At 40.6% G+C, this 576,716-nt stretch overlaps 2 protein-coding genes, 2 non-coding genes and 1 pseudogene across 5 annotated transcripts; 3 read left to right on the top strand and 2 right to left on the bottom strand.

The window, feature by feature from the left end:
• Positions 1 to 79,485: 79,485 nt before the first annotated feature.
• Positions 79,486 to 81,289, top strand: LOC138383187 (tigger transposable element-derived protein 1-like; annotated as a pseudogene).
• Positions 81,290 to 152,853: 71,564 nt separating this feature from the next.
• Positions 152,854 to 492,306, top strand: L3MBTL4 (L3MBTL histone methyl-lysine binding protein 4). 2 transcript variants are annotated; one of them, XM_069468254.1, is made up of 20 exons: positions 152,854 to 152,925; positions 164,709 to 164,763; positions 172,570 to 172,575; positions 203,269 to 203,354; positions 220,496 to 220,600; positions 221,710 to 221,845; positions 224,389 to 224,480; positions 226,014 to 226,168; positions 227,240 to 227,316; positions 263,016 to 263,101; positions 265,236 to 265,346; positions 302,464 to 302,578; positions 331,104 to 331,206; positions 371,435 to 371,608; positions 383,193 to 383,263; positions 427,428 to 427,444; positions 470,336 to 470,347; positions 479,460 to 479,618; positions 489,033 to 489,095; positions 492,110 to 492,306. In XM_069468254.1, exons 1-20 carry the CDS (start codon positions 152,854 to 152,856, stop codon positions 492,272 to 492,274), a joined length of 1,860 nt encoding a protein of 619 aa, XP_069324355.1. In that variant the 3' UTR covers positions 492,275 to 492,306. The 2 variants fall into 2 exon arrangements, with proteins under 2 accessions (XP_069324355.1, XP_069324354.1); XM_069468253.1 differs by lacking the exons at positions 427,428 to 427,444; positions 470,336 to 470,347 and having other exon boundaries at positions 479,458 to 479,618.
• Positions 413,717 to 413,842, bottom strand: LOC138383558 (U6atac minor spliceosomal RNA). The gene has a single exon (XR_011233622.1). It is a non-coding gene; the product is annotated as a U6atac minor spliceosomal RNA (small nuclear RNA).
• On the bottom strand, positions 448,322 to 448,421 carry LOC138383562 (small nucleolar RNA U13). Its single transcript, XR_011233625.1, has one exon. It is a non-coding gene; the product is annotated as a small nucleolar RNA U13 (small nucleolar RNA).
• Positions 492,307 to 561,469: 69,163 nt separating the features above from the next.
• On the top strand, positions 561,470 to 563,445 carry TMEM200C (transmembrane protein 200C). Its single transcript, XM_069467849.1, has one exon. It carries the CDS (start codon positions 561,544 to 561,546, stop codon positions 563,443 to 563,445), a length of 1,902 nt encoding a protein of 633 aa, XP_069323950.1. The 5' UTR covers positions 561,470 to 561,543.
• The last annotated feature ends 13,271 nt before the right edge of the window (positions 563,446 to 576,716 follow it).

The raw sequence follows: 576,716 nt of genomic DNA, 5'->3' as shown, positions 1-576,716 counted from the left end.
AAGCAGCATGTGGATATAGTGCTTTTGCCAAACCTCGAGTTGTGAAATGAATTTCACGTGGCATGACCAGGGTAAAACGGGATAGAGCAGAACAGATTGGTAAGGGATAGAGGATCAGAATGCATCTCATGGCACATCCTAAGGGTAGCAAGTATTGTGTTTGGAAAACCTTTTCCTTAATATATAATCTCATGCATCATCAGTTTTTCTCTGTCTGTTGAATCTTCCCATTATTACAAACCTGCAATTATTTCATTTTAAAACAAAACAAAACTCTTCCTGACCCCTTGAATCCCCCCTAGTTGGCATCCCAATTCTTTCCTTTCCATTAAAGCAAATTCCCTGAAAGTGCTTTCTCATCTTTCTCTTTCCATTCTATCTTGATTGTCTTTCCCTTAGGATTTTAAGGTCCCCATTCCAGCAAAACTGCCATTGTCAAAGTCACCAATGACATCTATATTTCCAGGCTCAATGGTGAATTCTCAGCCTGCAACTTGCGTGGTGGCCAGCTGTGCTGGATGTGGTGGTTCACGCTCTCCTCTCTGAAACACCTTCTCTCATCCCTTCCATTGCACCCATGGTGGTCTCAGTCACCTTCTCTCTGCTCAGTGCTGCAGAGCTCCTCCTCCAGCCCCATGCAGTTCATCAAAACAGGAGCTGGCAGTGCTGACTATGTGCCCTTAGGGACAGGTCCACACCTGGACTCCTGTGGTTGGTGCCAGGCTGCTGTAGACCTTCACTCCAGCATCTCCCCACCAGATGGCCCATGGGGACCATCTGTATTATTGGACTAGTGTCCTAAGTGGTCTCCCTACTTCTGCCCTCACCCAAGCCCCTATTTCCCCCTTGTATACTCTATTCTCAACACAAGGATTGAAGCATCTCAATGCTTTGATTAAAACCCTCCATTGACTGCCATGTCATTCAGGGTTAGAGCCAGTATCTTTACAGTAGCCTACAAGGCCCTGCACAATCTGCCCCCTCACCCTGATCTCAACGTCCACTGCTCTCATTCTGCACTCTCATCTCTGGCCACACTGACCTTCTTCCTGTTCCCCAAACCCTCCAGGCACACTCCTCTGGCAGGCACACTCCTCTTGCTATTTCTCTGCCTGGAAGACTCTCCCCTACACAGGTGCCTGACTTGCTGCTTCACCTTGCTCAGGTCCTGACTCCAATCCACCATTCCAGCAAGAGGCTTCCTGGACAGCCAATCTAAAGTTTGACACACACACACACACACACACACACACACTTCATACCCCTTCCCTCAGCACTGTCAAAAGACAAAATTACAACAAATTTAGTTTAAAGATCTAATTGGCTTTTATTTGCAAATCTAGAATCAGGCAACACCTCATTCTATAAAATAAAATGCGTGTTCCAGTGAGCTGAGCAGAGGAGTTTGGCTTTATAGGCAGAAAAGAGCTGAAGAAAGCAGAAATAGGGAACATAAGTGGATTGGTTATTTCAAAGTTACTTCTTTTATAGGGCTAAAACAAAGGGAACTGCCTTGGCACAACAGTTCAGGTAAACTAATCCCCTTCTGATCAATTGCTGTAAATCTCCTGTTTTTGGAAAACTAGCCTGTTTCAAAGTTTGGTTTGATTATGCTACTTAGCACAAGCAATTTCATTCTGGTTTGCTCTGGCCTGCTGGGGCCTAGTACAGGAGGTTCGTCCAAAACAAAGGCCTCTCATAACCTTTGATTAACAGCACTTCTTACTATCTACGTACTATATAGATTTACTTTTAGGTTTGTTTTTCTCATGGTTCTTACCCACTAGAATATAAAATCTATGAGAGCAGGGACTTTTGTCTCTTTTGTTAACTTCTGTGCCTACAATAGTGCTTAGTATACTACACTGTGGGCCTCAACAAATAATGCTGGATTTGAATACTTGAATGAATGAATGAATAAACTAGGTAACCACGTAAATATACTTTTCTTTCTTTTTTTTTTTTTTTTGAGACAAGGTCTCACTCTGTCACTCAGGGTGGACTGCAGTGACATGATCGTAGCTCACTGTAACCTCAAACTTCTAGACTCAAGTGAATCCTCAAATCTTCCCATGTCAGCCTCCTAAGTAGCTGGGATTACAGGCGTGCACCACCACGCCTAGCTAATTTATTTATTTATTTTTTTTTTATTTTTTTTTTTTAATTTTTTTTTTTAGAGAGAGGGTTTTGCTATGTTGCTCAGGTTAGTATTTTTCAATACAAGTTGTGGTCAAAAAGTTTCTGGTGTAATAAAAATAGCTTGAGCTATGAACCCAGATGAACCTGGGCTCCAATATGGCACCAAGCAGAGTTTTTTAAACATATTCTCTGTGCTACTGCCCATGTACTTTCCTCAGTCCAGAGGGGTCTCTTCTCCACCCCGTACTTCTTAAATGACATAATCAAATTCTTCCTTCAAAAGACAGCTCGTCAATGACATACTATGTGGCCATTAAAAAAAAATGATATTATGAAAGAATAATTAAAGTCTTGGAATGATAATCCTAATATAGCATTAAATGAAAAAGCAATTTATAGCTTCATTTTTAACAAAAAGTATATATATTGCTCCCTTACTGAGGAGTAATAAATGGTGTATAATTAATTTTTCTACATTAAATTATGATTAGCTGTGAGCCTCTGCTTGCCAAGGTGAGGGAAAGTACACTATCTGTCATGTCTCTGTGGCTCCCTTTCTACCCCTGTTGTGCCAGGACAGGGAGCTCAGATGGTCTGGGAAAATGGCAGTTGCTCAACAATCCTGCTCAACAATCCTGCTCAGTGTGGCAGAGCTCCTCCTCCAGCCCCATGTAGTTCATCAAAACAGGAGCTGGTGGTGCTGACTATGTGCCCTTAGGGACAGGTCCACACCTGGGCCCCTGTGGTTGGTGCCAGGCTGCTGTAGACCTTCACACCAGCATCTTCCCACCAGATGGCCCATGGGGAAGCCCAGATCTCCACCACTCCTTGGGACCGTATGCTTAGCCTCCACTCGGTGCCCCAATCCAACTGCCTTGCTGAGAGCCCATCTTAGGTGAGGTCACAACCCCACACACAGACTTCAAACCCTCCCTTTCCACCACAATCAGATCATTCAAAGCAGAGGTCATCTACAGGGGAGTTTCAGGGCAGACCACTCACCCACCTGAAACCCAAAAAGCGATTAACTTCTCTGATTCAAAGAAGTCTAAAAGAAATACAAGGCTGTGCTGTTTTTCTCTGATAAGGGCAAGAAAATAATGTGTTCAATGTTTTGTTAATGACAGTCCATGTAGCTGAAAAAAGATTTATTGTATAAATAATACCTATAGTGATTGAAAAATATATATGTATGAAGAATACATGCCTCACATCTTAGTTAGCTGATAATGGGCTGTAATAATTTAATTATTTCTTGTACCATTCACATATGTGTGTGGAAATAATAGATGGCTAACTCAAGGAAGAAAGGGCCATGTTTGGCTAGAGAGCCTTCAAGGCAGAGTAGCAACATGCTTCCTCAGTCTATTATTGGGTTATTTGGGGTGGACAAAAAAATTCCCCAGACATCTTTTCCACAGCAAAAGAGGGGATGCTTTTGGTGAGGAGAACCTATTGCAGCTAAAAGGCAATATTGAAAAAAATCCAGATGTGGCATCAGGAAATGGTGGACTAGAAAGCTTCAGGCCCTCCTTCCCCCACAGAGATGGAGTTAACAACAATATATGGACCAGAATATCTTTGTGAGAACTCTAGAGACCACTTGAGAAGCAATACTACCCAGGCCAAGGTAAAACCAAGAAGGGATTCAAACAAATAGAAAAATTCACAGCATTTTGTATGCCCATCAGTGCCTTTCCCTCTACGCACTATAGCACAGTACAACCAGGAGGAAACCCTCCATGCCAGGGTTCCTCCCTCTGGATAAAAATGAAGAGTGGACCATGTATCTAACATTCTAGGTTGTCTGGGGTCTGCCCAAGACACTAGTTTCTGTCTCACTGGACTTGGGGCACTAAGGGGACTAGTGCTAGAGTTTGGAAATTGCCAAAAACAGGCAAGCCATACATTCGAGCTGTAGTTCCACAGATAGACACCAGGAAGAGCAAGAGATTAGAAGAGGTTTGAGAGGTCCTAGAACCTCTAGCTGGGCTGATTGGTAAAGGTCTTGCATGAGGCCAGTATATAAAGACTAGGATGTTTTTTAAATACTCAAATCTCAATAAAAAAATTATATGACATACAAAAGAACAGAGAAACATAGTTCAATCAAAGGGACAAAATGAATCTTCAGAAACTGATCCTAAAGAAACTTAGATATATGAGCTGCTTGATAAGGAATTTAAAATAACTGTCATACAGATGGTCAATGAGCTTTTTTTAAAAAAAAATAACACAGATAACTAAACAAAAATTAGGAAAATGAAGCATGAACAAAATGAGAATATCAACAAAGAGGTGAAAACTATAAAAAAGGACCAACTAAATTTTGGAGCTGAAAAATACAATAACTGAACTGAAAAATTCCCTAGAGGGATTGAACAGTATATTCATCAAGTAGAAAAAAATAATCAGTTAATATGAAGACAAGTCATCTGAAGTCATCTAGTCAGAGGAGAAAACAGAAAAAAGAAAATGAAGAAAAATCACTTAGGGGACACTACCGTGTGAGCCAATATATGTACTATGGAAATCCGAGAAAAAGGAACAGAGAACTTATTTGAAAAAATTATTCAACAAAAAAATAGCACACCCAATTCAAGTGCACGTTAAAAGGATTATGTACCATGATCAAGTGGAGTTTATCCCTAGAATGCAAGAACGTTTCAACATATAAAAATCAATCGAGGTAATATATCACATTAATAGAATGAAAGATAAAAACTGTATGATCGACCCAAATGATACAGAAAAAGCATTTGACAAGATTCAACACCCTTGCATGGTAAAAGTGCACAGCAAACTAGAAATAGAAGAAAACTATTTCAACATAAGAAAGCCCATAGCTAACATCAGACTTAATGGAGAAAGACCAAAAGCATTTCTTCTCAGATCAGTAAGGAGACGAGGATGCCCGCTATCACCACTTCTGTTCAACACAGTATTGGAAGTCCTACCTAGAGCAATTAGGCAAGAAAAAGAAATAAAAAAGAAGTAAGACTTCCTCTATGTATAGATGACATGATCTTATATGTAGAAAACTCTAAAGAGTTCACACACAAAAAAACTTATTTAGAACTAATAAATAGATTCAGCAAAGTTGCAGGATACAAAATCAATATGCAAAACTCAGTTGTGTTTTTATACACTAACAATGAACAATATAAAAAGGAAATTAAGAAAACAATTCCATTTACAATAGTATCAAAAAAGAATACAACCTCACCAAGAAGGTGAAAGATTTGTATAGTAAAAACTACAACACAGTACTGAAAAAAACTAAAGGTGACAAAAATAAATGGAAAGACATTCTCATGGACTAAAGAACTTAATATTGTTAATATATTCTTACTACCCAAAGTTATCTACAGATTCAATATAATCCCTATCAAAATCCCAATGGTATTTTTTTGAGAAATAGAAAAATTTATCCTGAAATTCATATGAAATCTCAATGGACCCTGAATAGCCCAAAAAACCATTTTTTTTTTTTTTTTGGAAAAATAAGAACTAAGTTGGAAGAATCACACTTCCTGATTTCAAAGTGTATTACAAAGCTACAATAACAAAACCAGTATGGTACTGGCATAAAGACAGACACATAGGCCAAAGGAATAGAACAGAGAGCCCAGAAATAAACCTTAATGTATATGGTCAAATGATCCTTGACAAGAGTGTCAAGACAACTCAATGGGAAAAACAATACAGTCTCTTCAACAAATGGTATTGGGAAACTGGACATCTACATGCAAAAGAATGAAGTTTGACCCTTATCTTATGCCATATAAAAATTAACTCAAAATGGATTAAAGATCTAAATATAAGACCCAACACTATAAAACTCCTAGAAAAAAACATACGGGAGTAGCTTCTTGACTTTGGATTTGGCAATATTTCTTGGATATTACACCAAAAACACAGGCAACTAAAGCAAAAATAGACAAATAGGATGACATCAAACTTAAAAACTTTTGTACATCAAAAAACATAATCAACAGAGTGAAAGGCTTCTATAGAATGGGAGAAAATATTTGCAAATCATATATCTGATGAAGCGTTAACAGGCAAAATATATATACAACTCCTATAATTCAACAACAGTAATAAAAATAACCCAATCAAAAAATGAGAAAGGGCCGGGCGCGGTGGCTCACGCCTGTAATCCTAGCACTCTGGGAGGCCGAGGCGGGTGGATCGCTCGAGGTCAGGAGTTCGAGACCAGCCTGAGCAAGAGTGAGACCCCGTCTCTACTAAAATTAGAAAGAAATTATATGGACAACTAAAATATATATATACAAAAAAAAAATTAGCCGGGCATGGTGGCGCATGCCTGTAGTCCCAGCTACTTGGGAGGCTGAGGCAGTAGGATCGCTTAAGTCCAGGAGTTTGAGGTTGCTGTGAGCTAGACTGACGCCACGGCACTCACTCTAGCCCGGGCAACAGAGTGAGACTCTGTCTCAAAAAAAAAAAAAAAAAAAAAAAAAAAAAAAAAATGAGAAAGGACTTGAATAGACATTTCTCCAAAGATGACATACAAATAGCCAACGAGCATGTGAAAAGATGTTCAACATCATTAATCATGAGAGAAATGCAAATCAAAACCACAATGAGATAACACCTTACATCCATTAAGATGGCTACTCAAAAAACCAGAAAATTGCAAGTGTTGGTGAGGATGTGGAAAAATTTGAATCCTTGTGCATTGTTGGTGAGATGGTAAAATGGTGCAACTGCCATGGAAAACAATATGGAGATTTCTCTAAAATTAAAAACAGAATTGTCATATGATCCTGAAATCCCACTTGTGGGTATATATCCTAAAGAATAGAAAACAGCGTCTCAAAGAGATATTAGCACTCCCATGATCATTGCAGCACTATTCACAATACCCAAGAAGCGAAAACGACCCACATGTCCATTGACAGATAAATGAATAATTAAACTATGGTCTATACAAACAATGGAATATTATTCAGACTTAAAGGAAATTTTGACACATGCTACAACATGAATGAACCTTGTGGACATCATACTAAGCAAAATAAGCCAGTCACGCACACACGCACAAAATACTATTTGATTCCATTTGTATGAGGTAGTCAAATCCATAGAAACAGAAAGTAGAATGGTGATTCCCAGGTACTGAGGGAAGGAAGAAATGGTGCGTTGTTGTTTAGTGGGTACAGAGTTTCAATTTTGCAAGATGGAAAAGTTCTGGAGATGTGTTTTACAACAATATAATACACTTAACACTACTTTAAAACACTTATAAACAGTTGATAACTTTAATGTCATGTATGTTTTACCACAATAAAAAAAATCCAAAAGCAACAACATATCTTTAAGAAATTAATATTGGTTTATAGTTTCTCTTTTGAAAGCAGATAGGGGATAGGACGAGATGTTTTCCAAAATAATTATGTGTCTCACTCTTCTTTATCAGCTACTGGTTGCTTTTCAACTGCCTTTCTTCAGTTTCTACACCTTTTGGGGTGACTAAGGTATCTATCATCAACTTCCACAATCCAGCTCACAGCCTTCAGCCACTTCATATTTTTGTGTCAGTTTCTGGGAGAATATGATAAGGCAAAAATGCCAATTCTGAACATCTTGTGTGCACAAAGAAAACAAAAGCAGATGTTACCTTGGAGGGATTGCAAGTAACACCAGGGCCCACCCCACTTCAGGTGACTGTTTACACAGGGCCTCAGGGGACCTGGAGCTGCCAGGAGTCTGGAGGAGCGTGAGTGTGTCAGGAACGATTTTCCAGCTCGTCCAAGGTGGGTGGCTGCCTGCAGCTGGTTGTCATTTTTCTCCGCAGTAACCATCTCTGTAAATCTGACTGCTGCTAATGGCTGTTTTAGGGGAGCCAACGCAAACACTAAGCCCTTTGCCAATTATGTAAAATCAATCCCTTTATTTCTGCTGATCAGCCTGTGGTCTTTTTCCTGGCGTGAGGAGGCTGGCGTACCTGGTGTAAACTGCTGTTTAATTCACTTTTTCTCCTCTGGGGAAGGATAGCTTAGCCAAGAAGGCTAAATTCTGAGGAGATTAAATTAGTTTGCACTAAAGGCAGTCAATTTCTGGGTAATTTGTTCAGGCTCCAGTGTGTGCCACTTGGATTACTTTCTCCAATTATACAGGGTAGTTTCTGGGTCCTTAGGGGATTGGATTTTAATATCCTCACTTTTCTAATGATGGCATCCTGGGGTTTATGTGCCCCTCCAAAGGAAATGCCCCTTTAGCAGATTTTTGGATGAACTCGTGCTGGTTAGAAACTTTCAAGTGTTGAGTAAACTCTTCCTTATTATGAAGACACAGGTTACACTCCCTATTTGGGACCTCATCACCACAGGTACCTGTGGCTTCCTGCTACTTTCAGATGATGCTTACAAAATATTTTCATCTTATAATTCTTTATCCCCTGTATCAAAATTTATCTTTCTTCACATCCAACTCCACTAAAATCACACAGAAACAAAACATACAGTTGACCTCCCAGTTACCGCATTGCCTATCAGCTGCTGTAACTTCTCAGCTCCACAGCCTGTTATATTTAGTTTGGAGATATTAAAATCCGGTGTGTTGTGGTTTCGTTAAACTGGGTTTCCCAAGACCCAGCAGAAGGGAGGCCCTGGCTCCATACCTGTGCACCCGTGTGTGATGCCACCAATGTCACAGGATGAGAAGGTACCGCTCACCCAGAGGGCCCGGAGAGCTTGGAAATCCCATCCCAGCAGCAGTCGGGCTGGTCTGAGGTGAAACACAGTATTATCCCTGAGTCGCACGTGGAAAAAGGGAAGAACCAAAGAAACAAAATTTATTCATCCCAGCTTATATAAAATTGCTCATTCAATCACTTATTCAGCAATTTGGTTTGAACTCCTAAGTAGCAGGCGTGGTCCAGGTGTGGGGTTCTGTGGTAAAGAAGAAACACGTGGAGGTGAGTGAGGACAAGGGCTCTTCTCGCCCCCTCACTCACCTCCATGTGTTTCGTCTTTACCACAGAACCCCACACCTAGAAAGACAGGAACACTCATACACTGCTGGTGGGACTGCAAACTAGTGCAACCCCTGCGGAAAGCAATATGGAGATACCTTAAACAGATACAAGTAGACCTACCATTCGATCCAGCAATCCCATTATTGGGCACCTACCCAAAAGAACAAAAGACATTCTATAAAAAAGACATCTGCACCCGGAATGTTTATAGCAGCACAATTCACAATTGCAAAGATGTGGAAACAACCTAAATGCCCATCAATACATGAGTGGATTGGTTAAATGTGGTGTATGTATACCATGGAGTATTACTCAGCTTTAAGAAATAATGGTGACATAGAATCTCTTTTCTTCTCCTGGAGAGAGTTGGAGCCCATTCTATTAAGTGAAGTATTCCAAGAATGGAAAAATAACGACCACATGTACTCACCAGCAAATTGGTTTCCCTGATCATCACCTAAGAGCACATTTGGGAATGACACCAGCTGGGTGGGCAGATGTGGGGGGTGGGGGGAGGGGATGGGTGTATACCTACATAATGAGTGCGATGCGCACTGTCTGGGGAATGGACACGCTTGAAGCTCTGACTGGGGGGGGGGGCATGGGCACTAACCATAACCTAAACTTTTGTACCCCCATAATAAGCTGAAATTAAAAAAAAAAAAAAAGAAGCGCAGTCCGGTCAGCCAGGCGATGACTTACTTGCCTTCCTCGCACAGCGACACATGCCGCCCCGCCGCCAGCAGCCTGCCGGAGCCACCGCCCCTCACCTCTGCACCTTCAGGCTGCTTACTGTGAACGCCTGTGACCCTGCCTGGGGGATTCTTTTTCTGACTGTGGGGACACACTCAGCTCTTAGCTCTCTCACAGGGCAAGCTGCGAGTGCTGGGACAGTAAAGTCCTAGAAGCAGCCCGCAACCAGTGACGGTGGAGCAGCTGGTGGATAAACACCCCAGCTGTCCCCTCAGCAGGTAACGCTGAGGCGAGCTCTCCGCCGCCTCCCAGTGGCTCGGGGACTTCAGGGGCTATTTTCCCTTCCCTGTCTCGCTTCCCCACTCCCTTCCCAGGCTTTCCTGGGTTCATCTCCCAACGAAACTATTTGTACTCAAATCCTTGTACCAGAGTTTGCCTCTGAGGGACCCCAAACCAAAGGACCCTATTACTTAGATTTTCCCAGATAGTTTCAGTTTAAAAAATTCCACTCTGTCACTGTATGTCACATCTTCCGGTTTAGAAAACCTATTTGCCATATATATGGGCCACATAAGATATCTACCGAAGAAAGATCTTTTTTATTTGAAACCAATCCTCTATCTCTGGAGGCTAGAAATAAAAATATGATAAAGTCGATTGTTTTAAATTTTCTTTTTATTAAGAAATTTTCTGTATACTTTAATTTCTAAGAATGGAGTCTGGTTTGTTTTGCTCAATACCTAGAATGGTAGGGCGTTTTCTAGGATAAAGTTCAAGGCTCACCTCCAGCCATGGTGAAGTGTGCTTTGTAAATAACCCCCATCGGGCTGTCTCTGCTCAGCCCTCACTCCTGCCTGTCTGGCCCCTTCTCTCCTGAGGGCACCGTGCTTGCAGAGTACCCTTGAAGGCAAAAAAAAAAAAAAATCATCAACTTGGTTCCAGACAGCCTGGAAAAAAGTACAAATATGGAATCCAATATGGAAAAAAGATAAACAGTGAGCTTCAGAATTTGTTTAGTGTCATGTTACTTGTCTCCCAAAAGTCTTGATTTTAGCCAGACTTCCCTCAGGCCAGTTTGAAATCAGGACATTTTGAACTGTTGGATCATAGCCAAGCTGCATAAAAAGGCTGCTGATATGCTATTTCTGTATTTTATGCAAGGCATAGTGAGGGGAAAAGCAGTTTTTAAACAGCTCTAAGCACAAAGAACTCACCAAACTTTATGAAAGTCTGCTACCGAGATTTGGCTAAGTGCTTTTTCCAGTAAGAAATTTGTACCTCAGAGGAAACACAATGGCAGAGATAAACATACACATGTACACACCCAACACCCCACCTGGTTTAACACTTTCTCAGATGACACATCAACGAGTAGCACATTGCATATTTATCTCACAGAAGACAGATCAGTCTACCACATGCCCTTGTGTACCATGAGTCACAAAGGACATGCTGGCATCCATCTCCAGGCCACTGCCACTAAAACCGATGGAGGCCTTTGCTCAGGGTGCTCAGCAGCAGCTTGGTCTTCTGTGTCTGCAGACACTAGGATGGCCATGTCTGCGTCTTACTTCAGAACGCTCAGGACTGACCACAGGTGGGTGCCAGTCCTTGCTTTTTTAACCCAGAAATGGCTGCATAATGAACACTGCAGCTGTGTGTCTACTCTGAGCACAAGTTGCGGGCCACTTGTCTGTTCCATCTGGAGAACAAGAAGCCAGCCGTCCTGATCACCGTGTTTTCTGCCTGCTGTGGCCGCAGGAAAAGTACAACGTGGGTTGTGATGGGAGAGCAGTACCTAAGCCATGCACTTCAGAGGCGAGGAGATCACAGGTGAATGGATTGGCAGATGGGGGTGGAGGTTGGAAACTAGGTCGGGAAAAGGCGAGGAAGTGGCATTTGGTAAGGTCTTGAAAAACTGGATATGAGGTTGGAGAAGGGATGAAACAGGAAGGAGAGAAATAGTCTAGACACTGGCTGCTCCACGAGAGCAGCATCGTTGCCCTCTGCACACCTAGCACCTTGCACAGTGGCACGTTGCAAGTAGGTGCCCAATGACTAGTTAGTGACTGAATGAACCAGTCAAGGGAAGAGAGCGTGGAAGGTGCAATGGCGACTAATGATAAGGCAGATTTTCACAACACTTTATTCTATTTTGACTCTAATATGAAACTCAAAGTAAATAGCAGAAGGAAAGCTTAAACGTCTCTATTTGGTGCTGCATAGTGATGTACTAATAAGCAAAACTCATTTACTATCTTTAATGTCTAGGCTTCAGTTTTAAATTTAATCAGAATCCCTTCTTTTCCTCCTTAATTTCTGTCTTCTTTCCCCTCCTTTTCTGTTCCCCTTCCCCCCCTCCATTTTATTCTTAAAATGCCCACTATATAGTGCTTCATTTATAAAGCACTTGTAATTTATGACTTATAAAAAATTAAAAACAGAATCTATGCAGTAAAATATTAGTTGCCATAATTTCTGAACAGATGTGTTTGACTGTTCCAAACAATGAGACAAAGATGACTCTTGCCCTTCAAATCACTGTCTTAAAGTCAGCCAAATGGAACAAGGCTCCTAGGATAGATGCTCTGCAAGGTTAGAAACCCTCAATTATGGGTGCAAATCTGTGTGTCATAAATAATATCGCATTTACAAATAAACTTGGAAAAGGTCAATGCATTTTCTCTGCTCTTCTAAAGCTGTTCCCTTTATTTATTAAAGCGTTTGGGTTACAGATTAGCTTTCTACCTTATTAATGTCTCTTCTGCCTAGAAACCAAAACTGTACTTAGAAACAATGAATGACTGGTTTATTTTATTACATATTTAACAACCTTTAAAAATCATTTCACTTGTGAATTTGCTTACTGTCTTGGGGAAAATCATTTACCAGCCAAGGAGAGGAAGCAAGAAGAGACAGAACCTAATGTTTGGCAAGAAATGCAGTGTCATCATAGGCAAATATTAGGCAAAAATTTAACCTCATCTCTTAGAAAAACAGAATTTATTTTTAAAGGACTCAGTGCTCTGAAAAAAATTATATTATTAACATAAATAATTGACAATGGAAGTTGAAGTTTCTGGCCAGGCATGGAGGCTCATGTCTGTAATCCCAGCAATTTGGTAGGCCCAGGTGGGAGGATTGCTTGAGGCCAGGAGTTTGAGACTAGCCTGGGCAACATAGCAAGACCCCATCTCTACAGAAAATAGAAAAATTAGCTGGCATGGTCGCTCAAGCCTGTAGTCCCAGCTAATCTGGAGGCCAAGGTGGGAGGATCATTGGAACCCAGGAGTGTGGGCTGCAGTCAGCTGTGATCGTGACACTGCACTACAGCCTGGGTGACAGAGCGAGACTCTGTCTCTAAAATAAAATAAAAATAAAAACAAAAAAAGATGCTTCCACATTTTTTTAACCATGGCAGTTTATCAGCATACTTTCTTGAAACTCCTTGAAGGCAAAAAAGGCAGCTCCACTGAGAACTGGATGATGCAGGTTCTTTCCAGGATGGGCTGACTCACCCAGCCCAGACTCTGCCCTGCCCTTGGAAGCAGAGAAGGTCAGCGCTTCCAGAGGGGGCTGGAGTGTCCTCCCTCCCCAGGGAAGTCCTATGTGGCAGCTTGGTGACTCAGGGCTGCTCTGCAGTTCTCAGGGCCTGCCCAGCAGAGGGGGCGGCTGAATCTTCCTCTGTGTCTTCCACTCTTCACGACCCCTGCCCTGTGAGCGCTCACACCTGCAGGGCTTTGCCTGCCTCCCCGCTCCCTCCCTTCATTCCCCACTTCCTTCTCCTTTCCTACTGCCTTCATTTCTTCCCTCCCTCCTTCCTTCCTTCCTTCCTTCCTTCCTTCCTTCCTTCTTTCCCTCCTTCCTTCCAAATTCTCTTCCAATTTCTAAAATTTATTTTAATTATACAATGAACATAAAAATATTCTCGTTGTTGAAAATTTAAAAATAAAACTCTATCCAGCTATTCCTTGACCCCTATCCGCAATGCCCATCTCTCCCCTTGGAGGCAGCCCCCGTTTTCAGGGTGTAAACAACCTTCCTTCCAGACCTTCTACTGTGCAACTACATGCTCACAGATAGAGCTTTGTCTGTGTGGGTGTCTTAACTTAAAGGGTGTTATACTATATGTACTATCCTGCAATGTGCTTTTTAAAAATATTTTAACATTTCATTATATCTTAAATAGGTATAAATTAATCTAATATATGTAAGGTATGCAGAGTAACAGTGCAATAAACGCCTATGCATCCAACACCCAGTGTAAGAAATACTATAGAATCTTGCTTTTGATTTGAAAGCACTCTGGTTCGTTTAATCCTACCGGCTTCCATCCTGTTTCATATGAATTTTGTGTTTTTCATTCTTTTACCTTTTTAAATAGTTTTCCCACATGTGTTTCACCGCTAAAGAATATTTTATATAGTTTTTCTCACTTTGCACTTGATATAAATTGGATTAAATCTGGTTGTGTAGGTGTGTGTTGTGTGTGTGTAGCTCTAGTTTATTCATTTTTCTGTTCTGTGATAGCTCATTGTATGATTAGACCATTGATAATGTATACATTCTATTATTGTTTATAATTTAGATGATTTCTAATTTTTTGCTATATATCTTCTTGTATAAATCCTCTGATGGACATGTACAAAAGTTTGCTATCTAGAACACATACCGAGGTCCTGTCTGGTCAATGAGTATGCACATTTTCAGTTTAACAGATAATGCCAGATTGTGTTCCAGAGTGCTTGTATCAATTACCGCTCCTGAAAACAGTGTGTGAAAGTTCTGATCACTCCACATCCTGCCCAACCTTTGGACATTATCAGATTTTTAAATTTTTGGCAATCAGGTAGCTCTGAAATAGCACCTCTTTGCTTTAACTTTTATTTCCCTGATAGCTAATGTGGTTGATCATCTTTTCCTTTTCTATGAAGGACTTATTCAAGTTTGGGGTCCATTTTTCTAGATAGTTATTTGTCTTTTGGGGGAGAAGGGATTGTAAGACTTCTTTATATAACCATCGTACTAACTTAACCCCTTGTTGGTTGTATTTGTTATTAGTACAACTGTCTCCTCCCAGTTTTAGCACATCTTTTTACTTTCTTTTGTTGTCTTATGATAAACAGTTTTTAATTTTAATCTAGTTAATGTATCAATATTTCCCATTTAAGTTTGTGATATTTTGTCTGTTTTTAGGAATTCTTTCCTTCCTTTGAGATTTTAAAGGGAGTCTGCTTTTGTCTTCCATAAATTTATGGTTTTGCCTTTCACATTTAAGATTTTAATCTATGTAGACTTTTTTTGGTCTGATGAAAAATAAGGTTCCATTTTCGCTGTTTCCGTGTGGGTAGTCACTCGACACTGCTGCGCTTACTGAAAAGGGCATGTTTTTCTGTTGATTTGCAAAGCCAGCTCAGCCATAACTCACGTTTTACCTGCACGTGGGTTTGTTTCTGGGCTTGACAGTTTGCTCTGTTTGGTGATTTTTTTCGTGCAAAAACCATTCAGTCCCATTTGTTATGAATTTATATTGTCTTGATATTTAGTAGGACAAATCCCCTTCCTCGTTCTCTCTTACGAGTGTTTTGTAATTTTGTTTATTCTCCATTTAAAATCATCTTACCAAGTTCCATCAAAAGGAACCAAACAAAAAACAAAAAACTGTTGCAATTTTGTTGGGATCATTGAATCTGTAGACGATAATGGGGAGAACTGATATGCTTATGTTATTCAATATACCAATTTATGGGCATGGCATCTAGTTTGTTCTGGTTTGGTTTAACATCTCTCAATCATGTTTTAAACTGTTTTCATAAAGTTCTTTCACAGATTTTGTTACATTCATTTCTGTAGTTTGTATATTAATGGTTTAAAATGGTATTTCATTATATTTCATATTTGTTACTAAAGTGTAGACAGTTTGTTTTTATATTGATTTTGTGCCAATAATCCTGTTAAACTCTCTTGTTAATTATAGAAATGTACCTGTAGATTCTTTTGAGTTCCCTATGTAGACAATAATATCATTTTCAAATAGTGAAAATTTTTTTCCATTTTACAATCCTTATAAATTCTATTTCTTTTTCTGGACATTCTATGTCAGCTGGATTCTCTAGTACAATGTTGAATAAAATGGCGACCACAGGCTTTTTAACAGGGTTTAAACAAAACGTGTTTATGGTAATGTTTCACATATCCTAAAAATAAACAAATAAATGCAATCAGCCTGTGGGAGGAACTCAATGGAATACAGACAGTTGAGCCTCTCAGTCATACAAACAAATAACACAACCATCCTGAAAGAGGAGGGGCTAAAGGGCTAACCTAATTAATAGCTTTTAGTAACGTGACTGTATAATGTAAGGCTAAAGACCCAAAGAATCACACACAAATCTTGTAGTTGAGATAGTACATTTATTTTTCACAGGTGTTAGAGATTCCGCAACTATTTTATGTGTACAATAGATTGAGAGCATGAGTAAATATAAGGTGTACTATGAAAGCCAGGATTCTCACTGTCCGAGAAATGATTTTTACAAGTGAGGAAAGGGAGCGGGGAGAAGGCTAGAATGAACTCAAGGTGTGGGACTGCAATCCAGAATATCAGTACAAAGGTAGATAAAGAAATATTAGGGTACCCTTTACACATTTAAATCCTTCTTTTAATTATATTAAACACACTTTAAAAATACTCTATATTTGTTAAATATAATATCTGAAATCTTTGCAGATCTGATTGTGTTCATGATTTCTATGTCTCTTCTCCAATGTCTTTGTTTGTGTGTATGTTTACACATAGTGATTATTTTTAACCGTGAGCTCATATTTTTCAGAACGTTATCTGTGGAGGTTCTTTGAAGACTGGGGTAAGGGTGGACTCCTCCAAAGGGTTCATAATTTGTATCTGCCGGTTGACTGGGTTCCTTTGCAATCCTGGATTGCTTGAATTTGGGTCACTTGAATTTAAGTTCCTGGTTTGAGTCTTGTTGAACCAACCCAAAGTATGAATTCAGTCTAAAAACATGCGGGATCTGGTTTGTGGTTATAAAATATGGGTGTGTACTGAGATTTGAAATAGGCAAATTTCTTCACTGGGTGGTGGGGGAGAAGGGAGAGGATATATTTCCAGTTCCCCTTTACGTTGAAGATTTTAACCTTTTGTGGTGCCAGAGTTAGGCAGAGGGTGGGGGGTGGTTTACCCTCATACTCCTCCGTCTATCTTCCAGGATAAGTCCTGGGCTTTGACTTCTGTACTAATAAGTCTCCATGTGCACACGTGCGTGCAAACACATACACAGACACACACACACAGGGAAGGATACATGCCCTCAACACAAAAGCCAACCTCCCTGCCCTGCTTACCTTCCTGGGTTCCCATTTTCGTTTAGTCTTTGACTCGGGGTTCCTCCACTCTTGCCAGCTCATCAATACAATTTAAAATATGTATTTCTATATTTGAGGCAGAATGTGTAGTTCTTGAAAGAAAGACAGGTGCCTGCTGCCTCTAGCAATACTAACGAAACCTAGTATGTGTTGAGGACTTAACTTATTCCTGGCCTGTGTTTCATGGATTATCTGACAACAGCCCCGTGACACAGGGATGATTGTTTTTGCTATTTTATAACTAGTTTATAAGTACTTATGTCTAAGGGTCCCATCGTAATACAGTTTAACTGTAAAATAAGGCTAGATGGTATGAGTCTTGGACATACTGAACTTTCTCTGTTCAGAATTATCTTATAAATAGAACCCAATCAGCTCCAGGAGACCAGCTTAAAGATGAGTTAAAATCCTGGTCGAGTATTACCTCGGAATGTTTCATATTGAATATTAGCTTGTCAACACGAGAATGATTTGACCCCATGGGAAAGAAAGGCACTTCCTGAGTAAGTAACAAGAAGCAAACATCTCCCCCTAGAAGGAGACCAAGGCCCTTACACAGCCGTCATTATAAAAGGCCTTTGGAGGACTATTCTGTTAAATAGGAAAAATGTATACTCATGACCCTAGCAAAGTGGAAGATTCAGCCTGAAAATTGTCCCTGTTACTGTTTGTCCAGTTAAGGTTTGATAGAAAGCTCGCCACAAATATTTGTTTCATCATATTCAGGACATTAGATTACTCTTTTTTAAAAATTCATTCATCACATTAAAGATAATCCTCAAAAACAAAACAAAGCAAATGAACAAACATATCCTGAGAATTCTATAAAATACCAGGAGTAAATAATCTTTTCAACACTGTACTGAACACAGTAATAGGTGTAGCCTGTGGTTATCTTTGTTGAGGGAGGCTCTCCATAGAGCCTTATTCTAAGAACAAAAATTTCAAGCAAAACAACACATTGGCTCTGTTTACTATTCCTTATGACATTTTGAGCCCAGCTCTAATTTGACAAATTTTTAGACTTCACAAAGAGATTTCTTTGTAAAACTCCAAGGATTTAAACCCTGTCAAAAACTTCACTGGGATAAAGCCATTCTTAACTTATCAGAACTGTGTCATGGGGTGAAAGATGTCTTACTTTCTAGGCAGTGATTTATATTTAGTGGAAGCTGCATTTACTACACACGCTTTGGGGGATGCCGTGCACATTTCTGTGAGCGTAACCTTTATAATATAACCATCCCATGTTGGAATGAATATATTTTGGCTCCGGGATAAAAAAACATTTTTTGCTTCCATCTCTCCCTTGTTTTATTTCGTGTCACTGCTACAGTCAACGTAACAAGAGACTCGCTTTCTTATGAAGAAAAATAATTCATCCGTGGAATTTGTCAGGGGAGACAAAAAGCACGGACGTGTCTGTACCCACTCATGTGTAAAGTTACAAAGCGACTGATAGCACTAAGTACATAATCTTCAGTGCTGTGCTTTCCTGCATTACTCGCATTAGAGTGAAAACTGGCCGCTCAGACGTCCTTGTGACTGTAACTAAAGAGCTTGTTCCCTTTATAAAGCTGTAGAACACTAGCACTTTGAAGATAGTAAGCCTTACAAGTGTGGCTTAAATGCCTATCTAATTAACAAGTCAAGTGAAGTTTAGTTTTGAGGTCATTTGAAAGATTTAACTTCGCATGTTTATCTTCTGTGTGTGGTATATTTTTGGTTATTTATTATAGGATATGATGGAGTCACCTAAAATCCTTCCAGGAATGTCAGAGGACAAATACGTACACACACACACACACACACACACACACACACGTTTACATGACATGGTTGTATCTCAATCCAGGAAGACAGAAGCCTTGATTAAGTGCAACTAAATAAATATTTCTTTCAATTAGAACTCTTAAATTTTGATGAGGAAATTTTTAAAAATTTTCATTGTTATTGGCACATGGAGGTCGTTTTTCTTTAAATCTTTAAGCACTTTGGCTTTCTTAAAGGAAGTATACAATATAATAGTATTAAGAAAATAAAGAGCTGGTTTGCAAAATATGGGTAGCAACGTGTGCTATCTTTGGTTCATAAAGAGGATGGACTAGACCATCAAGATGGCAAATACCGGAAGTTGCTTTGCCAGGAACAGTGAGGATTTGAGTCTGAATAATCTCATTCCTCTACCCCATTATGACCAATAGCAGGAGGCTTTTATAGGAGATCAGTTGGAATTTGAGGCTTTTCGCTTCTGCCATATGATTTGATTTTTTTCTAAAGAGATAATACTAATAAAATTAAAAGTTATTTTGATCCTGGAAGAAACTGTTTCCAACAAAGAAAAGATTTTAAAAATACAAATTATACCTTAAGTTGTAACTCTAACACCGATCAATTAACTTATAACTGTATGATATTAAAAAAGTAAAAAGAGGAGGGAGGGGAAGAGGAAGAGGAAGAAGAAGGAGACTGAATGCTGAATGCAGACTCTCTCCTGTGGAACAGCCACGTGCATGAGCAAGACACTGACGCCGCAGAGCTGCTGTGGCAGGGACCCCAGTTGCCTACAGTGTACCCACTGTCTCTTCCTCTCTTTTGTCGGTGGGGGACAATTTATAGCTGGGCATGTCGCCATCTAACTACAAGACTATTTGTCTAACTCTCCCTTGCAACAGTAAGATATAAGTAGATCTGTCTTGTGGGGCTTCCACACATCTTGGCCCATGAGGACAAGGTCCACTCCGTGGACACGGTGGCACCAGGATTTCTGATGCTGCCACGTCCAGATTCCTGATGTCCTGGAGCTGCCAGTCCACACCTGAGACTGCTTATCTGCAGATTTATTTTACATGAGAAAGAAAAAACTTTCCTCTTACTGTACTGATTTATTTTTTTAGAGACAAGGTCTTACTATGTTGCTGAGGCTGGACTCAAACTCTTGGGCTCAAGTGATCCTCACACCTCAGCCTCCAGCGTAGCTGGGACTACAGGCAGACACCACCACCAGGCTTCCCTCTTATTTAAGCCACTATGTGGGGAGTTTCTCTTATTTGTAGAAAAACCAAATCCTAACAGTTACAGATGCTTAGCACTCTAAATACTACCAAATATTTTCACATTTATTATTTCTCTACAGATTAAAAATAAGCCTATAATATAGGTAGAGGAGATATTTTTATCTCCATTTTACAGATGAGGAAGTGGAGGCTCAAAAACCATGTGTATTTTGTCCACGTTCAGAAGGCTCTCTAGGGCAGAAGCAGCTCTAGAATTCATGCCTTCTGGCCATAATCTTACCTTCCACTACACCATGAATTCTCTCCAGCCTGCCAAAATTAGCTTACTGGCATTTTCCTTGTACAAATAGTAATTAATATTTGTTGGCCGTTTGCTATGTGCTAGGCGTTACTGTAAGTTCTTTAGCTGTAATTGAGTTGAGATTCACAGTTCCATGGCGTAGATACCATTAATTACCCCCATTTCACATGTGGGAAACCTGAAACTAAGATGTAAAATAGCCTAAGGTGACCTGGTGATTAATGGCAAGGCTGTGACCTGAACTCAAGCAGATTGGTTGCAGAATAGGAGAGCTTCCCTTGGGTCCTCTGAGAAGATGAAGGAAGATGCATCATGGTTGATGAACTGTGGAATTTCCGCTGAAGGAAAACTAAGCATACACAGTATGACAATGCCAAGTGTTGAAGGTATTCATGCGACAGAACTTCCTCACAGTCAGTGCCAAGAGGGGGAGTTTTATAATATTGTGTTCACCCTTCAGTTGCTGAGATAAGCCAGACTCTGAGTTAAATTATCTCTTCTTCCTGCCTCTAATCGTATGATGTTTTGATCTTTTTGAGTTAATGACATTTTTAGGTAAAGTAGGTAGTAATCTAGAATATTTGGAGAATGGGAAAATATTTGTGTTCCTGAGTTACATATCCGGAGAAGATCTAATTTTAAAAGTGTAGCAGCACTCTGGGAGGCCGAGGATGGAGGATTGCTTGAGGTCAGGAATTCTAGACCAGCCTGTGCAAGAGCAAGACTCTGTCTCTACCAGGGGGAAAAAAAAAAAAGAAAAGAAAAAACAAAAGAAAAATTAGCTGGGCATGTTTGTGCATTCCTGTAGTCTCAACTACTCGGGAGGCTGAGGCAGGAGGATCGCTTGAGCCCAGGAGTTTGGGGTTGCAGTGAGCTATGATAATGCCACTGCACTTTACCTGGAGTGACAGAGAGAGACCCTGTCTCAAAAAAAAAGTGTAACATTAAATTAAACATATATGTGAATGTATTATACCTAGACAATGTGTGGCATGCAGTAGATACTCAACAAAAATGGTAGCAATTATCTAAATTGGTCTCTGGATACTGTACTGTGTAGTATACATCTGTTTGATTAATTTCGTGGCTGCTCTTCATAACCTCCTTCAGCTGGTAACAGCAATTCGATTCTCCACTGAAAGCCAGTCTTCCTCTCGGTCCGTGTGATTGTTATAGAACTGAACAGAGGCCTTTTCCTGAGAAGAATGCAGGGCCCAGAGTTAATCAACAAGAATCACAGTCAGCAGGTAGCCCACCGCTATTGAGGTCCGTGCAAATACGCAGAGTAGAGAAGCAACTCTTCAGAGGGTGGAACTCACTCCGTTTAAACAGTCCAAGTGCAGGTATTTCAGTGAGACTGCGCATCGTGCAGAAACACGGCTGCCAGGAGCAATTTGACTTCTGGCACTGCATTGGCCACCTGGGCTTTCAAGATTCGCCATAACACAAAGTTCCCCCGTATAATCAGCTCGTTGTCCCTTGTTTAACTGGAGAAGGTCTTACTCACTGGAGGAGGGAAAACAAACTTTTAAAAATCATCTCCAGGATACTACCCAGAAAAAGAGCCTGCGCTTTCAGACAGAATGACAAAGCCGTCAACATTTATGGGCTATTGGCTTCAAGCTTTCTTACTCTGACAGCTAAAATTGGACACTAGAGGACTGCGTCCTAATTCTCTTAAGAAAATGACATAAAGCTAAATCTACAGTCAGAAAGATTTGCTAAAATGATTGTTTGTTTGTTTTTTGCTTTTTTTCGTGGGATGAGATCCAGATCTCTCAGAAAACTCTTTGGGGGAATTTTATGCCAGGACCATGTGAAAAGTTTCAGGTGAGCTGTAGCCATTGCCAGGGAGATGCTCAGGGGAGTCCTCAAAGTCCAGTCTTCAACAGGTGATGGCGAGTGAGTTCTCCCAAAAGCTGAGGGCTAAAGCAAAGCAGGAATGCAAATCGGCTTTGGGGAAAGAGAAGTGGTGGGGTTGTGTTCAGCATGGAAACTGCCTAAGTGGTTGTGACGGGCTTCACCTGGGAGAAAGGGGCTCTAGAAAGAGTGGAGAGCCAAGAAGGTAGCAATGCAAATCAAAGCTGGTTTTGCAGATTAGCTCAGGAGTAGTCCTTTAGAAAAGAAAAGGAGGGGGGGGGCACTGATCTTTTAATAAAGAAGGCAACTTTCCTCCCCAAGAAACAGATAGACAAGGAAGCCTCCAAGGGTTTGGATACAATGTGAAATCACAGAGCCTGGAGCCATACATAAGTCTAGGGGTTGTTGCTAAGGCCTCAGAGATGTTGCTAAGGATTTCTCCCTTTGAAGCCACAAAGGTGGAAAAAGAGGAATCATAATAGCAAAGGATCAGTGAGATGGGTACCAGGTTCTGACTTGGACCACAGATTCTTAAGTGGGAATGTGCACGCTTCCCCTGGAGGGAGAATCAAAAAATTTCAGATCTTGTAGCTTGTGGAAGGACTTAAAAATCCTTCAATAATTTCCTATTGCTTTAAAATAAAATCCAAACTCTTCATCATGGCCTCCAGGATTGAGCATGAGCTGGTTCTAACCTTTCCCCCAGCCTCATCTTGAGATGGAGCAGGGAGACCCTGAATTATTAGTCTGTTTTGCATTGCTATAAAGAAAATTACCCAGGTGAGGCTGGGTAATTTATAATGAAAATAGGTTTTTTGGCTCACGGTTCTGCCGGCTGTACAAGAAGCATGGTGCCAGCATCTGCTTCTGGTGAGGGCTCCAGGGAGCTTCCAACCAAGGCAGAAGGTGAAGGGGGAGCTGGCATGTCACATGGGGAGAGAAGGAGCAGAGAGGGAGGAGGTGGTGCCAGGCTGTTTCGACAGCCAGCTCTTGGGGAACTAAGATGGTGAGAACTCAGTCATTACTATGGGGAGGACACCGAGAGGCCCACACCTCCCACTCGGCCCCACCTCCAACACCAGGGATCAAATTTCAACATGGGATTTGGAGGGGGCCAAACATCCAAACCATATCAGACGCCTCTCAAGGGCCTGCTGGGCTCCCAAGCACGAAAATAAAGGAAACTCTTGAGTCCCTTTAGGGGAAGTTCTGGGCAGCTAACAAGCCAGAGTCATGAGGTGTTTGGTTCCCCATCGAAACTAAAAGATGACATTTTTTTAGAGACAGGATTTTACTCTGTCACCCAGGCTAAAGTGCATTGGCCACCATGCCCAGCTAATTTGAAAAAAATTTTTCGTAGAGGTAGGGTCCTGCTCTGCTGCCCCTGCTGGACTCGAAGCCCTGGCCTGAAGCAATCCTCTCACCTCAGCTTCCCAAAGTGCTGGGATGACAGGCATGAGCCACTACACCCAGCCAGAAATGGCATCTTAATGTACGTTCTTGAGTTGTTTTTCAGAAACCCCCACCAGATGGAAAGTGGAGATAAGGGGGAACTGAGGAATTGGATTCTGACCACAAGTCTTTGTTCTAGATTTCTCCCTGAGGGACCTGAATGGAGTCACACTCATAAGAGTATTCCTTTCTGCTGATCCAAGAATCTCTGAATGCACCTAGGACCCAGAGGCCCCCACTGCAGGATATCCTGCCTTTTTAGGCCAAGCCAACTGTAACCTCCACATACTGATTTACAATTTTGCCTGCCACTTCTGCTTTCTTGAAAGCAGACTGCCTTTAAAAGCACACTGCCTTTAAAACCCTGGCCTGTAAGCCATTGAGGAGTTCGGGTCTTAACCATTAGCTGCCTGTTCCCCTTGCCTGGCGCCATGCGATAAAAACGCCTCTTCCTCCTGCTGCAGCTCTCGGCTTCAGTGTCCAGCTTTGGTGCTCTGGGTGAGTAGACCCCAGTTTGCTTTGGAAACAATGTCTTAACCTTCCCCCTCACCTGCAGCCTGGAGTGGACCGCGCTGTTCCACTGACTCCCTGACAATTCTGACGACAGCAGGCCACTCTCATCCCTGGGTCTGTGCTTGTCACCTCTCCCAGGGGGCTTCTCTACCCCCTCCCCTAAGTGGCGTCCCTAATTACTTACCTTCTCATCACTTGGCATTTGCTATGACCTGTAATTATTTGGCTTATTCATTCATTTGTTTGTTTATCTTTCTCCATTAGGATATTTACCCATTCCAATTGTGGGCAAAGGGAAAACTTCCCCTTTACCCTCAGAAGGTTCCCTGAAAAAGCAACGCACAAAAGGCAGATTAATAAGGGAAAAGGCATACAAATGGATAAACACGTACACGGTGGTGGGGGTGGGGGTGGGGGAGCGGGGAATCACAGAATGATTGCCCTGGGCGGGCAGAAACTTGCATGCCATCTTGAGGTTACAGAGAGAATGGGGCTCAGAGCATGGCCCAAACTGGTCACGGTGCTGAACTGGGTTATTATGGTCCCAAAACAGGCTGTGGGAGGGAGTTATGCAGATGAGACCTCATGGGTAGTAGCCCTCAGAGAGAATGGATGGCAAATGTTTCTTTCAGACCTTTAAAGGCGTCAGACTTTCCTAGATCTGGACCAGCGAGAGCCTCAGAGTCCGCCTGGCTGCATCGCTGCGGATTCTCTACGATGCTGATCTCCCCCAGCGTGGCAGGGCTCCTTCTGTTTGCTGGCTGTCTGAACACTCATCTCAAAATAGGTCAAAGAAATATATTTTGGGGTAAAATATTTTTATTTCCTTCACAATAGTTATTCATTCAAACAATATTTACTAAGCCAACCATGTGCCTAGGAAGGCTCTCAGGATTATCAATGAATAGAAGAGCAAAGTTTCCCATACTTAGGACCTTACCTGTGGGGCGGGGGGAGACGTACCATAAATAAGCAAAGCACCTAGTATGTCAGACAGTGACACTTCCTGCGGGACACTTAAAGTGGGGAAGATGCACCGGGGGCTGAAGAGAGGCTGCAACTTGTGCCGATTTTGTAATCTTTACCACTCTGATGCCAAAGCTTAGCCTGCTCTCAGGCACAGTGTAGCTGTTGGAGACAGAAGGAGGAAGGACAAGAAAAAGAAAATACCCAACCAGGGGGTCTTTTTTTTTTTTTTTTTTTGAGATAAGGTCTCACTCTGTCACCTGGGCTAGAGTGCGGTGGCGTCATCATAGCTCACTGTAACTTCAGACTCCTGAGCTCAAGTGATCCTCTTGCCTCAGCCTCCCACGTAGCTGGGACTACAGGCCCACGCCATCATGCCTGGCTAATTTTTTAATTTTTTGTAGATATGGGGCCTTGCTCTTGCTCAGGCTGGTCTTGAACTCTTGAGCTCAAGTGACCCTCCTGACTCAGCCTCCCAAAGTGCTGGGATTACAGGTGTGAGCCACTGCACCTGGCCAACCTGGGGGTCTTTTACATTTCCACCACACCTATAATCACGGTCACATCCTAGAGGGATGTGTAGGAGGGGAAGAAGTTGAACTGCTTTGAACCTTATTGTTTTAAAATTCACTCTATGCTTCCTCCTGAAATACAGTGATTTGTGTGCTAAAGTTTCTCTACTTTCGTACAGTATTTTCTTGATTATATGATAGAATTGGTTGCAAGACTCAGCAGACAATATGATGGTAAATATTCATGTTAAATCTAAAATGTGTCTTTTTTTTTTTCCTGTGACAGTTTCTTGCTTTGTCACCCAGACTGGAATGCAGTGGCATCATCATGCACACACCACCATGCCTGGCTAATTCTTTTTATTTTTTATAGAGACAGGATCTCCTTATGCTTCCCAGCCTGGTCTTAGACTCCTGGGCTCAAATGATCCTTCCACCTCAGCCTCCCAAAGCACTGGGATTATAAGTGTGAACTACCATGCCCTGCCCTAAGATGCATTTTGACTTGAGACATGCTAAAATGGAGAAAAATGTTGATATTCTAATCAAGAAAGTATTTTAATTATATCTTTACAGGTGATCAGTGGAGAAACTATAATTTTTTATTTGGATTTCAGCCAAAGCATTTGCCTTGTAATTCAGTCTATCAGACAGAATGTTTATTTGTTGCCTGCAGGCAGTAAGGAGGGAGAGACAGCCTTGGATGCGCTATGTGAAAACTCCTAGAGTGCCAATAGCAGAGGTTAAAGAGTCCCGAGGCTGTAAAACAGCCCCAGAACTGCTATGTAGGAACCCCACTATTACAACACAAAGTTTGCTTGTGGAGGGGAATCTTAGATACCGATCAGTGAAGAGGAACTTAGACAGGGAGAGATGCTCATTATAGAGAAATTCCAATATACTTTGCATTTAAAATGTTCTGTTTGTGTTTAAAACTAGTGTGATAATCTCCAGAAATGTGTATGATAAATAAACCAACAACTATGACTCTCCCTCCCTGCTGAATGCCACACTAACAACACAGAATTTGCTACTGGAATCACAATCCTTGTCTGACTGCATAAGAAACAAACAGACCACAAAATGTATTCTTATATGACAGCATTGAAAAAATCCAATGCTTATTGCTCAAGGTCAAAACTTGCTCTTAAAGAATGCTGCCAGAGTTTGCGTGTCCTACAATTTGGTTGTATTGAATATGCTTTTAATATGCCGTTGGTATTGGCATGGAAATCTTTCGTTGTAACGGAATTCGGCTTGTACTTCCTTTATACTTCTTAATTATTCATGCTAAATGGAGAAGACTATTAATTATTCAATTAATCCCCCTCTGTGGCAAAATGCTCTTTGGATTCTTATTATGCATTTTAGCTACCTAGTTAGACATAATTAGTCAAATAAGTGATAACTCTCTGTGTTCCAGGAACCTTTTATGCACAGTCTTAATCTGAAGAATGGATTTCTAAATATAATATTATTATTTGCAACAAAACTGTTAAAGTCAGAGTCTAGTAGGGCACTGATCATAGCAAGTGACTGGAGATGCTCTTTTATGGACTCTAAAGGTTGAAAGGTCACCCACACTTATTTATTCCTAGCCTCAGTCAAGCTTCCACAGTTTTCCACGTACCCAATCAATCAATAGGGATATAATAATTTAGGAGGTGCTTATGAATCACCTCTGACATGTCCAAACATTTTATTCTTGAGTAAACAGCCAAAACAGGATCATACTTGAACTGGGTGCCCCTTGTACACCATGTCACGATGCTCCATGGCCACCTCTCTGAGGGCTCTGACCGCTTCTCACAGGTGCAATTTCACACCTGTTCAGGCCTCTTCCTCCCTGCTGGGGGCTTGCTGGAGGCTGCTGGGCGGGATGTCCAGAGGGGCACATTCTGTATGTGTACCTGCACGACCCAGGGTGTGGAAATCGGAAGGTGGAGTCCAGCCTCCTGTCCCCTGGGGAGGACAGTTCTGAGACATATTTCCTAAGGCTCTTCAGAAGAATCAGGCTGGACAGAGCATGACAAGGTAGCCTGTTGGACAACACCTTCTTTTATTAGTTTTCTCTTCTTCCCTGTCTTAGGCCTCTGCCCCACAATCCTGTCCGCTGCAATAAACCACCCACATGCAAGCCTTTGTTTCAGGCCCTGCTTTGTGGAGGAACCCAGACTGCACAGTGCCATTTGGCTTATGTCTTTCTGACCAGAACAAATATATCATTTTCCCTTCAAAGTCAAAACAGATATAATCCTGATAGAAAATCACTAAGCCAATGTACGGCCTTGGCAAAGTGCACAAAGCGTCCTTAAGGATCAGAAGAGAGAGGCCCGTTGGCAGGCCTGGCCCTGCTTTGTCTGGTGAGTGTGGCTGGGTGTCCGCCAGCTCTGGCCGTCTGCCCGGCAGGGGCACAGGGGAGCGGGGCCCGCCTCCACCACCCGCTCCCGGGGTCTCCACTCAGCAAATGAGCATAGGACGGGTCGGAGCCTCACTTGTAGGACATGTGATCCTGTAATTGTTACCTCTCTTGGATCATATACTCACAACAAAATAATAATTCCTATCTTATGGCAGTTAAAGCAATCACAGTGTTTCTCCTGTGTGAGGTCCTGCCAGGCTGGGTCGCCTATGCCAGACAGTGGCGATTAACCCTTCAGGCCCGGTGCTCCTCCCACTGTTCTTCACCGTGATGAGCTCTTGGGGCCCCACCTCCTCCCCTCTGCCTTTCCTGCCAGGTGGTCTGGTGAGAGGCGGCCCGTGGGTTGGGCGGACGCCCGCGGCGCCTCCCTGCGGCCCTTCCCCCGGGGGCCAGTAGGTGGCGCTGAGGCAGCACAGGACCCGGGCGCAGGGCGGGCTAAGAGCTTCCCGGGGAGGCCGAGGGAACGGGATTCCTGCTCAGACGTTACGCAGGGAGCGAATCTTGCAATCCTTAGCGTCGTTTTGCATCTAAAATCGCCAGGGAATTTGTCTTGAACTCATTTCTGGCTTTACTCATGCCAAAAGTTCAAAATAGATTCAAAGTGCTCGGATAACCTATTAAGTCAGAGGCCTTGCCTTGTTGTTCACCTTAGCATGGCCGAGACCTGGCGTAGGGCTGCACTTAGGAGTTCTAGAAATGCCGCTGAAATGAACAAAGCGTCCGCGTAGCGGAATTATTCATAGACCAGTAAACCAGGATTCCGAGGGGCAAGTGGCTTGTTCAAAGCCGCAGCCATAGCCTTTACCTGCCTTGAACTTGAACCCGGGGCTCCGAAGTCCTGTCTGCTGTTCTACCCTACCTGGCTGCCAGTTCTGAGATGAGCTGGACTATTCTCTTTTTATTTTATTATTGCTTATGAAACATTTTGAAAAAGTTTTCAGCATTCTTTAACAACATTTGAATTTAATATATAAACCAATGAGAAATTTTGATTCCAGGTACAGAAAAATCCACTTTACCGGCATGTCTGTTCATTAATACATATATATAATACATATATTAATTTAAAAAGAAATCTTCATGCCAAGGTTTAAAAACTTCAATTTATGTACATTTCAAATCTTCGGTATGATATCATTATACACAGCAGGGGAATTGTATGATGCTAAAACTTCATTTATCCAACATTAGTGAGGATACAATAAGCTAATAAAAATTCTACTTTTATAGACCTCAATGTATTTTTGCAAAATGTTAACTATTTTGGATGAATAGCTATCTTAAATATAGTATACCTTTCTTGCTTGGAAAAATATGGAATATAATCTGGGTGATTCTTTACAGCCGAGTGTCTCCACTGAATGTTAGTTTTGCCCTGTGTGGTGACACTGTTGGGCCATGGAGGTCGGGATGGACAACCCTGTTTGCTCACCGGTTGTCTCAACCCTGTTTTGACAGTGAAGGACTCTGGGCTCCTTCACCATTGTCAGTTGTTGCTGTCACTTGTTTGGGTTTCTCTGTCTTTACGATTGCTGTCTGCTCTTCTCCTGCGTTTTCACACCCTCTTCAATTTCTAATGCCCTTTTCCTGTCTACCCACAGTTACCACAAGCCACACACAACTAACCACTTCTAATCTATTGTGGGCTGGGAGAAGTAATTGTTGGTAAAACTAAAATAAAAATAAAATCCCAAACTGGAATGCCTTGCATTGAAACACAGTGTAAGAAATATTGGTAAGAATGTTGGCATACGTGACCTTTGAGGTTTGGACTTTGATTATGTTTTTGAAGCTTAGACATTTTTAGCTGACTGTGTTCTGTGTAGTGGGGTTGCTTGATGAACAACTTCCAGTTCTGTGAGGTTTTCATTTTTCTTATTTATTATGATTACTATGATTTACTTTTTCATTTAGCTAATTTTTTTCAAAGTTCCATGTGGATCTTTTTATTTTTATTTTATTATTATTATTATTATTTTTTATCGATCAGTTGATGAGAATGTTTTTTTTTTTTTTTTAATTTTTATTTTTTGTTTGTTTTTCAGCTCATTAAGGGGGTACAAAAGATCAGGCTATATACATTGCCCATGCCTCCCCATCCCCCCGAGTCTGAGCTTTAGTTGTGTCCATTCCCTAGACAGTGCACATCACTCTCATCATATAGGTGTGCACTCCTCCCCTCCCCCCACCCCATCCCCCCCAGAGAGAACTTCAAACGTGTCCATTCCCCAGGCAGTGCGCATCGCACTCATCAAGTAGGTATACACCCATCCCTTCCACCCAGCCCTGACCTCTGTCCAATACCCAATTGGTGTGAATCCCAAATGTGCACTCAGGGAAACCAGTTTGCTGGTGAGTACATGTGGTGCTTGTTTTTCCATTCTTGGGATACTTCACTTAATAGAATGGGTTCCAGCTCACTCCATGGAATATTACTCAGCTATTAGAAATGATGGCGATATTTTATTATTTTTTAAAAATAAATTTTATTGTGTATAAGGTTTACAATATGATATTATGGGATACATACAGATAGTAAAATGATTACTATAGTGAAACAAATTAACATAACTATCATCTCACATAGTTTTTTTTTTAGGTGACAAGAGCAGCTAAAATCTACTTATTTAAAAAAAATCCTTAATACAATTCAATTTTATTAATTATAGTCCTCATGTTGTACATTAGATCTCTGGACTTGCTCATCCTACAAATCTGCTACTTTGTATCCTTTGATCTATATCTCCTCATTTCCTCCCCCTGGTAACCACTGTTGTATTCTCTTTCTCCTTATATTTGACCACTCCCATTGTTTTGGTGTTTTGTTTTTTTGTTTTTGTTTTTTTTTAGATTCCACATAAAAGTGAGATCATGCAATATTTTTCTTTCTGTGTCTGGCTTATTGCACTTACCATAATGTCCCCCAGGTTCACCCATGTTGTAGCAAATGTCAGGATCTCCTTTTTAAGGCTGAATAATATGCCACTATATATTTTTTTATCCATTTGTCTGACAACATATACTTAGGTTATTTCCATATCTTCACTATTGGGAGTAATGCTGCAATGAACATAGGAGTGCAGATATTTTTACAGGGGAGTGATTTCATCTCCTTGGGCTATTGGGAGTCAGAAAATAATACCCCAAATGAAGGCCTTGGAAGCAGCCTCAGACACAAAAGTCTTTCTCTGACCTTTTCCTGCCTTCCTGTCTCTCAGTTCCATTCTCCCCTGGGGCTAGCCATAGAAACTAGAATCCCCCTTCCCCAAAGCTGATCATAGAAACCAGAAACCCTTCTCCCCAAAGTCAGCCATAAAACGTAAAAATGTTACTCTAACTTACCCTCTGTCTTTCTGTTTAAAAACTGGGCATAAAGAAATGATCTGATCTATCTTATTTAACTGTGGGTAATTCCATAGAGGATCCTGCCCCACACCCAGAAGGAAGAAATCTATGCTCAGAGAGGCCAGGAAGAATCTAGACAGACAGGCCTTGCTGGGTTTCCCCACTCAGCCTATTAATATCAGATCATACCCTTTTTGTCCAATCATATTTCTACATGGCTGCCTATGCTTTGTTGAACCTAAACATAAAAATGGGCAATTTCCCCTGTATCTCTGGGTTTTTATTCTGAAGGCTATCATGTACACATTAATGAAATTTGTATGACTTTTCTGCAATTAATCTGCTTCTTATCAGTGATTTTCACTGAACTTTCAGAAGGCAAAGGTGACGCTTTCCCTTGGCCCCTGCAGTTTATATACCCAGAAGAGAGATTGCTGGGGCAGATGATAGTTCTATTTTTAACTCCTTTAGAACCACAATACTGTTTTCCATAATGGCTATATCAATCTACATTTCCACCAATAGTGTTCTAGGGTTCCTTTTTCTCCACACCCTTGGTATTAATAACATTTGTTATCTGTTATCTTTTTGATAACAGCCATCCTAACAGTTATATCTCCTAGTGGTTTTAATTTGCATTTTCCTGATAATAGTAATGTTGAGTACATTTTCACGTATCTGTTGGCCATTGGTATATTTTCTTTGAAGAAATGTCTGTTCAAGTCCTTTGCCTATTTTCTTAATTGGGTTATTTGTTTTCTACGATTGAGTTGTTTCAGTTCCTGATATATTTTGGATATTCACCCCTTGTCGGATGCATAGTTTGAAAATATATTCTTCCATTCCATAGGTTATCTCTTTAACTCTGTTTCTCTTGGTGTACAGAAGGTTTTTAGTTTCATGAAGTCCCATTTACTCTTTTTTGCTTCAGTAGCTTGAGCTTTTGATGTGATATCCAAAAAATCATTGCCAAGGCCAATGTCAAGGAGCTTCCCAGCTACATTCTTTTTGGTTTCTGGTCCTATATTTAGGTGTTTTATCCATTTTGAGTTGATTTTTGTGTATGGTATAAGATAAGGGTCCAATTTCATTCTCTTGCATGTGGAACTCCATTTTTCCCAGCACCATTTATTGAACACACTGTCCTCTCTCCATTGTGTCCTCATTTAGCAGAAGTTTAACTTCTGTAAACTCTTGCATAAATAATTTTGAAGTGTAACACACCAGTAATAAAGACAACTTAAACATCAGCAATGGCTGTGTGAGTTTTAAGACCTTTAGTGAAATAAAACCTCACAGTTTTAAAATAAAGAAACCAAGCCATATTTACTTGCCACAAGTAAGTCCTGGAGAAAAGCCAGTATTTCAGAAGTAGCTATCGCTGAGAGTGTAATTTTAGAGAAGGGGCTGAGAATCAAGGGATATGACCAAGGACGGGATGTTCTAAAAGTATCCATACTTTCAGGAATGATGAACAAATGTATGGCCACACTCCAAACGCCTTCTTTCTGAGCAGGACTTCTATTTGTCTGAAGACCTATTTGGCTGTTCTATAATTACTGGCCTTTTTATCTTAATTTTGGAACCTCACCATTCTTTCTTTTTATGGGACATGTCACATCCCTGGCTTAATTGCAAAAATTTCCATTTAGAAAAGCCCTATTGTTAGCAATATTATTCAGCCAAACATGCTATACTGAATATTGTCTATACTGCTCTCAATTTTAACCACTCTGGGATCTATAAAAATCTTTGAAGTGACATGATTTCAATGTGATACACTTAGCTTCTCTGGTTTTTCACTCTCTGTCCTCCTCCATCCTCTCCTGTGGCTCCTTGTTGGGTTGACATCTTGGATATTCTTCCTCCCACTGCCTGAAAGTGAAGGCTCCCTGAGGCCTGGCCTTTGGCCCTCGGCCTTCTCCGCCCACAGCATCTTTGGAAACACTCCTCCACGTTCATGACTCCACTAACAACTCATGCACGAAACTCCCAGACGGACGTCTGTGCCAGCCACCGTCTCTCCATAGCCTTTCAAGGTCAGTTCTCCCAGCCACCCAGCCTCAACGTCTGGAATAATTTTTTACTCTGTTAACTCTTTGAATAGCCTTGGCATGTCAGTTTGAAAACTCACATCAATTTTCTGTTCAAAATGATGTAGAGAATCTCACCACTTTCTTTTCATTCTTTGCTATACCTGCCACCCACCTCACCATTACCTTCTGGGTGATTATGCTTGTCTTCTAAATGATTTCTCTGACTTCAGTTTTCTCCTTTAATCCCACCTGCATACTACCACACTAATTTTGAAAGTATACTACTTTAGTTATATCACTTTCCTACTTAAAAATCTCCATTGGTTTCATTTTTACTTCAGCCATGAATATAAATTCCACTGCGTGCCTTGCTGACCTGTCTTTATTAGCCGGGTGTGGGCTCCAGGGTCAGCAGACAGTTTTGTATCCAGCTCTGGCACTTACTATCAATAAAATAGGGATGGCCTTACTTGTCTCAGAGGATTTTGTGAACATTAAATACAATTTGCAATGTCAAGAACAGAACATGAAAGATGATAAATGCTAAAGAAACATGAACTATTTTTTTTCACCTATTTCTTGATGAAATTGGAAACAGTTGCATTATTCACATGGGAACAAACCAGATAGAATATTTGTGAAATGTGCCTGGTGAATGGAGAAATGAGCTGGAAGTGCTTGTCCAAGTGAGTGTGTTGGAGATGGCAGGGTTTCAGTGATGATAAGTTCCTCCTTAAGATGGTGGCCATGGGTGACTGAGATGGCAGAAGATGGGGAGGTCATTGGTGAGGAAGAGTGTGATCCAGGATGGCAGGACTACTGCCCCCCTAACCCAGGGCTCAGTGTGCACATCACTAATGGCAGCTGTACCAGATGTCATGAGCCTTCTGAAATGATGCAATGTGAGGTCTACAGCATTGCCAATGATTCATTCCAGCCCCAAATTCTTAAATTGGATCCATTAAGCCTTTAGGTGTAATTTCCAGTTTCCAGGAAATACAGGTGTGGTAACCATGTGATGCACAGCTGCGATCTCTTGCTGCAGGGAGTGAGGTTCACCAAGGGCCTCTGGATCCACACCTGTGTGGATGCACCCCAGTCAGTAACTGGGCATGCCTAGGCTTCTAGTGTGGGGCCATTCCTGTTAAATGTGCAGCTCCTCTGGCTGGAACTTCCTTAGAAATGCACTGCTGTCTGTGACTGTACTTCCCAGTTCCTTGTTTCCCCTTCTCTTTCATAGGGCTCAGACCTGCATCATGGTCTGACAGCTCACTACCTTCCACCCACTCCGTCTCATTTATAATTCAAAGGCATTTCTCTCAGTAAATATTTTGCACATTTAATCACATCTTGGCCTCTACTTATTGGGGGACCCTAACTAACACAAATGGTTCCAGGAGTTGTCCAAGAAGATAGACAGCAGGTTGGGGTATGGGGATCCATTCATTCACCTTCCCACCAGCAAAGAACATCATTCTGAGTATTATGTGAGACAAAGGTAGTCTCTGGCTAAAGAGGGGCCCAACTGATAGAGATTTTACTGGTAGTACCTGGGGAAAGTGACAGGGGTGGGGAATAGCTTTGCATGCAGAATTCTTTGGGCATTTGAAAGACATAGGGGGCGGGGCAATGCCTATAAAGATGGCAGAGCTGGCTGGCTACTGCTAAGTTGTATTGCTGCCCTGGGGAGGGATAATGAGAGGGTGAGGGCCATTAGCAAGCTAAGTGTGAGTGGCAGAAGCTCTCTTTGGTAGCTTACAAAGAGGCCCTTATCTCCTGCAGCACAAGAGCAGACACAGCTCTGCCACAGATGCAGGCCCTGAGAGTTACAGTCATGGAGCTCTAGAGAAGTTCAAATGCTCAGCCAAAGTCTGTGATGCTGAGGGCAGAGCCAGTGATATGCTGGACCCGGCTCTTTTTAGCTCACAAGAGCCAAGTAATCATTAGTGTCTCTCCAGAACTCCTCATTCAATGGCATTGTATTGGTAGCTGGAAATCAGCCATGGTGGAATATTTCCACCATGGAAATCAGCAAATACTATGATTCAGGGGTTTTCTTGGTCCTCCTTTTCATAGAGCTAGTTGTGAAACTCTTAGCAGGACACTACTAGTCAAGGCCCTGGCTGGGAAAACCTGAGACCTTGAAACACAGGATGGGGACATGTAGGTGCCTAAACCCTCAGAGCCTGCCGAGGTGCCCGCCCTCCCTCGGAAGATGCTGCAGAGGCTCCTCTGCAGAGCAGCAGGCGCTGCTGCCACCTCCTCTCCTGGCTGTTACGCCAATGATGAGGGTTAAATCTCAGCATAACCTGGCTGGGGATGTGACTGCACCTGGTAAGAGGAGAAAGACAATATACCTGGAAGGACCCGCAAGAGTTCCCCAGCATGCCCTGATGGGAGCCGGGAGTACCCTGTATTGGATTTTGAGGGTGCTTGATCAAAGGAAACAGAAATTAAGACCGGATAAATAAGAATATATTGACTGGGGGACACTTTCTTGGAGCACAAGAGTTAACACCCTGGCAAGGACCTCAGGGAGAGTTGCCAGATAAAATAAAAGCATGTTTCATGCAATACTAGGATATACTTATGCTAAAAAGTATCTCTTGTTTATGTGAAATTTAAATTGAACCCGACAGCCTGTAGTTTCACTTGCTAAATCTGGCAGCCTTGATCCCAAGGGATGGGCAAATTGACCTCTAGGGGGATGTGGGAGGCGTTCTTTGAAGCCTGGAAAAAATACTGGCCAACAATAAGTGAAGTGAAAATGCCTGAGACATCTGCCAGAAGGCACAAGAAGTAAAGAGTGTGAGGGAAGTGGGCATGCTGGAACCCACCTGTTGTATGAATAATAAGGCCCCCCCGCCCGACAAGGACTGTGTTCCACAGGAGGGCCCTGAGAACACCCCCTCCGTTAAGGCCATCAGTCCTGGTGCTAGGAAGGGCACATCATAGGGAGTTCAATTTTGGTTTCCGTGCTGGCTGAGAGAATCGTGAGAGAGGCGGCACAGAGCTGAGCTCATTAACATCCACGGGACCATGGACCCCAGTAGGCTGCGAGTCCCCTAATGACCAAGGGGACTTCTGGAGGTGTGGCCCATATGATGACAAGGAGACCCAGAATCTCCACTTTCAGTTATGCTTATAAATGTGGTCACAGATAATCATTGCAGCATTTTTCTAACAGTAGAATAATGGAAAAGGCCTAAAGATCCCGGACTAGTTAAATAAATTATACATTCAGTTCTAGAACAGGCCCATTAAATAGAGTGAGTCTGAAATTTGTGTGTTAATTGGGAAGATCTTCCCAATGGAGTGTTAAGTGAAAAGAATAGGTAGTGAAACTGTTAAATGTGTATATTCACCTTGAGATAATTCATGAAGCTGATTTGTGCACTTTTCTGTTTATATATATATAATACTTCAAAAAAGTTTATTAATAAGCTGAAAGTATGAATAGCGTACTCTCATTTTATAAAAACAAACTTGCATGTGAGGATGCACGTGTGTGTATACAAGTATATAGGCACATGAGTGTTCTCGTGTGACCTCATGTGTACATGTTTGTGCAGAGATGTGGACACGAGTCCGCTGTTTGTGTATACACGGCGCAGGGGCACACGTGCCACGGAGGGCGCATGCGTATGTACTCACAGGTGGACGGCTCGGGAGCTGGAGGGACTGTGGGGTGAAAAAGATATTTACTTCCAAATGTGTACTTGACTTGAGTTTCTGGCCAAACACTTTTATTCCTTTTCCATCTAAGAATTAAATTTTATGAATCTGGAATAAAAAAGGATAGAGAACTGCGATCAGGAAGTGACACTGGAGAATAAAGAGGGGTACTGATTCTAACGCCCAGCCTTGCTAAATAGAGTTTGAGTGTAAACAGCTTCTGCTTGGGAGAACTGAGGGGTCCCTGCCTCCAGAGGATAGACAGGCTTTCAGTTAGGGCAAAGTGGTAGAGGGAATGTTTAGGACAGATGAATTTGCTGATCCTGGAGTAGATTAAAATAATCTGAGTAGGGTGTGTTTAATTCTCATAGCTACTTGGAGAAGGGACTAGAAGTGATGCCCAAGGTTAGGAGAGGGCTCTGTGTACATTGCTGTCATCTGCAGCAAACATGTGTCTGCCTTTGATAGCAGCGAGCAAACAAGCATGAAGCCAGTCCCTCTCTTGGGGAGTGGGGGGAGTGGCGGATGTGGTGGGTGCGGGGGTGGAGTGGCAGTGACCTATGCAAGTCCATTTAGTCTCTTTGTTGGGTCAACACCCCACCTAGGCATGGGTCAGCCTTCTTCATGACCTCATGCTTGCTTTGCTCTAGGGATGGGGAGGAGTGGGATGGCATGTGGTCTCCATGCTCCAGCAAGCATACATTGGTGTGTTGGGACGTGGAAGCCAGGCAACAGGATAGGGCCTGGTAATGGAGAGGACCATAAATGTTCAAGAGGAACTGGGAAGCACAGATCACACAGGACATTTTAGGTTGCTGTAAGGGCTTTGGCTCCTGCTCTGTGAGTGACGGGAACTGACATATTTTAAAATAGTTATTCTATGCCCATTGAACAGCAGCTCCCCATTTCTCCCTTCCTACCAGCCTCCAGCAACCACCTTTCTGTCATTCTATGAGCTTGGCTATTTTAGACACCTAATCTAAGTGGAATCACACAGCGTCTGTCCTTCTGTGACTGGCTTATTTCACTTAGCATAATGTCATGAAGGTTCATCCACGTTGTCACATATTGTAGGATCTCCTTCATTTTTAAGTCTGAGTAATATTTTGCTGTATGTATATGCCATCCTTTCTTATCCATGAATGGACATATGGGTTGTTTCCACATCTTGGCTTCTGTGAATAGTGTTGCAATGTATATGGGAGTGCCAAAACCTCTTTGAGATCCTGATTTCAATTCTTTTGGATAAATACCCAGAAGTGGGATTGTTGGATTGTACGGTAGCTCGGTTTTTAATTTTTTGAGGAATCTCCTTACTGTTTTCAATAACAGCTGCATCATTTTGCATTCTGACCAGCAGTGTACAAGTGTTCTAATTTTCCACATCCTTGCAAACAGAGATCTGCCGTACAACATTGTCTCTATAATTAACAGTTCTCTCATGTGCACTTAAAAATTTGTTTAGGGGAGATCTTATGTTAAGCGTTCTTACTAATGTAAAATAAACTTTTTTTTTTTAAAAAAAAAGGATCATTCTAGCTGCTGTGTTAAGAATAGACAAAGAAGGAAGCAAAGAAGTAGAGAAATAATTTAGGAGTCTATTCCAGGATTTCCAACAAAAGATGATTGTTCGACGAGGGTGATAAGAATGCAGGTGGTGGTAAATGTTGGGATTCTGTAGATATTCTGTAGATACAGACAATTGGATTTCATGACAGACTGTGACTTTGAGACAGATTCCCTGAGCACCTAGAAGGGTGGAGCTGCAATCTACACATGGACTCAATAGAGATGGGAGAGGGTGCTAGAGCAACAGGTTTAGAGAGAGATCAGGAGTTCAGTGTAGGACAGGGTAAGTCTGAGAAATTAATAGACCTTTCAGATATCAACAGGAGTTCAGGGGAGAGTTCTAACCTAGAGATACACATTTGGCAGTTATTGACATATGGGTGGTGCTTAAAGCCACGTGAGTAAATGAAATTCCCTAAAGAGTGATTATAGCTAGAGAAGAGGATCAAGTAATGAGTCCTGGTTAGGGTGGTGTGCTGTATCGATTTGTTTGGGATGGACAGATTTCTGGGACATGGGGTTTTAAGTTTTAAAACTGGGAAAGTCCTGGGCAGACTGTGACATGTTAATCACCCTAGTTCTGGAGCATTCCAGTTGATTCTCGGTCCCTCTCCTGAAGCAATTATGGAGCTGAGAAGAGCAATTGGAGTGAGCTGCTTTGGATTTATGGAACCCAATTGAACATATAACAACCAGGAGAGTGCTTGATGAAGGGAGAGGCTGTTCGTGAGAATGTGCGTGAACCAGAGACCTCCCCAATTCCCCAGCCCCACTGTGAATGTGGGATAGCAACATGTGTTCTTGGAGTGGAAATCTGGAACCAAGGGAGGCAGTGGGGATCTTTTCTTCCCCAACATGTGGGCTTGTGCTTTTAAATTGATCTGTCAGTGCCCTGAGAGACCAGGGCAGATGTTCGCCTTGCTTTTGGGCCTTTTGGCAGCAACAGCTTAGCTTCCCCAGCAGCATCTATCAGAAAATTTAAAGAGACAGGAAACTTTTTTTTTTTTTGAGCAAGACATTTAAGGAAATTTTTGTCAGCTGATCAATAAATAAAGGAGCACAAACTTCAGTGTCCACGCACAGCAAAGAATACATATTTCACAAAAATAGTCTTGAAAAGTCACAAATGGATGGCTCCAGCCCTCACCCCACAAAAATCAGCAGTCTGGGAGGAGTAGGAAAGTCAGATTTCCAAAGTTATCATATTATAAAACTCAAGATGTTCAGTCTCAGAAATAATACAAAGAAACAGGAAAGAATGGCCCACACATAAGGAAAAAAGAATTTGACAGAAGCCATTTTTAAGAAAGCTCCAACATTGGAAATACTAGTTAAAGATGTCAAGTCAATTGCCTTAAATATGCTCAATGAGCTAAAAAAAAAAAAAAAAAAAAAAAAAAAAACATGGACAAAGTACAAAGAAAATCAGGAAACAATGTGAGAACAAAAAGGGACTATCAATAAAAGGATAAAAATTACAAAAGGACCCAAACAGAAATTCTAGAGCTGAAAAGTATGATAACTGAAATTAAAATTTTACTAGAGACATTCAATAGCAATTTAAACAGTCAAAAGAAAGGATCTGCAAATTTGAAGATACGAAAATTGAAATTATATAATCAGAGGAACAGAAGGGAGAAAAAATGAATAAAAATGAACTGAGCCTAAGGGTCTTGGGAGAAGCTATCAAGCATATTAACATATACACCATAAAAGCTCTAGAGGGAGAACAGAGAGAAAGATGAAGAAAAAAATATTTTATACTATCACACTGGAGATTAGGTTAAAAAATTTGAAGAAACAATGACTGAAAACTTCCCAAATCCCATGAAGACATAAATATACACATCTAAGAAGCTCAATAAAATCCAAGTAAGTAAGCTCAAAGAAATCCAAACCAAGATACACTATAGTCAAATTGTCAAAATACAAAGATAAAGACAGAATTTTGAAAGCAGAATGAAGTGATTCATCACATATAAGTTATCCTCAATACAATTAACACCTGATTTCTCATCAGAAGCCACAGAGTCCAGAGGCAGTAAGATGACATACTTAAAGTTTTGAAAGAAAAAACAAAACTGTCACGGAAGAATTCAATATCCAGCAAAATTATTACTCAAGAATGAAGGAGAACTTAAGACATTTCCAGATAAACAAAAGCTGGGGGAGTTTATTACCAGAAGACACGTCATACAAGAAATGCTAATGGAAGTACTTCAGGCTGAAATAAAAAGACACTAGGCTAACTTGAAGCTATAAGAAACAGTAAAGAACACCGGTGAAGGTAACAACATACATAAGTACAAAAGCCAGTATTAATGTACTTTTGATTGGTAACCCCTCCTTTTTTTCTACATGATTTAAAAAGGCAAATTCATAAAAAATTATAAATGGATTAAACTCTACAATTGAAAGGCGGAGGTTGGAAGATTAGATAAATAAAACATGATCAATTTACATAATGTCTAAAAGAGACTCACTTAACATGCAAAAACACACAGAGACAACACTATATACCGATTATAACTAACAAACATATACTGAATACTCCACCAAAGTCAGTAGAATACACATTCTTCGCAAGTGCAAATGGACCAAATCTCAATAAATTTTAAAGATTGAAATCATATAAAATATCTTCTTCAAGCACAATGGAATTAGCTAAAAATCAATAACAGAAGGAAAACTGGAAGATTTACAAATATATGGAAATTAAATAACACATTGTTTTTTTTTTTTTTTTAATCAGAGTCTCACTTTGTCATCTAGGCTGGAGTGCAAATCCTCCCGCCTCAGCCTCCAGAGTATCTGGGACTACAGGTATGAGCCACTATGTCTGGCTTAAATAACACACTTTTAAACAACCAATGAGTCAAAGAAAAAGTCATAAGGGAAATTACAAAATACCTAGAGACAAAAAAAGCAAAACGTAACATACAATTTTTTTTTTTTAATTTTAGAGACAGAATCTCACTCTGTTCCCAGGCTAGAGTGCAGTGACCCAATCATAGCTTACTGTAATCTTGAACTACTGGCCTCAAGCAATTCTCTCACCTCAGCCTCCCAAGTAGCTAGGACTACAGGTGCATGCCACCATGCCTGGCTAATTTTCTAACATTTTTGTGGAGACAGGGTCTCACTATGTTGCCCAAGCTGGTCTTCAAGGGATCCTCCCACCTTGGCTTCCTAAAGTGTTGGGATTACAGGTGTAAGCCACCATGCCCAGACCAACATAGCAAAAATTATGGCATGTAGTAAAAGTAGCACTCAGAGGAAAAGTAATAGCTGTAAATGTCTAGATTAAAAAAGAAGAGTCCTTGAGTTGGAGCAGCTAAAAAAATAAAAATAATAAATTTTTAAAAATAAAAATGAAGAAAAATCTCAAATAAATAATCTAACTATTTTGAAAGGATTTGGAAAGAAAGAGAAAACAATGTTAGCAGATGGAAAGAAATAATAAAGATCAGAGTGGAGATAAATGAAATAAAGAATATAAAAACATTAAAGAAAATCAATAAAACCTTTTCTTTGAAGGTATCAGCAAAATAGAAAAACCTGAACTGACTAAGAAAAAGGAGAGAAGACACATACTACTCAAATCAAGTACGACTGTGGGGAAATTACTACCAATTTTACAGAAATAAAAGGCTTAAAAGGAAATACTATGAACAATTGCATGAAAACAAATTGGATAACTGAGACAAGATACATAAATTCCTAGAAACACACAAACTAGCAAACAGATTGAAGAAGAAATAGAAAATTTGAACAGATCTATAACTGTTAAGGTGAGTGAATCAGTAATCAAAAACTTCCAACAAAGAAAAGCCCAGAACCAGATGGTTTCACTAGTGAATTCTACCAACCATTTAAAGAAGAGCTAACTGTTCCTCTCAAACTTTTCCAAAATATAGAAAAGGAGGGAAGACTTCTTAATTTATTCTATGAGGTAAGTACTATCTTCATACCAAAACCAGACAAAGACAGTAACCAAAAAAGAAAGTCAACATTCCTGATGATTATTGACATAAAAATTATCAACAAAATACTAGCAAATTGAATTCAGCAGCATAATAAGAGGATTATAGACTATGGCCAAGGGGTATTTATCTCCAGAATGCAAGATTATTTCTACATAAGAAAATCAATCAATGTAACATGGCAATTTAAGGGGGGAAAAACACATGATAATATCAATATATGCAAAAAAGTTGGACAAAATCTAACACCCTTTCATGCTAAAAAATAATCACTCAGTAAACTAGAAATAAAAGGGAATTTCCTCAATATAATATGAAAATCCCACAGCTAATATCATATTCAATGTGGGAAAAGAAAAAAAAAGAGGGTTATCCATGTCAGAAAGGAAGAAGTAAAACTATCTCTGTTCATAGATTACATGATTTTATAGGTAAAACTTCTAAAAAAAACCCCATTAGAGTTAAGTGAACTCAGCAAAGTTTCAGGGTTCAAAATCAACATTCAAAAATCATTTGTATTTTTATATACTAGCAATGAACAATCCAAAAAGGAAATTTAAAAAACCGTTCCATTTACAGTAGCATTAGAAAGAAAAAAATAGCCAGAGGAAATTTAACCAAGGTGACAAATGACTTGTACATTAAAAACTACAAAACATAGCTGATAAAAATTAGGTTAAGTTAATGGAAATACATCTTGTGTTCATGGGTTGGAAGATCAATATGGCCAATAAGTATAAGAAATGATGCTCAACATCATTAGTGATCAAGGAAATGCAAATCCAAACCACAATGTGATACCACATCATATCCATTAGTATGACCATTTTTTTTTTTAAGAAATGGAAAATAATAAATGTTGGCCAGAATGTAGAGAAATAGCAACCCTCATGTATTATTGGTGGAAATATAGTATGGTGTAGCTGCTATGAAAAAAAATCTGACAATTCCTCAAAAAGTTAAATATGTAATTACTATGTAATCCAGCTATTTCATTCCTAGGTATATACTTAAAAGAATTGAAAGCAGGGACTTGAACAGATACTTGCATGCCACATAGCAGCATTATTCATAATAGCCAAAAGGTTAAAGCAACACAAGTCTATTAACGATGCATGGATATGCAAAATTTGGTATATATTATACATATAATAGATTATTACTCAACCACAAAAAGGAAAAAAAGTTCTGATAGATGCTATAACATGAATGAACAAACCCTGAAGAGGTAAAGTATCTGATTTTCAGAGTTATCACATTGTAATATTCAGAATATCTGGTTTTCCATAAAAAACTGTAAAGCATGCAAAGAAACAAAAATTTATGGCCTAGTCACAGAAGAGATTTGCAGAAATTATCCCATAAGAAGTACAGACATTGAACTTACCACAGAAAGACAAATCAATTATCTTACATATGCTTGAAGAGCTAAAGAAAACCAAGAGAATGATGTATGAACAAATAGAGAATGTTAATAGGCAAATAAAAGTTATAAATAAGAATCAAACAGAAATTCTGTATCTGAAAAGTACAATAACTTAAATTAAAAATTCACTTTATGGTTTTAAGAGCAGATACGAACAGATAGAAGAAAAAAAAAATCAATGAATGTTAAGATAGGCCAATTGGAAATTATCCAGGCCAAGGAGCAGAAAGGAGAAAGAAGAAATAAAAATGAATAAAGGCTAAGAGTTCTGTGGAACACAATCAAGCATACCAACACACTTATAATAGGACTTCCAGAATTAAAAGTCTCTTTCTCTCAAGAGAAAGGTCAGAAAGAATATTTGTAGAAATAATGGCTGACAATTTCCCAAATTTTATGAAAGAAATAAATCTACAAATTCAAAAACTCAATGAATTTCAAGAATAAAAAACACAAAGAGGTTCTCACCAAGATACATCACAATCAAATTATCAAAAGCCAAAACCAAAGAGACAATCTTGAAAGCAGCAAGAGAAAAATGACTTCTCATGTACAAGGGATTCTTAACAAGAATAACTGCCAATTTCTCATCAGAAACCACAGAGACTAGACACAAATGGGGTGATATTTTTAAAGTAATGAAAAAAAAATGTCAACCAAGAATTCCATATCCAGCAAACCCATGCTTCAAAAATGAAAAAAAAAAAAATTCAAATTTTTCCAGCTAAGCAAAAGCTGAGGGGATTTATTGCTATTATACCTGTCCTACAAGAAGTTCTAAAGGGAATTCTTCAGGCTGAAATGAAAGGACACTAGATAGTAACTCAAAAGAATACAAAAAAAAAAAATTAAAACTCCAGAGAAGTTTTTAGGAAAATATAAAAGTCAGTATTATTGTATTTTTGTTTTGAGACTATATTTCTTTTATGTGATTTAAGAAACAATGCATAAAACAATAATTATAAATCTATGTTAGTGGGCACACATGTATAAGGATGTAATTTGTGACAATAACAACAACAGTAATAATTATTGTTATTTTTAGCTTTTGATTTAAAGTAAGAGACATGAGCCCATTCCTTTCACATGGACACTTAGAGGCCATTATAGGGGTATTAATTGGCTTAATTTTAATATTGCTGCATTGCCTGCATCTTAGGTAATAGGGAGGCCAAGGAGAGGGAGAGAGACAGGGAAATGGCCAGTTGGTGGAGCAGTCAGAACATACACGTTTATTGCTTGTCATCTTATATGGGCCAGTTTTGTGGCACCCCCAAAACAATTATAATAGCAACAGATTACAGATTACGGATCTCCATAATAGATATAATAAATATAAAAAAGTTTGAAATGTTTAAAGAATTACCAAAATGTGATACAGAGACAGGAAGTGAGCACATGCTATTGGAAAAATGGCACCAACAGACTTGCTTAACACAAACCTTCAATTTGTGAAAAATGCCATATCTATAAAGCACAATAAAGCAAAGAGCAATAAAACAAGGTATTCCGGCCGGTCGCGGTGGCTCACGCCTGTAATCCTAGTACTCTGGGAGGCCGAGGTGGGTGGATCGTTTGAGCTCAGGAGTTCAAGACCAGCCTGAGCAAGAGTGAGACCCCATCTCTACTAAAAATAGAAAGAAATTATATGGACAGCTAAAAATATATAGAGAAAAAATTAGCCGGGCATGGTGGTGCATGCCTGTAGTCCCAGCTACTCGGGAGGCTGAGACAGGAGGATCCCTTGAGCTCAGGAGTTTGAGGTTGCTGTGAGCTAGGCTGACGCCACGGCACTCACTCTAGCCTGGGCAACAGAGTGAGACTCTGTCTCAAAAAAAAAAAAAAAAACAAACAAACAAGGTATTCCAATATTACAGCCAATAACGTACTCTTAAATGATCAATGGACCAAAGAAGAAATCACAAGGGAAATTATAAAATTCCTGAAATGAATCAAAATGAAAGTATAATATATTTGTAATATATTAAAATTTATGGGATGCAGTGAAATTAGTGCTCAGAAAGAAATAATTTTTTATTTTTTACTCAACATCTCATAAGGCAAAAACAGAAAGAAATTTATAGCTTAAATGCCTGCATTATAAAAGAAGAAAGATCTCAAATCAGTAACTTAACTTACCCTTGAAGAACTAATAAATGAAGTAGAGCAAACTAAATACAAAGCTAGTGGAAGGAAGGAATAATAAAGATTAGAGTGGAGTTAAAAGAAATAGAGAATAAAAAATCATTAGAGAAAATCAACAGAACAAAAGTTGGTTCTTTGAATACCTCAATGAAATCAACAAACATCTAGGTAGACTAAGAAAAAAGAGAATACCTAAAAAACTGAAATTGGAATTGATATTGTGGACCTTATTACCAACCTTACAAAAACAGAAATGATTATAAGAAAATATTATAAATAATTGTAGTCCAAGAAGTTTGATAAGCTACGTGAAACAGACAAATTTCTGGAAGCACACAAACTACCAAAACTGACTCAAGAAGAAATATTAATAGAAAATCTGAAAATACCTATAGCTAGTAAGGAGATTTAATCAGCAACCAAAAGCCTCCCAACAAAAAAAGCCCAGGATCAGATGGCTTCACTGGTGTATTTTACCAAATATTTTACGAAAAATTAGCACAGATCTTTCTCAAATTCTTCCAGATGTAGAACAGAAGGGAACACTTCCTAACTCAGTTTAGGAGGCCAGTATTTTCCTGATATCAAAAACAAAGGTACTACAAGAAAACTGTAGACCAGTATCTATTATCATAATAGATAATAGCAACAAAATACTAGCAAACAAAATTCAACAATATGTCAAAAGGATGATATACCATGACCAAGTGGGATTTATACTCAGAATGAAAGCATGGTTTGACATAAGAAAATCAATCAATGTAATATACCAAATTAATAGACTAAAGGGGGAAAAAGCACATGATCATCTCAATGAATGCATAAAAAGCATTTGAAAAAGTCCACCATCCTTTCATAATAAAAACACTCGGAAAAGTAGAAATAGAAGGAAACTTCTCCAAAATTATAAAAGGCATTCATGAAAAACCCACAGCTAACTGATATTACTCAAAGGTGAAAGGTCGAAAACTTTTCTCCTAAGATAGGGAACAAAGTAAGTTCACTCTCACCCACTACTGTTCAACATTGTACTAAATTTCTAGCCAGGGCAATTAGGCAAGGCAAAGGAATAAAATTCTTCCAAATTAGACAGAAAGAAATAAAACTATCCCTATCTGCAGATGACATAATCCCATATATGGAAAACCCCAAACACACACACAATAAAGAACTACTAAAGCTATTAAACAAATTCAGCAAAGCTGAAGGGTATAAGCGCAACATGCAAAAGTCAGTTGTATTTCTTTTCTCCTGCAATGAATAATCTGAAAAAGCAAATTAAGAAAATTTAGGCCGGGCGAGGTGGCTCACTCCTGTAATCCTAGCACTCTGGGAGGCCGAGGCGGGTGGATCGCTCGAGGTCAGGAGTTCGAGATCAGCCTGAGCAAGAGTGAGACCCCGTCTCTACTAAAAATAGAAAGACATTATACGGACAACTAAAAATCTATATAGAAAAAACTAGCCGGGCAGAGTGGCGCATGCCTGTAGTCCCAGCTACTCGGGAGGCTGAGGCAGTAGGATTGCTTAAGCCGAGGAGTCTGAGGTTGCTGTGAGCTAAGCTGACGCCACGGCACTCATTCTAGCCTGGGCAACAAAGTGAGACTCTGTCTCAACAACAACAACAACAACAACAACAAGAAAAAAAAAAAAAGAAAATTTAACTAAGAAGGTGAAATTCTTGTGCAATGAAAATTAACAATCATTGGTGAAAGAAATTAAATTCCTTAAATAAATGAAAAGATATCTCTGTTCATGGATTGTAAGACTTAATATTATTAAGATGGTCATATTATTCAAAGCAATCTATAGATTCAATGCAATCCTTATTAAAATTCCAATGAACCTCTCTGCAGAAATGCAAAGGCCAATTTTCAAATTCACATGAAATTGAAAGGAGTCATTAATAGCCAAAACCATCTCTAAAAAGAAGAACAAATTTGGAGGACTTATATTTCCTGACTTAACTTACTACAGACCTACAGTTATAATCAAAACAGTGTGGTACTGGCATAAAGATAGACATATAGACCAATGGAACAGAATTGAAAGTCCAGAAATAAACCCACACATCTATGGTCAATTGATTTTCAACAACGGTGCCAAGACCATTCAAGGGGGAAAGAATAATCTCTTCAACAGATGGTGCTAGGATGACTGGACGTATGCATACAAAAGAATGAAGCTGGACCCCTATCTGATACCATATACAAAAATTAACCCAAAATGGGTCAATGACCTAAATGAAAGAACTAAAATCATTAAACTCTTAGAATAAACATAGTGACATTGGATTTGGAAATGATTTCATTTTAAAAACCTTTGTGCATCAAAGGATATTATCAAGAAAGTGAAAAGATGACCTAAAGAATGGGAGAAAATACGGGTTTGATATCTGGAATACATAAAGAATTCTTACAACTCAACAACAACAAAACCAAACAACTCAATTAAAAAATGGGCAAAGGATTTGAATTGACATTTCTCCAAAGAAGTTATGTAAATGGCCAATAGGCACGTGAAAAGATCCTCAATATCATTAGTCTTTAGGTGAATGCAAGCCCAAACCATAATGAGACACATGTCACACCCTCCAGAAAGCTGTAATAAAAAAGGGGAGAGGATAATAAATGTTGCCCAGAGTGTGGAGAAATGACAACCTTCAGATATTGGTGGTGGGAAAGCAAAATGGTTCAGCCGCTATGGAAAACAGTTTGGCAGTACCTCAGTGAGCTAAACAGAATTCCATATGACTTAGTAATTATGCTACTAGATATATGCCCACATTGAAAACAAAGGTTTTAAAAAAAACATGTACATGAATGTTCATAGCAGCACTATTCACAATAGTCAAAGGCAGAAACAACCTGTGTCCATCAGTAGATAAATATGTAAAGAACATGTGTATATCTTGGAATATTATTTAGCCATAAAAGGGAAAGAAATACTAACACATTGTACAATGTGAATGAATTTTGAAAACATGCTAAATGAAAGAAGGCATTCACAGTAGGCCACATATTGTATGATCTCATTTACATGAAATATCCGGAATAGGTGAAGCCACTGAGACAGCCAATTACTGGCTGCCAGAGGCTGAGGAACTCCTTCGTAGGCATGAGGTTTTATTTTTTGGTGATGAAAGTATTTTTGGAACTAGATAGAGGCTGTCGTTACACAATGCTGTGAATGTACTAAATGCCACTGAATGGCTCTCTTTGAAATGATTAATTTTAGGTTCTGTGCATTTTACTTCCATAAAAATAAAGATGAGAAATAGAAGGAGAGAAATTGGAGGCCATGAATTTATACAAATTTTTAAGGAGTTTTGCTGTAAATAAGAGTGAAGAAAAGGGCATCACCTAAAGTGAGACAACTTTGGGCAAACGCAAAGATTAATCAAACTTAACCTATACTGTCTATTAAACCCAAAGAGATAAATACCAAGAAGTATATAAAATGTCCAACTATGGCAGTATTGTTCTGGTGTTACCTGTTCCTTCTGACTAGAGTATTGCTAAACCCTCAGCCCTGCATGGTAGGGGAAATATCTATAAAGGACCTTTTTATCCCCCCGGTTCCTGGCTCTGCAATTTATTGGTCTACTCTATCTCATAGTGGTTGACATCTATCTCAAGCTAGTCTACAGTTGAATGGCTGCCATCTCTTACAGTGGTCCCCAGCCTTTTTGGAACCAGGGTCTGGTTTCATGCAAGACAATTTTTCCACAGATAGGGGTGGGGGGTCCCTGGTGGAGCTCTGCGGCCCGGGGGCTGGGAACCGCAGTCTTAGTACAAACTCTCTTCGGTCTTTGATTTGAGTTATTTAAATATGTCTTCAAAGTTCAGATACTTTCAGTCCTAGCTATACAGAGTTTATGACAGAATTTTCATGACTATAGTTTTTCTGTTCCTGTGGCATTTTACACATCATGTAATATATACAGCTCAAGAGATGTGACTGTAGCTAAATATGAATGCCCTCTGCAGATGTCTTCTGCAAAATGCCTGCTGTCACGGAATTATTCCTACAAAATGTTTCCTCGGCTAGATTGGGAAGTTGTGAGGGGGTGGGTGGGTGGTGGCGGGGGGATTATAGCCCTTTCCAGAGTTACGAGGGTGTCACTTTCCAGGTTCAGTGCCATCTTTTTTTGTTAGTTTTTTTGAGAAAGGGTCTTGGTTTGCTGCCCAGGCTGAAGTGCAGTGGCATGATCATAGCTCACTGAAGCCTTGACCTCCCAGGCTCAAGCGATCCTCCCACCCCAGGCTCCCCAGTAGCTGGGACTACAGGCATGTGCCACCATACCTGGCTAATTTTTAAAAAATTTTTTTATAGATGGGGTCTTACTATGTTATCCAGGCTGTCCTGGAACTCGTGGGCTCAAGCGATCCTCCCACTTTGGCCTCCCAAAGTGTTGGGATTATCAGTGCCGCCTTGAAGATTCTCCCTACCTTCAATTTCTCAGATATTCTTTGACTATGTCTATTTCCTTTATCTCTCTGACACATACCTCTTGATGATGAAAATTAAGTTTAAAAATTCTCTATTTACAATTTCATGAGGACTTGCTGGGTTTATGCCTTTATGTGGAGAGTTTTAGCCCTAGACTCCTGGAAGAGCTTGCCCTGGAGCAGAGCACACTGCGCCATTTTCTAGGGATAGTTCTGGGCACACTCTCCTCAGAACCCAAAAGGGTGCTTATACTTAGGAGTAATGTATAAGAAGTTACTACCTTCTTATACATTAAGAGACATTGGAATTTGATAAGAGCCGAATGATTCCAAACTACTTACTGTGATGATGCCCATTTGAAACCAAAATTACTATCACTATGAAGTAATTTTTTCTCCATCATGTATGTTACCTACATACCAAATAGAGCTAGCATAGAAAGGTTTTTTTCTTCTAATTGGAGGAGAAAGACATCTACGCATAGAAAAAAAAAACTAAAACTGGAATATATACTCTTTAATAATACAGTAATTGTTCAGAATTCAGTCTTTTTTATTGTCTGGAAGCTATTTTAGGAAAATATCTCATGTTTCTAATTTTAACAAAGGTGAATATAGTGACTAAATTCTAATAAGAATCTGCATACCTTTTTTTTTCAATTAATTTTGTCATTAAAATTTTGTTTGGGATACAAAAATATTTTTTTAAGTATTTACATAACTCCTAAGAAAACTCCATGGGATTCTACAAGAGTATGGAGATTAGTTTTGATTATACACTGAAGATCCTATACAGGATTTAATCATAGAACTGATTAGAAAGATAATTAACAAACCATTATTGACCCCACATAAAAGACAACTGAAAATAACTCTTCTTTCCTACTGTGACTAAAGTCTAGGATTCCCTAACCATTGATTAGTTTTCTGATCTGATTGCGTAAACCAAATAAAAATGCAAAATTTGAGTGTGAATACGGTATTCTAAGAGGATATTGATTATAGCTCACATACAACCGTGAGTCAACATGATCTGGGATCATTCACATTTAATGTTAAATATTCATATTAAAGTATTGTGAGTTTTATTTGGCTATAGGCTGAAGAACTCCACTTCATTCATCTATTTGCTCATGTGGCACAGAAAAGAATCTAAGTGTATTCCGAAGTTACAGACCCAAAGTGCTACTCCATGAAACAAGGGCTAAGGTATAGCAGCCATGACAGTGAGCTTATCTCAATCCCATTAAATGGCTGCTCCTGGATGGCCATAAAAGGAACAGCTTGATGGATCTTCAGGATTCACAGAATTGGCTCTGAAACATTTCGTTTTAACTCGATCATCCTTCACTTTTTTTTTTTTTTTTTGGAATTCCCATTTTTGAACTGAGCTTATCTTCTGTTCTCTTGCCTACATGACTAATGCAGCTTGACAGACTAATTTTCTACCTCTCCTGGTCTTGATCTTTGGTTGTGTTAGTTGGAATACAAATCTGACTGCTGTACCAAAGGCTTCCACAAGATAGGGCTCACCTAACCTCACCAGCAGTGTGAGTGTGAACGGCCCGGAGCTGATATGGTGCCTGTGTGGAGTTTGGGATCTGATTCCTTGCTGTTATTCTGTTCTCCCCAACCCATGGTCTCCAGCTTGTGGTCTGCAACATACCTCTTGCTTCTGCTTCTGCCGGCTTCGCAGCTAGTGAGGAGTGGGAAAGAGAAAGTGGGAAACACTCCCCCTTTCCCTTTAGATACACAACTCAGAAGCTGCGTTTGTCTCTTGGACTTGTGTTTCACTGGCTGGGATTTAGCTGCAAAGCCACATACAGTTACAAGGGACCTAGGAAATGTCGTCTTTGCCTGGGTAGCCATGGGCCCAGCTGAAATTGGGGGTGAAGGCAGGAGAGAATGGAAAAGGGGGACACCAGCAGTCTCAACCACAGGTTCCGTTTCTGGTTTCATTAATGACTATCCCTTCAGAGTGGTTGCTCCATGGATGGATGTTTCCATTCTCAGCTCCTGTTTGAGCCCAACTGTGGGGGTTTCCTACACCTGTGTATTGCCCTCACCTATAGCCTGTGGCAGGTATAGCCAGGCCCAACAGGCATAGTCTGGAGACAGAATTTAGTGGTGGATCTCTGATGTGAGGACATGGTCTAATCATGCAGAATATCCTAATATTCGCACTGACATTTCTATCTTGGACATTTGGATATTGCTTCAGGGTAACTGTGTGATAGTTTTGCTGGTGGGAATGCAGCCAAGCAAACATCTTCAGGCTTGCTTTGCCAGAAAGTTACGTCATGAGCTCTTGGGGGCCAAGAGAACAGAGAAAAATTGAGACCTCACAAAGTGGCCTTGATTAAGATTGTTTGGGTCACTAAATGGAAATGTACAAACAGTTGTTCAGGAACAGACCGCTTCAGGGGCCTCCTGCCACTTGGAGTGTGCTGAGAGCCGGCGGACAGCTGCCAGTTTCATTTTGGGTTGAGTGGGAACGTTTGGTGCTTCTGAAAGGTTACAAAGCCCTTTCATGAGGGCTATGAGATCACCTAATTCCAAAAGTGCTCGGGCTTTGCTTGGTAGTAAATCTTGAATAGTTCCCGAAAGTGTAGGAATGACAAGCTATGAACCTTTTAATAAAATTAAACATAGCTATCGCATAAGCTTTTATTCCCAGTCGATAATCACCAGGATATAATGAAAACTTAATTAAGTTCTCTAGGGTCTTCCTTGGGAACCACAGTGTGGCAAATATTTTCCTTGTTAGGGATGTCTTAATGCACATTGAGGAAGGAGGATGGCTGGAAATAGGCCCCAAATCTCTTTTCATAGGACTGACCACAAGGCTACGAGTCTTCCTGTAAATAAAGGGCTTCAGAATACGCCGCGCATACTGGGGATTCCTCCAAGCAACTGGGTGACTAGGTTCCAAACCCACCGTCATTTGCGCAAACACTGAGGGTCTTTTTTCTTCAGGAGTTACTAGTAAGCACCTTCAACCATATTGTCTGACCCAAACACAAAAGGTTTCTTAAAGCAACCACCTAATACATAATCTTAATTTTTAATAACTTGATTGAAAAGATAACAGTCCAAAAATGTGTGTGAGTGGTTAAGAGTTAATAGACTTCTTAGAAAGAATAGGTGCAGCATCTGTGCTAAAACTAAAACAGGAAATTCACTGAGCATTTAGCAACTGAAGAAGGACTCAACTTGAAAGAAAGCAGTATACATTTCAGAACATTTAGATTAAATGTTCATTAATCTCACTAATTTCAGTTTGGGAATAGCTGGAGGTATTCAATTTGGGATCAGAAGATTTTGTGTGATCTATTTGACACAAAATATGGCAATTAAAAGATGAAGATAAACATGTAGTCCCAAGAAACAGATAACAGCTATAGTTAAGAACATCTAAGTTGATTAGAAACAGGAAGCTAAGGGAGGCCTAATGAAAACAGACTGTGTGCTTTTTTTTGTTGTCAACCTGCATGATAATCCTGTCTGTTTCCTCTTACATCCTTTTCCCCCAGCAAACAATTTGGGAAATGAGGTAGGTCGCAAGAGAACAATAGTCCTTTTAATAAAATTTATTTTAATAAAGGTGATAATGCAAGCTATAAAAAATTTGGAAAAGAAAAGAAAAATAATCACCCATAATATCATTTCCATAGAACCTTTAATGTTTTATTTTTGGGGATTTTCTTTCTAGCTTTTGAATTTATGCATGTTATATTACCTTCATTCATTCATACAGCGGTGAACAAAATGGATTAAAAATATCCCCGCCCCCCGGCGCTTCCACGGGGAGTGGGGGACAGCAGATAATTGAGTCAATTTGGTGGCATGCTGGAGCTGATAAGTGCAACGGAGGGACTAAAGCAGGCCGAGGAGGATGGGCAGGGTGAGGGGCTGTGGAACTCTAACAGGACGGTCAGGGCGCAGCTCCGTGACAAGTTTCTTTCCGTTGACCAGCAAGTGGGTTAGGCTGGCAACTGCAGGACACCCGGGGAAGGAGGGTCCAGGCAGGGGAACCTGAGGTGGCCAAGGCCCTCCGAGGGAGCTTGCCTGGCACGTCTGAGCAGCTCCCACAACACATGGGCTAACAACTCTGGGCCTCGGGTGGCCCAGCCCCTGTGGTGGCGGGAGCCGGGTGGCAACAGGCGTCTGCAGCCGGCTGCCTCAGTGACGCAAAGGTACCGTCTTCACTACATCATTTCATTTATTCTAATCTAATACACAATGGCTTGCCTTTTTTACATAGAAGCCACAACAATTTTTGTTAAGATGTGTCTAAGTATCCCAAGAATGGAAAAATAAGCACCACATGTACTCACCATCAAATTGGTTTCACTGATCATCACCTGAGAGCACATTTAGGAATAACATTGATGGAGGGTCAGGCAGATGTAGGGGGGAGGGGATGGGTGCATACATACATGAGTGTGATGCGCACTGTCTAGGGGATGGACAGGCCTGAAGCTCTGACTGGGGGTGGGGTGGGGGGAAGGGCAATATACGAAACCTAAACTTTTGTACCCCCACCATATGCTGAAATAAGAATAAAAATAAATAAATAAATACAAGTAAACCGTTAAAAAAAAAGATTGTGTCTCTAGGCATACTGTCTACTATTATGTCTGTCTACTGTTTAGTTATAAAAAATGGAAACATTTTTATTTTTTATTTATTTTTACCATTTAAAAAATTTATTTCAAAATATTAAGGGGGGTACAAATGTTTTAGGTTACATGGATCGTTTTTGTAATGCTTGAGTCCTGGCTCTAGGTGTGCCCATCACCCAAATAGTGTTCACAGTACACATTAGGTTGGTTTCTTCTGCTCCCCTACCTCCCCTAGCCCTGGTCGCTTTCCACTGAGTTTTACTGAGTGGAAACATTTTTTAAATTACATTTTTTTTAAAAAAAAATTGGTCATTGCTGATATATATGAACACTATTCATTTTAGCATATTTACCTTGTATGTAATTATGTCATTGAATTTTTAAAATTCTCATAATTTTTCAGTTGATTCTGTGGCCACTTCTAGGCTTAAAAATTATGCCATCTACAAGGTGCAATGATTTTATCTTTTTCTTTTCTATACATGTGCACCTAATTTTTATTTCATACTTATAATTGTCAAAAACTACCTAAAATATTAAATACCCATCATACTATTGGGCTTCGTTATTTTATTCTGGATTTTCATAAGGCTGTTCCTAACAGTTAAGTACTGATAAGGAAGACCCTCACCAGCCTGATACTAACCTGTTACCTGGCTTCTGCAATCATGCTTACCTATTGCATCAGCCACCTGAGGCCCCACCCCTCAGACCACCTCCACCTAATCAAGGTGGAAAAAACCCAGTAGACAGGGCTCAGAATTTGGTGGCAAGTCCCCTCTGAGCCCGCCAGCGAATAAACTTTGATTCTCTGACTCTCGTTGTGCCACTTGGTTTGTTCTCGGAACCACCCATTGTAATACTTGTTGTAATAGTACCATCAAGTACAATGTTTATGTCTGATTTAAACTACATAGCCTTTGTCATCGTGGAAAGGATCTTTCTGTTCCCACTTTCATTCATGCTTTTATCAGGAATAGGTGCTGATTGCCGATCAAAATCTTTTTCTAATATTTATTTAGATTATTATTTTTATGAGTTCCATGTATTGATGCAGTGTAGCAAGATTTAAGCATCTCCTAAAACTGAACTATTCCATCATCCCCTTGAAACAGAACTATCCTTGTTATGACGTTTGGTCACAGAGGGAATGCATTGGATTAACATTTGCTGGTATCCCATGTAAGATGGGCACTTCTGTAGCAATGCTGTAGTTTTCTTTGGGAAGCAGGAATTCGAGCAGCGTATTAAATTAGTGGGAGTTTTTTAATAGGACCCAGAACTGGTGAACGTACAATAGAAATAGCACAAATGAAGGACATATCCATTGTGTTGAAGCAAGAACCGTCTGATTCAGAGAGGCCCCAGGAGAGGGGAGTGAGAAAGGCAAGCCGCCTGGCTTTTCCTAGAGTGGGGCCCTGAGATGTCACATCTCAGGCATATGTCCCTGTCACAGTCTGCTGAAGCAGAGCATTGGAGGACAGCGAAGCAGAACATCAAAATCCTGTCCTGTTTGTGGAGCCGGTAGTGGATCCACTCTGTGATCAGGTTTGGATCTTTGATAAAAGATCATCCTTCACTTTTCAGTTTCTGCTACCTCTGGCGCTCACTGGAGTAATCAATCATCGTCTGCATTATGCGGCTTGTGAGCGGTTAACTTTGGAGGGCTGTGCTGTGAGCACACAGGGAATATGCGTGCTCTCTGCAAGGTGTCACCTGCAGCCCCTGCACACAGGCACTGGGCTGTGAGTTAGCCGTCTTCTAGCAATAATTCTAGAGTTTCCTAGAGTTGCTGGGAAAATGTGCCCTGGGGAGGGTAGGAGGAAAGCTTTCTCCAAGGAGGTCCCTCCAGGGAGACAATTAGTTTGTTCTATGGTCATTTAATAGGTTTTAAAAAGTTGCTTGGTAACATGGTGAAAGGATACATTGGATTAATCCATCCAATGAATATTTATTGGACATGAACCAGGCACCATGCCAGGCTGGTGAAGAAAGTTCAGACTTAGTTAATGAGAGAGGCAAGAACTTTTAAGATCTCTTCTCACCTTTGTGCCCTTTTCCTGCCTATTGTTTCTCTTTCTCCCCCACCTCAGACTTCCTGTGACTTTTATTTGAAGTTCGAGTATGCTGTGCCTGATAGGTAATAGTGGTAATAACGATAACAACAGCGACAACAACAGAACTAATAACTAGTATGTCTTGAAGCCGTTCTTTGAGCCAGCCACTGTTCTAAATGCATGAGCTCGTGCACTTCCCAACGACCCACTGAGGCTGGTGCTACGACTATTACACAACATTAAGCCACTTGCTCAAGCTCACAAGAACAGGAAGTATAAGAGCCAGGATTTCAATCTGACTTCAGTTTCTCTAGCAAATAGCCCGTGAGCCAAGCCCCCGGCAATGTGTGGTGAGCACCTGCCAGTGTATTGTAGGGGGGCGGGGAACGCCAAGCAAAGTGTAAATCAATGAGACAGCCAAACTATCTGGTCTCTACGTGTAAAAAAAAGAAAGTAACACAAGAAAATTTGGCTGAAATCATAGAAAACAATAACAGCCACAATTACAAATTAATGAAAAATGGAGTTTGTGGAAAAAAAGTATTATTAAGAGTTTGGAGTATTTAATCCAGAGAAAAGTGGCAGAGGGCTGATCTGAGTGTTTTCAAGTCTGCAAAGAACTATCCTAAAGGGTTCTGACTAGTGATTAGGCATGTCTATGGAGGCATATTAGGAGAATTAGACATCTTTAAATAGAAGCTTTAGGTAAAATATAAGGTAGTGCTTACTAACAGCTAAGGGTGAACCACTGGAAAACCTGCAAAAGGACATGGGGGAATTCGTGAGATTTAGAGAAGAGGGAATAAATTCCAGATGGTTAAAGTGTCATCCTGTCAAAGATTTGGACAAATGAGTGGTTTTCACAGTGTTCTCTGTGCAGCCCTAGCAGTTAATTAATTCCGTCATTTTTTTTTTTTTTTTTTTTTTACTATCTTCCATTTGCTGGTCACTGTGTGAGCTGCCCAGCTGCAATGGTGAAGGCCTTCATGGAATTTACAGTTTAATGTGGCAGACAGAAAAAATAAATGATCTCCTAATACATAAAAAACCGCTTGACTCGAAATCTTGCTGGCCTCCCCCTCCCGTCCCCAAGCCAGATGTCCCCTTTCCATTGCACTGGACTAAGCGGGTGGCCATGGCCTCCGGGAGGCTGGGCAAGGTAGAAAACCAGACATGGTTCCAAACCTGGCTGCTTTTATAAAATAAAACCCATAAACTCTGAAGGAAGGAAGATGCCCTAGGGTAGAGGAAGCAGTTAGAACAGATCGTCCTGAAACTAGGAAGTGATCTCAGGCTTGGAGGGAAGAAGGTGGAAGGATCAGTGTTTCCTGGAGAGAGGAGCGAGACAAGAGAGGTGACAAGACCCATAAAAGCATGTGTGATCCCGAGAGAGAGAGGTCTATGAACTCTCCTCCTCTCCTGGCCCTGCAGGATGGTGAGACCACAGCGGGAGACGTCGCTTCAACAGAACAGCTCTGCTTTTGATCTGGTTTGTAGAATGGATTTCAAATGAAGTTAAGGGTTTTGTGGATGTTTGAAAACAGCTATAGGAAATTATGTCTCAGATGGCTTTACTCTGAGCAATGTATACTTCACACCAGAGGCTAATTAACCCAAGGACCTTGGTTTTCACCCCACACACGTGCACAAGCGCCATGGCCGTACCATCCGCACACGCACACGTGTGTGTCTGTGCTCAGTTCTCCCCACTGAGCTATGAGCACACAAATACTGACGTACCGGCCTGGGACACACACATGGCTGCTGGTGAGCCCTTCCACCTCCAGCCCTTCCCTACTTCTCTCAGTCCTGCGACACTCTCCCCTCTTTGCTCTGGTTCTGCCTGTTTGCCTACATTGCACTGATGAATCGTTCCAGCCAGAGCCATGTCAACAAAGTATTAGCTTCTGTGGTATTTGTCACAGAATAATTTACATTTTCAGAACAGTGATTTTTCTGAGACAATGACTATGGAGTAATAGTACGTATTTGCGGAATGCTTATTTTTTACCAGGTGTCAGGTTCAATGTGTTAAAAGGATAATCTCACTTAATCCTCATAACAAGCCATATAGGGCAGGCGTTGTGATTAGCCTCCCTCTACAGAGAGGAAAATGGAGATACAGAGATGTTAGGCAATTTGCTCAAGTTCACACAGCTAATGAAGTGGCAGGGCTAGAATTTTGACAGGAGCGTCCCCCGCCGCCGCTACACAGAGAAGCTTGCTGCTCAGAGGTGCCTCCAGCTCACACTTGGACCAAGCAATTCGTTTGTCTTTTCACCTCCTGAAAACTAAGAATTTTGAGTTCTCTATTCTCTGGAGCACAAAAGACCTATATCTAGCAGCCAAAAAGGGGAGGTCCAGGGAATACAAGAAAAGATATCTAGTGACACACCACAGGGAATTACTAGGGAAAATATTATCCTGCCTCATAAGCTTTCATTTTGATGTGGTGTACTCTTAATTCTCTTTTCTAGCAGAAAGGGGTTTACTTCTTTTACAATATTTGTATTGTTGATAAGAGCCTTTCTTCCCCCCTTGTCCATGTCATACTCTCTCAGCGGGCTGGGTGCTTGGGAAAGCATGTTAATTTGCATGTCTAGAAAAACTAGTCATTACAATGCTCCTGCTTACGTATCACTGAAGGATACATTTGGGAAAGAAAGCATATGGTTAATGATTGGTTATTAAATGTGCCTATGAAATTGAATATTTTCACAATAGAAAAATACCACTTCAACTGTTATAGCATATGGGCTAAAATGCAGTGGTGCAACCAGTAAAATGATTAAGTAATGTTTACTTTCTTCCCGTACTAATATTTATTTCATTCTTCAAAAATGCATGTAATTTGATAGTGTTTCTTTTAAGTTGTTTAGTTTTGTTTACTGAAGGGTCTTTAAATCTTTTAGTTTTAATTGTCTAATTTTATAGGAGAAATTAAAACTCAGAGAATGAAAATGATCACCCGAGGTCATTCAGAAATTAAGATCTTTTGTCTCCCTAAACTAATCCTCTTGTTACCACATTGTGTTGCCTCTTATGCCAGATTTAGAATTTTATTTATGAGGAAATGTTTAAGGTATGTGTGAAAATACCTGCTAAAGTAGTAGTGGGGGGGAAAACTTGGGGAGAGAATCCATTTTATTAACATCCATTGCCAGCCACATATTGTTCTACTGACATAAAATTCCTCGGAAAAGTAGTTCATAGCCATTCACAGACATATTCCAGGGCTGTAGAAGTTATAAAGGATATGAACAGCATTTAATGGCACTGTTTTTAAACAAAGCCTATAGTAAAATAAAATTGAGCCATTTTTTCACATACATAAAAGTAAACTGAACTGAGCTATTTGATATTTTCATCCACTTTCAAAAATAATCAGTGATGTACCTCTGAAGATTGAGGGGTGGACCGTGTATTATAGTATCATTATTTCTGGAAGAATTGAAGAATTATTAGCACATTAGATAATGTAACTCAGGGAGCATAAATTGACTTGTAAAAAAAAAAAAAGAAAGAAAGAAAGGAAGAAATAAATGGAAATTCTACTTAAGTGTAGGGAAGGGGGAGAAGAAGCTGCAAAGAGCCCGGAATGGTGATGGATACTGTTTCTGAAATGGTAATCAGACTTACGAAAGATTGTCAGTACTGAGTATGTAACAGTAACCCATTTGTAGCAGGAGAGGAAAGAGTTCAAGGATTTCAAAAGTGGTAAAGGAAGTCTCCTCCCAAAGGAACAACAGTTTGAATGCAAGATTCATTTTTTCTAAATTAGCAAAGCCCTTCTCTTCTTGCTCAATAGACGACAGAAAGCTTTTTTGCGAAAGAAGGAACGCGGAAGGAACTTCGAGTAGAACAAGGATAGCCAGTGAAAAACGGTGCCCAGGACAAGGACACAGCAACCCTGCAGCACAGGAGGGGACAGAAATGGCAAAAGCCCTGCGCTCACCCATAAGACACCCCTGGACCCTCCCACAAAGAGCTGGGGTTGCGGGGGGGCGGGCATGGCGTGGGGCTGTAAAGTTGTGCCCCCTGGCTCCAAGCCCCTGCCCCTTTGCTTTCCAGCTGTGGGACTTTGGGCAGATCACTGTACTTGCAGGTTTATGTGAAGGATTTAATTAGACAATCTATGTAATATGCTTAGCTGGGTGTATGGAACTCAGTAACTTTTCAATAAATGTTTAATCTTATTAATATCTAGCATGGAATAAGCATTTTATGAATGTTTATTCTCCTCCTAACCTTCTTAGAGGTCGTTTTCTTAACACCACCCAGGAGAAGATTCAAGGCCCAGAAAGGCAAGAGAGCTGGTCCTTTGGCAAAGAGAGTTTAGCTGAGCTCAGCAGTGGGACTGATACTTTAATGAAAAGTAATGTATTATTGCACTTTGCTAGGGCTGCCATAACACAATACCACACACTGGTTGGCTTAAACAGCAGAAATTTATTTTCTCACAATTTTGGAAGCTGAAAGTCTCAGATCAAGGTGTCAGTGGGGCTGGTTTCTGCTGAGGCCTCTCTCCTTGGCTTGCAGGTGGCCGCCTCCTCCCTGTGTCTTCACACGTTCTTCCCTCTGTGTGTGTCTGTGTCCCAATCCCCTCTTCTTATAAGGACACCGACACCAGTCATAGTGCATTGGGGCCATCTATATGGCCTCATGTTACCTTAGTCACCCCTTTAAGGACTATCCCCAAATATAGTCACATTCTGAGGTTCTGGGGATTAGCATCTCAACATGCGAATTCTGGGGGGAAACAATTCGGCTCATAACAAATATATGTGCCTGAGTCAACAGTTTAGTAAATGTGTATAAATTATCACCTGCAGTATTATCAAAAAATATGTTTTAATTAATTCCATTGTTTCCAAGTCTTAACTAAAGATTTCTGTTCTATTGTTTATGATGTAACTCCTGTATAATAATTAATTTTCAGAGTGTAAGTGCTCTGACCTTGGCCCACAAGGTCTGGCTTGAATCCTGTATTGACCACCTGAGAGTTTTGTGATCTCTGGATCTCTCAAAGTCTACTTCTTTATCTGTAGAATAGGGATAATAATCTTTACCTTAAAGGGCTGCTGTGCAGATGAAATGAGAAAATGCCTGGTTTATAGTAGGAATTCAAGGAAGTATGCTTATTTTAGGCATACATATTAATACAACCAAATTTGACTGTAATCTACTGATGTTTAGTCACAAACTTGCTGCTTAAGTAGGGAATACTACTAATTATTTAGGCCATCAGTTACGAATGCATCCATTATAGAATCATTGTGCAACAGAGATTCTTTGGTTTGGAAGTGATGGCTGGCACCCAAGCAACACTCTTGAACCATGAAGTAGAAGCAATGTGTTGAGGATGGCAGATTAATACGATAGAAGAAGCCTGGTCCTTGCCAGCTCTGGAGGTATCAGACAACTTTGGACAGCCTAGCTTCGTTCCTCAGTTACATGGGAAAGAAATCAACTTCTTTCTTGTTCAAGCTACCATTCTTCTGGAATTTTGGCATTCACAGTTCATCCTAATCCTAACTGACAAAGAGGTTTTATATTTTGAATAATAGTTTAGTACAAATCCTAATACAGTTCCTACACATAGAGTTTAATAAATTATAGCTATGAATATAAATTTTTAGAAATTTGGTAAAAAATTCTTTAAAACATGTTTAGCAAGGTTGCAAGGATACAAATACACAAAAATCAATTCCTCTATACAAGTAACACAAAGCTAGAAAATAGAAGCTATTTCACTCATAACAAAAGCAGAAAGAACATTTGCCTCTTAGAAATTATTTCAACTTGCACTTAAGTTTTATTTTTTTAAGAAAAACAAAATCCTTGCAAAGTAGGGGAAGATAAGAACAAAGAGCCAAATTCCATACTCCTGACTAACCTGACTAAAAAGACTAAATTAAGAGATCTGGTAGAGTTAGTTGTAACAATAGCAATAAACACATAGAGAACTCACAAGGTGTCTAGCACTGTTTTCAGTGCTTAGAATATATTAAGTCACTTACATACATTAACTCAATAGTCTTGTGAAGCTGAAATTATTATTATGCATGTTTACAGAAAAGGAAACTGAAGTGTAGAGAAATGAAGTAACTTTCCCAGGTCACATGCACTAGAACTTTATTAAAACAGAGGCACACGTGTATACTCTCACACTCAAAAATACAACCAAGTCCCCCAAAACCCAGATAAAAATTCAGTTATGTGTTTATTTTGGTTCTGAAATGTATATAACACATGAATATTGAAAAATAGAGCTTTATATCAAAGATGGATAAACATACTGGATAAATTCTATTATAGAATAAAATGTGACAAATAAGGAAATTGATATTTTCATATAACAATTAAAACTTAAACATTTTATCTTTCATTTTCCATCGTGATGGAACACTGAGTTCATTCTAAATGCTCTTAGATTCAAATGTTTAGTAACAAATGGGCAAAGAATAAAAATATGAAACCAAAAGGAAAATCTGGGTTCATAAACAAGTAAAACCCTTTCACGGATGAAAACTTCGAGGGCAACTCAGAGCAGTGACTAGGGAAGAATACAACCACTGACTTTACTCCAGGTCTGGGATCAGGAAGTGGTGGCCAAGGAGATCAGTTTCTAGAGGTGGAGAAGGGGACCAGAACAAGCTAGGGAGGGGCACCCACACTTCTGAAAAGAGGTTGAAGAAAAGGGTTGGCTGTCCATCACCTTAACCTGTGAATTTAGGAAGCTATGGGTCTATACAGGTGGAGGTCAGACACAGCCTGGAACCTGTGGTCTGACCACACCACTGGCTTCAGGACTGTGTATGTTCTGTCCCCAGCATCCCCAAGACATAGTAAGAACACAGTATTGTAAAGCCAACCATTCTCCTCAAGATGACCCATAAAATAAATATAATGTTTTCTGGAACTTGATAAACTGATTCTAAAATATACATGGAAGAGTAAAAGACGAAGACTTGACAGTAAAATTTTGAAGAACAAAGAAGGGGAATACTTCTATTAGATACCAGACCTATGATAAAGCTTAAGTTTGGTAAAAGACTAATACACCAATGAACTAGAAGAAAGATCCTCAAAGCACAACTGTATGAGGTCCGTCCAGAAAGTATCCAGCCATGTATTAATAATATGAAACATACAGACATTTACTGAAGAAGATACAAGATACACATTGTACACAGGATGATGGCGCCTCGGTCCCCTTCAACGTAGGCACCTTGGGACCTCACACAGTTCTCCCAGTGTCTCTTAACCCAACCTGTGCACGTTCAACATTCTCAGGTGTTCTGCTTATTGCAGGCCTTCCAGAACGTGGATCACTTTCAGCAGATTCTCAACCATCTTCGAAGTGTTCGTGCCACAGTTTTATTTGCGGTGCACTCATTGCACTGATCCTGAAAGCCTTCTGAATCATCCGAATAGCTTCCACAGAGGAATGTTCAAGCTTAACACAAAATTTGTTGCAGATTCCTTGCTCTAATGGCTCAGTCATTTTGAATTTGATGGCCACACAGTACACATGGCCATTATCAAAAAGTCAAGAAACAGTAGATGTTTTCTAGGTGCAGAGAAAAGAGACACTTAGACACTGTTGGTGGGAATGTAAATTAGTACAATCTCTATGACAAACAGTATGGAGATTTCTCAAAGAACTAAAAACAGATCTACCATTTGACCCTGCAATCCCACTACTGGATACCTACCCAGAAGAAAACAAATCATAACAAAAAGATACTTGAACTTGTATGTTTACAGCAGCACTATTCACAATAGCAAAGACAGGAAATCAACCTCAGTGTTCATCAACTGATGATTGATTAAATAATGAATGCACATGAACACGGAGAGTAGGATAATGGACATTGGCTACGTGGGAGAGCAGGAGGGTGGGACAGTGGGAAGATGAGAAATTACATAATAGGTACTAGGTACACTACTCAGATAAGAGTTACATGAAAAGCCCAGACTTCACCATTTCACAGTATATACATGTAAAAAATCTGCGCATGTACCTGCTCTGGGAGACCAAGGTGGGAGGATCACTTGAGGCGAGGAGTTCGAGACCACCATGAGCAAGACCAAGACCCCATCTCTATAAAAATAATAGAAAAATTAGTCCCAGCTACTTGGGAGGCTGAGGCAGGAAGATCGCTTCAGCCCAAGAGTTTGAGGTTACAATGTGCTATTATGACACTACTGCGACACTACTGCACACTAGCCCTGGCAAGAAGAGCAAGACTCTGTCTCAAAAAAAACAAAACAAAACAAAACTATTTCATAACTATTTACTGAATAAATAGAAATTATAAAATGTCAATGCTGTTGGATCTGAGAATGACATAAATTTTATGCCAAATATGTTTCTGGTCACATTATCAATTGTTTTAGTTTTTCTGGTAAAAAAACATGTGATGAGCTATGAAACTACTGGAACTACTGGGCATGATATGGCACAATAATCCTACTCTCTGGAACATTCTTCAAGGAAATAAACGGATTAGAAAGTTATTTACTTAAAAATATTTATAGTAATGCTATTTATGATTGTAACAACAAAAACACAGCAGGGAAAATCCCAAATGTCTAAGAATAGGAGATGGCAAGCAAAAATACGTCATCTTACAACAGAAGTTCACTGCAGAGCTATAAAAATGTCAACTGTGAGGTTTATGCTGATGCATAAAAATATGAAATAAAATTAATTTTATCAAGCACAGTTATAAAAACATCAACTTTGAAAACCATGCTCATATATGGAAATATAAATTAAAATTAATTTGGAAAAACAGCACACAGCATTTCCTGATTTCCTGATTTTCACTACATGAAAACACCAATATTTGGCAAAGATAAGAAGAGAATATGGAGGCAAATGAATAAATTGAATTGGGTTTATTAGATTCTTATTTTTTTCTTTAAAGTTGCCAAAGTTGACATATATTCTTCAATAAAACAAGATGACATAGATTTTATCAGCAATGTAATGATTTTATGAATAAACAGGTGGGTCTGAGCCACGTGGTGTGATCAGTAAGCACCTGGCTTCTGTCTTCTGACATTGTTCATTGTCTAGGCTGGTGACCACATGATGAACTGGTGAATGATACTTTCCCCCATGTTAAAATTTTTACAGTGAAAATAGTTGTCTGTCAATTTCTTATTTTGAAAGAATATAGCTGCTATACAACAAAATGTTAAAATCATTCATATAATGACAACTTGAATAGCTTATAACGATCATGTCACCATGAGCTACAAATCTGTATTTCAAGAACAACTCCATGGGTCATTTTGTACCACAACAGATGTTAATCTTCCACCTCAATCAAAATACATGAGTCAAAGGAGCACATAACCCACAAACAATCTGGCTTCATCTGCCAGCTACAAATCTTTTGTTATAAATGAATGCATGAATGAAATTACAGAGGAGATAAAATTCTAACAAAAGGATGATATTAGAATAATAAAATTAGGGTTCCAGGAATAGAGCCGATGAAACAACTTCTCCAGAAGAACAAAATTATTTTTGAAGCTTCCTGTTTTATCTTAAAAATCCAGTCAAATTTCACCTCTACTCCATAATACACTCATGTTTATTTTGGTATAAAAATAATGTTTTAAATCATCAGCTAAATAATTTAATTTTCCTTCCTGGCAAAGCTAAAGAAAAACAGAAGCTCCAGGAAGATGTCCATGAGTTTATATACTTTCAGCACATGGAAGCCCACTCCTCGGGGAGACACGACCCTTCATTTGGGAAGTTTGGCACTAGAATGCACCCTGAGCAGGAGCATCTGAGCGACAGCATTAACGTCATGAAAGGAGAGGGAAGCACTGATGTTTGCTTTGCTTGTAAGATTGTGTTTGCACATAAGCTTTTTTTTTTTTCCAAAAAGAAAATGAAATCAGTAAATCTTTTCCAAGGTAAAGGTTGTTTATACTTATTAGAAAAGAACTTTCACATGGTTTTACAAATTGTTTTCCAAATGTTGAGTTAGCGAAAAGCAGATAGTATTAACTTTTCCTTCATAATATTGCTCTTTGTTGATCTACAAAAGTAAAAAAAAAGATTCCAGTGTTTTGCTATCAAATATCTGTTTATTTAAGATAGGATGTTCTCAAGATTGGATTGTCATAAATCAGTGAAACCTAATTGACAACATTGTAGAGAACAGAAATAATAATTACTTTTCCATTTATAAACAAGAAAAATGGTACTAATAGTGTGGTGAGAATTGGTGTGAAGATTGAGTGAAGTACTTAGAAAAAAAGCGCTAAAAGGGCGTTGACAATATGACAAAGAGCCAATATTGTACAATTGTAATTTGCATAATTTGCTACTTAAAATTTTTCCTTAGAGTTTAAAATGGAATGTCAAGGTAATAAAGAGGAAGCACCTGGATAAATGTTGACAGAGCCTCTGTGAAGAAGATTATTGCACAAAAATCTTGAAAATCCTATTAGAATGTCGTCTAAGTACAGAAAAATGTAACTATGGTGTAAGACCTTATCTACATGCTAAGTAAACAATGGAGCAATTCAATGAACACAAATCGATGCATGGTATGCTGCCTTATTGGCACTTATACACATGAAAAATTTATTTTGATTAAGACCATTAGTGATAAAATAGGAGTCCCACCTTTGGATTTCTGCTTGCTGTTCATTTATTTGGTGGCAGTTCATTTATTTCCAGGTTTAAATCATAGCCTGTGGAAGAAAGATGAGAGCAGAGGACTATCTTCGGGATTGGACTCTAATAGAAAACCGATGTATCAAGATTTATGTGTTGAGTTGGAACCAAGGTAAGATGATTTAAGATTCAAAAAGGGCAATCAGATTTTTGGGGGAAAGTGGAGGTTATCAAGTTGCATGTCTAGAGCTCTATTTAATAGCTTCTGAGACACTCTATAGCAGGAGACCGAAGAGTTGGCACTTAACAGAGACAAAAATTAAAAAGAAAGGAAATAAAAGGTGGAAGCGAGGTGAAGTTAATTTGCCAAACTGAGATGTGGGAATTACAGCCTCTGGAAGGAAGCTTGGAAAATGAATTTGTGATTAAAGAGTAGGACTATAACCCCAGACAAATAGGCTAGTCACTTGTGTACATTTTACCATTACGATGATAAGTGAAGGCAGATGGAGAAAGTTGGAATATGTAACTACATATATGAAAACATATATAGGAAACATTAAATAGATTCCTTAGGGTTGAATTGTAAACAGCAGCTCCTCTTATATCATCCTTGTTATCATCAGCTATTTACTGAGCATGTGGTAATTGCCTGTCCTGGCAATTATTTGGATGTGTCTAATTTTATTCAAAGCCATTCTGTGAGTGTGAGCAGGGATTGAATCTTGGACTCCTCCACACAGAATAGATTACAGTTCATCCAGCTCAAGCCTGCACTGATGAATGAATTTCCTCCACAGTATATTTCTGATGAGCCTTCACTCAGCTTCCGCTTGAACAATACACAGTGGTTTCAATTCCAGAAACTTTTTTGGAGCACTTATGGACAAAGAACTATGCAAGGTGCTGAGAGAGTAATAAAGTCAGATTAACAATAGAAACTTGGAAAACTGACTGAGTTCATCTCTGAAGTACCCATCCTGATTCAAACAAATTAAAATAATAAAGTGATCTTCTCTATGTTCTAGAAACACACGGACACACACACAGAAATTGCAGGGGCTAAAACTATGCCCCTAGGAGTTTCTAGATCCCAAAATATCAGAGGTGAGTGGCAGTTCCATTCCTGCCAAAGAATATTTCACGCATGATGAAGTACAGGAGCCAGCCTCAATATCTAAAACTGGGATTTAGGTGCTGTTGTCTTAGTTCTGAAAGGAGCCAGAACATAATGGCGACTTTTGTCACCAGAGGCTACAGTTTATGTAATGCCACACTCTTGCAGTGCACTCAGAAAGAGAAAGGTGTAGGGCCTGGGCCCAGTTCCTCACAGTCTTGGTGACTGTATCTGCAGTTCCTTCAACATTACTGTAGAATGCAAGGCCGGAGCTGCTGATAAAAGACCTGAATCTGGACCAGAAGGTAAGGTCCAGGAAGAGGCAAAAGAGGGAGGAGGGCAGCGAGAGGAGGGCAGGGGAGAGGGGGGACAGGAGAAAACAGATGTCCACTCCAAGGGCCCGAGGATAATTAACACTAAGAAAAAACAAAAACAGTCAACAAATCAAACTTAGAAGATGAATTTGCCAGCAATGAAAGCAGAATTAATAGAAGAGTGTCAAAATGACTTTAAAATAAGTATGTTCAAGATCCATCCAGAAATAAAGGAATAAACTCCATGAAACAAGTTATTATGAAAGGAAAAAAAGTAACTATCTCAACAGAAGTTGAAAGAGCATTTGACAGTATCCAAACTTGTTCATGTAAAAACCAAAAAACCAAAAACCCCAAAACACTTAGTAACAAGAAATATTGGAACTGCCTTAACCTGAAAAAGGATCTCTACCAGAGCCTACAGTAAACATGGGAACTTTAAAGCATTCCCATTAAAGTCAGGAGCAAAAATCCCCTGCTATCCAATGTGTACTGGGTCTCAACTAATACACTAAGATTTAAAAATATACAAAAATTAACATTATCTTTTATAATGTTAAGTCAAGGAAGGATTTCTTTAAAAGACACAAAACTCAGAAATCATAAGGATGAAGATTTATGGTAAAAGAACATACACCAAATTCATCAGAGTGGTTGCCTCTTAGGAAGGAGGCAGAGAGAGATGAATGAAGGGACGATAAACGAATTCAACTTTATAATGGTTTGTTTCTTAAAAAATGGCAAATATAAAATGTTAACAAATGTTCCTTTGTATTGGTGGATACGTGAGTGTTTATTACATTACTTTCTGCATTTTTCTGAAAAAACAAAACAACAAAACCAAAAAGCAACCTATTTTTTAAAAAAGAGGACTAAAACTAACAACAAAACCCCACTGATAAAAATTTAAACAACATAAAAGATATGAATCCTCCTCTTATGAAAACCATAGAGTTCTCAAACTTATGCGTAACTAAGCAATTATAGTAAAAGACATAAATGCAATAATAGACGTATAAAAATTGCTGTCGGTATGTAGAGGAGAAAAAGGAAAGTAATAAAAATGATAAAGTCTTCATGGAAGAGATTTCATTAGTGCTGAAAGCTCAGAGATACGTCATGTTTCAATATTCAGAAAAGGCCTGGAGAGAAGAGCGCTCCCAGCTAAGCCTTCTTGGGCAGATGGGTCCCATTCGAGCTGTTCGGGAGCGCCACGTGGACGCAGCAGCGCGGGACGTGGGACACTGCCCTGCGGTGTCGCCTCGGAGGCCTGGTAACCAGAACTGCAGACCAAGAAGAGCCGCGGAAGGTATTTGCGGAGGTTGGTGAGATAGGGCTTGAGAATTAAGATTTTGCTAGTAGATAATGTAGAGAATGGGCACGGGGAGAGCCCGGAGAGAGGGTTCGAGGTGGTGGAAGCATCTTTGATTGTAAAGACATGGGTTTAAGTCTGAATTCCAGCTGCAGCAACGCGCGTCAGCTGTCTTCAGATTCAGGGTCCTGCTTTGTAAAATGAGGGAAATATTTCTGAGTTATATCTCGTCACAAGGCTCTTGAGGGCACAGCTAGCTTAGAACGTACTTTGAGAAGTGCGAGCGCCGAGCAGATGTGGTGCCCGAAACACTCCACGTGCAAAGCTGCAGCCCGCCGTCCCCTCCTGCCCGAGAGCTCCGGAATCCACAACCGGTAACCCTGCAATTTCCCGCCCAACCCCGGCCACCCAGGAAGGGAGGTTTTGTTCCTATTTGGGTTTTTGTAGTACAAGATCGGGAGATGAGAGAGAGGAACACTGAAAGGAAGAGGCTTGAGGTAAAAAGCAAAGGCTGAGTTTCGTTGATGCCCACGGCAAGGCCAACCTGGGAAAGAGGAGAGGGTGAAGTGAGAGGCTGGCAAGGAGAGACGGGTTTTTCAGTCCGTTTGAAGGGCCAGCATAGATGAAGTATTTGGAAGTCTTCTACTGTTCCTCCACAAATAATATGAAAGAATGAAATTTCTTTTTAATATTGCAACCAGATAAATTCTTCTCTAAATCCATTTTGAAATAGAATTATGTGGGTGCCCAAGGTGAAAATGTTCACACGAAACTAGACATCAGGAGTACAAGATAGTTCTAGAGGGAAATGATCAGAGCCTGGACGAGGTAATAGGAAAGGAAGGGGAAGTACAAAAAGAAAACAAATAAAAAAAAAGTGGGTGGGGAGAAAATGATAATATAGAAAAACGTCAATAACAGTTGGCTGTAGAATGAGCTTGGAGAATTCAGGGAGTAGAAAATGCCTGGGAAGACGGTGGGGTGGTCTCAAATAAGGACAGGAGAGGAGGAGGAGATGAAAAGGGAAGGATCCCAGGGCAGAAAATGAGGGAGGAGTTGGATATGTCAAAAGTCAGTGGAAAATCCCTGTGGAAATAACAGACAAGTGGTTGGAAATATGATTGTGCAACTCCAGAGAAATGTCAGGATAAGATATATAGATTTGGGGGTCAAAAAGCAAATAGTTGCTGTCATATCAGTGGTCTGAAAGCTCAGAAAAATAGCTCGGATTCCGAAGGAACAGACTCTTACCCGCCAGTTGTTGAGGGTAAGTGGAGGAGGAGGGGGCTGGTGAAGGACACTGAGAAGTGGTCAGAGAAGAAGGGGGAGAGTCGAGAGAGGACAGCGCCACTCACGGGAGCCCAGCAAGATGTTGGAGACACCTTCCCAGTCCATATGACACCTACGCCAGGTGTGGGCATCTGTAACATATTGAACATGTGCCCCTGCCAACTTATGGAGTAGACACCTGAGTTTGGCTGGGCCCATTAATCTTTCCCAGGAATGAGAAGCTGGAACTCAGTGATATTAATCAGTACGTGAGGTGCTTGAACTGGGCCTGGGGTTTGGCCACGTGTGGGTTTGACCACGTGTGTCCACAGAGGCAGAGAAAGTGCACAGAGAAACAGAGAGGACAGAGGAAAGGGACTGAGAGGCCCAAGGGCCTGGAATGATGGGGAGTAACCTCGGCCCCAGTGCCTTGTGGGGCCCGGCTGTGCTTCCTGACTTTGTGATTCTGGAAAGACCTCTGATTCTGCCTGAGGGTGTTGCTTTTTTCCCAAGTGACCTCAGAGGGATTTTGCCCCTCACCAAGGCCAAGGGAAAGAATTTGAAGATTGAGCTTAGGATCATCAAATGTTACAGAAGAGTCTGGTAAGCAGATAACTCATATGTGGAAGCCAAAAAAAGTTGATCTCATGGAAATAAAAAGTAGAACAGAGGGTACTAGAGGCTGGGAAGGGTAGGGAGAAGGGAGACATAGGGAGAGATTTGTTAAAGGGTATAAAATTACAGTTAAGTAGGAGGAATAAGTTCTAGTGTTCTATACCACTGTAGCATGGCTATAGTTAATAATACATAGTTTCAAATAGCTAGAAAGAAGATATTGGATGTCCCAACATAAAAAAATGATAACTATTTGAGATGATGAATACGCTAATTACTCTAATTTCATCACTATACATTATGTGTATTGAAATGTCACCATGTACCACATGAATATGTACAATTATTATTTGTCAATTAAAAAAGGAAAATTAAAAAAAATAGGGCCAAGTGAGGTGCCTTGTGCTTGTAGTCCCAGCTACTCAGGAGGCTGAGGCAGGATCACTTGAGCCTGGGAGTTTGAGACCAGCCTGGGCAACACAGCAAGATCCCATCTCTAATAAAAGAAAAACAAAATGGCTGGATGTGGTGGCTCACACCTGTAATCCCAGCATATTGATAGGTCCATGTGGGAGGATCCCTGGAGACCAGGAGTTTGAGACCAGCCTGGTCATAGTGAGATCCTGTCTCTACAAAAAGTATGGTTGAGTGAGCCTGTGATTCCAGCTACTTGAGAGGCTAAGGCAGGAGGATCACCTGAGCCCAGGAATGTGAGGTTGCAGCAAGCTATGATCGCACCACTGTACTCCAGCCTAGGTGACAGAGCAAGATCCTGTCTCTAAATAAACAAATAAATAAGACAATTTGAGGGCCATTTATGACCTTTAAGAGAACTGTTTCAGCAGAGAGCAGGGGGCAGATGTCAGATTCAAGGAGTTATAGCATAAGTGTAAACTGTAGATAGATTGCTATAGGAGTTGATAATTAAGGGAAGCAGAGGGTGGGGCTGCCCAAGATGAAAGCCAAGTCAAAGGAAGGCTTCTGTTGCTGTTGTCAGTCAGGGTGGAAAACGCTTGAGTATCTGTGTGAGAACATTAATGGGACGATACTGTATAACGTCCCACGTTTGTACAAAACTTAGACAGCTGCAATTGCTTCCTACAGCTTTATCCCTGAAATCAGAAATACTGAACTTATTCAACATTCAAGTTTTAGAGGAACAGAACACCTAGCCAGCTACTCATTTTACTCCAAGAGCAAAGAAATGACATTAATTTAAAGTAATAATAAATAAACAACCCTTTTGTCTTATCTAACTATTGCTGCATAAAAAACCACCCCAACATTTGAAGATTTAACACCATAATCATTTATTATTTGCCCTGAGTATTTGGGTTGGCTGGATGGTTCTGCTGATCTGAGCCGGCTCGGCTGGTCTTGCTGGGCTCATTCACTTGTGCTGACCACACACAGTTACCTGGTGGTTGGCTGGGCACTATGTGCTCTCTCACACTAGGGCCTCAAACGGAACGACTGGCCGTGTCTCATTCTCCTGCAGGCGAGCTTATTCTTACGACGATCACAGAGAAGCATGACACAAATAGGAACATGTATGGAACTGGCGTATGACCACTTCACCCCTTCTATTGGCAAAAGCAAGTCACAGGCCACCCCTGATTCCTGCCACATGATGGGAATAAATGCAAAGTAACATTGGGAGGGGTGTTGATAAAGGGAGGCCACTAATTGAGGCCATTAATTTAATTGATCCACCACACTTACAAAGGTATGTGAGCTTTTTCCTGTTTAGATGGAGTAGGGAAATATCCGAAATATCAACAGAGGTCTTAAGGAGCTCAGAAGTTTAGTGCTGAAACAGAAGGTTTAAAAACTAGGAACAACTTCCTTACTGTTATATTTTATGTTGTTGGCTCAACTAGACTAAATTGGGGAGCTTTGTTCCATTCTGGTATATTACAGTTTTAGTGTTTTCCAATACCAACAACCAATTCTCTGATTCTCCTAACATCAATTGGATGTTCAACTCAATTCAATTCTGGCACTAACTACCCGGTGTTGGTGCAGACCCCACTGCTCAAGGGTACCCACAAGACGGCCCCCAGCTTCAGATACCGGCCGCAAGTCCCAGGCCTCCGTATTTCTAACCTGCTGGCTATAAATCAGGGGTTCCCAGGGCCCCTTCCTAAGGTTCAATAATTTGTTAGAATGGCTCACAGAACTCAGGAAGGCACTTGAATTACATTTACCAGTTAATTATAAATGATACAAATGAACAGCCAGATGGAGACACATATAGGGTGAGGTCCAGAAGAATCTTGAGTGCAAGAGCTTCTGTCCCTGTGGAGTAGGGGCACATGCCAACACAGAAGCTCATCAAATCTCATTGTTCAAGAGTCTTTATAGAATTTAATCTCCAGCCCCTCCCACCCCACTGCCCACTGAAAGTTTCCATCCTCTCATCACTCGATCTTTCTGGTGACCAGCCCCACCCTGGGGGTAACTGAGGCCCCCCGCCCCCAACCAAGTCTTGTTAGCTTAAAGGGTATGATCTAAAGGAGCTTCTTATAAATAACAAAGGGCATTCCCAGCATTCTGGAAATTCAAGGGTCTTAGGTGCTCTGTGACAGAAACCAAAGTAAATGTACTTATTATAATGTGGGATAGTCATGCATCTGTTAATGATGGGGCGCATCCTGAAAAAAGTGTCCTTAGGTGATTTCAGCATTATGTGAATTTCACAGAGTGCACTTACACAAGCCTGGATGGTCTAGGCCACTACACACCTAGGCTATGTGATACAGCCTATTGCTCCCAGGCTGCACACCTGTATAGCACGTTACTGTACTGAATACTGTAGACAATTGGAATACAATGGTAAGTATTTGTATATCTAAATATATCTAAATGCAGAAAAGGTACAGTAAAAGTACAGTATAGAAGATAAAAAATGGTACTTCTGCATAGGGCGTTTACTATAAATGGAGCTTGCTGGATGTTTCTCTGGGTGAGTGGATGGGAAGGCCTAGGACATTACTGTACACTACTGTAGGCTTTATAAACACTGTACATTTAGGCTACACTAGATTTATAAAAAATATCTTTCTTCAGTAGTGAACTAACCTTAGCTTACTATAACTTTAGTACTTGATGATTTTTTTATTTTTTTAAACTTTTGACTCATTTTTTTCTTTTTAAATTAAAAAAATTTTCCAAACTGCTTTAGAATTTTTTTTACTTTAAAAAATTTTTTGATTTTTTGTTGAGACGGGATCTTGCTATATTATCCAGGCTGGTCCCAAACTCCTGGCCTGTGGGGAGCGGTCTAGGCCTCCTAGTGTATCCGCCCAGGACATGCATAGTCAGGCCCTCCACCTATCCCTGTGGGACACGCTTGTGGGACACACCTATCCGGGGCTATAAAAGCAGCTTGCATTTCCTGTTCGAGGTCTCTCGCCATGTAACTGTTGTAGATGCCTCATTAAACTACTGCTGGAAGAACTCCAACTGGTCGTGTCGTACTTGCTGGCAACTGCGGCGCGACACTGGCCTCAAGCAATCCTCTCCCCTTGGCCGCCTAAAGTGCTGGGATTACAGGTATGAGCCACCACACCCAGCCTTGACTCTTTTGCAATAACACTTAGCTTAAAATACCAACATCTTATACACCTGTATAAAAGTATTTTCTTTCTTATAGCCTTATTCCATAAGGTTTTTACTATTTAACTTTTTTTCCTACTTAAATTTTTTTTTTGAAAACTAAGACACAAATCCACATATTAGCCTAGGTAGGCCTATACAGGGTCAGGATCATCAATATCACTGTCTTCTACATACACATCTTGTCCCACTGGAAGGTCTTCAGGTGCAATAACACGCAAGGAGCTGTCATCTCCTATGATAAAAATGCCTTCTTCTGGATACCTCCTGAAAGACCTGCCTGTTTTACAGTTTACTTTTTTTTTTTTTTTAAGTAGGAGTATGCTCTAAAATAACAATAAAAAGTATAGCTTAGTAAGTATATAAACCAAACCAGTAACATAGTCCTGGTTATCATTATCAAATATTATGTACTATACATGATTGCATGTGTTATACTTTGTACAACTGGCAGTGCAGGAGGTTTGTTTACAACAGCATCACCACAAACACATGAGTAATGTGTTGCACTACATTACCACTATAATGTCATTAGGTGATAGGTATTTTTCAGCTCCATTATAATCTTGTGGGACCACTGTCCAATATGCAGTTCTCTGTTGATGACAATATCATGTGGTACCTGTGTGTGTGTGTGTGTGTGTATGTGTGTGTGTGTGTATAGAGAGAGGATATCCTATTTTCAGGGCAATATTAATAGCTCAATAATATAAAGTATTAATAATTAGTTGCATTCAATCCAGAAACAGGGGAATATACAATATTTAAGTTCAATACAGGTGTACAACACTGTACTCTCACTGTATACCACTTGGTGATCTCATAGTCTAGAGAAACATGCAACTTCTATCTTTATGAGGGTGGATAAAACCTTTTTACTTTCTTTTTTTTTTTTTTTTTTTTTTTGAGACAGAGTCTCACTCTGTTGCCCAGGCTAGAGTGAGTGCCGTGGCGTCAGCCTAGCTCACAGCAACCTCAAACTCCTGAGCTCAAGCGATCCTCCTATCTCAGCCTCCCGAGTAGCTGGGACTACAGGCATGCGCCACCATGCCCGGCTAATTTTTTCTATATATATTTTTAGCTGTCCATATAATTTCTTTCTATTTTTTTTTTTAGTAGAGGTGTGGTCTCGCTCTTGCTCAGGCTGGTCTCGAACTCCTGAGCTCAAACGATCGGCCCACCTCGGCCTCCCAGAGTGCTAGGATTACAGGCGTGAGCCACCGCGCCCGGCCCCTTTTTACTTTCTTATGGAAATGTTATTTTAGCAGTTTTAGATCAACTCGTTTCTAAAATTAGAAATGAATTTTTATAAGAATTTGCATTTTGGGCAGCAAAATGAAAAAGAACAAATGTATATTCAATCCATAAAAATTGGACTCTCTGTCTCTATTTTTTTTGAGATCAGGTCTCACTCTGTCACCTGGGCTAGAGTGAAGGTGGCATCATAGCTCATTGCAACTTTTAATTCCTGGGCCTAAGTGATCCTCCTGCCTCAGCCTCCCAAGTAGCTGGGACTACAGGTGCGCACCACCACACCTGGCAAATTTTTCTGTTTTTTTTTTTTTTTTTTTGTAAAGACGGGGTCTTGCTCTTGCTCAAGCATCTTAAACTCCTGGCCTCAAGTGATCCTCCCACCTTGGCCTCCCAAAGGGCTGGGATTACAAGCATGGGACACCAAGCCCATTCTGGACTCTATATTTTTTAATGGAATATTAGACATTAAGATAGTATACCAAGCAAAAAAAAAAAACGGTCTTTTTACTTTGTCTAAAGATTTAATAAAATGGGGAAAATTAAATCTAAAATGGAAATAATTCAAACAAGTTTGGATTTGGGCAGTTAGTACATAAGGGCTGACATTCAGATACTTTCAGATTTTTGAGATTGGTTCAAGAACAAGTCAGAAAAGAGCCATACTCTGAGAGAGCCAAAAAGAAAAAATAAAGGAGCTCATCATTCTGCAGAAGTAGGCTCCTCCCCCAAGAGATGGTGTGTAAGTATATTGCTGGTGGAGTTTTTTAAAAATACCTAAATCCAACCAAGTTGGTAATTAGGGAATATCACAAATATTAGAATGCAAAAGAAAACTGACTCAATTAATAGCATCATATTCAGCTGACACAGCTTTTGAGTTTCTTGGCTAGAGACACCCCTCTATGAGAATGGTTTTACCAGACAGTTGTTCCTTGTTGACCCTACTCACAGGAGCAGCCAGCTTTCCTTGTTCTGATTGCATGGTTACTTGGCAATCTTTTAACACAGTTTGCCTACCTTTGTAGACTATAATGGTGGAAATATACTGGCTAGAAAACATTGATCTTTTTGGCATTTATGTCTGTCAGTATAATTGGCGTTCTTGTTTTCAACTGGCTTCCTTATCCTGATCACTTCTGGGAGCATTAACAAAGTCAGGTTTCTGAACCTACGATGCTGAGCACTAGACCTAGCCCCTGACCTTGATGATCCCGGAAGTAAGTGCTATCTATGCCCGAGACACATCCTCTGGTGCCAGCTGGTTTCTTTCCATGACGGGTCAGTGACCAAGCTAGGACTAGAAATCACCTTCCTGACTCCTGGCATGTATTCTGTATATCAGTATACTTTGTTGTATTGCCCTTCCTTTTATTATGCTTTGCGGATATTGCATTTTTTCACAAATTGAAGGTTTGTGGCAACCCTGGGTCAAAAAATTCTGTTGGTGCCATTTTTCCAATAGCATGTTCTCATTTCCTGTCTTGGTGTCACATTTTGGTAATTCTGGTAATATTTTGAATATCTGGTAATATATTATTATTATCTTACAATGATCTGTGATTAGTGATCTTTTGTTGTTACTATTGTAATTGTTTGGGGTGCCATGAACCAAGCCCATATAAGGTAGAGAACTTAACCAATAAATGCTGTGTGCATTCTGACTGCTCCACTAACAAGCTGTTCCCCCATCTTTCTCCCTCTCCTAGGGCCTCCCTATTCTCTGAGACACAAGAATATTGAAATTAGCCCAGCTAATAACTCTGCAATGGCCTCTAAGTGTTCAAGTGAAAGGAAGAGTCGCACATCTCTTATTTTTAGTCAAAAGCTAAAAATGATTAAACTTAATGAGGTGGGTATGTTGAAAGCTGAAGTAGGATGAAAGCTGGGCCTCTTGTGCCAGACACTAAGCCAAGTTGTGTATGCAAAGGAAAAGTTCTTGAAAGAAATTGAAACTGCTACTCTAGTGAGCACACAAATGATAACAAAGCGAAATAGCCTTATTGCTGATATGGAAAAAGTTTGAATGGTCTCAGAAGATCAAACCAGCCACAGCATTCCCTTAAGCTAAGGCCTAACCAGAACAAGGTCCTAACTCTCTTCAATTCTGTGAAGGCTGAGAGAGGTGAGGAAGCTGTAGAAGAAAAGCTGGAAGCTAGCAGAGGTTGCTTCATGAGGTTTAAGGAGGAAGCAAACTTTGTAACATAAAAGTGCAAGGTGAAGCAGCAAGCGCTGATGTAAAAGCTGCAGCAAGTTACCCAGAAGATCTAGATAAGATCAGTGATGAAGGTGCTGCACGAAACAATAGATTTTCAGTGAAGATGAAACAACCTTCTATTGGAAGAAGGTGTCATCTAGGACTTCCGTAGCTAGAGAGAAGTCATGCCTGGCTTCAAAGCTTCAAAGGACAGGCTGACTCTCTTGTTAGGGGCTAATGCAGCTGGTGACTTTAAGTCGAAGCCAGTGTTCATTTATTATTCTGAAAATCCTATGGTACCTAATAATTATGCTAAATCTACTCTGCCTGTGCTCTCTAAATGTAACAAGAAAACCTGGATGAAGGTACATCTGTTGACAGCATGGTTTAATTAATATTTGAAGCCCACTGTTGAGAACTGCTGTTAAGAAAAAAAAATTCCTTTTAAAATATTAGTGCTCATTGACAATACACCTGGTCACCCAAGAGCTCTTCTGGAGATGTACAAGGTGATTAATGTTGTTTTCATGGCTGCTAACACTTGTCCATTATGTAGCCCATGGATTAAGGACTAATTTACATTTTTAAGTCTTCTTATTTAAGAAATACATTTTGTAAGGCTATAGCTGCTATAAATATTAATAGTGATTCCTCTAATGGATCTGTGCAAAGTCAATTAAAAATCTTCTGGAAAAGATTCACCATTCTAGATACCATTAAGAACACTTATGATTCATGGAAGGAGGTCAAAATGTCCCCATTAACGGGAGTTTGAAATAACTTGATTCCAACTCTCATAGGTGACTTTGAGGGGTTCAAAACTGTAGTGGATGAAGTCACTGCAGGTGTGATGGAAATAGCGAGAGAACTAGAATTGGAAGTGAAGCCTGGAGATGTGACTGAATTGCTGCGAGCTCATGATCAGACTGGAACTCATGAGGAGTTGCTTCTCATGGGTGAGCAAAGAAAGTGGTTTCTCGAGATGGAGACTACTCTTGGTGAAGATACGGTGAACATTGTTGAAATGACAACAAAGGATATAGAATATTCCATAAACTTAGTTGATAAAGTGGTGGCAGGGTTTGAGAAGATTGACCCAAATTTTGATAGAAGTTCCACTATGGGCAAATTGCTATCAAACAGCATCACACGCTATAGAGAAATCTTTCATGAAAGGAAGAGTTGACTCATGCAACAAACTTTATTGTTGTCTTATTTTAAGAAATTGCTACGGCCATCCCAGCCTACAGCTACCATCACTCTGACCATTTAGCAGCCATCAACACAGAGGCAAAACCCTCCATCGGCAAAGAGGTTACGACTTGCTGAAGGCTCAGATGATCACTTGTATTTTTTAGCAACAAAGTATTTTTAAATGAAGGTAATTGCACACTTAATAGACTACAGTATAGTGTAAACACCCCTTTAAATGCACTGGAAAACAAAAACATTTGTGTGACTCACTTTATTGCGATATTTGTTTTATTGCAGTGGTCTGGAGCTGAACTGGCAATTATGTCTAAGGTGTGCCTGCTATTTTTTAGAAAAAGTATTTCTAGCTATAGTTATTTGGGGCATATTGCTATTCAGGAAAATGTGAATTTCTACCACCAAATTTCCCATTTTCCTTCTTCTAGATCTCTTGCCTTGGAGATGGCATGGTTGTCCCATCAATAACTAGGAAAATGGAGATTAAAGAAATTGGTAGCTTTCCTTCTGGTTTTTTTCATGCCCTTCTCCAAATCCCATTGGTGTAGTCAGTATTGGTTGTAGTGGAAAATGAAGTTTTCTTACTGACGTGAGGATCCTTATCTTGTTCAATTTATACAGACTCTATGCATCATCAGAAATATTGTGTTTAAATTAGATTTTTAAAAATTTTGAGGGAGTATACCTAGAGGCAGTGTTTTTAAGCTACTTTTTGATTGCTCTGTTCAACTAAAAGAAAGTACAAATATGAAATTAAATAGATTTTTATATAGATTTTAAGTCATTTGTTCAAAATAGCATGACGTGCATATTATCTTTGATACCAAAAGCTTGGTATCATTTATTTAAAATTAGTTTTAATCATTTGATATAATTTATACATCTTTCCAAACTAATGTTTACATTTAAATGGAACTCCATGCAATTATTTACATCTCAGTCCATTAAAAAAGTTTAATATTGGACAATCCACTTAGAAAAACACCACTGTAATAGACAAACTGTAACAGAGGAAATTATTAGCAGTGGCATTAATATGAAAATAAACTTGCTGATACTAGTTGTTGAAGATAAATGGTGACCAATGAAATAATTTTACCTGTTGTGGATAATTTGCTTGTCCAAGTAAGTATAGAATTATGTTAAGATAACTTCTGCTGGATTTCACCAAAGCATGTAAAGGAATTCACTCTGTGCAAGTTTGGCAAATTTTAAAAAATTGGTGTGTTCCTTAATAAAGCCAATCACTATCTTAGCAGGTGGGAAAGTTTCATTTTCACCAGTTGATGGACACAGATGTGTTACAGGACTGCTGTGACTCTGTTATATGTTATATTTCAATGACTTCCAGAAAGAGGGTCTGTGTTTACCATGCCACCAGGAATGTCGCTCTCAACAATAAACCATCCTTATCTGGTCAACATCAACCTTGCATTTAGAGTTGGCTGGATTCAATGGAATTATAAAAGTAAAATGCCTAGTAACCACCAGTGTTCTAAATCCCTTTGCTCATGATGGACCATAGGTAAAGTTATAAAAATCAACAATGTGGATATTTTATTTTAATCTGCTCAAATAAAAGGGATTTACTACTACAGCTTTTTAAAAATTCTGTAAGAAGTGTACTAATGTGTTCCTGCTTACATTTCCATAAAATCTGAATAACAGTGAAGTTTAAAACAGATGTCAGCTTCTTTGAATAGAATTATGTGGTTGCCAGCACTATGCACCTATGCATTTATATTTAATACCCTCAATGAGGTTCCCTGCCTGTGTCGTCTGTTTTATGGGTTCATCCTTTCCTTATTTAAACCTAGCCTATGAAAACAGAGTGATTTTGCTTTTATAAACTTAAGCCAAATATAATCAATAAACATGTTAAAATAATAATTCCGTTTCCAAAAAAAAAAAAAAAAAAAAAGTGAAGACAAGGTGATACAAATTCACTGTATTCAAATTTCAATCCAACTTTCTTTGATTTTGTATAATATTGATACTGATTTTTCTGACGGGCAGGTGGAACCAGAAATGCTCTTAACTCTTTTTTTGTTCTGGGAACATTTTGGGAACATTTTGATGTTTATGTCACTGAGACCTAAAGTCTTTAGTGACAAATAAACAGGACTGGTAAGGACTGGGAATACACTGCTGTAGTTGAAACACTTGTCCTTCACCAAAAACTGTATGTGTGTTCATTTGAGTTGTAGGGAGGCGGAACTCTGATCCACTCCTTTCATCCACTGAGTCCCACTGTCATTTTATCCAGTCGGGTGAGCAAGTAGCCAAAGGTAGTGCCCTGCCTGTTGGCAGAGAAATGCACCACAATTCTACAATGTCTTAGCACAAACATGTTCAAATGGACTGGAAATAAGCATTTCGTTAGATGTGTCTTAAACGTTTTCTTTTGACAATGCTGCCTTCTGCATCCTCTTTCTTTTTCTCTTTGCCTTAAACCTCTTTTTCTTAACTGATTAGAACACAGAACACAGTTTGTGTGTCTTTGCACTTATAAACTTCTACGATCATTGTTTCTAATTTAAAAACTGCATTAGCAAAGCGGTTTGCAATGCTCTCTTCAGTAGTAACACTAACTTGTGTTTCTACCAAATGCTCAGTCTTCCCTAAAAACACCAAAAAGGTCATTTTGAATGGTATATTGTTAGTCATGTTAAATGATTCAATTTCTTGATGAAAGTAACAAACTAATACTTATTTCGTACCTACTAGTTATTCGCATAGTAGAATTTATACACAAGACACTCTGATGAAAGAAAATTTCATCAAAAGTCATAAAATATAGTCTTCGATTACCAGCTACTTATAGTTAATAAACCAAAATAAATGATTTAATAAGTTCCTTCCAAAACCGGGACAATGATTGGGGAAGGGCCAAAGTTAGCCAGTAAGCCCCTAATTCCATGAGGACAGGAATGAACCAGCGCCTGTTTCCTGTTCAATCCCGAGCGGTTGGAACAGGGTCAGTAAACACTTCTTGCCACTTGAAAAGAGTATTCTTTTATTTTGAAATGGTAGCCCGGTACGTGTGTGTAGCGAAGTCAAGAGCGGGAAAGGGGCATCAGAGAAGAGGTGGCAAAATCGGAGCGAGCTGCAGGACGGAGAGGAATCCAGAAGGCAGACAGCGTTCGGAAGGTGAACCCCCAGAGCTGGGATGAAGCAGGGATGAGCGCCCAGGGACACCGTTGCGGGGGACACCGTTGGGGGGGAGGGGGCTGTCAGGCAGGAAGTAGCCAAGATTTTGGGGAATCCTGCCCAGAGAGCAAATACGGAGAAAGCCGCATCTAAGATCGAGCCGCAGCCACCTCCCTCCCACGGGAAAGCCCCGACTTCGGCGGGCCCGCGACACCCGGCTCCCCGGGGAGTGGAACCCCGAGCGAGGCAGGTGCGGCGGGAGCATGCGCGTGGGGCGGGCAGGGGGCGGCTCCCGCGCCCCCACCCCGCGCGTGCACCCTCGCGCCCCTCCCGCCGGGCACCGCCGGGCCAGCGGCGCAGCAGCCTGGGCCCGCCGCACCTCCGCGCTCCGGCTCGCCCCGCGCCTGTCGCCCAGTCGGCGTTGCGGGCCGGCGCCGCTCCGCTCGGGGTAAGGAGGACGCCGCCGCCCGCCCGCGTGGGATGATCGGGACCCGAGTGGGCGCCCACGGCCGGCGCCTTGCGGGGTGGCCCCGGGCCCCGGGAGGGCCGAGGGGCGTGCGCGTCTCCCGCGGCGAGGGCCTGGCCGGGCGTTGGGGGCGGTGGCGGTTGGGCATCGCCTCCGCCCTGGCCCGGCTCTTTCTCTTTCTCTTTCGCCGCCGGGGCGCGCGCCGGGCTCCCCGCGCGAGGCGCTGCCCGACTTGTCGCCCACTTTGGACGGGTGCGGCCGCCGCAGAGCCCCACTTCTCCACCCGCCTAGGAGCCCGCGCAGCCCGGGACTGGGGGCGAGGGACCGGGGCGGCGAGTCCCTGCGGCCCCCGGGCGGTCCTGGGGCCACCGAGCCCTGGGCTGGGGGTATTTGGCTTTTGTTTCCTCTCTGGGCTGATGGCCCCGACAAGTGTAGCGTGCCCCTACTGGCGAAGGCATCATCCCTCACTGGCTTTCTCTCCTTGTTCATCTCTCTGAGTTCTACCCAGCCCCGGTGTTGAAGCCCAGGGAGTGCACGCAGGGCGGGCGCCTCTGGGCACGGGACGGTGGCTAAGTAGCTGCGCCCCCCACCCCGGAAGTGCGCTGGCGGCAGTTGCCCTCCGCTGCTCTCAGGGCCTTCTTGGACCAGCATGATCCTAGGTGGGGGTGGGCGAGCACACCTGGGCCAGCGCCGCAGTTACCTGCGGGATTGGTGTGAGCCTTTTCTTGAGGTCAGGGAACTCCGGTGGGTTTCGTCCCCTGTTTTTGATCTCCCTTAGTCATTGGTTAAAGTCCATAGAATGTGCTTTATTTTAGATATGCCTTTATCCACTTACTGCGCCAATGCACCAAGATGGAACTAAATAAAAGGAAGGCCTTTTTCATGGTTATCGCTGAGACTACTCTGCGTGATAGCCACGTGCAGTCAGCCTGTCACCGCGGCCTGTCCTGCTGGGGGCCGTTTCCAGTGGAGACTCACTCTCACTTCAGGCTGGTTTGGTCTCCACTAAGACTCACTAGCGGCACTGTCACCTCGATCCCACCGTTGGAGCTGTCGGAGAAGAGGCTTGTGGCAGGCTCCAGTTTCAGTCCTTGGTTGAAATAAGCGTAGTGGAGTCTCTTGATGTTTTCCAGCCCCCTTAACTCAAAAAAGATTAAAGTGACAAACAGGAGGTGCTAGGGTGGAGTTTGTTCCTGGTGCTTGATAATGTGAAGACTTCAAATGCATTTGGCCCTTCCCAAGATGTGAAAACTGCCAACTTCAGTTATTCCTTGTGATTGTGTAGAATTGGGAGAAAGGGTTGAACGAGGAAACATATTTGGAACATTCAAATGGATTGGATATTACTACACTGACTTGATGTGTAATCATTGAGAAGGAAGGAAGATGAACTTAAAACTGCCATTAATTATGCTCATAGATGTGAGGCAACACTGATGAGTTTGCATGCCATGTAGCCCTTGACCGTGGAATCATTTAGTTAGCACTTTTCTGGGAATATTGAGGTCAAAAGAAACATTAAGTTTGGTCTACCTCTACAGTGAGCTCTCAGTCTGCTTCCGAAGAAAGAGTGTTGGTGGCAAGGTGATCTGGTGAAGACAGAGTTAAGGAAAGTTAAGGAATTGCTTTACTTTCCACTTTAAGGAGAAATAAGTGTACATGTTTTTAAGTCCATCGTAAGAATCTTAGGTGAGCTGCACCATCTGTATACTTCACTGCGGTACCTGGGGACCTGTGTGATTTGTATCTTAAATTACACTTCTGATTCCTCTGTAGTGATAAGTAATGAGCCTCCTGTGCTTGGCATGGTATTTTACACGTGCTTACGTGTACACTGAACAAACATTCATAGGATCGAATCCATGTGTGAGCGGGCAACTGCTGAGTAGAGGCAGGGGGTGATAAAAGCAGCAGTCAGGGAGATCAGTCTGATTATGGAGGAAGATTTGCAGATGGAACACCCGGGAGTTCTTCCTGCGAAGAACAGGCAGACCCGAAACCCACTGTGAGGAAGGTTGTGTAGGAAGCACAGCACACATCTGACCAAGGAAGCCCCAAGCCTTCTGCCCCCTCATTGCTCCTTCAAGTGTGTCTGGGTTCCCTTTCTCTAGAGCTGAAGGAGGGATTGAATCTCCATTAGGCAACTGTCAAGTCTTTTAGTTAATTATTTTAATAAAGTTTGCGTCTGCTGGTGGCCTGGGGGAGTTACCAGGAGGGCCAGGCTTGGTGGCTTGGGAGCAGGGTGGAGCACCTGAGTTCAGTTTATGAAATACTGAATTGAATGGGGCACTGAAATGGCTTTTCATTGGAGAGAGCCCTGTTGTTGGGCCAGGAGAAAGCCAGCTAGGAAATGCTCAGCAATTTTAGAGTTGATAACAAAAAGCATGTGACAGGGCTAGTAAATTAGCACAGAGAGAAAAGAGCAGTTCTGTGACATGGTCCAGACAGGGAAGGAGTCAAGAGAGAGAAACCAAGAAGTGGTCAGATGGGGAGGAAGACCGGGTGTTACAGTAACAGGAAGCCAGTGGAGGGAACGCCAAATTGGGTCTTGTCAGTTGCTGATGAAAAATCCAAACTGAGAAGATGTAGTTGATCTTGGCTGGAAAGAGGTGATCTCAGTGTTAACACTTCAATGTGAGCTGTTAGTAATGTTTTGCTTTCTGTTTTAGGAATACAGATGTCCTTTGATTTGAATAGCATTTTATAGTTTACAAAGCATTTCCAACTTACAGCACTGGTAGAAATATTTTGAGGGTAGTTTATTATAGGAACATACCTCCAAGTGAAGAAAACTATTTAGGTCCATTAAAAGCCAATGTACTATTTACCACTTTAAAAAGGCGCATGTAGCAAGCTATGTAAATATCACTGTTATATTGTACTTAAGCAAAATAAAGAAAAACAGTGAATTAGAAGATACTTGGGAGAAATGAAACTCTCCAGTTCCTTCATACAGATAAAATCATTTTTTGTTTAAGCATTTGCATTATTTATCTTTTTTTAGAATAGTGTTTTAGGAGAATTTATCACTATTTTATTTTGCAAATACAGTTTTCCATGGAGGCAGTGGAAAAATGAAACCTTAACTCTGAGCCCATCAGAGTTGTCATAGTTCCACTCTGCTGGCCCTGGGTGTACCCTCTGGGGAGGACATCACTGCAGCACGGGGCCCTGCTCAGTGTCACCTGCTGAACCTTTCTTCTTCATTTTGTGTTGATTTGAACTCATGTGAAACAGTCTCTAAATGAGGCCAGATGCAACGAGTCAAGCTTGGAGAATGCTTATGGATCCCTCCTGAAGATGGATGTGAAATGATAAAAGTGTGGTTGCTGTTATAATTAATAATTGATTAATAAATTGTTTTGGAAAGTGTTAGGTAGGGGCCGTGGGAGACAGAGCAGCAGTGCATGCATCTCTTTCCTTTGTCACTGTAACTAGCCAGAGAGCACATATTTAACTAGAGGGACAGAGAGTACAACACTTTGACACAAAGTATTTTGGTATCTAAGCTATTATGGTAGCTTTTAGGATTATTATGATAATAGCTTTTTAGATTAAATCATCTTTGCCCCACTTATTTTTTTGAGTAAGGGATGAATTAAGGAATTTATACAGTGGTGAAGCATTTTTATTGGGTGTCCACTCTGTGTAAGTTGTGTGCTGCGTGTATAGGGTGACTATGCATACATGACCCCTGCCTTCACGGAGTGTGTAGTCTGATGAGGGGACAGATATCAGCTAATCACGCAAACACATGAGTAAGTGCAGACTCACACAAATGCAGAAGTATACGATGAGAAAGACTGGAGTGCCTAATGTGGATTTGTGGGTCAGAAAAGGCTTCTGAGGATGAGTAGCCCCTGGCCAGTGGGCGTCGGGCAAGAGAGAAGTTCAGACAGAGGGAAGCTGGGAGAAACCCCAAGGGGGAACGAGGTTGGTGCACTGGAGGGAGGGGAAGGAGGAGAAGGCCCTGAGCAGGAGGCTGGAGAGCTGGTCAGGGTGGAGAGGAAGCCATGGGAGGACCAAGTTAAAGACAGTGCATTTTATTTCCTGCCAATGGAAGGCCCTGAACAGTGAGGAGTACACGTGGTCTTGCCATGTGCTGGGAAAGGCCACTCTGGCTGCCATCTGCACAATCTTTTGCAGGTGGCAAGACCGATTAGCAAGCCATTGCACATGTCCAGGTGGGAGTCAGGGAGGTGACCTTGGACCAGGGAGGTGGGTGTGGACATGAATAGAAGTGGAGGGACTTCGGAAGTATTTTGGAGGTTGAATTTATGAAATTGCTGATGGATTCGTGGGGAGGGGAAAGGAAAGAGTGCAAGATTACGCCTCTGCTCTCTAGCATGAGAAGCTGGGTGAATTTCTGAGATGGGAAGACTGGAGAAGCAGACCTGGTAACTGCTTCGACCATTTTTCCAGTGTGATATAGGTTACTTTTAGGGAGACAACTTGGCATGGTTGTGGTAGGTGTCAGGCACCCCACACCGTGTTAGGCAGGCACATGGTTTTGGAGTTTAGCAAATGTGGATGGGCTTTCCTCCCCTTTCCTGCAGCCATGGGTTTTGGTATTCATCTCAGTCCAGACCAGCCCTTATGGCCCTTCTGAGTTTGAGCAGCCAGTCTGTCTGCAAATGGGCACGTGTACCCAAAGATGTCCAATTTTAGAGCCTGCCATCAAGAGCCTTTGTGGTAGCAATTTCAGTCCTGATGTGGAAGGTCTAAAATCACTGGATATGCCTCATTGACCACTTCAATGACTCAGTGTCCCCTACCATGTGGTGTCCCAATACTGATCCTGACACCAGGACCCTCTGAGTCCCTGAAGGGTCTCTGGTCCTGCAATTACGAGCCATTGCTTATTCTTCATGGTCCCTTCTTTTGTGAGTACATCAGACTTAAAAATGAGACTTTCTTGAGTGACAGCATTTCAAAAATAGCATTTGGTCATTATTATTGGTATTGTGATTTCTTTCTGAATAAAAACCAAGGACCAGATTTTAGCCACAATTTCAGGCCAGTGTGAATGGTCTAGGCTAGTGCTGATGTAAGCCAACGCCCAGTCCATAGGTGAGCAGATATTCGGCCCCTGGCTTTGGTTTTCTACTCTGGCCATGCGTGGTACATTGACCTGGTGCTGTTCAGCAAATGGGGTTAAGACCTAAATCCAGGCCGGCAATTTGCGTGTCTAAAGGAAGGTAACTGAGTGAAGCAGGCAGATAGACAAAAACAGAGGCCTCTTGATCTTACTTTCCTTTTTCTCACCTTTGGAAACTGGGTGTAGGTACTTGTCAACTATAAGAAATTCCTTAAGTACAAGGATGGTGAGAGAGAGAAAAATCCCGCAGTGCTGTGGAGATGGTAGGGAGTGGTAAAGACTATAGCAAACCGTGGATCTTATATGGTCTAAAGGAGGTAGTTATAATTTCAAAAATAAACAACAAAACTCAAGTTGGATATCTGCACTTTTTAGAATGTGAATTCTCTTTATTTAAAAATGTAGTCTCACATTTTTTAGGCCACTGCTAAGATAAACAGAAAATGTCTGTTGACCAGACGTAGTTTGTGGTCTGCTGTCTACAGCTTCTCACTGGTGGGGTCAGCTGGATACACTTAAATTTAAGCAGGTAGGTTTTTATTTACCATGAGTGCCTTTCTTATTTACGATGATGTGGAGTATCAGCAAACATGCTGGCTTCTCAGGCCCCTGACTCCTGCTGTGTGAGTTTGACTTGACTAAAGGTGGGAGTCGGGAGTGGGGAGCTGGGCCAGGCCGGGGCTCTGTAAGCACGTCCTGCTGCAGGAAGGGAGCGCTAACATAATTGGGGCACAGTCTAGATTGTGTAACACTTCCATTCATGTTTATGTGGAATTTTTCTCACTTATTCCCATTAAGACTACTTTGTGCAACGCATGGACACTTTGCTCTTGTGTGATTGGAGTGTCTTCTCTTTCTTGTGGGCTTTTAAAGTACATTTGTACCTGTCTTTCCGGTTGTGAATTTTCGTCCTCCAAGAAGCCTCCAAGCCTCCTTAAAACTGGATGACACACCGGTGTGCTTTCCTACAATGAGGTACTGTCACCCACGATGTCACTCTGAGGTGTAGAGCTTTACTTTTCCTGTGTTCTCCAGAAAACTTTTTGGGTTCAGTCAAGGCTTGTTACCACGTATTTCCAGAGCCTAGCAATTGCCTGACACATGTTAGACACCCAGAGAATAAAGGTTGAATGATTTTGAGTCAGTTAGTGACAGGCTTATACAGGAAAGAAATAAAAATTCTGAACACTCTGGGATTCCGTGAATAACCAGCTAAGACTTTGGGTTCTACGGGAAATGTAAGCAATGACCTCTCAGCTGTTCATTTTATTATAATTATGGTCACATATCAAAGAAAATACAAAGGTTCTATGGTTTTTGCTTTATGGCAAAGAATATCCTTTAATTCCCTATCATTATACCCTTTAGTGCTGGTCCTAGACGTCATAAAGGTGAATTATTAGAGATGCCATCATAGCACTTTCAAATCTATATTTTATGCGCTCAATTTCTGAGGGTGGTTAGAACACAGATTCCCTCCTCCCGCCTCCTTCTCTTCCAAAACTGTGAGCTTGCTGTGATTTTATTCCCAGAAGATGTGTGACTGTTTTTTGGGCAGCCTCACACATGCAATTCAGGCTAGAAGAGGAACCGGTAAGGTTAACAGAGCAGGAATTTAGAGGAGCGTCTCCACTGCCAGCCATTGCCCTGGTCTCTGTGTTTTGTGTGAATGGCGATGCCCACCCGTTTATTGCAGTCGATCATTAGTAAGCTTTAGGGCCACTTTATTCTTCTTCTACTGTGAGGACCAGGAGAATATTATCGTCAGTCTTTTCAGAACTGGCTTGTGTGTGTCCAAAATAAACAGTGCCCATTGCTAAGGAGTAAATGGTGAGAGGACAAAGAAAGGAGCCCGAGAAGGGCACAGTTACATGTTTATCACCAACATGATGCGCGGTGTGTGAGGTTAGTAGGCTTGGCTTTAAGTTGGGTTCCTGTCCAAATAAGTTATCTTTCAAGTTTCTAGAACTTTCAGCCCAGAGTAGCTGTAACTTCTATCCTAGGCCAGCTCCAGCTTATGAAGAAGCTGCTTCTAACCCACAGTTAGCAACTTTGTAAGTTTTGTTTGTTACACATTTGGACTCAGCATTTTTTTGGAGTTTAGAAGTAATCTCATACAGGGTTTCTCAACCTTGGTACTGTTAACAGATTTTTGTGTGTGTGGGGGCTGTGCTGCACCTTGTGGGATGTTCAGTGGCAACATCTCTGGCCTCTGCTCACAGGGTGTCTGTAGCAACTCCGCCTCTTCAGCTGTGACACCCCAAACTATCTCCAGACATTTCCAAATGTCCCCTGGGGATGGGGCAGAAGGGTTAAATCATCTTGGGTTGAGAACCATTGAGTTAATTCAGCCTGTTTTGCAGATGATACAACAGAGGTTGGTTGTATTAAACAACGCATTCAAGGTCAGAAGTCATTATGTCAGAATATGAATCAAAAAGCAAATTATCTAACTTAAGAGAACTTCTTATCAATTCAAAACTAATTTTCTGTTATAAAAAATAGTTCCTATGGTAGTAGATGATCCCTGTTGATTCTTGCCATGACTTGCCAAATACAACTGCCACTATTGTTAATCAAACTGTGGCAAAGGCATGTATTGTTAATAGTAGTTCAGAGAACTGATTTGCCCACATTTACTCATCTGAGTAATGGCAGAGCTGGACCTGTGACTTGGCCTTCCTGAGTCCCAGTCCACAGGGTTTTCTATTATGTTGTGTCAACCTTTGTTTTCATAGCCAAGTTTTGCAGTAGAGCGTTCAATAGCTTGGTGAATTTTGTTCTGGAGTAGTAATGCTTTGTGTGCTTGCACAGTTGGGAATTACAAAGCCAATGATATAGATATCTGCTAAGAGTATATTCATTCATTCCATAGTGTTTATTCAGCGTCTGCTTTGGCAAGGCTGTGCCAGGCCAGGGGTGTTTGGGATATGAGAAAGGGCCACACAGACAGAAACGCTGGTCCCGTCCCAGGAAACTCACAATCGAGATGCAAATTCAAATTGCATTATATTATAGAAGACTCACTGGTTCCTTCATGTATTTATTCCTTCAGCTGCATTTCTGGGTACCCGTGATGTGCCCAGTGTTGGCACGAGGTCCCCAGGCCTTTCTGCCTAGGACGTACCCTCACTGTCCACAGGAAAGCTGGCAGGGGCTGCGGCGTGCTGGTCAGGGGCCCTCGGCCTCAGTGCCTGCGCTGACCAGGGAGTGAGCGTGCCTTCCAGAAGGTAGTGAGAGTGAGAATATCCTCGTCAAGCCCTAAGTGACAAGCACCGTTGTTCTGCTGCACAGATGTCCATCAGGAGCTGATTGTGGACGGTCCCACGGCGGCAGGGCTGAGTTACCTGCCCGCCAGCTCCAGTCTTTGTCAGCTGGATCAGATGGTGCCCCCCAGAGACCGTGTGTTACGGACAGAAGGAAAAGTGCAAGGTTTTAATCAACCCCTTGTAGGGATGTGCGCTGTCTTCAGTGGTGGCATTATTTCCATGTAGCTTATGTGGCCACTGTTGGCATATGGCACAAAAGAAGAAAGATACATTTCACTTTTTAGAAATTGAAGAAATCTCTGTCCTTGCCTTTGAATATTCTCATTGAGTGTTAGTTACATTACAAGTGAAGATAATAAAGCCACCAAAATACATAGGCCTTTGTGTATGAGGGTTTTCCTCAGCCTGAGTATTTAAAGATGCCAGTCAAAACCAAAAATAAAAAGAAATAGCTTATAAATTATTTTGAGAGATGATTTAATTCACTCACCTTCTTTAAATTTTTCTTATTTTTATCCAATCCACTTCAGAGTTACCATAATTAAAGTCCTGATAGTTAAATGAATTCACATGTCCCTTTTGTATCCCTCCTTAGGATCACACTTTCCTGCAGGCCATGAGGATCTTCTGGGACTAAAAGTAAGGACACCTTTTAAAGAAGTTACAGGAAATGGAGGTTTTTATCTTTGCTTTGTTCCCAGAGCCTGAGCTTACCTGCACCCCTGCCAGGCGTACAAATAAAAGCTGAAATAAACAAACGTAGGGCATCACCTGTTCTCGCTTTGTACTTGTCGAACCTAAGAAAACCAAGGTGGAAGAATGTTCCTGAAGGTTTATGGATCAGAGGTTCCAGCTTTATCAGACTCTTTGATGACAAATATTTGTAATATCTCTTTTGGTACCCTCAAATGAAATTAATAGGTAATAACTTATTGACTTTCAAAAACATCAATATAATGTGCATAAATAACAAAATGAGAAATGCATGTAAGGCAATTTATAGCAAAATGATATGTGTTTTGAAATGTTTGGATATGATTAGGCTAGAGAATAAAATGAAGTAGTTGGATGCTTGTACTTATTTGTAGGTAAGTGACCAGTGAAAGTGCTGATACAGGTGGATTGTATGGGGAGGGGGAGTCTTTGAGCAGCATGTGCTATATGACATCATTTTCTGAAATGGCGAACAATATTTGCTAAAGTTCTGCACAAAACAAAATAATGTCTTTTCTCAATTTAAACATAATTATTAATCTATTTCATGAGCATTTTGATAATCTCAAAGTTTTCTTAATTCTCCTAAAATTTCAGCCTTACAAAGAAAATATGAATGGATATTTGTTTCCTCAGTGAATGACTAACCATTAATCGATCTATCAAGCATTATTCAAATTTGCTAACAATTAAATTTCTGATTTATGTACTTTATGGTCAACCCTTGTTCTGTATGGCACTAGAGGCTAAACCTTTTGTTTTAGCTTAAAGTGAGTGAATTGTCTGAAGTTGGAATGGGGTGCCTTGTAGATAGATTTCTACAGAATTGAGAGAGGTGTTCAAGTTGAGTAACCACCTGTATGGATGTTGTATAATTGATTTTGTGTGTGTGCGTGTGTGTGTAAGGAATTGAACTTGTTACGACTGAGATATATGATTTTATTATATCAGAGATGCTTATATATTTCCTAGAAGGCCAGAATGATTTATAAGAATTGGAAGGGTACTTAGAAGTTTTCTATTCTTTCAGGCCAATACAGGAGTCATTTCTATAGTATCCTTGAAGGATGGTAATATAGACTGTGATTAGAATTAAAAAATACTTTGATTAGTGGAACATCAGTAGAATAAATATACAGCTCCCCAAAGTAATTATTTTGAAGAGATTAAAATAATCTGAATATATAAATTCTGGAATTTTGTTTTAAAGAAAGTCCTGTTTAAACATTTTATGCTCCTATGGTGATATAGGTATCTATCATTATGAGAAAAACAGGTAGCAGCAATTCATGTCTTACCGGCCTAGGCTTACTGCCACTTGAAGCCATGGGTTTAGAGAAATGCAGCACAAGTTTGAAAGTTATGTCTCAGCTTTCCTGATTCCAAAGCAACTTCTCATTGCTGAGCTGTGGGTTGAGGTCATAGCTGTGCCCTGTTCACACCCTGATACCGCTGCACCGGGGTTCCAGTTGTGGAGCTCTTTCTGGGCCGTCTTCTACCGCACCCTTGTGCAAACTCACACTTTTTCTGTACCTTTCTTACTGCCTTTGTGCCCAGGTTAGCCTGGTCTTGGTGATGGTGGAGGCATAAAGATGCGGTATGTGGAAATGCTCTTCAAATTCAAAAATTGGAGCTGCGCTGTGGGCATGCTGAGAGCACACTTTCTCTACTGACTCCTACCTTCAAAAAGTGAGAGGCTTTGCAGTATCCTATGCCACTTTTATTTTACAATAGGAATTAAGAGAGAAAATTAGTTTTATTATATGGGGTTTACCCATACATAGTTTGGCTGTAACATGCTAGTCCTAGTAGGCTGTTTTTCCTTCTCATTTGTGCTTTACCTCGTATAAGCTGTACTATAAATTTATAAGCTGTCTTCTTGCCCAATGCGGTGTTGTCCTGGGCACTTTTTGAGGTTTGGGGTGAGGGTGGGGGTGGGATTGGATTTCAGTATAGTCTAACAGTTTGAATATGCTGTAAGAAGTAGCAGAGACTCAAATTCCCACAAAGTGATATTTTAATGGTATGTGACAGCTAGTCAAAATTCAGTCTGAAATATAACGTATCAAATGAATATGTAGTGATATCTATAAATGGTGCTTATAAGGACTAAAAATTAATATGTGCCATGTGCTGATATTATACGCCCACCTACCTTCACACATGAATATGATGATTTTGAGTTTATTGTTGATTTGGTAGTCATTATTGCCTGTGAAATATATAAAGGCATATTTCCCCTGGGTTCAGTTTGCTTGCTGCTGTATAATTAAAACCAGATTGTGTTTAAAGGGCAGGGCATATGGTCTTATGAAGTCTTTTTTAACCAGAAAGGTGAGAATAGGCTGACAACATTAGGTAGCTTAAAATTGTGCCTTGCTCCACGAGTACACATTGAGGACACATTGTAAGTCTCAGCTTTTGACACTTGACAGTGCCGACGGAAGAAAATATGGGAGTCAGGATTGCCTCTGTCGCTGTCTGCACGGCGGGTGGTGCTCAGCGCCGGGTGCCTGTAACAGGTGGCTCTTCTCGCTGAACCCATCTGTAGATTACACTTCTCTGGAGGTGTGCCTTGATTTTGGGAATGAGCATCCAGCCATTTTCTTGATTACTGCCTGTATGTGCAGAGCTTTTGGGAAGCTTTCCAAGTAGTTTACAAAAACCAGACCCACAGGGTTTTACAGTAACTCTTCTTTAATATCATCTCTGGACTTTCTGTCACTTTTTTTTTGTCTCTTCTTTCACTCTATATCCACAGGCTAAGTGTAGAAATACTCGGGCAAACTGCATTGAGTGGTTTATCAAACTAATTTGTATTTACACTGAGTAAGATCCAATGGAAGCAGAGAAAACTGGCATATTAAATTGTTTAAGACTTTTTGAGCTTTAGAAGTTAAAACTCACTCTTTGAATTTTAGAAGGCTTACCAGTAGTCTGATTTTTGGTAGACTTAACATAAAAGAAATTTTCAAGGTCCTAATGCAGAGCATCCTAACTTGGGGCGATTTTCCACCACATTTCTTTATGGTGCTATATTGGGTGTATTTTAAAAGCTTGTTTGGTATTTCTGTACTACTTTATACTTTTAAAAATCCATATGGATTTCAGTTATTTTTTTTAAACATGTGCTCATGTTGCTACACAGTGATTTCCCAAGGTCAGAATCATTAGTGGCAGTTAACACCTGGCCATCAGTTTTTAAGATATCTTTGTTTTTATTTTTAAAAATTTTAAATTTAATAAAGACATTGTGTTTTGCAGGCGATCAAATACTCAGAATTTCTGTAGTAGAAGAAATGGTTTGGGAGGGAACCAAAATTATTGGTATTCTGAATATTTCAGTATATCGCATAAAGAAAACTCATGTGAGGGGTCATCTCAAGGTTATCTGAATAAAATATACTCTGCTAATTCTGCATTAGCTACATTACCTAAAAGAATTAGAGTTTGCGATTTCCTAAGTTGTAAGTATAGAGAAACTTGACATTTTGCTAGCCTTTGAGAAGATGGCAGCTGCTGAACTTCCCTTGCTAAATTATATCCATTCAGCTGAGATAAAAATGAATTGGAAATAAATGGTTATGGCTGACAATTAATATGCAGTTAAAAATCCCCCAAGAACAAAGCCACTTGCACAGTTAGGTGGCACTGTTTCCTTTTCTTTTCAAAGGTTTGACTAAGTGTAATTAAGGTATAAAGAGGTTTCATGTGGCCTCTTTTAGATCTAGCCAGATGAAAAACAAGTAGGAAAAGTACATTAGAAACCAGGTGGAGGTGAAGTGTGTTGATGTGTGTTGATGTGTCACTAAAGCACATCTTCCAACCCACCAGCAGAAAGTGACTGGTTATTTTAGGGATGCTGAACAAACATTGGGGTGCTCCTTGGGGTGCTCAAAGGCAGCCTTCGGGTCTGGCAGGTACCCTGAGTAGGTGAAGTGGCCTTAGTTTAAGAAGGGGACAAGTGGTGGGCTCGTGGTGCCGGGCCACGTCTGCAGGGCGTCTGGGATGGATTGGTGTTGCATGGGAGTTCGAGTCCTCTGTTCATTCCCCATCCCTTACAACAGAAGTCTGAAATCCAATTTTTTTTAAATGTGCATAATTCTCTGGGTTTTATAACAGCGTGAGGCACAAACAAAACATCTGTAGGCTGAATGGGTTTGATCACCAGTCTGAGAATTCTGGCATATGCATTTGCCAGGGGCAGGAATCCGAGGAAGGCTGTGGAAAGGGCTATTTCAGGAAGTTCAGAGCACTTGACTTTTCTTTGCCTCTCTGATGGATAGAGAACGGGTGATGGGCTCCACTCCCTGGAGAAACCCAAAGGCTGACATGAGCCCAGGCAGTCCTGTTCTTGCTGCTGGCATTGCAAACCCCAGGGTAGGATGGACAATCCACTCAGCACGTGCAGGTGGACAGCACACCCCCTCCTGCAGAGAAGGAAGGTGTCCCGCACCCCACTGTCCTAACTGTCCCCAGGTCATTCTGTTCCAGGGCTACCGCTCCCTTTTCTGTCTTCTGACCTCTTAACACGCAGTATCTGAAGCGGAGGCTTCCAGATTTGGGGCTGTTTTCTATACCAGTAAAAGTGTATGTGAGCTATAGAGAGTTGCCAACTTTTAATTTTCCAGGTACAGACAAAAAACAAACGTGTCAATGGAAAAGAACCCAAACCCTGTAAAATATAATTTAAAGAGGTTTATTCTGAGTCAAATATGTGCGACCATGGCCCCGAGAGCCATACCCAGGAGGCCTTGAGCAAGTGGTCTCACCGTGGTTGGGTTACAGTTTGGTTTTATACATTTCAGGGAGACAGGAATTACACGTGAAATCATAAATCAATACATGTAAGGTGTACATTAGTTTATCCCAAAAAGGCAGGACATCTCAAAGTGGGGGATTGCAGGTTATAGGTGGGCTTAAAGATTCTTTGATTTGTAATTAGTTAAAGAAATAAAGCTTTGTATAAAGGCTTGGTATGTTTTAAGTTAAGATATGGAAGTCTGTTAATCAGAGACAAGCAACTGGACACATACCGGACATATACAAAGACTCACAAGATCTGTTAAGTAAATTGATGACCTGCAGGTATAGTTTAAGCTTTGTCTTCTGTAGCCTTAGGCCTGTTAATGAGTTAACAAAGGATATCTCCAAGAAGGACGGGGGCATGTCTTAGCTCCCTTCTAATGGCCAGCAACTCAGCTTTAGGGTATTTCTGGGGTCCCCTTGGTCAAGACAGGGTCCCTTCAGTCAGCTGGAGGGGCGGTTAAGATTTTATTTTTGCTTATACATGCTACCACATGTTACCTCCTTTTAAGAAAATCACCTTAACAACCAAAATGTACGAGGGAAATTATCTCAGAATAATGAAGTTTTCTTTCTAAGAAGTATAGGTGGGAATCTTTAGCAAATGGATACAATGAAGAGAAGGAGTTATTATGGAACTTCTCAGATGTGAAAAGTTTTCATATAAATTTTAGAATAGTTTGTATGATAGCATACTGTGAGCAGTTGTTTTCTTGACATATTTTTCAATTTGGGGCTCTTTGGACAGTGGTATTCAAAATAAAGGTCAGATGTGCAGTTGTCCTGGTACTTTGATATTTTTTTTTTTTTTTTAATAACAAGTGTTGGAAGAAAAACCAGTTACGCATAGCTTAGACAAAAAGGGACAGCAGTCAACACTAGTTTTCTCAACTTATTGTATAGGTGGCATAATATAGGCTCTTAATCATTTTCTAAATAAAATATTGCACTTATTTGCGGTTTTTAATACTTGTCCCCAGTCTCTTGCATTGCATATTCAGAGATGTGAAACGCATACCTGGTCTTCCCTGTTGACGAGGCTTGTCAATAATTTGTCCTTGTCCTTCTGTCTGATTAGTGCTGCTATTAACTGCACCCCTGTCCTCTCTCTCTTTGGTGTCTCAGTTCATCTGAGTTTCATCTTAGTTATGTATTTGGTTTCTCTGCTCATGCTTTATCAGCATTTTTGGGTTAGTTTCTCTGAATTCCTAAACATTCATTTTTACACTTAAAACATTTGACTCTTTATTGAGTTAAACAAACATTAAAAAAATTCCCTGCCTAGCTTTTACTCCTCGTGTAGCCTTTTATAGCTGTGTGAATGAAGGCAACTTAGTTAATGCACCTCAGAAATAGGGTTTTTGTGAAAATCGTGTGATTTTCTAAACATAAAACATTAGACATGCTACTGTTAAGTAACTGTTGAACTGATTGTCTGTTGTTAGAAACACTTATGATGGTGATACTGACCCAAATGGGCAGCATATTTAGCTATGCTCTGCAGAAATGCTGCGCTTATTTCCAAAAAGATAAGTAAACACACGCTGAGAAACACATTCTTTTCTCAGGAAAGTCACTGTTTGCCTTTACCTGTCTGAATTACCAGCCAGGTTTTCATGTGGTCATAGGGTGCTTCCTTGTTAGTTGCTGGAGGTTGCATGTGAAATCCACACCTTGTTGAATCTTATTTGTTGAGGGAGCAATTTGGGCTATTCTGGTGGATCAAGAGGCATCAAGCACTGGCCAGACCCTGTGGCCAGTGGCAGACGAAGCACTGGGTGCCTGGGCTGCAGAAGGGGCAGTGCCAACCCCGCTGGGAGCGCCTCCTGCTTAGAGCCTGAGGTCCCGAGTGGTCAGTCTAACATGGTATAGTCAAGAATTCAGGCTGGTCTATGTGATGGTTTCTCTTTGAGGCTTTGGATTACCCATGTGGCTTCACAGTAACTGTTTACAAATTGTTCAAATGACATTAAAAGAGTGGTTTAATCTTTAAAAAAGAGGCTCAGAATTTTCATTTGGGAGATCTTTCTCATGAGCGAATGCTTAAATACCAAAAATTCAGTTTCAGAATGTGAACTAGCTTCATTCCTATAAAAAAATCAAAGTTGTGCTTTATTTCGTAATTCATATGGGTTTGTTTGTTTTTTTTTTAAACACTGGACAGAAAAATGCATCCTTTAATATGCCTTGTGAATATGCCAATTTTAGAACTGGAAGTGCTTGGGTTCACATAATGGTCTTGCTCAATACTTAAATTATAAGACTTTGGGAAAGAAATCATTTTACAATGTTTTGTTCTTTTCTGCTTCTTTATTGTAGATAATACCCATGGGAGTTAAATTATAAAAATAATCAAAAGAAAACTGAATATAAAATACCCATGTGATATGGTAATGCATTTAGCTGTTATGGAGCAAAAATGATAGCCATGTCTCAATTTTTACAGTGTTTGATTATGATTTTACTCCTCCCAAAATGAAAGTTACCTCAGCTTTTCAAATGCTGCTACTACTGATTATATTTTTTGAGACCATGATTAAAATTAATACATCAAACATATTGCAGCGCGTATTTTTAGTGCTGAGAACAGTAAATTGGGTATTTAGGCACATATGCCACAAGTTTTGTGTCAGACACATCATTTACTAACAATACACTTACAAAAATAAAAGAAAGATCCCTTTCCTCCTTTTCCCCCCCCCTTATATGTCAGTATATATACCAAAATAGTATATATTGCCCCATCAACTATTTTGGTCATCTTTGCCAAGAGAAGCTGGAAGAATAATTGGTGAAATATGTGGAAAGCAGAATATAATGGATAGGAATAAGATAGAGGTCAGCCAACCTGCCGAATCACATGATGGGAGAAACGAGGCTGTCTGTTCATGAATAATGATGATGTGTCCGTATCGAAGGTGATCCTGGAAGTAATAGTCTCTTATGTTTTATAAAGCAGTGGAACAAGACATTAGGGCAAGACATCTACACGTATGTCAAGATGTTGAGATAATTAATTCTGTAAAGAATGATCTATATTTTTCTATGTATTGAAGGGAGGATAAATTTATTTTATGAGATTACTTTCACAAACTATGTAAGCAAATGATCCTCCATCTCATCTAGTCCCATGGATGTGCACTAAAGGAAATTAAAAATAGTCTAGTATGGGAGAATTGAGGCCAGTTTATACACTTGGTGGTGAGGCGGTATTTCTGTCTCTCTTTTAGGGGTTTCTGTTTTTAGTAGATTTACAAAATTGATGTATTAAGTAAACATAGTGGCATTATTTCAAATTGAGATATTCAGTATTTGGTGTAGAATTCCTAGTTTCTTTATCCCACAAATAATGGGTGCCTGGCAGGTATCAGTCACTGTTGTGGGCATTTGGGTACATCACTAAACAAAATGGGTGAAGATCCTCTGTGGGGCTTACGTCCTAGTTAGGGAGAGGCTGTTAATAACCAATAAATATAAAAAACAGGAAAATTGTTTAGTATTTTAAAAGGTGACAAATGTTATGGAAAAGTAAAAGAAAAAGTAACATAGGGTAAGAAATCCTGAGGTTGCTGAGTTAGGGGCAGACTGTTGTGTTGAAAGGGTAGTGAGGAAACACATCTAATCCAAAAGGACTCATAGGGTAAAGGGATGGAAAACTATATCCCATGCAAATGGAAATCAAAAGAAAGCTGGTGTAGTCATTCTCATATCAGATAAAATAGACTTCAAATCAGCAAAGGTAAAGAAAGATAAAGATGGTCATTATATAATGGTTAAGGGAACAATTCATTTAGAAGACATAATAATCCTAAATATTTATGCACCTAACACAGGTACACCCAGATTCATAAAGCAAACCTTATTTGATCTAAACAAAATGATAAACAGCAGCATCATAATAGCTGGGGACATCAACACCCCACTGACAGAAGAGGACAGATCCTCCAAACAGAAAATAAACAAACAATGCACTTAAATAGGACTCTAGAACTAATGGGCCTAACAGACATTTTAGTTACCCCTAAACTATTGAATATACATTCTTCTCATCAGTTCATGGAAGATTTTCTAAGATTGATCACATCCTAGGCCACAAAACATGTCTCAATAAATTAAAAAAAAAATAGAAATTATACCATGTATCTTCTTAAACCACAGTGGAATAAAATTAGAAGTCAATTCCAACAGAAACACTCAACCCTACACAAAGTCATGGAAATTAAATGACTCACTGCTGAATGATTACTGGGTCAAGGAAGAAATTAAGATGGAAATCAAAAGATTCTCTGAACTAAATGACAAAGGGGGCACAAGTTATCAAAATCTGTAGGAATTAGCAAAAGTGGTTCTAAGAGGAAAATTCCTAGCCTTAAATGCCTATCTCAAAAAGACAGAAAGATCACAAATCAACAACCTAACGAATCATCTCAAGGAATTGGAAAAGGAAGAGCAAATCAATCCCAAACCCAGCAGAAGAAAAGAAATAACTAAGGTCAGAGCAACACTACATGAAATCGAGAATAAAAGAATGATACAGAAGATTATTGAAACAAAAAGTTGGTTCTTTGAAAAGCTAAATCAACAGGCATCTTGCTAGATTAACCAGAAACAGAAAAGAAAGGACCTTGATAACAATCAGAAATGAAAAAGAAAATATTACAACTGATACCATGGAAATATAAAATATTGTCTCTGAATACTGTAAAAATTTCTATGCACATAAACTTGAAAATGTTGAGGAAATGGATAAATTCTTGGAAACACACAACCTCCCTAGGCTCAATCAGGAAGAAATAGAACTCCTGAACCAAACAATTACAAGCAACGACATTGAAGCAAGAATAAAAAATCTTTGAACAAAAAAAAGTCTTGGATGAGATGGTTTCACAGCAGAATTTTACCAGACCTACAAGGAAGAACTGATACCTATGCTGCAGAAATTATTTCATAACATTGAGAAGGCAGGAATCCTCCCTAACTCATTCTACAAAGTCAATATCACCTTGATACCAAAGCCAGGAAAGGACACAACAAAAGAAGAAAACTACAGACCAATATCCCTTATGAATATAGATGTAAAAATTCTCAATAAAATCCTCACAAACCAAATTCAGCTGCATATCAAAAGAATACTCCACTGCAACCAAGTGGACTTCATCCCAGAGATGCAAAGATGGTTCAACATATACCAATCTATAAATGTGATTCCCCACATAAATAGAAGCAAAAACAGAGACCACACAATCTTCTCAATAGATGGAAAGAAAGTGTTGAAAAAATTCACCCTTATTTGATAAGAACTCTTAATAAAAAAGGCATAGATGGAACATACCTCAAAATTATAAAAGCTACATATGACAAATCCACAGCCAGCATCAAGCTGAATGGAGAAAAATTGAAAGCATTCCCACTTAGAACTGGAACCAGACAAATTTGCCCACTGTCAGTACTCCTATTCAGCATAGTACTGGAAGTCCTAGCCAGAGCAATCAGGCAAGAGAAGGAAATCAAGGTATCTAACTGGGGAAAGAAGAGGTCAAACTATCACTCTTTGTTGATGATATGATCTTATATCTAGAAAACCCCAAAGATTCTGGCAAGAATCGCCTGGAATAAATTTAGCAATTCTCAGGTTACAAAATCAATGTGCACAAATCAGTAGCATTCCTTTACACTAACAACAGTCAAGCTGAGAATCAAATCAAAGACTCAGTACCTTTCACAATAGCAACAAAGAAAATAAAATATCTAAGAATATATTTAACCAAGCATGTGAAAGACCTCTAAAGGGAGAACTATGAAACACTGAGGAAGGATATTGCAGAGGATGTAAACAAATGGAAAAACATCATGCTCATGGATCGGTAGAATCAACACTGTTAAAATGTCTATATTACCCAAAGTGATTTACAGATTCAGTGCAATCCCCATTGAAATACCAACATCAGTTTTTGCAGATCTAGAAAAAATAATTCGACACTTCGTATGAAAGCAGCAAAGACCCTGAATGTCCAAAGCAGCCTTAAGCAAAAAGAACAAATCATGAAGCATCAGTTTACCAGACCGTAAGGTATACTAGAAGGCCATAGTTACCAAAACAATATGATACTAGCACAAGATCAGAGACATAGACCAAGGGATCAGAACAGAGAACCCAGATATAAAACTATTCTTATATTGCCATCTGATCTTTGACAAAGAGACAGAAACATACACTGGGGAAAAGAATCCCTATTTAATAAATGGTGCTGGGAAAATTGGATAGCATTCACAAAAATTAACTCACGATGGATGACAGACTTAAACCTAAGGCATGAAACTATAAGAATTCTAAAAGAAAATGTTGGAAAAAAACCTCTTATAGCTATCAGCCAAGGCAAAGAATTTATGAAGAAGATCCCAAAGGCAATCACAGCAACTTCAAAAATAAATAAATGGGTCCTGATTAAATTAAAAAGCTTTTCATGGCCAAGAAAACAATCAATACAGCAAAAAGATAACCTACAAAATTGGAGAAAATATTAATATTTTCATGTGATACATCCAATAAAGGACTTATAACCAGAATTTACATAGAACTCAAGCAAATCAGCAAGAAAAAAATCAACCTCATTAAAAAGTGGGCAAAAGACATGAATAGAAACTTTTCAAAAGAAGATAAACTAATGGCCAATAAACATATGAAAAAAATGCTGAATGTCTCTAATCAGGGAGAAGCAAATTCAAACCACAGTGTGATATCACCTAACACCAGTGAGACTGGCTTTTATCAAATAGTCCCAAAACAACAGATGCTGGCATGAACGTGGAGAGAAAGTAACATTGATACACTTTTCGTGGGACTGCAAACTAGTACAATCTCTATGGAAATAACTATTAATAAAAGTAGACGTACCCTTTGATCCAGCAATCCCATTATTGGGTATTTACCCAAAGGAAAAAAAATCATTTTATCAAGAAGACACTTGCACTGAAATGTTTATTGCAGCACAATTCACAATTGCAAAGATGTGGAATCAAACCAAGTGCCCATCAATACATGAGTCGATTAATAAAATGTGGTATATGTATTCCATAGAGTACTCCTGAGCCATAAAGAAAATGGTGAACCTTTTGTAACAACCTGGATGGAACTGGAGACTATTCTTCTAAGTGAATTATTGCAGGAATGGAAAATCCAGCACCATATGTACTCACTATCAAATTGGAATTAATTGATCAACACTTGTGCACATATGGTAGTAAAACTCAATGGAAATCAAACAGGTGGGAGAGGGGAGGAAGGGATGGGTAAATTAAACTCCTAATGTGTACAGTGTATGCTATCTGGGTGATGGGTACACTGATAACCGTGACTCAGACTGTACAAAAGCAATTCATGTAACCAAAATGTTTGTATCCCCATAATATTCTGAAGTTAAGAAAAATAAAGAAAGGGTAGTGAGAAGGCAAGAAAAGAGCAAAGTGGACAATGTCTGGGGAAGACAGTTCCAGGCCCTGTGGCCAGAGGGTATGGGCTCAGTGGAGGGACAATAAGGAGACTGTGAGCAGGGGGAGGGAGGGTGGAGGGGTGGGGATGCTCTGTAGCCATGTGAGGATTCCGTGTTCACTGTGAGGGCAGGGGTGGGGGTGCCCTGGCAGGGGCCAGGCAGAGGTGACAGGGATGGACTTGTGCTTAAGGACAATCACTGGTTGTGGTACAGACTGAGGGACACCTTCTAGGAAGGTCATTATTGTTATCTGGGTGGGAGATGATGTGGCTCCCACTAGGGAGGTAGCAATACCCAGGGTGAGAAGTGGCTGTATTCTGGGTGTATTTTGAAGGTAGAGCCAGTGGGATTTTCTGACTGATTGGATGTGGATGAGAGAGGAGGCTCCAAGGTTTTTAGCTTATGCAACTGGTGTGTGAGAGTGTTGCCACTCGAGATGGAGAAGATCTTGGGCAGGGCAGGCAATTGCAAGAATATCGTGAGTTAGCATGCGTAAAGCTCTGGGAACAGGTCTGCACGTGGTAGGCATGAATACGTGTGGACTTCTGTCATTAGCATTAGTGGGAGTAGCATTGCTTGCTTTTGATCACTCCTAATGTATCCACTTGATGCTCCCTGTGAGAATTAGGTGGCAGAAAACTGAGTCAAAGGGCCTGGACTCAGCAGGAGTCAGGTGAGCTGGGCTCATCTTTACCTCCTGCTGGATTACAGCGTGGGGCAAGCCCCCTGTCCCACCAGTGTCAGAGAAAGCTAGCATGAGACAGTGGACAGAGAACCTGGTTGCATATCTAAAAAAGCTAATGTATGTAATTCATATATGATTGTATTTGGTCCATTGATTATTAAGAAAAAATTTAGTATTTTCAATGTGATGCCTACACCTTACGACAAATGAGAGTCCAGAAAGGCTTAGGATAAACAATAGCTTCCTGCCTTGCTCTCCCTGTCCCCAGTTCTCCCATTCCCTAGAGGCAGCCTCTTTTCTGTTTTCAGTGCTTCTTCTGGTTGCCTCCCCTCCTTCTTCCCTCCTCCCGGGCCCTCCTCAGTTAAGGATCTGTGGCCACTGCCGCCTGGGCCTGCCTGCTCTGAGGCATCTCCTAGGCCTCAGCTGCCTGTTTGGGAGGACCCAGGGTACCTCTGAACATAAGGGGTGTCTAGTTGCTTTGGGTCTGGCCCCTCCAGTTCCACTTCTGAGCTGATGATCTGATTCCAAAAAAAGAAAATCTAAATTAAACAAAAATCCACAAACTTTTTATTAATTACACAAATAAGCCAATATATACATTTTTGCATAGCCAGCTAATTGCACGCTTACCTTTCTGTGCACTTTCCTTTTCTCCATTCTAGCTCATCCCTCCCTCCTCCTCTCCTTCCTCTTGGCCCACACAGCGTCCCCTGGCTCCACTGGACCTCACTTTCCCACACAGCAGTCCTCTGAGTTCAGCAGGGAGAGGCTGGTCCACTGTTTGTGAAGACTTTTGATATTCCATGCTGGGATGATGTACTGTAATTTATGCTGAAATTTCCAGATTTTTAGGCATCAGCGTTTTTCCTCTCAAAATTTGTCTTCAAGCAACGCTGATACATCCATGAGCATTTTTTATTCAGCCATTCTCATATTATTCAGCAGAAAGTTTTTTAGTTTTTTCTTCTCAGATAATGCCAGATAATCATCCTTGATACGTTTGTCCTGCATACTGGTGCTTTTGTGTTCACGGTGTAGGTTCCCAGAAGTGGATTCTTGGGATGATGGGCATGTGTGATTTTTATATTAATAGATCTTTTCAGATTGCTGTCTGAAATCATATCTCCTTTCTACCGGCAATGTAAGAAAGTGCCTTTCCACTCACATCTCTAATCATAGCTCTTTAATTTTGGGGGAGTTCTGGTGGGTACAAAAGGATATCTAATTGTTGTTTTAATGTGTGTTTCCTCGAGTCTAGGGAATTTGAGCTTCTTTTCACCTGTTTGTTGGCTGCTTGATTTGCTCCTCTAAGCCTCTGTAACTCTAGGTAGTGTGCCTATACCTTTATGTTTTGTTCTATCAATTTTTTTATACTATCTGTTGACATTTTGAGGGGGAAGATGACAATTATCTTTATACTACTTCCTCTCTTCTTCTTTTCAGAATAGGTACTGTCTGATTCTTTAGGCTCCACACCCGTCGGGACTGGGGGCTCTGTGCCCGGCCTGTCCCTGCCTCCCCACTGCCACCCCGCCTCTCCCGGCTGCCCGTGCACATTGTGAAGAAGTCAGCAGAGCTGGTCTCTGTCACGGCCACGTCTTCTGTGTTTTGCCCACTAGACAACTCTAAAGGCTGAAAACCAGTAAAATGTGTTTAAAACAGAGTATCAAAGCAGAGAGCTTAGAAATACTATTTAAACCAGAGCTTCTGAAACGCTTCTATCAAAGTGTGGCAAATGCCAGTCAGGAACAAATACACTTCTGCTCCTATAAACGCTAACTTTGTGTAGATATTTAGGCAGTATTTCCTCTTTCACTCATACCAACTTTTTTGTTTTAATAAATGTTAACTAGTAAATACAAATTACCCCAGAGTGTGTTAATATAGTTAATTTTCTGGGAAGATTTATGAGATTGTATTATGATTTCGGTTTCTCCTATGAGCATCCTAGTTTGAGAAGCATAAATCTAACCATTTACTTCATTTATAGACAAGGGAATGGTAGCACAGAGAGATAATATCCTCAGGTGAGGACATCCTGTTTCACTGTCCCACTGTGGTTCCCAAAAGCTGAATTTGGTAGATGATCTATGCTCAGGCCCAACTGTATTTCCAGCCTTGTTTTCTCTCGAGTGTGCTCCTGCCTAAAACCTTGGAGTCATTTCTCTTTCTCTGAACTCCAGTCTGTCACCAGTCCTGGCTACTCTGCCTTTGAATCTTATCTGGAGTCTGGCTCATCCTCCTGACCTGTAACGCTGCCCCCCAACCCATCCTATCTCATCATCTCTTACCTGGCTTATCAATACAGACTCTTTTTTTAAATTTCATCTTATTATGGGGGTACAAAAGTTTAGGTTATGTATATTGCCCTTGCCCAACCCCCCCCCCCCCGAGTCAGAGCTTCAAGCCTGTCCATTCCCCAGACGGTGCACATTGCACTCATTATGTAGGTATACACCCATCCCCTCCCCCAACCCACATCTGCTGGACACCCAATTGGTGTTATTCCCAAATGTGCACTTAGGTGATGATCAGGGAAACCAATTTGCTGGTGAGTACATGTGGTGCTTATTTTTCCATTCTTGGGATACTTCACTTAATAGAATGGGTTCCAACTCTCTCCAGGAGAAGAAAAGAGATTGTATATCACCGTTATTTCTTATAGCTGAGTAATACTCCATGGTATACATATACCACATTTTACTAATCCACTCATGTATTGATGGGCATTTGGGTTGTTTCCACATCTTTGCAATTGTGAATTGTGCTGCTATAAACATTTGGGTGCAGATGTCTTTTTTATAGAATGTCTTTTGCTCTTTTGGGTAGATGCTCAATAATGGGATTGCTGGATCAAATGGTAGGTCTACTTGTATCTGTTTAAGGTATCTCCATATTGCTTTCCACAGGGTTGCACTAGTTTGCAGTCCCACCAGCAGTGTATGAGTGTTCCTGTCTCTCCGCTCCATGTCAACATGTATTGTTTTGGGACTTTTTGATAAAAGCCATTCTCACTGGAGTTAAGTGATATCTCATTGTGGTTTTGATTTGCATTTCCCTGATGATTAGAGACAGTGGTGGATAACAGACTTAAACCTTGGGTGTGAAAATGTTAGAATTCTAGAAGAAAATGTGGGAAAGACTCTTATAGACATTGGCCTAAGCAAAGAATTTATGAAGAAGACTCCAAAGGCAATCATAGCAACAACAAGAATAAATGGGACCTGATTAAATTAAAAAGCTTCTGCACAGCCAAAGAAACAGTCACGAGAGCAAACAGACAACCTACAGAATGGGAAAAAATTTTCACATGCTACACATCCGATAAAGGACTGATAACTAGAATCTATTTAGAACTCAGGGAAATCAGCAAGAAAAAAATCAAACAACCCTATCAAAAAGTGGGCAAAGGGCATGAATAGAAATTTTTCAAAAGAAGATAGAATGGCCAAAAAACATATGAAAAAATGCTCAACATCTCCAATACAGACTCTTAAGTGGCCTCCCTGTTTCTACCCTTGCTGTTTGTAGGGGCCCCTGAGGCCTTTTCTCTGCTCAGAACACATTAGCCTCATTCTCTTTCGTTCATTATAAAGTGAATATCCTTTCCAGGATCCACAGCATGGCCCGTGGCCTGGTGGTTCTCAGCCTCCCTGGTCTCATCCGCTGCCTTCTCCCCCTTTGCTCACCCTGCTCTAGCACGTTGGCTTCCTTGTCCTTCCTTGAGCAGGTTAAGGAGGAACCACCGCAGGACTTCTGTCCTTCTCTTTGCTGGGAACACTCTTCACACAGATAGATCATTTTTTCATTCCCTCATTGCTTTGTGTTCAAATCCTACTTTATTAGAGAGGCCTCCCTGACTTTAGCACTTCCTGCTTCCTAGAATAATATTGCATATTTATTTCTTTATGTTCTGTCTCCTTGATTAGAACGTGAGCTCCACAAAGACAGGGACTTTGCTTTGTTCACTGCGGCGCCCAGAACAGCGCCTCGCACGTAGTGAGCACTCAGTGAAATAGCCGATGAATCTTGCTGTGTCGCTGCTGGCACGGGACAAGTGTTTCCAGTCGGTCACCGATTCCCCAAACATTTATGGCGTGCCGTCTGTGCCAGGGCGTTTGCTCTCCTTGTAATGTCTTTGCTCGTAGTGTTCACATTTTCTGAAATGCTTTTTGCCTTTTTCTACTTGCTAAACTCTTTCCTTTTCTTCAGACTCGACTTGAATGCAATTTCTTCAAGGAAACCTTCGACCCCCAAGTTACAGTTAAGGGCTTTCTCCTCTGCTGGCCGGTGTGCTGTCTGTAGTTCTGTTTAGCACGTTCTGCCTTGTGTTGCAGGTTTTTATAGACGTGGCTTATCTCTCCCACGGGATTGAAAGAGCCCTTAGGAAATCCTTATATTCCCCCAGGGCTTGTTCTGGGGCTTTTGCATGCTAGGTACTGGTGAAATGCTCATTGAAATGAATTATATGTGGTATTTATGCCTTTACCCATGACTTAAATTTAGAGACAGGTTCAAATCCCAGCGGACTGAAGGAAGATTGGAGATTTTGGTGTTTTCCTAAAGATAATATTAGAAATGGAAGGACTGGCAGATGGACCATACAGGAATTGAGTTCATATGGCTTTTTGGCGAGGAATAGGAAAGGGTATTCTGAAAGTAATGTTGGGCAAACATTCTTGCCTTCAGAAGGATTAGGAATTAATTTATATACTAACTAATAATTGTGGCTTAACATATATATAGAAGAACTTTGAAATAATAATTTTACATTTTTACTTTCCATTATTGTGGGTATATAATAGCTGTATATATTTATGGGGTTCATGTGATGTTTTGATATAGGCATACAATGTGTAATGATCAAATCAGGGTAATTAGAGTATCTGTCACCTCAAGCATTTATCATTTCTTTATGTTAGGAACATTCCAATTCCACTCTTAGTAATTTTAAAATATACAGTAACTTATTGTTGACTATAGTCACCCTTTTGTACTATCAAAGACTAGATCTTGTTCATTCTAACTATATATCTGTACCCATTAATCATCCCCATTTTATCCCCTCTCTCCACTACCTTTCCCAGCCTCTGGTAACCATTATTCTACTTTCTATCTCCATGAGATCAATTGTTTTCATTTTTAGCTGCCACATAAGAACATGTCAAATTTGTCTTTCTTTGTTTGGCTTATTTCGCTTAACATAATAGCCTCTAGTTCCATCCATGTTGTTGGAAATGACAGGATTTTATTCTTTTTTTGGCTGAATAATATTTCATTGTATATATGTGCCACATTTTCTTTATCCATTTATCTGTTGTTGGACACTTAGATTGATTCTGAATCTTGGCTATTGTGAATGATGCTGCAATAAACATGGGAGTGCAGATATCTCTTTGACATGCTGATTTCATTTCTTTTGGATATACACCTTACTGTAGGATTTGCGGTTTCATCACTACTCGCTCTCCAGGCTTCTTTGCTGCTGGCATGAACAAGCTACCGTTAAGAGGGCAAGACTGTGTTGATAGCTTAGGCGCATACTTTGATTAATTGTACTACTTCTTGTTTGAGATATAATAAACTACACTTTTGATTTGAAATTGGACATTTCATATTTAATGACCTAATATTATTATTATTATTATTATTTATGTTTTTTCCCCAAGGACAGAAGTTTACCTCTATAGAGGCGATTTCATAATATCTTTAAAAGTTATACTTGATCCTAAAATCTTGCCCACAGGTGTTTATCCTATAGTTAGAGCAGCCAGTGTATTAAATAACATGTATGCAGGTTGTAGAAGAAATTTACCAAAGCCAAACATTTAGGAAACTTTACCAGGTAGCGTGTGTACGCGGCGTAGAGAATAGAGTGGAGAGGAAAGGGGGGTGGTGAGATTTCTTCCTATGTACCTATCTGTGTTGCTTTGACCCTTGATCAGATGAATGGATCAGCGACTCAGTACATGAGTGGATGGCCCCTCAACAAAACCAATAAACACAGCACAGCGCTCCTGGTGGTCAGCCAGGTTTGTGACCCTTGGGACGGGGCCAGGCAGAGGTAGCAGAAATCCATCCCCTCTCTTTCCCCTTTCATATTTGTGCGTCCTGCCCTCCTCCAAAGCTTTATTTGCTTTTCTTTAGTATTAATGGAACTTCTTTCTGGAATTTTTGAGATAGTCAGCATTACTAGTTTCCTTATGCAGTTGGCACTTTGTATCACTTTTCATACTTTCACAACCAATTCAGTGGGAAGGCAGGAGAGGGCAGATCCCATCTTGCTACCTGTATTCCTCTGTTCACGTATTCATTGAACAGATGGGATAAAATATCAGTAAAGGCCAACACTGTTCTCAGTACTGGGGGCTCCCCTGGTGAAGAAAGCGGTCGAGGGGTCTGACGTTGTGTGCAATGCAGACAGGGTAGGCAGACAATAAAAATGCAACGCAAATGAATTGATGGTGTAAGTTCATCGAGTGCTTAGTGATGAAAGTAAAACTGACGTGACAGGGAGTCGGGTTGTGTTATGTTGGGTGATTTTCCTGACAGACAGAAGGGCCTCCGTGAGGAGGCGGCATCTGCCGTGGGACCTGCATGAGGAGAAGCAGGAAGCCGTGTGAGGATCCGGGTACAATGTTCCAGGAGGGGCGCAGCGGGTGTGGAGGTGCCAAGGAGCGTCTCACTGGGCATCTGTGGGGGACAGCGGGGGAGCCGCTGTGGCCAGCGAGGTGGGCAGGGAGCAGGCAGTTGGAGGAAATGCGGTTGGAAAGCTTGAGGGGCTGGTCTGTGCGGGGCCTCGTAGGACTTGGTGACGACTTTGGACTTTCCGTAATGCACTGGGAAGCCACTGGTGTCACGAACAGGGCACTGATGCGTTCTTAGCCACGACTCATAAGCACCGGTCTTGGGGCACCTCACGTGCAGCACGTCTAAACCTACACTCGTCCCCTCATCGCTTGAATTTGTGCTTCTCCTGTGTCTTGGCGAATGGCTCTGCTCACATTGCTGCCCAAGGTGATGTGGCATCCAGGCCCTTGTATATTGTTGCCCACGTCTGTTCTGCCACCACGTCCTGCTGGGTCCCACCCAGTTCTTTTTGAGTTCTTCTCTATTTCTTCATCTTTACTGTTGCAGTTAAGCTATAGTTGTCTCATTCAGTAAATCGATACTTCTTGACTACCTCCTATGCGCCAGGTGCTGGAGACAGTGATAAGAAGGCTTCTTGGAGCCTATAGTCTGCTAAGAAAGACGGATAAATAGAGAAACTATGACGAAATGTGCTGAGTGCCCTGGTAAAGGAAGCTCTGTCCACGGAAGTGTCCCTCACCTGCCCGCGATGGAGGGTGGGTGGTCCTGGGAGGCATCCTAGGAAATGACGTTTCCACTGAGGCCCGGGGCAGATAGGCAGTGGGAAGGCTGTTCCCCCTTAGGAGGTGGGAAGGGAGCAAGCAGGGCGAGTCTAGCACAGTCTGGCTAGGATGGGAGGTTGTCTGGGCAGGCGGGGCGTTAGGTGAGGAAGCTCCTTTGGACTTTATCCTTAGGACAGTGGGGAGCCACTGAAGGGTTGTAAGTAGGGGAGAGCCAGGTCTTACTGGCATTTTAGGGTCACGTATGGGCACTGGGTTTGGAGGGTAGAAAGGCTGGAGTCACCATATTGATTGGAGCTGATGCAGTAATCTAGGCGGCTGGCAGTGAAAAGTGTGGGAGCGTCAGTTTGTGAATTTCCTGTGTGGATATCTAAACTAATTTAGCAGATCAGAGTGAGTTATGGTGCCGTAGCATCCCAGATTTCCCAACTAAGCTAAAGCAGAATCTTTTCAGAAACTTGTTTCCTTTATATATTATTGGGAATTTCTTCAGAATTTGAAGGCTTTATTGAATGGGTCTGAAATGAATTTCATTTAAATATTAAATGAATTGAAAGTCATGCTTCTGAATATTTTTCCATAGATTTCATGGTCCTTTAGAAATTTCATTTTGCCTCGTGTTTTAGTACTAGCAATAAATGCCAATAACAGAAGAGGCGGCGCTGAGGGAAATGCCAGTGGGAAGTGTCGCTGATGGGCTAAATGGGAAATGGTCACCTTTATTATGTGGGAGGAGTCTCATGGCGCAGGCGGGGGATGGATGGTTTGATGGTGTTTTTATTGGGACCAGGGCTGACTGTGGAAGAGGAGGAGGTTCTACTTAGCGGTGAGAACAGCACTCAGTCTCCAGTTTACCACCAGTGGTTTGAATTTAATTAAGCTCTTTGGAATTTTGAATGTAATCATGGAAGAGGTCATCTGTTCCTTCATTTGTACAGCAGTTTGTATCCATCTGTCACACGAATATTTGTTGACACTCCCTGTGCGTTAGGCACAGCCCCACAAACAATGTGGATTTTACAAAATGAAATAGGCCTCAACATTGACTTAAGTCTAAAAAGAAAGATATTATTAAATACGAGGAATTGCACCTTGTAGCTTTTTAGCAAACACTGGTGTGCCAGGCTGGGTCCTCAACACTTTGCCAGCCTTGACCCGTTCAGTCCTCAGGACAGCTCCATTTGGTAGGTGCTGTTGTCATTAGCATTTTACACATAAGGGAGCTGGGGCACAGAACTGGAGCTACCTGTCTGAGTCACACAGCCATTCAGTGGCAGAGCTGGATTTGAACCCACCTCTGCAGTTACTGAGTTGGATTTTGGGGAAGATGAAGCGGAAGAGGATGAAAGGCAGGTATGTGTAATGGTGTATGTGCTCATAGGTTAAATGTGGGTGACCGGGGAGGGCTTTGATTCTACTTTGACTCTTTAGGAGACCTCTGATACACATGGAAAATGAAAGATTCCTTCATGAACATGGAGAATGAAAGATGAGAACAATGAAAAAAAATCCTTCCATAAACACATACTTTTGTTGCTGCTGTGAATTTCTAAGATCATCCTTTAAAGAAGACAATAATTTAGCTTTGTCTCTTAGGAAACAAAACAAAACTAAACAACACAATTTCTTTTTTGATCAGTCTGTCACTTTCAAGTTTATTATTATTATTATTTTCTAACTGTTTAGTTTATAGAAATGGTAAAGCGGGGGTATTTCTTTTTAGTAATTCACCTGACGTTTGGGCAGATCGGAAGCAGTTTGTACGTCAAGGCCTGGACCGTAACTCCCCTTTACTTTCTCTGGGATCATCCTACTGTGACTCACCCGAAGATACGTTTTGTACGGTGCATAATCTGTTTGAGTGCTTGCATTGCTGACACTGGGTCGGCTTCCTTGTCATAGCAGGGATCACCATAATTTTGGGTAGAGTGACTTCTTTTTTTGCTTTGTTAAAGCTCTCTGATCTCGGGGGTGTGTATGGGACAGGCAGGAATGGGCTTTTGGTGGAGAGCTGCACTTGGCTGCTGGCCCTGCAGTGGAGCAGCCAGAGGGGAGCCGATGCCAAGGAACAGAGTGAAGTGTCTGCCTCTGTTTGGATGTGAGTAGGAATGGAGGGGCCCTTCCTCCTATTGTACCTGTTGGAGAGCATGCATAGGGCTGCTGAAAGCAGATGCTTTTGACTGTCCTTTGCGAAGGTTTGATGAAGGACTACGCCTCCGTTCAGGTTGTTTCTTTGCTGTCTATGAGACAAGCTCTCAAATTCCTAGCACGGATGGGGTTGCAGAGACAAGGATGCACAAACTGGATAGCTTCCCAGAATCTGCGGAGTCACATCTTGATGGTGTGCCCTCATTATTTTTCTTGGAGAAATTTTTTCCCCAGGATATTGTGTGTGTGGTGAGGGAACCATGTTTAAATATTATCATAAAATTTAATGAAAGATCAGATGTATGTGATTTTTTGCTTCATTCCCAGTTTTGGTTGACAGTTTCCTAAAAGGAAAAATAGTGCATATTTAAATGTGATTTGTAACAATAAAGCACTTAACAACCAATTGATTGTCATCTTGCTTCAAGGGGATGCTGCATTTAAAACTTTCTTCCCATTATTTGCAAAATGTAATTATAGTGGTTTAAGTTCTTAGAGGAAAATGTGTTTTAAGTGAAAGAATTGAAGTCAGACTATGTTGTTCCTATTTTTGTTTTTAAAGAAAAATGATCAGGAACAAAACATGGAAACAGTTTACGTATTTTCAGAAATTATACATCTGTCCATTGGATTGGAAGTGGGGTGATCATGGAACTTAATGTACAAGCCAGGACACTTTAGAGAGTGAAAGGGGCACTTACTGGACTGGAAACAGTAGATCAGCCGGTATAAACTGGGATTATCTTGTGCAAACCAGGAGCTTTGACACATAGTATAAGAAGCTTGCTAAGGGCCAGATATTAAAGAGGAAAATGACATAAAGAGTTGCAAATTTTTATTTAATATTAAAGAGAATTATTGTTGGTTCTGCGATTTGATTTTACCTTATTTGTAAACTAATAAGTTACTGTTACTAACAAGCCTGTTATTGTTTCATGGATGCTGGTGGAAGACACAAAATTCCTGAGTCAGAGATAAAGGGGTATAATTCTTGCACTGCAAACAGCATGAACATTGGCATATTTATGTTAGCTTCCTTTGCCCCACAAATCCCCATAGGGCAACTTAATATGGACCAAGTGGGTGCTTTGCACTGTGTTTGCATCACTTGCATTACTGCAGAGTTACACACCGAGGAGGAACCACCACTCTTATAGCGAGCAGTAAGCAAGCCTAGTTTTTGCTGGGGTATGGGGAAGGGAGGTGGAGAAAGGAGGAGAGACATTGATTCATCTCTCAAGGTTACCAGCTGTATAAACAACCTTAGGAACTGGCCTGGCTAAAACGTGGTCAGGGCCGTGCAGTCTTGGCACACCAGACAAGGTGTGCAGGAGTGCAAAGGCCCAGGGACACTGTCTCTCCCAACAGTTCTATGTTATGAAATGTATTGTCTTTATGATTTCAGGCTTATGTCCATTGCATCAAGCAGGCTCTGAGGAAAGGCTACTGTGCAGAGGCTCATGCAATCCAAAGGAAATCCTTCTGGTGATATTGATAAACTTCTTGAGAAACCGAGCCAAGAATTTTTTAAAAATTCCTTACAGTGTTCTGAAATCAAGTAAGAGATCAGATTATTAGGTTTTCTGCTTTACTGTAGGTTAGCATCTATTTTCTTAACTGTTCAGTGATATATTCATTTATAGCTAAATTAGGAAAGTGTTCTGAGTACCATTTGCTATTAGCAAGCACCAGTAGTCCTGTCTTATCAATTCAGTAACATTTGGGGTGGGAAATGTGAGAGGAGCCATTTTTGGAAGGTATAATCTGCTGCATTAGGGGTTATTTGCCAGGTAGGGTTAGCTTTCCTCAGGATTGTGGAGTGTTTTATGCTTGAATTTTCTGGATGTGTCCGGCTCTCCCAGTTGAGGCTAGGCTGTCCTGGGTACTTAATAGTCTCACTTCTCCCCAGAGGCTCTCTCTGCAGGGTCTCATTTACAAGGTAACCAGCCACAGTTCTCTTTCACCCTCATCAATATGTGCTTTTCACATACATTTCCAGACCTCCATGCTGGATCTTCTGCTAAGTACCCTGACAGTTGATCTTCCGGTTAGTCAGCTCACAGTCATGATGAAAGCCAGGGGGTGTCAAACTATGGCCTAGTGGACCAATCTGGCCCACTGCTTGTTTTGTAATTACGTTTATTGACACATAGCCACGCCCGTTCCTCTTCACGTTGTCTGTGGCTCCGTTAGTACTACAACGGCAGAGTTAAGTAGTTGCAACAAACACCGTATGGCTCCCAAGGCCTAAGTATTTACCATCTGGTTTTTTAAAGAAAAAGTTTGCTGACCCCGGTCTACGTTAACAAATCAGCTAGACAGACACTCCTCAGTGCGCGTGGGGCTCACCCAGCTGTGCTTCCCACAGTGGAAAGGGCTTGATCCGAATCTGATAGAGGAAGAATGATAAGCACCCTGGGGCTGAAATGCTAACGAAAGAGGGCTGGTCCCCAGTCCCAAGTCCGTACATCTTGGGAATATATTTGAGTTTGAGACCAGCCTGGGTAATAGCAAGACCTCCTCTCTACAAAAAATAAAAGCAAAATTAGCTGGGCCTGGTGGCAGGTGCCTGTAGTCCCAGCTATTTGGGAAGCTTAAGGTAGGAGGATTGCCTGAGCCCAGGAGTTCAAGGTTATGGTGAACTATGATCCCATCACTGTATTCCAGCCTGGGCAACAAAGCGAAACTCAAAAAAAAAAAAAAAAATGGGTATTTGGTGGGAACAGTGAATGTTAGGCCCGTGGGGAGGTTCTATCCGGGCAGCCACCATCTGCCTCCCTTTCTCAGTCTTCCAGACTCTTCTCTGCAGCACCACGGACCCTTTGCATCTATACAGATTTAACCTAGATGACTTCATCTCTTTTGGGTTGATTCTGCCCCCAAGGGGCATCTGCTGACCCTCACCTGTGCTGGGTGCCACTATGGCCATCTTAGACACAGGCGGGTGTTGCATCTGATGTTCCACTGAAAACCAGCAATGTCTCCTCTGTGGAAGAAAAACCACAAGAAAAACTGCTCGTTTAGAGGCAGTTTGTCATTTTCCAAGTCTGGTTCGACTGTACGTAATTTTTCCCTTTGCTTGACGACATTAGAACCTGACTTCTGTGAAACCTGTGAATCCATTGTGTTTGCGATTCATGCGTCAAGCACCTCTGTGTGCTCTCTGCTAGGCACTGTCTGGGGTGCACAGACTAGATGGGGACAGTGTGAAAACCTCACGTTAAGCCTCTCTTTCACCCTGGTGTCCAGCAGAAAGCCAGGTCCATCTTTTCTTTATAATATATTTTACCGCTCTCATTTCTCTCTATCCTGAAGCCGCTTATTACTTTATACCTGGGCTATTCTAGCAAATCTTTTAGCTGGGCTCTGGGACTCCCTGACTCTGGTTCTCATCCTGTGAATGTCATCACAAATCTATTATGTATTCCTATTTCCAACCAAATCCAGCTGTAATCCTTCTGCTTGGCTTTCAGAGCCCTCCATGAAGCCATCCCACGCAACATTATTTCCTTTTATTGCCCGTAATAAATTGCCTCCTATGTATCTGAGCTCTTTTCTGTTTCTGAGCCAGGCTTATGTTATTTTCCTTCTCTAGAATGAGTCTGTCTAAATACCCTCCTTCCTCTAATTAGGGCTTCTCAACCTCAGTACTGTTGACAATTTTGGACCAGAGAATTCTTGGTTGTGGGGGGTTGCCCTGTGCTTATTTAGCAGCATCCTTGGCCTCTACCCACTAGATGCCAGCAGCGCCCCCTCCCACCCAATCCCCTGGAGCAGTGGTCTCCAACCTTTTAGGCACCAGCGACCAGTTCATGGAAGACAACTTTTCCACAGACCAGGGGTAGGGGGTGGTTTCAGGCTGATTCAAGCTCATTACATTTATTGTGCAGTCAAACCTCTCTGCTAATGATGATCTGTATCTGCAGCCACTTTCTAGCACTGGTATCACCACCTCAGCTCCATCTTAGATCATTGGGCATTAGATTCTCATAAGGAGCCACAACCTAGATCCTCACATGTGCAGTTTACAGTAGGGTTTGTGCTCCTGTGAGAACCTAGTGCCCCCACTGATCTGACAGGAGGCGGAGCTTACGCAGTGATGTGAGCCATGGGGAGTGGCTGTAAATACAGGTGAAGCTTCACTGGCCCACCCGCTGCTCACCTCCTGCTGTGTGGCCTGGTTCCTAGTAGGCCAGGGACCAGTACCAGTCCTTGGCCTGAGGGTTGGGGGCCACAGCCCTGGAGGACAAGATCCTTCACTTTCAACCTACTTTCTTGTTGTATTTGCTGTCGGTTTCTGCTAGACAGCATATTCATGGATCATGATTTTTATACACATTGCCAATTTCTGTCTTTAATTTGTGTAATTTTGAGAACCACTGTTCTCAAACCATATGTTGGGGACCTGCTGCCCTGAGCTGTAGCCCTACTCCTCCAGGAAGCCTCTGTGTCTGCTCCAGCCCTCACTCACCTTAGCTTCCTTGGGCTAGTGTAGGGCTTGTACCAGGCATTGACTTTTAATTAGGCAATATTGTTTGCCAATTATTTTAAGTAAATTAATCTTGTTGCCATAATTGTGTTATAGGCTCCTGAAGTCAGGGACCATGTGGTATACTACTTTTTCATGACTTTTGGGAAGTTTTCTCATCTGCAAAATGGGGATAATAATACTGTACCTCAGCGTTGTTTTGGATTTCCAGGAGCTAATAAGTGAAATGCTCAGAAGGGGCCTCGGCAGACAGTGGCACACAGTGGGCAGCTGTTCACGTGTTGCTATTACTCTCTGTCACCCAGTGTCTCTAGCACAGAAGTTAACCCCATAGGTAGTCAAGTTATTTGGCTTTTTCTTCTTTTCAGAAGTGACTGGAATGGGAGTGTGGGGTACGGCCTCAACACGGATGCCTGGTGTTTTCTCTCCCATCCTCGAGACCCAAGTATTCTTATGCTGTTGACATCAGTTAAAAATAAGCATGAAAGGCTGCTTCCCTCTCAGTCCTGGAGGAGCAGCGTAAAGCAGGTTCCTGGGTACAGACGACTGCGGGAGTGCGGGAGGTGAGGGAAGGCAGCGTCACCTTTGCCTTTGTCGAGGGCAGGCTGTCGCCTCTGTGCGCGTGGTTTGCCGTCCTCCCGTGGTTTTCCTGGGAGCTCCAGGGAAATCATGCTGACTTGGGAGCCCTGAGCAGCAGCTCAGAGCTGAAGTGTTTTCAACCGCATCTTTCTTCCAAGTACGTTCCTCTCAGTACTTGGTGTTGAATTCTGGTGTCACCACTTTTTAGCTGTGCGACTCACTGTAACCCGTAGAGCCTCCACTTCTTTATAAAATGGGAAAGATACTAGTACCTAGTCCACGGGGTTGGCGTGGGGACTGAAGGAGGTCATGTCACATCCACGTTTTGTGAGTAAAGCTCATGGCAACTGTTAAAAGGCAAATCTTAGTCCTTTGTGACCATTAACACTGCTGTGACGTGCCTTTCTAGTGGCAGTGGTGGCATTCTGACAGCAGCCTTGCCCTCATCCTGCTTTATCTACGAACATTCTGCCTAGTGGCTTCTGGAGCGTTCTGAGGAACACACACATATCGCTACAGCCACTCGGTGAAGGAGTATGACAAGGGATCGTCAGGGACTGCCCTGTGTCCAGCTCTCAGCAGCGGGCTCGGCGTGTGTGTCTGATTCCGCGGGGAGAGGTGAGCGAAGGCACGTGCAGAGACACGTGGTCTGTGGGGCCAGGACGGAGAGAGCCCCGCAGGAGGCAGCACGGATGTCGGGTAACCCCTCACCCCCTGGGCTTGCTGGGAAGCCTGTTCCCAACAGGAGGCGGCTCATTTTCCAGGAGGTACACGCTTGCCAAGTCGCTGAGGCCTCTGGTCAGAGAGTTGAATCTGAAGTGAGCTAAATTGGCAGTGCCGCCGGGAGTGTCTGTGAGCCTGTCTTCTTGGCCTTCACAGTGATTCTTTCTACCTAAGTTTTGGAATTAGAACACTGGGATCTGTATTTTAGGGGAGATTGGAGAGTGTTCTGGATACATATATGAGGAATAAGTTTTCCGACTGCTCAGCGAAGATGGCCTTTTAGGCATCAGAAGGACCTGGGCAGACAGGGTTAGCTGCAGGGCTAAGCTCTCAGGTCGGGATGTTCTCAGCTCCCACTGGGTGAGCCCCGCTGCTGGCTCTGTCTGTTGGTGCCTGCTGTGGGCCCTGGGCCTTGCTCGGGGTTTGGTGAGCCGGGTCACTGCCAGGGGCTGCCGCTTCTTCTCCGAAATGCAGAGCTCTGTTCCACAGACAGTGGTTTCTTTGGCCAGTGTAAAAGGAGATCTTCCTTAGGTAAACAATACATTCATGAATTTTCTTTCATAGCACACATTTACATCCTTGAGTCTTTTGCAAAGAGGCAGGCAGACCATGAGGAAAGATGTAGCATTTTGATGGCTCCCCAGTCTCCTTGGCACGAAACAAACATCTGCACTCAGCAGAGTATTCCTGTCACAACGCCGTCTATTCAACCAGACTCTGCCTGCGAATATTCTTTTTGGGAACATATGAAATTAGACACCCATTTAAAGCTGTATTCACAGCTTTGCTTTACAATACTAGTAGAGAGATATAGAATTCATGAATATCAATTTTTTTTTTTACATCATGAACTTACGAGCTATGTGATTTATATGGAAATACTCATAAATCTTCTCCAGTCTCTCTAGTATGCACTTTTCTTTCATTCTGAAATAGCTATTCCTATGTCATTATTTAAAAACACTAACTTTCGTCTTCTGTCTTAAGAATTCAGTGAAACTGTGAACACTTTCAGACATTGGCAGATGACCTTAAAATAGATGCTTATGCTATTATGCGACCTTTCTCTAGACATGGTAGCCACAGTCGTTCTCTGATACCAGAGTGTTTATCTGTATCTTCTGTGTGGCCACATTTTTGAGTGTTCAGCATATTTCAAAGTGGCTTAATGACGAATGTGATCATCATCTGTGGATAGACAATTTCAAGTTACTACTGTGCCGGGAAATACATATTAAATTACATATCTGTTCTACATGGAGAAATTATTAAATTTAGTTATTACATTTATGAAGTTTATATGTAGTTTTTAAGTTTATGCATTTAGAGAAGGAAAAAACTATAGAATTAAAAGATTGGGATTTACTTTTCTTAATCTAGTCCAGGCACATATATCACTGAATTTGCAAGAGTGTGCTATGGCCACCCTTCCCGCCTTCTCTCCTAGCAGAGTGCAGTCCATTTGCTGTGCCCAGTGAGGTGCATTTGGCCAAGGCTGTGTGATTTTTCCAAAGTTTTTTATACATCGACAGTGTCCTCTTTATTTAGTTCAGTAAGTAACCTTGCTTAAGTCAGTTCAGCCGATGTAATTATTTTTGAAAAAGAGTGTCTTAGGGCAAACTCTGATGTCCCTTGAAGAACTAGTGATAATTTGAAGATCATTTGCTCACAAGCAATTCAGCATTTCAAGTAACTTTAAAGGCTGGCATCTTTTGCAGAAGGCTGAAGAGACTGAGGAGCCAGTTTGTATTAGGAGATAGTAGCGTGGATTTTGTTCTTGCCTTGACTTTACAAGCTCTTCTTGTTCTGTAGATATTGTTTTCTTTATCTGGAACGTGGGATCTGATGATTCAACCACTCTATTGTTGCTGCCTTATCTTTGTGAGAGAAATCTGAGCCATGTTCTTCTGTAGATGGCTAAAATGTCTGTTTTCAAATAGGAAGGTGACAGCAGAAGAAATTCTCCATTTCTTTCTTCTTCTAAGGAAGAAGCAGACACAATTACTTACAGCCTAAATAGTTATTATCCTGTGCAATTATGGCTAACCTACTTTTATTTCTTTTTGACTTCATAACATATATCTTTATGTCACAAAGCTAGAAGGGAAATAACAGCCCCTTAGATATTCCACCGAACAGTGCATTTCTTTTCTTTCTTTTGTCTCTCTCTCTTTCTCTCTCTCGCTGTCTTTTTCTCTTTATTTTGCCTATATAAAACATAATGTTTATATATTTTGTAACCTTTATATAGCTTTTTGTCTGCAGGGGGTGTGTTTACTGCATAAAACATGCATATGTACTTTATATCATCTCAGCATTTAATAGATGTTTTTGGTGATGATTATAATTGCATTGATTGCAAATATGAATATGCAAGCTTAAGTTTAAAAAGAAATATAAACATATCTATTAACAGCAGCATGAATAAACACTTCATTTAATTTGGAAACTTTTCTTGCCATAATATATTTAAAAAACCCAAACAATTGTCCTCACATTTGGTTGCCACAGTTTTTAATTTAACTTTGTCCCCAAAATTTATTCTAGACCATTTTCTCTGTAATATTTCATAGAGAAAAATCCTCTTTGTTTTCACAGGGACCATGGGAAAAGTGTTTTAGAATAGAGATTATTCCTCTGTACTTCACAGTAGATGGGTGCTTTACTTGGGCATCAGTGCTTTGTGACTTGCCCAGTTTTCCAGAAGGGAAACACATGCACACACACATATACACACACACGAATACACACATGCACATGCACACACTGCCTGCCTTTCCCCCTCACCCCCGAAAAAGCCAGTATAACTTGGGAATTGTGATTTAACATTCCTAATCAAAAACTGCATTTGTTTCCCCATACTTCCTATTGCTTTTCTTTTCCCATTACTTTCCAATACCCTGTACAGAAAGTGGTTAGTGAATATTGATTCATAAGTTGTTACTAAGATGTTATATATTACCAGGGAGAGAAAGCGCTATACTGAAAAAAAAATGCACATTTTAAAGTCAGAGATACTTGGGTTAAGATACTGGCAGTATATTTTATTGGTGGTGTGATTTGGGGCAAGATACTTCATTTCTCTGAGCTTCTTTTTAAAAATGGATGTGACGATCTTACTTTTATCTCTTGGTTCTAAAAAAAGTTATCAGGACACTTCACAGGGATGGTGTAGAATTCTGTAGATTATGTTAGTGAAGGTAGCCATCCCTCACGAGGCCCCCGTGGCTGGCGTGAGGGGGAAGGAAGAGTTTTCCAGGAGGGGGTACTGTCAGCAGACAGAGAAAGGGGTACTGAGCAGACCAAATACAGAGACAGCGTGTGTGAGGGCTCCTAGTGCCAGGCTTGGCACCTGTTCCTGGAGTTTATTTTTAACACTTAGGCCCTTTGGTTGAGCAGAGCAGAGACACAATAGAGGCAGCCTAAGGTAAAAGATGACGTATACCGAGAAACTCCCGAGGCTGTCCCTGGAATCCGTGGACGGGACTGCAGCCAGTTGAAGAAGCCAACCTGAGATTGGCACCGTGTTGAAGGCTCTGCTTGTACGTCTCTTTACGTGTCTCCTCCGTTCTCCTCTCACTGCGGTCTGGTTTTCTCCCTTTCCACGTGAGGAAAATAGGTTCTACCAACAATTCCCAGTCTATGTGTTACAATCCAGCTACACCAGAGACGGATTAATCTGATCTATCTTAGTTTCTGTCCCAGATTTCCTGAAAAAGAATCTGGTTTGTCCTGCTTGGGTCTGGAGGTCAGCCTGGATCCGGCAGCTGTTGTCGGGGCTATAGCCATGTGCATACAGGGCAACTCCTGGTGTAAAAATACGGATGACGGTTCGGGGGGTGGCGACAATTCCAGAAAGAGAGTTGTTGGGAGGAGAGTCTGGTAGACTGTCCTTACTATTTATACTGTAGAGAGAACTGAATTTAGTGTGAGAAGATCTGTGTTCGAGTCTTGGCTCTGCTGTTTGGGCTATGGCGGCCTTGACCATTTTCTCTTGATGGAGTTGTGAATCTCCGTGTCCTGCTCTGTGTCGCGTGCTTAACACATTGCAGGCCATAGCTAAAAATCAGTAAGGATTGTTGCTCTTGCTCCTACTGCTGTTGTTTTTATGATGGCTGGTATTGTTATAATCATCACCATGACCCAGTCCATCTGTACAGTATCATTCTTGAGAGTATCAAACATCTAACGTAGGTGAGAGCAGTTTAACCACACCCACCGACGTGCTCAGGTATGATGATTTAATCACCATCTCATAGTCTTCATTCTTCTTGTTCAAACTTTGATCTTCCAGTTTATCTCTTTATAACATTAAAGTGATAAATCCCCTTTCAGAATTAATTAGCTTTTTTAAAGTTTTTGGATGTTGTAATATGTAAGATCTTAGAAAAGTGAAAATCTCTAGAAGAGAGGAGTGACTGATTTAATCTTCTGTCTCGCCTGGCTTCCTTAACATCCTCCTCATAGAGTTCTATTTCTATGTTAAGTATTGTATTCACGAGACAGAGAATTACCTTTTACTTGCCAAATTGTCATTAGTACGTCATGTGGTGGTGTGAATCATCAACTCATGCTTAATTAATTATGAAGCACAAAGAGAAGAGAAAAAGGGAAGACCATGAGCTCCCCGTCCGCACAGCCTTTAAACTGTGGTGTCTGCTGCCTTGTGCTGCCCACACACGTGGGAAACGTGAAGAGTGAGACGCAGGGAAGGTGCAGTCTCTCACCGAAAACGAATCTGTAAACACTCACGAGTCTCCTTTTTATAGGGATCTGCTTTGGTTGTCTAGTGCTTCAACACAATGTTGGCGTCTCTGACTCTCTGGGAATTTTTTCAGAGATTATAATTGTTTCATTGTAAAATTTCCCTCAGAAACCCCTAGAACAAACAACTTATTTAGAATGCTTTAGAAAAATGTTTTTTTTTTTTTTTTACTTTTTGTACTTTCTATTATAGCATAACCCTCTTCTTCTAAACAGTTATCTATATGCAAATGGAAAAAATGTTTAGTGAAAATTTATTTCAGCCATTTGCTCAGGAATATACTAAGTAATTGTTTGAGGTCATGATGTGTTATTAAATGTTGACCCAAGAATTAAAAATACTACTTAATTTTATACTTTTAAATAATTTCTAAATGTTGAATGTCTTAAATGACTGAGTTTATGTTGTAGGTGTGGGCTATGAAAGTAACTGGCACAAAATGAAAACGTGAGATTTTCATCAGTAGATACTGTATGAAAAGACCAAAGTGGTGTTCTTCACAGGACATTTTCGTAACCTGAAATCCCGCCAGGACTCTCAGCTGGAATATGTAACAAGACAGAAACAAAAATGGCAAGTTCACCCACTCGGTCCTCGTCCTCCCACTGCTCACACGTCTGCACGGGGCTGTTCTGTGGGGCCCCAGGCCATACTCCGCTCATCCCTCTCTCTCCGCTGGTCACCGGTCACCTTGCTTCTGGGGATCGGCCTCTCATCTGCTTGCTCTGTGCATAAAGTATAACCTGTGTATTTGAAGAGCTAAGTTTTCTGAATGTAGACATTGTAAACTTAGATGCACAGAGACTTTCTGAACCTTGTGCCAGGTCAATTCCTACAAGGTCTTGAGTTAGGTTGAGGAACACAGGAGGATGGGCTGGGAAACGGGACTAGGTGGCACGAGGAGAGGTATTACCTTCTTATCCATAAGCCTCAGACTTTTGCTACAGCCTTCTTCCTTTCTGGGTCACTATTCCTTTAATATTCTATTTTAAAACTTTGTGGAGTTTTGGAGGAATGCTTTCAAGTGTGGCAACATTGACCATTTCTTTCCTTTTCAGAGGGGACTTTCCACTAGGCAGGGGGACAAGGTGCAGGACTCCTTGCAGGGGGCTTGGCCCAGGGTTCTAGCTCTGAGCCTGTTGTCCGCAAGCTGTGGGCCTTGTCTCTCATCGGTTTGGGCTTTAGTTTCTCTATTTGAAAATATGAGGGTTGGATTGACTTGTATTAATATTTCAAAAACTGTGTTTCCAGCAAGCACAAGTTCATTTAATAGGTGCTCTTAGAAAAGTGTAAGTTAGACCTGGAAGAAGTCCTAAAGGTCATTTTCTAGGGTAGTCTAACCCATTGATTTTACAGATGAGGTTGTAAAGTCCCAGAGCAGTGAAGTACTTAATTTATAGTAAGCTGCATAATTCATAGTAAGATTATTTTCTCTACCTTGATGGAGGGGAAAGGTAGGTGAGGCTGTGACTAAACCAGGTACCTTTCCTGAAGTTCACTCTACTGTATCTTCATTTGTCCATGGCTTGGTTGAGGACATTTTCTAGTGGCTTCAGTTTTGTGTCCTCACAGGGAACTGAAAGGGAACAGTGAGGTAATGAGATTATGTTCTGAACTTTGAAGCACTAAATGAAGTCAGCCCAAAGATAAAGCTTTCAATGGATGTGTGCATGAGTAATTCCATTTTGATGGTTGTATCCCAATTTATGCTTCTTACATAATCTACAAGGCTTAGGTAACTGATTTATCCATCAAGTGACCAGAAAATCCTACCATTCTCTGTCCTATATGCATGTGGTTTGACTTTTCTATAATGATTTTTTTTGAAAAGTCCTGATTGTGATAATTGGGGCCCAGTAGTCGAGGGGAATTTTCACAATTGCATCTGTGTATGTGGCATTTTGATAAGGGCAATTTGAAACCAGGCAATCAGCATTTGGAGAACTCCTGCATTCCTATTAAGAAGAAGAGCAATCTCTTTTCTCTCAAATCTTCACTACCTGGAATTAGAATAGACCATTAGTAGGAGGTGATAGGGGTGGCTGGTGTTATAGAAAAGATACAAAAATTAAATTAGCTGCAGATTGGAAAGAAGGTACAAGTTATCTCAGTGTTCAGGATTTTTTTTTTTTTTTGGTGTTTTTACATATTACTAAATTTTCTTTTATGAAGTTCCATCCAATAAAGACTTAGGAATTTTACATAATGTTTCCAGGTTTGATGAGAAAGTATCCAAGAAAATATACAGTAGTATCAAAGACTCCAGCCTGTCATCACCATTTCTTTTTAAGATAAATTGGGTTTCTTAATTACTTTTTTGGAATAGACTTTAGCAGGCTGAAACAAGGTTTCAAGTGGAAACTAACTTGATAAGATATCAATGCTTTGGATGAGGGAGAGCGAAAGCCAAATATAGTCATGTGCTGCACAATGATGTTTCGGTCAGGAGTGGGCCACATACATGGTGGTGGCCCCACGAGATTACAATGGAGCTGAAAAATCCCTTTTCATCATTCACATGTTTGTGGTGATGCTGGTATAAACAAACCTACTTTATAAGCTTTAAAAAGTAAAAAAGTTACAGTAAGTTTAGATTAATTTATTATTGAAGAAACAAAAATATTTTTTAATAAATTTAGTGTAGCCTAAGTATCCAGTGTCTATACAGTCCACAGTAGTGCACAGTAATGTCTTAGACCTTCACACTCACTCACCACTCACTGATTCATCCAGAGCAACGTCCAGTCCTGGAAGCTCTTTCATGGTACGTGCCCTATACAGATGTACCATTTTTTTTTTATCTTTTATACTGTATATTTACTGTACCTTTTTAATGTTTAGATGTGTTCCAATACACAAATACTTACCGTTATGTTCCAGTTGCCTACAGTATTGAGTACAGTAACAGGACGCTGTACAGGTGTGTAGCCTAGGAGCGATAGGCCACACCATACAGCCTGGGTGTGTGGTGGGCTGTACCGTCTAGGTTTGTGAAAGTATATGCTATGATGTTGGCACAACAACGAAGTTGCCCAACGACATGTTTCTCAGAATGTATCCTGCCATTAAGTGATGCATGACTATATGTTTATAATGATCGAGAAAATTAAGGAAAAATCCGTATATGACAAGGATGCACACATGAATATTTATGTCATTGTACTTAGAGGGTTCGGCAGAGTGCTGGCCTCCGTTGCATTGAGTGCCATCTCCTTCCTGAGGCTTGGCCTGTGGCTTTGCCGTGGGTGGGAGCAGTGCCCTCTGCTTCCCCAAGGCATTCTTGGGTGTGTAAATGTCATCTTGTACCAGGTCCTGGCAAACACAGAGATTCTAGAGGATAGACCAGAATTATTTTGGTTTTTAAAATGGATAGACACAGAAAGGTCAGGTGACTCATAGGACTTTTGTTAGGACCTAAAAAGAGAGCTAAGAGCAGACAGTGTGACATTTAGGGCTTTGTTTTCGAGGGCTGTGACCCAGTGACACCTTCGTGGAGGAGCCTTGGAGGTCTCAAGCCTGCTGCTGAGGTAGCCCTTGGTGGTGGTCTCCTAGAAATGGAAGTGCCCAACCCCACTGGGTTGTTCCCACACACATACTGACTAGGGAGTCATTTTTCATGCACACAGTACTGCAGTGAGAACTCACTACTTTGTTCTTTATACATGTGGATTAGAAAGTAATCCAAATGAGAAATGAGGATAAAACTCAGTGCCCAGTTTTATCCTTACCCAGTACACTGTTTAGTCATAAATCATGCCAGTTAATGTATTTTCAGTATTTCAGGAGGCTGATATATCAAATTGATAGATTTTAAGTCATTGGGCAGAACTTTCTGAAGCTATCCCTGTGTCCTTTAATGTAATGATAATTCTTTAGAACAGTTCCATACAGTTGTTGCTAGGTGGTGGATTGTTCATTGTAAGCATCTTTGCAATAGTCATCTTTTTGGTTTGAGTTCTGAAGCGCTTTGTGGACAAAATGGAAGAAGGTTACTACTATTATCCAGTATTTTAACTTTCAGACTTTTCCTCTTTAAAAGAAAAAAAACCCCAACAAATACTTTGCTTTACAATAGAATTATTGAAAACATTTCAAATGAATAAAGAGTTAATTTATTTAAAAATCTTTCAAGAAACATGCTTAGTGTGTTCTTGACAGAATTCATATTAAAAACATAGCACTCCTACTTTTATGCCTTTTGTTTCATCATATCTGCCTAACTAAAGTCCATAGAAATCTTGTCTCATCATGCATAATATAAAAATTCTGTAGTAAAAGTGCTTATTGAAAATGATGAGTAAAAGGCATATGTGATTAATAGCAAATAAATATGCATAGTGTTTTTTTTTTTTGCTTTAACCCTGGTCTTTTGAAGCTGTGGTTTTAGCGCTACCTCCTGAACAGTCAGTTTTGTGGATTTGTGTCATGCTATGAGTTATGTGAGGGGCAACAAGCCATTCTATTTTTCATCATAGTTTTTCAAGTACATGTTTGATAGAGACAAAATATGTGGAAAGCTCATGAAACAGAATGTGCGCTTTTAAAAAAACACTCTGCTAACTTGCATTTATTTGTGGTAAGTTATAATTTACATATGTTTAGTTTGGTTTATTGAAAAACTATAATTTTGTTCATTTAGTGTATTCTAGAAGGTCACAGGAGGTATATTTGGCTCTTAAAATAAGAATTTATATAAACTGTGTATGATATTTAACTATTCTTTTCGAAGCTACAAAGAACAATTTAGGAGAAAATGGAAACTAAGAAGGAAAATATTTTTGAGTTTAAAGTTCCTGAAGAAGTCTGTTTTCAGTGTCTTTCAGCCTTGAGACTAGCAGCTGTACCTCCTTCACTTTAAGGTCTCAGCACACAAGAAAGGCCAGGAACAAACGGAGATTCGTGTAGCCGTGGTCTAGCTTCCCAGTGTATTTCCCTGCAGAAGCAAGGCCACTGCCTCTATCCTATCTTCAAGGACGTCTGTGGTTGCAAGGTTTTCTGGCCTCTGCCTAGGGGAGGGCACGACTCATAATGCCGGTGATGATCTATTAATAGATGTTAAGGAGCTACACATGACAAATGGTCACAATAAAGTTCATACTAATTTCATCAACCACTTTTTTTCCTTCCAGATCAGAAGATATTAATAGAGCATGTGATATGGAAGTCTGGTGTGTACACTTTTTTCCTTTATGGTTGTTACCTTATTGTGTATTCCTTAAGTAATAGTTACCTAAGACCATGAAGATATTTGCTGGTTTGGCTTTTTCTAAAAGCTTTGTTGTTTTACCCTTTACATTTAGATCTACAATACATGTGGACTTCCTTTTGGTGTACAGGTCGGGTAGAGATCGAGATTCTTTTTACACCATATAGACATCCACTGTCCCTAGCACTATTCATTAAAGACTATCTTTTTCCTTTGTACGCCCATTGCATTTCCTTATTTAAAATTGTGTCATCTTTGTCATAAATTATGTGTCTGTTTCTGAACTGTCTAATCTATTCCAGTGGTGCCTGTTTATTTTTATGTTGGCATTACACTGTTATAATTATTGCAGCTTTGTAAAATCTTGATATCTGGTAGTGTGAGCCATCTAGATTTTTTCTTCTTATTCTTGGCCCTTTGTATGTCCATATAAATGTTAGAATCAGTTTATTAATTTCTTTAAAAATACATTTATTAGGATTTTTATTAGATTGTATTGAATCCATTGATTGCTTCAGGGAGAATTGTTATCTTTGTAATATCAAATCTTCCAGCCCATGCATATGGTGTATTTTTTCATTCACCCAAATAAAGGTGTTTGAAAATTTTTCTCAATAATGTTCAGTAGTTTTCAGCATAAAGGGCTCATTCATCTTTTTTAGATTTAGTATTAGATTTTTAATTTTAATTAATGCTATTGTAAATGTCATTTTTGAATTTTATTTTTTGTTGCTAATACATAGAAACAAAATTGACTTTTTATATTGACCTTGTATGTAGCAATCTTGGTAAATTCACTTATTTCTAGTAGTTAGTTGATTTTCTTGGATTTTTTTGTGTTTGGAATCACGAATAATGAGAGTTTTCTTTTCTTCCTTTCCAATCCTCATGCTTTTTTTTTTTTTTTCTTTTCATGCATCATTACACTGGTTTGGACATCTAGTATAATATTGATAGAGGTAATGATAGTGTAATCCATATCTTGTTTTCTGTCTCAGGAGAAAAGCTTTCAATAATTCACCATTATGTATGATGTTTGAATATCTATCTATTATAGATATTCTTTATCACAATCAGACAGTTCCTGTTTTTTAACTCAACACTAAACAAACAAGGATCTATTTTTGTTTAATAACAACAGTATGTTCTTAAAAAAAGTCATGAATTGGTGTTATGTCAGTTGCTTTTTGTTATCTGTTGAAATAATCATGTCATTTCTTCCCACTTTTTAATTAATTAATTTTTAGAACACTTTATCAAGGTATGATTGACATATAAAAAGTTATACATATTTAATGTAGACATCTTGATGAGTTTGGGGATAAATATATACCCATGAAACCATTACCACTGTCAAGGCTATAAACATATCCATCACCTCCCCAAATTTCCTCCTACCCTCATTGTTATTATTGTAGTGGTTTTTAATTTTTTTGTGGCAAGAACACTGAACATAAGATCTACTCTCTTGAGGACTGCTTGAGCCCCATGAGTTTGAGACCAGCCTGGGCAACGTAGTGAGACCTTGTCTCTACAAAAAATTAAAAAATTAGCTGGACATGGGGGCAAGTGCCTGTAGTCCCAGCTACATGCAGAGCTGAGGTGAGAGGATCACTTGAGCCCAGGAGTTTTGAGGTTGCGGTGAGCTATGATTGAGCCATTGCACTCCAGCCTAGGTGACAGAGCAAGACCTTATCTTTTTTTTTAAAAAAAGGATCTATCCTCTTAACAAATTTTAAGTATACAATACAGTAAGTATTGTTAGCTCTAGGCATTATGCTGTATAGTAGAACTCTCTAGGACTGACTTACCTTGCATAACTGAAACTTTGTACCCTTTAACCATAACCTCCCCATTTCCCCCATTTCCCGGCCCCTGGCAGCCATCATTTATACTCTGCTTCTATGAATTTAAATATTTTAGATCCCACATATGAATGAGATAATAAAGGATTTGTCTGTGTCTGGCTTATTTCACTTTACATAATGCCCCCCATATCCATCCATGTTGTTGCAAATGGCAAGACTTCTTTCTTTTTAAAGGCTGAATAGTACTCTATTGTATGTATATACCACATTTTCTTTATCTGTTCATCTGTCAGTGGACATTGAGGTTGTTTCCATATTTTGGCTATTATGAATAATGCTAAAGTGAACATGAGCACGAGAGTGCACATATCTCTTCAGATCCCGGTTTCAGTTCCTGTAGGTACACATCCAGGTGTGGGATTGCTGGATCATATGATAGTCATATAGTTAGTATTTTGAGGAATATCCATAGTGTTGTTCATAGTGGCTGTACCAATTTACATTTCCACTAACAGTGCACAAGGGATCCCTTTTCCCCATATGCTTGCCAATACTTGTTTATTTTTTTGACATGATAGCTATCCTAACAGGTGTGAGGTGATGTCTCATTGTGATTTGGATTTGCATTTCCCTGATGACTAGTGATGTTGAACACCTTTTCCTATACATTTTTCTCTTTGTCTTTTTTATATTAGTACTCTTACTATGATATGCCTAGATGTGGATTTCTTCAGTTATCGTAGCTCAAGTTCATAGAACTTCTTTTATTTAACTTTTTATTGAACTTAAATATATATATATGTTCTATGTACATATATACATATGTACATAGAACATACATGTTCAGCTGAGTGAATTTTTATGAAGTAAATACAATTATGTATCTGGCAACTATGTTAAGAAACAATTTCTGAAGTGATGGGGCTTGCTAAGAAAAAAAAAAAGAAACAGAACATTACCAGGACCCCAGAGGCCCTTTTTTATATTGCCTTCCAGATACTGTTTTCTAAAGGTAACAACTATCTTGACTTCCCATGCTTTAGGTTAGTTTTGCTTATTATTGAACTTGACATCAGTGAACGTTTTGTTATTAGAAGTATACCATGAAAATTCTAGTATGTGTCTTATGTTTAATGTTTTTATGCATTTCTGTTCTAGGAATTTTCTTGAAGTCTGTAGCTTGATGTTTTTCGTCAGTTTTAGGACATTTTTGGCAATTTCTCTTCAAACATTGGTTATCACTAGTTCTCTCACTTTTTTCCTTTTTTGGGACTTAAGTTACATTTTACATCTTTTCACTGTGACCTATAGATGTTTTATGATATTTTTCTGTGCTTTTCATTCTTCTTCTCTGTTCAGGTGGGATATTTTCTACTGACTTTTTATTCAGATTACTGAAATATCAATCTGCTGTTAAATCAATCTAATGAGTTTCAGACATTATGTTGTATACTTCTAGAATTTCCATTTGGTTCTTTTTATATGTTCCAAATATCTGGTGAAAACATGTGCCTTTCACCTATTTTCACATTTTTTCCTTAATTATCTTGAACATATTAATCAGAATTATTTAAAAGTCTCTGATGTTAACTCCAATATCTCTATCACTTATGGGTCTATTCTAGTTTTAGGTCATATTATCTTATCTCTTATTATGCCTAATAATTTTTGATTTAATGCCAGATATTGTGTAATAAAAGTTATATAGGGTATAAATTGATATTATCTTCCTCTAGAGAGGGTTCATTCTTTCCTCTGCAAGGCAGATACATCGGCGGGGGGGGGGGGGGTTGATCACCCTTAATCTAGCTGAGGTGAAGCTGGGTCACAGTTTCTATAAGCCCCCCAGTCCATCTCTGGTTGGTGCCTGTTCCTCAGAAATCCCCCTCCAGAAATTTAATTGAAAATCTGTTGGGTTCACCTCCTCTCCTTGTTGAATCTTCAGTTCTGGTCTTTGTCTTCACAGTGCTATGAGCCTAGAAGACAACTCTGCTCTGCTTTGTAGGTGCTTATGGCTTAGCTTTTTTGCCTTTCACCTTGCTAAATATCAGAGTAAAACTGGTCTTGTGTTTGAGAGCCTTCAGGATTCTAGTTTTGACCCTCTAGCCTCAAATATCACGTGAGCTTCACCGTGGTCCTTTACCTGTGCAAATATAATAGGGAGATAGATGTTTCTGCAGATCAACAGCTTACTCTCTGAGGTTCAGTTTTTTGTTTTTACTTTTTAAATTAATCTTATTCCTTCTAGTTCTTATTACTTTCACAGCCCTCTGATGCCTTTATCAGTTTAGTATTTTATTTGGTTTTTGTCATTTGAGGAAGTATTGATCTGCCATAAAATACTGCATTCTACTCAGATGCCCTCAACAAATTTTCTTTTTTTTATAAAATTGAATGGTTTTAGAAGCAAATAACATTACAGGTCTGGCCTGTGACTACTTGTGACCTTTAATTTAAGCCTTTAATTGCTATATTTGATTTAATAAGTGAATTAAAAGTGTTAGGAATTAAGGAGTGACTGTATTTGGCCATTGGAAGAATAACTCAAATTTGGTAAGTGATCTTTAAGGCATAGCCTTGGGGCAAAGGAGCATGCATTATTTTTAGTTTGCAAATTCCTATTGATTTTAGACAGTCGTGACACTCTAATACCCATATAATTAGTGTGCTGTGAGAGCGTATTATTTTTATCTCTAAAAGAGCAATTGATTTCTGAGAGCCTTGATACCTTAGAAAGACAGACTGTGGAGAGACAAAGGTAAAACATTAATGGCTCAGGAGAGGTCTTAGTATCTTCTTTTTATAGTGTTGCTGGAGTTATATTTTCCTTTTAGTGACTCTGGCCATATACAAAGGAGACATTTCAGAAACAAATTTAATTTTCTTATTTAAAGTGAGACACAGATTTGGCAGAGCAAATATAAAGAGATAAAATTGTCAATCTCAAGTTAAAATTACACGGGCAGTATGGTAACGAAGTCAGCTCATATCGTTTTGGGAATTGCAAAGAAATTTCCTTATCCCAAAACAAACCATACCTTCCACAAACTCCCAAATATCAAATATTAATGTCAAGCAGTAGACTAAACTTGTCCTTTTAGTGACTCTGGCCACATACAAAGTATACATTTGCTATCTATGACTTCCTTATAGAAATTGCTGCATTTCCTCTAATGCGCTATTGCTTGTAAGTGCTCCATTATATTAAGGACCACCAGTAAGAAAAAGCAATGCCAATTAAACAATCACATTATGTTTTCTTATTATTAAGATTGCATATTTTTTGAAAGAATGCATACTTTTTAAAGTAAGTGTTTTTAGTTGTCACTCTGGAACATAATAAAGAAGATGGGTTTTTCTAAAACTTTGTCACCTTCTGAGTCTGAGTACTGAATCACTTTTGACTCAGTCATCACTGTCTGTGTTTTCTTACACAGTATCAACCTCTGTGCCCTCTGGGCTGTTAATATTGAATCGTTTCTTAAAAGAGTGCTTTAATATCGTCTCTGGGATTTTCTTCCAGGCTGTTGGCATGCATTCTGCACATTTTGATGGTATCATCAACGACGAGGGCTCCTATTCCTTTTTCAGATAGTCTGCAAATGTTTTGTTGACTAAAGCATTAAAGAGTTACAGATGTTCTGTCAAGCTGCCAGGAGGCACAGCAAAATCTTTGCTTGGACAGGCAGTGATATAGTTACATAAGAACTGCTACCTGGTTGGCAGCACTGCAAGACCATCCTGATTTAACACGTGCTAAAATGTACAAAATGTGTTTTGTTATCAATCAGACGTGGCATACTTTGGAAGATGCTATGACTGCTTAGCGTCTGGCTACTTTATGCATGATGTGTTCTGTATTTCCAGCCACAGATATGTGTGTCTTCTTTAAGACAGAATGGAGAGAAAGGATGAGTTTAGTGTACTACTTGACATTAATATTTGATACTCAGGGCTTATGAGGAAGATCACTGTAACATTATTGAATGACTAGCAACATAAAGAGGCACAAGAGACCTTGAGAGTGGGTGACAGAAAAAAGATGTCTTGTTTCCATAGATTTGCCTGGGAGATTTCTGTAGTCACGTCATATAGCCGGGGTTATGTTCCCAGCTATATAAACACATACGTGAGCATCTTCTCCCATCCTCCCCACATCCTCCCCCTACATGCTAATCTTTTATTCATAAACAATTAGGTGCTTTTTTTCCCACCAAAATCTTAACTCCTCTTGCCTCTACATCTTCCAAAAGCCATTCATTATCATTGATTACTGCTTTTAAAGCTTTAATTGATACTTTCATTTTGTGGCATCTCTTAATTTTCCTAAAATTCTAAATGTCATATTACCTTACATTTTAATTAATTAAAAATCATTTTGTTTTAAATTATTATTTATAATTTTGTGATGTCTTTTGAGGTGGTTGGAGGAGTTCTAAGGTATTACCAAATGCAAATTGGATTCACAAAGTAGGATATATTAATATTAATAGTTAATGAGTTAGAGTAATGTTGGTATTACAAACCAAATATTTTTCAGTGTTTTAAATTGGGGAACTATTTAGAGAGCATCTGTTCACTTGCTGTTGCGGCTGCAGCTACTGCTGCTTCCTAGCTTCCAAAATTTTTATCAGTATGGACTCTTAGTTGAAAAGGACAGAAATGCAACTCAAACTGGCTTAACCAGAAGAGGGAAGTTATTAGCTCATAAAAACTAAGAAGTCCTGGGATGGTGTTGGATCATTTATGGCTGGACCCAGGGGCTCATCACTCTCAACATTCAGCTTCACCATCCTCTGTGTTGTCTTTGGTCTGAGTGAACCTCTTTTACTCAGTGGCCTCTGCAGATCCAGACTTACATTCTACTAACCTGACAGTCCAGAAGAAAGGTTCTTTGTTTAATATTTCTGAATTGAATTGAATATTTCTGAATAGAATTGAATCTCTTTGGTTTTTTCAGGTTACATATCCATCTCTGACCCAATTACTATGGCCAAGAGGGTAGATTTTATTGAATTGGCCTTTCCGGGTTACCTGCCTACCCTGGAGTGAAGCTCTCCAAAGTAAAAATCAAATAGCTGGACAAAGAAGGAGGGTGTAGTGCTGGCTAAACCAATAGATTCTCCTTCCTGGCACTATAAGAAGGGGCCCAGTGGCCTTCAGAATATGTGAACTATTTGGCATGTGTGAACCAAGAGGGGGAAAGTAAAAACTACGGAAGGGAACCTGAAATTAGATTCAGGAAAATAGATCCTTAACTTCAGCTCAGACTCCCATAGGTTTGTAGGGTAACATTATTTCCCTGCTTCAAAATTATGTCAGTTTAAGTCTGAAGAGTGAGAAGCTGCTGACACGATGGGAGGCAGAATGTCAAGGTGGGAAGAGTCCTTGCCTGGGAGTCAGGGGTCCCATGTGCTGCTTTCAGCTCTGAGAACACAGGCCAGTTATTTTTCTGTGGGATTAAGAGCTCCTGGCTGACAAGACTGTGCTTTATTTTGCTTTTTAAACATTTTCTCTCTTTATTTTTTTTTCAGTCTCTCTAAATCTACTGTTTCTGGCATTTCCCCTTTTTAATAGTCCAGTTCAGTTATGTAATACAAATAATTTTGTTATATTTTTCCAATATTTCTTTTTCCCCTGCATCTGCTCCACTAACATGTTGACCAGAGTTATGTACATGCTTTGCATTTCTGTAGCCCCCAGTGTACTGCGTTGCACAAAGTGGACAGCAGTTACACACAGACATGTAGATTTAAAATTTATTTTTATGCTTAGTAACTGCAAAAAGATTTTTCTAGTTGGAGAGAAGAATTATAAGGCTAACAGAAGAAACTAGATCTGCTGCACAGAAAGGAAGAAACTTTAGTTTGCTTTATTGTCATATAAAATTATGTAATACAAGTTTTAAAAGTATTTTCAGAATATATGCATATTGTGGGTAGAATCATGGCCCTCAAAGATGTCCATATCCCAATCCCTAGAGCCTGTGAGTGTGTTATGTTACATGGCAAGGTGGAGGTTAAGGTTCCCGATGGAATTAAGGTTGCTAATCACCTGGCCTTAAGATAGGGGGTTATCCTGGATTGTTCAGGTTACTCTCCATGAAAGCACATCGTTCCTTTAAATGTGGAAGAGGGATGCAGAAGAGTCAGCGTAAGGGTGATATGTTCTGAGAAGATGTGACCAGCCACTGCTGGCTTTGAAGACGGAGGAAGGGGCCACGAGCCAAGGGCTGCTGGCAGCCTCCAGGTGCTGGAAAAGACAAGGCGGGGGGATGTGTTCTCTCCTTGAGTCTCCAGAAAGGAACCTAGCCTTGTTGACACCTTGATTTTAGCCTAGTGGGACTTATTTAGGACTTTTGACTTCCATAACTGTAAGATAATAAATCTGTGTTGTTTTAAGCCACCAAGTTTGTGGTAATATTTTACAACAGCAATAGGAAAGTAATTCACATATTCACATACTGTATGACCTGGGAATTCCACTCTTAGGTATGGGCCTAACAGAAACGGGCTGAATGTACATTTCAGCAGAAGAAATAGAATAGAATGTTCAGGTAGCACTATTTATAGCACCCTACACCTGGATATTATCCAAAGGCCCATGAAGAGCAAAGTGGGTAAATGTATTTTACACACTGCAATATTATACAGCAGTAAGTGAACTATCTACATTTCTGCATGGAACAGTGTGGATGACAGTCACAAACATGATGTTAGCAAAGAAATTAGACCAAAAAAAAAAAAACAAAACAAAACAAACAATGCATACTGTTATGGCTTGAATGTTTGTCCCCTCTGAAAACTCATGTTGACACTTCGTCTGCAATGTGGCAGTATTGAGAGGTGGGACCTTTAAAAGATGAGAGCCCTCATGAATGGATTAATCCGTCACCTATGAGAGGATTAGTAGGAGAGTGGAGTCATGGGTGAATGGATTGTGGGACTGGTGGCTTTACAAGAAGAAGAAAGACGTGAGCCAACACACTTAGCCCCCCTGTCATGTGATGCCCTGTGCCGTTTTGGGACCCTGCAGGGAGTCCCCACCAGCAAGAAGGCCCTCACCAGATGTGGCTCCTCAGCCTTGGATGTCTCAGCCTCCATAATCACATGAAACAAATTGCTTTTCTTTCTAAATTGCCCAGGCTCAGATATTCTGTTATAAACAACAGAAAATGGAATAAGACACATACTGTGTAGTTCTGTTTATGTAGTGCATAAAAAGAGACAGAAGTAATCTCTTGTGTTAGAAGTCGGGGTAACCATCAAGATTCTCCTTGTCTGCGGTAGGGACAGAAAGGGGGCATGCTCTCAGTGCTCTGCTTCTTGATCTGGGTGCTAGTTACATGTGTTCAGTGGGTGAAAACGTATTGAGCTGGATACTAACATTTTATGCTTTTTTTCTATATGCATGTTACACTTAAATTTTTAAAAAGAGCGCATTCCCAAACATTGTCTCATTTTTCATGAGAGCGCTGCAGTCTATTCCATGTGGTGAGGCTTTAGGAGGCTGTGATTTGTCTTGGCCTCATGGCCAATAAGGTGGAGAGTCAGATCTAGAACTTGTGATTGGATGACATCCCCTCCTCCAGTCTGACTTGCCTGTCATTGTATCAGATTAGAGAAAGTTTCTGTAGTGCCAGTTTTTGATTTGCCTAATGGAAATTCTAACTAATAGAATTTACAAAGATCTAATGCTATCTTGAAATGCTTGTAGTAGAAACAGCTCTAGTAATAAAGGAGTTTGATTTTGTTTTTGCAAATACTGTGTTTTCATGTCATTTAATGTAGTGTGTCATTTTAGGCAGTAGTACCAGTTGCTGTGATTCAAGTGCCAGTATATTAAAGATATTCCTGGAAGGCAATTTATTTGAACAATGCTTAGTGTTGTGATATTAGGAGCATTCAATTTTGGCAAGGCTTCAAAGTGGCATTTGTTGGAAAATCTGTCATAATGAGTGTAGTCAGTCCTTCTCAAGAAAGTATGAAGTGGTCTCTTGTTTAAATCTTAGATTTTAGTTCTAGCTCTGCCACGTGAGCTTAGGCATGACATTTATTTACACACTTTCCCACGGACAGTCAAAAATATATGTTAATGTTACTCCTATTCCATGCTTTGCCTCTAAGTTGTAGCCAGGGGCAGCAGCAACATGTTTTTAGATACGCAGTCATTAGGTAGGGGTTAAAGTTTTGGAGTTAGACAAATTCCAGCTTTGCTTTAACTGGTGATGTCACCTTGAGCTACTTCAGTGTAAAAGGGCTGTTAGGTGGCTGCCAGCACATGCTTGGCACACAGTAAGAGCTTACTTAATAAATGGAGTTGCAGGGATGATGATAGTGTGGATTTGTCAAGTGTCCTGGTTGAGTTTTAAGGTTCTGGGCCGATGATTGATATTAAGGGAGTGCGTAACTTCATTACTTGATGATAATATTCATGGGCAAATGAAACCCTTAAAGAAGTAAATATGAGGACATAAAAAATTCCTTCTGTAAAACTAACCCTAATGTCAAAATTTTATTATAAATATTTGAAATATGCCATGATAGATAGAGGATAAATATGAAAAAATTACTCTAGGCTGGCCATCCAGGTTTAATAATCTCAGTACTTTGCCATATTTGCTTACAATTTTTAAAAGAAAGCATTATAATTACACTTGAAGTCTCCTGTTCTCAAACCTATTTATCTGCATCCCTCCTGAGACGTAATTGCTATGTGGTATCATTCTCAGCCATATTTTTATAGTTTGGCTTGATGTGTATTTATCTGTGAACAAATACTGCATATATGGTATGTGTCATCCTGCACCTCGCTCTGTTTGTTCAAATGTATTTTATGGATTTATCTGTGATGGAATACATATCAATCTAGCTCATTTAATTTAAATGCTGTATAATATTCCATTTTTGAATGTATCACAATTTATTTACCCATTTTCCTATTGATGGGTATTGGGGCATTACCATATTTTTCCTGTTACAGAAAATTCCACAATAAACATTGTACGTTTTGCACATGTGCTAGAGTTTTTCTATATATCTAGAAACAGCTGCATCCTATGTATGCATAGTTTCAACCTGATTCAGCTTTATTATATATTCCCAAGTGCTTCATAAACTAATTGTACCAATTTACACTTCCTCAGCAATATGTGAGAGCTCCTTTTGCTTCACATTCTCTTTAGCACTTGGTTAACCTTATGTTTACCAGTCATGTTCATGGGTGTAAGAGGATGTTTACTTTTAATATGCATTTCCCTGATTTCTAGTGATAGTTTCTTTTCATGTGTTCATTATTTCTCTTTCTTCGGAGTGTTGCCTGTAAAAATAATATTACAATTATTTTTCCCTGTGCATAACTGAAAGATCATGTACATAATTGCTACAGTTAAATCAAATGAAGGTCATTGGAAGGGGTAGATAATGCACATATAATGCTTAATGTAGTGATTGTCCTATAATAAGAACCAATTAATATTACAAATAATAATAAACTTATTATCAGTGGAACAGAACTTCTGACAGTATACTGACAACCATTCTAGACTCCTCTTAAGATTGTACATCATAGCCGTGCAGTTGGATGTGAAAAGTGTGTACAACCAGATAATGACATCTTGTAGCCCAGAGTGGGAATTAGTCTTTCCTCCCCTGCTCAGTATCCATCCCTCTTGCTCATAGAATCCTGTTTTCCTTTTGGGTCCTCCAGGGGCCAGATCCTCCATTTCCTCATTGCCTGGTCCAAGAGTGCAGGAAGAAAACCTAGGCTTGGTCAATTGGATGCTCTTTCCCAGGACTTTGTCTCTAGAGAGAGAGAGAGAGACTATAGCAAGGAGGGAGCAGATGGAACAGTTAGTTCATTTATTGCAGGGGTGTTGGCAACAGAAGCAATGGGGCACCATGCTGATCAGGCCGGTCTAGCCATGAGATACTTGCTCTGCCTTCTGTTTTCTTGATCCTTTGTTTCTGTCTGATCCTGCCACACATGTTAAATCTCTGACCTGGATATTCTCTAGAGGACCCCTTTTTCCTTAAGAGAACTAGAGTCAGTTTTTCTTTTTGTGATTTCCATCTTTCATCCCTGCTAAGATTCATTCAGTGGAGGTGGAAATGCGGGGGTTCAGCTTATGCCCTGTGTCCATCGGGAGGGATGGAGGAGGCTGATGCCCCTGGTGCAGTCACAGACTCCTGCCTCCTTGAGAGCGTGTGATCTGTGAAGGTTGGTAGGAGCAGTGTGTGCTCCCACCTGTCTGCCTCTTGCTAACTGCACATGGTACATGCTCACAAAGGGATCTGATAAGGCACTTTTTTCCCAATTATTTGAGAAAACCATCAAGCCTTGCTGAGAAAAGAGATTTCAAAGCAGTAGAAACAGACAATTCAGTTAGAAGAGAAAGTGCTCTGTCCATTCTTTTATCTGTATTGACTGTTCTTTCTTATGTTGAATAACTAGGGCACACCATTTCAGATGACTCAGAAAAACCTATAGTATTTTATATATGCAAGGCAACATACATATTTCAATAGGTAAGTTATGAAGCATAAAAAAATGCACCTATAAAGTCACCATGCAACTTAAGAATGAGAATATTATACCATTAATTTTCCTCACCACCTGCCATGCTAAATTTTTCGTTTATCATTTCGTTGCTTCTTCAAAAAACTTTGCCACCTCTAAGGTACATATTGAGTGCTTTTGCTTGCTTTTGTATTTTTAAGAAGTAATATACAGTCTTCTGATTTGTTCACTCAACATTGATGCTAATATTTATGTTCTTGCATATGTAGTTGCAGTTGATTTATTTTCACTGTATAATGTTATATTGTGTGGATATACCACAATTTATTTTGTTTCACAATCCTGTTTGGATTGTTTCCAGTTTTTTTCTCATTAATGTGAGCTTATCTCCTAATGTAGTGTAATTGCTGGAGTGCCGGGGTCGTGGGATTTGTTGGAATTATCGTCACTTTCAAGTTCGTGCCAAGCTGTTTTTCAGTGGTTGAGCTATTTAATCTTCTACCAGCAGAGTATGAGGGTTCCCATTGCTCCTGAACCTTGCCAATGTCTAGTATTATCAGAGTTCTTAGTTTTTGACATTCTGATGGGGATGAATTTGTAGCTCATTGTGGTTTCATTCTTTATTTTCCCAATTACTAATGAGACTGAGCAAATTTTCATGTATTTCTGTGTGAAATACATATTCAAAGTCTTGCCCTTTTTTTTCTGTGTGGTTTGTTTTATCTGTCTATTATTAGTATAAAAAGTGCTGCACCACAAGCTATAAGATTCAGTGTCTTGAAACAACACATATATTTACTTTCACATTAGTAGAGGTCATTTGTGATTGGGCTAATCTAGGCTCGGCTTGAGTGGTTTTGTAAAAGGCTTCAGGCTCAAGTACGCCCTACGTGTATTTGTTCTGGGGCCCCCTCTAATGGAGCAGAGATTAACTGAGGGATGCTCTTTCAGTGGTGGTTAATTGCAGTGTCATGAGGTCAAGGCAAGCTGCACACACACATTTTACGCATCAGCTTGCATTGCAGTTGCCATTGGCCAAAGCAAGTGATAGGCTGAACCTGAGTTGAGTGCATTTGCTCCAACATGGAGCCATGGCAAGACAGAGAGGATGCTGTTACAGGAGAGTCAAAAATTCAGACTGAGAATTCAGTCAACCATAGTTTTTTTTTTTTCTTTTAAAGATATTGTCTAGAGACAAGTCTTCTGCTCAGTAGGGCCACCTTTCCCCTCTGACTTTGCCAGGCTGCATCCTGGCACAGCGTGGCTTGGTGGTCACTGGGTTCAGTTCCTGCATTCTGGTGCACCACTGCTTAGATGATGAGGCATTTGGCTGAAGTTTTCTGCTGGTAAAGATGTTTTTCAGGGGTTGTTTTCTAATTTTGTGGCTTTATGTTGTCTTTTGATTGACCAAAGTACTTCATTTTAATACAGTTGACTTTATCAATCTTTTAATATTTTTCTTTTTTTGTGCCTTCTTTGAAATTTCTTCCCAACCCTAAGTCATAATTATTCTTGTATATTTTTTCTTAAAAGTTTTAAGAGGCCAGATCAATATGAAAAATGTTTTGTTATTTTCATTTAATATTTAGTTCACCTGGATATTTGTGTATGGTGATGAGGTAGGAATCTAGTTTTCTTCTCTTGAGATGTCTTTGGTTTTGAAATCAGGTTAATACTGGTTTCACAGAATAAGTTGGAAGCGCTTCTTCCTCTTTTGTTTTTTTGGAAGAGTTTTGAAGGATAGCTACAGTATTAGTTCTTTGAATATTTGGTAGAAGTCATCTGGGCCTGGGCTTTTCTTTTTGGGAAGTCTTTAAATTACTGCTTCTATCTCTTTACTTGTAATAGGTATATTCAGATTTTCTATTTGTTCTTGAGCTGGTTTCAGTAATTTGTGTTAATTTCCAAAGTTTTAAACTTTTTTTGTATTCAACTCTTCTTTATTTACTTATATTATTGTTCATAATTTCTTATTCATTTGTTAGGGATGTTTTTTCTTCATTTATCTTTTTGAGCACCCTAAACATGTATTTAAAAATATTTATCAGTATTTTTTGCATTTAAATTTGACTGGGATGGAATTCTTCCCCCCATGGTTGATATTATTGTCTTTTGTAGCATTTAATTTCTTTATGTAGTTAAAACTTTTGTTTTGCAAGCACATCTGGAGTGGGAGGATTTTTATTTTCACTTGTTTTCTTACTCTGTGGATGCTCATTTTCCCGTGTATGTTTGGTTCCTGAGGTTGCCTTCGCCTGTTTCCCTTGGGGCCCCTTTCCTGGTCAGGAGTTGGTGTTCCTTTTTCCAGCCTTCTTAGGAGAAGTTCTGTTTGACTCCCGTTTACTAGTTGTGGAGTCTCCTGCCACCTCTTGGCTTCAGAGGGTAAACCCTCATGGAGCGTGGACCACATCAGTTCTCATTGCCTCGGGGAGCTGCCTCTTAACTTCCTGTGTCTTTTCCTTGCTCTGGAGCACGACAGACTCAATGCCTTAGTCTCACCACTTTGTTTCTGATTTTCTGCTTGTTTACAGAGACGATTATTTGGTGTCTGTATTTTTAGGGGCTTTGTCCTTTATTTAAAGTAAAAAGAGTGTGTTCAAGCAAGAATGCAGAATGCCATCTTGGGTAGAAGTTCTTAACAGTGAATTTTTAGAAACTTGGCTGTCTCAGGTTTGGAGACCTCAGTAGGGAACAAACCTCTAAGAGATACTGTCTTACAAGGGATAAAGAGACAATGCTGATGTATGTTAGCCACTAGATAATTGTGGACGGAGTGTAGCATGTTAAATGTTGTTCTAGAAAGAATTCAGACAGGTAGGCCTTAAAATAGACATATCGGAGTTATTATTGTGCTAATCAATGTTCCCGTCACCTAACTGGGAACTGTACCTTTTGGTAGTGCTGCAGTAATTGTGTGTGTGTGTGTGTGTGTGTGTGTGTGTGTCAGAGAGACATACAGAGAGACAGAGGCAGAGATAAGGAAGGGATTATGTTTCTGATTATCAGATTTTATTATGGCTGTGCTGGTGGCAGAAAGGACTCAAATTTGAATGTATATTTGGTAAAGCAGCAGCTGAGAACATACTGAGCTTCAGACAACCCTGTGTGAGACCCTTTGGACCCTGAATCGTGGGACTTGCTCTGTCATTCTCATAAAGCATTGTGTAGTACATATGGATGCACAGCTAATATATAATTAATTATTACTTTATTAAGATGCCAAAATAGGTGATTAAGGCAAAATAAAAAAAAATTATGGGAGTAGATGGCTGCCCCGACGTAAGTAAAGTGACAATACAAAGCAACTATGCTGAGAAGCTGTGCATGAGAGCCAGGGGTGCTCACAGGAAGTTCAGTGTCAGCTTCTGACTTAGATCCTTGTGTGTGGCCAGGGTTTGGCTAGTGTACTGAACAATTAAATTTCAGATAACTAAATTTACAATACAGTTATAAAAGCTACAGCGTAGTACGGTGTTAAAAAGAGCGACTCTAGAATTGTACTACCTGGATACTTGTCTGTTGTGTAACCTTGGACAAGTTATGTAACTTCTCGGTGTTTCTTCATCTGTAAAATGGGGGTGATCGTGGTGCACATATTGCTGGGGTGTCCTAAGTATTAATTGGGAGCGTATGTGTAGAGGGCTGATAGCTATGCCTGGTACATGAACACTGAGGTAATGTTAGCTATTATTATGAATACAATTAGGAGGGATCAATAATTCATGTACAAGTTGTCAAAATACATTAAATTGTAATCATTTATTAATTTATTCAAACACCAAACAGTATGTATTATTAACATTGAGTATCAGCCAGATGAATAAATTTTAGCCTGGTAACATCTTTAAAATTGTGGGGAATTGGTGTAATAATCAGATATTTGCATTCGATATTTTGGTGATAAATTCATTTAAAATTCTGCCCAGGCAACAGAGCAAGGTCCTGTCTCAAAAAAAAAAAAAAAAATTCTGTGCAGCACCCTAGAAGCAGCTGAAATGTTCCTCCGCAGTGCCTGTTGTTGGACATATTCCCCCTCCTGTGAACACCCGTGTTGCTCTGTAATGTTTTAATGACATGCATTACATTTCTTATTAATTTTCGTATGTTTCTTATCCATGCAGTGCCATATGATTTAATGTTTAAACTAGGACATTTCTGGGAGTGAAAGGCAGTGCTATTAATACTTATGCCAGGCTGGGTGGCAGAAGGCAGACATACCTTGGGTTATCCAGGACATATGGCTACTGTGCTTATCTCCCTTTATGGGGTGGCTGATGAATCATCTCTCTATTCCACAAAGTACCTGTGACTCTCTTGGTAATAATAGTGATGCATAAATATTTTTTAAAAGAGTTACCAAATAGCACCTGGACATAGGCGGTGAATTATTTTTGTTATTTATAAATTACTTTAATTTGAAGAATTAAAAATGCTTACCTGTTCTCTAAGAAATAATCTAATTTGTCTCCTTAAGTAAGAGGTCAGTAAGACAAGTATTTGCAATGTGCATACAGAGAATTCTGACTATGAAGGGAAATAAAACTGATTGAGAGGATTAATTTGAAAAATTAGTGCACTATTTCCAAATTTTCTACAGAAGTAAAAATCATTCATATATATTTATCTGTCTTTTTTTTTTAAGTATAAAATACTATTTAGAAGCTTCTCTAATTAAAATCACTTAAAACCACCTTGTCTATCATAGTTAGTGCATGGGGTGTTATTATTATGAAGCCAAAGTACACTGGGGTACAATTTGGCCTTGTCCTCATCTGCCTTTACTTTCCCTAGATAATATGTTTCTTTAATGTATTTTATAATTTGACATTGTTCTTTCCTAACTCTAAAAACTGTATATTCTTCAAAGCTCAGCAAGGAGGCATGTAGCTGATGTGACATTTGGGATCCCCTGGGAGTACGCCATGTATCATGGACAATCAGAATAATTGATACTATGTATTTTGATACTATGCCAAAGGTAACAAGTTAAGTTTATGTCAAAAGGAGTGTTTTATTTGGTTGGTTAGAATATATTCTGAGAAATGGCATTCCAAGGGATTATGTAAAACCTCTCTGTACGTCTGTCTTTCTGTGTGCCAGACTATCTAGCTAGCTATCATCCATTTATTTATTGTTTATCCCCTATGTATTATATCTGGTGGCATAGTGTATTTGATTCTTCTTTTTCTGGCAGCAGAATCTTATATGGGTTGTTAGGTACTTTTTATATTTTTGCTTTATTATTTCTAAATCCAAAGGGAATTAAATTGTTACCAAATGGTATTTTGAAACTTCGCTTTGGTGTCAAAACTTTTGTTTTTGTCCATATATATACTAATATGAATTCAATCTTTCTTGCTGTTTTAAACCAACCACGTTACTGAGATAATTACCAGGGATTAGCAAGGCAGATCACTTTGATGGTGAGGAGAAAAACCTCAGTAGCCAGATGATTTCAGTCTGGCAAGCCGTGGGGTATTACGTGTGGCGAAAGGCAGGCCAGCCTTGGCAGTGCTTGTGTCTTATGCAACAACACTTTGCTGCAGGCATCAGGTCTAAGCTGTTCATTTGCATAGATGTTCAGAGTATCACCGGGAGCAAGGCATGATGAATTGTATTTACATTCTACAAAATGAATGTAATGTTATCGAATTTACTAGATAAGTGCCTATCCTAAGGACATAAATATCATCTGACTAGAAGCAAATGGATATGAGGAAGTAGGTTTTTTTTTGTTTGTTTTGTTTTTGTCTTTTGTTATTAAAGAAAAAGGGAAAGAAGTTTGAGAACTGTGCTCACTCTGGTCATACAGCATTCTAAAAGACATATGTATGGATCAAGAACTAATATTCATTGTATTTAAGGGCTCTGAGGCTTCTTTGTAATTCAGAGAGACATGTTTATGCAGTTCAGGTCAATAAACAATACTGAGAGTCTGCTGTGAACCAGGTACTATCTTGAGTCTAGACAGTGGACAATAAGAATCAGTAATTCACAGTCCTTGTTGTCAGAATGCTTACAGCCTCATTATGGGAGTCATATCTGCAAATAAAAATATAAAATATTAAGTGCTGTGGCAAAAATACACACCAGTACCATGGGGCGTTGGTAAGACACACTTGGTCCATTGGGAACAGGAGCAGGGCAAGGAATACTTTTCTGAAGGATATGAATTCTCTTTTAGTTGAATCACAAAGGATGAGTAAGAATCAGATGGGCTGGAAAAGGGAGGGGCAGGTGGTAGGGAAGGTATGCAGAGGCTGAGGGACCAGCAAAAGTATGGGGCTGAGAAGCAGCAGGCATGTTGTGTGGCAAAGAACTGCAAGACCTTTGGCTTGACAGGAACATAAAATTGGAGGTTATTAGGAGTAGAGGAAAAAGATAAATTGAAGAAATTTTTAGTCAATTAAAAACCAACAAAACCTGGTGACAGTACGTAGTGTGTGATATTAATATAAAGAATGAAGTGATGGTAACTCCTAGGTCTCCGGCTTAGACAGTGTTAGAGCTGCCATTAGCCCAGAAGGTGTCATTGTTTGAATTAGAACAAGATGCATTTTCTTCTGGAATGATGCAACCCTGTGGCAGGGGCCCAGGGTGGATTTCAGCCTCCACTTGCCCCTATGCTTGGTGCTCTTGGGCAGTGCACAGTGTAAACAACTGTAAAAGGCAGCTGTGGGCAAGTGAGTGGCCAGTCGTCATTAGTGGAGATAGGAGGAGAGAGTAGAACTGAGAGGCAGTGAGGGGGGAAATGATGCGTTTGCTTTGGAACATGTTAAGTTTGTAGTATTTGGAGGGTCATTGTTCAGGTGGAAACATCAATGAAGAAGTTGGATATATAATCTTAAAGCACTGGGGACTATAGACGACTTAGGGCTACACATCTGATAAAGGACTGATAACTAGAATCTATTTAAAATAAACTCAGGAAAATCAGCAAGAAAAAAAATCAAACAACCCTATCAAAAAGTGGTCAAAGGACATGAATAGAAATTTTTCAAAAGAAGACAGAAGAATGGCCAACAAACATATGAAAAAATGCTCAACATCAGGGAAATGCAAATCAAAACCACAATGAGATATCACTTAACTCCAGTGACAATGGCCTTTATCAAAAAGTCCCAAAACAATAAATGTTGGTGTGGATGCAGAGAGACAGGAACACTCATACACTGCTGGTGGGACTGTAAACTAGTGCAACCTCTATGGAAAGCAATATGGAGATACCTTAAACAGATCAAGTAGACCTACCATTTGATCCAGCAATCCCATTATTGGGAATCTACCCAAAAGAACAAAAGACATTCTATAAAAAAGACATCTGCACTCGAATGTTTATAGCAGCACAATTCACAATTGCAAAGATGTGGAAACAACCCAAGTGCCCATCAATACATGAGTGGATTAATAAAATGTAGTATATGTATACCATGGAGTACTACTCAGCTATAAGAAATAATGGTGATATAGCACCTCTTGTATTTTCCTGGATAGAGCTGGAACCCATTCTACTAAGTGAAGTATCCCAAGAATGGAAAAATAAGCACCACATGTACTCACCATCACATTGGTTTCACTGATCATCACCTAAGAGCACATTTAGGAATAACATTGATCGGGTGTCAGGCAGATGTGGGGGGAGGGGATGGGTGTATACATACATAATGAGTGCGATGCGCACTGTCTAGGGGATGGACACGCTTGAAGCTCTGATTTGAGGGGGCAAGGGCAGTATACATAACCTAAACTTTTGTACCCCCATAATATGCTGAAATAAAAAAAAATTGCATTTCAATTGTTAAAATTACTCAAAGTGAATGACGTTTTGAATTATAGCTCCAGTGTTACTCGTATAGTACTGGTGGTTGGCTCTTCAAAATGGTTGAACTGCTCTACAAAAAACTCATTTCAAATAACTTTTCAAAGAATATCTACCACCGTTTATTAATATACAGAAGAGTGGTCATGATGAATTGGATTGGTGAAATTTTTTCTTATCTTCCGTTTCAGATTGCTGTGCTATGCCGTGTGAGAGTAAGACTTCCTACCAAGAGTACCTGTCAGACCCTGTGAGTACAGAAACGAGACAGGGAGATTGCACTGACTCCTAATTGATTAGGTCTCAGCTAAGCAGAAAAGCAAACATTTTGTTCCAGATAAGACCAAAAGCAATAATATTTATTTTCTTTGTGATACAAATTCTAGATTGGGTAGAAAACTCATCTCTCTCCCCATTATTATTATTATTATTATATTAGGGGCTATAAAACCAACAGTGAAATTTTTGTCAGCTTGTTATCAGGTTATTTCTAGCAACCAATTATAAGAAATATAATTGAAAGCATGTTTTTTTGTTTGCTTTTTAATTCCGAAGGGGCAGCCTTTCCCAACTTTTTATGTGGCACTGTTTTACAGAAGAACACTGCCGAGGAGTGCTGAAGTGGCGATGAAACAGCCCAACAGGAAAAGGAAGCTTGGTATGGATTCCAAAGAGCATTTGGATCAGGACAGACGCTTGGTAAGATGTCAGCCCTGGACCCTCCACACAGCGTGTGCTCACCACTGAAATGCACAGTGGAACAAACAGTACAGTTCACACAACCAGGCTGAGGCTCCTCAGTCACTCCAAACTGCTTATTTCTGGTTGAGTTTTATGTATAATGGTATAGAATACAGGTGTCATTATAGTCTGGTCCACTTTAAAAGGTAATCTTCACTTTAAAGGTGCAAGGAGACCTTTTCTTTTAGAAAGATGGAGGTAGTTGATCATTAAATAAGAGAATGGAGGTTGTGACATATATATATATAGAGGGGGGGGGAGAGAGGGAGAGAAGGGTGGGGGGGTACTTAAAAAAAAGAGTTGGCTAAGGTGGTCACGGGGACTGACAAGTTTGAAATCTGCAAGGCAGGCTGGCAGGCTGGAGGCCCAGGGAAGAGTTGATGTTGCAGTCTGGAGTCTCAGGTCACTCTGGGGGACAGAGTTCCTTTGTTGTCAGGGGACATCAGTTTTTTCTCTTAAGGTCTTCCACTGATTGAATGAGACACCACATTATGGAGAGTGGTCTGCTTTACTCAAAGTCTGCTGATTTAAATGTTACTCACATGTAAAAAATACCTTCACAGCAACATCTAGACCTAGGAAATATAATGTTCACCATGTCTCTAGTTACCTTGTCTGTGCTGTTTCCTTATGATAACTTTATGTATTCCTGCAAATTTAAAGGTTAGTAGAGTAACCAGAAGATGTCCGTGGTGACTGTTTTTGGGGATAGTGGGTCATTACAGCATTGTCATTTGTGACCCTCTCATGGGCTTTCATCGTTTATTTGGATGTATGTTTTCGGGTCTCCATGTGGTTTGTGGTTATACATTTATACATCATATCTGGTGAAGTGACATAATGTAATGCATTTTTTTTGGTTTGATGCCAGGTTAGGTGTGGTTTGATGAACTTTAGATGTTAAATGAGACATCATAAATGACAGTCTGGTCTGAGATTGGTTTCAAGATGTTAAAAATAGGTCTATGTCAAACTCTAGAGCCATTGCCTCAGGATTAGCCTCCCTGGGAGGTGGGGAGATTAACGTGGGGCTGAGGTCCAGCTCCCTGGGCCGGATTGGTTGCATCTCTTAGATCAGTTCCAGGAGAGTTTAGTGCTCTAAATATGTTCCAGAGAAGAATTTACTCTTTGAGGGTTTACCTGGACTGGACTTTGCAGGCCTGCGTCTGTCTTAGGTTGTGTGAGAATGCCATTCTTCTTTGCAGTTTGGTGTGCTGTGCCATGCCCTCTGAGGAAACAGAGTATGAAGAAATGCGGGATTTGATGTGTTCAAAGTTATTCTTGGGTACTGCCTTCCCAAATGTGGTCCCTAGACAAAAAGCATCAGCATTGCTTGCTTGGTGGTTTGTGAGAAATGCAAATTCGCTGACCCCGATCCAGATGGGTTGGGGCTCTGCAATCTATATTTTAACAATCCAGGTGATTCTGATGCTTGCTCATGTTTGAGAACCATTGTCCTAGGGAAATAGCTAGATACATTTTACCTGTGCATTGTACTATAGTTAATTAATATTTTTCTTAAATTTTTTTAGTTTAATATTTAAGACCACCCCCCTCCAAACATATTTTCTATTTTTCGTCAGTATCATTTCTCTATAAGCTGCTAAAATTATTATTACCCTTGCCCAGTACTCAGGTATCTTGCTTTACAACCTGAGTATTTAAACTTTTGACTCACCCGCATTAGCACAAATCCCAATTTACTGTTAAGGCTCAACTCAGTTTCTAACTTAATCCTCATGCCTTTATCATTATGCCCACCCCACACTGGGATTTTCCCTTTCTTGAACTCCAGAAATGCCTAACACTTAGGTGTGAGGCCTTGTCTAGCTGGGTTTTTGGAAATATCTGTTTAATGATATTCATGGTGCTTAATGACATCTCCATGCAAATGGATTTCTTTGATTGATAGTAAGCAAATAATATTTTAGAGGACGATATTGCTACTTTAAGGTTTTAGGTGTTGCAGCATACTCTTATTTTAAAGGATGTTCACGTAGGATAATTGAAAAGATACACATTTAGGATGAATTCCATAGTGCACTGTGAGTTGGGGCTCATTGCCAGTTACAATGTCCATTTTCATTAGTTGAATTTAACAGTTTAATACAGTAAGGTATAGTCACATCTGGGCCTGCAGACACTGTGGAGAGAAGGGTTCAGTTCTGCTTGGATTTTGCTAGATTCCTTGAAATACTGATAATATCCTTTACTTTCTGTGTTACCCTCCTGATTTTATAAGTGGCATTTCTAGTCAACCAAGTAAAATCCCGTTGGCAGAGTAAGCACATAAAACATCAAGCAAAGGCACAGTTGGGTGTTTCTAAACATCTGCTTCTGAGACTGTAATTTCATATCTTGGTTATATAATAATTTTTAGATGCTAATATTAATATCTGTCAATGAATGTCTTCCTAGACTAATATTTTCTATGTATTTTTATATATAATTTAGAAAATATTTATTTGTGCTTTTCAGAACACAGGAATATGGTTAAAAAAATCTAATAATACAGAAAGTATTAAAACAAGAAGTAAATTCTCCACTATACCTCCTTATACATACATGAACCCCCAAAATATTTTTCTAAAGGTGTGACCACTGTTTATAGTTTCTTGTATATCTATATAGGAAATAAAAACGGAAAAAGAAAAGTAAAAAGTCCAAACACTTTATGTACAATTATGCATACATACACATTTCCCAGACGGGCTTACATTCTAGCTGTTGTTCTGTACCTTGCTTTTTTTGCACTTAATTATATATGTATGTCTTGGAGATACACGTTTTCTTTTCTTGTCAATGGTGCATAGCATTCCATTCTGTGAATGTACTATATTTATTTAAACAGTGCCCTACTGTAAACATTTAGGTTATTTTTATTTTTGTGGTTATATGAGGGCTGTCTGGAAAGTATCCAGCCGTTATTAATATAATATCTCTATTTTTCATATTACATGGCTGGATACTTCCAGACAGCCCTTGTGCACCGTGTTACAACCAATGCTCTTATTCACGTATCTTTTTGATATACAAATACTTTTGCAGTTCATTCATTGGTAGTATCAGCAGAATTGTCATACTAAAGGGTATGTTCCTTTAAAGTTTTGATAAGTTTTTCCGTATCATTTTCCAAAGATGTTGCCCTAGTTTATCTCTCCCTAACAGCATCTGTGAGAGTGCCTCTTTTCCCTGGGTTTTATTACACATTTTATGTCTGTTTATTCAATTCTCCTGTGTGGGTGAACTTTTCTTTATGGTGCTGGTCTCCCTAGTGCTACTGCAGAGTTTAAGAGGGTGTTTCTCTGCTCCTTTTAGACTCTTTGACACACTATACCTTTTCACTGAATCCAGCACAAAGATAAGTGTCATTTTGGGTCTCCTTTGCCAGCTTTTCCACCCGCCAACTTTGGAATTGACTAGCAAAGTACAGGCAAATGGTAATTGGGGAAACTAAGCACTTTTTTCCCAAGGTGATTTCATTGATGATTGGTGTGTGGGTGTGGGTGTTCTGGGGACAAAATCCCCGAATGATATTCAGGCTGTATAATTTCAAATTTCCTACATAAAACAACAAGCTTTGCGAATACAAAAGAAAATTTTATTTGACCATACAAGAATAAAATATATAGCCTCTAATTGTGTATATGAAATATCTGATACTGAATAAATGTTAGTTCTCATTTTCCTTCTCCCTCTGAACCTTTTAAAAACAACAGATCTTTATCTATATGTGAGTTATGAAGTTCAGAAGATAGAAATATGAGACATTTACCATTCTATAAAGAATCTTACAGTGTTGTTGAATAAAAGAGAACTAACATGTGTAGAGTAATGTAGAACAACTGTGTACTTACACAGTACATCAGTGCTCCAGGGTATGGTCACCCTTCAGGGAAAAATAGGGTCATTGGGGGCTGGAGTTTGACCTTGAGGATGAAGAGTATCTAAGAATGTTGGTATTTAATGCTTTCTTATTCTGTCGTAACAAATGGTTTTTGAATCTAGCCTGGTAAATGCAATATGAGAGAATACAACTTATATATATATGTATTAACATCCAGGCGCTTTCTAGCCTTGAGAGAGAATTAAGTTGAGGGATCAGTGTGGGGATTGCCTGGGCCAAGGCAGCAGCATGAGCAAGGGTAGGGGGTTGGGAGAGAAGGTGACATGTGTGATCTATGGAGGGATCTTAATCGTTTGTCTGCCTGGAGCAGATGTTGCTATTGGCAGTGTTGTAGAATGAGCATTGGACGCGGGTCAGAAGATGCCCATTTTAGTCCTTGGCTCTGCTGCTCATTAGCTATGTGACCAAGGGCAAGTCCCTTCACCAGGCTGGGCTCAGTTTGTCTGTAGAACAGGAGTCTTAGATTAGAAGATCTTTAAGTGACTTTCTATATCAGTCGGTCTAAGTTTTGGTGCATAATGAGATTGTAAGGTAACTAGGGTAGATCTGGGTGGTCACGCTTAGCCTGTCTTGATGGCAGAGAGAGGATGTAGTGCTTGAGTGGTGATCTCTGGCTTTGATAGAATGACAGCAGGAGCCACGGTGGACCTCAGCATTGGCAGAGTGTAATCAAATGTTTCCTGTAATATCTTTTAGTAGATATTGAGAAAATGTTTGGGGTAGGATGATTTTGGTTTCTTATTTTTCAATGGTACTTATTTTTTTTTTTTCATTTTGTTGCCTCACACAGAACTGATGTCAGTTTGCAACAGCCACTAAAATTCATTTATAGATGAAGGAACTGCAGGAAGGTGGTGTTTATAATGCTACTTTAGATTTTTCACTTTTGGTTTTTTGCAGATGTCTTAGCCAGTACTGTAGGGAGATTTTATTCAGAGACTGTAACTGTGTTATCAAGTATTTGAACAAAATGGAAACATTTCCTTCTCCCTGACTATGTCTTCATTCCAGCGGAGCAATGGCAAAAATCCCACAGATTCTTGTAATTTTATCCAAAAGGTGAATTTCTTTTATCTTCAGTTCATATCCCACATTGGACCAGAGCAAAAAGAATTTAAAAAGTGAACATCAAACAGCAGGTGAAATTCAAATAGTACTTTGTCACTGGGGTTAGTAAATAGGATTTCACCATTTTCTACAGTTCATGAAAACAATATGCATCACCCTCTGGGGCACAAATACCAAGTTCTTATGGAACAGGAACAGCAGGGTACTCAGAAATCTGTGAGTGCTCATGAGACTTCTGTCTGACAGGGAAGGAGAGGAAAGGGGCATTATCTGATAATTCCAACGTGATGAATTGAAATTGCTAAACACAAATCAGTAGTTAAAAATCTCTTGTTTGTTCTCTTGATTGGAATTCATAGACAGAGAAATGTAGACACTGATTAATTAGAGAACATCACTGTAACTGGTAGTAAAAGCATATGATACGTCCAGTGCCATCAGGAAGGAACAGAACATTAAGCCTTTTTGATTATTTTCCCACATCATAATCCTCTGTTCCAAAATGATGGATTTTAAATTGGTAAATGGAAATGTACCATGGCAGAGACTTATTTTATGTTCCTTAAACCATTATCTCCCTTTTTTCACAACACTATCTTTTTCCTAAAGCTTTAGTTTCAGTTTCAGAACTAAAATTTGAATCCTGAGAAACCACATTAATGATTTTATTTTTCTCAATTCATATTGATTTCCTTAAGTGTTCTGTCTGGAAGGATAAGGTAAAGTGCTCATTTTTTTCTTTTGTTTTTTAGAATTCATTCTCTACTCGTTAATAGCAGTGTAGATTTATTACTCTTATGAAATAATTAATTAGCCCAGACAGAAGCAAAGAATGTTAAAGCTAGCAGGAACTTTGCAGAACATTTAGTCCAATCCTTTTATTTTAACAGGCAAGAAAAATCAGGCCTAGAGAACATAAGTCATTTATTCAAAATTAAATAGGTCTTTATGCATGGGGTTGGGATTTGACCTCAGTTCACCCAGCCCAGCCCCCAATTCAGCATTTTTCCTGCTCTATCATATGATAGTAAATATTTTTCCATTTGCAAAATTGTTTCAAAATGAGGTGAGGATATTATAATAGAAATGTAAACTTATTCTGAAATGCAAAATTATGAGCTTTTGTGTGTATATGTGTATATCTACATATCTATAACCTTGATCTATCTAAAGAACTTATAGAAATAAGGAGCTTCAGAAATTTAAATCTAAGTGACAGGTAATGTTGTTTGTTGGGGCTTTTTTTTTCTTTCTAGGCAGAATTTCAATGACAAATAAAGAAGTGTGAACCAAACATCCTAATCCACTAACTGAGTGACAGATAGCATATTATATATTTCTTTTTATTTTTGAATGAGACAGTGATTATAAAAATGCTTCACTAGCTGTTGTGTGAGCAGAATCAACTCTTGAATCTGTTTCTTGTTGCTGTTTTGTTTTTTACGGTAGAAGAGAGTTGCTTTGTTTTGAATTGCATATGTAAATCTCCTGTTTATTGAGTGAATAAAGAGGGGTGAAATTGGGGTGAAGAGCTACCATAGAAAATTAGACCCTATTTGGGAGTTCGTCGTCTTACTTGCAGTAGACTAGGGGCAGATATGATTGGATAACTACCATCCCATCCCCACTCTCACCCCATGCCCTGGGAAGAGACAGTAGTAGCCTTGCCACTTGTAGTGTATACCACATATTTTTGCAATAGCATCTGCTGGGAGGCTCTTGGAAATGCATAATCTTAGGCCCTACCCCAGACCAACTGAATCAAGAGCTACATTTTAGCAGTATTCCCAGGTGAATCATATGCATGTTAATGTGTGAGAGGCACTGATGTAATACATTTTATGAGGATGCTACTTTATTAATTGCACAGAGATATCCCCTATAACTTTGGATGTGAAATCTGCAAAGCAGAAAAGTACTATTGTTGAACCTTGCCTTCATTCAGCAAATACTTGTTGAGCTAGACTAGGTGTCCAGCTATGTTTTGGGGATGAAAGATGGTTAAGACACTGTCTGCCTTCAGTAAGTTCACCAAAGTAGGAGAGCCCAATCAATAAAACAGATGATTATATTGCAGCATGATAGGCCCAATAACACAGATTTGTAGAGGAAATCTGCAGGCATCGGAAGGTTGCCCTACTTAGCATGAGTAGAGGGGAGGAGGAAGGAGGATTATGGAAAGCTTCCCAAGTTGACTCCTAAAGGATAAGAAGGTGAGCATTGGTTTTCTGTTGTTGCATAACAAATTACTAGAAAGATAGCAGCTTAAAACACATATTTATTATTACAGTGCAGTTTCTGAGAAGTTCAGGCATGATTTACATGGTTTCTCTGCTCAGGGTCTCAAGGTAGTTGGCCTGGCTGAGCTCAGTGGCCTCTTCTGAGCTCATATGGTTGTTGGCAGATTCAGTTCCTTGTGGCTCTAGGACTGAGGTCCCTGCTTCTCACTGGCTGTTGAGCAGGGGCAGTTCCTGCCACGTGGTCCTCTCATAGACCCTGTCACAGCCTGATGGCTCGCTCCTCAAGGCCAGTAGGAGAATCTCTTGCTCCAGTCCGCTGGGACAGAGTTATGTATTGTGAGGGAGTCAAGAGAGCGAGGGTCCTATCACCATTGCCATATGATCCAGACGAAGTCACAGATTCTACCCCACTCGGGGTGGGGGATTCTGTAAGGGTGGGACTCACTGGGGTCATCTTAGAACTCTGCCCAGCACTGATGTCGGAGAGGAGAGGGGACAGCACAGCTGAGGTTTGGGTTCAGGAAGCTGCATCTTGAGCCCAGGGGACTTTTGAGCTGGGGATAAGAAGAGGTTTAGAGGACAAAATGATGGATTTACTTTTGTACTGATTGCATGCTAGGAGCTTGTGGGCCATCCAGATGAAGCTGTGCAGTGGGACCTTGGGTCTGCACGTTTGAAACTAACGGAGGAAATAGAGATCCATCGGCTGTGTGTCTGAAACTAAGAGTGGAGTAGCTGGGCAGAGTGGTCAGAGTGAGACGGGAAGGACCAGTGACCTCAGGGAGAGCGGTGGTGATGGCTGTGCACAGGAGAGGCACAAGCAGCGAACACACAGGAGAGCCCAGGGCCGGGCAGAGAGAACAGGAGCACACAGCAGATCACAGTTGACGATGTTACAAGAGGAGGGGGGAACGATGTAAGCCCATCTCTTCTTTCTGTCGTCAGCTGTGCGACAGATAGTGAGCACCTGACAAGCAAAGGGTGGTCAGCGCACAAACATCAGACACTGTATTTTGTTTGCACTCTTAACCCCAACACAGTTCCTGGCACATAGTAATTGTTCAACAGATGTTTTTTAAATGAGCAATTGATTCAATTAGGGCTTTAGGATTCTTCTTTCCTTTCCCTTCAGAATTCTTTCATTAGAGATTTTGTTTATATGTTTCTTCAGTTGATAAACACAAAAAAGCAGGTTAACTTAATTTTTATTAAGTATCAGGATAAATTCTTCGTAGTTTGAAATCTGGCAAAATAACTGTGATAGCTACCATTAATTGAGAGTCTGCTGTGTGTCATTTCTGTAATAAGGACTCTATCCCTGGATCTCTAATGCTTAAAACAATTTTGTCAAGCGGTTGTGATTATCTCCAAGTTAGGAAACTGAGGTTCACAGAGGTTAAATCACATGTCCAGCATCACACAGCTGGACCTGGGACTGGAACCTATGGCTATCTGACTCTAAAACTTGCACAGAAACAGAACTCTTTCATTGTGTATAAAGCATTAAATAGCCCGGCAGTATATTAAAACATGGCTGTAATAATGAAAACTGGTACTGGCACATGGCTGGACAGATAAACTAAAGAAACAGAATAGAAAGCCAGAAATAGGATCAAATGCACATGGCAGTTTAGCATCATACACACATCTTGGACTGGCAGGGAGAAGGAGGGCTCTTCAATAAGTGGTGTTGGGAGAAGTAAACAGCCACCTGGGCAAACATACTGTGTCTTTGCGTCACACCATGTCCTGGTACAAATTTCAGATTTATCAAAGATTTGAACCTAAGAAATGAAGCTAAGAAATGAACCCTAAGTGTACTGGTCATAAACAAGGGGGGTTTTAGAATCTGGAGTGGAGAAGGGTTTTCAAACTATTATTCAAATCTAGAATCTATAAAAAGAAAAGTTTAATAGTTTCACTTCTTAAAACAAAGAAAAAACTCTGCATATTAAGAAAATCATAAGCAAAGTGAAAAGAGAAATGACAAACTGAGAAAAAGTAAATGATGTCTATTTTATCACAGACAAAAACTAATCTTCCTCATTTATCAAGACCGAAATATAAGTAATCGTCCCAACAGAAAAAGGGAACAAGGACGTAACGACATTTCACAGAAAAGGAAATACGAATAACTTTTAAATATACAACATGATATTAAATTCAACTTCATAATGAAGCAAGTGCAAATTAAAACTATAGTGAGAGATCATTGTTTACCCGTCCTCTTGTCAAAAATTTAAAAATCTGGTAACACACCCTGTTGACCAGGTCCAGGGAAAACAGGCACAGACCAGGCCTGTGGCCTGTGACCTGGAGCAGCTCCGGGGCTCGTAGCTGCTTTGACTGGCAGAGCCGCTTCTAAGAGGCTGATCTGCAGATATCCTCCATGTGCACAGACTGACACATGTGCAGGTTTCTCACTGTATTAATATGATTGATAAAAACTACCCAAAATAACCTAAACATCCATAAATAAGGAACCAGTTAAATAAATCATGACATATCCATTAGGTGTGATACTGTGCAGCTATGAAAAAAGAACAAGGACGCTCACTGTAACTTGACATGGAAAGATCTCTGAGATATTTTGTTCAGTAAAATGAGGAATATTAATAGAAAATAGCATCACCCTACATTTTGTATACAGTGACAATGAACTAAGCATATATATTCATGTTTCTGGGTGTAGTTTTCTAAAGGAAACTTTGCAAGGATCTATTAGAAATGGATCAGTGATAATTGGATAGGGATATTATGAATTGGCCAGCTAGAGGAGGACAGGTAGGAAAGTTTGCACTGTATTATCTCTGTGTATGTGTGTGTGTGTATTCTGTCTCTATGTACATACAGTACATATTTTAAATCATACAAATTCACAAAATAAATTAATAAAAAATAAAATAAATTATGCATATAGAAAGATACTGAGCTAAGACATCTCAAGGAATTTATCACAATCAGTTCTATGTGATTGTATAAGCAGTTGGTAGCCCGATGCAGTCATCTTCAATCTCATTTGTTTGGTTACCTCATTAGTAAAGAAACTTCAATCACATATCTGGCTATATGTGGATTGTCTATTTGAAAATGATATGATTTTTTACTATACAAAGTGCATTTTGTACCTTAATGCCACAGACTAAAAAAGAAACTAAAAAATATAAAAATGAAATTAATAGTATTTAATAGTTAAAATTAATTTGTTCTCATCAAAATATTAGCATGCATGATTCTCCTTTGAATACTAGGTTTAAAGCTTTGTGATACCATTGTCTGCAGTCTGTATTTTAGGTTTGGTTTTAACGATTGCCATAACTAGGGTAACCAAGCATCTTTGCTTGCCTAGGACTGAGGGTTTCCCTAGATGTGGGGCTTTTTGGTCGTGTGACCAAGTTAGCCCCCTGCATACTGGGACAGTCTCATTAGTCATAACTTAAAAATATGTATCCCAAATATACATATAGCAGTAAATTGAAGAAATAATTGTTGGCTAAATTACTAAATCATGATTCTCGTTTGTCATTATGCCACCAATTATGCAAAAGTTTTTGTGTAATTCAGCTGCTAAATTTTCATATTATGTGATGACAATTAGTTGTTCTTAGAAACTAGTCAAAAGTATTGCACGTGTATATTTCCAAAAGCAAGTTCAAACCCTCTGAAACCGTTCATTTGGAAGATTTTAAATTTGGGGAATGCTGTTCCCTAATTTTTAAGACTACCGTTATTATGAATTTTTAATCGGTGGCATACATTGTTTATGGTCACAGAATTATGTAAATGAGACACCTCTGTATACCCATTTCCAAAATGCTCTTTGCTACTATATCTTTCAAAAAAGGAAGCTACTTTTTTAGTATTTGTTGAATGGTAAACTTCACTTTGAGAGTAGAAGGAGGGTGTGCCTGATTAATTATTTGCACCGTGGGGAGAATCTTTGTCATCTTGTTTGTTGTATGTGCTTGTATTGTTTGTCATATTCAATCTGTGGTTTCTTTACAGGAATCTTTGAAGTTACTTGTCCATTCTCTGAAGGTCAGTTTGGTTACAATTAGATAATATCATTTTAACTGAGCATGTATAAACTGTAGTAGACCCTGATAGGCTGAAAGGAAAAGTAGGATAGAGGGCTTGGCTTTGGTGTGGAATGAGCATCTTCTGTTAGCCACCTCCTATGGGACTATCAGGCCCAGGGATCCAGTCATCCAGTTATGGTGGACACGCACCTGTGTCAACCTCAATGCACCTGTGTCAACCTCAATATTAACTGTTATTGAAGCTTCCTCTTTCTTGTGTTTTAGCCATTGAACAATTCAGACAGTAATCAAGAATTCCTCCCATGTCTGAATGGTTCATGGTGTGCCCCTCCTGGGTGCCCACTGGGAAGGTGCTGGAAACTGTGTATTGCCCCCTCAGTTATGGGGTCTTCATGGCTTTGCTTCCTGTGAATGGAAACATTAGTTTTCAGCATTTCAAACAATAATCCAGAACTATGATCTAATCCCTATTTTTCTATATTCTAGGAGCAAGCTGAAGAAGAAAAGAAGCCTAGGGATGGCACAACCTCTTTGAATCATGGTAATTATTTCTCTTACAGTTTTAGTTCACAATGAACAACTTTTAAGTGAATTTTTATTAGATTGCTTTAGTTGTTTAAGGTTTATTAATTTAAATATGTAGTAATAGTATCTAATATTTTAGTGTGTTACATCCTCTTCTTCTGTAGAATTTATCAGTGTCACCTCACATTTTCAAATATATACATTGAAAAAGTCTGAAGCTCTTATTATCTCATTTAGTTGCCTTTTACAAAGGCTTTAAGTAAAACAACTTCTGATCTGTAAACTTTCTCTGTGAACAATAAAATAAAGAGATGCTACTTAGTTTATTTATAATTCTGTGCATAAGCTTTTCCCAGATTGATTTGATCTTTTAATGATTCCATTTGCACTCTTGTATTAAAGCTATGTTTTTGAGGAGATTGTACATTTGCTCTAAATTGAATATCCTTCATTATGGTTATTAATACATCAGTAGGTTTTAAATAAATAGACTTTAGTATTCAGCTAATGCTCTGATGCTTTAAATTTAAATCAAGAAATGAAGATGCTACTTCCATGGAATATATAATCTACAGATTTGTGATTATTGCTATATAAGCTAAATTTTCTGTAAAATGTAGTTGAATATCCAACAATATTTGTGCAATTCTCAGTGGAAAGGATGCATATAAATTTGATAATGTTCCTCTAATTACCTTTTAAAGCACCTTAAGTATTTGTTGAGTAAGCTTTTTTTTTTTGTTTTTGTTTTTGTTGGTTTGTTTTTAAATAATGGAAACAACTAAAAATACCTTGAAAAATGACAATATTGGGACACAATGTTGAAAATTTGTGATCTTCTACCTGAATTTTTTTTAAAAATAAAAATTGTTTTATATTTTAAGCAAAACATATTGCTTTAAGCTTTAAATTTCTTTTCCTCTCTTGCTGACTTCCAGGCCTGTCATGTTCTTTGCCGAAAAATCAAAATAGAATGCAGTAGTTTGATAATTATGTAATTTGATGTTCAGCTCCATTGAAATATACTTCAGTTATGTAAGACTGGGATTTTAGAAATAAATTTGGACTGTACCTGGCCCTAACAGCAGGGCTTTTTTAAACAATTTTTTTTTTCTTCTCAGAGAGAGGGTTGTGATTTATGATGTTGTTGTTTCTCCCCTGCAGCTATATTTTCACACTAATGTAAATTGTTTTAGGTTCTCTTATTCTGTGGTTGAAACATTTACTCTACAAAAAGAAAAGCAGATTTAGGCCAAAATTTTTAAATGTTCAGTCCCTCAAACTAAGATTCTTTATTAATGTAGTATTTACATTTTCTTTATTTCCAGCTATATGTTTATCTCAAGTAGCTTTTCAGTTTTTAGTTTGCTGTTGTTCTTCCATTATTGTACATATTTTATAGTTAATGGTCCAGTCTCAAAAGTTTCACACTGAGATTTATTCTTCAAATTTAATATTGTCACTGTTGCTGCTTTCCCCAGCTGTAGAACGTAATAAATGTTTAGAAAAAGGATGATACTTGGTTTGTGTATATAGATGCTACAAACTGCTATCTGTAATACAAATTGGATTATTTGAGGGCTTTTTTAGGTAATTTATATTTTTGCCACTTTTAGTGGGATAAAGAAAATAATTCCTTAAATTGCCTATTGTCTTGGCATTACAATGGGGATTTTTCTCCCATAGTTTGTGGAAATAGTTTAATCTTTTCTTTAGGCTGCTTACAAAAGAGATTTAGTCACTTTAATAACAAAACCCCCACAAAACTGTGTATGTACACATACATATTTATATGTGAACAGATAATTTTATTGAAAAATAAACACATAGTTCTTAGTAGTGATTTTATAACAAGTATATGTTTCTTTGGAGATCATTTAAAAAATAATTTATTGAATGCTCAGCCCGCACCACTAACATTGACGCACGTGTTACAGCTGAAGAAGCTGAGAGAGGCCATGTGACTTGTTTGAGGTAAACTTAACTGCTTGTAGATCCAGGATTTGAACCCACATCGAGCAAGTTCTAAAGCCTGTGCTCTTTCTACTTTACTTATATTCTTTCTACATTAGCTTCTCCCTTCTTTGTGTAGCTGTTAAGCTAAAGGTAGAGACAACTGGAATCTTGCTTGGAAATAGAAAGAGCAAAATTACTGCCAACAGTTGAAGTATTAACGGGCTCTCGGGGAAAATGGCGGACTAGAGGCCGCCGCCCGCACACCGCTGCCAAGGAAGGAAGTGGGAATTGCCGGCAGCTGCCTGTGTACGGATCGCCCTTCTGCGGGGGAACATTATGAAATCACAGAGAAGCAACACTGGACGCTCAGTGTCTGGAAAAAAAAGGTGACGGATGATATATTGAACTAGATCAAAGCACGGGCAGGGGAGGACGGGCGGGCAGAGAGCTGGGGCACTGAGGCCACCTGCCGGGGGGGTTGTGAGGCGGCTCCCTCCTCCGCCAGGGACCTTAGCTGATCACACTGGGGACCTGCCGGAGTCTGTGTGGCGTCATGGCCCCCGACAGCAGGCGTGGTGGGACCGGGGAGTGGCTAAAGCCATCCTGAGCGCTCAGGTGCGTGGATCCAGGCCAGCACCGGCTGGGGAGGGGGTGGAAGAACTGGAGTCTCCCCTGGGCTGTACCTTGTGGCCGGAAGCCACGCACCTTCCCCACATCGCAAGGGAATCTGAGCACAGGAACTGACCGGGGCATAGTAGGCTCCAACCTGGGAGGCTGTGGGCCACTCTACTTCTTTGGTGGTGCCCCCAGGGGTGGTGGTGGGGAGAACTCCGTGGTCCCTGACCCACTGGAACCAACTTCCGCCCATGTGATTTGGCATCTGTGTGGTCGCCCCCAACCCCCGCCAGCGAATCAGCTTGCCACTTATTTGGCCTCGACGTCTAGGCCCCAAATTCTAGGCCCCAAATGCCTCCTGCCTGTTTGGCCCTGACCCGCCCTGCAGGTTGGATCCGCTCTGCCGCTCTCACAGCCCTGCACCTGGCTCCTCCCCAGTCCTGGCTCTGAGGCTCTCACACTGGAGCCCGAGGCTCCGGCGATGTGCTTCCAGAGCTCCCGCCAGGTCCGGACACCGTCCCCAAGACTCCAGTGCTGCACCTGGACCCAAGACCCCACCCTGGAGCCTCCACCACTGCTTTAGGGTGGGAAGAACTGCTCCAAAGTCCAGTTCCCAGCCAGGGACCACCCAACCTGGAGCCACCAGTACACTGGGAACTGTTTGAGCAGACACCCACAGCCGGGGAACCCATGACCACTGCCTAGATGGCCTCACCCAGCTGCTACTGTCACTTCCGTGGGGAGACCCCAGGTAGAGCAATCCCCACAAACACTAGCCTCAATGAAGAGGGTCTTGCCCAGCTCCCACCTCAAACATCCTACAACTATTTGGTGAACAACACAACACCCAGCACAAACAACATTCAGCACAGGTTTGGGCAGAGGCAATCACAGGCAAACAACAAATCAGAACAGCTGCACTATAGGCTTCTAGTGCACACGACCCTCCTCTGCCTTGTCAACATTCCAGCGTTGGGAGGAAAAAGCACCATCTAGAGACCTTCCCTTTTTCTAATCAAGCAGGAGAGTTTCCAGCAAAGAACAGGTGTCCTGCAAACGTATTAGCCCTGAGTCAAGAAAAGAGGTTTCAGATGAGAAGAAGCCAGCAAAAGAATGCTGGCAAAATGAAAAATCAAAACAGATGGACACCCCCAAGGGGTCACAACGCAGCTACAGTAGTGAACTCCGACTATAAGGAAATTGTTGAAATTACAGAAATGGAATTCCGAATATGGATGGCAAATAAGATGAATGGAATTGAAGAGAAAGTTGAAAACCAACAAGAGGAAGCCAAAAAATATTTCATGAAATTAGTGAAAAAGTCACTAAGAACTAGACAACATAAGGAAGGATATAATAGAACTTAAAGAAATGAAAGAGTCATTTAAGGAATTTTGAAACACAGCAGAAAGTTTCAGCTGTGAAATCTCTCAAGCAAACCCAGTCATTTAACGAGGCAGAGAAGAGAACAAAAAAGGCAGAGCAATCACTTAGAGAGACATGGACTATGCAAAGCAAACTAACAAACAAACTGTAGGTATACCTGAGGGAGAAGAAGAAAGAGCTAAAAGCATGGAAAATCTATTCAGGAGAATTATTGAGGAAAACTATCCTGGTATCTCTAGAGATCCAGGCATCCAGATACAAGACAGTCATCAAACACCAGGAAGATTCATAGCAAACAGGGTATCTTCAAGACACATAATAGTCAACCTGGCCAAAGTCAACCTGGCCAAGATGAGTTCATCTTGATGCCTAAAGCTAGGTAAGGACACAACAAAAAAGGAAAACTACAGACCAATATCCTTTATGAATATAGATGTGAAAATCCTCAGTAAAATACTAGCAATCTGAATTCAACAACACATAAATTAATCCACCATGACCATGTGGGCTTCATCTCAGGGATGCAAGGATGGTTCAACATATGTAAATCAATAATTATGATTCACCAGGTAAACAGAAACAAAAACAAAGACCGTATGATCATCTCAATAGATGCAGAAAAAGCATTTTACAAAATCTAGTACCCTTTCATGATAAAAACGCTCAACAAACTAGGCACAGAAGGAACATATCTTAAAATTATAAAAGTCGTATATGAGAAACCCACAGCCAACATCATATTGAATGGGGAAAAGTTGAAAGCATTTCCATTCAGAACTGAAACAGGATAAGAGTACCCACTGTCACCACTTCTATTCAACATAGTGCTGGAAGTCCTAGCCAGAGCAATCAGGCAAGAGGAATAAATAAAGGGTATCCAAATCAGGAAAAAGGAGTTAAAACTATTGTTTTTTGTTGACCTTATGATTTTGTATTTAGAAAACCCCAAAGACTTCACCAAGAGACTCCTGGAACTGATAAGTAAATTCAGCAAAGTCCCAGGATATAAAATCAGTGTACGCAAATCAGTAGCCTTTCTATATACCAATAACAGTCAAGCCAATATTCAAATCAAAGACTCAGTACCATTCACAATAGCTAAGAAACAAATAAAGAAAATAAAATAACTAGGAATATACTTAACCAAGGAGGTGAAAGATTGCTACCAGGAGGACTATGAAACACGGAGGAAAGAAACTGCAGATGACAGAAACAAATAGAGAAACATATCATACTCATGAATCAGTAGAATCAACATTGTTAAAATGTATATAGTACCCAAAGTGATTTATAGTTTCAGTGTAATCCCCATCAAAGTACCAGTGGCATATTTCGCAGATCTAGAAATAATAAATCTATGCTTCATTTGGAACTGGAAAAGAGCCCGGATAGCTAAAGCAATCCTAAGCAAAAAGAACAAATCTGGAGGCATCAGATTACCAGACTTCAAACTATACTACAAGGTTATAGTATCCAAAACAGCATAGTATTGGTACAAAAATAGAGACGTGGAGTGTGGGGAGTTAGCTAGACTCCCAGCAAAAAATCAGGTCCCTCAGGCAGGGGTCATCGCAAAGGATAAGGAAATAATAGAAAATAATAGAATATAGAAATAAAAGAATACACAGAGATGAAAGTGAAAATAATAGAATATAGAAATAAAAGAATACACAGAGAAGAAAGTGCAGTTTTATAAAGAATAGATTTATGAAAAGGCGGGGCCTCGGAGGAAGCCCTGACAGCATTCCCGTAAACTGTGAGTGAAGTTTTACATCAGTATCTATGGGTACAGTGATCGGTTGCCAGGGGTAACAAATTTACATAATCACAGGTAGTTTGTTTTAGGTTAAAAGTCTCCCAAAAGGCTTCTATAGATCCCTTAATTAACTCTAGCTACGTGTGTAAATGGTTACAAAATCTTTCAAAGACAACCTTCTAAGTTCTAAGATAAAGCTATCATTTAACAGAAGGGTTAAACAGAGATATAGTGGCTCCATATTTCTTTATCTAGTTATTGTGGATGGAGACAGGTAGTCAGGAGTTAAGCAGGAACTGTCCCTTGGGCTAAAAGTTTTTAGCTGCAGGTATCTGTCTGTCAGGCAGATACTCTTTGATCAGCTCTCATCCTGTGGCTCCACACAAACCTGCTTTGTTATACAAAACAGGAGGAAGCCACAGGTTTGAGACTGCTGCGTCAACCTTGAAAACAGCTGCCACTGCCCTCTGAGACGCCCTCCTGAGGGAGGGAGCTTTTGATATGCGAACTAACACGTTCACATATTCCTTCAGGGCAAAGCCCTGCAAAACTCCTGAGATCATTTGTGTCTCTAATATAGCAATAATAATCTATGGAACAACAATAGAGAAATGGAACTGTTAGATCCGGTTCCCCTTGGCCCCAGGAACAGAGAGGCAGAGTCACTGAGGCTGCAAAAAGGTAAAGGAGTTTATTAACTAGCCCCGGGCCAGGGTCCAAATTCCAGAGCACCAACGCAGTGGCCTCTCCAGGAACTAGGACCCCGCCCTGGGGTAAAGATTAGGCTTTTATACTTTTCTGTATGCTAGTTTTCACACGACACGTTATTCTGCACACAACACGTTAGTCTGCACATGACATACTAGTCTGTACACGACACACTAGTCTGCACACGACACACTAGTCTGTACTTTATTCCCCTTCAGTTTATTTGTTCCTTTTGTTTAGAAGTGGCTGATCGCATTGGCTTCAGGTTTGTTGACTCTAAGTTTCGGGCTTTTTGCACTGGCGCCAGTTGTAGTTAACATCATCCAGGGGAAGAGGAGGGTCTCCGACGGGGGAGGGGAGCTGTTGTAGCATACCTTCTAGTTTTTGGTTACAAGCGATACTGGGAACACACGCCCTGCACAAGCCATTCATGCACTGATCATGTCTTGCTCTTCTTATTTACTTAGTTGGTTGGAGGGCACCTGGATTCTCCAGCCCTTTATCAGAAAGCAACTTGCAGTTACCTCCCCGGGGCTTTGTTTTCCTTTACTTTAGTGAAGCCTGCCATGGCTCCACTTACGCTAAGCACCAAGCCAGCAAGCCATATATACAGAAGCAGAACTAGGCTTCTCACATCCAGGAAGCCTAGCCTATCATGGAGTTACCTTTGTTCTTATCTCTGTTTTTCATTCTGATTAACTATATTTATTAAACAACTAAAAGCAAGCATAGTCACAGAAGCGAATAGCATCAGTTAGAATCAAAGAGAGCACACATTTTCCTACTATCAATTCCTGTTCTTCAGAACAGACTAGAAAACCCAGATATAAAAGTATCTACCTACAGCTGACTGATCTTTGACAAAGCAAACAGTATCGTACACTGGGGAAAAGAAGCCCTGTTCAATGAATGGTGCTGGGGAAATTGGATAGCCACATGCAGAAGAGTGAAACAGGGCCCCTATCTCACCACTCACAAAAATTAATTCAAAAATGGAAAAAAGACTTAAAGGTAAGGCATGAAACCACAAAAATTCTAGAAGAAAATGTAGGAACAACTCTGGTAGGCATCAGTCTAGGCAAAAAATTTATGACTAAGACCCCAATGGCAATAACAACAGCAACAAAAATAAATACATGGGACTTGATTAAATTAAAAAGCTTCTGCACAGCTAAGGAAAAAAATCAGCAGAGCAAATAGACAACCTACAGAATGAGAGAAAATATTCATAATCTATACATCCAATAAAGGGCTTATAACTATTAATAGAATCTACAAAGAACTCAAACAAATGAAAGAAAAATAGACCTCTTGCTAGATTAACAAACAACCCCATTAAAATGTAGGCAAAAGTCATGAACAGAAGTTTTTCAAAAGAAGATAGCAAGTGGCCAAGAGTAGTCCCTTGTCACTTTTCAGTCTTTGTGTACCCTCTCTTCCCCAACTAAAATTTATCTGAGATTCTGTTAGTAGAGTACCTTATATCCTTTCTCTAGAATATCATTAGAAACCTCTCACCACCTGGCACTTGCCTGTTACCTGCCAATAAGATGCCCTGCCTGCTTTGCTCCAGCCTTACAGAACATGCAGAACTTACTATCTTACTGTCTGAAGAAGTGCTTTCTCTGCCTGGAGGGTCTTTCTCCTGGCTGGCTCCTTCAAAACCTCATTGTCTTCTCTACTTTTCTTATTTTGTATTTTCTTCCTATTCTATTTTTTCCAGCATATGGCATTTGGTTTTTAAAAAATTCAGTTACATAACATGCCAAATCTCCTACCTAAATGAGGCATTTTTATAAAGGTGTAAAATCAGGGCCAATCAGGCAAATAGGATCTATTGTTTGTTATACTGAAGTAATAATTTACTAGTGCTCTGAAGTATTAATTAGCTAAATGGCTTGAAGAAGAATTAACACAGCTTCCAAAAGTGCTTACCTTACTTTCAGGGAGTAGTTGTCACCCTGGGGGTTATGGCTCATTAAGTGATTCTAAGAGCTTCAAAGATGGCCGCTTGAATCTTATCTTAGAGTCTTTTGCTAGAGTAGCTAGTTTACTTCCTTGGTAAAGTGATTATATATCAGTGGAACTAATGTCTGCGTTTTCGAAACTTTGTGAGGGATCTGTTCATTCCCACCAGGTAATTCCTTACCTAAGAATGGATATCAACACCAGGAAGGGGAAAACCAAATCAATTTTACTTTATTCAATTCTTATCAATATAGTTGGCATTTACTATTGTTAAGTAAACGGTTAAATATTTAGGGATTTGGCTACTTTGAACTAAAGAATTACATTTTCACTGAGCCATGCAACTCATTGGAAGAAGTCATAAGACTTCTTTCTAAGTAAGGAACTTTTTGCAGGGCTTCCATACTGGAAGTATCCACGTGCTCTTTAATAGAAATACTACTCTCTAACAAGTATTTTTCAGTATACATTTTCAATTCATTTATTTGCTCTTAATACTGTTGTATAAAAGAGATAATCTTTCCACTTGACTAAGTTGCAAAACCTCCCCTGTGGCATTCTGTCCCTCTTGGGTGACTCAATGGTGTTGTTGAGAAGAGATGCTTACAAAGGAAAGGAGCACATGTGTTTTCTTCCTAGAGTCAATCAGTAGATCAGTTAGTTATCAAGGAGTGACACTGTGCAAAGCACAAAGATGGGGCAAGTGCCTATATTCATAAAGCCTGTTTTATGAAGACAGTTTTTATGGGTCATGTAGAATTCTTTAATGTGTGAAAGCAAACACCATGTTAAAAACTTTCTCTCATTGAAGAATTTCCTGTGAAGCCTTTGGATTATTCATGTCTTCAAGCCATCCTACAGAGGGAACCCCCAGTCTAAAGGCAGAACTAAGTCTCTCCTACATCTGTGATTAGGGATCCCTGGTGGATAATAGGAATATTGAACTCTGGAAAGAGGACTGAGTACCCTGATTTTTCAATTGATTTGGCAAAAGAAAATGTTACAGTGCAGCACTTGGTTCTAGTGGAGACATCTGCGAAGCCTTCAAGCCTTGTGGGCAGTGTACTTAATTAGGGAGGACCTAGGGCCTAGTGGCCAGACACCATCTCTTGCCTGCCTAAGTAAACACTTCCATCTTCTCTCCTGCATATCTTGCTCATTCTCCTCCTAAAGCCAGAGGCTTGTGTTTCATTTTGAGTTTGAACCAAATAATTCTTTCCACTAATGTGCTTGTTCTTTTACAGCATGTTTGATTTTTGTTCAGCATAATTACCTTTTGCTACTGAGAGTAAAGCTGCTACTTTGGGGGCATTTTAATGTTTGCTCAAACTTAAACTGTTCCATGTGAAATATTTGGACCATGGGCTTATTTGCTGACATGCCTATTTTAAACGACTGCTCCATCTCCCAGTGCTCTCTCAGCACTGTAGAGGGATCTTGTTCTTCTTTTTTTAACATACATTAAAAAAAAATCGGAAACTATATCAAATGTATAAAAAGTTGCAAGTGCAGTTCAAAGAAATTTTTTTTTTTCTGAATTACAGAGTAAGTTGCTAACTTGATACTTCATCTCCCCCAGTACGTTGTTATGTATTTCCTACAAGCAAGACTGTGTTCTGCCCAACCCCAATACAATCAACCTTGCCAAGCAGGCAGTTAGTATCAATGATTGATTGATTGACGGCATTGATACATTCCTGCCGTCCAAGCTCCAGACCCCATTCAGCCTTCACCAGTGATGCTAGTAACATCCGTTACGGTAAAAAGGATCAGTTCAGAATCATGTGTTACAGTGAGTCTCCATGTCTGTCCAGTTTCCTCGGTCTGGAGCAGTTCCTCAGCTTTCCTGAACTTTCATGATCTTGATACTCTTAAAGATTACAGGCCAGTTTTTTTGTAAAATGTCCCTGAGCTTGGATTTGTCTGACATTTCCTCATGATTAGATTCAAGTTATGTATCTTTGGGCAAATATCACAGAAGTAATGCTTTTTCCCCTCCTCATTGCATTGTATCAGATGGGACATGATTTTGCTTTGTCCCATTTTTTATGATAACTCTGATCTTTTGATTAAGGTGATGTCTGCTAGGTTTTTCTACTGTAAAGTTATAATTTTTCCTTTGCAATTAATCAGTGTTTTATAGGGAGGTATTTAAAACTAAGTCTCTTCTACATCCTATTTTTTTAAATAAATTTTCTACTTATTTATTTATTTATGTATTTCTACTTATTTATTTCTTTATGGACTTCTTATTCAGTGGACTTTAATCCATTTCTTTCATTATTTTGATTTTCAGATTGTGTGCAGTTTGGTCACTGGAGCCCCTTCATGCTGGTTTTGGTGTCCTTTTGATATGTTTCTATTATTATTTGAGCACTTCCCTATTTTCTGGCACAAGATGTTTTAAGGCCCACCTTATACTCTCCCTGCCACAGACCTTGAATCAGCCATTTCTCTGAAGAGCTCTGGCTCTTTTTCATGGTTTTGGCTGTGTACATTGCTATTAGGGTGTCATTGCTCTTAGGACCTCTCAGTGGACAGAGCTAAGGCATGTCTGTTTTTATTCTTATATGCACGCATATACATATATCAAAGTGAAATAAAATACAGAGATGAATCTCTAAATTTAAAATGTTTTATTTGGGAGGAAGAATTGCAATTTGGGGCATACATACAGACTGGATGGTTGTTGATATGTCTGAAGAACAAAGAGGTTTTATAAAAAGGAGATATGTTACCTATTGTTTTGAAAGAAAGTTCATTGGCTCGAGTGAAGTTTTTGGGATCTGGCAAACTCTGATTGACGAGTGACTGTGGTGGGTAAAACTGGTCTCAGTCTTAGAGTCATGACAGGTTGTTTCCATAGCTATTAGATAAAATCAGTTTCAGGTTACATACAACAAGCAGTTTCAGCAGCCAGTCTTGCAGAGAATATTCTGGGAGCAACGTTATGTGCCCTGAGTGCTTTCCCCGTTGGCTTCTCAGTTCTGTTTTAGTTGGTTAAGACAAGAGTGACTCAGTTCATATGATCAACTTTCACATTTCCCGCTTTTGACCAAGATCTTTCTCTCAAAGTATTGCTGATCAAACATTTTGAAGTTAGGCTTAATTTTCCTTTGGTACCAGGACCTGTCCTGGTTGTCACTGTCTCACATTGGGGGTGAGGGGGCTGGTATGGGGGTCTACAATAGGGACTAGGGCCACATTTGAGTAACAAAGAGGCCAGAAGGAAAAATTTTTCTTAGGGCAGGTCTGTTTGGAAGCCAGCATCAAGTTCTGTCTTATCAGTTACATGGGCATCAGCAGTCATCTCCAGGTGTTGAGCTAACATTATCCTATTAGGAGAGTTGGCTTTATGCAGATTAGACAGGCAATAAGAACAAAGTATAAAAATCATAATGCAAAAAATAATTGGCAACAATATAACAAATCCAGTTTGAATAGTAATTCTAAACCATGAACCTAATTTTGAAGGTAACCAAATAAACAAATCCAAAGACCATGGGAGAAACTGGGTGAGAATTGCTCTAGCCATTGAGTAGCATTTTATGACTGGGTTGAATTAAAGCAGAGAATTACAACTCTGCCAAAGAGATCATCAGTACAATTTGAACAAAAAGTTGCGTTAGGGATATTGTCAAAGTTGCCCATTAGGTGGACTAAAAAGATTTATTAGGTCAGAATTTGTCAAGTTACCTATAGCAGCTACTGATTGTGAAATTTTAATTACAGCATTATATTGTTAAGTTAAAAAGGTAAGCATTAAGAGGGGTAGCATTCTCATTATGATATGGAGTCTTATTCCAACATCTTGGGAAAAGCTATTTACAATGTTGAAAAACGTCAACTTCTCATTCTGGTTTGCAGTTTGTCTCTGGTTATGGCGTCACATGGTTTGGTAAACTTTCAGTTTGGCCCATACATGAGGCATGAGGCCTGTACCTTAGAATTTATCTAGTTTCAGCTTATAGGGCTTCCCGAACAGAACAGTTCCTGTTTTAGTAATTTTATGGAAGAAAGTTGGATAGAAGAATTTAGAATCTATAGGTGGATAACCAGAAGTCAAAAACAATGTATGGGTTGGGCGTGGTGGCTCACGCCTGTAATCGCAGCACTCTGGGAGGCTGAGGCTGGAGGATTGCTTCAGGTCATGAGTTCGAGATCAGCCTGAATGAGTCTCTACTGAAAAAAAATAAAATAGAAAAATTAGCCGGGTGTCATGGCACGCACTTGTAGTCTCAGCTTCTTGGGAGGCTGAGGCAGGAGGACCGCTTGATCCTAGGAGTTTGAGGTTGCAGTGAGCTATGATGATGCCACTGCATTTTATCTGGGGCAACAGAGCAAGACTCTTGTCTCAAAAAAAAAAAAAAAAAATGTATGGAGCTACAATCTAATAACAGGTGTATTATAGCTTTTCTTTAGAAACATGACTTTTTTCTCCACAACTGGTCACCTAGGAACCTCAGATTTAAAAACCTCTTGAGGCTAGGAAGCCAAACCTAGACAGACTTTATATTTTACTTAGTGTCTTAAGGTTCCTGGGCCTGCCAGCAGTGACAGTTTTTATTTACTCACTGTAAGGATGGGAACCCTTGAAGTCAGAAATATTATGCATATTTTAAAAAATGACATTTCAGTCAAAGCCTTAGTAATATAACCGATGTTTTCAACTGCATTATGCTATAAAAAGAGAACAGATTTTTCTTGGACTTATGCAAATAACCATATTGTCATAAGAATATTTACACATAGTTTTTGAATTCTGGAGGAATCAAATAGGGGAAAAAACCCAAATGTTTTTATCTTTGTTTGCAAAAGTAGACTTTACCAAATTCCTGTAAATTATAGATAGCTTAAGTGAGAAAATTTTCTTAAATCCAGAAAACAAAACATTTTAAACATTTGAGTAAAGGACTCACAACATTTCAAATAAAAATGATAAAAACATTGTATTCATCGGTTATTCAATCTTATGTAATTAACTTTTGTTCTGCTTGATCTCAATTAGTAGTTTCAGGAATTCCTTTGTTTCTTTATGAAAGATCTGGAAATTTTTATTTGATCTTAAAGTTACCAAAAACTTGTATTTAAGAGTACTTGTTAGTTAGTCTTTTCCGTTAATCTGCTTGTAAATGTTTTTAGAGAAGAATTTAAAACAATAACTGTGGATGACAAAATAGCCAGACATGCTTAAAAAAAATCTGATGGAAGTTTATAATTGATAAGGAAATTTAGTTATTTCTACTACATATAGCATTTTAAGACAACAACCAGAATTATGATTGATAACAGATTCTTATGAATTTATATAATTTTTGAAATATTCATATCAACAATATATTAATTTCCATAAATGCAACTGAAAAAAGATCTAGTATCACATCATTTGATGATGTTTCCCAGACAATTTACCAAATAAGTCTTATTATTAAATATCTGCAAAAGATAAGTGATATATCTTTTGATGCTTTCCAGGCACCCAGTTGGAAAATCCCAAAATTAATTTTAGGTTAAAGAGACTTAAACTAGAATTTGATTTTGGGTAATTTTGTCAAACACATTAAAAGGCTTAAAACACTTGGATCAAAATGGGATCATAGGTCACTTATGAAATCATAATAGTCATTCACGTAGTCATAGTGATAATTGAAAGGATTTAAAAGCAATACAGCGAGTTATAGGGGAAAAATCCCATAACTCTTTTAAAGCTCAGTTTTTGTTTTTGTTTTTTGTTTTCAAGTAACCAAAAACCTAATAAAGGCAACACAGGAGATTATCTTGATAAAGCATAAATTCTTTGTTTCTTAGGCCAGCTTCCAAAAAGGTAAAAAAAACCCTCTGTAGTGTGATTATTTTGCTTTATGGGAAGCTCATTTAGATAACCTGGAAGTTGAACCTGATGAAAAGGGTACTTGAATTTAATCAGACACAGGAAGGATGTGTTCAAAATTGTGAGTGTAACAATTCAGATACATGAAGAGAAGTCAAGGATGCAGAATCAAATTATCCTGAAGAAAGGCCCTCGGGATAAACATTTCAGTGTTAGGCCAAAACAGCAGAGTTAGAACCAGAGTAAAAGTTACAGGAGCTGACAAAAAAGTTGAAGGAGAGAGTTATCATCTCAGGCCTTCTCAAGAGGACAGAAAGCTAAAGGCAGTAATGTATGACTTGCAAATCATGCGCAGCAAGATACAGCCAAAGTTGAACCTCTGAGATATGAATCTGAGAAATTTAAAAAGGAAAACTTTACTTCAAGAAATGAAATTACCATTTTAAGTGAAGAGGACAGCATTTTAAACCTGACACTTAGGGAAATTAAATGGATCTCAGGAAGAAATGTGTTAGAAATAGGAACTGTCTGCAGTTTTGAAGATGGCTGTTAAAGTAACAGATTTTAGAATCAAAAATCAAAACCTCTTGAAATTTCTTAAAAGACCAGATCAATACTTTAAGAAAACTTTGTTGTTTTAAATATAGACTACCAGATTCTAGTCCTGAGTCAGTGCACCCCTGACACCGATGTTTAATTTTTTGAAAAACCCAATTTCTTTCCAATCCCAGCCAACCCAGTCACACATAAAACTTCCTTCATGGGGACCATCATTTATAGATCCTCTTTGACTTGTTTTGGACTTTTATCATTTTCCCAAACACCTACTCTTAGTCCTAATAATTTTTCTTTTCTTAAAAATTTGAAATAACCATTTTTTTTTCTTAGAACAAAAATTTACCACATAAGCTTCTTTCTCAAAATCATTTTTTTCAAAATTCATGTTTTGATTAATAGACCTAAATATATGTAGTCTTTTTTATACAATTTAAGAAGGCAAGAACAAACATATTTATTCGTGTGTTTCAGTTTTTAATCTTATTTGGATATGACCCAGACATTTAATGAGTATATGTTATTTAATTTACCATAATTTTATTTAAATTACATGAAAAGTTAATTTATACACTTTATTCCATGACTCAATTCTTATGATCACCTTCACACATACATACAAATTTATATTTGTATATGTAGATACACACATATTTGTAAAACTATTTTTGTATCAGTCTGTCTCTGTATGTTGAAATCTATGAATTCACTGTGATACCTCCAATTCCAGTGTGATCCCGCAGGCTTCATTCTAGTTTTCCCTCTTTATATTAATGTGTTTGAGAGTGAGAAACTGGCTCCCCAGCTCCTCAGTGTATCTGCTTATCTGGTCAGCCCCCTCTCTGTAGCTGTGCTCTCGGTGCTGCCCGGCGCCTCCCTGGCACCTGCGGCCACCTCATCCCGGTCCGGCTCGACCACCGCGCCGCCCGCCCCTGGATGCCATCCTCCGGCTCTGTTGTTCTGACACCCGCACCAGGCCACCCTCTGCGGGATGCCTTCCCCACCCTGCTTGGGCTTTGGCGCCGCACACCAGGCTGTCCAGCGGGAGTCGCCCTCCGGGCCATCCGGGCTCCGACTCCCCCCGCTGGGTCACCCTCCTGGGTAGAGGCCACCAGCTCCCGGATTCGCCCCGCCCTCGCCTCCGCCCCCGCCCCCGCGAGGCTGCCCCCACCTGAGGCTCTTTCCCGCCCCGTCCCGCGCTCCAGTGCCCCAGGCCGGGCAGCTGAGCCTGCTGAGTGGGTCCCTCCGGCCGCTCTGGGCCACAGCCGCTGCGCTGTCCTCCTCCCCCTTGTCCCTGACCTTTTCTGCCCCACACACATAGTGGCTGCAGAATGGAATTGTTCAGGCTGTAACATGACACCGTCCTGAAGAGAGAGAGCGGAAGACGCTGAGAGAGCCTACGGTGGAAGAAGAGAACAGACGGGGCGGCCGGGCCTGCCTGGTCCTCCCGTCCAGGGGGGCGCGCGGCAGGGGGACAGGGCTGAGGCTCGCGTCAGGGCTCAGGGCGCGTGGAGCTGTGGTGGCCTCTGCTCCGCCCGCCGCCCACTTCAGGCCTGGCTCAGCGGCCAGCCCTCTCCTCCTCCCGACCCGAGTGCTCCCCTTCCTCCGTCGCGCTGTGCCTTTCCCATGGCGGACAGTCAGGGAAGACACTTGCCTGACAGGGGGCGGGTCCGACAGGGGCCAGGTCTGACAGTGCCCAGGTCCGACAGGGGGCGGATCTGACGGGGGCCGGGGCTGACGCGGGGCTGACTGGGGACCTCCCGAGCGTGCCGTCGCTTGGATTTCCGTCCAAAGCCAGAAGGAGATAGGAATTAGTGATGCATCCTTGCTGCTTTGCTAAAGTTATCGTTATTTCAGTGCTCAACTGCAAAGCTGTATTTGTGTGGTAGCTCATTTTATAAGATAGATGAATTTCTTAAAAATTTACATGGACATGCACATTCACGACTAGAATCTTATTTTTCTCCTGATTTCCATATGCATAATTGAATGGTACTAAGCAAAATAAAAAACACTCTCCTCTGAGACAGCATCTGACACACAATTAAGACATTATAGTGCAATATACAGAAACTTCCCTAACGTTCAGACTGATGCATGGCAGATAGATGGATAGATAGATATTGAAGACTAGCCTGGATTTTGGGTATTCAGCCATGATTTTGTCTTTAGCCCCAGGCAAATGTCATTGTTTAAAAATCCAAAATTTTAGTTATTCTTTCTGAAGAGTGACTTCTTTTGATATTTGAAAGGAAGTGTAGAGTATGTGTTTAGAATCAAACAGGCCTTGTTTGAACTTTGGTTTTGCCACTTAATTTACCTTGTGACTTCCAACAACTTATTTATTTTTCTAAGGCTCAAATGTCTTCTTGTGAAATGAGAATAGATAATATCTTACCCCATAAAATTGTCAATTAAATGAGAAAATATTTATAGTGTGTTCAATTCTTGGTAGATACTAAATGTATGTTGAACAGCTTAAGCAGGGAATTTATGTATTAGTTTTTAATAACTTTCAGTTTCCTTTTAGTATGGGTGCTCGTCTTTTCCCCAGGAGATTCCTAGAGGACTGGTTTAAAAACTATTTGCTGTGGAGAATTAACATTAGGTGAAGCATTTCCTTTAGTATTTTTATCCTGCTTAAGAAAGAACTTATTTTTCTTTGAGGAATAGTAAGATATAAAATTTAAACCTTTAAAAACTCATTTGGTTTTTCTTTTCTTAAAAAACTGGAAGCAGCACAATATGTTTCTGACAAGCCTTTCCTGAAAAGCCTCTTTGGGATATAGCTATGCATAGAAAATAACTTTTTGGAAAAGCATTTTAAGTGAACATAGAAGATTATTGCCAATAGTTTGTGACTGTTCTGATGAAAGTGAAGAGCATGGGAAAGTGACAGAGGCATGTATTTGGTCTTTAGTAAGTTGAACAGATTTAAAAGGTATATAGGATTTTAAACATATACAAACTTTTGGAATGCTTGAGAAACGTGTTAATCATTTTGGGATAATAGGGATCTTATGTACTGGATTTAAAGTCACTCTCGTCTTAGGAAAGCCTATACCCCACAGTCTTAGGCCGAATGCCTGAAGGCACTGAATGCCCTGCCCAACTGCAGCACAAGCCAGGATCTTGGAGGCTATCTTGACACCTGTTTTTTTTTTTTTCTTTCCAGGAGCAGTCTTTTATGAAGGGCTTTGCTTCTGCTTTTGGAATATTTCTCGAGTCTGTCCACTTCTTTTCATCTTTCTTTCACCACTTGAGTACAAGCTGCCAGCCCTCGTCTGTATGTCCGGGCTGATCTCCCCAGCCCTACTCTTAGTACTACCTAATCCAGGCTGCACAGTGCTGTCCTGTGCCCTCTCTTCCCTTGCACCCTGACAGTGCTGGCCTTATTTGAGATCCTGCCCAACGACCCTTATATCTGCTATCCTTTCTGCCTAGAATTCCCCTTCTCCCCCTCTCCAGCTCCTTCTTTTGCCTAATTACAGGTACATGTGTTGCTAAAGCTCCTGGCTTGTGCTACTTGTTAGGGAAGCTTTCCCTGATTCCCCAGAGTAGGCTGGGCCCTGTGTTCTGTGCTCTGATACCGCTATATTCTGTGAAAGTACTTAGTATAGTTTGCAATTATATTTTGGAATATTTGATTCCTCCCCATTAGATTTTAAAACTTGTGAGGGAGGAATCATGTCTGATTTTGCCCACCGTTGTGTCCACAGAGCCTAGAGCCTGGCACATTGGTAGGGCCTTCATAAGTATTTGCTAGATTAGAGACTAAACTAGAGAGAGCAGTTGATAAGGCTGAAACTTGGTTTGAGTCCTGCAGAGAAGCACTTTGTTTGCCGTGCTCAGCTGATTGGACATGGTCCCGTAGTTAATAAGGGGGCTTTGAAGCTTTCAGGCAGGAGAGTGATAGTCTCTCTTATGGCGAGATAACTCTGTATTGGGGTGGGGGAGAGGGTGTGGGTAGGGGAGAAACTGATAGATCAGTGTATTGCCAGGAGTTGATGAGATGGGCTTGCTCAGCACTCACAGTGTTGTGGTGACTGAGAGCAGGAGACAGATTCCAAAGAGATTTTGGAGGTGGAGTCCATAGGATTTGGAAAATGATTGCCTGCAGGGGCTGGAGGACGAGGGGTCACCGGATCTAGTGTAGATAACATTCACTGACTTAAGGAAGATGGGATCAGGTTTGAGGCCTCATGGTGGATTTTATCCATGTGGAGATTGAGGGCTTATGGAACATTCGAGGGGTCTGGATCAGTAGGAGGCAAGGGGTGTGAAGTGCAGGTTTGGATTTGGGGGTTGTCAGATGCGTAGGTGGTGTGAACTTGAACACAGGGGACCTCTGCAGGGGAGCACGTGGAGCAGAAGAGATGGCTGAGGATGGACCTTTTGGGTGGGGAGAGGAAGAAAGGGCAGCCAGAACCCAGATGGCGCTCTCAGGGTGCCGAAGGAGCCCCGTGGGCTGGGCAGCACGTGGGGTGGGCATGTGCACTGTTCTCTACACCCTCCAGGCCTGGGTGTGGCACTGTGTGTGTGTAGTCGCAGAACCCAGGGTGAATCTGTGTGATGCGGATTTTGAAGTGGAAACTTCTTTTTTCCAAATAAGCATCAAATTATATAAAGTGAGGTTTTAGAAGTTTATGACATTATTATTTTAATTTTGCCATATTTTCAACCATGGGTTGCCATTTTGTTTATACATTTAATTATATGTAGTTGTTTTCACGGTGCTTAGTATTTTAGGAGAATTATTGTTATTTTGCTCAGCTAGTTGTCATAATTAATTTTTTATAATAGCAAATCTGAATTCAATAATAAAAGACTTAATTTGACAAGGAAACTACATTTTATTGATGATTTTAAAACATAGGATGCTTGGGAATTGGAACCAGTTATTCAAATCAGTGCACATTTATGGCTGTGGGGGTAATTGGTCCATGAAATAAGACATTTATGCTACAACTAAACCTTGGGGGAAATCATGTTTTTCATCTTTAAAGTGGTTACCTGAGTTGTTAGATACGTTTCAACTCTAAAACTTTACGACTACGTTTAAAACTATTTTGGAGAGTTAACACCATAAGCTTTATATACAAAAATGATAGCATAGTGAAGGTTCTATGGTGCTGTCTACATGTGCTATTATAAATTAGTTCCCTGAACATCAGCTCAAGGAGAGGAAAATATTAGCTATGGATGCATTCCCTTAATTGTTTTATATTTTGTACAGTGAATCTTAGTTTAAGTTAGAGAATACAGTACCTACTATGTGATAACTATTGTCTTAAACTAATTTATGATTTATGGGTTCCTCTGTATTTTTCAGACAAATTAAATGTGATTATTTGGTCAATTTTCCCATTATTGAGCATTTAGAAACTTTTTGGTTGTGAGTTTGAACAGTTTACTAAGTATCGGTACTTATTATTCCTGATGTACAGTTCTTATTAGTTTCCTATTGCTACTATCAACACAAACTTAGTGACTCAAACAGTAGAAATTTATTATTTTACAATAATAAATTTACAAACTTATTTTACAGAAATGAATTCTGTAGGTTAGAAGTCTGCTGTGGATCTCACTGAGCAACAAAGTGTGAGCAGGGCTGCCTTCCTTCCGAAGGCTCCAGGGGACGGTCTGTTTCCCTCCCTCTTCCAGCTTCTAAAAGCCAGCTTCATTCCTTGGCTTATGGCCCCTTCCTCCATCTTCAGAGCCAGCACGGTTGCATCTCTCTGACTCTCCTGTCATGGCCTCAGCTTCCTCTGGCTACAGCTAGGAAAGCTTTGCCACATAAGGACTCCTGTGATTACATTGGGCCTGCAGAGATAATCCAAGATACTCTCCCCGTCTCAAGGACCTCAGCTTAACCACATCTGCAAAATTCCTTTCTCCATATAAGATAACGTATTCATAGTTTCTAAGGATAAGCATGTGGACATCTTTGGGAAGCCATTATTCTACCTACCGTAAGTTCGAAGCTGCAAACTTTGGGCTTCCTTACAGGAAATGGGAATTATTTTGTACCCGTTGCTAAGGGAACAGTGCCATCTTTGAGTTCCTGTCACACATAGTTTAGGATTTTTAGTCATGAGGTCTAATAGGTATTGCACCTTTTTGTTACATTTATATAACATCAGCCTGCCACAGTGGCTCACACCTGTCATCCCAGCACTTTGGGAGGGCGAGGTGGGAGGATTGCTTGAGGCCAGGAGTTCAAGACCAACCTGAACAAGAGCAAGAGCCCGTTTCTGCTAAAAATAGAAAAATTAGCTGGCCATGGGTAGTAAGCACCTCTATCCCTAGCTACTTGGGAGGCTAAGGCAGGAGAGTGGTATGAGTCCAGGACTTGGAGGTTGCAATGAGCTATGATGACGCCACTGCACTGTACTTGTGGTGGCAGAGCGAGACCCTGTCTCAGAAAAAACAAAACAAAACAAAACAAAACATTTATACAACATTGTAATTCAAGTCATGACTAAGGGGCTCTCATTCCAAAAGGGTTATAAAAAGCTCAGTGGAGAAGATGCCTGTGCAGACTAATAGAACTCTTCGCTGGCTGCTCTGAGTGCTGTTCTCCAGGGTTAATTTTACGAAATGGTTTTAGATGTTTTTACATTAAAATTTCCCTTTAAACAGTGCTAATTTATTTTTCAACTAATAAAAGTACTCTCTTTTGCCCCAAATGGTCTGCTAGTGAATCAAAATTCAGTGTTCCTTCAATGGATTTTAAATTTACATTTATTGAGAATGACTAGTGTTTTGAAAGGTTAGCAAGCTGTAAAGTTGAGATATGGTTTTCAAAGGAATTTATTTGAAACATTTTAGTGTCAAGAGAAAAAATAATCTTGAATAATATTTTAAGTATGTCCATTAATTGAAGCCCACTAGCAGATACCTTGAATAGAGAAAAGTCTACATTTTGATTGACAGAATTAATTACATTAATGAAAGTAGCAATAACAAGTAGAGCTATATTATATTTAATATATTACATTCGATGACTCTAGGATACAAGAAGAAAAAGGTCAAGGGAAATATGTAGTTAATCACTTTATGAGGTGAATATTGCCGTCTCATATAGAAGGTTATTAATTTGATGACTTATATGGCGGTGTTCATGGGAGAGTATTTTAATATTAACCTCCTGATTATATGAGTCTTTTTTATGGAATCTCAGTGATGAGAATTACTTTCATAAAACTGCCTCCCCCACATGCACCACATAGCAAAGAGGAAATCAGTTAATAGTGTGAAATCTGCACACAAATATGCTCTTTATTGAAGACTTCGCCATCACTTGAATATTCCAGTAAAAACTTTGAGATTCCTTAGTTCTTTATTCTCCTCTAGTGACAGAACGAGGCCTGCTCAGGAATTCTGATCAGCCCTGTTTTTAAAGTGACCCTTCATCTACTTGGCAGTTTTCTTTCCTATGTTCCACATTTTGCCCATCTGACTTGACCTTTCTTTCAGTTGGGGTATTGACTATTTCTTCTCTTTCTCCTCCTGCTCTTCTTCCCTCTCCTTTTGTCACTTCTGATTCTTCACTTGTTCTTTCCTTGGAATCTGATACATCAGACTGTCCTGGTTTTTATGTCTCAGTGCTTTTTGTTTTAACAGTTCTTTCCTCTCTACTTTCCATTTAAGTGTTGGGATTCCCCTGTGTTTCAACCGTAATTCTCTTCCCATTTTGTTTTTTCTCTGGGACTTCTGTTACCATCTTGATGCTGCCATGGTTATTTCTTCCTAGCTGCAGATTCACATCTCAGCTCTGCTTAAAGTGAACTCCACCTGGCTATCCCTCACCCATATCAGTTCACCACCCCGGACCAAGAATTTTTTCTGTGTTACTGGTGTCACTTTTAATGCTGCCACCATTTACCCATTTTCCTAAGTCAGAAATCAGCGTATTCTGTATGATCTTAAGCTTAATTACTATATGAGAAGGGAAAATTAACCAACGATATGGAAGAAGTTTTTTTTTTTTTTTTTAAAGTGAAAAAGGGAAAAAGCAATACATGTATCTCTATAGAAATACATTTGTAAACCTGGAGGAATGGGGTGATTTCATAGCAAACTAAAGATGATCAAAATGCACCCAAGAAAAAGTTGAACATTTCAAGAGACCAGAAGACACTGGTAGGTGTGGTCCAGCATGGCTCATAGCTGAACTGTTCTTCATCTTTAAAAGAACAGATAATCCCAGCAATAACCAAACCATAGAAAAACATGAAAGTTTCTTTGTGAAGCCAACAAATGAAAACTGATGAAGAAAGTATAAAAACCAAAACTCTACACTATAGATGCATATTGCATATTAATAGAAATATGAAATTCTAGATAAGTATTGACAAATATAATCCAGCAAATATTAGAAGAATGATATCCTATTACGAAGGAGGATATAATGTTCATTCATATGAAATTCAGTGATAAAACAGGATTCAATATTATAAAATCTGCCAACATAATTTATACAGCAACAAATTAAAAACAACTAGCCATGCAATGGTCTCTGGACACTGAAAAGGCTTTTGATAAAAATTAATTGCCATTCCTAGCAAAAAATGATATATAAAATATGATTAAATATAATAACTATTATTCACCAAAATGTAATAGCAAATATACTAAATAGCAAAACATTAAAATCTTTTCAGTTGAAATCAGGAAATAGGGAGACCCACTATCATCATTAATCTTTAGTGCTGTCTTGGAGTTTTTTAGTGAATGCAATAAGCAACAAAATTAAATGAGTGCTACAAACTTTGGGAAATAAAGATTATGCACACACACACATAGTCACAGATGATGTGATTTTATACCTAGAAAACCCAGGAGAATCTAACTATAAACTGTTAGAATTAATACAAGAATGTTGAAGTGGTGGGATATAGGGTAAATATAAAAACTCATTACCTTTTCTGTATTTCAGTCATCAGCACTTAGAAATTGAAAAGGGAAAAATATTCCATTCACAATAGCAACGAATAAAATATTTAGAATAAATTGAACAAGAAATGTGAAGGACCTTATATGAAGAAAACTAGAAAATCCTACTGCAGGATATAAATTAATATCTGAACAAATGTAAAGATATACCACAAAAATGTCAATTCTCCCCAAATTAATATTTAATTCAATTCTGAAATATAATCTCAACTGGTTATAATTTAACTTGGACAAAATGATTTTATACTTAAATCCCCAGTATTCTGGTATTATAATAATAGACCAACAATCTGTGGAACAGAATAGAGAAATCAGAAGGAGATATGTGATAATGTCGTATATGAGAAAGATGGTAAATCAGTTTAGGAGAACAAAGCATAGATTATTTACTTAACAGGTTATACTTGCCCGACTGGCCTTTATATAAAAATGAATTCCAAAGATATAAAAGACTTAAGTGTTTAAAAGAAAAAATAATGTTACAAGAATATTTTAGGAGACTAAAATAAACACTCTAGGGGTAAGGAAGAACTCAATCAAGTGTGGAAACCTGTCCTGTATCAATAGAATTGTAGACATATAAAAATCAGTTTTATTTAATCTGAAGATTTTGTTATTTCCCTCTTACTTTTGAAGGATGTTTTCATTGGATGTGGAGTTCTTATTTGACAGTTTTATGGCTTTCAGTGCTTTAAAAATGCAGTTTCATAGTTTTGTTGCCTTCCTTGTTTCTGATGAGAAGTCACCATATCTAACAATTACAAATCCCCTCCTCCTAATATTTCCTAACTCCTTTCTCTACTTTTTTGTTTTCCTTAATACTTATTGCTGTCTGACATACTATGTATTTTACCTATTTATCTTATTTATTATTGTCTTCACCCACTAGAGTTTATGGTAGATAAAGGCAGGGTTTTTTGTTGGTTTGTTTTGTGCTATATTATTAAATATTAAGCTCTTAGCACATAGTAAACATTCATTTAATATTTGTTGAATGAAAAATGAGAACTGGATGAATAGTATCCTCACAACAGCATTGATTCCTCTGTCCACTGTATGCTTACCTTTTAGCTCTTGTCTTCGCAATTGGATTTTCTGTCTTTTGTGATAGTTATCTGGTTCCTCCACTACGCTTAAAGCTCCTTAAGGGTAAGAACTGTTTTTCTTCTTTGAATCATCAGCACCTCACACGGGGTCTGTCTCATGGTTGTTGAACCAACAAACACCTGGCTAGAATGGTCTTTTCTTTGTCGTGTCATACATGACCAAATCATTGGTGACTTCTCCATTACTGCAATCTCATTGCTCTTTGAGTTTGTCCCCTGTGAAGGTACCATTTCCAGTACACGTGTCCACTTGCATACCTGTGAGCCTGTCCTCATCACAGACTGTTCTGCCAGCCTTTCTCCTGTTCACTTCCAGCCCTCCTTGTACCCGCACACATTTCTTGTTTTTCATAAGCGGTGGTCCTGGGGCTAATGTCCCTACTCGTCCTTGGTCCCCTCTCTTTCTCCAGCTTCAGATCCCAGCTTTCTCCTGCATGTTCGGTCAATCTTCCTACTTATCCTCATGTAAAGGCCACTTCTGTCTTTCTAGATAACTAAATTCAGTGGTCTTTGTTCAGTTCTCATGTTGTTTTACTGTTTTATCAAATTTGATAGTGACAGTTCTCTACTTCTTAAAAGTATTCCCTGCTGCATTCCCCCTGTTTCTCTCACTGCCCCCTCTCACTGTCCTTTACTGGCTATTTGTCCTCCACCCATGTCTTAAATGCTGTAGCTCTCCAGGCTTCTTGTCTTGGCCCCCTACCTTGTGCTCTGCACCTACACCCTGAGAATCTCCTCTGTTTTCATGCCCTGTACAATCAGGGACACTAAATCCAAGTCTCCAGAATGGGAAAAAATATTTGCATACTACACATCAGATGAAGGACTGATAAAAAGAATCTATTTAGAACTCAGGAAAATCAGCAAGAAAAAATCAAACAACCCTATCAAAAAGTGGGCAAATGACATGAATAGAAACTTCTCAAAAGAAGATATAAGAATGGCTAACAAACATATGAAAAAATGCTCAACATCCCTAATCATCAGAGAAATGCAAATCAAAACCACAATGAGATATCACTTAACCCCAGTGAGAATGGCCTTTATCAAAAAAACCCAAAACAACACATGTTGGCGTGGATGTGGAGAGACAGGAACACTCCTACACTGCTGGTGGGACTGCAAACTAGTGCAACCCCTGTGGAAAGCATTATGGAGGTATCTTAAACAGATTCAAGTAGACCTGCCATTTGATCCAGCAATCCCATTATTGGGCATATACCCAAAGGAAAAAAGGTCATTCTATAACAAAGACACATGTATCCGAATGTTTATAGCAGCACAATTCACAATTGCAAAGATGTGGAAACAACCCAAATGCCCATCAATACATGACTGGATTAGTAAACTGTGGTATATGTATACCATGGAATATTACTCAGCTATAAGAAATAACGAAGATACGACATCTCTATGGTTCTCCTGGAGAGAGTTGGAACACATTATATTAAGTGAAGTATCCCAAGAATGGAAAAACAAGCATCACATGTACTCACCAGAAAATTGGTTTCCCTGATCATCACCTAAATACACATCTGGGAACGACACCAATCAGATATCAGACTGAGGTGGGGGGGTGGGGGGAGGTGATGAGTGTATGCCTACATAATGAGTGCATTGCGCACCGTTTGGGAAATGGTCATGCTTGAAGGTGTTGACTCGGGGAGGGGGGGGTGGGGAGGGGATGGATATATACCTACATGATGGGTGCAACGCGCACTGTCTGGGGAACAGACACGCCTGGAGCTTTGACTTGGGGGGACAGGTGGTACATGGGCAATGTATGTAACCTGAAATTCTGTATCCCCCATAATAAGATGAAATAAAAAAAAAAAAACTATCATCAACGATATCTTAAAACAACAACAACAACAACAACAACAAAACAACCACAAAAACAGCAATAGGCAGGGCAGAGGAGAAACAAGTCCAAAACTTATCATGGTATTTCTTTGCTTAAAAAACATTCAATTGCTCTATGGTACATATAAGCTAAAGACTGAAATTCTCAACATAGAGTTTTAATCCGACTCTTTTATTTGCAAGGAAGAGAGATCACTCAAGCTTGCTCAAGTAATGGGCTATACTGTAAAAATACACGTCAGGGGAGGCTGGAGATTCATGGAGATTCAAGAACAGGCACTGAGGTCAAGGTCAAGAGAGTTCTGATCCTGTCCTGTCTGTAGGGCCCCATCTGCAGCAGGAGTCTGGCCCCCTCACTCCAGGGCAGTGGTTCTCAAACGTTACTGTGTCAGAGTCACCTGGACAGCTTGTGAAAACAGATTGCTGGGACCCCCCTCCAGAGTTTCCTGATTCTGATTCCAGTTTTCACTGATGCTCCCAAATTTGCATTTCTAACAACTTTCCAGGTAATACCTGTGCTGCTGGTCTGAGTACCTCACTTTGAGAACCTTATCCTTTAAAAAGGCACATCATTTGGGAAACCTTTGATGATCTCGGTCAGATTAGTTCTTCCTCTGTAGATTTCTTCATGTTATATTGGAATAATGGCTCTCAAACTCCAGCATGCTTGAGGATCACTTGGAGGGTTTGTTAAAATAGATTGCTGGTCCCTCTCAGAGTTTCTGATTCATTAAGTCTGGGGTGTGGCTCCAGAATTTGCATTTCTAACAAGTTCCCAGGGGATGACCACATTTTGGAAACCACTGTATTCCAATAACTTGCTTATACACCTCTTTCCCTGCTGACCTCAGATTTCCCTGTTAGTCCCTTGCATTGTTGTCACCTTGTCACAACACTCTGAGCGCAGTACCCTGCCACACGCATTGTGGAATAAACTGCTGAGTGGCCTGGTCTTAAATTCTGAGTCCCCTTCCTGACCACACCCTCCTGACCCCCAGTTCTTCTCTCTCCTTTAATTCTGTGGAATCCTTTTTTGTAAGAAAAATCATATTTTGTATTTTAGCTTTTCCATTCTTTCTTGTTCTTTGTCAGTTGTCTTCAGACTTCATTTGCCTCCTGGGCCAGTTAGAGCCCCTGGAGCATTTTATCTCATGTTCTCATGGCCTAGAGCCTCTCATCCTCTTGGCCGTCTCTTCAGCCCCAGCTGTCTGCAGATGGAGCCATCTGCTCCCACTTCCAGACTGCCAGCGGCGACTGGAGGGAGTCCTGCGGTGCCAGTTGCCTCTTCCGCAGAACCACCGCCCATGGGAGTGGGGCTCTCAGGACAGCTCTGTACTCCTTATATCCAATCCTAGCTGAACTTCTGTAACTCCTTTCTCGTGCTCCCGAAGGTACCATTATCATCCTTCCTCTTAGCAGACATGCTCCTGCCTACGTCACCAAGGAGATGAAGGATATTAGGTAGGATGCCCTTCCGTCTTCTTCCCTGGCACTCTAACACTCCTCTTTTTAAAATTTCATTCGCTCAGGGTCCTTCCCCTACCTATGTTCGTAAAACATTCTGCTTGTTCTGCCTCTCTCCTCCATTGATTTCCCTTGTCTTCTGAGAGCCTCATTTCTCTCTGTTGCTTCATTTTCCTTAGCTGAAGAACTGAAATGCCCTGTCTCCCTATATTCTTAACAACAACAATCAAGAAAGACTTCCTTTCCCTTGCTCTGTTCTTCCCCCTCAAGGCTCATGTCACCTGCCTCCCTCCATCGGCAGCCCTCGCCAGCATGGTCCACACTTGCTGCTTTCCTGATACTTCCTTCCTGGCTGGACCTCTGCAGTCTGACTTCCGAGCTCATCCCTGCACTGAAATCTGCCCCCTTCAGCCCCAGTGCCCTCTGGCCACCAAATTCAGCAGCAGTTTTCCTGACCTGACCGCCTGGAGCATTTGGTGGTACGGATCTCCCAGCCCTGGTCTCTGTCCCCTGGGAGCTTCCTCTCTGCCCTGCCCCCCACCTTCCTCCAGCGAGGACACCCGCCTTCTGGCCTAGGCTCTTTTTTCTCACTATTATCTCCGATGTTTCTGCTTTTTAAAAAAATTTGGATTGCCTTTTTTGGATATATATTTATTATAGATTTTATGTGTATTTATTATAGATTATTTCAGATACCCAAAATTCAGCATCTCTGAAAATAGTGCCTATTTTCCTGCAGCATCCTGTGTTGGCGCCTCCATGTGCTAATCTCCTCCTGGCACCCAGGACTGCTCCTCGGGATGCTCCCTGAGGCAGTTGTGGGCCACAGCCTGGCGATTGGATTTTCGTGTTTTCTCTCAATTTTCTTCCCACCTTTCTTTCTTTTTTCTTATTGTAAATTGACAATTTGTAACTGTATAAATTTGTGGGGTACAAAGTGATGTTATAATTTATGAATGCAATGTGGAATAATTAAATAAAGCTGGTTAACGTATCCATCACTTCAAATAACCATTCTTCATGGAGAGAACATTTGAAATTTACTCTCTTAACAGTTTTGAAATACATAATACTCTATTAACCATATTCACCATGTTGTGCAATAGAACTCAAAAAAAAATGCCTCCTGTCTGAGATGTTACACCCTTTGACCATCGTCTCCCGTTCCCCTCACCCCCCGGCCTCTGTAACCACAGAGAACTTCACGCCAAGTGCAATCAGTCAGACACAGAAGGACAAACACCGCGTGTCCCCACCTTTCCTTAGGGCCCACCCGGGCTGTCTCTTGCATGGACTGTGGTGTTATCATTCCCAGTCTGGCATCTTTTCCACCCTTACCTAGCGCTGGTTCATAAAGTAAGTTCTGATGAATCCCTTGACCACTCAGAAGTCTAATGTTTCTCTAAACCACAAGAATGAAGCCCAGACTCCTTCAGCTGACTTTTAAGAACTTTCATGATCTTATTTTTGCCTCCTCTCAATCCAGCAGTCCTGCCTTCTGTTGTGTTGACCCGCAACAGGATTTGTGCTTAGCGCGCACCAGACTCTGCGGTATTTGCAGTAGCTCTTTCCTTTCCAGCCACTCTCGCTTTGCTCAGGCCGCAGGCTGCTTCTCCCCGGATTGCCTGCTAAATTCTACTTGTCTCAAAGAGCAATACCCTCTGGGAAGCTTTTTCTGTTGAGAATTAATCCTCCTTCATTTTGTTCCCAGACACATTGTTTGAGTTTCTTAACTAGTGCATATTAGCACTTGTGTCTGTTTATTTATCAAAACACTGAGTCCCACCAAATGTCAGGTTGTGGGCTATAGTTATCTGTCTACACATGTGTTCCCCCCTGGAGTAAATGCCACGTGACGATGAGATGCAGAGGAGAGTCAAGTTCTCCGGGCATCTCACAGCTCTCAGTACCTGCTTTGCCTGGGGACAGCAGCAATACATGGTTTTAAATTTAGTTGTACTGAAATGAAAAGCAACCTGACTGTGGGAATGAAAAATGTTGTGGGTAGAGTATGGAAAAGTCCTTGCTATGGTGACACAAAAGAGTTATTAAAATGTGAGCTTGGAAAGTGCAGTGCTACTCAGGGAGCTGTTGTTTCAGGGGGGTATTAGTGCACTCATAAGTTGTTAACAGTAGGAAAATTGTATCATTGCCAGTTGGTACCACAAAAGAAGGCATTATTTATAATAGCTTGTTATAAAATAGGTTGATTGCTACTGATAATTGTTTCCACATATTCTAAGATGTTTCCTGATGAAGCTGGAGCCATGTGCAGCATAGTTTTTGAAATGAAGTTGAAATGACGGTGTGACAGGTGTGTTTATGGCTAACGGAATTGGAAAGGGACTGCTCTGAGATGTGTCTTAAGATTAACATGGTTCTGACTTAGGAATGATCATTCGTCCATTCTTAACCCCCTTGGCATTTTTAATTTTAGTTCAGAAAATTACTAATAAATATTCTGCAGTTTACTAGAACTGGATATTCTTGTTGCCAAAGTGAGAGATTCTTCTCTCATTGATTTTTCAATCTATGCTTTCTGAGATGGGGCCGATGGGAGGCTGAGTGGTCAGCGGTTGGAGCAACAAGAATAGCTCCTCTTGTAGGGTTTCTAATATGGGGGCTCCTAATAGGATATCTCTGTAAGTAAAACTGAGGTCATCATAAAAAGAAATTTAAGGTTTGAAAAAAATCACAGGGCTAAATAGTATTTGGGGCTTCTTTTCATATTTAAATAGAATGTTATGCCTTTTATGTTATGGATTTTTATAAGAGAAGAGTTGAGAACAATAATGTTAGTGCACACACGTGCAATTGAAATATAAATAATTGAAATACAAAATAAAAGTTTTATTAATTTAAGTAAACTTAATTATTCAGAACTCCGGATGTGAAATGACAAAGTAGGACACAATTGTGGTTTACATAATCTAAAAAAATCCCTCAAGGTTAAGGTGTACCTGGTCTGGGATGTACACACTCAGCGTGCGAGCCCATTACCAGTGTGATATTGCTGCCCGGGCCTATCAGGCGTTGTGAGCGATTGGTAAAAGGAATGTGTCTGAGAGCTAAAGCTGCGTGTCTCAGTGTTCTGCATTCCGCAGGGCCACGGCCTGGCTCAGGGAGGCATGCTGTTTGTTCGTAAAGTAAGACCATCCGAACATGCCATTAAGAGAATTAGTCACTTTACCAGCCTTTGATCCATCCAAGCATTGAACTGCCTTTCCTTGGCTTGTGTTCTGCTTAGCTTCTTTATTTTGCTAAACCATTAGATTTGTTTTTCTCAGCAATTAACCCTCATGCCCCACTGCCCAGTCCAGAGTTGAATTCTCTCTCTGAAAACTGCCCTTCTTTGACCATTATTTATTTAGGTGACTCCCACTGTGAGTGGTCTGCTGGCAGCGCTGGCGGCCCCATGTGGTTCTTCTCTCCCACCCCCTTTGTTGATAGGTCCGTGAGCCTGTACCTGGGCTTGCAGGCAAGAAAGGTAATTCTGCTCAGTGGAGACAGTGGTTCGTGGTCACTGGTGGGCGTGCTGCCGAAGTGTGACGTGCACAGCCACTTCAACTCCAGGTAGTCTTTAACAGCATAACGAGAAGCTAAGCACTTAGAGCAATTTATTATCATCTCATAATATTGCTTTGCTCAGTGAGGTTGGCTTCTGCCGTGTTATTTCTTAACATTTTACTTAGACTGTCTTACGTTTTTTTTCGGTGTTCTTTGCTTTGAATTTTTTGCTTTTGCTCTTGCCAATCTGATGAATAAGCCAATAAACCTCAAGGTGTGTGTAGAAGAACAAAGCAAAATTTAGTGGATGGTAAAGTGTAAATATGTCATCTCAGCAGGCAAAGGTTGTCACTTTTTGTGGAAGAAGTTGCTGTGGTTTTTGCTGATCTGCAAATTTGGCTGAGGCCAAGTAAACCAAACACTTGAGACTTGCAGATGAAGCTGAAGGAGTCGTCTTTGCTTTTAGAAGAAAGGAAACACACACACACACACACACACACACACCACCTAATACTGCCAGAGAAAAAAAGAGATGGCTTTTCTTATTCCGTTGCAAGAGAAGGTGTTGCATGGATAGAAATCCATCCATCCTTTTGTAGAGAATGGCTCCACTGTGGTGCCCTGGCATCCTTGCACATATCCAAATAGGCCAGGTAGGCAAGGCTTGACTGCAGGTCCTGTGTGTCTTGACAAATGCCCTGTGATCCTTATTTTCATTTGCCCTCTGGGGAGGCCATCCTGAGACCCAGGTCTCATTGTCTCTGGGTTCTGATGAGACTGGAGGCCTTTTCCCTCAACCCTCCTTGGGGTACAGCTGCACACCATGAAGCTGCATTGCCACAGCATGAAACGGGCTCCTGAGCAGAGCATCTGACCATCTGTGTGGCAGTATGTGGCCCCTGTCATTTCAGTGCCACTGTGTGCAAGGGACATGGGGAACTGGCCCCTTTAGTTGTCCAAGTAAGTAAAAACTAAATATAAAAAAGGGCTTCGTTACCAGCCAAATCCGTCAGCCTTTGGCTTGCGTTGCTTGACAGATCTCATCATCTCAACACACAGTCTTGATTTTTTTTTGTTTTCTTATGATTTTTATTCATATGTAAACATAAATTGTGCTCTGTGCTTAATTAATATTTACAAAGTAGTATGTGTTCATAACCACAATTTATTTGACTTCTATTGTTGGATATTTAGATTTTTTTTCTAACTTTTCATTGTTGTGAAAGCTGCATTTATTCCTTTTGCATTTTTTAGAAGAAAATATTAAAGTTGGGATGAATAGGTCAATGAATATTTACATCTTATTTTTTGGCTATAAATATGTATTGTCAACATGACTTTCAAAAGTTTTAATCAAATTTTCAAAGCCACCGTCAATGAGTAAGCTTATTAATTTCCCTGCAAACTTAATTTTACGGTGCTGATAAACTTAAAAGTTACTAATTTAATAGGCATTTCTGCTACATCTTTATTGTGTGCGCTAAAGTGAGGCAGTATTGTATAATGTGAATGCCTGGGCTAGGAATTGTGTCTAAATCCAAACTTTTCCAGCTATGTGAACTGTATAACTCTGTAATATTCATCTTTTTAGAGCTATAGGAGTTATTAATTTAATATTCAGTGTTGTAAAGAATAAATGGAAATGTACACATTCATACATATATGCTCACACACACATATGTATGTCCATGTACACACACAAACACACACACACACCCCAACCACCTAATTCAGTACCTGGCATATAATAGTTGTATATTAAGTGACAGATAATATACAATCAAATATATTTTGTATATTATATAATATTTGGCAGCAGAGTAATAATTGGAATATTTTGAGTATAGTGAAAAGAAATGGAATTTAGGATCACAAAGTTGTACATATATATGATATTCTATATAAAATAAATACCATGTCTGTAGTATGTCTGAGAAAACTGCATAAAAAATGAAGTAATTTCAGTTCGTGAAGCAGTACTGTCTCATTATTGGTTCCTTCTTTCTAGGAAACCAAGAAAGGAGTTGGTCATAATAGAAATCTTTGAATTCATTTCTAAGGCAAAAAGTGCTATTCTGCATGCCTTTCTTTCCTTTAATTCATTAAACAAATATTTATAGCCAAGCATGATTATAGTTCCAGAGATACAATGATAAACAAGCCAAGAAGGTCCCTTCTCTCTAGAAGCTTACATTCTAATTCAAAATAAGCAAACTGGTTAATTTCAGCCAAAATAATGGAAAACCTGGTGAGAGACAGAGGGGTAGGAGGATCTCTTTAGAACACAGTGACTCGGGAGGGCTTGTCCACAGGATGTGAGGCAGGTGAATGTGGAATCCCTCATCTCACTTGCGGGTACCATATTGCTGAATGATCCTCTTGCTTCAACAAAATATTTAATTCATTGAAAGTTTTTATTGTCTGGTATTATGTATTCTTTTTCTGATAAATTTTAAGATTCTTTGCATACATATGTAATCATAAAAGGTAGTTTTAGGTAATTTACTTTTGGTGACATTGATATAATATATGACAATTGGAAATATGATTAAATTGAGAAATTACGTGCAATTTTTTAAAGAACACAGCTGTTCTAGAAAATGAGATAGATGTCTGTATTTGCTTTAGAGCCAACACTGCTGTAATGTTTTTTGTAAAGCACATAACTGTAATGCAGCAAAATGCTTTTGTGAAAATTGGGAAGTTGAATAATCTTCCCAGAACATCTTCAGATGGCTTTCTCTGTTTAACAGAATAAAACATCTCATGTTGAGGTAGAAATGGTGCAAACCTTTCAGCGCTCTAGTGGGCCCATACACTGTAAGCTCCTTAATGGAAATCACACTATGATATCTCAATATTTTCAAACAAAACAAGAAAATCTATCAATAACAATTAATAGTCTTATTTGATGATTAAAATGCTTTTAAAAATTCTCATACTTTAATAAGTATATTTCTTAATAATAATAAGTTAGTGTTGTGACTGATAGTGAATGTTAATGTCCATGCTTCTTGTAAGTCTATTTTTTAGCTGTAAGGTGTTGCAATGCTTTTCTTTGTTACCTGAGTTTAAATTATTCCCTTTTGTTGTCAAGGATATATATGGATCTCAAAGGAAAAATAATGTATATTATTTATTTTTCTTCTACTAGACTAGAGTTGTATTGTTGACACATTAACAGAGGCTCAGAAAATATTTTTTAAATGATTAAAAGTCTACATGAAGTATTCCTGCACAACTTGATGGATTTTGGATAACTTGTTTGTTATTCCATCAGGTTGCCTCATTGTCTCAAGAGGTTTTGAATGTTTGACTGAGAGGGGTAACTTACCACCTATCATCACCAATGCTGATGCAGTTCTGACCTTTTACCATCTGTACTTTCTTCTGGATCATTTTGCAGCAAGATAATTGTTAAAATTAATACTCAGCACTTTGTGACCAGTATTCTCCAAGGATATGTGTGTGTAGTAATACTTGTAGAGAATTTTAAAATGTGGAAAGTAATAAGGAAAGAATATTTATATCAATCCTACCATCCATATATAGCCACTGTTAATATTTTGCTGTTTCTTTCCAATTGCTTTACTACATGAGTGTGTTTGTATGTGTGGACACACATGTATGCATACTGCCTGCCACATAAAAGGTGCTTTATAAATATGTGAATAAATGAATGTTTTAATATACATAATAATTTGTATATATACTTATGTTCTTATTTTATTTTTGTTTATTTTTTTATTTTTTTTATTATTTTTTTTGAGACAGAGTCTCACTCTGTTGCCCAGGCTAGAGTGCTGTGGCATCAGCCTAGCTCACAGCAACCTCAAACTCCTGAGCGATCCTCCTGCGTCAGCCTCCTGAGTAGCTGGGACTACAGGCATGCACCACCATGTCCTGCTAATTTTTTCTATATATTTTTAGTTGTCCAGCTAATTTTCTTTCTATTGTTAGTAGAGACGGGGTCTCGCTCTTGTTCAGGCTGGTCTTGAACTCCTGAGCTCGAGCGATCCACCCACCTTGGCCTTCCAGAGTGCTTATTTTATTTTTAATTGGCAACTAATAATTGTATATATTTATGGGTTACATGTGATGTTTTGATATATGTTTACATTGTGGAATGTTTAGATCAAGGTGAACCTATCCATCACCTCACATGTTAATACTTATCCTCTTTTGTAGTGAGAACATTTAAAATCTGTTCTTTAAGCCATTGTGAAATATACATTATTATTAACTACATTCACCATGCAGTGCAGTAGATCTCTAAAACACATTCCTCCAGTCTAACTGAACCTTTGTACCCTTTGAGATGGCATCTCCCCCTCGCCCATTCTTTACTCCCCTACCCTCTGGTGACTACCTCTCTATGCTCTATTTCTTAGATTCCACATATGTGAGATCATGCATATTTATCTTTCTGTGCCTGGCTTATTTCACTTAGCATAAGAAAGGACACAAAACAGTGTATATTTAGTATATATAAAACATACATATATATAAAAATAGCATGTATAAAACATATATATATGGTCTAAATATATACTGTTTTGTGTGCAGTAGTTTTTTACTTAGGCTAAAGATAATTCTCAAGATATTCTTTTAAATGTATAAAAAAATGAAAAAATACAGTTTTTAACAACCTGAGAATCATATATGTATATTTGTACCATAGTTTATTTAACCTTTCTTCCATATTAATACTACTTTGAATTTTTGCTGTTATGTTGTGATGTGTTACATTTTTGCCATCAACTTTTATTAGTGCTTGACTACTTCAGTATGTAATCCTAGGGGAGGATTTACTGGGGAATAGAATGTAAACTTGAAACAATTTTTAATCCTTTGTGCCAGATTTTTATTATTTAAAACTGATATTTTTATTGAATTCAAAAGGTATAGGACTTAATTAAATTAAAAAGTTTCTGCATATCAAAGTAAATAATCAACAGAGAAAACAGACAACCTACAAGATGGGAGAAAATACTCTCAAACTATACATCCAATAAGAGGCTAATATCCAGAATCTATAAGGAACTCAAACAAATCAGCAAGAAAAAAACAAACAACCCCATTAAAAAGTGGGTAAAAGATATGAACAGAAGCTGTTCAAAAAAGATAAACAAATGGCCAAGAAACATGAAAAAATGCTCAATGTCACTAATTATTAGGGAAATGTAAATTAAAATTATGAGGTAACACCCCTGTTAGAATGGCTTTTATTAAAAAGTCCAAAAATAATAGACGTTGGTGTGACTGTAGAGAGAAAGGAACTCTTATACACTGTTGGTAGGACTGCAAATTAGTGTTATACAACCTCTATAGAAAGCAGTATGGAGATTTCTCAAAGAACTAAAAGTAGACCTACCATTCGATCCAGCAATCCCACTACTGGGTATCTAGCTAAAGGAAAATAAGTCATTTTATCAAAAAGACATCTGTACTCGAATCTTTATTGCAGCACAATTCACAATTGCAAAGATGTAGGATCAAGAGAGGTGCCCATCAATTCGTGAGTGGACTAACAAAATGTGGCATATATATACCATGGAGTACTACTCAGCCATAAAAAGAAATGAATTATATCTTTTGCAGCAATTTGGATGGAACTGGACACCGTTATTCTAACTGAAGTGTCTCAAGAAGGAAAACCGAACACTATTTGGTTTGAAATTATTAAATTTTGTTTGAAATTATATAAATTATTATTCTCTAATAATTTGGAACTAATTGATGGGCACATACGGGCACAGAAAGAAGTAAAAATAGTTGGAAATCAATAGGGAGGAAGAGATAAAAACCTACCTAACAGGTACAATGAACACTGTTCAGGTGATGGGCACACTTACAGCCCTGACTAAAGCATTATACAAGCCATCCATGTAACAAAAACATTTGTACCCCCTTAATATTTTGAAATAAAAAAGAATGCAAAGGTTAATTATTCATCTAGAAAATTTGGAAACAGAAAAACAAAGCACAAAGAAAATTGGGAAGAAAGATGACTTCATTTAAGGTTTTGATTTACATAATTTTAGTCTTTTTAATCCATTACATATTTATCAAAAGGATTAATTTCTTTCCTAAACTGCTTTTTTCCCTCCATTTAGTAGTATATCATGAACATAGTCCTTCTCTGCCATTAGACAGTCTTCTACAATGTAATTTTACTGCCTATTATTAAAATGACATGTCTGTACAATGCACTTAATTAATTTCCCCTTGGTAGACCTTTAGTTTGTTTTCAGTGTTTCATTATTATTCAGAGTTCTAGGAAAAAAAATCTCTTGTGTTTTGCCCCTTGGGCATATCTACTGTGATTGCATTAAGACAAATTCCTAGAAAGAGAATTGCTGGTTCAAATTGTAGGAATAATTTTTAAGGTTTTTGACAAATATTGCTGCATTGCCTTTTGACAGGTCCTACCGATTGACATGTACACCAAAAAGAGGTATGAAAGGGAAAGGAGATTATAAAAAAATTTTCTGGTTATTCATCTTAAAATTAACCAAATTACCTTCCAGGAAACCTGTTCCCGTTCACCCTCTTTGAGAGGAGCAAGAGGGCACCTATTTTCAGTGTTCATAAGGCATCTTCTTGAGGGTGAGATGTAGCCATGAGCCTGTTCCAAAGCAGGAAAAGCTGATTATGGAGTGATTACATGATTTTACTAACTGTGCACAGAAAGTAGGAAAGAAGGCTCTTATTACTTGCCGGGTCTTCTGCTTACCAGTTTAATTAATGTGCCTGCTTCTTGAGTTTATCTTCAATTGAATTTTATTATTTTTCTGTCACTAGTTGTTTCAAGAAAAGTCATTGTGTTTTCTCTTCCCATCCCTCCAGCAGCTGCCCAGGAGGCGTCGTGGTCTTGGGAGCGGTACTTGAAGGAGCAGAAGGCTGTCGCTGCACCCGTTGAGTTGTTTTCTAAGGTCAGCCATTGAACACCTTATATTTTTGCAAGGAATCAACACTTAAGAGATTTAATTAAAATTAAATTATTTGCCTACATAGCTCACCAACTTATTTGAATTTATAGGCTCTGCTGAAATGGCTCAACCAAGGTAATCGGAATACTGTGTTCCAGAGTGTGGGCTGGAGCCCCGCACGGCTACCTGGCAGCTCTGTGACCTTAGGAAAGTCATTAAACCTCAGTTTCCTTATCTGTAACGTAGGAAAAGTACCCTCCCTGTCTCCTTGGGTTGTTGGAGAACCAAATCAGCTGTACCCGTACAGGACATAGGATGCAATGTGCACATAATAAACACTCAATAAGTGTTAGACTTTATTTTTTCTTGTCTGATATAACTTGCATATGTCCACCAGTGGACCAGGTTAGAGGGATGTGTTTGGATGTGTTGCATGGAAGTGGCGGGTCAAGCCGACGTTAGAGGAGACAGGAAAACCTCTTGAGTCGAGGCGTACCTGACTAGAAGGATGTACAGAGCAGCCAGTGTAGACTCGGATGACTAAGCAACCACTAGTACTAGGTGCTTATGGCTACAGGGGACAATCTTACCCAAGGTACTAACTCAAACCCTTTCTGTTCTTCTGGTTTGAGTTTTCAGTGTTTCAGGGGAAATTTATATGAAAAATTACGTCTGACTTGGATCATTTTGCATTTTAACCTGCAGCGAGAAGCTAAAACATTTTATTTGGTTTACTTTTCATGACATCTGTTGAGTTACATCTAGCGTGTGTTACTGTGAAAGGGCTGGCATTTGTAATTCTGGGCATGGCAATGGAACACAGGAGAAGAGGCATAGCAAAGAGGAAAAGAAAGGGAAGCCAAGTCCCAACACCTCATGCTCAAGAGGATCCTTTTGTTGTCTAGGTCGTTTGCTTCACTAACAGTATGAGAGGCATGTCATGGAAAATGGAAACGTCTGGAGCAGTGGCTCTCAACCCAGTCTTCACATCAGATGCTTTTGTGCAGCTTTGGAAAGCACAGACGTGGGTCTTCCTGAGACTTGCTAAATCAGAGCAGGGGGCAGGATCTGGAAACGTGTAGCTTGAGAACCTTCTCAGGGCATTCTTGGTGCAGGTTCCAGGCCCACTACCGTAGAAGGTTTAAGAACTATGCAGTTGGTGCCTAAGAGTCAGGTTCCTGCTGCCCCATGTTGCTGTCACCTGACAAGACTTAGGGTGTTTGCTCCATTTAAAGCATGTAGGGTAATGAAGGTGAGGGACCTTCCTCCTTTTCCCCCTTTCCTTTCTTGTGTCCTCACGATGCCTGCTGTGCTGAGCATGCTCAGATGATCCGTCCATGTGGAATGACTTCTGGGAAACCTCTTACTTTGGAGTCTAGACGGTCTTTAAAGGGGGTTGCTTGGACCAGGGCTGTCCAGTGTCACTCACGGTTGTCTGTCCCTCTCCACCCGTGCCCATCCCGTACCCTTGCTGCAGGGTCACTGCAGGCCAGGAGGGTGGAGTGGGGGCTGCCTAAGGCCCATCAGGTACCGCAACACCCAAAGGGAGATGTGGCCTGGTCAGGATGCAGCCAAAGCACATAGGTGAGGTTTGCTGTGTCTTGAGAATCAGACCTGTGCTGTGTCCTCAGATCAGGGTCTTCGGGCAAAGGTCCTCTCTTATCTCCACTAGGATTAAATCAGATGTTTGGATGTCCTTCATCTCAGCCTGTCAGTGTATTAACATTATTCTCAGAGTTCCTCCTTTAAGATCCTTTAAAGTCCATCAGCCAGTGCAAGAACACTTACAGAACTGAGAATTTCTCCCTCGGGTTCTCCCTTGTGACCTGGTATGAACTACAGAAATAACCAGAGACAAATGTGGGACCTGTATTCCTGAATGGATCCAGCTGGCGGTGCTAGGAACTGCCTGATCACAGGCCGTGGGTCATGGAGCTTCCCCCCTTGGCTTTGCAGAGCTACGACAGAAGAGCTGGAAGGCACTGAGTGTTGTGGCCCGTGAAGCTGGGGTGGGCGCCCTCGTGAGGGTGGAGAGTCTGAGAGACTCCACTGAGTGGGGTTGGGCGGAGAGCAGGGGGTGCTCTCTTGGATGATTTCTCGGCTGAGAACACAACTTTAAAATAGGACTTTCTCAAGCTTTTGAACTTTAATATTTGTCACCTCTGAAGGCGACAGCAAAGCGTTAGTGTATGAGAAAACGGACATATTTGACGTGTTAAGCTGCTCTTGTTTTAAAGGCTCTGTGTGCGCAAAGGGCCAGGTAAGACTCGATGAAACGCGGAGGAGTGTACAACGTGGTGTCTTAGAATGTTGCCTTCCAGATGGGATATAAGATTTGCCCATAATAGCACGATAACGATATGAGGTGGAATGTACAAGTGAAGAATTTATTAGGCGTGAGATGAGACTCCATCTGACCTTGAATGAGAATTAAGTTCACCAATTATCATGTCTGATTTGTCCCAATGACTGAAGAAGATGCTTGTGTTTAACACACAGTGTTACTATAAGTCAAGATTTGTATTTTAAAAGATGAAATAACATGGTTTGTAACTGAAAATATGTTTTATAATATAATCAAAAAGGCAGATTGTTGATGTCAGCCATCCAAGAAAGAGCATCAGAATGAACTCAGTTTTGTATTGACATTGTGCTCTTGACTATGAATGGTTAATGTTCATTTCATTGTGTAAATATCATAATAATGTTGTTCAGGTCAGTCAGCTGAGATAGAACTCTTCAGCTTTTGACACTGAAGTGTTGAAAATAAAACTTAAAATAGTTTGCATAGCTTGAATGGAAAACTATTCCAAAGACATTAAAGTATTGCTTTACTTTTAATATATAGTTTTTATCCTAATATTCACATTTTAGAAGATGTACCAAAGACAGCCAGCCAGCCAGACACACACACACACACTCACACACTCACACATGCACAATCAGTTCCATCATGCAAATCAGATACATGTTTTACCAAGAAAATGTGTATTTTTTTAAGGAGACTATGCCTATTTCATTTGCACACAAGGTTTGTGCATATCTATAGGCCTCTTTTAAACTTCTTTCTGTACAAGACAAAGTGAAGTGTTTTATATTTTATAATTTATTTTTTCAGCTGGGGTAATAGGTATACAAGGATATAAACACCTTCTGTTGACATAGTAAATTCAAAAACATTTTCTCCTCATTACTGGAGAAGTGTGCCTGTCCTGATTTGATTTAAAATTTAAGCTATTTTTGTTTGTTTGTTTGTTTTGAGGCTGGTATGAAAAGCTTTTCTCTCGTACTCCCCCGCCAGTCGTCTCCCCGTCACACGCACTTCTCTGCAGTGTTCTTTTCACGCTGTTTCTTGTCAGTAGACTCCACACATGTCTGCTTGGAACTGAAGCCCCCATAGTCTAGGCCCAGCTGCAGATGGGCATGACACGGAGCTGCCAGGCTGGTCCCCACGCTGGCTCCTGCTTTGCTGCTCAGTTTTTATCCAAGTCTGAAGGCCTTTGTGTCTCTCCCTGCGCTCTAAACCTCCTAGGTCCATGTTCCCCCTTGAGGTCTTCTGTTTGCATGAAGCTGTCCCAGCCTGCTCGCTCTGGCCTGTTGACCTGTACTTACTGGGCAGCTGCCACCTGCCTACCTCACAGTGGCGGGAGTGAGGGCTGGGGGCAGGACAGCAGCAGAGGGACCAATGCCAGCTCCTGTGTTACCTGGCCAGAGCAGCACCTGGATCTCCACCTGCTCGAGCCGTAGTGCTCTGCTTGTGAGCTGCGCCTGCAGCACTGGCTGGCCTCTGACCCAAGGGAGTGCAGCCTGCCCTAGTTTTCTAGACTGTCCTGTCTGGTGACAGTGAACCCTACCATATGGCACTACCATTGTCATCCTTAGTCACTGGCTCAAAGGCCAGCTCTGCTTTTTAGCCCCAGACAGGACGTTCTCTCGCCTGCCAATGTAGGGGTGCCAGGAATACAGGCTAACCATGGGCAGGGACACTTCCACATTTTAAAAATAATTTGGTGTTTCAGAACAAAATAAAAGTCATCATGAGAAAAGTTAAAACTCTTTTGGACTTTATATATAATCTCATAGCTTGGTAATGTAGTTTTACTTTGAATTCCATATAGCTTAGGTGCTGTGTTAATTTCCTATTGCTGCCATGACAAATTATCACCAATTTAGTGGCTTAAAACAACACAAACTTATTATCTTTGAGTTCAGAAGGTGAGAGGTGTGCAGGGAGCCGCAGTGCCACATCCCTCCTGGGGCTGCAGGGGAGGAGCCTGTCCTTGCCCTCCGTTCCTCGCCTTGCTCTGCTTCCGTCCTCACGCCAACCCCTCCAGCCCTCCTGCCTCCCTCTTACAGGGGTGCCCTTGTGACGACACTGGGCTCCCCCAGATAATCCAGGACAATCCCCATCTCAGGATCCTTCCCTCAGTCACACCTGCGAGGCCCTGTGTGCCATGTGGATTAGCATCGCCACAGCTTCTGGGATCAGGCCGTGGACACAACTTTGGGAGCCAACCACAGATGCCGTCATCCTCTTTTCACTGCTGCTCCTGCTGTCCCTGCCCCTGGCCTGAGTGACTTGTGGGTCGGCTCCCTCCCCAGTTATCCTGCTTGGCCTTGGCAGCCCTGCCTGTGGCAAAACAAATGATGCAACTTCCTCCAGAGCTCAGCATGCTGTCCCCTCCTCTTTGTAGCGGGACACACACCTGTGTCCCCTCAGTGGCTCTGCTTCCTGAGTACAGGTGTCCCCTCTGCCAGGCCCCCTTCTCCTTCCCTCAGAGCCCAGGCAGGCCCGGCGGCCCAGCTCCCGTCTGTTCCTTCACCTTCTCCTGGCAAGCCCAGCTTCCCTTCTCTGCGGTTGATGGCGTCTCATCTCTGTTATTTCTGCTCTTGTCGCTTCCCTAGAGTGTGTGTGAGTCTCTGCTCGCATCACTTGCCACCCACCCCCCACAGTTGTGTTCTCATCCTGGGACATTCCTTTGCCCACAGGATGGTCCCTCCCACTCCCTGGCACCCTGAGCGCCTCCACCCAGACACCACTGTCGCCGCCTTCTCAGTTCCGTCCATCTGCACCTGTGGCCTCCTCTGCAATGGTGAACTTTCATCTCACCATCTGATCTCGTCCACGCCTTTCCAGACTTTTCTCTCTCTTACTCTCATAGCACCATTTTCTCTCTCAGACTCACAGTTCCTCTGTTGTGTCCCTTCTGGATTCACATTTTCCCCGCCAGCCTAGACCCCCGGTTCCTTCATGTCAGCCACTCCCTTGCCGGGATCTTCAATTCCCTCGTCCCCCTGCCGTCCTCTCTCCACATGTGCCTGCCACAGTCCCAGCTCTGGACAGCACATGTTCGCCTTCTAACTTCTGTGCCTCAGGTGCCAAGCGCTGCTGGGTAGGACCACGAGGCCTTGCATGTTCGCAGCACTGCAGACGCCCATCCTAGCAGAGCAGCGTTGCTGGCCGTCTTCCTGTGCTGTCCGTCGGGCTGCCCCTGCTTCCTCGGACGGCAGTTCTGAGCTCGCGGGCATCTTTCCCCCTGCCCCAGAAGCCATCCCTCCCGTAATGCGTGGCGAGGCCCTCAGCTGCCTCCTGCAACGTCCCCCACCTCCTCTCACCGCCTTCCCCCGCTGTGCTGGAAGAGGTGTCCCCGCTCTGCCATCCTTCGCCTGTGCGCTGGGTCCTTTCCAGTCCTGCTTTTCTAGGTCGTACTCCATCAGTTATCTCATGTCCTGCTTGCAAGTTAACTTCTCTTCTCTTTTGAACACAAATACGCTTAAGTCTCTTTCATCTTTAAGAAAAAATATTGGACTCTGCATTTTCCTAACTCATCTCCTTAGCCCAGTCCAGCTTCTTGAAATTTTAGACTGTGGCTTTTCCCTTCTCTTGATTTTTCTAATGATTTTTCCACCTTCAACCTCCACAACTCAGCCTTTATTCCCAGCACTGCCTGGCACTGCTCCTGCAGAGGTGTCCCCTAAGATTTCACAAGCGGACATGTATGGCCTCATGCCACAAGCCCTGCACCCGGAGCGCTGGCCATGCCTGGGCTCTGCGTTTGCTGATTCTGAGCCACCCCGCGCCAGGCTCTCCTCACATTCCCTCCCCCTCCCTGGTTTGTCTCCGCTCTGCATGGCTCCCTGGCCAGCTCCTCTGCCTCCCTACCGTCATCCCACGGACACGCAGCAGAGCTCCTGACCTCCCTCCTGGTCTTTCTGGCCCTCTCGCCTCCTCACCTGGGTGGCACACAGCTCTCTCCGTACGTCCACACTGGACTCACCTCTCAGCCTCCTCCTGGGCCCTGTGTCCCTGTGAGTGGCCTCTACCCTGTGCCCAGTAGCCAGCGAGAGCCCTTCCTCTCCCTGTGCTCTGTGTGGTCGGCAATCTAGTCTGCTCCGCTTCTGCCTCCTGATGCTATTCAGCCGCTCCTCGCTCCCTGCACTGTGCCTTAATTTAGGAGTAAGCCCTGGATTTTTTTTTTCCACATAAATTTTAGCAAAAGTTCCTTAAATAATTTCTCTCCATCCAGGCTGGCCCCCCCTTTAACCTTTGCTGCACACTGTTGCCAGAAGGATCTTTGTAACGTGCAGTTCTTCTGTTTATCCATTTGCGTACTTAGCAACTTTGGCTGCTTTTTGGGCTATTCTGTGTGGTTACATGTGGGTGTATTTTGTCTCTGGGTGGAATTTTGATGTTCTGGAAGACTGACTGGGTTTCTTTCTTTTTTATTTTAGTTCCGTCTTGCTTTATGTTTTCTGGGCGAGGTACCGCTTGTTTGCTTGGTGCTTTTGCACATGCTGCCTCATAGAGTCCTCCAGACTAGAAATTCCGCTTTCTCTAGGGTCACAGGCTTGTGTTTATTTGGGGAGGGGCTGAGAGTGTTCGGGAACAAAGTTACCTTCTTAGTTTAACCCCCTAATTGTCCTAGAGAGGAGACAGCCTTATTTGAACACATTCCTGTTCTCTCGTACTCTTCCTTACTTGAAGTCTGAGCAAAAGGAATCCCCACCTTCTAAATTTAACTTCTTCATTCAGGCCTGAATTATATTATAAAAATCTAATTTTTCTGTATATGCCTATACATTAACTAGAATCTGAAAAACTTATATATGTGTGTGTCTTTTGTTTTTGATGAAAATCTGGATTTGTGTTTAGCTCTGCAAGCATAGAAAAATGCTTCTTTGAAAATTCCTATTTATTTTAACTCCCTGTAAAACTACTGGAGACACCTCGAACCTTTCAGATCAAAGCAGTGTAGTCAGCTGTTATGTTTGTGTGCTGTGAACATGCTTCCAGATTACTCGACAGTTATTGAAGACACTATCACAGTTTTAATAAGGATCCTCCTTGGACAGTACTTTAAATATTAATCACGAGCCAAATGGTGACCAAATTTTTTTTTAGTATTTGTATAAATTGCAAATACCTTATGTATTCTGATATGCTTAGAATCCATTATGCCTCAGTCTGTATGCTCTTTTTATTTGCCTAAATATGTGCTTGTCTGTTTATTTGTTTTTGTCTTCTGTATGTTGTTACCCCAGTTTTAGGGTAACTTCATTGGTAGTTAACAATCCTCCCAGAAAAAAACATTTTTTGAAAGAATACTGTGTGTATCATATTCAGATGTTTGGTTGGAGTTGAAATCACAAGGCATATGGAGGCCAAAGAAGGAAGCATGTTTTAAAAATAGAGTGTAGCCTTATGTTGTGAAGTCATTTAAACTGATTAATGCTAGGGCTCTGAAGGGTGGAAAGAATTCCCATTCTTGTTCATTTCTCAGGGTCTCTAGAGCTGTAAGCTCTGGGGCAAAATTGAAGATACATCCTGATTTTGTGGTTCAGATACTTTTCCTATGCTTAGAATCTGCTTCTCTGAAATGGTGTTCAAAGTACCACGGATGCTATGAAATAGTTGAGCAGATCTGAAGTCTGGAGCCAGACAGCCAGATCAGGGCTGCTTTTTTGTTCCTGGAAGGGACTTGAAGCCCCTCTAACAGGCTGCTTATCTGCAGTTCCAGCTGGAAGCTGAAAGTCAAGTTCAGAGCTCTTCAGAAGGAAGAGAAATTAAAAGAAGAAAGTGGTGGCATTTGGAATCAAGGGTAGAAATGATTCTTCTCCTTTAGTTAAAGGAAATTTATATTAGAAGTATCCTTGTGTCTTTTTTCCTGGAAGCATTTAGTTATTCAGAAAAACATATGTGGGCTTATTGTTTTAGACACTAGAGTCAGAGGATTTGTGGAATCCATTCAGTGATGGCCAGGGAATTATGAAACAACTTTAGAAGTTGTTTTTAAAAATTGTCTCTATGAAGTCCATTATTATGTTCTGTGTGGGTTCTTTTTCTTCGTTCATAAACATCTTTGTTGGTCTGAGCTTGTCTAGATCTAGCAGTATCTTAGTTGCTCTAGTATGTGCTTTCTTTTTGTTTCTGTGACTGTAATTCAGTCAGTGGTTAGGATACATATTAAAATGTTTATTGTGCAGCCAAATTTCTTACTATCTGTAGCTTCTGGGGAAATGAGAATTTTTGGATCTGAGATTATAGCAGACTGGATTCACAAAAAGCCAATAAGAATTGCATTCACTTAACTTATTAAAGAAGATTTTTGTTGAGCCCGGAATTCTGTTTCTCTATTTGTAGAATGCCTCTTGCTATATAATCTTGGCAGCAGTTTGGGATTCTGAGTTCAGAATTAATCTATGTAAAATGTTCAAAATGACAAGGAAGTAGTCTCTAAAATGATAGTTTAAAAATACACAATCAGCCATCTTTCATGCCATCTTAACTGCAGCCTTGCACCACGTTGTGTTTAATGATGTAGGTGATGATTTCCCCCATTAGCTTAATAAATAGATGACAAAAATAGGTGTCACTTTGGAAAGGCAGAATTTGAAGCATGCCTTGGTGCCTGGCCTATATGTCTGTGATGGACAACTGCTGTGTTTTGCTTATTGACGTCTCCTGAGCATGTCATTTCATCAGTGGATTGATGACTGGCAGATCCCCTTGAAGGATAACCACCAGCACTTAATCTGCTGGGCCTTAGACCCCTCTGAACATCAGTGAAAGCTATCGATAATATCCTTAGAGAAATGATACCCATTTGCACACAAAAGTTTCCATAAAATTTAGAAGATTTCTAGAATCTCTGAAGACATCATGAACCCCACCCTTTTTCCACCATTAAAAACAGCTACATTAGGTGTAGTTTGAGCAAGACGAGAAAAAAATAAATGCATGTATATGTGTGTGCGTGTGTGTGTTGTGAGTGTATATGTATATATTTTCAAGTTTTCCGTTTTTTCTGTGATTAAAATAAAAGAAAACCAGAAAAGAGTCTAACATTCTTGGTAAGTTCCACTGTTAGCTCAGTGAAAGTTATAAAACTGCTTGAGGAAAAAGCTGGAAGGAGTTTCATAACCTCTTGTAGTCTCCCAGTATCTTGCAGTGAATAGATGTTTACGATGAAAAGATTCATTGCAAGATACCTGGAGGATTATTGAGGCTGTAATAATGCAGCAGAAGTTGGAAAGGCAAGGTAGGTACAGCAGCTGGCTGTTCACAAGCTTTCCATAAAGTCTTTGAAGGTATTGGTAGATATTGTTATCATTATAAAAGTAAAGATTACCACGCTCTGGAAAATTTGGGAATTTTTTTCAAGCTTGAAACTTGGGTGCCAGTTTAAATTCCCTGCCTTCCCCGCCCTCTGCCTCCAGCCAGGCACCAGGTACTGCCCATTTTTCCCTCCTAAGGAGGTGCTGAATCTGGCTCCTTCCCTCATTCCCAGCTCCTGCTCTGCATTGGCTGAGGCCCTTGTTATAACTTAATCAGGCAGTTGCAACATTCCGGAATGTAATATAACGTTGCAGTTAAGTGCACAGGCCAGGGTTTGAATTTGAATTCCAGGTTTTATACTGACTAGCTGCGCAACTGGAGCAATTTGTGAACAACTCTGAGCCTCAGTTTCCTTATATGTGAAATGAGGATTGCAATAGTTCCAATACAGGGGGTTTTAAGGCTTACATAAACCGAGTTAGATGCTGTACCTAGCACTTGGCAGATTCTTAATTATCAGTAGATATTAAAAGTGTGCTTAACCATCTTCTATTAATACTTCTAGTCTTGCTACATTTCTAATTAATTCTCTACACTGCCACTAAGATCTTTGTAAAATGAAAAAATGGTTCTTTCTTCTCATTGCTTAAAATCTTTTGCTGGTGCTTATCAAGTAAGAATAAAGAAGTTCCTTAGGGAGACATACAAGGCTTCTCATGGCCCGCATCCTGCCCACTCACGCAGCATCATTTGATTGTGTGTATGCTGCGTCGATTTTTAAAAAATTACTGTGTCACTTAAAAATTTGAACAAGATAGAAGGTAAAAATAAAGGGCTTTCTCTCTGTCGGTTTCTTTCTATAGGTGAACTACTCAAAATAAATTGACGTCAATCCTTTCAGATCTGTATCTAGGTAGTTATGTGGGTATGTAAATAGTGCTTATATAAATAGCTGTTTGGTTGTTTTAAGAAAAATGAAAACATACTGCATGCTCATCAAATACTTGCTTTATATTTATCATAGCTACCAGCAGATCTAGATGTGTGTCTTGCTTTTTTAATAGCTACATTGTATTAGTATTCTATTGTCATGTCTCTCTTCTCTCCATCTACAATTACTTTGTGTGATGTTGTGGTAGGAATCTAATTTAACTCTTCTCCCCAAATTGATAGTCAGGTGTTCCAATGCCATCTCTCTTTGCTCTACAATTACACTGCCACCTTTCTTGTGTATCATAATAAATCACCAGATATAGGGGTCCTTTTACAAAAGGAATCTGCATGGCACTCTTTTCAAACTTTTGACATCTAGAGATCACTTAATGGCCATATAGTACATACTCGGCCACCAATTTTAGATATTTGAAAAACTCATTATAACTTTAATTATGGAATAAAAATTTTAAAAATTAAAAAAATTATGACATTATGAAGTCTTTAATTAGTGAAGGGGTATAGTATTGCTTATAGCCTTTCATAATGTTTTAGCATAGCAACTAATCACCCAAACACAAAAGCCAGGTACACTGTGGCCTTGGGAATATCACCTGTAAAATGTGCATAATAAGACTTACTTCATAGGGTTTTTAATGATGATTTAAGGTGTTAATATTTGTAAAGTGCTTAGAACAGTATTTGGCCCACTGTTAAAAAGCATCTATATATGGCTTGATAGAAGATAGCATAGGCTGTATAACTCTTCCTTCTCATTCCTTATTCTTCAATTCTGTTAATGAGAAAATTGTATCTAACTGTTACAGGGTGTTGGCTATGACAGCAAGTGTTGGTGGTTCCTTACATAGTTTTGGATCATTCTGGATATTCAGATCGAACATAAACCCAGGTTCCTTTTGCTTCATCGGATGCTGATTTGACAAGAATATCACACTCAAAACCTGGCAGGTTGATTCTTTCTACTTTAGAGAAGGCTGCAATTGTATCTCTGACTTTCTCTTTGTTTGTATTTATCTTCGAAAATATTTCTTCGTGTTCTCTTCTGCAGCATTTGAATTATTTTTTTGCACTACTAATAACATGAGTGACTTTTTTTTCCCCATTGAGTGAAGAAAATCATCAAGTGTTGACAAAGAGTTACATTCTCTGTGGCCAAGCTGTTTATATCACAGTTTCCCTACATAAGACTTCTGATGCCTCACCCTTCCCATTTAAAATAGTGACATTTCAGCCCTAGAGGTATGCATTGGAACAATTTAAGTTGTGGAAGATGTTGCTGAGATGAACCCTTTGAACAGGCTGCTGAACTCATGGCAATGGTCTTTGCCTTGTGAGAAACTTTGTTTTTGTCGTCTACATAAAACTCCTATGAACATCTTTTCCTTTGACAGTCATCTTGTGAAGATTTGGAAATCAGAGGCCTGTGGTCCTTGCTCAGTTCTTTGCATAGCATGCTAAAAACAGTGGCTGTGATTTGATTGCATGCATAATTTTCCCCATTTCTTTGAATGTTGAATTAAGATCAGGAAAATATTGTTGACTGCCAACTTGTGCCTGTGAATAAAATATAATGCCTATAGGCATTTGGATGAGATCTTGTACTTAGCACTTCAGCACTCTTCTGTGACACGCATCGAGCTGATGCTCTGCTAGCACTGCTGGTGGCCCACCTGCCCCAGTCCACAGTCCACAAAATAATCATTACGAGCGTCATCTCTCTGCTCTTGCAATGGAGGTGCTCAGTGGTAGAGTAAAACGTCCAGAACTTCTCACATACATCTACTAAGTGTCTAAGAGCTGTTCACTGTGCACATCTGTGGCTTTGTTCATCCACAGAGCAAAGATCTGTTGGCACACACGTAATAATGATTGTTCTTAAGTGTTGCATTCATAAAGGAATTTTGCCAATAGCTTGTCTGCAGTTTCTCTAGGCATGGTGGGGTTTTCTTTTCCCCTTGTGCTATGACTCATTTTACAAGCGTGTTAAATAATACTGTGTAATTTGCACCTGCTTTTGCCAAGAGGTATGGAACTTTGAATAATGCTTCTTCTCCATTATTAGTGACGAAATAAGTCAATTTCATACTAGAAAATATTGTTTTGTGGCTGTTCTGGGGAAAGAAAATGACAAAGCAAAACACCTTAACTTCTGTACCGGACAGGACACGGCCTTTTTTGGGGATGTCCTTGAGGCCTTCTCTGGCCTCCCGCCAGGTTTGGTTCTGCGTGTTTTGTTGCCACCTCTGTCCTCTTATGTGGAACAAACAGTTGGCAGGCATTCACAGGACTCAGTCCTTAGTGTCCTCTGCTGCTAAAGTGGCTGTGTAACCTTGGGAAAATCTCTTCACCTTTCTGGGCTTGAGTTTATTTATCTGTTAAAGCTTTTTCAGGTCTGTGAGCCTTATGATTTTTTAACATTGAATTTAATAGGCTTATTGTTTTCTTTAAATGTGTGATTCTAATTTCTTTTCTCATCATAAAATATGATTTTATAAGCCCAGCTATCAATTATGTTCGTGAAATACAAGATTTTTAGAAAGGAAGAAAAATTTTAAATCTGTCATGTTATGAATAAACCATTGAACAGAAGAGAGACTGATGAAAGACAGTGATATTTCTCACTAAATGCTGCCTTTCAGATTGCTAAAATGAACGTGTTATTTTTTATTTGAAACCCTCCAAGGAATGGTGTGTCTGTTTTAGCCATGTAGTGTTACTTTCAACATTATAGAAAGCTCCCAAATGTTCAATTGTGAAACCATTTTGAAATGCTGACAAGAGGAACATTGATCATCTTAACTCCTGGCTGTGAATTATTGCCGGTGTCTTGAATTTATCATTCATGTGTGGTAAGAAGGTATACTCTGCTCAGCATAATACTATTTCCTCCCCATTCCCAATTCTGTATCTTTCAGTTTTGTTAAAACATGAAAAAAATGTTCTTTCAGTTTGTACAGCTTCTTAAATTTCCTTTTGGCATTATTAATATACTCTCCCCTGTGGTCTCTTCTTCTCCCCTTGCATTTTCTCAGCGTTGTGTGCATGTGTGTATGTAGATGTGTGTGGTGCTTTTGAAGTTAACCGAGAAATTTCAAAGCAGTGAACAGGAGGTAGTCACACACAACTTGCTAAATACAATCTGCTGGGAAACAGAGTAGATGTGAGAAGAAGGCTGGGAGAGTTAAACACACACATGACATTTATTTTTGTAGAAATAAAGTATTCCTGAGAAATAATTCATTCTTGCCATTTCATTTTTGGGTTTTGTCATCTTTTAAGTTTTCCCTTAGCAGCTTATAAAATGATCTGTGAATGTAAGAAAGTTTTTAACGACATTTTACAAGCCAATTCATAAAGTTTCAAATGATTCCATGTTTATATAAAAAAGGCTTGCATCCAAGTACAGAAGAAGGTTGAATAAACTGTGGCACCTACACACAGTGGAGTATAAGGCAGCTGTAAAAAAGAATGTGGACAACTGCTGTGAACTGACACAGATTGGTTTTCAGGAAACATTAATAAGTGCAAAAAACCATGTGCAAAAGAGCATATATAGTGTGCTACCTTTTATGTAAGAAAGAGGGGAAACAGGCTGGGCATGGTGGCTCATGCGTGTCATACCAGCGCTTTGGAAGACCGAGGTGGGAGGATCACTTGAAGCCAGGAGTTTGAGACCAGCCTTGGCACATAACGAGACTCTGTTTCTACAAAAAATAAACATATAAGCTGGGTGTAGTGGCGCATGCCTATAGTCCCAGCTACTCAGGAGGCTGAGGCAGGAGGATTGTTTGAGCCCAGCAGTTTGAGGTTTCTGTGAGCTATGATGATGCCATTGCATTTTACTCTGGGTGACACATATATATACATCTGCTTATCTTTACAAAAAGAAACTTGGGAAGGATAAACCAGAAACAGTGAAACTGATTCCCTACATGAGGTGGTGTGGGGAATGGACAGGATACAGGATACAGGAGGAAGGGTCGCATCTTTGGTAGTTTTAACTTTTGGAAGCATGGTAATGTTCTACATATTAAAAAAAATCATTAAGAACTGAAAACAAATGGAAACAAATGAACTCAATTGTATTTCAAATGAATACTATGACTGCACTGAAGAGAGAAAAAAAAGAGTGAATCCAAGTAGTTTGTGAACACAGTTTTTAGCTACATACCTCATTCTTGGATGACAGAGAGAGGAGGGAAAATTGCAGACAAATCTTGAACTCTTTTTAGTAGGGTTTTTTTTTTTTTTAATTATAGTAGTGTGGGTAAAACAGTCCTGAAACTATAGCAGGTACATTGCAGGATTTAGTAAGGGAGTAAATGTGTAGACTTTGTCAGAGGAGAAATACAAAATGGACGAGGAAGGCAGAACGAGCCTTGTTGGGATGGATTAGATCAGACGTAGCTGTTTGAACTTGAAGTATGCACATGTGTGTGTATGGGTGTATATGTGTACATGTTTATGTATGTTTGTATGTGTGCAGTTTGTGTATAACTATATAATGAAGAAATTGGACAACACTGATGGAGTGATCAAAGTTAACATCGGAGTGAGGGACTGAGGGACATCGTGTGCCTCTGGGCATGATATCCTGAGAAAGACACAGCATCACCCCTGTAATATTCTGGCAAAGATGCATAACCTGAAGCAAATCCTGTGGCAGCATCGGACAAATTCAAAATTGAGAACGTTCGTGCTGAAAAATCGGTGGTTGGGGGGCAGACAACTATATTCTTAAAAAAAGGCCAATGCTTCAAAAGACAAAGACATACTATGGGAAATGATTCAGATTAAGGGAGACTAAAGAGACTTGTCAGCTAAATATAATATCTCACCCTAGACTGGCTTCTGCTTTGCAGGGCTGGGTAGGTGGCGATTGTTATAAAGCACATTGTTGGATAAATGGACAAAATTGGAATATGAATAGGAGATTAGTTAAAAGTACTGTATAAATGTTAAATTCACAGAAGTTGATAAACTGAGCTATGGTTATGTTAAGAGAATGTTCATATCCTCAGAGAAAATACACTGCTCTTACGGAAAAATATTTTATATTTAGGGGTAAAGGGTCCTCAAATGGATCAGAAAAATTATATCTATATAATGTCTCTATATATCTATCTGTGTACACACATGCACAGACGTATGAGAGGTAGGAAGTGAGACCAAATGGTAAAGCAAAGCAGGTAAGATGTTTACAGTAAATGAATCTGGGCAAAGGATATGCATGTGTTCTCTGCACTATATTTTTCTTGAAACTTTTAAGTCTGACATCGTTTCCAAATGAAAAAAATTTAAAAAGGATAAATTTCAACCTAAGAATAAGCATCCAGATATTAAGCACTATTTACTATTAATATAATTAGTGATTTAAAAAGCAGCTGTAGATTTACTAGAACTAATTTCTAGTCATCAGTTTCCATTAGCATAAGTTTATTTGCAATTAAGAATATGTTGACTAGTAATGCTGAATCTGTTCAAAACTACTCAGAACTAAAGATAATTCAGCAAGGAATTATAAGGAATTTCCTGTATTAAGGAAAATAATAAAGACTGTGAACAAATTATAAAGTCTCTTATAAAAAGTTCCATTGACAATAGCAATAAACATTAAAAGGCACCTAAAATATAACAAAATATCTTGGAAGTCTTATGTGAAAATTGGAAAAACAAATTTGACAAACAAAAATGATGAGATTAAATAGAGAGAGATCAAGTTTCTAATTTAAAAAGTTGAATATGGTAATGATTGCTCTCCAGGTAGAAAGACTCATTATTATCAAATAAAGCTGTGTGACATAGGCAAATAAGTCAATGAAACAGAATAAAGGGGCAGAAATAGGACTGCAAATGTGTAGAAACCAGATATAACAGAGGGGACTTTTTAGATCAGTTCAAGTATGGATGATTGTTTTCCTGAATAATTTGTTTTTCATATGAAAAAAAGAAGCCTCTACCTCACACCATAGAAAAATCAATTCCAGTTATCCTACAGATTTAAATATGAAAAATGAAACAACAGTTTTTAAAAAACGCTAGGAGAAAATCTGTGTAGCTTCAGGGTTAAGAAGGATTTCATAGGGTGGATGTGCAGACTATAGGAAATAATTGAAATATTTTACTCTATTAAAACAGCAGAGTCACCATAAACAAAGTGGGCAAAACGAATAAATGGGAAGTTCACAGGACATACAGCTTTACAGATGAGCTATTTCAAAGCATATTAAAATGAACAAACCATATTTGAGGGCCAGTTATATATAAGGACAACCTTCTATCTTGAGCTATATTACTGAACTTCCAAACTATAGAGTAAATAATCTTTTTAAAAATTTATTTTATTTCCTCTTTTGACAAATTGCACGTAATTATGGAGTACACAGTGATGTTAGGGTATATGTATACAGTACAGGATGATTGAATCAAGCTAATTAACATATCCATCCCTTAAATACTTATCATGTATTTCTCCTGTCTAGCTGCAAATTTGTACCCTTTGACCAACCTCTGCCCATTCTCCCCACCCCGGCCTCTGGTTGTTTTAGATTTCACATATGAGTGACACCAAATGTTTTAATATAACAGTGTGAAGAAATCTCGGTGGCTAATGTTCTATCATGAAATTTCATAGGATCAGTCCTTTCCAGAGCATGAAAATGGTTTTCAGATTGGAATGAGATTAGAAGGCATTGATCCCCGACATCCATCTGTATTCTGTGTGCTTTCTGTAGCTGAGGTAAGAGATGGTGTTATTGTCTTGGGCTAATTGCACAGTGACAGAAAGATAATTTTCTAGACAATAACGAATTTAAGTACTTTTTAGCATAAACGAGTTCCTGTGCATTATGGATTTTAATGGGTGAAACTATGTTTCTTAATGAATTTTTTCCTTCTCTGAAGATGAATTTTCTAGTAAGTCCTTCATCACCTATCATTTACTCTTGATTTAATTGGTAAATAGTTTTCGCCTGAGGTTGATAACAATCTGTGAATCCCACAATGTTGTTTTTACCTGTTAACAGAGACATAATTATTCATGTTTTAGCTGAAATAATGAGAAATGTTTATGAATAATATTCGTACATATGAATTATATATTTATGTAAAAACATGCATTTTATGAAAATTACATAGACTGAGAGCCATTGATGAAAGTAAATGGCTTATAAAATGTAACATTTACTAAACATACTATTAAATAAAAGGTCTTTATATTTCTAATTGCATTGAACACAGCAAGTCACCTTCATTTGCTATACTGATTGATTATCATTATTAAACTTGCACAGCATGTCTAGACGATGTTTTTCTCAGACTGTTTTATTATTCTCTTTTTTTGTTTTTTGCTTTTTGTTTTCTTTTAACAACTCTGACATGTGAAATTATTCTCTTTATTGAGTATGCTGGATACATATGTTAGAGTTGAAACAAGGCCATACCCATTTTCGTTTTGCATTGTACTTCAGCTTACGCTGTCTTGGAATATGAATCCAAGCTGCACAGCAGGGAACAGGGTTTCTGAAGGGAATATCTGACATGTACTGAAGTAGTAAATAAACTAGTCAGTTAATGAATATATCAGTTGACCTCAGATTCCTAGATTGGGTAAAAAGGCAACTTTTTTTGCAGAAGACTCTAGATACCTGTAAGAGAGCGTCTAGTTCATCACCCTTTTGTCTTAATTAGATGCCATCCATAAATTTTTCCCTAATGAAAACATCTGGATGCGAGGATTGGCTCTTATATGTTGGTGGTCCTGACAAAATATATGAATATTTTCTGAATTTTGTGTCCATTTGAAATATATGACACTTAATGAATGATTTCAAACTTTCCATTTTGCAGGTGTGTGGTTACCGTCTAAGACTTCATTTTGATGGTTATTTAAGTTGCTATGATTTTTGGACCAATGCAGGTTCCCCTGACATTCATCCAGTAGGCTGGTGTGAAAAGACCAAACATAAATTACACATCCCTAAGGGTAAGCCAGGATGCATTTACCAATTGAAAGAGGGTCAGCTGTTATTTAAGTTTTATTTTAACAAAATTTCATGAAATACTAACAAGAGAACTTGGTGTGAATTGATTTCCAAAATGGAAGTTTAGTTCACGAAGAGTAGTAAGACTGTAATGGTACTGTTTTTAAAAATAAATATTTTTAAAAGAAAAGCATCAATGACTGTTTAGGTCAGATATTCTAAGATACCTAGGGCAGAAATAGCATTTTATTTTATGTAAAGTTTATTAAAACTTATAGAGAATGAAAACTAATGTTTAAATCATGGGTGAAATGATGTATCTTTTTTGTTTAATCTAGATGTAATTTATGAGCAAATGTTTTAATTGGATTATTATTTTCTTTCTTTTTTCAGTTTTTCTAAATTTCAGAATATTACGGGGGTACAGATGTTTTGGTTACATGAATTGCTTTTGTACCATTTGAGTCAAACTTATAAGTGTGCCCATCCCCTAGATAGTGTGCATTGTACCCGTTAGGTGTAAATTTACCCAACCCCTCCTCCCCTTTCCACCTACTTGATTTCTGATGAATGTTATTTCCATATGTGCACATAAGTGTTGATCAATTAGTTCCAATTTAATGGTAAGTATATGTGGTTGTTTATTTTTCCATTCTTGTGATACTTCACTTAGAAGAATGGTCTCCATTTCCATCCAGGTTAATACAAGAGGTATTAGTTCACCATTTTTTATGGCTGAGTAGTACTCCATGGTATACATATACCATGTTTTATTAGTTCGCTCATGTATTGAAGGGCACTTGAGTTGTATCCACATCTTTGTAATTGTAAATTGTGCTGCTATAAACATTTAAGTACAGGTGTCTTTATTGTAGAATGTCTTTTTTTCCTTTGGGTAAATATTCAGTAGGGGGATTGCTGGATAAAATGGTAGTTCTACTTTTAGTTCTTTGAGGTATCTTCATCTTACTTTCCACAGAGGTTGTACTAGTTTGCAATCCCACCAGCAGTGTATGAGTGTTCCTATCTCTCCACATCCACACCAATATTTGTTGTTTGCGGACATTTTGATGAAAGCCATTCTCACTGGAGTTAAATGACACCTCATTGCGTTTTTCATTTGCATTTCCCTGACAGTTAGAAATGTTGAGCATTTTTTCGTATTTCTTGGCCATTAGTGTATCTTCTCCGCATCGTGAGGAAATTTGATTCATTATAAATAATTTGCTTCAAACTTCATTGGAACGTGGAACTATGAAAAAATTCACTGTTTTCTTTTGATGGCAATGAAAAATCTCATCTTTAGTTACATGCTAGAGGAACCTGGGCCAGAATGGTGTGACTGAAGCCTTTTTTATTTGCTTTGTGCAAGTGAGGTGAGGGTGTGGTCACGTATGATGCCAACAAGCCCATTTCTTTGCACGGCAAACTTCTGTCGACCAGCTCCCATTTGACGACTGGGACAACTTCCAGAGTCAGTATATGGTCCTTTTATTCTTAGTAATCGACTCAGGGTGCCCCTTGAGATCCTCCCCTGAGGCTGATGACAGAGTCCCTTGAGATTGCTGCATTTCATGGAAGCTGGTGACAGGTGACAGGCTGGCCCATTCAGTAGGTATTTGTAGAGCCTCTACCGTGTGTAGGCACAGGGGAGATAATGCGAGTAAAACCAACGTCTCCGTCTATGTGGGCCTTCCATTCCTGAGGAGGGGGATAGTGGAGGGTTGAGTGGCTGCAGGGACACTCTTTCAGACAGTGTGGTGAAGAAGGGCCTCAGATGTCATCACACAGAGACTTGCATGAGCTGGGAGAGACAGCAGTGTGGCTGTCTGGGCCGGAGCAAAGGCCTTGGGGCAGGAGCATGCGGGGGGTGGGGGAGGACGGGCAGAGCAGCCAGGGAGAGAAGGTAGGAGGTGAGGGAGAGGCCTCTCCAAGGCCCTGAAGGCTATGCAGGCGCTTTGACTTCTGAGTGTGACAGTCAGAAAACAGCCCGGGTCATTGGGCCAGCACTGTGTGGGAGCCACGTTAGGGCATACGAATAGGAGGGTAAGGATTTGTAAATGAGAAACTCGTAAAGAAACGGAGCAGAAAGCTGGAGCTGCTGAATGGTCTTTGGATTGTAACGGAGTTTCTGTCATTTCCCCGAGTGCCTGGTCTGGACGGCCGCACCATCAGCACCTCTGATGGTCTCGAGACATGGCCTCCTCAGGAGTGGGGACAGGCGCAGGGACTCCAGTGTCATCCCTTTGCCCGTTCTGGAAATCCATAATGTGAGAGGAGACTCCTGTCGAGCCACCTGGGTACCAGTTCCATATCAGAGAATATTAATTTGTAGGGAACGGCGTACACGACAGGAACTCACTGTCAACAGTTTTGAGCTTAACACATTAAAAACAAGCTGAAACAATTTGGAGATTTTAATTTAAATCTTTTGTGGTCTGCTAAGGACATTGAATTTATGGCAGAAGACTGAATAGTGATAATACATTTAATATGTATGTGGTTACATCTTGTGGGTATTTTGAGTAATCTGTACTTTTTTTAGGTTATAGAAAAGATAAATTTGTTTGGATGGATTACTTGAAGGCCTGCAAATTGCAAAACGCTCCCAAGAAATTATTCAGAAACAGAAGTTCTGTAAGTATTTTCTTCCTCAGTATAAATCAGATTTACCCCAAGCTTAAATTTCTTAGAAGTTCACTATATATATATCCTGTTGTGTTTCAATCCTTTAATAAATTATGGAAACTCTTAACTGCTTATGACTTTTCTTACTTAATTTGTCACTGTTGCCTGTGGGCATATCATTTTTTTTCTCCTTAGAAGTATAATTAAATACTTCAATTTGGTGGGAAAAGTTGAAAACTTTATATTTAAAGCCACTAATAACATTTAAAATGCCTTTTAAAAATCTTTTTTCCTTTTTGCTTACAGTAAATTAATCTTTTCATTAATTTAGTTTTCATGTTTTGAAACCAGTAGATACTCCAGGCAGACTTTGAATGCACCAGCCTAGACATATTGAAGTGTAATGAAAATTAGAGTAACGTTTCATGCAGATTAAAGGGGTGTTCTGATGACTTGGGTAGAACACACTCCTTCTGCCATCTGTGTCTCCAGCAACTTAATGAACCTTCAGTAGAGAAGGAGACTAAGTCACGATGATCCTGACTCCTCTTTGGCACTCTCGGGGGGCGGTAGTGAGGCTGGCAGGCTGTAGTTGGGGCATGTGCAGGATGGGTGCCTGGGACCAGGAGTCGGCTCTGCCATCGGCAGCGGCTCACTGTGCAGCCCACTCACTGAATTCCTCCAGACATCACTTCTGTGATCTTGAAATCAATGCTATGCAATTGTTATATGTGTTTCATGGAACTGTATCAAGAAAAAGGAGCTGTTAAAATGTGAAATTGCTTTAAACATAGAATGTGCTAGAGGAAAATAAACATCAGGGGTCAGTACAGATAAAAGAGAACTAGGGAAAAACCCTTTTTTAGTCCCCAGATATTGTGTGTATACTCTCTAAATCCCAAGACTGGCTAATTATAGCTATATGAAGAGTGGGTTTTATAATTGTTATGTTATTATAAATCATAGTTCATAGTATATTTTATACTAAATAAAGTACAGATAGTAAAAAAAAGTCTTTTCATTTTTTATAGTTATAGTTTTATTCATGATTAGTGCATGTGTTCCTTAAATATTGGGAAAGGCACTATTTTCAGATTAAGTAATCACATTAAATAAGATTTGGTGCTAAAGAGCACCACTTTTTCCAATAGCATATTTAGAAACTATTCAAAAGCCTATGGGAGCAGAGAGAATTATTTGATACTACTGTATTCAATAAACATCTTATTTTTAAACTAATACAAATTATTCTAAGACTCAAAGAGGGAAAAATGAAAGTGATAAGGGAACGAAAACCTACCTGCAGAACAAAAGAGAAAAGCACAAAGGGAAGCTAGTTTCTTGGGTCTTTGTTAGGAATATGAACTCCATGACAGTTGCTAGATATTTTTACTGGCATTTGCTGGCTTCGTTCCAGAGGGTAAGTGTTGCTACCTTGTAGACTTTGCTGATGCTAAACATCTTCAAAGTTTTGACAGTGGCTCAGTCCTATTTGGTGTCCTGTTTCTTTTTATGCCTCTTCCCCTTCTGGTGCTGTGCTAGAATGGGCCAATGCCTAAAGAATTTCAGGTTGGAATGAAGCTGGAGGCCGTTGACAGGAAGAACCCTTCCTTGGTGTGTGTGGCGACCATAGCAGATATTGTTGAAGATCGCTTGCTAGTGCATTTTGACAATTGGGATGATAGTTACGATTACTGGTGAGACATCCATTTTTTTATTTTTGTGTGTTCATGTGTTTGGTGTTAAGAATTTATTTTCATGCTAGCACTATTGCTGTTACTGCTCTTCTAATAGTGATGAACCTCAGGAATTTCCTGGGTGACTGTTCACCACCTTCTCTTGCACGTGAATTGTTGAATTAAGAAGCCCCAGAAACTTTTTCTCCGTTTTATGAGAAGTTGCCTAAAGAGGCCTCATCTGAAAACATATGACCAGTGCAGGACACTTCATTCACTGTCCTTGTCTAGTTTGTAAGAGAAACATTTCTGTGAAGAGGGAGTTAAGAACTCGCAGTATTTTTTAATCTGGAAAATGTTGCACTCAGCCTGTCACATTTTTAAAAGAAAAAGATTCTGGGAGAATGGGAGTGAATTCTTCGAAAGCTTACAGAGAGCAGAGAAAATGTGTGCCAAGATGCCATTAAACTAACGTTACACAAGTTGAAAGAGTTTTTTGGATAAAAACCTGAAATACGGAAGAGGTCATGGCAAAAATCATTTTTGTAGCATTTCTTCACATATGTCCTGAATAATCGACAAATTCTTGCCTGAGGCAGTGGTTCTTCATGTGCATGTCGGGGCCTGTCTCCTCCTTTGAACTAAGAAGCAGAGGAGAGAGTAATTGTTGCATGTGCCTTAGGTAGAAAATGTTGGGTTCTTTGACAGGGAGAGGGAGGGAAAATGTAGTCATCTGTAGTTTGACAGTCCTATTAAAATTTGGACTGTCCTGTTAATATCTCCCATTGCTGCTAGCAAGCAGTGGTAGAAGAGGTTTATTGAAATGTTCACTCTTGGGGATATTACTTGCAATTCAGGCCCTTGTCAAACCCACCTTTATTTTATACTTTTAAATTTTAAGAAGGTTATGTAAGAGAGAAGAAGTTTGGTCACTCAGCCTACAAATACAGTACTAAAAATTACTGCTAATTCTCTTTAGCTATGAAGTTCTATTTTTGTAGTATCTCTTGATATCCAGAATGATCATTACTCTTGGATTCTTTCTCTGGCATTGGGTAACATGGGATCTAAATTAGAATCCTGTTTTTGCAGGTGTGATGTTAATAGTCCTTATGTCCAGCCAGTTGGTTGGTGTCAGGAGAATGGAAGAACTCTGATAGCACCCCAAGGTGAGTGGACTGAGTTTCCAAGGAAACTTGGAAGTCATCTCTGTATGAGTGACAATCTTCATTTTTATTTTATTTATGAAAATCACATTTCAGTACAATGTGTATGACAGAAATACTGTGAGAGATTCTTTTGACCACCAAGTGTCTGAAATCTGCATGTCCCGCTCCATAATGAAAATGGACTGTGTTTATAAAGATACATTAGGCAGCCATTAAAAAAAGTTGCTAAAAATTATTATCTAGCTAAATGAGTACTGAGGACTAACATTTAAAACTAGCTATTTTTAGTTACATAATTTATCTTATAACTTAATTCATAAATTGAACCACAAGATTGTTAAATTTGCTTAATTTTGTAGTTAAATGTAGAAATATAGAAATATGAGAAGTGAGAATTAACAATGATTCTGTAGACTTGCCAGACCTCTTCTACTAACTCAACTTAATGGCTTAGCCAAACATTTAAATAACCACACTTGCTAGTTAGTTATTTTTTCTCATTAAAGAAATATTAAGTATTAAAAGACTTGCTCTATCAAATCTCTTTGTTTTTTAATTTAAAAATGAATTAGACCATAGTGGCGAATAATTTTTAAATGTAATCTTAGCATTTTTAAAACAAATATTCAAGAAGAAATTTGTCTTCTTTCAATAAATAATATATAGGAAGAAATACAGAAAAAGGAATATGCCATTCTAGAGTGGAGCAGATGTCAAAGTTTTAATCTGAGTGATTCTGGAGATTTGGTGTTTTTAATTTTTTTCCCCCTTAAATATAGAAACAAGTAGAATTTCCCATCAAATTCTTGAAAAAAATCAAGTGAAAAAAAATAAAGATTTAGAAGCAATAAGAAATAAACAAGTCCTTTGGCTGTACAGAAGCTGTTTAATTTGATCAGGTCCCGTTTATTTATTTTTGTTGACGCTGTGATTGTTTTTGGGGTCTTCCTCATGAGTTCTTTGCCTACGCAGATGTCTGTAAGAGTTTTTTCAACATTTTCTTCTAGAATTCTTATGGTTTCATGCCTTAGGTTTAAGTCTGTTATCCATCGTGAGTTGATTTTTGTGAGAGGTAAGAGGTGTGGATCCTGTTTCAGTCTTTGCACAGCCAAGGAAACTATCACTAGAGCGAATAGACAACCTACAGAATGGGAGAAAATATTTGCATGCTCTACATCCAATAAAGGGCTTATAACTAGAATCTATATAGAACTTAGGAAACTCAGCAAGAAAAAATGAAACAACCCCATTAAAAAGTGGGCAAAGGACATGAACAGAAACTTTTCAAAAGAAGATAGACTAATGCTCAAGAAACATGAAAAAATGCTCAACATCTCTAATCATCAGAGAAATGCAAATCAAAACTACAATAAGATATCACTTAACTCTAGTGAGAATGACTTTTATCAAAATGTCCCAAAACAACAAATGTTGGTGTGGATGTGGAGAGATAGGAACACTCATACTGCTGGTGGGACTGAAAACTATTAATAGTACAAGCTCTATGGAAAGTAGTGTGGAGATACCTCAAAGAGCTAAAAGTAGAACCACCATTTGATCCAATAATCCCATTACTGGGGACCTACCCAAAGGAAACAAAGACATTCTATAAAAAGATATGTGCACCCGAATGTTTATAGCAGCACAATTCACAATTGCAAAGATGTGGAAAGAACCCAAGTGGCCATCAAGGCATGAGTGGATTAATAAAATGTAGTATATGTATATCATGGAATACTACTCAGCCATAAAAAATGATGAACTACGTAGTGTATTATTCTGGATGAAGCTGGAGCCCATTCTTTGAAGTGAAGTATCACAAGAATGGAAAAACAAACAGCACATGTACTCACCATTAAATTGGTACTAATTGATCAACATTAATGTGCAGTTATGGGAAGTAACATTCACAGGGTATTGGGCAGGTGGGGGTGGGGAGGAGGGGATGGGTAAATCCACACCTAATGGGTGCAGTGAGCACCATGGGGCGGGGGGGGGGGGGCGGGGAGGGGGATGGGCACGCTTGTCGGGCAGTGCAAAGATAATGTATGTGACCAAAGCATTTGTACCCCTGTAATACCTGGAAAGAAAAAAGAAAAAAAAAAAAAAAAGAAAAAAAGAAAAAGAAAGAAAGAAGCAAGTCAAACAAAACAAAACAAAAATCATAAATTAGTTAAAAATACCTATTATGTGTGGAAAGGTTTTATGAAATATATAACATCTTTGCAAGTTTTGATTTTGACATACACACAGATTTAGAGTAATTTGTCCTATTTTTTCTTTAAAACTGGCTAAAGCTAGCTTTAGAATAACGTTCTTTAAGATGAAATGAAATGTTTGTCAGATCTCAGAATGTGTTTGAGTTGGTGTGACTGGGAAGGAATGCTTTCCTTCCCATTTGCCTCTAGTGAAATACCTTCTCCACTGCTTCCAGCTCGTTCTCACTAGACTTCATGGACATGTTCCGTGTTTAAGTCCGTTACCCGTGTCTCTTGGTGTTGTGTGGGTCTAGAAATATTCTGTGCAGTACGTTAAGAATCAGATATCCAGAATCCTGCTATCATTAACATGCTTTTGGTGTCTAAGAAAGCATTGCCTAATCCAAGGACAACAGAATGTTATTTCCCACCATTATAATTGGCACCTTATTGAACATCAGTATCATAGAGGTATAGGTTAATTTCTGGATTCTCAGTTCTATTCCCTTGGTTTATGTGTCTATCCTTATACCAGTACCACACTATCTTGATGACTGTAGCTTTGTAGTAAATTTCCAAATTGGAAAGTATGTCTTCTAGCCCTGATCTTTTACATGACTGTTTTGGCTTTTCTGAGTCTCTTGCATTTCCATATGAATTTTAGAATTAACTTCTCATTTTCTGCAAAAAAGCCAGCTGGGATTTTGATAGGGATGCACGGAATCTGTAGATCAATTTGTGGAGTGTTGCCATCTTCACAGTATTACATTTCTTGTCCTGTGAACATGGGACTTCTTTTATGTAGGCCTTCTTTAATTTTCTTTCAGTGATAATTTGTAGTTTTCAGTCTACAAGTTTGCACTTATTTTATCAAATTTGCTCTTTTATTCTTTTTTCTTGTTTAATTGAGGTGAAATTCACATGGCATATAGTTAAACATTTTAAAGCATACAATTCAGTGGTATTTCATATATTCACAATGTTATGCAATCACCACCTCTCTGTAGTTGCAAAACTTTTTCATCCCCCTGTAAAACATCTCATACTTATTGAGTAGATATTCCCTAAACACACCCTCACCTGAATTCCCCTGACACCTCTTATTGACTTTTTATCTCTACGGATTTGCCTATTCTGGATATATTATATAAAAGAAATCATATAGTACATATAGTTTTGTGTTTGGTATCTTTCACTTAGCAAACTATTCTCAACATCCATCCAAGTTGTAGCACGTATCAGTAGTTTATTACTTTTACGGCTAAATAATACTCCATTGTATGTATATACCACATTTTGTTTATCCATTGATCTGTTGATGGTAATTTAGGGGGTTTTTTTGGTACCTTTTTTTTGTTTGTTTGTTTTTGAGACAGAGTCTCACTCTGTTGCCCGGGCTAGAGTGCCGTGGTGTCAGCCTAACTCACAGCAACCTCAAACTCCTGGGCTCAAACAATCCTCCTGCCTCAGCCTCCTGAGTAGCTGGGGCTACAGGCATGCGCCACCAAGCCTGGCTAATTTTTTCTGTGTATATTTCTAGTTGCCATATAATTTCTTTCTATTTTTAGTAGAGACGAGGTCTCACTCTTGCTCAGGCTGGTCTCGAACTCCTGCACTCGAACGATCCACTCGCCTTGGCCTCCCAAAGTGCTAGGATTACAGGCGTGAGCCACCACGCCCGATGTTTTTTTGTACCTTTTGGCTCTTATCAATAATGCTGCTATAAGCATTCATGTACAATTTTCTGTATAGCATATGTCTTCATTTCTCTTTAGCATACCTAGGAGTAGAATTGCTGCATCATATGGTAATTCTATGTTTAACATATTTGAGAAACTGACGAACTGTTTTCTAGAGTATCTGTGCCATTTTGCATTCCTTCCAGCAATGTACAAGGGCTCCTATTCCTCTACAACCTTGCCAACCTTGTTATTTTCAGTTTTCTTGATTAAAACTATCCTAGTGGATGTGAAGTGGTATGTCACTGTGGTTTTGATTTGCATTTTCTTATTGACCGATAATGTTGAATATCTTTTCATATGCTTATTAGCCATTTGTATATTTTTTGGGGAGAAATGTCTATTCAAATCCTTTGCCCATTTTTTAATTGGGTGTTTTTTTATTATTATTTAAATATTACTGTTTAACTATTATGTCCATTTTCAGTCTTTATTATATTATCAATATATTGTTAATATATTATCATATATATTACCTTTATATATTCTGGATATTAAACCCATATCAGATAGATGATTTGCAAATGTTTTCTCTCATTCCACAGGTTTTATTTTCACATTATTAATAATGTCCTTTGATGCAGAACAGCTTTTAGTTTTGATAAGGTCCAATTTATCTATTTTTCTTTCATTTCTTGTGCATTTGCTATTAAATCTAAGAATCCATTGTCAAATTTGAGGTCATGATGATTTACTCCTGTTTTTTTCTATGAGTTTTATAGTTTTAGCTTTGATCTACTTTTATTTAATTTTTGTATGTGAGATGAGGTAAAGGTTCAACTTTAGTTTCCTCTTTGTTGAAGAGACTGTTCTTTTCCCATTGAGTGGTTTTGGCATCATTGTCAAAAATAAATTTACCATAGGTGTTTAGGTTCATGTCTAGACTCTCAGTTACATTCAGTTGATCTATGCCAGTACAACACTGGTTTGATTACTGTAGATTTGTAGTCAATTTTGAAGTCAGGAAATGTGAGTTCTCTAACTTTGTTCTTGTTTTTCAAGACTATTTTGGCTATTTGGGACCCTTCACAGTTCCATATAAATTTGGGGATTGGCTTTTTCATTTCTGGAGAAATGACTATTAGGATTTTTAAAAAGTATTTTAAAAACAGCTTTATTGAGGTAGAATTTATAGTAAAATCCAGCCATGTTAAGCATACAATTTGATAGTTTTCAGTAAATTATAATGCTGTGAAACCGTCACCATATTCCACTTACCAAACATTTACATCACCTTAAAAAGTTTCTTCATTCCTATTTCCGTTCATTCTCTGTTATCGCTCCCAACCCAAGGCAACCACTGATCTATTACTGTCTCTAAAGATATGCCTTTTCTGGAAATTTCCTATCACTGGAATCACACAATAGGTGGTCTTTTGTGTCTGGATTCTTTCACTTGCACAATATTTTTGAGGTTTCTTCATGTTACAGCATGTATCAGTAGATTGTCCCCTGTAAGTGCTGAGTAGTATCCCATTGTTTGGATATGCTATAATTTGTTATCTGTTCACAGTTGTTGGATGTTAGAATTGTGTCCAAAGTAATGAATGATGCTGTATGAACATTTGCATGTAAGTCTTTCTTTATATGCGAATGAGGACATATGCTTTCATTTTTCTTGGGTGGATATCTAGGAGGAGTGGAATCAATGAATATTATGGAAGGCATATGGTTAATTTTTTAAGAAACTGCCAAACTATTTTCCAAAAAAACCATTCTATTTTACATGTCCACCAGCAGGGTATGGAGGTTCCTTCCAATTTCTCCATATCCTTGCCAACATTTGGTGTGGTCATTCTTTTGGATTGTAGCTTTTCTGATGGGTGTTTTAATATGTATTTCTGTAATGACTAAGAATGTGAACATCTTTTCATGTCTTTAATATCTCTTCTTAGGTGAAATGTCTATTTCTTGCCTAATTTTTAGTTGTGTTGTCTTATTTTTTTATTTTTTAAAAATTGACAAATAGTAATTGTACATATTTTTATAAGGGCTGTGTTGAATCTGCAGAATGCTTTGGGGAGTACTTCCATCTTAACAATATTAAGTTTTCCAGTTCATGAACAGGGAATGCTTTTCCATTTGTTTAGGTCTTTAATTTCTTTCAGCAATGTTTTCTAGTTTTCAATGTACAAGTCTTTCACCTGCTTGATTAAATTTATTTCTAGGCATTTTATTCTTCTAGAATACTATTGTAAGTGGAATTATTTTTTTAATTTACTTTTGGAATTGTTTATTACGGGCATAGAGAAGCACAACTGATTTTGTGTGTTGATCTTTTACCCTGAAACTTTGCTGAATTAATTAGCTCTGTCTAGTTTTTTTGTGTGTGTTTGTTCTATGGGATTTTCATATTTAGAATCATGCCATCTACCAAAAGAGATAGTTTTACTTCATTTTCAATTTGGAGGCCATTAATTTATTTTTCTTGCCTAATTCCTCTCTCTAGGACTTCCAGTATAGTGTTGAATAGCAGTGGTGAAAGTGGGTTTACTTGTCTTCTTCCTAATCTTAGGGGGAGAATATTTCAGTCTTTTACCATTGAATATGATGTTAGCTATGGGTTTTTAATAAATGCCCTTTATCAAATTAAAGAAGTTCCCTTTTATTGCTAGTTTTCTGGTTGTTTTTGTCATGAAATGGTTTTGAGTTTTGTCCAATGCCATTCATCTGTTGAGATGAACTTATGGGTTTTTCCCCTCCCCATTGTTCCATTAATATAGTATAGCACATTGATTGATTTTTCTTATGCTGAACCACTCTTGCATTCCTGGAAAAAAAATTCTAGTTGGTCATGTTGTATAATCATTTTAATGTGCTATTGGATTCAATTTGCTGGTATTTTGTGGAGGATTTTTTGTACCTATATTCATAAGGGATATTGAGCTGTGGTTTTCTTGTCACATCTGGTCTATTCTTTTCTATTTTATTGTAAATGGAAATGTTTTCTTAAGTTCATTTCTTATGGCCAGTATACAGAAATGCAATTGATTTTTGTATATTGATGTTATATCCTGCAACCTTGCTGAATTCATTTATTAGCTGTAGTAGTTTTTTTTTGTGGATTCCTTAGGATTTTTTATATGAAAATTATGTCATCTGAAAATGGAGATACTTTTACTCCTTCCTTTCCCTTTTGGATGCCTTTTATTTCTTGCCTAATTCCTGTGGCTAGACCTTCCAATATATTGTTGAATAGTAGTGGCAAGATCAGACATCCTTTCCTTGTTCCTAATCTTAGAAGAAAGCTTTCAGTCTTTCACCATTAAGTGTAATGCTTGCTGTGGGTATTTTTGTAGATGCCCTTTATCAGTTGAGGAATTTGACTTTTATACCTAGTTTGCTAAATATTTTTATCATGAAAAAGTGGTTCTTTATTGTATTAATAAATAGAATATTATATTAATTGCTTCCTGTAATCTGAACCAATCTTGTATTCCTGGGAAAAATTTCACTAGTTTTTTTTTGTGTGTGTGTGTAAAATATATGTTTTGTCTATATTTGTTTGTGTCTATATTTATTATCTCATCTACTCTTTTCAAACAATTTTATTTCTAATAGAGTATTTAAGACTTTTCTGAGTGCTAAGGAAAACCAGGAGAAACAATAAGTAGAAAAGTTTAGTTATTTAACATATTCATCTACAATATGGTTACTTGTCTTTAAGACAAACTCAACTGTGTCATAAAAGGGTTTCTTTTTATGATAATGCAAGGGGTTGACCCTTCACAGTGGCCATCATTGAACCCCAGGCAACTTCCCATTTACTATGATAAGATCTAAAAGTAAAATTTAAGTAGAGCAGCCGTTTAGTCAAGGTATGAAGAAGATAGTGGAGTGTAATGAAAATATATTCAGAGGAACTGTGAGCAAAAATTTGGAGAAAAAGCTTAGCAATAATCACAATTGCTTAAAGCTTGTCATGAGTAATGGTAACAGTGGCCTGTGGGTTTGTGTGAAAACGTGAGGGCACCAAAGGTGTTAGGCCCCTACTAACTGCGTAAGAGAGGAAAGAAAGGTTTGAAGCCAGAGACGGTAGAAGGGGCCCCGAGGGTGGATGATATTAATAGAATGCTGTGTACTTGGGTCGTTCACAGTAGGAGTTTACACATTAGATTTTAAGGGAAAACCAACTCATATGATCTTCACATGTTCTCTTGAGTAAGGCAAGACTGGAGATAGGGCTGCCTGATTGTGTGTGTGTGTGTGTGTGTGTGTGTGTGTGTGCAGAGTTTAAATACAGTAAAATGTAAAAAGAAATTAAACATTGTTTATTTCAATAATTTGTTTCTATTAGTAATTTGACTCTAAAATTTGTTAGCTTTACTTGTTTTACTTAAAGTGAACTTATACTTTAAACATCTCTTCTGCTTAGATTTTTACATTAAATTTTATTTTATGGTTTCAATTACATTATTGTCAGAAAAAGTGTTTGCTACATTTGTCATAGCTTGTGTGTGTGTGTATAATTGCACTTCTGAGAGCAATTAAAGTGCTTGAAAGTAGAACAGTATGTGCTGATCTGTATATCGCCCCTGGTGTATATTAAAATTCTCATAGATTCCAGATAAAAGAAGCTTCTTCAGAGAGACAGAGAGAGGTCAGTTTTTAAAACATGTAAATTATAAAATGTAAAGATTCTTTTAACTGATATAAATTGAATTCCAGAATTTAAATATTCTATTCAGTGACTTTCTAGAGAAGGCATAAACACATGGCAGGGCCTTCTATTCCTTGAGGAGAATCAAGCTGCTGGAATTTTAGTCGAAGCTATAAAATGACAAAAAGATGTTAGATACCATATAGAAACCCTAATGACACAAGTCTTAAGGGATAAAAGCTCCTCTCCACAAGGGTTGTTGAGCCTCATGGTGAGATTTGGTCTTCCTTCAGTGAGGGGCAGGCGGTGCTCAGCTGAGAATCACCTCCTTTCAAATACAGGTAAATCTGATCCTTTTGTTGAAGTAAAATCACCTCCTACATAGTCTTAGATGGTAAGTCATGTAGCTGACTCTGTACAGTTAAAAATTAGATCTGTCTGTTAAGGAATATTAAATAGATTGTCAGCTCACAGTTACATTTCTTGCCTTTTCAGTTATTTTGAATGGTATTTCTATTTAAAAAATAATTCTGATTTCTGTGTATGTATGTGAATTTACAGTACTCTATATTACTTGGAATGGCTTGTTTACCAGTTAAAGCATTTCTGAGAAGACTGTTTTCAATAATTTTCTATGTGTGAAAATCTGCTCTGTGGTTGACGACAGGACCCTCCACCCCAGCCAGCCTCCTGCACAGTATGTGCAGGTGGACAAGAAGCCCTGCAGAGCCATGGTGGCTGTCACGGGGTGTGTGACTGATAGCGGGACCAGTCCCTGGGAAGGACAGCCCTGCATAGATGCCTCTCCAAATGCAGATTCCTGTTCATAGTCGAGTGCCGACTATAGCTAAACTCAAATGCAGTTCGGCAAACATCTCTTTAGTCCCTCGTATGTTGCTAGAATGGGGCAAACTGAATAAGAATAAAACATGATACCTTCCCTGAAGGAAGAGATCTATTTGTTTTTTGTAATAGCTTTATTGATGTGCATTTCACATACTATGCAATTCACCCATTTAAGTGTAGAATTCAGTGGTTTTTAGCATATTTACTGAGTTGTGTAACCATCACCACAATAAATTTTTGAAGGTTTCCATCATCCCAGAGGGAAACTCCAAATCATTTAGCTATTATTCCCCAACCCTCTATGCCCCCAAGCCTTTTCTGTCTTTATTGACTTGCCTACTCTGGACATTTCCTGTGTATAACCTGTGGCCTTTTATGTCTGGCTTCTTTCACTAAGCATAATTATTTTAAGGTTCATCTACCATGTAGATTATATCAGTACATCATTTCTTTTTATTTCTAAATAATATTTCATTAAATGTATAAAGCATGATTTGATTTCCCTTTTTTCAGTTTATGGGCATTCAGATTCTTTCCACTTTGGGGCTCTTTCATATAATGCTGCTGTGAACATTTGTAAATGAGTTTTTGTGTGAGCATGTTCTCGATTCTCTTGGGTATGTATCTATGAGTAGATATAGTGGTTCTATGTTTAATTTATTGAGGAACTGCCAAACTGTTTTCCACAGTGGGCTACACCGTTTTGCATTCTCATCAGCAGTGTAAGAGGGTTCCCACTTCTCTGTGTCCTTGCTAACAGTTGTCGTCTGTCTTTTTGTTGATAGCCATTGTAATGGGTATAAAGTGAGATCTCAATTTTGGATTTCATTTTTCTTAATGCTCATTGTGTCAGATGACTTCATATACTTATCTGTTTTTATGGCAACTTTGTGAAGTTTGTATCAGGCATTTCAGTTTCATAGTTGAAGAACTGAGGCTCAGAGAGAGCAGGTAACTTGCCCCAGGCGTCTCCAGTGGTGTGTTGATTTGGTAGCAGGCTCAGGTACTTACCTTCAAGACGTCCTTCACCCTTTCCTTTTCACCGGACTGCTGGAAGTCCTGTGCTTGGGCTTCTGAGTGTAAAGGAAGGGAAGCTTCCAGTGTACCTGGGAACATGGGAGGGAGATATTAATTCCAACTTCTTATGCCAATGGCTTCACATTGGAAGTGGTGTTTGAATTAGTCTTCCAAGGGTGTGTAAAATTTTAACTGAGAAATGGGGTGGAAGAAAGTATTAGGTAGCTGTACAGTATGCACTAAAGCAAGATGGCATAAAGTTGCTGCCATACCTAAGAATTATGAGCATTGTGAGTTATGCATTGGGCTGTAGGGTATGGATGAGGGGGTAGGAGGTAAAAAGTAACTTAGAACATTAGGCTCTAATTGATTTTTGATTACCTAGTAAATTTTTAACTTTATTTAAAATTTTAATGATTCAGAAGAGTTACAAGAATAGCAGGCAGAACTCCTTGCCAAATCATATGAGATTAAATTGCCAACATGAAAGTTTTGCCAGTCACCCCTTTATATCCTTTTTAAAATAAAACAAGCAAACAGAAAAACATAGAGGTTTAATCCAGGATCACATGTTGCGTTAATAGTCGTGTCTCTTATGCATCCTTCCATCTGCAACAGTTCTTCAGATTTCCTTGACTTTTATAACGTTGGCGTTTTTTAATATTATAGGCTGGTTATCTTGTAACGTGCCTCTCACTTTGAGTTTGTCAGATGTTTTCTCATGATTCAATGTAGGTTATGCATCTAATGAGGAATACCCCAAAGCTATGCTGTGTTCTTACTGCATCATATAGGGTGGTGTGTAATTTCCGTTTGTCCCTTTCCTGTTAATGGTAGTTTTGGTCACTTGATTAAAGTGGTATGTGCCCAATGTCTCCACTGTAAAATTACTCTTTTTCCTTTTGTAATTAATACATATTTGCTGGGGGATTACTTTGAGATTATGTAAATATTCTATTCCTCATCAAACTTTTACCCACTAGGATTTAGCATCTGTTGCTATTTATTAGATAAATAGTTATTAGTGTGATGTTTGCCAAATGGTGATGTTCTAATTCCATTATTCCTTCTATATGTATTCTTTGACTTATCCTCTTCTGCAATTTATTTACTTATTCATTTTTTTACTTTCAGTATTATGGAGTCATGGACCCCTACTTTATTCGGTGTTACTATTATTATGTAGAACCTTGGTCGGGGGAGGTGGGCTAGAAAAGTTGATGAGCCGCCTTCCTTGACCTTAGGGTGCTGACAGCTGCCTGGGGACTGTTAGGTAAGCTAATGATTAACTGTTATAGAGGATAGCAAGATAATTAATCAAAGAGGTAACACCTGACCAGAAAGAGTAAGAAATGCTTCATGGAGAAAATTATATGATGATGTACTGCTTTGTAGCAAATTACTACTACAAACAGTGGCTTAAAACAACACAAATTTATTATCTTACAGTTCTGGAGGTCAGGAGTCTGAAATGAGTTTCATTTCAGTTTTAGAATATTAATAAGGAATTGGTAGAGTAGGTAGATTGAGGCCATTTTATGAAAGATTTTTAAAAGCAGTAATGAGGAACTTGCAGTCAAAGCTGTGATCTAACGGTGTTTAGGTATATCTATTTGGCAATAGTGGGAGGATTAGAAAGGAGGAATGGGGAAACCATTAGGGAGATTGATGATATGTGCAAATAAGAGGTAGCGCCTTACCCAGGGCGGTGGGAGTGGGGCCAGGACAACATAAGACACTCTGGGATTGCCACTTACTTTATTTGGCAAGTGACTGAATACAAAGACACATATGAGCTCTTTTGTTCAGAGTTTTCTGTAGCCTGGAAGGCTCTAAGAATTGATTGGCCAGGGAAATAAATTTCGTTCCTGACCTTGCAGGGCTCTCTTTTCTTATAAATATCATCTTGCTCCCCAGTAAGTGCATTTTAATGTGATAGTAAGAAGCCACCCAAAGTGGGAAAAAATTATATGTGCATATTTTGCTAACTGTTGGGGCAATTTTCTGTGGTCATTTGATACAACATGAAAATTTTTTTAATGTTATTGTGCCTGGGCCTCAGGTAGTCATTCAACTACCAGAAGTCTCACAAGAAAACTTTACTGCAGTTCCGTCAATCATGATACCTGCTGCTACAGCATGGTATCCTTTCTCCTGTACTTCAACTTGATTGCAAATCATATCACCATTTCCCCAAGGCATTTCACAGAAAGTGGATTCCCTACACGTTTTTTATAGACATTGCGAAAGGACAGTGCTTTCTTTCTCTATGTATAGAGTGCTCAGTCAGCCAAATTCTACTCTTTATGAATCAAAGTTTATTTTACCTTTGGATACTTACATATAATCACCAAGGAAGTGAAACTGTGGACTTCATATAACAGAAACTTCTTTAAAATAAAAGTTAAATATATTTTTATGTAAAATTATAGGAAATTTATAAAATACAAAACATTATAATGAGTAAATTAAAAATATTAATCCAACCATTAGATAGAGCTTACCATTATCATACTGTTATATTTTTCCAATCATTTTTTTTTTTTTTTTTTTTTTTTTTTTTTGAGACAGAGTCTCACTCTGTTGCCCAGGCTAGAGTGAGTGCCGTGGCGTCAGCCTAGCTCACAGCAACCTCAAACTCCTGAGCTCAAGCGATCCTCCTGTCTCAGCCTCCCGAGTAGCTGGGACTACAGGCATGCGCCACCATGCCCGGCTAATTTTTTTTCAATATATATTTTTAGCTGTCCATATAATTTCTTTCTATTTTTAGTAGAGGTGGGGTCTCGCTCTTGCTCAGGCTGGTCTCGAACTCCTGAGCTCAAACAATCCGCCCACCTCGGCCTCCCAGAGTGCTAGGATTACAGGCGTGAGCCACCACGCCCGGCCTTCCAATCATTTTTGACTGTTTATTTGACTCTACATAGGTAATTTAAAATTGTGATTTTATTGTTCATACTGCCTTTGTAATCTTTTTTCTTTACTTGGAAATATAATTTGAACATATTACCCTTTATTTAAATAGTCGTTGAGAACCTGGCTATTAATGACTGCATAATTATCTACATTGTACACCACAGTTTAGTCAGTTTTTCCTTTGTCATTAACTTTTTCTAGTTCTTATAAATAATGATGGGGAGGACATCCTTTTAAAGAAATTACATGCTTGTCATTTCTTTGTTGTTGTTGTAAGTAGAATTACTGAATTACAGGATATGGAAATAGTTTTTTCCTTCTGACACAATATCAGAAAATTCAGATATGAAAAAGGAAAACCCAGATCTCTCTAAGTGTAGGCACAATTTTCTGTTAACATTGTGTTAGCAAGGACTATGTTTTGCTCACATTTTATTTACAAGTCCTGGTACATAAAATATGCTATAAATCATATTTATTTTATTAAAATATTTTAAATAAAATAACTCATGGACAGATTGAATCAATAATCAAAGAAAATTCTTGGACCTGAGGGCTTCACTGGTGAATTCTACCAAACATTTCAAGGACTAACAGCGATCCTTCTCAAACTTTTCCAAAATACTTAAGATGTGGGAACACTTCCTAAATCACTTTGTGAGGCCAACATTAATACCATGATGTCAAACCCAGAAAAAGACACAACAAGAAAGGAAAACTACAAACCAATATTTCTAATGAGCATTGATGCAAAAATTCTCAACAGAATACTAGAAAAACCAAATTCAACAGCATATTAAAATTACTATTCACCATGACCAAGTGGAATGTGAAGATGGCTGAACATATGAAAATTGATCGGTGTATATAATTTTAACACAATGAAGGGAAAAAAAACACGTGGTCATCTCAATTGATGCAGAGAAAGCATTTGACAAGGTTCTCCTTTTCATGATAAAACACTCAGTAACTTAGGAACAGAAGAGAGCTACCTCAACATCATAAAAGTCATATATGAAAACCCACAGGGAATATTAAGGACAGTAGTGAAAGACTGAAAGATTTTCCTCTAAGATCAGGAACAAGGCAAAGATATCCACTTAATCACTTCTTTTCAACATAGTTCTATCTAGACTAATTAGGTAAGGAAACAAAAGGCATCCTAATTGGAAAGGGAGAAATAAAATTATCTCTGTTAGCAGACGGTATGATTATATTTGTAGAAAACCCTAAAGATTAGTAAAAAAACCTGTTAGAACTAATAAAGCAATTCAGCAAAGTAGGGAGATAACAAAGTCAACACACAAAAAATCACCTGCATTTCTATACTTTAAAAATGAACAATCTGAAAAGGAAATTAAGAAATACTTTCATTTACAATAGCATCAAAAAGAATAAAATACTTAGAAATTAACTTAACCAAGGAGGTGAAAGACTTGTACACTGAAAACTATAAAATATTGCTGAAAGAAGTTAAAGATGACACAAATAAATGGAAGGAAATCTCATGTTCATGATTAGAAGACTTGATATTGTTAAGATGTCAGTATTACTCAAAGTGATGTACAGATTCAACTCAATCCCTATCAAAATCTCAAAGACATTTTTAGTAGAAAAAGAAAAATCTATCCTATAATCCATATTGAGTCTCAAGGGACCCTGAATAGCCAATACTGTAATGAAAAAGATCGAAGTTGGAGAATTCACACTTCCCTGATTTCAAAACTTACTACAAAGCTACGGTAATCAAAACAGTGCTATACTGGCTTAAAGCTAGGTATGGAATAGAATAGAGAATGGAATAGAACAGAGAGCTCAGAAATAAGCCCTTGCATATATGATCAAATGATTTTTGATAAGGGTGCCAAGAGCATTCAACGGGGAAAGGAGTGTCTTTTTAACAAATAGTGCTGGGAAAACTGGATATTTACATGCAAAAGAATGAAGTTGCACTATTATCTTATACCATATACAAAAACTAACTCAAAATGAATCAAAGATCTAAATATAAGAAAATGAGATAAAACTATTAAAAATCTTAAAAGAAAACAGAGCAAAAAGCTTCAGGAGATTGGATTTGGCAATGATTTCTTGAGTAAAATAGCAAAGGCACAGGCAACAAAAGAAAAAAATAGACAAATTGGACTTTATGGAAATTAAAAACTTCTGCACATTAAAGGTCAATATCAACAGAATGCAAAGGCAAGCTACAGATTGAGAAAAAATATTTGCAAATCACATATTTAATAAGGGATTAATAGCCAGAATATATAGAGAACTAAAAACAACCAACCTGATTCAAAATGGGCAAAGGACTTGATACACATTTCTCCAGTGTTGGTATACAAATGGCCAATAAGCATGTGAAAAGATAGTCAACATCACTAGCATTAGGGAAATGCTAATCAAAACTACAATGAAGTTATCCCACCCTAACCCTAACTCCTTAGAATGGCTACTATAAAACAAAACAAAACAAAGTAAGAAGTGTTGGTGAGAATGTGAAGAAATTGGAAAAGTTGTACATTGTTGGTGGGAATATAAAATGGTACTATGGAAAACAAAATGGCATTTCCTCAAAAAAAAAAAAATAGAATTTCCATATGATCCAACAGTTTTACTTCTGGGTATATACCCCAAAGAATTGAAAGTGGGGTCTTGAGATATTTGTACACCCATGTTTATAGGAGCATTGTGTGAAGATTTCTCAAAGAACTAAAACAGAACTACCATTTGACCCAGCAGTCCCATTGCTAGGTATATACCCAAAGGAAAATAAATCATTATATCAAACAGATACCTGCACTCTTATGTTTATTGCAGTACTATTCACAATAGCAAAGATATGGAATTAACCTAAGTGCCCATCATGGATGACTGGATAAAGAAAATGTGGTATATTTACAGTGAAATACAATTCAGCCATAAAAGAATGACATCATGTCTTTTGCAGCACCATGGATGGAACTGGGGGCCATTGTTTTAAGGGAAACAACTCAGAAACAGTCAAGTACCGCATGTTCTCACTTATAAGAGGGAACTAAGTAATGTGTACACATGGACATAGAATGTGAATAATGGTCACTGGAGACTCAGAAGGATGGGGCAGTAAAGGATGAAAAATTACTTAATAACTACAACATACACTGTTCAAGTGATGGTAACTCTAAAAGCCCAGGCTTCATTCACACCTCTAATTCCAGCACTTTGGGAGGCTGAGGCCAGGAGGATTGCTTGAGGCCAGGAGTTTGAGACCAACCTGGGCAACATAGTGAGACCCTGTGTCTACAAAATTTTTTTTTAAAAAATAGCCAGGCATGATGGTGCATGCCTGTAGTCCCAGCTACTCAGGAGGCTGACATGGGGGGAATAAATTGAGCCCAGGCATTGGAGTCTGCACTAAGATATGATGATGCCACTGCACTCCAGCCTGGGTGACAGAGTGAGACTCTATCTCTTAAAAAATAAAGAAGCCCAGAATTCACCACTGCACAATATATCTATGTAACAAAACTGCACTTGTACCCCTCAAATTTATACAAATAGGCTCAATCTGGGAAAACTAGAATTCTTCAACAGACCAACATGAAGTAACAAAATTGAAGCAGCAATAAAAGACATTCCAACAAAAAAAAGTCCTGGACCAGATGGTTTCACATCCGAATTTTACCAGGCCTACAAAAAACTGGTACCTAAACTGCAGAAATTATTCCATAACATCGAGAAGGAAGGAATCCTCCCCAACTTGTTCTACGAAGCCAGCATCACCTTGATACCAAAGCCAGGAAAGGACACAACAAAAAAAGAAAACAACAGATGAATATTCCTTATGAATATGGATGCAAAAATTCTCAATAAAATCCAAGCAAACCAAATTTAGCTACACATCAAAAAAATAATCCACCATGACCAGGTAGGCTTCATCCCAGAGATGCAAGGATGGTTCAACATTCACAAATCTATAAATGTGATTCACCATATAAACAAAGCAAAAACAAGACCATATGATACTCTCAGTAGATGCAGAAAAAGCATGTGACAAAATCCGGCACCCTTTTATGGTAAGAACTCTTAACAAAATAGGCATAGGTAGAACATACCTCAATATTATAAAAGCCATATGCAACAAACCCATAGCCAACATCATATCAAATGGGGAAAAATTGAGAGCATTCTCGCTTAGAACTGGAACCAGACAAGACTGTCCACTGTCACCACTTCTATTCAACATAATACTGGAAGTCCTTGCCAGAGCAATCAGGCAAGAGAAGGAAATCAAGGGTATCCAAATGGGGAAAGAAGAAGTCAAACCATCATATCATTCTTTGCTGATGATATGATCTTATAAGTCTTATAAATTAAAAACAGCATGCTTCTTCCCACTAGGGGCAAATGTGTAACTTTTGATATTTCTCTTCATGTTGCTCAAGCATGTGTTTGTACTGCTACATACTGCTATATACTGGTATGTTTTCCAATTTGGGGTACTGTGTTTTAACTTACACTGTTCACACAAACACTAACTTCCCAACATAATATTTAATTTAAAAATATTTACTGCTTCTATAAGTATGCAGATTTTTTAACATTAGAATTTCTTATGATTGCATTTCCTTTCCTCTACAACTTTTGTTTTCCCTAAAGTTAGTAATTGCCTCTTTTGTATTGTGCAGTTTTCTGTGTTTCTGATGCTAAGTCATTTCCACATTCTCCATCAAAATAGAATTCAGGTTAAAAATATTTTTTCCTCGAGCTTTTGAAGGCATTTTTTTATTGGTTTCTAATTTCAAGGTAGAGGTTTAACATCATTCCTGACCCTGTGTACATGATTGTTAGTCCGCTGCCTGGTACTTGTGCTTGTGGATGCCTTCAGGGTCTTCTCTCTGTCTCTAGTCGTTTGACATTTCATATGCTGTACCTTAGCAAGGGTCTGCTTCCATTCACTGTGTTCAGTACTCTAGGGACTCATACAGTCTGGAAAGCCTTGTCCTTCATATCTGGGAAATAATTTTGATTTGTGTCTTTTATAAATTTTTGCCCTCTATTTCTTCTGTTTTGTTTTTCTGTAACTCTCATTATTTGGAAGATACTGGTCCTGAGCTAATCTTCCTTGTCTTTTCTGTCCCATTTCTCTCTCTCTAAGTGTCTGTTACAATCCTAGGAGATTCCTTTAATTTTAGCCTCTGACACTCCTGTTAGATTGTGAAATTGTTACAGAATTTCCCAGAGCTCTTTTTTGTTCATTAAATATATCTTCTTCCTTGTTAAATAATCAGCTTTATTGAAATATAATTTACATAAAGCAAAATTCATACTTATTAGGTGTCCAGTTTAATGTATTTGATGAATGTATAGAGACCTGTAAACATTTTAACCTCACATTAGAGAATATTTTGATGTTTCCAAAAAAATTCCTTCATATTCCTTTGTAGCCAGTCCCCTCCTGCTCCTTAGGGCCTGGAAACCACTCATATGGCTTATGTCCTTGAAATTTTGCCATTTCCAGGAAGTCATTTATAATGAAATAATACAGTATGTAGCTTTTCATGTTTGGCTTCTTTCATATAACATAATGCTTTTGAGATGCATCATTTGTTATTATATGTATCAGTAGTTTGTTCCTTTTTATTGTTAAATATTAATAGCATTCCATTTTATGAACATAGCATCAGTGTATATCTGGGTCATTTCTAATATTTAGCTATTATGAATAAAGCTGCTGTAAACATTTGTGTTTAGATAAACATTTCTTGACTAAACATCTAGGAGTGAGGAGTGGAATTGCTGGGACTTGTGTTTATAAGATATGCTAAACTGATTTCCACCAGAGCTGTCCATTTTATATTCCCACCAGGCATATGTTAATATGAGTTGTAGTTGTCCTACATCTACACCAGCTTTTGTCATCATTAGTTTTTAAAATGTTAGCCTTTCTAATTTACAACATGGATGAACCTGGGGGACAGTAAGCTTAGTGAAATGAGCCAGGCGCAGAAAGACAAATACCTCATGATCTCCCTTATGTGTGGAATATTTAAAAAGTGAACTCGGAAACAGAGGGTAGAATGGCGGTGACCAGAGTGGCAGGGGGATGGGTTGGGGAGATGCTGGTCAAAGGACACAACATTTCAGTTAGACAGGAGGAAGTTGTACATCATAGTGACTACAGTTAAAACAGTGTATTTTATACCTGAAAATTGCTAAGAGAGTAGATTTTAAGTGTTCTCATCACAAATAAATGATAATCATGTGAAGAAATGCATGTTAATTAGGTTGATTTTTTTAAAAAATGTTTAAATGCTCTTCTACCCTTTCTTATTTTTTATTATGGGCATATAATAGTTGTATATCTTTATAGGGTACATGTGATGTTTTGATACAGGCATACAATGCGAATTAATCAAATCAGGGTGATTGAGGTATCCACCACCTCAGAGATTTATCATTTCTTTGTGTTAGGAACATTCCAATTCTCTTCTTTTAGATATTCTAAACTGTACGATAACTAATTGTTGATTATAGTCACTTTGTTGTGCTGTCAAATATTGTTCATTCTATCTAACTGTATTTTTGCACCCATTAACCACCATTTTTCCCCCTCACCCTACTGCCCATCCCAGTCTCTGGTAACCATCATTCTACTCTCTGTCGCCATGAGACCAATTGTTTTAAATATTGAGCTTCCACATATGAGTGAGAAAACAAGATTTGTCATTCTGTGCTTGGCTTATTTCACTTAATATGATGTTCTCCAGTTCCATCCATGTTGTTGCAAATGGCATGATTTCATTCTTTTTGCGGCTATATAATATTCCATTGTGGATACGTACCACAATTTCTTTACCCATTCTTCTGCTAATGGACAATTAAGTTGATTCCAAATTTTGGCTATTGTTAATAGTGCTGCAATAAACATGAGGGTGCAGATAGCTTTTCAATAAACTGAATTCACCTCCTTTACAAATACACCCAGCAGTGGGATTGCTAGGTTATATAGTAATTCTATTTTCAGTTTTTTTGAGGCTCCCCCATACTGTTTTCCATAGCGGTTACCCAAATTTACATTTCTGCCAACAGTATATGAGGGCTCCCCTTTCTCCACATTCTCACCAGCATTTGTTGTTGCCTGTCTTTTTGATAAAAGCTATTTCAGCTGGGTGAGATGCTATCTTATTGTAGTTTTGATTCACATTTCTCTGATGACTAATGATTTTGAGCATTTTCTGATACACCTGTTGACCACTTGTGTGTCTTCTTTTGAGAAAAATGTCTGTTCAGATCCTTTGCCCATTTTTTAATTGGCTTGTTTGATTTTTTTTACTTTTGAGTTGTTGGAGCTCCTTATATATTCTAGTATTAGTCTTTGTTGGATGAGTAGTTTGTGAATATTTTCTCCCATTCTGTTTCAAACAACAAAGGGTTGTTTCTTTCCTTTGTTGATTGTTTCCTTTGCTGTGCAGAAGCTCTTTAGCTTGATGTGATCCCATCTGTCCAATTTTGCTTTGGTTGCCTGTGCTTTGGGGGTAATTAGGTTGATTTAGCCATTTCATAATGTATACATGTTTCATAATAAATATACACAATTTTTATTTGTCAGTAAAAATAATAAGATAAAATAATCATATGAGACAAAATTTTCAAAAAGCTGGCTTTTCTATAATTGTATGGTGGTGTTGCATTGTGATTTTAATTTGCCATTTCCCTAATGATTAATGATCTTAAGCATCATACCAGGTGCTTAATTGACATCCATAGCTCTTCTTGAGTGAAATGTATATTCAAATCTTTTTCCATTTTTAAATTATTATTTCTCTTTTTACTATTGAGTTTTGAGAGTTCTTTATATACTCTAGACACAAGTCCTTTGCCAGATATGTATTTTGTAAGTACTTTCTCTCAGTCTGTGGCTCATCTTGTCATTTTCTGAATAGTGTTGTTCAAAGAGCAGATTTTTACAATTTTGGAGTCCAATTAATCTTTTCTATGGCTTGTCTTTTTTGTATGTACTAAGAAATTTTTTTTCTTTCACAAAGTCACAAGATTTTCTCTTTTTTTTCCCGTAGATGTTTTATATTTTTTAATTTTACAGTTAGGTTCTTTTATAGTAATATGTGCTACAATGTAGGAGTCAAGGTTTGATTATTTTTTTGGCATATGGATTTCTAATTGTTCCAGCAACATTTGTTGAAAAGACTATTTGTTCTCCTTTGAATTGTCTTGGATGCTTTGTGGAAAATCAATTGACAATATATGTATAGGTCTATTTCTGGACTCCGCATTCCATTGATTTATGTCTCTATCTTTGCATTAACAGCACATTGTCTTGTTTATACAGCTTTATAGTAGTCTGTATCGGGTAGTGTGTGACTATTATGTTCCAATAAAAAAGCACTTTATTTTTTAAATTGCTTTGACTATTGTATTCCTCTTGTTTATATACAAATTTAAAATTTCCATATAAAGTTTTTTGTCATTTTCTACAAAAAATGCCCACTGGATTTCACTGAGATTGCTTGAATCTATAGATCAATTTGGGAAAAAATATAGTCTTAACACCACTGAGTCTTGAAATCCATAAAATATGCTTCATTTGTTAAGTATGCTTTAATTTCTTGGATCAATAATTTTTATTTTGTGGGATACAAATTTTGTACATTTTTGAGATTTATCCACAAGCAGTTAGTGTTTTTTTTGATGCTATTGTAGATGCTATTCTTTTTAAAATTCTAATTTCAATTGTTTATTGTTTATGATTTATAAATTTTAATTGTTTATTTACAGAAATGCATTTGATTTTTGTATATTGCAGCCTTCCTTAACTCACTTATTACTTTTAATAGCCTATTTGTAGATTTTTTTGGATAATCTATGTAGATGATCATGTCATTTGAAGTTAAAGACAGCTTTGTTCTTCTCTGATTTGTATGCCTTTTATTTACTTTTTTTGCCTATTGCACTGGCAAGGACCTCTAATGTTGAATACAAATGGTGCGAGTGTACATTTTTGCTTTGCTCTCAACCTTAGGGGAAAAGCATATAGTCTTTCACCATTAAATGCGATGTTAGCTGTAAATTTTTTGTAGATGTCATTTTCAGATTGAGGAGGTTCTCCTCTCTTCCTAGTTTGCTTAGAGTTTTATGATGAATGGATGTTGTATTGACATGATCATATGTCTTATTTTTCTTTAGTCTGTTGATAAGGTGAATTAGGTTGATTGATTCTTGAAGGTTGAATTAACCTTGCATTCTTAGATTGCTGTTCACTTTTTACATATTGCTAGATTTCATTTCCTTACAGTTTGTTGATTTTTGACTCCCATGTTTGTGAAGGATATTGGTCTGTAGTTTTCTTTCATTTCTTTGATGGGTTCTTGTGTTAGGATAATGGTGACCTCGTAAATGAGTTGGAAAGGTATTCCTCTCGTGTATTTTCTGAAAAAGTAGTGATATAGTTTGGATATTTGTCTCCTCCAAATCTCATGTTGAAATTTGATCCCCAGAGTTGGAGATGGGGCTTAATGGGAAGTGTTTGGATTATGCGGGCGGATCCCTTATAAACGGCTTGGTTACATGCTCACAGTAATGAGTGAGTTCTAGCTCTATTAGTTCCCAGGAGAACTGATTGACAAAAACATCCTGGCCCCTCTCAGTCCTCTCTCTTGCTTCGTTACTCTCACCATGTGACGTCTGACCCCCTTAGCCTTCCACCTTGAGTGAAACACCTGAGGCCCTCACCAGAAGCAGATGCTGGTGCCATGCCTCTTGTACAGCCTACAGAACTGTGAGCCAAATAAACCTTTTTTATTTATAAATTACCTGGGCTCAGGTATTCCTTTACAGCAATTCAAAATGGACTAAGACAAGTAGGTTTAGAATTAGTATTATTTATTCTCGAAATATTTGGTAGAATTCACCAGCGAAGACTTGTGGGCTTGAAGTTTTCTTTGTGGGAAGGTTTTAATTATGAATTCAATTTTGCTAATTTAATTTACTTTTATATTATTTTGTTCTTTAAAATATATTGAGATTTTTTTTCCCCCAATAGCTCAGAATATGATTTTTCTTGTGAATGTTCCACATCCTTTGAAAAGAATATGTATTTTCCTGTTTTTGGGTAGAGTGTTCGATAAATATTGGTTAGTTCAAGTAGGTTGAGCATTGTTCATGTCTTCTGCATTCTTCCTGATTTTCTGCTTACTTGTTCTGTTGACTACTGAGAGATTAAGTCCCAACTATAAGTGTAGATTTGTGTATGTCTCCTTTTTTTCTATAGGTTTTTGCTTTGTATATTTTGAAGCTCTGTTAGTAGGTGCATATACCTTTACAACTGTTTTTTCTTATTAGAGACTGACCCCTGTATTATTGTGTAATGCTAGTTTTTTAATCCCTGGTAACATTTCTCTAGAAATTTCAGCTTTCTTTTGATTAATGTATGTCTTGTATACCTTTTTCCATACTTTTACATTTTACCTATTTATGTATTTATATTTAAAGTGGGCTTCTGAATAGACAAGTGCTGATTCTTGGTTTGTTTGTTTGTTTGTTGAGACGGAGTCTCGCTCTGTCACCCTTGGTAGAGTGAAGTGGTGTCACTGTAGCTCACTGCATCCTCAAACTCCTGGGCTCAAGAGATCCTCATGCCTTAGCCTCCAGAGTAGCTGGGACTACAGGTGCATGCCACCATACCTGGCTAGTTTTTCTATTTTTGGTAGAGACATGGTCTCGCTCTTGCTCAGGCTGGTCTCAAGCTCCTGACCTCAAGCAATCCTTCCACCTTGGCCTCCCAGAGTGCTAGGATTACAGGTGTGAGCCACTGCACCTGGCCTGTTTATAATTTCTTATAGCATAAGTTTAGTGAAAATGCATTATCTCAGTTTTTGTTTGCCTAGAAAAGCCTTTATTTTGCTTTAACATTATAAAGATATTTTTGCTAGATATAGAATTCTGGGTTGACAGGGTTTTTCTTTTTTCCCCCTTTTTACTTCTTTAAAGATGTCACTATGTTGTCTTCTGACTTGCATAGTTTCTGAACAGAGGTCTGTGGTTTCTATCTGTGTTCTCCTTATGTAATTTCTATTGTCCTCCTGGCTGCCTTAAACATTTTCTCTTACCTTTGGTGCACTAGAGGGGAGTTTTCTCCAGTTTCCTACCTTGCTCCTAATCTTTCCCTTGAGCACTTGGGGAGGCCCATTGAAAGTAGCTTGTGAGTGGCAGGAAACTCCCAGTCCTTCTGGGGCCTCAGCTATTCCAGACTGACATGCTAGCCCCACTTGGCCCTTAAGAATTTATTAAAATGTTAGAGGATTTCTTTTTACCTACTTGCTTAAATGACCTCTTCCTCCTGTACTCTACCACAGGTGAAATATTTTGAATTTTTCATCTGTCCCTAGAGGACTTGTCCCTCTCTCGATTTTCCTTCACTTTGTTGCCTTGGAACATCAGATCTCTGATGAGCTCAAAAAAATTTATGATTTTTCTGATTTTCTGGCTTTTTCTCATTGTTAGGGAGTAGCAGTCTCCTGTGGCTCTTTCTAAGTTTTACAAAAAAATGGAACTTTCTCATTTATTTTCCAATAACATTCTTACTTTATGGATTTTCTCTTAGCTCTCTAAGGATATTAGTTAAATCTTAGTTTATTTGTTACTTTTTTTGGTTGAAATCGTCTCTTTATATTGTTTTTGTTTTTTCAAAGTTCCTGTTTCTGTTATTTGTTTGTTTGTTTTTTTTTTTAATCTATTTATAGGGATCTTCAAATCTCTAGTGCATCTAGTTATCCTTTCATGTATAACAATAAGCTCTTGAAAAGGTGAGTAGAATCTCTGGGTGCACTGATGGAAGCTGCCAGCTTGTGAGCCTCCCTGTAGTGTGTTCAGATGGAAACTAGGATGTTTTATTTCAACACCCCCAAATGTCAATATAGCTGGGACTCTTGGGCCGGTTTCCACAGGAGAGGGCCCTCTTCTGACTGGTGTGTGTGCAGGGGGTGGGGGGGGGGTCCTGTTAGCTTTCTGAGATCCCAATAATGAGAATGGGTAGAAAGCCCATTCTTCTAAGAGTGGGCTTCACCAAGTCTAGGATCCCCAAGTCTGTAACTTCCCCATTTCATTCTGTTTAGAGATTAAAACCTCCAGCCTTTTACTTTAATGCAGGAGTGGTAGTTGCCTAGTTATGTGAGGCAAGGTAGGTGACCTGGTGGGGCCAACAGTTTCTGTCGGGACTTTAAGACAATCATCTGGTTTTAGCCCCACATTGCTGCCTTTAGAAGTATCTGGGGCCTGCAATTCCCAAAACCTTACTGGATTCTATAACATAAATTAGCTGCTTCTTTCTAGTGTTCTCCTTTAACAGATTTATGTTTTAGCTTTCTCAATACTGTTAAGTCAGTTTTCATTCATTTGCTTCTTTTTCATATATACAGGGATTTTTGTTGACACTTCTAATTTGCTTTTGGCTTGTTACCTCTTCTCATTGTGGCTTATGTTCTCATATTAGTTTTGTTTTTGTAATATGTTTGCATAAATAACATTATATTTGTATCATTTTATAATTGCTGAGTTTTCCCACTTGGTTACCTTTGGTTTCTCCTTCTACCCAGGTTAGTTACTTCCACCAAGGAAATAGCAGCTGATGCTAATCCTTCCATATTTGTCACCATGAGCTAACTAGTATATTAAACCACTCTAAAATTTTAGTGCCATTAGCATATTAAGAATTTCTTTCTTGCTCCTGTCATAGGACCATCATGGCTGACAAGTGTTAGTTCTGCTCCATGCAGTTATTCTGGGAACAGGGCCCCTCTGGTTCCTTGGTAATCTTTCCGTTCAGCCTGAGAATGGGAAGATAACTGATGGTTGTGCATAGGAGGGATTTATGGGCCAAACTTGAAAGTGACTTTAATATTATCATTTCTACCCACATGCGTCGGCCAGAACTCGGGCACAGGACTGCATGTAATTGCATAGAAGTCTGGGAAATCAGTTCAGCTGTCCACCTAAGAGGAAAAGGAAAACAGTTTGAACCATTAGCTATCTTACGGTATACATATTTTGCTAATTCTCATATAATTGCATATACATGCAAACATACATGCTTATGTACCATATGTTTGTGAACCTATACCCTCCTTTTGTCATCATTTGTGCTATAAAAATTGGATTATATTAATATCAGGAACAGGTTTTTCTATATTTCTAATATTAGGAACATGTTTTTCATAGTTGAGATCTTGCTCAATTATGTCTCATGAAAAATTCCTTTCAACTCTTTTGGGATAGTTCTAATTTTTTCATTATAATGACTGCATAATATTTCATGATGTATTGTATCAAAATTAATTTAGCATTTTCTCTCTTAAGCATTCATTTAAGAAAATGCCTTTCATGCTTATAATCCCAACAACTCTGGAGGCTAAGGTGGGAAGATTGCTTGAGGTCAGGAGTTTGAGGCTACAGTGAACTATGATAGTACCACTGCACTCTAGCCTGGACAACAGAGCAAGACCTCTTTAAATTAATACATAAATAGATAAATATATTTTAAAATCCCTTTATTGATATGTTGGTGGCATTTAGGAGGGAGCACAGCTAAAAATATGTGCTCATTTCTGCATTTATTTTTATTTTATTTTTTTGAGACAGGGTCTCACTCTGTTGCCCAGGCTAGAGTGCAGTTGCATCATCATAGCTCACTGCAACGTCAAGTTCCTGGGCTCCAGCAACCTCCTGCCTCAGCCTCTCAAGTAGCTGGGACTACAGGCACATGCCACCACACTCAGCTAATTTTTTTTATGTTTTGTAGAGATGAGGGTCTTGCCATGTTGCCCAGGCTGGTCTTGAACTCCTGGCCTCAAGTGATCCTCCAGCCTCGGTCTCCTAAAGTGCTGGGATTCCAGGTGTGAGCCACTGTGCGTGGCCCATTTCTGCATTTTTAAACTGGAAATATAGCATTCAGACTTTCTGTGTTGAATGAAAGTTTATTTTCAGAGAGTAAAGCTGTAAAAACTGATATTGGGGGAGGTAAGGAAACGTACTTTGTAGAAATAACAGTTAGCTTCTCTAGATTCTCTAGAATCCCAATTGGCTGGAGCTGCTTAGTAGATACTGTAAATGTTTGATGAACACCTAGCAATATCTAGCTTAGCAAATTAATATTTTGTTACCCAATAGCTACTTTACTTCATAATTTGCAAAACTAAAATTACAATAGCAGAATTTATAGTATAAATGAATCTTTTATCTAGTTGCAACATTAACCATTAGCTTTTTTTAGCCACACAAAGGATTAGTATATTTTTAACGGTATTGTGCTAGTTCCTGTAGATGGGTTCTGAAGGCATATGGAAGATCAGAGAAATATATAAATTATTTATTAGTTAACTGAACAGATATTAATTGAGCACCTACTAAGTGCGAGGCACAGCTAGGAGCTGAGCATATAACAAAGAACAATAAAGGCATAACATGAGGACAGCTAAGTCAGTCATAGAATATCACTCAGTGGAATATTATGCAGCTAGTAAAATAGAGAAAAACAGAAGCAAAATAACCGTGGTTGCTTATTCTAAAATGTTAAGTATTTACAGAGAGAGCGGGAGAGTGAGAGAGAGAACGAACTAATTACCGTGTCTTGAATGACTGCCATCTTCAAAGCACTGGGTTTGATTAGGTATCATGGGGGCTGTGCTTGTTTGAAGACAATTCTGCTGGGAGCTTAGCCAGTGCAGCATGTATGGGTTGTTTTCTGGTGATGTCAATCGGCAAAGAAGAGAGTTTATTTCCTTACATCATCTGTTCTAGATATACTATAGTTCAGCCGTACTTTGAGCAAAACAATCAATTACAAAATGAGCCCTTTGACGTGTGCCTGAAGTGGTGATGTTCCGTACTGTAGTTCCGAGAGTTCTCCATATACGCTTTAGGGTCTAATGACCACGTAACAAATCTGACATCTTCCTATAAACATTAGGGAGTCTAAGTTATGTTCTTTTGCTAGAAAGGCTATTTTAACTTCAATTGTGATGAGCTGAGCATGAGTCCAGGGCTTCTGTCATCTAAGGTACCATAAATGTGAAGTCAATTTCAACATGTTTTTTTGAAAACAAAATAGTGTGAACTCAGATTAGGCTTCACAGTGATTGAGATATATGATTGTCTTCGTCTTGTGTTCCTTTCTTCTGGTGCTGTACAGTACCCCACTAACATCGAACAATTAGTGATCACTTGATGCTGTGGTCGTTTTCATAAAGAGCCCCTCTGTCTGTGCAGAACCTCTAGGGGAGTGGCAGCTCTGTCACAGGTAACGGTCCTCAATCTCTCCCATTGGGAGACAGGGGCATTAGGATGATTTACTGCTCTGCCTTGAGAGGCACCTGAAACAGAAACTAACAAGTGGGGTCTGAGGGGCTTTCTTAGGTAATTGAGGCCCTTAAAATGATGGCAAAAGCCAGTCGGGGTTTAGCTGGTACTAGCCTCACCGTCCTCATACTCTGTCGATGCTTGCTTTCTCTCGATCTCAGGGCTCTGCAGCCTACAGAGCACTCCGTAAACCCCAAAGCAGCTCTTTAGAAGTTTTGATTTCTGTAAATTGCAAGTTAGGAGTCAGGGCCTCTGACTTTGACTTCACTATTAGTTGTCTTGCCTTGGATAAATCACTTAAAATGCCAGGTCTCACTTTTCTCATCAGAAGAATTGAAGAGTTAGATGAAGTGGCCATCTAGCATCTTTGTTTATGATCAATATTCTGTCCATGGTGATTGAAACTTCTCAGTAAGACTCCTACCAGATCCCTTTATATTGCGCATTGTTCAAGGAGACTATTGGTAATTACTGTAAAAATTGTCATACACCTATGACTTTCGGTTCTTGAATTGGCCACCAGTATAGCTGTGGTTGTTCCACTTCTCTAGGACCCATGGGTCACTTAGACGAGGATGTCAGGGACTTAAGGACTTGTGCTATTTATTCACAATCCCAGTTCTTCAGAAAGAATGTTCGTGTGGCAAAGTTATGTTTCTACTTGGGCTATTATTTTTGGAGAAAAAATAATCAAGGATGTCTTTATAAACAACTTCTGAAACAAGTATCACACCTAAGTTGGCCTTTCTTATATGGAACAAAAAATTGAGGAGTATAACATTTGTCTTGTACAGATGCCACAAATCAGATAGATGGCTTTATCCGGGCACCGTCCAGTTTTCGGTGCTACTTGGAGCATTAGCCAGTATCGCTACACTAACACTATCTTGTTCTAATGGTGCCTCTGATAACACAACAACTTTATATCAGAGTTCCATTCAGAATTTTGAGACTAGACAGTCATTTTGGCTACTATCTCTATCATTCTTGGCCACTACAATATTAAATGTAAAGTTTTTAGGAAATACATTTCATTCATTCAACAAATATTCCCCATATACTTACTGAGTGCCAACCATATGTTGTGAGGAAATAGCAGTGATGTGAACAGACGCATTCCTGTCATAAGGCAGCTATGTTCTAATGGAGCAAGGGAAACGAGATATGTAAGATATATGGTATGTTAGGTGGTGATCAGTGCTATGGAGGAAAAAAGCAGACAATGGGATGAAGAAGGGAACATATATTTGGGGGAGGGGTCCATATTATATAGGGAATTCAGGGAGGACTTAGTGAGAATGTGACATTTGAGCAATGACTTAAAGGATGAATGGCGGGTATGGAGACTGTCTGGGGAGAACTTTCCAGGTTAAAGGACAGCAAGTGCAGGAACTTGAGAAGGGAGGGTGTCTGCTGTGTTCTAGTTACCGCAGGAGTGGGGTGAACGGGAGATGAGGTCAGAGCAGCAGGAAGGCCAAGCTAGGTAGGGACCCGTACATTTCCGTAAGGACTTGCCCTGAATGACATAGGAAGCTCTGGGAATGACATGAAATAGACAGGGTTTTAACTTATATTTAACTTATTTTGACCCTTGAGTTTTTTTCTTTTTTGCTTCCCTCCTGCATTTGTATTCTCCAGAGGGACTTTTTCTTGACCCTGAACCCTTTCCACTCCACACCCTGGAAATGACCTCCATGGATCCCAGCTTCTGCTTCTTCTCCTGGGGGTGTCTCTGCTGCCCGTCTTGAGGCCACCACTTACTCTGCCATGTGGCAAGGGGCCCTCCTGCTGCTCCTGAAGCAGTTGTCAGCTGTTTGGAGAAGCCACTCCGGCCTGAGGGCTCAAGCTGTTCTACTCCGCATCTCGCCCCTCCGGTCGCTGCCATTTACATTCCTTTTAATTATTTTCCATCATTAATTGAAGATATTTGTCACCTGGATCTTCCTTTTCACCCGAAGACTATCCGTCACCCCGGGGTAATCCAGGGCAGCGGCTGATGCCCTAGCTCCGTAGTCCTTGGTTTTAATATTTATGACACTTTTCTCTTGGTTTGGTTCAGCCACTCATGCCCACAGCCACAGCTTGGACCTCATGGTGTTTTCTTCAGGGATTGTCCATGTCTGAAGTTTTAAACTCTAAATGGCGTGGAGCGAGGTGGGACGTGTATAAATACATTGAAATGGTACAGTAGGTCCCCGATCTAGGTGTCTCCATCCGCCCTCTCGCCCTCGCAGGACCACAATCGGCCTCTAGGGGGAGCTCAAACCCCCTGTCGCGATGGCCGAAGGACCCGCCGCCTGGGACCTGGCGTGCTCGGGCTCTCAGCGCCGCGGAAGCGGTGATCAAGTGTATGCTCAGTGGAGTCACCCGTCATTGTTCGAATCCCATTCTTCCACTTTCTTACTGTGTGACACCGGCAGGCTGCTCAGGCTCTCACCTGTCGAATGAGGATGAAGAGGTACCCCACAGGGTCTACGTGACTTAGTGTAAACGTCATACTCACTACAGTGCTCACTGGGGAAAGTTTGATTCTCTTTGAGAGAAGTGCAGAGCTTAACGGCTATTGTTCTATGGGGTGGCCTCTTCTAGTTCCCTCTTGTTTCAAGTTGGAGTTTAAACTTCTGTCCCGTGGTATTGCCACACAGCTGTGTGAATGGGCCTGGCCACCGTCCCCTTTTCCACAACCCTGCTCTGGTCTCCCAAGGCCCAGCAGGATGCAGCCTCGGGCCAGAGGAGAAACTGGGCGTAGGTGTCTTCTGCAAGTCCCCCTAGGCCACAGACAGTCTCCTCTTCCTGGGGTTCCTTGAGCAGGGAGTATGCAGGTAATACGTGTTTCCTTTCCTTGTGTGATACATGCATAGCTCGTTTCTGGAGAGTGATACAGAAGCAGTTGTTGCCTACGAACCATTTAAAACAGTCACAGCCCTTTACTTTCACTTGTTTGCTTCAAAAAGGGGAAAAAGGATAGTGCCTCTCCTGGCAGCATGCCAGATATTTTTTACAAGGCTGGGACTAGTCTTCCGCGCTGTACGTTCCAGTTTCTTTTCCCTCCATCCCACCAAATCTTCCTGTCTGTTGCCTGGGTGAGGAACCCAGTGCTGACAGGGCCAGGCACGGGCATAGTTCAAAAGCCATGCAGAAATATGAAGATCCAAACTATAAGGAATAGGTTTGGATAATTTTTAAAAATATGAGCTATTAAAGTCAATGCAGAGCTGAGTATGGTGATACATGCCTGTAGTCCCAGTGGATTGGGAGGCTAAGGCAGGAGGATTGCTTGAGCCCAAAAGTTTGAGGCCAGCTTGGGCAGCATGGTGAGACCTCATCTCTACAAAAAGTAAATCAATCAATCAATCAGTCAGGGGAGCATGGTGGTGCTCGCCTATAGTCCCAGCCACTTGGGAGGTTGAGGCAGGGATGGCATGAGCCCAGGATTATAAGGATGGAGTGAGCTAAGATCATTCCACTGCACTCCAGCCTGGGCAACAGAAGGAGACCCTGTCTCAAGAAAGTAAAAAAAGAAAAAGAAAAGGACAGAATGCAAAGGAAACCTCAAGAGAGCTTTAACAAAAATTCAGCTTAAAACATGTTTACAAAAATTAGGTACAACAAACTAGTGATGAAAGCAAACATAAATGATTTTAAAAATCCATTTAGAATGTGTTTAAAATAGATGTACCTACAAGAAAATAATATAAAAGTAAAGATTATGGGCAAAATTAATCAGGAAAACAGAAAATAACAGGGTGGCAATATAATTTTTAGTAAAAAGAAGAATTTGAGGCAAAATGTAATAAATGTGTCCAAAAGAAAAATTTTCTCTGTATTAAATAAAAAGTATAATTCATAGTGAACATTGTATGTGCTGGATAACAGACTTAAACCTTAGGTCAGAAACTATTAGAATTCTAGAAGAAAATGTAGGACAGACTCTTACAGACATTGGCTTAGGCAAAGAATTTATGAAGAAGACCCCTAAGGCAATCATAGCAACAACAAAAATAAATAAATGGGACCTGATCAAATTAAAAAGCTTCTGCACAGCCAAAGAAACAGTCATGAGAGTAAACAGACAACCTATAGAATGGGAAAAAATTTTCGCATACTGTACATCAGATAAAGGACTGATAACAAGAATCTATTTAGAACTCAGGAAAATCAGTAAGAAAAAATCGAACAACCCTATCAAAAAGTGGGCAAAGGACATGAATAGAAATTTTTCAAAAGAAGATATAAAAATGGCTAACAAACATATGAAAAAATGTTCAACATCTCTAATCATCAGGGAAATGCAAATCAAAACCACAATGAGATATCACTTAACTCCAGTGAGAATGGCCTTTATCAAAAAGTCCCAAAACTATACATGTTGGCATGGATGTGGAGAGACAGGAACACTCATACACTGCTGGTGGCACTGTAAACTAGTGCAACCCCTGTGGAAAACAATATGGAGATACCTTAAACAGATTCATGTAGACCTACCATTCGATCCAGCAATCCCATTATTGGGCATCTACCCAGAAGAACAAAAGTCATTCTATAAAAAAGACACCTGCACCCGAATGTTTATAGCAGCACAATTCACAATTGCAAAGATGTGGAAACAACCCAAATGCCCATCAATTCATGAATGGATTAGCAAAATGTGGTATATGTATACCATGGAATATTACTCAGCTATAAGAAATAATGGTGATACGGCATCTCTTTGGTTCTCCTGGAGAGAGTTGGAACCCATTCTATTAAGGGAAGTATCCCAAGAATGGAAAAATAAGCACCACATATACTCACCAGCAAACTGGTTTCCCTGATCATCACCTAAGTGCACATTTGGGAATAACACCAATTGGGTATCGGACAGAGGTGGGGGGTGGGGGGAAGGGATGGGTATATACCTACTTGATGAGTGTGATGTGCACTGCCTGGGGAATGGACACGCTTGAAGTTCTGACTGGGGGGGGATGGGGGTGGGGGGAGGGGATGGGTGCATACCTACATGATGAGTGCGATGTGCACTGTCTAGGGAATGGACACAATTGAAGCTCAGACTCGGGGGGATGGGGAGGCATGGGCAATATATATAGCCTGAACTTTTGTACCCCCATAATGAGCTGAAATAAAAAATATATATATATATATATAAAGCAAAGTACTCCATGATCTAGCAGTTTTACTCCTGGATGCATTTCAACAGAAATGTATACTTCTAGCCACTGAAAAGAATGTACTAGAGTATAGCAGCACTTGCCATGATAGCCCCCAAATTACTACCCTCAATAGAATGGATAAATAAATTGTAAAATACTCACATAATAGAATATTATACAACAGTGAAAATGAATGTTCTGCACACAACGGCCTACATAATCCTCAGAGAATGCTGAGCAGAAGACGTCCACCACCACAATGAGCACATGCTGTGTAGTTCCATTTATACAAAGGAAAAAACAGAAGGGGCAAAACCAATCTCTGTGGGTGGAGGCCAGGGTGGGGATTTCTCTTTGAGAGCAGAGGTGTAGGGACTGGAAGGGAGCCAGAGCCCTGTGGAGAGGAGGGTCCCGGGGCTCTGGAAATGTCCTGGTTTTGAGCTGTGCCAGCTTTGTGAAAAATTTTCAGGCTGTCTGCTTGATTTGTGTACTTTCCTTTAAATATATTAATATATTTTATTTTAGTAAAAAAGTTTTAAAATGAAGGAAAAATTGTTAGAAATACAGGAGAATTACACAGAAAAATAGTTACTTTAGAGATTATCTTACTGCTTTAGGTTTTCTGCTTAAATAAAAAACAGGTTTTTGAGTAACACAGCTAGATTATATTAATGTATATTTATACCATACCCTAAAACATATATATGCTCTTTTAAAAACATTTTTGTTAATTCTATTTTATACCAAAGAGAAATCCTCACATCCTAAAAGCAGGAATTGTATGCAACATGTGACAAATGTATACAACATGTGGTACAACATATTTGTTTAACATTTTAAACAAATGAAAATTAATCACTTGGAGTATCCCAAATAAATATTTGGTCAATGATTAAACCGAGACAAATCACAGTTGTAATTGTAATTGTGTTTTTAGAAAGTAAAACTGAGAAAAATACATACTTTGTAAAAGTTTGTCCAATTGCCCAAACCTGTATTTAGTGGCAACAATGGCCAGTTCATAGTCTTAAATGCTTTTGTTATTTTTAAAAAGTGAAAATATATTATGTTTACAATTCAATTTGACAAAACAAGTATAAAATAGACCTAAGGAAGTAGGAGGGAGGATGTAATAATAGTTAAAGCAGCAAACAAAATAATTAGAAAAGAAGAAAAAAGAAAACAATGGACCTGACAAACAAATCTAAGTACTTAATTGCTTGAAGGGATAAAGAAAACAACATAATATAGATAGACCTCTAGCAAATGTAGTTAGGAGTAAAAGACAAATATAAAAAGAAACAAGAAAACCCAACTAGAAGGAAATTTTAAATAGAGTGCTTTATACTATGTTATACCAATATATATTTTTAGATTGCAATGATCAATAGCAATTTTTGGAAATTATAGTTACAAGGATTTAATAATGAGAATAAAACCCTAATAGAATTATTGGAGAAATTGGAAGGATTCTCAGGATATTTTTTCCAATTCATAGTTTGAGGTCAGATAGTTGATTGTGAGTTTTTTCAAACTTCGAAAGAGCCTTCTGATGGAGCTTGAAAGTCAGAGACCTGTTTATCACCTGGCTCTGCCCTGTGCTGGCATTGCCATTTGACCTTGACTGACCTGCTTAACCTTGCTGAGTGAATGAATGACCCAGTGAATAAGTGCTTGCATACCAGAATGCATTAGCTTTCTCAGAGGTTATCATAAGACTTAAGTGAATTAATATATATGAAGTTCTTAGCATGGGGTCTATTAAATAGTGAGTATTCAATTAACAGTGTGCACTATTATTATCAAATATTTTGTATGATAGTATACGGGAGTCAGAGTATCTATGAGTAATCTTTTGATAGTTGTATCTTTTTTTTTTTAGGTTATCCTGATCCAGAAAATTTTTCCTGGACAGAATATCTGGAAGCTACTCAAACTAATGCAGTTCCTGCCAAAGTTTTTAAAATGGTAAGTTCTATATAGGTACTCCCTCTCACCTTTAAACAATGTCCGTGTTGAGTCATGCCTTCATTTGACAGTTTTAAATTATTCTGTTTTTTTCTTTATAAATTCAAGTAGTATTTGCATAACAAATTTGCTTTGCTTTTAGTTAAAAATACAAAGTAGGTGACTCATTTTCTATTGTTCCTATATACAAACGTAGACGATGATTTCCTTCTTTGCAAAACACAGTAGTTGCACATCAGAGGTGCTGCTGAAATCAGCTCACCAGCTGCTGATGACTGAGTCCTTGCATTTCTGGGTCTATTAGTCTGCTGAGTGCGAACTCTGAAGTTTCACAGTATCACTTTCTCAGGGACTATCTGAATGCTGATACTGCCATAGCAAAGTGGGTGAAATGTGTGTAGTCTTTGTGTGTGTAGTTTTATCCATCTTGAGGGAACCTTTCTTTTAGCATTAGAATACTAATTTTTAAAGTTCACATTTGCACTTATATGCTTGTTCCAGGGTTGAACAAAGTATAATCTCTAAAAGAAAGTGCATAGATAGTCTAGTTAGAGGTATTTATGTTCTAAACGAGTGGTTTTCAAACTCTGTTTGCTTTCAGTTCTCATGCACTACAGGCTCCCTGGCTCATCTTTAATCAGAATTTTATCTATTGGGCTTCTACATATGATTTAGTTTATTGAAAGTTTTCTAGGAATCAAAAGGGGTTTGAAACAAAGTGCTGTTTCATTTTTAAAAAAAAAATTGATTGTAATAGACTAGATTTGGAAGAAGATGTACAATGCCTAGAATAAAATGAGGAAGGGAGAAGTGCTGGCGCACTAGGAAGCGTTTTAAGAATTGCGAAGATTCAATAAGCAGAAGTGCCCAGCTGCTGGCAGTCTCTCTTTCTCTCTTGCTTTCTTCCAACACTTTATTTTACTTTTCCAAGAGGAAAATTATAAGAAAATAAAACTGCAAAAAGGTTTAGCTAAGAAGGTAACTTCCAGGCCCTGTCGTGGGTTCAACTCAGGTGTGTATCTTTGGCATCTGTGGTACCAACCACGTTTACTTCTGTAGTTGAGGGCAGTGACCATGGGGAGGGGAAACGAAAAGATTCTCAGGCATCAGAGACCTAAATATAGTCAGTGTACTCCATTTAGTGTATGTAATAATGCCTTTTAGATAGAAAATATGTTTCTGCAAAAGCAGGAGAGGAACATATCAGATAATGGAGAAAGATCTGTGTATTACTCATGTATTAGTAGCGTTTTATTTTCCTCTTGCCATTTCTAGACCTGAAAAATTCAATACACTTTTATTTCCAATAAAGTCAGTTGAACACGCTTATGCATAGTAGCTTTCAAAGTTAAACTTCTGCCAACCTATAAAAAACTGTCCAGAGTTGTCTTTTGATTTTGATTTTGATAGTTAAATTTCCTTAGTTTCAATAATTTTGTAAGTCTCAGTGTCTTTTCTTACTCCAGTTTCTTTAAAACTGCCTATGTGTCTGTCACTATAGACTCTCCGTTTCTAGCATTTGAAGACTTAAAAGATACCTTAACACAGATCACCCCTCTTAGGTTACGGATGAAGTGATAAAAGCATAGGTTATGGCCTTAAATTATATCACAGTGTGATTTTAAAACAGTTTACCAGTTGAAATTATGCAGCTTTTATCTAAGCATATTTTAAAATTTAGATTTATACAAAATCATATTTATTCTTTCTAATTATTTATTAAGTAATTTTGCCTTCTATGCCATATACATTGAAACTGGCCAGTGACAAGAGTCAATAATTTCTTAATTTGTGAGGTTAAATTCAGAAAAAAAGAAAAAAGTCTAATTTAATATATAAACCATAGTAAGGTCCTTTTTGAGCCTCGGTGTGATCATTAACAAGTGTATGATTTAATATGTCTTAGTCATTTTAGCTATCTTTAAAATGACCAAAAATTCTTTTTCTTCTCACAGTCTTTTGTGAAACTGGATAAAATAATATGGATAAAGTCCTATGTGTTCTTAAAACTAAGTTCTAGTTGTATAGAAGATCTGCATGTTAAAACTAAAACAATAATATTTTAGAAAAAAAAATTAGTAGAATATATGAATTATTGAATTTTGCATGATTTGTTGCACTTGTAATATTACAGAGGTTGCCTCATGGTTTTCTGCCAAATATGAAACTTGAAGTTGTGGATAAACGAAACCCCAGGTTAATTCGTGTTGCTACAATTACAGATGTTGATGACCAAAGAGTAAAGGTACATGTTTTAAATTATTATGTTTTAGTATTTTTTCCCACATTTCTTCTGTTTCCCCCACCCTCCTAGTCTCTGTACCTTCCTCAATTTTGAATTCATTTGCACAATAGCTTTTCTGGGGCAAAAAAACATTCTAGATCTGACCTTGAAGGTTGACCTTGGCCAGGATGGTACTAGGAATAATAGGATCCCTAAGACAGGGTGGCTGTGTAATTCACACACAAGGCTGCTAGAGAGTCTCTGATTTGGCGCAGTGGAAGAATAAAACTCTGATGGGCTTAATTTCTAGTCCCATGTCTTTGGGTAAAATATTTTCAGTTTATATGTATATGAAGTGGGAAATCTATAGATTAGATCTGACTGACTTTGAGAGGGATTCTAATACATCTCTGTTTGGATTTGTTGTTTCAAATTTCACTGTCAGTTTTTCTTTTTTTTAAGCTTCTTTTTGTTGGCATTATCACATTTTTCTTGAAATTGTTGTCATTAAACACCTTACCAAGAACAATTGAATCTTTGTTTCCTACTTTTCTTTGTCAAATAAAAAAATATTAAAAACACTTTAGTCACTGTAGCTAAAATAAAATGTTAGATTGTGAATTAAAGACTTTTATTAATGGTTAGATTTCTATACTGTCCTTGTTGATGACATCTGGTTTATTAAAAGAATACACATCTTCATAATGAAATTTTCAGAAGATGAAAGCCTTTTTTCCCCTCAGACAGAGAGCTGGAAGCATCTGTGGAATTCATTAAACCTTCTACAGCATATGACAGTTCAAAAATTATTTTCTCCCCAAGCACAGTTGTTTTCATAATAATGAAAAGATTGAGGTCAACTAATTTTAATAGGCACTATCTTAAAAGATGTATTTAAGTTTGGTATATAGTTTGTTATAATTTAAAAGAAATTTTATTTGCTATATCCCTAATTTGAAAACAGTATCTAATTCAAATTATAGAGAATGATCAGTACTTAAATTTTAGTAAAATTTGGAGGTGAGCGTCTGGCTTGGCTGTAGATTATCAAGTGTACATATTGACAGTGCCCTTCACTATTCTGACGGATGAGAGCAATCCCTGTGTTAAACATTGTTCTGAAATAACATAGTGTAAGCATTTTCTTCCATATACCTTGCTATCAATGTTTTATTTTAAACATATTGCTTTAATTCTTATTTATTCGTAGCATTTTATTGTTTACTCTTATGGCACTTACTATGAAAATGACTTTTGCATATCATAATTATTTTGTAAATTCAGTGATACTTTGTTGACTTTCATTTTAAAATTATTGCATTTCTAGGAAAAGCTCAATGTTAATAGCACATCAAATCTTACTTAGCATCTTAACTGAAAGACTATTTTCTTATTATCAATAAGGTATGTCCTCTAGAATCCAGTTGATCATTTGTTGCCAGCTTATTATGTGAACATATTGGATTAGCCTATTACTTTAAAATATTATTCAAAAAAACTTTAGGTCCCAAAGTGTATTTATTATATTTCTTATTTACCATCTCAGCATTGATCTTTTTAAATCTCCAAGCATTTGGCTGATCCTTCCAATGAAATATTTCATGTATCTTCTCCTTATTCTTTTTCTATAGTGGTAATTGCTTTGTCCTTTACTAGAGGAAAAAGTTGAAAAATATCTGGTATCTCTGAAAGAATTAGAGCCATCATAGTTGTCTCTGTGGTTGTGGGCAGAATGGAAATCCCTTTAGGATTTTAGGGCTGCGTTAAGATGGGTTTATGCAAGTGGCACTCTCCACCCTGTGCAACGGGCTTTATAAAATATGAAACGAGTTTTTTCCACATACCATTAGGTCTACCAGAGTATATCAGTCTTGCAGTGGACATAAACGTCTTAGGGCTCATGTCGTGCTTGAGGTCTGTACACAGCCTCTGACCTCTCAAGTGTGTGGCCTTCAGCACACAGTTTCTGGATGGTTCTGCCGTGCAGCCTCCACTGTACACCCTCCTCCAGTCAGTCTCAGAGTTGGGCAAATACTTGTCTTGCCCCAGGATGTAGAGGGGAAAAGATTGTCTGTGGGCTGGCGGTTTTCTGAATATAGAAGAGTCAGAAGTAATAGCTTAAAATTCCATTCATGAGTGTTACTAAGGGAAAGAAGGCCTTGGAAATGAGCGTCAGACTTTTTATCTTAACGTCTTGTGTAAGGGGTAGACGAGGCTACCTTTGCCAAGTGAGAAAGCATGTGAGGCTTTTCTGATCTCCTTTTTGCCCAGCACATTCCTCTATTATTCAGTTAATGTGTTGATCATATTGTTCGATAATTTTCTCTTTTAAAGTCAATGTGCTGCAAAGATGATTTTTATACCTGGCATGTAATTGATGCTTAATATACTAGTGAATGAATGAAAGAGTGAGTGAAGAGAGGAACGGCGCTGAATGTACTTTGGCATTCTGACTGTTATTGGATATATATAAACTGATTGTTTTGGTCAAAAAGCACTTTTCCCTCATTCTTAATTTCTTTGCTAATTACTCTTCTCTTGGAATCTAATTCAATACAATGCACCTGAAAGTGCCATAGGATAAGTCTGATGTGGGTTCAAGTTACAGCTCTCTCTTATCTCACCGTGCTATTAATGTGATGAAGTTACTCAACTTATTTGAACTTTCCTCATCTGTAAAGTGATGGGGTTAATAATACCTACCTCACAGGCTTGCTGTGAAAATTCAGTGAGGTCATGTATGTTAAATGTGTAGGCACTCTCCACAGGCACTTCAGTGGTAGCTGCTGCTATTGTTGGTGCGAATACCCTGGGTGTGTTTACTTTCTGTGTTAATGAAGGGGCCTCATGCAAGTAAGTACCATCAGTAGATAGACAAGAAACAAGTGTACACTCCTTGGTGAAAAAAGCAGGGAGTTTGATTGGAAATCCCCTGGGGAATGTTAACACGAGCCCATGTGATTATGCTGAACGCCTGTGTTAGACTGTGAGAGCAGCGTTAGTCTGTTCTAATAACAAGAATTACATTTATAATGATGGCAACAGTGAGGATGGCACTTCGTCTTTGTCAGACTGTTATAAGGGCTTTACATGCATTAATGTTGCCTCACTACAACCGTGTGACAGACGGTACTGCTATTATACCCATTCTGCAGATGAGAAACTGAAGCCTAGAGAGGTTAAGTAATTGATCCAAGGTCACAAGCTATATAGCTATATGTGAGAACAGGATTGTAGACCCCGATTTCAGGCATAAGTTTTCAACTCTAGAGCTTATAATATTCCAACTCCTTTTACTTCTGTATTCTAATTTTCATCCTAACTAACCCACTTTATAGTGGGAGAGTAGATGTGTAGGATGGGGAGTAGAGACCACCCAAGACTCCACATTGTCACTTGTGCCCACGCCCACATTGCATGTCCTGCCTGGAGGTGTGTGTGTGGTGCCAGCAGTCCCTGGCAGAGCACAGCAGGTCCACTAAAGACTGACTTCGTTCCCTTCTGCCACTCTCCCCAGATATGTAGCTCCCTTAGGTGCTTTATTAGTTCTGTTTTTATTACGTCTTTTTTGAGATGTAATTCACATACCATAAAATCCAGTGGCTTTGAGTATATTCACAAAGCTGTGCTACTGTCACCGCTAAGTTTAGAACATTTTCATCACCCCAGAAAACAGCCTCGTACCCCTTAACAGTCATTCCTCATTCTACCCTCCCTCCCCACAACCAATCCCCTGACAATCACTATTCTATTTTCCATCTCCATGAATTTGCCTATTCTGGACATTTCATATAAACTAATCCTATAACAAGTGATCTTTTGTGATTAGCTTCTTTCATTTGTTTTTTGTGTGTTTATTTTATTTTAGTTTATTTCATTTTTGAGGCAGAGTCTCCCTCTGTCGCCCTGGCCAGAGTGCAGTGGTGTCATCATAGCTCACTACAACCTCAAACTCCTGGGCTCAAGCGATCCTCCTGCCTCGGGCTGCCAGAGCGCTAGGATTAAAGGCGCGAGCCAGCGTGCCCAGCCGGCTTCTTTCATTTAGCAAAATAATGTTTTCAGGGTTCATCCATAGTGTAGCAAAGATCAGTACTTCATTCCTTTTTATTTCTGAATACTATTCCATTGTATAGGTGTACCACATTTTGTTTATCCACTCATCGGTTGATGGGCATTTGGATTATTTCCACTTTTTGGCTGTTTTGAATAATGCTGCTATGAACATTCATGTATGTTTTTTTGTGGATATATGTATTCATTTCTTCTGGGTATATACCTAGGAGTGGAATAGCTGGCTCATATGGTAACTCTATGTTTAACATTTTGCAGAACTACCAAAATGTTTTCTGAAGTGGCTGCACTACTTTTACTTTCCCAGTAGCAGTGTAGGAGGATTCCAATTTCTTTATATATTCACTAATACTTGTTATTGTATGTTTTTTTGTTTTGTTTCATTTTTGTTTTTGTTTTAGCTTTTCTAGTGGGCCTTATGTACTTTAGAGCCAAAGAATCAGTTATTCTTGTTTATATGTGCCCACTAATAACATACTGGCCAAAAGAAGTGGGAGAAATTCACGCTTGCTTAGTAGTGGTTGCAGTAATAGAAGTAGTAACGGTAGTGGCTGTAGTGGTGCAAGTATCAAAAGTAACAGAAACAGTAATAGTAGAGGAGGAAGACCCTGTTATTGAATGTGCACTTTATTCTGGGCACTTAGCTGAGTATGTTGTATATCACATCTTTGTCTTCACAACAACTCTCTTAGGTAGGTGTTATTTCTGCTGTACAGTTGGCATGGAGAACTTAAGTAATTTGGCCACGGTTTCAAGGTGTTAGATGTTTCTAATCCAAAGACAGTGTCCTCTATATTTTAGCAATTACTCTGTAGCTGTGATGAGCCGTTGGAATTGGAGACCATAAATTGTCAATGTCGGGAGGATGGGATAGTGGGCAGCCTGATTCAAGGTATTCTACTCGCTTGCTCTCATAAATCCACTTGTACTAGTCAGACCAGACATTCTGATTTTCATGCTGAAAATATTAACTTTGTCATGTGTGGCTCATTGGTGAGTGAGTTGTAAAGTTTTTCTTGCCATGGCAGGGTTTTAAGATGCTAGGTTTATTAATTACCATGGCTGTTCTCTAATACATATTTATGATGTACTCAGTGTATCTTGTTCAATTTATAGCCAGCTATTATGTTTAATAATTATTCCTTTGTTTGGTTTCACAGTGTGCTCTGTTATATCTGAAAGCCCATTACCATCACCTTATCAGGAAATCTACATTAAATTTCAATAGATGGATGCTTTTAGGAAGTTTAGATTTTATTTAGGAAAAAATATTCTGCAAATAAATGTAAAGGAAGGACTTAAAACAGAGTAATATTTGATAAATATTTGCCCTGTGGGAACTACAGATAAGCTGTGAAATGAATTATAAATGAATTTCAAATAGATGCTTTAAGAAGTTCTACTGAATCATTAATAAATTGAGTCTCTTCAGCGAGTCTTTTCATATTTAATGCATTAACTGGATGTATTTGTGGCATTTCTAAATGAAATAAGAGCATGATGACCAAAAGAAATTTTCATGGTAAGTTGTGTGCTTACATGACTGGAAACTATTTTGGATTTTAGGTCAGACCAATAAGTTCAAAAGCGTTTGTTTGAAAAAACCTGCGAGTGTATTAATGCAAAGCAAAAGTCCAAATCCAAGTCAGTGAGTGTTCACTTTAATTAAGGGCTGCCTGGGCTTCTAGAAAGTTGCTTGACCCCTAAAAGTCCTAGTTTAATTATCTGTCAAGAAGGGAGCAGATTCTGGAATATATCTTCTGACTTGCCAAAATTTCTAACGGGGATGCATTTAGGAAAATGATTTTTTTTTTTTTTTTTTTTTTGAGACAGAGTGTCGCTTTGTTGCCCTGGCTAGAGTGAGTGCCGTGGCGTCAGCCTAGCTCACAGCAACCTCAAACTCCTGGGCTTAAGCAATCCTACTGTCTCAGCCTCCCGAGTAGCTGGGACTACAGGCATGTGCCACCATGCCCGGCTAATTTTTTCTATATATATTTTAGTTGGCCAGATAATTTCTTTCTATTTTTTTTTTTAGTAGAGACGGGGTCTCACTCTTGCTCAGGCTGGTCTCGAACTCCTGACCTTGAGTGATCCACCCACCTCGGCCTCCCAGAGTGCTAGGATTACAGGCGTGAGCCACCGCGCCCGGCCAGGAAAATGATTTTGAATTATGAGGCTAGAACAAGATACTAACATTAAAAATAACTGTCCTTTGAGCTAAACTTTTAATTAGTGGCCATTACAGTGTCATAGTGATTGATGGCTGTCTTCATTTGGGAAGGGGACTGGGACAGTTTTCCAAAGTATTATGACAAATTAATGAAAAGATAATTTTTAGGGTAGGTGAAACTATAAATTAGTGTCAACCATGATTTCCAGAAAAGTTGAAGCAGGTAGAGTGCTCTCCCAGAGAGAGGTGCATTGGTGTAATTACAGGTAAAATAAACACCAACAATGATAATATTAACGATGGCTAACTCCAACCCTTGCTGCTATTCACTTGCTTTACATTTTCTTACTCTCTCAATCCTCACAGTGAATCTGTAGATATAGGTACCAAAATAGGCACAGAGAACTTAAGTAACTTGCCCAACATCACACAGCTTGTAAGTGGTACAGTGATCTCTTAACCCAGGGGACAGCGTTCTGTAAAGAGCCAGAGAGTAAATATTTCAGGCTTTCTGGGCCGCATGGTCTCTGCTCCAATTGCTCAACTGTGCTGTTTATCGAAAAGGCAGCCATAGACAGTATGTAATTGAATGAATGACACTGAAGTTTGAATCCCACATAATTTTCGCATTTTATGAAATAGTTTTCTTTTGACTTTTTTCCCCAGCCATTTAAAAATGTAATCACCATTTTTAGCTTATGGGACACACAAAAACAGGTGGTAATGGGACCCCATTTGGCCTGTGGGCTCTGATCTACAAAGCCCTGTCTTAACAGATATGGTACTGATTAGATTATGAGATGACTTTATTTAGTCGTTACCTTTAGTATAAGTAGTTTTGTATCCTTGCCTTATCTTTTCCAATATTTGATTTTTGAACCAAACCATATCTCTATTTAATTTTCAATCTAGTTTTGGGTAAATTTTAGATATCCAATAAAAAGAGGTATTAATAGAAGAGATGAGGGCTACTATGTAATCAACAGTTTCTAGATTTAAAAGAAATATATTTTTTTTCTAGCATGTTGCCATAAATTTATTTGGGTTTCAGTGTGAATGTAGCCAAGCCCCTGAAATGATATATAGTCTCTCACTAGGTTTGTATTCTCCAAGAACTGTAAGTCAGGATTTACCTTTCACATTTTTATTAAAGTCAGTGTATCCAAACAGAAGCGTGTGCCCAGCAGAACAGCGGCGCAGTATTGCCCTGGTGAGGAACTGGACAGCCCACTTGGGAGCTCCTGCCTCACCCCACTCCCATCTCGCCAGCCTGACCTGTGAGATCTAATGAGATCCTGACATGTGATTGTTTGGCTAGAGGCATCAGCTTAGTCATGAGCTAGATAGAATAGAAATAGAACATTTCACAGTTTTCTATGCAGAACACTGTCGGTGTAGAAACGTCTTAAATAAAAGATGATGATGATACTGCACTAGTTGTTCTGAACTCTTCCTTTTTAGGGTTATGCATTTGAGGGTCCGAGGAATGTTACAGATTGCTCTGCTGCAGAATGCTCATACACAAATACTGGGTTGTATTTGTGTTTCAGGGGTTAATGGGGCTTTGAGGAAGGACCTCATTTTAAACTAACAATTCTTAAGTTAGTAAAACAGGCTCTCCATTCTCCATACTCTTGGCACTTCATTCAGAGCTTTCTGTTGCTCAAAAAGTGTAAGACCCCTGACCTGCCGTGATAACGAAGCCCCGTATTTCCCAGACCTTGAGTCAGAACGTGCAGCGGGGACGCGCTGTGTTCCTTCAGAGCAAACACGGGAGTGTGTCGGATTTGTCTCCACTTTGGAGGAGACTTACACATTCCCTGCTGTTCTCCTGAACAGAAGGGTACTATTTCTGACCAGCTGCAGTTTTGACATTCCAAATGCCCTTACTAATACTGATACTTAGCTAATTATGCCGAACACCATCTCTTTTTCTCACTTCCTGCTTTATAGGCACTCTATTTTTACTACTGGAAGAATATCTTTCAAAAATAAATAAGTGAATAATTGACGAGGCAAGATGGTCAGCACATTCTTCCCCTCTTGTTCCAAAATCTATGTTATGTCTTGTGATGTAAGAAAGGGTGATAGACTCAGGGGAAGGAAATGCTTGGTGAGAAGGGAATGAGTAGATTCTTATGGCAGATTAATTTATTTTCAAAATGTAGTTGTCTTATTTTCCTGTTGCTATTTTAACACATTACCATGAATTTAGTGGCTTAAAACAACACAAATGTATTATGTTACATTTCTCTAGGTCAGAAATGTCACTGAGCTAAAATCAAGGTGTCAGCAAGACTAGATCCTTCTGGAAGCTCTGGAAAGGAATCTATTTCCTTGCCTTTTCCAGCTTCTAGAGTCCCCTTTATTCCTCGGCTAAGGGCCCCTTTCTCCATCTTCAAAACCGTTAGTGTAGTGTCTTCAAGCCTCTGACTCCGACACTCCCGCCACCCTCTTGTAAGGACCTCGGTGATGTCTTCGGGCTCAAGGATAGTCCAGGATGATCTCCCACATCGCAAAACCCTTAACTTAATCACAGAAAGTGGTAAATTCCCAGATTTCAGATTAGCATGTGGATATCTTTGGGAGCGTATTATTCTGCCTACTGCAGAAGTTTTAGATGAAATTAACACAGTAATTGAAAGGAAGTGCATGAGTTGAGGTGTACTGTGTAATCAACAGCTTTTACTTACTGAGCTCCTCTAAGGGAGAAGAGGCCGTTGGGGAGGTGTGAGCCCTACGGACAAGATGCACACTTGGAACCTGCCCTCACCATCTAGTTGGGAACAGAGGATGGGCTGACATTTTGTTACAATAGTGCAAGGCACAAACCCTCAAGTGCTGTAAAAGCCATTGCAAATGCAGCAGGCGTTGTGAGCAAAGATGCTGAGGGGCAGATGGCTTCTCAAGAAGAACAGTTTTTCTCCTCTGAGAAAAAGTATATAACATGCCTTGTTTTATTTGCATTTCCAAACACCAAATGCCTTTATTTACTATCATGTAGAGACAAAGGCAACTTCAGATTTAATCCATTTTAATGTGTGTATATGCATGTATGTATGGATGCATATATATATTTTTTCCTTAAACCAGAAGCCCCTTGGGCAGGTGGTCTACACACGGTCTTTATTTGGGCTGTGAGCAGAGAAGTCCTGGGGAGTTGTGTGGCCACTGGAGCCATCAGAGCTCAGCTGTGAGAGAGAAGGCAGGGGGTCCCTAGCCTAAGCAGTTGCTACAGAGTTTGTTCTTTTCCCACTTCTACTTCTCAGAGGCTTATCCTCGGCTCCTCCAGCCTCAGGACTCCATCAGAAACGTGTGTGTCCTTGTTTCCTTGCAAGACCAGCACTGGGCTGCAGAAACAATGGGACCATCCACCAAGTTGCTCAAACTAGAATCTTGGGGGTCATTCTTAAAATATCCCCATCTCAGAGCTACCACCATAGTCTATTGGTGCTAACTCCGGATAACATGTCCTAGTCTCCATACGTCTCTCCATCTCCATGACGGCCACCCTAATGACAGCAGACGGCATCTCTCGCCTGGACCACCGCTCTCACCTCCTAGCTGGTCTCTCTGCTCCTGCCCAAGACCCTATCAATCCACACTGCACAAAGATGGCAAAGTGACCTTAAATGTAGGGACTGGATCGCGTGACTCCCTTGCCTACATCCTTCAGTGTCTTTTCATCGCATTTAAGTAAAAAAAGAATCAACTCCTTAATGTGCCCCACCAGATCCTGCCTGATTTGTCCCAACTTACTCCTCCAGCCTGTCTTATTCCACACTTGATCACATTTAGAGACAGCTGTAAAATTTGGAGAAAAATAGAATAACAGGATTTGGCCAGTGACTTTTGACCTAATTTTAACAATTTTTCTTTTAAGGTGATAGTTATAGTTCACTCTCAACTATATGTGAGTGGGTCACACTCTCTTCTGCTTTTGAAATGTCAGGATCCCTTCTTGGAAGACTGGACACATTCAGCACCTACACGGGCACTGACAGCTGTTTTATGACAGACTCTTATAACTGGCAGCTGGCGAAGGTTTTCAAAATGTTGAATATAAGGTGCATCTTGATTTCAGAATCACTGAACTATGGTACAGTGGTGAGATGAGGGGTGTGTATGATAGAATCAGGGAAATAGAATTTGTTTTTCATGTTCTTTCTACAAAGTTACTAATTCATGGGAGTGGCTCCATTTTATGTAAATGCCAATTTGCACTCCTCATTCCAAGTGGCTTGTCTCTTCCTTCTGCTTTGAGTGTCTCTCTATAGTCCCTCACTTCACTGGAATATCATTTTCGCCCATTCTCACATAATTGCCTGTTTACAAATGCCATCCTGTGGCTGCAGAAAGGCAAAGAGCCATTCTGAGAGGTCCGACTTCAAATTCATCTCCACAGATGTCAAGGGAACCCTAGCTCCATTCTTGGCATTCTACTCCATTTCCCTAATCAATCCACAGTCTCATTCTCCACGAAGACTCTTTCATACACCCTCTCTCCTAATAGCCTTCTCCTCATTCTTCTCGCATGACCTTGTTTCTCATTCACTTGGAAAAGAGAAGAAACTCAAAGTAAAACTGCTGATATTCCCGTGGTTAAATCTACCTTTCTCTCCATGTAGAAGCACACACCACTTGGAGTTTCTGCTTATTGCAATAAAAAATTATTCCTGCTCCTATCAAAAGCAATTCACTGTCTTCCTATAGGAATTAAATTTTCATCATAGGTACTGTGGTTATCTGACATTTGAGTGCATTTTTCTTTTTATAGTCTTCTTTGCCTCTAGAATGCAAGCTAGTGGGAAGAGCCCATTTTCTCTCTTGATTAGCCAAGGACTCTTGGTATCCCCAGGATGTGTGGAGCAGCACCTGGCATGTTATGCCAGGGTGCTCAGTAAATATTTGCCAAATGAATGAGTGAAGAAATGAATGTTGGTTGTAAATAAAAGTGTACTGGTTAGGTTGTTTACTGGCAGCAAATTACTATTTATTAAGGGTTGTTTATTACTTATTACTTACCCAAAACAAATGTGCATTAGCTCCTGGCATTAGCTACATGCCGTTTACATATTCCTTCACAGAAGAAGAGTCATTTACAACATCACATAGAAAACTGGATCGATTGATGCTTCTGTATTACTAATATACTTTTAAGAAGCACTATGCTTACTTTAAGCATGGCTGAGAATTATGTAACATTTGAATAATTTAAGTCATGCATAATTTCATTGTATATGATGCTTTGTCCCTTGGAATACTGACACAGTGAATCATGACAGAGTTGTAGCAGTGTCAAAGAACCATAGCCCATTATGAGGCCATTATACTAATAACATATGACAAACAGTGGGACTGTGGGGTGGTAATGGATACATAATGGGTAATAAATGGCTGGAATTCTGAACAGTAATGGGCGCTAGTGATTTTCCAGCAATAATAACCTCCTCTTAAAATAAATGTAACTTTAATGTCAAAAATTGCCAGTCGCATAAAGGATTCAGATTGCGTTTTGAGTGTGGCCTACTTCAGTTGGCTTCAGCCATGCAGAGACCCATGTTAATCTCTGGTTCCCAGCCAGCTAGGAGAGAGTTCCTCGTACAGCGCTTGCCCTCAGTGACCACAATGTATGTTCAGTGTACGAAGCATGGCGTAGCTTAATAAACAGAAAGCCCTAGAACCCCAAATTGATATATCCTGTGATATACATAATATATTGTTACATCTTTTCTTTTGCTATGCTCCACGCTGATTATTGCTCATTTGCATCTAAGATTCCTAAATGAAACAACAGTTTTTCACCACTGTGCTTTGCTGCTGCCTTCAGGAAATTTGTAGCACTGGCCACTGTGAATATACCCTCCTGCCCCCTGTTCACCACCCCTTGCTGTCATTTAGCTTCCACTGGTGGCTCTGCTGGCAGGTTCCTCCTGCCAGGCGGACTTTCCATTACTGTGCTGCGGGCTGGCATTTCTGTCTGTCCTGCCTGACCCCTTCCTGCAGGGGCCTCTCGGGGCTCTTTAGCTGCCCTCAAGCCCCAGGTATTGCAGTGAGAGCCCGGAGACCCATGTTTTGCTCTGGTCATTTGTTATAATTCATCTGTTAGTGCTCATAAGTCAATTTGGTGGTAAAACAATGACTCCCTTCTGTTGAAGGCTATTTTAATGTCTTCATTTCAGATGCCTCCAAACCCCACATTTATTCAAGAATAAGGTCATAGAGGTCTCCCTCTGATCCCAAGACCCCCACCCCCACCCCACTGTCCTTCAGATCCCCCTCCTGCTAAGGGCTGTGGATGGTGTGGCTGCATCCCGCCCCAGATCCTGACGTTCTCGCCCACCTCGTGGCAGTAGGACTTAGAATTGCTTTTTCAAGGCCATATTGCCCACTTGTCCAGGAAGTAAATTCTACCCATAGTAAATTTTGCTAGTCCTGTGGGCTCTGTGTAGTAGTCAAATCACGTAGGCCAGTGCTGTTCAATAGAACTTTCTGCAGTGATGGAAACGTTCTCTCCCTGGCCTCTCCAGTGTGTTAGACACTGCCACATGGGGTTACTGACTACTTTAAATGTGGCTAGTGGAACTGAGGAGCTGAAATTGTCATTTTAGCTAAGTTTAATTAATTTAAATTGAAATAGCTGCATATGGGCAGTGGATGTCGTATTGGACGGTACAGCTCTAGGGCATTTGGTGGCAAGTAGAAATGGTGGCCAGGACACGTCCTCCTTAAGAAGCCTCCCTGTAGGGCATGAGGGGACCAATATCTACCCCTAGGAAGCTGATGCTGTGTTGGGTTTGGGATCATCCATAGTTTATCCCTTTGTCTTCTCTGTCAGCTTGTCTTAAGGTCAGCTATCTGGCTGTCTCCTTAACACTGCTAGTAAATATCACAAGCTTAAAAGGTTGAACAGATTTTACCACTTCTGGAAATAAAAAATATAATTTAGATGAGTGGAGAGAAACTGGTTAAACAGTAGGCAAAATCAGTAATTAGTGATTAATTCTCAAGCTTGAAAATTGTCTAAATGTTTAAACTGACCTTTCAATTTCTACCCTAAAACATATTTTCAGTATTGTGAACACCATAATGTTATAAATAGATGCTGCTTCATCAGACCAAGAGAGTATGTCTGAGATGCAGCAGTTTAATAACTGTTCTCTAGTACTGCATGGGCCCAGCCTATCATTGTCAAAACTTAAATTCCTTGTCAGACAGTGAGTACACTGTCCACTTTGACAACGCCAAGAGATCTTCATTTAATACTTCTTACAACATGTGCTCATTTCTTTTTAATTCTGACTGATTTATAGAATTTTAGAATTTAGGCTTTTTTGGGGATTGATTTTGATGAAGCTCCAAGCAATTGGGATGAAAGGGAGAATATCAGACCGAGGAACAAGAAGACAAATGCACAATAGAAACTAATGAGTTTAGACTCATGGTTATTCTTTAAACATATTTATTATACAGCCAGTAATCAGAGCATGGTACAAGATGCAGAAACAAGGCAAAAGACTTCATTAGACATGAAATCTCACTAAAAATTAGAATAAGTGAAGTATGTTGAGAGGAGTGCAGAATTTCTGGGTTTTGAGGTAGTGTTTTATCTTTCTCTGATAAATATCAGAAATCTTATTACAAACAGGGACTAAATCAGATTAGCATGTGGGGAAATGAAGCAGACAAATGGAGCTGAAACAACTGCTCTATTACTGTTGGGTGTCAGTGGTTGCAGCCCTCAGGTGAGCTTTGGTGCAGGGATTACATTATGTTCAAGTTGTGTTTTTCACATTTTCATCGTGAAGATGTGTGGGCTACGAATAATATGATGTTTCATCAGCAATAAAAGACCTACCATGATGAAAGCACTATTTTTATTAGCCAGCAAGATCACAGTGGCATCAAGAAAGAGAGAGCAGATCAAAGCAACAGGCTGACTTCACAGGCACTGAAAGTGGTTGAGCAGAGAAGGGAGAGAAGGGGTGTCCCCAGCCGGGGGCCTGTCTGACCCATGCTGGGTGACAGACGCCTCTGGGCTGCGTGCTCACCAGCCTCAGAGTTTTTCGTTACTTCCTTTCAATACTTCTGAGAGTAGCAGTGAGAGCAAATGAGTTTATACCTCTTGAAATCTGGGTCTGGCAGGAGCCTAGAGTGAGTGGAAGTCCGGGGTCCCAGGACAGCCTGCAGCTGCACAGGGGAAGGTCGCTCACAAAGGCCAGAGTCAGCACAGGCAAGGCAGCCACCTGGGACCAAGTTAACACAGTCAAGAACCGCCGCGGCCTGAGGGCTCTCAGCACCACCGATAACTATCCAGAGCTGGTCTAGACCCAGTTTTCTAGTTTTCTCTGTAAGCTACTGAGGCTCTGCTTGGCCTTGCCTCTGGGGCAGAACTTCAGAGTTTGAAAGAATTGTGTAAGGAATATTTATCAAGGTTCTTCTGTTGCAAGTGAGAGAAATCCAGGGCTAACCTAGCATAAGTTAAAAAAAAAAAAAAAAAAAAGGTGGGGGGACTCCCTGGACAGGAGGACGTGTGCAGCAGGATCCAGGGTCTCAGACAACGTGGTCATGTCTTCCTCCTGCTTCCTCTCTCCCTTTCCCTCCAGATCTTTCTATCTTTCTCTGTCTCTGTCTCCCGGCTCTCCTTCCCAGTGTGGCTGTTGACCTTTCCTCTTGAAGATGGACTTTTTCCATTTTGATGTGGAAAGGCCACCCACAGTCCCATCGTCATGCATCCCAGCCCAGTGACTCTGATGGGCATCGTCTTCCCTACTGCTCTGGCAGAAGGATCGTGGGGAGGATTCTGATGGGGTCCAGAGCCAGTCCCCAGACCCATCGCTGTGGCCAGGATTCAGGGTATCTGAGTGGCCGGTGGTTTCCAGTAGTGGAGATTTAGAAGGGGACTGAGTCCTGGCTGCTGTAGTCCTAGACATCTGGATGCCCAAAGGACAGCAGCTCAGATCAAACATAGTAAGTACTGTGGCATCCCTCACCCTGTAGTTAGCAATTGTCTCTGTCAGTCTCCAGATCTTCAAGATAAAGGTCCAAAGTCCGGGCCATTTTTCCGTCCCCAGTGGGACACTTTGGGCTTATTACTGAGCCAGTAAAGATGCTCAGAAAATTCAGGTTTTGCATTTAAGTCTCTCAACTCCTCTTTGAGCATTTTTCACATGGAGAAGGGGATCAGGGCTATACATGTAAAAGGCTTTGGACATTTCCTTTTGAATAGATAGCTCCATAGGAGCAAACAGATTTCATAAATGTTGCGACTTTTCTGGTGAATATTCAGTTCAGAATTTGAACCAAAGACCCAAATTTTAAGAGTAAGAATTATGTGCATCCACAATTGAGGTTAAGATCCCAAGTTTCTATTTAAGAGGAAGTCTAGGTTAGGCATGAGTTAGGGTGTTGCTTTGACTTGTGGGAGAAGCAGATATCAGTGGAGCCATCGACGATGCAAACATCCTTGTGTGTGTGCGTCGGGCACTCTGGCTAGTGGCTCTGTGAGTGTGGAATGGAGCCACGCGAGGAGTGTGTGGCCAGGGAGAGGGGGTGAGGGAGGAAGTGGGGGGGGGGCTGCTGAGTTGTGTCCACCGTGGAGTGGGGCTCTTGCCCACACAGCTTCGTCCGCTGACCCCCAGTGTCCGCCAGAATATTCCATTGTCTGCTCTGGCGTGGTTTGCAAAGAGCCCTTCAAAATTCCATTTTGTTATTCTAGGACAGGAAAACTGAGCTTTATGGATAGCTACTAAGGCCAGTCGGATAAGCAATAGGCATCTGCGGAAGTTAAACTGAACAGGGGCGGTGAGTGCATGGAATTTTTAAAATGTTTTCCCCTCAGCAACAAAATATTTTATCCTTAAAATAATGTGTTTATAATAAAAACAAATTTCTGCCATTTTTCAACAGGAAAAATTATGGTGAGGCTTTTTCTGAGTGTGCTGTTTGCATACATTTGTGTGTATGTTCCTCAGTCTGAGGCTTGTAAGAGAATGACTCATCCCAGTCTATCTGCCCCGCATGGAATCCGTGTCATGAAATGTACTGCAGTGTGTGTCAGCCACACAGAACTCCACCACCGAACAGGAAACCCTGGCAGATCAGTTAGCTCTCAGCGTTGACAAGGAAGTAATCAAGTACCTAGCAGGCAGTGAGATGTTAGACAGCTCATCTGCAGAGGGAAGGGGCAGGGGGGTGAGGAGGCATCCACACATCCAGGTGATGGGGATTCCATGGTGGGATGTGGACCCCTCCCTTGTCCTCCCACAGCTGCCAAGCACCTGGGGCTCCCAGCTTGGCCTATTCAGGTTTGCTCCCTCGAGGCCAAGACACTGGTTGTTGACCACCTGGCTGCTCAGATCATCACGATCTTTTGATGAACTGTATTGTTCCCAACCTAACGTCCGAAGGTTTCTTTTCCCTCCTGTACATGATAATATCATCCTACAAGTTTATTACTTTCTGACTGCCTACTTTCCTACATTACAATTAATGATTAAAAACCTTGCACTTGGGCAAATTTGGCATCATTACCTTCACTCTGTAGGTGAGGACATCGAAGATCAGGCTGTATAAGTCTGTTGCTCGTGGTCACTCGGCCTTGAGTTCCATGTAGGTCTGCCTGTCTTGAACAGACCAAGGCGTTCCTCCTGCCCTGTGCTGGGAGGAGCTCTCCTCGGTTGTAGTGCTCCTGCTTTGGCGCTAAGGGCTCTTCTCTAACCCAGGACCTAGGCAGGGCTCTTTAGTGTGGGATGGCGACTCACGGGGACTTTTTGTGCCTCTCCCAGCCAAGTCCCGTGTGTCTTTATTGCAGATTTCTCTCCTGTGCTCCCATGAGGACGGAGCGCTGGGGAGGCACCGTCTTCCGTGCTGATCCCTGGTCACTCTTCTGACTCTAACTTGCCGTTCAAAGTTAAGGACCACAGCACAGAGTGGGGGAGGAAAGAGAACTTCCCATTAGATGTTCTGGCTGTGCCGGAAAGATGGTGAAGTACGCCATTGTTTGGACTAACCACACACGGGCTATAATTAATTAAATGGGCCACTTCCCACGGTGCTTTCTTTTAAATTGGTAATAACTGTGATGCCTTAGTTGACACTTTACTGAAAAAATATTTTTAAAATAATGACAAAGATGACTATGATGGTGGCATTTAGCAGCCCACATGTGGTGTTCATTCCAAATGCGGCATTGGGCCGGTTTCCAGAGGCGGGTAGGCTGCCGCGACCTTCGCCACCCCCCAGGAGAGTGGGCTCATTCACACTCCCTCACTGAGTCTCTGCTCTTGCTTGAATTATGGGATGTTTACTTATTTCGGTGGCAATGTGGGAAGGTATACTACTGACTTTCAGTAGAGCCTGAAGCTGATCACTGTATGTTGGGAATTTAATGCTCACTGGTGCCTAAAGTTCTTAAAAGTTAAAATTGCAGAGTGTCTTTGATTTTTCTTTCCAGAGGGGAAGAATTTAAATAGGCTCAGATCTTTTTTCCTCTCCTTAATTTTGGAAAACTTGACGGGAGGACCTTTAATGGGGTGTGCTTCTCTCCTCAGTCCCACAAAATACTGCAGTGAATACTGTAAGCTCCAGCTGAGTTTTATAATATATCAGCCAAGATTGGCAGACTCATTTATCCTGTTATTCCCTGGTGTGCTTTTGGTCAAATAGCGGGAGTTAGCCACGCAGTGAATTTGTAGTGGTAAAAAAGAATTAAAGCACGTTTAAGAAAGTGGCCCGTTCGCCTGGACTATGACCCATTCTCCCCGTCTGCCTCCCCTGTGTCCGTCGCAGCCACAGGGAAGACCTAGGTTCCCGCTCCTCACTGACTCCCCTCCCCAAAACTCGCAGCCTCTCACCACGTGCTCCTTTGATTCCACCAGCACACCTGTGTCCTGCCCTTTGTCCCGCTTATGTCAGTTTGATCAAGAAGCCCAGACTCCCAGGTCACCTCTCAATCGTGCGCCCCAAGCCCTGGTCCCCCACGATTTGTCCTGTGCCCTCGGGAATCTCTTTTCCGAACATTCTCTTCACTTTCTGCTCTAGACAAAACCTGGCTCCCCCCGAGGACATTGCTTCTCCGCAGGCTTGCGGACGGGCCCTCGGGGTCTGCAGGTGAGAGGACTGTACTCTCTCCTCCTCCCGGTTATTTTCAGACCTGCTCCCTTTCCCTCCCTTGAGCTTCCCAGCTTTGACTCTCATGTCTTCAAACTGTATTTGCCACCACTCCTCATCCGTGCACGTGTCTACCAGTGCCCCTCCTTCCTCGGCTGTCTCGGCTGTCGGCTCTGGTCACTCACAGCAGAACGACTCCAGCCGTCATTCCTGGTGGTTTTCATGTGCACATTGATAGATGACCCTTCCGACACCCTGTCCTCCCAGTCCCTGGGACTTCTCTCTCCGATGATCTTGTCCTCCACCCAACCTCAGCTGCTGGCCCCTCTTGTACTTTAGGCCATGCCATTAACAGTGATGTAACCCTTTCATAATTGCAATCGCTTGTACCCTCCTCCCTGACCACCTCTATCTTCTGTCTAGGTAATTACCTCCAAAACTCCACTCTGTCGCTCCTCAGCCCCCGTGGCCTCCAGTCTGTGTTCCTCACCTTCTTGTTTTCCTTTTTCCCCCTCTTTCCATAGCATGGATGATAGATACAGTCAGATCATTGCATAAACCTTCAGCTTCCTTGTCCTTTACTCTTCTTACTTTCTTGTCAACACCATGGCTCTGGAGACGTGTAACCTGTACCTGCTCTGACCCTGCCTCCTGGAGCGAGACATGGCTAGAGGGACAGTGTGCTGACTGGTCCCCTGAGCAACCACAGGACATAAATGTGACCTGGGAATCATTGTGTTTCCCTAATCTGTTGACTTTCTTGATCTCCTAGATACCTATTTCCCATCTTTTTTCCTCTCCTAAAATTTTCTGTACCTTTTGCTTTATCCTCGTTCTCAGCTGATGGTGCTTATTACTTTCTGTCCCTCCCAGGGTAGGGCGGCCATCAGAGCAGACTCCAGACATTCCCAACACCACGTGCACCAACCTTCCTGCTCCTGTTTTCTCATATCCCCCCGGCTTCCTGTTAGAGATGAACTTCCACGTTCCTATCAAAACCACTTGCATACATGCTCGTCCTCTCCTGCCTACTCCACCACATTGCAGCAACTTACCCCTCTTTCCTTTACCTTTTGTTCTCCCCTTTCCATAAGATAATTTCCATCAACAAACAAGTACGGTATTATTTTGTTGGCTTAAAAACATCATTTCCTGACTCCACTTCTCCATTTATTTTTCGGCTTCTATTTAAAGGAAACCTTATTAAAAGAGTTGTCTGTACTTCTGCTAATACTCTCTTCATGTGGCTTCCAGGGTGCCACATTCTTTAGTTTTTCTCCTTCCTTACTGGCAGCTCCTTCACAGACTTCTTTGAGTGATTTCTCCTCTCCCCAACTTCTTAGTATTGGTGTGCACCAGGGCTTGTCACTGGACCCCTGCTCTTCTTCAGCTGTACTCACTCTCCTTGTGGTTTCATCAAATGTCATGGCTTTAAATGTCACCTGTGTGTTGAGGAACTACAAGCTCCTGTGCCAGTCTGCCTACTCCACATGTCTGTTTAATGTCTAATTAGAGGCTGAACACCTGATTGTCCTTGTCCCCACCTCCTGTCTCCGCCATCTCAGGCAGTGGCCACTCGAGCCTTCCCATTGCTCCAGTCAAAACGTGGCATTATCTTTGACCCTTCTCTTTCTTCACAACTGATACGCAAATTCATCAGCAAAGTGTTAACGAGGGCTTTGAGATGTGTACAGAAGCAGGCCCCTTTTCTCACTTCTGCTGAAACCAGTCTAGTACAGGTTCCATCAGCTCTCACCTGGATTGTTGCAGTAACTGCCCAGCTGCTCTTCCAGCTTCCAGCCAGCCACCTCCCTCCTCCCCAATACTCTCGAAGCAGCACAAGTCAGATCACGTTACTTCTCTGCAAAAACTTTCTAGTGCTTCTTTCTCCCAAAAGTAAAAGCTGAAGTCCATAAGGCCCTACCTGATATGGTCCCAGTGTTACCTCTCTAACTTTAACCCTTGCACTTTCCTCTTTTGCTCACTCTGCTTCAGCTAAACTAGACTTCTTGCTGTCCCTACATACGTCAGGCTGCTGCCTCAGGATCTTTGCACTGGCTACCCACTTGCCAGTAGTGTTCTTCACCATCCGTCCAAATCTCTACCTCCCTCACCTCTTTCAGACCTACCTTTACCGCTTCCTTTTAAACGTCAACAAGTCTCTCCTGGCACACTCCTACTCCCCCTAATTCTGCTCTAATTTTCCCAGCATTTACCACCTTTTAATATGCTAAAAACATTCACTTATTTGATAGTATTTGATTCTCCCTACTAGAATTTAGCTTCAAAAGGCAAGGAATTTTTTTTTTCCTATTTTGTTCACTGATGTATCCCCTAGTGTCTAAAGTAGTCCCAGACATGTAAGTATGCAATTAATATTAGTGCCATAAATGAATGTTTAGAACTCTATCAATAAATTCTGAATCTAAGCAAGCACGTCACAATGGGTGTAAATATTTGTGGACCCATTGTGTGTTTTAAATGAAAGGATAATTTACACATTGTTAAATACACAAATCTCAAGTGTGATGCTCAGTGAATCTTTATTTATGTATCTGCCATCTAGGTCAAAATAGAGAGCATTTCCATCATTCAAAAACTTCCTCAGAGCCTCTTCAGTCAACACTTCAGCCTCTTCCCCATACCTCTCCAGAGGCAACCATCATTCTGACTTCTGTTTTACCATAAATTAATTTTGCCTGTTCTTGTATTTTTTATGAACAAAGACACACAATATGTACTTTTTTATGTCAGACTTTTTTTCTTACTTTTCATTTAGTATGGCAATCTCTATATCTTTCATTTTTGGTATTTGCCCTGATAGGCCTAGGTGAGTTTGTGTGTGTGTGTGTGTGTGTGTGTGTGTGTGTGTTTGGGATTGACTCAGTTTCTTGAATATGTGGATTGATGTTCATCATAAATTTTGAAAACTTTTAAGCCATTATCTCTTCAAACATTGATTCTGATCATTTTCTGTCTGCTCTTCTTGTGGGATAATAGTTACATATCTGTTAGACTGTTTGAGAATATTTCACCTGTCTGTCATGATCTGTTTTATTTTTACCCTTTCTTTTTACTTTTTGTGCTTCAATTTGGATAATTTTTATTGCTCTGTCTTTTATGTCACCTGCCCTTTCTCCTCCTGTTTTCAGTCTACTGTTAAGCTCCTTCAATGAATTCTTAATTTCAGATATAGAATCTTTAATTCTGGAATATCTATTTGGTTCATTTTTTGATAGAATTTTCTGTTTTATTTAGATAGCATTTTTCTGGTTTTTTTGTCCATCTTTATGTACATTTTATTAATCTTTTTTCTATTTTAACATTTATAATAATTAATGTCATTTCTTTCTAATTTCAACATCTGAGTCATCTGTTGGTCTGCCTCTACTGGCTGTATTTTCTCTTGTTTACAAGTTACATTATTTTGTTTCTTTCCATGTCTCGTATTTTTTCATGTGTGGTGCATGTTGTGTATAAAAGAACCGTAGACACTGAAGTAGATATTATTTTCCCCCAGAAAGGGCAGTTAGTGTGTTATGACTGCAGTGGGTTGAACAGTGGCCCTCATAAAGATATGCTCACCTCCTGCCCTCCAGAAGCTGTGATTGTGACCTTATTTGAGAAAAGGATATTTACAGATGTAATTAAGGATCTTACAATGAGGTTATCCTGGATTGCAAAGGTGGGCCCCAAATCCAATGACAAGTGTCCTTGTAAGAGACAGAAGAGGAAAAGACACAAAGAAGAGAGAAGGCCATGCGAGAATGGAGGCAGAGATTGGAGTGATGGAGCCCCAAACCAAGGAACACCTGGAGCCAGGATGCTGGAAAAGGCAAAGAATGACATTCTCCTAGGTTTTGGAAGGAGAGTGGCCCTACCACACTTTTATTTCAGATTTCTGGCCCCCAGAACTGTGAGAGAATAAATTTCTACCATTTTAAGCCACCAAGTTTGTGGTAGTTTGTAATGGCAGACCTAGGGAAACTAATACAGAAGACTGATCCCTTTGCTCCGGTTAGGAATTGAGCTGGTCTGGGGCAGGTTGCAGTTTTATTTTAGTTCATCTTTGATTTCAACTGCGTCAAGAGAAGGAACTTCCTTGTATATATCCCTCCAGTGATCGAAGGACCAGGAGATGGCAGGGGGACTGTGCTGGTAAGCATTCAGCAGCAGCCGGCTCAGGCTCTGGTTCCTCCAGATCCCAATGCCTCTAGCCAGCCTCTATAGCTGTTTGAGAACCACAGTCTGCTTCTTCCTCTGACAGAACCCTTCCTCCCTGTCAGGTTGGATCCTGTGCTCCTGCAGGTCCAAACTCAGCAAATGCCCTGGAGGTAGAGGAAGCAGCTGATTTCCCTGCTCTCTTAGGAAGGGGCCCCTCCTGCTCTGCCCATCAGATCATTTAGACCTCTTGACATCCACAGGTAGTTCAGAAATTATGGTCTTATAGTTTTTTAGTTTATTTCTAGACATTTTCTAATTCTAGTACTTCTAACTGGCCTGTTCTAAAGTTCAACATCCTAACCAGAAGCACAAATACCTAAAATCAGTTGCAGAGTTAAATTAATAATCAAACTTTTAATATTAATTATATTATATGGTGATATGAATTTATATACAATTATATTAAAGCATATTTATAATAATTAGTCACATAATTAGAAATATAACTAATTAATTACCGATACTGTCTTAGGATCTGTGTGGAGGTTAGAGGGCTTGGTGTATGATCTTCGTGAAGGCCAATGGTTTCTGATTTCAGATCCTAGAATTCTAAGGTGAAAACTGAGAGATAGGCAGGGAATAAATGGATAGACATGAAATATTCAGGAACAGATGTGCCGAAATATTGGAAATAATTTCCAGGTGGAAAATAATGATTTTATTTCATTTCTGTCTAAAATAAATTAAGTAGGAAACTAGCCTTAGATGATTAGATCTTTGATAGTTTTAATTTACATTATGTTTAGCTATCATGGCAGGTAAAATTTTAGCAAGCAAAAGCCAGGTCTTGATTTTTTTTTTTTTTTTTTTTTGGTTTGTTTTTGGGGATTTTTTTTTTTTTCTGTACCAAGAACCCTGTAGGCAACAAGTATAATTTCAGCAGAAGCAATTTAGATTTCTGACATTGAATTATAAAAAAAAAAATAAGTAAACATGAACAAACATGTTAATTACAATCATTCTCCTTCATTGCTTGAAAGTTATTCACTGACTTGAACATTACTTATTTTCTTTAAAAGTTCAATTCATTTTCAGAACATGTTGTTCTGGTTGAGGTAATTACTCAGTTATACATGAAAAAGAGGAGAAGGCTCCTGCAGCCAACTGGATAAATTACCTGTTTCAGAGGGTACAGTACATGTAAATATAAGCAATTTATGCAGAATTTTAAATTCCTAACAGTTTTATGCTCAATATCCCATTCCTTAGAAGCAACATACATTTATCTTAGTGACCCAGTATACTTCCCATGACACGAATATAATCAGTATTTAAATAGAACCTATTAAACATAGATTTTTGTTGTTGAAATAGAGCTGAGATCTTCGTCTATTATGATTTGACTTTTAGATGAAAAGTTTTGAATTTGAGTAATGTTGGAGTGAAATACAACTTTTTTAATAAAAGAGACTAACTCCATTAAAAAATAGACACATCAAATATGTTTGCTAAAACCAAACATCTAGGTCTTGCAAGCATCTGTTCTGAGTATGAATAAAAGGTAATAATCAGTTTTCAAAATGAATTTCTGTTTTCATCTGTAACCAATATTGGAAGAGAGAAGGCAAAGAATTGTTGATTCCAACGTCTGGGGCATCGACCTGCCCCTGCCAGCTGCCCCCACCTCCCCACTGGGGCCTCAGCATCACGCAGGTCAGCTCCATTGCTGAGATTTCAGACTCTGAAACCACGGTTTCTAAGCAGAACCGTCCATCCACTGAGCTCTCGCAGTTGCTTGCCTTGCTCTGCGGCCTCATGCCAGCCCCCCGGCCCACTCACCTCCCCACCCAGGCCCCCCAGGTCTTCCCGCCACCACTGGGCTTCCCTGCCTGGAGCAAACTGAGAGCGCATCGCCCGGCCGCAGCCGCCGCAGGGCTCTTCACGCCCTGCGCCCTGCCCTGCGCCCTGCCCTCTCCACACCTCCACCCTCCGCCTGGGAATCTGCTACCCCAACTTGCCCTTCCGAGCGCGGCCTACCCCCGCCGCCTCAGGTGGCCTCGCCGCCCTCTCGCCCGAGAGGCTGGCGGCCACCGGGTGTTAATCCGCCGAGTTCTCCCCGCTCCAGCTTTGCCATACTTAATTTGTCTTACGGGCCTCAGAGAGAGATGACACTTCTCTTTTCTGAAACTCTTTCCCTTGTTTATCCCATTTCTACCCTGTTTCTTCAGTGCCGTCTCAGTCTCTCTGCAGGGCCTTCCATGAGCGCACGGTCGCGTCTCCACAGCCTCACACGTCCTTCCTGGGGGAGCTCCGCCCCTGCTCCTGTCATTGCCACCACGGCTGCTAAAAGTGTTTCTTGTTTGTTTCCATCCCTACCGCCTCTTCACTCCTCAGGTTGAGCAGTCAAGTTTGGTCCCCTTCTGTGGCTGCTGCTGCGGGGCGCTGCCATTGCCATCTCTCGTGTCTGTTCTGTGACCTCAGCGCAGTGACCGCTGCTCCCGTTTGACATAGCCCTCCCTCAGCTGCCTCTCCGCCGTTCCGTCTTGATTCTCCCCCTTCTTGTCTTAGAGATTTTTACTTCTTACTCCTCTGCCACCTTTTAGTAGAATTCCTCAGGAATTCTTTGTGAACTCATGCGTCAGTCAGCGTCATGCAAAAAACAGAGGGCGCATCAAACGGACTTTGGTAAAGTCCTGTTTGCAATGTCTGTGGAGAGAAGTCAATGAGGGGTGTGGCTGGGAAACCCAGCGGAGAACTGGGCCGCAGGCAGGAGCCGTGGCCAAGGGCGGGACTTCGGCCACTCCCTCGCCCCCCAGCGGGAAGCGGGGCCTGGCCGTAAATCCCCCAGCCTCTCTCTCCTCCTGCCCTCCTACGTCCTGCCAGTACTTCTCATGGCCCAAAACCCAACCAGAAACCAGAGAGCAGAGTCCGTTGATGCCATCCATAAAGGGCGGTTTCCTTGGCACCGTGTGGGTCTGGAGGGGAGGACAGAGAACGTGGGCTCTAGCAGTGCTCATTTCGCCGTCCAGGCCTCACATGTGTGCCCGTGGCTTCACCTGCCCCCTGTGTGTTCACGACTCCCAAATCTATGTCTTGTCGCTCTCCAGCAAGATCCAGGGATGAATTTTCATTTTTCTGCTAGACGTTTTCACCGGACTATCCTGTAGGTACTTGGAATTTAATATGGTAAAAATGGAATCCATTCTATTTCCCCTTCAACAACAAAATAAACCAAGCTGAACAAAAATCAAAGCTCTGCTGCCTTTCCTGTCTTCCTTGTCTGGCAGTGGCGTAGCCATGAACCAGGTTGCCCAAGTTACACTGACACAAAGTGCAAAAAATAATTCTACAAGTTTTGTTTGGGAAACACTTGTCCCAAGGCCTTCTCTCCCACATTTTTCTTTCTGCAGAGGCAACCACTTTCATTTATTTTAGCTAATTTTTATGGTATTTACCCGGAGACTCTAAACATAGGTTTGCTTTACACCTTCTTGACCTTTATCTGGGATTCCTAAGATGTGGTCTGTGGGTGGAGCTCTCTGTTCTCCCTGGTCTCCTCCTCATGTGCGCTCCTCTCTCCATACAGACGGATCAGAATAGGTTAGACCAGAATTCTTGTTTATCTGCTACATCTTGGTCATTCTAACCAAGAGGAACATGTGTTCACTTTGAAACTGCTGCCAGCTTTGGAACACCATCTTTCTTGAAAAACATGTTGGTAGTTCAAAACATAGGTCGATAAAATAAATGAATAAATCAGTAAGTTTGGATGAAGTCTAAATGCATCCTTTAGATATATTTGTTTGATAATATTTACCTAACTTGAAAGGACATATCTGAATTTATACATCACTTATTCATTCATTTGTCCATCAAGTAGAGTGTTAAAATGCTCCAGACATTATCTGCTAATAGAGACAAAAAAATTAGAAGATATACTTTCTGCCTTCAAATAATAGTCAAAATACTGTAACAGAGGTACAAGCAGAGTCAGTAAGCTTAAAAGACATTCTTGAATGATCAAAAACTCATTTGTATGACTAATTTAGAAATTGCTACTGATAAAATTGATGCTGTACTGATAGGCAAATTATTAGAATGGATACGAAAAATATGTAACTTACCCATGACTTCAAAAATTTTAGAAATAGTGCTCATGCACTCAGTTCATAAATATATATCTCTCTCTGTATACATATTTCCATTTTGCTAATATTACCCATGTAGATATTATATAATTACATGAACCATTATACATGCACTATATCATACTGTTTGTTGTGTTCAATGGTCCTTATGTAAATGTCTATACAATAAATTCCCATCTGAGGAAATTCTGCAACTTCAGACTAACTGGTATGTTTTTCTCATATTTTAATGAGAATTGTGTAATATTTCCCAATTGTTGTTGGTTTACTGGGAGTTGAGTGTTTATCTAAAGCAATCTCATTCTTACAATACGAGAGTTATCATATACCCTGGCCTACCTGGAGAGTCCTGGATTACGCCTGCTGTAATTGCTTGATTATTAATGCTCCTTTTCACTCTCAAAAATATCCCATTTAAACAATAAATTATGTGGTCTCTCTAGATAAAACCTACTTTTCTTCACTTCACCTTTCTCATATCCTACTGTTCTTATTTAGAAACCCTTTTTTCTTCCGTTGTAAATATCTCGAGTCCTTTTTGAGTTGTTGGTATCTAAATAATGAGCATACAGCTATAAGAAATAACAGTGATACGACATCTCTTTGGTTCTCCTGGAGAGAGTTGGAACCCATTATATTAAGTGAAGTATCCCAAGAATGGAAAAACAAGCATCACTTGTACTCACCAGAAAATTGGTTTCCCTGATCATCACCTAAATTCACATCTGGGAATGATACCAATCGGATATCAGACTGAGGTGGGGGGTGGGGGGAGGGCAGGGGTGTATGCCTACATGATGAGTGCGTTGTGCACCATCTGGGGAATGGTCACGCTTGAAGGTGCTGACTTGGGGAGGGGGGGATGAGAGGAGGGGATGGGTGTATACCTACATGGTGAGTGCAATGCGCACTGTCTGGGGAATGGACACGCCTGGAGCTCTGCCTTGGGGGGATAGGTGGTACATGGGCAACGTATGTAACCTGAACTTTTGTATCCTCCATAATAAGCTGAAATAAAAAATAATAATAATAAATAAATAAATAATGAGCATAAATAATGTGTGATTTGGTAGAAAAACCGTGATGATTTGATACAGGATCCAAATCAGAAATTCAGAGTCTCAGGACAAGCTGAGAGTGCATATTGGAACAGTCTCCACCCTAAGGGCTGTTGTCCTGAACAGAAGACGAAGGGCAGAGCCTGGCGAATAAACGCAAAGACGATGGCCTTTAAATTAACAATGAGGGCGCAGTGTCTGCCATCATTGTTCAATGTGCTGCTTCAGGGCTTCAGACTGTATAAACTTTATGGCAGAGCTTATGAAAATATTTATGTTAGTTCCAGCCATAAACTGATTTCGAGATTATTTGTCCTCACTCTGCTTATGAAGGAGGTTTTTCTTCCTAAGATAATATCCACAGACATACCCATAGCCACAGAGCCCCGAATGTGGCTATTATTATGCCTGACTCTGATGAAATATTTAAAGATTTCCTAACAAGAATTAAAACCCTGGGGATTCTATTAGAAATTTGGCATTTTTATTTCATATGGGAATCTTCTGGGGAAAAACACATCTTATTGGAAAAACTAATTGTATTTGTCATAACTGTAACCATAGAAATAGTGAAATGGAAACTATGTTGACATATTTATCACCAGTGGAAACATTTGGAGTTGAGTGTCCTCTGCAGCAAGCCTCCAACTAGGTTGCTCTTGGGTTTTTTGTCTTACAGAATTAAGAAAGGTCTATGACTTTTTAAAAAGTTAAGGTATTCTTGGATTGCTGTGGATAGAACAGTGGGTTTAATGGCAAATTCAGTTGACTAACTACTCTGTTGCCATAGTAATACCCGAAAGAAGCATTTAAAAAAGTTTTATTCAAAAACCAGCCTCAGCAAATAATCTAGGATGTGTGGTAAAAAAATAAGGATTTTCACCTTCATTCCTGACCCCCTTCAGTGGATGGTTGATACTTTGTTTTTTAAATTTTGAAAACCACTGCTGTAAGACAGATGATGAATTTGAGCAGTGGCCTTGAAAAATGAAAAGTTTAGAATAGCTGTAGTGAAAACTATTAATTTTCCAATTTAGTGACTAAAAGTTTTTCTGTAATACTTTTTATGGGAATGGGCTAAAAGGAAGATGGAAGCAGATGGTTTGGGAGGAGGTGAGCGGGGGCGGGGAACGGAGCTAATCCTCAAGAGTGAGTGTGGGTGCAGTGGTGGGGAGGGAGCGGTGGCGGGGAGGGAACATGGGGCAGCCGGTTCCACACGCACAGAGCAGCAGCTTCACACGTGGCCCCAGGGAGAATGCGGGGTTTGGAGTCACAATGACTTGGACATTGCAGGCAATTTCTTAATCCCTGTGTATCTCAAGAGCCTCATATGTAACATGGGGACAGTGACATGTGAGAGTTTTATATATTGCAACAATGTTACGTATATGTTACAACTATACCTGGAATATATAAGCACACAATAAAAGTGGGCCCCTGCCATCGCCAACACTCTTGCTCTTGAATTATGGTGGTATTCTGAAATGATACGGGGCAAGCATTCCTGCCCTGCAGTGGAACAGATGTCCGGCCTCAGTACTATCCCTGAATATGCCCCTTTGCCATTCTTCAGCAGAGCCCAGAGCCCAGATCCCTGCATCCTAGGAAGCAAGATCAACTCTAGTCTTTTTTTTTTTTTTTTCCTGAAACAAGGTCTCGCTCTGTCACCCACTCTAGAGTGCAGTGGCATCATCATAGCTCACTGCAACCTCAAACTCCTGGGTTCAAGCAATCCTCCTGCCTCAGCCTCCCAAGTAGCTGGGACTATGGGTGCACAGCACCACACCCAGCTAATTTTTCTATTTTTAGTTGAAACAGGGTCAAGCTCTTGCTAGTCTTGAACTTCTGGAGAACTGTAGTCTTACTAGCACAAATAGTTATGAGTAATAGATATCAGGATAGCATATTGAAACTATGTTCTTTTTAGAATGAAATTTAAGGCTAAGTCTAGTTAACTGAAAATATATTAAAACTAGAAGAGTTCAGGCACAGTGGAGGCTGTTTCTAAATAAGTTAACATCATATACATGCTTATAATTTGTTCACCATAAGCATTTAAAATAGATTTGAGGACTCTAACAATAGAATACGCATACCCAATGAGACTGTTAAAGTGGAAATTAAAAAGTTTAAAACTATATAGAAGGAGAAAACAAGTACAATAATCACATAGGCTAATAAAATTATTGCGATTGAGCATTAAATTTAGCCCCAATGTTCCTAAATAAATAACTGCTTTTTCTTCCAACTGCCCAGAGGAACAATGAGGAGATACAATTACCGTCTTGCGTCTTATTCAGGCTATGGGCTTTGAGCCCTTACAATGTGTGAGCTGCTGCATGTTAAGTACCCTGGAGGCAGCAGAGATGACTGGGTCTTGGGGCCAGCATCAAGGGGCTGAGGGCAGTCCTGGTGTGGGCATCGGGCAGTGAAGAGAAGGCAAAGCACAGAGACAGTGCTGGTCCAGATGATCAACAGCTTTGGATTTATGCTCATGAGTTTGTCCTTGTTTTTCTTTTTATGTGATCTAATTTTTAAATTTCCAAGTTATATTACCAATAATTTATTGTTTATATATACATATATATGTATATATAATGTTAATACCATCAGGAAGCATTACCATCTATTTAAGGAGAAGAACTTGAGATGGTCAATTCTGATCTTTGTTTTCTAGTTTATCAAAGTCTGAGCAAGAAGGGTCTATATTTTTATTTTTTGCAAACCCAAATATGTGAAAAATCATAAATGTATGAAATACAGTGATGGAGATGATTGGTTTTCAAAATGATTCCTCTGTTGAAAAAGGGACCCTTTGTAAATAGACTTAAAATGATAATCTCCTCTATTAACTGACCATCTGGTTAGAATTTTTAAAATTGGATTTTCACTCCAGATATACAAAGATCCAAAGATATGAAAATATCTTTCATGAAGATGTATATAGGTACAGATTTTGATTATATATTCCAAGTTCAGACAGCCCTTTGAGGGAGGGAAATCACATTATTGGATTGGAAAGGGCTATTTTTAATTCCTATGGTTTCACTGTAAGTAATTATATACAGCCTTGGAAAGGAAAATTTAACATTTCTTAATGAACATAAAAGGAAAATGTTGAATAGCATGAAAATATTGTATCTGCTGTCAAAAAAAATTTGAAAATTTTTTTTTTTTTTTTTTTTCACTTTTCCGTTTAGACCTAACTCTGCAGTAGGATTCCCATGTCCGGCACGATAGCTAAAATAGAAAGGCCTAACTCCTCAAAGCAGGGTCTTGCCGAGGTATTCGGCCTGTCTTGTTTGTGCTTGGAGGTTGTTTCCTTGTTTTTTAAAGAAAAAAAATTGCACTGTAAACGTAAAAGAAGGACATTGAAACTAGATAGGTCAAAATACCAAAGCTTGGAAAATGTTTCTTATTTCTTCTTCACTCCATCATTTGGACTTACGTAAGCTTCTTGCTGTTGGTAAATCCAAAGTGGCGGGCATTGTGCCGGAAAAGAACATCCTTTTTGCCTTTGCACTACTGGCTATTCGGTCGCCTGGCACCGAAGCTCTGCGGGGTCTGACTGTGTCCTGAGCGCTGCACCCTCACCATCAGTAGAAGACAGTGAAGGACAGAGCGGCCACATGAGACAGCAGCTGAGTGTAGAGATGTTTTAAACAAAGTACCTGTGTTGAGATAAAATTTACGAATGATTAGATGTACAGATTTTACATGTGCATTCTGATGAGTGTTAGATAAATGTATGCCCTGCGTAACCACCACCCTGATGAAGATTTGGAACATTTCCAACACCACCAGGTTTTCTTTGTGCTCCTTCAGGGCCAGTTCTGCTCCCCCCCCACCCCCCGCTTCCCAGTCAGCCTCGGACCTGATTTCTGTCGCCTCTTGTCAAACTTCGTATCAGTGGGTTCATGCAGCAGGGGGTCATTTGTGTCTGCCTCTCTGCTCAACACGATGTCAGTTTGATTGATCCCATGTTCATGCATGTGTAAATAGTTTATCCCTTTTGATTGCTGACTAGTATTCATTTTACGGGTACAGAGCACTGTGAATGGATATTCACCTGTTGGACTTTTGGATTGTTTTCAGGTTTGGACAATTAGGAATAAAACTGCAAGGAACACTTGTTTACATGATTTTGTATTTTTGTCTCTTTTGTGTGGAATTGCTGGAAGTCACCGGATTGGCACGTTTGTAGAAAATGTAGCAAAATGTTTTCTCAACTGGTTGTACAGTTTGACACCCCTGCCAACATTGTTATTTATGAATGTTCTGGGAGCTCCTACAGCCTCACTGGTAATTCACGTTGTCAGTCAGTTAAGTCATTCCGGTGGGTGTACAAAATGAAATGAGTGTTTCACTTTGGTTTTTCTGATGAAGAGTGATGTTGAGTTCTTTTTATTTGCTTATTGATCATTCATGAACTTTCTTTTCTTTTTCAGTGTCTATTGAGTTTTGACCATTTTTTAGTGGATTTTTTTGTCAATTCTTTTTCAGATAAATGAATCGCAAATGTTTGTGCTTTGCTTTTTATTTTTCTTGGTGATTTTGAGAAACAGAAGTTTTTGATTATGCTGAAAATTGAATTTATTAATTTATTTTTGTATGGGTAGTGCCAAGAAATCATTGAATATTCCAATATCATGAAGATTTTATGTGAAGTTTTCTTCTTGGTTTTATAGGATCCATTTCAAATTCATTTGTATGTGGGATTTAAGGTGAAAGTCTGCTGGCTCATTTTTTTCCACATGTGAATAGCCAGGTGTTCCAATACCATTTGTTGAAAAGACTTTCCTTCATCCATTGAATAAGCTTGTCATATTTTTGGAAAATCAATTGAAAAAAATATGTGTGTGTATGTGTGTGTGTGTGTGTGTGTGTGTGTCAATTTATGTATACTATTCTGTTCTATTAGCATATTTACCTATCCTAAGGCAGTATAACACTGTCTTATTAACTGTGCCTTTATAGTAATTCTAGAAATCAGGTAGCATGAGTCCTCCAAAATTATTTTGGATAAATTAGGTTATTTTTATTCTTATATAATGTTAGAATTAGCTCATCACTGATACAAAAAAAAATTTCTGCTGTTTGGAGTGGGAATATATTGTATTTATAAGACAATCTGGAAAGAAATGACATCCTAATAGTAATACTGAGTTTTCCAGCCTTTGGGCATGATAATTGTCTCTAATTTTGTGGATCATCTTTTAATTTCTCATAGGAATGTTTTGTAGTTTTCGGTGTGTAGGTATTGCATGTTTTCTTATTTTTCCAGATGTTTCACTAAGTTCTTCATGTTTTTTAACGCTATTCTAAATATAAATTTTTTAATATTAATTTTTTCCAATTGTTTATTGTCTGTATGTGGAAATGCAGTTGATTATCTTATATTGACTTTGAATCCTTCAATCTTGCTAAATTCTAGTCATTTTTGATTTTTTTAGATATCTTATGATTTTATATGTGGACAATCTCACCTGAGAATAATAAGTTTGTCCTCTTAATTTGCAATTTTTATGCCTTTTATGTCTTTATCTGGCCTAATTGCTCCACATTGCAATGTTGAATAGAAGTGGGAAGAACAGATAAAGTTGCCTCATTCCTGATTTTTTGGGGGAAAGCATTCAATAAAATATCATTTAATATGATATTAACTAAGTTTTTGATAAATGCCCTTTTCAGATTGAAGGAATTTCCTTCTATTTCTAATTTACTGAGAAGGTTTATACTTGTGTTCATTGTTGTGCATTGAACTTAGTCAAACACTTTTTCTGTATCTAGTTAGATGACCACATTACTTATCCTCTTTATTCTGTTATGTGATGAATTGATTGATTACAATTACAATGCTGAACTAGCCTTGCATATTTCCCCACTTATTTGTTATTCCTGGTGCTCTTCATTCATGCCTATATTAGAATTTCTATCTGGCATCACTTACCTTCAGTCTGAAATACTTCCTTTAATATTTCTTGTAGTGTCAATCTATAGGTAACTATTCTTCTGTTTTTGTTTATCTGAAAGTTTCTTTATTTTACTCTTTTATGGAAGGATATTTTTATAGAATTTAAAATTCTGGGTTTACCCGTTTTTATGTTTCCTCTTAGTGCTGTATGACATTCTGTTATTTTATTCCTTCCACTGTTTCTGGTGAGAAATGAGCCAACTTTCCTAACATGTTGCATTTTTCTGATTGCTTTTAAGATTTTGCCTGGTCTTTTATGTTCAGTGGTTTGACTATGATTTGCCTAGTTTTGGTTTCTTTAATATTCATTACGCTTGGGTTTTGTCATTCCTTTTAAGCTTGTAAATTGGTGTTTTGGCCAAATTAGGGAGATTTCTGACCATTATTCCTTCTGTATTTGTTTTGTTTTGACCATATTCCTGCTCCATTCCTCTCTGTTCTCTCCTTCTGGACTCCCAAGTACATGTATGTTAGATGAGATGATATTATCTCACACATACCTGTGGCTGTATTTATTATTTAAATCTTGTATAATTTGCTCTTTATTTATTTCAAAATATTAAAGGGGTGCAAGTGTTTTTGTTACATGGATGAGTTTTATAGTGGTGAAGTCAGGGCTTTTAGGGTGCCCATCACCAGAATAGTGTACGTTGTACCTGACAGGTAAGTTTTTTTCCCTCATCCCTCCTTTATCTTAAAGTAATAATTTCTATAAATCTGTTTTCCTGTCGACTCAACCATTTTTATGCCATGTCCAATCTGTTATTAAACATACCCAACAACTTTTTAATTTCAGTTATTTTGCCTTTCAGTTCTAGAATTTCCTTTTGCTTCTATTTTATAGTTTCCATTTCTCTGCTGAGATTATGTATGTGTTTACTCAAAACCATTTTTTCTTTAAGTCCTTAAACATATTTTAATAGCTACTTTGAAGTCCTTGTCTGCTAATTACAATATCTGGGTCATCTCAGGATCTATTTCTATTGACTATTTCTTTGAAAACTGAGTATGGCTCACATTCATCTGTTTGTTTACATGTCTAATAAATTTCTATGTTGGACACTATGAATGATACAGTGTACCATGGGAGTATTTATCTTCTTTTAAAAAGGGTAGAGTTGGTTGTATCAGGCAGTTAATTACTAGTGATTCTTCTTAATCTTGTTGAGGCTTGGTTTTAACCTTTTTTTAGGGCTGGTCTAAAGTAGCCTTTAATCTAAGGCATGATTCTTTCCCCAAAATTGTCACCTTTTTTTTTTTTTTTATCTCAGTCAAATTCTCAAGGTATCATTGACGTCTCTCCCCTCTGGTCTCTACTCTCCCTGTAACGTGTGACCTCCAGTATCTTCGTTTCACTCTCAGCTCCATATCAGCCACGCTCTGCTTCGCTTCACAAAGTCTCACTTTGCACATGTATAGTCCAACCCTTGCCCAAGCTCTTGTGAATAACCCCCCCCCATATACTTTTTGGGTCCCCTTTGTAGTTCTGTCTTGTCCAATACTTTGTCCTCCAATTTCCAGCTGTTTCATCAGCTCTGAGCTGCAATCTGCATCTCCTCTGCATAGCATAACTGCTTTATGTTTCTTCTCCCTCTGTTCAAATCAGAAAGTTGTCTCCAGGCTGACATTAAGGGCCCAACTGTGGTGTTTTCCTTTACTTAGGAATTGCATTTCTGCACTGCCTATTTTCCAGTGTCTAAAAACAGTCACTGCATATATTTTGTCCAGTTTTATAGTGATTACTATGAAAGGGCACTCTGTCATGGCCAGAAACCTATGATTGGTAGAAATATACTTTTGAAAGTTATCCCTAGGATCATTGGTTCTCAAACGGTAGCTTAAGTCAGATTAATATGGAAGACTTTTTGACACACAGATCATTAGGCCCCACCTTTTAGAGTTTCTGTTAAATAATTCAGTGGCATTGAGGTGGGGCCCAAGAATTCGCATTTTAACAAGGGTCCAGGTGATACTGATGATCTAGAAAGTACATTTTGAAATACACTTGCTTAGAACATGAATCTTGAGAAAAAATATGGGGGCCTGGTATGGTGGCTCATGCCTGTAATCCTAGCACTTCGGGAGGCCGAGGCAGGAGGATTGCTTGAGCCCAAGTGTTTGAGACCAGCCTGAGCAACTAGAAAGACCCTTGTCTCTACAAAAAATATAAAAATTATCTGGACATGGTGGTACTTGCCTGTGGTCGCACCTACTTGGGAGGCTGAGGCAGGAGGATCACTTGAACCAGCAGTTTGAGGTTGCTGTGAGCTATGATGATGCCACTGCACTGTAGCCCAGGCAACAGGGCAAAACCCTGTCTCAAAAACAAACAAACAAAAAATACTGGGACTTTATTTTGGGCTTAGTACATACAATTTCCTTTTTTTTTTTTTTGTCCTATGTCCAACACAAAGATTTATGCTTCAGCTGGTTTACTATAGTGCTAGGCATGTCACTCTTTTTTACTCAAAGTATGATTTTTTTTTAATTATGAGGGGTTTGTTTTGCAGTGAAAAGGGTAGATTCTCTAATTCATACTCAAAACCAGAAAATATGTAAGAGAATAAGCAAAGTTATTTAATAATAATGAACTTTTTAATTTTTTCTTGCACAAATAAAATTGACTTTTTTAATCCAGATATGAAATTTCCAGAATATGGCATTTGTTATATTTAAGAAATACGTTTTTTATTTTTGTTTCAGAAATTGGACTTTATTCTTAGACTTGTACATATATGTCATGGGGTGTGTATATGTGTGTGTGTGTTTTGTAGATAAGATACAAAACAGAGATAAATTAGCCTTGTTTGAGCCTCTACCAATAGGACTTCTGGACCTGGGCCCTACCTCTTCCGTGCAAGATTTCCTGATAGCTTACACTTTGTCCTTCAGTAGCTATTAAGGTAGCTATTACAATCCATCTACCCTAGTAGCATATTGTGTTTGCTCTCTTTGCCTCCATTGTTCCTATGGGTCTCTCTCTCCCTTGTGAGAATTTAGGAATTTATTGCTTCCTTATGCTCAAATCCATGCATGTTTCATCAGTATAAAACTTGCACTGATGTCAGCTTGGCGACTCTTATTGTTGATGATGCTGACGGTTCTTGCAGTGGCTTCCAGGACACTTGCCCAGGACAAGAAGTGTCCTCTCAACAATATTACAGGATTTATCTTAGTTGAGAAAATGGACTGGTCTTATCCCTTTAAATTTTAATCAATCCCTGGCAAATTTTTTATTTACCAGCCTCTTTAATTTCTTTGAAAAATTGGTACAGTGGCCTTTGGAGGCTAGATTAGAAGGCTATAGAATAGCACATCTTAAATATTATTTCATTAACATAATTTCCATTTCAGCTTCAGAGATCTGTTTTCAAATACTTTGATACAAAGATAGTGAAGTACTAATCACTGAATACTAATTATTCAAAACTCATTTTGACAGGTTCATTTTGATGGCTGGGACCCTAAGTATGACTACTGGGTAGAGGCAGACAGCCCTGACATCCACCCAGTCAGGTGGTGTGATGTCACCGGACATCCACTGGAAGTGCCACATGGTGAGTATTTGCTCTTTGTTGCTGCTTTTTAAATACTTAGCCTGACTTCCAGCCTTAATGTTGCTTATTCGTGTCATTATAGACATTAAAAAGCTAAATATCAGATAGGTGAATTAATTAATCATCACTACGGCTACACTGAAAGCCAATTATTCACAGTTAATCTTCAAAGGGCAGACGTTTATAGAGATGAAAAATTAATAATCATTAAGAAATTATTTTGGTAGTGTTTTCCAAAGGAATCTTCATTTTCTACATTTTGGTTTGGAAAACTCAACCAACACATCTAAATTCATCTGATTTTGGTCATTGCTTTTAGCTGAATTCCATTTTATTTTTTTAAAGATCTCATCTTAATTTTATAGAATAAGGTACAAAAAGTTTTGGAAAAGACATTAACAATATGTTAAATTTTAGCAATTTTTAAATTTTTTTAGTTGTAAAAAAAAGATCTATTTCATTGGTATCTTCATTATTTCTGTCTTTCTAGCTACTTAAAAGTTAAGGAGGAAATTAACCACTCTAAATTTTAATGAGCCTCGAACCAAAATATCTTATTCTTTTGTCTGAAGGAGTCCTCTGATCTGATTAGGCTGACATGACTAATAACTAGTTCCAGACATAAGTGCAAGCGTTCTCCATTCTTATGTTTGTTTTGTTCCCACACTGTTTCTGTTTCCCTCCCCTTGGCTTCTTGGGCTGGAGCTAGAATGTTATTCTGTTAATGAGGATGTCTGACACTGAGTCAGCCTAATGATGCTTGAACCTTAGACCTAAAAGGACTAACTGCATCTGTGAAAGAATTCCTTAACATCTTGTAAAAATGAGAAGAATCTTGGACTAAATAATTGGATAAACAGTTTTACATGGTGCCAGGCTCTCCAAACACTATAAAATCAATAAGGTGCAGCCTGTGTGGGACTTGCAATGCGTTGGCACGCATAGAGCCCACACACAAAGAATGTGAATCAAGGGAGACCAGGGTCAGCTCACATTTTATTCTCCCTGGTTTCACACCCAGCATGCTGGGGAGATGGTTCTCACTTTACGTTAACCCCCATGACACCTCTACACGTGCATCCCTCAGCCAGTAACTTCTCAAGTAGGAGCAATCTCAGCTGGGGCAGGAGTCGGCCAGCAGTACAGGAACAGGGACAGCTCCCTTCACTCCACTCCAGCTTCTTTGTCAAGCTGCCCACTTGGCTTCTCTATCCAAATGTCTCAGAAGCATCGTGAAGTTTATGGATCAAACCCAAACTCCACCCCAAGCCTTCATACTACGGGAATTATTAAGGGTGATTAGAATTTGGGGCCAATATATGCTTGTAATTGGCTATCTTCACTTGGTCTTGATTTTCTATTATTGCTGTGCTTGATTTTTTGTTATAAATTTATTTAATCATTAATATAACTTATTGTAGGTTGTTTTGTTAAGCCTTTGGTTATAATTATGTGTATCTGTATCATAGCGTTTATATCTTATTGATTTTGAAATACCTAGACTTTAAGACATGCTTGTGATGTGATTTAATATATATCATCTGTGCCTTAAAGCAAAATTTTTTTTGCCTAAAAGCAAAAATACATGCACACATACAACCCTACTCTAAAACTGATTGTTTTTTTATTTATTTATCCCTGAATTATTTTTCCGCTGGAAAGTAAAAACGACAAATTGTTGGTCTAGGTACTCCAACAAAAGAAAGTTTGAGGGTCTGGCAGTGACTGTTGCAGTGGCTTTACGACTGTCTTTTTCCATTTCTTTCCTAAAATAGTCTGTATAAACCCCAACCTCACCTCATTATCTCCATTCTCAGAACTCTTTATTTTTGCCCAGTATCCTGTAGGCGCTAGATTCCTTTGCATGTACATAAGGCCCTTCATAATCTATGCTTTACTTACCTCTATACCCTCATCTATTTTCTCCAAAAACTCTTCATTTACACCAAACAGGTTACTTATAGTGCTTTGACTGTTGGCCTTCTAAGATTCTGAAGACAGTGCATCACCTTTCTATAGCTTTTCTCTATATCTTAGGTTCCTTTACAGAAAAATCCTACCCCTCAGTTGTTGCCCGATGGCTGTAGTGAGAAGCCGGCATGCGCCCCTACTCTGCAGTGTGAATTCTGTAGGGCATCTTGACTCTCACCCTGTGTTTTAGGGATGAGGCCTCTGCAAGCGACCACGTCAAAGCATCTTTTATTTCTGAGTGCTATTTTAAGTCAAAAGGTTGATTTTATTTACTTACAACTCAAACTAAAACTTTCTCACTATAATGTCCGGTATCTTTTATAATCAAATCAAAATAGTTCCATTTTTATAAGTAGATTTATAAAACCACACATGGTAGTTTATCATTTATGACCAGATAAAAGTCATCTGACCAACATTAATTTTCAGATATTTTAATTTTCAGACATTTACACTCTGTTGTTTTATTTTTGTTGTATTTGGATGACTCAACAATTGACTTTAGTACTTTATTATATATAATTTGATAGCTTTATTGATCAAACACTGGAAAGACTACTAAAAGTTTACAGCTTGGAACAAAATCTTGGAGATTGTCTAATCTACCCTATCATTTCATAGAGGTGGGACCTGACTTGAACTTTATCTATTTTATTGATTGATTTTAGTGAACTTTTACAAAAGATATCACAGCAGGTTGTCTACTAGTAGTGATACAATGTGAAAACAAGAATGATCATAAGAAAATGTGAGGCAGAGAGTTTTTTAATGTATATTCTCATCTGTTTTTCCTTATAAATATGTTCCCCTTTTGCAACATATTTGTAACTGGTATAACAAATGCTTTGGAAACAAAGGAAGAAAAATTTATATACATATATATATATATATATACACACACACATATTTATACATGCATTTTATATGTATGTTTTATTTCTTTTCAGTGAGCTTCCAATTTATGTCTGAAGAGGCTGCAATTTACAAATGTATGAAATAAAATAAAATAACACAGCTTCCTATGGATGAGGAAAAACTAAATAGAGAGTGCTAATGTGGTTTTAAGGAGTGGGCAGAATGTTCTAGGTTAGTCCAGGAAGGCCACTTAGAGCCATGTTGAGCTGGGTTTGGAAAATCACCCTGGACCTGGACTAGTGGTTACCTCTCCAGAGGTAGAAGTGGCACAAGTGTATGCAAAATTAGAACTTGTTGGTTCTCATACAAATTTCATTAGAATTTATTAAAATTTTAGGTCTTTTACAATAAATGATAGTCTTTTTAGTTTGTTTCTGTTTTCCTAATGCCATTTAATCTCATTGTAGAAATTGAGCCGAGACAGTGTTGTAGATCCCAGCTTCCATAGAAATGCTTGTGCAGTAAATTTGGACCAAGACCATGATATTCAATCACTAAGGCCTAGTATAATTTCTTTAAAAGATAACCGAGAAAAGCCTCTTGAGAGTAAAAACTTGAATGTTCCCATTCAACTGGGAAGTGCCCAGTTTTGCATGACCAGGTGATGACAATGTCTTCTTAGCCGCCATTCCTTCCCCCAGATGCTCACCTGCAATCCACCCTGTACCCTACTGCCAGATTAAACTCTCCTTTTCTCATTTTTTTGATATATTATCCTTCATGGTGGACTTTTTCTACAGTTAGAATCAAAATTAAACACTTATGATTTAGCACCATTGAGTTGTCCAGATCTTTCTATCTTGCTTTTGTGTTTCCTGAATGTCCTTGAAAAGATGTCAAAATATCAGAACCTAAAAACCATGCCTGCCTTGGTCATCTAACTAGATTGCCTTTTGGAAATCTTTTCAGTAACATCATTTAGAAACTGTAATCCCAGTCACATTTGATATTAAATTTCTTTAAATAGAGCTCATCTCTTCTGCTACATTGTTAATTATTTGCCCACAGTCTATGCCATTGGACAGTGGGATGTCCGGTGTTTCTTGCTTTGGAAATTCACCAAGTTTGAGAAGGAAGATGATGGACTTCGGAGTTAGAAAGACTTGGGTTTGAATTTCCATTCTGCTCTGACTAACTCTGTGCCTTTGGGCAAGTTCTTTTACCTCTGAGACTTGCAGGCTTGTGAAATTAAACACTGTAATGGCTGCATCCGAGCTGCCTGGCGCATAGTGGCCCTTCGGTAAATAGCGGGACAGGGGTGAGGAGCACAGGCGCATCTGTGTCCCATGTAGCTGTTTCTCTTCACTGATCTGGAAAATTAGGAGTTGACTTTATTTCCTAAAAGTTACACAACCAGTGTCGTTTTCCCCTGGATACTTGTGACGATTGTGCTGTCCGTAAAGGGGTTGTCAATTGCTGAGTGAATACTGAATAACATTTAGGGCAGTTCAAAACATTTGGAGGTACTGATTTAGACATAAGATAAGCAGGCCGTATAAGCCAAATTTAACTGAGAACTAGTTTTGCTGTTCTTTAAAAAAAAAAAAATCTGAGCACATTTTAAATATATCGCCAGGGAAATGAAACATTGTCCCTGAGTTGTTCAGTAACTTTCTAGTTGTCAAATCAAGTGGACATACCCAGTCTCCACCCGAGCCTTCTACTCTGTTCTGCCATTCCTTCCTTTCTGATTTGGGGAGCAGAACTTTCTTCTGTCCTCTTCCTGCTTCTCGTCTTAGGTGCAGGGATGCCTGCTCTTCCTTTGGGTGGGGTCTGTGTCCCCGGTGCCTAGCAACAGTCCTTCCTAGCGTTAGAGCAGAGAAGACAAAGTTCTTTACATACAAGTGTCACTTCCTCTCCAAAACTTTGTCTGGTGTCCTTGGGGGGATGAATTGCCCCCTCATCCTTGTCATCCCACGGTATTCTGTCCTCCCTTCTGTTATGTTACGGTTACATTCTTCTTACTCACAATCCAAGGCAGCTTTCCCAGGCTCCCAGAATTTGTTTCAAAGCGCTTGCCCTCAGCCGAGGCGCTGCCCAGCCTGGCCTCTGCAGCACGTGACACGCAGGCCTCCTGAGGGTCTGCAGCTCACTAGCCACACGCCCACTTGGTGCTGCCACATATTCTCAGGGCTTTATGCAAATGTCACCTCCCAGGGGTACCTTCCCTGGCCAAGCCATCCACAAGCAATAGCCTGTTAATCTCTAGCCCCCACCGGCTTTTAGTTTTCTTAATGGCAATTCTCGCAGGCCACCGCGGTGCTAGATGCTCGTTGTTTATGTTCTCACACCACCTCCCTTACTAAACTCTCTGTTCCACGACAGCAGGGACTTTACCTGGCAGTTTGTTCTCCATGGTGCTGTCTAGAACACCTCCACCTACCAGAGGGGACTTGGAGCTCAAGACATAACCGCTGAATGAGGGTGGGAGCAGCCAGGAGATCCTGTAGCGGGGTCTTCGTGTTATTCGCCTTTGCTCCTTGGCACCTTTGCAGCTCCTGCGGGGAGTAAGCACATGTCAGCAAATGCTTGTTGAAAGGTGCAGAAGGGAATGTGCCAGTCCACAAACGGCTGCTTCTCTGTGCACGCTGGGACATCTCCCCTGCCCAGAATACTCACTCCTTCCTACTGTGGACTGAGATGGCTCTTCTTACGTCACCATTCCTGCCCCTCCAGCCCTTGTTTAAGCAATCTTGCAGAAATCAGAGTTGAACAGAATTAAATATTCAATTACATAGAAATGCTTTTTGAATGCTTTAAGGTAGGAATAAAAACAACAAAATAAAAATATGACAAGTCCCAAGGCTGCTAATAAGGTAGATGTTGCTTGAGACAAAAAATCCATTTTTTTAATTAAATGCAGATTTGGATGCACCACTTGGTAACTAAAGACTTTTCTCACCAGGGTACCTATAAAGCGTTTGTTCTGAAATGACAAAGAGCTGACATGCAGTGACAAGGGCTGGTGAGGTGTGGAGTGGCCCAGTAGCCACTTGCCCTCCAGGGAACGCCGAGTGGCATGCTCCAGAGCGTCCCGGGCAGGGACCGTCACATCAGATCAGGCTGGTCTCACGTTTCCGATGTGAACACCTTGCGTCTCATACTGGAGAGGAACAAAGCCACTCTCTCAGCTTGGGTATAAAAATTAGTAGGAACAGGTGAGGTGATTTGATTCATCTTCTCTTATCCTTGGGAGTCACCGAAGTTGGGGATGTGGAATATACAGCTGACACAGTCCAGCTTACCAGGTCCAAACCTGTCTTTTGGAGGTGAGGATGCGGAATGATTTGCACAGCTTGTTAGAGACAGAGGTGGGTCTCTGGCTCTGGGTAGAATGTTTCCTGATTTGCCCAACCCCTGCAGCGTATGCACTTCTATAATCGATGCGTCTCCCTCCCATTACCTGCTCTCTGGACGGGGAGGCGGCTAACCCAGCTGGTGTGAGGTCCCATCCTGGGGCCAGGCCACAAAAGTGCTGAATTTGGGTTTCCAGAAAGGGATGGCAGTGTCTGTTTTGCAGCATCAGCAATGTTGCATGAGGCATGAGGGGAAGAGGGTGGCAAAAACCAAAAATAGATGACATTGCAGCCCAGCCTTACACCTGGAGTGTCTGCAGCGACTTCCCATGATTCATGAGAATCGGCAGCTCATGGGGTGCACAGCTCTTTCCAGGGAAAAGACTGAGCCTTACTTTTCCATAAGGAGAAAGCCTTGCTGGGCTTTCCTGAGTCTCCTGGCTTCATACCTCAAGATACTTCCCCCAAGGAGTATGACCCTAGCTGTTTGCTCTAGTCCCCAAGCTTCTCTGTAAGTGGCATTTGTATCTTGACCCCAGGCTTCTGCTCACCTGTCAGCCCTTTCAGAGACCCTGTGCTTCCTTACTGAGGCACATAAGAACTTCCGGGTCTGCTCCACGTCCCACACAGGCTGTGCGGAAGCAGAAGTATGGCCTTGGGCTCATTAACTAGGCCACTGACCGCTGCTGCGTCCTCACCTTCTGCCGTGTGCAAGTAGCTATGTGGGATCTTTTCCTTGAGATGTATGGCCCACCCCTTAGTATTCTCCCAGCCTTGTTTTGGAGCTCCCTGTTTATAAATGGATGCCCACTTCAATGCCAGCCTGAAGAGGGGGCATATGAGAACAGAGAGAGACATGTGAGAAGAGAGAAGGAATGTTCATATACACACCTCTGACCTGCTTGTCTTCCTCTCACCTCTGTCTGCCACACTCACCCCTTTCCTTCAATTCTTGCATGCAGAATCTTTCCATCCCAGGGCCTTTGCATATGCCATCTCCTCTGTCCAGGATCGTCTATCTGCTCTTCTAATTGGTGATTGTTTCTCACCCTTTAGAATTCGTCTCATGAATGGTCCCTTCTTAGAGAGGCCTTCCCGAGCCATACTGTCTGAAGAACAACCACCGCTATTACTTTCATTTCACTACTTCCTTTTCTCCATGGTGCATATCACAGCATGTAATTATTTTAATTGTCATTAGTCCCCATGGGACTGTAAAATTCATGAGGGACAGTGGATATCGTCTCTGGTAGTGTTTTCCCAGGTCTGGCTTCCAAAAAACATTTATCTATATATTCATCCCTTTGTCTCAGAGTTGGCTAATCACTTACGCCAAGTCAACACGCACCTCCAGAGGCCATGTCAGGCTCTTGCCTGCAGCCCTCATGGAGTGAGTGAGTTCTTGGGTAGTGGCTGTGGAGTTGATCCAGTCAGGCCTAGTGGGAGAGACGCGGGCCAAAACAACCCTCCACAACTGACGAAGGAAACATACATAAATAGGAAGTTGACAGCCAGAAAATGAGATTTCCTAGCTGGCTTCCAAGTCTAAATAATTTTATCATTGTTCTTTTTTTAGTTTCTTTTTGATTTATATTTGGAAGTAATTATAACGCTTGGTTACAAAGTAAATTAAATTATGCATTATTATGAAGTTAAAGCCTATATTAATAGAATAATAGTACAAAATACAATAATATATGTAGCCTATATAATTTCTGTTAAAGACCTTGAGAATGTTGCTGATTTATTTAACTGTTAAATATAAACAAGCATAATAGAACATAACTTGACAAAAGATATAGCTCATTTTTTTTCCAGTTTGGTTTATTACATGGCAGATGTATAAATGCAACAGAATGACTCGTAAATATGCCATATGGACTGGTACATTGTTTATGCTGTTAAGTGAGATAAAATACTTAATCTACATTAAGAAATGAATGATTAATAATCATTAATGAGCATTGAAACTGGATGGAATTAGAAAAGTTTTATTTAGTCAGAGACAGAAATTCACTTAGATTATAAAATGAGAGTTTATGTAATTATAATCCAGTTATGGAACAATAAATATGATGATAGATGTGTGTCATTTCCATGAAGAAATATTGTTAACTTAGCCAGGTAACAGTACATTTTCAATTTCATTCTGAGAGAATTTCATAAGGACTCTTCAGTACTTGTTCTTCCAAAATACAGCAAGAAAGCAATCAGCAGTTTTAAAGAGTCCCTAAGTACTCATTGACTTAATAGACAATTACAGCATATTGTGTTTTTTAAAAAAAGTTAGCTATTTTAGAAGTCCCTAATTACAGATCTACATGATAGACTTATCAAGAAAAAATAACACATTTCAAAATGTACTTATAGTCTTAATGATATTGTCTGTTTTAAATGTTCCTTGTTGAAGTGCTTGTCCTATGTCTCTACCTTCTGGAGGTGTGAGGGCAGAATCCATTTACTTTGCTCTAAAACTTGGTCTCTGGATGACTAGTGCCAGCTCAGAACAGTTTTACAGATTATTTTCTCATCATAGCTGGCTGACTTCATTCTCTGCTGGTCTGTGCTCACAGCTGAGATGCGGTGTGGGTGGCAGTCTCAGTCCGTGTACAGACAATTATAGATTGTATTAAACAAGGCACCACTCTGTGCAAATATACAGACCTTTGAAACAGGTAAGATACTAACTTCTAAAAGTCATGAAATAACTCAGTGTTTTGACAGTAAGGCCAAACATATTCGTACCCTATACCGATTGATGACTCGTATCGGCCACAGATTTACGCAAGTCGGTGTCTGGCTGTTCAGTGGAGATCCTGAGTTAGACAAGAGATCTTTCAGGATTTCTCTGAAAGAATTTCAACTCTATTCAGAAGACTGTAACACCTTCTAGGGAAGGGGAGGCAATTATTATACCCCTGCCCTCCATGACCTTACAACACCCGGTTAATAGAAACTTTGAGCAGTTGAGGAAGGGTTTTACTATCTCAGTGTTGCTGTGGTAATTGAGTAAAGACTTATTTGGTATCTCTGCTGTACTAGCCACTGTGCTAGGACTTGCAGAGTCCTGTGGGACATAGTTCTACGTTGGTGACCATGATGATAAAGGCACCAGAAGCCACAGTTGAGAAGGAAAGCTAGTCCTGTCAACACCTGGCTGCGTAGCTTGATAGTCAGTGGTGAAGAGAGTCACAGAGAAGGTGGCATGTGGCTGTTTAGGCTACTGCATATCCTGGTGTTTAGAGTTAAGAGATTAAACTTCCTCCTCTCAAAGATGCTTTCTTATTTATAGCAATGTCTTCTTTCAAGATTGGGAGTCAGGGTGAGGATAGGAAGAGGGTGAGGGCAGCTTTGGGGGTTACTTTACAGACAAGCTTAGTGGTATTAGCATCTTGGAAAATCTTTTGTTCATTTGTCTTTCATGGTATTAGAAAGACTAAGATAATAATACTTCCTACTTTTATTTTACAGGTAGATGTATCTTTAGCTGACTCCTAGGAATGAACGTGGAATCAAATTTTTTTAATATTTAATATTTATTTAATATTGAAGAAACATTATCTATTTGCATTATGAAAGAGAGCTATATAAAGATTATGATTTTTTTCATTTTACTTTGCATTCTAAGTAACCAAGAATCAAGAAGTTGAAAACATACACAAACCTAAAATTCAATGAGCACTGAATGACCAACTTAGAGAACTGAAAATTTTATAGCCCATTTGGGAACGAAGAGCCTTTTTGGCTTATATGTTACTTTTCATTCATGCTTTGATATTCATTTCAAACCATAAAGTAAAAATTAGAATTTGTTTTTCTTAGCAAAGTAGTAAACTTAACTTCAACACATAAGATTACCACAATTATAAGAGATAGCAGATTTCTTTACAGTGGTCTTTGGATTAGCAGCTCTCTGCACCTGTCCTTCCAGCAATGGGAACCAGAGATCTTTTCTTTCAGGACCTTCTCACAGGATTGCATATTTAGGGGCTTCTCATCCAGGGCGCTGCAGATACAAAGTCAAAACCACTCTGACGAGCTTGTAGCCTCTCCCTACCATATTTGACGTGGCCTGCTAGAATTAACCGTCGGCAGTTCATTCTTCTACTACATCTCACCCACTCTAGAGCATTCTCTGGAATACTTCTAATTTTACTTGTATTCAGTCTTTGACAAAAATTTTCTATATTTAATGTTATTTCTATCATCATCAACTAGTCAGAGGTCATTTAAAGGAGGAGACACCTGCTGACAGTATACTACTTTTTCTTCTGCATTACTGACCCTCTTCTCCAAGACATTACTCCCCTTGGATAACTCACATTCTCCTTATTGCTGCTTTACTTGACTGTTTCACTGAACGTTAAAAGCTCTTATTGTCCCAAGAAATTGTAAAGCAGAGTAAAAGAAATATGGTTATGGACATTTTCATTCTTTAATGTACAGCTTATATTTTTTAGATTGACCAGAATATCCTCCATAATTTTCTTTGAAGTCATCATTTTCTTTTTCATGTCAGAGAACCTGTTTTTTAATGGAAGTCATTAGAAAAGAAGAGGAATCTTTTATGTGACACCTCTGACCAAATTGTACGCATGCCAGGCAGCCAGGGAAAATTCAGCGGCACAGTGGAGTCATATTTTATTCTAGGGTTAGGTTCTGAATTCAGTGAGTAAGACAAAAAACGTTTAGTCAAAATTATTGAGAAGTATGTCTCTGTAAGCTCAGCAGAGTGGGTCACCCTAGTCCATCACTGAACTAAACAGCTGGCATTGTTGAGCATTAGGTGAAGTCATTGGCATGAGTTGAGGGTCATGCTTTATGAAAACCATACTGCATTTTTAAACACCAGGACCATTCCATGTTCAGGAAAACTCTCACATTTGAGGAACACACTGAGACTGAGGAGAAGAGTGGCAGTCTCTCATTCCCATCTTGGGCTAGTGCCCAGATTTCATTCCTGAGTAACATAGTAGGATCACCCATACTTTTACTTAAATACCTTTCTTTCCCTCCTTTTCTTCCTCTGTGTGTGTGTGCATGTGTATGTGTATGTATGTGTTTGAATTTCGACACATGCTGGAACTCCATTCTGTTCATTTCAGATATTTGACTACCTTGATGTGCATAGCTACCCTTGCTATCTTTTAAAGCTAAGAATAGTTGAGGTAAGAAAGTTTGTGCATATGAACATATAAAAATGTTGAGTATTTTATAAAGCAAATATTAACAGAACTGAAGGAAGAAATAGACAGGGACTTCAATATGCCACTCTCAACAATGGACAAGTCACCCAGACAGAAAATAAATAAGAAAACATTGGACTTGGTTAAAACTATAGACCAAATGGACCCAACAGACATATATAAAACTTTGTACCCAACAGCAGCAGAATACAAGTTCTTCTCAAGCATACGTAGAACATTCTCTAAGATAGATCATATGTTGAGTCACAAAACAAGTCTTCACAAATTTAAGAAGATTGAAATCATCTGATGTATCTTTTCTGACCACAATGGCATAAAACAAGAAATCAATAATAGAAAGAATTTTGGAAAATTCACAAATATGTGAAAATTAAACAACACATTCCTAAACATCCAGTGGGTGAAAGAAGAAATGAAAATGGAAGTCAAAGAGTATCTTGAGACAAACTATAATGGAAACATAACATACCAAAATTTATAGGTGCAGCAATAGCAGTGTTAAGAGGAAAGTTTATAGCAGTAAGTGCCTACATTAAGAAAAAATAAAGACCTCAAATAAATAACCTAACTTCTCACCTCAAGGAACTAGAATAAGAATCAGCTAAGCCCAATGTCATCAGAAGGAATGAAATAATAAAAATTAGAGCAGAAATAAATGAAATAGAAACAGGAAAGACAAAAGATCAACAAACTGAGTTGGTTATTGAAAAGATAAACAAAATTGACAAATTTTTCGCTAGACTAACCAAAAAAAAAAAAAAAAAAGAGAGAGAGAGGAGACATTACAGCTGATACCACAGAAATACCAAAGGATTATAAGAGACTACTCTGAGCAATTATATGCCAACAAACTGCTGACTTAGAAAAAAATGGATAAATTCCTAGAAACATACAACCTATCAAAACTAAATCGTGAAGAAATAGAAAATCTGAACAAATTGATAATGAGTAAGGAAGTTGAATCAGTAATCAGAAACTCCCATCAAAGCAAAGCCCAGGATCAGAAGGCTTCACAGGAGAATTCTACCAAGTATTTAACAATTAACTCCAATCCTTCTGAAACTCTTTCAAAAAATTGAAGGGAAGGGAACACTCCCAAACTCATTTTAAAAGGCCAGCATTACCCTGATACCAAAGATAGTTAAGGACACTACAAGAAAACAAAAATTATAGGCCAAAATCCCTGATGAACGTAGATGAAAAAATCCTCATCAAGATACTAGCAAAATAAATTCAATAGCACGTCAAAAAGATTACATACCATGACCAAGTGGTATTTATCCCTGAGATACAAGGATAGTTCAACATATACAAATCAATAATGTGATACACCACGTTAAGAGAATGAAGGACAAAAAAGCCATATGATTATTTCAATTGATGCAGAAAAAATGTTTGACAGATTTGACATCCTATCGTGATAAAAATTCTCAGCAAATTAGGCATAGAAGGAATTTACCTCAACATGATAATGGCTATTTATGACAAGCCTACAGTTAAGATTATACTCAATGGTGAAAAGCTCAAAGCTTTTCCTCTAATATCAGGAACAAGAAAAGGGTGGCTACTTTTGCTACATCTATTCAACATAGTATTGGAAGTCTTAGCCACAGCAATTAGAGAAGAAAAAGAAATGAAAGGCATTCAAATTGGAAAGGAAGATGTTAAATTATCTCTGTTTGCAGATGGCATGATCTTATATATAGAAAACCCTAAAGATTCCACCAAAAAATTGTAAGAGCTAATTAGTAAAGCTGCAGAATACAAAGTCAACATATAAAAGTCAGTTCAGTTTCTATCACTAACAATGAACTATCCAAAAAAGAAATTAAGAAAATAATTCTATTTATAATAGCATCAAAAAGAATAAAATACTTAGGAATAAATTTAACCCAAGGAGGTGAAAGATCTGTACACTGAAAGTCATAAAACATTGATGAAAGAAATTGTAAAAAACAGGAATAAATGGAAAAATACTCCATATTCATGTACTGGAAGACTTAATGTTAAAGTGTTCATACTACCCAAAACAATTTTCAGATTCAGTGTAATCCCTATCAAAATTTCAATGGTATTTTTCACAGAAATAGAACAAACTATCCTATGGAACCATAAAAGACCACAAATAGCAAAAGAAGGTTTGGTTTTTTTTATTTTTATTTTTTTTCATTTAAGCCTCACAACAAGGCAAGATTTATTTTGTATAAAATTTATTTTGAAGAAACTGGGAACGAAGCCTGAAAACACATTGTCCAAAGTCATACCACTGCTAAAAGTTGGCGGCGGGATTCAAAGCCAGCTCATCTGATTCTTATTCTGGTTCCAAAATGCTGTTGCTGTTTGTATTGCAGGCTCTCCTCTGAGAAATCTGGCCTACCCTGCTTTCTTCTAATAGATGAATTTCTAAAACACTTGTGAAAAAAAATAAAATAGCCTATATATATATATATATATATCTCCATATTTTTCCATTGATAAAAGTCATGATTCCAGGGATGTTTTTTATCTGATAACAAATATTCAATTGGCAGTAGCTCCCAATTTTTTTTTTTTTTTTTGACACAGGGCTTCACTCTGTTGCCCAGGCTGGAGTGGAGGTAACAGTGCTATCATTCAACTTTTAGCCTCATCTTCATTAGCAACAGAACCTTTTTTTCAACTGAAATTCTCCACAGCCCCTATATTTAAGAGCAGGCTGAAGCAGAGCTGCTCTGGAGGAGGCCTGGGTGGGCCACAGGCTGCTCTCAGAGACCTCTGGCACAACTCCACTGAACACAATCTAAAACAAATTCCTTTAGAATTTACAAACAGCTACCATAGTCAGTGTTTCATTTCATTATTCAATAGTTTAAAAGAACCGTGTTGAGCAGATCAGTTTGGACATTCCCTCATTTTGAAGTTGAAGAAACTGAGACTCCAAGTCAGTGACGTGCTGGCCGCTGTTCATCAGCTGCCATTTGCTTTTTTTATGGCCCAGACTGACCAAGTCTAGAAAGCAGGAAAGACAGCAGGCAGTCTGAGAAGTTGGTGTCAAAGAACAAGTTGCTTCCTGGCAACATATCTCATTTGTTAAGTAGCCCTAAAGCAGAGGGTGGGAGAGCCCAAGGGGCTGATGGTGACTCATGGTCTAACTAAGAGTTATCATTCATTGTATTGTTCTAAAATCATTTTTCATAACCTACTTGAATGAGTAAAAAACCAGGGAAGGAGTCTTTTTTGTGAGAAAATATATGAAGTATTTATTACAGAACCCTTGAAATGTCAACCACAGAGATGTTCCAATGATTCTCAAAGTAGGGTCTCGGACCACCAGCATCAGCCTCACCTGGAAACTTGTTGGAGATGCAAATTTGGGGGCTCCACCCAGACCTACTGACTTAGAAGCTCTGGGGGTGGAGCCCAGCAGTTTGTGGTTTTTTTTTTTTTTATTTCCAAATATTAATTAAAGGAGAATTAAAGGGATACAATTATTTTTGTTACATGGGTATCTTCTATAATGCGTAAGTCAGGGCTTTTGGTGTACCTGTCACCAGAATAGTGTTCATTGTACTCAGTAGGTAAGTTTTTATCCCACGCTCACTCTCCCTACTTCTTGGTTTCTCATGTCCTTCATATCACTTTGTGCCCGTGTGTACCATGTGTAGCTCCCACTCATTGGTGAGAACATGTGGTGTTTGGTTTTCCATTTCTGAGATACTTTACTTAGGATAATGGTCTCCAGTTCCATCCAAGCTGCTGCAAATGACATTATTTCATTCCTTTTTATGGCCAAGTAGTACTCCGTGGTATATATTAGTATTATATATGCCACATTTTCTTTATCCATTCATGAATTGAAGAGCACTTAGATTGATACCACAGCTTTGCAGTTGTGAATTGCCTTGATAAACATTTCAGTGCAGATGTCTTTTTGATAAAATGACTTCTTTTCCTTTGGGTAGCTACCCAGCAGTGGGCTTGCTGGGTGAAATGGTGAGTCTACATTTGTTTCTTTGAGAAATATACATACTGTTTTCCATAGAGGTTGTACTAATTTGCAGTCCCACCAACGGTGTATAAACATTCCTTTCTCTTTGCATCAATGCCAGCATCTATCATTTCTGACTTTTTAATAATGGCCATTCTGATAAGGGTAAGTAGGTATCTCACTGTGGTTTTAATTTGCATTTCCCTGATGATCAGTGATGTTGAGCATTTTTTTATATGTTTTTTTGGCCATTTGCCTACCTTCTTTTGAAAAACTTCTCTTCATGTCTTTTGCCCACTTTTTGATGGTTTTTTAAATTTTTTTTCTTGCCAATTTGTTTGAGTTCTTTGTAGATTATGGATATCTGTCTTTTGTCAGATGTGTAGTTTGTGAATATTTTTCTCTTATTCTGTAGGTTGTCTATTCACTCTGTTGATTATTTCCTTTGCTGTCCAGAAGCTTTTTAATTTAGTTAAGTCCCATTTATTTATTTTTGTTCTTGCTATATTTATCTTTGGGATCTAAGTCATAAATTCTTTGCCTAGGCCCATGTCTAAAAGAGTTTTTCCTATGCTCTCTTCTAGAATTTTTATGTTGTCAGACCTTACATTTAAGTCTTTAATCAATCTTGAATTAATTTTTATATATGGTGAGGGATAGGGGTCCTGTTTAATTCTTCTACATGTGGCTATTCAATTTTCCCAGCACCATTATTGAATAGGGCTTTCTTTCCCCAGGGTATATTTTTGTCTGTTTTGTGAAAAATCAGTTGGTTGTAGGTGGATGGTTTTATTTCCAGGTTCTCTATTCTGTTCCATTGGTTTATGTCTTTACTTTTATACCAATACCATGCTGCTTTGATTACTATAGCCTTGTGGTATAATTTGAAGTCAGGTAATGTGATTCCTCCAGATTTGCTCTTTTTACTTAAGATTGCTTTGGCTGTATGGGATCTTTTTTGGTTCTCAATGAATTTAGGATTATTTTTTCTAGATCTGTGAAATATGACATTGATATGTTGATGGGATTGTGTTGAATCTGTAAATCACTTTGGACAGTATGGATATTTTAACCATGTTTATTCTACCAGTCCAAGAGCATGGGATGTTTTTCCTTTTGTTTGTGTCATCTGTGATTTTGTTCAGCAGAGTTTTATAGCTCTCCTTGTGGAGGCCTTTAACCTCCTTTATAAAGTATATTCCTGGGTATTTTGTCTTCTTTGTAGCTATTGTGAATTGTATTGAGTCCTTGATTTGTCTCTCAGTTTAACTGTTACTAGTACATAGAATCTATAAGAATCCCTTAAAAATTATAACTACCGTATGATCCGGCAATCCCACTTCTGGTTATGTATCCAAATGAAATGAAATCAGTATCTCCAAGAGATACCTGCACCCCCATGTTCATTGCAGCGTTATTCACAATAGCCAACATATGGAAACAGCCTGTGTCCATTGACAGGTGAATGGATAAAGAAAATGTGGTGTATATATACAACGGATATTGTTCAGCAATAAAAAAGAAGGCAGTCCTGCTGTTTGCAACGTCATGGATGAATTTGAAAGACATTATGCTAAGTAAAATAAACCAGGCACCGAAAAAAAAATACTATATGATCTCACATATATAAAATCTAAACAAGTCTAACTAATAGAAGAAAGGAGTAGAATGGTGGATAGCAGAGTCTGGGATGGGGGGGTGGAGGAAATGGAGAGATATTGGTCAAAGTGTACAAATTTTCAGTTATAGGATGAACAAGTTGTGGGAATTTAATGTACAGCATGGGTGGTAAATAATGTGTTAATTAATTTGATTGTGGTAATCATTATATAATGTATATGTATATCAAATCATCATAGTTTACATCTTGAATATATATAATCTTTGTCAAATAATTTAAAATTTAAAAAAAATGATTATAGCAGTTGCTTATTGTGCACAGAGCACAGATCTGCAACTTAGGAACCTTGAATTCTTGTCCTGAATATCACAATGTGATTTATGAGCTGACATAATATACATGATCTTCTAAACTTGTATTTTATTTACAAAAATAAGTGAGTGCACTAGGTTAGTGGTTCCCAGCCTGGATGGAGAACACTTAAGATTCACAAGCTTACCTGTGCAATTCTGAATTTGTGGGACCTAGAAATTTGTATATTTAGACATCTTTGAGTCCCTTCCAGTTCTGTATGCCAGGCCTTCTAGTAGACCCCCAGGCATTCCTGGTCCTGCTGTGTCCACGGCCTTTGACCTTGTGGACCCTGGTGCTGCTTTAGACTGTACTGAGGTGGCACTCCAGGAGGTCTGTGGCACTGTGATGCTCACGTGGCCATTGGCACGTTAGGATTTGAATGGTAAATGGTCATGGGAGCCTTCTCTCCTTCTCTGAATGGAGCACCTGCATATTAACGGTGAAAGTGAGCATTGCTGTTTGCTGTTTTGATCGCTCAGCATGTAGGAAGTCGGGTCTACTGCATCTCCTTGCATGGAGCTCCCGTGGGCAGCACAAACACACCCCATGCGGGCTTGCCCTTCTTTCCCAGTTCTACAGTCCAGGCAAGTCCAAAGCCACAGAGGGTAACCCAGTGCAGGGGTGTCGGCGAGGAGGCTCTCTGCTCCTTCCACTTCACTGAAGCATCTGTTACAGACATCAGGGTGGAATATTTCCTTCTATTCAGAAACTTGGCAGTTCTGCCAAGTCTATTCACAGGTAATTCAATAAGGGAATGTCATGAATTGTAGAGTTAGGTTTAGGGCAGAAGCCATGGGGAGAAATGTAATTAAAAATTTTTAAGAGCTTTTCAAACAGCTCACAACATTTTCTGTTAAGAAGGGCCCAGAGCTTATTGGTCAAGGAAACTCCTACTGCAGCCGTGTCAGGCTAATTTGAAAAGTGATTGTGGACGCCATAATTACTGCATTAGATACACTGTTCAGCTTATTGGAAAGATGTTACAGTCACCCCATTTGGGAGTCTGGATTTATAGAGACTGTTTCATTCTAAAGAACTTTTGTATTTATGTAAGTTTGGTTATGAGAATAGATGACATTTCTGTTAGCAACTAGTTAGTTTGATTTTTTAGTCAGAAAATTAGGTGTGACACCTTCAGAGAAACTGGAATGTACTAAATTGCTCTTTTGGTAAAAGGGGGAGAAAGCAGTTCAAGGACTGGGGAAGCTCAAAAGCGCTTTCTAAGCTCCCTCGATGTGCTCTGGGCCTGTCCCGTGTCTCCTTTCGTGTAAGAAAAGTCCTGGGAATATGGAGGGTACAAGTTACCATCCTTTGGGCTTGAATTTAGTATCACTTTGCTTAAGGTGATGGGGCAGGAGGGAGAGAGGAAGGAAGAGAGAGAACGGGGTGGCTCTGCAGTGTTGTCACTTGGTGAGATGAGAATAATTCATTACGTAAGCCAAGTACCAAAGTAGGTTTTTTTCCTTGTTGTTTTGTTTTGTTTTGTTTTTTAAAGCTTATTTCATATATAATAAAAGGCTAAAGGAGGTTCAGGGCAAAAGAAAGTAAGAAAGTAGTTTTAGTTTTTCATAATTTCTTTGAAAGAAATTTTTTTATTATAAAATATGAAGTTTAAAAACAAATGCACCTATTGTGATCCCAGATTCTTATTTCTTTCTTAAAAATAATGGAAAAAATGGAACAGAGCTATCTAGTCAAGTAGTATTTGTATTAAATACTTACACTTGTCGTATTACTCTTCAGTTCTTCACAATAAGGCTATCAGTGTATCAGTAGGTTTAATTCAATTTTGTTTAGTTATTTGTAAAATATTTTTGTGTGTGTGCCAATAATCCTTAAAGTCTTTGTCTACTCTTAAAATTCTGTGCTTCCTCATTATCTACTTGGGCCTCTCACAATTTTATCCTTTCCAGAGAGATCAATAAAAGGGTCATTTTCCTATTTTTTTTGAAAGATCAAAACTGCGTTATATATTTTACAAAGGCCTATTCTGTAATACAAAAAGAGCCTAGTTTTGTGTCTTTAAATAGTTGAGGTATAAACTGTGGTATAAATTCTTTACTTTAAAATACTAATATATGACATGTTTGGAGAGATATCTGAAATTGAAGCTCCATTTTTTTCCTTTCTTCTTTAATGTCATTTTGTCCATATATCATTTAAAAACTATGTATGTACCTGCTTCACTTTCTTGTCCCTATCCTTACAATATCTCCTGCTAATACACAGCTGGCTCTAAGGTGCTTCATCCAGACACTCAGGTCAAATGATTGCATTTTCCATCGAACACCTGGTCTCTTTTATACTGTACCCATATTTAAACATGAGGTCATCTGTTTATGGGACCCTTGTGTAATTAACCAATTGCACACTATACTATAATCTTTTACATAAAGCTCAATGTATGATAAATGCATTTACAATGTTTTGCTAAGATGATCTTTGCCAATTCTTTATTAAATAAGTGGTCTTCTGTCTCATTTTAAATAATAAACAAAGCCCCATAAAACATGTTTTTCTTTTTGCTGTAACCGCTCCATAGCTCTGCCAGATCTATGAAAGGGACTTACTGCCTTTGCACTCTTTTCTTACTGTAGGATTTTTTCTATGTGATAGATAAGTATTGCTACATTCACTGGTCTTCTTTAGGACTCTACAACTTTTCTAAATGTTTTCCTACATTAGGTAGATAGACTATCTTTCTCTACTAATATTGCCACTCTAATACTTTGAAGATTTTTCTAGATCATCAAGTAAATATAAAATTCACATTTTTAGGAACTTTATTGATTCTTTTGTTGCATTTCCATTTCACAAAATTATTGTTCTATTTTATTTATATATCATGACATACAATGGCCTGAAACCCAAGTACAAGTGACTTTGCTGTTTGGTTATACTATTTTCTTCTTCTGTTTGAGAAACTCATTATTACAGCACAACTGGTATTTATTGCTCCTAATTTAATTAGGAGACAGAGAATGGGTATGATTAACCTACAATTTCAGTTTGAAAGATAATGCTTACTGTTTGCATTCCCCAACATTCAAGGATAATTATTTCATTAAATCTTCTTAGCAAATTATAATATAAATTTCCTGGGGGGTGGGGTGGGAAAAAACCAGGATCTTAACCTAAAACTTTCCGATCCCGAATAAAGATAGTAAAAGCTTAATTATTTGAAATGGGGACATGTACATATTTGAATAGTTTGCTTTATTTATTTTTAGTTTTAGATTTAATACTTTTGCTCTCCTGCCCCATTCTCGATCTCAGCTGTTGACCTTGCTGCCTATTTTGCTGAGAAAATAAAAGCTATCAGTGAAGAAATTGGTCTTCCTCCTCCCATCCGGTCCACCAGCACCCCCTCATCTTCACACGTGTGCTCTGCCTTCCCTTCCGAGGGAGCTGGTGACAGCCCTGCTCCTGCCGGCAGCCCTTCCCCACCGAGGCCTGTCACTGCGTGCCCACTCCAGGGCTCTTCCCTGCAATCACACCCTCTCTCTCCACAGTATCAAATTTTCCCTCTGTGGAAACATTCTCATCATCACTCAAAAACAATAATGAAAATACTTCCGGGGGCATACACCCAGTTTTTATAACCACTTTAATATCACCTTTTATATAAAAACTTCTCAAAAAAGTTGTTTAAACTGTAGCTTTTTCTCTTTTTTCTCTTCCATTCTCTCTTGAGCTTCCATGAGGCATGCTGACATCTTTTCACTGCAAACATTCTTGTCACAGCCATGGCAGCCTACGGATGCCAAACCCAGAGGCCAGCGTGCGAGTCTTAACCCTCGTGTGGTCTTCACGTGACTCCCCCAGGCTGTCCTCCTGCCTTTCCTCTTGCTGCCCTGGCTGCTGCTTCTCAGCCTCCTTTCTCACTCCGTGCCGGTCTCTGCCTGTTGGCATTGCCCACGGTTCAGTCCTCAGGCGTCTTCTGTTCTCCATCAACACTTGCTCCTGCGGATCTCATCTCGTCCCGGGCTGTAACTAGCAGGTGTGAGTGCCGTCCCAAGGCTGCCCCAGCCCCAGTCACAATGCCTCAAGCTCTTTACAAGTTCCAGTAGAAGAAGTAAACAGTTCTCAAAGGATGGGGGCCCCGTAGCTGTGTTTTCACTGATTCACGTAATACCTCCCAGTGCCTCCCGTCCAACCAAGAGTAAACAGGAGATTCCTTCCCTGGGCCACGTGCTCTCATCTTGCACCACCATTCCCATCATCCATGTGACCCCAGCCACACTGGCCTTCTGGCCGCTGTCCCAGGTGTCTTATGCTCTCACCTCGTGTGGGATCCTGCTCAAACACCATGACTACTTCCCTGACTGCTCTGCCTTAAAAATCATCCCCATGTCCACCCATCACGTTCTCTTCCTGACCCCACTGTCTAGGTCTTCCTGGCACCATCACTGTCTGACTTCATATGATGTCTTTTATTTGATGGTTTATCCTGTCTTTGGCACTAGAAGGAAAGCTCCAAGGGGCCGGGGTCTTTCTATTTGGTTTGCTTCCCCAGCTCTAGCACTGGGAATTCCGTCTGGCACCGAACAGGCACACAATGAATAATCCTCAGTGATTACTTTTATTTTAAAAATAAGAAAAAGTAAAACATCTTAACTTATCTGTTACCAGTGACGTTTAAATCTGTTCCCTTTTCAAAGAAGCAGTGTTTCTATAACCGCTAGTGGATAGATATTACCACCCAATGCTAATATCATTTCTCTATTAAAAAAAATAAACTTGTTAAATGAATGAGGTCAAAATAAATACTTTTCCAGTAGTGAGTAATTAGTATTGAACCAAGGATAAGGATACTGCTGCTTGATTCTTATTTTTTGATGCTGGCCAGTATCAATCTGGAACTCATATATATATTGAAATGGATAGATCATCTTAATTTGCCTCAATCAGTGTCAGTATTATGACTGTACCCTGGTCATCTCTATACCAAATAAAACCGCAGTTCTGAGAGGAAACTGCACCCTACTCAAAAGGAGGAAGATGATCTCAGTCTGTAACTCATTCTGGGTAGAATAATAAGCCTTTTCATTTACATCACTTATAGTCACCAGTTTGGGCCATTTGACATAATGGCCCATTTTCTAGAGATGAGTATAACCTCTTTTATTTCTTGATTTTTGCCTTGGTATTGTACATCATCTTTACATGACAATAGCTCTAATATCCATATGCAACTCTAGGAGTTTTTTTTTTTTTTTTAAGGACAATTGCTTGATTTCACAAAAGGAAAATCAAAATAAAATTGCTGTTTTATCCTAGGAATTTTTTAGCTGCAAGTAACACAAAAATCTGTTTTTGATGGTTTAATCAAAGAGAGGGCTGTTTTTCCTACATGACAGACCACTGGTCCAAGGCTGGCAGTGTCAAGGGCCAGGCTCTGTCTGTCTTTATTCTCTTCTTTCCTAAAACACTTTTGCTTTTGTCTTTGTGCTTGTCATCTCGTGAGCTTTTACATTCACATTCCGGGAAGTTCAAAGAAGGGGGAAGTGGGCCAAGTAGCGCCAGTCTTGTCTTCATCCTTTTAATAGAAAAGAGAAGCATTTGTCCTCACAATGCCTTTCCTTAGGTCTTACTGTTCTGGACAGTGTCAAGTGACCACATCTGGATGTAAGAGAGGCTGAGAAAGATGGCATTTTTAGCTGGGCACATTGCTGCCCTGAACAAAATCAAGGTGTGGTTAACAAGGAAGGCGGCTGGATACCGGGTAGGCAACCTCAGTGTTTGCTCTGGCTGCGTATAGTAACTGTGTGTTTGATCACGTGAGGACGTCTTACTACAGTGTCATGTTAGGACGAAGCATTATTCATGATTCAGATAATTTTAGTTTACATGAACGTTTTCTATTTCTTTTTTGTTTTGGCAAAAAGAACCTTGACATTAGATTTACTCCTACCTGAGTAAAGTTTTTCAGAGAAGACTTGTAATAAATTAGGAGTTATTCATGCTGCTTGACAGAGTAAGTAGCTTCTAATATTTAGAAACAGAAGATTAGAGATTGATTTTAGACAAGCCAAGATATGAAATGAGAATGAAATAGTGATTATCTCACGGCATTGTGGTAAAGATCCTCTAAAATGCTTATAGGTATTAATTGCTGTTGTTTTTATTAGTCTTTATGCATTCATAAAACATTCTTATTGAGTATTTATTAGGTGCCAGTCACTGCTCTAGTAGTTGCTGGGGGCTCGGTGGTGAACAGGTGAGATGAGGTAAATGTCCTCACTCTAGGGAAGGAGACAGTTGATATAAGCAAATAAACCAGTAAACTAATTTCAGGATAAGTGGTAAAAAGAAGGCAGGAAAGGCTAACATGGTCAGGGATGGTGTCTCTGAAGAAGTCATTTAGAGCTGAGAACATTTTTTCTTGAAATCTAATTCTCTCAATATCCAAATTACAAGTAAGATATTCTTGGAAAAATATGATTATTTTCTGGGAAAAAAACATTAATTTAATCATGGGTTTCCTTTCTCTTAGAGGCAATAATGTGAACTGTTGTAGAATTTGCGGGTTTCTTTTCCCCCATGGATAGCTCTCTGCCTAATTCACCATTGATTCAGCCCATTACACTTCATCATACAGTATTTAATGAGGAAATTGCTAGGTTCCGTGCATTTTTATTTCTTCTTCTTCTTGACTCCTTTGTTAAATCCTTTGCTGTGGTTTTTAATGTGATAACTCTTCTCCCTGTAGTCGAGGTCATGCCTCTCCTTCCACCTCTACCAAAGAGAGAATTATGGTGCCCGTGAAGGATATGGAGATAAATATGCATTGATAAATATTAAAAATATCACTTTAAGCTTTAATTTAATCAAGTATATTAAAATAGTACTGAAAACAATATTAAGTAGGATTCATTGAGAGGTCACTGTGTGTGGAATGTTGTCCAGAGTTACATCTGGATTGAATGATGGAGAGTATTTTTTTGTTCATTTGTTTATGGGTTTAACATCCTGGGCCTTTTTGGTGGTAGCCTAGGTAGTGTGGTGTGAGAAGCAGTTTAGACAAAAGTCTGTTTATATACCCTATGTTTCTTTTCTCATAGATCCTTTTGTTTACTGAATGACACAAGCATATTTTAAAATTAGGGACTGGTTTACAATTTTTAAGCATAAACTCCTCCGATTTATTTAACAGTTGTTTTGTTAAAAAGCTGTTCCCAAAAACTGCCTTTGGATAGGGAAGCTCTTTTTCTCTCTACTTATCCTTCAATATGTTTCACAAAGTTATGAGAGCATAAGAAATGTCTAAGGTGTACTTTCCTATTGTTCATTCAATGTAATGAAAATGTAATTTGAGTTTAAATATTTGCTCTAACATCACCACATATTGGGACCTAGTGTCAGTCAGTATTTTCATGCAGCGTAATTACACTGTAACATGAATTTCAGGTTGCTGTGTAAGCCTCTTTCCTAGACTGTGAGCACCTCAGGGAAGAACTATGGAGCACTCACCTATTCATTCAATAAGTGTTTACCGAGCACTAACTATGTGTCAGGCTAGGTACTGGTGACACAATGGTGAAATAGACTCAGGCCTGCAGCTTACAGGCTAATAAATGAGGTAAACATTAAACCAATAATTGTTTAATTTATAGTTGGGGTAAATGCTATATAAAGTGGGGACCTAACATCCTCTTAGAAGTTAGCCTGAGGATGTGAAATATAAACTGTGACCTGAAACATAAATAGGAGTTATCCAAAGAAATGGTGGGATGCTTATTCCAACATGCAAATACCTTGAGATTTGAAAGAACCCAGCAGGTTCAAGGAACAGGAAAAGGCCAGTATGGATGCAGAATACTGAATATGGAGAAAAAAACAGGTCAGATATCTCTGAAGAGACAGGAGCCAGATCAGGTACGCCAGGCTAAGGATTTGGAGTTTAGTCCTAACAGCAATGAGAAGCCATTAAAAGGTGCTGAGAGGGAAGTGATATGATTAGACTTACGTTTTGAAAATATTTTTCTGTTTGTAGGGTAGAGAATAGATTGGGATGAGTAAAGAATGGCTATGAAAATTCTCCAGGCAGGAGATGATGGTGGATTAGATCAGGCCAGGTTAAAGAAATAGCTAAGAAACTGAGGATTGATTGATAGGGTGCAGTGAAATGAGGGAGGGGGGATGTCAGCGACGCATGTGTCTGGCGTGGAATGTGAGGCGGTTTATCAAGATGAGCCACTCGAGGGGGAGAGTAGGCTAGGAGGACAAGACAATGGATTCAGTCTGAACATCTTGAGTTTGAAGTGACTTTACAAGATTCCCATGGAGATGATGAGTAGAAAGTTAGATATATTGATCTGGAACTTCAAGAATGCCTGGGCTCAAGTCTGTGAGCATCTGTTACATACGATTGTGTATGAAGCTGTAGAAATGCGTGGCCCAGAAACAAATCTCGAGGAGGTTCTCTGACATATTAAGATCAACTGAAGGAGGAAAACTGGCAAAGGAGATTACAAAAGAATGTTCATATGCAGAAGGAAAACTGTCAGCGTGATGTCACCAAAGCCAGCAGGCACAGCCCACTGCGATTAATGGTACTAGAGGCGTTGGGTGTGCTGCATACTCAGCAGTGCACAGAGGCTTAATGCACAGAGGTCATTAGTGACCTTAGAAGGCGGATTAATGTTTCTCGAGAGGGAGCTGTGAGGATAGAGATAACTTCTTTGAGAAGTTTGCTATGAAGGAGAGAAGGGTGAACAGCAGCTAACGGGGAATGTGGGAGCCAAGTAAAGTTGTAGGTTCTTGTTTTCTCTTTTGTCTTTGTTTCTTTTTATAATAGGGGGAACTGGAGTATGTTTAGGTGTCGGTCAGCAGTCCAGGAGCCATTGAAATCTATGATAGCCTGCAGATCCTGGGGAATGGGAGGTGGATGGGTGCAAACATAAATGGTGAGGCATTGCTTTGGAGCGGGGCGAATGCTCTGTGCATTGTGACGGAAGGGAGGAGGGAGATGACCGGCAGGGTGGGACGGTGTTCCTGTCCACCAGCGCCTGTGTCCTCATCCTCGCTCAGCAGCAGGCAGGCTCAGCCGCTGAGAGCCGAAGGCAGGGTCGGTGGAAGGTGTGGAGAGTGGTGTTTTGGTAACACCTAATCTGCACTATGTGTAATTTTTTTCCATGAGAACTTAGTTATGCAAAACACAGAGCAGCAGGATGTTTCAGTTGATCCATGGTTGCCCTTTTTTTCCCACAGCTAGAAGTGATAAAACGTCAGAGAGGCAGGAGGGTTTAAGTTATTTGCAATAGAGGGTCAAATAATAGTTGAGGGAATCTAAGTTAAACAGGGGCTTATGACGAGAAGGGACTGAGGAAAAGGAAAGAAGGGGAACTAGAGGCCTGGAAATTCCATTGATGTTGAAGACACCATCAGCACTTGGTGTACCCGAATACGCGATCAGGAGAATGGGGTTTTGCAGTCAGATGGGGTGTTGCTTAGTGATTTTGGAAGCAGAGCCGTTTTGGGCGGCGACAAGCTCCGGAAGGTTTTCTGTGCGTGTCAGCCGATGGAGCTCATGGTCTGCGGGGGCAGCACGTGGGCAGCGTGACCGTGCGGTGCTGAGCTGGCCTGGGGATTGCTGGCGCCGGGGCAGCGTAGAACACGGCGAGCCGGTGCCAGTCTTCCCTGGGTGGCGTGGGGGCAGCAGGCAGAGGGACGCGAGCCCACGCCGCCGGCCTCAGGTGGCAGGAGCCTTAGAAGCGGGCTCCAGAGAGGCGCCCGAGGAAGAGAGAGGACGAGGACACCGGCTCCTCCGCCTGTCCTGCGGCGCACGGCGGGCGGGCGAACCTCCTCCCAAGGAAGCCGTGTCCCTAGCCAGCATCCCAGTGGAGCTGGAGCTGGGAGGTGGAGAAAATACTGAGACGAGGATGAGGAAATAAGGAGTTTGCTGAACAGGAAATGGAAGTCTGAGAGCTGGGAGGGGAGAAGGCAAGTGTGGATGGTCAGTGATGTAAGACCCAGAGTGGTGTGGCGGCGTGGGACGGTGCCGCGGGAGCCGACGCCTGTCAGGGTGTGTGTGTGTGTGTGTTTGGGGGCGGGGAAAACAGAGGAAAATCATAGAACAGGATATGGGGGGTTTAAGCCCGATAATCTTCAACGGTAGATGGCCTCTTGGGCTTGACAGAATTCATCTCCAGCCTGGAGTGGTTAGTGTACAGTGCAGTGTAGTGTAGAATGTGGTAGAGTATAGTATAGTGCATAGCTTAGTACAGTGTAGTATAGGATACAGTGTAATATATAGTTTAGTACAGTGTAGTGTAGGATATAGTGTATAGTATAGTACTATGTAGCATAGGATATAGTATAATATATAGTTTAGTACAGTGTAGTGTAGGATATAGTATACAGTATAGTACTATGTAGTATAGGATATAGTTTAGTACAGTGTAGTGTAGGACATAGTATAATATACAGTATAGTACTATGTAGTATAGGATATAGTATAATATATAGTTCAGTACAGTGTAGTATAGGATATAGTATAGTACTATGTAGTATAGGATATAGTATGATATATAGTTTAGTACAGTGTAGTATAGGTTATAGAATAGTATATCATACAATATAGTACAGTGTAGTACAGGATATAGTATAGTATATCATATAGTATAGTTCAGTGTAGTATGGGGTATAGTATAGTATGTAATGTAGTATGCACTATAGCATACTATAGTCTATGGTCAGTTCTTTCCTTACCTAGCTTTGACAGCTCTTGAGCAAGCACGTGTGAGGGCCATGTCTGCTGTCTGCAGCACACCCTGTTTGCTAGCGCCATTTCTGTGCAGCATTTGAGGAGCCTTGCTGTGACTGAGCGAGGATTCCACTGGGGAAGCACAACCCAGACCTCGCATACCCACATCCTCAGCTCATGCTGCATTGCTTTTGCTGTTATTAATCTCGGACAGAAAGAAGTGAATGTTCTTGTATTTGTTTTTAAATTTCTTCAACGCCTATTCATTTTCCTCTCTGATATTAGCTGTGCTGTTCATGTTATTTATTACAGCACTGATATTTTCTGCTAAATCATGTTATAAAATATAAGAAATCAATAAATGTTTTTTGATAATGGTTTATTTTTAACATGTAAAGTCTTAATTAACATCATTTATGTATTTTAGTCTTTTAAGGTTTTCTTTAATGAGGGTGTTTTCAAGGTATATTCTTTTACTTCCTGAAGGAGCAAATGATGTGAAAATCCTTCCGGGTCAAGCTGTTTGTCCTACTCCAGGGTGCCGAGGAATAGGCCATATCCGTGGTCCACGTTATTCAGGACATCACAGGTAAATTTTTTTTCTTATTTAAATTATTGCAGGGATGAATGAAAAACATGATGCAGATTAGAAGCTACATACAGCATCATAAATGAGCCTCTTGGAGCCAGCTGCCCGTGTGACACTTCCTTCTCTGTGTTATAAAGGCCCTTTTAAAACGTTTCCTGCTGCCTGCCTACCTCTGCCCTTCTGGAGCCTTCTTGGACTTACGGTGTTTCCCAGAGCCATATCACATCCCAGAGTCTCTGTTCTCTGACAGTTTTCCTAAGAAGTACATATCTTCTCAGATACGCTCGCCACCCTGCCCCGTCCCGGTCCTGAAACTTGCCGTCTTCTAGAGAAATTCCAGCTCCTCTTACCTTTCCCTTTTAGTTTTCACCTTGCCTCTATTTCTTTTTCTCTCTTTCTTATTCTGTGAAAGAATAGAAAATGTGAAGTTGTGTTGTAGAATATCCCCGTGTTTTAAATATCTGATAATAATATGGAGTAGATAGATGATGGTTATAAGGAAAAATAAATGCAAATAAATGTATATATCCTTGCTGGTTTTTCTATCCCCATCAATTGGTAAAAAAAAAATATATAGATGAAATATCATATTGGTGATCTAGAAACAGAATATATATATTAAAACTGAGCAGAATTAACATCAAATTTGTCCAAATACACAAATATGTAAAACAAAACACAGATAAATAAAGAAAAGGAATAAGTCATATAATGTGTGCAGCAAGAGGACATTTGTTTGAATAGAAGAGATCCAAGTGCAGTTCAGGAAGTCCTTGCCTTATTGGGGTTTTCAGGCCATCCTGGAAGCCAGTGCCTAAAACATTTTTCAATGAACCAAAGCAAATGTCGCTGTAAGACATAATGGGAGGCACTCCCCAACAGCATACTTGAATATAAGTGTTATATGTGTAAATCTAACACTTAAAAGAAGTAAATTAAAGACACGTAGGTGCTTGGCCACTTGCGCAAATCTGTAGGGCTCTTGGAGTATGAAAGTGGGGCTGCACTGGCAGAAAGGGTTGGTGCTGAGTGAGGGAGAAGAGAAGAAGGGAGGCCAGGCAGCGTGGAGAGCAGCGAGTAGAGACGCCGTCATGGGGAGGGTGCTCTGTCTCAACTGAGGACTGTGGAGGAGGTGGCAGAGCCACTTTCTAGACATCACTAGGAGTAAGTGGCTATAGAGAATCTTCCTCAGGCTGTGTGTGTGTGTGTGTGTGTGTGTGTGTTTAAGCTAGAGTTAGAAAGTTCTGTATGGTAGTCACTAGTCACATGTGTCTCCTTAAACTTAAATTCATGAAAATTAAATAGAGTTTAAAACATCAGCTCCTCAGACACACTTAGGCATATTTCTGATGCTCAACAGCCACACGTGGCTAGTGGCCACTGTATCAGATGGCACGAGTGGCCACTGTATTGGATGCCAAGAGTATAGAACACTTCCATCCACACAGAGTCTGTCCGACAGCCCTGAGAGTTTGGCATGTTCTGCCTTCTCATTAGAGATTTCTGAGTGGCAGGTATTTCCAGGTGAAATAACTGGCCATCTGAAGGCCTCCGTCTAAGTTTGAGTCATTATCCTCAAAGTTAGTCAGACCTTAGTGTGGAGGTCTGTCTCTTAGAGCTCTCTGGAGATCGTTCTCCTGTGGTTCCGGTGCTGAAGTAACAAATCCCTTGACAGCTTCTTGAGGCGGTCGAGCGGCCCACTCGAGGCCACTTGTCCCACTCCATCAAAGCCGAGTCGCCTCCACACTGTTCTTAGGTGTTGTTGATTCACCTTTCCTTGCTGGGTTCTGAAAAGGTTGTGAACAAATACACAGCAGACATGCTCCACTTTGAACCAGCAGCTTCCCTGAACTTTTGCTCATCCCACATGATGCAAATAGGGTCTAATTGATGCTTTTATTTGTATTGTGTAATTATCAATAATATTAAAAATAGTTGACATGAGTTTACCTACCAAGTAGCTTTAAAGGTTGGCCTCAGAACTTCTGAATGAACTAGAAGAATGTAAAAAAAAAGAGTTAAATGAAAAGTATTCTATGAAGCTTAAAGAAAAAAATGAAATACTGAAGACACGATGGTGAGAACAATGGGATGTTTTGGGGGAGATAGCAGGCATGAGAGAGGATCCTGTCTCCAGACTCCATAGATGGGCAGGGCTGCCAGGGTGATGCCATGTGATTGGCTCTTGTCTAGTCCCCAACCTTGTTATGATGGAGCGCTCATGTGAGTGAGGGCAGCGTCTTCAAAACTTAATGATTCCAGGGTCTGAGAAATGAAAAAAGAAAAGCAATGAGTACCTGTAGTTAGCTTCTCTCTAGAAAGGAAAAGACAAAAATTAGAGAATTGGATGTTTCTTGAATTTGAATTTCTTAATAGGATTTATAAGGCATGAAAACAATCAGGTAAATAAATTCTAACTTACCTATTAAAGGAAATTCAAATAGTTTTTATTGTATTTAACCCTTTTTGTGTTTTTACATTTTATTTCAACAGATTTCAGGGGTGCAAATGGTTTTTTCTTACATGGATGAATTGTATAGTGAAGTCAGGGCTTTTAGTGTGCCTGTCACCTGAATAGTGTACATGGTATCTGATGGGTAATTCTTCATCCCTTTCCCCACTCCCAGCCTTCTCCCCTCTGAGTCCAGTGTCCATTATACCCCCTCCGTACCCCCTGCAAGCTGCAGCTTATCTCCCACTTATAAGTGTTCACTTTACAAGAGAAGATGTGGTATTTGTTTTTCCGTTCCTCAGGTATTTCACTTAGGATAATGGCCTCAAGTTCCATCCAATTTCTGCAAAAGATATTATTTAATTATTTTTTATGGCTGAGTAGCACTCCATGGGGGGTATGTGTGTGCATTTTCTTTATCCAGTCATCAGTTGATGGGCACTTAGGTTGATTCTGTATCTTTGCAATTATGAATTGTGCTGCAATAAACATACAAGTACATGTGTCTTGTTGATACACTGACTTTTCCTTTGGGTAGATACACAGTAGTGGGATTGCTAGATTGAATGGTAGGTCTACTTTTAGTTCTCTGAGGAATCTCCATACTGTTTTCCATAGAGGTTGTACTGGTTTACATTCCCACTAACAGTGTATAAGCATTCCCTTCTCACCACACTGAGCCAACATCTATTGTTTTTTGACTTTTTAATAATGGCCATTCTGACAGTGTTAAGGTAGTATCACATTGTGGTTTTAATTTGCATTTCCCTGATGCTTAGACATGTTGAGCATATTTTCATATGTTTGTTGGCCATTTGTGTATCTTCTTTTGAAAAATGTCGGTTCATGTCTTTTTCCCACTTTTTAATGGGGTTAGTAGTTTTTTTCTTGATTATTTGTTTGAGTTCCTTGTAGATTTTGATATTAGCCCTTTGCTGGATGTGTAGCCTGTGAATATTTTCTCGCATTTTGCAGGTTGTCTGTTTACTCTGTTGATTATTTCTTTTGCTGTGCAGAAGCTTTTTAGTTTAATAAAGTTCTATTTATTTATTTTTGTTTTTGTCATATTTGTTTTTGGGGTCTTAGTCATAAATTCTTTGACTAAGCCAATGTCCAGAGGAGTTTTTCCTGGATTTTCTCCTAGAATTTTTATGTTTTCAGGTCTTACATTTAAGTCTTTAATCTATCTTGAGTTAATTTTTGTCTATGGTGGGAGAGAGGATCCAGTTCCATTCTTCTGCATGTGGCTATCCAGTGTTCCCAGCACCATTCATTGAAGAGGGCATCCTTTCCCCAGTGTATATTTTGTCTCCTTTGTTGAATATCTGTCATTCTATCATATCTGTAGGTATATGATTTTATTTCTGGGTTCTCTATTCTGTTCCATTGATCTATGTGTCTACTTTTTATACCAGTACCATGCTATTGTGGTTAGCACAGCCTTCTGGTATAATTTGAAGTCAGGTAATGTGATGCCTCTGAGTTTGTTCTTTTTGCTTAGGATTGCTTTGGCTATCCAAGCCCTTTTTTGATTCCATATATAATTTAGGTTTTAATCCTATTTTATATTCAAGAAATGAGGACAATTTCTGGATGGAGTTAATGTGAGGCTATTGTTGGAGAGTGGGTATCATGGGTAATATGGGTTAGCTCTAGTAAACACTGGGCATTTATATCTCTTGCTTTAATCATTTAATCATTGTCTTTTACCAGGTCATTCAATTTACAAATGTAACTATCATATAACTTAAGAATTTATTTAAATTCTCTTATAATCAACTGTGTAGATATCATCCATAATCTCTGGGCTGTGTTTTCATGTTATTTCTATTATTGTAGTATAAATTTCACATAGCTCTAAAAGATTAGGAATATTATTCTTCAAGACTATCTTTGGTAGTATCTGTTAGAACACTACAGACATACATGCACACGTGTGCCTGTGTGCCTGCTACAAATTTGCCATAACACATCCAAGGTTATCATTATACCTTTTCTTCTTATATGTCAAAGATATGGTAAGCCAGAGCTGAGAATTTTAAAATGTTGCTGCATTCTCCCAGATTCCTAGATGTACTATCATAATCACTTCTAGCTTGAGTTTCCTGACGAATTAAAGCTTGCATATTTCAAAATAAAAGTTTTTTTTCCTCTTGCCATTGATACGTACCTTTACCAAAGAGGCATCATTTTATAAGATGTTTCTTGTAGTTTCCAGTTCAGAAGATTCTGGGCAAATATTCATATATTTAAAAGAAGAGAATAAGAAGAAAAGAGAAAGTCCTTCCAGTTTTGCTAAGACCGGAATAAAACAACGTGATTGACTTCTGCTTTCAAAGCCTAGGGGGAAGCATGAACATGTAGAGCTCCACTTGAAGGAAGGGGAATATTTCAGCTGCTTTTCTATAAAATACTCCCAGGCAGTAAAGTGCTTGCAAGTAGAACGTTGTTTTTACCATTTCATGTCAAAATTTCTGATTCTGATATTGTAGCTCGGTGCTTTCAAAGAAAGTAAACAGTATTCTTAAAATAAGTTGTCAGCATCTTATTTTGTACAGCTGACAAGGAGAATGTTGACTTCAAGATATCACTAAAGATATTTGAAAATAATATATCATTTTAATAGATCAGGTGGACCCCAGGTGTCCTTTTTAGATGGATTTCAGACAAGTTTATTTTAGTTTTTACTAAAATAGTCAAGAGGTTAACAATAATATTCAAAGCTGTATGGGGTTCATATAGAATCTGCATAAATTATTATTTGAAAGAAATTGCATCAGTTCTTATCTGTATGAAAATAGGACTTTGGACACACAATTATCACACAACTTACATTTTATCTGAATTAATTTACATAGTGAATAAAATGAAGTAGGTGTTTTTGTTAACATAGGAATATTTGAAGATGACAATATTGGGACTCCAAGATGTAAACTTACTTTTGAACCAGGGTCTAGGATTAGGTATGAAGTTGTTTTTTTCTAAATAAGTAGAACACAGAATCCGGAGACATGATCTACCTGTGTGTCATAAAACATAGAGAGGTAATTTATTCAGGAACTAATGATTATATTCTTTATGTAGATAACCAGGTATTGTTACCGTGTGAGGGCCTCCTTCCCCAGTGCTCCTGTGTGGGATGCAGGGCACACTTTGCTAATATGTCAAACCTCAAACAGCACAAATAGAAAAGGAGCAACTGCTGCTCAGAAGTAGTGGGGTCAGATAGATCTAAGATGTTTTTGAATGCTCTTCATGGAAATTTATAGCACAACTGAGCCTCTATTAAGGATTTACCTGGAATCATTTTGTCAGCTCAAGAATAGTGACAGAAATTATTTCAGCTGTTTTCTTCTTTTTACATCTGTTCCCCTATGTAAGCAAGTGTGTGTGTGTGTGTGTGTGTGTGTGTGTGTGTGTGTGGTGTGTCAGTCCCTCTATCCATGTTCAAGGCTCAGACTGGCCTGAATTGGGGTCCAGACCTACCTCTCACCGTGTCGCATGGAACAGACTGCCCCACTGTGTTCTTAGCTTCAGCTTCCTCATCTGTATGTTAGGGACAGAAAAACAAGTGAGAGGTAATGAAAATCAGAAAAACAGAAAGGAGAAAGCAAGCAGTTGTAGAAAAATAATAAGGAGGAAATGGTTGCACAAAAAGAGGGAACATTATTTCAGCCTTGAGGAATGGGGTAATTGGGCCTTGGAACACTGACCCCCAGTCAGAGAATGGAAATGGAACTCCCCCCGCAGTACGTGTAACATAACCTTTAAGTCATGTCCAAACACAGAAAGGAATTCAGTCCTAACTATAAGTGACCTTTACCTAAACATGAAGCATATAAAAACAAAAACATAGAAGTAGACAGGGTTTTCTCCACTCATGGAGACAGACCTGTTCCCCCTTAGGAAATGTACTTTCGCTTTGTACCCTTGAACTTTACTCGCAATAAATGCCTCACGCATACTTGCTGGGTGTCTGTCATCTCTCTCCATCGTGCAGGCCGGGCTTGCAATGCCTCCAAGCCAGGAGCCCAAGAACTGTGGCAACACTTCAAAGTCTAGCCTTGTAAATGGGAGCTTTTTGCAGCAGAAACAGTTAAATTCCATAATGAGATTAAAACAGGCGTGAATTTTTATTCACTAAATAGTATAGTATCATGTTACTGAAAGCATAATTACAGAAAATATACGGAGAAGCAGAATAATATTAGGAGACTTTCCTTCACCCATTTCAGACAATGATAGATTAAATAGTCGAAACAGAAATAAGAATATACAAGATCTGAATAACATGATTTAAGAAAGGGAAGAAGATTGACTGAAAGATACATATCAAGCTGAAAACAGAATAAAGCTGCTTAAAAGCACTTTTCAAAACTCGACTATTAGGCCACAAACAACTCAATAAATTCTCAAAACCTAAACATCAGACTGTTTCTCTGATCAAAATGCAATAAAACAAGAAATTGTTGGGAATAAAACCCAATCACCTAGAACATGTGCAAAAATATTCATAACTGTAACTTCAGCAATCGTGGAATCAAAGAACCCAAACCCGAATCTCAGAAAATCTAGATTTATTGTAATGAGAACACTAAAGAGACAAATGTTTGGAATATCACGTATACATGTTCAGAGGTAAATCTGCATCCTATTTAACAAGAAAGTATGAAAACTAACCAATTAAACATTCAACTCAAAAAGTTATAAAACTAAAAAATGATTACATAAAGGGAAGAAATATCAAACTAAATGATGAAATTAATGAATTGGAACATAAATAGTAAGTTGTTAAGAGTATCCAAGTGTTGACTTTTCAAAAGAAAACAATAATATTATAATAATAAACGATAGGTACCAATATGGTTGAGCAGCTGTCTTGGGCTGTGCATGCATTATTCTGGGAATTTGGACGCCTCTATGGAAGGACCTAGAGGCATAGGTCTTGGGTTTCTTATTTGGTTGCTCTGACTTTACATGGAATGGCTTGTTTTAAATCATTGACCTATTAACTGAGGCCTGTGGAAACCCCTTTGGGCTCCATATCTCTTAGGTGTATATCTCTTGTCATCTTTAGGGGTAGCCTTTCCTCTTCAAGGAAAACATTTCCTCGGCCGTCCTCCTGCCTTTTGGGTTGGTTTTTAAGGATCACCACCTGATTGCATCATAGTGTAACCTTGGAATACAAACTCCTCCATTTGGCTTCTGACTCAGCTGCAGCCAGACACATCAGGAGGTCTATTAATCATTGCCCCCCAGGCCCCAGGTTAGCCCTCTGTCCATTCTCCAGCTAGCCTGGTTTCCCTCCAGACCTACCACACAGCTGTCTTCCTGGGTCTGCCCTGTGTCCTGAGATTCCCTTTACCTGCCTTCCATTAGAGCTTCTATTATTTCCTGGCTTCTGAGACTTCTTTTCCCTGGTTCATGTTCTAATTTTCCTGGCTTTTTGGGATAGGGTTTGTGGGAGGTAGTTTTTTTGGTATATGTAAAATATTTTTTATGTCTCCTCAGCCATAATAGTTTTGCTGTGGGTAGAGTTTCACTTGAAAATCCTTTTTTTTCCGAATAGTGAAGGCATTGTTCCATGTTATGTTTACCTTTTTATTGTTGAGAAGTCTGCTTTCATTCAAATTTCAGTCCACCAAAAGGCTTGTTCTCCCCCTTCATGCACTGCCCACGCTCTCCTAATCTCTGCAAGGATTGCACCCCGCTGGAAATTTTTAGAACTTTCTTTTATCCTTAATGTTTTGAAATGGGCCTTTTTCCATTCAATCTGGAAACTCACAGCTTTTCTTTCTGGGAAGTATTCTCCTACTATTTCTTTAACAATACTCTATTTTCTATTTGCTCTACTTGCTTTCCTGGAATGCTGCTCAGAATTTTTTCGCCTATCTTCAAAAACTCTTCTTTTGTTGTGTTTCGTCAATTTTTCTTTTAAGCTTGTCTCTCCGTCCTTCAACTGAAGTTTTTAATTATTCTGTGGTATTTTTTCAGTTTCTGAGAATACATTCTTATTCTCTGATCTGTTTTTTATTGCATCCGGTTCTTATAGGGTAGATTGTATATCTTTTCCTACGTCTCTGATAATGTCTGAAGTTGTTGTTGGTTTTCCTGCTCCTGCACTGACTCTTGCCAATATTTTTCTTTTGATTTGCTTTTGGTTAGGTTGATTGGCTCCTCCCCATTATATTAAAGGCCTTTCTTAAATCCTGGCAGTCTTTCTCCATGTTCACTTTTAAGGGTAAGGTACCCACAAAGCCATGCCTGGAGCCTAGCAGTGGTGAACTTCGGGGAAGTGTGCTGCCTCCCCTCCATCACCTTCAGAAGGCCTGTCCTTTGAGTAAGTAAGTTATTGTACTTCCAACAGAGAAAACACTTCCAGACTTCTTGATGTGTTTTTATGGAATCTTCTCTCTGCAAACTCTTGACTCTCAGTTAACCTATCCTTTTCTCATCTTCTACATTGTATTGACCTCTCTCATCTGCTAGCATCTCTTGTCTCATGCTTTGTCTTCATGAGTTTATACCATTTCATTCATTTATTATTATTTTAGTAGGGAGGGAAATGATTTGTTGTCAGGGAGAAAGGACAAATTCAATTTTCCAATCTGCCATGTTTTCTCTAACATATCATTAAAACTTCATTTACCCCCAAAATAATAATTCAGCTAATAGTTATGATTTTGTTTCTAACACTCTATAAGTTGTTCTACCTTATCACGGTAGCACTTTGTTCACACAGACAGAAAGTAAACAATCTTATAAAATGACTTTTTTTTACTTTGGCTTTGCAAATTTTATGAATTTATATTGGCTGATTGGAATACTATGTTCAAAAGGATTCCCAAAGGCATGGCTTTTAATTCTATATGCACAGTACTTCTTAATTTATTGTCACCTTCAGTTAAAATTTTTATGGTAGGAAGAAAGCATTTCAGTGACATGTGCTCGCATTTATCTGATTCCTTTGTCACTTGGTCTGTCATTTTCCTTGACTTCATGTTACCACACAGTGAAATTGAACTGGGTAGAAATTTAAAAATAAACGTGAAGATGTATTTTTACTTTAATAAGCAAAAGGAAAGAGAGTATCTGACTATAAAAAAACACTTTTAATTCTCAAAGTGACATGATTAATTACCCAATTTAGTAAAAACATTGATAACGTAACAAAAGATCAGTCATGGGTCTTTAAATCACCTCTGTCCATTGCTATATAATTTTTGAAGGTTAATGCATAGGTCTGATTTTACTGAACTGGGAAATAATTATGTGAGAATTTGATGTTTATTTCTAGATTCTTTTAAGAAGAAAATGGCATATAAAATGCTTAGTTCTATATTAAGTGGGGCATTGATTTCCAAAAGTGCTATATTATTTGACACATTCTAAGGATTTTATTAAGTATAACATTCCCAATTATGTGGACTGCCAAGGTCATAGGAACGTTATCAATATTATGACAAAAACAGATATGGCTTTGGTTTATTTCTGTGTCAGAACAGTAGTATGTTGATTATGGGGAAAATGTAATGATGAAATCTGGTAATTTTAAATTACTTTGAAAAACAAAATTATTGTAATATATTGACAAGGAATATCCATTCTCTTCAAAATTAGAAATATTAAGAATGTACATTATTTTAAAATTAATACCATTTTATTGCAAGATTAATCAATATTCAATATTAAACTTTGGATAATACAAAGAAGCATTAAAAAATAAATAGAAAACCATTCATAATCTAACTACAAAGTTATATGCCTTAAATCTGTTTAATTTTTCTGGGATTTTTTTCCACATATATATACATATACCTTTTTCAAGGGTAGAATCAGACAGGATATACAGTTTTATGTGATTCATTTTTCAATAAAATCTCAAGTAATTTCTTATGTTGAAAATTCCTCAAATATATTAATCAGGTATTGTGTTATTTAATGCACAAGTTTCAATACCATTGTGTCTTTGTGTTCTGGAGTCTACATTAGTTGGAAATGACTTAGTACTGTATTTTTTCATGACTTCTACCTTGTTTAACATTAATAATACCAAACAAAATTCTATTGTTTATGTGTATATATGTTCAAAAAATATTTGCATATTCTATTATTTTTATCATTTTGTGATGTTTTGTTTAGGTATGCTTTTTTATGAAAAGCATATAACTGTCCTAAAAATAAAATCCATCTAAATCCCACCTAAAAAAAAATTCACCATGATCAAGTGGGATTCATCCCAGTGGTGCAAGGATGTTTCAGTATGTGCAAATCAAAAAATGTGATTCACCACATAAACAGAATCAAAAACAAACACCATATGATCATCTCAATAGATGAAAAACAAAAGCATTTGACAAAATCCACCACCCCTTCATGATGAAAACCCTTAACAAACTCTTTAATCAGGAAGAAATAGAAATCCTGAACAGACCAATAATGAGCAGTCAGATTGAAGCAGTAATAAAAAAAATCTCCCCTCAAAAAAGCCTGGGACACAGATGGATTCACAGCTGAATTGTACCAGAACTACAATGCAGAACTGGTACCTGTCCTACAAAAATTATTACATAGCATAAAGAAGGAGGGAGTACTCCCTAACCCATTCTACAAAGGCAATATCACCTTGATACCAAAGCCAGGAAAGGACATAACAAATAAAGAAAACTAAAGATGAATACCCTTATGAATATAGCTGCAAAAATCCTCAAAAAAATATTAGCAAACTGAATTCAACAACACATCAAAAAAATAATTCACCATGATCAAGTGGATCGGGAATGCAAAGATGGTTCAGTGTACACAAATCAATAAATGTGGTTCACCATATAAAGAGAAGTTAAAAACAAAGACCATATGATCATCTCAATAGATACACAAAAAGCATTCAATAAAATCCAGCATCCTTTGATGATAAAAAATATCCCTCAACAAACTAGGCATAGAAGGAACATACCTCAAAATTATAAAAGCCATATACAACAAAGCCACAGCTAACATCATACGGAATAGAGAAAAGTTGAAAGCATTCCCCCTAAGAACTGGTCCAAGACAAGGGTGCCCACTCTCACCACTTGTATTCCACATGGTACTGGAAGTCCTAGCCAGAGCTTTCAGGCAAGAGAAAGAAATAAAAGTTATCCAAGTCAGGAAAAGGAGATCAAACTATTACTTTTCACTGATCTTGTGTCTAGAAAATCCCAAAGACTCCACCAAAAGACTCCCAAAATTGATAAATAACTTCAGCAAAGTCTCAGGATACAAAATCAATGTACACAAATTAGTAGAATTTCTATATACTAATAGCAGTCAAACTGAGAGTCAAAGCAAAGAGTCAATACCATTCACAATAGCAACAAAGAAAATGAAATACCTAAGAATATATTTAACCAATGAGGTTGAAAAATCTCTACAAAGAGAACTATAAAACACTGAGGAAAGAAATCACAGATGACACAAACAAATGGGAAAAAGCATCTCATGCTCATAGATTGGTAGAATCAACATCATTAAAATGTCCAAACTGACCAAAATGATTTACAGATTCAACATCATCCCCATCAAAATACCAACAATTTATTTCATAGATCTAGAAAAAATAATTTTATGATTCATTTGGAACCAAATAAGAGTCTGAAGAGCTAAAGCAATCCTCCTCACAAGCTCTCCCAATCTCTTTATTCTTCCCCTCTCTATCACCATCTCCTAGCTTGAAGTGGATTTTTTGTATGCTGGGAATTATGGAAGACATTTCAGATACAAAGTTCTTAACCTTAAGGACATCATGCACTAGTTGATTCTAACACATAAACATCCCTGGAACGGAAAGTGTCATTTCTCCATTTATTTTTTTCAAAGTAAAAATATTTTCAAGTGTTTACAAAAGAGGAAGTAATTTAAGATTAATTCTTGTAATGCCAGATAGTAGGACAAAAAATAAGTTTATATCGTCTCTGGGCCTTGGTTTCTTCATCTACAAAACAAGATGATTAGAGTAGGTAATTTCTCATTTCCTCTTTAGCTAAAATATCTGTGATAGTGTTTAATCTAAAAGATATATATTAACATAATTCTCTAAGGTCTACAGCATATTGCCTGGGCAGGACTTATTCTAATTGCAAGAAACTTACTCATATGTGCATTTCAGTTTATTAAAACATAAATATCTTAAGTCCAGCATCTATATTCCAAATGCAAGACCCATAACTGCAAAACTATTGCTGGCAACCCCCTTTCCTAAAGATGCCTCAAGAATTAAGATTAATGATCCTTTCATTATCTACCAGGCACAGGAAAAAAGAAAATATAATTCTTTAATTGACTTGCTGTGATTTCCTAGAATTACTCAAATCATTGAAGAATTTATTTTAGCTAATCTGAATGCACAGAAAACTCTGTAATGTGAATTAAAAGGGATTATATTTTTCCCAAGAAATAACTTCTCTAAGCCTAGGAAATTTGTTACTTTCTAGTTTCTTTCTGACATATAAGCTAGGCTTGAGTATATAATTATCTTGGAAATTCTGTTTTCTTAATTTTTGGATAAGCATCATTTTTAAAAGGTCATGGCTAAAATCTGAGGAGATAACACAGCCAGGGCCAGTCTTCCTTTTGTGAATGAGGATAATGTTGATAGTACAGCTTATTTTTGGAAGTTGCTTGCAGTTCAAACAGTAGAATGGACTCAGTTTGATTCAAAATTTGAATGTTGATGTTTTTCCTTTGAAAAGAATCTGTTATACGAGCTAATAGTAACAATCATAATAATGCATTATATTTGTTTATCATTTAAGCATTTACAGAATGTTTTCACGTGCATTATCTTATTTAAAACACATTGTAGCCCTATGTTGTAAGTTTTATTATCTCTACTTTCTGAATGAAAAAGTGGGTCTTGGACAAATTGTGTCTTCCCAGCATTGCACAGCCCATAAGTGGTAAGCTTATTTTAAACTGGATGTCTCATAACTACTTGTCTGGTACCTTTTCTCCTACTCCCAGATGTACATGCAAAACTGGAGTGGTAGTTGAAATTATGCCTCTCACTTGTAAATTAGTAACGTTTAAGGTTAGAAAAGTAAATTGATAGTGAACTACACACAAACCTACTACATCTTGTATATTCAGCTGTTTAAGAGACTGTTAAGAAGTTTTCTCACCTGAGACAAAACCAATACAAAATGATCTCCAGGATTCTTTTCAAACTATACATTTTTTATTCTCAGCTCCAAAATACACATACACACACACACACACACACACACACGCATACACATAGGGATAGGGAAAGACTCCTAAAGACAACTGTATTGTTACTCATAATTTGTTATAGAAAATGAAGAGAAATATAAGCTACTTGAATGTCTACCTCCACTTTGGTAGGTAGAGCTGTTACAGTATTCCTTGTAAGACATGAAATATCAGTAATAAACCTACAAATCAGAAATCTGAAATAAAACCTTCAGTTATGGAAATATTAAGCTAGGTATGATGATTTTAATTATCCCTTTGTCTCAATTATTCTCATTTTGATGATATAATAATTACAGCACCATACTCCAATTTCTGTTATTATAATTCACTGCCTGCATATGTCAGATTTAATATTCATTTGCCTGTCTTAATGTGGAGCCAGATGGAAGAGGTGGATTTCCTATTTAAAGAACTAGCTGTTATTATTGAATTTTATGAATTTCTTCAGTGATAACAGTGGGTGAGGTTGAAGGTGGTTTAGGATTGCATTAGAAATGCCAGGGCAATAATCCAAAGTAAATAACGTGGTGCCATGCACCTATAAAAGATCATGCTGATTACTAAAACAGATACAGTGGCATTGACCTCACTTACAATAATACATGCTACAGAGGGTTCAAGTACGCATGGATAACAGATGATTCTGCATGTAGTTTATGGAGCTGTGAACTTGAGGGCCTTTCACAGAATGTTATAAACATTAATTATGTGGTAAATACCAAAAATAACTTTAAAAATATAGCAATTCCATTCCTAATCATATACCCAACAGAAATGTCTGCATCATCAGTTCACTAAAAAACACGTACCAGAATGTTCATAGCAGTACCATGCAGAATAGCTCCTACCTGAATCTGCCCAAATGCCCATCAACAGTGGACAGATTGGGGCATATTTGCACTGTGGAACACTGTGCAGCAATGGGAATGAGCAGAAAAACATGGATGAAGCTTACAAGTGTAATGTTGATTGAAATAAGCCAAACACAAATAGTAAATGCTGAATGATCCCATTAATGTAAGGTACAGAAACAGGACAAATTTATCTACTGTATCAGAATTCAGCACTGCAGTCACCTTTGGGGGAAGTGGCTGGAAGAAGAGGCGTGGTGGGGCTTCTGGGTTCATGTTCCATTTTTTGATCTGGTGTTTGTCATAGGAGTGTGTTCAGCTTGTGAAGACAACTTATATTTTATGCCCTCTGTATGTAAGGTCTACTTCAATTTTTAAAAGTTTGCAAAAAAAAAAAAAATTATCTCGAGAATACCAAGGTAGCCATCCCAGCTAACATTACAAGTTTCTACAAGTTGACCGTTGACACCCCTGGTGACACCACACCAAAAGGAGGCATCCCGTCTTTCTTCCCTCTCCCAGCAAGCCCGTGACACTCCAGGGGAAACAGTGACATCCAGTACGAAGGCCATCGCTGACTATGCTCCAGGCCCCTGGGCTTGTGGATCATCTGGGGAGGTGGGTGGCCACCGTCTAGTCCTTACCTGGTGAGGACTGAGTCACACAGTTTACTGAGGGTGAAGATGCGTCTATACTATTTCAGGCCCTCGTTGGGGTCTCACAGTCCACAGTACTCATCGTAGGTTTTAATCTGCTTGCATGTCTCTGTCGTGGATTAAAAATGAACTAAAACGTAAAATGTTTAAATTTCCCTGAGTTAGGAATTAGGAGACCTTGCAAAGCCTTGTGTGAACATTTTTCAACCTGGAGAACATTACCAAGTTGTTGGTCTTTTTTTGTCTTCTTTATACTTAGCTTTTAGGTGGGCTTGAGAAATGATTTTTCCTTCTATGAGACAACAGGTTTTGCGAGAGACATATCATATATATCAGGAAAAACCCTGCCCTTTACTCTGGAATTAAGCCTGGGACATGTGCACCGCCCACACTGTCAAATGATCTTCCTTAAGCTGGGCTCCTGTGCTGTTTAAACCAGATTATAAAATAGACAAAAATCTTAGGAAGAATAAAATAGCAGATATCACTATTTTGAGTGTTTCTTGAACAGTGATCCATATACATCCAAGCCTGACACCCACCACCCACACGTTTATCTAAGAATTCTTTGCTGCTAATTCACAAACACTGAAAAAGTCTTTTAGAAAAAGACTAAGAACCATGTCTTGTTAAGCAGCAAACTGATGTTCTATCCGAAGCACGAGGAAAATCTGCGTTAGACTGCGCCCGGCGTTCGTGTGCCATCTGCAGTTGGTCAGCTGTTTTCACGGTTCCCTTTGACAGCAGCGCAAGCGGCTCCTAATTTTTCACAGATACAAGTGCTAAGGATTTTAGCACAGTGTCCATCGCTATCACGTTTCTAACATATCAAGTCAGCAGCTAGTGGCGAGAGAAACCATTGCTCTTTCATTATCTGTGACTTGGTATAATTGTTATTGTTAGCAATTGGTGGAAGTTCGGGAATAGACTGGCTGTGAGCCACCCAGCAGAGGCTCTGAGAAGGGAAGGATGCTGTTCTGGTAAAAAAAAAAAAAAAAAAAAAAAAAAAAAAAACTGCGACTGCGCCAAACTCATACTGCGACTGCACCAAACTCATTAGGAAGTTCTGGATAAATTTAAATATGTAATTGTACTTTAATGTGAACATTTGTGCTGAATGTTGGAAGTACTGCTCTTCTGTAATACATGCAAACAAATTGCAAGCCCCTAAAAGAATGAAGTACTGGATGTTCATTTAATCAAACATTTTTGTTGTTACTTAACAGTATTTAAAAATAAGGTTACATAAGTAGTCAATGAAATTTTTATGTTGTATGTTAAGGGTTTCTTCTGAATAGATTAGCTACTTCAGAGAAAAACACCGTAGAGATTTTTGACTTGTAAAAAAGTCAAAAATTTGCATTAATATCTTCCATAAAAGTAATTTCTTAAGTCTTCAACAAAAATATATCACCTGAAAATGGTTTATGTTCCATTCTTTTCTCACACAGTTGTATCCTTTCATTGAACGAGCATTTACTGAATGCCCTCATGCAGCCAGCATTGCTCTGGATGTAAGTAAGGTCTGTCCCTGCTTCCGGAAGCTCACAGTCTGGGGAGGGAGATTAATGATACCTAGACAGTTAATTACAGTTAATTAAGTGGCTCGAGAAAGGTATGTTTGGGCAGCCATGGGTGGCCAGATCAGGGTCCCTGGATCCAGTTGAGGGATTTCCAGATATATTCTCAGAAAAGGGGATATTTTTGCAGAGTCCCGAGGTTCAAGACTTAACCCAGCAAAGGGGGTGGGAGGGATATCGCAGCAAGAGGCAGTAGCTGGGACGTGGAGCAAGTGCGTGTGTGGGGGGCGGGGAGTGTGCGTGACTGCGTGTGATTTCACATATCTGGAGCTTGGAGTTGGGTGGTGATAACGGGGGATAGAGGGAGAGGTGACAGATGGGGCTGAGGATGTGACAGGAGCCCCTCCCATTGTGGTCCTGAGCTCTTCCACCTTTCCTCCTCCAGGACTGGAGGTGGGGAGTGCAGGCTGGGCGTGTCCGGCTGGCTGTCTTCTTCCCAGGGCCTGTGCTTGTGCGTGGCAGGTGGTCTTCACAGCACATCGTGCAGTGAGTGTAAGGGCTGCCTTTTCCTTCTCATGGTACCAGCACAGAGCACTGGACCTTCTTTCTGGCAGTCTGTTCAACATTTTCTACTAGTCCAGGATGTGGGCATTATGAATACATCTTTTCTGGCAATGCTGTTGTAGTTTTATTGTTAATAGTCCACTGAGAACTTTTTTTTTTTAATAACACCTCAAATGTTGGGTTTCTGTTTATGCCAAGATTTTGATGTGTGGTGCTGTATTTAGTTATCACAACATTTTACAGTAGATAGTATCTCCATTTCATAGATGGGGCAACTGCGGTTCAGAGAATTTGCTGTTGTTACTGGTTACCAATAAGTAGTAGATGCAGAATTTGAATTTAGATTCTTTGAATCCACCAAGTTCACTGCTTTTCCCTTTACACCAAGAAGCACCATCTTCCTCCTCTGCTGGTAAACCCAAGTCCCCAGTGTCTGCCCGAGGAAATTATGCACCCACACCCACTGCTGTCATTTAGGGTGTGCTCTGCGTCTCTGCTCAGGCCTCGCACCCTCTGGGAAGTCTTTTAGCTTTCCTTAAACTAATGACTTCACAGAACTTCTGTGTTCCTCTCCGTCCCCGCTTCACCAGACTGACCTCAGCTCTACTTTGCTGGAAAAAAAAAAATTTGCCATGCAATCCTGTCTTCTTTCCCCTAGTAGGAAGAGGAAGATTCCTTCCTCCTGTTTAATGCCAGTTCCCGACCCCACCCTGCCCTTGTCAGTCCTTTGTCCATAATTTAGTCCTTTGTATTGACCTTTAGTCTCTTCCTTTCTAATTAAATCTTCTGCACAAGGTCTAAGATCTCTGAGTGTATTTATGCAAAGGAGGAGCTGAGCAGTATTGCAGGGGGGTAGGGATACTGCACAGATGGTGGGAATATAAACGAAAGCAAAGAAATGCGCAAGGGAAGGAGCTGAGGAGGTGAGGGCACGTGGGGCCTTTTGTGAAGCCGGCAGTACTTTGTTTCTTGACCATGATGTGGTGCTTTATAATTAAGTTTGAAACAGCATATGTATGTATTATGCTGTTTTTTATGTGCAGTGTTAAAATGGAAATTTAAACATGGCCCCAAATCTCTTTAAAAAAATAGAAATTTTTTTTCCAATTCAGGTGTCTCTATAATTTTCTCCATGCCCCTCCCCTGCCCTCCATCACAGACGTCCTAACGGGGTGGCCTACCCCTCCCCTGCCTGTGTCCTGGCCGGCCACAGAGCCCTGTCACGTGGCTCTGGCCACGGTGCCCACTGATGCTGCTCTCGCCAGGTCACCTGGGCCTCCTTGTTGCAGAACCCTGGGGTCGGTTTTATGCTCTGCTTTTCTGCAGCACCGTGGTGTCAACTTCTCTCCAGTTTCACCGTCACATTAGTTGGGCCATCTTCTCTCCTTGGTTTCCATGACATTGCCGTCTCTGCTCCTTCTTTCTCCTTAGTCTCCCTGGTCTCACCTGCCCCATCCCCTCAATGCCATTGCTCAGGGTCCCGCCCAGGAATCCTCTGCGCGCACTGCTGAGGGGACTCAGGCCAGCTGTGGGCGGGATGGCCAGGACAGCTCTGAACACACTGCGGCCAAGGCCCTACCTCCCGGAGAGTCTGATTGCATTGACGTGGGTGGGGCCCAGGTGCCAGGGTGGCTTTACGGCTCTCCAGGTGATTCAAATGTGCACAGGGGCTGAAGACCACTTCTCACCTTGAGTCATTTCATGGCTTGCTTTGTTACCAGGGCTTCAAGGACATCCAAATGCACATGGCTTCCAATAGGTAACTCTGGAACCAGTCTCTTCAGCAGAGACCTGTATATCCAACTGCCCAGTGAGCATCTCCTTTTGGACGGTTGCTTGGCTTATCATGTTCAAAGCTGAACTTATTTCCCTTCCAAAATTTCAGAGGGTGCCATGATCATGTACCCAGTTACCCAGCTTGTAAAGTGAGAAACCATTCTTAGCCCATTCCCTCCCTCACCCCTGATACTTGGTCAGTCACCCAGTCTTGTCAGTAGATTTTGCTTTCTAAATTGTCTCAGGTTTCCCTTTTGTCTCCGTATTCATCGATGCTTTAGTTCTGCGGTCCCCAAGCCCCGGGGAGTGGCCCGCTACTGGTCTGCAGCCTGTTAGCAACTGGGCCGCACATCACCATGTGAGCTCTGTCCCCCACCCCCACGTCCGTGGAAAAATTGTCTTTCATGAAACTTAGGAACTGGGGTTGCACAGCAGGACGTGAGCTGCAGGAAGATGAAATTTCATCTGTATTTACATATTTACAGCCGCTCCCCATCGCTGGCATCACCTCCTGAGCTCCGCCTCCCCGTCCCCTCACCCATCCATGGAAAACTTGTCTTCCATGAAACCAGTCCCTGGTGCCAGAAAGGTTGGGGACCACTGCTTTAGTTCATGCCCATTCTTTCTCGGTGAATCACTCAGCACCCTCATCCATGGGCCACCAGTTTGCTTTCCTCACTGCAGCCAGACTGGTCTTTCCAAAACGTGAATCTGACTTTCTCACTGTTCTGTTTTAAGCACCTCTCAATGGCTCCCCCCATTCCTTGCAACAGTATTAAAATGGCTTGTAAGGCCTCTGGGCCCTAGCTACACACAGAATGTGTTACACTCCATGTCACTCACAGCACGTGAGCTTGCTGCTCCTGCTGCTGGAGACCCTGTCACCATCCCCGTCCCACAGACCCTTCACTGCGTAAACCCCCACCCATTATAACGCAACGTGGACACCACTTCTGAGAAGATCTCCGTGGTTGCCCGTCATCAACCTGTTACCTGTGACCTCCTCTGTGCTCCCAAAACATTGTGTCCCACCCGCAGTGTACCTGTACCGCCTCGAAGGCATCCGTTGGCTCCTCTTTCTCCGGCATGGACAGCATTCCTGAAGGAGGCCCTGTGTGCTGTCACTGGGCGCTGCCTCCTAGCTGAGTGCCTTCACGCATGTGGATGGAAAGTAATGAGATAGCTTTTATGAGCTTTAAAAAACCGATTTAAGAATCATAACGAAATAAATAATGGAAGAAATTTTTCCAGATAAATCAAATAGCAAATATTTATTGTGCAAAGAAAGATGCATTTCTGGAAATACAATTTTATTTCATTGACATTCTTGACTAATTATTTGTTCCAGAAACATTGGTTGAAATATTGCAGTGTCCAAGGCACTATGATAGAATCTACAAGAAATGATAAAAGGGGAATACAGACTCTCAAGGGGCTTGTATAGTAGTGCTGGAAACATGAAATGTGTGAATACAGATGATTTAACAGAAAATAGAAAGTGATGAATATCTTAGAAGAAGCACAGAGGGGGAGAGATTAATTTGAAGTGGACCAGTCACAGAAAGCTTCCCAGAGGAGGGGATATTCACACTGTCCTCTGAGTGGGGTCAGCCAAATGCATTAGTAAAGAAGGTGGGTAGGGAGGGATGGCTACTCCCTCGCCTCCTTCACGTGGCCACACTCAAGACCTCCATCCTCTCCTCCCTGCTTTACTCACTTCATCTGAAATAAGCATCTTTTTACGTATTTGTATTATTTTATAGAGATGTATGTGTGTGTGGTGTGTGTATAGTTTACTGTAGTATCTCCAGTGCCTAAAACAGTTCCTGGCACATAGCAGGTGCTCATTATTTTTGGAAGAAAGGAAAAGGAGGAAGGAAAGGAGAGAAGGAATCAGCATTTGACTTTGGTCTTGATCTCCAAGTATTAATAGGTAGACTGTGGATATTACGTAGGTGGTGACAATGTGTTCCAGATGGGGGGACCCTCCATACTTTGCTTAAGTGTACATTGGAACAACTTAAAACACCTTGTTTCATAGTTACTGTTACTGAGCATTAAATATCCAGTATTTGAAAATATAGTTATGACCATAAACTCAAGTTGTCTTTGAGTTGTTGGTTTTTAGTAGGACGTGAAAATGAAACTACCTCAGGAGTGGAACAGAGAAGGGCAATGACTTGGTGATCTTGAAACAGGTGAATCGGTGACTATTTTTGAGAAATCTTTTGCCATTCCTTATTATCTGCATTTACCAAATAAGGAAAATACCACATAGAGGTTTCAAAGAGCTTGTGAGAGCTGCTGTAGATTATTCTTTGTAATTCTTTCAGCATTTTGGAAATAAAGTGTTACATAAATGCAAGTTTCTACTCTTTGTCTTTCATTGCTTTCTTTACCCACCTATCCCTCCGATTACATCCGTGTCATAGCTGTACTTTAAAGCAACAAAGCTTTACCAGGTTTGCGGTTATACAATGTAGCATTTTAAAACTATTTTGAATATGCTTTCCTTTTTTAGTCTTTGTTCTTTTCTGTCACAATTTCTGAAAACAGAAGCAGCAATTCCCATTTCAATGAATGAGTATGTTAGTCTTTAATACTAATCAGATAATCATCAAATGTGCACAAAACACAAAAGAGCAATTTTTATTTCTCCCAAGACTACATCTCCTTTGTTTTTGTTATCCATTTCTATAAAGTATTTTCTCATAATTATATCATCCCCGAAATTGCTCTTTGGGAAACATCGAGTGAGAGATGCGGTATACAAACAAATTGGGTTAAATATGGGAGACAGATGATTTGGGCTCTGTTCTTCTGTAATGTGCTGGGAGTTAACCAGGCACAGCTCATTAACACTAATGGAAAAATTCATCACTTACCATGTGCATTCTTGGACACCATAGAGGCAATTTCTCCCCCTAATTCGGTATCTAACTTGATTACTTCTAAATGTACTGAGATCCAAAAAGGAGCTATTTTATCAATCATGCATCATAAAGCTTACTTCTTATTAATTTAAATTTGAATTCCATTGAGAAGAAATTTTCTCTCCAAAAACCAACTTCTTTTTTTTATAAATATATCTATGACATCCTAGACACTATGTTCTTTTTTTAAACTTCTAAATAATGAGTAGTACATATCTTCCACATTTCAAGTGTAACTTACACTTTTATTGTATGTTAAATACTGCGCAAGATTCAGAAAAAAAAAAAATTGGTTTTCTCAATTTCAGATTTAGAAATCTATACGGAACCGAGATTTTTAAAACAGGGACATCCTTTGCTTCTCCGGACATCAGTTATCCGCAGACCTGTCTGTGCAGAACAGAGCCCAGACGTGGGGCGTGAGCCGGAAGAGGCTTCTGTGCAGCCGCAGAACGTGCACAGTCTTTGTTCCTTACTCACAGGCTGCAGTTGTGACACACACAACTTAAATACTTGTAAAGGCACGATATGTGCTTTCCTAGTTCAGTACGTGTGACACGCCAAAGCAGACAAAGGAGAGACTTTTCTGGAAGGTACACTAACTACAGAGAAGAGACAGTCCACAGTTATCAAATAATTTAAGATTAGGATCAGCCCCTTTGTAAAAAGAAGTTAAAGAAGCCGAGGGTAGAATGGTGGCCACCGGGGCGGGGGGGGGGGGAGGGGGGCGGGATGTAAGGGGGGGTGGGCACATGTTGATCGAAGGACACAAAATGTCAGTTGGACAAGAGGAATAAGTTCTAGAGATCTCTTGTGCAACATGGTGACTATAGTTAATAACAATGTATTGTATTTTTGAAAATTGCTAAGCAAGATTTTTAAAAATGTCCTTACCATAAAAATAAGTATGTGAGGTAATACACATGTTAATTAGCTAGATTTAATCATTCCTTAGTGTATGCGTGTTTCAATGCATCATGTCATACACAATAAATATATACAATTTTTGCTTGTCAGTGCTAAGTAAGTAAATAAAACGTGTCCGTGCGCTCAGAAGAGGACAGTGGCTTGGCCTGCAAACGCAGAGGCTGCGCAGGCCCCCCCAGCTGGCTGTTTCTTCTGTCTCTTTCGCGTTTCCATCTTCCTCTTATGGATTCGCCATCTCTAGTGACAACGAAAGGCCACCTGCCGTGGAACCTCAGTGTGCAAGTGGTGTCGTGGGCCGGAGTGGGGCCCTTAGCCGAGCAGCTTTGCTGTGTGTAAAGTTGGCCCAGGGACTAGCGTGCTTTGGAATAAAAATGATGTTTTAAAAAATCCTAGGTTATTTTTATTAATATAACCACTTTATGGCCTTGTAATTCATGTACCCGGTAGTTCACCCACTTAAAGTGTACAAGTCAGTGGCTTTTAATGAATTCACGGAGTTGCACAAGCATCACCACAGTCAGTTTTAGAATGTTTCCATCGGCCCCGAAGGCAATCTTTACCCAGTTGCATCTCCCTTCCATTTTCACCCCTTCTTTGCAGTGTGTGTGTCTCCCTTCCCCTTTTCGCCTCTCCACTCCCTCTCTTCTTGTTCTCTTTTCCTGACCCTCCTCTCCCAGTTCGCTTCTTAAGTTCTTTTCCTAACAAATGGCAAATGCACCTCTTGGACTGGTTATTGCTCGTTGCCAAGGCAGAGAAGGAGGGAAGAGGAAGGACAGGAGGTGGGGAGGGGAAGGGAGGGAGGGGTGAAAGGAAGAAGACAGGAGCCACTGGCTGCAGGGCCGAGAGCAGCTGGGGATGGACAGGAGCAGACAGAAGATTAGAGAGTGAGACTGCACCTGCCCGGCGCTTTCCTCTTCTCTTTCTCACTCCTGGCCTTTTAGTGTTCTCCAAAATGCTAACTATAGGCAGATGAGTGATGCCCACACGTTGCTGTCATCAGTTGCGTCCTCTCTGACACACACGTACACCCCCCCCCCCAACACACACACAAGAGAGAAGCACAAAAGCAGACCCTGTTGGCGTGTGTGTAAAAACTGACTCATCAATGTACAGATGACATTTCGGACATAACGGTCCCTGCAGCATGCATTTGCTCTATTACCAGTAGATTCAATTTTGAGGCTTGATAGGGATCTCTGATATAAATGGCATTAGAGAGTTTTTCCACTGGAAACGGAGACGCTCCCAGCCTGCGAAGGACTGTGTATACCGAGTTATTACACTTCGCCACGAAATTATTTCAAGTCATCTCTGTGGACCATTAGTAAATATTTGTGGTAAGAAATGTCCTTGGCTCTGCAGGCCGACACCTCACAGGGTCCCTTCTGCACTCACTGTGAGTGTGCGTGTCCCCCGAGGCCTGCCTTGTCCCAGGTGCAGATTCTGGCGGCCCTGGCGCACCTGGGCTACAGACGGCTCCGCGCCAGGGCGGCTGTTTTAAAGGAAAAAGGAAATGCTAGAAAGAGACCAGAGGAAAGCATGAAGAAGTAATGAAAATCTCTCTCATTTTTAAAGAAAGCTAGAGGATCAGGAAACAATAGTTGTCAGGGATCTTCTGTGTGTTTTCTGGGGTGCGTGGGCGGCTTCTACAGGGCTGTGACCGTCAGTGAGAGATCCGCCGCGTTTTGCGCATCTTTGCGCATGTGCATTTGTTCAGCCAGGGGACCCAAGATGTTCAGCAGATTCTCCTCAGGATTTTGACCCCAAGCGCAGGCTCTGGAGTAGTATTGATCAGTCATCCTACAGACTGGAGAGTGCAGCCTGGCAGAGAACAGGGACAGGGCAGGGACATCCTGGAAAGCCACGTGTTGCCCACAGGGCTGTCACCTACCAGGTTGCCGCTGGTGCTGAGGAATTTGGAGTTGATTATCCTAGAAATGAGAAATGCAAGCCTTGTGGCAATGGTTGTGACAATGACTCAATCCCTCTACCTGCGTAGACACACTCCACCGTGCCTGCATACATGGTGTAAAAACTAAAACTAGAAGGAATCAGACAGAAATGTGGATGCTTTGCAGTGGCAGGAGACAGACATTTTTCCCTCTGCTAACGTTCTACACAAGAAATAATTTAAAAATTATGTAATATAATTTTTTTAAAATATATAAACTTTAATGTATAGTTTGCAAGCTAAAATGAAGACAAGTAAAATCTTGTGCAGGTCCTTAGGTAGTAAAATTCCCAGTAATTTTTGTGGACTAAACGGATACATAAATCCTGCAGATGTGTGGGTAGAAAGCATGGCGCTGAAAATTAAAGTCTGTAAAGAATCAGTACGCTTTTATAAGGACTTTGCTGTCAAACTGATAAAAATTTAATGAGTCAATAGAGATTTATACAATTTTTATAAATCAAGCAAAGTGAAAATTTAGAGTACCTGCAGTCTCAAAGAAACTGTTACAAAGAGCAACCACTTGGAGAGTGTAGCCACGGGATAATTTCCTCCTTTAAGTCCAGTTGCTTTAAAAAGAGGCCACTACTGGTCTGAAAGACATTGGCCTTTTATCGGAGAGAAGACTATGTGATCCATTGAGAAGGAGAATTCATGTTGTAGAACTAAAAGGAAAGCTGATTTACCTCCACCAGTTTCCTTCCTCCAGAACATCCCTACCTTAACCTCTCCAAACACACACCTCTGCATAGACTCACAGTCCCTTGAAAGTCTCAATACAGTCGTCCCTCGGTGTCCATGGGGATTGGTTCCGGGACCCCCGAGGATACCAAATTCCAAAGATGCTGATGCCCCTTACTTGAAATGGTGTAATATTTGCGTATAACCTACACGAATCCACCTGTGTACTTTAAATTATCTCTAGAGTACTTATGATGCCTACTACAAACTAAATGCTAAGTAAATAGTTGCTGTACTGTATTATTTAATTTGTGTTTTTAATTGAGTTTTTTAAAGAATATTTTTAAACGTGGGTGGTTGCATCTGCAGATACAGAGGGCCACCTGTACTCCAAGAAAACAAAAAGAGGGGGGTCCTCAGAAGGCGCAGAAGAAAGGGAGTGGAGCCGCCAGTGAATCTGTGCTCCTGAGTTCTAGAAAAGCTCATCTGCCCTGAGACTGACTCTACTTCAGTTAATTCTCTTCAAGGATGGACTCCCAGTGTCTCCAGCTGTGAAATACAGTTCTATAAAATCACAGGAGCAATTGATGGGCTTAAATAATCTATACTACTGTGAATTAGACCTAGTTTCATTTTTCACAGGTTGCAAAACTAAAACATCTAGAGAGCTTAAAATGCCAGTTTATCTAGATAGATTTTCCAACAGAACATACAACTGAAACATTTCTATTCAAAGTATTTTTATAGGGAAGTTTTAAAAAAAATGGTAATTGACAAAATTAAAGACAGAAGCAAACTTCTGCCTTTTTGAATATTATTTACCCTCAGTGCCAAGCACAAGCCCCACATTCTCCTGGAATCTTCCCCTGGCTATACCAGTAATGTCTTTCATGTCTAAAAGTACTCTTTAGCCCTAACACACATGTGCTTGCATCATCTAAGGCTGTTACTAAATATCCTCAGCCAGGATTGCAGCTGGAGACCAGGGACCGTGCGTAATACTCCTGTGTTAGCCAGCCTAGCAAGGGCTGAGAGTCAGCCTGCTAAAATCAGACGAGAACAACATTCCAGGAGTGTGTTGGGAGTGTGGTAGAGAGGCGGGGATTGGCGGGAAGCCTATTTAGACCGTGTCCCCCTGTTGGCATGGCATGAAATTGTTTGGGGAGCTCAAAGGTTAATTGTGTTACTCAAAAGAATCTGTTACCTGGGCAAAGTAAACAAGGTGAAGTGCCCATGGGCAATATATATAACCTGAACTTTTGTATCCCCATAATAAGCTGAAATAAATAATATAAGAAAGTAATATAATAATAATAATAAAACATTATTATTTTTAATATGGTAAATGGTAAAATGGAGTGGTGGTAGACAAAACCTTTTGCTATTTCCAGGCAACATTAAACAGATGCATGAAATCCGAGCAGTGGCCAATTGGTGTGCAGGCTAAAACTTGGGGAACTCATCCATCCTCTGCTCCAGCAACAGGTCTGCTGGTGGCACCCCAAAACCCACCTTCACGTCCAACTTCTCTCTCTCTGCTCACCTGCAGAGAGTCCAAAATTACACTGTCAGTCCTGCCATTTAAAATGTTTCTGACACAGGTCATTATTTTAGCCCCAAATCAGCATTTGTGCTGTGCCCATCTTTATCATCACAGTCGGGAGTTTTTATTTAATTATTTTAACAATTCCCAAATTTACGAAGTCTCTAAGTGCCACTGTTTTTCCAGAATGTGTTCAGAACCAACTTTGCCTTCTGTTCCAGACACTCTCACCTGGACCCCCATGCCTGTCCTCCAGGCCCTGCCCCTGCCGTCCTCAGGCTGTGAGGATGACCTTCCAGACCTTTCTTGGGCTCTTGACCAATTCAAGAACTGATCGCATCTCTGATCAGTTGAAGTCGTAGCCAGACATTCAGGTCCCTCCACCCCCATCACAAGGAAGGGTCCTTCCCAGTCCTGCCCATCGTCCCATTGGGTCTCCTCTCTCAGTCCTCTCTGTCCCCGTCCCTGAACTGACTGAGGCCAGTCCTATTTCCAGAACCTGCCCCTGCACTCTCCTCTGTGCCAAATTAAGAAACAAAGCAATGAAAGCAATTTTATGAAAACCTTCCTTTCTTAGATTTTGTTTGATGAAATGAGGCAATAATGAGGAAATAATGTGATATGTACTTATCATAATGGCTTGCTTCATATTAAATGTCTAATAAGGACATGTGCCTATTGTTATATCATTTTTAAACATACGATACACTGTACATAATTATAATAAACCACAACATACACTACTTTTGCCTTTAAGATTTTTAATTCATTTGTTTTTTGACTGCCCAGGTCAAAGTCTCTTGAAGTAGAAGTAGGACCTTTGCCATGCTTTGGGTCAGCACACAGCTAATCCGGTCCCGTGCACACGGTGGCTTTCTGTAAAGATGTGTGGGTGCGATGAAATGGCAGAGGCGTTTGCCTCCTAATCTTGGCTTCGACTAAAATAGGATACTATTTGGATGCTTGTAGTGTTAGGTAAAATGATGTATTTGGCTGTATATATGCCACCTTAGTGTGTGTGTAAGTGGGTATGAAATATTTAAATTTTCATTTAAAAATGTGTTAGGGCAGAGCTTTAAAATCTTTTTCTGGCAGAAACTCAAGGCTCTCTCTTCTCTATTTTCTTCTCCTTTCTCACGGTTTTATAAATTACAGCTTGTCCCAATAAAAAATTATCCAGATGGCCAGTTCTCCACATTACATTTCATTCCATGCAGAGAATGTGCCTTTGTTTCTAAAGAATTCCTTCTCTACCACACGTTTTATTCTTGTGGCAACTCAGTACATTGGGGAATGAAATTTTAGAAGCACTAAACAGCCTAAATTCCCTCAAAGTATTCTAATTTTCCTACTCATTCTTTTCCATATACAACCAACAATGCTAAAGATGTTACATGAATATGCTAAAATCATCAATATCCATTTGGCAAAGCACCTAGTATGTTGAAGGCATTATGCCAGGTGTTTCATCATTTTTCTTTTCGACGGTGTATTCAGAGAAAAATCTGGCCCCAGAGGCAGTTTGGCATAGTAGTTAAAAGCCTAGACCCTGGCACCAAGCTACTTTGATACCTGGATTTCAATCCTGTCTGTATAACTTCTTAGCTATCTGGCCCTGAATGACTTACTTAACCTCTGTGCCTCAGTTTCTTCCTCTGTAAAGTGCAGATATTTAATAATAATAGTACCTACTCCATAGTGATATTGTGAGACTTGCATGAGCTAATATATGATGCTTAAATCAGGGTATAGTGCATAGTAGAAACTATGGAACTATAACCTGTTGTTATTATTATAATATTAGACTAATCAAGTTGTGATTTGATAGCATCTTTCTTTACTTTTTTAACAACTTTACTACCTAAATTTAATAGAAATGAAAAAGTCCATTTATATATTTTAGGTTAGGTGGATAGTCTTTTAAAAAAGTATTTTATGTGTTGGTTGTCAATAACAAATATTTAAAACTATTTGAATAATATTTTGGAATAGTTTATGGTAGAAAAAGTAGTATCGATCATATTCTCTTGAAAGAAGTAGATGTTCATCCTTATCACCTGTTTTGATAATTATATTGATGCCTCCAATCTTTAATATCTCAGGGGTTTTGGTTTTGTTTTGTTTTTAAAACAGCTGTTTTTAAACAGCACCCTTCAAGATTTCATGAAAGTTTCCTAATGTTGATTCTTATTTCTAATAAAGACAATATTGCTTTACACACACTAAATTACAGAACACATTTGCCTTTGGTGTTAATTAATTTAGAGATAATATAATTGGCAATTAACTTCTTTAATATGAAATCTGTCTATACATATTTGACGCTACAAATGAGTCTTTATTTGAAGGCTATGGAATGATAAAAGGTCACCTCTTTCTTTTTCTAAATTGTGGTAAAAACACTTAATGTGAGATCTATCCTCTTAATAAATTTTTAAGCATACCATACAATATTGTTTACTGTAGGCACAATGTTGTACAGCAGATCTCTAGAACTTTATCTTGCATAACTAAAACTTTATACCTGTTAAACAGCAACTCCCCAGCCCCTGGCCCCCACCATTGTACTTTCTGCTTCTATGAATTTGACTACTTTAGATGCTTCATATAAGTGCAATCAGGCAATATTTGTTCTTCAGTGATTGGTTTATTTCACTTAGCATAATGTCCTCAGGGTTCATGTATGTTGTCATGTGTGGTGGGATTTCCTTCTTTTTAAGGCCAAATAGTATTCCATTGTATGTATAAAGCACATTTTCTTTATCCTTTTGTCCATCAGTGGACACGTAGGTTGTTTCTACCTCTTAGCTATTGTGAATGATGCTGCAATGAAAATGGATATGCAAATATCTCTTTGAGGTCCTGATTTCAATTCTTCTGGATAAACATCCAGAAGTGGGAATTCTGGATCATAAGTAGTTTTTAATTTTTGTATAGGAACCTCCATATTGTTTTCTAAAGCAGCTGTACCACTTTACATCCCTGCCAGCAGGGTTCCAATTTCTCCACATCCTCACCAACACGTGTTATCTTTTGTTTATTTGATAATAGTCATCCTAACAGGTGAGTCACCTTTTACAGAGAGATCTGAAATGGATGCTCCTGCAGCACTCCACAGGACTCCATAGCAAATGGCCTGTGGGGGAGAGGGTGTAGGATCTCTGTAAATCCTCGTGTATCTGTTAGTGTTTGGAAACACTTAGCCCAGGCGGTTGAAGGAGGAAGCATGGGGCAGTTTAATTTTTTTTTTTTTTTTGCATCACATACACTGCACTCCTAATCTTAATGCATAGGTTTATCAAGATAACTGTGAACATATCACTTTGAGAAACAACCTCTAAAACAAACTTTGAGTGCACTGTTGACATTGTGTCAGTATTAGTGTTTAACACAAAGGTTAGATTCTTGTGGTATAAATAAATACATATTAATACCTATGTAAACATATCCTCAGGCATATACAGATGACCTTTTATAATTTCCTTTAAATTATAATAAATGAATTTAAAGCCTCTCAAAAGGTGGAATTATGATCCATTGCCAAAATGTATACTTTTAATTTACGAATTTTTTAAAATTGTGCTTGAAGCATTTTCCAGATGCCCTTTGGACAACTGTCTTAGAAAAATGCTTTCACTTCTGAGTAACATGTTGCTGAAAAACAATGCATGTTTGGTATAAAGAGAGGAAAAACATGCTTTAAATGCCTTTGCAGAAACTAAATGTATTTCAAACTAGAATACTCCAATTAAAAATAACCTTGACATGTTCATACCACTTAACCAAAATATTATAATTAAAAGTGTGAAAACAACTTGTGTATAGTAACAGAAATGTTCATTGTAATAATAGAAGCACAAACTTATTGTAATTGTTTTGATTGAGTTAATAATGCAGTGTGTTAATCATTTGTTTAATTTACTACTTAATGTTAACCATGCAGACAGTATTCTGGTAGAAATTTTTAAACTGCGTATTCTATTCATCAGATTCTATTCATCAGATCTTTTCTCCATGCATAAAGCAGACAAATTACTTATTTAGTACTTTAAGCAGGTTTCAGCATAAATTTTTTAAAGGCCATTAGTGTTGCCACTTAGTATACTGTCATATTCCTTGAGAACAGTTTATACCTTGGAAACTTCCTAGTAACCGTAGAAGAAAGGAGAGTGTACACATACACACACACACACACACACACACTCTTTCACCTTCACTCTTGATACATTTTTTTCTGTTTAGTTTACTGAAAATATTACCTGTAACAGAACAGCTCAGATAACGTACAAGCTCCATTAAAGGGTATCTCTTAATGCATACCAATTAAATGTCACATCTTAGACTTGGCTTTTTGTTATTTGAACAGACATTAATGAAACAACTAAGCTCATAACTCCAATGAAATTAAAATAAATGGAGATTGCATTTAATGTCCATCTATTTCTGTGTACACCAGCTGCAAAGTTCCTATTCTTGCCAGGCTCTCTAGTCTTTATCAGTGTCAAACTTTGTGTATATCCAAAACCAGGTCAGAATCCCAGTGGACTAAATTGTGGTAGGAGCTAAATCTTCTCCAGGAAGGAGCTGGTTCTTCAGTTCTGCAGTTGAGCTTTATTGTTCTATCTGGATAATGGGTAGACATGCCAGAAGATGGCAAAGGCTTGATTAATTTTTCTAGAAGGACAGAGGGAGCTCCTAGGAGAAAGGAGTCAGTCTAAGATGGCTAAATAGAGGGACTGGAAAGAGAGACGCCAACATGGGCTGAGTTTGGAGATACTGATTAAGGGAATGAGTTGAGAGATTGAGATCATGTTCTGTGCTGATTGAGATATGAGAAGTCTTTTTCTTATGTGGGTGTTATGCTTAAAATCCTGCTTGGCATCTATTTGAGTGATGTCAATAAATAGAAAATTTGCCACACCCCAGATACGTGACTGGTGTTTCTTTAGAAGCTGATGTGCTAATGAGGAGCTAAGGCACGAGGTAGCCCAATTTTACTCAACTCACGCTGAGACTAGCAATTATGCCCCCTGATTTTAAGAAACTCAGTTGCAGTTGAGAAGACGGATATGTGCAAACAACAGTATAATGAGAAAAATATTTATGAAAGTTAGAAGGTGTGTGTTAAAACTGGAAGGAGTGATTATTCTGATGTGATCAGAGCTTAGGTTTTATGGGCAGTGAGATGGAGATGGCTTGGAAAGATGCCCTCAGGTCAGATGGGGGAGTCTTTGAATGCCATGAGAGGGATTTCAACTTGGGTTTATGGGCACACGTTTACAACAAGTGGAAGGAGGGAAAGAGAGAAATAATGGTTGCTTCTTTCTGAAATGCATCTGCAATGTGAAAATTGGATACCTATAGGCAGCAGTAATGTGAATTGTAGAGGGATAAATTGGAGTTGGAGAGAAATTGTATTTATTGAGTGCACATTTGCCAGGTAGGGTACTAAGCCCCCCACACCCAGTGTAGCCCTGGCACTGCCGGAATGGAATCCAGTCTGCAGGTTCACATAGTGAAGCCGTGAGTGAGAGGGTGAGGATTGGGGTAGAAGCAGATTGAAGCTCAGTCTGGCCCATCTCAAAGGTCTCTTCTGCTACTGTAGGGTTCCCTGAGTGCTTTGGTTGAGCAGAGTAAGTTCTTCCTTTAAAAAGAGAAGTAAAGAGGAGAAGGCCTTCATAACGTTTCTTAACATTAAAAAGATCATTAGGGGACTTCCGCTTCCAGAAAAATGGAATAGACATGCTTTTCTCTACTCGTCCCACCGAAATCTGGATGTTGTACATAAAGTAAACATATGAAGGGGCAGCCTAGCAAGACTGAAAACTTTTAGATGACAACCACACTGCTCGGGCCAAACACCGCAGGAAACACTGCGGCCCCTCCGCCAAGCTGTGAAAGGGGCCCCACCTCCCCCTCCCCCACCAAGGCAGCATCAGAAAAGGCCCAGTGGGGAGCCTGGGCTTGCGCCCCCATCAGCTCTAATGAACTGTCCCTCCCCATCTCTGCTGGGGTGGTGTCATAGGAGGCCAGTGGTGGGTCAGGATTTCTCCCACAATGTTGGTGGCCCAACACTGACAAGGCCACCACCCCCCACCATGATGTCAGTGGAGGCCACATGGAGAAGTGTTGTCCCAGGGTGGTGTCACGTGTTGCCTCAGGAGGAGCCTGGACCTTTATCCCCATGTGGCAACTGCAAGGCAGCCCTCCCTTCCCCTGCTGCCGCAGGGTCCGAGGAGCCCTTCTAAAACAGAAGATTTAAATAAGATCCAGAGTCCCATGACACAATATCCAAAATGTCCAGGTTTCAACCAAAAATCACACCAAGAATCAGGAAAATTTCAACTTGAATGAGAAAAGGTGATCACAGATGGCAACATCAGGATGACACAGATGTTAGACGCTCTTGCAAGAATTGTTAAGCAGCCATCACAAAAACACTCCAACACGCCATTTCTAACACTCCTGAAACAAATGAAAAAATAGAAAGTCTTGTCAAAGAAATAGAAGATAAAAGAAGAGCCACATGGAAGTTTTAGAATTGAAAATAAAATAACCATGATAGATGGGATAATTAGTATTATATTTTGTATCAGAATAGGCCTTTGTAAAATTAAGAACTCATGAGCATTTAGTCTGTGCTAGTCACTATATAAGGCCTTGCATGAATTATGTCATTTAGTTTTTGCAAAAATCCCTGTAAGGAAGATGCTATTATCACTATTTTCTAGATGAGGGGTGGAATACCTTGGCCAAGGTTATGGAGCTAGTACTTTCATCCAGTTATCTCTTATTCTTAAGTCCATGCTTTTCACCACTAAACTGATTTTGCTGCTTAATTAAGTAGTGACTCTGTTGCAGCTTCCTGCTGGGCTGTTTTCAGGAGTTTGTAATATCCAGGATAATTTCACAGCCTGAGTTACCCCAGAGAAATGTATTGTTAGAACCAAATGTATTTCATCCAACTCTTTGAACTCTTTGAGTTCTATATATACCTAGATTTCTTTTACCTTTTCTTTTGAAACTTTTTGGAAAATATCTATACTTCTTTCTTACTCTGTGTGCACTAAATTTTCTAGTACATGCAATGACAAGTCACAGTATCAGGTGTTTTATGGACAAAAGTTAACCGGAATCAGAGAAGAGTATCTTGGCTCATTTTAAAGCCACAGGAATTTGAAGAAACTTTTGACCCTGAGACCTGAGAATCTTATGTGTATACACCAGTTGGCTTTTGCCCATCTCCATGTTTGAGAACAATATAATAAAAATTGTGTTGTATCCTCAGCAGATATTAAATATCCATGACTGCTCTTCCTTCCTGGTCTGTATTCCAACATGTATCTCTTGTACTTGCTTTTAATCCTCATAGAAGTAAAATCAGCAACAATTTCAGTCACATGTTAGTGTTTAAAAGTTTTTGTAGATAGTATTATAGCTATTTTATAATTTCAATAATATGCATTTTGGTATTTATTATGTCTTTTAGTGCCATTTGGCTTAAGAAACCAATATTTTGTTAAGAATAAAAGATGTTCAATTAACATCCTTATGTTGTTTAAGATTCGACTACCCACATATCAAAGACAATAAAATTCTGGAGAGGACTGGGTTGTTTTTATGCAGTGAAGTGGCGGTGAGGGGAACAGCAAGGGGGAAGGTGTCGTTTCCTCAAGTGGCGGATGTGGCACCTGCCCCTCACCAAGTCCTCAGCAGGAGCCACCTGCCCTCGATGGGCTCCTGTGGCCATCAGGCCCCAAGGCCACATGGCAGGGCAGGCAGCATTCACCTCCGCCCTTCTCGTGTCCCTCACTGACCCCTTTCTCTGCCAAGTGTCAGTGCCCTCTCTCGTGACCTGCCAGAGGCCACCGTGCGGTGCTCCTCTCTGCCCTTCGGCTCTGGAGGGCAAACCCTTCTCTCCCGTGAGTGCTTCCAAATGAGGGTGCCTCCCGCCCACGCAAACAGCCACTTTAGAATCTGACATCCCAGCTAAGATAGGACTCCTGTGTTTTCTTATCTACTTCTTAGAAGAAACGGATATAACTGGCTAGTAAAATAATTGAGACTAATATATGAAATACAGTAGGCATCATGGGTGGGCAGGATAGTTGCATTTAGAGAAGAATTCATTAAAGTCTAACTCTAAGTCTAATTCCTGGGCTATATGTGGGCATATTTCTGCATCTGTGCTCCTCCTGGGAGCTGCTTGCCTTTTCCAGGTGACTTCACTTTCCAAGATCACAAGAAACGTTGTCAACGACTTGACACTCTTCCTGAAATATTGCTGACTTCCGGGTTATTTATTTATGTTTTGAAGTACAGCACTCAAGAGGCTTATTTCATCTTTCCCATTTTGCTTAAATTTGTAATGCATCTCAACCTTTTTAATGTCATGTCGCAGACAGAAAACGATAATCAGCATTTGGGAACAAGAGGGGATTTAGAGCCTGGAGGTTGCTCGAGGCCAGAAGGACTGGCCTGGGACTCTGGTGCCCCAAGGCGCCTCCTGGCCACCGGAGGCTGTAGCTGCACACGGGCTGGGAACCTGCCCTTAAGTAAGTTGTGACAATTTGTCTATATCCTCATGGTGCCAACTGTCCATCTCCAGGATTTAAGAAAGCACGGCCCATCATTTTAGCAGAACAGGGGAGTAAGAGAAAAGTAGGAACAAAATCTGCTGCTTAGGTATGAGAAAATGAAACACTGTTGCTACAAGATGATAGATAATAGAGTTGGATGAACAGAGCCTGGTGTCCAAGGGGTTTGATCATCAGTAGTTATCATCTAGACGCTTGGAAATGGGGCCAGATGGGAAGAATCCAAGAGGAAGGCGGGGATCCCAGTTAGTGGGCACAGTAATACAACAGGGAATAATTCAGGGCAAGAAGCACGTACAAGACCAGCCAGGCGGCACCTGGGGAGTGGATACTTCCTAGGATGGCAGGAGCTAAGTGGGAATGTAGGGTTGCTGTCCAGTAGGGCCCCTGAATTCCAGTCATGGAAGCCTTTAGGGACAAGGGGCAGGCAGGTGCCACATGAGAGGAACCAGAGCCCGTAAGGCTGACTAGGACTCATAGCCAGGCGAGAGTGCAGGCATCAGAACTGGGCACTGCTTCGGGCTTCAACCCTTGACTTTAAAATGGAGGACTGGGTTTATCGAATTAATAAATTCCTCTGGACACAGATCGGGTGAGTCCTGAGAACGGGGGGAAAACTGCGCCAAGGAATCAGGTACCCCTGGCCTTGAAAGGAAGGAGGGAGGATTCAGAGGCTGAGGAGCCCCCCGGACCTGACACAAAATGCAGGATTCGGCATCAACTGCTTGGTGTTGCTGCCTCCCAAAGCCAGTCCTCATTAAAACTCAAAGGCAGAGCAATGTTCAGGGATGCTGCTCTTAAAAGAAGTACATTTACCATCAGGTATTAAAAATTATACTTAAATATTTTAAAGTCAGGGCCAGGCATGGTGGCGCATGCCTGTAATCCTAGCATTTTGGGAGGCTGAGGCAGGAGGATCCCTTGAGCCCAGGAGTTTGAGGTTGCTGTGAGCTATGATGATGCCACCACACTCTAACCCGGGTGACAGAGCAAGACCCTGTCTCAAAAAAAAAAAAAAAAAATCTCTTTTAAAAGTTTGTCTGCCACTGTGGAGCAGCTTTGCTTCCTTAGCATGTAGCCTCTATCCATCCGCTTTACTGTTGATGAGGCTGGGCTGACGCCTTTTGTAAATTATTTGGTTGAACCATATGAAATTCCTGATATTTGACTGTCTTTGACATCTAACTGTAATTTCACATGGGTCCACCTAATATTTGCTGCTGTCTCTTCCTTCTTTTCCTGCAAATGCCAGATTCCCCTGTGAGTTAAGGAGGAATGAGAAAATGCTCTGCTCCATCAAAAAACCCAGGCCTCCAGCAGAGACCTGCTGCTCAGCACTCCCCCTCAGCCTGCAGTTTTTAAGCTTGCTTATCTCCGTCCATAAGGAACTGAAATTTGAGTATATTACTTCCCCGTCATTCAGAAACTGACATTTTACCTCGACCGACAAAGCTTTAAATCATAGAAATTTCAGCTTATGTCAGAAATTTTCTAAAAAGACTATGTCTTTCTGAACCATATTTCCCCAATATTAGGCTAAATCCAAAGCTTCAGAAGTAAATTGGAAATGTTTTCATCACACCTAGGATGTCCACTTCATTCTTTTTTCCTATGTGAATAGATTCATACAAAATCATACATCTCTTAAACACGTACACACATGCACACATGCCTGCATGCACATACAGGGACGAGTAAGGTCTGAGTTTGCGAGAAGGCAGGCTAAAGCTCGGGATGCCGTCTCTCTAACGTAACTATTTCTCTGCAAAGAGCGCAAGTGAGCACAGGTTGCAGTGCAGAAACTAGCTCACAGCACTCTCAGAACCCGCTTCTGAGGTTCAAACGGTGAAGACAATTATGTCTGAAATCCCCTCATCTCCACTTCTGTGCTTCTTTTATCTCTCATCATTATCTTCTTTCAAATTCTTTACCAGCATCTCCTGCAAAGCATGTTTTTGTCATTTCATATATTCTTTTGAGCTTCACACTTGATTCTGCTCTGTACAATCTGGAACTGTGTCCTCACACGCCCTGCCTCCCAGAGCCAGGAGCTGTTCCGTTGTGGTGTAGGGGTTCCATTTGGTTTCGCATTCCTTGTTACCAGAGAGACAAGAGGAGCTAGAGTGAAATTAGGATATAGGTGAATGGTTAAGTGACTAGACGGAATGATTTATGGATAAAGATCGAGGGAAACAAAATTTCTCTCAACGTCAGCAAGTACCAAGCAGGAAGCTCTTTGGTGGCCGTCTGCAAATGCTGGACAGATCAGGCTTAGGAAAAGAGCGTTAGGACCACACATGTGAACCAAGCAGGGATGGTGATATGAAATTAAGATAAAGAAAATTCATGACCATAATGATCATTAAAAATTCTCAATTGGGAGTATGTGTTAGATGGATAGCAGAGCTTGTGAGTGTCTTAATGAAATAGCATCTTAATGAAAACCCAGCTGTGCTTGAAAAAAACATTTCTCAGTCTCTCTTAGGTTAGCCTAATGCCTTCCAACTTTTATCTGCAGAAAGTTTTCTCTAAAATCTCCCTTACTCTTGTACGGTGCGGCTTAACCAGATTGCTCCTGTACTATTGCTGCTGAAAACGGTGCTTCACCCCGGGACCACACATGGGCCAGCATCTGTCCCCAGTAACCACAGTGAACCAAGTGCTGCTTTGGCCTGTAAATACCTGTCTCTGGGGCTCTGCACAAAAGCTATGCCACGGTTCCCTTCACATTTCTTTTGTAGATGGTGTTAAAAACCAGGCCTCACTTCTGCCTCCTGATTGGTGCTAATAATTAAGTGATCTGTTTTGGGGCTTCCCAAGAAAGTGCCAGCAGGCCTTGGGAAGGTTGCTGACACTGAGTGATCCTGTTTTCTTACTTGTAAAATAAATGTGTTAATACAACCTTTGCGTATTTACCAATAAATATTAGAGATAATATATGTAAAACACTTTGTAAAATTTAATGGGCCTATAGTATGCACTTAATAGGGGTAGCTTTTTTACTCTTATTATAAATTGTATTTATTGGTACATATGTCCTAACTTCTTCACTAGATTTGTGTTCCCTGAAGAGCCTAGCTTGTGGCAAATGCTCAGTTAGTGGATTGCTGAATGAATAACTGAATGGATGAATGAACCAATAGATCAATACCGGTTACTATAAATGATAGAACATGCGTGTAAAAGGGCACGTCTGTCTGTAGCAAAGGCCACTGCTCAGCCAGATCCACCCTGTCCTGTTGGGTCAGGCTGGTGCCATCTCCACCGCCTTATCCCCGATTCCAGGGGTCCATTCTAGATGTAGGCTGGTACTAGAGTCCTTCTCGGGTTAGATTGCTTATGGGCTCTCCCTAGAAAACTCAGTTTACTTCAAAATAGAAGAAAATATGCTTTGGTCTTTAATTTTATCACAACCTTAAATTAATAAAAGAAAACTTTTATGTATTCAGAAAGAACTTATTATATATCATGTATCAGCAAACTTACTACAGTGAATTTTTTAAAAAGAACCAACTGCCTCAGTGTTGACACATTTGACCCAGTGCTCCCCTAGGTGTAGCCGATGGTCACACTGTGATGGTGACAGCAGCTACCATTTCATGGTGTGTGTGTGAGAGAGGGAGAGAGATTTTTCACCCTCATGAGTCAGATCTGCTTTCCGCATTTCACTGGGGAGAAACCCTGAAGCTCGGGCATGAAGTCTGTTCCCCAGCATAGTGCACAGGTGACCTGTCATGTCTGTGTTTTCCCTGGCAGTGGCTGCCTCATTCCTAGCAGCATCCTTGGACACGGGGATGTGGGCACAGGAATCTAATGGAGACAGCTGATGAGCCTGTGGAAGGAACCAGATCGTTTGCCCTGGCAGATTCTCCTGCCAGTAGCCTGCTGCTGGGCTCCAGCAACATCCAGGATTTAGGATTTCTCGCTCCTCACTGTTGTGAGGAGCGAGAAAAGACTTGGCCAGCCTGGGCTTGGGGCTCTCCTCTCTCACCTGCAAGGTGTCCTTTCACATCTGAACACAAATCTTCCCAGAGAGTTTCAGGAGGGTTAAGCAGAAATGCAGATATAGTGTTTCTGGGTGCATGATTAAGAAATGAAAGCATAATATTCTCTGATATTGGTAAATATGCTTAATTACCCATAGTATTTTATGGTATAGGTAGTCAAACCAAGGCATCAGTATTGAAGGATACGAACCTTGAGGCAAGTGTTACAGGACATTTTCATTCCTCCATGGGAAACACATCTCTGTGCTATCCCTAGATTTTTAAGTTTCCAAAGCTGTAAATGCCGTATGTCCTGATGAATCTGCCTAGGATACTTTGTTGACCAGTGCCTGTGGTTCTAGAACCTGAGATTTCCTCAAAAGTAATATGAAAAGAAACCACTGAGTGTGTTCAGTGAGAAAAGAACGTCTCTATTCAGGTTTTAAATATGAGATGTTAGCCAGTCTGCTCCAATGACAATGGTTCCCTGATTTGTCACTATTTGCTGACGACTTTGCTCTCATTTTGTACAAACCAGTGCTTTCGGCTGCCCGTATTCGGACATGAACTTGAAAAAGGAGGCAACGCTTCTTGATCGCCTGAGAGAACAAACACAGGCAAATTTGGAATCAGACTCTTCACATTCAAAATTGAAAAACCTCTGTAGTTTGAAATTCAATGGAAAACATGAAAAGGTGAACAGTCAGCCCAGGTAAGAAACTTTTCAAAAATGTGAACCAGAAAGTAAACCACGTAAAATAGTAAAAGAATAAATTTGTTAATAGTAATAATTCCTTCTATGTCTTTTTATTTCTGGATATTATTATGTTCACTGGCTCATAGAATTCATCTAAGCCCTGATCTTCATTTAAAAAATATTTTCTATTGCTTCATCCTCAAATAACTGAATTTACCTCTTTCTGAATGTACCTATCATATAAAAGCATTGGAAAGTATATCTTATCTGTACAATTCTGAACGATTCCCTTTTATCTTAAAAATGTCTTTATTCTTTAAAACCATTTCATAGATGTTACCTCTTTTGGCACATGGTTGAATGTGTGTATCTACTTAGTCATCTCAGGATTTCCTCTCGTTCCTGTTATTTGTCTTTGTCATCTTTACTCCAGACGTACCTTAGATACGATTTCTCCTTACTCTGAATAGTTTACATTTTGCTATATTGATCACACACCATCCTTTTGTTCCTAAATGTAAACTTGCAATTTTAAGTATCAGTTATTAAATTTTATTTACATATACTTATTTCCTAAGGAGCTGCAAATACAACCTTGTTTGATATTTTTTATTCTAAATGAGTAAAGCAATCTAAATAACATCTTTCCCCAAAGAGCTCCATACCCATGCTGGGAATTATAAACACAGGAAAGGCTAAGTGACTGGAGACCAGACAGAGACTGAGCCAAGAAAGACCAGACAGAGAAGTGAGAAGTGGGTGTTTCCCAGACCCTGCTGCAGGCAGAAGGCAATCACATTCACGACCTTACAGACCCTAGACCCTGTCTGTGCAAGCTTTGAGGGGACAGCTGCTTCTCCTAAACCCGAGAGCCTTGCTCTTTCCTTTCAGTATGTGTGAAATGAGGAAGCGCACTCCTCTCTGAGGCTGCAGAGTTTTCATGGAACAGCTTTCTGTCCACTTACATCTTAATCCCAGCAGGGGCGTGTGACTTCACTCCCAAGGGGGCACCTGTTCATTGGGAGAATTTGGCCAGTAGGGTATACTTTTCACATGGATTTTACATCCTGGACTATGGAATTTTTTTTTTTTTTTTTATTCGCGCCCATGTTGTTTTAGAGCATTTGGGTGACATTTCCTTTTTATTAAATTTTCATTATTTTGATTTTGATCTTTGCACACGACTGCAGATTAATACTTCTCTCTGTTGCATGATCTATTTCCTATGGGTACGCATGCCTCTCTATTTTTGTAGCTGTATCTTGCATTTTTATTATTTGTTATACACCCACTCCTCTTGTTGAAACTTCACAGGGTCTCGTTGTTCTTTACTGCTGTTTCACACCCACACTGTTTACAACTTCAAGGAGTTGAGAGCTTGAACATCCTTTCCATCTCCTGGTTGAGAAAGAATTTTTTTCTTTTTCTTTCTTTTTTTTTTTTTTTAGCTATTTTCCAAGGAACAGTGTTTATGTATTCCAGAACTATAGAGACCAGTACATCCATTTGCCCTTATTCTTTTTGCTATATTCTCTTGTATTTTTTTTTTTTCAAAATAAAAACCAGTCTCACTTGTAAGTATTTTAGACATTCATTTTCAATGTCAAAAATCACAGAAACTGAACAGATCTTTGAATTGCTTTAAAAAAATTATCACTCTGTTGTATTCTCTCCAAGGTTAGCTAAGCTCTTCTTTCCAGCAAGCACAGATACGTTGCCTCCACAATCTTGAACTCCTCATAGGAACTTACCCTTTTCAATGTATTATTATGTGCTTTAGCATTTCTGAGGAGGCTTTGCACTGAAGCATACCAGATAGGCATAATTACTACCGACAGAGAGAAAAAGTAGAGAATGCAAGTTGATAACCGAGCAGAAAAATCACAGACGATGTTATTTTGCCAAATCCTGTTCCATGTGCGCACAGGGCCGTGTAAGGAGCTGGGGCTGGGGGAGTCGTACCGTGTACGTCGTTGAGTCCTAAAGCCTTCTTTTGCTTTCAGATCTCAAGACCAGAGCCATCCTCGCACCACAATCCTCCTCTACCTTTTTTCCTAACCAATCATCATAGTGATGTTGGGATAAACCGTATTAGCAGTGGTGCCCCCTTGGAGTCTGTCTCCATCTCCATGACATCCTGTTCATAGCCTTAAATTCCAGGGTGAAGGGAAAAAGATAACAAGGAAATCAACAGGAATAATATATAGGCTAATTATGCAGAGAAGAAAACATATTTTAACTCTCCTTGCAGTTTACTTGTAGTGCTTTCCTGAGGCTGCCTTTCCTGCGACCCAAATTTTTGCTCTTAAAATCGCCAGGTATCAACTACAGGTGGAGGAGAAGAGTTAAATTTCATCTCTCCTCTTCTGCATGTTGAGGAGAAATGTTTTTTACTTGGCTCCTGTCCAAGGAGAGAGGTGGGGTTTAAACTGGTGAAGATTAGGGCTGCCATTTCCATTGGCCTCCAATCTATCCATCCGCCTCTGAGCTCTGGACGCGCCTTCTGTAATTTCTCACATAAGCAAACTTAGGATCTCCAGACTTCGTATAATTCAAGTGCAGAATATAAAATTAACTCTTCTTTGACATTCTTCCAAATTCAATCAGACATTGCCCAGCAATTTAAAGAATTTTGTCTTCTCTTTAACTGCATCCCAGTTTTGTGATTATTTTTAAAAAGGATGTTGCTCTCCTATCAATATTTGTAGGGTGTTATTAGTCTACTACATGATTTAATAGTGGAAATAGTGTATGTTCACTATTTTTAGTAGAGGGTGACATTTTAAATTTGAGTTGGATTACATATGTACTATTAGATATTTGCAAGATTTACCTTCATAACAGTATGACATGCATGATATATTAACTGTGAAGAGCAGACTCACAGTAGGTCATCATTACTGAAAAGCTGTATGTATTCCTTTTTTCCTTGTGCTAACAGAGTGGGCAGTGTCATATTCATGGTGCATGCAGTAGAAGCAAATGGCCTTACACTTGAGTTCTTTCATTTGGGCATATATTCTGGGGATGGGGTGGAAATACGTTTAATTTGTTTAAGAGTTTCTAGTTTGCACATATATTACTTTTGGAGCTCCTCATGATCTTGTGATTCAGGCAAAGCAGACAATATTGTCATCATGATATTACCGTTTGTAGGTGAGAAAATAGAGACCCTTACTACTAGCTCATCTGGGACTCAAACATGGGTCTCCTGATTAAATACAGTGTATTTGCAGCACAGTAAACTAATAATAATAACACCAGAAGTATCAGTAACAATATCTATCTACTGTTAATATCACATACTTATTTGGGGCTGCAAAGCATTGTGCTAAACAATTTATATACATCATCTTGTTAATCTTAGTTCATCCTTACAAGCAACCTGTGCGTTGTAAGTTTTCTTATTCTGATTTTATAATGTAGACACCTGAGGGTTCAGAGAGGTTAGGCAGTGTCCAAGGCCACACAGATAATCAGTAGAAAAGTGGGGATTTGACTTTTCCTTTGCCTGGCTCCAAATCCCATGCACGTTTCAACTTCATTAGACTAGCAAAAGAATAACAATTTAAGGCTTTGAAAAGGCCTGGCTAGGTTTATATTTAGACTACTTTCTACTTCTGGGATTCTCAGGGTCATCTTGTGATACATCTATTTCTTATTTTGTGAAAACAGAACTACTGAAGGGGAAGAATCTTACCATGTTTTCCCTAAACTGTTTATTCTTATTTGTACTATATATAATACAAAATTTTCCAACTTGAACACATTTTACTATAATATACTAAAGACTTCTATCTGCAACAAGAGAATAAAATTATAGTCATTAAAACATTTTTATCATGAAGAAAATGACTTTGAAATGCAACTCCCCCCACCCCCCATGTTATCTATTAGCTGATTTCCCCAGGCCTGAGGACTATATTTTTTTCAAGCATCTTCCACCCACTTAAGTGTTCTTTAATAACTTCTTTTTCCTCCCCAAAGCATTGTTCAGTATATTCTAATTCACACAATTGATAGCACCACCATTTGTTAAAATACCTTCATTGCTATTCAATCATTGCTATTAAGAAAATGCCTAAGAAAGCCCACTTTGTTTTTCCTGATGCCTGCCATATTATAAATTGTGTGCACTTCTCAAAGGCCTATATTGGTAATAAAAATGACTGGGGAAAATTATGGTAATCAGAGAGAAGGGCATGTAGTGGAATAGTTCCTTAATGATCCTGATAATAAATTGCGCTGCCACGAGCCGACTAGTTTATTTCCGCTCCTCTAATTATCTGCAACACAAATACCTTCTATGAGGTCCATCCTCAGGATTCTAACATTGTTAGTTGGTAGTTCCACACATTAGCCATCCAAATCAGTAAGTAGGTTTCCTTTAATCCACCAGGCTTTTCCCTCACTTCCTCCCGCATGAATTCTCTGCTTTGGGAGGTAGAGCCCACTCAGTATCCCTGCTCGCTCCCCGTCGTCATCTGCAATGCCGTGTCATTGCACTTGTGCCTTGGTTCCCATTCACTTATTCCTGTCTGAGCCTTCTCACTTCCTCACAGCTCACCTCTGTCTTGCAGTTGTCTGTAGCAGCTCCATCCTGTAAGAGCTTCCTGAGGTTAGAGAATGGGTTTTGCATGTCTCTGTATTTTTAGCACCTAGTATAATGCCTGACACTTAGTAGGCACTCAACAAATTCAATAGATTTTGAGCAAGCACTATGTGCCAGGGATCGTGGCCAGCACTCCTTTGTCCCTTTGCAGCTCCTTTGTGTGTATGTGCATGTACCTTTTTAATGCTTGTTTTATGTGTGTGCCTTATTTTCTCAAAAAGACTGTAGGCTGCTAAAGGGGAAGAACCAATTTTCATTATGCATTCAGTGTTTCTTTATTCCTTCACATCATAGGTCCTTAGTGTATCTAAGATGATGCTTCACTTATATACATTTGTTTTCCTCTTACAGTCTCAATTTCATCACCTATAAAATGGATGTAAATGTGAGGCTTATATAAGATTTTGAATACAAGTATATAGATGTATAGATAGAGATACTGATATAGGTATGGATATATGACTGGGCCTGGAACATAGTAGAGGCTATTAAAATAATAGTTCCATATCTTTGTTCCATTTTTATAGAAATTGTTGATTTTAATGTCTTGCAATTAGACCAGTTTTAGCTGTGTATATACCACACATCTCGGCACCAAACATAGGAATTTAGACCTTTGTTTATTTAGTCTGAGATAATACTCAGCAGCTATACCTAAATTAAGTCCCTTAATCAAGTAAGCAGTGATCCAAACACCAAACAAGCCAGTATCTTTCTGGGCCTGTGGAGGTGTAACTGGACAGGAACCCCCAAGGCCATTCAGAGAAGCTCCCCACCTTACTTCCAGTCGGACTCTAAGGAACTGCTAGCCAGCTATGATAGCCTAGGAGCTTTACAGTGGGAAAGAATTCAAGAGATTAATCTAACTTCTTCAATGTAGAAATAAGGATATCAAAGCAAAAGAATTTAGTTCTCTCATTAGCACTGTTGTTGGTGGCCCCTTTGACCTCGTTTGTGACTCCCAGGTCATTGCTCTGCTCACTATGCCATACCACCTCCTGCCCCCAAACTAAGACTCAGTGAGAATGCCATTGGGTTTTGGCATATGACAATCACAGAAAACACTTATCTGGCTGAATTCAGTACCGTGCTCATAGCCAGGTCCTGAAATTAGACATTAACATTCATTCATTCAACATTTTTTTTTTTTTTGAGACAGGGTCTCGCTCTTCACCTAGGTTGGAGTGCAGGGGCATGATCATAGCTCATTGCAGCCTTGAACTCCTGGGCTCAAGTGAGCCTCCTGCTTTAGTCTCCCATGTAGATAGGACTACAGGTGTGCACCATCCAGCTAATTATTTATTTTAGACATGGGGTCTTGCCATATTGCCCAGGCTGGTCTTGAATTCCTGGGCTCCTGCCTCAGCCTCCAAAAGTGCTAGGATTACAAGTGTGAGCCACTGCACCCAATCATTCATTCAACATTTATCTGTTGAATACATATTTAGAAAATACTATTCCAAACTCCAATGATACAACAGTGAACAAAACAGACAAAAATCCTTGTTCTTATCAAACTTTCATTTAGTGATAAGAAAACCACCCAAGCTACAAGTGGCCGGATGAGGGTTCGAACTCAGGCAGGATGGCACCTGGCCCTACAGACTTGGCAGGGGGCATATGGATACACTCACGGCATCAGCATCATTCACTCAGCACATACGTGTGGAACTTCTGCTGTCACCAAGTGGTGACACCAAGGTGCTAGGGACATGGAGGTGAGCAAAAGATTTCCATCCCTGCATGGAGCCTATTGGCAGGCAGATGAGATGGAGGAGGAAAAAGAAAGCAAATCACAAATGAAGAGAAAAATGTTCATAGACTGTGACAGGTGGCATGAGGAAGTAACACGGTGGAAATAGTGATGCTCAAAGTGTTTTCAGCAATTGCCTGTTGTAAAGTCCTAGAGACCAGGAAGAGGGTGGGAGCTGCGCTGACTGACGATGAGATGTGTAGTGTTGAGATGAGCTCAGGAGTGTGGACAGGAGCTGCAATGAGCCGGACAGACCCAGCCCTCGCGGGCGTCCACCCACGTGGTTCCTTTGGCACCTTCACTGTAGTCTTGTTTTTCCTAAACAAATTTACGGTTTTATTAGGCCTTAATAGGCTCTTAAAAATATTTTTCTGAACTGATTCTCATAAGGCATTTTTTAACTTATTGTGACTCTCTGGATTTCTGGAACCCTGCCTTGGCTCAGGCTGTCGGTGATTAAATGCCACAGAACAGTGTGTCCTAAAATGTCCACGGTTGCTTGCAGGGAGGAAATATTAGTGTTCCTGCACTCCAGATAAACAAAACTTTGCTGTCTGAGCACCAGCAGACATTTTTTCCTCATCTACATACTTAATCTGGCTTTAAAATATTTTTTTTCATTCACTGTAAATAGTAAAGTTGGGACATTTAATGTGATTTTTTTCTCATTGCTAAAGCAATGTTTGTTTATTATAGGAAAATTTGAAAATACAAATGAGTAAAAAAAATTAATAATATCCAGACCTTTTTCTATCAAACAGAATAACATTTATATATAATATATAAGCTCATAAAAATATATTAAATTCCCACCATAATAATTTAAGTAATGTAAATATTTTAAAAAATTAATAATTTCTCATTCATCACTGCTCAACTCTGGTGCTGCAGCCTGAGGTCACTGGTGTTACCAGATTGCCGTGTACTCTCTCTGTATCTTTTCGATACTCACGTATACATACATATATGTATATGTACATTCCCTCTTTTTAAAAAAAAATTAAATTTTTTGTTAATCTGCAACATGTTTTCTTTTATCTAACAATATGTCATGGATAAATTGCTGTATCAATGGATCCAGTGCATTATTTTTGAAAACTATCTCATATTCTGTAGTGTGGGCATAACTTAACTCATTCAACCCAGTCTCTTATTGACTGGTGGTTTCCAGTATTTTTCCTCTTATAAATAATGCCACAGTAAACATTTTAATATGCATATTAATATTTACTGATGCTTTTTATTGCCATATTTTAAAGGTTTAATTACTTTTTATTTACAAACTAAACATCCTGTATGAATCCTTTAGATTGAAATTATCTTACATACAGGTCCTTGGTCCTTTATGCTTAACTCTAAATAAATAAATGCACATATGCAAACTTACACACATACATGGAAACATGGGAAGTCTCTGCGGGCCTTACAGTTTGTGCCCGTATCGCCTCTCACCTCCTCACACTCCACACCCCAGCGCTGATGCTCCTCCCCTCACCCCCCCACTCTGCCCCCCGCAGCACTGTGACCTCGGCCTGCAGGGCCCTCTCTGCGTTTCCAGTGATAAAACCTGCTTTGAAGCTGAGTTAAACCATCTTCTCATGAAAGCTTTTCCTGTCCCCTTCCACCTTGTGCACTGTGTGATCCCACGGCACTGTCCCTCTGCTGCAGCCCTTTCCTTGTTTCTCTCCCTGCGGACACGGCAGTGCACATGTCTGCACCCCCCGGTAGGTCACGAGTCTTTTGGTGGCAGAAACAATCTTGGCTGAATGCCACACCTGCAGACAGGAAAATCTCAAAAAAAAAAAATGGTGATTGGGTTTGGAGAATTTGCCAAAAAATAAAGAAGAATCACAGCCCAACACATTTATTAAGGCAATTTTGGGAAAGGATAGCAATATTAGACAATCACACATGATATGTGTATTTTTGAGTTTATGAGCCTTTTCTTTTATTTCTAGAACAGGGGTCAGCAAACTTTTTTTTAAAGAGCCTGATGGTAAATATTTTAGGTTTGGCCAGCTATACGGGGTCTGCTACAACTACTCAACTCGGCCATGGTAGTGAAAGCAGCCGTAGACAGTGAGCAGACGAATGAGCCTGGCTGTGTTGTAGTAAAACTTCATTTATAAAAACAAGCAATGGGCAGGATTTGACTTGTGGGCCATGGTTCGTCAACTCTTGTTCTAGAAGGTGTCTAGATACAGTTAGACTAACCCAAGTTAAATTCAAATTCTAGTTCTCCTTACTGTGTGACTTTGGGCAGGCTCCTTAACCTCTCTGTCTTTCTGAACACATAAATATAAGATTAGTACTTCCCCCATCTGGTTCAGGGCCTAGCACTTAACGAACACAAAAATGGTAGCCCCTACTGTTGCCTTGTTAAAAAGAGGAGAAGCCAAGAAAGAGGGTCTGAGAACATGCAGCTCCTTCTTTCAACTGGAAGTGGCAAAATCCTAAGGAAAAGGCAAGTTGAAAATGGAAAGCAGAGACTGTTGGGTGACAGTGACAGGGCACCTCTAAGTCATGCACGCTCGTTGATGGAATAAATCAGCTATAAACAGATAGGTATCTTGACACTTGCTACAGGAACAGCAATGCTATTAATAAAAGATTACGAAGATTGTTTAGAGTGCCTGGAGCTATGATGACTATAAAAGGAATGGGCCAGGCTTCAAGAAAAGTTATTGAGGAAATAGTAATACATACCTAGAGATTTAGATGGAGATTTAGACCTTTTTAGCAAAAACACAAACAGAATATTAATCATTCAGGTTCTCAAAACACTTCTCCCCTCCCATTTTACTTTTTTGTTTTGCTTGTCCTATCCGGTTCCTCTTTTCTACCACCCTAATTCTCCAGACCTTTAGAAACCCATCAGTCACCCCCACCCCATTCTCTCCGGATCCACCCCGGCCACATCCTCTGCAGGGTGCCCTGCCTGGCCCAGTGCCAAGCCACGTGCTCCCTCCAGCCTCCCAGACCATTACTGACTGTCCCCTTCTTTTGCTCTGCCTGTGACTTCTCCTTTTCCATGCCTTCCACAAATGATCAGTAATCCCTACGTTGTTGGAAGATGATGTGCAGAGTAGAAGGAACCTGGATTTGCAGTCCACAGACTTGAGTTTGTGTGCCGGCTCCACCACCGACTCACTGTGTGCCCCAGGTCATTCAACATCTCTGAGCCTCAGTTGCTCTATTTATAAAGCAACTATCCCTCCCTCCTAGAGTTCTTGTGGAAATGAAATGAGGTTAAGTGACATGAAGAAGCTGGGAGTCCTTAGAAAGCACCTGCCTCCCTGGAGTTCTCAGGAACAGTAACTGCATCTGAACTGCTCACAGGATTTGGCTTGGCCTATCTCCCTGTGACGTAATCATTTGAAAGCAAGACTGGACGGAAATATACCCCTGATTAATTGCAGTACCTGGCATTTAAAAAAAAAAAAAGCACTCAATAAATTTATTTGATTTATTTTTAAATTGCTTTTAAAAATCTCCATCAAAATTATGTAGGGCAGACTAGCTTCTATTTTTCTAATTTTGTAAGACAGAACCAAGATCTTCATTAGCATATATTGCAGAAGGATGTTTTAAGATGGTTTGAAAATCAACTCAAAGTTTCATAAAATTTGTCAAATTGGGGGTAAAATACTCCAAGATTTACCAGAAAACATGTAAGCAGAGCTAAAATTGTTGTTCTTTTTTTTTTTTTTTTTTTTTTCCCAAATTATTCTTTGCAAAATGGCTGCGTAGTCACTCAAGGACGTGTGTTGTGCTGCTGGCATCCCATGGGGACCTGCTCCCCCCACCTGATACTCGCTGTCGAGCTTAAGCCCTCTTTCTGTGGTTTATATTCTTTCCTACAAGAATGTAAATAAATCCTAATGATATATACATGTTGAATATAATGAAAATTATACATATTGAATTAATGGGAATATTCTACACATTTTTATGCATGTCCATGATGCATAAGGGTTTCTATACTGGTTTTTAATACATTGTTCCACTAATTGCTCAGAACAACCCAGAGAGGCCAGTACTATCTCCATTTCACAGATTGGAAGCTAAGTCTCCTAGTGTTGAAATATCCACTCTGGGTCACAAACCTAGAGGCTGGGTCCTGGGCAGGAATCCTGTTTTTCTGCACTTGTCTCTCCATTGCAGCACAGGTGATTAACTTCCTGCACTTAGTATGCGCCACATTAGCCATGGAGGACCTACGGTAGGGTCCAAAGATGGGATTTCAGTAGAAGTTCTTTTTCAGTTTCTTACCTTTTTGATTGAAAAGTGTTCATGATTAAGAGACATCTAACTGATAAATAGAGTATGTTTCTACCATGACATACATGTATAAACTTATAAATACACATAGATGAAATTACCTCGAATTATGTACAAGTCCCTTAGGTTTCAATGCAGGGTTTTGGTAACTGAATCAGTTTCCTCATCTAAAACAGAAATTGAAGCAGTACTTCCATGACCAACTCAAAGACTTGTCAGTGAATATAAAATGAGAAAGTTGCCGTCCAAATGCAATAAGAAAACACGTGTGCAAACAAGCTATTATAATTTCATTAACATCATAAATATATACAAATAAATTAATTATCTCATAAGTTCTGTCTACCAAAAATTAATTACTAGCTAATTAGCAACCCTGGCAAATTTTTATTTTAGAAACTTCCATACTCATTATAAAATATAAGCCTCAAGTTTTAATAAAGTTCCACAGTGAGAGTTACAAAATTAGTCTTTACTACATACTGCAGCATTTTAAAGTTAATTAATTTTCTGACACTCAGCAATGTAACTAAATTACTTTATGCAGTTGTTTGAGCACAATGTCTATAACCTTCTGATTAATATAATAAGCGCTAAGGTCATCAGTAGCGATTATTGCCCACCCCCACACCCTCGCCCCCCATCCCTGAGAGCTCCTCCTCCGAATCTGAAGGGATTGTTCTCCAGAGTTTTAGAAAGTTTTTACTATAATAGAATGAGGGGAAAAAAGACTTTTAAGTTTCAGGTTTCAGAGTCCAAGTTTCTGAACAAAAGTGTATTTTCTAAATCTTAAACTGAAGACAAATTCTAGTAAAGCTCTGTGCAGCAAAATCAGTACCTGCCAGTTCACTGCTGTTTGCCCTGTGGTTTCTATTTAAATTTGTGCTGCTGTCATGATTTATTCCTACCTCACAGGATAATGAATCTAGATTTTATTTCTGTTCTTTGCCCAGACTTGTACAGCAGGCAAAGTGTTTGAAAATCAAAGGAAAAGAAGATATTGACTTGGATAATCTCTTCAGAGGTAAAAACAAAAACACTAACAAAAGCAAAGAATATACTTTTTGTTATGCAGAATGTCTTATTTGTTGGACTGTGTGGTCTCATCATTCCCACAGGGAATGGCGGAAAGAACCTGGCCCCAAGTCAGGAGACCTGTGTTCTGGTCCCAGCCCTGGGAATAGTAAGTCCCATCACTTCACTGCGCAAAACCTGAATTTTCTCATTTTTGAAGTGAAAGGACTGGACTCTATAATCTCATGATAGGGCAAGTCTGAACCTGCCGAAGTCAGATTCTGGGTGGTTGAATCCCTCTCTGCCGTTTGCACAGGCCACAGAGGGAAACCAGCAGTGTCTCCCTGCATTTGCAAAGTTGGGAGGCTGGGAAACAAGCCTGGTTAGTAAGACAGGCAAGGGGATTGTTGGGAAGAAAGTTTAACCATCAGAGCTGAGGAATTTGTTGGAGCCTAGGAAAAAGAATTGCATGTTTTCATTTATTATAGTTATGTTTCTTTCCGATGAAGGTTCCATATAGACAAAATTTTGAGGCTAGGTTATATTGCAGCAAACTAAGGAATAAGTTGTCTGTAGATTGTGCTATTTTAGTGCAAAAATTTTGATGTGGTCAGATAAAAACATTGATAATCTCTAATTAGTATCCTATATCTTCAGCCTTGGTAGTTCCATGTGTTTGTACCTATGGGAACGTGATAGATCGGTCTACCTTCCAGAGGAAAGGAAAATTAGTGAGTTTTCTGCTGACATGGCCAGAAATGCAGCAAATGAGCACAGCGTGGTGGCAATTGCACTCCGTCTCCAACACAGTCACCTGCTCAGGTTTTCTTAACAAAAAGAGAGTTTGTACCAGCAGTCGTTGAACAAAAGGGCTGGGAGGTACATGAGCAATGCTGAACTGCTCACCTCATTCAGGGGTGAAGCTTGTGTTGGAAGAACTCTAGATCGTCTCAGCCACAGAGAGGGAGAACCTTTTCTCAGAACATGGAGGGCAGTGAAGTTGCTTTGGTTTCATTGTCATCGGAAGAATTCCTGTGTAACATAACCGGAGCTGAAGCTTGCTTTAAATAAAATAAATAAATGATATTTTAGAGATTGCTTCATAAAAACGTTCCCATCCGTTTTACCAAAGCTTCATTCTGTAAACAACATGTTTTGGAACCATATAAGAAGCCTTAAAGAAAAGTGCTGGTGTTTTAATTCATATTTTGACACTTTTGAAAATATCTGCACAGAGTAATTATGTATATGTTCCTGCTAAAGCAGATACACAATTTTGTAGTTCACATAGTAAAAGTAGTAATGAGGATCATCCTTACAAAAATAGAAAATATCACTAGCAAAATTCATTTGCATAATGTGAAAGATGAAATCTCTTCCAACTTGCTCAGAATGCACTTGTCCTTTTCTGTCTCTCTTATAGGAAGTTTATGCCCATATGCTTTTATTTATTTGTGCATTCACTGTGCTCTTTAATTTAAACACACCAATTTCCTCGCAGTGAAGATCTGTGATAGCAGACAGGGTTGTGTCAGCGGGGGAGCAGCCCACCTTACGCAGAGCACAGGGCAGCGTGTGGCCGGGGACACTGTTGGGAAGCGCAGCCAGGCTCCTTCTACCCTGGGAAATGGGCAGGCTGACCTAGCACCTGCTTCCTAGTACTGCCTTTTGTCACCCAAAGTGACTCTTCCTCGTACTGGATTAATCCCCGTTGTTATAAACAATCTCATTTTCTCTGGCTCTAACCTGGATGAGAGAAAATAATGAGAATAAATATGTTAGTACTGTGGTGTTAAATGATTACTTAATATTTCCCTTTTATTTTTCTTTATCCTGTAAATCTGGGCATAGTCTCCAAGTCCTTGCTTTTTTTTTTTTTTTTGATCCGGGCAGAGATTTGCATGAATGCCTTCTTCATTGATTGGGAGTCTTTGTTTAAAAAAAAAGTACGGTAAAATTTGCTCTCCATTTCTCCTATGAGGGGAGATAGTAGTATACACTGGATAGTTAGGGACTGGGTACACACATGGATACATGCACATGCAGCTTATGTTTTTCATATCTTGGGCCTGTTTTCAATTTTTGTGTAAACATCTTTATTTTCCTAAAGCATTTTATTCTAAACATGTATGCTTGGCATATGTAATTTAAAAACCTTTTAAAGGCTGCCCATTATTTTCAAGTATAATTCTTAGAGATTCACACTCTTTTTTTTCCCATAATGACATATAAAAATAAGATTGGATGACAGAAATTTTTAATTAGTTTATAATGATATAAATTTGGTAAGGAAAGCATGATTATCTTGAAAGGATGTTTGGTAGTAAAATTGACAGGAGTAAGCTGGAGTTTGTCTCCCTAAGCTAAAGGTTTACAGATAAGCTTCTGGAATGTTGCACCCAAGACATGACAGGTGGTAATTATCCTTTGTGCCTTTTGCTAAGTAAAATAATACATGAACATAGAGCTGATGCAGTCAGTGACATCGTGAGTCCCTTCTCCAGGTTGAAGTTGGACATCTGTGCCTTTCAGGTTTTTACCTTTGCTCAGTGAATGGTCCACAGAGAATGGGACAAAATTTGCTCCTTGAACACAAGTTGAGTGAAGCCAAAGTGCATTTTCATTAACGGTAAAGGATCTGCTCATCTAAATGCTGTGTCCTTCTGCCCGTTAAGAGCTCCTCGGTACCTCAAACAAATGTCACTGTCAGGGCAACTGCATCGCACCGCCTGGGAGCCTCATTTGGAATTGTAGAAAGTTCAGGAAGAAAGTTGTTTCTTTTTTTTTTTTTTTGAGACAGAGTCTCGCTTTGTTGCCCGGGCTAGAGTGAGTGCCGTGGCGTCAGTCTAGCTCACAGCAACCTCAAACTCCTGGGCTTAAGCGATCCTACTGCCTCACCCTCCCGAGTAGCTGGGACTACAGGCATGCGCCACCATGCCCGGCTAATTTTTTTTATATATATTTTAGTTGGCCAGATAATTTCTTTCTATTTTTAGTAGAGACGGGGTCTCGCTCTTGCTCAGGCTGGTCTCGAACTCCTGACCTTGAGCGATCCACCCGCCTCGGCCTCCCAGAGTGCTAGGATTACAGGCGTGAGCCACCGCGCCCGGCCTTCTTTTTAAATATTTATTATTTTTGGTCTCAGAAATGCAACTAAAAGTTATTTTTTTAAATCCCAAAATTTCATAAAGTGAAAAATAAATATTGAAAGAAGTAAGCATTGTTAATGAATCTTTCATAGATTTATTTTGGATATAATTTTTTTGTTTTCTGTACCAGTATAGAATCATATTCTATTTGGTGATCTGCACTTAGCTTTTTTCCCTCTCACTTATTGATATGGTATGATTATATTTCTAAGTCAGTGAATGTACATCTCACAGATTCTTTTTTAAGTAAAACTTTTAGCAAGTGCACAAGCGATTACATCCATTTGATCACCACTCGGGTCAAGAAACAGAACCTGACCAGAAGCCCCCATCATGCCCCTCTATCATCTCCTCCCACCAGGGTGACCCCTGCTCTGATTTCGCTCACTCTGTTACTTTTGCCCCATTTTGAATGTTTTACAAATGAATCATCTGCTAAGTACTGTTTTACATCTGACTTCTTTTGCTAACATGATGTTTGTGACATTCATTGAAATCATAGTTTGCTTATTCTCACTGCTGCATACTATTCAATTTCATGAAGATACCACAAATTTATGTACCCATTTTAATGTTGGTGACTTTCAGGTTTGCACTCTTACTGATGATGCCACTAGGAACATTCTTCTATGTGATTTGGTAGCCATGTGTATGCATTTCTGTAGGGTAAATGTCTATGAGAGGAATTTCTGGGCAATTGGGTTTGCGTAAGTTCAACTTCAGGAGCTAGTATCAAATGTTTTTGTAAAGCGGTTGTACCGATGCATTCCTACCACCGTAGTATAGAAACTGCAGATACTCCACACCTTTGTCAGCAGTTATTATTTGTCAGCCTCTTTCATTTTAGCCATTCTTTAGAGCTTACTGCGATATTTAATTAAGCCTTTAATTTTGGTTTCCCTGAGGCCTAATAGGCTTGAACACATTTTCATGTTTATTGACTTATTTGAATATCCTCTTTTGTGTGGTATCTTTCCCATTTGTTTTATAGATTGTCTTTTTCTTATTGATATGTAGGAATTCTTCATATCAGTATATGAGTCCACTGTTGGATAGATGTATTGCAAATATCTTCTTCAGCCTATGATGTGCCTTTTCACTCTTTAATGGTGCCTTGTGATGAATACAGATTCCAAATTTTAATATAATTCATCAATCCTTTCTATTTTAATTAGTGCTTTTAGAGTCCTGTTTAAAATTTTTTGCCTATTCTATGTTCATGAAGAGATTTTGCTATTTTTTGTATTAGAATTTTTATTTTTAAAAAATCTTTCACATTTAGATTGACAGTGTACCTGGAACTCATATTATACATGGCACAATATAGGGGTCAACATTCGCTTTTTCTATGAATATTCAGTTGACTCAGCACTATTTATTAGACATTGCTCAGGAGCATCAGCTTGTCGTAAATCAAGTAACCACATAGGTATGAGTCTGTTTCTGGACTCTATTCTGTTCCATTGCTTATTTGTCTATTCTTTTGCCAATACCATGGTGTCTTAGTTACCACAACTTTTTATATTAAATCCTGATAGCTAAGAATGTTACTCCTCCAATTTTGTTGTTCTTTGAGATTGCCTTGACTATTCTTGTCCCTCTAATTTCTGATCAGCTTGTCCATTTACACAGACACACACTGTACAGCCTACACTGATTTTAATTAGAATTGCAGTGAATCTAGATCAATTTCAGATGAACTGACATCTTTTAATTCATGAGCATGGTATATCCTTCAGTTTAATTAGGTATTCTTTAGTTTTCAGTAATGTTAGGTAGTTTCCCTGAACTAGCACTTCCAGTATAATGTTGAATAGATGTAACAATAGCAAGATGCCTTTGTCTCATTCTCAATTTTAGGAGGAAAGCATTCATAAGTTTACTATTATGATACTTGATATACTGTTTTGTAATGCACTTTGGTAGCTTAAGGAAATCACCTCCATTTTAGTTTGCTGTGTTTTTAATTTTATGAATGGATACTGATTTTATCAAATGCTTTTTTGGCTTCTATTGAGATGATTATATGATTTTTCTCCTTTATTCTCTTAATGCAGTGAATTATATTATGATTCCTAAGGAAATTTTTTGTTTAAGGATATCATAAATATGGAAAAGTGTACAAATTATACTTGTATTGCTCAGTGAATTTCAGAACATGAACATATATGTACCAACACCCAGATGGAGAGGTAGAACCAATGTCTTTACTAATATGGGTAGACCTCACTTTGCACTTTGCTTACAATATGCATGAATTTCAGTTCATTGTTTAGTTAAATAACATCAGTCTCCCAGCAACACAGTTCAGGCTTCATTTACCAAAACATGTTAACTGTGAGTGATTGTACTAGCTCTGTATCACACAGATCACTACATAAATAGCAGATCTCAAGATCTCATTATGATGAGTGACCAATAATGTCACATCTTTCAAAGTCTGTTGGGGACTGATTATAACACATCTGTTGTTCAGTTCACACACTGGCAGCAAAGCATGTGGTTGTGTTGCCTGCTTGTCTCCCAGTGATACACCCATGTGACATTTTACAAAACTGGGTACTCCAAAGAGGAAATTGGCCAACAAATATGAAAGTATAATAAAGAAAGGAAGTGATAACACTGGAAGTGAAATTCTAATCAAATGTAAACAGATTTATAGAAAAAAGAGCCAAACGTAGAAATACTGACCCTGCCACCATTCAAGACTAAATGTACAGCCAGGGAACTTAGTGATGGCAAACTCATGGACGTAAATAAGGAAAGTGGTTGTGACAAACAGGATGACGATATCCCACAGGAGGTGGGATAAAAAAACAACTTCACGTTACAGGAACTCTCAGAAATATTTCACGTTGCAAATACAAAGCATAAAATACTGGAAGTGGATTCAAACTTAGAAGGAGTATGACAATTTACAGAGGCGTAGAAGAGATGCTTGCTCTATATTGCAGTTATAGGACAAGAAGGAAGCAAACATTGCTCAGGAAACTCTTGATAAGTTTTTTACAAAGAAACAAAGCACTTTATCTCAATATTTTTAATGTTGTAAATTACAGCGTACTAATTAAATATTATTTTTACTAGCTTGAAAATTTCTCTAAACATTTATGATTGACAGTAAGAGAATTGTTAATGTTTTGAACAAAATTTGTAAAGGTCATGGAAAAAAACACAATTTTTCCCATTGATTATTAAGCTCATTTTACATGGTTTCAGCTCTCATGGTGAATTTCCCAGCCCCTCACTACTGTGCCAAGTGAGAACTCCGTATGTTTCATTAAGGACTTTTTAAAATACATTCATATGAGAAATTGGTCTGTAATTTTCTTTCTTATAATGTCCTCATCATGTTTTGATATATACTCTTTTTCCATTCATACGAAGAATTTATGTAAGATTCACAACATTTCTTTTTTAACTGTTTAGTAAAGCTATATAAGCCTGGAACTTTTTTTATGGGAAGAGTTTTAATTGCAGACTTAATTTCTTTAATAAATTGAGGACTCTAGAATTTTTAGAATCTTCTTGTTATCAATATTTGTAGGAATGTGTGTATTTCATTTAAATTTTCAAGTTTGTTGCTATAAAGTTGTTCATAATATTCTCTGATGAACTTTTCAGTGTCTGTGGAGTCTATGGTCCCCTCTTCACCCCTGAAATTGATCCTATGTGCTTGTGGGCACTGTCTCACTCATGCCTCATGCTTACTTCTGCTCTCTCTCTCTCTCCCCTTGTCTTCTCTCTCTCTCTTAATTAATCTTAACTAAAAGATTTATCCATCCTTCCAATGGACCAACTTTTGGCTTTGTTGATTTTCTCTAGTACACATTTGTTATTTCTGTTATTAATTTCTTCTGTTATATTCCTGCCTTCCTGCCTTCCACTCTTTGGGTTTAATTTGCTATTGTTTTTCTAAGTTCTTTAAATGATTTCTTAGATTATTTGTTTTTGAATACATTTTAATATATGTGCTTGAAGCTATCAGTGTTCATCTCAGCATAGCTTTACCTGCATTCCATAAGTTTTGATTTGTCAATTTCATAATCATTTAATGCAAAATATTTTCTCATTTATGTTGTGAATTCTTCTTTTATCTGTGGGTCGAAGTATACTGATTTATTTCCAAATAGTTGAGGAGTTTATTATCTTTTTGTTATTGATTTCTAGCTTTATTCCACTGTGGTCAGAAAACATTCTGAGCAATAAGTTTGTTAATCATGTTGTTAGATCTTTTTTATCCTTATTGATATTTCTTTCTTTGTTTATTCTTTTGGCTCCTGAGGGAAATGTGTTAAAGTTTCCTACTATGATTATGGCATTGTCTATTTCTCCTTTTGCTATATATATTTTAAGCTATGTTATTAGGCTCATGTAAAGTTAAAATAATTATTTATTCCTAATCAATTGGCCTTTTTATCATTTTGAAATGCATCTATTTCTCCTTATACTTCTTGCCTTTAAGTTTACTTTGATATTACCAGTTTTCTTCTGGTTAGTGTTTGGATTTTTATATCTCTTTCCATCCTTTTATTAATATATCCTCCATCACTGTCCTTGTATTTAAGTATGTCACTTCTAAGTGGCATGTGATTTTTACTTTTAAATCTAATCTTAATGATAGCAGTCTTTTAACTAAATTATTTAATATGTTTACATTTAATTTTATTACTGTTAAGTCAGGTTTGTAGCTTACATCTTTTTTTTTTTTTTTTTTGAGACAGCGTCTCGCTCTGTTGCCTGGACTAGAGTGCTGTGGGATCAGCCTAGCTCACAGCAACCTCAAACTCCTGGGCTCAAGCGATCCTCCTGCCTCAGCCTCCCGAGTAGCTGAGACTACAGGCATGCGCCACCATGCCCGGCTAAGTTTTTCTGTATATTTTTAGCTGTCCAGATCATTTCTTTCTATTTTTAGTAGAGACAGGGTCTCGCTCTTGCTCAGGCTGGTCTCGAACTCCTGAGCTCAAACAATCCTCCCGCCTCAGCCTCCCAGAGTGCTAGGATTACAGGCGTGAGCCACCGCGCCCGGCCTACAGCTTACATCTTTATAGTTTTCTATTTTTCTCAACAGTTTGCATTCAGTTTTCTATTTCTTGCTTTATTTTTTATTAACAAAATTCATTTTGGTATATCATTTCCTCTCTAGTAGCTTGTTGGTTATGCATCTTTAACATTCTTTTAGTATATATCCTAGGTATTAAAAAATGTATCATTATATAGGATCAGTTTTATTCTGTCTGAAAAGCTTTTGGGTTTCTTTTAGAGTGTCTTCTAGCTATGATTTTTAAATTTTTTTTTTTATTTCAGGAAATTATGGGGGTACAAACATTTTGGTTACATGTTATGACTTTTTTAAAAAAGTTTTTCTTTGTCCAGAAATGGATTTATTTTGCCTTAACCTTTGAAGAATATTTTTGCTGGTTATAGAATTCTGGATTGGCAGTTAATTTTTTTTTTCAGGCTTTAAATATGACATTCCATTGTCTTCTGACTTCTATTATTTCTTCAAAAATCTGTAGTTTTATTCTATCTCTTTTGAAAAGAGAGCGTCTTGGAGTGTATCTAATTTTATCTGATTTTTTATAAGGTTCTCTTGTTGTCTTTGGTTTTTTAACAGTTTTACTATGAAGTGCCTAAATGTAACTCACTTTATATTTAACTTTTTGGGATTTATAGTGCTTGCTTAAGTCTATGAGTATATGACTTTGATTGTTTTAAAAAATTTGATCATTATCTCTTCAAATATTGTTCATGTTCCTTTTTTTTGTCTCCTCTTTTGAGACTCTACAAATATATTAGACTTTCTCTTGTTTGTATGTCTTACGTGCTCTTTTCTATATTTACTCTCCTTTGTTCTCTGCATGGGTCAGTCTGGACTTTTTCTGCTGGCCTATTTTAAAAATCAATAATGCTCTCTTCAGCTGTTTCTAAACTGCCATTACACCTGTCTAATTAATTTTTAATTAAATCTTTGTGTATTTTTGTACAGTAAATTCCCTATACATGATTTTTTATAGACTTTAGTTCTTAAGTAACAATCTCTATCTTGCCAGCAAATTTCTTGACATTTGTCACAGTTATTAATTCTGTACCTTCAACACCAGTATCTGAATTATCTTTGTATTTGCTTTTCTTGTCATTCTCTATAGGAAGGTTGGTCTACTAAATCTACTCCACCCTAACTTGGAGTGGAATTTCTACCATATTCTTGCTTAGTAGCCACTAAGAATTGTACTGGATGATTCTATCACAATGTATTTAATAGAATGAACATTTTTATTATTTTCAGCCCTTACATTTAAAACAAATATTAAGTAAGACTGGTAAAATTATGTATGGGCATTTGTAGGAATACTTCTATAAGATTAATATCTGGAAGGTGAATTGTTATTAAAATAGGTTAAAAGAGTAGACATTATAAATTATGAGTGTTCTTGTCAACCTGCCTTTAAAGTGTTTAAAGTGTATTGTATGAAAATCTAATTGGAATATATTCATCATATAGAAAGTTCTATCACATTCCTGAAAATTGCAAGCTCTGTCATCAGTGATGTTGTATGTGTGTCCAGGAATCGCTCCAGACCTAGAGCTCTGGATGCCACCTTGTTCTAGAGAGATCTGAATCCAGTGGAGGGAAGCAAATGCTGAGTGAGGCATCGTCAGGAGGTCAGAAATGTGAGTCCACAGCAGGAGGGACTGAAGAAAATAATAAAAGCAAGGAGATAAATATCAGCAAACTAACAGGAAAAAGAAAAACCACAGCCAGGGAACCAAAGAATGAAGACAAGAAGGGAAGGGTTTAAGCAGTATAGTAGAAAGCGACAACTCGTGAGCCTTGTCCATAGGTTTCAAAAGCATGGGTCTTCTTGGACATCTTTTTATTTCATTTAGTTCTCTGTGACAGATGACTTTCAGAGTTACAAACTCACAAGTTTTACACACATGTTAAAAAGCCCTCTGGGAAGCCTCTGCGTGTCTCTTTACCAGGAGTTTTTAATTAATGGAATTATGACGTGAGTCTATGTGAAAGCTTGGAATTAGTCCTTTCAGTTTTTCGGTATATCACAAAAATAGTTTGTGTGCCTAAGGATCTTTAACCACTACTGAATTATTTCTACTCACCCTAGAGCTTAGGATGTAAAGTTGTCTGTGAGAGAAGGGGTGTAATAGCAAATCAATACCTGTATCTGCCCTGGGGTTATTTGATTTTTGTTTTTTAACTTGAGGCTCATGTTTGGAATTGGTGTTTTTTTCCCAACATTTCTGTCTTATTCTACGTGACGTGACTCTCCAGACAGGCAAGGTCTCCAACTGCAGCTCTATGCGCAATGACTGCCCAGCTTCTGGTAGTGCTCATCGTCCCCAACAGTGAATCTTACGCTTACTAAATAATTTCTTTATTAAGGTAGAAACTGTCACCAACATGTCCTCCAAATTTGGTGAAAATACATCCTACACATCCTACCATTTTGGAGTTTCATGGTAAAGGATACATAGCAACATGGAAAATTATTAGTGGTCGCTCTATGTATGATGTTAATACTATTTAGCAAAATGACTTGCTATGCTATGAGCTGCATTTATACTGAATCTAAGGGCCTTCTCAGGGATCGTGACCTAAAGACTTGCTCTCACAGGGACCTGAGGAAAGAAGTAGCTCTGCACAGCCTTCTTACTGACATTGTGCATAGGAATTATTATAGTTAAAAAGTGGATTGTTGGTTTTAGCTCTGACATGTAAAGAGCTTATAAGTCATCATTTCTATCCTAACAATGAGAAAAAAAGATGAACAAACTGAAAATCAATAACTCTCCTTAGATCCATCAGAGAATTGAAATTCTGCCTTCAAGAGAAGCTACTTTATATGGCTTATCCATCTTAGGGGAAAAGCAATTAGACAACTGCAATCCTCTCTATTCTTCCTGTCTCACATAAGGGAAGGGGGAAAAGGCTGAGAAACTCTTCCGAAGGTCACAGCCCAGAGACTCAGGCCACTAGGATGGGAAGGAGGACTTGATTTTAATCATAAAACCATGTAACACTTCACCCCACCAAAACCTTACACCACATCAACAAGACTCCAATATGGTAACAGTGGATTGCAACAGACAGCTGCAAGACACAGATTGTATTTAAGAAGGAGTTCCCAGGGAAACACAAAGACAACAGGGGAGACAAAAAAGGATACTAGACTAAGCTCCTTTTATCCAGTACATTATGTCTGGCTTTCAAAACAATTACAAGGCATGCTAAGAGGCAAGAAAAAACAGCCTGAATTGACAAAGCAACCATTAGGACCAGTCTCAGATATGGTAGAGATTTTAGACTTATCAGACCAGGAATTTAACTATGATATAATTATATGATTATATAGCTACAGTATGCTAAGGACTATGATGGAAAAAGTAGACAACGTGAAAGAATAGATGAGTCATATAACCAGACTGAGAGAACCTCTAAAGAAGAATCAATAGGAAATGCTATTAATAGAAATCAGAAGCACTGTAACAGAAATGAAAATGTGCAGTGGGAGTACCAGAAAGAGAAGAAAGAAGAAAAGGAGCAGAAGAAATATTTAAAATAATAATAGGTAAGAATTTTCCAAAATTAACAGCAGACACCAAAACACATATCCAGTAAACAACAAAGAATACCAAGCAGGATAAATACCAGAACATCTAGCTAGATCATATTCAAACTACACAAAATTAAAGATAAAGAGAAAATCTTCAAAGGAGCCAGAGGAAAATAATCGCCTTACCAGTCGAGAAGCAATGATAAGAATTATCACTGCACTTCTTTTCAGAAACCACGTGAGCAAGAAGAGAATAGAGTAAAATGTTTAAAGCGTTGAAAGAAAAACCCACAACCTACAGTTCTGTATGCAGTGAAATTATCCCTCAAAAGTGAAAAAGGAATAAAGACCTTCTTGGAAAAGCAAATCTGAGGAGATTTGTCTACAGTAGAGCTGGCTTGTGAGAAATGTTAAAAGAAGTTTTCTAGAGAGAAGAGAAATGATACAGGTCAGAAACTCGGAACTACATAAAGAAAGTGCACTAGAGAAGGGAAAAATGAAGGTAACATAAAATCTTCTATTTTCCATAGTGTCTTAATTGATCTAATAGATAACAGTTTGTCAACTGTTTTTCAGAACAATAATAGCAACAATTAATTGGGCGATGTCTTCTAGATAAGTAAAATGAGTAACAGCAGTGTTACAAGGGATGAGAAGGATTTGGGAATACTGTTATAAGGTACTTGCACTACCCGTGAAGTGGGGTAATGTTAGTTGAAAGAGGACTTAGATGAGTTGTGAGGGTATAGTGCAAACTCCAGGGCAACCACTCAAAATCCTTTTTAATTTAAAAGTATAATTGATATGGTAAGTGACGGGAAAACATTGAATCATATAAAAACACTCAATTAAAATCAGAGAAGGCAGGAAAAGAGAAAAAGACAAAAAAAAGAAAGAACAAGTGCATAAATTAAAAATGGAACAAACTCAAAATGGATCATAGACCTAAATGGAAAATGGAAAACTATAAAGTTTCTAGAAGATAACAAAAGAGAAAATTTAGGTGACATTGGGTTTGGTGATGACTTAGAAAACAACACCAAAAGCACAAACCATAAAAGACAAACTTGAATAAGCTGGACTTCATTAAAACTAAAAATTTCTGTTCTTTGAAAGACACTGTTAAGCAAATGAAAAAGACAAGTCACAGACTGGGAAAAAATATTTGCAAAATGTATATCTGATAAAGGATTTGTGTACAAAGTGTACAAAGAACTGTTAAAATGCAACAATAAGAAAGTAACCCAATTTTTTAAAGGGCAAAAATCTGAACAGACACAGATGGCAAATAAGCTTATGAAAAGATGTTCAAAATCATGTATCATCAGGGAATTGCAGATTAAAACCACTGCACAACCTATTAGAATAGCCAAAATCCAAAACACTGACAAATACTGGTGAGAATGTGGAACAGGAACTCTCTCGTTCATTGCTGGTGGGAGTGCAAAATGCTACAGTCACTTTGGAAGACGGTTTGGCAGCTTATTACAAAGCTAAACACAGTCTTACCTTATGATCCAGCTATCACAGGCCTAGGTATTTACCCAAATGAATTTAAAACCTATATCTGTACAAAAACCTGTACATGAATGTTTTCAGCAGCCTTATCTATAATTGTCAAAAGCTGGAAACAACCAAGAGGTCCTTCAGTGGGTGAATAGATAAATAATCTGTGGTTATGTCCTTACAATGGACTACTATTCGTTGATAAAAAGAAATGAGCTACAGGAATGCATGGAGGAACCTTACTTAGCATCTTGCTAAGTGAAAGAAGCCAGTCTGAAAAGGCCACATGCTGTATAATTCCAAGTGTATGATATTCTGTAAAAGACAAAACTACAGCGGTTGCAAAAAGATCAGTGGTTGTTAAGGGTTTGGGGACGGGGAGCAGAGAGGGATGACTAGGTGGAGCATGGCATTTTTAGGGAGCATTAACTGTTCAATATGAAACTGCCCACCATAGTAGCGGGTACATGTCATTATGCATTTGTCAAAACCCATAGAACTGTACAGTACAAAGTCCTAATATAAACTATGAACTTTAGTTAATACTAATATATCAGTATTGGTTCATTAATTGTAAGAAATGTGCTACACTAATGCAAGGTATTAGTAATAGGGGAAACTGTGGGACTGAGGTGTAGAAGGGTCCTATGGGACCTCTCTGTTCAATTTTTTTTTTTTAAACTTAAAACTGCCCTGAAAAATAAAGGATTATTAACCAAAAAAAAAAAAAAAAAACCTGATTGTGAGTACTTTAGTATCTTTGTAATGACTCAGCAGTATTTGGTGTCCCTAAATGCATTTTAATGTTTTAGGTTTCTGTGGCCCTTACAGAGAGACAGGACAAGCTGGAGGGAGGGAGGAGGGGCAAGGAGTCTTTTGCAGTGGCTGAAAGATGATTCTGGGGGTGGGAGTTGGCGTCCACAATTAACTCAAGGACGATATTATGACAATTGAGTAAAAGGAAACTGATGGGCATAATAAGTATGTAATGAATATTTTCAATTTTAGTCTAGAAAAAGTTAAATATCTGTTATAAATGCCTGTAGTGCTGTAAGATCACATAAATGAAGAACTGGTTCTTACGGGGCATAGATAACTGCGTCTATTCTTGAAAACACCCTCCTGCAGTACCTGCTACTTTCTTTAGATGTCAATTAATATATTAATAATAAGAGCTTACAAGATAGAATAGAATGTAATAAGTCTCTCATTAAAAAGGATAGTTATTAGCCTTACTTTGCTTAAAAAATAAATAAACACCAGAGAACTTTATCCCAGGTTAGAGAACAACTGGGATTAGAGGTGTTGTGATTAGAGATGAGATTTGAGATGCTGAGATTTGAATGATTAACTTGTGTCCCTGCCAGATCCTCTGAAACACCTGCACTCACAGGCCTGCTGCAAGTATGGCTCTAAGCAAGAGTGAGGCCCTTGGACCTGCGTGGAGGGGTCGGGATGCCCCCTTGGCCTCCTTTCTAGGATAGCGTGGGCTCTTTTTTCTATTGTTTTAGCTTGGTTTTTAATGTACTCTCTATTATCCTTCCAAAAATTCCCTTTGCCCTTCTTCTCATGCAAAGTTTTTTCTTCTCAAGTTCCAGAAGTACATGAAAATGAGAAAGCCAGTGTTCTTGCTGGAATCGAGACATAGTTTATAGTTTAGGGATTTTGAAGAATTATAAGTGTTATTGACAAAATATTTGGAAATTTTGTCCAATGTGGAGAAAAGTTATAGCGCAAGAATAAAAAAGTCTGAGTAAAAATAAATCTGCTTTAATAAGGAGATACTTATTTTTAGATATAAGGCTTAAGGGACTGACAAGTCTGAAAACTAAATTCCACGGCAACAAGTCTGGTGGCATGTGGGCAGCCATGCCAGCAGCTTCCTCGGAGTATTCCAAAAATAACCTTCTCGAACTGGAATCTGTCTCTGACACATCCTCTTCTGCACACTGACACCATCTCTGGTTATATTAGAATGCAGCTTTACCTTTCCAAATCTCTCCAGACTGGATCCGTAACTGATCCTTAGACGTTTTTGGGCAGTTGACCGGGTGATCCCACACCGGTAGTCAGGCTAGGGGTCCCCAACTTGTGGGACAGCGGACCACCCAGAGACAACCAGAGAAGCAGATCTTACTTCTGGAATAGCATTGCTGCCTTGTCTTCAGACACTGCACGGTATTGTTTCTCCGGTGCCAAAATGGGATTCCAAGATTCTTAGATTCTAGGCTCCTGATTCCAGGCAAGGTGATGGGGAATTCTAATAACGTCACCTTATTCCCAGTGTCAGATCAACCTGCAGTTTGGGTTTGATGGATGTGGGCACTTCCATCCTTAGATTCTCAGAACACAAAAGGATTACGTTGGCGTACGTGGGTGTGGGTGATGCCCCCAAAGCAAAGCAGTTCTCTCCGTTAGTCACCATTTCTCCCGGAACACTGCCAGGCTTTGTCTCCCTGGTCTCTAATTTCAGTGCTAAAAGGATATATCCCCAGGCTAGAGCCAAGAACCTTTACCTTCAAATACACCTGAGATCAAAGAGAGAAAGCCCTTGCATCTCTCCAGCCGACTGATAGCGTGAGACACTTTCCCTGTTACTATAGGTGCTGTGGACTTTTAAAACAAACGACCCTGATACACAGTCTCCTTGGGGAGGGAAAATATGCCTGTTTTATATAAAAAGTTTTCTAAACTTGGGATTTACACTCTGTAAAGATACAGATAATGAAGAAGAGTTCAGGGCTTGTTTCTAAGGATACAGCAGAAAGGTTAGATAGGAGAGAAGGTTCAAGATACTGGAGCAATTTAGGGAATGAGGCAGTGGAATTCCTTTTCTTAAAGGCCTTCAGCCAGATTGCCCTGGGATTTCTCTGCCCAGACAGCACTGCTATTTTGACATTGTGTTAAATTGCTGGGAGATAAAAGGGTTTTAAATAATAATGCCAAGAACCTGTGTCTAAGGAGAAGGGAGGATCAGGATTTGATATCTTGAATATACATAAATGATTCTCACCTGTATCCTTGGAGCCTTATCACTTTAGATATCCGAACCAAAATTCATCACTGAGAAGTAGAAAATGAGAGTTGTTGCTGGCCCCCGTACACTAGGGTAAGTCACGCTGATCATAAGTTAGGAGGCACAAGAAATTTTTATCTCTTTATGAATTAAGGGAATAGCTTTTAAATGAGTAATTTTACATAAATAAGGGACATAAAATACTTCAGTACCAAATGAAAATAGGTTTATACAATATACCTGAAATATGTTTAGTATATCAATTAGGTATATGGTTGAGTCACTCTGAGTACACTGCATCTCTTCTTGTTGCCATAGTTACTGTTGCCTTGTGGGGGTACATAGTGTATCATTTATGTCGTAGACTTTATTTATTAGCACAGACAACTGTTTCTTCTATTATTTGCATGGTTTTTCCTCATTCACAATTTTTTATGCTTTTCCTCATTGATTTGTTTTCCTTTTTTGAATAATTTTAGTTGATGCAATTTTTATTTCAAATTTTAACTGCCAAGCCCTTAGTGGTCTTAATGTGCAGAATAATCAAATTACAAATTAATCATAAGAAGATAAATACACTAAACAATAGAATAAGCAATATGTAAGGAAACCAGAAACTATAAAACAAGTGACGTTTTTCTGAGATATTCTAGATGTAGCTATTTTGATGATATTTTTCTCTTTTATTTGCCTTTAGAAAGATGATGATTTTTTTAAAATTTTCCCCAATGGTGATGGATTGTCATTCATACACTCTTGCCTAGTTTTTATTCCATAACTATGAAAAACACACTTTTTAAAAAACCATTTTTTAGCAGTGGCGTCAACTTTTCTTAATATGTTCACTATGATGGTAATAACAATAATAACGTGTTCACCTAGCACTTCCTGTGTTATAAATCAGTTCCTCGTCTGTCCCTTTTTCCCTCTGAAGCACTGTGGTTCCCATTTCACTGTTGCGGCGATTGAGATGCAGGGTGAGTGATTTGTCCAAGGTCACACGGCTGGTAAATGACAGAGTTATGGCTTAGGGTTTCCTGTGCGTATGCAGAGCTATTCCCTGTAGCACACCACTTCATCACAACGCGCTCATTGAGTTCACCGTGCGGTTTCGTGGAAAGTCCAGCAGAGCTGCTTGGGAGGCCTGACTGTGAGCCCATCCACAACTCCGCTGCCTGATGAGGCAGAACCGTTTACACTGTGAGCCTTACTCTCCTTGTCTGTCAAATGGAGATCCTTTCTCGAGCTCTCAAAGCAACTGAGTGCATAGAAAGAGAGAAACGATAGGAAAGAGCATTAAAAGTAAAACACGATATACGAGTATACGAAGGTAGGACCAGTGCTCAGACATTTCTCTGCAAATTCATCAGACGTGGGTTAATAAACCTTGAGAGGTAACCTGGCTGGGGCGCCTCGTGTCCCCATGGTGCACGCTGCAGATGCTGTGATTTTCGCTTCCTTTTGACCATTGCTAAGTTCTTGCTTAAATGTAAAAGCAAACTTCTGCAGAAACATTGGGAATTTTGCTTTGTATTGAATACATTGGCATTGAAGTCTCAAGTGAAAAGCTATGTCACCGCCTCTGACATTCTTATTTTGTTTGATGACAGTCTTTCTTTACTTGAGAAGAATGCCTTTCTCCTTGGCCAGAAATTTCTTCTTGGAGATGAGAGGACTGCTGTCTTACGAATTTTATAGAATTGCTGTTAACGAATTTTACAGCTCAAATCCCTTTTATGTTAAAGAAATATGCACATGTCTACCCAAAATCATCCTTTAAAACAAAATAAGAGAAACCGGTGCTTCCCTGAAACGCAAAGGTGTTTGCAGCCTTGCTGGGAAGAGCACCTGGGCTCACTGCCTTCCAGCCACTTGCAGAGCGATCGCTTTCACAACTGGTATTGGTATGTTTCAAAAGAAACACCAGGTCTCTATATACAGAGAGGAGGCTGAGGATAAAAGTTTAATCATCTGTGATTCACACATACATCATAAGGTATGGAAGAAAGATCCTTCCCTGGGGGCTCTGAGAATCTAGGCTCCGATGCAGTGACGATTTCTATGGCATTGGGCACCCCTCCCCTGGGATGTCTGTTAGGTGATGGGTTGCACTTGGCTAAATTGCTGGGTAGAGGAGTTATTGTTTCTTTATCATATTTTATATCAAAAAGTGATTTTTTTGTATTACTTTTGTGAACATGGGGGTTGGGGAATAACAAATTTTCAAAGCAGTCCTTGTTTGAGTATTGTTTTCTGTTTAGCTTTAAAATTAAACATGTTTCCTGACCAGTCTGTCTAGATCTGTGGTCCCCAACCCCCGGGCTGCAGCCTAGTACTGGTCCATGGCCTGTTAGGAAACGGGCCCTGCATCACCACCTGAGCTCCGCACCACCCTCCCCCCACCCACGACACCCCTCCTCCCTTACTCCCAGTCCTTGAAAAAACTGTCATCCATGAAACCAGTTCCTGGTGCCAAAAAGGTTGGGGGCCACTGGTCTAGATTATCCCCAACCAAAAAATGTCTGCATCTTGAACACACTATCAAAGAAACCTGACTTTGAAATATATCTGCTCAGAAGAATAGTTCTTTGTCTTGGTGGTCGTGGCTTAGAATCCTGCACCTCTGTCCCGTGCTTAGTAACTTTCAAGCCTAGTGACTTGGAAGATAACTGGGTATGGGTAAAGTGTCTTTAAATAATACAAATTAAGCTTGGAATGAATGCCAAAAATGTCCTTCTGCCAAAGGGTAAAACCTCTTTAAACACCATGAACCTCCAGGAAATTCCTTAGAGAAGTTGGAGTGGATGAAATGGTTTCTGTCTCATATATATATATATTTTTATATATATATATATATATATGTATCTCAGGGTGATATAACTAGTCACTGAAAATAGACACGATGTGCAATTTGAGTGGCTTCTCCAAGCAGACGACACTGAGGTAGCTAGTCATCCCGTCTCACAGATTCCTGAGGTAAAAGGTGTAAGTCGTTGGAACAAGTCCTGAAAAAAGTAGTTTCTAAACCATGTGTTAGTGTCTTCCAGTGGGATCCCATGTAACCTACAAGTGAAGCAGATAAAAGCTGCTCCCCTGGGAAAGGGGAAAGAGCCCAAAGCCCACCTGCTTGGTGTCACCTCCCTAACACGCGGGGGCCTGAGGCATTTCCACAGGACCATTTCTGTGGCACCAGAGGCATCCATTTGTCCATGCAGCACACATTCCCGACACAGCCGGCATCATTCTAGGCGTGAGGGAGACCACAGTACACGAGAGCTGGTCTGAGCTGTCATGGACCTCACATGGTGACTGGCATTGATCTGTGTGAGGTGGCAGCTGAGCTAAGTGCCAAGAGAGCAGCACGGGGTGCTAGGAGGTCGGGGCCTGTCTCTGAGGAAGTGACAGGAGCCCAGATCCACTGGGCGAGAAGTGAAGTGGGTGTCAGGGGAGGGGCAGGGGCAGAGGGCACAGGGAGAAAAGGGTGTCTGCTCAGCATGCCACTCACTGGCAGTGTGAGTACTGCGTGTGCTAAGTCCTGTGCAGGGAGCGCCTGACGTAACACCCTTGCAGTGAGAGGAAACTAAGAGGCAGGAATCGAATCAGGTGCCCTTGATCCCACAGCTAAATATGATGTGGCCCGGGACTGAACCCAGGTCCCCTTGCAGAGCCCCCAGCCTGTGCCGCCACCCCACACTGCCTCCTGATGTGAGCAGGCACTTTCGGGAACTCGGGTGACAGCCACGTATGAGACGGTTTGTTTGCCAAAAGCTCATTGTGAAGATGCAGGCTGAGTCAGGTGTCTCAACCCATCACTTCTCAGGCGGGGATCTGCAGGGCCCCAGAGATGGAGTTTGGAGAGTGCAGTGGAGAAGATGTTACACTAAGAATGCGCAAACACACGAAAGCACTGAGAGCCTCCTCTCCAAGGCAGGGAGAGAGGCAGGGGGACTCGAAGAGCAATATCAGAAGAGAAGCGATGCGTTTCCCAGCACCTGGTCAAAACAGGCAAAAAATATTTGAAGTACAGAACTTACCCCATCCAGGTCAATTAGAACTTGCAAAAATATTTGCATGCCATGATTGCTTTTTTCAGTCACTTTTCACGTAATATTTAGTTCATCTGCCTTTATTGAATGTATCATTTATGTGCCCACTAGACTGTGAACTTCCTGTCAACTTAAAATAACAGCGGAGAGAGACACAGGCTCTCCAAAGAAAGAGTTTATTTGGAAATAGCAAGGGATTGCAAGCAGGTTATGCATGCTATGGTGGACCGTAGACGCATCCAGAGGCAGAGGAAGGTGAAATGAGGGAGGTTACAGCAGTTGCTTTGAAACAATTATCCTTGGCTACAAGGATTAATAACAAGGGTGAGTCAGTGGAACAGGCAGTTTCTGGACAGGCATCCTCATAGAAATAATCTTTGTGCAAGGTTGTGGTTTTAGCAGAATCTCCTGTGATAGGTCCTGTTATCAGCAAATGTGTGTGAGGACCCTCCCTTCATGGCCTCCCGCACCACGTTGTTAGGGTTTGACGCAGTGACTCCATTTTAGTGCTGACAGCTTCACATTCTCCTAGGCAGGAAATCTTCACTTATTTTCGCGTCCTCTCAGCCTAACCTTGTGCCAGTCCTGGTGGAAACTCAGTCCTGGATGAATTTTGTATCATTTCTGAAACTAAGTCTCTTGCCCCTTTCTCTATAGAGTATTTATTGCCTGATCAAGTTTGTATTTTAGCTATGCTTTACTGATATATATATAGATAGATAGATAGATAGATTATAAACAGTCTTACTATCTTAGTACAGTGTATTTTGAAGAGCCAGCACTAGCTAGAAATATATAGGAAACCCCTTAGGCCATTTAAAAATGAGAAGACATAACGAACAAGGGCGGGTTGATCATCACACGTTTATAAATTGGCTTTGTTCTTCCAAATGATAAATTTGTTGTGGGAAGTACAAATTGGCAGAACTTGCTGTTGTAATTCCCTGGACTGTAAATGGTTTCTGCCTTGCCGTCAAGTGTGCACTGTGGTTTAGGGATTTGTGTCATTCAATTTGCGTAGCATAATTTTGGTCCATTGGAATGTATTTTCCAGTTAGTTGGCACATTCTTTCCCTGAAAACCACCAGTGTCAGAATTCTTTATGTCCACTAGCCTACTAACTCACTGAGTCTTGAAGCAGAACATTTTTCACCATTGGCAAAGTAAGAAAAAGTCAATTATTTGCAACACTTAAATTGAGATTTTCTTTTTTCCCTCAGAAGATTAGATGGAAAAAATACATACGAATTTTGTAACTTGCCCTTCAGCTGCAAAGGTCAAACAAGGATATTTGACCTTTTTTTTCCATTTTCCTGAGTGTCTGAAGGCTGATACTGATTATTTCATAAGAGGCATATGAGGCACAATAAGAACTGTTCATAGTGACCAGAGTCTGGCAGGGAGTAGGCACTGATTCATATTTGTTGAAATCCAATATATTGATTAATTGAAAGTTAGCTATATATATCAACTGCCATATTCTGAAAATTTGTAATTAATTTGATTCTGAAAATATGCAGAACATATTTTATTGCTTTATGATTCAGAAAGCACTTCACAGACGTACTCAACTTCAGAGCCATTGTTTTAACATTACTTTAAATTGTATTGATCGATGCCATAAAGCCAGTTAATAGGAATTCCTGATCAGTAGCATGCTGTCAGTGCCTGTCTGTATTCATAATTTTTAAGCCAAAACATCAAAGAGAAAACACTTATGAAGCTGACTTAAAGGACATTTTTCAGTCATTGCTAAGTGTTTCTCTAGGTTCTTAGTAAGCCTTTGGAGCTGCCTCCAATTGCTTTTCAAATAACTCCAAAGTAGAAATTTTATAATTGAACAATGTGGTGTCAGAGAAACCGTGAGGAAAGCCCATCAGCAATCAAGCACAGGGCTCAGTGGCCAAATATGCATGTCTCATCCATGTTTGATGAGACAGTAGCTAACTGACAGGGAGTATTACAAGACCCCTCTGGTGTTTGCTGTGGCAGTATCTGCTCCAGCAGCCACAACTGCCACTTTCAATTGTCCCTGCTATTAGCACTCATCCTGTAAAGCCAGGGATTTTTAATGTGATGTAGTGAAAGCCACTGCTGAGAAACAGGGCACTGAGGATGCCAGGGTGCGCTAATACGGTGCAACCCCCCGAGGAGGAAACCTTTCATGGGCACAAGTCCCACCACCTCAGATCGCCCAGCAAGAAACAGGAAGGCGGGCTCCACCAGGGGCCAGGGTCAGTGTCTACACCACCATCACAGAATAAATTCAGTCCATAACTGAGATTTTCAATAAATTCATCCCCAGAATCTGCAAGGAAATGCACCAGGATTCTGTGGCCCTGTTCCTGAACAAAGATGTTGGTGTAGACTCTGATGGCCTCCACAGCATCTCATCACTCCAGAGTGGGCAGTAGTCAGAATGCTTCTGAAATGGCAACCAAACCACATTGGCGCTGTGTGTTCCATTGAGCAGCACCTGCTGAAGATGTAGTGTGGAATAAGAGCGCAAGGATTCCACAAATGAGGCCTCCATCAGGCCCAGGAAGAGTCCACTCAGCAACATCACAGGCTCTCGAAGCCCAGCACCAACCCTGGCGGCAGTTGCCACCACCTCCTCCTCCCACACCTGCTTCCTCCAGGGGCTCGAGGCAGAAGGAAAAACGGGATCACCAACTGTGTTGGCATTGCATGGCCACGATCCTTTAATATGCAGCATATTAAGAATACTTCTAAGAGTTTAAGAGCCGACCAATAAACATTCTGCAACAAAATTTGCTTTTTAACTTTTTTCCCCATTATGAGCAGATCACCTGCTGGGAGAAAAAAAATCCTCCCCTTGCTTTGACTCCCTCCCTCCAGAGCTCATTTCAGACCCATGTTATTGCCCTAAGAGAATTTTCTTTTAAATCCATTAAAAACCAGAAGTCGTACACTTCACAGCAGCAGCCCATGGAGCAACTGGGGAGCAACGTGGATTTTATTCAAATAGCAAATCTGAGAGCTACTGTGCAAGCTGGAGTCAGATTATATTTGTATTTTGGAAAATATGAGGCATTGATTTTGTTGAGTTGCTTAAAATTAGATACTTTAGAAATTGTTGTGCACAAGTATTAATAATAGAGGGTATCCGCATTGATAAAGACTAAGGAACTTTGCTCTTAAATTGTAAAAATTGCAGTGAATTTATTAATATTTTCATCTTTGTGAAGTCTACAAGGTTAACTGCTTTTTAGAATGGTGAGTATAACTAGTTTTTACACAGTTTCTATTTAAAGGAAAAGGCTAAGGTTAAATTAACCAGATTTCATATGGTCCTAAAGAATTTCTGACATACTGTGGGAAAGTATGTGGGGAAAATAGGATTTGGTGAGAAGACACATTATGCAAGCCCTTTATCCAGAGGAAGAGAATACAGAAATTAACTTTGTGCCCTTCTTTTGGCCAAATATTATGTTACCTTTTATAGCATTTATTGAATAGAGTCCTGTGCAGCACTTTATAATGGTTTTTGTAATTTTGTCTCTTAATATTTTATACCAAATTGAGTAGCATGAGTGTTATGGATAATTACTTATAATATTCAAAATGCTGTATTTACTGCCTTCCTGAACACACACCTATATTTTGCAACAGCATTTTGCTAGCACACATCCTGACTAAAAATTTGTATTAACAAATAAAGAACATGGTAGAATCGCATAGTTATGTTCTGTGCAATTACGAATTGGGCTTTTTGCACAAAGTGACTTTTTTGAAACTTCACTTTAATAAAACAAGCTGAAAAGCTCCTATTATTTTTGCCCTCTCCTTTTCCAAGGGATAGTCAGGAGAACGGAGGCAGGGCTGCAGGGCTCGCTGAGCTGCAGTGGCGGCTGTCAGCCGGGGCTGCTGTCCTGCAGCGGTGCACCGCGGGCTGGGAGGACCCTTAAGACGTTATGGGAATGGAAGCCAAGCTTACAGGCACATCGACTGTGGAGACTTAGACTGGAAAGACGTATTTAGGTACTGGGAAGCAAAGCCAGTTCTGTGATCTTTGAGGACAGAAGTTACTCTTCTGATCAACCACTTGAGACTGGGAGCAAGAGTGGGAGAAGGCAGGGAGCACCCACTCTGCCAGGCCCCCTGGTGCTTCTCCCACTTAACCTTCACAGGCCCACGTGGCTCGTGACTGGCTGACGGGCACCAGCACCTTTACCTGCTGGTCACCATGGGAGCCAGCTGCTGGCTAGTGTCCTGTAAGTGCTTTGCAGCAGAGGCTGGGGTCTCCAACTCGAGTCACACCTGCATGCGAAACACCTTCCCAAGCGCCAGCTTGAGACAAAATGAGAGATGGACGGGCCGGCTCCCCACCACACCCATTTGTGGCCAGGGCTTGAATAGACTCACATGAAAGATGTGTGTATTTGCATCAAAGGGTAATGAATTGGTGAAGTGTTTTCACTCTATTTTAGAGAATTAGTGCCATATGTGAATATTAATGTTCTTTTAGTGCATTCTTAAAGGGATTTTTCTTAAAGCAGACATCTAAGCGCTTACATTCCAAACACAATTCAAAATCGTGCCTACTCCCAGGGTCTTTTAAAACAAAAGAAGTTATCCCTTACTAGTGTTCTTGAGAAAACATCCATATTTAACTTTGATTCAATGAAAGTAACTTACAAAATAATGGACCTACTACAAGATCCTTTTACTCTAAGATCAGCCACTCAACAAACATTTTATGGAGCAATTACTCTGTGCCCAACACTGAGTTTCAGACAGTTGACCAAACTGTAGCTATGTCCAAGAAAAGAAATACAGGAGAGAATTGTTTTTTAGTTGACAAGCTCTGGGAAATCCTGGTCATTAGAAGTGAGATAAAAGAATTCATTGTTCTGTAATTTAAGTCAAAGATCTAGATCTCTGTTTGCCTTGTTAAAAGCAGAAGTATTGGAGTTCATTCATCCATTTAATTAATAAACATTACAGACAGTCTACTGCTTAGTGAGTGCTGTGTTAGGTATTGGGGGACATGGCTTACCAAAACCACACACAGATGCCCGCCTTTATTGAATCTTATATTCTAGCTGGGGAGACAGATTAGTCAAATGACATCAACCTGTACCTGTGACAAGTGCTGTAAAGGAGAATATATAGAAGGCTCTTATGAGCCTGTTTATTCTAAAAGGATTTGATGTAATTGAGGAAACAAGATGAAATTTCCTGAGAGAGTGGTATCTGAGCTGAGACTTAAGGGATGAGCAGAAGGTCATGCGGCCTGGGGAGGGAAGGAAGAGACCGTCCCCGAGGGCAGCGTGCAGGGCCTGCAGAGGGAAGCAGCAGAGAGTCGGGCCTGGAACTGAGAATGGCCTGAGAGGGTGCAGGGAGCAGGGATGACAGGGACAGCGTAGAACATGTACAAGTTGACCAAATGGAAAAAACTACTGAAGTTTTCTAGGACAGAGGCAATGGTAGTGCAGACTTGTGTGGTGCTATGGAAGAGAGAAAGAGAATACATTCCAGATGCATTTCAGAGGGGAGCATCCACAGGACTCGGGTAGCGGGGGAGAGAGAAAGGAGGTATGAAGGACGACTTGGAACACTGAGTAGATGGCAGTGCCTTTCGCTAAGATGAAGAAACTGGAAACGGACCAGCTTTGGAAACAGAGGACAGTGGGGGCAGGAGATACGTCTTAATACGTGCAGCTCTGAGAGGCCTTTGAGAAAGCCAAGAGGAGATGTCAAGTAGCAAAGATATGGATCAGGAGCTCAGAGGTAAAGTTTGGGCTGCACCTTAATATTTGTAGGTTGGCCAGGAGCGGTGGCTCATACCTGTAATCCTGGCACTTTAGGAGGTTGAGGAGGATCGCTTGAGGCCAGGAGTTCAAGACCAGCCTGGGCAACATAGTGAGACCCTGTCTCTACAAAAAATAATTTAAAAATTAGCCGGGCATGGTAGCATATGCCTGTAGTCCCAGCTACTCAGGAGGCTGAGGAAGGAGGATCACTTGAGCCCAGGCGTTTGAGGCTGCAGTGAGCTATGTTCACGTCACTGCAGTCCAGCCTGGGCAACAGAGTGAGACTGTCTCAAAAGAAAGAAAACATTTGTGGGTAGTGTGTTCCCAGAGTGGTAGTTGAACTCCTGCGTCTGGATGCAATCACTTAGGGAAAGGGGGTGTTCCCGGAAGGCCTGGACCCAATTCTTGCGGAATCTAATACTCAAGGTAGGTGAAAGGGGTTGAGTCCTAAAGAGACGGAGCAGGGAGAGTCTGCTCAGAAGGGCAGGGGAGAGGCAAGACCTGCTGTGTCCTGCGCACCCAGAGAAAAGCGTGTGTCAAGCAGGAAGGAGAGGTTCCAGCACTGCATAGTGCCGTGGGTTGAGTGGAATGAGGACTGGAAAATGCGTGTGGCACTGAAAACGCCTCCCGTGAGAATGAAGGGTGTTGAGGTCACGGAGGACACTGGTGAAAGCTGCGTGGTGTCAATGGAAAAGAAGCCAAACTCTGTCAAATAATTTAAGGAAGTTTATTCTAAGTCAAATTTGAGGACCATGACCCGGAGCCACAGCCAAGAAGCCTAAGTGGACTCACTGGCTATGGCTGGGTTACAGTTTGGTTTTATGCATTTCAGGGAGACAGGGGTTATAGGTAAAGTCATAAATCAATACATAGAAGGCATACATTGGTTTGGCCCAAAAAGGTGGGCCATCTCGAAGTTGGGGGACTTACAGGTTATAGGTGGCTTTAAAGACTCTTTGACTTCTAATTGGTTAAAGACAGGAAGTTTTGTCTAAAGGCTTGGAATGTCTTGATAAGGAGGTCTGTTTATCAGAGATAAGCCACCAGACATAGATTTGTTGTGTAAATTGAGGACCTGTAGGTTTGTCTTGAATACCCTTAGCCCTATTAATGGATTACAAAGGATGTAATCCTTTGCCCTCCCAAGAAGGGAGGGGGGCATGATGAGGCATGTCTGACCTCCCTCCTCCTGGCAGGCTATTTAGTTTTAGGATATTCCTTTGGCTAGGAGGGGGGTCCATTCAGTCAGCCAGTGGGGGGTGGCGGGGTGAGCTTTAAAATTGTATTTTAGTTCACAGTGAAGTCGCAGGTGGGTTCCAGTGACTCAGGACAGGTGGGGGGTGTGGAAGTGTCCGAGAGGCTCAGGACAAAGGGTGCGGACTGGAGGCAGGTGAGGGATCGAGGAGGGTGTTTTATGTGTTCGTTCGCTGTATAAGTGGGAGGCACTTGAGAGTGTTCCGGAGCCCATGGAAGGGCGCTGGTGAGGAGAGGCTGAATTTGCCCCTGATAGAAGGATCACGGAGGCCACACGGTTTCTGAGAGGCCTCAAGGAGATGTGTTTCTCCGTGGGTGGGAGGAGGGACAGCGCCATAAGTTTCCTCCTGGGCACATGCGGCCATTCCAGTTTAGTGGCTTCTGTTTTCTCTTTGAAGCAGGAGGCCAGACCTTCTGTTGGGAGGGTTTGGGGCGAGGCAGTGTTTGGGGAAACCTGCGTGGAGCAAGGGGGGAAGTGGAGGTTTGGAACAGAGCGGAAAAGCAGCACCAAAGCGATGGGGCGGGGCTGCGGGGCGCTGGGCCCCCGACCTTGGCAGCCGGGGAAATTTGGTGACTGCTCTGTCCTCCTGTGATGCCAGCGCAGGCGCAGAAAATGCAGGTGGCTGGGTTCTTCCCAGACTGCCATTTTGGCCAAACAATCCCAGTAAAAAGACGGAGGAATAAAGGGATGTAGAGTATTTACAAGACAAAAGGAAATGTCCATAGTATCTGAGCAGAAAAAGAGAAAAGTGAAGGAAGAAGAGGACTAATAGGAGAAATTAGGGGTCCAAGCCATTGAAGACCCCATGGGCACTCACCTATCAGAAGCTGAGGGGTGAAGGGCGGGCTGACAGGTGCGGTAGGCGTAGTCACCGAGTCACTGCGGTGCTCACCTGCTCTGCACAGCGGGGACGCGGCGGGCGCCACAGCCACAGACTCGGCGACAGTGGCCTCCTGCATGTGCCAGGCGGCTCTTCCCCCCTCTAAACCCCCAGATCCCCATCTGAGAATTGAGAATTGGGGTCAGGCATACGGTGTTTCTAGGATGTGAGGATGGAGTAGGTTAAGGCGGTAAAACAGCACACCTGACACCTGACTGGGACTCTGTCAAAAGCTTCGGCAGCTGCTGGCTTTTTGTTGTGACATATTTTCTAGGCAGACCCCAAGTTTTGTTGTCGTAGGGGCTCGCCACCTTTGGGTGTCTCTCATTGTTTTCTTTAACAGCAATTAAATACTAGTTTATTAACTATTATGAGGTACTAGGCACCCTTTTAAATTCTGACACACATCGTCACAATCGATCCTCAGGAAAGCGCTATAACGTGAGTAACTACCCGTACTTTATAAATGAGCAAACACGTAGAAAGACACGGTGCTGTGCTCTTCTGGGTCGGTGCCAAATATTGCTCTCATTACATCGAGCAGATCCAGAAAAAAAAGATGCAATCCCGTGTACATAAATAGGTAGATAAGTTTAGCTAGCTCCTTTCCTTAAATGTCTTCATTATTTTCTAATCTAAGAAAAGAAACAAGAATTTTTCACATTTCGGTTTCAAGTAAGATATTTAAATTACTGACAGGAAGTCAGCACATACTGTTTGTTTTTAATGACACCTTAATAATGATACCTTAAACTTGTCTGTGGTGTGTATTTTTGAAAATGTTTTAGAATTTCACAAATCTCTTTCACAAGAATCCTGAGGTTTTAATTCCAAACCTACTTCAATCTAGCTTTGTAACTTTGGGAAAGTGAAAACTTTTTGGACTTCCCTTTTCTCGATCATGAAAATACGAGTATGGGCTAGATCTTCCGTTAAATCTCTTCTCATTCTAAAAATTTTTTCAAGGTCATGTAAATAAAACTAGCTAAAAATTGCTTTTCAGTATAAGGACATCACCACAAGAAAATAGCAAAATGTTTCCCACTACTGTGAAGAATCTGCTGTATCATTTTTACAGCATTTTACAACATGCTGAAGTGAATGTTTTGTTTGTTTCAAAATATTACTGGGGAGCAAAAGTTTTTGTTACATGGATACAACTCTGTAATGCTACAGTCAGGGCCTTCAGTGTGCCCATCACCTGGATAGTGTTTGTTGTACCTACTGGGTAAGTTTTTATCCCTCACCCCCTTCTCATACCCCTTCTTAGTTTGCAATGTCCTTTACATCTCTTTGTGCCCGTGTATATCCGTCGTTTAGCTCCCACTTATTAGTGAGAACATGTAGCATCTGTTTTTCCATTCCTGAGATGCCTCACTTAGGATAATGGTCTCCAGTTCCCTCCAAGTTACTGCAGAAGACATTATTTCATTCCTTTTTATGGGTGAGTAGTACTCCATGGTATAAATATATACCACATTTTCTTTATCCTCAAGAATTGATGAGCACTTAGGTTGATTTCGTATCTTTGTAATTGTGAATTGTGCTGTGATAAAGATTTGAGTGTAGGTGTCTTTTTGATAAAATGACTTCATTTACTTTGGGTGGATACCCAGTAGTAGGATTGCTGGATTCTGATAGGTCTACTTTTAGTTCTTTGAGGAATCTCTGTACTGTTTTCCATAGAGGTTGTAGTAATTTGCAGTCCCACCAACAGTGTATATGTATTCCTTTCTTTCTGCATCCATGCCAGCATCTGTTGTCTTTTGACTTTTCAATAATGAACATTCTGACCAAGGTAAGGTGGTATGGTCATTGTGGTTTTAATTTACATTTCCCTGATGGTTAGCGATAGTGAATATTTTTTCATGTGTCTGTTGGTCATTTGTCTATCTACTTTTGAAAAAATTCTGTTCACGTCTTTTGCTTACTTTTTTCATGGGGATTGTTTGGGTTTTTGTTTGTTTTTGCTGTTTGAGTTCTTTGTAGATTCTAGAAATTAGTTCTTTCTCAGATATATAGTTTGTGAATATTTTCTCTCATTCCGTGGTTGCCTGTTTACTTTGTTATTTATTTCCTTCACTGTGCAGAAACTTCTTAGTTTAAGTCCTACTTATTTGTTTTTGTAGATGCTCTATTTGCCTTTGGGATCTTAATCATAAATTCTTTGCCTAGGCCTATGTCTAGAAGGGTTTTTCCTACATTTCCTTCTAGAATTTTTATGGTTTCATGCCTTACATTAAGCCTATAATCCATCTCAAAAACAGTGTTTAGATGCCATGAAGTAGGTGGCGATGCTGTAACCACTTGCATGTTGTCAGGCCTGAGGGCCTCTTCCATCCTTGTCAAGGGGAGTGCTAACCTCCTGTCCTTTCATACAAAGGATATCTCTCTCTCTCAGAGTGGGACTAATTTCGGTTCTTTTCATAAGCGCTGAAATGGAAGTTTCAGGCACTGAGTGACTTAGTCCATTCAAAGGGCCCCCGGCCTCCAAAGAAATGAGAGTAAAATGTTCACTTATCTAGGTTCATGTGCTTATGCATCACCCACATTCAACAGAGATGGGAGTTGGTCCTAAGTATCTCACAGCAGGTACTGAATAATTGTTTATAGCACACAGTAGACTGTAATTAGTAAAGTTTATTGTTGTGTAATGGGTTAGAGCATGATTCCTCAAACCCAGCACTAGTGACATTTGGGCAGATGATTCTTGGCTGTGGGGGCTCCTGCATGTTGTAGGGTATCTAGCAGCATCCCTGGCTTCTACCCACTATATGCCACAGGCACCACCCCCCAAAGTTGTGACAAACACAAACTGTCCCTGGACATTGCCAAATGTCTTCTGGGAGAAGGGGACAGAATTGCCTCTGGTTGAGAAGCCACTGGTTTAGAAGAAATCTTTAACATGATCTAGTGTGTTGAACTTTTTTAAGTTTATTATATTATTTGCAAAGGAAAAAATATGAAGTATAGCTCAAAATACTTTGCAGGGTATATTTCTGAGAAGTAAGATTCCAAACGTTTATAATTTCTTTCTGAATTCCTCTGGCTTTTCTTAAATTTCTCATGTTTCTCCACTGTCCTTGCATAAGTTAAAAGGGAGAGAATGAAAATTTTTACCACATTATTAGATTGAAAGGTCAGTTTTCAACAAGAAATCACAAACCTTACAAATAAACAGGAAAGTTTGGCTCATTCAAAGAATTAAAAAAAAAACTCATAGGAAACCATACCTGAAAAAGATCTGATGGCAGATTTACTGGACAAATATTTCAAAGGAACTATCTCAGAGATGCTCAACAAACTAAAGGAAGATGTAGAGAAGTCAAGAAAACAATGTATGAACAAAATGGAAATATCTAGAAAGAGATAGAAAACCTAAAACAAAAAATAAATTCTAGAGCTGAAAAGTACAGTACTTTAAATGAAAAATTCACTAGAGGGATTCAAAGACAGATTTGAACAGGAATAAAACAGAATCCACAAACTTGAAGATAGGACAATGGAAATTATTGAGGCTGAGAAACAGAAGAAAAAAGATTGAAGAAAAGTGAACAGAGCCTAAGTGGAACACTATCAACAGATCCAACTTTGGCACTGTGAGAGTTTAAGAAGAAGAAGTAAGATTAAAAAAAAAAAAAAAAAAAGAAAGAAAAAGAAAGGAGCATAGAGAATGTTTAAAGAAATAATGACTGAAAACTTCCCAAATTTGGTGAAAGACATGAATATAAACATCCAAGAAGCTCAATGAACCCTAAGTAAGATGAACTCAGATACCCAAACTGAGACACATTATAATCAAACTTTCAAAAAACAAAGACTGAGGAATGTTGAAAGCAGCAAGAGAGAAGCAACTCATCACATACAAGGGATCCTCAGTAAGATTATCAGCAAATGTCTTACCAGAAAGTTTGTTGGCCAGAAACAGTGGTCCAATATTCAATGTGCTAAAAGGAAAAGAAAAAAAAAAAAAAACTGTCAACTAAGAATCCTTTATTCAGCAATATCATTCTTCAGACATAAGGGAGAAATTAAGACATTCCTGAATAAACAAAAACTGAGGGAGTTCATGACCAGTAGACCTGCCCTGCGAGAAATGCTCACAGAAGTCCTGCACGTTGAAAGGAAAGGACACTAAGCAGTCACTCAAAGTCATGTGAAGGATCTTAATAAAGGTAAATATAATACATGGGCAAGTATAAAAGCTAGTATTATTGTGACAATGGTTTATAACTGTACTTTTTGTTTTCTACATAATTTAAGACACTAATACATTTATTTAAAAATATAATTTAAAAACTAATATTATTGTAACTTTGGTTTGTAACTCCACATTTTGTTTCTCATAATTTAAAAGACTATACATTTAAAATATTTATTAGTTTATGTTTTGGGGAATGCAATGTATAAAGATATAATTTTGTGACATCAACAACCAAAAGGAATGGAAGCAGAATTTTGTGTATTATTGAAGTTAGGCTAGTATAAATTCAAATTAGAGTGCTATAAATTTAGGATGTTAAATTTAATCCCATGGTAACCACAAAGAAAACAGCTGTAGGGTATACACAAAAGGAAATGAAAAAGGAATTTAAAGTTTCACTAAAAAAAGAAAAAAAAAAATCAACCGAACACCAAAGAAGACAGTAATGCAGAAAGTGAGGGGCAGAAAAGCTAAAGGCAAATAGAAAAGTAATAACAAAATAACAGAAGTCTCTCCTTATTATGAATAACTCTAAATATAACTGGATTAAACTCTCTAATTAAAAGAGATTGGCAGAATGAACTAAAAAAACAGGATCCAACTACATGCTGTCTACAAGAGACTCACTTTAAATCCAAAGACAAAGAGATTGAAAATAAAAGGATGGGAAAAGATATAATGGAAATAGTTAAAAACAGAGTAGAGGTCCAGAAATAAATAGACTTTAAATCAGAAAAGGTTACAATATGTAAAGACATTACATATTAATGAAAGGCTTAACAGAGCAAGAAGAAATAATAATTATAAACATTTACATACCTAATAACAGGCCATCAAAATATATTAAATAAAATCTGACAGAACTGAAACAAAAAATGGACAGTTCTACAAATAATAGATGGAGACTTTAATACCTGACTCTCAATAATGGATAGAACAGTCAGACAAAAGTTACACAAGGAAATAGAGGACTTAAACAACACAATAAACCAACTAGACCTAACACAAAAATATGGGACACAATACTCTACTCAACAACAACAGCATACACGTTCTTCTCAAGTACACACAGGACATTCTCCAGCACAGACCATATGTTAGGCTACAAATTAAGTCAAATGTGGTATATACATACAGTAGAATATTTAAAAGGAAGGAAATTTGGACATATGTTGCAACATGGATGAACTTTGAAGTCATTTTGCTATGTGAAATAAGCCAGTAACAGACAAATACTCTATGATTCCATTTATATGCGGTACTTAGCATAGTCAAAATCATAGAGGCAGAAAGTAGAATGGTGACTGAAGAGGCGGAGAGGAGGGGAGAATGGGAAGTTATTGTTTAATGGATACAGAGCTTCCATTCAACAAAACAAAGAGTGCTAAAGATAGACGGTGGTGATGGTTGCACAACATTTTGAATGTATTTAATACCACTGAACTGTACACTTAAAATGGTTAAGATGGTAAATATTATTTATATTTTACCATAATAAAAAAAATTGACAAAGAAGTCAACAGAACGTTACAAAGGCCCCGTGTGCTGATCACCAGACCCGACCACCATCAGCCTACGGTCACTTCTGCCCCATCTGCCTCCCTCCCATATTATTTTGATAAAAATTTTAGACATTATATCATTTTATTCATGAACATTTAAGTATATACCTCTAAAAATAAGGACTACTTTTAACATAACCACAATAATACCATTATCTGAGCAAAAAATTTAAAGTAATTTCTTAATAGCACCATTAAAATTTTTAATTATCTCATGACTGACATCATTTTTTCAGTAAAGCAGGGTCCAAATAAGAGCACACTATGATTAGGTTACTATGCTGTGTGTCTCTTAACGTGTCTTTTAATCTTTTTTTTTTTTTTTTTTTTTTTTTTTTTTTTTTGAGACAGAGTCTCACTTTGTTGCCCAGGCTAGGGTGAGTGCCGTGGCGTCAGCCTAGCTCACAGCAACCTCAAACTCCTGGGCTCAAGCGATCCTACTGCCTCAGCCTCCCGAGTAGCTGGGACTACAGGCATGCGCCACTATGCCCGGCTAATTTTTCTATATATATATATTTTTAGATGTCCATATAATTTTTTTCTATTTTTAGTAGAGACGGGGTCTCGCTCTTGCTCAGGCTGGTCTCGAACTCCTGACCTTGAGCGATCCACCCACCTCGGCCTCCCAGAGTGCTAGGATTACAGGCGTGAGCCACCGCGCCCGGCCTTAACGTGTCTTTTAATCTATAGTTTTGCCTCCTTCTTTTTTTTTTTTTTTCCTTGCATGTTATCTGTTGAAGAGACTGGAGTTTATATCTTTCATTGCTTTTTGAAGTAGAAGAGTACATCTATGAATGTATAAAAAGTTTTACCTTCAAGTCTCCCGGCCACTGTGGCATTTGCTTTTCCTCTGTTGTGCCCTTTGCTGGAATTTTGTGTCACTCTATTCCCCCCAATAGTCAGGAGTCCTTGGGGCCAGCACCTGTCTCCACCACTAGCATAGTGTCCAGTAAGTATTTTCCTCATTAGATACAGTCAACCATTCCTGCACTGTAGAAGTCCATGACCCAACATGGAAACTGAGTGGGCCTGGGAAGCAGGGTTGTTTGTGTAGGGCCTGAGAGGAAGAGGAAGTGGTTCTCACCCAGCAAAGCAAAGTGTGTGTGTGTGATTGAGGTGAGGGGGAGGGGGCATGTGGATCAGAGTGTGTTCTTGTGGTAGAAGAACTGTGTGGGGGAATTAAAGCATTCCCAGGGCAGCTCTGATCCCTGCACCATAGAAGATTGCATGAATCACTTCAATTCTCCACCCTCCCTGTATCCAGGTCCTCTACCATGTGACTTTTCAGTTCCTTCATGAAAAATGCAGGTCTGTTTTCCCAGCCTTGGATATGGCTTTGGCTAAGGGATGTGCACAGATGTGATGCATGCAGAGGTGTGAGATGGCACTTTTCCATTTACTCTTCCTCTCTTGCTCCTCTGCGCTGGCCTGCCAGAGGATGAGACCTGTGCAGCAGAGTCCATCTGCCGCAGTCATCTTAACCAAGTCCACACCCATTCTGCTCAGCCAGCAGCAACCATCCCCCAAACGTATGAGTGGGCCCAGCTGAAATCAGAACTGCCCAGCCTAGCTGAGCCTAAATCACTGACCCACAGATGCATAAGCTAAATATAATAAATGCTTCTCGTTTAAAAAAAAAACTGAGATGCTTCTGGTCTCTAAATTTCTCAAGAGGCAAAGAATGGTCCATCCTTGCAACTTATAAATGCTTAGAAGTTAGATGGGCACCAAAAGTAACACCTGGTGTATGTTCTGTACCTACCTGAAATGAGGTGAAGAAAGGCATTTATCTTCTCTGCAGCCAGAAAACCTGTAACCTGAATACACAAGAATACTCTGTTCATCGTTCCACTGTGCTTGTTAGCAACAGATTTATCAGCTTGCAAAATCCCCTTTGAAATAGCAATTAAGATAATTCTCATTGATCATTTTACTCCCACTGGGGGAGGGGGATGTAAATCAGAACACTAGCTGGGTTTAGGACTTGGATTGCATGTGGACTTTCTCAGTGATCACAAATCCCAGCCTCCTAGTAAGTAACAATTGGATTTATTGAATATTTTATGGGGAAGTCTAGCCAAAGAGCAATTATAAAATTGAACCAGCTAGGTTCAATGGAACCAGCTCGGTAAAAGAAAGGTAAGATGGTAGAATTAGTTTGCTAGTACATTGAGTATTTCATAACTATAAGCTCGTTGTATTTATAAAGAAAAAAACACTGGGTTTAATTTAGCTGCCTGGCTGTTTATGACCTATAATGTAGTTTTAGTATATTACATGTTTATATGCCTGTTTTAAAATATTTTACTTCATTATTATAAAAAGTTTTTAAGTACAATGAAACTTCAAGCCAGAAAAGGCTTAGAAAATTAAGGAAATAAGGAGAAATTGAGACAACAGTAAATGCAAAGAAAAATTTGAAAGAAACTGTAAATTGTAGTTATTTGACAAAATTTGAAGTGCAGTAACAAAAGCAAATGCACTGGGCCTGCTCAGATAAGACTGTAAATTAAGATTTGTCACCCTTGAAACTTTAAAATCAAAAAAATAATTTTTCTTTTCTTCCTTTTCTCTGTCTTCTCTGTAGTGAACTTCTAATGATTCTAATTAATGCTAAAAGAATTACATGCAAGTCTGAGAAGGGAGGCCCCCTAAACAAAAAGTAATTTGTGTTACCTTCTTCCCTCTATGAGCCTCTTCTTTATCTAAATAAACCTAATACTTCATTTGTTTAATAAAACATTGAAAATTAAAACCTAATGCTAAAGGCAGAAAATGTACTTATGTACATGTTCCTGCTTTCTTTCATTTAACAGTCTAACTTTCCCAGATTTGGCTTTTTGCTAGCTACACATTCTATCACCCAGAATTTTTACAAAACTAAAAAGTATATTATTGATTTTTGCATAGATAATACATGTACATGGTACAAAATTCAAAAGGTATAAAGGATTCTACAGTGAAAAATAAGTTCCTTCCCTGCTCCTGCCCCTCACTCTTGGCTCCCTCGCTGGGCGTGATCACCCCGTCCTTTCCTGGAGGATCTCTCCAGAGATATGCTCTGCTTATTTAAGTATGTGCATATATGTGCATATCTGCACAAAGGATGGCCTATCACGGACATTGTCAAACACTTCCCTCCTGTCCCACAGCAGTAAAATGCCTATCTGTAAGTGTGGAGCTGCCCCACTCTTTTCACCACATGGTGAATACCAGACTGTATTTGGCCAGTGCCCTGCCCATGGCCAGCTAGGTGGTTTTCAGTGTTTGCCATGTGAAGAATGCTTAAGAGTGTCTTCTCCACTCATCATTTCACACTTGTGAGCGTCTTCAAGATAGATTCTGTACGTGGAATTGCTGATCAATAAGTATGTGCATTTTAGATAATGCCAACATTTTCTCTATAAAACTTGTACTGCTACACTCCCAGCAGCAATATATGGGGGGCCTCTTTTCCCCGCACATTGTATTGGGAAACATTTTTATCTACACCCATCAAATAGGTGAAAAAAAAATAGTACTAAAAATGAGGATGAGGTGAGTATCTTTTCATATTTTAAGAGACATTTGTATTCCTTTTGCTGTGAACACTCACTTAAATTCTGTACTCATTTAGTTGTGGCTTGGTGGGGGGAGGAGTAGAAATAAACTGTTTTGCTGTATTGCGAAGTGTAAATTCTTTTCAGCTTATCTTTTGTCTTTGGACTTGCTTATAGCACCATTTATGGTTTTTTATATATAGTCTATATTCAAATATATCAATCTTTTCTTTTGTGGCTTCTAGTTGTATATCACACTTAGAAGGGCTTTTCTTTCCTTAAAAAAGAAATCTACCATGCTTTGTTCTGGTGCTTTTATTGCTTCATTTTTTAAGTTGAAAGTATTGCTCCATTTGGAATTTGTAGGTGTGTAAGACGTGAGATCAAGATTTACATCCTTTTTTTTCTAGTTGCCTATCCTGTTGTCCCTGAACTACTAATTAAATAGTCCATCTTTTCACCACTGACCTGAAATTTCCCCTTTATCACATATTAAATTTCCTTATATGTGTTAGATTATTTGCATTGATCTGACTCTCTGTTCATGCGTCAGTACCACAGTGTTTCAATTACTGTACCCTTACACTAGGGTTGAAAATCAAAATAGCAACTAGTCCCTATTAATATTCTTCCTTTTCTGAAGCTACTCTTGCTTGTTCATTTTTCCAAATGAACTTTAGTATCAGATTTTTGGTACAAAAGAAAATGTTACTTCAGGTTAGTTAATTTTGACATTGCCTTACATTTATGACTTAACTTTGAATTTTACCCTTTATGAACTTGAACATAATAATCTGTTCCCATGTACAAATATTTCCTGTACTTTAATAGTATTTTAAGTTTTCTTCATGTAGAAATTGCACCCTTCTTCTGAAGTTTACTCCTAAGCATTTTCTCATTTTTGTTGCTACAATAAGTGGAAGCATTTCTTCCTTGGTAACCTCCAGGTGGGATTATATGTATGTCAAGGCTTTCAATTTCTGTATATTAATTCTGATCCTGCCACTGTATCTTCTTCCTATTTGTAATTTTTTCATGTAAATATTTTGGGTTTCCAGGTAAATAAGCACATCACCTACAAGTAATTATTTTACCTATTGAAAGTTGTTTTATTCTAATTTTCTCCTAACTGAAATAGCTTAATGGCTTTAGGACATTATATTCAAGCATTCTCTATGGCGGGCAGGATCGAAGCCCCTCTGAGATTGCCAGTGACTGTGTCTCCCATGTGACCAACAAGAGCTCAGGACTGCTTTCACTTAATTCCACCTTTGCTTTTATTTCAGTTTTGTTTGGTTAGTCTCTTAGTGCTAAAAGAAGTCACAATAATCCATTTCTCGTTTTTGTTTAGAACTGAGGAACAGGGGTATAGGAGATGGTTATGGCTTTAGTGATTTCATCTTTTACTTTATAGATTTCCTTACAAATTCTGTTTAACATTCAGAGAAAACAGTGTGAAGTTGCAGAAGTTTAAAACATATGGATTATTATTTTAATATTCAGCCTGTCTTACTGTGGTTTCACTAACTGAAAACTGATAATCTTGTGAGGAACCAAATTAATTTTTTTCTTTCTTGTATAACTTAATTTAGTGAGGACTCTAGGATAATGCTTCTAAGTCTCACTAGTATAAACATTAGCTATTTTACTGGTGAGTGGACATGCAAGTTAATTAAGAATCCTGGTTGAGAGAATAAAATAATCTCAGTTTTATTATAGTTAAATTTAACATAGGGTGAAGAAAATTAATGCAATAAGTTATGGATTTGATCTTAGCTCAGAAACCAATTTGTTATGCAACTTTTAGCAAATCAACTAACCTTTCTATTTTGATATCTTCAATTTTGTAATGTGACTATTAAATATTTAATATCTAATTAGTATAAATGTTAATTATTATTAAGTATCCAGCCCCTCATATTTGTAATCATACTCCACAGTCATTATTATGAGTCCTTATTAAACAGCCCCTCATATTGATACTGGTACTCCTTATGGTCATTCTGAGCCCCATATGGCATTTTAGAAGAGGAACCTGGGTAGGTTTTCATGACTGCTCCCATGGTCCTGCAGCACATTGAGGGAGTGGCTGGGATAAGAACATACAGTCATGGCTTTTTAATTGGCTGCTGTCTTTAGCTTACCAAAAATTCATCAGACTGCCTTCCTGCAATTAATTATCTACCACTTTCTCAGAAAGGATTAACTCTTACTTCTAAAGATTAACTCTTACTTCTAAAGACATTGCAAATTAAAATGTTAAATAATATAAATACAAGTTAACCTCATGGAGGTAAAACACTGGCATTGTAAAGCACTGTGATGGTTTGTAAAATATTTTAACTAAGGAAAATAACCCCTATTTGATATAATAGTCAAAAGGAACAATGACCATAATTTTCTTTGAATTCTTTTCATTTTATTTTAGTTCAGAGTATTACAGGGTACAAAAGTTTTGGTTACATACATGGCTTTTGTACAGTTTGAGTCAAAGTTATAAATGTACCCATCACCCAGATAGTGTGCATTGTACCCGTTAGGTGTGAATTTACTCATCCCCTCCTCCCCCCTCCCATCTGCTTGATTTCCAATGAGTTTTATTTCTACAAGTGCACATAAGTGTTGCTTGATTACTTCCAATTTAAGGGTGAGTACATGTGGTGTTTGTTTTTCCATTCTTGTGATACTTCCCTTACAAGAATGGTCTCCAGTTCTATCCAGGTTAATATAAGAGGTATTAGTTCACCATTTTTTTAAAATGGCTGAGTAGTACTCCATGGTATACATATACCACATTTTATTAATCCATTCATGTATTGATGGGCAATGGGGTTGTTTCCACATCTTTGCAGTTGTGAATTGTGCTGCTATAAACATTCGGGTACAGGTGTCCTTTTTATAAAATATTCTTTTTTCTTTGGGTAAATACCCAGTAGAGGGATTGCTGGATAAAAAGGTAGGTCTACTTTTAGTTCTTCAAGGTGTCTCCATACTACTGTCCATAGAAGTTGTACTAGTTTTTAGTCCCACCAGCAGCGTATAAGTGTTCCTGCCTATCCGCATCCATGCCAGTATTTGTTGTTTTCGGATTTTTTGGTAAAAGCCATTCTCACTGGAGTTAAGTGATACCTCACTGTGGTTTTGATTTGCGTTTCTCTGCTGACTAGAGACGCTGAGCATTTTTTTCATATGTTTGTTGCCATTAGTCTATCTTCTTTTGAAAATTTTCTGTTAATGTCTTTTGCCCACTTTTTAATGGGGTTGTTTGATTTTTTCCTTGCTGATTTGCTTGAGTTGTTTGTAGATTCAGGTTATCAGCCCTTTATCAGATGTACAGCATGCAAATATTTTCTTCCATTCTTGAGGTTGTCTATTTACTCTGTTGATTGTTTCCTTGGCTGTGCATGAGCGTTTTAATTTGATCAGGTCCCATTTATTTATTTTTTTTGTTGCTGTATTTTCTTTTGGGGTCTTCCTCATAAATTTTTTTCCTAGGCTGATGTCCATAAGAGTTTTTCTAACACTTTCTTCTAGAATTCTTTTAGTTTCATGCCTTGGGTTTAAATCTGTTATCCATAGTGAATTAATTTTTGTGAGTGGTGACAGGTACAGATCCTGTTCAGTCTTCTACATGTGGCTATCCAATTTTCCTAGCACCATTTATTGAATAGGGATTCATTTCCCCAGCGTATGTTTTGTCTGCTTTGTCAAAGATAAGATGGCAATATGAAGATGGCTTTATGCCTGGGTTCTCTGTTCTGATCCATTAGTCTATGTCTCTGTTCTTATGCCAGTACCATGCTGTTTTGGATACTATAGCTTTTTAGTATAGCTTGAAGTCTGGTAAAGTGATGCCTCCTGATTTGTTCTTTTTGCTTAAGGTTTCCTTGGCTATTCAGACTCTTTTCTGGCCCCATACAAAGTGAAGAATTATTTTTTCTAGATCTGCAAAAAATGATATTGGTATTTTAATGGGGATTACATTGAATCTGTAAATCACTTTGGGCAGTATAGACGTTTTAACAATGTTGATTCTGCTGATCCATGAGCATAGTATGTTTTTCCATTTGTTTACATCCTCTGTTATTTTCTTCCTCAGTGTTTCATAGTTCTCTCTGCAGAGTCTTTCACATCTTTGGTTAAATATATTCCTAGGTATTTTATTTTCTTTGTTGCTATTGTGAAAGTTACTGAGTCTTTGATTTGATTCTCAGCTTGACAGTTATTAGCATATAGAAATGCTACTGATTTATGTACATTGATTTTGTAACCTCAGACTTTGCTAAATTTATTTATCCATTCCAGGAATCTCTTCACAGAATCTTTGGGGTTTTCTAGATATAAGGTCATATCATCAACAAGGAGCGATAGTTTGACCTCTTCTTTCCCCATTTGGATATCCTTGATTTCCTTCTCTTGACTGATTGCTCTAGCTAGGATTTCTAGCACTATATTGAATAGGAATGGTGACAGTGGGCAACCTTGTCTGATTCCAGTTCTAAGCAGGAAGGCTTTCAGTTTTTCTCCATTCAGTATGATGTTGGCTGTGGGTTTGTCATATATGTCTTTTATAACTTTGAGGTATGTTCCATCTATGCCTATTTTGTTAAGATTTCTTATCATAAAAGGGTGCTGAGTTTTGTCAAATGTTTTTTCTGCAAATCATGTGGTCTTTGCTTTTGCTTCTGTTTATGTGGTGAATCACATTTATAGATTTGTGTATGTTGAACCATCCTTGCATCCCTGGGATAAAGCCCATCTGGTCATGGTAGATTATTATTATTATTATTTTTTTGATGTACAGCTGAACTCAGTGTCTAGGATTTTATTGAGAATTTTTGCATCTATATTCATAAGGGATATTGGTCTGGGATATTGGTCTTTTTTTGTCATGTCCTTTCCTGGCTTTGGTATCAGGTGATACTGGTTTCATAGAACGAGTTGAGGAGGATTCCTTCCTTCTTGATGTTATGAAATAATTTCTGCAGTATAGGTACCGGGTTTGTTGTTGTTATTGTTGTTGTTGTTGTTTTTGTAGGTCTGGTAAAATTCAGCTGTGAAACCATCTGGTCTGGGACTTTTTTTGTTGGGAGATTTTTTTTTATTGCTGCTTCAATTTCATTACTTGATATTGGTCTGTTCAGGAGTTCTATTCCTTCCTGATTGAGCCTAGGGAGGTTTTGTGTTTCCAGGAATTCATCCATTTCCCCAATGTTTTCATGTTTATGTGCATAGAGATTTTTACAGTATTCAGAGATGATATTTATGTGAGATTCTGCAAAAGCAGTCCTAAGAGGAAAATTCATAGCCTTAAATGCCCATGTCCAGAAGACAGAAAGATCACGAATCAACAATCTAATGAATTGTATCCAGCAATTGGATAAGGAAGGGCAAACCAATCCCAAATGCAGTAGAAGAAAAGAAATAACTAAGGTCAGAGCAAAACTAAATGAAATTGATTCCAAAAGAATTATATAGAAGATTAATAAAATAGAAAATTGGTTCTTTGAAAAGATAAACAAAATTGACAGGCCTCACTTGATTAACCAGAGACAGAAAAGAAAGGACCCTAATAAGCTCAATCAGAAATGAAAAAGGAGATATTACAACTGATACCATGGAAATACAAAATATCATCTCTTTGAATTCTATATACTGAGCTTTTTTCCTTCTTGTAACCTATCCTACCAGTATTTTTCTCTTGTTCTAACTGTACTATTTTATGATGCTCTATTTTGATATCACTTTCTTAGACTAGAAGAATGTTCATTGCAGAAAGGGTCAATGGGAGGAAAAGCCCAAGAGAGAAGTCAGTAATATGATGATGAGTATACAAATGTACTGAGTTCTTGTTCCTCTGCAGCCGACATAATTTAAGTGATACAGTATAACCAACACTTGTTATCCTGGCAGACATCAAATAGATGAAAGCAAAATACTCACCAATGTTTTAGAAAACAGAGTGGAAGTCCTAAAACCTACTGAGCAGTATGAAACTAAACATAGTAAAGCTTTGTAGGAGTAAAACAGAGTCAATGTTTTTAGAAATGGTGAAAAACTAGAATATATCCACACAGAAATGGGCTAATCAGGCCTTGATAGCGTGAAAAGATTTAGGATTGCCTTAAGGTTATGATTCATTTTGAAAAGATGAGCTTGGATTTACTTAGATGGAGTGAGGGCTTTGAGGAGAGGGGTGAGTAGATGCCCTGTCTGAATTTAGAGACCCTCTCAAAGGAGAGGTAAAGATGACTCGTAACCCAGCAGCAGTGACTTTCAAGTATATGTTTGTCACATTGACCTGGGAGATCAGTGCTGCATCCAGTGGATGCTTAGCTAAGTGTTCCAGTTTTGGAATGTCATTTTTTTAGGATTTTGTTTTGTTTTGTTTTGCCTTGTTTTCTAATGCCCTCTGCAAAATTGTAACTTTACTGTGGCATTTGGAGGGAACCCATAAGTGTATCACCCCAGGCAGAGAGTTGGTACTGATGGGCTATCATGAGCAAACAGGGAGAAGAGAAGAAATTGCTTGGAAGAAAGGGACAGGAATTATTTTTAAACACTCTCTGTGATTATTTAGCTAAATGCGGGAGGCGTACTGAAATTTATTTTCAAGTATGTGACCTTTTCACAATCATAAACTGCATACCAGAATGTGCAGTAGTTTTAATTAGCCACCCTGTTGATAAAACCAACAACCAAACTGAATATGAGGGTTTTTTTTAATACCCATTGATTTGAGTAATTAGAAAAAAAGAATCATTGTCAACAGCATTCTGCAGCTGAGTTTATCCTTGCTTTTTTAATTTTAACTAGAATTTGGGGGAAAATGTAAATTACATTATTTAGTTTCATTTCTTAGTTTAGAAAAATGAATATGACCAGCACTAATTAACTAGCAGAGGCACTGCTTACATAATGGATCCTTTCAGATAGTGCACCTTAGGGGAGGAAAAGTAGGCGGTTTGTGTTATTTTGTGGGCTTTAGTGACTATGATTTAGCAAAGCAATATCCTGGAGTATATTAGGAAATAACAGTGACAGATTCATTTTGTATTTTCTGCCCTGAAAAGCTGTTTATGTAAATATAAATGCAGTATTTGTAATATAAAAATAGTTGGAAAAAATAGGCTCTGCAGTGTTAGTGAGATGATAGTAAGAGAGGGAAAATTGGGAAATCCCAAACTGTGTTGTGATTATTAACTCTCTATAAAAATATGGATGGATATGTCCCCATTTTAAGAAATTCCAATAGATAACCATCCAAACTTCAAAATACATAGAGTAGGGTAGCACATTGCAAAAGAGTACTGTCAAATAAGAAATAAGGAGGAAGTTATAGAAGGGTAGTAATAATTATCAGTTTTATGTAAATGATAAATTGAGATTTTATCTGAAAATCTATGGTATGTAGCACCAGAAAATAGTACCCCATTAAGAAAATATTAGTATATGGACAACTTTTCAGGGATACTATTGCATAAAGTAGGAGTACATTTATTTTTAATCTTGATGTGTCTTTTTCTAGCATGGGAAATATGCAAATAAGCCAGACAGGTAGGTGTTTTTTGTTTTGTTTTGTTTTGTTTTTTGCAATTAGATTTCAAGGTAGGTTTTTAAAACAAGACTAGTGACTTATAAAAAGTACAATAGTTATTTATATGCATAGGAATTATGTTGCAATGGGAAATGCAGTGGGTTCAAATAATAAATCTGTTATTACTTATACGCCATACAAACTTGGACAGGTAACTTCTCTGAGCTTCAGTTCCCATTGGGTACATAAGAGATAATGTACATGCCCCAGCATGGCTGAGGACCAGATTAGGTGAAGTGAGAACGTGATATCTCAGCACTGAGATGTAGTTTATTGTTATCATCCTTTTATATGACTATGGTTTTACATTTGAATTACTTTAAATACCTCTCCCAGGCTATCTGAATAGTTTACAGCCCTCCCCCATTCTTTTTACTTATTTCCCACAATGTCCTGCATGGTGCTTAGCAAAAAGTGGTCCTTAATAAATGCTTGTATCATGTTGAATTACTTAATTCTGATTCATTTACTTTCTCGTTTCTTAGAAGGCTAAATTATTCCTCAAGAAATCAGCCATTTATGTCTACATTTCCCACTAGAATCTTCTCCATTCTATCAAAAGGAAAAAGAAGCTGACTCATTTTCTATAGTTTTTTTACTTTCTTTTCCATTTGAGGTTTAAGGACTATAAAAAAAATAGAGCTTTCTTTTGTCCTTCCACATATTGTGAATCAGTGCACTCAGACGCAAAGATCATTTTCCACTTTTCTCACCTTCTCCGGCTTCATTGTCATCCCTAAAGCTAATGAGAGCAACTGTTCCCAGTATGTTCTCTCCCGCAGAAGTCAGCATGTCTAAGCACATGAATGATTTCTTTTAAACTCTGAGTAGAGCCACCCCTTTACTGGAAAAGAGCAGGGAGCGGCGCCCGGGCAGTGACCTCGAGTGTGTTGAGCCCTCGCCACCTGCCAGCCACACCATCCTCAGGGCTCATCCTCACAGCTTCCCACACACCCCGATTGCACCAGCGAGTAACCAGAGGCCACGGGGACCACGCAAGGTCATGAGGGTGGCCAGAGCCTCACCCAAGCAGTGTGACTGCAGCAGGAGCAGCCTTAACTGCTGCCCGCTGAGTGACAGCAGGCCTTCTCCCTTCGCACGGGAGGGGCGCGCACGTGCTCCCTACTTGCTGACATATGAAAGGGAAAAAGTAAAACATCTTGAAATATACAAACTGTGGGTTTGACTCCCGCCTCACTTGTAGCCAGCGTTGCCCTAAGCTGAATCACTTAATTTCTTTGTGTCTTCATGTTTGCAAAACAACATAAAGTTTAAATGCCTGCCTTACAGAGATAATCCTGGAACTGTAACCTGTTGGCAGGAGGGAATCATTGGAAGGGTATAAACTTGTACAGGAGGTACATGATCAAGTTTGAATTTTTGAAAAAATGAGTTCAAAAGCATTGTGGAGGACGCAACAGGCAGAAGCAAGACCAGAAATAAGGCGCATGGTCGGAGCCTTTGCTGAAGTCCAGGAGGAAGGAAGTGAAGGTGTGAAGCAGGACAGTGGTGGTGCATCCGGAGGCGCAGCCCCACAGATCCTGCAGAGAGGCCTTAAAGGACGGAGCTGCCAGTTTAACGTAGGGGGTGAGGAAACAGAGTAGTACGTGTGATCCTGAGGATTCCAGCAGCCCGGAGTGTGGCAATGCTGTTAGCCGTGAACAGGAAGTACTTGAGGAGAAATAGACTTTACGGTGAAGATCTTGAGGTTAGTTTGAGAAAGGCTGATTTTTAGATTTCCTCCAAAAACATCACAGAGCAAATGTTATTAGAAATAGGCTCAGGGGTGCAGAAGTTACATCTGAGATAAAGATCGACATTTGGGATTTGTAGGTAGGGTGGCGGAGGAGCCTGGCAGGAAATGACTACCGGCAACATCACCATGGGGGTGGTTTGCAGCCAGTGCTCAGCAGATCTTTGTGGGGGAGGGGGAGAGGTAGGAAGGGAAGGACAGAGAGAGAGAGAGAAAGTGCCAGAAGAGAAAGAGCCAAGAAGAGGAGGGGGCAGGGAGGGGAAGAGAAGCTGCCGAGGAGGTGAGAAACCAACCCTGGGGGAACCAAGATCAAAGTATGCCACGGCTTCACGTCTCAGCTGACCTCCACGTGTCTGCATTGAAGAAGATTTTGCAGAGACACTGAGGATCAATATTTTGCCTTCTGTTCACTTCTCATGAATAGTCTGAATACTGCCACTTAGTCACCTCCACGCAGGGAGTGCGGTGAGAGGCGGACCCCCGCTGCGGAGTGGCTTCTGTGGCCGATAACAAAGGGCGCGGGCCCTGCGTGCTGCCTGCTGTCCAGCGGATCGCGCCTTTGAGGACGAGTGACTCACGGTCCTAGCTCTGTCTCCTCGGACCATTTTTCCATTGTCCTTTTCTGAATTTCTTCGCCAAGCTTTATTCTGCCCCACAGACAGACCTGTTGGCAGCGTCTCCCACAGCTACCTGGAAATACACTGAAAAATGGAAAAAACAGTTTTCGTCGTGTTCTGGATTTCAGTGAGAGGACTCGGGTGCAAGTGGTGCCTCTGCCCCGGCAGAGCTCTGCACGGGCCCCCAGCACCGCCAGGCCGGCTCTGTGTCCTCGGGGTCCGGTACGGCTCGGCTCGCAAGGTGCCTGCTGACCTCCTCGTCACAGAAATCCACGCAGCGTTTTTAGGGCTTCAATCACTGACCACGGAAGAGCGTTTGGCCCTGTGAGACCACTCCCACCTTCCTGAAATCTACTTTGGCTTCCTGGACATCACCCTGTCCTCAGTTTTCTTCCTTCTGGCCTCTCTTTCTTTCTCAGGTTCCTTTGCTGCCTCCTCTTTATCTGTCTGACTTTGAATATCATTCCAGGAGCTCTCTTCTCTGCTCTCTGAGTGACTCCACTCGGTCTCCACCTCCCTCCGCCTGATGGACACGTCCACTGAGCACGTGAAGTCCAGCTGCAGCCACCGTCTTCTCCTCCAGGCCTAAGTCAGCAAACGGCTCCACCGTCCATCCAGGTGCCCAAGCTGGAAACTCGCCTTCGCTAATCACCTGTGTCCAGTTAGAAACGAAACCTGTTGATTCTGCCTGCATCTCTGCTGCCACTGCCTAGTCCAGGCCGCAAGGGCCTCTCGCTGTGATTACAGGGCTGTGTCTCCTTACCTGGCCGTCCTGCCTCTCTGCCCGCTCCCATGGTTTATTCTCTCCACCGCAGTTAAGTCTGGTCATGAAGCTCCGCAGTTAAGTCCCTCCAGCAGCCTCTCCAACAACCTGGGGGCCCCGAGCTTTCCGAGACCTTCACAACCTGTCTTGCTCCCATCTCCAGCCCCAGTTCTCTCCGCTGCCCACCCTCTCCATTTTCCTTTTACCTCTCGCCTTTGCACATATTGTTTCCTCTTTCCAGAACCTTCTTCCCTCCTTTTTCTCACCTCCACTCAATACCTGGCTTAATCAGAATCAGCCCTCTCACCTCAACCTGGACATCTCTTCCCTCTTTAGTCCCTATCCTTCCTAGCTTCCTTCCCTCCCTCCACGTAATAGGATAGGGCACCCTGCTCTTTAATCCCATAACCGCTGTCGTCCCTATACTTGTCCCATCATGGCACTTATTGTTTTAATTGCTTATTTAACCATTCATTTCTCCTCTAGAATGTGAGCTCCATGGGGGTAGGGACCACGTCTGCCTTGTTCATCCCTATATCTGCAGTGCCTGACTTAGTGTCTAGCACACAGTAGGCATCCAAAACACTTCTACTGGGAATGCAAAGCAGAATAGAAGACATGCATCTTGCCTTCAACGACATATAATTTTGTAAAGAAAAAAGCTTATGAATAATTATATCACATCATAAGTACAATAGTGGAAACATACACATCCAAAATTGGCACAGAAAAGGGAATGGCTACTAACGTCCTACTGACTTTGTCTGAAAGACACGAGTCGGTCTTTAAAAAGCGTAAGGAGCAATATCATTCATATCCAGCTTTGGACTTAGCTCTGCCACTAATTAGCTTTTTGATCTTGGGTGAATTAACCTGACTTTTCTGAACCTTAATTTCCTTCTCTACAAAAGTGGAGATAGTGACGCCTCACTTTACAAACTGCGGGGAGGATTAAACAGAGGAATTTAAATGACATACACAAAGAGTGGCACCTAGCAGATGCTCAGTAGATGGAAGCTATTTTATCATTTGAATGAATTTAAACTCATTTACACAATATTTCTTGAACAGACCTGAAGATGAATGAGGAACAAAGAATCTATTTCTTAGTGTGACTAAAACTACAACTTCAGCCTGGGTCAACATGAGGGAGTTTCTAAACTGTAGTCTAACATATAATTTATGTTTGCCTCCATTAAACTACAGTGAACTATTGAGAACCAAGGGGACAGCCTTTACACTGAAAATGTCCGTTTACCTCAACCTGAGGGAATTGTTTGCACTGTCGCCTCAGTGCTTAGAGTAATTTACTAGCCCTGGGTCATTTTTGCTCATCCCAATATTGATTCTACATGATATTACATAGTAAGCTCTCTTCCCTGGACCTCTCATTGGCCTGGTATGCTTTACAATGTGGAATCTGTGGCTGTCTCTGCAACAGCAGAAGTGCTGTTGAAGGCATATACTACGAACATAATTCTCATCAAAAGCTACAGGTAATATCTGTATATTACATTTTATTTCCTTGGGAAGACTCATGCTCTGTAAGCCTGTTCTTTGTGATGTTGGTGATGAAAATACCTGATTCCTTTAACCCTAAGAGTTAATATTATGAAATTTCTATCAGCCACTTTCAGAATGCCAACAAGTTAATTTCAGTTAGTTTGGGGTCCCTGAGATAATGTTAAGTCATTAATTAACTCACATAGCCTTGGGCATCTTCGCTGAAATCCTTGCTGCTGTCTCTCTTTAACATCACGCTAATCAGAATCTTTGCTGTCAGATTTTTTCCAAACCTTAACTCTTTCGGAGCACCGGCGTGTCATTGGTTTGATGTTCCCTAAAAATGTATGTAGTTATCTAAGAATTAATGCCACTCTTCAGATGCTCAGAAGTCCTTTGATTACAGGAAGAACAAATTCCACCTGGCCGTCAGAATTCAGGGTGGGAAGGAAATGGTAGGGCTTTTCCCTGTTTTAGAACTTTTAAAGAATCACATTGCACACTCACAACATATGGGATGTCTCTTGCTTCTGGATGGAGTGGATGCCACTGACGTCCTTAGTACATAGTAGTAATTGCCATTCTAGATTTTACCAGTATTTCATATCAAGACTTAAAATTGGGCTTTCAGTGGGTAGCAAAAAGGACCTTGGTGTGATCTTTACTACAGAACCTACCATGGTTCTAGTATGCAGTGGTGCTCAACCCTGCTGCACATCAGAATCACACGTGTAGCCTTTGCTTAAAGGCACATGCTCAAGCCCCACCTAAGAGACTAATTTGGAAATTCTGGAAAGGGAGCCAAACATAGGTGTACTTTTCACTTCCACAGTTTGGAGATGCAGCCACAGTTGGGACTCACCATCCCGTGGGTGGACAGCCCTAGTCCAGCTTCCCAGCTTCCTCTCCCTCTGCTCAGTAGTTTGCACATCTCCATCTTCGTGGCATCACCTCTACCCTGATTCTCCTTTTTCCATTTACTGAAGTCTGAGGCATCTTTAAAACAGTGGCTCCTAAACCTTAATGCACATGAGAAAAACCATGGGCCAGCAGGGTGACATGTACCTGTAGTCCCAACTCAGGAGGCTGCTGCAGGAGAGTCACCTGAGAGCAGGAGTGTGAGAACAGCTGGGGCAACATAGCAAGACCCAAGACCTGTCTCTAAAACAATTAAATAAATAATGAACATTTAGCCAGGCATGGTGTAAGCACCTTTATAGTCCCAGCTACTGGGGAGGCTGAGGCGGGAGGATGGCTTGAGCCCGGGAGTTCGAGGCTGCAATGAGCTATGATGATGCCACTGCACTCCATCCTGGGTGACAGAGTGAGACCCTGTCTCTTAAAATAAAAAGGGGAACAGAAATACTTTGTAACATCTGAAAGAGTTATTTCCAGCATTCCCTGTCCCAGAGGTTCTGATTTGGTAGGGCTGGAGTGGAGTCCAGACAGGACATTTTTTAATAAGCTCTGCAGTCAACTCTCAGGGAAATGTGGCCGTGCCTTGAAAACCACTGCTTTAAGCTTTCTTCCACATGACCTTTCCCAGTTCCAGCTCTCAGAATTAATTTCTCTTTCCTCTGTTGTCAGAGCACTGTGTTCGTCCCACTAGTGCACACTCTGCGTGAGGCCACAGGCTGTTACCAAGGGTCTGTCTCCCCATTTAACTGACAGCCCTCAAGGGCAAGGAACACGTTGTCCTCATTTTCGTGTCCCTGCCCCTGATTCAGTGCCTGGCACAACTCAGAAAATGTGTGTGGAATAGACAGTAGTGTTTGTGACATAATGTGTATTTATAATTTAAAATTACAGTGCAAAATCTAGAAAAAGTAAATAAACTTCCACAGCTGCTGCGCTGTGAGTCAGTGTCGGTGTCAAGAGGAGACGGTTTTCCTCTCTGATGTGCGGCTGCTGCGGCGCCCGCGTCACTCGCGTCACTCGCACTGTCACTCCTCGAGAAGAGTTTCTGATCACCAGCCGCCCAGGCTGTCCGCTTCCATTTGAACTGCGTTTAAACCCTTTTACACGTTTCTTTCGACGTCTGCCTTTGGAGTGTTTTTCTGAGGGGAAAATGCAGTCTTCTGTTGAAGACGTTGAATGCTCAAAGTTTCTCCTCCTCCTCCTCCTCCTCCTCCTCCTCCTCCTTCTCCTCTCCTTGGCCAAATTTCTACAATGGACAGGGCCAGGATCCTGCTGAGGGTGTCTGTGTTCACAGTGCCACCCACTCCCGGGAGGCTGTGGGCCGTACCTCCAGATACCAGCTCACATGGGCCATGGGCCACTCCCCGCACTGTGCCTTGGCTCTGCCTCGGGCCAAGGGGACAGGAGCCTGTGGGCCCCCAGCCTGGCACCTCGACAGCCTCCCCTCCTTCCCACTGGCCAGGTCTCCCTGCCTGCCGCACTCCCCCGACCTCCTGCCTGGCTCTCCACCCTTCAGGCCACTGTGTAGATGTCATCTTCAGCAGGAAAACTTCCTGACCTTCCTAAAACTGAGTTAGGGGCCTCCTGTGCTCTGCTATTTGCCTGTCATAGGTGTTGGAGACTTAGCAAGTCCCATTAAAATTGCCTGTTTCCTTGCCAGCAGCTCCCATTGCTTCCTAAAAGCAGCTGCAGGCAGGAACATGTCACAGCCACCATCTTTTCCTGTTCCCTCATACTGTCCCTGGCCAGTAGCAAATATCCGTTGAATATTTGTCAAGCACCGATAAAGGACAGGAAGCCAAATTCAGAAGTGGTGACATGAACAAGGGTAGCTACTCCTGAGACAGGGAGAGTGCTCAGGGCCACACCCCTGACACCCCATAAAACCAAGGGCTGCGGCTCTTTCCCCAGAGGACAGGGCATCGGCTCACGGTTCTAGCTGAGCTGTGTTCCTCCATTCCTGGCCTTCATAGGTCATAAAACCATCTTTGCAGTTTCATCCATATGAAAAATGCTTGAGTTAGAGACATTGAACTAGTTCCTGTGGAACAGACAAAGGATAAAGAGACTTGGCCTCTGTAAATTGCTGTCAAAAGACTGGAGCAATAACCACACAGATAAGATTACACAGATAAGAGAGAATGATCGTAGTTGGCTCCCCAGAGTCTGCAGGATGAAGTCCAAGACTGCAGCCATCTCTCAAGGCCCACCGCTGGTCCCTTCCAAATGCTCCAGCCGTGTCCCTACAGCTCACCTCAAAGAGTCTTCTTTTCTAAACACATGGTCTGTTCCTTGCTCCCCAGATAATCCATGCTGCATCCCACTTCCGCACCTTTGCATTGGGCAGTGATAGCCCTCCCTGCAATGCCCCCCGTCCTCTGCCCGACCACGCCCTGTCCTGCCTGTGGGGCCTGCCCTGACCCCCTCAGCCAAGCCCTCGTCTTCTCCAGCAGTCACAGATGCTCAGTAGAGACTGCACAGAGTCGTGATCTATTATGCAAGTGCTCTCTCCCCTCCAGGACCACACTTCATGTCTTTCTAATTTCCCAGTGCCCACTGCAGAGAGCAGCAGCTCAGTATTTGGAGACGGTGGTCACCTGTGGCTTGGAGAGCTCAGAGAAGATTCCCAGAGGACACAGTGTAAGGGAAGGCATGAGGGTGGCCCTGCCCCCGTCACTCCTGGGATGCATAACTCCAAGTTCCATGTTTTGGGCACAGTAGTGGGAAGGGCCTCTGGGTCTAGGTCTTACCTCTGGGTAGTGGGTTGACCGCCCACTCCCGCTCTTGGAGGCTTCCTTCCCACGTGGCAGCCCCTCCTCCCTGGACTCCTTCATTTAAAGTTTGATTACTCAGTGCCCTCTCTGTTCTCCAGACCTCACCTCCTCCTTTGCACACTCCCTCTGGGAGATGTCATCTGCCCCAGGCTCACAGAGCAACGTGTACGGGGAATGCTTTGCAATCTGCCTGTATCTCCAGCCTTCATCTCTCTCATGCACCCAGCCATAAATGCAGCTGCTTGCTGCACACTCCACTTGTATGTCCCCAAGCACCTGCCACATCATCCTCCCTCCCCACAGACCTCCTCTCCTTCCCTACTCTCCTTCCACCAAGTGAAGCCAGAAACCAGAGTAAGAGCAATGGCTTTTCTCTCTCTCTTCAACATCATCCTGTCATTGTTGAGTTCCCCGATTCTGCCTATTGACTCTCACATCCGTCTGCTTCTCTCCACTCCTACCATGAATCCAAGCCACCGAGTCTTCTCACCTGAGGACTATAAGGGCCAATACAGTTGTTCTTCCTGTTTCCAACCATTGCCTTCTCTAATCCATTCATCATGCTGCAGGCTAACATCATGTTTTTGAAAGTCAAATGTAATCATGTAATGTTTCTGCTTGAAGCTCTTCAAAATTTCCCCACTGCTTTTGGGATAAAATTAGATTTTCTTAACAAAACTCTTTGTCATCTCTTCCCTTCTGGCCTCTCCTTCTTCCCTCTTGCCATCTCCTCTGTTCCCTGACCCTACTCGAAACTCCAGGCACGTGGACCCTCCTCTCACACCTGGGCCTCTACTTAGGCTGCCACAGGCCACCCCACCCTCTCTGCTGTCACAGGTATGCACACCCCTCACCTGGCCTTCTCCGGCTGATTGAGATAGAGATCTCAGCGCAGACTTCACTTACCTGGCAGCCTTCTCTGACCTCATGATCTGGGCAGGGCACCCTTCTCTTTTATAAGAGAGACCTCCGAGGTCCCTAGAGGACCTCACCACTCTGTATTACAGTTGCTTGTGTAATTGTGTAGTCAGTAACAATTTGCCTAGAGGATGGATGAATGGGTAGATGATCTGTTGACTGAAAAGGTCGCTTCTCTGGAATTAAGTCTTCTTTAAAGAAAAAGGGACACATTCTAGATAGTTCATTGATGGCATGTGACATTGCAAGAGATGGTAGAGAAGTGCCACAAGGCATTTTATCTTCAGGATGCATTGTATTCGTGTAACCATGATCTACCTACAGCACCTTTAAAAATCAATTTCGTCACACCAACAGCCCCGTATGAGGCAGAAGGAGCAGAAAATATTGAGCTTCACTTACCAAAGAGAAAATTCAAGGCCCAGAGTAATGAAGTATGTGGCTAAAGATCACACTGGGCTTTCAACCTTGGACTAGAAGAAAAGTCTCCTCAGTGCCGGCCACACAGGCCACTTGCCCGGGCTGCCTGCCCTCAGGGTGGCTACTAGAAAGCTGAGGAACCTTCTTGTCTCTGCCGAGAAATACTTGGTATAAGAAAACGACTGGGAACGCATATCATGAGAAAAGAACAAATACCAGATCAATGGCTTTTACTCATTCAGGCATTTAGCAAGTATTTTTGGTTCTCTAATATGTATCTGACATGTGCCAGCTCTGAGAATTGTAGGGGACAAAATGGAAACTGTGTCTTCCTCATGGATGTACCGTGGCAAATAATGTGAAATTAGAACTGCGAGAAGAGTTCTGAAGGGCAGGCGTATGTGGCAACCCAAGAGCAGATGGCGGGGGACACTGGACCGGTCCGAGAGGTCCGAGGACACGCCAGGGAGCAGAAGCTGTTCACCGGGCAGGTGGGGCGGAGCTGCCAAGGGCTCCAGCAGAGTGAAAAGACGGTGGAGACCCTGGGCAGGAATCTGTCTGTTTCTTGGAAATTGAAGGATCAAAAGAAGAGCACAGATCCTCATGATCGTGGGAAAGGGAAGGAAGTATTTAGCTTAAAGATCTTTACACATTCCATTCTGAGTCAGCACAAGCCTGTGTTCCGGCCAATTGTAGCTGACAAGTTAGGGAAAGAGCAAGGCTATTCAGGAAGCTGGAAGGAGAGAAAGCTGGCACAGAGGAGCAAATGAATTTTCCCTTCGCTGTTATGTTCAAACTTTAAAAAGCGCCTCCCATCGCCAGTGGGCAGGTGTTTGCCTGCCGGTGCCTGCCTCGAGGTCCTCAGCAAAAGTCAGTCCAAACTGGGCCATTTCTCCTGGCACCAGAATTGGACCTGCAGGGGCCCTGCAGGGCGTGACTGAGGAAGGGTTGCTGATTTAGTTCCCCTTAGAGGGAGCCTGTGTGTGAGTGAGCCACGGGGTCACCCTGATCCTTCAGGCCAGGGAAAGAGCCCAGACCTGAGGGACTTCTCAGCCATGTGAGATCTCTGCCGGCCCGGCCGTGGACTGGGACAGTGGGAGAAGAGGAGAAGAGAGGAGAGGGGAGGGGAGGGGCCGGGAGGAGAGGAGAGGAGAGGAGAGGAGAGGGGCCGGGAGCGGATGAGAGATGAAGCGAGAAGGACAAGCATGCACCGAGAATGAAGGTGCGGCATGTTTACTGGAGCGCACAGGCCCGAGAGAAGCTGCACGTGTTCCCACAGATTCTTCCAGAGAGTTTAAGGTGAAAAATGCCAGGGTTAGTACCACTGGCCCATTTGGAAACTATTTAACATGTCATTGCCACTAACCGAAAGAGAAAAATGGTTAGTCCTGTGATTTCTGGCAAAACTGACATTAAATTAGGTGCTTGCATAGGCTTTTAAAATTTATTTTCTAAACAAGGGATTTGAAACCTGCAATTCTTCTTTATCGCCTTTGTGGCTCCTTGCCTTGTTTCCTGAGGGTTTTTTCCTCCTCCTTGATCTTGATTTCATCAGCAGGCAATCATGGCTTTAAGTTTCTCAGGGCACTTGCTGCATCCCCTCCCTACAGCTCTTCCTTCACTCCTTGTCTTTATTGTTTTGTGATCTTAACTGTGAGTTTTCCGCTTTCCCTCTAACCTGTGTCCAGTTGACAGAAGTTAGTGGTGTTGCCCGGCAGCACAGGCACCTGAACTAGCTCCCCCAATGCCCCTCCTCCCATCTCCATAGTGCAGGAGCCCGCACACTTGGGGAGTTATCACAAATTCTGTTTTTAAGGAAAATTTGATTTTCATGTGCTTCACGCCAAAGAACAAAAGAAAAAGTTTCTATCCAGAAGCAAAGTTTGCTACCGATGGGAATTGGAAAAGCGGGCCAGGTGATTGTTTCAACAAACAACAAGGAGTGATGGTTTTTCCTGTGCTCAAAAGTACCCCTTTAACAGTTCTCCTGCAGCCAAAAGTTCTGTTAGTTTTTACTGTGCATTCGTGTTGTAGCGAGAAACTGTGAACACAGGAGAAGTAGTTAGGCCTCTGTCCCCTGTGCCTAAGAGGTCAGTTGGATTCCTGAGAGCCACTGCATTCCCATGAGCTGTTCTGATCAACAGCTGATGAGCACCTGCTCGTGAAGATGGGGGAGATGTGGCAGGACACCCAAAGGGCGCTGGGATGTCACTGTACTCACAAGGGCAAATAAACGCTGGCAACACCTGGGGCTGGGAGAGTGGTTCATTTTGCATAGACTGAGAGAGAAGTAAAAAGCCTGGGTGAACAGGAAATATGAGAGTGGGTAAATAAAACTTCAGATGTGGCTCAGAATACAAGCAGATTAGCACCACCCGCTGAGCTTGTCACCTGTCCCCTCCCGTAATTTTCACTTGAAGTCCATAGAACTATCGTTGTCAGGTACTGTGTGCAGAAACTTTGACCTCACCAGCAAATAGTACAATTATTTTTGAGATGACGGGAAAATCTGCTTTTATCTCTTGATCTTTTAAAACTATTTTATATCTTTCTAAACATGCTATTATGGCTGACAGCCTAAATGAGGACTTGTCACATGCCACTTTAGCTTGTCTTCTTGTGTATTTTCAGCCAACATTAAAAATACATATACCAGTAATTAAGTCTTCTTTAGAAATCATTTCTTATTGGTAATGTGATTTTTAGTCCCCTCAATGGGACATCATAACTTGATGAATTACTCTGTTGCAGTGGTAACAACAACGGAGTCTGCATAATTGTAAACCCTTCCCCTGCTGGCGCTTAGCAGAGTAATCCTTGGGCTGATTTCCTCACTTTGGAGTAAGGAGGCCCACAGTGGCAGGTTATCAGAAATACTCCTGCATCCTGCCTTTGGGAGGTATCACTGAGTCACTTGACAAATGCAGTGTGACTCTAAGCAATGGGCATCTTATAGAAACGGTCTTGCTGATGTCTATTCTCGCCTCACACTAATTTTTATTAAATTTACTATGGTAGTCAAGGCTGGTTGGGTATAAATCCAAAGGGGAAATCGTAGGTTTCATTTTGTGAGGAAAAACTTTCCATTTATTTTACTTCTATTTTGCCTTTTTTTAAAAAAAACTTAGAATTCTTCAAGGAAAAATATGTTCTATTATGTAAATAAAAGGAGACAGATGGGTTAACGGGGGGGAAGAATATTTCCATTTTAGCTCAGCTTTCAAAATCTAGGCCAACACTGATAAAAACTGAAGAAAGACAGATTGAAACCAGATTTGTCTTACAAGAGAAATGCTGCAGTATTAAAGCCTCCAAACGCAAGTGACTCTGACTAGAGAAACCGTTTACACTGGCTTCAGAGCGGTTGGGACTTATTCAGTTTGATTGTTATTTTTTTTTTTTAGTAATTTGAGTCATCACTGATCAAAATGCATCCCAATTGTTATGTGAAATTTGGAGGACATTTAAAAGGCATAGAACAGATCATATCTGAGCTGCTCAACCCTTCACATTTGTCCTGTATTTCTTATTAGATTAGCAGCATTTTACAATCTGAACTCTCACTTGGTGACATTTTCATTAGCACTTCTTATTCTATATTCTGGATTTTAAAGTTTAATGCCTGCCTTACAAAGAAAGAGAGAAATAGAGTCTTCTTAATCAGAAATGTATTACTTTCAATTTACTATCTTCAAAACAAAACAAAACAAAACACTTTGCACCTTGTTGACTAGCTAGTCCTAACTGGACTTTAAAAGCGCCACAGAAAACAAGACTAGGATAGAGAAGGCAAATATCAGTTTTCTAAAGAGCCAAAAAGGAAGAACGGTAATGGAGGGCTAAAGTGCGTTTGTTAAATTGTGGATAAGAAATGACTAAGGAACTAACTGAACTATGATTCTTAAGTCCATAGCTAACTTATCTAAGAATGATGGGCAACATTGTTGTTAGTCTTAATGATAAATAGAATAGAACAAAGTTAAATAGATTTCAACATCAAAGGTGAAAGCTGTACTAAGAGTCCTTGTACGCGTGTACGGTCGGCCCTCCACATGTGTGGGTTCTGCATCTTCAGATTCAACCAACTGCAAATCGGAAATATTTGAAAACAAACAGGCACAGTGGCTCATGCCTGTAGTCCCAGCTACTTGGGAGGCCAGCAGAAGTAGGAAGATTGCCTGAGGCCAGGAGTTTGAAACGAGCCTGAGCAACATAACAAGGCCCCATCTCTAAAAAGGAAAGAAAAGAAAAGATTCAAAAACAATAAATAAAAAATAGTAATACAACGCAAGTAAAAAAATACAGCATAACAACTATTTACATTGCATTAGATATTATAAATGATCTAAAAGTGATTTAAAATATACTGGAGGATGTGTGTAGGTTATATGCAAATACTACACCGTTTTATTTAAGGAACTTGAGCATCCATGGATTTTGGTATCTATGGGGGTTTTGGACCAATCCCCTATGGATACTAAGGGACGGCTGTATTTAAATTTGGCCCCTAGGACCTTGGCCTGTCCTTGCACTTTGGAAGCAAAAGCATTGTAATAATGTGCTGAGTTAGAGAGCCCAGGGTTCCTGAATGGAGGGACATTCAGAGGCCTCTAGGGAGCTCTCCTTGGCACTGACCCCCAGGGCTTCATCCAGTCCAACCTCTTCCACCTGGGGACCGGGCCTGGCCTCATCCTGGCTGGTTATTGCTCCTAGGAGACATGCCTTGCTGCTGACACCTACCTATACTGACAGCCTGGGGCCCCAACTCCTGGACTCACCCTCTGGCCCTTACCTTGAAGTTGCCATAAACCCTAGGCCTTGCCTGCCGAACCACCCCTCTGCAACCAAGCGTCTTTGCCTGCCAGGCTGCTCACCTGATTTGCCATCCCCAGCCAGGGCCACTCTATTTCTGTGGTCCGAACCACACCTCATGGCTCACCTCCCCCAAGGTCTCCCAGGTACACATTTCTTGACACAGCTGGGTGCCACCACTGCCATCAGACTTGTGCTGAAAGACGATCACTAATACTTATGGCTGTATAATAAATAACTAGCGTCACACTGAGAGCTGTCAAACCCTGAAATAGGTTCCTAGGGGAGGTCTATTGACATAGGAGAGGCTCTCATTTGTGCGAAAGGGTTTAGGTTTATGTCAGTCTGTCAGAGAATCACAAACTAACTGGTGCCTGGTCCTTAGACTTAATAAACTTCAGGTTTTATAAATGCATTGGCAGAAGAAAAGGGCCAAATTGTAATAAACAGTACCCAGTATGGGAATCTAAATCCTTGGTACTATGGACTGAATGTCCCTGACCCCCCACCAAATTTCTGTGTTGAAGCCGTAATTCCCAGGGAGGGTGTTAGGAGGTGGGGCCTTTGGGAGGTAATTAGGTTTAGATGAGGTCATGAGGCTGGGACCACATATGGGATTAGCGCCCTTCTGAGAAGAGGAAGAGACACAGAGCTCTCTCCTTGCATGCACGCACCAAGGAGAGGCCGTGTTAGGCTGGGAGAACATGCCTCCATCCTCACACGGCCTGTCCTCACAGGGCATCCTCTCATCCTCACCTGGTGTGGGAGGACAGTCGTGTGTGAACAGGAGGAGGGCTTCTGTCAGACACTGCATCTGCTGGCACCTTGATCTTGGACTTCTCAGCCTGCAGAACTGTGAGAAATGAATCATTGTTTACGCCACCCAGTCTGTGGTATTTTGTTATGCCATACTGGATATTGCATAGAAATTGGTACTGTCTTGTATCCTTTCATTGTTAGGAGCCCAGGTACATCTCTATGTCAGATACAGATCGGCCTTCCTGAAGCTATCAGGACTCTAGAACAGCAGCAACCAAGCCAAGGCCAAGCGCACAGCCTTCCTACAGAGGAAGAGCGGGAGTGTGAGCGCAGAGGGGAGCCGAGAGACGCCCCAGCACACGGGGCTGGAACGTCTTCTTGTTCTCACACTGCAAGGACAGGTCTCCACAGCCACTCCCCACTGAGGTCAAACAAGGATCGGATTTCCTTGTGTTGTCAAGAAATGAGATGACACATGAACTGTATTTTACAGAGCATGTGGTAAATCAAGACGTAAAACATAACTATCTGAGCATTTTCTTTTGCCTTTTTAATTTAATTTTTGAATAGGTAGTATATTCACATGATACAAAAATTTTAAAATGTATAAAAAAGTATACAGTGAAAATTCTCCCTTCCCACCATCTTCCATCCACATAATCCCCACTCCATACCCACTGTTATTAGTCTCATGCATCCTAGAGTTTCTTCATGCATAGCAATGAATAGATTTTCTTATTCTCACTTTTTTTTCACACAATAAGTAGTATGCCATATGTGTTGCTCTCACTGGAATTTTTTTTATGTAACAGTGTATCCTGGGGCTTTCACCCCATTCATACAAAGGGAGCCTCTTTTCAGTGCCTACACTGAAAAGTTCTATAGCTGCATGGTAATGTTCCATTGAATGGAAGTATCATTATATAACCACTCCACTGTGGACGTTTAGGTATTTCCAGGCTTATGTTACTACAATCAATGCTATAGTGAATAATCATATACATATATCATTTTGCACTTGTGCTAGTAGGTCTATAGGATTAATTCCCAAAAGTAGAATGGCAGAATGAAATGGAATATACATTTGTTACTTTAATTGGCAGAATGAAATGGAATATACATTTGTTACTTTAATAACAAATTGCCCAGCATGGAAAATATACTGATTTACACTCTTCTCAGCAGTTTTTGAGAATGCCTGTTGCTGAATACCCACAAATTATGTTATCAGACATTTGCATTATTTTTTTCCTGCACGGTAATTGAAAAAACGCTATCTTGGTATAATTTTAATTTGCATTTTTTAGTATGAGTCTTTTTTTATTATGGGTGACTTATGAGCATTTGTTTCATGTGTTCAAGGGTCATTTGTGTTTTTTCTGTTGTCATGTTAGACTTTTTCTTACAGTTTCTAAGAGCTCTTTATCTTTATGCATTAAGAAATTAGACTTTTTTCCATGATATGAGTTGCAATTTTTTTTCCCTATTTTGTTGTTTGGCTTTTGACTTTGCTTATGGGTCTTGTGTTTATTTGGTTGGTTGGTTGATTTAGGTTTGCCTTACCCTTATTTACCATTTTTTAATTTTCTTTTCAACAACAATGTAGCTAGAAAGATCTTTCCCATGCCGTGACAGAATCCTGCTACATTTTCTTCTAGTACTTTTATGGGTTTTATTGTTTACATTAAATCTTGTAACCATTTGTAATTTATCCTGGTATGTCATGTCAGCTAGGAATACAACTTAATTTCATTTGTTTTTGTTCAGAAGGCTGCCCAGTTGATTTAACACTGTTTGCAACATTTCCTCACTGATCTGAGATGCCTCCTTAGTGCGCACTAAGTTTCCATAAGTACTCCGTCTATTTATGAACTTCCTATTCTTCTCTAGCAGTCTGTTTATATACTTTTGGCATATCATTTTAATTACTGAAGTTTCATAATATGTTTAAGATTCTAGTATTAATAGGTCAGTTGTAGGGGTGAAGAAAATTTTCTTTCCTCCCCCTTCTGAAGATTAGATAATTAGGGTCTATAAAATAAACTGACAGTAGACAGATTAACAGGGGAAAAAAGGCATACAAGGTTATTAATGTGCATAAGCACAGAGGAATTGCAGGGGAATCATTACTCAATAACCCAACGAGGTCCAAGTGCTTGAATACCCTTCTTCATGGGGGAAGGAAAGTTGGAGGTTGTAGAAGTAGATGATGATTTTCAGGGAAATAAATGAGCCCAAAGAACAAGGGCCTGGAAAAAAGTTCCTCTGAGCTCTGGGGGAGGTGGCAGGAAGGTGAGGGGTGGAACATCAGTATGAACAAAGGTTGCTTTAACTATACAGAGAAAGCCTCCGAGGTAATCTCTCTCAGAGACTAGATGAAAAGTCTGTCTGGGTTTGGTGATGACTCCTGACTCCTAGTGTCTTCTCTCCTTGAGTAGCTAATCTTTCCTAGATTTTTATGAGATTCCGAGGGAGAGGGTCATAAGAAAATTGCATTTCTTTTGGAAAGAAACTTCTTCACTGGTCAGATAAGGAAATTCCAGAGAGAGTCCTTCCTGGTGCTTCAGGAAAAGAAAGAGGATCAGAAAGACAGGAACAGGGCAAGGTCATAGAGAGACCTTGGATCTGAGGCTTATTTCTATTATTTCTGAGGCCTTTTGATTTCTTTTCATTCAATTCCCTCAGAATGCCAAAGTGTCATATTTTGAGGTATGATTTTCTGAGCCCCATGCAGTCACACGGTCATATTTCATTGCTATTCTTGTTTGTTTATTCTATTTTCTATGTGAACCTCGGAATCAACCTATTGCTTGTATGTCTATGTAAATGTATAAAAGTAACTGAGAAGTGGGACCTCTATGGTATTAATTCTTCTACAGGAACACGCTGAGTCTTTCAGTTTGCTTGAATCTTCTTAGCAGTATTTTAAATTGAGATTCTCAATAGTGTTTTAAATTTTTCTTCATATAAATGTTGTACATTTCCGGTTAAGTGTCTTTCTAGGTATTTGATTATTGTAAATTGGCTCTTTTCTTCCACTATCTTCTAACTGGTACTTATCTGTGAGTATTAAGGCTTTTGATATCAGTGTTTTAATTTTGTACCCTGCTAATTTATTAAATTTTCTACTTTTGTGTTTGAGTTTTTCATTTATTAAATAATTCTAGTGGTTTTCTGGGTTTACAATAATACCATCTGTAATAATGTTGGTATTAACTTTTACTTTCCAAATGTTATGTCTCTCGTATCTTTTCCTTGTCTAATTGTGTTGGCAGGGGTCTGAGTGGGACTAGGATGCCCATAATAAATAATAGTGGTGACAGTGGTCAATTTTCTTGTTTATAGATTTGTTTGAAATTACTTTAGTGTTTTGTGATAAGCATGAACCTAACTTTTTAGACTAAAATAGAAATATTTTATTGTATTAAGAATGTATACAAGTTAGTTCCTTTATTGAGTGTTTTTATTAATAATGGTTGTTGAATTTTGATAAATACCTTTTAATAATCTATAGGGATAATCATATAGTTTTTCTCTTTAGACTATTTAATATGAAAAAAGTTCCTGTATAAAATGTCCTGGCATTCATGAAATAGACCTCATATTGTCACGATATATAATTTTGTGTGCTAATAATTTATTTGTGATTTTGATTGATATCAATAAGCAACAATGGGCTGTAGTTTCCTTTGTATGTATGTGCATGCAGTCTGTCAGATTTGGATGTCAGTATTATACTTTCTTCATAATACTAATTTAGAAGTTATCCCTTTTTCCTGTGCTCTGAAACAATTTTAAATATCTTTGAAATCTTTTGCTCTGTAGAGGTTTGGTAGGAATTCCCTGTGAAACCACCTGGATGTGGAGCTTTTATGAGATTGGAGAGTAAGGGTAGGTTTTTGATATTACTATTTCTTCTATGAAAAACAAACATATGTTTAAATTTTCTATTTCTTCTGGAATCAGTGTTAGTGAATTCTATTTTTATATAAAATTTTCCACCAACTCTGCTGTTCAAATATATTTATGTAGAGTTGAATATAAGGAGTTTCTTTTAAATTTCTTCTGTTTCTGTGATTATTTCCCCTCTAGCATTTCTCATTTTCTATTATAGTTTTTTTAAAGTCTTTCATATGTGGTCTGATTGCTCTGACTTTTTTGTGTGTGATTTTTCTGAAATTTAGCAAGATTTGTTTTTGTTCAAATCATTATTATTTTAATTTTTTATAAAACTCCTCACTTTCTCTCTCTTCGAAGGACATTATCTACTTATTTCCTGCTGCATACAATGAAAAAAAATTTACTCTTCTCCTTCACACCAGATTTTAATAAATATTATCTTAACTGATATTTGCCTTCGTGTATTTCTGTTACTTGGTTTGTTGACTGTAAGTGATATCCTTTGACTCACACTCCTTACATATCAAGGAATCAAAGAGCACATTCTACCTCAGATCTCATGCCCCTTCTTTCTCCTTGTCCCCCATTGTCAGAGCATGTTACTGTTGAACCGTTCTGTCACCCCTGTCCTTTCCGTGTGTTGGAGACCTGCACATGTTAAGTGTACGACACCAGCCCTCTTACGGCAGTGCTCCTCTTCCAGTGGTATCTTCCAGAAGGGCTAAAGGAGACATATTCCCCAAGTTCTTGCATGTTTAAAACTGTCTGTGGCCTGTACATTTGAAGGAAAATTTAATCAGACAAAAAATTGTTATTATTTTTCACATCAGACGGGTAACGTGTTGACGTCGTAACGGGGCGGGGGGCATATCTCACGAGTGCTTGTCAACACCCAGTCATCACGCTTATGAACTACAAAAGGATCAGACGTAAAATTCTTTCTTACTCTTTCTTTCCTTGAGCGTATTACAGATGTAGCTTTACTATCTTCTGTTTTATTTTTTTTAATTTTGGTAAAATATGCACAATACAAAATTTACCATTTTAATCATTTTTAAGTGTATAGTTCAGTGACATTAAGTATGTTCATATTGTTGTGAGACCATCACCAGCGTTCATCTCCAGAACGTTGTCATCATCCCAGATGGAAACTCTGTACCCACTAAGCACTGACTGCCCATCCCCCTCCCCGCAGCCCAGGGTAACCACCGCTCTGCTGTCTGTGTCTGCGAATTTGGCTGTTCTAAGTGTCTCATGTAAATGGAATCATGCAAAATTTGTCCTCTTGTGTTTGGCTTATTTCACTTAGCACAGTGTCTTCCAGGTTCATCGATGTTGAAGTATGTATCAGAATTTCACTCCCTTTTTAAAGACAAATAATATCCTATTGTATGCATATACTATAATTTGTTTATCCATTCATACATCAGTGGACACACAGATTTCTTTAGAGGTTTCTACATATAAGATCATACTGTCTGTGAACAGAGATAATTTTACTTCTTCTTTTTCAATTTGAATGCCTTTCTGTGAGTTCCACCCTGTTCACTTTTTTGGAAAAGTCTGAGAAGAATTAATGATAGTTATTTAAATGTATGGTAGGATTCACCAGTGAAGCCATCTGGTCCAGGGATTTTCTTTGTTGAGGGGTTTTTGATTACTGACTCAGTCTCCTTACTAGTCACAGGCCTATTCAGATTTTCTGTTTCTTTGTGATTCAGTCTTGGTAGGTTTTGTGTTTCTAAGAATTTGTCCGTTTCATCTGTGTTATCCAATTTCTTGGCATACAGTTGTTCACAGGACTCTCTTACAATCCTTATTTCTATAGAGTCAATACTAATGTCCTTACTTTGATTTGTGATTTTGGTAATTTGAGTATTCTTTTTCTTTTTAGTTAATCCAAAGTTTTGTCAATTTTGTTAATCTTTTTGAAAAACTAGCTCTTGGTTTCATTGATTTGCTCTATTGTTTTTCTATTATTTCTCTATTTATCTCTGCTGTAATCTTTATTATTCCCTTCCTTCTGCTAGCTTTGAGTTTATTCTTCTTTTTCAAGGTCCTTCACTTGTAAAGTCAGGTTGTTGATTTGAGATCTTTCTTCTTAACATAAAAATTTGCACCTATAAATTTCCCTCTTAGCACTAGTTTCAGAGCATCACATAAGTTTTGCTTTTTTGAGTTTTCATTTAAATTTGTCTCAATATTTTCTAATTTCTCTTATGATTTTTCTTTCACCCTTTAAGAGTGTATTGTTTAATTTTGGAAAGTTTGTGAATTTTCCAGTTTTCCTTCTGTTATTGATTTGTAATTTTATCCAGTTGTGGTCAGAGAAGATACTTTATGTGCTATGTATCTTTTTAACTCTGTTGAGATTTGATTTGTAGCCTAACATGATATTTCTCAGAGAATGTCCCAGGTGCATTAAGAATAATTTGTATTCTGTTTTTGGAAAGAGTGTCCTGTATGTGTTTGCTAAATCTAATTGGTTTACTGTGTTATACAAGTCTTCTGTTTCTTTATTTATCTTCCCTCTGGTTGCTGTATCCGTTATTGAGAGTGGGGTATTGAAGTCTTGAACTATTATTTTAGATCAGTCTATTTATCCCTGTTGGTTTTCATGTCATATATTTTGAGAGTCTTTTATTAGGTGAGAAAATGTTTATAATTGTTATATTTTCATATGCTTCATTGAACCTTTTATTAATATATAATGCCCCTCTGTAAACTTTTTTGATTTAAAGTGCATTTTGTCTGATAATAGTACTGGTATCCCAGTCTTCTTTAGTTACTATTAGCATGGAATATCTTTTTCCATCTTTTTGCTTTCAACCTATTTGTGTCTTTGAATCTAAAATGAGTCTCTTATAGTCAGAATATACTATAGTTGAATCATTTTTTTAGTCCACTCTGCCAATCTTTGTCTTTTGATTAGAGAGTTTAGTTCATTTACTTTTAAAGTAATTACTGATAATGAGGAACTTATTTCTGCCATTTTTCTGTTTGTTTTCCATATACCTTCTAGATTTTTGTCCTTAATTTCCTGCATTATTATCTTCTTTTCTGTTTAGTTAATTTTTGTTGTGAAACTTTAAATTCCTATTTCATTTTCTTTTATGTGTATTTTATAGTCATTTTCTTTGCCGTTACCATGGAGATTACACTTAACATCAGAAAGTTATAACACTCTAATTTGAATTTATACCAGTTTAACCTCAATAACATATAAAAATTCCACACCTGTATAGCTCCATCCTCACCAATTTGCAGTTATTGATATCATTAATTATATCTTTATGTATTGTGGGTCCAAAAACATAGACTATTAAATGCTTTTATGCACTATTTTTTAAACCATGCAAAAAATAAGAATCAAAATGACAAAACAAAATGACAATACTACTTTTTTTACATTTGCCTATGTATTTATGTTTACCAGAGAACTTTATATTTTCATGTGCCTTCAAGTTACTGTCTAATGTCTTTTCACTTCAACTTAAAGGACTCCCTTTAGCATTTATCATAGGGCAGGTTTACTGATAATGAATCCGCTCAACTTTTTGTTGTTCTGGAAATGACTTAATTTCTCTTAAATTTTTGAGAGACAGTTTTGTCTTATATAGTATTCTTGGTTGATAGTTTTTTTTTTCCTTTCAGCACTTTAAATATATCATCTCATTGTCCTCTGGCTTGCAAAGTTTTGGCTGAGAAAGCCTTTGATATATTCTAAAAGATCCCTTATACATAATGAGTTGCTTTCAGGATTCTTTCTTTGTCTTTGGATTTCAAAGGTTTGATTATAACATGCCTCATTGTGGATCTCTTTGTGGTTTATCTTACTTGAAGTTTGTGAAGCATCTTGGATTTATAGATTCAGGACTTGGGAAGCTTCCAGCAATTATTTCCCCAGATAATCTCTGTGCTCCTTCCCCTCTCTCTTTTTCCCTTCTGGAACTCCCAAAATGTATATATTGGTTTGCATGATAGTGTCCCACAGATCCCTTAGACTCTGTTCACTTTTCTTTAATCTTGTTACTTTCTATTCCTCATACTCAATAATTTCAATTGTCTTATCCTCAAGTTCACTAATTCTTTCTTCTACCCACTCAAATCTGCTTTTGAATCCCTCTAGTGAATTTTTCATTTTAGTTATTGTACTTTCTAGCTCCAGAATTTCCTTTTTGTTCCTTTATGTTTTCTATTTCTTTATTGATCTTTATTTTAAAGTCTTTATCTGGTAAGTCTGCCATCTGGTCTTTCTTAAGGATAGTTTCTGCTGATTTATTTTTTTCCTTTGAATGGATTGTAATTTCCTCTTTCTTTATATGCTTTGTAGGTTTTTTTGTTGAAAAATGGACATTTGAATCTCATAAATATGATATCTCTATTAATCAGACTCTCCTCCCTCCCCAGGGTTTGCCGTTCTTGTTTTTATCCTGCTCCTTCTCCTTCCCCTTCTCCTCCTCCTCCTCCTTCTCCTTCTTCTTTTCCTTCTTTATCCTTCTCCTTCTCCTTCTCTTCTCCTTATCTTCCTTCTCCTTCTGCTGTTGCTTCTTTTGCTTCTTCTTCTGCTGCTGATTCTTCTGCTTCTTCTTCTTCGCCAGCCATCAGCATGAGGTGTAAACTTAAGATCCCCCTTAGGTCTTTTCTGAGCCTCCATCTTTCCTCAGTCATATGCAATGACTTTCTAAATTCTTCAGTATATGCTATTACTTTAAAATGTTCTAGTTCTTAGACGCTTAGCTTCCAAAATGAATTGGGAAAGGGGGAAAAACTAAGGGAAAAAAATTAAGGCACTTCTATTTAAATACCCTGGAAGCCACTTCAGCCAATGGGGGTTACTACAAAGGCTTCTGTGCCTACACTTCCATGGTCAGAAGCTGCAATCAATGATTAGGACACAGATCCCCAATATTTGGAGGACAAGTTCCTTATTGCCTACCCAGTTTCTTGTAAGCCACATGTAAGTTGCATTGTGAATGTGGGCACAGCTGCCTACTACGGGGCTGGAGGGTGGGGAATGGGTAGCTGCTACTGCAGTAAGAGATGAAATTGACCAAAATTAACCATAATGTACCATCTAAGCCTTTCCCTGGAAGCTGTAAGACTCCAGAATTCCAAAATAGTGACATCCGTCAGATTTTGCCCATGCAGTTGTTGTCTAGGTGGAAAGACAGAGTCCTGGTACTTCTTGCCCACCACCTTCCTTCCCTGATGTCACTTCTGTCTTTTGTTTTTGAAAGTTTTGAGAAGATGTCTGATATTTGACTGGCTGTCCAAATGAACGTTTATCTTCAAACTCCAATGACTTTACTAAGATAGATCTTGTTAGTGAATTCTAATTCGCCTGATGTGGTACATGATATGCTCTTTTGGGATATAGATTCAAGTGTATTCACACATATAGATTCAGGAAAGGATTGTTTTTATTTAACATGATATATTTAAATATTTGTTCTATTTCATTGTTTTGATTTTTCCTCAGAGATGATAGCTGTGTATTTGCTGACTCTCCTTCTATAATGTTTTTTTTCAATTCTTATTTCAGTTTCATTTTGCTTCTGTTTATTATCTTTATCTTTTACGTCCCTTGCTCTGGATTGTACAGGTCTATTCTCCCTTTCTGCTCCTTCCAGTTCTGTCTTAATCCTATGATGGTTTTATTTATTTCCTTCTACTTCTCTCTTGAGCATTGTCTTCTGTTGACTTGTCAGATAATTCTCTTTCTTGAATTATCAATTTCTCCTTTGTGTTCTTCATTCCCGGAGAAGATTGCTTCACATGCTTTGTTTTGGGTCTACACACATGTCAAATATCTGATCACTTTTTTTGTCTCCTGGATGGCAACATTTTTCCTGTGTGCATTTTTAAAATATAATAGATTCTGCTTGTGCCATGTACGTTTTTCTCATAGCATCTTTATAACAACACCATAACAATTCCTTTTCTTTTCTTTCTTCCTCCCTTTTTAATAAGATCACCAGTATTGAATGGGTTGGATTTTCCTGTACTATACGCACACATCTGTGTTGACAGAGAATGAGGGCCAGACTTCACAACTAAACGCTGTGTCCGTCTAGCCTGACGCTGAGACAGAATGCCTCCAGCAAATGCAGCTCATCTGGATTATTCTGGGTGTAGCTCTGGCTCCTCTTAACTCCCTGAACCAAACTGAGGCCAGGAGGGCTTATTCTGACTCTGCTCACCCATGGTCCTACACCCGTTTCTGCAAGCAAGGGGTGTGCCTGTGCCTTCTACATCTGGACTCTGACAGAGACCTGCAGCCACCGGCCTTCTTTTCTTCTCTTCCTCTGCACAACTTCTGGCCAATCACAGTGGCTTTTGGTCCCTCTTGCAAATGTATTAGAATCTGGGGGATTTATCTGCCTCCTAGTTTCACTAAGGAGTGTTCCTTCACCCTACACTTGGTGGGAGAAAGTCCAGGAATTGTTTTAACTCAGTGTATGATTGGTTGGTTTGTCATTTTATTTTGTTTAGATTTTGTGGAGTGACATGGCTAGATTTGTACTGAGAAGAATTCTGAGGGAGGGTTAGAGATGATTTGGAAATGGAGGAGCCTGAAAGCAGAGGCCATCATGGACTGCAGGTGGCACCTGGCTGGGATGCTGACAGTGAGGACAGAAAGGAGGGGATAGGGATGGACAATGTGGACTTTACCTGACCCTTTGATCCTGGAAAACAGCAAAGGTTAAGAAATTCTCCCACCCTTTGTGCTCTAGAAAACAGCTTACCGCAAAGAAGCCGCCTTCCCCTGTGACTTAGGAAGACTGGCGGATCCCGGCTCGTCTGCAAGGCCAGACACAACCCTCCAAATTCCCATTCTTTGCTTCATGAATGATTAGCTGAACCCTTTTGTCCACTGGGAACAAGATGCTTGTTCACCAACCTTTGGTTAAGTTTCTCTCCTTCCCCAGGGGCCCCTGAACTTTGGCCCACTCTCAGCCTGAGTGAGCAGACACCCCCTCCTTAAGGACCCCTCCAGGAAAACAAGCCAGCCCCAGGTAAAACATTCTCTGAGTGGCTAACAGATCATGCCTCTTCCCCACCCCTGTTCTTTCTAGTCTCATTTACTCCCCGGTAGCCCGGGAGCACTCACTGATATGTGGTTAGAGCTTCTGCCTGTCCCAGTGGTCCCTTCCCCCACTGCAGCAATCCCTTCTCCCCCTTGCAATAATTCTTTTGAATAAAGTCCTTTTTACTTGTTTTCCGTTTGGCAGACACATTATCAACCAAACCCAGCCACTGGTTGGATAAGAACTCAGGGCTGAGAGGGGGCCAGAGGGTTAGAGCAGGGCTGCAACATGGAGCCAGGGTGGCCACCAAGGGAAGAGTTACTGTGGCCTTTCTGCTGCTGTTTTGTGTCTGTGGTTTTAGTTTGGTTTTTGGGGGGCAGGGGATAATTCCTCTATTTTAACTTTTGTAAGGAAAACACAACTGTGTTTTTTGTGGTCTTTGTACAGTCGTCCCTAGGTATCTGAGGGGGACTGGTCCCAGGACTCCAGCAGATACCAAAATCCACGATGCTCAAGTTCGTGATATAAAATGGCATAGTGTTTGCATATATCCTATGCACATCTTCCCAATGTAAATGCTATGTACATAGTTGCTATACTGTATTGGTTTTACTGGTATTATTTTTTAGTATTGTAATGTTCTTGTTTTTTCTGTATATTTTCAATGCATGGTCGGTTGAATCCACGATGTGGAACCCACAGATACTGAGGGCCAACCGCGCTTGTAAACTGCATCTCACCTGAGTCAGTTTTTCCCCTCTTTTAAATCCCCGAATATCAAGCACCCAAATGCATTGCGATTAGGAGGGAAAATAAAATTATTAAGAGCTATTTTTAGTATTGGTGATTTTAGCTTTATTTCCTTTTATTCATTTAAAGGATCCATGGATTTAGTATCTAGATAATGCCTAAATCCTACCCCGTAAAAGATATTCCTGCTGCCCCTAAGTCCCCTGCCCCTCAACACTCGACTGGTCCCTGGCTGACTTTCTGGTGCTTCCTGGATTCTTGGTCTCTGGTCTTGACTTAGCATCTTCTGTGTGCTTCACAATCCCACTGATGGCACAGTCGGGCTGGCCCTTCCTCATGGAGAAGCTCCTCTGGCTTTCACTCTAGGCATGGCAAACTGGATGGCAAATGCAAGGGCCCAACCCCAGCGGGCGTGTGGCCTCCTGTGCCGGGCTTCTGTCCCAGAGCTGTGTTCCTTACAGTGTCTTAGCCCAGGCTCCTGTGTCATAAACAAGAATCTCCTGCCCTCCTTTCATGGACATTGAAAACTCAGAATAACTGAAATAGTTTTGCTTCAAACAATTGGAATCAATCGCCCACTCCTCTCTCCTCCCTGCCGGCCACGCCCCTACGGCGGGCTGCGTGTTCCTGCTCCTCCACCCCTGCTTTTGTTTTACTCACTTGTTCTTCCAACTTCAAAGTCTGTGTTTTGAGTATCCCTTCAGCTCTCTTTGCACAGTTCTCTACCCCCAGAAGAGTAAGGGCACATCCTTAGCGACCTGAGAGAAATGATGGCTCAAACTTCCCTGAAAATGGGAGGAGAAGAGTAAAGCTAGGCACATGTCTACATGACCTGAGAAAGTTTCCTTTACTGTAAGCTTGGCTGAATTCTAAGTTTCTATTTTTCTTATTTTGATAAATGAAATTATCATAAATAAGAAAGGCCATCTTGTAAATAACTTTTCAAAAATAGCCTCTCTGTAATATGCTGAATTGGAAAAAACAAAAAGGTGCAGGCTCTGGCCCCCGGCGTCACCCCAGGGCAGTAAAGCCAGGACCCAGCGTGGCACTGCGGTGGGGCACACAGTGGCGAGAAAGTTCAGATTTAATCAAATCCACGAGCTCACTGCTGTGTTATTTTATAAGTCCCTGATTGCATCTTTACCTTGCAGTGTCCCTGCGTGGCGTGGCCGCCTCTGTGGAGAGCACAGATGGTGACTGTCAGACCCATGCATCAAGCCCGTGCAGCCATTCATTCGAGCCGGTGTTCCAAATGCAGCTATTTCCCAACCATTTTGAAAATTAGTCTTAAATATACTTTGGAAAAATTACATTTCTGGATGCACCCTCTTATAATAATAACAAAGTCTCACTAAATCAGGATGATGAAAGGGAGGCTTAGCTCAGTGTAGGGGAAAAACCCTGAATAATTGCAGAATGTTTGCAAGGCATACAAATGTGCAACATGTAGGTGTACAGTAAGATTATGTTTTTATTTTAATGTGGAAGAGAAAATTGACTATTTCAAGGCTACTCCTGAGAGCAGAACTGGGGCACGTGGATAGAAGCTTAAGCAGGCAGTTTTACTTCAGCCTAAGGAAAACCCAGCTAGCAATTTGGCCATGCTTGGGGGAGCAGTTTTACCTCATGGAGGTGACCTCAAGAGGGGGACCTTGTGGAGGTGACACTCTGTTGCTGGAGGCAGTAGGGTTCTTTTCCCTCCAAGAGGACAGCACAGCAGCGTAGGTGCCAGCGTGGGTAGAGTCTAAGCCACACTGCCTGGCTTCAAATACTGTTTTCACTACCATTGAGCTTGGAACCTTGGGCAACTTGACCTCTCCCTGCAATGGGGTCGATAATTCTGAGGAGTTAGTATTTGGAAAAATAAAAACTTAGAACGATGAGGGGCAGGTACATAGTAAGTGGCATGTGAGTATTTGTTAAATGTAAGTAAGGAAAATATGTTCTAAGGAGTCTGAGAGATGCCAAAGGTCTTTTCTGAGCACCTCCTGTGTGCCGAGCAGCAAAGCAAAAGCTGAAGACGCAGCAGTAAGCAAGATGGGGACAGACCCAGATTCTGCACAGATTGCGGTTGTGCTGGACAAAGACAGCAGCAGGTGCCTGGCCTGGAGAGGCACTTCCAGGACAGGTGCTCCAGGCACGGGCTCACAGCAGTGCCTAGAACGCTGAGGACAGGAAGAGGCAGCTCCAGGAAGAGGAGGGATCTGGCAGACAGGAGGAGGGTGGTGGAGTCACGTTCCTGGGAGAGCAAGATGCATGAATGAGGGGAGCTGGGCCCAGTGTCCTCGGCGGCTCCACGCACTTTGGGGCTCTGCTGATTTCATTTAGGGCCATAGTTCCTTAGCACTCCGGACTTACTCATTCATCTAACTTAACTAGCATAATAGAATCTAAAACTTCTTAGTGCAAAAACATATTCTTCGGGCTTTACTCAGAGAGAATTTTATTAAATATGTAAGTTTTCCGAATTGTTGCAACTTTCATTCTTGTGCTATGTGAATAAAACTCTTGGGGAAAAAACAGTATTTATTCACATTATTCACATTGTGTCCTTGTAGGAAATAATGGCTAAAATCACAGTTCCACTTTTTCATTATTTTTACTACATAAGTTGAAATAACCAAAAGAATTTTATAATGATTATTATTAAAATTCATAATTTTGTAAAATTTTTGTTTGAAGGATCTCTTAGTGAAATTATTTTCTTTGGTGAGCTACAAACGGCAGAACTCATTGGGTGTAAATTAACGGCTCTGATTATGCCTAAGCCTAAGATAGCAGAAAAACAAAAAGCAAACAAACAAACAAAAAAAAAAAAAAACAAGAAAAAAACCCAACTTGCTCTACAAGAGCTTGTCCAGGTTAGCTCAGCATATTTTAGTTTACAAATAAAAGACGAAATATCAAAAGCTGTTTCACTACCGAAAATAGCAGGCATAGTCTCTTTCAAATTCAATAAAATTTTCAAAATTCTTGTTAGGACATCTAAAGGTGCTTCTCCTGAGCCCACTTTCCCCCAGGCTGAGCTCTGTGCCCAGATTTATCTGGAAAATTCATTCCATTTGGAAAGACAAGGATATTTCTTTGGAAAGAATTACTTGGAGACATGGAAGTCTCTCTGGCGAGGCGTATGTGGAAATGATGCAGTGTGAACACGGGGACCGTGGTTCTAGGAAGCTCCTCCCGATTCACAGACATGCTTCGGAGTGAGCACAGGAGAGAGCAGGCCGTGGGCCCAGAGCCGCCGTCCCCAGAGCTTGCAGACACAGTTGCTGCTGACAGTGCTCACTTTGCTGTCAGTGGCACAGCCCACCAGCCCATCCTCTGCCCCAAGAGTGAACTTTCTAGTACCTGCATCCAAGGGAGTGGTCCATTCATAAAGCTACCACGCGCCCATGAGCTCCAGGGAAGTGCTCAAAGTGCTTCCTCACGTGCTTAGGGGATTCCGTGGTCTGCACCCACCTTGCTCTGCGACGTCCTGTGCCACCTTCCCTGCATGAGGCTGTGCTCTCATTGTATCAAACCGTGGTGGCTCCCCAAGTATACCCTGTGGCCCCATGCCCCGTCCCCAACACGAGGTAGTCCTCTGCCTGGAAGGCCTCAAGCCCCGTCCACCTCATGGGCTTACGTTGGCCTGAAGACCCAGCCCAGGACCCCCTCCATTGCACCTCATTTTCCCCTCGTCTCACCGTTGAAGCCAGTGGATGACTGTCTTTTCACGTGTTCGTCGCTACAGCTGATTGTTTCCCTGTCCACCTTTCCTGCCAACCGTAAGTTCCTGAGGGCAAAAGATGAGTCTTGTTCATCTTTGTATCCCAGGCACCTGGCATAGCATTGTACGAGTGGATGCTTTGTTGGTAAAAGTCTGCAGTAGAGGTCTCTGGGCGACAGTGGGGAGGAGGCGGAGGGGGAGAGAAGTCCCGCCCGCGCCAGCCCAGCACAGTGGGTGCCCCTCCCAGGCCCCGGGCTGGCCCGGCTCAGCAGTCGCTAGATTCAGCCCTGGACTCGGACAGCCAGTGTTGACTTTTTCAGATGACCCGGTGTTTTCCAGGTGAGCTGGACTCCACAGTCCAGAAACATTTCTAGAAATTCTAATGTAGCTAAAGTTTATATATTAACATTTTATTACAGAAATTTTACAGGTGGGGCTAGCTAATTCCTTGCTATTTTAAATTCACTTTTAAAAAACTTTGACACTGCTGGCTGTGAATTTTTTATCTATCATCTTCCTCTCTCCCCATTCCAGTTATAGAATAGTGTGAGTGTCAGAATAATTAAACAAGTTAATATCATAGCAGCGCCAGTGTAGATAAAAGGTACCAGGTAGCAGGTGACTAACTTGCAGTGTGACGTGTGGAGAGTCATTTAAGGTCAATGGTTAGAATTTTAAGTGTCTGTAAAGGCAAAGCCTTGTGCATCTTGAGGAATGAATAAGAGACTCTCCCCTAAAGAAACTTAATAGCCACAGACTCATTTGCTTAACATGTATTTATTAAGCCCCTACTGTGTGCCAAGCACTGGGCTAAGAGCTAGGTATATAGTAACGAGATACAGAGAGACAGGCACTACTCAAGTATAGACCGTGAAAGGAGAAATGACGAGGAAGGATCGTGTGCTAACGGAAAGTGAGGCATGGGGGCAGCAGGACGCTAAATTATACTTGAGAGTCGGAAAGGGCCTGGCTGTGCAAGTGCCATGTAATCGGATCTCCTGCGAGTCAGCCAAGCAACGAGAAGGTGGAGCCATCCCAGGAGGAAACAACAGCACAGGCCACAGCACTAGGGACTGAGAGGAGGCCCGCTGTGGCTAGGACGTGGGAGCAAGGTGGGCAGGGAAGGAGACGAGGTCAGAGAGGCAGGGAGACAAATGAGTGCATCAGGGAGGGAGGAAATAGCATTTACCCAATCCTAGGCACTATGCACTGTACACATGCATCTCATTTAATTTTTAACAGCCACCCTCTACTGCTAACATCATGTGAAAGGTACCATTGGTGAACACTGGGACAGAAGGGTAGCCCATCTTCATTCACTGTAAAAAAAAAAAAAAGTGAAACTAAAGTTTGAAGAATTCTCAAAGTTATCTGCTGGATTTCTAGGGCTGAGAATTTCTAATAACTCTCTGGGTTGAGCTGATGTCTATCTTTGCTATCTAAAACTAGATGACATTTTATGGAGGAGGAAATATGAGGCTCAGAGAGGCTAAGTAACATGCTGAGGGGTCACACAGCTTGACTCTGGGATAGCTGGAATTGGAACCAAGATCTCTCTGGGTTTAAAGTCCGTGCCTGCTCTTTCCACAGCAGTATGTGTCAAGCAAAATAAAATAATTGCTATAGTAGGAGTATATATCGTTATGGGAAAACAGACGGGAGTACTTTATTCCAGCCTGGAAAGTACGGAGATGGTGTCACAGGGCCTTCATTATGGCGAAACGAGAGGGACAGACTAGAGGATACATAAGCTCCTGTATCTCCAAAACACTGTGGTCCTGGAAAAGTCTCTGTCCCGGTAAAGGAAAGGGCTCTGGCTTATATTATACATAGCTCAACCTTAGCTTATTTTTATTTAATAAATGTGGTCAATTACTGTCCACGCACGTAAGTACCATGAACGGTGATGGGATGTAGGGAGTAGAACACATTCATTCTCTTAATGCCAGCCCTTTTCATATGTATGGTAAACATGATTCTGCGTTTGTGACTAAATTCCATCTGTTTGGAGTTGTTCAATTTTACTAAAGGTAAAGACATTCTTTTCTACAAGATGGTGTCAGTGTATCCTGAAGTCTCCCCTGTGAATTCATAGCATGTCGAACCTCTCTTCCTCTTTGTACTGCTGTTTTCTTCGGGTTTATTCCCCGTAGGCGGATATTTTTCTCTAGGCAAAAGCTCTGAGAACTCTATAACTAGGCACTTAAGCAAGAGCAGAGTTACAAAGTCGTTGCCATTTGAGCAGATCTCTTCTGGGTAGCAGGTATGGAAAACGGGCAGTACACCAGGACAAGTGACCTTCCTGCAGCACAGAATAACCTTCATAAAGTCCTGCCTTGATTGTCAGGCTTCCCTGCCCAAAAGCTTTTCCTGGCTCCCTGCAGCCAAAGGGATATAACCCAAAGCCCTCTCAGTGGCCTCCGGAGGCCCCACATTGAGCCTCCATTTATCTGCCAGCTGCTGTCTTAGGGATCCCCACTTAGAGACTGCAGGCCCACCTGCCTGCCCCTGTCCGATGGCCGCATCTTTCCCCCAGCTAGACTCGAAGACCCTACTTTCTTGTCTTGTCTCCTCACCCGGCCGCCCCTACCTCAGCAGAGCCTGCTCTGCGCTGTGCTCGGTCTGTAGTAGACCCTACTGGCTCCTCACGGGCCCTGCAGAGCCCTGCGAGGACCTGGGAGTCCTTGGAGGTGAGCCACTGTGTGACTGGGTGGAGTTTGCCCCTTCCTAGGTACCACCAGGGATTTCATACAGAAACGCCCCCACAGGAGGAGAAGAGGGAACGAACTGGTACTGAGGACAGGGACAGGACTCCAGGCTCATGTGTCTCAACCCTGGTGACCAGAGACCTTGTCAAATCACCAGTGCCCGCTCCCCATCCACCCCTCCCCACACACGAAACTCCCATATAATCAGTTTGGGATCATCAGATTTAAAATCATAGATGATTCTAATGTGACTTAGGAACCCCTGGTCTAGCCCATCTATATAACTTATAAAGAAAAGTGAAATGTGCATTTAGAAAAATGCATATACATACATATATTGACAAGATTTACACCAAAGCCTCATTACTCTGGACATCGGTGATTAAAGATATGTGATAATTTTGTCTAGTGGCCTAATATTTACCTTTCTTATCTATGGAAAAAAAAAGTTGGCTAAGCAAATGAGTATTATATGCAAGATTGCCCCAAAAATGCTTTATAGAAACTAGATTTTTTTTTTAGTGATTTAAATTCAAATGCAGACTTAAGCTAAATATAATTTACATTTTCTATCTAAAAAAAACAGAAATTTGGAAGATACCAGCAGAAACTGTGAATATTTCCTACAGGGCCCCTCCAAGAATTGGAGAACTGTTTTTATTGCATTGTCTGTTATCACATAGCCTATAATTCTATTGGTATTTTAATTACTTTAGAATAATTGTCATGACAGTTGGAAGTCAGCTGTTATGCCACAGAAGTATTCATCTAAGGACGGTGTTAGAGGGCAACTTCCCCTCGCGCTGCAGCTTTCATGGAAAACCACCCCTCCCAGGTCTGACGTGCTGCTGGGCCGCAGTGTCCTGGCAGCGAAATTCCTGCCGTTTCAGGCAGCTCCTCTTGATTAGGGGTCTGACAGGCACCAGAGTAATTCATGCGATGACTTTATGCAAGAAAGTTCATTATTTCTAACAACTTAGTGTTTTCCTATTTCAACGTAATTATGTCTCAGGTATATCGTAGTGTGCATTGGCTAGGCTCTGTCTCTGCATCTAAGTAAAATACAGCTAATGGAAAATTTTCCTCCAGCTTTTTTTTTTTTTTAAACAAGGAATTAAGTCTGGAAGTGAGGCGGCATGCAAAGCCAGCAAGCAATCTCTTGCCAGAAAAAATATTGGTGTAATAGATTTGAATGGCCTAGTTTATCAGCTCACTTTGCTAAAGCCCCAAATCATACACTGGTTTAGAATTTTTTCACAAGTTCTATTTCTCACTTTTCCACTAACCTACTTTTGGTAATTTGTTTTGTTTCATGAACTTTTACTAACGGGCAGTCTGAGGGAGGGAAATATGGAGAAAGACATATCGAAAAAGGTTACCTATCCTAATCCCTGCTAAAAGTGGAGCAGGGAGGGAGCTGGGACCAATGCCCGGGTGAGGTCTGGGGGTTCCGCTTATCTGTGCTGCCCACCTGGGTGGCTGCTGGAGACAGACTGTGTGGCAAGAGCTGAGACGCAGCTGACCTGCGCTGAGCGCATGCCTGGGCGGCGTGAGGACGTTCCCACTCGCCCGGGCGCAGCCCCACCGTGGGCTTGGGCGAGGGAGGGCACAGTGCAGAAGTGTGAGGAATCGTGTGAATTTGTTCAGACACCCTCTGCTCTCTAACTATGAGATATGAACCCATTGTAGAAGGGCCTCCACTCTCTCCGCTCCCCTCGTTCCTCTTCTCACTTCCTAGCACCTTTCTCTCCCCCAGGGAAGTCAAAAAAGACAAAAAAGGGGGCATCAGAATGGGGGCATCAGAGCCTTCCCCATCCTGAGCCTCCTGCAGTCACTGAGGCAGCTGCTCTGCAAGGCCCCTCGGGGCCTGGGCCCCCTCGGAGGGTGCCAGACTTGCAGGCCTCAGCGAAGCAGACGCAGCCATGCGGCAGAGGCGCAGTACACAGACCCTGCCACCGTCCCACTGCCCGTGGGGGACCTGCTTGCTTTTTCACTGGAGCTACCTACTACCTGGTCTGGAAGGGAAGGGAGAAAACAAAAAAGGGGTAATTCCCAACAGTGCCCTAGTGCAGTCCCATACAAGGGATTTCATTCCCTTAGCAATCCTGTGTGTTAGCAGCTCCATTTTCCAGCAGAAAAGCTGAGACTCTGGGAAGCCAAACATCTAGATAAAGTCTGCACAGCAAAGGCACAGCAGAGTCAAACTCAGACCCCAGCCCACGGCCCAAGCCCACGCTCTTCCCACCAGGCCACTGCAAGTCACAGCAGCCACAGAAGGCACGGGACTCACTGGCACCAGTTCCAGCCAGCCAGACACCCAGGCGGTTCCCCAATGTGGGGAAGGCTCTCTCTGGCACAGAACTGTTGGTTTTGCTTTTAGCAGAATTTAACAGTGCCTATTTTGAAATCTTTGCTTAAGGGCACATTTTAAAGTTTAGGAAGGGAAAAAAAGAATCAACAGCCATCAGAGACAAGGAAGGGAGATGAAATCTCTAAGCTAGAGGCTCGCAGGGAATGTTTATTAAAGGACCTCATCTAAAGACATTGCACATGAACACCGAAAGGTAAACTTCATAGGGATAAGAAAGTGGAATATTTTAAAATATGTTACTGGAAAGAACAGTGTGATGGAAGTCAGGTTCCGGGTTTGGTTCCCACCTCGTGTCATTTGCTGGTACTATGACTGCTGACAAGTTATAAGGCCATCTTCGTATCAGTTTCCTCATTTGAAAATGGGGACCATGGTAATTCACAAGATTGTTGGGGGACTCCAGTACCACAGTGTGTGAAATGTGCTTCTAAACCTCTGGGGGAAAATATTCTCCTTCCTGTCTGTGCAGTGGTGCATGGTCTGGGCGGAACAGGTCAAAGGCTTGCATCCCTTCCAGCCTTTCTGGGCACCTGCTTACTTTGTTCTCAGGTGAATCAGCTGCTCCAGCAATCCACTTTTTGTGAATTGGTTGCTGTCTTTGACCGGGCCAGTCTTCATTTCCAGACTTCAGCTGAGACTGCATTATTGCTCAGCACCCTTGGTTCCTGGTCCTAGACACACATGTTCAGAGTCACACCTACAGTGTATCCCTCTCGGACCCTCTCCCCCAGACCCCAGCCACAAAATATGATGTCCTTTGAATGGGCCTCTCTCTTGGTGTCCATTGTAGCTTCCTCTTCCCCAACCCCAACTCAGTGCTCTGATTCCCGTTCTTTGTCCTCCGCCTGAACTGTCTTTCCCTGGTCTCCTGGCTGTCAAACAGCACCCCGTAGATACCACACCTGAAGACTTCACCCCGCCTCCCAGGTAGGTGAATAATCCCTCAGCATGTCATCTCCCTAAACCCTCATCTCCAGACCAATTTTTACCTATCTGGTGACGGCCTTCCTTTATAACTTAAATATTCTGCAGCTCTCTGATAAAGGCAGTATGACACAGTGGCCAGGAGCGCAGTCCTGGAAGCCAGGCAGCCTAATGAAGAATCCCAGCTGTGCCACCTTCCAGCAGATTCTTAGGCCAACTCCATTCCCTTTCTGTGCCTGGTTTTCCTCACTTAAAATGCTGAAAACAGTGCCCGGCGTGTCGTAAGCACTGTGTGAGTGCAGGGCCTCTTAGGGTGTTCTCAGCTTGGGCAGACAAAGGGAACGAGGACTGGATTTACTCAGAACTAGCAGAGCATTTTACCCCAATATTTAGTAATAGATTCCTCACCTGCGGCGTTATCTCACCTCCAGGGCTATTCGGGTCAGCCTCAGCTAAGATCCATCTTCTGGTTTCCCGCTGGTTCGCTAGTACTGTCTTTCACATTGCTGCTTCTGGTTCAATCCATTATGTACTTCTTTCCCAGCTTGTGTTTCTCCTTTGTGTCTTCCTCGTTTGCCTAGCTCTCTCCTTTGAGCCTTGAGTAGGTAAGAGCTTTTTACTTATATTTCAGAGCAGTTTATAAATAGGCTGCTTAGTTTCAGCCAGCAGGTACAAGCTTTCATTAAATTGTTCCTCCTTCCCGTAGTGCTGTTATCTGGAGCTCCCAGAAAGGATGGAAAAGTTGAGAATTCTGTTTGCCTAGTCATTAAGAAAGCATAGTTTGAGACCCAAGCAGCAATCTTTCTTTTCCCTACCTAGAAGTGACTAATATGATTTTTGACCAATAACCTACACCTGTAAAATTTTTTCCCTCTGACAAAAATTCCCCTGAAGACATCTAGATCATTATCCGTGATTCAAGAAAGCGGAAGTCCAAAAATAATTCAGAAACAAGGTTCACGTTCACTCTGAATGCAAATTATTCTAGCATGTCAATTAATTTTTTCACCAAGAAATAAACAAGAACATAAGCAACAAGAGCTACCTTTGATAGAATAATGTATTAAGATGGCAAAAGAGAGACTCCCTTTTTCTGTTCAAAATCGGAAATGAAATTGCTTCTGAAATGTTTTAAAAGTTTTTTTCCCCCCACCCTCTGATATTCAGTTACAAGAAGGATTTCTTGCATTGTTACAGGCATATAATTAAGAATATTTAACATTTTCTTTGGATTTACATTCATCTGTCATTATCTTTAGTTTCAAACAGCATAGTGGAAGCCACTAAGCAGAGGAGGCATGAAAGATAAATCCTTCTTCCATGGTACATAAAAGTTGTAGGCGTAGTCGAAGGTGGGGCGTATTCTAACACGAAGTGCAAGTCAGTGGGATTCATCAGCACTGTCATACTGCAGAAATGTGGCCACAGCCATGTATCCTTGCATTCCCCCAAAGAATTCCACGGCTGTGTCCTAATAAATTTACACGGCCTTTAACACAACTTCAGATGGATGATCTTGCTATTTCCTGGTTCGAATAAAATTTGGCACAATGAAGCCTCGCTGTGTAATGGAGGAGTATTTAGGATGAGGATGTCAGCCTCAGGGAAGATTGAAAGTCAGGGGCAGTTCTGTTCCCTGGAGAGTCATGGGCTGTGGGGGAAGCAGGAGGGGTCACCTGGCCTCAGACACTTGCTGCGTCCTATTTATTTCAGGCACGTTTTCCGCCACTGCCATCGTATCCTGTCACTGTTCGATCTTGCGCTCCATGTTTTCTCTTTCAAATGGTTTATCGGAAACTCTGCAGAATGTTTCTAAATATTACCTGTTACAACCAACAGGACCTTGAGAGCGTGGTGACAGCCTACCTGAGTCAGTCTTCTTCAAACACTAGCTCTAGTAAAACTATTCTATTTCCTAACACTGTTTTTTCTAATCCTCACCCACTCAGGCAAACACACAAATATTAGCAGCTTGCCTTTTGTAGTTGATAATTAAGAAAAGGGCTTTGTTGTTTTAAGTGTCAGTGTCACCCCTGGCTTCTCTAATTCCTCGATAGTGACTTGGTTGTGCCGTGGCAGGGGAATCCTTAGCATTCGCCCCTTAAAATGGGACTTCCTTCCAGTGACACCACTTCCACGGTGTCCTCAAGTGGAAAGCAGCCGGGTAGAGAAAATTACTGATTCCAAACGCAGTTATTTGCCACAGCAGTGTAAAGCAGGGTTTTGAATACAAGTAGCATTTACTTGAGAAAGAGACCTACCATGTCATTAGCAGCAAGGAGTTCCCTTCATGCTGGAAATGAAGGCCTTAATGTACGACAGACTGTTTCCTTCTGGCCTGAGTGACTTAAGGCTCCCTGAACAAAGTCTCACCAGTTTGCATGTTACTGTGTACATGTAGAGGCCAAAGACCCACGGAAATTGTCATCTTTCTGCCAAGGTGATAAAGTCTTTAGCCCATTTCCTCACTTGTCCCCGTTGGTTGTTACTGGAACGTCTGATATGATAGGTTTGAAATAGTTACTTAGTAGTCATATTTACTAATATTGATAAAAAATATAATTTTCAAATTCTGCATCTTTTGATATATTCACATAAATTAATTAATTCCGGGAAGAATCGTACCGTCTCTTATCCACCACGCTCCTCTCCCTCTTAGGCATGCAAGTGATCAGTGTTGCAGCTTTGGTCCAATCTCCTGGACTTTTTCTTAAATGGCATTGATGCTCTGGTTTCTCTTCAGAGCATATAAATCTTTCGCCTTTTAAATGGATTTGAGACAGACTGTTTTTTTTTTGTAAGATATTATGAATCTATAAAATTAGCATCTGAAACAAATGTATATTGTAAATATTATACGATAGCATCATACACTTAGTTCTTCTGAGCTTTAATTTATCCTGGTTTGTTTTTAAAATTGCAAAGAACATATTTCCCAATCTGTCCATTCTAAAAGCATGCCATCGACTTTGTACTGAGAATTTTTCATGATATCCGGTAGACTTTGTGAATCCCAGGTTTCTGAATGGCCCTGTTTGTGGCTCTCCTCTCTCCATGCTTCCACATGGAATTCTAATTAAAAGATGGGAATTTCGTGTGACAGAGACCTTGTTTCCGACTAATTGAAAGTTCGTGGCTCACATGCTAACATGTCATCAGGAAACAACCTCTGGCTGTGGCCACGGCCCGCAAGACCTGGGAAGTCAGTTCTGCAGTGCAAAGACACCCAGCGGCCAGGGGAAGAGAAGAGATTGCTCAGGCCAGGCTATCGAGGACGAGGAAAGGCAAGTGCTAGGAGCTGGGCCGTGGCTCAGGGGAGTGGGTGGACTGGGTGGGAAGAAGGCGTGCAGGTGTCACTCAGGGGGCAGCTGGCATCTCCTACCTTTTAAACAGGAGGCTGAAATGCAGCATGCAGTGGCTGATCCTATGCCTTCCTTGTCCCTTTGCTTCCTAATTTGTTTTGAACTTGTGCCAGGTACTTGTTCCTGCCCTTTAAACATTTGGAGTGTTTTGGTTTTGTTTTACTTTTTTTTTTTCCAAAACACAAACATACAAGCTGAGAACATTATAAGATTTTTCTTCTTTTGAATGTTGATAAATTGGGAAAGATCAGAGCTATTATCTGTGCGTATTGGCATCAGGTGATATTTATTTTAGAAGAGAAATTAGGTGACTGAACAGAATAGCTTTTATATGGCTTAGAACTGAGTTTCTAACAAGACCTGAATCATGTAACAGAGTTTGGAGCCTTTTGGCGTGGCTTTGCTCGAAATCAATCTTCTTAAAAGTTAGTGTAATTTACTGTTTCTGTTTTTCATAATTCTAATAATTTTTAAAGAAATGGCAGGAGTCTGTGAAATACTAACAATACTAATTTCTTCTTTTATTCACATCACAAAGAAGACTAGTAGCCTTAACTTCATGTTTCGTTTGGCCCACGTATTTTCCGATCATCGCAGCCCCACTGTGTTCTCTGTAATTAGCAGAAGGTGGGACCAGGCCCAGGAGCCCAGAGGACACCAGGGGAGCAGTGGGTGGGAGGGCGGCTCTGCCAGGGCGTGTGAGTGCACACGTTTCACTGTGGGAACAGAGGGAAACCTGAAAAACAGGCAGAGGGGCCACCAGAAAGCTAAGCCCGGGAAGCCTGGCTGGCTCAGACGCCGGGCATGCCTCCCCAGCGGAGTGGCCAGGGACCACCGTCCTCCCCTCCAGCCTCCCCCAGTCTTGCCATGCGGGGCGGGAACGCAGATCAGCCCAGGCACCGGGGGCTTGAGGAGCAGCCTGTCCTGTGTGCGCTGCTGCGTCTGGCTTCCCTGAAAGCCAGGAAAACATTGGAAATATGCACAACTCCTACAGGAAGAAAATAGCCCATGAGCTGCTGCTTCGTGGACGTTGCCCAAAAATGAAATATACAAACTAGCATATACATACACATATATATATATTTCTAACCAAAGCAAGAATCACAAGTAAAAGGTGTGACGAACACCTAAGAGGGGGTGCTTGGTTTTAATTCGTAGAGGGGCAGCATGGCTTCTGGAAGGCTCTCTCTCTCCCAGAGTGGGAGGGATGACACATGGCCTTGGGCGAGGAAGAGTTTCTCCCAGAACCAGGAAGAGCTTCTCCCAGAACCAGGAAGAGCTGTCTGCAGGGCAGAGGGAGCACGTGAGCCTGTGAAAGCAGGTGGCTCCCAAGAGAAGCCACTTGGACCTCAGGGCGCCCCGCGAGGCAGGCCGAGTCTCTAATTCTGTCTGGGAACACGTCAGCACCTCCGCGAGGGGAGCCCTTGGCACCGCTGGGGAGTGAGCATCTGTGCTGAGCTCTTTGCCAGGGTAGGAAGCAGCTTTCTGTGCCAGGGACAGGGAGGGTGAGCAGCAGCCCCGTGTTCCTGGAGTGGCAGGCGTGGCCCCTGGGGGCCACAGTAGGGGAGCTGCTGCCTCGTACCTCCTGCCAGGCAGAGCCCGGGTCTTTCCGTAGCTTGAGGCGCTCCTGTGGTCAGGCCTCCCTGGGTCTTGAGATAAATATGACAATACTTCCGAGGACCTGTCTGGAGATTCAGATGCTGAGTATTGCAATGTAGAGGCTTTCCTTATTGAAGAGGAGGCAACTCTGTCTTTCCAGCATGATCGGGCCACACCCTGCCCCCAAAGTGTCACTTCTGCCTCTAGCCCTCTGGACAGGAACGTGCAGGCAGTACCAGAGAACCCACTAGTGAAGGACTGGAGGGAAAGAATGCCCCAGTGTGGCAGGCTCTAGGGCCAGCACCCCAGCTCTGCCCCAGCCTGCCGTATGACTTTTGCCAAGCTACACTGTGTCTCTGAGACCATCGCATTATCCATAAGAGAGGGCTAATAGTGCTGCCCCTTATGAAGTCACGTGAAGTAAATAAAACCGTGGGAAGAGGTGCCCAGCAAAGGCTTGTCCCCTGGGTCCCAGCTCGCCCCAGGGGAGCAAGGCTGGCTGGTGCTGGCAGAGCTCCTCCGAAGCTCAGCTCTGCCCCCACCCCCAGCCCTGGCCCCCATTGGTCATTCCCTGTGATCCCATTCTTATTGTTCTCATGGGGTGCTCCTGGGTGACAGGCACAGGGCTGCATCCTGGGCTGGCTGTGCTTCAGCAGGAGCCTGGAAGCACTGCAGTCTCACTGGACTTCGGGAATCTTTTCATCTGAGGGTTTCTCTGATCAGGTTGAGCCGCAGAGACTCCCTGCTCAAACAGTGCACCAGAGGTTGGGAATCGGGCAGTGCAGAGAAAATGGAGTCAGAGTCCAGCGAGGCCGTCACTCATGGCACAGACAGAGTGGGGTGTTCCAGGCTTTGCACCATTCCAGAGGGGTACGTTCTTCTGCCCCTTCCCAAGACTCGTACCTGCCCTGTTGTCAAAAAACAGCGATTGAGCGCCTCCTGCATACCAGGTGCTATGCTGGGGGGTGGAGGTTGCAAAGACAAGTAAAAGATGGTATCTGCTCTCCCAGAGGTAGGTCCTGTAAAGATCTTAAGGTTTATAACTTTTATTTGTTCACGGGCCCCTCCCAACCTCTGTGTGTTGGCACAGAGAGACCTGCTCAGGCTTTTGCACTAGTTGCACTGCACTCGCCCCAGACCTGGGTGCCCGTACGCTGCCCTGAGTTCAGAGCGTTTACTTCCAAATCTGTTTGCTGCTTTGAATCAGTACTAGCATCCACTGTTGGAATTCAGTACAGTTAACCATTTCTTCATGCATCATAATGCTTTCTTTTGTGTCCTACTCACAGATATATATGTAATATAAAGTGGCAGGGCCTTTCAGATTTGTGAATGCCAACCCAACACGGCCTGTTCCTCCTATAACTGCGCGTGGAGAGTAGGGAGGGCATTATCAGGTAGGAGGTCGCCTACCTTGAGAAGAGTCATTCTAATCCTCTGGCCAAGTTGATGCTAGTGTTTAGTCAATTGTGGTCTCACCTTTGCAAGTGAAGGAAGATGGTCCTGCAGAGGATACAGAAACACATGCTGGGGCATTGGGTTGTAGTATTCCATCAAAAGAAGTTAATTAATGATGTCTCAAGCTGTGGGCAACAGATATTAAACTAAAAGGTCATGCTTTAGCCATCAAAAAATATGCGGCACTGAAGCCTTTTATTGGATGACTAACGTATCAAAAGTTAATGCGGATTTTTGTGCATTTTTATTAAAATGAAACCAGGGAATATCTGCTCCTTGAGTATCAAATTGAGGAGTAAGATTTCCCTTCATAAACAATTGCCAGCCTTTTCCGTAATGAGTGTATTTGGCAAGTAAGAGACCAGAGGATGGAGGCTCACTGTTTTCCCTGGCACAGAGTGAGCCAGCATTTGCGGCTGCGCTGTTTGCCTCTGCAGCAGGATTCCTCGGATGGCCCCACAGTCACGTCAGACATTTAAGCACCTGTACTGCGCTGCGCCCTGTGTCAGATCTGTGCCCCACCGAGGGACCCCGGGGGTGAGCTGGAAATGACTGCCCTTGAATTCATGCTCCACTAATAGAGACTGAAAAACTGGACAGCTTTAATGAAGGGTAGCAAGTGGCGGAGGTCCGGCGGGGCAGCCCTGAGGAGGTGCGGCTCCCCACTGCCCGGCTGCGGGAGGCCAGCAGGGGTGGGGGACAGGGGTGGGTATTGCTCCAGCAGGAGCCTGCTGGACAGGGCCTCTGCACCTGGACCCTGAACCTCTGGGTCTAGGGAACCCTAGGGGTAGAACTCCTGGGATTGGTGGCCCCTTAAAAGAGTGTTTGCTGAAATGGGATCAATAGAAGGAACTAAAACCCTGCCCCCAGGACTAAAAGCTGAAGGCTGGACCCCTTCGTAGAGTGCTCTAGGAAGTGTGTCGTTTGCCACCGCCCTGCTTGTAGGTGACTTATTCCATCAGGACTCTGTCGTTTGGCCGTAGGCCCTTGCAGGGAGCCCGTGTGAGGCAGCAAGGCAGGGGGACTGGGGAGACAGCCAGAGGCACCCAGCAAGAGGACGGTGGCAGCTCTGGAGGAGAGAGGAAGCAGACCGGGCTCCAGCGCGGGGCTGGGGAAGACACAGCGCATGCGGGGGAGAAACAGAAGACCCCAGGCCTAGCAGGGGGGTGGATTCAGTTGGGGACCTGGGGACTGAACTGTGACCTGGCTGTTCACTTCTCCGTGAGTGAGGGAGGGTGATGGCAGTGGGAAGTCGCCTGAGCTCTACAGCCCAACAGCGGAGCCCCAGAGGACCTGGCTCCACGAAGACTGAAGAGGATGCTTGGACAATGGCCACCGGAGTCTGGAGACCCTGAAGCTGTCGTTCCCTAACTCGCCCTGCCAGTACCCCGGCCCTGGAAGGAGAGAGCAGCTACGCTTGCACAGATTCCTTCAGCACTGAGTGATTTGGGGGTGGGCAGTGACACTTTTAGAGAAAGTAGCCCTAAGTCTCAATGGTTTCAAACCTAGTTTTGAAAGTCATTCTCTGAGAAGAGTCCCTGAGTCTTGCCTGCTCTCCGGCAGGCATCCCCTCGTTCAGTCGCTTACTCACCCGCTCCACACTCGCTGAGCATCAGCTGCGAGCCGACGAGAGCTCGGCTCAGGGTCACACGGTGAGTGACCCGTGGAGCCAGCACAAGCACTCGGGCCGTCTGTCCCCAGACAGACTTGTCTGCTCCTCTAGACCTCCGTGACCTCGGGTCTTCATGTCCTCTGCCATTGTTGGGGCTGCTGGTGCGGGGTGGAATGCAGGCTGCCTGGAGCCCCATTGTCACTACCTCACAAGAGCCACGGTCCCTGGATCCGGCCACCCAGCCTCGCCCTACACCCAGGGCAGGCCTCAAGAGAGGACACGGGCCCCGCACTCTTCTGGGCTTGTGCTGTCCAGTAGAAAAGGACACTAGCCACAGAGGAGTTTGGGGTGTTCTAGCAGCCATATTTCACATAAGAAGATGAAACAAGTAAAATTAATTTTAATTACAAGTTTTATTTAACTCCATAGACCCAAAATATTATTTTGACATGTAAATCAAGATTCACAGAATTATTAAGGAGCTATTTTACATTCTTTTTTTGGTACTAGGTCATCAAAATCCAGGACATGTCACAGCACACATGTACTGCACATATGCACCCTTCAGGCGCTCTGTGGCCACACGTGGCTGGTGGCAGCCGTGACCGGGCAGTGCGTAGACCTAGGCCATGCAGAGTTCCTCCCTCAGCTTCTGATCCTGGTGACAGCCCACCGCGCTGTCATCTCCCACTTCTATGTAAAACCAATTATGAGGCAGCTCGTGAAGAGGGAAGACCAGTAGCTACAAGGAGAAGGCACCCTGCAATATCAGTGCATGGCTGTACGCGATGAGGGTGTGAGGAAACGGAGGACAGTGCAGCAGACAGGCGGTGCCACCGGCGTGCGGAGCCGCACCATTCAGCACGTGACACAGAGCGTGTGCTGAGCGCCTGTCGTCCGTGCCCTGACTGTCCCTGATGAGCGCACGTTCCCACACAGGCGTGGACGCCTGTCTTGCCGATCGTGGTTGAGCTTCTCTTGTTCTGTTTTTCACTTTTGTTTCGGGGAGCAGAGGGGTTAAAGAAACGGAACTGAACAGGGACTCCGTGGATGCGAAAGCATGAAAACCAGAAACGATGTAGCACAGAAACCATAGCTGTAAGCATGTTGAGTACACAGACCGTGAAAACAGGTGACTGTGAGAAGAAAACAACATGGCAAGTGAGAAGCCAGCTCTGAACATTTCCCTGCTTCTCCAGCAGAAGTCACAAGCGGGGCACGGTGCCTGGATCAGAGTCACTTCTCTGCCATTGCCAGGTGACTCGATGGAATTCAGTCGGTGACTGTCACAGGTGATACAGTGGGTGAGACGGTCACACAGTTGGGTTCCAGGACCAATTGCAATTGTATTTTCTCTGCTCTGTTTTGGAGTGGGGAGCACAATGGACGTGCTACCCTTTCATTGAGGAGAAGCTTTCGTGTGGAAGGGGTGTCCGTTTTTAGTGGGATTAAAAATAACTCCAGGCCCCGACAGGCAGACTCCAGTTTACCATTTATGACTCACTTGCTTCAGTTTTGTTGTGTGAGGTTTTTTTGGTGAAGAAACAGCCACATTTGGAAAGAACATTTTCCAGACAGGATTTTCTTTTTCTTTTGTTGGGGTAGAGCAGAAGTGGGAAGGGTGAGCAAGGGGGCAGAGATGAAATCAGGAACCTCCCTTCCTGTTATTTTCAGAGGAATTAAAATCCTTTAGTCTCTAAATGTTTTTTTTTTCTTTTTTTAATCTATGGAAGTGGGAAGCATTCGGTGCTATACATCACGTCACAAGCCTGTGGTCATTTCACTGGGAGGCAGCCGCTGGCAGCACGCCGTCCACACCAGACTGGTCTGGCCGTCTCTGGCACTCTTGAGAGGTCGGGCTTCTCAAGATCTCAAGCACTTTGAATGAAATCATTAAACACTTCATTATATTTTTCTTCAGGGCCATAAAACCCCAAAGAAATACCCACTGCAAGAGAAATGGTAGCAAAATAATTCTTCCATCCAAACTAGTCTGCAAATGGCAAATCACTGAGGTGGCAAGTATTACGTACTCTACTATTTTCTGGAAGGAGAAGGCATCCTAAACGCAGGGATAGCTTTATTTATTGCCACAGTGGTGTTCGAGGCAAAGCCAGGATTACATATGCATTTCATTTTCTGGTGCAAAGGACATTTTGATTAATTAAAATGTCAAAACCTGCAGTAGGAGGACTGATTTTGCAGGCTGAATTTTCTTGGCTGACTTTTGGGGCAAGCTGGGTAGGAGTCATAACTGCAGTGAGGCAGTGTAGCTGGGACGCGCCCCATGTCCCTCAGCTGTGTTAGGTGGAAGCAGATCTGTGATGCCAGGCCTAGTGGATGAAGTACACAGGTCACCCTGTGCCCTCTGCTCAGAGCAAACATCCTTTTCTAATCTGGAAGGCTCTGTTTACCCAACGTGCCCCAAGATAGAATAATATGATCTCCGATCTGATGAAAATGGTTTCTGAGGACAGTATACACCTTCATCAGCAGCTCATGCTCTTTAATTTATTAACACTATTGAGTGAGTATCTGATATGACATAAACTTCACTGGGCTTAGTAAAAAGTTAAAATCAGTGTGTTCACATCTTATACAAATTTATGCAGATTTTAAGTGGATATTTTCAAAAGTCTAATTTTATGCACAGAATTTAAAATAATGCAAATCACCCCGAATTTCAGAAGTCTGTCAAGAGTCACATAGTTTCCAAGCTGGCAGGCCAAGCGCGTTTTAGCATCTGACGCGGTTGCCACACTTGAGCACCAGTTTCCCTGGGAAGCAGATGTCCACCCTGCACGGGCAGGATTCCTCGCTCACTTCCTTCCACGAGGACTTCTGCAAATGATTTCGGTGACCGCTGCACTGTCTGTCCAGGACACGTGGGTGGGAAATCTGAACATGGCCCTGGAGATCCTGAACCTCAGTCTGGATTTCAGCTTTCATAGGTTTGGGGCACATCTAGCCACACTGGCTTTGGAAATTTTAAATGTCCCCACACTCGCTATTGTTACAACTTAAAATACCTTAGTATCTTGTCTCAGTCATGTAATATCTGACATGTATTGAACACTTCTTCCATACCAGGAGGTGTCCTAATCACAACTCAATGAGATGTGGGTACTAGCATTAAATACTACCCCACTGTAGAGATGAAAAACCTTGATGCACAAAAGCTAAGTATCTCGTCCCGGATCACTCAGCTATTATGTGGGGCCCCATGCCACAGTGCCTCCGAGGCAAGCTCATCCAAGCATTTCTTCATCTAGACCTGAATATCCCACCCCAAAATTATCAGCTGTGGAAGACACTAGACCTGGTAAAGGGTACAGAGAAGGCAAAACAGCCAGCACGAAACACTTCCCAGAATGCATTCTTCTCTCTTGTTACTGTTGGAAAGTTAGTCTTGCATTGTGTTAACTTAGAATTATGAAACTTCCCTTTATAAAACATCAATCCTGACCTCAAGAAGTTTGTAGATTGAGTTTAAAGTCATCCCCAGCCAGTGGGTGACCACACCACACTGGGGACCTTGCTAAGCTCTTTACACACGTTCTCCTTCTCCCCTGCACCAGCCTGCACAGCAGATACCGTCGGGCCCAGCCGTGTCTCAGGGTTACTACAGACTTTCTACTCAGGACTCCGTCCCTAACGGAACTCCTGCCTTTCTGAGTTATAAAATACTCAACTTTCAAAGTTTCCATCTCATGATGTAAAGTTGATACAGTAAAACTGATAAGGATAAAAAAAAAAAAAAAAAAAAAAAAAGTTACCTGTGTTCAGATAACTGGTCCTAGCAAGCCTTCCCCAGAACGTGAGGTTGCAGGTAAACAGACACAAGCCCGTAAACCCGGTAGAAACTCTGAACCCCAGGCAGGGGATCTACAGCCCAGCAAGTATTAGTAGTTGCAGCTCTCTCCCCACCTCCCATGGAGGACTCCCTTTAGCACAGAGAGCCCATTCCATACAGCTCTCATGGGCTCCCTAATTAAGTTGTGGTCGGGCTTCAAGAAATCTAGACATCAGTTGCCCTCAGACAAATAGTGTGATTTACTAGGGACACAGTTAACCATATTCTAAAGCCACAGACAATATAAAGCCAGCCTGAGTTCAAATACACAGCATAAAGCTAGAATTCCGTTGCTTTCATTTTGACCTGAAGACCATCGAAGGCCCCTTCTGCCATCTTCCAGATGCAGAACCAGCCTGGACGGTGACAAGCAGTGGCTGGGGGAATCCCAGAACCGTGCAGGTGCTGGCAGCCACACATTAGGTGTCTCCCCAAGAGTATTCTCCCGCACTCAAGGCAGACAATTCACTTCCAAAATTCTGGTGTGGAAAATTTTCTTGCTTAGGAGCGACAGGTTTATTTTTGCATTTTTAATGCCTTCAGCCTTTATTTGTGAATCACAAGAATCTGATCACCATCGCCTGCCATCTTTGTACTTCCAAACCATAAGATTCATTAATTAGGTCTTTTCAGAGTCCCATATATTTTGAAAACTACATGATTAACTTACTCGGGGTATGACTTTGAGATACATGTATGTTGGGTGTTTTTAAGTTCATGCTATTTCAGCAAAAACAACCGATTGAGTGACGCAGTAATTCTTTTCCAGAATAAAGCTAGGCTTTGGCTCACATCTTAATCCCTAAGAGTACATGGCTTTAACTCTTGGTCTCCCAGGAAAGCCCTGGGTCGTTCCTGCATCTCTAACTGCAGACTGGCCCTGTGATGCTTCCACTCTGGATTTCAAGGGCTTATTTTGTACATGCTCCTTGTCCAACCTGACAGCTTCATTAAAGAGCATTCACATTTGTCAACATACTGGCTTTTCAAAGATGATGTGAAGTTTCCTTTCAGAACCTGCAGCCTTATATATCGTTGGCTGAACTACACGGAGAGAGATAACCTATTTACATACTAAAAAGGTCAGTGTTGGACAGTCAGCAGTTAGAGATGAATTTGCTGCTGCTTGCAACTGGAGCATAAGAATTGGAGAGAAGCTGGCAATTCTGCTGTCTCTTTATCTGTGTAGACAGCAGGCATTGGTAAATATGAAGATGTCTGTTCCGATCCACGAGAGTGGTGTTGCAGAGAAGCCGGGTGATGGACAAGCTCGCTCGTAGTTTAGAACATTTCTGGTTACTAACAGGTATGTGGCCATGGGACGACCAAGGTCAGCCTCACCTACTAAAAACCGTAGTTAATTTGAGGTGGAAATATTTTCATAATACCTTTTCAGATGCTATTAGTAAAATACAAATCCTCATAACAGACTTTAAATTATGTGGCTACTGCTTACTTAACCTTTCATTTGCATTACAAAAGGTAGACTTTTAGGGGGCTTAAAACATTTTCTTTTGTGATCTTTTCAAAATCTCTTTAAATATCGGTGGTTTTATTTTGTTAATATGTGTGGAAAGTATCTTAAAAGGTGTTATTATAAAGGCATTGGTTTTCTCAGAAATCTCTATAATGTTTTTGCTCCTCATCCATTTGTAGATTTAAAGCAAAATAATTAGGGCGTTGAGATCCACACCTCCATTTTAGATGTCAGGACATAACATAAGAGTAAAGTCACAGCTGAAGGTAGAAAACTAGCACAGAAGGCTGTTGCTAAGTACAAGGCTGAAGTGCACCGAGATCCGAGTGAAGTCTTCCTCCTTGGTTATAGCAGCCCATCTTGAGCAAACAGCCATTGTCCTTTGTACCTTAAAAACATGGCACATTCAGAGTTTCTGCTCAGAAAAGACAGCACCCCATTTAAGACTGCCTGTGTCAGGGAGCTCATGTCTCAGCCATGGCTGCTTTCCAAAAGCCCCTGGCGGCCACACAGTTTCACCCCAGGTGAGGTCCTGGTGTATTGCTGGGGGCCTGCAGCAGCAGCTGATGGCGACCATGTTCTCATGCGGACCGTGTGCTGCGTTACATGTTCCGTGTCACCCAGGGGATTTATGAAGCCAGATGTGGACCTGGGCTCATTCTGTCTTTAGAGATGTATGAGCCAGCTTCCAGGGAGAAATTGTTCTTCGTATACGGGCACATCCCAGATGGTTCAGTGTGCCAATCTCCTTAATAGGCACATTCTGCACGATTCTTTGATTCCTCTGACTCCTGTTTTAAGGAGACAGAAGCCAGTGGCACTGACAAGGTAGCCCTTCACTGGCGGTCACAGGGGTTATTTGAACTTGGTTGGCACCCAGCCACAGTCTTCTGAGCCAGGGTGGCATCTGTCTTATGACCACTGTCCTAAATCAGACCGGCGGCGTAGGCTGTGCCTGGGGACTCCTGGCGATGATCCTGTACGACCAGAAGACACGGGCTCTGACTGTGCCCGCACTTCAGCTGCCCCGACCGCGGCTTCTGTCACGCAGCGGTGGATGCTCGCTCGCCCCAGCCTGAGCCTCACTCCCGCCTCTCTTGCAGAGTTCTCCGCTGGGCAGACGCAGCAGGCGCTTCACCAGTCGGTCTTCATGTCAGCCCGCCCTTTCCGGGACCTTCCCCTCGGCAGGGAGCAGCACTGCAAGCTGCTGCCAGGCGTGGCTGACATCCAGGCGAGCCGGGTGGCGCGGTGGACGGTGGACGAGGTGAGCGGGGCTGCCGGGGCCCTGGGCTGGGACCTGCCCTGCTGCTGAGATAGGGCAGCAGGTGCTGATCTACCTTGGCCTGCGGCGGAGGTTCTCTGAGGCCGGGGAGATGCCCTTTTCCTCTTAGGCCTTGCATCTACTATGTAAAGTTTAAACCCAAACTGGAGGGAGAAGCCAGATGTGATTTTGAGGAAATGAGGAAAGCCCATCGCCTGCCCAGCAGGTTTTGCGCCTCCTCTCCCCAACCTTATTCCAGCAATGGCCTGTGCCCCACAGCCGGCCATCCGCCCTGGGCTAACTTAAACAGAGGGGCTTAACCCTCCACCCACACACAGATTTCATCTGGGGCAGCACGAATGTATGAGCATCTCAGGCCTGCGTCCCCACGGCGTCCTCATTGCGCCAGTCGCCCTGGGGTGCCCCGGGGGGCCCCTTGCCCTCACGGCAGAGCAGGTCCCAAGATGATCGGGTCAACCTTAGGTTTATTTATAAAGTATTAATATATTTGGTCTCAACATTGCGTAAGAAGCTCTTCAGAGGGAAAAAGTTGGATCCCATTTTAATATAAACATGCCTTACAGTATTGGTTTTTCATAAGGATCGGTTAAGCCCCATTGCTTAGTATAAAGCTGTAGAAATTCTTTCTATTTAAAGCAGTTTTCCTTTAAGGAATGCACCATTTAACTGAAATTTCTTTTGATAAAGGTATTGTTTTCACTAGTCAGTCCTAACCCTTGGTCACTGTGAGGATAAGACTAGAGCTAGAGCTGGGGTTAAATTAGTCACAAAATGTTCATGGACACTTACTGCAATCAACTTAACTAATCTTGGTTTAAGCCTCCCTTGCCAGCTTTGGGCCAGGGAACAGCAGGTGGGGCTGAAGCCTGGCAGACAGCAGAGGCCGGAGCTGGCCCTATCTGCTGCCCTCCCCACGGCACCTCCCACTATCTGCGGGCGAATTCGCCTGCGCCCAGCCTGGCCGGAGCAGAGCAGACCGCGCCGTCCCCCGGCCTGCCCCGCCACTCCGTCCCAAGGCCCACATGGTCCTGGCAGTGCAGCGCTGACTGCGTGTGCCGGGCGCGGCCGAGTGTTGGGGCAACGACTAGAATGCGATCCTGCTCCTCTCAGAGTACCCAGAGTCTTCCCTCCTTTATGAATTTCTACAAGTTTGCAGAGTGCTCCTCAGCCTCATGACCACGCAACTGAATTAAAACCTATTATTGTGTCTGTCATCAAATCACGTGTGCTTTTGCCCTGAGACAACACTGCACAAAACGGAGTTCAACTGCGGACTGAATGCGAGTCATTCGTCGTTCACTCCCAAGCCACTCACTGGAAGTGCCACCTGTTCTGAAGGAAGACTGAGAGTGGCTCCTCTGCTCTCCTTGTCACTGGGCTCTGGGCCTCTCATGTCATCACTGTCCTGCACAGAAGGATGTCACCGTGGATGGGCTGGAAGAGACAACGCTAAGGCCCTCTGCTGCCCATGTGTGCAGAGCGATTGAGTCTGGATACTGAGGGAAGGTGGTAGAGAAGGATGAATTCTGGGCGTGTCTCTGCCCAACTTACAACCGTCCCCCTGGCATCCTTAGCATGCCCTGAAGACCTGCATGTCTAGTCCTGCCACTCGTCTGCAGAGCCTCATGTTCACACGGTTCCACCACTGCCTGTGGTTCCCTCTCCTGCTCTGCCTGCTGCCACCACCTGCCCGTTGCTCTATACTCACCTCCACCCTCTGTGGAGGCTCCAGTCTGGGCCAGAGGTGACGTGTCCCAGCTCCTGCATGCCACTGGCTGACCCTCACTGGGTGAGGAGAGGCTTCACATCACTCCTTTGGTGTGGCATCTTGAGAACCTCTCACTACACCTGGCACTTAGTAGCCACCCAGTAAATGTTTGTTGAATGAATGTTCAATGACAAGAGAATCAATTGGGAGCTGAATTTTGAAGCAAAAGTGGAATGTGTCTAAGCAGAGAAGAGAAGGGGCGTCATTCCAGTCGAAAGGAAGCAGAGGAGGGTGCAGGGCAGTGAGTATGACAGACCCAAGGATGGCAGGTACACAGTGTGCCCTTTGCTGTCATTAATAGCCATAATGAACTTATTAATATAATGATAGGCAGAAACTCTTATTTTGCCCATCTTACAGATGAGGACATTGAGGTGCCCAGAAACTAAGTGACTCACTTAAGGCACAGTCTGGAGCTGACTTCATGCCCACCGTGCTCACTGTGGACCTGGGCACAGAGGAAGGTGACCTGGGACAGGGAAGATGGGTGTGAACAGCCTGAGAGGTCAGGCAGAGCATGTGCATGGCGTGCGCTCAGCCAGACAGAGCCATTGTAGGTTCTTATGCAGAAGGCCACTTTGTGAAGATGGTGTCGCAGGGAGGTGAGAATGGCAGACTTCTGCAAAGGAGTGGAGTGAGAAGGTGACGCCCAGGGAGTGGCCAGGTGCTGCTGGTGTGGAACCGTCGGGGCCAGCCCGGGCACTGCCGTGAGAAGAACCCGGACTCAGCAGCTGTTTTCAAGTCCAAAGCAATGGCACAGGGAGGTAGATTAGGTGTAGAAGACAAAAACGTGAAATGAGCCAAATGTGATTCCATTTGTAGTCTCCACACTACACAGTTCAGTGCGTAATTAGGATAATGATGAGTGAGAACTTCAGGGTCACCTGAAAGAATGGGAGACCAGTGATGCCATCAGGAGTGAACGCTGGGGGAAGGATCCAGTTAGGGGCAGGCGATGCCATGGAGACTTCGTCACTGGACATGCAGAGTCAGCGGACCCTGTGAACCACAGCAGCGGATGCAGACAGGTCCCAGTGGAGAGAAACTCGAGACAGGTGCCGCTAAAGGGTGCAGGCAGAGGGTACTGAGGGGCGTTCCCCCAGGGTGACAGTGCCCAGAGACAGCCTCTGAGGACTAGGGTCAGGTCGGCAGAGCCCCCCGTCAGAAAGGGCGGAGGAAAGGGCTGTAAAGGGCAGTCTGACGAGGAGCTGGAGAGGTCCCCGCAAGGCGAGCGTCAGAGGAGGCCAGTCATGCATGCACCATGCAGCGGGGCGGACCTCAGCGTCAGGTCGGGGGCTCCTGCTGGGGCCGTGGTGTTGGGCTTTAGATTTGGGAAAGAATGTGTGCAGTATGTGCACTTTTTAATAGAGGAGCTTTCATTAGCTCCTCAGGGGACCATCGTGCAGAAAGATCAGGAGCCACTGTTAGGGACACTGACCAGTGAGCAGGAAATGTGGGTGGGGGCTCTAATCTGACAAGTCGCAAGTTTGGCATTTAACAAAAGCGAAAGCAAGAGATTGGAAGCCGATTCAAGGGAAGCAGTTGATCCAAGTGAAAGTCTCATTAGGACGGGGAAGGCCTCCAAAGGAAGACTCAGAGAGGAAGACTGTTAGGAAGATCCCAGTTCCTGAGCTCTCTGTTGCGGGTACATGTGGAGTGTCAGCCTTTTATTGCTAGAAGAGGCCTTAGAGCTTTTACAGATTAAAAAAAAAAAAACAGCCGTCAGAGAGGCTAAGTGCCTTGCATAAAGTGCTCCTGCTCTCGGGGCTTCCTGATGCTTCCGTAACCATGACTTCCATCAGGGATGCATTCCAGAGAGAACAGCGTTCATTATTCCCTAATGCCAAATACGTCTTAGTCCCGACATCTCCCTACCTAGATGCCTTTGAGGACAAGGAGCACATCCTATCTTCTGTACCCTCATGCACCACAGCACATGTCCCAGCACCAAAGTAGGTTCTTAAGAATAATCTTTGATGGGTTGAAAATGTGGGCTTTGTGATCGTTCCATTTGTATCTTTGAAAATAAGGGCGCTCTCAGAAGGGAGTCCACTTAGGAGGCACCTAGTGAGTACAGCCGACAGCAGAGTGAGGCTGCTTGCAGCCGCCACGGTGAAAACGGGGAGCAGGAGAGTGATGATTTGAAAAGGCAGCTCCTGGCTGAGCGGGATCAGTGGGGGTTCGGTGCCTTTGTGCTTCCTTAGCCCTGGCTGCCTTGGAGAGGAACCTCTGCGGCCAGGGGCAGCGCATGCTGAAATGAACTTGGGCGTCCTTGTGTTAAGTGTCATTCAGCGAGACTTAACATGGGGTGTCTGTGGCAGAAGACGAAGGGAAAGAACATTCCCTTTGTCGGCCTCCCTGGCCTGGGAGGAAGGCCTCTGCTCTGCATTACGCTACCTGGGAAGAGAAGCCCGCACAGGGCCTCTGCGACGCTCCCCGGAGCTGGGAGCTGCTTTTAGCTCCTTTGTTCCTGTGGCTGTTTCCACTAGAGCAGTGCTTTTCAACGCGCAGCTAGGCTGTGAGGTCAACTTAGCGGTTATGAAGTGGGAGGCAGGAGTAGATGAGAGTACGTAGTGTATCACAAAGGTTATTGTTTTGTGAAACTTGGCTTGGAGACGTGTGTGGGTGTGCGCACACACTAAGTTACAGGCAGCACAAAGTGTCTTTCTTACTCTGGGTTGTGAAAATGTCCTGTACAAGTGTATAAGCTTTTAAGAGTAGGGACTAAAATATTTTTATATCTTTTTACATCTTTACGGCAAAGCATCTTGTGCAGGGGAGGTGTTTGACAAACGTTTGGCTGAGTGAGTGAATGAATGGCCAGGTAGATTTATGTGCTCTGTTCCTGCCAGATGTGGGTCCAGGCACATGTGGAGGGCAGGGTGTGATAACACTGTCCGCACATTTACCGCCACGGGTGTACCTCAGTTACGCGTGGTGCCCATGTGAGTACTTTTATTTCTTGTATTCAAAAATGCTTCTTAAAACACCACATATAAATTGCCCTAGCCTCCGCCAAGTGCTCCCTGGGTGTTCATTAACTTTAAAAGATGGCAGTCACCGTAAAAGTGGTCTTTACACAGGAGGGAGTGTTTTGAAAAATTCAGGGTACTGCCAGCTAAGCATAGCGGCCTTACACAATTGGGCCTTTTTTAAAAGGGCAAATAAACTCTGCTGTTAAAAAACGAGACCGGGCTGGAAACATGGTCCCTGGCGGACTGTTAGCCGGTACAGTGAGGCACACATCTACGGGCTCAGCAAGACAGAGGCAGCGCCATTTGGAGAGATGTAAGGCAGCGCAGCCCGCGGAAGAACATGAGCCTGCTGGGTCCAGGGAGGATGCCAGGGAAAGTAGGTCGTGGGGGAAGCGCGTCGGGTGAAGGGATGGGCTCATCTGAGAGCCGGGGGGTGGCATCCTTCTTAGTCTTCCCAAACTGCTGTCTCATACCTAGAATTAACTTACACAGTGTCCTTCCAAAGCAAGGCAGGGGTTTGAGCTGCAGGACACCAAGCTCCTGAGGATGCAGAGAAGGCCTGCGTGTCACAGCACCGTGTGGGGCGCTTCCCAGAGCCAAGGCCAAGGGGAAACACCCGCGTGGCAGCCCCCAGGCCACTTGGCTTCTCTGAGCCAAGGCCAAGGCCTGGGCCACCTGCTGGGCTCCAGCAGGGTGATGGTTACCTTCAAAAAAGCATCCTCCTCCCACCGCTGTCAGTTCTGTGGGTGGAGGACAGATGGATGATCCTTCCCCCTTCCCGTGAGTTCGCTCCCATCGGAACAGCTGTCCGCGTTTTATTAATACTGTGGACTTAAAGGGAAAGAGAAGTGTTCATCTTTTCAGGGGAGAATGAGAGAGAAGCTTTTGGATATTATTCTAGGGTATAGTTTAGAAGATCAGTAGCAAAACTTTCTATTAAAGCTCAAAATATAATTTATTCTTAGGGGAAATAAATACCAACTAATACTGAATCAAGGCCTATGGATATTTTTTAATTCTTGGCCAGAAAAGTCTGCCTCAATAGATTCCGTGGAACTTGTTCTTTACTTTGGAAAAAGAAAGACTGAGTTGAATGGGCATCGCTTTCCAAAGTGGCAGAATTTCAGGCATGATAGAGCCAAGGGCACACAGCCGCCCTTGTCCGAGGACAGCGGAGTCCACGGTGGCTGGAGGTGGGTGTGCAGCTGCTCTGGCTGGCGGGGGGGTGGCGGGGACCACCGTTCTCGTGGCAGCTCTGGCCTGTTCTGTTGACGCTTTGGTTTAACGAATTAGTTATTCCCATTAAAAAATCCAATTTACCTTTGACATGGACAAGGATTTCTTGGCTAACAATACTGAGGAGGGGGAACATGGTCTTTTTCTCATTTGTTTGCCCAGAAAAGGACGGTTTAACATATGCAGACCATCAGAGCAACTGGCAACACTATTGCTGTGAACAGAGGTTCTTAGAGCAGGTGTCTAAGAGACCCTCTTTCTAGCTAACCGCTTCACTCCACCAGTGGGGAGACCATCGTCTCTACCGCTGACATGGTTTCCTCGCCGCAGCGGTGATTAAGATTGAACAAAACAAGGGTCTTCAGCTAATTCCTGGTCCCACACTTCTGTAATATTTGCATTTTTTCCTCCCATGACATTCAGCTCCTCTTCCTGTAAAACAGTCATCCCAGCAGAACTGGGGCCATTTTGCCCCCCAGAGGCATTTGGCAGCATCTGGTCACATTTTTGGTTGTCACAACTGGGATGAGGACATTGGGACTGGCGCTGGTCAGTGGAGGCCAGGGAGGCTGATACACACCCCTCGATACCACAGGGCAGCCCCCACAGCAAGGAATTACCTGGCCCAAAGCATCAGCAGTGCTGAAGGTGAGAAACCTGCTCTAGAGCATTTTTCCTGGACTCCGCTCTAGTTCCTTTTGCTGCCACACCCAGCCTGTCATCAGATCACCTCCTGCGTCTGCTCCAGGCTTTGCCAGAGAGGAGCATCCGGGCCTGCAGGGCTTCCCGCTAGACCCCACCCGGCAGACACTGCCCGAGCATCTCTCCAGCCGCCTCCAGTGCCGTGGTCCTCAGCCCTCCGTGCACACTGGAATCAGCCGGGGAGCTCTAAACATACACACCCAGCACGCGGACCCAGTCCAGCTTGGCTAATGTGTAATCTCTGTGGCATGAGGCCTGGACGCCAGTCCATTTAAAAGCTCCGCAGGGGATTCCAGTGTGTGGCCAGGGTGGAGAACGAGAGCACCGGGGTCCCTGCTCCCTGCCCTGCCCAGGAAGCGCAGACCTACGCCTGGAGACCACACCGCCCTCCTCCCTCCCCACCACCCCCATCCGCTCCTCAGCTCCCGCCACTGACACCCCCCTGCTCACGCCTGTCCTGTGCTGTCCTGCTCCTGGGCTTGCTCCTGGGATGCTCTATGCCTGGAAGTTCCTTTCCACCCGGCCACCCAAGGTCACCACCAGTGGGGATGCTGCACCTCCACCGTGACCATCTCAGCCACCACCTTCTCTGTGACGCCCTCTGAGTTCCCACCTGAGATGCGGGCGTCCCTCCCTGAGGCCCACAGCCTTCCTCCTCTCTCAGGGATGCCAGCACATCTGACCAGGTGCCACAGCGGGGGATAAGCTTCCTGTCCCCACCCCTTCCCACAGTGGATCCTACCCCCACTAGTCAAACGTCAACTCATGGGAAGTTCCGGCCCAGCTGCTCACAGGAGCCGCCCTCCCAGCACCCAGCAAGAGTCCTCACACGCAGCCAGGGTTGGGACATTTGTGGCCAGAAGAGCGGCTTGGAGCGTGACAGAGCCAGCCCCCTCCGTGTCCTGGCCTGAGACACCCTGGAGACCACACTTCATCACCACTGGCGCTGCTGTCACCTGCCCCAGCTGCCCTGTCCCTGCAGCTGCCCATCCCTTGGCTTTCACCAGCTCCCTGCAAATACCAAACCCTTGTTCCATGCTTCCTGCTCACCTAGGAAAAGGAAACCATGTTACTGCAGCAAGCAGACTCGGCATCCTTCGCCTGTGCACTGCCAGAGTGCCGGGTTCTCCTGGGATCCGATGCGCAGAGCCCAGGACAGCGCACCAGCCCAGGTGACCCTGGGGCCAGGAGGTGGCATTGCACAGCAGCACGGTGACTGGTTCAGGAGGGTTTTATGCAAGCCTTACCATCCCACACTTGCAAAGGATGATTGTAAAATGACTCATGCTAAAATATACCTGCAGCGCCAGAGGTGAATGAAGCAGACACCAACACGCTGATTGCCCCTAAACAGAAGACGTTCTGCGCTCTTCACATCTGCAGACTAAATACAGCTGTCAGACCCCTAAACAGAAGATATTCTGCGCTCTTCACATTTGCAGACTAAATGCAGCTGTGAGACCACAGAGGAGAGAGCTCAGGAGGGCACACGGGTGTCTGGCCCACGGGTGCACCCTGCGGGTGTTGGCTGCTCTGTGTATAGCCCGGGATCAGGGAAGCCTGGTGCTCCATGCTGCATGGAGAGGGGCACGTCCTCTGACTTCTCCTGGAAGGTCGTGGAGGGAGAGAGCACTCCCAGAGCTCTGTGGAGGTGGAACCTGTCAGCACAAGAGCCTGAGCTCTCGGGTCCTCTTGAGGACCTTCTGTGAGACTGGAGAGAGGAGAAGGGCCCGTGCACACAAGAGGCAGAGAGTCAAAAAGAAAGAAACAGAAAGACAGTTCCCACAAACATCACCCCCAAGATCACACTTGCTGTTGCGTTCCGGCTTGCCTGTCACCCACGCTGTGACAGTGCCAGACCCGGTCAGAAGCGCCCCAAACCCAGTTGTCGTTTCTGTTGCTGGGAGTCTATGCTGCATCATGTTTGTTCAGCCAGCACCCCAAAAGTGTCTGCGGGGAGCACTCAGTGGCTCCCTGAGCTGACAGCCAGATCTTGGCCTGAGCTCCCTCTCATTGAAAGGAATTTGGGGGCATGTTGGGATGGAGAGGGAGGGAGAGGTTGAGGGTAGGAAGTTTCACTGAAGAGACTGATTCTCCAGGACTGGAGGTTTGAGGATAGAAAACCTAAGTTCCAGCACCATCTCTACTACTTACTGGCCACGTACAGCCTTGGGCAAGTTATTATGACTCTTTGGGCTTCAGCTTCATCGTTATTTCTGTGGGAATTCAGCTCATCGTAGGTGCATGGAGTTCCTGTGTCCTGCCAGAACCATGTGGGGTCCAGGGGACGCAGAGGGGAGCAAGAGGGGACCTTGCCGTTGGGTCTGCCTGGAAGCGAGTGAGCAGGTCTTCACTCGTGAAGGTCACTGTGATGACTGCCCCTCAAGGCCGGCGCCCCACCCTCACTGACCCCGCAGGGTGGTCAGGAGAATCAGAGACAGGAAGCTTCCAGAATGCCAGAGCTCCAGGGAGGTAGAAGCTGTCATTGTCATCATTATATCACAGCCCCACTTAGGTCAGCCTGGTAATAAGAGGACAGAGAAGAGGCTGGGCCTGGCTGATTTCTGAGCTGAGAAATGCTAATGTGACTCGATAGCTATGATTTAAATCCCAGCTGCTTGAGGGATTTGAAGTATATTTTACTCCAGTGTTACATTACTACAACCCCCAAATTATTTCAGGTGCGTGTTTTAATAATTTCACTTTGTGCTGTAGGTGGCTGAGTTTGTACAGTCTCTTCTGGGCTGCGACGAGCATGCCAAGTGCTTTAAGAAAGAGGTAAGAAATGTAAAAATTATATATATTTCTATACTTCTAGACCCAGAAGTGCTTTTTCCCATTTACCAAAGTGTAAAGAGAAGCAGTTTGGGGAGGCAGGAGAACGGGGTCCTGCAGAACAGAGCCCAGCAGTGCAGGGGGAACCGGGAGGGTCCTCTGATATTTAGCTGTGCTTTGTCACAAAGGCCATGGCATTTGGCTGGTACAGCATGCCCAGTAAATACGCTGTTTGGTGGACAAGAACATGACCAAGATAATTAATACCTGCGGGTGTCACAAAGCCTCTGCATTGGTGGCTTTTAGCCACACTGGGACAAGGGAGGAATCCCTCCTTGGGACTGCACCGGGGAAGTAGAGGGGAGGATGGGGCTGTCCTGGCTATCTCTGCCCTGCACCTGCTTCCAGAGGGACACAGAGAAGCCCCCAAATCCTTCTGCAGGGTTTCTGCTTCCCACCTGGGAATGTGCTAAACTGCTTAACATATTTTCTAGAATTAGTATCCGTAGCCACAGGGCCCCTGGAGACTGGACCAGCTACAGAATAACCATGCAGATAGCAAGGCTAGTGATTGCCATGCACCAGGCGCTGCGCTAGGCATCCAGCAGCCATTGTCCTTTGATCCTCATAACAACTGCGCAATGGCAGCCGGTTACCCATGCAGAAGCCACAGCTCAGGAAGGGTGGGCAGAGCAAGAAAAGGGCAGAGTTGGGTTCAGCCTATATCCATCTGAATCCAGAGCCTCAGTTCTTGTTCTAGAACTCTCCAAGAAAACTGCCCTCCTAGAGACTCAGGAAAGAGCACAGGCCTCTCCCTTTGTTGGTTCAGAGCGTGCGTGGTTCAGAGGAAATACTCGTGAAGTTTTGGGTCCTGGGCCCCTCCAAGTGCAGCAGGGAACTGAGCATCAGGGTCAGATGTCACCAGCTTGGGCAGCTGCCAGTGGAAGCCTCAGCTTCGCCTGGTTCCACCTGAGCTCAGCGCTGCTTGGGCACAGTCGCCCCAGCCTCGAAATACAGTGCGTGCTCTACAGGTAGCGACAGCCAAGAGCTATCTGGACAGTGAGTCCCTGCCTGGTGAGGAGAAGGAGTGGCTTTCTGCAGGTCCAAGTGCTTACACTTGGCTCTCACCGGCAATGTCACCTCGGGCAGATCCCTGAACTTCTCCTATCCCTCCGTTCTGAAACACAAACTTACATGAGGGGGCTTTAACGCTTAGGATTAGTGTGTTTCAGGTACTGAGCCCAGTTCTGGTCCCAGAGGGGGACCTAAGTAAGGCAGCAATATGCAGCAGAGGGTCTCCTTTGGGGTCTGACAGCTTTATCTGATATCCCAGCTTTCCCTCTTAGAAGTTGTGTGACTTTGGCAAGTCAGTAAGCCTATAATCCCAGCTTTCTTCATCCACCCTAAGGGGTTGTTGGGAGGATCAAACACAGATAATAGATTATTACAGCTCTATAAATGTCAGCTGTTACCATCATCACCACCATTACCATATTGTTAGGATAACTGGCTATTTGGCCAGCAATTTTTGCCTGAGAATGCTGGAGTTGAGCCCAGGTCAGGGAATGGAAGTGGGCATATTCTGTCTCCTCTGCTTTGGGGAATGTGTTCTTTGTCCCGTGGGAACTGTGTTCCCTTCTCTAGATGGGCGAGTCTTCATCAGACAAGATAGCATAAATGCACAGGAAGATTTTAAAAACGTTTTAACTGGTAAAACTTTAAAACTTCACCCCAGGGGTCCAAGGATAATCCTATCAGTAGGACATTGACACCTGGGGCTTGTATTATTAAGTGTTAAAAGGTTTGAGCCATGCTACCAAGTTCATGGACTGGTGTCCCCATGGAAAACCCTTCCATGCCTGTCTTCTCAGTGCCAGAGCCAGGAGTCACCTGAGCCAGGCTGTCTCAGGCAGGTGCCGGGCACTCCGGCGTCCCCAGGGGTCAAGGTCTGAGGTCACTGGGGCCCCCAGAACCTGTGGAAAAGCAGCCTGCACAGTGGCCGTTTGCCATCACAGGCATCTCAGGACAGCTGTCACATTGTAGATCACCGTATTTTTTTTATTTAAAAAAAATTGTCAAGTAAAGGTTGAATATATTCAGAGTGCATAATGTGATGATTCGATACACATGCACCGTGTGTCCTGATCACAATCATATTAGTTAACACATCCAGCGCCACCCACGCCATCGTCAGAGACCCGGAACTTGCTCATCTGGAGCCAGGAATCATTCTGAGCCCGTTTCACAGTATGTTTTAGAAGTTCATATATAAGACATTTATTTTGTATGTATTTTTGCTTATAATGGCATTTATTATAGAAAAAATTTTAAATATTGGAAAGTTAAAAGGAGAAAATAAAAACTAACCACTGTTCTATCAGCCAAAGATAATTTCCATTAACATTTGGTGTGAAGACTTCAAATATTTTGAATATGTATGCATATATATGCAGTCACGCATATTTAATTTTACAAATTAAAACTGAGATCATCATATCATGTTTTGTTGCTTAATGATTTATGAAGCGTTTTCCAAATCATTAAATGTTTCATTGAGACATGAATTTTAGTGACTGCATAGTAGCCCATCCTGTGACTATACCATAATTCTTTTACTTCTCTATTATTCAACACTGGGTTGTTTGCCATATTTCACTACTATAAATAATACTAGAATACACACATTGCACACTATTCTCTTGAGAAAAATTCATGGAGGCTCTTGATACAAATTCAGGCCAAGATTTTTAAAACATAACAATAGAAATTTAGCCTGGGAACAGATAATGTATATTGAATTCATATTTAACAGAATAATCACCTTCTTCATTTAACTTAACCTCAAAGTGCTGGAAGAAAAAAATGGAGTTGAGTGATTGTCGGGGCTAAGCCGTATGAGGGACACCTTCATCCTCTCTTGCTACTGAGCTCAATGTCACACTCAGCTCCCAGGAGTTATTGACCAATAAACAAGCTTTATTGGCAGGATATTTTTATGTGTTTTTATTTATTTGCAGCAGATCGATGGCAAAGCCTTCCTGCTCCTGACACAGACAGACATTGTCAAAGTAATGAAGATCAAACTGGGTCCAGCACTGAAGATTTATAATTCTATCCTGATGTTCAGGAATTCCCAGGACCTCACAGAAGACATCGTCTCAGACCAGGAAGTCAGGGGATGAGTTCGCTCCCCGAACGCACGCTGGCACCAGGACCTGCGCTGTCTCAGCAATAAGTTGGAGCACATTAATTTGATTTTAATGTCCCCCTGGTCATATCCACATTTAATCTGGACGTTATAAATCGTCTGTGGTTTATATGTTTGGAGGATCTTGACGACTGATCAAGTGCCAGTGACTCAGAGACTTAGGCACGTGTTCAGGTTTGGGTTTGGGTTTACGAACATCGTTATTTTTGGTGGGATCCTTTCAGCTCTGATGTGTTTGCAACAGACAGACCAAAGAAGCCCACACATGCACCTTTGTTCTTTTCCCTCACTATAAAAGAAACCATTTTCCATTTTACAAGCAGAAGACTCTCAAGTGGTAAGATATTAGAAAGACAGTATTCATAAATACATTGTTAACATTTTCACCAGAACAAGGTTGGCTCAGATCTGCCATCTGGGCGCAGTGAGTCTAAGAGTTAGAGGCGTGGTGCTTTAAAAAGACTTCATGTGAGATTTTAGTGTACTTTACTCAGGAAAGTGTGAATCTTAAAATAATAATAATAATGAGCACATGTTTTCATAATTCATAATTCTCCTTTTTGTTCCATTAACCATTTCTCGGTTGTGCTCCCAAGGCTTCCTATCACCTAGGAGGAGTGTGCCCAGGTGTAAGGAGAGGACAGGCAGGGGGCACTCCCAAAAGCTGGCGAGACCCTCCACCAGCAGCATGGCCTCGGGGGACTCTGCACCAACGTTGGCATTGGCTGGTGGGCCAGACACCCACCTGCATAGAAATCCCCCCCACAATTTCTCCTGCGATCTGTCCACATCTGTGTGATGGGGAGCTGTGCTACTCTGGGGCCTTGTGTACATCTATACAGACAGAGACACACCATCGAAAGGGAAGATCTCCACAGTAGGGAGCTTGGTATCTAATCTTTGTCTGAAAAATTCTGATCTGTTATCAGACTTTATCTGTTTTTTTATACGTGATTGTATTTTGACTTAAGTTGTGTAGAGTCAGTCCCACAGTTTTGAAAGGCAAAGACCTCTCTTATTAGACCTCTTACTACCCTTACACGTGGAAACAGCTACAAATGCCCTCATGGAGGTGGCGATCACCATTTTGGGTAGAGAAAGAAAGGGAAGAGATACAAAAAAAGACTCAGACCTGACTGTACCCATGTGCCTCATTAGGAATGGTATGGTTTGATTCTGCTTAGAGAATTTCTCAAACGTTGGGTCACTGAAGAAATAAAAATCTTCTTGAAGAGGTGTGCATATGTTACATCCTTACCTAAATGGAATTTTAATATATTATTAGTTGTTGTACATTTTGTTTCTATGGAGTTTTGTTTGTTGTTTTGTTTTGTTTGGCTTTTTGTAGACTGCCACGTGCAATTAAAATCTCTGCTTCTGCTATGTTAAAATTTTAATATATTTTAAATGGTAATAAACAGATAATACCTATAACTCACTACTTTAATGAATATGTTGTCATAGCCTGTGCCCACACCACAACCTGGAGTCTGTTTTTTCTCAGCTACAGAGAACATGGATAATTCTGCCTGCATAAGCAAGCAAAGAAGTCAGGCGTTTTTGAGTACCATGTTCCTTGAGATATATTTTCCTAGGGAAGTAGGTTTAAGTGTTAATACTTTGACAGATTAAATTAGAGGTTTTTTAATTAATAAGAATCTCAAAATTGCCCATTGTATGTCCTCCATGGGAGACCTGAGATTTGTGGTTGTGTATTTAATGCATGTAATTTCAGCAGAAGGACCTAGAACAGGATGGATAATACCAAGCCAAAATAGAGTTGAACTGTTGCAATCAGAAAGAGATTTATCCAGTATCCAGCTACCTGCTGGACACCCCCACTTTGTCACCCACGTAGCTCGACCTTGATGTATTCCACTGGGAGCTTGGGTGACCCCCCTTCACCCCAATATTCCTCATCTGAGTGAACGATGCCATCATGAGTAGCTGCCCAATCTAGGGAACCAAAATCCCCTGACTCTGTATTTCTGTGGCATTATTCTTCTACCACACCTCACTGGAGTTGGGAAGGCTCTGCACAGCCGGCTCTCGACAGCGGGTTTGTGCAGGACCTTGTACACTGCAGACGCCCACAGCCCGGCCCTGCCTCCGCCTGCAGGCATCTCTGCACCCCCGCACATTCAGGCTGGATTTGCACTGAATTTCTTCCTTTCTCTAGACCCACCCTGTTCTTAGGACTCTCGCCTTTGCACTGGCTGGTCCCTCTGCCTGAGATGTTCTTTCCTCTCCTCTTCCCTCTTCCTCAGGGGTCTTCCTGGACACCTTCGCAGTGAGGTTCCCAACTTGCCCCACAGCCCCAGCAACCTGCGCCGCCCTTCCTGTTGCTGCTCACTCTTTGTTGCTATTACTTGTTTGCCTCTCCCTGCTAGTCCAGAAGATCAGCGAGGACAATGACGGTGTGGCATGTGCATCACTTCTTCCTAGCACTTGGTGTGGTATCCGGCACTTAATCGGAACACAGTCACATGTTGCATCAGTGAGTGAAGCAAGCCAATCAGACTCAAATGCAAACACCAGCTCTGCAACTTCCTAAATAACTGTAACTTCTCTGCAAAATGAGAAAATAATGCCTATACCAAAGGTTTTTCATATTTAATTTTAGGGATGCGTGCATGTTTGTGCGTATGAACAACATAACACACATAAGGTGCTGTCACCTAAGAGTAGCCACTAAGTAGGTGTCAGGAAACCACAGCCCCAGCTATTCATTTCTTTACATGGACCGAGGGCCAAGCTTCCAGGAATCGCCCATGTACAAACCGCTTAGGTTTTTGCATCACGCCTGTCCCAGCCTGCAAGGACCCCACAAGATGCACCCTTCTCAGTGTGACTCTTCTTTGGAGGCCCAGGAGCACGGAGGGCAGACCTGGGGTGATGTTAAGGGGCCTGGACTGCCCTGGACTCAGCTCTGCCCACGTGCAGCTTCCACTCCAACCAGTTTCCCTTCCCCTCCCCCGGTGCTCTCCAGGAAGGTTAGAAACATTCAGAGTTGAAGTCTTTCCCTCTGCCAGGAAGACCCCACACACACACCCCGCCAGGGGCCAAGCAGCATCCAGAAATGACAGGCGGTGCAAGGACCGGTGAGGGGAGGGCCTCACTGCCCGGGCACCAGCCTCAGCCTCGTCCTCTCCTCTTTTCCTGGTCCCCACCTGGAATGTTAGTTGAGCCAGGGACGGGGCAAAAAATTGCCAACAGGGCTTCAAGAAATACAGGCTTCTAGATTATTAGAAAGAGTTCCCCCAAAGGACCATTGGTACGACACAATCATAAGTACACACCATGATGCTGGAAATTAGATCATTAGCAAGAATCCTAAGGGAGCTTAGGACTTCTGAGACCGGAGTCTTTGAATGCCTGTAATTTCAGATAACTTGCAAAAATAAATTTCTCTCACTTCCAACAGCCCTAGGACATTTCAAAAAAAAAAAAAAAATTCTATCGTTAACAGTCTCTGAACACTGTTTTCTCTCTGTGGTTAGAAATCCTGACCTCATAGGATCCACGTCCTAAAGTTTCCAAGAGTAACGACACAAGTAACTGACTCCTTGTTAACACAGGATTCCACCTCACTACCTCCTTCCCTTGCTGAGAGATGACTGTCAAACGTACCTGGGATTTCGTGGATGAGCCATTTTATCTATAGACTCCCCACCTTTTGAGTAAGGGTCAGAGGCATGAAGAGTAGTGGAAAGTACTCGGGCTTTGGAGGGAAGCCCAGGGTTGAGTACCGAGCCCTGTGCCTGGCCAGTTGCAGGATCTAGAAGCGTTTCTTAACCACCTGTCAAATGGCCGACTTGCCACATTTGCCTATTGCTTTTGTAATGTTGAGTTTTGCTTCCTATCATTTTAAGGAATATTCAATTTGTCTCTGCAATTCCTAGGGCTGAAGACTATGTGCTTGAATTTGAAGGGTTCCGATGAATATATTCTTAATATTCGAGAATATGTTCTTCATGAATATTTTCTCTTATAAATATATTCCTCTTAAAAACTTATTCTTATAAATATATTCATGAAGAATATAATTGTTGATAGATTTTTGAATATTCAGAATCTTTATAAATATGTTCTTCCTATGAATAAATATATTAATGAATAATATATTCATTAATAAGACATATTCATTAATAAGACATTCATAAGACATCTTTCTTCAAAAGTACATTCTTGTTATACTCTCAGTCTCTGTCTCTCTGCCCTTCCTTCTCCAGCCACAGCAGGAGGCTGGGCTGGCCAGACTCATTCGTTGCACTGATCCTGCGAAGACAAAATGAAATCCAGTCAACTCAAACTCCAGTTAAATGCATAGATCTGCCAACTGAGCCATTTGGTGACTTGGTGACCAGCAACATGATTTCTCAGTGAAATTGCTTGCTTCCAAGTCTCTGCACGATAGATCCCTTTCAGGCAGGTGCTGGATTTTGAATCCAGTGAGCAATAAGACACACCCCTGCTGCCACTGCCGAACACCAGGCTGGGATGTGCAGGGGCGTCCGCAGGGCAGCCGGGCAGCTGTGATGGCTCAGCTCTCCCGTGATGACAGCAGAGGACTGCATCGCGTGGCCAGCATGCGTGTGCCTCCCTTCGTGTCCCTACCCTGGGGGCAACAGTTGCAGAGGGGCAAAGCCACAGATGTCCCAGGCACTGTAATGGTGGCGCACAGGAATGACAGAGAAATGGAGGCAGGTCAGGGACGGTGCTAAGGTTTAAGAACAACCATTAAACAGGCAATGGAGAAATGAAACTTTGCATTGAAAATATTGAGAGTTAATTTATTTTTCTCCAAATAATTTTATTTCGTGGGATCAGATTAGGTGTTCCGTGCTACGTTTTGTCCATAAGGCAACACCCATCAATTTCCCGTTAACTTCAGTTTGAAATTAGATTGTTCCCTTTGATCTGGGAATCGAGGCACCAAAGCAAACTGATGCATGAAGAACACAAAGTGCTGGGAAATCCCAGGTTAAACCCGGATGTTCCCACAATGGATTGAACTGCGATTGTTGCACTGCAGCTAGGAGCCGCTGTACTCAATACGCGTGGGGATTGTTTGTCATACATGCATCAGTTGTTTTATGCTGGGGTCTAAACAGTCTTTCAGAAGGCAAAAAATATCAAGAACTAGTGTTAATTTGAGCTCAGTTTTATTTTTTAAAAAAAGAAAAACAAGGGTATTTTTACAGGATCTCTAGCCAAAGATGCACGAATGCCTCCGTCGCTGGCCGTGGGAATGGGTTGGACACGTGTGGCGTCTGGCTCCCGTGCAGGCAGTTGTTTCTCTGTAAATTGCTCCGTGATTTGAGGTTAGGAGCTGCTCTGACAGTTTGCTTCAGAAATCAGTGGAGGTTTGGTGGTTTTCTTTTTTCCAAGAAGCAGCAACTAGAATTTCATTTGGCCCGTCCTCTCCGACAAAAGGAGTCAACAAGCCAGTCAAAAATCAGTTTATTACGGGAAGATTTATCAGACCGGTTACTTGGTATTGGTAACTGAATTTTTTTCCTTTTCATTTTTCAACCAATTTGCAAAGTGAACAACCAGCTTTCCTTTCTTTCAAAATAGCTTTGTCTTTCACAAGCCCTTGTTACCGTCAGTTTGAAACCTGCAGTTGTCCTTCCTGGACCCTGAAAGAGATTTACCCCAGTGCCTTTGAGGCTGGGAAAGTTAAGTTTAAGAGTAGATGGAAAAATATCACAGATACACATCCATATAGACTTTAAAATTTTCCTTAAATGAATCAACAAATTCACCTGTACAGACGTCCCTGTCTGTCCTTTGTGGAAATTATTAAATCCATGTATTCAAGAAATACTTACCGAGAGCCCACCACGTGCCAGGCTCTATCAGCATTTGGGATGTATCTCTGGACAAAACAAATAAAAATTCTCCTTTCATAAAGCTAAAATTTAAGTGGTTAGACATAAGCAATAAATAATAAGCATAAAAATATGAAGATAAATAGAGGAGGAATAAAGAGAGGAAAGTCTAGGGTCTCATGATGGAGAAATGGCTTAGCTCATCCACAGATGGCAGACAAGATGGTCAGCTGGTGCGGCTGGGTGGAGCCCCTGGCATTTAGGTACTCGAGTCACGCGACATGTACCTGCACACACCTGGGTGTGCTGTAATTCTTTTTAGGTTTTTGTTCATGCTTTGCCATAGTAAACTGTGGAGATGTTCATACCTCTACAAAGAGGTACCTGTCATTACACATTGCTAATTAAGTGGCTCAAGAGTGTGTATTTTAAGTACCAGTTTGATGTTAGCAATTAAGTAACCTGTTACCTGGAAGTTTTTAGACCTTTTGCCCCCTGGATTATAAGTAGCAATTAGCTAGAAGTAATCAGATATACTTCTAATGTGATTAACTAAAATTGTCATCAGGCAGGTCATTTTAAATACTGCCAGGCTTTAAATACAGACTCATTAATTTTAGCTCAGTGGTGTTCTAATATTTATTATGCATACATAAGAATTTTAAACAAGAATATGTTTTCACATAGCTATGCTTGGTAATCCTGCCACCCCTAAAAATTATCCAGCTAACACGTTTGATTCTCACAGCCCTCCAGTAGGGTAGCTAAAGGTTAATAATGTGTTTTGAGAGCTGGTATGATATTGAACTAAAAAGGATAACATCTTGATGATGTCTGGTCAGGTGAGAAAACTTGGTGTAAGTCAACACCAAGAACCTAGACTAGGTGTTGCATTACAACTATTGTCAATGCCCACACAGGGCACATTTTTCAAATTAGTCATTTTGGTGCATGTTAACTTGAGAATTGCTTAGCTTTAAAGGATGCACTATTTTAGCAAAAGCAATTTTGTTTATTTGTTTGCTTATTTATTTTTTATTTATTTTGCTCTAGGCAAGTCCTCTTAAATGGAAGAGTCTGCAAGTTATAACAGTTTGTCAAGATCTGAGCTTGGAGCGGGCTGCTATTCACAATCTTTTGGGAGAAGACCAATTTTGCATGTCTGGGTAGTTGTTTGAAACTTGAGAAATCACTTGGAACTTGTGACTACTCTTAGCAGAGTTGGGTTGACAGAAACTTAATTTCACAATTCAGTCTGCATTATGTGCAGACAATTGGAATGTCTGCCTCCAGGAGGAAACAATGAAGAAATAAAGGGCTCGCTGATTTAGAAACTTTAAACTTCAAGTTATGCACTCCATTTTGTACTGGTTTTAACCCAGTAAAAAGCATTTGTTCCCCCAAATCCATTTTTTCCATTTCTCCATAGACAATAAATCATTATGCACATCCTCCTCAGAAGCAACCTCAGAGTTTTCTCAACCTTGATGAAGACCTGGACATGAATAGGTGAATAGAAGATGACTTGAATAGTTGGGTTATATGATCACACTCGTCTTCACTATTCCATTCCTGAAAAAAATCCCAGGAAAAGCAATTATACAATCTCCTTCAGGGACTCATTCAATGCAGTCCCTTGAAGAGAAAGATTATGTCTTGTAAAGTTTTCCACCCTTCTAAGTGCTAGCTAGCACAGTGCATTGCACATGCTGGGTAAATAGAATTTCATAATTAACAACTGTATGGTGAGGGAGAGAGGGAGGAAAGACTTTTTCAAATCCAGCTTTAATCCTTCAAACTTCTGCTTAACTATAAAACAGTTGGTCTCTCCTGTTCCTCTAAAATCATCTTTTATATATTTTTGAAGACCCTAATGAAATGACCTTTCAGTCTTTTTTCTGGACTAACTCCCCCTTCTTCTAGTTTGTGTATTTAGGTTTTTAACTCTGAAATTTTCAAGTTGCCTCTACTAATACTTTGACTTTTTCCCCAATCTTCGTCCTTCACCTTCACTGCCGTACACCCTGTTGGGAAGCCTGGCCTTATCTGTGAATGGTCCTGCAGAAGCCAGCTTGTGTCACTCTGACCTGTCTTGTTTCTACTAAAATTAAGGATACCGTAGATATTTTCACTCTATGTCCATGTCAGCTCTTGCAAAAGTGTAATCTATGGGACACAAGGTGGAAACAGCTCAGAAAGCCATTGAGTCATTCAGCAGTGACTGGCCAGGGTGAACATAAGGAGCTTGCTAGTGCTCAAACACAACTTCCAAAGACCATTATTTTGTTGATGGTTTGTACAATGTTACCCAAAACAAGCCCCTTAATGAAGAGGCTTTAGGCAAATTAGAATCCAGTTTTTAGCTTGAGGGTGTTACCTGAGCAGTTCTATTGTATTTCCCATGTTTGATATCCCATGTGTCTAGCTATTTGCTTTGAAGAATTTTCCATTGAACCCATTCCATTTATTTCTGTCCCATCTGAATTTCTGTCTCACTTATACTTAGTATCACATGGTTTAAGCAACCCTGACATTTTTTTATATTTACTTCAGCACCTTGCCCAAAGCTGAGAATATAGTAACTCAGTAAGTAATAGCTCACTTATGTAAAGTTGGTTAAGTAGAGAATTAAAATGGTTTTCTAAAGACCTGACTTTTAGTCTGGGAAATGTCAATGAAATAACTAGCTCTGAATAAAGCTAACTCATATCAGCATAATTCTTCCCAGTTCTATCTTTCTCGAGTATCTTCTATCATGGCAAGGCCCCCAGGCCAATGTGACCTGGGATAACCAGAATGTGTATGGCCTAACCCACGCCACGCAGAGTGCTCACCTGAGTGACTATATTAGCAAAGAAGAAATCCTGCCTTGGTTGTGGCACCGGACTTAGGATGTCTATCCAAGTATTCTCGGTTTATTCTACCAAGAGTAATTGATTAATTAGGAGCTTGAGGATAGGTGAGGAGAAGAAAAACTAGTTTATAAAAATAACTCTAGGGAAAGCTAGGCAAAGAATAGCTTATGATTAATCATTCATTTACTCATCAGACATTTACTGAGCATTTAGTTACATCGGCATTATGCTCATCGTAATAAGCACAAGTAATTACACATGGAATTTTTCATTTTTGAATATGTGATGAATGAATGATGGAATGACCAAATGAACGAACAAAAATCAGCATTACCATATCATTTTAAGCTGTGAAAAGTCTTTAACAGTTCACACGAATTGTGGATAAAGTGTTTAAGAAGGTCTGAAACGTTTGAATCACATAGGCAGTGGCTTCCCAGTGTTTTGGCTGCATGGCACAGAAAGAGAGATGTCTTAGATCACAACCCTGTACACACACGTACACACACACACACACACCCTGCACACATGTCTGGGCAATTGTATTGTTTTGGGTTTTGTTTCTCAGTTTTTTCAAACACTGGTCCCAACCCATTAAGTTGTTTTCGTGGCCAATGGGTTGCAACCAGAAGTGAGGCGAGCTCTGCCATGGGTCCCTGGGCAGCAGTGGCTCTCAGCCCCGGCCGCACATCAGGATGGCCCGGAGCTTATTAAGAATGCTGATGCCTGGGCCTCACCCAGGCAACTGAGCCAGAATCTGGAGGTGGACGCTGAGATGTGGTGTTTTTAAAGCTCCTGCTACCATTCCAGTGAGCAGCGAGGGCTGCGCATCACTGCGCTACATGATGGAAATGTTCTTTCCAAATAATGAGAGTGAAACAAGCCAGACATAGAAACTCAAATGTTGCATGCTCTCACTCACAGTGGGTGCTGAAAAACGTGTACACTTAGACACAAAGACTGGAATGACAGACAATGGAGACTCAGAGGGCAGAGAGGGTGGGAGGGGGTGGATGATGAGAAGTTACTTAATGGGTACAAGGCACATTATTCAGGTGATGGATGTGCTAAAGTCCTGACTACACTGCTACACTATCTGTGCACGAAACCAAATTTCATTTATACTCCATGCATTTGTATAAAGAAAAGACAAACAATAAAATAAACAACTACCACTTTTAATCATATAAGTAATACATGTACCTACTGAAAAATTCAAATAATGTACATGGTTATAAAAGGAAAATAAGTCTCCAGCTCAATCCCTTGTCCCCCACTTCCACTGCCAAGAGGTAAATGTTAGAAACAGCTTCTCACACATCTTCCCCAAAACTGTTTAGTATGTACAGAAATCTATAGAGTTTCCCCAAGTTTACATTTCTAGGTAACTTTACTATGTTGCCAAGTGTCTTTTGGTATTTTGATGAGGATCATATTGGATTTATGGGTTAATTTGGGATAAATTGATGTGTTTACAGTATTGTAATCTCCCTATCCAAGAATATTATAGGTCTTTCTATTTATTCATTTTAATTTTTTTTTTTTTTTTGAGACAGAGTCTCACTCTGTTGCCTAAGCTAGAGTGCTATGGTGTCAGCCTAGCTCACAGCAACCTCAAACTCCTGGGCTCAGGCAATCCTTCTGCCTCAGCCTCCAGAGTAGCTGGGACTACAGGCAGGTGCCACCATGCCCAGCTAATTTTTTCTATATATTTTTAGTTGTCTGGCTAATTTCTTTCTATTTTCATTGGAGATGGGGTCTCGCTCTTGCTCTGGCTGGTTTCGAACTCCTGACCTTGAGCGATCTTCCTGCCTCGGCCTCCCGGAGTGCTAGGATTACAGGCGTGAGCCACTGTGCCCGGCCCATTTTAATTTTTTTATGTACTTAAAGTATTACAGGTTTTTAAAAAATCGGGTCCTATATGTTTTTCACTAAATTTATATTTAGGTGTTTTATCTTAGCATAAAATCTTTAGCATAAAAGCTATTATAAATGAGATAAATTGTTCCACTATATTTTACAGCCAAATACTATTAGTTTATTAAATGCTACTGAATGTGGATGCTAATTTTGAAACCAGCTCACCTAACTGACTTACTTCTGCTACTAATAGAATTCCTCCAATTAATTATTTTGTGCTTTCTAAGTAAATAACTACATTGTCTGAAAGTAGTAATAATTTTGTCTCCTCAGTTGAAGTATGGATGTCTCATTTTTTTCTCTTATCTAATTGCATTGACTAGTACTTTCGGAACAATGAGTTTGAATCTGAGATGCTTATGGAAAGTAACATCTATTATACAAATGACTTACAGCTAAGAATTATGTACATTATGTAGAGAGGCATGTTAAGACTGAGAAAAAATACAGAAAACTTAGTAAAAATGCTTCTGATAATTTTCCTCAGTTGCTTTTATTTCTTTAGAAGTCTGTCAATTTTAAAGAAAATATTTGTTAATATCACAGTTAAGATTTTATCATGAATATTCATAACAGATTTGCCCACAATTTTTTTACTATCCTTGTCAGGTTTTGTTTTAGTGCTTTGTAGCTTCATAAAAATATTTTAGAAGCTGTTATCCTTTTTTATGCTTTGGAATAGTTTAAATAGAGCTGAAAGTATTGCTTGAATTTGATTCATATACTTCACCTAAATTACCCAATCTTGATCTTTTTAAGCTTTTAACAAGTTCCTAATATTTTCCTATGATAATTATCTGTTTTAATAGAGCTGCCAGATAAAATTCAGGATGTCCAATTAAATTTGAATTTCAGAATAACAACCAATAATTTTTTAGTGTAAGTATGTCTCAAATATTTTATGGGACATACATATACTAAGAAAAATTATTTATCTAAACTTCAAATTTCTATTTGCTAAATCAGGTCACTCTACTCGTAGGCTTTCTTGTAAAATGAACTTTGGTAATAAATATTTCCCTAGAAAAATTTAACTTTCACTTAGCTTTTCAAAGTGTGAACATAGCATTGAGCAGAGTGGTCTCTCTAAATATTTTCTCATTTCTAATTTTGTGTGATATCTCCCATGTTCTTTATTGGGTCAGTTAAGGGTTTGTCCATTTTATTGTTAAATTAAAAGCAGCTTTTAGAGACAGTATCTGTTCTTTCTGCTTTTCTAAGTAACAAAATAGAAATGTTTATGTTTATGTCTATGTATTCCTTCCTCGTACATTCTTTAGGTTAATTTTGTCCTTCCGAGGAGAGATGCAGGCTGGGGATAAAATTCTGGAGTTAATACTGTGCTGAGTGAGTAGAGGGTGAGGAAAGAAGGGGACTCGATCGACCTTGAGAGCGCTCCTTACGGACTTGCAACATTTACAGACCTGGTAGAGAAACATGAACTCAAAAGGAAGCCTGCGAAGGAGGGGTGCGAAGTCAGACAGAGCCAGGAGAATATTAAATCCCTCCTCCACTCTAAGTCTTGGCTCATTCATTCATAAAATGGGAATAATATCATCTGCCTTTGTAGCCTTAATGCTACATGCAAAATCCCCGACACAGTGCAGTGTTCAAGCATCATTAACAGCCAGTTCCTCCTCATTGGGGTGAGATCTTCCCATGCCCACGTCCAAGTCTGCGTCCTGTTTGTTTTCGCCACTGCTCTTGCGTCTGACGCTGTTGTGCTGTTGGTTGCAGGGCCCTGCGCCTGCCCTCTGCAGTAATTCCTGCCCGATCCCCGTGTTCTCGGGACCTGCAGAGACTTCATTGCTGCCGCGGTTACTGCTACCTTCGCTGCCCTGCTCCTGGCCATCTGCCCATGCTCTTTAGCACTTAGTTCTCGCGGGCGCATTTTCACCTGCTGTTGTGTCATCTCTCCTCGAGGCTTCCCTTTTTCTTTGGTCTTTTGGCTCAGGACAGCTACGGAGCCTCTTGTGCCCCTGAAGAACCCCGGACAGGGACTGTGCCCACACAGTCCCTGGTGCAGCTGTGTTGGTTTCTCCTGTCTGACTGCACTGACCGTGACCAGCAGCCGGTCCAGTGCTCACCTCAACCAGCCGCCATCTCCTCTGTCCCTCAGGGCTCAAGAGTTTTCCTGCACATCCAAGATCTGAACAAACCCCGTGGTCATCACCTCAGAATCCTAGGAGAGAATTATTATCTTACCCTCTGATCTGGGGCCTGAAGGAAGAGCTTCTAGGTAGAAATATTATGTACTCTGGACTAGATAATACTTTTTTTTTTTAAATGTAGTCTTGATCTCATTCCTCTTTAAGAAAGTAGCTGAAAGATGAAACCCAAGATGGTCATCCCAAATATCCAGAACACATCATTGCCACATAAACCGCTGCCATGGAAGGGAAAAATTGATCCTCAGAGTTTTTGATCTAATTCTTTTCTCTTTTATGCCCGTGATGCATTCAGTCAACACTTGCAGATGCTACCTGCAGTTTTGATATTGCCCTCCTGCACCAGCCAATGCTGTAGCCACTAACCACATGTGGCTATTGAGATTTAAATTTAAGATAAGGTTGCTCAGTCCCAGTAGCCACACGAGGCCAGTGGCCCTGTGTTCAGCACAGATTAGAGAAGGTGTCCATCACCACAGAAAGTCCTGGTGGGCAGCGCTGCCCTAGGCCATCACTGTGGACGCAGAGCCAAAGAGCTTTACACGTCACCCCTGGAAAGGCAAAACTGGGCGGGGTCCTGCCGTCCGTATTTCCAGAAATGACCACAGTTTGCTGCTAGTGGAGATTGGAAAAGCCCAGAAGTGTCAATCCAGAAAACAGATCTTTTATTCAAAATTTTTCCGTGTGGAAAGGAAGAAATCACATGGTGCCATCTGAAGTTTGATTTCAGAGTTCCATTTATATTTATAAAGAGAAAACAAAGGAGACGATACTTCCTGTTTTTCTTTCCATTTTTTTTCCTTCTTGGTCTTTGAGCAATGAAGCAGGTTTAAGAACAATGATCTTTTGTCTGCACCCAGCCCACCTCCCCCAGCTTCCAGGATGGGAGGAGAAAAATAGGTGAAAAAAGGAAGAAGTCACCTTGTCCCTCATGAAATACTTGTTTAACGTTGCATGGATCGAATGTCTACAGCAGGGCAGCGTTCCAATGCGGCGGGTCAGCAAAGCCAGCTCTGCGAATGCCAAGGTGGAAGAAGGAAGGAAAAGGAAGTGCTCCTACCTTCCCTCCTGCCTCCCCTTTCCTCTCGGTTCCTCTCCCCTGCAGATAGAAAGCTGGCAAAGCCTCCTGCTCCTTCTCCTCTGAGCACCGAATTCCTGTGCTCAGCCACAGTGTCGTCACTGCACTGCGGTGAGGGCCACATGGAACAGAGCTCCCATCTGCCTTGTGCCTGGGGACAGCCTCTGTGGAGGGACCATTTTACGGTAGCAGGGAGGGAGTTCTGTAGAAAGGTTGGCTACGTTGCTGGCAGAGCTGGAAGTCAGAGATGTGAGCTCCTGGAGTTGTACGGGATCTTCTGCCTTCTCTTGCAGATCGTTAGGCTGATGTATGAGGTTTGGTAGCTGCCGTGGCTGCTGGGGCTAACGGTAATAATAATATCAATGGGAAGGAGAAAGCAGCCCTTGTCACTCATCAACTTTCCTAATTCTCACAGCAACTCTGTACAGTAGGTCCTTTCAGCTTACGTCAGCTGCTCAAGGTCACACAGGTAGAGAGTAGGATTTAACCCAGGTGTTCTGGACAAAAGAGCCACACGGTTAACCACTATGCTAGCAGCATGACAACAAAGTGGTGCTGAAAAAAGCCCTGAGAAAAATAGCCAAATCTCCCACCCTCCCCCGTGCTACGATTCAATTTTTTTTTTCTAATGATTGAGCCCAGCTGGTTGCTATCAAGCTCCACAGGGTGCAGAGCAAACTTTGCAAAGACAGGTCACAAGGGCACACCCAACCTGTCTTAGTCCCTTTGCGCTGCTGTTAAAAAAAAAAAAAAAAAAAACACAGACTGGGTAATTTATAAAGAATAGAAATTTATGTCTCATGGTTCTGGAGACTGACAAGTCCAAGATCAAGGTGCCAGCAAGTGTCTGGCAAGGACTTGCACCTTCTTGCTATGTTCATGTGGCTAAAGGGGCAAAAAGGGACAGATACTGTGTCTTCAGGTGGCAAAAGAAATGGAGGAGCCAGGCAGCTCTTGGAAGCCTCTTTTAGGTTATTAAATATGAAATGTCCAATTTCCTTAAGCATTAATACTAAGTTTGACAGTTGACATCTCTGAGATTTCACTTTGATACTTCTAGCTTTATGTTTATTGTGAAGGTACATCCTTAATCTTTCAAATGCATGGTTTGGCTCTTGATTATCTTTCAAATTTTTTTTATAGCAATTTTCGTGAAACCAGGGATAAGTCAAGCGTTCATGTTATTTTTGAATATGAGTTTTGTTGTGGAACCAATGCAGCGCAGACAGCTCAAAATATCAGTGGAGAGTTTGGGAAGGATGTGTCTAATGAACACACAGTATGTCGATGGTTTGAAAAGTTCCATTCTGGTGATTTTTATCTTGAAAATGAGCCACGTGGGTGACCTGAGACCAAGGTGGGTAATGATGAGCTGAAAGCCGTAGTGGAAGCAAAACCATCTCAACCTACACCTGAATTAGCAACAAGGTCTGATGTTACTGTTCCAACAATATTGGACCGTTTGAAACAAATGGGCAAGGTAAAGCAGCTGGATAGATGGGTTCTGCATGAATTAAATGAGCATCAGAAGAGAAATCATCTCGAAGCTTGCCTTTCTTTGCTGTTACAACATAAAGGTGAACATTTCCACACCATACTGTTACGTGTGATGAGAAATGGATTCTTTTTGACAATCACAAGGGTTTTTAGCACAATGGTTGGACAAAGATGAAGTGCCAAAACACAATCCAAAACTGAATATTCATAAAAAAGCTAATGGTGTCTTCTTGGTGTGGTCCAGTGGTATTATCCACTACAGCGTCATGAAACCTGGTCAAGCGATTACAGAAGATGTCTACTGCAACCAATTGGATGAAATGATGAGGATGCTTGTGATCCTCTTGCAAGACAATGCTCGGCCACATGTTGCACAAACAATGCTGCTCAAACTACAGAAGCTGGACTTGGAAACTCTCTGTCATCCACCATATTCACCAGACCTTGCATCAACTGACTACCACTTCTTCCAGGCTTTGGATCACTTCTTTCAAGGAAAAATATCCAATTCTCAACAAGCTGTGGAAAATGCTTTTCATGGTTTCATTGCCACTCGTTCTCCAGGTTTCTTTGCTGCGGGCATAACAAGCTACTGTTAAGATGGCAGAACTATGTAGATAGTTTAGGCTCATACTTTGATTAATTATACTGCTTCTTGTTTGAGATATAATAAACTACACTTTGGACTCGAATTCGGACATTTCGTATTTAATGACCTTAATCTGAGGGCACTAATCCCATTCACAAGGGTGAGCCCTCATGGCTTAATCTCTTCTCAAAAGGCCTCACCTCTTAATACCATTACAATGTGGATTAAATGCAAGTGTGAATTCTGGAGGGACACAAATATCCAAACTATAGAACTCCCCCAACAAAGTCACCCTGAGCTGGGCGTTTATGGTGTACAGGGAGAGGCAAGAGAGAGTGTGGATGATGCAGTCCAAACCCTCACACTATCAGCTGATGAATGATCCAATGTTTGGTTATGGAAAAGACATCCAGGGACAGTCCCTCATTGCACACGCTGGTTGAGGGCTCAGGGTGACATGTCCGTTGTCAGGTGTCCAGGCCCTGGGCCAGCCTTCGTTCAGCCTCCTACACACCTGCACACCGCATGGGTCTGATTCCAACTTAGGGCTCCTCTCCCACGGTTCTTCCTGGACACATTCTCTCTGCCTTTCTCTCCCAGATGAAGCTGCCTTGAGCTCTGCAGCAGCAACAGTGAGAATTATACAGGTGGGTGCTCAGTTAACAATTTCTAAATGATTAAGTGAAGAGAGACGCGTCCCAATGCCTCCACCAAGAGCAATAGTGACTTTTGGGAGCAGCCGCAGTGGCGTTTCCTCCCCTGCCTCAGCCCTTGCACAGGAGGCTCCCATGGCTGAGCCTTTGAGAACTGCCCTGCACAGCTTCTCCTCTGCAGGTGGCACCCCCGGCCAGCCAAGGGCCCCCAAGTCTGTCTTGAACTTGTGATCAACTGTGGGCCCAGCCAGCAGGTGCAGAGACCATGTGGCTGCTGAGGGCCAAGGCCGTATGTCTGAGCCCTGTCCGTGGGCTGCCTGTCTTTCCAGTAGGGCGCTCTTCCCAGCTTCTCCGGGCCAGCGCCATTTGCACTGGGCAGTCTGAAAGCCAAAGCCCATGATGGTTTTCAGAGATCTTGGCAAGGTTTTCTTCCTGCCAGGGTGTGCCTGGTTTCCTGAGTCTGCTAGGAGCTCTTCAAACAGTGCTCTGGTGAACCTAGGGTACAAGCGGAGGTCATACTGCTCCCAATCCTCCACCCGCCACCCTACCCCACCCCACCCCCACTCCCACTTTGGGAGTCTGCTCTTTCCTATGGAGTTCAAACTACTGCCGCTCACTTTTCTGTTAAAACTCAACGATCCACTGGGAGATTTTATAACATAAAGATAGAAAATAGTTTTTTCATTGGAAAAAAGGAATACAAATTTATTTGATCATAGTTTTATGTAACATGGAAACCTTCAGAATAAAGCTCTCAGCAGGGAGCAGAAGCTTATATACTTTTTTTTTTTTTTTTTTTTTTTTTTTTTAGAGACTGAGCTCTGTAGCCCAGGCTGGAGTACAGTGGTGTGATGATCATAGCTCATTGCAGCCTCGAACTCCAAGCTTAAGCTATCCTCCCGCCTCAGCCTCAGGAGCAGCTGAGACTATAGGCATGTGCCACTATACCTGGCTAATTTTTCTAATTTTTTGTAGAGACGGGGTCTTGCTATGTTGGCCAGGCTCCAGGCTTGTCTCTAACTCCTGGCCTCAGGTGATCCTCCCACCTCAGCCTCACAAACTGCTGGGATTACAGGCTTGAGCCACGATGCCCAGCCTTATATAACATCTTGAGGTTACGGAAAGAATGGGGGCTTGACTCCTAGCAAAACAGGAAGAAGGAGAAAAGGAATTCTGTTCAGGGGCAAGAAATGATTGCTAGGGAGAAGTCAATGCTCAATGAAGAACATACAATGACCTGGGACAATGGGTTACGATGAAGGAAATTAAAAATATTCTACCCCAAAATATATTTCTTTGACGTATTTTGAGATGGCTGTCATGAGTCTCACAGATAGAGGTAACAAAGCTGTCTTTTGTCGGGGGAAATTGGTATCTGTAGAGAATCCACATTAACACAACCAGGTCTTTCCTTCCCCATCTAGAAAAGATGAACTGAGAGTCCGACACCTTTTAAGGTCTGAAAAGAAACATATACCATCTATTCTTTCTGGGGGCTGCCACCTGTAAAGTTTCACTTATATAACAAGACCACTTTTGCTAGCTAGTTAACCCTCTTCCCTCCACCCAAAAGCTGTTTTTCTGTTTTCAAGCCCACATTCTTTAAAAACCTCTGTATCTCATTAGAGAGTTGAATCTTCATTCTGAGGGTTCCCATGTATGCATGTTAAAATAAATTTGTATCTTCTTCCTCCTGTTAGTCAATCTGCCTCGTGGGTGATTTTTCAGTGAACCTTAGGGGGCCAAGAGCCTTTGCTCCTTACAGTCTAACAAAAGTCTGTCCAGGTTTGTTAACAGACTTTATGTTTGTTGTTTTTTTTTTTTTTTTAATTTCAATAGATTTAGGGAATACAAGTATTTTTTGTTATATGGATGAATTGTATAATGCTGAAGTCAGGGCTTTCAGTGTACCCATCACCTGAATAATGTACATTGTACCTGATAGGTAGGTTATTATCCCTCACCTCCTTCCCAGCCTCACCCATCTTAGTTTCCAGTGTCCACCATAGCACTATATGAACATATGCACCCTTCATTAGCTCCGACTTACAAGTGACAACATGTGGTATATGTTTTTCCATTCCTGAGAAACTCCACTTAGGATAATGGTCTTAGTTCATGCAAGTTGTTGAAAAATACATTATTTCATTCCTTTTCATGGCTGAGTAGTACTCCACGGTGGGTATATGTGTGTGTGTGTGTACACATACCGTATTTTCTTTATCCATTCATACACTGATAGACACTTAGGTTGATTCCACATCCTTGCAATTGTGAATTGAGCTGTGATAAAGATTTGAGTGCAGGTGTCTTTTTGATAAAATGATTTATTTTCTTTTTTGTGGATACCCAGTAGTGGAATTGCTGGATTGAATGGTAAGTCTACTTTTAGTTCTTTGAGAAATCTCCATACTGTTTTCCATAGAGGTTGTACTAATTTGCAGTCCTACCAACAGTCTACATGTACTTTTTTGCACTGTAACTGTACCAACAACTATTGTTTTTTGACTTTTTAATAATGGCCATTCTGACCACCAGAGGTAAGGTGATATCTTATTGTGATTGTAATTTGCATTTCCCCGGTGATTAGTGATATTGAGCATTTTTTCATATGTTTGTGGGCCATTTGTCTGTCTTCTTCTAAAAAAACGTCTGTTCATGTCTTTTGCCCATTTTTTGATGTGGTTATTTGTTTCTTTCCTGCTGATTGATTTGAGCTCTCTGTAGATTCTGGATATTAGCCCTTTGTTAGGTGTATAATTTGTGAATATTTTCTCACATTTTGTGGTTATCTACATACTTTGTTGATTATTTTCTTTGTGTGCAGAAACTTTTTAGTGTAATTAAGTCTCATTTACTTATTTTTTTGTTTACTTATTTGTTTTATGGGTCTCAGTCACAAATTCTTTGCCTGGGCCAATGTCTGGAAGACTTTTCCCTGTGTTTTCTCCTAGAAATTTTATGGTTTCAGGTCTTACATTTAAGAGTTTAACCCATCTTGAGTTAATTTTTGTATATGGTAAGAGAAAGGGATCCAGTTTTATTCTTCTGTATATGGCTGTCTAGTTTTCCTGGCATCATTTATTGAATAGGGCTACCTTTTCCCAGCATGTTTTTGTCTGCTTTGTCAAAAATCTGTTGGTCTTAGGTACATGGTTTTATTTCTGGATTCTATATTCCGTTCCATTGGTCTATGTGTCTACTATTATACCAGCACCATGCTGTTTTGGTTACTATAGCCTTGTAGTATAATTTGAAGTCAGAGAATTCCTCCAGATTGGTTCTTTCTGCTTAGGATTGCTTTGGCTAATCAAGATTTTTTTTTTTTTTTTACAACTTTAACTCATTTATTTATTTATTTAAAGAATATTATGAGAGTTTACTTAGTAAAAATAAAAAGACATTGTTTGAATCAGAAAGCTGAGTATTGCAAATATATCAACTGTATATGCATTAATTTATGTTCAACACAATGCTAAACAGAATCCCCATACTATAATCATAATTATTATTATGTTGGCTCTTGAAAAAGTAATTCTTAAGTTTGTTTAGGATTATTTTTCTAGATCTTTGAAAAATGACATTGGTATTTTGATGGAAAATGAATTGAATCTGTAAGTCACTTCAGGCAGCATGGACATTTTAACAATGTTGATTCTTCTAATCCATGAGCATGGGATGTTTTCCATTTGTTTTTGTCCTCTGTGATAACTTTTATCAGTGTTTTGTAGTTCTCTTTGTAGAACTCCTTAAGTAAGTATATTCCTAGGTATTTTGTTTTCTTTGCAGCTATTGTAAATGGTATTGAGTTTGTGATTTGTCTTTCAGCTTGACTATTATTAGTATATAGAAATGCTACTGATTTGTATATATTAATTTTGTAACCTGAGACTTTATTGAATTTAGTTATCAATTCTAGGAGTCTCCTGGTGGAGTCTTTAGAGTTTCCTAGATAAAAAATCACATCATCGGGAAACAAGGACCTCTTCTTTCCCTATTTGAAGTCTTTTATTTCTTTCTCTTGCCTTATTGTTCTAGCTAGGACTTCTGGTACTATGTTGAATTGGAGTGGTGAAAGTGGGGTTATCCTATCTTTATTCCAGATCTTAAGGGGAATGCTTTCAACTTTTCCCCATTCAGTATGCTGTTGGCTATGGTTTGTCTTATATGGCTTTTATTATTTTGAGGTATGTTCCTTCTCTATCTAATTTGCTGAGGGTTTTTATAATGAAGGGATCTTGGATGTTATCAAATGTTTTTTCTCCATCTACTGAGATGATCATATGATCTCTTTAATGTGCTGTTGAATTCAGTTTTCGAGTATTTTGTTGAAGATTTTTGTATCTATATTCATGAGGGATATTGGTCTGTAATTTTCTTTTTTTGTTGGGTCCTTTCCTGGCTTTGGTATCAGGGTGACACTAGCTTCATAGAATGAGTTAGGGAGGATTCCCTCCTTCTCAATGTTATGGAATAGTTTCAGTAGCGTAGGTGCCAATTCTCCTTTGTAGTCTGGTAAAATCTGACTGTGATCCATCTCATCCTGGGCTTCTATGGATGGAACATTTTGTACTACTGTTTCAATCTTGCTACTTATTATTGGTCTTCTCAGGGTTTCTATTTCTTCCTAATTCAAGCTTGGGAGGTTGGATGTTTCTAAAAATTTCCATTTCCCTTATATTTTCTAGTTTGTATCTGTAGACGTTTTCATAGCAGTCACAGATGATATTTTGTATTTCTGAGGTGTGAGTCATAAAGTCTCTTTTGTCATTTCTGACTGAGCACATTGAGTCCTTTCTTCTCTATCTTTGGTTAATCTAGCTAGTGGTCTGTCAATTTTGTTTATCTTTTCATAGAAACAACTTTTTGTTTCATTAATCCTATGTATTTTTTTGTTTGTTTCCATTTTGATTAGTTCTGCTCTGAGCTTTGTTATTTAATTTCTTTTACTAGATTTGGATTTGGTTTGCTCTTCTTTTTCTAATTCCTTGAGGTGTGACCTTAGATTGTTAATTTGTGATATTTCTGTCATTTTGATGTAAGCATTTAAGGCTATCAACTTCCTTCTTAGCACTGTTTTTGTTGTATCCCATAGATTTTGGAAGCTTGTGTCATCTTTGTCATTTGATTCAAAAAATCTTTTGGTTTCCATCTTAAAGTCATCATTAATCCAAGGATCATTCAGTAGCAGGTGGTTTAATTTCCATGTATTTGTGTATATAAGAGATGTCCTCTTGGAATTGAGTTCTAGTTTTATTCTGCTATGCTGTGAGAATATACGTGGTATGATTTCAATTTTTCTGAATATACTGAGACTTGTTTTGTGGCCTAACAAATGATCTGTCCTGGAACATGTCCCATGTGCTGATGAGAAGAATGTATATTCTGCAATTTTGAGGTAGAATGTTGTGTAAATGTCTGTTAGGTCCATTTATTCTAGAATCTCATGTAAGTCCAGTGGGTTTTTTTTTTTTTTTTTTTTTTGTGGATTTTCTGCCTTGATGATCTGTCTAGTTCTGTCAGTGGATTGTTGAAGTCCCTGGCTATTATGATGCAGCTGTGTATTTCTTTCTAGTAGAATTTGTTTTATGAATCTGGCATCTCCTGTGTTAAATGCATATATATTTAAGATAATTATATCTTCTTGCTAAATTGTACCCTTCCATCTTTGTCTTTTATTACATTGTTGATTTAAAGTCATATTATCTGATATGAGAATAGGACTCCTGTTACTTTTGGTTTCCATTTGTGTGGAATTTTTTTTTCCACCCCTTTATCTTGAGTCTGTGAGAGTCTTTGCAACTTAGATGGGTTTCTTGGAGAAAACATATATTTGGGTTATATTTTTTATCCATTCATCGAAACTATATCTTTTAGGTGGAGCATTAAGACTATTTACATTCAATATTACTATTGATATGTGAGATACTGTTATTTTCATTATATTGGTTATTACCTAGTTGTTTTGTTTTCTCTCTTGTATTACTGTTTCATTAGAGCTGTGAGTTTTACCTCTTAGATGTTTTTACACTGGTGGGTACTGATTGTTCTGTTCCATGTATAGAGCACTTTTGAGCATTTTTTGTAGGATAGGTCTAGTGTGACAAATTCCCTTAGTGTTTGCTTGTATGAGAAAGACTTTATTTCTCCTTAATTTATATAACTTAGTTTTGCAGAATACAAAATTCCTGGCTGGAAGTTATTCTACTTAAGAAGATGAAAAATGAGACTCCAGTCCCTTCCGGCTTCTAAGGTTTCTGCTGAAAAGTCTGTCATTAGTCTGATGGGTTTTCTTTTGCAGTTACATATTTCTTTTGTCTTGAAGAGTGTAGGATTTTCTCCTTCACTTTGATTTGGCCAGACTGATGACTATGTGCCTTGGTATTTGGATATTTAAATCTCTAGCAATACCAGGTATGTTTTCCTCAACTATTCCCTCAAATAGGTTTTACATACTTTTTGTTCGCTTTACATAATCCCATACTTCTCAGAGTGATTGTTCATTCTTCTTTATTCTTTTCTCTACATTTTTTGCTGACTGGGTTAATTTGAAAGCCTTGTCTTCAAGCTCTAGAAATTATTTCTTCTGCTTAGTCTAGTCTATTATTAATACTTTCTACTGTATTTTGAATTCCATAAATTAGTATTTCATTTCATTAAGTTCTCTTATATCTCTTCTTATGTTATCTATCTCTTTAGTGAATTTTTCATTTGTGTCCTTAATTTCTTTGTGTGCGTGTGTGTGTGTGTGTGTGTGTGTTTGTTTTCAACTTTCTCATCAATCCAATTGATCTTATTTATCATCCATATCCTGAATTCCACATCTGATATTTTGACAATTTCCTTTTGATTGGCGTATATTGCTGGAGAACTACTGTGATCCTTTGGGGGTGTGAAAGCTTGTTTTTTTTCATGTTGCCAGGTTTCTTATCCTGGTTCCTTCTCATCTGAAACCTCTTCTCTCAGCTCAAGACAGATAGGTTTGTGGTACACCTGTTCTCCTCTGGTGGAAACTCCCTTACTCAGTAAAGAGATAGAGAGGCCCCTGGATGGTACACTTGAGTCCTACTCTGGATGACTGACCAGGCAAGAGAGGGTTGGATGCACTGTGAGCCTTCGGCATTGCTGCCATACATCTCACATCTCACCATTCCTCTGTGGTTGTCACAGGAAGTTAACATGCTGTAGAGTGAGTGATCACCCTGCCTAGTGTGAACCATCAGCAGCGGCAATTGCTTCCCGGCAGTGGCTTGAGTGCTCCCCTGCCCAGGTCCATGGACAGCAGGATTTGTTGGCAGCTTGAGTGCTGCCCTGCCAAAGATGGTGAGTGGTGGCAATTGTCTGCTCATGCCTACCTGAGCCCTGCCCCACTCAAGGCTGTGGGTAGTGGTGTTTGTCAGCCCATAGTGACTTAAGCACTATCCAACCCAAGATCACCAGTGGCAGCAGGGATCATCACAAGGCAGCCAAATTGTTCACCCTACCCAGGTCCCCCATCAGTGGTGGGGGCACATGGCACCTGCCCATGGGAAATGCAAGAGCACCCAGCCCCCCTGCTTGCTCCTTGACCTGGCAGGGGAAGTAGGGAGGCAGTAGCAATGGATGATCTGATCCCCAATAGAGGTAGTGCTATGAGTCTGTAATCTCAAAATGGTGCCAACCATGGCATCCAGGAATCCTGCTGAGTGGGTCCCTGCACTTCTCACCAAAGATATGCCACTGCAGAGTCTCCAGTAAACTCTCTATGTCAGTCCAGCAACCTGCTACAGTGGAGGGTCCCTCACACAGCTCAGATTGCAATGTCCGCAGAAGGGTTAAGCTCAGGATTCTCTCCACTGTCCCTTCTCTACATGCAGATACCTTCTCTGTGTACCTCTGATCCCACAGAATGGGTTGCCTCTATTCCTTGTCCTTTACTTTGGGAGCCTCTTGTCACTTTTATATTGATTCCCAATGTTCTCAGTTAGACCATCAATCTGAAAGTGAATATCCACTGACCATGTTCAATCTTCCCTGTGAAAGCAGTGTATGCAGTCTGCTAGAAAGTCCTCCATCTTGGCCCCTCCTCCCAAGAAACAGACTTTCTGATTTTAGTATTTAAAAATGTTTAAATGTCTCTTTGTTGTGTGCCTTTTTCTATAACTTAGGGTTAGGCCAGTCATGCTAACACATTACAAAGTCACTCAAAGAGGCTACGATTGGCAATCATCCTCTTGCATCTAGAAGAACAAAGAAAAGAGGAGCTCCTGTATGCTCTGCAATTATTGAAAACTTAAGTATACTTAGAATTTATCATGCTGCTTAAAAATGATTGTCTTTAATAAGTAGTCTAGCTCTAGTCTAAATCAATAAGAAATTACATGACAAGAGTTCCAAATATAAACATTTCTGGTTGACCTAGAGACCTACTGGGCCTTCACTAGACTTAATTGCTAAAAATACAATATCTCCTAAGGCACTTTATAATCCAGGGAAATTATTAATATCTGAAGATGAGAAAAAAAGAAAACTATAAACATTTTCCTCAGTGTCTAAGTAATTTCTTTACATATTTGTTCAATGACTCTACATTAGACTCTGTGGTAGCCTGTAGAGATATAGAGTTGAAAGACATCTTTGGTACCAAACAAATTTACAATGTAGCAGAAAAGACAGATGGCTAGACCAAAATTTCTAATGGATGGGTAATAACTAATTTACAGGGAGGAGAGAAGAAGAACATTACTTCTAGGGGAAATGAAACATAAACTTTACCTTCAAGGAGGAGAAGGGGACAGTCGTAAGTGGAAAAGGACTATTTCTTGGTCAAATCAATAGCTTTCAAAAGGCCTGGGAAGTGGAAACACCAGCCAGCAGGACAACAGAAAGGTTGTCTGATGTGCATGAAGAGTGAAAGCAATGTTGGGAGATGTACCTGTGGTGTTCAGAACCTGTATGTCCATGTTCTGCCTTCACTTAAATACCACGATGAGGCACTTGTCCATTTTGCTGAAAGTATGGGAAGCCATGATAGTGTTTTAAACAAAAAGATGACAAGGTTTCATGTGATTTTTAGAAACATTACTGTGATTAAGTGATAAAGAAGAATTAAATGGTGCCAGAGCAGAGTTAGGGAAGTTTACTGACACTGGGGTGAGCCAAGGAATGCTCAGCCCCTGGTCTAAAGGAGCTGACCATGGGGATGCTGAGCAGGTGAGAAGGAAGTGACATGGGTGAGCACCAGGAACCCAGGTCTATTCCAGCCACCTGGCTTGGATAGATGAACAGGAATGATTTGGGCAAAAATACTGATACAAGTGTTACTTTTAATAGCGTGAGATGCCTGTGGAAGATGCTTTTCCTGTTTGGAAGGAAGTTCGTTCACTTATTTATCAATTTAACCTATGTCTTGAGCATCTGGGATGTGCTACGCACTATTGTAGATAGTAGTGTCAATTAAAAGAAAGGCAAAATTTCTGTCTTTGTGGACCCTACATTTTAGTGAAGGTGAAAAAAAAATTTAAAAACTTGGAATTATCTGGTAGTTTAGGCAGTAGCAAATGCTCTGGAGAATAAAGCATTCCACGGGGCACTGAGACTGTGGGACGTGAGAAGGAGGGATGTCAATTTCAACTGTGGACAAAAGAAGCCTCATGGTGAAGGTGAAATTTGAATGAAATCTAGAGACAGGCAATTGAGTCAGATATCTGAGGAAAGAGCATGCAGATAATCACTGCCTAGTCTCTGAGAAAGCGTGCCTGGAGCCCTAGTTAGCAGTCAGTGAGCTGATGTGGCTGGGAGAGTCAGCAAACAGAGGGAGGGAAGGAGGAGAGGAAGACAGAAGACATGGGTTGGAATCGTTGCTCCAATACAATGTGTACTGGTTGCATAACCTCAATCGACTCAACCTTTAAGAGTCTCGGTGAGCTCAGTGCCTTTACTATGGCCTGTTTATGTCACAAGATTTTTGAAAGGTTAAAGTGAAATAATATAGGGAAGTGACTTATGAACCATTCTTGTTATTGTTCTATACATAGAATTGGATGTCTCTGTTCCCTCAAAAATTCATTTTTTGAAGCCATAACCGCAAATGTGATGATACTAGGAGGTGGGGCCTTTGGGAGGTAATTAGGTTTAGATGAGGTCAGGAGGTTGGAACCTCCATAATGGGATTAGTACCTTTATAAGAACAGGGAGAGACACCAGAGCTTCCTCTCAGCAGCCAGCAGATGAGGACGCAGCAAGAAGGTGGCCATCTTTAAGCCAAGAAAAGGGTCCTGACAAGGAATAGAATCAGCCTTGATCTTGGACTTTTCAGCCACCAGAAATGTAGGAAATAAGTCTGTTGTTTAAGCCACCAATCTATGACATTTTGTTATAACTGCCTGAGCTGACTAAGATAGCTAGCTAGCTAGCTATTAATAGATTGTGTGTGCAAATGTGTGTGTGTGTGTGTGTGTGTGTGAATGAGGTCCCTAGGCGATGGTGCTCCCATTGCTTTTACTATGCAATCCAAACAGAAGAACCACATTTAAAGGGAGCATAAAAGTGCTTACTTTTATGAAGTAAATGCATGTAAAATATGATAACTGGGACTAAAATTGCACAGTATTGTGCCTAGTGCACATTTGTGAGATTAGCCCTATAAAACAAAGAAAATCATCACAGAGAGAATACGGGACACCTCCAGGCACCCTGTTGTCTGACTCATTTACTCCAAGTTGTTTGTTACAGCTCCAGAGGATCCAGCTCCTCCTCCCCGGCGGCAGACAATCTCCTGCCCTTTGCAGTCAGAGCTGCCTCTCAGAAGCAGGGTTGGAATCCAGTTTGTTTCTAGCAGTCCTGCACCCTCTCTCCACCACGCCTGGCAGTACGACCAGGGACAATTTTAAAAATTTGTATATCTTGAAATTTGTTAAAAAGGACTATAAGCTAAAAGTAAGAATCTTGATAAGGCAGACTTTTAATTAATGCATGAGAGATACAAAGATTATTTTGATTTTCATGTTTTAATGCACTTGCACAGTTGAAATTATTTCCAAACAAATAGAAATATTTTTATTTTTATGAAATAGTATAAGAACATGATATCAATTTGAAAAATACTTAAATTCAACCCTTTCCACCTCATTCCCCTCTCCAGAGACAGCTTTCAGATACTTGATGTTACTCCCATAGCTATAAACTTAGTGCTTACCCTGCTGTGTCACGACAAATCCATTTTAGAAAATATGTTTACCACCCTAACATGAGGGAGGAGGATAAGCTCCCTCTCCCACTCATTTCCTCCCTCTTCCTTTCCAATACCTCATATTCATTTCGTTAATTTTGCTGCTTTTCTTTTCTAACAATGTAACTTTGCCACTTTATTGACGAGGGAAGTGGTGGCATAGTTGCTAACAGCATTGGTTCTGGAAATGGATCCCTGGGGCTGGAAACCTGGGTCCTCAGCTTATCAGCTGTGCACCCCTAAATAATTTACACAACCTTCCCATGCCTCTGTTTCCTCACCTGTGAGTCAGGGAAAAGGACGATCCCACCTCACGGGTTGCTCACGATGACTAAGGGGAATCATGCACGTGCAGCCTTCATTGTCCAACACACAGCAGCTCTCGGGAAACATTAGCTACCCCTATTCATTTCTTGTTTTATCAACTTTCGTTTTCACTCATGATCTCTATACACAAAACTGCTTACGCCCCCACAGTTCATCTGTCCTTCCTTTCCCACGCACTCACAACTGACCTCTGCCAAGACCGCTTGCTTTTGCTTGCCTGTGCTGTGAACATTTTACATCTTGTCATGCAATTGTAGTAACGTGCCCCATGTTTTACCCATAGGCTGGCTCTAAGGGCTGAAAACCAATAAGTTGTATGGACTATGAAAGTATTGCTCAGTCCTGGGGAGAAGAATGTGATAGGATTATATTTTCTTTTCTGTAGGTACAGGACCTCAACTTCTGTCTTTTACATCAATGTTTAAAATCTTGCCATATTTTAGTTTATTTTTTACTTCAGCTGTTATTCTCTCATGTAGATTTCATTGCTTTTCCTAAAATTTGAAAGCCCTTCCTCTATTTTCCTCCTTGCACTGTTTGCCCAGAAGAAGTATTTTATTATTTAAATGCAATATTGTTTACTTGACTAGATCCTTTCCTTTTCCAGGCAGGTTTTCCAAAAAGGGTTCAAAACACAAAGTATTAATAGGGTAATTTCTGATTTGCCATTGGACTGGCCTAGGCTGGTGTATAGGAATTTAGAAGCACTGACTATGGTGAAGTACCAGAGTTAGCAATGTGGACAATCACTGAAAAAGGTTTTTATGTTTCCCTTGAAGTTTTATTGATTTTACCAAATACATATCTCACATTGACAAGAAACATGTGAGCCTTGAAAATGCTAAAGCATTTATGAGCCAAACCTTGGTGGACACCAAAACTTACGACAGAAAGTTAAGTTACAAGCTTGGAATTTGCATTTATTATTATCATCATATTTATAGTGCTTACTCTGCAACAGCACTGTTCTAAGTGATTGGCCAAATACTCACTCATTTAATCCTCATGATAACAACCCTATTGGTAGGTACCATTCATAATCCCACTTTGTTTTTTAAGAAACTGAGTCTCGTGGAGGTTAAATACCTTGCTCAACATCACACAATTCACAGGTGGTAAAACTCTAGGATTTAAAACCAGACCATCTGAACTTTTGTCACTTGGCAGTGTCACCTCATTATAAGCCATGTAAAGGGAAAGGACAAAATTGAGGAATTAAAGGCAGGAGAGAGACATAAAGTGACTGATGCTGGAACCTGGGGGGAATTTAAGTTCAGAAGCTTTTTGGTAACAAGGCCTGGATGGGATGTGGGGGACACGATTGGAATATTGACTTGGGACAGCACCTGAATCCACTGAGGAATGACTGTGTTCTCCTTAGAGTTAAGAAAGACAGACTGGATGAAGAGTAACAAAAAAAGCAATAATGTGACTGAAGTGATGAGAAGTAACCTTTTCCCTTTAAATAACAGAAGAGAAGTTCTGTGGGAAGGATAGGACTGTCTCTGCCAGGTGTCTGGTCATTTATCCCCAGGATAAATATGGAGAAAAATGGCAGTCATTGCATTGGTCTTGATAGTTCCTTAAAACCAAAGCTTCAGTGTCCAAGAACGGTGCACATGTACAGTACATCTACTGCATGTTAAGCACATTACTGCATTTCCCGTATCATGTTTTAATTGGAGTAACAGTTCCTAATAGATATGGGTTAACTTCCTCTGGCTGCTCTAACAAATTGTCACAAATTTGGTGGCTTAAAACAAAACACACTTATTTTCTTACAGTTCTGGAGGTCAGCAGTCTGAAATAAGTTTCACTGGGCTGAAATAGGAGCTGGCAGGGATGTGCTCCCTCCAGGGACTCTGGGAGAGAATCAGTTTCCTTGCCTTTTCCAGCTTCTGGCAGCTGCCAGCATCCCTTGGCTTTGGCTGCATCAATCCAATCCCTGCATCATTGATCCATTCTTTTTGTCTATGGTAAAATTGCCCTCTTTCTGCCTCTTATCATAGCACCTGTGGTTACATTTAGGGCCCACCCAGGTAACTGAGGATAATTTCCCCATCTCAAGATCCTTAACTTAATCTCATCTCTTATAGTTTTGACATATGAAATAAGATTCACAGGTTCTGGGCTTTAGGATGTGGACATCATGGGTCAAGGGCATTATTCAGCCTGCTACAGGTAGACACTATTATTTTTCTCAGGTGCAGGAAATGAAGCTTGGAGAAGTAATGTGTTCTAGGTCTTCATCACAGAACACTTCGCCACCTTTGTGGTCAGCCTCATCCAACGCACAAGCCAGTGTTCCCCAAGTTCTTGAATTGCTCCTGAATCAAATACACCTTTCTTATCAGCGCTTTACGTTTAGTTATCCAATGTGCAGACAACCTTCTGCCCTGAACTAGTAAGCAGCTCTACTGACTCGAGGAAGGTGGCCCCTCAGAGCTGAAAGACACATTCTGCATCGTCCAATCAATCCCTCACTTCACAAATGAGGGAACTAAGGCCACACATAGCAAGAAACAGTAAAGCTTAAACCAGATCATGCATCTGTGGGTCGTACCTGCTGCATATTATGTGCTGGTTTAACACGGTCTCTAACCTGTTCTCCTTTGAGAAATTATCTAATTCTTTTAAGAAGTAAAACTTTAACATGGTACTTAACTGCATGTCATTTACTCCCAGTGGGCCTGAGGGACAAAGGGAGCTTTTGGGTATTCACACAGATCTGATACGCTACAGAGATGCCCAGAGCAGAGATGTGCAATTGAAGGCTGCAAAGCAGGAATAGTGAACTACGCAGGGATCTCAGCCTTTCTCCTCCTCTCCAGAGCCGGCCTGGACATTCCCGGTGAGTTTTTTTCGGCTATTCTGCTCTGTTGGGTTCTGTTCTGGGCCTCGTCTCCATCGTAACTGACCCTAAACATGCAGTTATCCTTCCAGTTCTTGACAAAGTTTCAGGCTGCCAAGCGCAGCTGGAACCCCTCCGAGCGTGCTGCGCGCATGCTGATGTCTGCCCGAGCTGGAGATGCAGCTCCTGTCGCAGCAGAAGTTGCTGGCACCGTCCCAGGTCATTCCTTCCTCTTTCAATGTCTCTGCTCTTTCATTTTCTTTTTTCTTTTTCTTTTTTATTTTTTAAGACAGAGTCTCACTCTGTTGCCCAGGCTAGAGTGCCGTGCCGTCAGCCTAGCTCACAGCTACCTCAAACTCTTGGGCTCAAGCAATCCTTCTGCCTCAGCCTCCCGAGTAGCTGGGACTACAGGCATGCGCCACCATGCCCGGCTAATTTTTTCTATATATTTTTAGTTGTCCAATTAATTTCTTTCTATTTTTTAGTAGAGACGGGGTCTCGCTCTTGCTCAGGCTGGTCTCAAACTCCTGACCTCCAGCAATCCACCCTCCTCGGCCTCCCAGAATGCTAGGATTACAGGTGTGAGCCACCACACCCGGCCCTGCTCTTTCATTTTCATGTGTTCCTTTAAGATAGGCTGCTCTCCCCGCATTTCTGATGTGGGGCTGTGGGACTCAGGCTCAGAGACAATGCAAAGCAGATTTTACTATCTCACCCTATTCAGAGTCCCTCTGCCCCTCTAAAACCTGCCTACGGACCTCAATCAAATGTGTCCTGCTCAACTACCCCTCCCCTCTACCTGCCTTCTTTTTCAGGGTTTTCCTTGGTTCCTCACACAAATAGACCCTTAGCCATCATCCTACCCTACTCCCAGATTCTGGTCACATCCAGGTCTGGCTAAATCCTAAAGCAGCTCAAGTGAGAATTCTTGCTGCATCTTGGCAGCTGTGATGGGTCTAAAACTCTGAATGTGTGAGTGTCCCTGGCATCCCTCTCTCCCCTCACGGTGTCGTCAGGCTCACCCACTCTACCTGCATGCAGCGGAGCTCTGCTTTGTTGGTCCTTAGGTTTGCACGACGCAGAGTCAGGAGAAAGGAAGTGGAAAGGGAGGAGGCACCCAGGTCAGACCTGGGAAGAACTTACTGAAGGTTGAGAAGAAGAGAAGAGTAGGAAGAGTTGCTGCAGGCCACCTGAGTTATTCTAAAATGTGTTTGTTTTCATGGTGTGCTTCTTTTTTCGGGTGATCCCTCTCACGTTAGATCATGTGTCTATTGTGTTGATCATGACTTAATAGGGACTATGGATTATTTATTGGAAACATACTATTGACTATGAGAAAGGATTTATTCTTCTTTTCCCCCATAATTTATATGTCAAAAAAGCACAATAATATGCCATATCAACAATGTTACTTGGATTTGGGAGCAACATATTAGACACCTGGAAGAAATGAATAAACTTCTCAAGAAAGAAGATAAATCCAGGTTTATCTAACACCTTTATCTAACAGCCTAACACCTCTGTATGTTAAACATCCTAGAAATGCTAGAGACTAGATGTGAGAATTGTGAGAATTAAACTTCAATGCCCACTCTTGGGACGAGTGGATGAAACTCAAAACTCAACTGCAATTTTGCTTTTCTCATCAGCCAAGAGGGCATAAGTTGTTAAGATACTGTACAGAGCTTTTGAGTTTCCAAGCAATTTCTTATATATGAGCTTGTCTGGATGTTCCCAGCAGCCTGGGAAGCCAGGGAATATATAATTAGCTCAAGCTGAAGATGAAAATACTGAGGTTCAGGAAGGTGTAAAATAACTCAGTCAAGGTCACGTGCTGAGAAGGAGCTGCTACTGCTGCTGATGGAAAAAATTGTCCAGATTCAAGATGAGCCAAATATCCCTGAAGCCCTGATGAGGTTCGGTTGAATGACTCAAGTGCCTTTGATGCTGTCAGAAGAGTGGGAGTACTTGTTAGTTGATTAGGAAGGGAGCTATTTAGATTAATATGGATGTTCAGGCCTGAAAATGAAGGAAATTAGGTTGCTATTAGTTTAGCGACTTCATGCAGCGATTCCATAATACTTTGGGCTCCTCATGTCCCAAGCTGACAGCTCTGTCATCAATAGGACATGGCGAAGTGTGCAAATCCCTGAGGTGACTCTGGGTTTTGATAGTGATTCATAATGATGGAGTGAAAGTTCTGAACTTATCAACCAGGCTGGAGGAGGAGGCTGAAAAGTCTCAAGCCAGGAACTCTGCAAAGTTGCTGACAATGGATTTTACGACCAAACTGTCTCTTTGCACCAAAGTCAGTTGAGACTGCATTGACAAGAAAAGGGAAAAACTGCCCTAAAAATCTCTTTAGTTGATTGGTACAGAAATAACAGAAAAATGCTCGCGGGTTTGGTGGCCAACGTTCTGTGACCCCAACAGCATGATAATACCATTCTCCAGTTGGTCATTGGGTTCCATGTGTAAAACTGTGTGTAGCAAGGGAAACCCAGATGTATCTCCTTTTGGAATACATTGTCATGTCAAAATTATTTGGAAAAACTCTCCCATTAAATACATTAGCAGTTAGAGCCGTGGTTAATATCCCAGTATCTTAGGGATGACCTACTTTTATGCTAACTTGCAGCACGACCTTGGGGGTATCCTAAAAATCTACCTACACTTCACTCGGTCTACCTGAAGTATACACTCCACCTCCTTTTTGGGGAGAGGAAAAAAGGGCCCATGGACAAAGGGTCATTTTGAGGACATGAAAAGATGAAAACCAAGAGATGATTACCCACATACACCTGGGACATTGACTCTGCTGTCTTCACTAGGTGCCATGAGCACCTCGGTGACTTTCCGGGGAAGCCCCAGATGAGAGCAGCACTTAGCTGGTTGCACCATTTCTCTTCTCTTTATTTTGAGACCTTCTACTTACCTACCACTTCCTCCTTCTTAAAGCTTTCCCACACTAAAAAGATGATCTTTTCATGTTGCACCCCTCTCTGATTTTGCAACTCACAACTCTTTAATTTAGAATATTCCTTATGATTCTTCTATTTGTGATAGAAGCACATGAAAACATATGAATTTGCCACATTTTCCTCCTTTACCTTCTAATGAGGATGGGTCCACCAAAAGATCCCTGTTTGGCCAAACTCTCAAGAACATTGAAAGAAATCGGAGTATAGAACCAATACATGGCGTGAGAGAGAAGGATAAAGAAAGGCAGAGAAGGAGAAGGAAGATGAGAGACAGATAGATGCCTTGGGAGAAATAATTTGGGGAAAGAGAGAAATATTCAAAGAGGGTTTGTAGAAAGTTTTGCTGTATGCTGTGAGATGCATTCCCACCTTTGTCTCCTACTGTCCATCCTTCAGAAATCTTTACTAAGTATCCAATAGGTTCTGTGTGTGTGTGTGTGTGTGTGTGTGTGTGTGTTGATGCAACAATATGTTGAGACTGACCTTAAGAGGTAAACACAAGACAGCCTGGATACATTCAAATTACACACTGTTAAAGAAAGGTGTTTTTTTATATATAACTTTTCATGTGTGCATGTTTTGTCTATCTCTCTAAATTACACACTTCTAGAAGGCAATAATTTGAGGCTAGACGATCATTCTCTGTATCTAGTGAATTTCCTATCACCATGTCTTACATGTGATAAATACCCATTAAATATTTTACTCCTTGATTGACAGGAAAAGCATGTTTGGCAAGAACGATTACAATTTGTTATATTTCTAGTAGGAGCCAATAGTTTATTCATACAATATAAGAGAATCAAGAACTTCAGTCAAAGGATATAGTTTTGTTGGGACTTTTTTCAAAAAGATTGCTCTAATGGCAAGGCATAACTGTGCTCCTAATAATGCTGGAAGAAAAAGCTTAGAACTTAGTCTTATGCCAAGAGACACACAAATGCCTATAAGCCACTGAGTACAGCTCGTGTCATTACTTTCCAGCCAAATTGTGCACAGCAAGCTGAACAGTACCTGAGATGACTCTGCTTCAGGATTTGGAAAGTTGTCTTAGGGGAAATTAACTGTGTACTAAGAGGACTGTGAATAGCGTCATGCTGGCAAATCTTTAGCAACTGGCTTTTTCGGGAGGGGCAAGGCCTGCTTTATAGCATTTGCCAATTTCCATGGTGTAAATACTTTGATTACGGCTGATTTCAAGCCCCCGATGTGGTATCACTGAATGTGGAATTGGAAAAAGATGCCCCAAACCAGCTCTTCCCAGCCAGTGTCAGTCAGCTCCAGCACACCACTGATGCTAAGGTTTTCCCTTTCTAGTTATCCAACAGGCAAGCATGAAAACTGCAGAGGAAGATGGGTTTGTGTGTGTGTGTGTGTGCTTATTTCAGAAACAGGAAGCTGAGATTCAGAAAAGTGACATGAACACCAAGAATTATTTTCAAGTATTACAGAAAGAAAAATACAAAATATAAGGCAAGTCAACCAGCTAATAAAATACATATATCCACTTTCAGTATAATATTTACAAAGACTTCTTGAATTTCAATAGCCTGCCAGGCTAATGTGATTGTACCGAGACAGCCAGAACACCAGAATTATAGACTGTTAAGCCCTTGAGAGGTCATTCAGCAAGCTCCTGTGAGGCATGAGATTTTATTGAGATAAGCACAGAATAAGGAATGTGGCGGCGTTTGAACTTAGGTCAATAACCTGAAGATTTCTTTTCTGCTTGGCCCAAATCCCTTTGCATTTGATACGCCATTAGAACTCTTTGCTGTGCCTTGTTTCCCCAGGGCCTGACTAAGATGTGCAGCGTGTGTAGATTTGGTGACCCGCCCCCCGCATTGGGAACAAGCTTAAACCAATTGAGAACATGTTGCAAGTCAATTTAGTCTGTCTGTGAAAGCAAGCTCTTTCTGGTATGTGTATTACAAGTGTGTGTGCACTCGTACATGTGTGCGTATGTGCAGACACACACCTGTATACCTGCCCTCTTTCACCCAGGCCCTACCACTCCCTCCTCCCCAGCCTAATCCCTGTACCTACCACAGCGAGAGCAGGCCTAGGTGGCGGAGTGCTAAGGGTTCTTATCCATCCTGATAAGGCTGACGTTTGAAATTAATTAATGGAAACACCTACTCTAAAAGATTATAAGTATCTATTTCTAGGACTCATGTACAATTATAATTCCTACCAAAGCTACAAAAACCTTCCATCTCTGAATGTAATGTGTAAGCCTGGTGAAGGAAAGTGCATGGTGATGCTTCACGAGCTATCTTTTACAATTTAGTCAGTAAATATTTACCTAGTGTACATTTTTTCCGTTCTTGATTCTCTACATATCTGTATCGTTTTATCTTATGTGTGCCTTTTTATAGCAGCATATTGCTGAATTTTTTTTTTCATTCCGGTGGCCTTTGTCTTATGTAATGGGTAAACGTAATCAATAATTGTAATCAGGTTTATATATGAACTTATATTTACATTTCACATTGTGTTTTTTAAATCATTTTTTAATCTGCTACTTTATTTTCCTCTTCCCATCTTCTGTTGAATCGATAGGATTTTTTATATCTCCAACTTTTGTCTTCCATGGAAAGTTTGGAAACCAGAGATTACATTTATATTATATTATTTTGAAACTTTTTATTTAGAGATAATTGTAGATTTGGATACACTTGTAAGAAATATTACAGAGAGAGCCTGTAAACACTTCGTCTGATTTTCCTCAGTGGTAACATCTTTCATAATTATAGTACAACATCACAACCAGGAAATCAACATTGATAAAACCCAGTGACCTTATTCAGATTTCATCATTTTATATGCATTCATTTGTGTGTGTGTATGTGTGTTTAGTTCTGTGTGGTTTTATCACATGCAGATTCATGTATTTTTTAATTACCCTTGAATTTATAACATATGCACCAAACTATAAATTTAGCATAGTTAATTAACCAGAGTTGGGTTTCTTTGCTTTACTAAAATGATAAGCCCTAGTTAGCTATTTGTATTTTATAATCTATTGATAGTTACATTTACTAGCATATTAACTAATTACTATTAATATATTTATTGTTTTGTCTCTATCTTGTGTATATTTTTTCCTGCTAAGTTACAGCCTTTAACCGTGAAGGTTTGTGGTTGGTAAACCCTCTTTTTATTATATGTCTGAAAATGTCTCTATTTTGCATTTAATCTTAAATGATAGTTTAAATTGGTATGAAATTCAGGGTCAAAAATTATTTCCTAATTTTTGGCCCTTTAAGTCCACTGTTTTCTGGCATCTACTGTTAATGAGAAATCTCCCTTATTGCCATGCCTTTGCCAATAATCTTTCTTTCCTCCCTGTCATTTCCATGATTTTATTTCTGATTTTCTACATTTTCACTCTGACATGTCAAGTCGTAGGTTTATTTTAGTTTATATTTATCAGCACTTGGTAGGTACTTTCAATTTGAGGACACATTTCTTTCTTCAAGTCTGGAAAGTTTTAGCCGTTTTCTCTTTTAATACTGTTTTTCTGCCGTTCCCTCTAGTGTCTCCTCTGAAATTCAGACTGACATTGTCGGAGCCTATCAGTCTCTCCACCATGTCGCTAAACGTCTCTTTCACACTGTGCTCTGCTCTCTCTCTGCTGCCTTCCAGGGTCATTCTTGAGCACCATTCTCTAGGTTATTGATTCTCAATTTGTGTCCAGCCTGTTGTTTAAATTGTTTAAGTTTTTAAAATTTTAATAATAGTGTATTAGTCATAGACACATGACTTTGTTTTATTTCTGCCTGTTTTTGTTTTTCAATTTTCTGTTCTTTTTATGAATATTGTACTTGCATTTATCTGTTTGAGCATTTTAAACATAAGAGGTCTGTCCAAAAGTACCCAGCCGTGTAATATTATATATTATATTAACAATAGCTGCATACTTTCCCGACAGGCTTTGTACTTATGTTAATATGTTTCTTAGACTAATAGAATATTTTAATTTCTGGAATTAATTCATATTAATTATCTATTTTTCTTTTCTCTCTTGTTTTTTTTCTTTTGAGACAAGGTCTCATTCTGTCACCCAGGCTGTCACCAAGGTCTCATTCTGCCACCACCCCCAGCTAATTTTTTCTTTTCTTTTCTTTTTCTTTTTTTCTTTTTTCTTTCTTTCTTTTTTTTTTTTTTTTTTGGTAGAGACGGGGTTTTGCTCTTGCTCAGGCTGGTCTCAAACTCCTGGTCTCAAGCAATTCTCCCACCTTGGCCACCCAAAGTACTAGGATTACAGGAGTGAGCCGCCACACCCAGAGCCCTCTAATTTGTTTTCTTTCTTAGCATCAAATGTCTTTGTGAATTTTACAAACCAAAAATCCCTTTGAAATCAGTAGAGTTGCAAGAACATTTTGAGATGTTTGATTTGGTTGTTTTGTTTTGATTTCTCCCTTCCTCTGTGCTCCAAACTCCCTTTCTAGAAGTTCGAGGGTTGCCCTCATCCACCTGTCTGGGCCACAGCCCGGGGCCAGGTCTTCTATTATTATCCACACCTCCTGTTCAGTAGGGTTATCTCTATTTCCATCTCCTGGTCAACAGGAGATTGCATGAGGCTCCCTGTTGCCCCACCGTGTCTGTGTTCTCTCTCGGTCTACACCTTCCTTTAAGATGTGGCTTATTGGCAGCAGTTTTTTACAGCTTCCTCTCTTACGGGATCAGTGTCATCCAGCCCCAGGCTTCAGGCACTGACCCTGCTGCTGGCCCCACCTCAGATGAATGGCTTTAATCTCCCTTTTTCTGCCGGAGCCAGACCAGCCTTGCCCCTGCCTGCTTCCAGTTCCAGAGGCAGCAGTCCTAACCACTGTTTTTGCATTGTTTTTCCATTTATGGTCTGGGGAAAGGTTTATATAGGTTTTTAGCCAGCTGTAGTTACTTGATTTTTTTCTTTTATTATTTTATTTATTTATTTCAGAAATGGGGTCTTGCTGTTTTGCCCAGGCTAGTCTCCAACATCTGGGCTCCAGTTATCCTCCTGCCTCAGTCTCTTGAGTAGCTGAAAGGACAGAAATGCACCACCACGCCCTTCTTTCATTATTTTATCTATATGTTTAGAGCACAAAGGGTACTTCAAAGTCTGAGTTTACTGCACCAACCTGTCCATTTACAACAAGTACAAATTAAGGTTCCTTAAACACCTGCATCCCAGGCATTGCCTTTTCATATCTTACCTCATTTAATCCTTACAATACTTCTGTGAGGCAGGTGCTACTCTAAAGCAACATTTTATATGAGAGGAAATAAATACTCTCTAGAATTTAAATAACCTGTTATATAACAAGTATTCTGGCAAGTGGCAAAGTAGAATTTGAATCCAGATGTGTCTGACTCCAAAGCCTGAGATCTTGACCTTGATATAATAAAGATAAGATAATGGCTCCTGATAATTACCTGAAATTACTAGTTTATGACTCTAACCGTATAGAAAGAACCTAGAGAAGCAGGAAAGGTATGGGCTGTGATTCTGTGTTACTGGTTTCTAGTTAGAGTTCTTTTGTTAATTACTGGAATAACCTTGGAAAGTCCCTGAAACAAGCTGGGTCTTTATTTTCTTTTTAAAATGTGATTAATAACATTTTTTTTTCCTGATTTCTTGTGAAGGCTAAAAAATAATGGCTCTAAAGCAGCTTTTTAAAAATATGAAACATATACATTTATAATATTTTGTATTGATTTCAAACTCCTTTTCCTGTATTGAAACCAAGAGACATCATAAGCAAAGTTTATATTATTTTCCCTGACTCTATTGCCTTACACTTGCCCACGCTCGAGCTCATTTGCCATTTCTCTACCCACTCATGAAACCTCATGAGATCTTACTATGGTTTATCCCTGTCAGTTTGACATTTCACTTCCATCTTTAATTTTGGAGAACTCACTGTGTACTCTCCTATCCAAATCACTTAGAAAACTATTAAATAAACTCAACATTTTTCCATCTGGAGAAACAATCTTTTCCTCTGCCTTTAGTTTCTCATTAAACCAATTTTTTACCTCTAGCAAAACAAATACCACCCCTACTCTACCTCTGACTGGTGGTGAATGTCTTGACTACTCCATGGGTTTTTTTGGTCAGCATTTCTTCCCCTATCAAGGAGGAACATCATATAAAGCAAAGACCAGCTCGTGGAGTTAAACCTCCTGCTCTGATGTGTCCTAGTGGCCTGAGCAGGACCAGCTACTTAGCATCCTTGACCTTTAGTTTTCTCATCTATACAGTGAGAAACACATCAGTCCTATAGAAAGGATGGGATGATTTTATAAGATTAAGTATACCAAGTGCCAAGTAGGGTATCTAGTAGTAGTAGGTTTTTGATAAATAATTACCCTTATCAGAATCTGAAGCCCGAAAGCATTGACTTGCAGCAAACATCTGAGAAAGCATGTGTTGACTACATTAACCATACTCCAGTGATGCAAATAACTTGCTCCTTTTTTTCATTTTTATTGCACTGTCAAGCTCAATAAAGCAGCAACATACCATAATTTTCAATGTTGATAGGTAATGATGACTCATTTCAAACTCCAACAAACACAAAGTCCTCATTTTCCACATAAGCGGTGGTCCTTTTTAAAGCTACTCTGATATCTTTGCAAGGAAAGGATCTTGAGCAATGATGGTGAGTGTGATGAAGCCTGAAGGAGTGCCCATTCCAAGCCTGGGGACCATCAGCGCTGTCCTTTACAAACCATGTGCAAGCTGTTTGTGTGACTCATTGGTGGCTGGAACGTGCTATCCAGCCAAATGCAAATCCATCCCTGAAAAAAAATCACTGATCTCCTCCATTTGGGAGTGGCAACTCATTTGGAAGGAGTTTCATATTCCTTTGCTATCATTTTCAAAACCTAAGGATCCATGGGTATGAGACAAAAATAGTTTCAACGTGAATAGAACTTTTAGGAAATCTTTGGCTTGAGCTTTCTTTCCTAGGCTGTGTAAATGCATATGTGTGAATGTATGTCTGTGTGTGTGTGTGTGTGTGCGTGCGTGTATATGTTGTGTGTGTGAGAAACAGACAGAGAGAGATCAATTACTCAGGGAAAATTCCGTCCCCCACCCCATATATGTGCTACCTTGCTAACTGCATACTTTCAGAAGGTTGCACTGTCAAATTCAATGAAGCAGCAACATACCCTGATTTTCAATGTTAATAGATGATGATGACTCATTGCAAACTCCAGCCAACAAGTAGGCTTCATTTCCCATGTAAGCAGTGGCTCCTTTCAATGCTAACTTGCTAACTGCATATTTCCAGAAAGTTTCACAGATTACTATTATTGCCACTGTATCCTATAGGAAATAGAATTACTTCTTTCTACAGGAAAGAAGATATAATTGCAGCTTGTTCTTTCATAACTATCTATATTTGTTTACTCAGTAGATTTCTCTCCAAGTCCCTGAGTCATATCTTCCCAGAACACAAAACTTAAACCTTCTTTTCTTTTTATCAGAAGACTGACATTCTCATAAAACATTTCATAATAATGTGTTCAAAGGGCACATTTAAAATATATGAAATGTATATGAAATAAACTTGTTGAGAACTGGAGATATTACAAGCCTCAAGCTAACAAGCTGGCTTAATAAAGAACCACAATAGCTCACAGAATCAAAATTCAGTCTAAAACCCAGGATGACGTCCCTTTCCTATTTCTTACACACCTGGATTTTGAATTTTCAGGTGATGCTCCAGGGGACAATTTTTAATCAGATTACTTCAAACCCGGTTTTTTCCCCTCCACTTGAATAAAAATGTGCTGTGTGGAATAATATCATCAAATTTAAAATATGATGACTTCATCCCTGTTATAGCTGCCACTTATATCCCTCTAAGCTTGGCATCATACTGAAAATCCCAATAACTTCTTGAGATACTAATATCTCTCTGCTCACCACTTATTGTTATTTCTCAAATGTTTTTGAAATGATTATCCTATCACCTTTTAGGGAATTTTCTTTAGTGAAAATTTATGTTTCTATTATCCCTAAACACGTGCACAGGTAGGAATTTTGTGAAACCATAATGAAAAGTGTTCTGGTATTAGTGGGCAGCACTGAAAACAATCTGTCCTCCAAATAACAACATTAGTAACAATAAGATAAAAGCCAGGGCTGGCCAGTTACATATCACCCTCAGGTAAACACCAACAACCTTCATTATTAGAATGCACTAAAATAAGTCCTTTCCTACTTCTTCCCGCACACGACCCCCTGGAAGCTTCTAAGGAGTCATAACCCAGATGTCACCATGGCTTTGCAGCCTCGGTAAGAACTCTATCAGATTCGGTTGAACTCCCTGTGGAAGTCTAAAGCCAAGATAACTGTGAATTCTCAAAAGGCTTATATTTCCATGGCCACTTTTTCTCCTGTTTTGCTAAATGGATGTAAAATTCAGCTCCTTCCCCAGCTTACACACACCCACACCCACACACAATTATATAAAGCCCAGGATCATTAGGAAAGGTCACATATTCAGTATATTTCCTACAAAAGAGCATCCCACTGTACCTATTCCTGTCCTTAAATGTCCTTTCTCCACCCTCTCCTAGCAAGAGATTTCTCACTGACCCTTTCCCTAAATATTCCCCAGCCCCCGTCCTCATCACAACCCCTACACTTCCTGGATTGCCCTTTGGATTCTTCCCCCAGCTCCTCCAGCAGGTATGCAGAGCTGTTCCGCCCTCTCCAGATTCTGCTCCAGACAAGCTGATCTTAACACCACTGGGTCGCAGGGAGCCACTCCCTTAGAGAGACCATGTGGTTATACACATCATTTGCCCTTTGCACAGTATACATTTGAGGTTTTTGAATCATTTTCTTTAACATTCTGCATCTTTTTCACTTTTTGTCAAACATCTTCAAATCCTTTTGCAGCTTATAAGGTTTCAGTCCCACCTTTTATTGACATAACAAATAAACTTATTTACTCCTCAAGTGGAAATTTTAAAGAATGACACAGCTCTCTCACAAGTTGACTGATCGTTCCATTGTCTGCGGTGAGTCTGAGAGTGATTTTCTCTCCTTTTTGGTCCTGATTGTGTTGCTATGAAGCTTTCTGAAGTCTTGATGAACAGACTCGGAGTCTCATGTGACTTTGAGAAGCTTAGAACAGGTCCTCCTATATCTGAGGGGAAAGGAACTACAGTTAATCAATGCCTGGCTCTGTCCACGTGTTTACATCAATACAGCATTAAAGTCACTATGTAGTTGTGAGAAACGTTCCAGAAATCTATATTGAATAACTATCCCATCATATACTAGCGGCATCATTCTTGTATCAAGTAGCTTTGTAAAAAATATAATGCCCCCATTTAATGGTTATTTTCCTTTCATGATAGAAGTCATCCTTTTCACAAACTTTCAAATATTGGAACCAAATTTTAATGTCAAACACTTTTGAGGACCACTGTTAATTGGAGAAAAATCTAAATGACCAAACCTGTTATGACTTTGGCAACATTTTCAAATTAGTGTATATTTTATTAATCACAGTGGTGCTTGTATTAGCTACCCAGTCTCTGTGGATTAGATGCCTAGGCCTCTCTGCGGAGTTGACGTCTGAGCTGACAGATGAAGAAGCTATCACGGGAAGATCAGAGGAGCAGGAAGTGCAACAGGCTGGAGCTGAGAAGGGGCCTGGGGCATTCAGAGGAGAGGAGGAGGCGGCGAGGGGGGTGGGGAATGAGTGGGGGTCCCCTTTCAACAGGCTGACGGGGACCAGACACTGAGGGCTTTGAAGCTGTGGTACACTGGGGCTGCTGTGACAGAGCACTATAGACTGGGGGGCATTTAAATAACAAAAATGTGTTTCTCACAGTGGCTGGAGACACTAACCCTGTTCATGAGGGCTCCACTCTCACGATCTAATCACCCCCCAAAGACCCCACCTCCTAATACCTTTACATTAGGGGTTTGTTTCAATATATGAATTTTGGAAGAACACAAAAAAATCAGTTCATAACAGAAGTTAAGATAAGAAGACTGGGCTTTATTGTAAGTGTCATACAAAATCACGGAGGGATTTAAGCAGAGGCGAGGCATTGATCTGATTTAAGTTTTTACAAGATCACTCTGGCTGCTGTGAGGAGGAATTGTGGGGTCAGGGGAGATCATAGGTCTACCAGGAGGCCACTGCCTTAGTCCAGGTGCGAAATAGTGGGGCTTGGCCTAGAGTAGGAGAGAGGCAGGTGGAATGGGGGTGCGTGCCCTCCATGCGTGTGGCACACAGCACGGGTACCAAACGTGCGCTCTAAGGATGCCGCACAGATGGCAAGAACCAGTGTCCATTCGATGTATCTGTGTGGATGGATACAGAGGCCCCTTTCAGTGACACCAGGTCCCTGTCAAAATCCACTGCTGTGAAATACTGCAGCAGGCGTGGCAGGAGACGCATTGCCCCCTTTCCATCTTTCGGTGAACTTTCAGAAGTATCGCATGAACTATTTTCATCTGCAGAATATGGAAGGTAATTCTTTTGCATCAGTGCCTGATGAGGCTTAATTAGTTAATGCTTACAGGGTGGTTAAAAATGAAAAATGAAAAATGTTTAAATGTCAGCTATGACTCTGTCTAATTGTGTTGTAAGCACTTAGCTCCGACGCTCGCTGAGAATTCCTCTCCCAACTGACAGCTTCTCCCAACCGACAGCTATTCCCGTGGGGCGGTAGGAAGACAGGAAGGGTTTTTTCTGACTGCAATCAACAGTCCAGCTATCACTTCACACCATTTTCCAGGGAGAACATTGGAATCAAGTCCCGTGGCAGGATCCTTCATTATCTTCTAGAAAACCGCATCCGAAGGTCATTTTTTATGAGAAGTTAGAGATGCCTACAGAAATGCCACAGTGATCATTAGAGAACAACCCTTTCCAGATAATTGTCTGCCTTTAAGCATCAAATCATTTTTATTTTAACTACAGTTGGTGGATATCTCTCTTAAATGCAGGCACATTTGCCTACATTTCGGGAGGTTTATCAGGTATTAGTTAACCTTTTCCCCGCATCTCAGGGTGGTGATTCAAACCCTGAGTAATGTGCCATGAGGTAAATGAGTGACGCCTCCCGGAGCTGTCACACCCCTGCGCAGCCGCTACCACTAACAGTCGGCCCATAGGGCCTTTTGGTGGCTTTGCTTTCCTCTCACAGTTTAGCTGCTCATTGTCACATATTGTGACTGTCATTATTTTTGCTCCAATAACTCCCCATTTGTTATTTTTCATCTGCGGCGGGCTGGAGAGCCAGTTCATAAAGTTGTGAGGGTGGTGTGTGAAACTGAGGGGTCTGGTGTGAGGAGGGGGCAGCTGTGTTTTTAGTAAAGTGCTTTCACTTTTATGATCTCTATTAAGACCCCGTGGAAGACGTTAGAACACTGGCCTTACTTTATACACGAAAATGAAAAGTGGGGAGGGGCTTACCTTGACCATCTACTCTCACTGTATTAGTTTCCTCTTGCTGCTGTGACAAATTTTCACAAACCTATGGGTTTAGAACAATAGAAATTTATTATCCTACAGATATGGATCTCAGAAGTCTGAAACAGGCCTCACCGGGTGAGGTCAGGGTGCTGTCAGTAGGGCTGGCTCCTTCTGGAGGCTCTAGGGTAAAACCAGTTGCCTTTTCCAGCTTCTAGAAGCTGCCGCTTTCTGTGGCTTGTGACTTCCTTCCATCTTTAAAACCATCAACATAGTATCTTCAAGCCTCTGTCTGACTCTGACGTTGTGCTTGTGTCATCCCCTCTCCTTCTCTGACTTTTTAAAGGACCATCCAGGCAATGCAGGAGAATCTCCCCATTTCGAGATCCTGAACCCTATCTGCCTCGTAAGGTGCCACAGTCACAGGTTCCAGGGTGGGCGGGGATGAGTGTAGTAGTCAGGGTTCCCCAGAGGGACAGAACCAATAGGACTTATATGAAAAGGGGAGTTTATTAGGGAGAATCGGCTCCCATAATTGCAGAGGTGGAGTCCCACAATGGGCCATCTGCAAGGTGGGGAGTGAGAAAAGCTGGTAGCGTGGCTCAGTCCCAGTCCAAAAGCCTCAAAACCAGAGAAGCTGACAGTGCAGCCCCCAGGAGGTCACCGGTGCAAGTCCTAGAGTCCAAACGCCAAAGAACACGTAGCCTGATGTGCAAGAGCAGGAGGAGAAATGGTGTCCCAGTCGGAAAAGGAAAGAGACAAGGAGAGAGAGAGGAAACTCAGCAAGCTCAATATCTCCCTTCTTCTGCCTGCTTGTTCTGGCCACCCTGCAGCTGGTTGGGTGGTGGCCGCCCACGTAGGTGGCAGATCTTCCTCTCCCAGGCCACCAACTGACTCCCATGTCGGTCTCCTCTGGAAACACTCACAGACACACCCAGAAACAGAGCTTCACTAGGCAGCTCTTGGTCCAGTCATGCTGACATCTAATATTAACCATCACAATTAGGACGTAGACGTGTGTGCATGTGAGGGGGATTATCCTGCCTACCACACTCACCAGGGGTGAGACTCTTTAGTCTCATGTTGGACACGTGTGATTCTTTCCTCTGATTTAAGTCAGGGTACAGGGCTGAGCCTACACTGCCTGGCAGGGTGTGGGGACCCAGAGGGCTCTTTTGTCTCTATTGTTCCTTTAGAGGTTCATCTGGAGAAGTCCCCTATATCCAAGTGCCCACAGTGCTGTTGGAAGTGGATCCTGGAAGCAAACCCTGACTGCGTTGCAGAGACTGCTGTGTGCTAGTCTCTGGCGTGAGCCTCATGCGGTCAGCTGGCTGGAGGCACCTGTCTCCCACATGCAAAATATACTTGACTCCTTGTTACACCTGTATGAAGTACAGAGACAGAATCTGTACACTTGTGTTAATAATCTGTGCTAATTGCATTATAGAATTCTTCTAAAAGTTGGGTGATTGAATAAAAAATTATTTCAGATTAACTCTGAAAAGGGGGGGAACATAAAGATACACACATCTAGAACTACACTTTCACTCATTAACACATCTATGTGGAGCACACTGTGTATTGGGGAAATAGAGATAACAGGAGAGATGAGGTCTCTGTCCTTACTGGGTTTATATTCTCCTTTGGAGGAGCAGGATCAAAAGGCAAAACAAAAAATTTAAAAATGTGATTGGATATTGTCATTAGGACCATGAAATACATAAGAATGTTGAAGTTTCCTACTAGTTGAAACTCAGGGAAGGCCTCTCTGTGTCAGGACAGTTACCTTGAGCTCTGAAAGCTCAAGAGGCAACCATGTGAAGAGCCAGGCAGACTGTTCTAGACATTCTAGATTGTTCTAGGGAACAAATGCAAAGATCCTGAGGCACAAAAGAGATGAGTATGTTGAAAGAATAATGAAAAGGTCAGTTTGACTGGAGCATAGTGGGCAACAGGGAAAGGGGAAGGAAAACAGAATCCAGACCAAATGGGGCCTCATAGTTTCTGTTTTATTTGAAGATAAATAGGAAACCATTAACTTTGCAGGCAGTTAATGATATAAAGGAATGATATAAAGAGACTGACATTTTTCTGAGACCATTCTGGCTCCTGTGTGGAGATGAGTTTGGACACGAACAGGGTAGAAGCTGGAAGACCACTTAGGTGACCAGCACAGTCCCCCAGGCAAGACGGCTGATGGTGCCCAGGGGAGGACCTGAGTGGGACATGGCCAACATTGTAATCTGAAGGCAGAATTGATAGGAAATGCCATGGATTGTATGTGTGGTTGGACAACTGAAGAGTTCAGAATGATTTTTTACGTTTAGGTTTATTAACTTGGTAGATGGTGGCATTATTTATCAAAATAAGAAGATACAGGGAAAAACAGATTTGTAGGAGACAGTTAAGAATTCTCTTTTGGATATTCATTATTGAGAAGCCTGTTGGCCACACAGGTTGAAATGTCAAGTAGGTCATTGGATATACAGCCCTCAGCACAGGAGGAAATGAAATGCAAACTTGAATTTGCTTTAACACCATCTCCTGTGTTAGAGTTCCGCCCTCCCAGGCATCACCCTGTGCCCATAGGAACTTCTAACATGCTTAACTCACTTCTTGGGATGTCCCAGGTCAGCTAGTTGGTGGAGACATCCTTGAGTCGTATGAATCTGTTTGGCTCTTAGTCCTCAGAACCTTCAGTGTGACGTCACCAGAATTACCAAATATCCAAAACTGTCTCTGGGTACTCATATGTACTTAGGGCATGACTGGAACAAAGTTTTTAGCACACAGAAGGCACACAAGGGCTTGTTGAATGGCTGGTTTCCTTGAATTAATTAATTTTTTATTTGGGTGAGAATGAGATTAGCGAGTATGGGTCTAATTTTTTCTGCCTGAGGGTAGAGAAAAGTGACTTACGGATCTTCAGGGCAGGCCAGTGCTCTGAGATCTTAATGTTCTATGAATCACTGGGGATCTCATTACAATGCAGATTCTGACTCAGTCAGCCCTGAGCAGGGCTTGAGATTCTGCACGTCTGACAGGCTCCCAGGCGCTGCCAAGGCTGCTGGCTCTCAAAGCACACTGTGAGTAGCAAGGGAACACACTTACCCCACCCCGGCCCCATCCTTCCATTTAATCAGCAACCTTTCAAGAAATGGGCAACATTCAGCGGGCATGGCTTCCCCAGCCAAGGATGACTGCTGTCTCCTATGGACTTCTACAGCAATTATTTTTGCCACTATCACTTGATACTCAATGTTTATTGCCTTATATTGTTAATTATCATCCCATGCCTATATTTCTTATTTTTCCAAACAAAACTAAAAGCATTTAGAAACCAAGGACAAAGCTCTGTAATTTTTTTGTATACCTAGCTTCAAAACTCCATCCCCATACCTTGCACAAGGTAACCTTCCATGAAATATTTATTGACTAACTACTGATGAATTCTCCTAGTAAGGACTGTGAACCCAGGAGCATTAGTTAGAATCACGAAGAAAAGGCAATGTGGCTTTTGCCATGAAGCTTAAAATTTAAATCAGATTTATAGTTATCTCTACATGCAATAAAGAGACAGAATGTGTATATCTCTGTTAATAATCTGGGTCAATTGCGTAACAGGATTCTTCTAAAAGTTGGGTAATTGAATAAAGAAGTATTTCAGAGCACCTGGACCTCTAATTCCTTCTCAATTACAAAAGGATTACATAAAGCTGTACATCCATATTACATATTAAACAATAATCATGAATATCATCCAAAATAATAAAGTAACCGTGAGTAGATGCTTGATGTGAATTATCTGGAACATTTGCATGATTGTTCTTTAATTAATTGCTTCATAATATAAAAGCTTCTCTGCCTTTCAGTATGCATGGCAACATAATATTATATTTCCTTCCCCAGAACTCACTCACAGCTGAACAATTTGAAAAGAATGTTCAGTTGTGGAGGAAAACAACTTCTGTGTGGCTGCCACTTGGAATCTAGTCCTGCATTACAAACTGCAATTAAGATGGCGACCATTGTCTGAGTGACCGGCATCTCTCCAGGGGCCCTCACTTCCCTTCTGTGCTCACTGGGAAGAGAGTTCCTGGCACAGAACTCTGAGAACAGCAGCCCAGCTTCTCAGAGAGGCTGCTCCTAACAGCGGCCCAGTCCCAGCAGAAGGGAAGTAACCACAGCTGACTTTGCTCTTTGCTTTTCAGAAGTGTCATTTACCCAGCCGTTCTTAACAAACAAACACTTAAGCATCTCCTCTGGGTTAAGTGCTGTGTTAGGCTCTAGGTAGAGACATAGGGACAGGATCTCCCTTTCTAGGAGCTCACAGCCCACTCAGATGTAGCTCTGAGAAGGCTCAAGCCTCATCTGGCTTGATCATATTGTGTCCCTAAATCCAAGAGGGTACTTAATATGTCTTCAAAAATATTTCTCAAACCAGTGAGTAGATGGGTGGATGGGTTTAGTGGGGAGCTCAAATACATAAATGATTAGCTGATGGTTAATAGAGTACTTTATACAAAATAATACCAAAGCTACAAGTTATGGAGCCCTCACTGGGCCATGTGCCATATAGTATTCTACAGACTCTGTGCATTGTCTATTCTAATCCCTGCAACCACTCCCGAGTAGTTGTGATTTTGACACCATGGCACATGAGAGGGGATGGCGTAAAGAGAGGGTGAGCATTGTGCCCAAGCTCTGGTGTTGGTGAGAAAGTGAGACCTCATATTTAGGTCTGCCAGTGCTAGAACTCTTCACCACCACATTCTACTCCTTTCTTTCTGGACTTTATTATTAACAACAGCCAGAGCTTCCAAACTGTGAGTCCAGATTTAAAAAGGAAAAGCTATGGGTAGTTTTCTGCCATGGGACATGCTAAATGTGACAGCAAAAGCAATCTTCATGCTGTTGTTAGATCATTCTGCTTTCCATGGGGTTTTTCTACAATCTAAGTCCAAGGAGGACGCAGGGAAGAAGCACCAAGCTGACCCATCCATTGGTTAGAAGAGTGAAGATAAGAGCTTTCCTTGGAGAGAATGCCAGTTTTTGTGAGTAGACAGAAATCAGGTGGTCCTCCTTCCTCAAGACAAACTATAATAGAAAACCTCACCTTAAGCAATTCTTAATGTTGAGAACCTGCTACTGACAGCAGAATTGGAGAGTAAGGCAAAGAAAAGTCAATTTTTTAAAAAAAGTAACATTTTTTAATGCACTAATTTCTAAATAATGTCACATACATTTCTATATGACAAAGGAAGCAACCATATGCATCATGAATATTTGAAATGAATCACAGACTTATAAATACTAAAGATTTACACTCAAATTCCCTCCCCAACACTTACTTGGCGGGTGATTGCAGGGCTAGCTGCAGGTGCATTGGGGAAGGTCTCTGGAAAGCAGAAGTTGGGGACATTGAACAGTCGGGGAACCCTTAGAGTCCCAAGCACATGAGGTAGCAATTGCTTACAAAAAGAGGTAGGATAAATTTTACTTGCCTTAAAATTGTGCTGAGGGATAACCACCGTATTTTTCCGAATCCTTTTTCTAGATGGTTCTAAACAGATGCTGGGGAATTGCCACATTTTTGTTAGACTCTGTAGATTCCCTACCAGGAGTAGAATAATAATGTTGAGGAGCGTTGTCTCTCTTGACATTGTGTGACAGGCCAGGACTGGCTGTGCTGGTGGAATAATTTATTAAATAAGCAGCGGTGGATTTAATAAAAGTAGTTCATTAAATGATTTAAGTAGTTCTCAAAGTCAACCCCAGATCAACAGCCTCAGCTAGACGAGAAGTCTGCAAATATTTCTGTAACAGAGCCAGAGAGTAAATGTTTTAGGCTTTGTGGGCCAAGAGGCAAAATTGTGGATATTATCTGGATACTTATATAAGAAGGGAGAAAACGAAATTCCATCAAGTTTTTATTGATGAGATTCAAACTATAATATCGGGCACAATTTTTTTGTGACAAAAGCCTAATGATGAGAAGAATATAAATCTTTTTTTGGGCGGACGAAATTTACCTAATTGGGGTTCAAAATTAGTGTCTCCTATCATGGAACTATTTGCAAACGTTCATCTGTAAAAACCATTATTAGCTTGCAGGCCTTACAGAAACAGGTGAAAACATGGATTAGGCCCTAGGGCTAGACCTGGGAATTTGTTAGAAATGCAAATTATACGGCCCACTCCAAACCTAGTAAATCAGAAAATCTAGGGGTGGGGACAATACCCTGTATCTTAACAAGCCCTCCAGGGAATGCTAATGCATATTAACATCAGAAAACCACTGGTTTAAAATAAATGTCGCAGGGCCTGCCCACCCTGTTATTACCATGGTAACAGCCATTTCTCAATCTTGGTCTTCAGCCCTACCCTCCTGCTGCCATTATTTTAATGAGTTTGGGTGTATATTTATATTTTTACAATAACCTTTTGGATCTTAGGCAACTCATTTAAGAAGCATGGCGTGCCCATGTCCACTTTGAGATTTCTAAACAGAAAAGCAGGAACTCCCTTGGGAAGTGGCTCAAAGCCTGGGAGGAGAAAGCGCTTCTAACCACTGCTGGAAGGATAAACTCTCAGACACATTGTTTTCAGTAGGGAGCCCTAGAGATTGGTAATGGAAGTTACAGCTTTCACCTTTACAATTGCTACCTCTGAGCTACCTCTGGCCAGTGAAAAATAAATGGAGCTACCACAGAGGTGCTGTTTCTTGATTGAATTGGCAGTCTTGGTGCTATAACCATTTCACACAATTCAATCGTCTTGTAGCAAACTCGGAAGAACTATCGAGACTGTCCCCTGGGTTAATTCTCACTCTGATTCATCTCTTTTTCTCTAAAACTCTGCCTCAATTTTTCCATGTGTACAATGGAAATAATCAATAAAAACCCCCTTGAGAATAAACTTAGATCCATGAAGGTCTCTGCAGTTCACAAATGCTCAGAATTATTATTAGATATTATTGTCCTAACAGACTGACAAGATAATGTTTACGCTGACAAAAGAGCACAGGGAACCTATTATTCATGCAGCATCTCTCCTGTGGCTAAAGAGGCTGCTTCCTTGTCCATCGGACATATTTTAGGCATACGGATTTTTTTTGCTAAAAATTCAAATAGCTCTTTAGCTAGACCCATTGGGCATGAAGCCTCTGCAAACATTTTAAATAGGTTCCCCACCTGTCTGACCCCACCTCCACCCACTATCTGAAATTCAGATTCCTTGCATCACTTGAGGGTTAGACAACCAAAGGAGAAGGGGGAGGGTATGTCTGCAGAGGGGACTTGGCAAATCTTCTGGGAGCAGCGTCGAGATGATTCCTTTTAATATCAGTTAATTGATTGAATTAGCTGAGTGACACCTAGGATGTCCTAAAGAGCCAGACCCAAGTGGGTGAGAGGTGAGATTTTCATTTTTCCTCTTTTTGAATTTTGGGGTAGAACCAGGAAGGCTGCAGATGTGAAAGGAGAGCCCTGTATTCTCCTACTTTTAAAATATTGCCAATGACAAGCAAGAAACTCAATGCACTTACTCTCCCAGGGGGCTTAGAGTTCTGGTCCTTCTCAGGAATCTCATTTCCGAGCCAGCGCCTCAGTACAGCAGATGCAAAGGCAAGACACAAACACACAGGTACGAATGTTTAAGTGAGGATTGACGGAAGGTGCTTTGAACAGGAGATAGAAACTGAGGAGGTGGAGGAGGGTTTAGGAAATGTACCCTGAGGCTAATATTCAGCTCTGCAGCTACATGAAAAATCAAACTATCAAGAGTAAAACTTCTTTTAACTAGCACTGAAAGAGAAAGAAACAACAGGAAGAAAAAAATAATGAGTTGAAGAAAAACCAAGCCATGAAAAGAAGTCCATAGAATAGAAGACTATAAAATACTTCAAAAAAGATATGCTGTGTATATGGGTGAATCTGCAATTGTCTCGAAAACTTTTATATTAATAGACAATACTGTTGACTGTTACTTTCTCATTCCCACCTCATGCTATGCTTGGTCCTCAGATTGTTTGTATTAGTGGTTTATATATACATTGTATCTTCCATTCATTCTTCATTATGAAACCAAGAATTTTAAAAAGGAAAGTAGCTTAGTCTATTTCCAGAAATAATCCAGGTGACTTTTAGATGTTATAATAACTTGTTCAGCCAAATTCTATCAGGTGCTAACTGGCTCTGAGAATCTGCTAGCCCCTGGTATGCACTGAACATTGACTATGACAATAAATAATACTTTGTCCTAATTTGCTTCCTCACTTGCTTCCAAGTAGTGATAAGTAGCGACCCGATAAAAAAGACTTGTTTGGAAGTAAGTTCTGCCACAGGAGAAAAAAGTTTTGCTGTTTCTCCAGCTTCAGAATCCTGAAATGACTTTGGCTAAACTATAAAGCTTCACTTGCCAGGGCCCATGTCCCACAGACGTTTTTCCTGTTTGCTTCTAAATATTTTATAGTTTTATGTTTCACTTTTAAATCTGATCCACATTGGGTTACTTCTTGTTTAAGGTGTGAGGCTTTGGTCCAGGTTTGTTTGTTATCAATATGGGCTCATGGGTTTTTGTTTTATTCAATTACTGTTACTATTCATTTTGAGTATACACTTCAATACAGATATTCTCCTTTTAAGATTTTTCCCAAAGGAAATAATTAGTGTCCTATCACTACTTTTTTTCCCCAAAAGTGCCTTGCCTACTCATACTTCCCTATTCTTACATAGAAACTTTAGAATATTCTGTTTTGCTTCATTGAGATATAATTTACAGAGCATGAAATTCATCCATTTTAAGGGTATAGTTCAATGGATTTTAGTAGATTTACAGAGTTGTGTAACAATCACCACAATCTCATTTTAGAATATTTTTATCACCCGAAAAAGAAATCTTGTAGGGAAAAAAAAAACAACCTCTTGTGCTCTCTTGCAGTTATTCTGAATCCCACCCCCAGCCCTAGGTAACCATTAATCTTTCAGTTTCTCTAGATTTGCCTTTTCTAGACTTTTAATACAAATGGAGTGATAAATTCAAATATGCGGTCTTTTGTGCCTGGTTTCTTTCACGGAGCACAATGTTTTTGAGATCATGCATGTTGCAGTATCCATCAGTGCTTCCTTCCTGTTCATTGATGAGTGTGTTCCATGGCGAGGCTCTGCCCCATCTTGATTAGCCATTCACTAGTTGACAGGCATTTGAGTTGTTCTACTTTTTAAGCTATTATGAACAATGCTGCTATGAACAGTCACATACATGTTTTATGTGGAGTTAAACAGGTTTCCATGTCTCTTGAGTAGATCCCTAGAATAATGTTGATAAGTTAAAAAGAAAAACCCAGATTTTGATTGCAATGCATTAAGCAAAGGGAATAATTGACATCTTTACAATAGTCTTTCCATCCAGAAAAACGGCATGTTCTTGAATGTATTCAAGCGTTAGTACCTCCTTCCAATCCTTCTTACTTATATAGGCTCCTTGATTAATGAGAGACTAATATTTCTAAATCACTTTTGTATACTGCCTTTTTGTCCACCAATCCATTCACTGTCCTGTATATGGAAGGTGTGTGGCAGATACTGGCCAGTCGCTTTCTTTGGTGTTAAGGATGCAGCAGTGAACAAGATGGTGTCGCTGCTCTGGTGGAACTTACTTTCTAGTTGAATGAAGGAATAATTTGCCTGAAACATTAAAATAGGTGAAGAGTGGTGAAGCAGTGACAGTAGTGACTGAGAATGAGACATGGAGGAATTAGTGCTCTAGATAGAGGCCGGGGCCGTCTTTCCAATCTGGAAGGTCTCTGGGATGCACATCACCCCCATTTTTCAGTCTAGCAGGCACCTGAGGTTCTGTGCAACTCTTCAGACCCACAGTACTGGGAAGAGAGGCTATGACAAAGAGTGGATCTGTGCCGGCTTTGCTAATTATAGGACAGGAGGGAGATAGGGGGCCACACTCTTGGAAATAAACTGTAATAAAGCCAAGGAGATTCCCACTTACAACTTCATCCCCGTTATCCCTGACAATTCTTCAGGTGTGTTATTTACATTCTGTAGGTTACTGGCTCATAGGATTGATAGCAAAACTCTAAAAATTTTGTTGCTGCATTTACTTGGAGGATATGAGAAAGGTGATAGCCAGGAAGAAACATCTGACTCTGAGAATAGGTTTGGGGAGAGAAAAATTTCAAAGGGGAGAGTGCACCTTGGTGTCTACCAAGAGGAGAAAGCAAGCAGTGTCCTGACTGCTGGGAGAAGAAAAGGAAAGCCCAGAGCAGCTTCGTAGATGAGGAAGGGCCTTTGGCATGGGAGGAAGATCTTTTTATTTGGCGACAGATTCTTGCTCTGTCGCTCCAGGTAGAGTGCAGTGGCATCATCATAGCTCACTGCAACCTCAAACTCCTGGACTCAAGTGATCCTCCTACCTCAGCCTCCCAAGTATCTGGGACTCTGGGACTGTAAGCATGCTCTACTGGGCCCAGCTAATATTTTTTTTCCTATTTTTAGTAGAGATAGGGTCTCACTGTTGCTCAGGCTGATCTTGAACTCCTGAGCTCAAGGGATCCTCCCACCTCAGCCTCCCAGAGTGCTGGAATTATAGGCGTGAGCCACTGAGCCCGGCCAAGAAAACTCTTTTGAAAGCCTGAGAATCTGACCATGAGTGGGGGTGCAGGAAAGACTGCCTTGAAAGCCTCCTAGAGAGTTTTGCACAGGGCTAGTCCCTCACCGTCAACTTCATACAGAGGTATTGTGATGAAAAAGTTAAGCTATAGAATGAACAATACGGATAAAATGCCTACGATAGAAATGCAGTAGAGGTGTTTGAATTAGACATGAGCATATCACCTGGTTTATGTAATAGAGAAATATTTTATGCAATGTTTCTTCAAAAATAGACTCAAAGTAGGTTAAAAGCCCTTTCTCTGTCTTAAAACAACACAGGCCCCAAGGTACTTGTCCCTCCGTGGATAAGGAGATCTTGAATACAAATAACTAGAAGAGGAATTCCCCTGGTGATTCTGAGCTTCTTCTAGTTCACTAATGATCAGGAGAAAAGAGTAAACAGTACCCTAACAAATGGTGAGACAAAACAAGGGAGTGTCATAGCCACCCATAAGGGTAGAAGAAGGACAGCAAAGGGTTGGCTTAGATGAAGAAAATGTACTAAAAGAAATGACATCCATCTAGGAAAAAATGTCAGCTAATACCTCTGGGATATTGTCCAGAGAAACAAGGTGGTTAATGAGTTAAATAAACCTGAAAAGTAATGATGCTGAAAGAGGCCAGAAGGGACAGGGAATAAGAAAGCAGGCAGGTGTTGGCAATGCAACTGCAAATGTCTATATGTTAAGTGGCAAAAACAAAAGTAATGGCCAACAACAGAGATTCTTAGTTATCTAACCATCATGATAGCCAAGATCGTGTTTTAAAAATTATATTCTTGAGAAATACTAGTGCTCCATAACTAGGTCAAGATGTCCCAGGGCTCAAATAGAATGACTGTGTTCTTTTCCAATTTTTAGGAAAAATAATGTTATCAGACAAAGGTTCATAGTTTTAAGGTTTTATTCCATAGACATTCCTTATATATTTGATGTTTACTATATTGCTACATAAGAAACTAATGTCAGCTGGTTTGCGATTCAATCCAAAATCATACATGAATGCATTTTCAGTTTGGTATCTCATAATGTTCCAAGAAACACTCTAAGATTTTCAAATGTCCCACCTCCAGAAGAAGTGTGAGAATCACTAAGCCAAGCGAGGGCAAGGTCCCACGCAGTACAAATTCAAATCTAGTAGCTTCTCTGTGCTTTGGCACATTGCAATTTTACTATGTTTTGTACAAACCAATGTTTCTGGTTACACAAGAGAAGCAGAAAAAGGGGCTGAATGAACATTACAAAATGACCTTCTTCTAGTTTATACGGTTTTCTCAATATGAGGGCTCACAGAACAGGAAGGAATCTTAAAACCCATCTAGTACTTTCTTTTAACCACATCACTCAAGACCAACCATTCAACATGATACATCATATAAACTGTGCATTACTATGTCTCAGGTCCAACATGTTGTGCAATATGCCCTTGAGATTTTTTATGGCTACAAAAGCAAAGACAGAATGAAATGATCTAGTTTGACTTTCTACCTCCCTTAAATAAATAGGACTTTTTCAAGTCTCCACTCACCTGTGAGGTAAAGAGATTACCCAGAGAAAAGTTTCAAAAACCATTGTTTTGACATGGTTTAGAATCTATCTTGTTCAGAGACAGAAACGAGCTGAAGTTTTGATATCGCCACAGGTCAGTAGAGACGGGAACAGAAAAATCAGAGCACCAGCTCCAGTGATGAGGTCCAAGAGGCTCGTAACTTCCTCAGGGTTGAAGCCCAGCTCCTGGGCTCCTCCACCCCAGCCAGGCCAGCATTCCAATCCTGTGTCTACAGCTGACCTGCTGCCTGAGCAATTCCTTTACTGCTTGCAAAACAAAAGTGGCAGAAATTCTCTGAGTTCTCACATTTCTAGCACAAGCCATTACATAGATCTACATTCCGGTGAATAAGCTCTTAAAATGAGTGCTGCAAATTGGGTTGTGGATTCTTGGTCTTGATCATATATATGTATTCATCTCTGTAAATGGGCAAAACATCATTTCCTTGACCAAAAAAAAAAAAAAAAAAAAAAGTGAAGCTATAACACTGGTATCAAATTTCCAAAATGTGTAATTTTTCTATCATTGCATTAATATTAATGTCATCAAAAGTCAGAAGCTATAAGTGATTTGGAGGAATTTGGTGGAAATTTGTGACACAGCCGCTTTGTAAGGTGACTATATTAAGCTTTTACACAATTTGCTATAAATACTTAATTCTCTTTCTCTCTCTAAACCTTTCAAAAGCCAAACCCTGATCCTTGAGGGGAATGGCTTCAGAAAATAGTAAAATTCAGAAATATTTTGAAATACGGTCTCCGATTTTTCTCCATATCATTTTCTAATATACCACACCAGTATTTTGCCTCTATAGAAAGCTATGTAATCACTTTGCTTTGCTTGTCAGGAAGTGATGTTAGCATCTTTCTCACTAGAAAAGAAGTATTTGTGATGCTTTTCCGATGTAATGATACTTCAATCTTCTTCAGTATAAAGAAGCCAACGCAGATTGTCAGTAAGATTTCATAGAAATTCAAAACTAAATTTAGTGTGAAAAATGTTGTGTGCATTTCTCCTTCAGAAAACACACACACACAATATATCACTTTGAGCCCACTTTAATCATGAAACATATCTTTTATGGTTCTGATAAGATCAGAAAAGTTTCATTGGGTAAAACATGTCATCGATGCTGATTTATTGACTTTATGTATTAGGCATATACATGCTTTGTGATGGTAATTTGGGGGAAGCAGTTTTCTCTTTTGCTTTGACTCTGTATTTATACCCCAAAGAATATAAATGTATTACAGATGTTGCCATGGGGTCACCTGAAAGGTATGTGAGATAAATAATTGGGTGACACTGCTTTGAATGTGAAAATTAATTCCTCATCGTGGCCCTTTGGCCCTTTAGACGTTAAGATTTGATAGTTACATGTTCAAAGGTGGGAGAGGCTGCCCCACGATTCCTAAGTAGTGGGACTCACATGAAGGTCCCAATGGTATGGTGTGAGATTTAAGGAAACCTAAGCCTATCACAAAACACAATTGCTCTTGGAGTATGAGCCTCCGAAGACAGGGAAGTGAGAGAGTGGAGACCAGGAAGCCACTTCGGCCCAGCCAGGACTCCTTCCAAACTACACAGCATTTAGGGGAAGCTTCGTGTGTCTGTGGGCTCTGACCCAAACTTCATGGGTAGTTTTTGCCCTCCATTGCAGCTCCAGGACCCAGTGACGTGCCCGACAGGTAATGAGCACTCTATAAATATTCACCATCACCATCACAACCACCACTAACATCTGAATAATGCCTGACTGGCCTCAATGCCTATATCCCTAGTAATGTCTACAGTGGAAGCTCCATGATTTCTATGTGAGGATGATTTAGTTGGAGGGGGAACATGTACATAGCAAGTATTCAGTTTTTCCTTCCATCTTCTCATTTGGGGAGGACTTTGTAGGGACAGTGGAGATGATGAGGAACAATGCACTCCTTCCCCATAACTACATGATGCTGCCACCGATGAGCTCATTTCTTCTTCACAACTACCTTGAAAGAGAGGAGTTACAAGTCACCCTTTGTAGACAACACCATTATATGCAGAGACTTATGTAACTTGCTCAATATCTCAAGCCCAGAAGGGGCCAAGTTACTTGAGTACAAAATCCAAGAGTAGAATAAATTTGATCTCCTAGAAAGCTGGATTCAGGTTTCAAATCCAACAAGCCTGTTTTCTAGACAGCTGCATAAACCTGCAAAAGCTACCAGGTTTTAATTTTCCTCTTCTATTTGAGTTAAAATAACATGCTGCTGCCCTATGTAAGAAACATGTGTCTGGCCACAAATGTCACAGACATCCAGGTTCACTATTTGAAACACATATGTAAAAGCAAAACCTTCTCTCTCTCTCTCTCTCTCTCTCTCTCGCACACACACACGCCAAGGACAGCAAAGTTGAGGATCATGTAAGTTCTGTTATCTTATGACTGGACTAGAGCAGTAGTTCTCAAAGTTTAATACGCACACAAATCACCTGAGCACCTTGTGAAAATGCAGATTCTAAATCAGCAGATTTGGGATGAAGCCCAAGATTCTACACTTCAAATAAGCTCCCAGGTGGTGCTGATACAGTTGGTCCTTGGACCATACTTTGAAGAGCAGGGGGCTAGAGTACCTTCAGGCCCCTTCCCATCCTATGCTTCTTACCACCTCTGTCAGCTTGGCCACCTGCTACCTGGGCCGTCATGTCTTCCCTGCCACCTAGTGTGTGTGTCAGGATGCCTATCAGAGACGTTATGTCCAGGTCATCCTTGCTCACATGCCCAATCCTATCACTTCCCTTCACTTACCCAAATCCACATTGGGTCACGTGGGGTGTCCAGATCCATGAAGTATTCCCTGACTAGTTTTTTCCCTCCAATCATCTTTATCTTTTTTTTCCTAAGGTGCTCTGATGAATCTAACTAGACCATACACAAATAAGATTGCTTCCTCTAATTATTTTCTTTTCCTAGGAATACTTTCAAATGATCAGCTTTCAGTTCTCAGTGGAATGTCATTCCTTGGTGAGGCCTTCCTCGAATACCCAATAAATTGTCCTCCCTTGTTACCCCCTCTGATCAGTCACAATACCCTTTTTTAATTTCTTCACAAGACTCATCACGATTTGAAATTTTCTTGATTGTTTGTTTACTTGCTTAGTATCTTCCCAGCCCCAGAGAGGGGGACCATGTCGGCACTGCTCACCTCCACGCCATCCCCAGCACCTACAATGACAACTGCGATACAGTAAATATCTGTTGAGTGACTAACGCAGGAATCACAGTGCAGGATACACAAGAGATGTTTAAGAAAATGTTTATTGGATGAATCAGAGATCTTTCACCCAAGCAGTAATCTCAGCATCTTATGTTTCTTTACTCTTGAAAACTAGCTCTTTGTGTTTCCTTTTTCCTGCTGTGTACACACAGCCACTCACATCACAACTAATTTTGAAAGGGGATCAGACATGTGAGTTACTATTAGCTCTCGGTAGGACACGTCACCTGTCCACAGTGCTCGTAGATTATACACAACAATAAAAGTGACATTGGTGTGGACATTTAGGATATGCTTTGGGAACACAGGGCAAATTTAGCTGTGGGTCTCTTCTTGGCTGTTCTGTTGATGGAGCCTTCCCTGCAAAGCCCTTGCCAAGCTCAGCTTTGATCTGCTTTCAGACCTGCCAACACACTCTAGTTTCTCATCTCAGACCTCAATTATTTTGTGAGGCACAGAATTCAGCTTTGATGGTGTAGATGGAAAATGGTAGAAAATTCAGGCTATTGGGGAAAATTGAATGCACAAAAATGAACCCACTTATTAGAGACAAGCCCTGGTAGTTCTCCAATTGAGAGTGTGGTTATTTGTAATATTATAAATGAATTGGTCTGAAGACAGAGATGGAGGCTGCCATTACCACATGCCATAGATCTGGAATGGAGGGAGAAGATCCGTCTGATGTGTTTTAAGGAAGGCTTTTTAGATTTTGCATCATTCCTTTTCCCTGTACCCTGTTGTGGAAGCGTTTGGGCTTGAACTTCTTTGATATTTTTCTGAAATACAAGAAACAGGCTTGCTCATGACCTTGACACTAACACGAGTTTATCCTTGGCTTCAACACTGAAGTTCTCGAAAGTGAGGCTGCGTTCCATCTCTTCAGAGGTTCATTTGTGGAACTCTGGGGACTAGAGGCAGAAGCAAGCACCTGTCCCTCTAGCACTGCAGATTTCCATAGGGACGGGCTAGAAACACAAACCATGTAACCTCTAACTATGAGAAACCCCAGGGCCAAACGCTGCCCAGCTTGGAAATGCCATCCTGGGGCTTTGAAGTTCTATTGCTCCATGTAGGTTTTGCTTGGTGTTTTCTTTTACTGTTTTTCTGTTCCAAAAGAAATCTAATGAGGCTTTAACCCACTGTTTCACATTTTCTGTCTTATCAGGCTCTTTTGTCCTTTATATGAGCCATGAAAAAACTGTGAAGCTATCAAGGTACATTGTGGTGGGGAATGCAGATAAAATACACAATGCCCAGTTAACTCTGAATTTCAGATAAACCATAAGTGGCTTTTTTTAGTGAAAGTGTACCCCATGCAATATTTTGATTTGCTAAATCTAGTGACTCTAGTTGCATGCTTAGTTTGTTTTCTTTTGTCATGCTTTTTTTTTTGGTCATTTTGTTTTTATTGGCAGATGTATGATGAGGGTAGAGAAGGAATAAAGAGAAGGAATGAAAGATGATTTTGTGTCCTGTTTTCAATCTGGGGATGACAGTTTCTTTCCTCTTGTATAGAGATGTCCTTTCTGTGAAATCCTCAAACTTCCAGTCTGAAAAATGTCTTCTTGGTTGTGTTTTTGCAAATTTCAATTTCTAATTTGGCTATAGAGTGACATGAGTTTGAAATCTGGGTTCGTGAGCAAACGGAAATTAAAGAGCCCTGGTTAATTGCAAAATGAACAAAGTAGCAATTGAAAAAGTATTTTCACCCTCCCACAGAGAAGGCTTTCTGGAGTGGCATTAGGCCTATGTCATGAGGATAGAGATAATCCAATCACAACAGCTGATCCTGTAACCCTAGTTCAGAGATGTCAAGTGCAGATACAGTCCCATGTAGATCCTGGAAAATATGAATGGTACAGGAGAATAAGGGCGTCAGGCTGGGAGATGTTAGTACTAACAAGGTGATAGCTGAGTTTAATGACTGTTTGCCATGTGCTAAGCACTAGCTCATACCAACCAAATTCCTTTAATCCTCACAGCAATGCTATGTGGCAGGTATTAGTGTCACTATCCCCATTACAGTTAGGGAAACTGAGGCAGACAATATTAAGTAATTTAGTTACTTAACTAAGTTAAGTGGTTGAGTAGTGGAACAAACTATTTCCAGAAACCACTACACTAAATTACCTGTCTACCCAGCCTGAACAGGAGAGTATGCAGAGAGCAAGGTGTATGCAGAAGTAGGAGTTGCTGAGCTGTTTGTATAAGCAGACTGCAGTCTCCCACTTCCTGATCCCCCTACAGGCACACTCCTGGAGTCCAAGAGGGGCCTGGGTGGGCCCTGGCAGCCCACTGTCTTCCCCTGAGCACAGGCAGGCGAGCCAGGCTAGGTTGATGAAATGATCAGGGAAGTAAATGAGTTGTGAATAAATTATGAAACTGAATAAATTATATAAGGATTCTTTTTAAGAAAGAGCAAATGAAAGGTTACAGGTCAGAATTTAATCCAACTAAACTAAGCTAATCTTTTTCCTCTTCTCTTTTTTTCCCAAGGCCTTCATTACTCTCCCTGCTACATATTCAGAATGCTGTGCTGAGCTCTGAGATCTAGAGGCACTAGTGAATTATTATGATTAGGTAGCCTTAGCCCTTCAGCCCTCGGCAGGGTGACTGTGGTGTCCCACAATCTCAGAAATCATCCAAATTGAAATGGCCAGTGAAATCAGAAGGAAAATAATTCCAGAAAGGCCAAGAGTATCATTGTTCCCTTAAAAACAACTCTACATAACTGGAAACCCCCTGGGAATATATATTGTTACTGTATTGCAGAGAGGATAAAGGACTCCACTGGAAACAGATGTGATCTGTTTGATTTCCTCTGATACTATGAGCTGCAAACAGAGAAAATTACTGAATGTGATAACACTCAGGTTAAATGGAATAGTTCAAAGTTCCAAAGAGCTCAGTTTGGAAGGAAGCCTTTCAATAATAGACCATAAATTTTGTTGCAATCATCAATGCAAGAAAAAACTAGCTATGTCCCAAGGCCCTTTGCCTAGAAAAGGATTCTTTTCTCCAAATCCCTGAAATGAGTTTTAAATGTGCAAATGATGGCTATAATTTACACAGAAACTTGAAACTATTAATGGCTTAATCCACCTAAAATCCTAATGAAGTTCTGTAATTATTATTCCTGTTTATACAGCCCAACAAACAGAGGATAGGAGTTGCCACCCATGGCCCCTGGCAGCCAGCTGTGTAATGAAATGAGGCCGCAGGTCCAATCACTGTATGAAATACCAGATTTCGTTGGGATTCAGGAGATCTGGAAGTTCAGAGCCAAAGGCTTTAGAAAATAACAAACAGATTTACTTATTTCTCCCTTGCAGTGATTTCTCTAAAAGGAAACAATCCAATGTGAGATTTCAAACTTTCCCTTTATTGTGGCTTATTTTCTAATATTCTGAATCTGAGCAGGAAAAGACACGGGGAAAGAGATGAGTTCTGAACACTCTGTTCATAATCCAGATTCACTATTTGCTTGACAAGGGTGACAGAGGCCACCTTTCAAACGGGCAAGTGCAGGGCTGCCTTTTAGGAAACATTTCTCCTCCATCCCCTCCGCCTCCCACCGTCTCTATTCCCACCTCATAGATCACTGTCCACATTTATATCACCGAACCTGTAAATTGTGTATCTTTATTGTTCCTTTAGGACAGTGTGCTCTAGGTTTACACACAAGTGAATTCTGTGCATGTGGAGAACAATCTTGTAACTGTAGCTGTGAGCAACGGAGCCCTCCTGTGTGGGTTTTGTGGACCCCTAAACAGCAAAGCTCAGAATATACAACACCCACCACCACCAGCAGCACCACCAAAATATTTCTGTCTGGATCCAGAATTTCAGACAGGCTTGCTTCATCTGCTCTTCTGTTCTGTTCTTCCTGGATCCTGGCTGCCTCATTTCAATAGATAATTGAAATCTTTCTTACTTTCTCAATACTCCTTGGGGAAATTCCACTTTGAAATTCTCTTTTCCCTGTCATTTTTACTTTACAGTTGAGAGGACAGGGATGAGCTAGAAAACAGGATCTCTCTCCCCCTCTCTTCTCTTCTCTCTTTTTTCAAATGACGTAGGGAGTTTGGACATCCTCCCTACCCCCACCTCCCCTCTTTGATTCTAACCCCGATTCCTGGAGAATTAACAGTTTCCCTTCAGTGCTTGCTGGTGACCGCACCGAGGAGGCGTTGGAGGGGCTGCCCAAGGAGAGCCCCGGAGCTGAGGAGCCCCAGCCGCCCGCGTCCGGGGGAGACGCCTGGTCCGATCAGGCCGGTCACAAAGCCCAGCTCGGCTGAAGCGCGATAACATCAGACAGAGGCTTCCACGGGTCCCGCGGTGCGCCCAGCTCGGCGCGGGCGGCTCCACTGCGCCGTGGCCCGAGTTCGCTGGGGGACAACTTACTGTGTTCGCCGGGCGTCCACACCGCAAACTCCCCGGGGGGAGGAGGGAAACAGCCTAGGCAGTGTCGTGTCGAAGAGTAGAGGCCATAAAAGAGGAGCGAGAAGACGGCAGGGAGGGACGAAGCGGGGGCACCAGCCCCTCGCTCCCCCAGGGCGTCCCTCGGACGCGGATGGGGAGACCCTCCCGGGGAGGCGGGCCTTCCCCCAGGCCCTCTCCGGCCCGCTGCTCAGACAGGTAGTTGCGCGAAGAGCGAACAAAGCTGCCGGCGGAGGCAGGCGGCGGTCCCGGGGCGCCCCCGGGGACGGAAAGGCCGCGGCCGCAGCGCCCCGCGCCCTGCCCTCCGCGCCCGCGCCCCCCGCCGGCCCCGCGGCCCGAGCGCCCCGCGCTGGCTGCCGCCTCCGCCTCCCCTCGCGCCGCCGCCTCTTCGGGGACGCGGCGCTTCCGAAGGGACGGGCGGCCGCGGGAGAGGAAGTGGGGGAAGCGGCGAAGGCCGGCGGGGGGCGCCGGGAGGGGGAGGGGCGGGGGCGCCCCGAGCCGCCGAGCCGGCCGGGCACCGACTGCCATCCTGCAGCGATTTCCCTGTGTCATGGCTCCGGTCTCTTAGCAACAGCGGCGAGTCCGGCCGCCCCGAGCCGCCGCCGCGGGCTCAACTCCACCCGGCGGAGCCCCGCGCGCCGCAGCCACACAAAAGAGGCGCGAGGGCCGGCGCTGCGCGGCCGCGGGGGCCCGCCCGGGAGCGCCGCGGGAGGGGACGCCGCGAGCGCGAGGAGGCGCGCCGGCGGAGAGAAGGGCTCGCAGGCAGGATGCAGGATGCGGAGGACCTGACACTTCTTGGAAACTCTTGGAAATGGCTCCCGCCACAGCGCCGGAGGGGGCTGCGAGCCTGGGGCGGGCGCTCGCCCCCGCTGGGCTGCTGAGCGGCGCTCCGATGGAGGGCCCCGAGGCGCTGTCCCTGCGCTCCGTCGTCGGCTCGGGCTGAAAAAGTTTCTCCATGGTTCCTTTGTGTCGCCCGAGCGCCTGTTCGCCGGCCCCGAGCTCCCCCGCTCTCCCCGGGTAAGTGAGCGATATTGTTTGCTTATAGTGCTGCCATTTTGAGCAATTCTGCCAGTCCCCGGTCCCCGAGCCGCCCCTCCCCGCGCTCCTTCCCCGAGCCCCGGTGCCCCGAGCTGGTGTCGGGAGAGGCTTTTAACGGGGCGGGCCACACGGGATGAGCTGCCCAGAAAAAGCGAGTTCAGGATTGCCCTCACTTCGCTCCTGCCTGTCTTCTTTTCAGAGGCGGACTCCCAGCTGCTGCACTCATGTGACTCCAACATAAATAAGCAGACCCAAAGGAAGGGCAAGGGGATCGCTGCCCTGCCACTGAGGGCCCGGGGTCGGGGACCTGGGATGGGTGCAGGGCACAGCGTAGCGCTCCCAGCCTGTGGGCTCTGAGCCTCAGACAGCGAGTGGGGCTTAATCCATCATGAGCGGAGAACTTGAATGTCTCTCTTGGAAGCAGTTGTATTTTTAGACATCCCTCCTTGGCTTCCCCCATCCTCCATTCCTGAACCACGGTAAGACCAGCACCAGGCAGTAAATTGCTAGGGCGGCCAACCTCGACTGCTAAGTTTGTTTTCTCTCGTTAGGTATAAAGGACAGCCTCAAAGGTGGGTCTTCTGTGGCATCTGACCTTTGTTAGTATTTCATGTCAGATGGGATACATTAAAAAGGAGTACAGCTTTGAATAGAGTTGAAGGAATAATAAACCAGGGAGTTAATTACTAGCTATTAAGCCGATTTTAAAGATCTTATGTAAACGATTGTTGAAATCCATTCCAACCTTCCTTACATTCTACCGGAGCCAAAGCTGCTTTGCCAAGGAGAAATCCAAGCGAGTGCCTTCCTCCCCGGAAGACATCCAGCATCTTGGTGCCCCTGACCAATGGCCAAGAAAATGTTAGCCCTTCTCTCCTGGGAAAACCACTCTGCCAACTGAGTATGGATTTGCTTCTAAAATGTCTGGTCCTTAAAGCCTTCTTAAGATAACCACAGGTCTCCAGATTACTTAGGATGCTGGAGTCCAGTGATCACTTAAAACAACAGTCTTTATGTTACATCTACATAATAAATGTGTTTATTTTGGAGGGCTATGGATGGATAGTAAGTTTTTTTAAAAAAAAAAAAATCTGTACTTACTGGTGCAGCTCTTTATTATAACAAAATTTAAAAGGTTTATAGATGTAGTCTCTATACTGACCCCTCTCTGACCTACCTAGTGTTTCTCTTCACTGAAACCTAAGTTCCAAAGAGATATTGATTTGCAAACATAGTAGAGAGCTTATTACCATTTGCATTCCCACTGATGGAGAAAAGATCCTGCCTTACATTGATGTAATGAAAGGAAGCAGCTTTTTACTCAACCACCAATTAAAAGCAAAATTCTACCTAAGTTGTCTCACATTTTCCAAGGGTAATTTATTCTAAAATATGAATTATCTTATAAAGGAAGAAAATACCAAAAGGCTTGAGAGTTATATCTAAGTCTTTCAGTTCATACAATGCCCTTAATTTCAGCAACTCTGTTATAGGAGGGGACACAACCAATGGAACAGAAAATGTTTTACTCCAGGGATACAGCAGGACTGAAATTTTTAGAAGCTGCCGGATAACCACAAATACGCATCTGTGAATTTACCTACCTAGGCTTTATTACAAACAACTAAATAAACTTCCTAAGGATAGTGTATTGACTGTTGCCACTTTCCCTTCCTAAAAATGACCTCATGAGAAAAAGATGAAGAAAACAGCTTTGGTTCGAGAAATGTCATTCTACAAATCATTATTATGTAGAGGGCTTTACCTAGTTAATTGCCTACTCATTTGAATACTGGGATTCTGTAGAGTGCTCTTGGCACATTAATAAGGGGTCAGAAAGCTATTATGGCAGAGTGTTGTTCTTTTTTAAGATTGTAATTTTCCCACATGAAAAAAATATCTTTCTCTTGGAGATTCCAGGAGACTTCTCAAATTCCCTGATGAAATCTAGCACAGGATACCTTTAAGGGAGTTCCTCCAAGGGAGAAGAGAAGGCCAGAAGGAAGAGCTCAGTTATGTAACCAGTTACCTAAAACTAAATATTCCACCCCAAGAAGCTGTCCAGATGTTGCAGAGTGGAGATGCAGAGAAGGCTGTGAGAGGGATCTGCTTGTTTTCAGCTGTAGGAACAAGGATAGATGGGAGACAACTTTGTCAAGGGATTGTCAGAGTATTGCAGTATCTCTGATGTTTTCCCAAAAATGAACTTTCTAGTAATTATCTGAAGTAAATAAACCATCTGCCTACCAGTATTTTGACCTTTAATTTTCATCCAGTGAAATGAAGTCCTTTGTCTTCATACAGTAGTAACTTTCCTGACTGTTCTGGTGACTTTGGGCCCCACATTGACAGATTCCTCAGCTTAGAGACTTGAAACGCCTGTGGCAACTCCCTTGGGAAATCTGATTCCAGCAGGACTAAGGGAAAGGCTCTTGCCGGGAAAGTCCTCGACCACTACTTTTGAGTCCGCACATGTAGTTTTTAATTAATGATTGGAACTCCATTGACTGCCAAGCAGGAGGGTTTGAAATGAACAGGCCGGGGAGTGTGTGGAGGGATGGGCTGGGGAGTGGGGAGAGGAGGTTCTCTCAGATTGTTTTGTCACCGCCTGTCAGTTATTGCAACAACGTTTCCCTTCCCTAATATCTACCCCACCCCAGCCTTGGGTTAGTGGGTAAAGGCCCTGGGGTGGGGGCACACATGGAGTGGGATCTGGGAGCAGGGCAATTGCAGCGCCTGGGATGTTGCTGCAGCCAAGCCCACACCCTCTGACTGTCTTCCTCTGCTTTGCAGCAGGAGGAGGTGGCGGAGCAGCTAGTGGGCAGTTGGCGCCCCCCCTGCACAAGCCTCCACCCCAGAGGCTAGTCCCGCATTCCACAAGTTCGCCATGATCGCCACCGGTGGCCTGCTGAGGATTTCCGCCAGAAAGCAGGATCCCCTCCGCCCCCCCAGCCAGATCCCCAAGCGCAAGCGGAAAGCCAAGAAGAGGCGCAAGAACGACGTGGTGGTGGTGAAGGGCAAGCTGAAGCTGTGCTCCATCTCGGGGCTCATCGCCCTCTGCGGAATCCTGGTGCTGCTGGTGGGCATAGCCATGGCGGTGGTGGGCTACTGGCCCAAGGCCAATGGGGCCAGTAAGGAGGGGGGTAAGCAGCTGCCGCCCGCGGGCAGCGGCCACCGCGTCCCAAACACGGCCAATAGCAGCAACAGTGGCAGCAAAAACCGGTCCAGGAGCCACTCGGGGACTCCGGAGGGTGCCAACTCCAGTTCCGTGGGCGCGCCCAGGGGCACACCCCCAGCGCGGCCCAACGCCCCTTCCTCCTCCTCCTCCACGTCTGTGGGTTTCTTCTTCCGTGTCTTCTCGGGCTACCTGCACTCTGACAAGCTTAAGGTCTTCGGGCCCCTCATCATGGGCATCGGCATCTTCCTCTTCATCTGCGCCAACGCGGTGCTCCACGAGAACCGGGACAAGAAGACCAAGATCATCAACCTGCGCGACCTCTACTCCACCGTCATCGACGTGCACAGCCTCCGCGCCAAAGACCTGGCGGCCGCCGCAGCTGCGGCCACGGCCGCAGCCACCTCCTCGTCAGCCTCGGCCCCCTCCGGGGCCACGCCGCTAAATGGCTTCCTCAGCTACGTGCAGTCGCGGAGCCTGGAGCTGAAGCCGGGGAGCTGCTGCGGCGCTGGGGACGCCTTCGGAGCAGCGGCGATGCTGGCTAAGGGCCCGTGGCCTCACCCCGCGGCGCTGGGTAGTGGCGGCGCGAGGGGCGCCGCGTCCCCGCCCGACCTGGCCTCGTCCCCGCGCTGCCCGCGGGAGCCCCCGAGCTTGGCAGAGGCCGTGTACAGCATCTACCGCGAGCGCTCGGGCGGGGCTGGCCGTCGCCGGGCCGCAGCTGCCGCCGCCGTGGCCGCCGCCGCCGCCACTGCCACCGCCACCGCCACCGCCACCGCCACCGCGGCCGCCAGCAGCAGCAGCAGCCCCGCACGCTGCAGCCCACCCGAGAGCTGGGGGCGCCAGAGCACCGCCAGCTCCCTCGTGGGCTCCTCGCTGAGCGCCTTCGCGCTGCTACCCTTGCAAGGGGACCGCGACAGGGACGGGGACGCAGAGGGCGCGAGCTGCAGCTGGCAGAGGCCTCCCGGGGAACGCGGCTCCCGGGAGATCCCGCGGGGCGAGCTCGACCTGAGCTTGACCAGCCTCCGCGGCGCCGAGGGCGGCGCGCGCTGGGCGCACGGCGAGCAGGAGGAGCCCGAGGGCGCGGTGGCGGCGCGCACCGCCAGGGGGCAGGGCGGCCGCCTGCCTAGGACCGGCCGGTATGCGGCCTTGCGGCGCCGCAGCACCAGCGGGCTCCCGGACTACCGGGCACCGTCGTCCCCCGATCCTCCGCCCTCCCCGGGCAGCGAGGACCTGGACTCCAGCCTTCTAGCCAAGGCCGCCTCCCCCTCGCCTCCCCTGCCGTTGGAGGACTCTCCCCCTGCCAGGCGGGACTCTGGGAGTTCCCAGTCGGATGACCCATCCATTAGCAATAAGGGCTACACCCCTCTGCGGGAGGCCGGCACCTCCTTGGAGTCAGTCATGGACGCAGTAGCCAGTAAAAGGCAAGACTGTGCTGCCGCCACCGCCCCGGGTGCAGAGCAGAGCGTCCCGGAGGGTGCCAGCCAAGAGACACCCACGGCTGGGCCACCTCAGCCGGTGCAGAGGCAGTTTACAAACAAGGAGAAACTCTTCATGATTTCCCGGTCTCATGCCATGGGGGTAGAAGAAGGAGAACTGGAAAGCGCTGGCACTTAGGGAAAGAGGGAGCAAGGAGGGGAAAGGAGAGGAAACGGGAAAAGCTCCCACTTGAATCCGTGCAATAACAGGTCCCTCTTTCCTTTGTGGACTGATCCGAGGACATCATTCAATATCCAAAGAGCTGCAGAATGTTATCCTTGAATTGCGTTCGCAAGATTCCTGTACATATAACTCCAAGCAATTTTTTTTAAAAAGCAAACTAGTCTTTTTATGTCCGATGGTGATTGTATGTTCCATGAAAACCAAATGTATTAAAAGGTCAGCAATCTAGTTCATTAGATAAAATTCTCTTAATTTTCTTAGGATGAAAATAATATATTTTTGACAGTAACTGTGCACTTTACTCCAACTTTATTTTTTATCCCTAATTTCCCTAACCCCTGTACTCTGCCGCTGGTTTTGTCCATAGCTGCTTGTGAATGACAAGCTTTTTTCTCCCTCCGCTTGTGGAGCATAGAAGAGTTTGTCTCAGTTCTTTTAGAATTGATCTTACTCAATGAAATCAAAGCCAAAAGCATGAGTAATTCAGGAAAGAGCACTTTCCTCACCCTACCCTACTCTGCTCACCCAACTGTCCAAGGCCTCTTTATTTTTTAAAAGGGCATATGCATTTTGCTACTAGGGTATGTTGTGCAGGCTGGAGAGGGCAGGAGCCAGATGGACTGTTATATTCCTAAGTTCACAATATTAAGTACACCATGCTTTATTGAGTGTTATCACACCTGTATTGAAAATAGCATTAATATTTAAAATCTTTTTTAATAAAAGAAGTTTCCGAACAGTTAAACATCATATGGCCTCATTTTGCTTTGTAGCTAGTTCATCTGGTACATCTAAAATATTTTGCTGTGACGCTGCTACTAGGACTGTAGTTATCTTCCCCCAAAGTACTCAGTGTCATCATCATTCAATCCGTTTACAGTGAATTTTCAACTTAAAATGTAGGGTAGTATTTAACATTTGGGAGTTTCTCTTTCAAACAGAATGAAACATTAGTCATTTTCAATACTTCTAGTTTACCTCAAAGTATTAATTTACAGAGCAGCAGGCTTAATAGTCCCTTCTCATCTTCTTAGTTTCACTATTTGATTTTGATTTTAACTTCATGATCTTGAATCCATGGCCTACATAGGCAAAAAGGTAATGTTTTAATAATTTGGCAGATTGTTTACAATTGATGTTATTAAGAATTAATTAGTTAATTTTCAAGAATAGTAAACCAGCTGTGGTCATGTTAGTCCTCATGGATGAAGCAGCTGGTCCTACGGACAGAGTGCACATTCAGGACTGAGACTGGGCCTCAACTCTTGATATTGTTACCTGTGTAGCCTTGTGTGAGTCACAAACTCTGAGTCTCCATCATCTGGTCTGTAAAGATGGTTATTGAAATTATTATTACCATTATAATATGTTGTCTGAATGCATGCTGTATAAGAATGGGCCTTCCCTTGATTTAAGCTCAAAAAAGTGTAGGCTGAAATTTGGGATATCCACTTAATATCTGCCTAACCTTAGACAAATCACTAAATCTCTCCAGGCCTCTGGTGGATGATACAATCTCTATGATCTCCCTCAGCTCTAAAAGCTTTACTTAAGGGTGCTGATTTTTTTCCTGGATGAAATTATATTATATTTGTGCATATAACTTGGCGAAGAGTGAATATACTTCATAAGCTACCCTTTTTAGTGTAACATTCTGTAATAAATTTAAAGGATATAATTTATTCCCAGATTGGATCTGCATTAAGCTAATAACTCACTTTAAGGCTGTGGATTAATATATTGGACCTTTCTATATAGCAAAAATGAGTTGCCACTAGTGAGGGACAAGGAAATGTATTGAGACCTCCAGGTAATGTTAAATTTCAACAGTCCCAATTGCTTCATCACTCTTCCAAAACAAACTCTAAATTTCCCTAGGTTTTCTTTCCTATTACCTTGCATATTGGGGATAATTTATGTACTGAGAGAGTTTGTTATTTAAAAGGAAAAACAGGTTCTGGTATTCTAAATTGCTGTTGGAAGTCCTCAGAAAATACACTGTATGACATTTAGCAAGTAATAAAGCCACTACCTCTAGTTCAACTAAAGAGGTATGGGTAAAATAATATTTACCTATTAAAAACTTAAGAAAATTCACTCTAACCAACTGATTAGACTTGATACTGACTGCCTAGTTATATTAATCAGATTAAATAAAAACTTCTAGCTCATGTTGATCTCATACACACAGGCCCTCTGAAATTAATTTCGGCAAACTAACTTAGTTCAGTATCAAGTTGCATCTATCTTAACTGTTGAACAATTTATATATTTTTTTCTGAAGATGAAAAAGGATGAGCTCAATTTTCCAAATCTTGTGAGGAGCCTGGGATTTTCTCAGATTTCAAAAAAGTCCCCTGAAATTATGAGCATAGTAATTCACAATCTTAACTTTCATAGGAGCAGAATGTTCTGCAAGGACAATGCTGGTTTTTACTCATTTCTTACTGTGGGCTGAGTATGAGTTTTATACATATTATCTCAGTGCATCCTCACAGCAACTCTGTCAAAGTAGGATTATTATCATCCCCATTTTGCAGAGAAAGAAGCTGAAGTCAGATGGTGGAGCCCTTGCCCAGGGTTACACTGCTGGTTGTGGGAGCCAGGATTTCTACAGAGCTTTGAGGATCAGATGGCTCCGTTGGCAGATGCCAAGCTGAAATTGGCATTTCTAGAGACCATCAAAATACTTTCTACCTTCTTAGCTTCCCCTAGATGCTTTTCCAGAACCATTTTTAGAGAAATGTGGAGAAATGTTAGAATGCACAATCAGATAAAAAACTGAAGTTTGTAAATTTTGAACTGGAATAAATAAGTTTTTTTAATAAGTGACTTTGTGGGGTTTTTCTGTGCCCAACAAATAGGAGTATTTGAAGGGACCTTACAGATTATGGAATCCCTCCACCTTTTACTTATAAATGATATTGCTAAGATTTAGAAAGATGTAATGATTTGGTCAGAGGCAAAGAGCAATGGCAGGACCCCAGTGTTAAAATAATCACAGCAATTGGTGTGATTGATTTTCTCCCTGAATTTCTATCATGTACCAGCTGAGTGACCATGGGCAAGCCACTTAGCGTTTCTGTGTCTCAATGGCCTTTTCCACACAATAGGGATCATAATGTACCTACCTCACAGGACTGGAGTGAAGATTAAATGAACTAATGGGCATGGCAGTGGTGCTATAAAAAGGTCTGTTAGTTTTATTTAATTTAAAATAGAATCAATTGCCAAACAATTTTTAGATGGACTTCCTCCTTATTAACAGAATAATTTTAGATTAAAAATCTAAAATGTAAGGCAACATAGCATAGTGGCTCAAAGTGTTACTTAGAGAGGTTACATAACATTATAGCTGGGTTTTCACATCTATTAAATGGAGATAATAAATAGCATTTGACTCACAGAATTAATTATTTAAATGAGGACTAAATAAACTAATATACTTAAAGGACTTTGAACAATTCCTGGCACATAAAAAATTCAGTAAATGTTAACTACTCTTATTAAGGTGCAATACAAAAAAGTAATTAGTAGGCTAAATTTACTGCTCAGTTGTTAGGGACAACCATAAACATTATACTGAAGTCTTTGTAATTTAGGTATATCAAAAAGGAAAAAAAATAGACCTTTAAAAATGAGGACTTATGCTGTTGCAGTTCCCCTGATGGAACAGAGAGCTAACAAGAACTAGATATGTGCTCCTCGCGGTCCCGTGGTCAGAGCATTACGTAACAGTGAATGAATGCCCAAACTGGTTTGCTTGGCTGTACTGAGCCACAATTATTCCATTTCCATTTATTGAGGCTCGTCGAATTAGAAAGGCCAAGCAAGTCCCTGAGGTCCCAGCCTCTGTCTGTTAGAAAGTCCCAAAGTAAAGATCAGGAGCTTTATTGATTTATTTAAATTGTCTAGACAAAAGTTTTGCTACTGGTTTTCTCTTTACTCATTTTGGGTTCCCTTTAAAGCTGCAGCTCTGATTTTTTTTTTTTTTTTTTTAGCTAAAGAACTTTTAAAAACCCTCCAACACATCAAATTAGTACAAACTAAGTATATGAATTTGTATTTTAATTAGAATAGTAGTTTTACCAAGATAAAAAAATATATATTTCACAGTCAAGTAATTTATAAATATGACCTTCTTATATTAAGGGTTGCAGTTTAAGGTTGATATATTTCTCATTCATAACAAATAAAGAATAGGATTGATGTTTATGGAGCTTCTTTAATAGAGATCCAGACTATTTTTTTATTTTAATTATTTTTGGGGGGTACAGTAAAAAAGACTAAGTTTTAGAATGACTAACTCTGAAAAGAGTTCTAAGACTTTCTTTTTCTTTTCAGGGAAGTCATCTTTGAGGCCTTTTCTTCAAAAAGGAATGACTTTCTTTAAATGGATGTGAAAAGGACGTGCTTTTTCTATTAAGCTACCAGAGGTTGGGGAGTCCAACTTTAGTCAAACAGCTACTTGCCACTCTCCAAAGACCTGACGAGCTACTTGCTTTCTGTGTGCCATCTGCTTATGAGTCAGAAAACCCCGGGCTAGTGCTGGGCCCACATGGGCTTGAACCAGAGTAGGAGTTACAAATGCCAGCCTTCCTGGAGATTTAGCCTTCACCCCAGAACCAGAGGTGCTTTAGGGTTTCTACCACCTGAAAAGATATTGTCATTCCGCTTGGAATGGGCTCCCAACTCTTACCCCTTCCATAATCCCAGCTATGATACGGCTGTGCTTGACAAACCGAACAGTGGCTGATTCGTTACTAAGATAACATATCGCAGGTCAAAGGACTCAAACAGGTTATACAGATGCACTTTGAGTATCACAAAGCATGTGCCTGTCTCAATAACCTGTGCTTCTGGTCCCACATTGTGACCAAATCCCACTAAGGGACAGAAGGCTGAATGTCAATAACAAAGGAGGAAAACAGGGATGAAGAAAAAGAAAATCCTGCAAAAAGAGAAAAAAGACAAAGTTAGACTAGAGTAGCTAGAAAAGCTTTTTGTTTCATAAACAAGTATCTGATTATTCTTGTTTGTAGATTTCCTTCCTTTCTATCTTTTTTTTTTTTTTTTTTTTTGAGACAGGGTCTCGCTGTGTTGCCCACGCTAGAGTGCAGTGGCATCATCATAGCTCACTGCAGCCTCAAATTCCTGAGCTCAAACCATCCCGAGTAGCTGGGACTACAGGTGTGTGCCACTACACCTGGCTAATTTTTTTTTATATACATTTTTTGTAGAAATGGGATTTCACTATTGCCCAGGCTTGTCTCAAACTCCTGGCCTCCAACAATCCTCCTGCCTTAGCCTCCTAAAGTGCTAGGATTATAGACATGAACCACCACACCTGGCCAGACAATGTTTTAAAATGAAAAATTACAATAGCTTTTATTCCTTAGAATATATTCTCTCATCAAATACATGGCTAGACATTAATTTGTATATTTTTCAATATTAAGGGAATTTCACAAAACATTGTATTCTTGAAATGAACCATTTGATACTAATAAATGCTAAACATCTAATAATGTCCAATAATTGAAAATAAATTTATGGGCAAAGATACAAACAATTGCTTTTAAGTTGAGAAACTCAAGTATCTTTAAACTATGTCTGTACTTGCAAAGGAAGAAAACCCAAAAGTTATTAGTGACTGATGTAATTAGGTCAATTGAAGCAAACCAGGTCAGAAAATGACTTTGCCATTGCTCTGTTTTATGTGATTACCTTATCACTCTATTTTGCATAGATACAACCTAAAAGAAAGAAATTTTACCTGTAGAAGTAAGTAGCTGTGGCTCAAGCTGCTGCCCTTTTGGTAAATGACACAAATTGTTTTCAGATAAGTTCAAGATATAAACCACCTATCATGAGTCAGGCAGGCATTGTGTTAGGTGGAAAGGATAAAAATATGAGTAAGACATAATTTCCAACTACAAGGTCTTGCAGTAGTATTGTTTTTGAGACAGGTACATAATCAATAATTTCAATACAATGTAAGTATTATAGGACCATTATGATGTGGATCTTTCAGCTGAGTCTTGAGAAATGAAGAAAATGTCAGATAGATACAAAAGGTGGCAAAGGTATATTGGCCAGGAGGACCAGCATGAGCAATTGCAGGAGGCAAAGCATAATTTAACAAGGTAGATTTTCATAAGGCAACTTGTATTTGACTTTTCTCTAGTATTTCCACACGAGCAGAGTGAGGTGTTTATTTTGAAAAAAAAACAAAAAACAAAAAAAACAAAATTATATGTCCCTATATCTATATCTATAAATAAATAGATTCTCCTTTATGAGTAGATGGGTATTTGAAATTAAGATTAAGATGATTTTGGCATTAAGATACTCAAAATGTATATTCCCTACTAGTCGATTTTTACTTATTCCCCATGTATAACTGCCCTCTACTAGCAGGACTTCTTAACTGAGAAGTATCAGCACACGGAATTAACAAACCATATTTGTATTGGACCTAAACTATCTTTATGAACAAGAATGATTTTTGCTGAATTAAAATTTTTGCTTTAAAATTACCATTTAATTTAAAATTTCAAATTCTGGAAATTATTTCTCTAGATGTTTGTATAATGAGATGATACTGGGAGGAGAATCTGTCACTTGTCAAGGCGGTTTGTGTCGTTCCCAGCATGGTGGATGCTATTGTGTCACTCCATGTACTGTTGTGACTGGAGACAGCATAAACTTGGGGTTATTCCACAGGCCACAGGTCATTTTTCAGAATCTAGACATGATAACTGAATGTATTTCTATAGATTTCTACATCAAGTTGCAACATTATATTCTGAGCAAACAAAAATAATTTATTTTTGTTAATAACAAACATTTCATTCCTATTTTTCCTCACATATGTGTTCATAGCAAAAGAAAAGATTATTTAAGGCCCAGATAGCCTGTTGCAAATGTGGTTGAATATTCTTTGAGGACCGGCATCACAAACACTATGCTTTTTGATTTCTAAACAGCCAGTCATTTTTAGATAGTCACTGAAAACAGATTTGGCCAGAATAATGCAGTATAAATGCAGCTTAATATTTTGTTTACCTACAAAGCTGCAAACAAAAACATATAGGCAAAAAAAAAATCTGTTTTTCAATACAAATATTCTATTCAAGTAAGAAAATTAGCATAATTTTGTTTGTTGGAATTCCACATATAATTATTTGATTTTTTTCCAAAATCTTTTCAGTGCATGAACACAGTCAAGGAAAAAAATGTAAAATGTATCTATTCTTTTTTCTAGTCCATGAAAGTGAGAATTTTGTAAGCACTTTCCATTGCAGGTAAAATTCAATAGATTATTATCAATTGCAGTTTAATTGTTAGAGCCACTAATAACTCTTTCATAGAGATACATGTATTAGTAAGAAGTTTAACATTTGGAGATACTGGTAGATAAAGTGCCGTGGTTAATATGGCATGGTAAATGATGTCAGGAAGCAAATAGAATTCTTGATAAAGAGCAAGAAATTTCAAAAGACTAATTTGGTGACCTAAATGCTAATCCTGCTGCTTATGTAACCACATGGCTCGATGTGTTTGGAACACTAAATACGACTTGAGTGCTTGCTCATTTGATTGTACAATCTCTTCCATTTGTATTTCTAATTTTATTTTAGCTTTATGCCTGAGAACATTTCTTGATTTATTAGTCTTGCTTGGGATTATTACTTTAGAAAAAACTGAATGCAGTTATAATAATAGTAATAATAACAATAGGCTTAAAGGAGACCAAAAAGTAATTTGAGTACTTTACTAATAATATAGTAATTGTTTGCTCCCAAATTTTTATATCTTCTCAAATAGAAAGTAAATTGACTGATATCTTCTTGAAACATGTGCTGCTAAAAAGCCAAAACAATTAAAGTGCATGTTTGCAACCTCCTTGTTCCTCAAATCCCATGGATGTTGGACACTAGAAACTTTTTTTATTTATATGGCATATTCTGACTAAGTCAGAGAGATGGTGGTGAATGCTTTCCAAGATTTCTTTTATTATAAAGTGAATGAAAAGGACATTTAATAATGCTTTACCTGGTTGGAAGACAAATGCCAGCTCTGATTAAGTCAATGGCAATTAAACATAACACGTACAAATAAATTGAACAGAGCATCCGGCTAGCCTATGAGTATGACTCACCTTCAGTGGAAGCACCAATCATAGTACAAAAATAAATAAAGGGATATAAAAAGAAAAACTTGTTTCAGACATGATTAGGGCCATGAGTAAGAATAATTCAAGTGGATGTGTGGCAACTTCTAATGCAACATAATTTTAGAAAATAATTTAGTGATTGTATAAATGTGACATGCCTGAAAAATGTTAATTAAACTGGTTTACACAATGGTGGAGATGTATAATTATTTAGACATGCTCCCACGGTCATTTGGAATGAAATTGTAAATTCCAGTTCTGAAAGGCTCTTTTGGATTGTAACCCTGGAGCTGAGGGTTGGATGCAAAGCCTTTTCTATCCACTGAAAATCATGAGATCCCAGAAGTGTCACAGGCCTGCTTCACTCTTCTCTGATTTCATTTACACAGATTAGAAAGAGGAACTTCAACGGCAATGAGGATCTGTACCTTTAAGGCTTTCTCTTTTGCCCAGCATCTTTCAGCACATTTGATTCATGGAAGAAAGAGAGCAATATGATATTAGGTCGGGTCTCAGAATGAATAATCCAGCCATTGTATCTTTTGATTTATACATACTCCTTATACTCTTAAACTTGGAAAAAGAGGGAGATTATTGAGAAAATGAGCCACCGCATCCATTGAAGTCCAGAACGTTTTTACCGTAATGTCTAATACTGATAGGATTGCCTGAGATTTGTTTCCGAGTCTTGGCCTGGAATTACAGATTTGGGAATCAGGCTTTTGAAATAAAAACTAGGACTGATGACAGAAGTATTAGTGGAAGGACACCTGGGATTTTGAGTTGCAAAGCTTACAAACTAAATGAGACCCAAGAGTTGTGATTTTTGTGTGTGTGTGTGTGTGTGTGTGTTGACCTATGAACTATTAACACATAAATCATCTTTGCAACTTACTGCTTTACTTTGAGGTCTATGAACAAAAATAAATACTTTTGAGAATAAATCACATAGTATGGTAAGAAACCCTTGCTTCAAGCAGATAACAGGACTTGACAAGCCATATATGCCGTAGTTCTCATGATATGGGCTGCAATCTTAAGAAAAGTCAATAAATTCCAAACATAATTTCTATGTCATAGAACTCTGTTATAGCCCAGCCTTAGGAATGAACTTCATCTTATTTATACTAGCAAAGAACATACATAAGACTAGATGATGAATTCATTGGTCAGTTTTTATATTTTGGTTTTCATGTCAAGCAGTTTCTGTTCTCATCATGCCTACCACAATCAATGTTATGAGCCCAAGTGAAGACTGGAGTATTTTGGAGCTCTGGGCCTTGCCATGTGGACTTAAGGAGACTAGATAAAACCCTGAACGTGAAGTGAACCAAACAAATGTCAATTTTACAGGCACTGGGATTGCTATAAAAGACATTTGCATCATTAAATTAAAATAAAATAGAAATCATTATGCAACTAAGTTCCTCAGTTGGAATACACAGAATTTCTTTTTCCTAGACTCTAATTAGAAAATTCAGAGATGGTCAAAATAATTTTGAAAGAGCTTATGTTTGTTCTGATACCAGTTATGGATATTTTTAAGGGAGAATTTGCTATGGAGAGTGCTTAAAAACTTCTTCTCAAAATGTGACACCATAAGCATTCATTTGTGGAGATGTCATACACCTGAACAGAGCTAGGCTTTTTCTAGTTTACTCTTTATAGAACCAGTCTATGAATTTCATCTTGAATTTCAAAGCACAATATAATCCTTGTTTACAAAATGAGCAAAACATAGCTCTATAAAGAGATAAATTTTATCTTATCACATTCTATTATGCCTACGGAATTTCATTTAAATGGCATCATTAATTTTCTCTTTAATTTTGGTTTTCTTTAGACCACAATAAAGGGTTCAAGACTAGGTCAAATTGACATAAACGTGTTGGGAATTTTACCGCTGTCAAAGGACAAATTAGTTAATTTGGGTTAAAAACAATCTATATTGCTTTATCCTTATTGAACACTTACACCAATCATTGCCCAATTTTCTTACTGTGTGCTGGAATGCTAGGGCTCCAGTGACCAAATTCAAAGCCATTTTAAATTGATGAGTCAGTATTTAAAATACATCAAAACCCCATTTTCAGACTACTTTGTGTCAAATCACTTTCTCATGCTTTATCCCTAGATGACTCAGAAGTCTACACGCTTTTTATGTTCAGCGTTTGTTCTAAAATTTCAGATTTCCCTGCATCTTGCTCCCCCTACTGCTGAGTCGGTGTATGCACGCCTCAAAGTAAAAATAAAGGCCACGTTTCCACGTACCGGATACTTGCTTTTTCCATAAAACGAATGCCCTTCCCTGCCACCCCCTCCCCCTGCCAAAATGTGAAGCGATCTGGATAATAAACTTTCCTTTCTATCACCTAATTATTCTTATCAATAGCATAAGTTCATTCTGTATTCTTTCTGAATTCTTTTCTGTAGCTAGGCTCCCACCCTGGAGAAGTGAACAAATGCCTGTTACAAGACTCACTGCCAATTTCCCTGAAGCAGAAGTACAAATGCCAGCCACACTTCCCGCCACGGGACGCACCTCTGCATCTGCTCAAACCTCATCAACCAGTGACCGTCCAAGGGTAACAACTACTGCTCTGCTCCTACCTTCTACAAATCAGTCTTTTGGCCAACTCTTACTCAGGAGCATACAGGGCAATATATTCTGAGAAAATAGGTCCAGCCTAACCAAGTTGATATGGTTAAAAAAAACACCAGAGTCCATCTGTTGTCAACTTGGCATCCATATGCACCTCATTAACCATATTTAATTTCCTAATAAGGACATAAGCAATGCCATGCTTCTGCCTAACATGATACAACTATCTCTCATGCACCTGAAAACATGGCAACATTCTCTATGATAGAGGATACAAATTCAGTTTATTCTTCTCTGAGTGATGCTTATTTCTCTTGTAGCTAAGTCGCACCCAACCCTCTGCTATCTTGTAGCTTAAATATTGAGATAAAATTAAGTGAACCACTATTAATCTATCATAAGTTAGACATCAGAAGAGCTGAAGTGGGGAAAAAGAAAAAGAAGTTTTCATATTTCATGTCCCTTCACCTTTAGCAAGCACATTGGCTGGTTGTGATTCCTTTTCTGGTGGGTGACCGACAAGTTTATGCCTGAAAGGTCTGTACCAGGAGCCATCCTACCTATGTTAGGGTGTTGTGCATTGTCATTACAGGACCTGGTAATTCTAACAGGCACCATCGGGATCTCCTGCATTCCTGATAATCTCCTGACTCTCACTGTGTAGCAGCAAACCAATTTCCCCTTGATTGTCAGAATTAGTCACATCACCTAGTACAATTACTCCTTTCTTTGCCTATACAGTCACTAGTATGAATAGCCCAAAGAGGCCAGATGGCAATCTCAGCTTCCGGTTTAATGGAACCAATAGTGTGTCCCTTGATGGAAGCATCCCTCTCTTGGGAACTAAGATCTTTAGACTAGCAGAGCCCAAAGTTGTAGCTGTCAGAAGCAAAACTTTCCCTAGTACATCATTAGGGATAGCAGTGAGAGGAATCACTCCCATTTCTACCCCTTGATTACTGGACACATGAATAAGAGTTATGGGAGAAACATCAACATGTACTTGTTGCTGATTCAGAGGTCACAACACAATCTGGAGAATATTACCCCGGCCTGTAAAGTGTTGCCACAGAGCTGGTGTAGATCATTCCATCATTCTATCAGGCCAGCTGTTTAGATGACTGAAACTGGTGAATTTTGTGTACACGAGACCATTTACAAGCTACATTTGCTGTAAAATTAGTTTTATAGGTAGAATCAAAACTATGTGGAATACCATTATGGTAAAAAAGGCTTTCTGAAAGTCCACAGATGGTGGTTTCAGAAGAAGTATTTCAGGCAAGGAAGGCAAATCCATATCCAAAGTAGGTGTCTACTCCACTGAGAATAAAACGCTGCCCCCTCCCATGATGGGAGTGGTCCAGCGCAACCAGCCTGCCACCATGCTGGGGGCTTATTGTTGTCTCTGTTGCCATGACCACTTTGTTCATGAGCCCGCTGGGAAAAGAGGATGTGGCTAGGGAAAGAGGGGTGGCTGGGGAAAGAGATGACTGAAATTTACAAAAGGGGTCATCTTGTCCATCTGATAATTAAAACCCTCCTCTCCAGGAAAAACAAACTACCAGGTGCACTGCTTGAAGTTCTGCCCAAAAGAGGATTTCCCTGCACACCACCCTAGAATGGGACATATTGTTGCTCTTGTTCAATTTTATTTTTAAGGAGACAATGTCCCACTATGTTGCCCAGGATGGAATGCAGAGGCTATTCATAGGTGCAATTATAGGGCACTGCAGCCTTGAACTCCTGGGCTTTAGTAATCCTCTTCCCAAGTAGCTGGAACTATAGGCATAAAAGCATGCACCACTGCACACAGCTTTCTCTTTTTCTTTCTCTGTCTGTCTCTCTCTCTCTCTCTCTTTCTTTCTTTTAGTCTTGTTCACTTTTGAGTGGTACAAGTGTATTGTTCAGAACAGCCTGAGTTTTTTTCTTACTCAGCCAACTGGTCATAGGAGCATTATATAGGTGTGATAGTATGTTGCTAGCCCTGTCAGTTGAAAGCAAATTGTTTCTGATGATCTTTGCTAAAATGCATAGAGAAAAAAGCATTTGTTAGTCAATAGCTGTAGACCAGATGTCAGGGAATGTTTTGGTTAGCTCCAGCAGTGAAATCTATCTGTAACATCATCTGAAATGGTTAAGTTTATAATAATACTACTATATTCCCAAATCTGCCTATTTCCTGCAGAGCCCATTTAGGTAAGTTGAACAGGTACGTAGTAGGAACCCCAGCAACTTGATGGTGACACTGATTTATATAATCCCTCTAGGAATACAGTATTGCTTCCAAAGTCTTCAGCCTCATTGGAATCTGACCGTATTTCCCCAACTGAAGGTTCAAGGTTTCATTACTTCGCAATGAATAACCTAGCATAGAGACCCTGCAAAATTCTAAATTCAATTTGCATTGTAATTCAGCCACCTGCAAGATTAGACTTTGAGTTTGGC

Source organism: Eulemur rufifrons, chromosome 5 (assembly GCF_041146395.1).
Source record: "Eulemur rufifrons isolate Redbay chromosome 5, OSU_ERuf_1, whole genome shotgun sequence".
NCBI classification, from domain to species: Eukaryota; Metazoa; Chordata; class Mammalia; order Primates; family Lemuridae; genus Eulemur; species Eulemur rufifrons.
The sequence above is the reverse complement of the archived record's forward strand: the minus strand, read 5'-3'. Positions and strand labels throughout refer to the sequence as shown.

Bases quoted from the DNA above. Each gene is read 5' to 3' on its own strand.
- L3MBTL4 (XM_069468254.1), top strand. From the start codon at position 152,854: ATGAAACAGCCCAACAGGAAAAGGAAGCTTGGTATGGATTCCAAAGAG. The intron at 220,601-221,709 runs GTAAGAGATGGT...TCCATTTTGCAG, and splicing joins GTGTGCTTTCTGTAGCTGAG to GTGTGTGGTTACCGTCTAAG. The intron at 489,096-492,109 runs GTAAGAAATGTA...ATTTATTTGCAG, and splicing joins CCAAGTGCTTTAAGAAAGAG to CAGATCGATGGCAAAGCCTT.
- TMEM200C (XM_069467849.1), top strand. From the start codon at position 561,544: ATGATCGCCACCGGTGGCCTGCTGAGGATTTCCGCCAGAAAGCAGGAT.